Here is a 529624-nt window from a genome sequence, read left to right as displayed (position 1 = left end):
GGAAAATGAGAACGCTGCCCCAATTTCAACTGCGATCTGAATGTGCCAACTTTGCTTCCTTCTGGGCTGGGTCATTTACTGTTGAAACTTGCATTGCACCTAGTTTTTTCTTAAACCTTAAAAATAGATGTGTCATCTATAATGGTTTTATCAAAATAAGGCTTAATTTGGTGATAAGTTTTTCAAAATAAGGCTTAATTTGGTGATAAGTTTTGTGAGTGAAACACATTTAGTCTTTTGCACTTCTTAATCATGACATTTGCACAACAACAGTGAGCAGGAACTGACAGTTCAAGATCCCATTGTATTTTCCTGTTGTCTGACTACTGAGGCACGTTTACATATTTCTTTTTAGTATAAACCATGGTTAATGCCTGCAGTATCATTGGTATTGCTAAGGTAAATTACATCAGAACCTCCGTACTAAAAGCAATAATGGCAGTACAAGGATACTTTAATGTCCACTAATCCACACTGCTTTTCCTGGGAAAATACTGATTAATTCATATGAACAGTTAAATCACTTACAAGCGTAAATAGGCCATTGATTATCTATTTATAGCTATAGAGTGATAACATTATTTACAGGCTTTTGCATGATTATAAACATAAACCATTAATTTACTCAGTAACAACACACAAGCTGCTGGAGGAAATCAGTGGTTCAGGCAGCAACTGTGGAGGGATGGGGTCGAAGCCTTTCCTCACGATCCAGATTGCAGCATCTACCGTGTCCGGTGTCTGTTCTTCATACACAACTGATTGAGTCCCTAAAGCACCCATTTCCGCTACTAACGCTACTTAGTACCACTTTGTGACGTTGTGACAATTTATATAAACCTACCCCACGATCAGGCTAAACCTTCACCCCTACATGTGCGTGCCTGACTAAGGTTCTCTTCAGCATCCCTATTGCACCAGCAGTGCATCGCAGGCACCCATCACACTGTGAAAAAACGCCTTCTAACATCTAACATTGCCGCCCTCGGAGAAAGGTACTGCCTTTCAATTCTATTTAGGCCTCTCCTAATCTTATACACATCTATCAATTCCTACGCTCCAAAGAAAAAAGCCCTCGCTCACGCAACCTGTCTTCATCAGATGTGATCTCAAATCCAGGATTTCCAGGGTTGGAAAAGCTCCTTGCCAAATCTTCAACTTCCTTCTGTTCGAGGCAACCAGAAATGTATACAATACACCAAGAGTGGTCTAACCAGAGTTTTGTAGCACTACAACATTACCCCGTGGCTCTTGAACTCAAGTCCCTGACTAATGAGGCCAACGCACCAAATTCCTTTTATTTGTTTATCACTTTTCTGGATCAAACTTCATCTGCCCGTCTCCGCTCAGCTCTGCATTCTGCCTATGTCCCGTTGTAACCTATGACAACCTTCAACACTCTCCACAACAGCACCAACCTTCGTGTCAACTGCAAACTTTTTAAACGCTCCAATGCTACCTCTTTCTTAACCTCGACATACTCCAGTAAATTAGTCTCATCTACGCTAACCCCCCACTCATCAAAGTCCCTCTCACTACTGAACACTGAAGCAAATCATTCATTACAGGCCTCCCGAATCTCCTCCACTTCTAGGCACATGTTTTCCACTTTATGCCTGAATGGTCCTACCCTTACTCTAGTTATCGTCCTGTTTTCCGTGTATGTGTAGAATGCCTTGGAGTTATCCTTGACTCTACTTGCCTAGTCTTCTCATGCCCATTCTAGCTTTCCTCAGTTCCTTCTAAACCTCATTCTTGTCTACCTTGTAACGCATTATTGTGGAGAGATGCTGTTGTGAACCGGAACTGACTGGGGTCTGCAAGTGAGGAGATTGAGGATCCAGTTGCACAGAGAGGTAGCAAGGCCCAGATCTCTGAGCTTGGCGACAAGTACTGAGATGTTAATGGCTGAGTTGTGGTCAATGATTAGCATCCTGACATATGTACCTTCATTGCCCCTGTGTCCCAGAGCCGAGTGAAGGGCCACTGAAATGGCATCTGCTGTTGACCTGGTGTGACAGCCAGCATTTTCGAGTGGATTCACGTCACTCCCTAGGCAGGATCTGATATACTACATGACCAGCACAGGGGATGTGTGGCCTCCGTCGGTCATACTGCACCTCTGGTAGTCACTGGGAGTGGCTTCTCCAGGGCAGAGTTGATATGGAGATCCGTCTGTTGCCCATGCAGTGGGGCCCCCCCTCTCCATGCCGATGACAGGTCCAAAGGAACGACAAGAGTCGATACAGTTTGGTGCCAGCAGCATCGCAGGAGTTGCCGTGGCAGTGCTGGGTACAGCAGTCAGCCGCCTTCGGGACTCCGACTCCGGATTTTTCCTTGGGGGTTTTTTCCCCAAAGCCTTTCCTGTGAGCGGGTATAGCCACAAGGCAGCGGAGGTTTGAAATCAGAGTTTTCCCTCTCCTAGATGAGCTGCCATCCGTGGTTAACGAGCCCCGTCTGTCCAGAACAACTGGTTTTAAGGTGCCAGTGGCCCGCCTTTGCCCCTTCTCCTGTCAGTGAGAACAGCTCCGCCGGGCGTGAGAACTATGCCACACGTGAAGGCCAGGAGTTGGACTTGGTTGTCAGAGGCTGTTTGAGACGCACGCCGCGATGAGCATTTGTTTAGCAGTGGGAGCTCGTCCCCACTACCACCCTTCAGCTATGACTACAGGGGATAAAAGTGTGTATTTAAGGATAATCATTGAGGAAGGTTACCACGTCCTTCTTTGACACTGGTATGGTTGAAGCCTGCCTGAATCAAGTGGGTACCACACACTGCCCGAGCGACAGGTTGAAGATGTCTGTAAACACTTCCCCAGTTGATTAGCACAGGTCTTCGGTTCTTGGCTCCATACGCCATCCTTGCCAGATGTTTCCCGTGCGTTCACCTTCTTGAGGGATGCTCTCACACTGGCCTCGGAGACTGAAATCACAGGGTCGCCAGTGGCTGTGAGTGTTCGTCAAGGTGCCCCCCATGTTCTGTCAGTCAAAGTGGGCATAGATGACATTGCGGGCACTTGGGAGCGAAACCTCGTTATTTCTGTGCTTTAGTTTTGCTCTGTATGAGATGGTGGCACTTCACCTGTTCTCGCATTCGCAGTGGTCACCGCAGTAATGTATCAGTTAGCGCAAAGCGACGGCAGCTCGGAGTTCGGTTCCGCAGCTTTCTGTAAGGACCTGGGGACATCCTCCCCGTGGAATGTGTGCGTTTTCCCCAACTGCCCCGGTTTCCTCCCACAGTCCAACGACGTACCGGGGAGGTCAACTGGTCATTGTACATTGTCCCGTGATCAGGCTGGGGTGGCGTAACTCGAAGGGCCAGACAGGCCTACTCTGCACTGTATCATTAAATAAATAAAATAAACATTAACTGTCCTCACCTCAAAGTTGGTTTCCCTCTCTCAGATGCTCCCACACGCCCATGTGATCTACAGTAGTTGACCTCTACATCCACCACAGCAGCCCACACTTCAAACTACCAAAGATGTTCCCTTCCTCTTTTCCACTTCTCCCTCAACTTCCGTGTGACTAAAAACAAACTTGTTTTCTCTTTCTCACAGTTCCTGTGGGGGGGGAAAATAACACACATTAACCCTGTTTTCTTTCCACAAATACCATCAGACCTCCCAGACATCTCCAGCAACCTCTTTTGGTGTCAGATCTCCGGGCTCTGCTGGATTTTTACATCGAGTTTCCAGCAACAGAATTCATCTGCTTTGAATTAGTTCCCAGAGACGTGGTTACTCTGCTAGGACCATTCTGCAAGTCACCAAAGAGCCCTGACAATTTAACAAGATGTTCAACAACCATAGGGTGATGATCATGGGGGAATGGGAGAAACGTAGAAGATTTGGTTTTTTTGGGGGGGTAGGGTTAGATTTCCCCTATAGAATGGAACTAACGCCAATGCCTGTTTCTTGTGCACTTATGGTGTATTGGGTGGGCAGAGCATCACTTCCACATGATGACATAAAATTTGGGGGTTTAAAGAGGATAGTAATGGTCTTCAGATGTTATGGCCAGACTAGTGGATGGCTGGCTGGACAGGAAGTGAAATTTAATAGCTGGCTTACTCTCGACGTTGATCCATTGTCCACACTGAGCTGCCTGACCAAGATTATGCTGATGGGGTAATGGCATGCAGGTAATGGTACACAGTGTATGGGATGGTCCAGCTGTCTTCTCCTCCTGGACGGTCCTTAACCTTGTGGGGAAATTGGCCTTCATTACTCAGCCATGCAGAAGGATGTTGCTACGAAACCCAGTTTCACAAATAAAGATTGCCCGCAGGTGAGGTGTTGGAAAGCGGGCAGTCCCATACCCGGCTCAGCTTTAATCAGGAGAGGGGAAAGGTGAAATGGTTCCAGTATCCTCCTCGTGTGATTTCTTCCACCCGGAATGATCCTACTGCACAAATCTATTCATTTATTGAGATACAGCACAAGATAGGTCCTTCCAGCCATCCCCGATTTACAACCCAGAGAAAACCTGCAAATGCTGGAAATCCCAGCAACACACACAAAATGCTGGAGGAGCTCAGCAGGCCGGGCAGTAACTATGGCAAAAAATACCGTCAACATTTCGGGCCAAGACCCTTGGGCAGGACTGATTAGGCTAGGTTTAAATCCCCAATTTAACCCTAGCTTAATCACAAGACAATTCACAATGTCCAATTAACCTACCAACAGGTACATCCTTGGAAGGTGGCAGGAAACTGGAGCACGTGAGGGAAACCCTCGTGGTCACGGGGAGAACAGACAAACTGTTTACAGACTTGAATTCAGGTCGCTGGTATTGCAAAGTGTTGTGCTAACCACTAAAATGTTTCATTTTGACTGCCTCATCCTAGGAGTCTGTCCACAGCTTTGCACGTGAGGCATTTCCTAATGTTTCAAGTTTGTATTTTTGAATATGTGTCTAATCACTCAACTTTTTTAAATTTCAAGTAACCCTGAGACCACATTGCCCCACTATGGTTTATCGTGAGACACAGCCCTCTACAGGAACTGCAACAGCATCGAGGAGTCTGAAGAACACAAAAAAACAAAGGCAGATTTTCTCCAAGAAACTGGATGGTTCAGGAAATGGTTCTAGGCTCATGTTTGTGAGAATGCCTCCAGTTTCTGCACAGTGTGGTGTTTGTAGGCAATACCAGATGACTTCACTTGTACAAGCCCACATTCCAACTGTGCATTAAACAATGGATCCAGATAGCCAAATTCAATAGCTCACCACTAAAACAAAAGGCTAGTAAATATGCTCCATGGCAGTAATGAGTCACTCAATCTGGTAAAGTCCGATTAGATCTTTCCTCCAGGCTGAGTTGCTGATATCAGTTAAAGCTGCTGGAGGAAAATTCACAGGTTTAGTCCTGACCTATAGATCAGAAGAATTTTATGGTGTTCAAAGTACAAAGTAATTTTTTAATCAAATAAATGAAGTCCTGAAGAAGAGTTTATTCATTTCCATAGATTCTACCTGACTTGCCGAGTTCCTCTGGCTTTTTGTCTGCAGTGCTTTAGTATCAAAGTACCTACGTTTTACCATGCTCCACCGATATTTAATTTCTTACGAGAATTACAATAACATTTTACAAGAAAAATGTCTAGACATAAACAGATAAAGACTGATAAATAATAATGTGCAAAAGGAAAACTGTACAAATAAAAATGATACTGAGAACATGAGTTGTAAGGAGTCATAAAAACATGAAGTAAAAGAGCTATCAGCTATCTGGCCCATCGAGCCTGCTCCGACATTCAATAAGATCATGGCTGATCAGGCCATGGACTCATCTCCACTTACATGCTTTTTCCCCCATAACCCTACTATGCAAAAATTTATCCAACCGAGTCTTAAATAATTTATTGAGGCAGCCTCCATTGCTTTGTTGGGCAGAGAATTCCACAAATTCACCACTCTCTGGGAAAAACAGTTCCTCTTCATCTCCATCCTAAATCTTACTCACCTGAATCTTGAGACTGTAACTTTCCTGCCTCTATCTTATCTATCCCTTTCATAATTTTATGTGTTTCTATAAGATCTCCTCTCACTCTTCTGCATTCCAGTGAGTACAGTCCCAGGTGACTCACTCTCTCCTAATAGTCTAACCCCTCCTCATCTCTGGAATCAACCCAGGGAGCCTCCTCTGCACCGCCTCCAAAGCCAGAATATCCTTCCTCAAGTAAGGAGACCAGAACTGCACGCAGTACTCCAGGTTCAGCCTCATCAGTACCCTATACATTTGCAACATGACCTCCCTACTCTTAAATTCAGTCCCTCCAGCAATGAAGGCCAACATTCCATTTGCCTGTGACGCAGTCAGGACACTTTCCACTGTGCATCTGTAGAAGTTTGTAAAAGTTTTTGGTGACATGCCGAACCTCTGCAACATTCTAGGGAAGTTGAGATGCTATTGTGTCTTCTTTGTAATGGCACTTACTGGCTGGCCTATGGCAGATCTTCTGAATTTGACTTTACTGAGCCTCTCCACTTCTGATGCCCTAATGAGGACCGGATCACGGTCTCCAGCTTCTTTTGCAGATGTTGAGTGGGAGCTTGTTGTTGCGGTACGGTTCAGCCGTATTTCCAATCTCTCTCCCGTGTGCTGATGCGGCATCTCCTTCGATTCAGCCAAAAGAAAGTGATGTCATCACCAAGGTTAACTGCAACATTGGAGCGTGCTTAGCCACACAATTATAAGTGAAAGGTGAGTCGAGCAGGGGGCTAAGTACACAGCCTGTGGTACATCTGTGCTGATGGAGATCGTGGAGGACACGGTAACTTTATTTTATTAGAGTTACTTTACATATTGGTATTTATTTAGAGACAGGCTCTTGCAGCCCAACAAGCTGTTCCACCCAGCAACCCACCTATTTAACCCCAGCCTAATCACAGGACAATTTACAATGACTAATTAACCCACCAATATGTCTTTGGACTCTGGGAGCAAACAGGGGAATCTGTAGGAAACTTACTCCAGTCGGGGGGAGTCCAGAATGGAACCCTGAACTTCGAACTCCGACGCCCCCAAGCCGTAAGAGCATCGCCTAACTGTGGCGTTCCTTTTGTCACCGCGGTGCCCACCTGAACTGACAGGTGAGGAAATCGAGGATCCAGTTGGACAGGGACACAGCCTCAAAATAGAGGCATGTTTACTTAGAACAGAGATGAGAAGGAATTTCTTTAGCCAGAGGGTATTGAATCTGTGGAATTCATTGCCACAGGCGGCTCTGGAGGCCAAAGCCAATGGGTACATTTAAGGAAGAGGTTGATAGTCTTTTGATTGGTCAGGGCATGAAGGGATACGGGGGGGGGGGGAGGGGGGAAGGCAGGAGATTGAAGCAAAGAGGGGAATGGATCAGCCATGATGGAATGGTGGAACAGACTCAATGGGCCAAATGGCCAAATTCTGCTCCTTTTTCTTATGGTTCTATGGCCTTGGAGCTTGGGGATGAGTTAGAGGGGATGATGGTGTTGGATGCTGAGGTGCAGTCAACTAAGAGCATCCCAACACACACATCTTCCTTGTCAAGGTGTTTCGGAGCTGAGGGAAGAGCCAATGAGATGGCATCTGCAGTTAACCTGTTGCGACAGGAGGCAAACTGGAGCGGATCCAAGTTGCTTCACAGGCAGGATCTGATATGTTTTGTCACCAAACTTTCAAAGTACTTCAGCACTGTGGATCTAAGTCTACTGGACAATAGTCATTGGGGCTGCTTACCATGTGCTTCTTGGGCACTAGTATGGCGGATGTCTGCTTGGCTGCCTCAGACTTCCCTGTGACTGGCATCCAGCAACCAGAGTCTCGGTTCTTCACATGATACAGGACTCTCGGATCTGTGGGTTATTTCCAGGGACACACTGAGTGACAGACATCAAGTCCTGCTGAAGGAGCATCATCCCAGTGAGAGATGCCCATTGGTTTGCCTGAAACTCATAGGTCTGCCAGCACATGTGTGACAACAGTGCTATTGGTTTCAAGTAATGTAATGGAATGCATTGTCTATGAATGTAAGAATGAAAAGGCTTTGTACAATTTATTCTCATTTTTTATTATGAATAAAGATAGTTTTGTTTTTAAAAAATCTCTGATCCACAAGGTTTTTTTTTCCCATGGATTGGGGAAGGAAGTGGAACAAGCTAATTTTTCCTGTAATTGTCATCAATTTTGTCCCTCGCCCTCATCTAGTCAGTGGCAATGATACCCGTGGAGCGACCTGCTGGCATGGAGGCAAATCTATCACACAAAGTACACTGCAGATGCTGGGGTCAAAGCAACACGTACAAACAAGCTGGAGGAACTCAGCAGGTTGGGCAGCATCCATGGAAATCAGCAATCAACGTTTTGGGCCGAGACCCTTCGTCAGGACTGAAGAGGGAGGGGCAGGGGCCCTATAAGGAAGATGGGGAGAGGGTGGAAGGTGCTGGGTGAAAAACCAATCAGAGGAAAGATCAAGAGGTGGGGGAGGGGAAGCAGGGAGGGGATAGGCAGGAAAGGTGAAGAAGGAATGTAAAGGGAAAGCACTATGGGTAGTAGAAGAAGGCAGAATCATGGGAGAGGTGACAGGCAGCTAGAAGAGGAGGCAGAGGGAAAGTGGGATGGGGGAAGAGAGGGGGAGGGAATTACCGGAAGTTGGAGAATTCAATGTTCATGCCAAGGGGCTGGAGACTACCCAGATGGTATATGAGGTGTTGCTCCTCCAACCTGAGTTTGGCCTCATCATGGCAGTAGAGGAGGCCATGTATGGACATATCCGAATGGAAACGTGAAGCAGAGTTGAAGTGGGTGGCAACCGGGAGATCCTGTCTGTTGTGGCGGACGGAGCAGAGGTGCTCGATGAAGGGGTCCCCCAATCTGCGTCGGGTCTCGCCGATGTAGAGGAGGCTGCACTGGGAGCACCAGATGCAATAGATGACCCCAACAGACTCACAAGTGAAGTGTTGCCTCACCTGGAAGGACTGTTTGGGGCCCTGAATGGTGGTAAGGAAAGAGGTGTAGGGACAGGTGTAGCACTTACGTTTGCAGGGATAAGTGCCAAGGATAAGTTCTTCGTTGGTTATATGGAACAGTCTATGCTCCAAATCTATACTGGTACTGCTCCCCAACTTTTCCTTCGCTACATTGACGACTACATTGGTGCTGCTTCCTGCACCCATGCTGAGCTGGTCAATTTCATCGACTTTGCCTCTCACTTTCACCCAGCCTTCAAATTCACTTGGTCCATCTCGGACACTTCTCTCCCCTTTCTCGATCTCTCGGTCTCCATCTCTGGAGACTGACTGTCCACTGATATCTTCTATAAACCCACTGACTCTCATAACTACCTCAACTATACCTCTTCCCAATCTGCCACATGCAAAAATGCTATTCCCTATTCCCAGTTCCTCTGTATCCACCGCATCTGCTCCCAGGATGAGGCTTTCCGTTCCGGGACATCTCAAATGTCCTCTTTCTTTAAAGCAAACACAAGGAAATCTGCAGATGCTGGAAATTCAAGCAACACACACAAAATGCTGCCTGGCCTGCTGTGTTCCACCAGCATTTTGTGTGTCTTTCTTTAAGGATCGTGTTTTCCCTTCTGCCGTCATCAATGATGCCCTCACCCGCATCTCCTCCATTTCCCGCACTTCGGCCCTCACCCCATCCTCCCGTCACCACAACAGAAACTATGTTCCCCTTGTCCTCACTTACCACCCCACCAGCCTCTGGATCCAGCATATTATCCTCCGCAACTTCCGCTACCTTCAACAGGACCCCACCATTGAGCACATCTTTCCCTCTCTACCCCTCTCCAATTTCCACAGGGATCGTTCCCTCCATGACTGACTGGTCCACACGTCCCTCCCCACAGATCTCCCACCTGGTACTTATCCCTGCAAGCGTAAGTGCTACACCTGTCCCTAGACTTCCTCTCTTACCACCAATCAGGTTTCCAGATAGTCCTTCCAGGTGAGGCAACACTTCACTTGTGAGTCTGTTGGGGTCACCTATTGCATCTGGTGCTCCCGGTGCGGCCTTCTCTACATCGGTGAGACCCGACGCAGATTGGGGGACCGCTTCGTCGAGCACCTCCGCTCCATCCGCCACAACAGACAGGATCTACCGGTTGCCACTCACTTCAACTCTCCTTCACATTCTCATTCGGATATGTCCATACATGGCTTCCTCTACTGCCATGATGAGGCCAAACTCAGGTTGGGAGCAACACCTCATATACCATCTGGGTGGTCTCTAGCCCCTTGGTATTAACATCGAATTCTCCAACTTCTGGTAATTCCCTCCCTCTCCCTTCCACCATTCCAGTTTCACTCTGCCTCCTCTCCTAGCTGCCTATCACCTCTCTCATGATTTTGTCTTTTTCTACTACCCATAGTGCTTTCCCCTTACATTTCTTCTTCACCTCTCCTGCCTATCCCCTCCCTGCTTCCCCTCCCCCACCTCTTGATCTTTCCTCTGATTGGTTTTTCACCCAGCACCTTCCACCCTCCCCCCATCTTCCTTATAGGGCCTCTGCCCCCTCCCTCTTCAGTCCTGACGAAGGGTCTCGGCCTGAAATGTTGACTGCTCGTTTCCATGGATGCTGCCTGACCTGCTGAGTTCCTCCAGCTTGTTTCTGGGTGAGGCAAATCTATTGCAGCTTTGACTTTCTGCCAACAGGTGTCACTGTTGCACTCCACACTGTCGTCTCAATACTGTATGCACTTGCTTTGGACATTTTGAATCCAACACAATTACTGCCCAGGTCTCCATGGATACTAAGCAATTATTTCAAAAATATACCTTTCAGATAAGGTATATAAGAATTACAAAAAAGTGTGTGGATTTATTTACATAGATACTGTTGTACAGTTTTTCCATCATTCTTCACCTTTCTACAACATGACTGTCTGCACTATCCTATTTCAATTTATGCACTAATTACAACCTCTGGGGTTCTGCTTTTTCATCTCCTTTTTAACTCTTTGAAATCCACACAGAGTTTTCATTTACTTACTTATATTCTCTCCATTATTTAACCAAATACTTATTCAACTAATCAAACACAGTATGTGTTTAATGCAGCGTGACCGCACTCCAAGAGGACAACAACCTTGTCGTAGGGTTTGGAGGCTTTCGTGCCTCAATGACCCCGAGAGCTGTATTGGCTGGAGTTAGGGTCTTGTGCTTTGGCTCTTGGTAGGGTCACTCATGCCAGACAGGTCAAAGGGGAGAGAGGTCCACCAGTCCTCCAGACTTGGAGTTTCAGCTCAGTGCTAACAACCTGGACTGGTAAAACAAAATTGTTACGGAAACAGCAATGAAGAGTCCTTCTACATCTGAGTGGGATGGTATTCCTGAGTCTCAACCTGGGACTTGCAAGACCAACATTAGAAAAAACTGAGAGGAATCTACTAACATGACAAAGGAAGTCCTGAGCACCAACAGAGATGGAGGACCTTCATTGCTCCCCCAAACGACTGCGGTATAATGGGCAGTAAGTACAGTAAGCGTCGTGACCATGATTTATAAGACAACCATTTCACATGTGCCAGTTAATTGTATCCCACATATTGAATCATGAAGTTCCACACTAGATTCTGCATGCATCAGCCAACTCCACATCTCTCCCTGGCTTTGTCTAGTCCAAGGTACGTTGTGATTCTGAGTGAGATTCCAGTCTGCCTTTGCATTTTCTTTTCCATTATGTCCTCAATGGACCCCTTCACATGCCCGACCACAGCTGCTAAGATAGTTCAAAGCTAAAGCCATGATACTAATCCTTGTGAAACACACTCATAGCAACCTGTGAAGAAAAAGGTGCCTCACTCTGATAATCTTTTGCTTGTTTATGTCACCCATCCAACCTGCATTGTCAGATTTAATGTCAGACTTTACTTTATGTCAGGTACCCATCAAAAGCCTTTTAAAACTTTAGGCACAGTCATTTTGAAATTGTGCAACATGCACAAAATGCTGGAGGCAAACATCTTTGGAGAGGAATAAGCAGTTGACGTTTTGGGCCACAACCCTTTATCAGCTCTTCAGCTAGCAATCCAATTCTGAAATTGAATTGCCCCCCCTTGCCATCCACTCTTGTAATCCAAGGTGGATCTAAGATAAACCTTCAACAGTTCTGGAAAACGAGTTGGCTCTGTTATGACTGACTAACTTCAGCCACATGGAAACTGTAATTGGAAAATTAAAGTCTTTATTCTCACCACACTCATTCATAATTTATTGTTATCTGTTGTGTTTATTCTTTTTAAACACAAAGATAACACCATAGAACCATAGAACACTACAGCACAGTACAGGCCCTTCAGCCCTCCATGTTGTACCGACCCATATAATCCTTAAAAAAGTACTAAACCCACACTACCTCATAACCCTCCATTTTTCTTTCATCCATGTGCCTGTCCAAGAGCCTCTTAAATATCCCTAACGTTTTAGCCTCCACCACCATCCCTGGCAAGTCATTCCAGGCACTCACAACCGTCTGTGTAAAAAACTTACCCCTGATGTCTCCCCTAAACTTCCCTCCCTTAATTTTGTACATATGCCCTCTGGTGTTTGCTATTCATGCCTTGGGAAACAGGTACTGACTATCCACCCTATCTATGCCTCTCATAATCTTGTAGACCTCTATCAAGTCCTTTCTCATCCTTCTACGCTCCAAAGAGAAAAGTCCCAGCTCTGCTAACCTTGCCTCATAAGACTTGTTCTCCAATCCAGGCAACATCCCGGTACATCTCCTCTGCACCCTCTCCATAGCTTCCACACCCTTCCTATAATGAGGTGACCAGAATTGAACACCTGATGATTAATTACAGCTTGAATGGCTATAATCACATATTTAACCTTAACACTTTGAATATAGGCTACATCCACACTAGACCGGATAATTTTGAAAATGCCAGTTTCGCGTAAAAACGATAGGTGTCCACACTATGCATTTTTGAAAATATCTCTATCCACACTGAAACGGAGATTTTGGCGAATCTCCTCCTCCTGTGCATGCGCAGGGCACATCTACCGAAAACAAGCGACATGTTTGGTGTTGAATCTCGCCGTAAAAGTGCGCGTTTGTGTAGTTACGGACTAGAAAAACTTATAACGACAGACAGCTGTTGGCTCTCGTGCAGGAGAACTTAAAACTAAAGAAAAACAAATACTGGAGCGTACGGAGGCAACCGACAGGGAGTTCACGGACAGATTGACCCGGCTGACGATGAACATTGAAAAACTGACTAACTCTGTCGCATTAATAAAGCACCTTGTTAAATGTATAAAACATGTCTGCATCAGTGTTATCTTGTATTTCTATACAATGTTACATTAGGCTGTTACATATCTATTGTCAGAGAAGTACTTGCATAAATAGGTAAACCACCTTCATACGAGCAAGGACAGAAAACAGGGTAAAGTGAGTATACTTATTTATTCAGTAAGTTGTGGGTCAAAGTATTTGGTGAGTATATTTCTAACTCTTCTGGCTTCAGTCTCTTTGCCGTCTGTTCTGAAATTGTTGGGTTGCGTCCAAGAAAACAGTGAAATAGCGCGCTGCCGTCTGACAGCGTTTTCAAAAGTCTCCGGTTACCCCGTCCACACTGATCTGCCCGAGCAGCATTTTCAAAAATACCCACCCTGGAAAGTGTTTCTGAAAAGCCCCGGTTTCGGAGGAGGAAAACGCCGTTTTAGTGTGGACGGAGCGTAAAAACGAAGAGAAAAAGCTTCCGTTACGGATTTATCCGGCGTAGTGTGGATGTCGCCATAGTCAGGTAACTTTGTTCAATTATATATTTACAATGGTTGCAAACTAAACCAGCAGAATATTCAATACTGTTGACTGATCCAAAAGCTTCTAAGCATAAATTCCAGGCACCCAAAATATACCCCTTTGTCATAGTGTTGAGGGATGGGCCTGAATATTCATCTGGCCCAGAATTTTGAATGACAAAACGGCCCTGTCCTGTATTGTGCATGAAGTGGCAGGAAAATGCCTTTAACAGAGTGTTAATACAGGAGGTGACCAGTTAATGTCTTCCCTAATCTTGTTCTAAATTTTTAAAAGGCTACCATTCACCTATTGTTTTACCCTGAATATTTTCAATGGGGCAGAGTCAGAATGTTCAACACTCAATGATTGGTTTCACCAGCATCACTTGGAAGTTAAATTGTAAACATGTTTTATTTCCTGAAGACTGGTTCTCATTTTAATTAATTCGTTATTACGCTATTCATAATTTCACCAATTTTTTGCTTCTGTATTTACTAAGGAAACTGGTATGGTGTCAATGGAAATAAGGCAAACAAGTAGTGAGGTCATGGAACCGATACAGATTGAAGAGGAGGAGGTGCTTGCTATCTTGAGGCAAATCAGAGTAGATAAATCCCCGGGACCTGACAGGGTATTCCCTCGGACCTTGAAGGAGACTAGTGTTGAAATTGCAGGGACCCTGGCAGATATATTTAAAATGTCAGTATTTACGTGTGAGGTGCCAGAGGATTGGAGGATAACTCATATTGTTCCGTTGTTTAAAAAAGGCTCTGAAAATAATCCGGGAAATTATAGGCCGGTAAATTTGACGTCAGTAGTAGGTAAATTATTGGAAGGAGTACTAAGAGATAGGATCTACAAGGATTTAGATAAACAGGGACTAATTAGGGAGAGTCAACATGACTTTGTGCATGGTAGATCATGTTTAACAAATCTATTAGAGTTTTTCAAGGAGGTTACCAGGAAAGTGGATGAAGGGAAGGCAGTGGATGTTGTCTACATGGACTTCAGTAAGGCCTTTGACAAGGTCCCGTATGGAAGGTTAGTTAGGAAGTTTCAATCGCTAGGTATACATGGTGAGGTAGTAAATTGGATTAGACATTGGCTCAATTGGAGAAGCCAGAGAGTGGTAGTGGAGGACTGCTTCTCTGAGTGGAGGCCTGTGACTAGTGGTGTGCCACAGGGATCAGTGCTGGATCCATTGTTATTTGTCATCTAAATCAATGATCTAAATGATAATGTGGTAAATTGGATCAGCAAATTTGCTGATGATACAAAGATTGGATGTGTAGTGGACAGTGAGGAGGGTTTTCAAAGCTTGCAGAGGGATTTAGACCAGCTGGAAAAATGGGTTGAAAAATGGCAGATGGAGTTTAATACAGACAAGTGAGAGGTATTGCACTTTGGAAGTACAAACCAAGGTAGAACATACAAGGTAAATGGCACTGAGGAGCGCAGTAGAATGTAAGGATCTAGGAATACAGATACAAAATTCCCTAAAAGTGGCGTCACAGGTAGATAGGGTCGTAAAGAGAGCTTTTGGTACATTAGCCTTTATAAATTAAAGTATTGAGTATGAGAGTTGGAATGTTATGGTGAGGTTGTATAAGGCATTGGTGAGGCCGAATTTGGAGTATTGTGTGCAGTTTTGGTCACCAAATTACAGGAAGAATATTAATAAGGTTGTAGAGTGCAGAGAAGGTTTACAAGGATGTTGCCGGGACTTGAGAAACTGAGTTGCAGAGAAAGGTTGAATAGGTTAGGACTTTATTCCCTGGAGCATAGGAGAGTGAGGGGAGATTTGATCGAGGTATATCAAATTATGATGGGTATAGATAGAGTGAATGTAAGCAGACTTTTTCCATTGAGGCTAGGGGAGAAAAAAAACCAGAGGACATGGGTTAAGGGTGAAGGGGGAATAAGTTTAAAGGAACATTAGGGGGGGGGCTTCTTCACACAGAGAATGGTGGGAGTGTGGAATGAGCTGCCAGACAAAGTGGTAAACACGGGCTCACTTTTAACATTTAAGAAAAACTTGGACAGCTACATGGATGAGAGGTGTATGGAGGGATATGGTCCAGGTGCAGGTCAGTGGGACTAGGCAGAAAAATGGTTCAGCACAGCCAAGAAGGACCAAAAGGCCTGTTTCTGTGCTGTAATGTTCTATGGTTCTAAATCCAGAATAATCCCGGACAGCATCTACTTGATGGTTTCTCATCTCTTTGTGACCCCGTGATCTCTGCCTCGGAGGCCGATGTCAGAACATTTTTCAAGAGGGTGAACCCTCACAAGGCGTCAGGCCCTGATGATGTAACTTGGTAGGGCTCTGAAAACCTGTGCAAGCCAACTGGTGGGAGTGTTCATGGTGATCTCCAGTCTCTCACTGCTCCAGTCAGAGGCTCCCATTTGCTTCGGAAGGATGACAATCACACTAATGGCCAAGAAGATAAGGGTAAACTGCCTCAATGACTGTCGTCCATGAGCCCTCACATCTACTGTGATGAAGTGCTTTAAGAGGTTGGTCATGGCTAGAATCAGCTCCTGCCTAAGCAATGACCTGGTCCCATTGCAATTTTCCTATCACCACAAGAGGTCTACTAGCAGATGCAATCTCACTGGCTCTCCACTCGGCCTTGGATCACGCAGACACCTGCAATACCTGCCTCAGGATGCAGCTTATTGTCTACAAACACCAGGAAATCTAAAGAGGCTGGAAATCTCCAGCATCTCGACTACAGCTCAGCGTTCAACACTATTCGATTAATTCACTTCTAGTCGACAAGCTCCAAAACCTGAGCCTATGTACCTTACTCTGCAACTGGATCCTTGTCTTGCTCACCAGGAGACCACAGTCTGTGCGGATGGGAAATAATACCCCCACCACACAGATACTAGCATGACTCAAGAATGCATGCTCAGCCCACCGCTCGACTCTCTCTACATCCACGACTGCGTACCTAGCCACAGCTCAATCACCATCTATAAACTTGCTGACTACACAACTATTGTTCTCAGAATTTCAGGTGGTGACGAGGAGGCAAACAGGAAAGAGATAAATCAGCTAGTTGAGTAGTATCGCAATGACAATCTTGCACTCAACGTCAGTAAGACCAAGGAAATGGTTGTGGATTTCAGGAGCAGGAAGTTGAGAGAACACACATCAGTCCTTATAGAGCAATCAGCAGTGGAAAGGGTGAGCAACTTCAAGTTCCTGGGTGTCAACATCTCTGAAGATCTATCATGGGCCCAACGTATTGATGCAGTTACAAAGAAGGCACAGCAGTGGCTGTATTTCATTAGGAGTTTGGCTGGCTGGTGGCACAATGGCACCAGCGCCAGACTCCGGAGCGAAGGCTCCCGAGTTCGAATCCAAGTTGGACCACCACCGTGCGCGCTTTCCATCATGCCGGGCTGAGCGTCGAGCTAGCCACTCGGCCTCGTAAAAAAAAACAAGGGTTGAGTCAGGAACATTCATACCATGACCCGGTTAATCTGAAAGGAGACCAATCCTGACACCACGCGCCAGACAAGAATGGTTGACTGTCTGCTGCGACACGCTAAAAAAAAATTAAGAGTTTGAGGAAGCCTGGTATGTGAACAAAGACTCTGGTTAGTTTCTCTAGGTGTACTGTGAAGAGCTGCAGAAATTAGTAAACTCATCCAGCTCCATCCTGGGCACTAGCCTCCACAGCATCCAAGGGTATCTATCTTTAAGGACCCCCATGCCCTCTTCTCAATATGACCAGCAGGGAGAGGTTTACGGTTTTTATTATTATGTACTGCAATGTACTGCTGCCGCATATCAACAAATTTCATGATAAATGTTAGTGATATTAAACCTGATTCTGATACAATAGTGGTTACAGACCACAGGAAATTTGAGTCAGAATACTTCCACTAACTTTAACAGGAGAGTTTGATTTCATCATGTAAATCAATATTCAAGTGATGATATATCAGCACATCCTCTGACATTCACAAAACAATGTACAAATGAGACCATAAGACAATAGACAATAGGTGCAGGAGTAGGCCATTTGGCCCTTCTAGCCAGCACAGCCATTCACTGTGATCATGGCTGATCATACACAATCAGTACCCCGTTCCTGCCCTCTCCCCATATCCCTTGACCCCGCTATCTATAAGAGCTCTATCTAACGCTCTCTTGAATGCATCCAGAGACTTGGCCTCCACTGCCTTCTAGGGAAGAGCATTCCACATATCCACCACTCTCTGGGTGAAAAAGTTTATCCGCATCTCTGTTCTAAATGGCCTACCCCTTATTCTTAAACTGTGGCCTCTAGTTCTGGACTCACCCATCAGCGGGAACATGCTTCCTGCCTCCAGCGTGTCCAATCCCTTAATAATCTTATATGTTTCAATCAGATTCCCTCTCATCTTTCTAAATTCCAGTGTATACAAGCCCAGTCGCTCCAATCTTTCAACATATGACAGTCCCACCATTCCGGGAATTAACCTTGTGAACCTACGCTGCACTCCCTCAATAGCAAGAATGTCCTTCTTCAAATTTGGAGACCAAAACTGCACACAATACTCCAGGTGGGGTCTCACCAGGGCCCTGTACAGCTGCAGAAGGACCTCTTTACTCCTATACTCAATTCCTCTTGTTACAAAGGCCAGCATGCCATATGCTGTACCTGAATGCTTGCTTTCATTGACTGATGTACAAAAACACCTAGATCTTGTTGTACTTCCCCTTTTCCTAACTTGACTCCATTTAGATAGTAATCTGCCTTCCTGTTCTTGCCACCAAAGTGGATAACCTCACATTTATCCACATTAAACTGCATCTGCCATACATTTGCCCACTCACCCAACCTGTCCAAGTCACCCTGCATTCTCATAACATCCTCCTGACATTTCACACTGCCACCCAGCTTTGTGTCATCGGCAAATTTGCTAATGTTATTTTTAATCCCTTCATCTAAATCATTAATGTATATTGTAAACAGTTGCGGTCCCAGCACCGAACCTTGCGGTACCCCACTGGTCACAGCCTGCCATTCCGAAAGGGACCCGTTAATTGCTACTCTTTGTTTCCTGTCAGCCAGCCAATTTTCAATCCATGTCAGTACTCTGCCCCCAATACCATGTGCCCTAATTTTGCCCACTAATCTCCTATGTGGGACTTTATCAAAAGCTTTCTGGAAGTCCAGGTACACTACATCCACTGGCTCTCCCTTGTCCATTTTCATAGTTACATCCTCAAAAAACTCCAGAAGATTAGTCAAGCATGATTTTCCCTTCATAAATCCATGCTGACTCGGACTGATCCTTCTACTGCTATCCAAATGTGTCGTAATTTCCTCTTTTATAATTGACTCCAGCATCTTTCCCACTACTGACGCCAGGCTAACCGGTCTATAATTCCCTGTTTTCTCTCTCCCTCCTTTCTTGAAAAGTGGGACAACATTAGCCACCCTCCAATCAGCAGGAAATGTTCCTGAATCTATAGAACATTGGAAAATGATTACCAATGTGTCCACGATTTCTAGAGCCACCTCTTTAAGTACCCTGGGATACAGACCATCAGGTCCCAGGGACTTATCAGCCTTCAGACTCAACAGTCTATCCAACACCATTTCTTGCCTAATATAAATTTCATTCAGTTCATCCATTACCCTAGTTCCTTTGGCCACTATTACATCTACTGCTATCCAAATGTGTCGTAATTTCATCTTTTATAATTGACTCTAGCATCTTTCCCACTACTGACGTCAGGCTAACCGGTCTATGAGACACAGGAGCACTGTTAGGCCATTCGGCCCATCTAGTCTGCTTTGCCATTCTATGGCAGATTTATTGCCTCTTTCAATCCCATTCTCCTGCCCGCTCCCTGCAACCTTTCACACTATAACTAATCAAGAACATATCAAACTCAGCTTTATATATAACCAATGACTTGGCCTTCACAGCTGTCTGTGGCAATGAATCCCACTGATTTCCCAACTTAAAGAAATTTCTCCTTCGGTCTGTTCAAAAGGGATGCCTCTCTATTCTGAGGATGTGCCCTCTGGTCCTAGGACTCCCTCACTATAGGAAACATGGTCTTCTCATCCATTCTATTTCACCATTCGATAGGTTTCAATAACATCCCCCCTCATTCTTCTAAACTCTAGTGAGTACGAACACAGAACTATCAAATGCTCCTCATACATTAACACTTTCATTCCTGGGAGCATTCTGTGGACCCTCTCCGAAGTCAGCACATCCTTCCTTAGGTAAGGGGCGTAAAACCCCTCACAATACTACTAGTGCAGTCATACCAGTGCCTTATCATGCCTCCGCATTACATCCTTTCTTTTATATAGTCTTCTTGAAATGAATGCTAACTTTGCATTTGCCTTCCTCACTACAGACTCAACCTGCAAGGTAACCTTTATAAGTCAAGTCACTTTTATTGTCATTTCGACCATAACTGCTGGTACAGTACACAGTAAAAATGAGACGACTTTTTTCAGGACCATGGTGTTACATGACACATTACAAAAATTAGGCTGAACTACGTAAAAAAAACAACACAGAGAGAAAAAAACACATACAACAGCTACACTAGACTACAGACCTACCCAGGACCGCATAAAGTGCACAAAACAGTGCAGGCATTACAATAAATAACAAACAGGACAATAGGGCAAGGTGTCAGTCCAGGCGCTGGGTATTGAGGAGTCTGATAGCTTGGGGGAAGAAACTGTTACATAGTCTGGTTGTGAGAGCCTGAATGCTTCGGTGCCTTTTCCCAGACGACAGGAGGGAGAAGAGTTTGTATGAGGGGTGCATGGGGTCCTTCATAATGCTGTTTGCTTTGTGGATGCAGCATGTAGTGTAAATGTCCATGATGGCGGGAAGAGAGACCCCGATGATCTTCTCAGCTGACCTCACTATCCACTGCAGGGTCTTGCGATCCGAGATGGTGCAATTTCTGAACCAGGCAGTGATGCAGCTGCTCAGGATGCTCTCAATACAACCCCTGTAGAATGTGATGAGGATGGGGGGTGGGAGATGGACTTTCCTCAGCCTTCGCAAAAAATAGAGATGCTGCTGGGCTTTCTTTGCTATAGAGCTGGTGTTGAGGGACCAGGTGAGATTCTCCGCCAGGTGAACACCAAGAAACTTGGTAAACACAAAGTGCACTGCAGATGCTGTGGTCAAATCAAGACGTACAAAAAAGCTGGATGAACTCAGCAGGTCCAGCAGCATCCGTTAAAAGAAGCAGTCAATGTTTCAGGTCGAAACCCTTCATCAGGACTTTGGTGCTCTTAACGATCTCTACTGAGGAGCCGTTGATGTTCAGCGGGGAGTGGTCGCTCAGTGCCCTCCTGAAGTCAACAACCATCTCTTTTGTTTTGTTCACATTCAAAGACAGGTTGTTGGCTCTGCACCAGACCGTTAGTCGTGCACCTCCTCTCTGTAAGCTAACTTGTCATTCTTGCTGATGAGACCCACCACGGTCGTGTCATCGGCGAACTTGATGATGTGGTTCGAGCTGTGTGTTGCAACACAGTCATAGGTCAGCAGAGTGAACAGCAGTGGACTGAGCACACAGCCCTGCGGAGCCCCCGTGCTCAGTGTGATGGCGTTGGAGATGCTGCTCCCGATCCAGAATAAAATCTTGCAAGGGGATTCTCAAGTCTTCTTGCACCTCTGATGTTTGAATTTTCTCTCCATTTAGAAAATGGTCAACCCTTTCATTTCTTCCACCAAGTTGTACGAGCATACACTTCCCAACACTGTATTCCACCTGTCACATCTTTGCCCATTCTCTGAATCTAAGTCCTTTTGCAGATTCCCCCCTTCCTCAACACTACCGGCCCCTCCACATATATTTACACCATCCACAAAATTTGACCACAAAGCCATTCATTTCATCATCCAAATCATTGACATATAACATGAAAAGAAGTGGTCCCAACACCGACCCCTGTGGAACACTGCTAGTTATTGGCAGCCAACCAGACAAAGTACCCTTTATTCCCACACTTTGCCTCTTGCTAGTTAGCCAATCTTCTATCCATGCTAGTATCTTTCATGTAATACCTTGAGTTCTTATCTTGCTTAGGAGCCTCATGAGTAGCAATTTGTCAAAGGCCTTCTGAGAATACAACATCCAATGGACTCTCCTTTGTCTATCCTGTCTATTATTTTGTCAAAGAATTTGTCAGGTAAGATCTCCCCTCGAGGAAACCATGCTGACTTCAGCCTATTTTATCATGTGTCCCCAAGTACCACAAATCCTCATCCTTAATAATGGACTTCAACATTTTCCCAACCACTGAAGTCAGGCGAACTGGCCAATAATTTCCTTTATTTTGCCTCCCTTCCCTCTTAAAGAGTGGAGTGACATTCACAATTTTCCAGTCCTCCGGAACCATTCCAGAATCTGGTGATTCCACAATCTCTTCAGCTCCCTCTTTCAGAGCACTGGGATGTGGTCCATCTGGTCCAGTTGACTTATCGACATTGTACCTCTTTAGTAAATATCAATGAGCATAAACACATGCAAGGTGATACCCAGTTGTCACAGATTTACTTTGTGACTTTCTCAACTGTGTACATTGCCCTTGTCCCTGGGACAATGGAACCTGTAGACTCTTGACTAGCTGTGCTGTGGCTTCCCAACGGTGGTTGGCTCTGTATCATGATCACAACTGGTTTGAGCATCTTCAGATATGATCATCTAATCTCGAGGGACATATCTCATCTGATTCCCAATACCAGCCATAATTCCATCCCAGTCTTCAGATCCAGGTTAGTTTTGGGTCTTGTGCTTCCTCACCAGACTGATGACTCCAACTCCTTCATGCTAAGGCAATTGCTTTCCTCTTCCTTGAAACAGTTACGTACCCAGCAAGCTCAAGTGTGAGTGTGACAAACGATGACATTAACAGGAGTAAAGCCTGCAGTAAACTGTGGAGACATGCCATAATTAAACAAGGAATTACTCAGTTGATGACCTATTGCAAAGCTAGAAATATCTTGGAGCACCTGCTGCATTATGTTTTCTTTTAACAGGCATACAGATCCCTTTGAACACTGAACTGTCATGAGCCCTGCAGGCCTCTGAGGCTTGCTGTGGAACACTGATCAATGTTTCTCAAACACCTGTATTTGTTAACTGTTATCTCAACTAGAGCTGTAAAGCCTTTGTGCTTTCAGTTTAATCTTGTCAAGTTAATTATGACTGACAGGTTTTTCCTCATTCTGTGGTTATTTAAGGAGGACTCCTGTTTAGTGCCTTCACGGAGTCATTGTGTTGCAGAGAACGATTGTCTCGCAGTGTCACCCAGTCATTCCTCTAAGGCTCTGTTGGGATTCCTGAGTCTAACTTCTTGTTTTCATCTCTTTGTGGGGAATCAGCTGCCCTGCGCGTCAGACAGAGTTGAACTTTGATCCTGCCATCTGCAGGCTCGTGGGCTGAGATGGTGTCAGCGACTCCTGTGACAGAGAAAGCCTGCCGGTCCTCTGCGCCTGGGTCCAGTCCTCCAAGAGTGTTCTGTGACAAGAGCATAGAACTAGCACAGCACAGGAACAAGCCTTCCAGTCCGCGTTGTCCATGGTACCAATCCAAATTAATCCCATCTGCCTGCTTGTGGTCTTTCACTCTTATGGTCACCTGTGCTGAAATAGTGAAAAGCTTTTGGTATGCTACCCAGAGGTATTATTCCAAACTTCAGTATCTTGTGTTGGTGCAAAAGGAGAAACAATAATAGAACGTAAAATAAAGTGTTACAGTTATGGAGAAGGCACAGTGCAAGTAGATGCATAAGGTGCAAAAGCAATAGCAAGGTAGACTGAGAGATGGAGAGTTCATCTTTATTGTAGAAGAGGTCCATTTGACAGTCTTATAACAGTGAGATAGGAGCTGTCCTTGACCCTGATAATACATGTTTTCAAGCTTCTGTATCTTCTGCCTGAGAGAGGGGTTTGGGGTGAGAACAGAGAGTGACTAGTGTGGGAGGGGTCTTTGATTATGTTGCCTGCTTTCCCAAGAAAGCAGAAAGTGTAGACAGGGTCAGTGGAGGGGAAGTGGTTTTCACGACAGACCAGGCAGCATCCACAGCACTCTGCAATCTCTTGCGGTCTTAGGCAGAGCAGTTGCCAGACCAAGATATGATGCGTCTGACTAGGATGTATTCTATCGTGCACCTGTAAAAACGAGTGATGGTCATCAGGATATATAGAAATCCCTTAGACTTCTGAGGAAATACAGGTGAACCCCGCTTTACAAATGTTTGCTTTACACCACTTTGCTTTTACTAAAGAACTACGTTAGTAACCTGTTTTCGCATTACAAAGAGGATTTTCACTTTTACAAAAATTTTTCCCATATAAGTCAATGGTTCTTCGCTTTACGCCATTTCAGCTTGAGAAAGGTTTCATAGGAACGCTCTACCTTTGTAAAGGTGGGGGCGGGGGACACCTGTAGAGGAGCTAACATTTTTTCTTGGCCATATGTGGTTGGACCAGGACAAACTATTGGTGATATCTACATCCAGGAATTTGAAGCAGTCAGCCAGCTCCTCCTCAACACCATTAATAAACACAAGGGCATCTGCTCCACCAATGCCTCCTGAAGTCAATAACCAGCTCTTTTGTTTTCCTAACATTTGATGGAAAGTTTGCTAAATCCATTCATTTTCTGCCACTCCATATCCCTATCTAAACTACTTTACTACCCTACTAGATACAGGATGATATATAGGAACCTATCAATGTTTGATACCACTGCATTGTGAGAAGCTGTCAAATAAAAGTAAAGTAACTCGTAGTCTTTGGTCGGACACATCTGTCAATATTCCATCCATAGACGAGATGCATCCAACGTTTTTCAGACACCTACATTTCTGATTTTAATCAATTTTGAGTGCACACATACAACATGAAAATTCAAAAGTTGATATGATCTTATTAAGCTGATCAATTGGCCCATTTTCATATTGTCTTTAATGCTATTGCTCAACATCAATTGCAAATGTACATATTTTCTATTTGTTCAGTGTTCAACCAGGACAAAAAAAAACCTGGCAATGGCCTCTATAATAGTGTTTCTATTCATCAAGGCAGGTAGCTTACCTATAATCCTCTTGTGAGAGCAATTGGAATGTCTACTCAGCGTCTGCAACTTAAAACGTCCGAGTCAGCCGTTAAGCGACACCTGTGATTACAACTTCCCCAAATGTCTACCTTCCAGTTTATTGAGATTATTTCAGAATCAAGGGAATTTAGGAACATAAATACTAGTGTGTCCATTATCTCTACCTACTGTTTTTTGAGAATTCTGAGACGTAGGTTATCAGTTCCTGGGGAATTCTCCGGTTTTATCAGTGTAATTCTGGTTCCTACATTGCAATAACACAACTTTGTTAATTTTTGGTTCTAATTGTGCTCTTCCTTGTACAATTTATGTCTCATTTATGTTTTTCCTGGTGAATGTGGTGCCTTCTCCCTGTACAGGCATGACAAAGTGGCCTGGTTCTGCTCCAACTCTACAAGCTTGCAGATGACATCACTGTAATGAGCTGTATCTCAAACAACGATGCAGGCGGGAGAAGTGACACGATGTCATGACAACAATCTTTCCCTCAATGTCAGCAATCCAAAAGAGCTGCTCATTGATTTCAAGAAGGGACGGGTGGGGAGAGAGCAGTACCCATTCTCCTTTCCAAATCAATTGTTGAGAAGGCTAAGAGCCTCATGTTCTGAAGACGAAACATCATTGATAGCCTATCCTGGTAGACCATGTAGATGCCACAGTCAAGAGAACTCAACAAAGCCTATACTTTCTCTGGAGGCTGAATTAATTTGGCATGTCCCCGTTGACCCTTGCTAATCTTTATCAGCGGACTGTAGAAAGCATCTTAACTGGATGCACAACATCTTGGTATGGCAATTGCTCTACCTGTGACCACAAGAATCTGCAGGGAATAGTGCACATGGCCCAGCTCATCATGGAAACCAGCCTCCCCTCAATGGACTCCTTCTATGCATCCCGCTCCCTCAGTAAAGCAGCCAGTATCTCTATTCTCTCCTCTTCAAATGGGCGGAAGATGCAAAGCCTGAAAGCACATACCACCAGGCTCAAGGACAGCTTCAAACCTACTGTTCCCAGGCAGTTTATATTAAATGTTATTGTTTATATTAACATTTATATTAAATGTTTCCCTCTTCCAATAAGGAAGACCCTAGACCTCACAACGTGCTGTTATGATTTTGAACTTTGTTTACCTGCACTGTACTTCTCTGTTGCTTTTACACTTTATTCTATATTCCTTGTTCCACCTCAAGCACTGCGTGATGAGTTGATCTGCAAGAAAAACTCTTCACTGTATCTCAATACATGTGAAAATAATAAACCAATTCCTCTAATGGTATGTGCCCGTAATGCTGTAAGTTCTATTACCTGCCACCTTGAACTGCTTCACCTCCCCTCTGCCTTCTCATTCCAGCTCCTCTCCCCTTCCTTTTCAGTCCTGATGAAGGGGCTCAGTTTGAAATGTCAAATGTTTATTCCTCTCCATAGACGCTGCCTGACCTGCTCAACTCCTCCAGCACTTCGTGTCCATTGCTCTGGATTTCACTCATCTGCAGAATTTCTTGTGGAAGATTTTTTTCATTGCACCTGTACCTGTATGTACTTGAGCCCAAAGTTCAAAGTAAAATTTATTATCAAAGTACACAAATGCCACCATATACTACCCTGAGATTCATTTTCTGGCGGTCATTCACAGAGAAGTAAGAGTGGACATCAAACCACTAGTAACGGGAGAGAAAGAAATGGCAAACAAAGTTTGCAAGAGTCTTCGCTATGGGATACGCTAATGGTGTGCCAGAAATTCAAGAATATCAGGGCAAAAGTGAGTGCAGTTTCCATTACTAAGAAGGTACATGGAAAGTTGAATATTCCAAAGACAGGTAAGTCATCTGAACAAAATGGATGATACTCCAGGGTTCTGAAAGCTGAGGAGATTGTGAAGGCATTAATAGTGATCTTTCAAGAATTACTAGATTCTGGAATGGTTCCGGAGGATTGGAAAATTGCAAATGTCACTCCACTCCTTCATAAGGGAGGGAAGCAAAAGACAGAAAATTATAGGGCAGTTAGCCTGACTTCAGTCATTGGAAGATGTTGGAGTCCATTATTAAGGATGAAGTTTCAGGGTACCTGGAGGCACATGATCAAGTAGGTCGAAGTCAGTATGGTTTCCTTAAGGGGAAATCTTGCCTGGCAGATTTGTTGGAGTTCTTTGAGGAAATAACAGGCAGGATAGAAAAGAAGAGTCAGTGGATATTGTTTATTTGGATTTTCAGAAGGCTTTTAACAAGGTGCCACACATGAGGCTGTTAAACAAGATAAGAGACTATGATTTTACAGGAATGATACTGGTATAGATTGAAGATTGGCTGACTGGCAGGAGTCAAAGAGTGGAAAAAAGGGAGTCTTTTCTGATTGGCTGCCGATGACTAGTGGTGTTCCATAGGAGACAGTGTTGGGACCATATCTTTCCACATTCTATGTCAATGATTTGGATGACAGAATTGATTGCTTTGTGGCCAAGTTTGTGGATGATACATCAATATCTGGAGGGGCAGTTAGTGGCGAGGAAGCAGAGATTCTGCAGAAGAACCTAGATTAGGAGAATAGGCAAAGAGGAGGCAGATCAAATACAGCGTAGGGAAGTGTATGGGCATGGACTTTGGTAGAAGAAATACAGGTGTAGACTATTTTCTAAATGGGTTGCAAATCCAGGTGCAAAGGGTCTTCGGAGTTCCTGTGCAGGATGCCCTAATTTGCAAGTTGAATCTGTGGTAAGGAATGCAAATGCAATGTTATCATTTATTTCAAGAGGACTAGAATATAAAACCAAGGGTGTAATACTGAGGCTTTACAAAGTTCAAAGTAAATTTTTATTATCAAAGTACATGTATGTCACCATATGCAGCCCTGAGATTAGTTTTCTTGTGGACATAGTCAATAAATCTGTAGAATAATAACCAATCAATGAAAGACCATTGTTACGATACGGCAACAATGAATATAGAATTGAGAGAGTTTTTTTAATAAACAAATGAACATTTATTTAAACTCCGCTCAATAAAAATGAAAAGTAAACAAACGACTAACTTAACCGGAAGTTAACTGCTATACGGCAACTTGAACAGTTCTTAAAGTGATAAATGCAAAAGTCCAACTGATTTATACAGTCAATTAGGAGAGACTTCCCTGAAGTAACGAATTCCTCGACGACGTGAAGTTACTGCTGATCCTGCCCGAAATATGCCTTGCCCGAAGGATTCACAATGAAGGAAATAAAAACAGCTTGCAGGAACTGTCCTTTTCCTTGACGAATGACACTGAGCCTAACCCTTTCTGCTCTTACAGCAGGGGCTATCTCGGATGCAGGTTACTATCTCCAGAATGAAGATCCAATAAGGTCGATCCTGTTTTATCGCCAACGACACCAACTTTATTCGATCCTTCAGGTTTCCGTACCTCGGTAAATCTTCACTCGCCAATACTTAGACTTTAAAATTAAATTGAAGATACATCAAACAGAACTGGCAGTGATTTTCAAAACTGCTGGCACAACAACATTGTACCTTACAGTAAGAATTAAAACTCCACGTTAAAACAAAACTGCGTCATGAAACCAAATACGCAGCATAACGGAGTAACGGACAACTTAAACGACATCCCAACAAAAACTCCTGCGTCACAGCAGGCTTTCCCCATTTTAAACCTGTTGGAACAGGCCATCACATGACCTCACACTGGCAGGAAAAGCGAGTATAGATGGCATTGAGCTCATCTGGAAGTGAAGCTCTGCTGTCTCCTATGTTGCTTGATTTAATTTTATGAGAGGTGACAGTATTCAAGCCCTGCCACAGCCATCAAGCATCCTTTGTTGATCCAAATTTAGTCCGGAATTGCCACTTTGCCCGTGAGATGGCTTTTCAATGATCATTCCAGGACTGTGGTAAACAATGTATACCTGTCTGGACACGCTCCCCCCCCCCCCCCCCCCCGGCTGACTGCTCCTGTGACTCCTCCCACAGACCCCTGTATAAAGGCGATTGGAGGCACTGCTCCCCCCTCAGTCTTCAGGATGCCGTGCTCCCTTTTGCTGCTAATAAAAGCCTATCGTTCACCTCCCGTCTCCGAAAGATATTGATGGTGCATCAATTTTATTAGCAGCAATTGTAAAACATGGAGAACATTTTACGACCAGACAGATTGGATCTCGACCCTCAATCCCAGGAAGCCGGCGACGCTTTCGAACTCTGGCTAGCATGCTTCGAATCGTACCTGGAGGAGATTCATGTGACCGACCCTGCCACAATGCGCAGGGTTCTCCTCTCCAGAGTCAGTGCAAGGGTCTACTCCATGATCAGAGACCAAACGGATTACCAGGGTGCGATGGATGCCCTCAAAAGACAATACCTGCGGCCGGTGAACACCGTCTATACAAGACATCTCTTAGCGACACGGCGGCAGCAGGCCGGAGAGTCGAGCGCTGAGTTTGTCCGGGCCCTACAGACACTCGTGCGGGCCTGCGACTGCAGGGGACTGACGGCAGAACAACATGCGGAGCTGCTAGTAAGAGACGCCTTTGTTACGGGGATCAGGTCAGTGTACGTGCGCCAGCGGCTGCTGGAACACGCCGATCTTACCTTACAGTCGGCGATCGAGCTGGCTGACATGCTGAAGGCTGCTCTGCACAACGCTGACGCTGTCCAGGCGCACGATCTCCCTCATGGACGCTGCAGACCCCGCAACCCTCCGGCGAATTGACCTCGGCTGCTGCCAGTCACGAGTCCGTAAAGTTCCCGCAACCCGCCGGCGAATCGACCTTGGCTGCTGCCAGTTGCGAGTCCGTGAAGTTCCCGCAACCTGCCGGCGAATCGACCTCGGCTGCTGCCAGTCGCGAGTCCGTGAAGTCCCCGCAACCCGCCGGCAAATCGATCTCGGCTGCCAGTCACGAGTCCGTGAAGTCCCCACAACCCGCCGACGAATCGACCTCGGCTGCCAGTCGCGAGTCCGTGATGTCCCCGCAACCCACCGACGAATCGACCTCGGCTGCTGCCAGTCGCAAGTCCGCGCAGTGTTACTTCTGCGGACTCGAAAAGCACCCCCAAAAACGCTGCCCAGCCCAAGAAGCTACCTGCTCCAGCTGCGGAAAGAAGGGCCACTTCGCCAGGGTCTGTAAGTCCAAACCAGAAGTGGGGTTGAGCAGCGCCACGTGCGAGGCATGGGGGGTCACCATCTTGGTCGCCGCCATCTTGCCTGCCCGCCGCGTGCGAGACATGGGGGCGGCCATCTTTGTCGGCACCAACTCGCCCCACCTCCGACCCACGGGTGCTTACCGGGCACCAAGACGGCGATTCAACTCTGGCCTCCGTGACCCTCGACCAAAGCGCTCCACACCAGCTCGCAAGGTCAATGATGGACATCCTGGTGGAGGGGCACAGGACTCGCTGCCTGTTTGACACGGGCAGCACTGAGAGTTTTATTCACCCAGACACGGTGCAATGCTGCGGACTCATGACACAGCCGGTAAGCCAGAGGGTCACCATGGCTTCTGGGTCGCATTCCACAGACATCCGGGGGGGTTGTGTAGCGACATTAGTGGTGCAGCGCACAGAATATCGGGACTTTGCGTTACTGGTCATGCCTGTGCTATTGGGGCTCGACTTCCAGAGCCACCTGAAAAGTGTGACTATGGCATATGACGGGCCCCTCCCGCCAATCACTGTCAGAAATCCTCAGTTCTGTGGGACTTTGTCATATACCCCGCTACTGACCACACACACACACCGACCCACACATCCCACCCAGCACCATGCCGACAGCTGCGCTACTGACACCACTTGCAGCCTCTCCACCCTCAAGATCCCTCCCCCACCGCTGTTCGCCAACCTGACCCCCGACTGTAAACCTGTGGCAACTAAAAGCAGGAGGTACAGCGTGGGGGACAGGGCCTTCATTCAGTCAGAGCTGCAGCGGCTGCTCAGGGAGGGGATCAATGAGCCAAGCACAAGCCCTTGGAGGGCCCAGGTGGTCGTTGTTCGGACAGGGCAGAAAAATAGGATGGTCGTGGACTATAGCCAGACCATCAATAGGTTCACGCAGCTCGACGCGTACCCCCTACCCTGCATCACGGATATGGTCAACCAGATAGCTCAGTACAAGGTGTACTCGACCATAGACCTAAAATCCGCTTATCACCAGTTCCCCATCCGCCCAGAGGACCGCCCCTACACCGCCTTCGAGGCGGGCGGCAGGCTCTATCACTTCCTGTGCGTCCCCTTCGGTATCACAAATGGTGTCTCTGTCTTCCAGAGGGAAATGGACCGGATGGTGGACCAGTGCCAACTGAAGGTTACGTTCCCATATCTGGATAACTTAGAAACATAGACAATAGGTGCAGGAGTAGGCCATTCGGCCCTTCAAGCCTGCACTGCCGTTCAGTATGATCATGGCTGATCATCCAACTCAGAACCCTGTACCTGCTTTCTCTCCATTCCCCCTGATCCCTTTAGCCACAAGGGCCATATCTAACTTCCTCTTAAATATAGCCAATGAACCGGCCTCAACTATTTCTTGTGGCAGGGAATTCCACAGATTCACCACTCTCTGTGTAAAGAAGTTTTTCCTCATCTTGGTCCTAAAAGGTTTCCCCTTTATCCTTAAACTGTGACCCCTCGTTCTGGACTTCCCCAACATCGGAAACAATCTTCCTGCATCTAGCCTGTCCAATCCCTTTAGAATTTTATACATTTCAATAAGATCCCCCCTCAATCTTCTAAATTCCAGTGAATATAAGCCTAGTCGATCCAGTCTTTCTTCATATGAAAGTCCTGCCATCCCAGGAATCAATCTGGTGAACCTTCTCTGTACTCCCTCTATGGCAAGAATGTCTTTCCTCAGATTAGGGGACCAAAACTGGACACAATATTCCAGGTGCAGTCTCACCAAGGCCTTGTACAACTGCAGTAGAACCTCCCTGCTCCTGTACTCAAATCCTTTTGCTATGAATGCCAACATACCATTGGCCTTTTTCACCGCCTGCTGTACCTGCATGGCCACCTTCAATGACACCCAGGTCTCGTTGCATCTCCCCTTTTCCTAATCGGCCACCATTCAGATAATAATCTGTTTTCCTGTTCTTGCAACCAAAGTGGATAACCTCACATTTATCCACATTAAATTGCATCTGCCATGAATTTGCCCACTCACCTAACCTATCCAAGTCACCCTGCATCCTCTTAGCATCCTCCTCACAGCTAACACCGCCGCCCAGCTTCGTGTCATCCGCAAACTTGGAGATGCTGCATTTAATTCCCTCGTCTAAATCATTAATATATATTGTAAACATCACCATCTGCGGTCACAACTGGCAGGATCACGACACCAACCTCCAACGGTTTTTCCAAGTGGCCAAAGCTTTTAACCTCACCTATAACAGGGACAAGTGTGTGTTCGGAACCATCTGACTTGCTATCCTTGGGTATGTCATGGAGAACGGAGTCATTGGCCCTGATCCCGACCGTATGCACCCCCTGTTGGAACTCCCTCTTCCCACCACCCTCAGAGCCCTCAAACGGTGCCTGGGCTTCTTTTCCTATTACGCCCAATGGGTCCCTCACTACACAGACAAGGCCTGCCCCCTGATCAAGTCCACCGCATTTCCCCTCTCTGCCGAGGCCCGCGCGGCCTTCAGTCGCATTAAAGGGGACATTGCCAAAGCAACGATGCATGCGGTGGACGAGACCATTTCCTTCCAAGCAGTGAGTGATGCCTCCGACTTCGCGCTGGCTGCTACCCTCAATCAGGCAGGCAGGCCAGTAGCATTCTTTTCTCGTACCCTTCAAGGCCCTGAAATTCGGCACTCCGCGGTGGAGAAAGAAGCTCAGGCCATAGTGGAAGCTATTAGGCACTGGAGGCACTAGCTCACCGGCAAAAGGTTCACCTTGCTGACCGACCAGTGCTCAGTTGCGTTCATGTTTAGCAACCAACAGCGGGGCAAAATCAAAAATGATAAAATTTTGAGGTGGAGAATAGAACTCTCCACCTACAACTATGATATCCTGCACCGGCCCGGAAGACTCAATGAGCCCCCTGATGCCCTATCCCGGGGGGTATGTGCCAGTGCGCAGCTTGACCGGCTATATGCCCTCCATGCACATCTTTGCCACCCGGGGGTCACCCAACTTTACCATTTTGTGAAAGCCCGGAACCTGCCTTACTCCCTTGAGGAAATCAGGACGATGACCAGGGACTGCCAAGTCTGCGCTGAGTGCAAACCGCACTTCTACCGTCCTGAAAAGGCACAACTTATCAAGGCCGCCCGCCCCTTTGAGCGACTGAGTGTTGACTTTAAGGGCCCCTTTCCCTCCATTGACTGCAATGTCTACTTTCTCAACATTATCGACGAGTACTCGCAGTTCCCCTTTGCCATCCCCTGCCCCGATACCACTGCCACGTCCGTCATAAAAGCCCTGTGCCAGCTCTTCACTCTGTTTGGATATCCCTGCTATATCCACAGTGATAGAGGGTTTATGAGTGATGAGCTGCGCCAGTACCTGCTGGCTAGGGGCATTGCTACTAGTAGGACCACGAGCTATAATCCCCGGGGAAATGGACAGGTGGAGAGGGAGAATGCCACGGTGTGGATGGCCACACTCTTAGCCCTCAGGTCAAAGGGATTGCCGGTCTCTCGCTGGCAGGAGGTCCTCCCCGAGGCACTCCACTCCATCTGCTCCCTGTTATGTACGTCCACCAATGCCACCTCTCATGAGCGACTCTTTTCTTTCCCCAGGAAGTCTGCCACTGGGACCACCCTACCGGCTTGGCTGATGTCCCCAGGGCCAGTGCTGCTCCGGAAACATGTGAGGAGCAATAAATACTCCCCACTGGTCGAGAGGGTTCACCTACTACATGTGAACCCCCAGTATGCCTACGTGGTCTTACCTGATGGGCGGGAGGACACGGTCTCCGTCCACGACCTGGCGTCCACAGGAGCACCAGACCCCTACCCCGAACACTCCACGGTGACTATGAACCCCATACCCACCGATGTATATACCCACGAGACATCGCGCACACCAAACCCTACACAGACTCCTCACGACACTCCCATACCGGGCGCCTCGCACACGCATGAGGGATTACTGACGCCTAATGGGCTGACACCTCCAGTTAGGCCGAAACCAGCACAACCACCATCTTCGGTGCAATCACCACCGGCACATGTGCAACCACCGTCTCCGGTGCTACGTAGATTGCAGTGACAGACTCGACCGCCTGATAGACTTAACCTATAAATATACTTGTAAGAAACTTCGCCCCGTGGGGACTCTCTTTTAAAACAAAGGGGGGGGGGGTGAATGTGGTAAACTATGTATACCTGTCTGGACACACCCCCCTGCTGACTGCTCCTGTGGCTCCTCCCACAGACCCCTGTATAAAGGCGATTGGAGGCACTGCTCCTCCCTCAGTCTCCAGGATGCCGTGCTCCATTTTACTGCTAATAAAAGCCTATTGTTCACCTTCTGTCTCTGAGAGTTATTGATGGTGCATCAAGGACCTCTTGTAACTTTCTTGGTCACAGTCTTGAGTGCCTCTGCTCTGGCTCTCAGCACATTTCATGGTTTATCAAGGGCTTCTGATCAGGGGAGACTCTGGATGATTTTGTGGGAACACTCACCTACAACTGTTTCAATAAAGTCCATTACAACCGTGGTGTGTTCATTCAGATCCCCAGGTGAGTCCCTGAACACGGCCCAGTCTACTGACTCGAAGCAATCCTGAGGGTGTCCCTCTGCCTCCTGCAACCAGCTCTTTGTTGGCCTAATCATCTAGAGCTTTGCCTTTTAGCCCCTGCCTGTATGCAGGTAGGAGAAGGACAGGTAAGTGATCCGATTTACCAAAATGCAGTCTGGGCCTGGAACAGTAGGCATTCCTTATCTCAGTATAACAGATGTCTAGTGTGTTGGAAAGTGGTCAACGCTCTGGGAGTAACGTGAGCAGTTTTGGACCATTTATCTAAGAAAGGATGAGCTAGCATTGGAGATGGTCCAGAGGAGATTCAGGAGAATGATCCTGGTAATGAAAGGTTTAACGTTTGGGGAATGCTTGTTCTCTCTTCTCTGCAGGCTTGTTTTCTAACATCTTCTAGTTTTGATAAAAGATCACTGGCCTGAAACTTTTGGCCCTTTGAATCTGCTCCACCATTCAACATGAGCACAGCTGATCCTTTAACTCAGTGCTACACTCCGCATTCCCTAACAAAGGCCACATGAGGGAGGACCATGTGGGAAATGGGGCGAACTGCTTCCTTGCCATAAGGCTACAAACCAAGGTTACAAATCAACATAATGGAGATGCACTTGGGCTTCCTGTGGTGACACTGGCCTCTCCCAGTGTGTGTCAGGGTCAAGCTGGCCCAGTTGAGCTATGGCCATTTCATACTGTTCTCCTTGGAGTTCTCAGTACTTTGTTGGACACTTCCTGCTGTGCTGTAGATAATAAACTCTCATTGGAGGATGGCTCAAAAGGAAGCACCAGGAACACCCAGGTGCATTATGGGAGGCTGATGAATATGAATTAAGCAGATGCCCAGAGGAGAATTCCTCCCGATGTTAAGTGAGAGGTTGTTGTTGTGGCACCACTCAGCCAGATTTTCAATCTCCCTCCTATATGCTGATTCGTCTCCACCTTTGATTCGGCCACCAACAGTGGTGTCGTCAGCAAACTTAAATATGGCATTGGAGCTGTGCTTCGCCTCACAGTCGGAAGTGCAAAGTGAGCAGAGCAGGTGCTAAGCACACGGCTTGTGACACACCTGTGCTGATGGAGATTGTGGAGATGGTGTTGCCGATCCAAACTGACTGGGATTTGCAAGAGAGGAGATCGAGGGATCAGCTTGCATAAGGAGTTATCGAGGCCTAGGTCTTGTAGCTTATTGATGAGTTTTGAGGGGATGATAGTATTGAATGCCAAGCTGTAGTCAATAAAGAGCATCCTGATGTATGCATCCTCACTGTCCTGATGTCCCAGGTCTGAGTGAAATGGGCTCTGCTGTTGATCTGTTGTGACCAATGGCACAGTGGAGACGATCCAATTCACTCCTCGGGCAAGAGTTGATATGTTTTATGACCAACCTCTCAAAGCATTTCATCACAGTGGACGTAAGTGCTAGGAGACAATAACCATTGAGGCAGGTTAGCGTGTCCTTTCTGGGCATCAGTGTGATTGAAGCCTGCTTGAAGCAGGTAGGTACCTCAGACGAGAAGTTGAAGATGTCAGCAAATACTCCAGCCAGTAGATTAGCACATCTTTATTATTCGGCCAGGTACACCGTCTGGGCCAGATGCTTTCCGCGGGTTTACCCTTCTGAAGAAAGCCTCAGAGAATGAAATCACAGGGTTGTCAGGGGCTGTGGGCGTATGTGAAGGCCCCTCCATGTTCTGTCAGTCAAAGTGGGCATAAATGGCATTCAGGTTATTTGAGAGCGAAACCTTGTTGTTGTTTATGTCACTTGATTTTAATTGTAGGAGGTGATGGCATTTAAGTTCAGCCACAGCTGTCGTGCATCCTTCTATGACTCAACTTTGGTCTGGATTTGCCACTTCACGAGTGGGTAAGTCAGAGAAGCTCAACCCGACCTGACTATTGTCTTCTACGTTGAAGACAGATAAAAGCTTAATACTTCAGATATTTCTTTATTCTCTCCACTTTAACTTCTGCAAACTTTGCCTCTAAGTAACACAGACTTATATTCACTTTTTCCTTCTTATATGGTTGTAGAAGAACTTGGACATATTTTTAAAATATTTATTGTTACTTTCATTCTGATATTTTTTTTCTTAGATGTCATTAAAGCTTTCAAAAATGCTCCCACACTTAGTTTCCTATTGCTCCTGATATTGCTGCAAGCTGTTTAATTTATTATTACCCTTGGCTTTCTTAATCAGCCACAGATGTATCAGTTTTTCCGTATATTTTTATTTCTCAGTGGAATTTACTAAGAATTATAAAAAAAATCCTTTGCTATAATATATCAGCAGATTATTTCCAAACTACCTTATCAAATTCACCCCCCATATCCTCTGTATGAGTATCTTTTCATTTCAATGGTTTAGCTTCTGATTTACTCTGAAGCTACATACAAAACTCTATCATATTATGATCACTTTCCTAAATGAACTCCCAGTATAAGTTACTAATTAAGCCTCTCTCATTACTCAGACGAGGCATAAAATAGTTCCATGAAACCTTTCTGCTGGAATTTGCCCCAAATGTTCTTTATAAACTCATCTTTCGAAGTTGTTTTATGAATATTATGTGCCGTCCTATGTTAAGTTTAAACTCCTTCATGATCATTTGTACCACCTGATCAAACAAACCGATGTGTTTTGTGACAGTAGAAACTTTTATTTCCTGATTCATTCTGTCTCTCTGACATCATTTCCTGTAACCACCCCCTCCAATGTTATCGCCATCTCTACCCAGACTGATCACACTTCCTGTTTATCTAGGCCAAAGATTTGCTTTGCAACAGTTATAGTACCCTTTATAACAAAGGTATCAACCCATGACCTCACTGTACTAATATATTCTTCTATATTTTCTCCCTTTCTACTATTTATCCACAACATGTTATCTCAGCTTCTGCATTAGTTTCTACTTAGTTGCAAACACTTCTTACAGATAGATATGATCACTGTCACTCTGCTTATCTTCAACTAGCCTGTTTGTGCTGTGACAGCCAAAACTTGCTAGCTGGCTTCTCTCGGTCTGAAGGCAGCAAACACTGGAAATGGTCCAGTGGGTAAAGCAGCACCCATAGAGCCTGTAACAGAGTTTGCGTTTCTTGTCCGATTCTTGGGTTGAAAGTCCACCAAATTACTACGTGCTGTAGAACATTGAATTTAGAAAAGAAAAGCATACTCATAATCAGAAGGGCTTTGAAATCAGATCTGAGAGATAACAGAGGAAGACTTGACACTACAAGAAAGTAGGTGAAGGGCTAAGGCTATACTACATGGAACCAAGAGTCAATGGCACAACAGTTTAATCAAAATGCAGTTACAAGGTTCATATGTCTGTGAATTCAGAGTTCAGGTTGAAGGATGAAGACAAAATCAAGAAATCCCACTGTAATGATAGAAGAAGTTTCCATCAGTTTAAGAATTATATTCATTTACAATATATTGGAAGTTTTAGGACAAAGCAGTGGTGCGATGCAGCTGCCAAAATAACTTACAAAACATCCTGCTGTCAGAAAACATGGGTGCAAAACAATCACAATGTGGAAGAAGTGCGAAGAACACGGAAGCCATTCTACAGGCTGCTGCACCGTTAATGGCGAGGACCCAGAGGTCTCAATACAACAACAACATCTTGACAAAGAATCCAGCACTTCACCTATGACTCCAGACACTTTCAACATTTCATGCAATGCCAGACAGAAGTAGGTTTGAACCGATACAAATCGATGGAAATTCCCCAACCCTGTCCTTACAGCCAACATCTCACTATCTACTCTGCTGGCAATTCTCTTCAGGACAGATCAGTAGCCTTCACCCTCCTCTCTCCGCCACACCAAGCATACATGGGTCACTCAGCCTTTCCTGGTCTCCTCTGTACAGACATTGCATTCACTGTCTCTGCCTCTCTCTTCTCTGCCGGCTGATATTCTAACATTTCCTACTTCTGATGAAAGGTCACTGGCCTGAAGCTTCTGGCCCTTTGAATTCACTCCCTGTCCCAATACGACCACAGCAGCTTCCTTAGCTCCATACTCTCTAACAAAGGAGAAAAATGATAGGCACGGGAAGGACGACCAAGCGGGAAATGGTGCAAACTGATTCCTTACCACACCCATTGGTTTCAAAGCAGAGAAGGATGCTATTAAAGTAATAAAATCAGCATAGTAGGAAGATTTGCTAACCTGTAGGAAGCAAAGGGGGCCTATTCTGGCTGGCTGCTGGTTACTAGTGGTGTTCCACAGGGGTTGGTGTTGAGTCCGCTTCTTTTCATATTATACGTCAATGAGTTAGATGATGGAATTGATGGATTTGTGGCCAAGTTTGCAGACAATACAAAGATAGGTGCAGGGGTAGGTAGTGTTGAGAAAGCAGGGAGTTTACAGAAGGATTTGGACAGATTATGAGAATGTGAAAATCAGGTTGATAGGGTTGTATAGAAAGTTTTTGGCACATTGACCTTCATAAACCAATGTATTGCGTACGGGAGATGGATTGTTAAGTTGAAGTTGTATTGTTAAAAAGAAGGATGTAGTGCTTTCCCAGTGTAGATGACGAATAAACTCTTCTCGGGTGTCCAGCCGGGTATAGGTATCAATTATAACCAAGGTTTCAATGACAAACTCTGCCATCTTCTTCAGAGATGATGCCTGGGCCTGTCTAGTCCAGTGATATATCGGGAAGGAGGTAGGGAGCCTGAAAACCCACACTCAATGTTTCAGGAACAGCTTCTTCCTCTTCACCAGCAGATTTCTGAATGGAACATGAACCCATGAGCACTACCTTGTCATTCCTTTTTTTTACACTATCTATTTATCTTGTAATTGATGGTAAATTTACGTCTTTACACTGAACTGCTGGCACAAAACAGTGATACTAAATCTGTTTCTGAACTTGATTGGCCTTTCATCTTCTCAATGGCCATGATATTCAACTCTACCCCTTACTGGTGTCTTCCACTGTGGTGTACAATGCAAAGTACTTAGCTTCTCCTTCCTTTCTCAGTCACTCACTAATTCCTCTCCAGAGTCATTTTCAAGCAGCTCTTTGTCCACTCTTACCCTTTATGTATCAAAAAGAACTATTGGAATTGTCTTTGTTATTATTGACCAGTTTACCCTCATCTTTCTCTTCTCCTTTATAGATTTTTTAGTTGTCCTCTGTTGCATTCCAGACCTCTGACTTCTTTGCCATATCATATGCCTCCTCCTTTGCTCTTATGCTGTGTCAACAATGGCTGTTTGTCCTCCTTTTGGGCACCCCTTTTTCCTTTGAGATGAATTTCAAGTCAAGTCAAGTCAAGTCACTTTTATTGTCATTTCGACCATAACTGCTGGTACAGTGCATAGTAAAAATGAGACAACGTTTTTCAGGACCATGGTGTTACATGACACAGTACAAAAACTAGACTGAACTACGTAAAAAAAAGCAACACAGGGAAAGCTATACTAGACTACAGACCTACACAGGACTGCGTAAAGTGCACAAAAACAGTGCAGGCATTACAATAAATAATAAACAGGGCAATTGGGCTAAGTGTCAGTCCAGGTCTGAAGGCTTGGGGGAAGAAACTGTTACATAGTCTGGCCATGAGAGCCCGAATGCTTCAGAGCTTTTTCCCAGACGGCAGGAGGGAGAAGAGATCGTATGAGGGGTGCATGGGGTCCTTCATAATGCTGTTTGCTTTGCAGATGCAGTGTGTAGTGTAAATGTCTTCTCAGCTGACCTCACTATCTACTGCATCTGCCTATTCCTACAACATGCTGCTCTAAAAAAAAACCTTCATATATAACCATATAACAATTACAGCACGGAAACAGGTCATCTCGGCCCTTCTAGTCAGTGCCGAAAATTAGACATTCCACAAATTCCTTCTCTTGCATTCCACTACCAATCTGATTTTCCCTGTCTACCTGCATATTGATGTCTGCCATGATCACTGTAATACTGCCTTTTGCACATGTCTTGTCTGTCTTCTGCTGTATTTTGTACCCCTCCTCCTGACTGCTATTTGGAGACTTGTATATAACTTCCATCAAGCTCCTGTTACTTTTGTGATTTTCTAATCTACTCACAAAGCTTTCCGCCTTCTGATCCAAAACCAAAAGGGCCACCCTTCCCCCTCAGCGCACCCATCTGTCACATGAGTAGGCTTCTATCCCTCGATGTCTAGCTCTAACATGAGATATTCTGAACATGGCCAGCAGGGAAGCAGCACAGCCTTCACAACTCTCCATCCTGGCGACAGTAAATAGTGTTCATTCCCCTGACTATACTTACATATTTCTTCTCACCCCACTCCCCTTCAATGGCTCTCTGAGCCACTGTTCTGTGGTTAAGTTGCTTATCATTCCTATAGCCCTTGTTCCCGTCCACATGGCAAGCTAGAATCTCAAACTTTTCGGACAAGTCCAAGGACTGAGGCTCCTTCGGAACTATCTCCTGGATCCCTCTATTTGCCTCACTTAGAGTCATACATTTCTGCCCCTACCACTGGCCTAATATAATGTAGTTCATCTAAGGGATTTGACCGCTTCCCAAAACATAATATCTTAGTGATTCATTCCCTTCTGATATGTCACAGTGTTTGAAGCTCACATTCCACCAGAATTCCTCAGCAATGAACATTTGCGATGGACGTGGCCACCAGGTTTCAGTTCAAGTTTAGTTATCACTTAACCATACATGAGTATATAGCCAGACAAAACAGCGTTCCTCCAGAACCAAGGTGTAAAACGCAGCACCGACAGCACACAGCACTAAACACATACGGTTATGATAGCAGAAAACGAAAAGGAAATAGTATAGCCAAGCCCCCGAATGGCATGGCCTGTGCCAGGATATTGTTCTGGTACAGTTTGGTATCAGTTTGATTGAGGTGAAACTACGAAAAGCCTTTGATTTTGAATGAATTCAATGTCCTCCTATGCTTGGATCTGTCTAAGAGGGCTTATCTCGCTTATAGCCGTCTCATGAATCATCATTGCACTAATAAAAAATGATTCTATCTCAAAATCACTTCACTTAAGCTTGAAGTGGCAGTGATGCCCAAGAAATGTGTTTTAGTACGCACCATATCTGATTCACTAATGAGCAGTAGAGGGCACCACCTCTACACATTCAGTGACGGTTTATCTGGAAGGAGCTTTGCTCTGTGCCAAATATAAAAGCAAGGATGTATTGCTGAGGCTTTAAACGGCGTTGGCGAGGCCTCACTTGGAGTATTGTGAGCAGGTTTGGGCCCCTTGTCTTAGAAAGGATGTGCTGACACTGGACAGGGTTCAAAGGAGGTTCATGAAAATCATTCCAGGATTGAATGGCATGTGATACAAAGAGTGTTTGTATCCACTAGAATTCAGAGGAATGAGGGATGACCTAATTGAAACCTATCAAGTGTTGGAAGGCCTTGATAGTGTGGATGTGGAGAGGAGGTTTCCTATGGTGAGAGAGTCTAGGACCAAAGGACAGCCTTGGAATAGAGGGGCATCCTTTTAGAATGGAGATGAGGAAGAATTTCTTTAGCCAGAGGGTGGTGAATCTGTGGAATTCTTTGCCAGAGGCAGATGTGGAGGCTAAGTCTTTACGAATACGAGGCAGAGGTTGATAGATTCTTGACTGATCAGGGCATGAAGGGATAGTGGGGAGAAGGCAGGAATTGGGGCTGAGGGGAAAAATGGATCAGCCATGATAAAATATTGGGGCAGGCTTGTTGGGCCAAATGCCCTAATTCTACTCCTATATCCTATTGCCTTATGATCTAAATATGTTCTGTACCTGACCAAGGATTCTGCTATGAGTTAGTTTACATGGTGCTTTACTCTTTTGCAATCCTGACTTGGGGGATAGAAACCTGTGATATTATTCCTTCCACTGTCCGCAATAGTAAACAGGAACAGAGCTGTCCCCCCAGAAGAGCCCACTCCAAGATCATCTAGTTTCCAAATTCCATCCTTTCATTTGATGAGAGACTGTGTTTGCTTTAGTACTTTGAAGAATGCGAAGAGATTATATTGAAACTTACAAAATTCTGCAAGTTTGAGAGGCTGATTTCAGGGAGCATCGTTCCCTCAGCTGAGGGTCGTAGGAAGGGTCCGATTAGCCCACGTGGGGCAGAGAAATTTAAGAGAAATTTCTTCAGGAAAACAGTAGAAAATGTTGGTAATTCTCTGCTCTGGAGGACTATAAAGGTGCTGTCGGTGAGGTCAGTCAGAACAGAGATTGTCCAGTTTCTGGCTGTTAAGGGATTCCTGGACATGAGAAGAGGAGGGGAAAAGTAGTGAGGAAGAAGATTAGCTGTGATCCTGAAATATAAAGCAGATTTCCAGGGCTGAGTTGCAGCTCCTGTTCCCGTTTTTATGGTTTCATTTCCTTGTATCTCAATCTTCTATTGACCTTGGCTTTGAATCTAGTTACCAACTAAGTATCACCAATGCTCTGCAGTACCAAATTCCATAGATTCGCAACGTTTGGTAAAAGAACTTCTCATCTCAGTCTTGAACAACCAACTTCTCACGCCTGAACTGTCGGGGAACTTTTCTCAAGATGCACATTATAATGTTGCTCAGATATTGTAGTGGTAGATAATAGTGTTATTCCTATGCCACTCCCACATGGGAGGAGTTTACATTCTGTACAAGCAGTGTTATTTATAAAGTTCAGTTGTATTTCCTGCACACTGGTATCCTGTGTGGTCTGCACCATCCCTCAATAACAGGCACAATATGGCGTCAGAAGTGATTGAATTGTTGAACAAGTGAGACTTCCCAACAAGAAAGAATTTATAGTAAGACTGTTCTTGTTCTCATATATCTATAAAAAATATCCTAACATATCAACCTAAAGTGTCTATGCTAGTTTGGTTGGCCTGATCAGAGGGGATGACGAGACGGCCTACAGGGACGAGGTCCAGCATCTGGCCACATGGTGTGCCGATAACAACCTGGCCCTTAACACCCAGAAGACCAAGGAGATCATTGTGGGCTTCAGGCATGCTAGGAGCTATACTCACGTCCCCATCTACATCAACAGAGCTGTAGAGGAGCGTGTATCAAGCTTCAAATTCCTTAGTGTCCACATTTCCGAGGATCTCACCTGGTCCCTGAACTTCTCCAGCCTGATCAAAAAGGTGCAACAGTGCCTTTATTTCCTGCAGAGCATCAAGAAAGCTCACCTCTATCCCAGGATACTGACGGACTTTTACCGCTGTACCATTGAGAGCATACTCACCAACTGCATCTCAGTGTGGTATGGCAATTATCCCGTATCGGACCGCAAAGCACTCCAGCGTGTGGTGAAAACTGCCCAGTGGATTATCGGCACCCGATTGCCCACCATTGAGAACATCTACCATAAACGCTGCCTGGGCAGGGTGAAAAGCATTATCAATGTTGCACCTCATCCTAACCATTGACTTGTTACTCTCCTCCCATCCGGTAGGCGCTACAGGAGCCTCCGCTCCCACACCAGCAGGCTCAGGAAGGGCTTCTTCACTGAGGCTGTGACCCTGCTGAACCTCACATCACAGCACTAAGCAGTATTGCACCCATATTGTACTGTCTCAGTACTTTTATATTTGTGTGCTGTAGCACTTACTTTTTATTCGCAGTCAGTTTGTAAATAACGCTATTCTTTGCATTTCTGGTTAGATGCTAACTGCATTTCATTTGGCTTTGTGTCTGTACTCGGCACAATGACAATAAAGTTGAATCTAATCTAATCTAATCTAAATGAATGCACCATGAGGCCTGAGCTGAGAAAAGGCCAGGGTTGCTAGGCAACACATTCAAGCTACAGCCAAAAGTGGAAAAATTAAAATAATCTGTGGGCCTTTAGCCTGTGGAAGAGCACGGAGACACAGACTCAGCAGATAAATCAGAGAAATCAATCAAATCAGAGAAAGGAAGATTTTGTAATCCAAATAAATAAACAAACCATCAGGAAAATGAAGCAACCACCTGCAATACTTACATTGATTTATCTAATAAAGCCACCCGAGACATTCGAGTTCTCTAAACCAGGGACTGAGAGGTGGCTCAGACACTTTGAGAGATGTCGGGTTGCAAGCAATCTCCCTCAGGTTTCAGAAGAGCATCAAGTAAGCACACTGATGTATTGCATGGGTCACAAAGCAGATGACATCATGGGTGGAATAGGATGCGCAGAAAAAGGAGTACAAAACAGTGCAGGACAAATTCAAAAGAATTTTTCACAGGAAAGTGAAATGTGATATATGAGAGGGCAGAGTTCAACTCCAGAAAGCAGGAGCCAGATGAAAGTGTAAATAACTTCATCATAGCATTGTATGCTCTCAAACAATTGTGCATTTGGAAATCTGAGAGATGAGGATATTAGAGACAGGATTGTTGTTGGGCTACTATCACCAATTTGTCAGAGAGACTTCAGTTGCAGGTAAATCTCACACTAGAGAAAGCTATTACTGTGGTCAGGCAGAGTGAAAATGTTCATCAGCGACAGGCAGAACTCAGGCACCAAAAGGATGCTGATGTGAAGCTAGAAGCTGTACAAAAAGGATACAAACAAGGTGCAGACAGAGAGACTAGAGAAAGAGGTGACAGTAGAGCTCAGCTCAAAACAATCGAAACAAAGAGCAGGGAAAATGTCCAACTGCAAGAGACGTGTCAAATCTCCATTCCATGTCAAAGAGATCTGTCCAGCAAAAGAAGTGAAATACCACCAGAGTTAGCCGTTAAAAAAGTCAGTGTTACTCAAAAATAGTTCTTCAGAGGGTCAAAGATTCAGATGAAGAGGAATCTTTCCTTGGGGCTCTAGATTCAAATAGACAAGGCTGGTGTATTAGAGTTCATTTGTAAAATGAGGTGATGTTCAATATGGACACTAGGACAGATGTCAGTTCACAGAGCTGGTGAAGAAAACAGGCATTACACTAAACCCAACAAAGGAAATGCTCATGGGGCCAGGGAAACGTAAGCTCAGTGTGAAAGGAATGTTTACTACTTCCATCCATAAAAATTAGAAACAGTTAAAAGATGATGGCTGTGTTGTTCATAATCTCTTCTCACCACTACTGGGATGACATTGAGATGACATTGACACTACATTGAGAAGCTGAACCTCATTAGAAGGTTGGATTTGCTAAACAGTGTTCAGTGGCAGGAGAAGTACCCGGAGTTGTTCACAGGCCTGGGGGTACTGAAAGAAGAGTACCTTATCCAACTGAGGCCAGCAGAGAGGCCCTACTCTCTGACCACCGTGAGGCATATACTAGCCCCACTGATGAACAAAGTCAAAGCTGAATTTGAGAGAATGGAGGCATTTGGCATTATAACCAGAGGGAATGGACCTGCTGACCGGTGTGTGGGCATTGTTCCTGTTCCCATTCCAGATGGCACAGCGAGGATCTGTGTTGATCTAACAACACTGAAAAATGCAGTGAGGTGGGAGAAGTTTAACCTTTTTGCTGAGCACACATTAGGTACGCTGGGTGGAGCAAAGTTCTTCACCAAGCTAGGTACAAATTCAGGGTTCTGGCAGATCCATTTAGCTCCTGAGTCACAGAAGCTCAGACCATATAAATGTAATGCCTTCAAGAAACTCCCTTTTGGAATCTCATCAACTCTTTCAGATGAGGATGAAGCAAATTTTGGAGAGATTAGAAGAAGTAGTTTTTCACATGGACGATATACTCCTCCTCTTCGGAGGCTCAAGTGAGCAACATGATAAATGAGTGGAAGCTACCTTGGAGAAGCTGAAACAGGCCAGAATCACTCTGAACAAAAAGAAATACAAATTTGCAAAGTTCTTAGGCCACCAACTGCGTTCAGAGGGAGTGCAACCAGATTCAGACAAACTGGCAGGACTTTGGAACATGGAACAGCCTATGAATGTATCAGAGATCCACGGTTTCCTTGGCATGGTAGACCAGCTGGGAAAGTTCAGTTCAGATTTGGCAGAGAAAACATGACCTCCTCTCGCAGAGGAACGTTTCGACCTGGGACGCACCACAGGGGAAGTCATTCTCATCACTTAAAGCAGAGCTTATCTCTCCGCCAGCATTGGCGTTCTTCGATCGGAACAAAGCAACCAAGGTCTCAGCAGACACCTCTTCCTTTGACCTGGGGGGGGGGGGGGGTGCTCATGCAACACTGCAGTTGTGTATGGAAACCGGTGGCATTTGCATCAAGAGCACTGACTCCCACTGAACAACATCACCCACAAATCGAAAACGAGACGCTGGATCTCGTGTGGGCTTGTGAACACTTTAGCTGCTGCCTGACAGACACAGAATTCCTACCTGAAACAGACCACAAGCCTCTTGTCAGCCTCCTCAGCTCGAAACACTTGGATGACTTACCTCCACGTCTGCAAAGATTCAGAATGAGGTTTGTGTGATACTGTTATGACACCGGCAAATCTTTCACAACACCAGACACTCTGTCAAGGATGCCGTGCAAAAGTGAGTGGACGGAAGCTGGCTCCTCTTCGTGGAGTCTTCTTAGCTCTGATACGTGAAAGCTTTCCTGCATCACAGAGAAATGTGCTGAGTTGAAAAGGACCAAACCTGCAGCTAGGTCAAGCCATACTGTGAGCATGGATGGCCAGCTGTTCCAAAGGAGCTCATGAACTCAGACCTTACTGGCTTGAAAGAGACACACTCACTATTCCTGATGATTTGTTGCTGAAGGGCTTCAGACTCGTCATTTTTGATTCTACGCACGTCAAAATCATCAGTCAAATCCACTAAGGACATCAAGGCATCGAAAAATGTCACTTTAAGAGCAAGGCAATCTGTGTGATGACCTGGTCTGAGCACACATATGGGGGATTATGTAAAGCACGTGAAACATGCAGAGAACTGTTATGGCCGGGTCCGAAGTCCGCATTCCGGTTCTTGATCCGGTCCGCGGACTCCGGACTCCGGGTCCTTTGACCGCCCCTCGTTTCGCCTTGAACTCAAATAGTCACACCTGAGGATCAACTTAGCTTGGTTGGGCTCAAGGAGACGCACCTGATGCCTATCGGTTGGCTGTGAATATAAGCGGCCCTGGGAGTGAATATAGTTGGGGGGGTCGTCCTGTCCATCCCGGCTTGGAATACCAACATTAGCGATGAGTTCTGTGAGTGAGTGATGGACTGGGCTGCTCCGTAGCCCGCCCGAGTCTTCCAGCCGCAGTGAGTCTTGAAGTCACCCTGGACCGAACTCCCTTCCTACCCGCTGCCTCCGTCGGGTAAGCCAGGCCAGATTGCTGTTGCCCGGCAGAGGGCTCTGCCCCTTCCTATCCCTCACCTCCGATGGGTTGTGCCCCGCGACCTGCCCAGGCCCCTGTGTCCTGCCTGGGAGGTCCAGGCCCTGCCCAGGAGTTCTGCGGCCCGCCCAGGGGGCTATCCTCCCAGCATTCCTAGTCCCAAGAACCCATCTTCAAGCCAAGCCTCAAGACCTCAGCCTCAAGCAAGCCTCAAGACTCAGGCCTCGAGACCCCTGCCTCTAGCCAAGCCTCAAGACTCAAGTCTCTAGACCCCTGCCTCTAGCCAAGCCTCAAGACTCAAGTCTCTAGACCCCTGCCTCTAGCCAAGCCTCAAGACTCAAGTCTCTAGACCCCTGCCTCTAGCCAAGCCTCAAGACTCAAGTCTCTAGACCCCCGCCTCTAGCCAAGCCTCGAAAGCATCTCTGAACTCCAAGATCCTCTCTGAACTCCAGGATCCTCTCCAAATGTCATGATCTCCATGAACGCCACAGTCTCCACACCTTGTCCTATCCTTTAGCTTGTCCTGTCCTGCCCCTAGTACTTCAGTGCCTGCGTCCTGCATTTGGGTCCAGTCTCACGTCCCCTTATGACAAAATCATGCTAAACCTCTCTATCACACAGAACTCCCAGACTTTCCATGACAAAATGCAGGCATAGACATTTTCGAGCTGAAAGGAGTCAAATATCTCCTCACTGTGGATTACCGCTCACGGAATGCTGAGGTGTCCGAGCTGTCCTCTACATCCTCAGCAGCAGTTACACAGCACCTGAAAGCTGTATTCACTCACCACGGAACACCAGAGACACTTGTGTCAGACAACGATACACAATTCTGCTGCTCAGAATTCTAAGCCTTTGCTAGGGACCATGAGTTCAAACAGCAGACAAGCAGTCTGCAGTACCCACAGGCAAGTGGAGAGGCAAAAGGAGCAGGGAAAACTGTTTAAAAAAAACCCTACTGAAGGCAAAAAACTGATAAAGCACTGATAGCTGTTGGTCCACACCTCTTGCAAATAGCTACAGTCCATCTGAGCTGTCAATAGGCCAGAGATTGAGAACAAGTCTGCCTGTTCTTCCTTTCCTTCTCCAACGTCACTTATCGGACTTGGACAAAGTGAGAAATTTTGAGACGACATAGTGTGAGAAAACGATCTCAGACACAGAGCAAAATCGTTGTCGCCGCTCAGGAGTGGTGAAGCTGTTTGGGTTTCAGACCAATTCACCAAAGGTCCAGCAGAATGAACCACGATCGCTTGTGATCAGAACATCACAAGGTGAAATCTGGTGTAAGAGGCTTGCACTTGTGTGCCTTCAAAATCCACAGAAGGTAGAAAAAGAGATAGAATGGCCTGACCCTTATGATGACAACCACTTACTTGAGGTGGACACACCTGTTCAAGTATCTCTATCCACTCCAACATTTCCAGGAACCTATACCAGATTGGGTCATTTACCCATCCCACCATGGAGATATACTCCATCGCCTAATAGCTTAGGGCAAGAGACTAAAGAGGCAGAATAATCCTCTCACTTTGCTGGAGTGTTGAGGTAGTCTACCCTGACCTCCTGTAGAGTTAGTGCTTTTTTAAAAAAAGTTCTAATGTTGAAAACATTTCACAAAATGAGTTTGTTCTTAAAAATGGTGGAAAAAAGGAGGAAAACAGAGAGAGAGAGAGACTGTTGAAAACAAAGAGAAAGATAGTTATAATGTTGACAAATATGTAAGGAGCATAAGTAATGTGCTATGAGTAAAGTGAAGTGAATCATTCAGTTTCAGTGACGACACTTTCAACGTAGTTTTATAGACAAAACGTACATACCTTGTTTTTATTAGGAAGGAGATGTAGAGATAGTTAATAGAGTCATTCCTTTGCTACTCAATTAGCCACTCTGATATGGGAGGAGTTCTCATACTGTACAAGCAGGGTTATCAATAAAATTCATTTGAGTATCCTGCATGCTGGTGTCCTGGTGTGCTCTGCACTCTCCCTCAATAACAAACTCAACAGATATCATCATATCCATCACCATCTGGTATGGGGGAGTGGGGGTCCTGCACGGGATCAAAAGAAGCTACAGAAAGTTGTAAAATTAGCCAGCTCCATCATGGGTACTAGCTTCCATAGTATCCAAAACATCTTCAAGGAGCAGTGCCTCAGAAAAGCGGCTTCCCTTATCAAGGACCCCCATCACCCAGGACATGCCCGCTTCTCGTTGTTACCATCAGGAAGGAAGTACAGAAGCCTGAAGGCACACTGTCAGTGATTCAGGAACAGTTTCTTCCCCTCTGCCATACGATTTCTAAATGGACATTGAACTCTTGAGTACTGCCTCACTATTTTTATTGCTTCTGTTTTTGCACGATTTAAAATGTAACTATTTCATATATATATACTTATTATAATTCATTTATTTTCTATATTTATCGTGTATTGCATTGTACTGCTGCCACTACGTTAACAAATTTACGACACATGTCGGTGATGATAAACCTGGTTCTGATTCAGATTCCATCTGGATCCTTTCTAAATGACGTGTATTCCCACAGGTCAACCTGTGTATATGATGGTACCAAGTGACGTGCAACACACATTTCATAGCTCACTTGCTCAAAGTGTCTCTGCATGTTAAGGACTGTAAGTGATGAGGGCCACCCACAGTAAAGACGGCCTTAAGTGGAGGATTGAGCCCCTTGCTGCCGCTAGCTCTCATCTACTGCCATGTAGACCTGAGTGTTGATCCTCTGGCAGCTGAGTAAACCTTCCCTTTAAATGTGTTACTAGCTGCTTAGTCTGTTGCTTTCTGTCATACAATGCTGCTTAATGCAGGCTCTCTGCTCTTCACTTCGTAAACTGTCTGAACATCCGTCACCCATCAATCACTTGATTTCCTGCCCAGCCCGTCCTCTCTTATCAAGTGCTGTGTTTGACCCCTCACTCCTTGAGGTCTACCGTCACTGTTTCTTCAGTTGTCTAATATGGTCTCATTCTGCATGTCCCATCTCCTCTTTCCCCTGACTCTTAACAGACGCTATGCCCAATTTTGAATTCCCATTACCCCACCAACTTCACCTGCCCTGCTAATTTTGGAAAGGTGCAACTTGAGAAGGAAAGGCTTTCAAATGAGTTTCTCTAACACACTATGCCCTAAGCCTCTTACATAATGGGATCTTGATGCCCAGAAACTTGAATAAAAGAGTTTCCAGATCTATTAATTCTGGTTCTAGACACTTTAGCCAAAGGAGACAGTCTTTTCGCATCCACTCCTGTATAGTGCTGGAACGCTTGGTCACTGTACCTAATGAGAGCAGTGAACGATCTGCTGGAGGAACTCAGTGATCAGCGGCATCCACTGTCGATATTCCGGTCATAACATTGCATCATTCCCTTATTGTCCCTCTCTCATTCATGGTCTAGACAAGGAAAGCCACTGAAGTTGCCCTCCTTTCTTTCCAGCGTCTGCAGTCTACCATCTCTGATGTTACTTACAGTGTGTATGTGTAGGCCTCCGTTAGTCTCAATAGACCATGGATTTGCGCCTTGGAAAGTTTCCAGGGCGCAAGCTTTCCATTCTTTTAATGGAAGACCAGCAGTTGCCCAAGCTGCAAGTCTCCCCTCTCCACACCACCGATGTTGTCCAAGGGAAGGGCATTAGGACCCATACAGCTTGGCACCGGGTCGTCGCAGAGCAATGTGTGGTTAAGTGCCTTGCTCAAGGACACACACACAGCCTCAGCCAAGGCTCGAACTAGCGACCTTCAGATAACTAGACGAACGCCTTAACCACTTGGCCATGCTACTTACAGTAGCAGTTACAGACACAGAGAATTCAAACACAGTTACTCAAATTCTGCCAACTAGGAACTCCCTGCAAGTGGTGTTTCCATCGTAAACATAATCACATAATAATGTCATTATGTCCTCTCCCTACATGGCTGTTATGAAACACTCACTATGCTTTCTCTTCCCAAAGCAGAATGCATAAACACTTCTCACAGTTACACACGGCTGTTCTGTTCAGTCTGTTGACTGACTCCCTGAGTAGTTTGACATCCTCGGCTGTGCACTCGTCTCTGACAAACTAACAAACTTGAAACCTCTTGACATGACTCACTGCTATTCTTCGATTCTCCTATATTGATTGATGCTATGTTTTGTTCAACTACAGGCAAAGTTAACAATGCAGTGCTGGAATAGAACAGAAAAAGAGACTGAAATTCTGCCATATTTAAAGAAGATAACCTGTCAATGATTCATTGTGAAGCTGGAGAGAGTGTTGAACATTTGTTTCTTTAAGTGTGTGACCAGATACTACTGCAACCTTGCCAAGATGGCACTGGTGAAGCAGAGCGATGTATTGCATGCTATTTACTAAACTTTTATATATACCTCTTCCGAATTACTCACTGCAAACTGCAACCTGTAACCTCCCTTTAAGCAACACACTTTTGAACTGCCTTAATAAACTAGCAATTCCACGATCTTCTGAAGGACTTGGCGAATTTAACTCTCAAGCAAGCAGGTACGGCATCTTTAAGTATACGAAGGTACATCACCACAGCCAGAAGAGAGGGATGAAGGAGAACTACAAGCCAGACTGAGATGCAGAGGAATGAGACGCCCTCTACCCAGCACCTTGTTAGGAAGTGTACAGTCGTCGGAGAACAAGAATGAGAATCTAAGGGCAAGATTGTTGCATCAAAGGGAAATGATGAATTGCTATGTTCTGTGCTTCACGGAGACATGGCTCACTCCAGACTTGCAGGGTTCGGTGATTGGACCCGAGGGTTTCTCGATACACAGGATGGATTGAACAGCTGATTTGGAGAAGGTAAAAGGTCAGGTCTGTGTTTCACGATGAATTCTCTGTGGTGCACAAATGCAGCAGTCTTGGGCTTGTCATGCTCTTCTTTCCCCAAGCCCGAACATCTGGCAATTAAGTGTTGACTGTTCTACTTACCAAGAGAGTACTCCTGACCACAGTTTACATTCTGCCAAAAACCGACATCAACCATGCACTCGAGATATTGAATGCTGCCATCACCAAACAAGAAACAGCCCACTCCAATGCATTTGAAGTCGATGACTTCAATCAGGCTTCTTTGAAGAAATGTCTGACCATTTATCATCAGGATGTAACCTGCAGCACCAGGGGTCCCGACACATGAGACCACGGCAATACTATGATTAGGAATGCCTGCAGTTCCATGCCTAGACCACATTTCGGGAAATCTGATCACTTGGCTGCCCCCTTCCTGCATACAGGAAGAGGTTAAATGCCCCAAAGAGGTGGTCGCAGGATGCAGAGGGCAGCTGTGGGACTGCTTTGAGTTGGTGGACTGGGCTTTGTTCAACGACTCTTCAGAAGAATCAGAAGTTCTTCAGATCTGACAACACCATGGTTGTCACAGACTTCATGAAAACAGACATGGATGGCTATGTCCCCACAAAGTCATTCCAAACCTTCCCCAACCAAAGGCCCTGGATGAACCATGAGATTGTTAATCTTCTGAGGGCCAGAGCAGTGACATTCGGGTCCGATGACCAAGTAAGGTACAAGAGGCCCAGGTATGATCACCAGAAAGTCATCTCCATGGGCGAAATGGCAATTCCAGGCCAAACTTGAATAAACGAAGGATGCTCGACAGTCGTGTCAGGGCTTGAATAGTATCTCCTCGTATAATGTAAAATCAAGTGGCACAGACAATGGCAGAGCTTTGCTTCCAGATGAGCTCAAAGCCTTCTGTGCTTGCTTTGACGGTCAAAACATGGGGGAGTCATCACCAAGTCCCACAGCCCCAATGACCCTGTGATTTCAGTTTCTGAGGGTGATGTGCATGCATCCTTCAGGAGGGTGAACTCTCCGGAAGCATCCAGCCCGGGTGGGGTAGACAGTGAGTACTAAAAAACGGTGCTGGTCAACTGGCTGGAGTGTTCACTGAGATCTTTAACCTCTCGCTTGGCAGTCTGTGGTATCCACCTGCATCAGGCAGACTTCAGTATACCAGCCCCGGGAAGAACGTGGTAACCTGCCTCAAAGACTATCGTCCAGTAGCACTCACAGCCATAGTGATGAAGTGTTTTGAGGGGCTGGTGATGAAACATATTAACTCCTGCCTGAAAGGCAACTTGGATCTGCTCCAGTTTGCCTACTGGCACGACAGGTCCACAGCAGATACCATCTCATTGGCTCTTTACTCAACCTTGGAACATCTGGACAGTGAAGATGCATACATCAGGATGTTCTTCATCCCCTCAAAACTAATCAATAAGCTTCAAGACAGTGGCCTCAATACCTCTTGAGCAATTAGATCCCTGATTTCCTCACTTGCAGAGCCCAGTCAGTTTGGATTGGCAGCAACATCTCCTCCACAATTTCCATCGGCACAGGTGCACCACAAGACTGTGTGCTTAGCCCCCTGCTCTACTCACTTAACACTTACAGTATGACTGTGTGGCTAAGCTCAACTCCAATGCCATTTTCAAGTTTGCTGACGACACCACTGTCGGTGGCCAAATCAAAGGTGGAGACGAATCGGCATACAGGAGGGAGATTGAAAAGGTGTCTGTGGTGTCACAACAACAACTTCTTACTCAGTGTCCGCAAGAACAAGGAGCTGATTATTGACTTCAAGAGTAACTGGTCCTCATCATAGGTGGAGGGGGTCAGCAACTTTAAATTCCTAGGTGTTATCATTTCAGAGGACCTGTCCTGTACCCAGCATGTAAGTGCAATAATGAAGAAAGCACAGAAGCACCTCCACTTCCTTAGGAGCTTGAAAAGAGTCAGCATGACATCTAAAACTTTGACAAACTTCTATAGATGTGTAGTGGAGAGTATCACACAGTGGACAGTGTATTGACTGGCTGCATCACAGCCTGGTACGGAAGCACCAATGCCCATGAACAGAAAATCTTACATAAATTAGTGGATAGAGCCCAGTCCATCAGTGTAAAGCCCTCCCCATCATTAAACACATCTACAAAGCGCTGTTGCAAGAAAGCAGCATCCATCATCAAGGACCCCACCATCCAGGCCATGCTGTCTTCTCTGATCAGGAGGACGTACAGGTCACACAGGACCCACACCACCAGCTTCAGGAACAGTTATTATCCCCTAACCATTAGCTTCTTGAAACAGAGGCGATTACATTCAAAATTCAAAGTTCAATGTAAATTTATTATCAAAGTACATTTATGTCACCCAATACAACCTTGAGATCATTTTTATGCGGGCGTACTGAATAACTCCATAATAGACTAATAACCATAATGGAATCAATAAAAGACCGCATCAGCTTGGTTTTCAACCAGTGTGCAAGAGATAACAAGCTATGCAAATACAAAAAGAAATGTCAAGTCAAGTCAAGTCACTTTTATTGTCATTTTGACCATAACTGCTGGTACAGTACACAGTAAAAATGAGACAATGTTTTTCAGGACCACGGTGTTACATGACACAGTACAAAAACTAGACTGAACTACATTAAAAAAAACACCAACTACACTAGACTACCCAGATCTGCATAAAGTGCACAAAACAGTGCAGGCATTACAATAAATAATAAACAGGACAATAGGGCAAGGTGTCAGTCCAGGCTCTGGGTATTGAGGAGTCTGATGGCTTGGGGGAAGAAACTGTTACATAGTCTGGTCGTGAGAGCCCGAATGCTTTGGTGCCTTTTCCCAGACAGCAGGTGGGAGAAGAGATTGTATGAGGGTTGCATGGGGTCCTTCATAATGCTGTTTCCTTTGCGGATGCAGCGTGTAGTGTAAATGTCCGTAATAGCGGGAAGAGTAACCCCGATGATCTTCTCAGCTGACCTCACTATCCGCTGCAGGGTCTTGCGATCCGAGATGGTTCAATGTTCAGTGGAGAGTGGTCTCTCTGTGCCCTCCTGAAGTCAACAACCATCTCTTTTGTTTTGTTCACATTAAGAGACAGGTTGTTGGCTCTGCACCAGTCCGTTAGCCACTGCACCTCCTCTCTGTAAGCTGACTCGTTGTTCTTGCTGATGAGACCCACCACAGTTGTGTCATCGGCGAACTTGATGATGTGGTTCGAGCTGTGTGTTGCAGCACAGTCGTGGGTCAGCAGAGTGAACAGCAGTGGACTGAGCACGCAGCCCTGGGGAGCCCCCGTGCTCAGTGTGATGGTGTTGGAGATGCTGCTCCCGATCCAGAATAAAATCTTGCAAGGGGATTCTCAAGTCTTCTTGCACCTCTGATGTTTGAATTTTCTCTCCATTTAGAAAATGGTCAACCCTTTCATTTCTTCCACCAAGTTGTACGAGCATACACTTCCCAACACTGTATTCCACCTGCCACATCTTTGCCCATTCTCTGAATCTAAGTCCTTTTGCAGATTCCCCCCTTCCTCAACACTACCGGCCCCTCCACATATATTTACACCATCCACAGTCCTGGGTGGGGGGGGGGGGGGAGTCCCCTGTGCTCAGTGTGATGGTGTTGGAGATGCTGCTCCCAATCCGGACTGACTGAGGTCTCCCAGTCAGGAAGTCTAGTATCCTGTTGCAGAGGGAGGTGTTCAGGCCCAATAGGCTCAGCTTTCCAATCAGTTTCTGAGGGATGATTGTGTTGAATGCTGAACTGAAGTCTATGAACAGCATTCGAACGTATGTGTCTTTTTTTGTCCAGGTGGGTTAGGGCCAGGTGGAGGGTGATGGCAATGGCGTTTTCTGTTGAGCGGTTGAGACGGTACGCAAACTGCAGGGGGTCCAGTGAGGGGGGCAGCAGGGTCTTGATGTGCCTCATGACGAGCCTTCCAAAACACTTCATGATGATGGATGTGAGTGCAACGGGACAGTAGTCATTTAGGCAGGACACTGAAGACTTCTTCGGCACGGGGACAATAGTGGCGGCCTTGAAGCACGTTGGAATGGTGGCGCTGCTCAGGGAGACGTTAAAGATGTCAGTGAGACCATCTGCTAGCTGGTCTGCACATCCTCTGAGCACTCTACCAGGGATGTTGTCTGGTCCAGCAGCCTTCCATGAGTTGACCCTGCACAGGGTTCTTCTCACGTCGGCCACAGTGAGACACAGCACCTGGTCACTTGTAGGAGGGGTGGACTTCCTCACTGCCACATAATTTTCTGCCTCAAAACGGGCGTAGAAGTTATTCAGGGCATCTGGGAGGGAGGCATCACCTGCACAGTCAGGTGATGTTGTCCTGTAATTGGTGATGTCCTGGATGCCCTTCCACATGCGCCGCGTGTCGCCGCTGTCCTGGAATGGCTGTGGATTAGCTGGGCGTGTGCACGCTTTGCCCCTCTGATGGCCCAGGACAGTTTGGCCCTTGCTATTGTTAGAGCTGCCTTGTCGCCTGCTCTGAAGGCGGAGTCACAGGTCCTCAGCAGCGCACGCACCTCCGCGGTCATCCATGGCTTCTGGTTAGCGCGTGTAGTGATGGTCTTGGACAGAGTAACATCATCAATGCACTTGCTGATGTAGCTGGTCACTGATGCTGTGTACTCCTCTAAGTTGGTAGAGTCGCCATCGGTTGCAGCCTCCCTGAACATATGCCAGTCAGTGTGCTCAAAGCAGTCTTGAAGTGCAGAGATTGCTCCTGCTGGCCAGGTTTTCAGCTGCTTCTGAACTGGTCTGGAGCGCCTGACGAGCAGTCTGTACGCTGGGATTAGCATAACAGAGATGTGGTCTGAGTAACCGAGGTGGGGGCGGGGCTCTGCCCGGTACGCGTCGGGGATGAATATTACTTAGAAATAACTAAGCGATAAATATCAAGAACATGAGACGAAGAGTCCTTGAAAGTGAGTCCATAGGTTTGTGGGAACATTTCAGTGATGGGGCAAGCGAAGTTAGCCCTTTTGGTTCAAGAGCCAGATGGTTGAGGGGTAATAACAGTTCCTCAACCTGGTGTTGTGTGGCCTGGGGCTTCTGTATCGTCAGATCCACAGCTGAGTCTTTGAACATGGCCCAGTCCACGGACTCGAAACAATCCCGTTGCTCCTCCCGCTATCACCTTTTTGTTGTCCTAATCTCTGGAGCCTTGCTCCTTAGCCTCTGCCTGTATGCAGGTCAGAGAAGGACAGACAAGTGATCTGCTTTACTGAAATGCAGTCAGGACATTCCTTATAACAGTATAACAGTGGTCTGGTGTGTTGAGACCTCTGTTGCTACAGGTTATATGCTGATGATAATTGGGCAGGGTTTTCTTCAAACAAGCCTGGCTGAAGACCCTGACCGTGATTTGAAATGCACAGGATGGATTGTTTCGTGATTGGAGACGGCATCATGCGAGCGCTTGATTATAATCTATAGATCTACTGTAGTCGACCACTTGTGTCCAGCAAGGAACACAGATAAAAACTCCCCAGGTAAACAGAATGGACGACATTTGATCATTTGGTGTTCGAAGTCAGGGGAACATGAGTTCGACAAAACTGCCACATCGGAGCACCACTGAGACTTTATCATGCAACACATACCTTCACCTTTCACCATTTCTGAATCAGTAGTTCTGTCCATCCTGTGAATCAAGAAACCTTCAGGTTTGATCGCCGTATATGGCGTTGTAGTGTTCTCACTCAGGTGTAAAAGAACTCTGAACTAAACACCGAGGTAAACCGTAGTCAATGAAGACAGGATCGCAGTAAGATTAACCGTTTACTGTTCACTCTTCCACATTAACGTATGGTGAAAAGGCGTTGCTTCACTGATGTTTCTAGTGCGTAGAAAGAAAACTTTTCTTGCGCTGATCCTGCACATGTGAGCCCCCTCCTTCCCGTTTCTCCAAACCGGTATTTTCCCACAAGACGCGGCGAAACCGGGTGTGACGTCATCGCATGCCGCGATATATCACAGACAACGAATTTACTTTAAACAATCTTAACTTTAACTAGAAAATGATAACAAACAAATTACTATAGCGAAAATATAATAAACTAAACAAATGCCATAAAGGCAACACACTCCCCGCTTGACCTTCATAGGGTCACAATAAACATAATACAAAACTTCAGTCTCTAAATCAGTCCTTAGGTAGAAGTAGAATGACTTCTGTAACTGACCTTTGGTAAATTTACACATCACCTTGGTCGGTAGTTTTCAACTCAACCTTCCTGACATGTCCATCCCTACTAGGGAATGTGGCAGTGATTCTGGCCCACTGCTTGCTCTCTGCTTGTCCTCCTCTGGTGCATCTTGTAGTGATAGTCCAGGGACCAAATATGTCAAGCTCCACATATGTAAAAGGAGGGCATGCTTCGAGGCGTTCTGGTGGGAGGTCCGCCATACGTTGAGCTTCCAACTTGCCTCGCAGTTTCCTGCAGGTTACACATTTGTGAAGTACTGAATTGATCAGTGTTTTACCTCCCAAGATCCACAGTCCCGCTGCCCTTATTGCTCCTTCCGTCAGGTGACGGCCCTGATGCTTTACCTGTTCATGGTGATGGTGAGTGAGCAGTAAGGACACATGGCTGTCTTTGGGCAGGATTACTGGACTCTTTTCTGCAGCTGGAAGTTGGGAGTGTATTAACCAGCCTCCAATGCAGATGATATCGTTCTTCAGGATCGGGTTGAATTTCCTCAAAGGGCTGTCCTTTGGTATTGGTTTATTAGCTTGGAGAGCTGAAAACTCCCTTGCAAAAGCCGCTCTTTGAGTTGCTTTAAAGATGATGTCCTTTGCCTGGGCCAATTCGTCCGCAGTGTGAGGTAAGTTACATTTGTGCCATAAGAAACGGAGGAAATTGCGATGGTCCTCCTGTACTAAGAAGCAATGGAACATCTGCTGGATGTCCAGTAAGATTGCGACCTTCTCCTTCCGGAAGCGCAGCGGGACCCTGAGAAGGGTATTGTTAAGGTCGGGGCCTGTAAGGAGCAAGTCATTAAGGGAGATACTAGCGCACTGAGCACTGGAGTCAAAGACCACCCTGATCTGATTGGGCTTTTGTGGGTGGTAAACCCCAAATGTTGGGAGGTACCAGCACTCCCTGCCTTCCCTCAGTGGCGGTGCTGCTACTTCAGCATGTCCATTAGCGAAGATCTTCTCCATAAATGCTACGTATTGTTGCTGCATCTCAGGTTTCCTTTTCAGGGTTTTTTGCAAGGACGTGAACCACTTGACTGCCTGCTCTTTGTTGTTTGGCAAGCGCTGGGGTGGTTCTCTGAAAGGTAGTGGGGCAACCCAGTTATTTGCTTCATCTCTGAAGACCTTGGTGTCCATTATTTTTAAGAAGATGGCATCTTGAGCTGACGGAGCAAGTTTATTATCATGCTCAGTTTGAGCGAAGACTGACTGACCCAGCGTCTCGTCAGTTACTTTACATTTGTTAAAGCCTTGTCGTGCTTCCTTGATACACATGAAACTTGTGCAGGGTTGAAAAATTGAATGGCGACCACTCTCTAGCACTTTGGTCTTGAGTATGTTAACTGTCAGTTTGTGTACATTGCCAAGACACACCTCTCCTATCACCACCCAGCCCAGATCCAGGCGTTGCGCAAAGGGGGTGTCGTGTGGTTCATTGACCTGCTGCCTAACCTTGTGCACCCAGAGAACATCTCTTCCTAATAGCAGGAGTATTTCTGCTTTTGGATCCAGTTCTGGGATGTGTTTGGCAATGTGGTGGAGATGTGGTTGGTGTAGCACCGCACTTGGCGTCGGGATCTCAGTGCGGTTATTCAAGATTTCATTGTGGAGGGAGACAGATGACAACTTTACCATCCAGGGACTCGATCTGGAAGCCTTCTGCCTTCCTTCCATAAGTTTCCACGCTGCCTGAGCAAGTTCTAAGGTAGTATGAGAACTGATTACTCTCAATGTTGAACAAGTCACAGAACTCTGGTCTGACTAGGGAGCGATTGCTCTGATCATCCAGAATTACATAGGCTTTGATGGCCTTGTCTTAGGCTCCTTTAGGGTACACCTTAGTGAGGCAGATCTTTGAACAAGAACGGCTTGACTGAGCTTGACCGCAAACTTCTGTGCAGCTCGAGCTGACAACAGTTGTCCTGGAGTGAGCCTCTCCCTCCCCGCCGTCCTGTTGTGGGGGTGAGGGAGCGTTGTCGGTTTGCGGTAACGGGCCGGAATGCATGGCCCCATCGTGATTAGTGCTATTACATTCCGGGCATTTCACGGAGATCGTACACTCTCTAGCGAGGTGAGAGGTAGAGGAACAGCATTTAAAACATATTTTTTTCTCCTTGAGAAGGGCCAACCTCTCTTCAAGGGGTTTTTTCCTAAACGTTCTGCATTTTTTGAGGGGGTGGGGTTTGTTATGTAATGGACAATTCTTGCTAGGGTCATTGTTAGTTGTAAAGACTTCAGTCTTAAGCACTGAGACAGGTTTATTAATGTTGAAATTATTCATAGTGGATTTAACTGGCTTGGTGTAAATTGTACTGCTTCCTGGACCCATGAGGCTAGGGTCGTTTCGCTTCTTCGCCTCCTTGCACACAAACCTAGTGAAATACTCAAAGGGAGGAAATCAACCATCGTTCTCTTCCTTGTACTCTGAGCCAACAGACACCCACCTTTCCTGCAACCCAAATGGAAGTTTGTCCACGATTTGTCTAATCCCGTGTGGAGTATCTAGGTATGATAGACCAGTTAAATAGCCATCTTCTTTGGCGCCTTGAATCTCCATGAGAAAATCTCCGAGCTCTCTTAACTTAGTGTGGTCCTTGGCTGACAGCTTAGGAAAATTTTCCAGACGTCGGAATAGTGCCGCTTCAATAATTTCAGGGGCCGCATAGCACTCCCGAAGTCTCTCCCATGCTTTGCGTAAGGCTAGCTTGGGGTTGTTAATGTACACTGAACGTATGCGTCTCACCTGTTCGCATGATTCTTTTCCCAGCCATTTCGCCATAAGATCCAACTCTTGGGTTGCTCCGAGCTGGACTCCGTGGATAGCGTTGGCGAATGAGGAGTAACATGCACGGTAATTTTCATGTTTATCGTCGAACTGGTATAGTCCTGAAGTGATGAGATCTCATCGTGCTAAATACTGTGCCATGGGTTCAACTGCAAGTGGCATGCGGGCTGGGGGAATATGTCGGTGGGTATATGACTGTTATGTACACCTGTTATGGAATTTGCTGTTCTGAATTCGGCCTTTGCCTCTCTTCTCGCCAAATCTGGTAAGCTTGGTGTTGAGAAGTATTTGTCATCAGCCCTTTCATTCTTGAATTCATCGCGGAGTTGCGAGGGTAAATTGTCTTCCTCGGATGGATGTGATGCAATTGGGCCTCTCTGAGACTCCTCATGAAATGGGGCGTTAGCGTATAAGTATGGAGAGGAAGAACGAATCTTCAAGTCTATTTGAGATCGGACATAGTTGCTTGTGCGTTCCAATCTGATCTTTTCTGAAGTAGATTTTACGTCAACCAGATCATGCCTTTCTTCAGCATTTTCTATTAACTCTGCTTCCACCCTGGCAGCTTCTGCTTCTCGGTGTAGTGTCAGCACTTCTAACTCTGACTCTATCCTTGCCCTTTCCAACTGGTTTTCGGCTTCTCTGGCAGCCGCTTCCATTTTCAATTTTGCTTCTTGTTCGGCGTACAACGCTCGCACCTTGGCGGCTTCTGCCTTCGCTCTTGCATGGGCAGCCTTACTTGTTGATGCCCTACTGCCCCTGTCGCTGGATGGCAACGACTTGATGCTGGATCGAGTTGTCATTGCAGCATTTGAAACACCTGATAATGCCGCCTTTTCACTGTAATGTTCTCGCTCAGGTGTAAAAGAACTCTGAACTAAACACCGAGGTAAACCGTAGTCAATGAAGACAGGATCGCAGTAAGATTAACCGTTTACTGTTCACTCTTCCACATTAACGTGTGGTGAAAAGGCATCGCTTCACTGATGTTTCTAGTGCGTAGAAAGAAAACTTTTCTTGCGCTGATCCTGCACATGTGAGCCCCCTCCTTCCCGTTTCTCCAAACTGGTATTTTCCCACAAGACGCGGCGAAACCGGGTGTGACGTCATCGCATGCCGCGATATATCACAGACAACGAATTTACTTTAAACAATCTTAACTTTAACTAGAAAATGATAACAAACAAATTACTATAGCGAAAATATAATAAACTAAACAAATGCCATAAAGGCAACACAGGCGTACTGGTAGTAAGCTATGTTTCAGTCAGACACACAATACAACAACCTCTCATTTCCGTCCGATACAGAAACCTTGCCCTCAGGTCCTCAATTTTGTTCTGCAGTGACTGTACATTTACTAACGAGATGCTGGGTATCTTATTCTCTGTGTTTCAGCCTGGCTTGGAGTCACCCCCCCCCCCCCACCCCGTGTCACAAATGGCCATGGTGATGAACCTTCAGCCTTGTACCTGCTTGAGAGTTAAGCCACTGAAACCTGCAGAAGATTTTGAAATCTGTAGTTCATTAAGTCGATTTAAGGGGAAATTACATGCTCGGATTGTATTGAGAGTAATTCAGAAGAGGGATATTTAGAATTATTGTATATAATCCGCAGAACGTTGCCGTGGCTCACTGGTGTCATCTGAGAAACATAGAAAACCTACAACACAATACAGGCCCTGCGGCCCACAATGTTGTACCGAACATGTCCCTACCTTAGAAATCACTCGGCTTACCTACAGCCCTCTATTTTTCTAAGCTCCATGTACCTATCCAAAAGTCTCTTAAAAGACCCTATCATATCTGCCTCCACCACCGTTGCTGACAGCCCATTCCACGCACTCACCACTCTCTGAGTAAAAAATTTACCCCTGACATCTCCTTTTGTACCTAATCCCCAGCACCTTAAAACTGTGTCCTCTTGTGTTAGCCATTTCAGCCCCGGGAAAAAACATCTGACTATCCACACGATCAATGCCTCTCATCATCTTATACACCTCTATCAGGTCACCTCTCATCCTCTGTCACTCCAAGGAGAACTTCAGTTGCGAGCCAACTTCATTACACTTCTCTTGTGCAATCGGGAACTGTTCCCATAACCTATAGACTCGCATTCAGGGACTCTTCATCTCACGTTCTCGATATTTATTGCTTATTTGTTATTATTTTCTTTTGTATTTGCACAGTTTGTTGTCCCTTGAACATTGGATGCTTGTCCTTTCTGTTGGATGTAGTGTTTCATTGATTCTACTGTGTTTATTTGGATTTATTGTGTATGCACCCCAAGAAAACAAATCTCAGGGTTGTACAGTATAGAGTGACAAATATGTACTTTGACAACTTTACTATGAACTTTGAACCCCATCTACAAGTTTAGATGACCCCACTCTAGTGATGCTGATCTCAAAACAACATAATGAATGCAGCAAGGCAGATAGCCTAGTGCAGGCATGGGCAAACTACGGCCCGGGGGCCATATGTGGCCCGTTAAGCTTTTTAATCCGGCCCGCAGAACTTGATGAAATTATATTAATAAACCTTGTTAACGTTTTTTCCCCGCAATTCTGGCGTTTTCCCAATAGATGACGCACTCTATATACATTGACCTTTGTTGAGGTGCAGCGTATTATTCCACATTTGCGCTTTACTCTTAGACCTCTCACCCCTTCTGTAAAGATGAGTGGAGCTAAGAAAAGAAAAGTGGATAGAGAATGTCGGGTGTTTAATAAGGAGTGGACAACTAAATATCTTTTTACCGAACACTGATCAACTGCTGTATGCCTGATATGCCAAGAGACTGTGGCGGTTTTTAAAGAATATAATATCAGCCGACACTTTGCCACAAAACATGCCAACTATGCTAGCAACCAGTCAACGAAAGAACGGGAAGCTAATGCTCAGAGGTTGGCAGCTAATTTACAGGCTCAACAAAATTTTTTTCACCGTCAAACTGCCATTCATGAGTCAAGTACCAAGGCGAGTTTTATGCTGTCATTCAAATTAGCAAAGGCCAGCAAGCCTCTGTCTGAAGGCGAGTTTTTAAAAGAATGTATGGTGGAGACAGCAGGTGTATTGTGTCCGGAGAGCAAAGACAAATTTGAAAAAATCAGTTTATCACGCAGGACAGTGACTCGCCGTGTGGAACTGATAGATGAAGATATAACCAGCGACTTAAATAAAAAGGCAGAGTCATTCACGTTATATTCATTAGCACTGGATGAAAGCAACAATGTAAAAGACACTGCTCAGCTCCTCATTTTTATCCGAGGAATTAACAATACTTTTGAAATAACGGAGGAGTTTTTGACAATGGAGTCTCTGAAAGGAAAAACACGGGGAGAGGACTTGTATGACCGGGTGTCTGCTGTCATCGAAAATATGAAGCTCCCTTGGAGTAAACTTATCAACGTCACCACAGATGGATCTCCTAATTTGACAGGGAAAAATGTCGGCCTGCTGAGGAGAATACAGAATAAAGTGAAAGATGAAAATCCTGACCAGGATGTTATTTTCCTTCACTGCATCATCCACCAGGAATCTCTATGTAAATCGGTATTACAGCTGAATCATGTTGTGAATCCTGTCGTAAAACTTGTCAACTTTATACGTGCAAGGGGACTTCAGCACCGTCAGTTCATCACGTTCCTGGAGGAAACTGATGCGGATCACCAGGACCTACTTTATCACTCCCGTGTCCGCTGGTTAAGTTTGGGCAAAGTGTTTCAATGAGTATGGGAGCTCAAAGAGGAGATCGGTGCATTTTTGGAGTTACTGAGGAAGGCCGGCGAATTTCCTGAGCTGAGCAACAAGGGCTGGCTTCGTGACTTTGCGTTTGCTGTGGATATATTTTCACATATGAATGAACTGAACGTGAAGCTACAGGGGAAGGATCAGTTTGTGCATGACATGTACACAAACGTGAAAGCCTTTAAATCCAAGCTGGCTTTTTTCTCCAGGCAAATTTTGAATAAGTTATTCACTCATTTTCCCACACTAGCCACGCTGGAAGAGGCCGGCGCAAATGTGAAAAAATACAGCGAGTCACTGGATGCGCTGCACAGAGAATTCTGCCGTCGCTTTTCTGATTTTGAAAAAATTGACAAGTCACTTCAGTTGGTGGCCTGTCCCCTGTCACAAGATCCTGAAACAGCACCAGAGGAGCTACAGCTGGAACTGATCGACCTTCAGTCTGACCCCGTCTTAAAAGAGAAGTTCAACTCTCTTAAACTGAATGACTTTTATGCTTCACTTGGTAAAGAGGTGTTTCCAAACCTTCGGAGGACGGCACAGAAGATGCTGGCGTTGTTCGGCTCGACCTATTTGTGTGAATAGGCATTCAGCGTCATGAACATCAACAAAGCCAGCCACAGATCCAAGTTAACTGACCAACACCTCAGATCCATCCTGAGAATCGTCACAACAAAACTAAATCCAGACTTTGATGCGCTGGCTAAAAAGGGAGACCAACAACACTGTTCCCACTGAAATTAAAAATAAGTTTCTTCATTGTGTTATGTAAAAAATGCATTTAAAAATATTTTTTTCAATAAGCCTTACATGTTACATGTCATTTCTGTTAAGTGATGGACATGAGTAGTGCGCAGGTGCACGTACGTTCTCAAAATAAAAAATGCGCTCCAGATCAAATAACGCGCTCCGCATACTGGCGCGCTGTCACTGTTCTGTCCTTGTGCTGGTCGTTGTTGAGTTTTGGCACAGGGAACAATTGAATAAGAAGGAGCAGGACAAGTAGACCTGCATCTCCTACCGTTTTTGAAATAAAGACAGTCAGGAAGAGAGTGATGATGATAATATCTTGAAGGATAACAGAATTTTCAGTGCTTTAAAATAATAACTGTTACTATTAAAAAAAGCCGTATTTTATTCATTTAATTTTCAGTGTTTTAAAAGTCATTTCAATAAATAGCTAAATACCATGGGTCTTCAAAGACAGATATTTTGTTGTAATGCATTTGTTCATTTTCAATTGAAATTAAAGCACATGTTTTCTACATATCCCATGATATTTTATTTTCTCTTATGAGCTGTATTACCAAAACACTCCGTCCATCTGCTCCTGGTCCAGCCCCCCTGTCAAATTTTAGAACCCTTTGTGGCCCACAAGTCAAAAGGTTTGCCCACCCCTGGCCTAGTGGCATGGTGTAAAGATAACAACCTTTGCCTTAATGGCAGGAAAACAGAAGAGCAGGTCATTGACTTCATGAAATGGGTGGAGCACATGCCCCTGTATGTATCAATGGTGCTGAAGTGAAGATAGCAAAGAGCTTGAGGCTCCTGGGTACAAACACGTCCTGGAGATGCAAAGACAAGAAAAAGCTCCTGCTACTTCGTGAGCAGGCCAAGAAGATTCAGCATGCCCCACTAACATCCACCAGGTTTTGTAGATGCTCATTTGAAAGCCTCCTACATCAGAGCTTGGTATGGCAACAGCTCTGTGCAAGACAAAAGAAAATGCACAGAATTTTGAACACAACTCGGTCCATCACAAAAGCCAACCTTCACTCCATAGAATCTCAGCCACCATTGGGCCGAAGGTACAAATTTTGAAAACTCAAGCCATCAGGTTCCATCCCAGTGTTATGAGACTCCTGAACTTGTATGATAAAGATGTTTTCTTGACCTCACACTCTACCTTGACATGGATCTTGCATCTTATTGTCTACCCGCACTGCATTTTCTCAGTTATGTAGCTCAATATTCTTAATTCTCTCATTGCTTTTCCCTTTGTAGAACCTCGTATTTTGAAATGATCTGTGTGGCTGGCATGCAAAACAAAGTTTTTCACAGTTTCCTGGCACACATGACAATAATAAACCAATGATCAATTACATCCTTAACTCAGAATACATTACAGTTCTATACCTCTTAAGAACAAAGGGACATTGATTACAATTTTAGTATATGCAATTAAATATTTTTTCTTCATCATTTTGAGTGCAGATAAATGGTTTCATTGAATTCCATATCTACAATGGGAGCACATCCTAACTGATAAGACATTTCAAAATATTCAACACCTTTGCTGGGACAAATTAATTCATCTAGTTTGTCTGAAAGTTTGTGAAGTCTGAACCACAGACAATCAAAATTTGTGCTGTGGAGGCAATCTCTGGACTACACTTAACTATTGACTTCTCGAATACACTCAATTATTGATTTCTTGGCTGAATATGTCTGATACGTACGTCTGGTTTGATGTAGTGTAATGAACTTAGCCCCATTGCTTGTCAGTTTGGCCAATGCATACAAGGATCTGCCGTAGTCATGTCAGTTCATGAACCATATCTCATGAATGTCCTCCTGCTGTGAGCCACTTGCTGGCTCTCTTCAGATCGGGGTTCTTGTTCGAACAGTTATACTGCACTTTTAATTGCAAAATTAGTTACTGCTCATGACTAGTTTTTAAATAGTTCATGGTTGGTTCTCATTTGCATTAATAACTACTATGTCTTAAGCATGGACAATGGCTTCTTCACCTAACAGGGATCATTTAATACAGTCAATTAACCAACCAACTCAGATGCAGACAAAGGGGGTGCTATTGTAATTTGCAGACTGACCGCTATCCAGGTAGCGACTCTCAGACACCTCTTCTTACTCACCTTTGAAAAGGACCCCTCTCAGGATCATCAAGCCACTGTCTCCCACACCATCACTAACCTCATCAGCTCTGGAGATCTTTCATCCACAGCCACCAAACTCATGATTCCCTTACCCCACACTGCTCGTTTCCACCTCCTACCCAAGATCCACAAAACTGATCATCTGGGTAGGTCCATTGATTTTGCCTGCTCCTGCCCCACTGAATTCATGTCCACATACCTCAGCTGCATTCTATCTCCCTTGGTTCAGTCCCTACATCCATGACACTTCACATGCTCTTGACCTCCTCAACAATTTTCAATTTCCTGGCTCAGACCGCCTCATTTTCACCATGGATATCCACTTCTACCCCATCAAGAAGGCCTTCATGCTCTCCACTACTTTCTCAACAAAAGACCAACTAGTTCCCCTCCACCACCACCCTCCTCCAGCTGGCAGAACTGGTCCTCACCCTCAACAATTTCTCTTTCAGCTCCTCCCACTTCCTGCAAACTCAAGCCCACATGGACCCCAGCTATGCCAGCCTTATCACTGTCTATATGGAACAGTCCATGTTCCAAGTGTTATGATACCAGCCCCCTCCTTTGCAAGAATCGCAAGAGCCCTAGTGAAGGGGGGGCGGTCAATGACCCAAGAGAGAGAGAGAGACGTGCTGAATAGACACAGGAAATGGGAGAGAGAGGGAGACGTGCTGAATACCGCGTTCCACTGGGATGCAGAATAAAGCGACCTTGACCATTGTCTCATGAAGACAACGTGTAAAGCCCTTGGGCAAAGTGGGCTGGTTGAGAGAGAGATTGACACCTGCGATCCCGTGAGGAAGTATAAAGGAGGGTCTGGGGGGGACGACCCCTCCAGATGCACCGAGGAGACACGATAGCGATCCCGTCGTAGCGGGAAGCCATTTTGAAGGAAGCCACGTGCGTTAGATTCCGAATCGGGAGTCTGTGGCTGGAATCACGGACAATCACTTTTAACTAACAACAGGAAAGCCTTCTCTCCTGATTCCACAGCTTTGCTTCGTAAGGACCTGGGCAAGTGTTCCTTTTCTCACCAATCTCTCTCTCTCTCTCTCCAACACGGGAAACTCAGCGGTTCCCAAAAGGCTGAAGCCTGTCGACTTTTGAATGACTGTTATATTTTTCCAAATGGACAAGATATTATCCCCTAGACAACGATAGAGCTTATTTCTGATTGATCATTACTATACCTGCGCTTTAGATTGAGTATTGACGACTTATGGTATCTGAATGTTTGTATTAACCTTCCTTTTGTGCCCCTTTATAAATAAAAACGTTTTAAAAATGGTACCATCAGACTTCAGCGGACCTCTCTAACTTTGCTGGTAAGTGATCCAGTTACGGGATATGTAACACAAGACTTCACTGGTAATGGTCCTCAACTCTTTCTGTGCTATATTGATGCCTGCCTTGGTGTTGCTTCATGTATCAAAGCTGAGCTCGTCAGTTGCATCAACTTTGCCTCCAACTTCCACCCAGCCCTTAAATTCACTTGGTCTGTTTTGACATCTCCCTCCCCTTTCTCAGTCTTTCTGCCCCCATCTCTGGAGACAAACTGTGTAGCTGCTGATTCCCGTGTCTATACCTCTTCCCATCCTGTCTCTGTAAAGACGTTATTTCCTTTACTCAGTTCCTTCGTCTCCACCGCATCTGTCCCCAGGATGAGGCTTTCCTTTCCAGGACATCAGAGGTGTCCTCCTTCATCAAAGAATGGAGTTTCCCTTCCTCCACCATTGATTCTACCTCACCCCTATCTCCTCCATTTCCTGGACATCCATCCTCACCCTATCTTATGGTACCTTACAAGGAATAGAGTTCCTCTCATCCTCAACTACCACCCCTTGAGTCTCTGGATCCAACACAACATTCTCTGTATTACCTTCCATCTTCAACAGGATCCTATCACTAAAAACCACTTTACCTCCCCCTGCTCTCCTCTTTCTGCAAGGATTGCTCACCCTTCTCCATTCATCCCTTCCCACTAATCTCCCTCCTGGCAGCTATCCTTGCAAGCAATGGAAATGCCCATTCACCTACACCCTCACCTCCATTCGGGACTCCAAATAGTGAAGTAACGCTTCACCTGTGAACCTTTTAGGGTTGTCTATTGTATCTGCTGCTCCTGATTTGGCATCCTCTACATCGGAGAGACCTGACCACTTTGCACCTTCACTCCATTGGCCAACAGCGTCATTTCCCAGTGGCCAATCATTTAAACTCCTATCCCTATTCCCGTTCCGACATATTGGTCCATGGCCACCTCTTCTGCCAGATGAAGCCTCTCTCAGGGTGGAGGAGCAACACCTCGTATTTCATCTAGGTAGCCTCCAACTTGAGGGCACGGACATCAATTTCTCTTTCGTTAATTAATTTTTCTACTTTTTTTCTTTTTCCTTCCCTCTTCTATCTTCTTCTGTTCCCCACTCTGGTCTCTTACCTCTTCCCTTCACTTGCCTGTCACCCCACCCTCCATGGTATCCCTCTCTTTCTCCTTTCTCCAGCCCACATGGGTTTCCTCCAGGTTCTCTGGCTTCCTGCCACAATCCAAAGACATGCAAGGTGGTAAGTTACACACCCACAAAATGCTGGTGGAACACAGCAGGCCAGGCAGCATCTATAGGGAGAAGCACTGTCGACGTTTCGGGCCCAGACCCTTCGTCAGGACAGGTGGTAAGTTAATTGGTCATTGTAATTGCCCTGTGAATAGGATAGGATGAAATTGGGGGATTGCTGTGCAGCGTAGCTCAAAGAGCCAGAAGGGCCTACTCCAACCAAATGTCAATAAATGAATAAATTTACCTTTCCCACCCACCTGGCTTCACCTTTCACGTTCCAGCTTGTCCTCCCCCCATATTTTTATTCCGGCATCTTTCTCCTTCTTTTCCAGTCTTGATGAAGGGTCTCGGCCCAAAGCATCCATAGTTTATTTACTTGCATAAATGCTGCCTAACCTGTTGAATTCCTCCAGCACTTTGTGTGTGTTGCTCTGGAGTGTTTACTGATGTCTTCGACCTCACGCTACAGCAGTCTATGGTACCCACCTGCTTTAAGAAGGCTTCAGTTACACCGGTGCCTAAGAAGGACGTGGTAACCTGTCTCAGTGACCATCATCCAGTTGCACTTACATCCATAGTGATGAAGTGCTTTGAAAGGTTGGTGATTAAAACATATCAAATCCTGCCTGATGAGAGACTTGGTCCGCTCCAACTAACAGGTCAACAGCAGACACCATCTCATTGGCTCTTCACTCAACCCTGGAACATCTGGAGAGTGAAAATACATTCATCATGATGCTCTTCCTTGCCTACGGTTCCATATTCAATACTATCATCCCCTCACAATTAATCAATAAGCTCCAAAACATAGGCCTCTTTACCTCCTTTGGCAACTTGATCCCTGGTTTCCTCACTTGCAGACCCCAATCAATTCAGACTGGCAACAATATCTCCTCCACTACCACTGTCAGCACCGCGGCACCACAAGGCTACGTGCGTAGCCGCCTGCTCTCCTCGCTTTCTGTGAGGCTAGGCACGGCTCTAATGTCTAAGTCTGTTGACAACGCCACTGTTGTTGGCCAAGTCAAAGGGTGACGAATCAGCATGTAGGAGGGAGAATGAAAATCTGACTGAGGGGTGCCACGACAACAACCTCTCACTCAGCGACAGTGAAACCAAAGAGCTGGTTATTGACTTCAGAAGGAGGAAACCAGAGGTCCACGAGCCAGTCCTCAGCAGAGGGTCAGAGGTGGAGAGAGTTAGTAACTTTTAATTCCTCAGCATTATAATTCTAGAGGTTCAGCGTGCATGTGCAATTACCAAGAAGGCACAGCGGAGTAAGCAGAATAACCGGAATGCAGAAGCACTGGAACACGTGCAACAGCAGTGGGCAGTCTTTCATTGATTCTATTGTGTTTCTTCCTATTTTCTGTGAATGCCCACGAGAAAATGAATCTCAGGATAGGTGCTTTGATAATAAATTTATTTTGAACTTGAACTTTGAACTTTGATAATAAGCTTGCTTTTGATTCCAGGCTGCATCACTGGAGCTATCTGATAGCATCTCCACCTGTCGTGTTACTCTGCTTCTGAAGCATTTGCTTCTCTTCCATTGCAGAAGCTCTCAAATAAATGCAAAACGACCTGTGGGGCATCGTCGAACATTTGCTCCGTCGACCTTCACTGGTGGTTAACCCATTTAACCCACTTTGAATACGAGTCAGTGGAGAAGTGATCACTCCTCTCTTGGCAAAGCTTGCATGGAGCTGTTGGAATGTCTGGGTCAGCCTTCACCCTGGTTGTAATGTGTCTAAGTGATCTGGTTCTTCGCTGCTAACACAGGTACATCTATGCAACACCCTCCCATTCTAGCAAAGTTCAGCCAATGCACAAAACTCCTGGCAAAGATCCTCTGACTGACAGTTCCCATGTGTTCAGTTCGTTGCTCATCCCCTTTCAGTGAGAACACATGACCCTGTAATCTCAGTCTTTGGGCATCTCATCTCGGCAGTGTATCTGCCCAAGCCCTAAAGATCTGTGCAGACCAACTGGCTGGAGTACTTAACGGACATATTCAACCCGTCATTTCTACAGCATGAAGAGGCATCTATTGTAACAGCGCCCAAGAAGAGAGTTTTGACCCACCATTCAGGGCATTGGGTCACCAATGGGCCAGCAGGTACATAAGACTGCATAACACCATGTTCAGGAACAGCTGCTTCCCTTCAACCATTCAGTTTTTGAATCAAGTAGCAAAACCCTAATCACTACAATTTAGCAACACTGTGATCATTTTGCACTGAAGCAGACTTCTTTTCTTTGTTCTACTTACATTCATTGTGCCTATACTTGAGCATAGAAACAATGAACTAGACTCTGAGCACGTGGAATAGCAACTTACTGTTCCCTTTTCAAACATCCTTGGTTGATTTATAATTCTAGCCTGCAATAACTAAAATGTTCCCTTGGAGTCTTGCCCAGTTGGTTCATTCTATCAAAGTGTTTGTGAACCTGCCTTGGAACCACATCAGTCTGAGTCCCCTGATCAAACTCGGAGGCCACTTCCAGGAAACCTTTATCTACAAACTGCAGAGTAAAAATGAAACTTTCATTCCCTATATCAGATAATTTGGACGAAAGATCAATTTGAATAATAAATGCAGAGTCCAATCAATTTCATATCTCATTATCCAATTTTTTGCCCTTTATAACTGGTTGGCCAGTTTTGTCCACAAGTCATCATGGCATACTGTGCATTGAAGCCTTGCAAAGTCTTTCCAAATCTCTTACAAATAAAGCTTGAGCTGACCCTTGTTTTTCACTGAGGGTAGATGGTTCTATTGCTTATCAGGAGCTCCTCCCCACAATGGAACACTTTGCAGCTGAGTTGATCTGTATCTCTAAAGTTGTTTCATCAGTCAGGATTATGATCTTAAACCCCTACAGTTGCACGCTTCAAGAACATGTAAGATCATTCTCATTAGGAGCAGATGTAGGTCATGTGGCCACTCGGACTTCCTCCGCCATTCAAAATGATAATGGTCAATCTCATTGTAACCCCAAATCTGCATTTTTGCCTGTGCCACTCACCACTCTGCTCCCACGTATTAAGAATTCATCTACCTCTGACTCAAAAAAATTTAAAGATACTGTTCCCACCATTCTGTGAGAAAAAAGTACTTCTAAGACCGATGACCATTTGAGAGATATATTTCTCTGATCACTATTCCGTATGCAGAGTAATCGTTATTCTTAAACATTAACGGTCAGTTCTAGTTTTGCTCATAAAGCGAGAAATGAGCTCCACTGCCATCTAGTCAAGGCTCCTTTGAATCTCAAATGTTTCAATATTCGAGCCTCCAACTGATGCTTATGGCAAAAATGCGACAGAAGGTAAATTCTGCATCATCAGTAGTGGCTATAATATCGCATGGATTCCCTTTCTGTGACTCTTGTGTCTCCATCGATGCAGCATTTGACATCTACACAAGCTATGTTGCAAGTCCTTCCCCCGGACATGGCTAAGCTGCAGGCTCTTACCACAGGAAAAGGCTTTACAGAGACTCCTGCCATTTTTGGTCACATGGCCTTATCCTCATCCCCGAAGCAAGGTTTTGGAACTTTAAGCTGCAAAGGTTTACAAGAATGTTGCCGTTCAAGGGCAGGAGGCTGAGTAGGCAAGGGAGCATAGGACACTGATGGATGACTTTATAAAGGTGTATAAAAACAGAACAAGCATCCCATCTCATCCTATTTGATGAAAGCTAACAGACCAGAAGACCATCTAGTCTGCTTCACCATTTCATCATAGCTGATCTATTTCTCCTGTCTTCTCCCCATCTCCTTTTATGCCCTGTCTAATCAAGAACCTATCAACCTATGCCTTAAATACACCAAATGACTTGGCCTCCACAGCCACCGGTGGCAATGAATTCCACAGATACACCACTCTGGCTAAAGAAATTCCTCCTCATCTCCATTCTAAATGAACGTTCCTCCATTCTGAGGCTGTGTTCTCTGGTCTTAGACTCCCCCACCGTAGGAAACATCGTCTCCACATCTACTCTCTCCAGGTCTTTCAGTGTTCCTTTTCCTAGAGCAAGGAGACCAAAAACTGGATGAAAGGTGAAGGTGGGAAGCTTTGAAAGTGAAAGATCTGTGAAGCAACTTCTTTGCTTGGAGGATGGTGTGTTTTCAGAGTGAGCTGCCAGAGGAGGTTGTTCAGGCAAATAGAACTACAGCATTAAAAAAATGATTGGGCACGTACTGTACATTTTAGGAAAGGTTAAGAGGGAAATGGGCTAAATATGGGCAAACAGGATTAGTTTAGGAGGGTAACTTGGTCAGCATGGATTTGTTGGGCCGAAGGGACTGTTTCTGAGCTGCATTTTTCTGTGACTATGATGTGTTTTTTGACTGCAGGTTATTGTTACATCGTGGGTGGTGCAAAGATCCTCTGCTATCCTTTCGGTAGAAACCACAGTCCTGCACTTTGCAGATTTGAGTGGATCCTTGTGTCGCTTTGAACCCGTCTTTGAGTGCATAGCCCATAAACTCTCCAAAGAATAAACATTCTACTGTCTCTTAGTTTCTCCAGATTCACCAAAAGCACACGCAACTTGCAGCACAATGCTCCAACCTTTCACATTAAAGGCCAGCGTGCGCTTTGCTTTCAATAAAAACAGAAAATGTTGGAAGGGTTTAGCAGACCAGGGCAGCATTTATAGAGCAGAAGCAATGCCTCACTTCAAAACCTTATGAGGACTTCCTGTTTTTAGTTCAGATTTCCAGAATCTGGAGTTGTTTTGACTTTCAGATACGATTTACCTCCCAGATTGTTTGCTTTGCTTACATTTTAATTTACCACATTTCGGGTGCACAACACTCAAAGCCTTTATAACACCCAATTTGTTGGTTTCTCAACATCAAAAACAAATCTTGCTTTTCTTCCTTCCTATTAAGATATAAACCCACATTCTTTTTAGTTACACTCCTCTTGCCTATTCACTTAACTTCTGTAAATTCATCTGCATTGCCTTGTGTTCTCTTGACATCAACCTTTCTATTAACTGCATACTTGGAAATATTAAACTTTAATCCCTTTATCTACATCCTTAATGTAGACTGTAACCTATCAATCCTTGCAGCAGACCACAAATCATAAAATCTGTTGTGTCTGTACTCAACTACATATCAACTAAATAAAAACACGCATATGCAGGAGGTGGCTTTGACTGCTGTATTCGCATTGGAGAGAGAGAGAGAGAGAGAGAGAGAGAGAGAGAGCGAGGGGAGGAGAGAGAGAGAGAGAGAGATGCATGCATAGACAACAGATCAATATGTAGTGCTGGGGGGGTCATTGCTCTAAAAGAAATAGATCCATACATTACACTTTTAGATTAATGTATTTGAAACTGTATATGTAAAAGACATTCCATTTCCCTTTCATAAGCCATACTCCAATAAACATGCTTTCACAATAACAGTCCATAACTGACTTCACAGTTCTAAAGATCCAATCTTTTGTGTGGTGCTCTGTTTCTTTCAGGATAGCGTCCGTGGAGTGGTATCAGCTTTGGCCCATGTCTTGTCTAAGACAACACTCTCAGTTTCCAGTGTCACGTTGCTGTCAGTGACATGATCGTCACTGAGAGATAAGTCCGGTGACTATGATGTGTTTGTCTTGTTGGTTGCAGTCGACAATAGACAATAGACAATAGACAGTAGGTGCAGGAGTAGGCCATTTGGCCCTTCTAGCCAGCACCGCCATTCACTGTGATCATGGCTGATCATACACAATCAGCCTCTCCCTATATCCCTTGACCCTGCTCAAGTGTGTTCTTCGGTTGAGCATCCAGTAACTGTCCCCATGTCTGATCTCCAACACCCACTGTGTACGACAGTGGTCCAGTTCTTGTAGCTTTCCTACCGGCTGTCCAGTTGTCTTCTTGGTAACCACGCGCTAGGACTTCCTGTCCAATCTCGAAGCTCCTTGCTGCTTCACTTGGCAACTGGCTGAACAGTTTATTCCGCACTTCCCTCCAGAGGCCTGGTTTCAGGAAGTCCATGCGAGATCTCAGCTTTTGCTCATGATCAGCACTGCAGGTGTTTGATTTGTCGTCACATGAACAGAGTTCTGATACACAAAGAGGAAGTTGTCCACCTTGTGCTGCAGAGAAATGCCCTCCTTGTCCTTCGCTTTAATGGACTTCTTGAAGGTTTGGATAAACCTTTCAGCTAAACCATTCTTTTTTTGGGTGGTGAGGACCTGACTTGAAACATCTGCTGCCATTTTTCTTCGTGAACATTCGGAATTCCTCTAATGTGTATTGTGGTCCATTATCACTCACAATTTTTCTGATAAGCCATTTCTGGTGAAGATAGTCCTCAGAACTGAAACAGTCTTTTCTGATGTGGTTGACCTCATTGGTATGACCTGCAGCCACTTCGAATGGGCATCCACAGCAATCAGAAACATGGATTTATGAATGGCCCAGTAAGGTCAAAATGTTCTCTTTATCATGGTGAAGATGACCTCTCCAATGAGTGTAATGTTACTGGTGGGGGTGAATTTTGAATTTTTTGGGACTTCCCCCCGCCCCCCAAAGCAGCTTTTGGCAAAGCTTCAATCGGTTTATCTATTCCTGGCCACCACACGTAGCTCCGGGCGAGACTCTTCATCTTCACTGTCCCAGCTGTCCTTCATGCCGAAACTCTAGCACTCTGGTGCACAGTTTAGAGGGAACCACAACACAAGATTAACACATCAGGGATCTTTGACATACCGACAGCTGGTCTCATCTCGCTGAGAACTCTGGAAGCGTAGGGTCACCATGACCTGGCCATCCTTGCACGGTGATGTCATAGACTTCTGATGATGTCCGGTCACTCCCTGTATTACTTTGTAGTTTAGAATTTGTGACTGGCAACTGGTCCACCTATACATCCCACAAATATCCTTAAACTACTTTCACCAAATTGTGCAACTGAAAATGAAAATAGCCGTACCATTTTTACACACTTTCCTCATCTACTGATCAAAGTACTACGGTATGTAACTACCATTACGTTGTCACTTCATTACTCTCACGTTTTGATCTCCAACCCTCTGCTCACCTTTCAGGTTAAAGCCTCAGTCAGAATGGGGTGATTATATATTCAGTTGCAACCTGCTTCAACATTATAAATATGCTAATTCCTCAGATTAACTAATCTAGTAAAAAGAAACAAGAGCCAAGTCATGGTACAATTTTAATGTCTTTATTGGTAATTAAGTGATAAACAATTAGCAGCAATCAATATTTTATATTGTTTACAGACATTAAAGCAAAATTATCATCTTGTGAATACCAGCAATTCAATCTAGATGTAGCTAATTAGAGATATTCTTCCCTCTTCCGTGATCCGTCATTCAATACACTGGTGTCTGGTACTTTTAACTCAGTACCACTTCCCTGCATTAACCCCATACCCCTCTCTTAATATAACTCAACTACCAGATTCTGATCTAAGTACCTTTGGTGAATGAATCCCCACAGCCAACATTGTTTGGGAGCATCAAAGATTCAAAACTCTCTGCTAAAGAATATTCTTCACATCTCTGTCCTTAATGGTAAATTTCTTAATTTGTGGTCCAGTCTTTGGTTTCAGACCCATTATCCTTGCACCTGCCCTGCCAAGCTGGAAAGGAATTGTGTAGTCTTCAATGGGATCTCCTCTCATTTTCCAAAATCCCGTTTACTTAATCTCTCCCCAAGCAACAAATTGGCCACCCCAGGAATCAAGCTAGTTATTTATCACTGCACTTAATGCCAAGTTTATCCCTGAGGAGTTTTCATAAATGTAATATTCCAGATATATTCTCACTGGGATCCTATTGGAGAAAGATGTCACATACCCACATTGGTGTCCAGCTTTGCATCATCAACAAATTGGATACATCGTGCTTTGTTCCCTCATCTGAACAATTGAAAGGGACTGTGAACAGCCAGGGTGCCAGTGTCAATCTTTGTGCCACTCCACTGTTCACAGACTTCCAACCCAAAAGCCCTTGTTTATTCTACTCCCTTATTTTCTGTCCATTCACAAATCATCAATTCACACCAACTCTTTAACACCAATATCGTGCGGTCTAATTTTGCTTATTAGCCAACAATGACGTTTGTATACTGAGCTATTTGTACTAGCTGCTCAATAATGCCCATCACATGCTCTCATGACACACCCCGGCAGCTGGAGAATCTCCTCCTTCCAGTCAGTTATCAGACAGGTGTCCCTCCTCTATCAATGTTGGGCATCATTCAAACTCTCCTCACTTTGATAGGACATTGCAACTGTGACGGTCACAGGGAGGAGCTGGTGGATAGCACAGCAGGTCTGACAAGGGTGCTGAGTGTGAGGGAAGATCGCTCGCTGTTTAATGGTGACTCTGAGGGTTCAGCTGGGGACTGACCCTGAAGTGGGGTTTCACAGGGTCTTCCACTGCCACAGACTTCCTGTGACTGTTGGGATGCTGCCGGGCAATCTGAAAATGGAATGCTGTCGCCGTCAGCCATGGGCAAGTACTCCAGTATTTCCCGCTTCTCGTCCTGCCGCTTGTTGGCTGCTTTGACCTGGAGCCCGATCTTTGCTGGGACCAGGCCACAGCTGGTGTCAGAATGGCCCAGGGTGCAATACTCGTCGCTGTAGCTGTACCCTCCTTCCTCCTCCTGTGGCACAGTGTCCAGGAAGATGCCCAGAGACGGTTCCTGGCACAGTGCCCAGTTGTCCTCCTGCAGCATAAGGGGGAGAAACCCAGGCAGCCCAGACTCGGTATTGCAATAATCCAGCAACCGAGTGTGGTGGAAGGGGTTGCCAGGGTCAGTCTGAAGGTTACTTTTGGTGTCCAGGTCAAAGGGCAAGCTGTGGTTGACTGGGATGGGCTTCAGACAGGAGATGTTAGAAACAGCTTCGTCCCAGGGGTTCAGGATGACCGTAGCAGCCGTGTTGTCGGGCAGCTTCTTCACCCTCCTTAGCTCTTGGCATGATTCCTCTCTACCACCCCTCCGGTCGCCAGCATGATCTTTGTGGATCCATTCCTGAAGGAGAAAGCTGAAGTTAAACACCTTTTTCCCGATTGTACTGCGCTCAAACCGGCCCATTCCCATCAGTGTCCCGGTGACACTTCGTGCAACCAGGCATTCCTCTTGTGTCAGGAATCACCTCAGCTCAGCCTACACTCCACCCTCCACCCACATCCCTCAGAGACAGCAGCCAGCACACGATTCTGGCTGGAGGGGGCGGATTATGTCAGTTCTCAAAAGAAAGTGCTTCATAGAGTTAATCATCTTTCTGCCAATATTTCAGAGTGTATTACATCCAGCTTGACTGTTGTACTTAGTGTAAACTTGTCTTTAATACTTCCTGATGGGCAGTCGGTGTGAGAATGCATTGGATGGAGTTCACTCTGTCGGGTGTATTTCATGCAGAGTGACGCAGTGTCACTGTCACATCGACAGGCCAGCAGACCATGTTAAATACAGCCACCTACTGTCAGTGAGTATGTCCAGTTTGACTGCTCCACTGTTGGCGTGATGGCTTGTTATATACCATCTAATGGACTGTTAGTGTTATATCCATTTCCACAGTATATCTGGCTGTATAAACAGACTGTCACTTCCTGTGAAGGACGTTCTCGGCCACACTGATGGTGGCCTAACCTGCTGTGGGCAGGGGTCATTGGCTAATGGTCAGAAGTACAAAACCCAGAGGTTTCTATTTCCCAACGCCTTTTCACCAGGGCCAGCAGCTGTCTGAGTGAGGGTGAGGGGCTTGGCTCTTCCCTGTCCCCTCAGTCTGAATCCATGTCCCCGGCAGCTTTGGGGAACGGGGGCAGGGTGTATCTACTTCAGAGCGTTGCTGTCTGTACCTTAAAGTTTCCATTGTGCTGATTGTAGAGAGGCTGGAAGTAGGAGGCTGGGTTGGGAACATGAACCCACACTTTACCGACAACTCTAGAAAGAGGCAGAAATCACAGCAGCTGTTAGCATTTAGACAAAGTATACTTCAAAACAGCTGAATCAAAGACTGTTTCCCTCCAAGTACACAGCTGAGTGCTGTACTGAAGGAGGGGAGTTTTGAGAGCTGTCAACCCAGGGCATCTTCTGTTCCCTCAGGTAAATCCAAAGGTTTCATGGGCAGCAGGGTAGTGTGGGGGTGAGCAGAACACGTAACAGAACAGGTGTCCCAGGGTCAATCCCTGCCACTGCCTGTAAGGCAGTCCTGTGACTGTGTGCGATTCCCCCAAATAGAGCATCAAAGTCACCAAAGGAGGATGGGTGGAAAGAACGGACGTGGACGGAACGCACAGGAGTTATTGAAAACGGGATCCATTCTCACCAGTTCCAGAGTCACTGGGGTAAATGATCACAGAGTCACTGGGGGGTTAGTCACCAGTAACAGAGTCACTGGGGTAAATGATCACAGAGTCACTGGGGGGTTAGTCACCAGTAACAGAGTCACTGGGGTAAATGATCACAGAGTCACTGGGGGGTTAGTCACCAGTAACAGAGTCATTGGGGTAAATGATCACAGAGTCACTAGGGGGTTAGTCACCAGTAACAGAGTCACTGGGGTAAATGATCACAGAGTCACTGGGGGGTTAGTCACCAGTAACAGAGTCACTGGGGTAAATGATCACAGAGTCACTGGGGGGTTAGTCACCAGTAACAGAGTCACTGGGGTAAATGATCACAGAGTCACTAGGGGGTTAGTCACCAGTAACAGAGTCACTGGGGTAAATGATCACAGAGTCACTAGGGGGTTAGTCACCAGTAACAGAGTCACTGGGGTAAATGATCACAGAGTCACTAGGGGGTTAGTCACCAGTAACAGAGTCACTGGGGTAAATGATCACAGAGTCACTGGGGGGTTAGTCACCAGTAACAGAGTCACTGGGGTAAATGATCACAGAGTCACTAGGGGGTTAGTCACCAGTAACAGAGTCACTGGGGTAAATGATCACAGAGTCACTGGGGGGTTAGTCACCAGTAACAGAGTCACTGGGGTAAATGATCACAGAGTCACTAGGGGGTTAGTCACCAGTAACAGAGTCACTGGGGTAAATGATCACAGAGTCACTAGGGGGTTAGTCACCAGTAACAGGGTCACTGGGGTAAATGATCACCAGTAACAGAGACACTGGGGAGATAGTCACCAGTAACAGAGACACTGGAGTAAATGATCAACATTAACAGAGATACTGGGGTAAATGATCACCAGTAACAGAGACACTGGGGAGATAGTCACCAGTAACAGAGACACTGGAGTAAATGATCAACATTAACAGAGATACTGGGGTAAATGATCACCAGTAACAGAGACACTGGGGAGATAGTCACCAGTAACAGAGTCACTGGGGTAAATGATCAACATTAACAGAGATACTGGGGTAAATGATCACCAGTAACAGAGTCACTGGGGTAAATGATCAACATTAACAGAGATACTGGGGTAAATGATCACCAGTAACAGACACTGGGGGGGGGGGGGGGGAGATAGTCGCCAGTTACAGAGTCACTGGGGGAGCCTGAGGCCATCTATCAATGGTTCCAGTGACACTGGGGGAGCCTGGGCCCATTTATCAATGGTTCCAGTGACACTGGGGGAGCCTGGGGCAGACTATCAATGGTTCCAGTGACACTGGGGGAGCCTGGGGCAGACTATCAATGGTTCCAGTGACACTGGGGGAGCCTGGGCCCATTTATCAATGGTTCCAGTGACACTGGGGGAGCCTGGGCCCATTTATCAATGGTTCCAGTGACACTGGGGGAGCCTGGGGCAGACTATCAATGGTTCCAGTGACACTGGGGGAGCCTGGGGCAGACTATCAATGGTTCCAGTGACACTGGGGGAGCCTGGGCCCATTTATCAATGGTTCCAGTGACACTGGGGGAGCCTGGGCCCATTTATCAATGGTTCCAGTGACACTGGGGGAGCCTGGGCCCAATTATCAATGGTTCCAGTGACACTGGGGGAGCCTGGGCCCATTTATCAATGGTTCCAGTGACACTGGGGGAGCCTGGGCCCATTTATCAATGGTTCCAGTGACACTGGGGGAGCCTGGGCCCATTTATCAATGGTTCCAGTGACACTGGGGGAGCCTGGGCCCATTTATCAATGGTTCCAGTGACACTGGGGGAGCCTGGGCCCATTTATCAATGGTTCCAGTGACACTGGGGGAGCCTGGGCCCAATTATCAATGGTTCCAGTGGCACTGGGGGAGCCTGGGCCCATTTATCAATGGTTCCAGTGACACTGGGGGAGCCTGGGCCCATTTATCAATGGCTCCAGTGACACTGGGGGAGCCTGGGCCCATTTATCAATGGTTCCAGTGACACTGGGGGAGCCTGGGCCCATTTATCAATGGTTCCAGTGACACTGGGGGAGCCTGGGCCCAATTATCAATGGTTCCAGTGACACTGGGGGAGCCTGGGCCCATTTATCAATGGTTCCAGTGACACTGGGGGAGCCTGGGCCCATTTATCAATGGTTCCAGTGACACTGGGGGAGCCTGGGCCCATTTATCAATGGTTCCAGTGACACTGGGGGAGCCTGGGCCCATTTATCAATGGTTCCAGTGACACTGGGGGAGCCTGGGGCAGACTATCAATGGCTCCAGTGACACTGGGGGAGCCTGGGGCAGACTCATATGGAGCCAGTGATCATTAATGGAGAATGTGTGGAGCAGGTTAAGACCTACAAGTATCTGGGAGTACAGTTAGACGAGAAGCTAGACTGGACTGCCAACACAGATGCCTTGTGCAGGAAGGCACAGAGTCGACTGTACTTCCTTAGAAGGTTGGCGTCATTCAATGTTTGTAGTGAGATGCTGAAGATGTTCTATAGGTCAGTTGTGGAGAGCGCCCTCTTCTTTGTGGTGGCGTGTTGGGGAGGCAGCATTAAGAAGAGGGACGCCTCACGTCTTAATAAGCTGGTAAGGAAGGTGGGCTCTGTCGTGGGCAAAGTACTGGAGAGTATAACATCGGTAGCAGAGCGAAGGGCGCTGAGTAGGCTACGGTCAATTATGGAAAACCCTGAACATCCTCTACATAGCACCATCCAGAGACAGAGAAGCAGTTTAAGCGGCAGGTTGCTATCGATGCAATGCTCCTCAGACAGGATGAAGAGGTCAATACTCCCCAATGCCATTCGGCTTTACAATTCAACCGCCAGGAGTAAGATATGTTAAAGTGCCGGGGTTAGGACTCAATGTATTTAAGTAAACTACTTAAGAACTTTTTAAAAGCTATTATTAATGCTTTTTGAGAGGGTGATTTTAGATGCATATCATATTTTTACTGAGTCAAGTATTGTATGTAATTAGTTTTGCTACAATAAGTGTATGGGACATTGGAAAAAATGTTGAATTTCCCCATGGGGATGAATAAAGTATCTACTATCTATCTATCAATGGCTCCAGTGACACTGGGGGAGCCTGGGCCCATTTATCAATGGTTCCAGTGACACTGGGGGAGCCTGGGCCCATCTATCAATGGTTCCAGTGACACTGGGGGAGCCTGGGCCCAATTATCAATGGTTCCAGTGGCACTGGGGGAGCCTGGGCCCATTTATCAATGGTTCCAGTGACACTGGGGGAGCCTGGGGCAGACTATCAATGGCTCCAGTGACACTGGGGGAGCCTGGGCCCATTTATCAATGGTTCCAGTGACACTGGGGGAGCCTGGGCCCATTTATCAATGGTTCCAGTGGCACTGGGGGAGCCTGGGCCCATTTATCAATGGTTCCAGTGACACTGGGGGAGCCTGGGCCCATTTATGAATGGTTCCAGTGACACTGGGGGAGCCTGGGCCCATTTATCAATGGTTCCAGCGGCACTGGAGGAGCCTGGGCCCATTTATCAATGGTTCCAGTGGCACTGGGGGAGCCTGGGCCCATTTATCAATGGTTCCAGTGACACTGGGGGAGCCTGGGCCCATTTATCAATGGTTCCAGTGGCACTGGGGGAGCCTGGGCCCATTTATCAATGGTTCCAGTGGCACTGCGGGAGCCTGGGCCCATTTATCAATGGTTCCAGTGACACTGGGGGAGCCTGGGGCAGACTATCAATGGCTCCAGTGGCACTGGGGGAGCCTGGGCCCATTTATCAATGGTTCCAGTGACACTGGGGGAGCCTGGGCCCATTTATCAATGGTTCCAGTGACACTGGGGGAGCCTGGGGCAGACTATCAATGGTTCCAGTGACACTGGGGGAGCCTGGGCCCATTTATCAATGGTTCCAGTGGCACTGGGGGAGCCTGGGCCCATTTATCAATGGTTCCAGTGACACTGGGGGAGCCTGGGGCAGACTATCAATGGTTCCAGTGACACTGGGGGAGCCTGGGCCCATTTATCAATGGTTCCAGTGACACTGGGGGAGCCTGGGCCCATTTATCAATGGTTCCAGTGACACTGGGGGAGCCTGGGCCCATTTATCAATGGTTCCAGTGACACTGGGGGAGCCTGGGCCCATTTATCAATGGTTCCAGTGACACTGGGGGAGCCTGGGCCCATTTATCAATGGTTCCAGTGACACTGGGGGAGCCTGGGCCCAATTATCAATGGTTCCAGTGGCACTGGGGGAGCCTGGGCCCATTTATCAATGGTTCCAGTGACACTGGGGGAGCCTGGGCCCATTTATCAATGGCTCCAGTGACACTGGGGGAGCCTGGGCCCATTTATCAATGGTTCCAGTGACACTGGGGGAGCCTGGGCCCATTTATCAATGGTTCCAGTGACACTGGGGGAGCCTGGGCCCAATTATCAATGGTTCCAGTGACACTGGGGGAGCCTGGGCCCATTTATCAATGGTTCCAGTGACACTGGGGGAGCCTGGGCCCATTTATCAATGGTTCCAGTGACACTGGGGGAGCCTGGGCCCATTTATCAATGGTTCCAGTGACACTGGGGGAGCCTGGGGCAGACTATCAATGGCTCCAGTGACACTGGGGGAGCCTGGGGCAGACTCATGTGGAGCCAGATATCATTAATGGAGAATGTGTGGAGCAGGTTAAGACCTACAAGTATCTGGGAGTACAGTTAGACGAGAAGCTAGACTGGACTGCCAACACAGATGCCTTGTGCAGGAAGGCACAGAGTCGACTGTACTTCCTTAGAAGGTTGGCGTCATTCAATGTTTGTAGTGAGATGCTGAAGATGTTCTATAGGTCAGTTGTGGAGAGCGCCCTCTTCTTTGTGGTGGCGTGTTGGGGAGGCAGCATTAAGAAGAGGGACTCCTCACGTCTTAATAAGCTGGTAAGGAAGGTGGGCTCTGTCGTGGGCAAAGTACTGGAGAGTATAACATCGGTAGCAGAGCGAAGGGCGCTGAGTAGGCTACGGTCAATTATGGAAAACCCTGAACATCCTCTACATAGCACCATCCAGAGACAGAGAAGCAGTTTCAGCGGCAGGTTGCTATCGATGCAATGCTCCTCAGACAGGATGAAGAGGTCAATACTCCCCAATGCCATTCGGCTTTACAATTCAACCGCCAGGAGTAAGATATGTTAAAGTGCCGGGGTTAGGACTCAATGTATTTAAGTAAACTACTTAAGAACTTTTTAAAAGCTATTATTAATGCTTTTTGAGAGGGTGATTTTAGATGCATATCATATTTTTACTGAGTCAAGTATTGTATGTAATTAGTTTTGCTACAATAAGTGTATGGGACATTGGAAAAAATGTTGAATTTCCCCATGGGGATGAATAAAGTATCTACTATCTATCTATCAATGGCTCCAGTGACACTGGGGGAGCCTGGGCCCATTTATCAATGGTTCCAGTGACACTGGGGGAGCCTGGGCCCATCTATCAATGGTTCCAGTGACACTGGGGGAGCCTGGGCCCATTTATCAATGGTTCCAGTGACACTGGGGGAGCCTGGGGCAGACTATCAATGGCTCCAGTGACACTGGGGGAGCCTGGGCCCATTTATCAATGGTTCCAGTGACACTGGGGGAGCCTGGGCCCATTTATCAATGGTTCCAGTGGCACTGGGGGAGCCTGGGCCCATTTATCAATGGTTCCAGTGACACTGGGGGAGCCTGGGCCCATTTATGAATGGTTCCAGTGACACTGGGGGAGCCTGGGCCCATTTATCAATGGTTCCAGTGGCACTGGAGGAGCCTGGGCCCATTTATCAATGGTTCCAGTGGCACTGGGGGAGCCTGGGCCCATTTATCAATGGTTCCAGTGACACTGGGGGAGCCTGGGCCCATTTATCAATGGTTCCAGTGGCACTGGGGGAGCCTGGGCCCATTTATCAATGGTTCCAGTGGCACTGCGGGAGCCTGGGCCCATTTATCAATGGTTCCAGTGACACTGGGGGAGCCTGGGGCAGACTATCAATGGTTCCAGTGGCACTGGGGGAGCCTGGGCCCATTTATCAATGGTTCCAGTGACACTGGGGGAGCCTGGGCCCATTTATCAATGGTTCCAGTGACACTGGGGGAGCCTGGGGCAGACTATCAATGGTTCCAGTGACACTGGGGGAGCCTGGGCCCATTTATCAATGGTTCCAGTGGCACTGGGGGAGCCTGGGCCCATTTATCAATGGTTCCAGTGACACTGGGGGAGCCTGGGGCAGACTATCAATGGCTCCAATGACACTGGGGGAGCCTGGGGCAGACTATCAATGGCTCCAGTGACACTGGGGGAGCCTGGGCCCATCTATCAATGGTTCCAGTGACACTGGGGGAGCCTGGGCCCATTTATCAATGGCTCCAGTGACACTGGGGGAGCCTGGGGCAGACTATCAATGGCTCCAGTGACACTGGGGGAGCCTGGGGCAGACTATCAATGGCTCCAGTGACACTGGGGGACTCTTTACAGGAACACTGGCAGAGACTCTCACCAGTTCCAGTAACCCAGTGTAAAGGCCAACACCTGCACCAGTGACACCCAGGAGAAGTGTCACCGTTTACAGAAACTCTGGGAAGACTGGCACCAGCTCCTGTCACACCGGGCGAGGCCACAACCATGTCTGATGTCACCAGAACTGTTATTCAAGGGAGGAACTCACCGCGATGGCAGCTTGAAGTACAGGGACACGAAAATGACGATCGCCAACAGGAGTGGAGCAAACACAACACATAGCAGATTGCTTTTTTGTGCCATACTTGAAGCTTTGAAGAAAGAAGAGAATGGACTACAATTACTATTGTGAAATATCAGAGGAGCAACTCACAAGACCACATCAGGATTCCAATATACACTGTGGAAATTGCTTCTGGCTGCTGTGTTCAACTCTATGATGAGGAAGCTTCTCTCCAAACTCTGAATTTGGACATGGCTTGGGTGTTATTTAAACACTTCTGAGAGAAATTTCAGATTATTACTTTATGATATGAAATTTATGCTTCCAACATCAACTTTCAAATATAACCATTAACCTTCACACTGTCCCAACAAGCACTGCAAGAGTAGGTGGCTAATGCACTAAATTTATTCAGCCATACATGGTAGTTGTTTTCCATTAAACCTTGGAAGCTTACCGTGAGTCACTGGTTCAGTCTTTGGCAAATGGCATTTGATTGATTTGAGCTCAGGATGTGTTTGATGAAAATAAAATGGAATCTCTATTAGTTTTGTAAGTTAAAATCTAACATGTTATCAACAAGCATATTGTTCCTGATGTCTGGTAGGAACAGAAAGAAACTTTCAAATGGATTCAGCAAGAGAAAAGGGAAGTGTGACAAACATCTGTTTTTTTCATAAAAGGGAATAAGAAGGAAATGAAAATAGCTCGTTGTCAGTATTTAATACTCAGATCCAAACATGAGTGAAATATCGTGGGTTAGTAGCACATTTCTTTGTTGTAAACAACATCAATGGTGGAAATAAAGAGCGATCTATCCTAAATAGTGTGGTGAGAGCCTCCACATAAAGCAAACCTAGCGATCCCTTAGTGACAAGTTCAAAGAATTGCTGGATTTATTGTTGAATCACTTCAATCCAAAGCCACGGCAGATCGCACAAAGACTTAAATTTGATTTGCAATTATTATTATTAATACAGGATAAGCACCATCTTACGTAATAGATATAGCCATTCCAAACACACACAATATACAGAAATCAATATACAATATACAGAAATCAATAAGTGAAAACACCAGGAACGTGCTGAATTAAAAGAGCACAGCAATATTATGTAATCTTCAGAAACAGAGACACTTTAAACACCATTAGACTAGTCCGAAAGTTCCTAGCGATTGAGAAATGAGTGTTGTTATTATTATTATTGAGATACAGTGCAGAATGGGCCATTTTCCTTCAGCAATCCCCACGATTTAATCCAAGCCTTATCACAGGACAATTTACTGTAGGAGGAAACCCACGTGGTCATGGGGAGAGCATACAAACTCCTCACAGGCAGTGGCAGGAATTGAACCCAGGTCTCCTGCACTGTAAGGCGCTGTGCTAACCACTACACTACCGTGCCGCCTGACAAAACAATGGCTGAGCATGCAGCCAAACTGAGGCAGCTATAGCAAGGCTAATTATGACGACACACTCTGTCAGAGGCTGGCATAGAGATTCAGAGATAGCTTTTCATCAGAAGTGGAAATGCACTGAGAGGACATTGAAAACTGCTTAAACAATGGAATTTGCTAGAAAAAAAACATTCTGCACTTGCGAGCGAAACCAGTTATTCAATGTGACTCTGTGCACAGGAGACCAGCAGCAAAACATACTGCTCTGGAGTAAACTAAAGATTACATTGAAAAGGGAAACAAATATTTTTACCACAATGGTAGGAAACTTGTGTTATTTGACTGCTCTGTAGGCAAGAGAAGGTCATACTATCTCATGACTTTTTGTAGTTCATTTCACTCAGCGGTTCCCAGGCCTGTTTGGGCAACCACCCCCTTGGCTCAGACCACATCCCCAGTACAGAACCCCCTCTCCCTTCCGAGCCACCACATAAAACGTATAAAGAATTGCAATTTATGATGCACTGTGAAAGAAAATAGAAACTGTAAATTCAAAGCAGTGACAAACAATTGCAAAAAATATTCAAATCCATTTAAAGTTAGAAATAAAATTATTTCTTTATTTAATTAGAGCAAAAACAACTTTCATCAGCAGTTTTAGAGCATACATTAGTACACCCTATCCTCGTTATATGCGGGGGATACGGTCCTCGCAGTCTGCGCATAGTATGGAAAATGCATAATGTGAATAATTATTTTAAAAGGGGATGTGTTCTGGAGGGCTTCTTAAATCTGTTTTATCTGTAATTTATTCACATTTTCATACCAATACAACACAAAAGCAGTACCACAAGGCAACATTTGTATTATATTTCATCAATTTAAGGTAATATTCAATGTAATAAATCATAGAAAGTTAACATACTAGGGCGTACAGTACTTATGTTAGGATGAATGCTGTCCAAATGTTTTGGATGGGCTGGTGCATTGTCAAGCAACAAAAGAACATTAAAGACAAGATTCTGTTCCCAGCAGCAGCGTTCAGCCGCGACAGCAAAATGATTAGCAAACCAACCTTCAAAGATTTGACCAGTGACCCATGCTTTCTTGTTAGCTGCCCAGTGGACAGGAAGCATATTCTTACTCAAACCCTTGAGCACAGGGGTTTAGTGAATGGTAAACTAAGAGAGGCTTCATCTTACAGTCTCCTTTGGCATTGGAACACATAAGCAGAGTCAATCTATCCTTTGCTGCCCTGAAACCTAAGGCAGTTTTTTCATCCTTACTTATGTAAGCGCGTTTTGGCATACACTTCCAAAAAATCCCAGTCTCGTCTACATTAAGCACCTGCTTTAGTGTGATGCCTAACTCAGCTATCGTAGCCCGCAACTGCACAGGGTAGCGTTCAGCAGCTTCGAGGTCAGCACTAGCTTGCTCACCACGCACAGATAAGATATGAAGCCTGTGATGATTAGCAAACTTAGAAAACCATCCCCTACTTGCATTAAAGCTAGCAACATCACTTGACACTTCCTCACTAGCCTCTGACCAAAGGTGACCCTAAATTTCCAAAGCTTTCCCACGAAGATGATCAGAACTGAGTGTTGTTTTTTTCTTTGTTTCATGCTCAATGTACAAACTCAACATTTTCTCCATTTTCGTCATAATCGGGTTACACACTTTGGTAACAATCTTTGAAGACACTTGTGATGAATCGATCACTGCACTTTTTATTTTCTCAGCATTTTTCTTTATGTTTCTGATCGTGGACTCACCCAGGCCGAAGTAGCGTCCCAGAGCTGTGTCACCTTCACCTGACACCGCCCTGTTTACAAATTCCAACTGTTTTTCTAGTGTTAAAGCGGTTCTCTGCCGCTTGGCTGATGGCCCAGGACTTGACATAGGACGCTTAGGAGGCATAGTTAAATATTTCAAACGCAAAATCAGTGCACCGTAGGTAATAACAACAAAAGTTTAAGATCGCAAGATCGCACATCCGCCTGCTGCCAAAACCAGTGCGAGACTGGCGAGAGTGAAACCGTGAGGTGTGAGCACGTGACTTGTATTGACAGGAAAGCAGTCCTTCTGGTCCCAACAGCCTCGCATAACTGTGAGTTTTGGACACATATAAGGAGAAGTTGGTAGAAATAGGTTCAGCGCATAACTGTGAATCCGCATTGTCCGAATACGCATACAACGAGGACAGGGTGTAGTCAACTATCTTCTATTTCATTCAGTGAACATTGCGGGAGAGGGAGTAAAATCAGCCCGACCCTGGCCTCCAGTCCTGGCACTCAGGCTTTCCAGTCAATCTGGACCAGTGTTTACATCGTCCAAGCACTGAGCAGAGCCTTCCTCTAGGCCCTGGAGCCCAGCGTAGCCAAACGCTCTGGGCTGCTCAGCCCAAAGCCATTCTCAACCTCGTTCTCGGCTCGGCACTTGGTCCGATGCACCCTCTCACGCGGGTTAGGCAGGCTGTTCCTCTCCAAATCGCTCGCTGCAACTCCAACCGCGATACCGACTCTGACTGCGGCCCTGTGAACACTGTGGGCTTCGGCTTTGCGATGCACCGGCACAGCCCATCCTTTAAATCAGCTTCGTCTCTGCTTGTTCTTCATTCGCCGACTGCACTTTCTCCACAGATGCTGCCTGGCCTGCTGAGTTCCTCCAGCACTCTGTGTGTGTTGTTTCTTCATTGTTTGCAGTGATTGTTGGCCACAATTTACTTCAGAAAAGGTGTCATTAGTAACGTTTTTAGTCACAGTCCTTGCCATTTGAACTACCAGTGAGCCATTGAATATGTTTGGTAAACACCATCTAGAAATTTATTTCTTAATTTAAGGCTGTAATCCCTCAGCTACCCCTGTCCTCCATTAACCTTTAGAAACTCCCACTAACCCCTGGGGCAGGAGCAAATCACTTTCTTTGGGAACCACTGATTCAGCTCTTCATATTCCTCTTGTCAGAGGAATCTTATCAACGCCATTCCTCCACCTTATTCCCTGCAACAACTGTCTTTCCTCCCATCCCAATTCTCCAGCCACCTGTCTACACTGGGCTCTGGCGGCCATTTACAGTGGAAAATCAGCGGCCAAGCCGGAAAGAATTTGGGACGTGGGAGGAAACCCACATGGACAGGGAGAGAAATCACAAAGTCTGTGCGGCCTGGAGGTCAGGATGGAACCCAGGTCACTGAACCTGTGAGACAGCAGCACTACCCGATGCAACACCACGCCAGCCAGACGCAGAGTAAAAAGACCACACTGACTGCGCTCGTAGAAATAAACGTAAAGTCAAGCTAACAAAAATGAAGATGCTCAACCTTTCCCAAATGTCATTGTGTAGAGGCAGCAGATGGAGTCTATAACACAGAGGATGTGTTCACAGTATTTGATGAACAGAGAGCTTGTAGTCACTGGAATCTGGAACAGACCGAGACAAACTGCTGGAGGAATTCATTGGGTCTCGACCTGAAAAGTGTGCCTTCTCTCTGTCTCCACCGATGCTGCCTGACCCGCTAACTTCCTTCAGCAGCTTATTTAAATAAAGGAGGGGTGACCTAACATGAGTAGGTCATTGCCAAGCACGTGAACGACTGTGCTTGACACTGGGTGCAGTATTCCATCGATAAGTGGAACTGGATGTGAAGCTGTATGGCCAGAGAATAGTAGAGTTAAATGTAAAAACCTACAAAGGTGCTGAAGTTGTCGGCCCACCGACACTATCTGCACACTGTCTACTGCCTCTTGGATTCTTCACCAAGAAGAACCAGAAGTGATTCAACGCAATGACCAAGAGGTAGACTATAAATATGAGGAGTTCCTGGACCGGAAACCACTGCTCCTCAAGGGGAATGAAAGAGGTTTGTGCAGGGCAAGCTCCAGCACAAAAACGCGTGACCTCGAGAACGGAGGTGGACAGGGACACCGTAGGAGGCTCAGCCAAAACACTGATGGGTTCTTCAGCACTGCCAGAACCATCTCTGGCCCAAGCACTCAAGAACACAGGCTGATAAGATGCTTAAGAAGACTTATGGAATGCTTACTTTTGTTGATTGAAGCACTGACTTGAAAAGTCAGATTATGCTGCAACTTTATAAGAACGGTTGGGCCACATCTGGAGTATTGTGTACAGTTCTGGTTGCCCCACTGTAGGAAGGATGTTGAGGCTTTGGAAAGGGTGCAGGAGAGGTTTACAAAAAAGCTGCCTAGTTTAGAGGGCAAAAGAGGCTGGATACATTTGTGCTGTTTTCTCTAGAGCAGCAGAAGCTGAGGGGAGATCTGATGGAGGTGTATAAGATTATGAGAGCCATAGATAGAGTGGACAGAGAGTATCTGTTTCCAAGGGTTGAAATGTCTAATACCAGAGGGCATTCATTGAAGGTGAGGAGGGTAGATTAAAAAGGGATAGGAAGGGTAAGTATTTTACTCAGAGTGTGGTGGATGCCTGGTATGGTGGTAAAGGCAAATACGTTAGAGATTTTTAAGAGATGTTTGGACAGGCACATGGATATAAGCGAGTTGGAGGGATATGGACATCATGTAGGTAGGAGGGATTAGTGTTTGAGGGTGGTTTTTGATTTGCTTTTTAGCTAGTTCGGCACAACATTGTGGGCTGAATGGCCTGTTCCGTGCTGTTCTATGTTCTAACTCACCTTCACCAAGAGACAAGAATAGGAGTGAACTCATCCGAGACAGGGAGGAAGAAAACACCTACAGGACTGAACATCTCAAAGAACCCGGAACTGTGACCCCATCCATGAAGTGGGACCTTTATCCCATCTCTATTCAAACCAGCCCTCTCACCCCTTCTGACCGATGTGGGCCCAGAAGTAGACAGTATCTCTGCCAAAGTTTGATACGCACATGTTTCTGTCACTGAGTCCAACTTCAGTCGTAGAACATAGAACACAGGGCAGTAGAGCACATTGACACACAACTAACGAATGTAATAAATCAGAAACACAAGAAAATCTACAAATGCTGAAAACCCAAGCAACACAAAAGGCTGAAGGAACTCAGCAGGTCTATGGAAAAGAGTAAGCAGTCGACGTTTCAGCCCAAGAACGTGGGGTGGGGGGGGGGGGGGAAGCAGAAGGTGGTGGATGATAAGGGAGGGGGTGAAATGAAGAGCTGGGAAGTTGATTAGTGAGAGAGACAATGGGCTGGAGAAGGGGGGAAGCTGATGGGAGATGTTCGTGCCATCAAGATGGAGACTGCGCAGACGGATATAGAGTGTTTCTCTTTCAGCATGAAGATGGCCTCGTGCTGGCAGGACTGGCATGTCGGAATGGGAATAGCGAGTAGAATTGAAATGGGTGGCTGCCAGGAGATCCCGCCTTCAGTGGCCGATGGAGCGAAGGTGCTCGGCGAAGCGGTCTCCCAATCTGCGTCAGGTCTCACCGATATACAGGAGATCACACCGGGAGCACCGGGCACAGTATATGACCCCCAACAGACTCACAGGTGAAGTGTCACCTCACTTGGAAAGACTGTTTGCTACCCCAGTTGTAGTGAGGGAGGAGGTGTAGGGGCAGGTGTGATACTTGTTCCACGTTCAAGGGTAAGTGCCAGGAGGGAGATCAGTGGGGAGGGACGAGTAGACAGGGGAGTTGCATAGGGAGCGATCCCTATGGAAAGAGGAAAGTGGAGGATGGGGGGGAGAGAAAGATGTGCTCAGTGGTGGGATCCCATTGGAGATGGTAGAAGTTATGGAGAATTACGTGCTGGATGCGGAGGCTGGTGGTGTGGTAGGTGAGGACAAGAGGAGCCGATTCCTGTTCGGGTGGTGGGAGGATGGAGTGAGGGCAGACGTGTGCAAAGTGGAAGAGATACAGGTGAGGGCAGAGTTGATGGTGGAGAAAGGGAAGACCCTTTCTTTGAAGAAGGAAGACATCCCAGTTGTTCTGGAATGAAAAGCCTCATCCTGAGAGCAGATGCAACGGAGACCGAGGAGCTGAGAAAAGCAGATGACATTTTTGCAAGTTACTAGCCAACTTAGTAATCAAATGTCCAACTAAACTAATCACTCCTGTCTACACAATGTCTATTTAATTTCATTTCCTGCAATTCATATACCTATCTAAGATTTTCTTATTCATATACCTATCTAAGATTATCCCCATCACTCCCCCCCCCCCCCACAAGATATTGCCTTCCAGGCATCCTCCACTCTCTGTGTAAAAGGCAAGTCCCACACGTCTCCTTTTCCCCACCAAAATGAGAATATATATATGTGTGTGTATGTATATATATGTGTGTGTGTGTGTGTATGTATGTATATATATGTGTGTGTGTATGTGTGGGTGTGTGTGTATGTATGTATATATATGTGTGTGTGTATGTATATATATGTGTGTGTGTGTGTGTATGTATGTATATATATATATATATATATGAGGAGTACACAGGGAAATCTTTTCTGTGTAATGGATTTGTTCACTGACTTTTATGAATACCGCAATGGGGGCCCTCAACTCACAAATAGGAGGGGTTATCCCCCACAGCTAAACATTTCCTCTAGCTCAATGCAGGGTCATCTACTAGAGACCTCAGCCTTGTAATCACACGTTCATTGCCATTTTTGTTATTATTTGTGTTTCTTGGTTCTTATTTGTTCAGGGAGTAGATCGATTAAGTTTTATTCTAATTTCAATGATCCATCACCGTGTACTTTTGCTTCCATTTAGCTTCTCAACATTTTTAAAGTTAGCTGAACCTAATGGCTCTTCTGAAGGGGGTGAGGACTGTCTTTGGGAAACTCCCGGTCTCTTCCTGATATATTTCTCTCGGCCTCCTCCCGTCTCCTGCCTTCTCGATTCTCGCATTATTTCCCAAGCGGAGCGGGATAATTCCTGAGTCAGGCTTTCCCTCGTTTTGGTCACGCTGACGGGCAACCCTCTGGCCTTCATGTCTGTAGTCACCTCTTCCACTGTCTGGTACAACCGCGTCCCGTTGTCATAAAACACTCGAAGTTTAGCGGGGTACGGAGTTTGAAATCTCCCATTTTAAATGCATGCTCTCTGGGTCTGGACATTTCAACCTTGGGATAAAGGTATTGGCTGGCTCTCCCATCTACCGATGTCGCTCATCATCTGACAAAACTCCATCAGATCTGCCCATAGCCTCTTCCACTCTAGAAAGAAACAACCCAAGTTTGTCCAAACCCTCCTTATAGTACACACCACTAATCCCGGCAGCATCCTGGGAAGCCTTTTCTGTACCATCCCCGAAGCCTTGATACCCTTCTCTAAGGGAGCTACCAATGCAATACTCCATATGTAGAGTTTTATTAAGCTGCAACATAACTTCCTGAATTCTGAACTCAATCCTTTTTCATAATAAAAGCAAATATGCCATGTGCCTTCTTTACCCCCTGTCAACCTGTGTAGCCATTTTCAGGGAGATTGTTCACTTTAATTGTCACTCAACCATACATGAGTACCTAGCAATACAGCTGAACCAAATTTACATTACTCCAGGACCAAGGTGCAAACCACAGTACCAACAGTCATACACAGCACAAAGCACATACAAGATAGCAAGCACATATAGGATATCAGTAAACTACAACCACACAAAAAAAATATAGTCCAAGAATCTGAGTCCATAGATGTTGCAGAAACCTGCAGCTGAATACAATACAGCTTGTCTTTTGCTGAGCGAACAGCAGGGGGCAGCACCAGTGCCACCTTGGACACCAAGCCACACCGCCTCCGGTGGAGCGAACCGACTTTGACACCTCTCTCCTGGGCAGCAGTAAACAGGCAACACCGTGGCTTGAGGCCTAGTCCTCAATGCAACTGAAGCCACACAACTGCCCCGCCATCTGCCCCTGCCATCCGCCAATACATCATTGAACCGGACTTGCAGCATTCCACATTAACAACGTCCAATAGAGTCTTGCGATTACAAGGAAAGCAACTACGATGATCACTTGCTGTTAGACTGCACACCGTCTTCGTGCACTGACGCCTCTCTGACGCAGGAGGCCACACCATCCACACCAGGTCCAGCTCCTTCAGTTTCTCCACCAATGAGCAACTCGCTGACGGGGTAGACCTGCAGTACTTTAAGTTCCTAATGTCAAGCAAGGTCTTGTGCTCAGAAAAAATGTTTTAGAAAGGACAATAACATCTTTGGTTGATCCCAGAGAAGCTGCTGTGACGAAACGCACCATCATCTAAACCTACAACCATCGGGCTCCTGAACTGACCCCAAGCAATAAACTTGGACCCCACGATCCTTCTGCATATCAGCTCCGTGTGGATCCAGTCAGTAACAGTGTACTGTCACTTTTAGTCACTCATATGGCCTTATAATCTGATTGTCTTATACTCTTCATATTTGGCCAGGGTAAATTCTGCCATTTTTTCACCCATATCTGCGACTAATCGTTATCCCGCCATATCCTTTGCCTGCCTTCTACGCTATCCATAACACCATCAATCTTCATATTATCTGCAAACTTACTAACCCACCCATCTACATTTTCATCCAGGTCATTAAACAGCTGTCCCGGTATTGATCGCTGTGGAACACCATTAAAAATAAACCCCCAACCAGAAAAAGTCCTATCAGTCACTATCCTCTGTCTTCTTTCTGAATCCAAACAGCCAATTCACTGTGGGTCCCATGCATCTTAGACTTTTGGAGCCTCCCATGAGGGAACTTGTCAAGCGCCTTACTAAAATCCATGTAGGCAACTGCTGTAGCTCTACTTGCATCAATCATCTTCGTTGCCTCACCAAAAGACAATCAAGTTAGTAAAGCTCGATTTGACCTACATAAAGCCATGCTGACTGTCCCTAATTAGACCACAATTTTCCAAATGTTTGTAAATCTGATCTCTAAGCATTCTTTCTAGTAACTTCCCTACCATTGATGTGAAACTCACTAGTCTATAGTTTCCAGGATTATCCTTATTTCCTTTCCTGGATAATGGAAGAACGTTAGCTATTTGCCTGTGCTTTAGCACCTTGTCTAGAGATGACAAGAAGAGATTGGTCAAAGCCACAGAAATCTCATCTTTTACCTCTCTCCCTAACCTGGGGTGTATCCCATCAGGCCCTGGCAACTTATACACCTTAATATTCTTTAAGAGTCCCAACCCAACCTTCTTCTTTACCTCAAAATGCACTAGCATATTAGCACACTCCACACTGATCGTCCTATTCTCCTAGGTAAGTACTGATGTGAAGTACTCTTTTAGGATATCACCCATATTCTCTACCTCCAAGCACATGTCCCCTCCTTTATCCTTGAGAGGTCCTACCCACTGTCTAGTTACCCGATTGCACTTGATCTACTGTATGTATACAATGTCTTGGGATTTTCTATAATCCCACTTATCAAATATTTTTATATCCCCTCCTACCTCTCCTAATGAGCTGTTTTCTGGCTTCTTTATAATCCTCAAGAGTTAAGTTTTATTTTAATTTTCTAAAACTTACACATCCTTCCTTTTCCTTCTGATTAAATTTACCACCTCTCTCGACACCCAAAGTTCCCTTACCTTGTCCTTCATTCTGACTGGATACCTGTCCTGTACTCTGTCCTTAAGACCATATGACATAGGAGCAGAATTAGACCATCTGGCCCATCGAGTCTGCTCCGCTATTCAATCATGAAAGATCTTTTTTTTTAATCTCCTCAGCTTCAGTTCCCGGCCTTCTCCCCATAACCTTTGATGGCATGTCCAATCAAGAACCCATCAATCTCTGCCTTAAATACACCCAGCAACATGGCCTCCATAACTGCATGTGGCAACAAATTCCACAAATTCACCACCCTCTAGCAAAATAAATTTCTCCGCATCTCTGTTTTGAAAGGGTACCCCTCTATCCTGAGGCTGTGCCCTCTTGTCCTAGACTCTCCCACCATGGGAAACCTCCTTTCCATATTTACTCTGTCTAGGCCTTTCTACATTCAAAAGGTTTCAATGAGATCCCCCCTCATCCTTCTGAATTCCAGCAAGTACAGATATGATAACCCTTTCATTCCTAGAATCATCCTTGTGAACCTCCTCTGGACCCTCTCCAATGCCAGCACATCTTTTCTAAGATGAGGAGCCCAAAACTGTTCACAATACTCAAGGTGAGGCCTCACCAGTGCCTTATAAAGCCTCAGCATCACATCCTTGTTCTTGTATTCCAGACCTCTTGAAATGAATGCTAACATGACATTTACCTTCCTCACCACCGACTCAACCCACAAGTTAACCTTCAGGGTGGTCTGCACAAATACTCACAAGTCCGTCTGCATTTCAGATTCCTGGATTTTCTCCCCATTTAGAAAATAGTCAGGCACATTTATTTCTACTACTAAAGTGCATGACCATGCATTTTCCAACATTGTATTTCATTTGCCACTCTCTTGCCCATTCTCTTAATCTGCCTAAGTCCTTCTGCATCCTACCTGTTTCCTCAGCACTACCTGCACCTCCACCAGTCTTAGTATCATCTGCAAACTTGGCAACAAAGCCATCTATTCCATCATCTAATTCATTTATATACAGCATAAGAAGAAGTGGTCCCAACACCGACACCTGCCAAACACCACTAGTCACTGGAAGCCAACTGGAAAAGGATTCTTTTATTCCCACTTGCTGCCTCCTACCAATCAGCCAATGCTCTAACCATGTCAGTAACTTTCCTGTAATACCATGGGCTCTCAACTTGGTAAACAGCCTCCTGTGTGGCACTTTGTCAAAGGCCTTCTGAAAATCCAAATATACAACATCCACTGCATCCCCTTTATCAATCCTTGTCATCTCCTCAAAGAATTCTCCACATCTTCCACAAGCCACATGTAGACTTGCCGAAAAACAGCTGTTTCATCTAGTTTCTGCCTGATACTCTCATCATTTTCCCTGCTCCAATTTAAGGAGCAAGCTCCAGACTTATCCTTATCTAGTTAGTTTAAGACTTAAGGAGTTGGAATCAGAGGTTCTCCAGTGGTTCACCTACTGAAAGATCAGTTACCTGGCCATTCTCATTACCCAACACCAGGTCCGGTATAGGCCCACTTCTTGTTGAACTATCTTCATGTTGATTTAAACAACCCTCCTGGAAGCACATAACAAATTCTGCCCTGTCCAAAGCCCTTGCAGTAAGGAGGCCCCAGTCTTTATTAGGGAAATTGAAGTCACCCTGCTGTTTTTACACCTTTCCCTAACCTGCCTGGATATCTGTTCCTTGATGTCCTAGTGGCTATTGGCCGTCAGTGTGATTGCATTTACGAGGGGTGATTGATAAGTTCGTGGTCTAAGGTAGAAGGAGTCAATTTTAGAAAACCTAGCGCATTTATCTTTCAACATAGCCCCTCCTACATTTACATACTTAGTCCAGCGGCCGTAAAGCAAACGGATCTTGGACCTCCAGGAACTGTCCACAGCAGGGGTGATTGATAAGTTCGTGGCCTAAGGTAGAAGGAGAAGAGTTATACAGCTCTCATTACATGCCCATGCAGTTCAACTCTTTGAGTGATTATGCAGAAAGTTTGAAGTTAATAACTCATCAGGGGTGATTGATAAGTTCGTGGCCTAAGGTAGAAGGAGATGAGTTATTAACTTCAAACTTTCTGCATAATCACTCAAAGAGTTGAACTACATGTGTTTGTAACGAGAGCTGTATAACTCATCTCCTTCTGCCCTAGGCCACGAACTTACCAATCACCTTCATAGCTTATTTTTGAGTTCTACCCATGTAGTCCCTGTTTAATAGTGCAATACCCCCCACCACTTTTACCTCCTTCTTTAGCCTTTCCAAAACATCAAGAACCTGGAACGTTAAGCATCCATTCCTCTACATCTCTTAACCAAGAGTCTGTTACGGCCACAACATCATAGTTCCATGTGTGGATCCACGTTTATCACCCTTACTCACAGCTTTAAAATGCACACACTTCAACCTGACTGGCCCTTGGTCTCTATTACTTTTCCTAACTGGTCATGACATCAACATTCTTTTCAATCCTTCACTTCCTGATCGATCTGGTGCTCTGAATCCCATCCCCCTGCCAGACTAGCACCAGGATCAGAATTCAGGTTTATTGTCACTGAAGTTAGTTGAGGAACTTGTTGTTTTGTGCCAGCAGTTCAGTACAAGCATAACGAATTATGAGAAGTTACGATAAACAGATAAACAGGTAGATAAATACTTGAACAGTCCTGCCGAAGAATTTCAGCTTGAAGCAGCGACTGTACTCTTGCCCATAGATGTTGCCTGGCCTGCTGAGTTCTTCCAGCATTGTGTGTGTGTGTTGCTCGGATTTCCAGCATCTGCAGGCTTTCTCTTGCTAGTTAATATTCTGGCTGGGAGGGTTGCTGTTGCTAGATAAACAGTGTGAAAAAGGAATAGTAATATCGTGTTCAAGGATTCATAGACCATTCAGAAATCTGATGGCAAAGGAGAAGAAGCTGCTTCTAAAACAGGAACCTTACTTCCCTTGGGCACAAGCAGGCTTTGACTGACACCCCATGTTCGTAACAACTCTCACAATGATCCTTCAGGCTGCTGTACCTTCTCCCAGACGGTAGACGGTAGTATTGAGAAGAGGGCATGTCCCGGATGGTGACGGCCTTTAATGAAGGACACTACTTCACCTTCTGAAAATGTCACACTGGTGGAGAGGCTTGTACCCATGATGGGCCTGGCTGACGTCTTTTCTGATCGTAGGCATTGGTGCCTCTATAGCAAATGGTGATGTAACCCATCAGAATGTTCTCCATGGTTCACCCGTAGAACGTTGCTAGGGTCTTTGGTGATACTGAAGCTGATTATAACACGAAGGTTAGTGAACCCCTGCTCCCACTAGCCTGATGACTTGCTTCAGCCTCAGCAGTGAATGGTACCTTGACTTCAGAACTTAAATCTCCACATAAGATACACCATTCTCTGAAGGTCTACACTCTGCAGGGTGTAGTGTCTCTGAGACATATCTTGGAAGGACACAAATTTTCTCTCAGTATTGCATTCCTGAGAGTACAAACCACCTCTACAGAGGGTGGGCCCTGATAACCAGGATTCCAGGATATGCACAGGATATGCACAGCCCTTAGCGATTGTGGGATCTCTCTCCCACTCCCATATGGCCTCTTTCTCATCCATAGCGGCCATGATCTTATTGCCCGACAGCTATCCAATGGTCCTATTAGCAATTGCTGTGCCAATCAGCGTCTGCACATCTGACCTCTCTTTACACGCTGGACTTCTTGCAGGACATCATATCAAAGTTACCACACTAAGGGGCTGGGCACACTTCTTATCTGACCCATGGCTTTTTGACAGACTGTGGGAGGAAACCAGAGCACCCAGAGGAAACCCACACGGTCACAGGGAGAAAGTACAAACTCCTCACAGACACAGCGGCGGGAATTGAATCCCAATTGATGATTGCTGGCACTGTAAAGAGATTGCACTCACCATTACACTACTGTGCCACCCCTGGACAAACATGGAGGAAACCCACATGGTCACAGGGAGAACGTGCAAACTCCACACTGACAGTGCAAGACAGGATTGTACCCTCCTCTCTGAATCCGTGGCTAAACCCACTGTGTCCTACCTCCAAGTGAATCTTCCCTTGCACTGTCCCATCAAGTCTGCTGTGTTGAGAGGGTTAATCTTCCTTCATACTGCCCTGTCAAACTCTCCTAGGTGAGCTACAAAGCAAGTTACATATCGAGTACCTCATTGAATTCTCTCATTGTCCCATCAAATACTTTCAAGGTAGTATGCTGGAGTTCTCTCTGACCAACACTTCTAGGGCAGTATGTTAGAGTTCTCTCTACAGTTCCAGGAAGGTACAACACAGAAACAAGAAGTCAAAGGGGATGAGAGAGCAAGAGGAAGGCAATGGGGCAAGAGGGGTAAATACTAAGAGAAAGCAACTCAGAAAGAGGAGGGGAGATACAGGGATGCAAGATACTCAAAGAGAAAAACCTGTCAAATAATCTCCCAAAAATGTTCTAGTAACAATATACTTGCCAGGATCTGTTTTCCACTTTAGTTCTGCACTCCACATGCTCCAGGTTCCCTGATATTTTGTGCTGGGCTTTCCACGAACTCGAACTCTATACTCCGAGTCTGGCTCCAGTTCAGATTTCTGAATGACCAAATGTCGGATATCGTTCACCACCTTTTTCACCTTTACATCCTACAGGGGAAATGAGGTCGAAACAGGCTATAAAATAGAGTAAGGAATGGAGAACTATCTGAATACGGTGTCATTGCCAAAGGCTTACAGGTGGTGCTGCAAGTTTACACGCACACATGTGCTTGGTGTGCATGAGGCCAGGTGAAGGTGTGGTGTGTACTGGTCCAGGGAAGGGAATGGCTTAACAAGCGACAAGTACAATTTGTTGTCAGTCACTGTGATGTACAGTAGTGAATTACGTTTACAATAAAAATCAGCAGCGATTATATTCTGGTGAACTTCTATGCTGATTCTACAGAAAAGCAAATGAATAGTTGGCCTTGTTTTAGAAGGTGGAACACAGAGGTATCTGGAGATATCAGTCAATCAGCCATGAAAAAGATTTGGGCTATGGGCATCAAAAATATCTTCAAGGGAGAGTCATGGGCCTCTTCAGTTCAGGGCCAGGACCTGCTGGACAAAGGGATATGAAAACCATCAACCACCCACGTGGTTGCTTGATGTCAGTACAGACTTGATGGTCTGAAGAGCCAGTTTCTGAGATGTATCTATAACACTAAAACCAGGTGAGTAAATTTGATTGAGAATAATTGCTCATGGGAGGGGTAGGGGGTTGATGTTCTTGTTGAAATTTGCACAATTTGATTTCTTTTTTACACGGGGGGTTGATGTTTTACTTTGAATGGCTTCCACGCTTTTCTTGGTTTTGTGACTATCGGGAAAAGACGAATCTCAGTGTTGGATACTGCAACATACTCTGATAATAAATGTTCCTTGAACCTTGAACCTTAAAGCTTAAACATTGGAGAGTTTAGGATATTGCAAAGTGAAGGATATTACATTGGAAACTAGTTTAATATACTTATTAAAAACCATGTGCACGTCTTGATCGTCTGTCCTGATATCTGCTTTTCTAGTTTTGTCAAAATGTGTTTGCTAATACACGGTTGTTCTTGCATCTTCTAGTCTGAGCATTGCCCTCCCATTCCTGAGTCTTCTTCCTATGTTGTTTCACTTGTAGACTGTGCTTGCTCCTAACTTTCTTAGATCAATGCCATGAGGCATCAACGTTAATGTCTGAGGTTAACTCTGGCATGGAAACTAGCCAGATTCACAAAGATTCAACCCAATGTGGATAACTGGGCGAGCAGCTGGCAGAAGCACTTTAATATGAAAAAGTGTTGAGGGAGTAAGGAACTCGGGTCTCTGCTCTGATTGAAGGGGAAGTCCCTTTAGTTATTTCCTTCTCTAGCTAGTAAAAACTGTGTTAGGGAATTCATTGTGTAGGAAGTAAAAGAAATTGAAATAATCTTATCCCTCACCTCCACATCCTTGCCCCTTTCCAGTCCCTCACTGGTCACTCAATCCCCTCACCATCCCTCATTAGTTTCTTCTGTCCCTCATCCCTCTGCTTCTCTCTAACCGCTTGCTTAGCAATGGACTTGGTTTCCTCCATCCCTCCCCTGCCTCACCCCTCAGACCCTTGCCCATTGCTCCATCTCTCTCCGTTCCCTCTGCTGCCCTCCTATTCCAAATGGAGGCTGTCCAAACCGTGCAGCTCTAGGAGGAAAAGGTTAACAAAGATGAGGTGCCCTCCTTCTACCCGGACTCCGTCATTACTCTTCTGAATCTTTGCACAGCACACCTTACAATTTCTCACCCACAATAACTGCTTAGTTTTCATAGCCATAACGTTCTATAACATGGGGGTAGGGTAAGGTGTTGGAGATAGAGAACTATATTCAGCCTGGTATACTAACAACTATGACAGGAAATTGAACAATGAAAGTCACATCTTGATAAATAAAAGGAAAAGAAAGCAGATGTTTCCTGCTACCTTCTCCCGACCAATCGTGTCCTGGGGCAAAGTGAGGAGAATAAGGCAAGACGTTAAGAGTGATGTGCTGCAGAGAATGACGCTGGCAACTCAGTTTATACAATTTATAGAAATAGTCTGGATGAAGGTTTGGCTGATAAATTTGTTGATGATATTAAGGTGAATTATGCAGAGAGCATAGGGAGGCTACAAGGGGGATATGAGCAGGTTAAATGAGAGAGCACAGAATGTAATGTGAGACACTAGCCATTTCACTTGGAAACATAAAAAGAAGCACTTTATCAAAGTGGTCTGAGATGAGGAACAATCGGTGTTTCCCAGTTCATTATTCATAAAAAGGCTTGTCTGTAAAGTGCCAAAGGTAATTAGGAAAGCTTACAGAGTGTGATTGGCAGTGTAAACCCATCTTTCTTTATCATGCGGCAACCAGAAATGCTCACATTACTTCAAGCACAGCATAGCCAGTGTTTTGTAAAGTTTAACATTACTTCCCAACTTTAATTTTTATGCCCCGATCTATGGAGGCAACACAGCGTGCAGTGGTGCTTACTTTACCAAAGGAAGCATGTTATTGCATTAGAAGCAGTGCCAGAAGGTGAACTAGACTAATTTTTGAAATAGACAGATAAACAAGTTATCTCTTCCCTGAAATGCCCGAGAAAAATGCTATGGATTTATTTCTTTCTATTAATCCACTGGGTAAAGGCTTAATATCATTTATCCATGATAAATTAGTATCCTTACGGCGTGCCCCTGTGAATAAAATTAGAATGGCTTGGGAGCATGACTTAAATATCCCTTTATCTGATGAGATTTGGGACTCGATTCTCAAATTGGTTAATTCAACCTCTCTTTGTGCTCGCCACTGTCTTTTACAGTTTAAGATTGTTCATAGGGCCCATATGTCCAAATCTAAATTATCTCGATTTTACCCTAATATTAATCCTCTTTGTGATAAATGCAAAAGTGGCGAGGCTTCTCTTATTCATATGTACTGGACCTGTCCTAGTTTAGAGAAATTTTGGAAAGATGTTTTTATAACTTTATCCTGTATTCTGAATCATCACTTAGAACCTAATCCTTTAATTGCTCTGTTTGGTTTCTTGGGTGAGACAGATATACGCTTGAGTTCAACTAAATGTCAAATATTATCTTTTGCTTCTCTCCTGGCTAGACATCAAATCCTCCTTAGATGGAGAGATGTTGCCCCGCCCACGCATGCTCAATGGCTTAATGATACTATGTCCTGTTTAGACCTTGAAAAAATTCATTATTCAATTCTTAATTCAGATATAAAGTTTCATAAGGTCTGGGGACCTTTTATTGAGTATTTTCATAACTTTCCTCTTAAATTAAGTTTTTTTTTCAGTCCCTTGCTTTCAGCTTTTTTTGGTAGTAGGCATTATTATCTTCTGTTTTCAAGTGTATTTACAGTTTTGGGGGTTTGAATGTTCTGATTTATATTTTCTACATTTCGTTTTGGTTGGTCTGGAGTTTTTTCTGTTGTGGGGCTTGGGGAGGATACTAACTTTACATGACTTCAATTTGGGTGCTTTCTCAATTATCTTATTTTGTATTATATTACTATTGTATGTTTATCTTGCACTGTACTAATTTTCTACTTTGTTTTGGGGTTTTTTTTATTTGTAGTGTTGTAGAAAATGCATTAAAAAATCAATTAAAAAAAACAAGTTATCTTATGAGGGAAACAAGAGAATATTTGCAGATGCTGGAAATCCGAGTAACACACACAAAGTGCTGGAGGAACTCAGTAGGCCAGGCAGCATCTATAGAAGAAAGTACAGTCGATGGTTCAGGCCGAGACTCTTCAGCAGGACTTGGCTTGTATCCACGGAGATTAGAAGAGAGAGAGGTACTTGACAGAAACACACACACACTGACCACTTTATTAGGAACACCTGCTTGTTAATACAAATATCTAATCAGCCAATCATGTGACAGTAACTCAGTGCATAAAAGCATGGAGACTTGGTCAAGAGGTACAGTTGCTGCTCAGACCAAGCATCAGAATGGGGAAGAAATGTGATTTTAGCGACTTTGACTGTGGAATGACTGTTGGTGCCAGATGAGGTGGTTTGGAATCTTGGAAACTGTTGGTTTCCTGGGATTTTCAGGCACAACAGAAAACAAAAGTCATCCAGCGAGCAACAGTTCTGTGGGTGAAAATGCCTTGTTAATGAGAGAGGTCAGAGGAGAGTGGCCAGACTGGTTCAAGCTGACAGTAACTCAAATAACCATGCGTTACAACAGTGATGTGCAGAAGAGCACTTCTCAAAGCGTAACATGTCGATTCTTGAAGTGGAAAAACTACAACAGCAGAAGATGATGAACACACACTCAGTGTCCACTTTATTAGGTACAGGAGGTACCCAATAAAATGGCCACTGGCTGTATAAGATCCGAGGGGGCTGGAGAGGGTGGATGCAGAGGTGTGTCCTCTTGTGGGAAAATCCAGAATTGGTGGTAACTGTTTAAAAATAAGGGTTGTTCTTTCAGAGAGGGTTGTGAGTGTCTGAAATATTCCTTAAAGAGCAGTGGAAACAGTCTTTGAATATCTTTCACACAGAACTAGATCAATACTTGCTAAGCAAGGAGGTAAAAGTTTACTGTGGGTGGATGGAACATGAAGATAAGTTCACTATCAAATCACCCATGGCATTACTAAAAACTGTGTAGGTTTGAGAGGCCATGTGACATACACTTGCTCCAAAGTTGTGTTTTCATGTGCAAGTTCACTAATAGGGGACTAGTCAAGGCTGGTGATTAAACTAAAGAATAAATTTTTTCAAGCAGATAGACTGCAAGGGATCTCAGTCGGTATACAGCAAGAGAGAGCAGTCAGGAAAAGCTTTCAGTCCTGGCCATTAATGGTCTGACCACACACATTTGGCACCAGACTGTATTGCCATTTCTCCACCTGCAGCAGATAGAGAGACTTTTCACCAGGGCACGCCGTGTCACAAGATAGTTTTGTTTAAATTCCAGTAAAATACCTTATGCTATGGAGAGGGAGCACTCGTAGTCGGGTCTGCTAAAGACTGATTTGTGACCTGAGCTAAGTGTCCCTAACAAGCTGAATACTCTGAATGAAGGAGAGGAGTGACTCTCTATCCAGCACAGTTCTAGGCGACCCTTAGCTCCCCCACATCCACACGGCATGATACTGAATCTGAAGCTATCAAATATTATTGCTTTACTGACTGAAAAAATCTGTTTATTCTAGTCACAGAATCACAGAGTCATACAATGTAGATACACACCCTTCAGCCCAGCTGGTTTATACTGAACAAAAACGAGGAAATCTGCAGATGCTGGAAATTGAAACAACACACACAAAATGCTGGTGGAACACAGCAGGCCAGGCAGCATCTATAGGGAGAAGCACTGTTGACGTTTCGGGCCAAGACCCTTCGTCTGGACTAACCGAAAGGAAAGATAGTAAGAGATTTGAAAGTATGAGGGGGAAGGGAAAATACGAAATGATAGGAGAAGACCGGAGGGGGTGGGATGAAGCTAAGAGCCGGAAAGGTGATTGGTGAAAGTGATACTGAGCTGGAGAAGGGAAAGGATCATGGGACGGGAGGCCTCAGGAGAAAGAAAGGAGGGGGGGAAGGGGGGAAGCACCAGAGGGAGATGGAGAACAGGCAAACAACTAAATATGTCAGGGATGGGGTAAGAAGGGGAGGAGGGGCATTAACGGAAGTTAGAGAAGTCAATGTTCATGCCATCAGGTTGGAGGCTACCAGTCCTTCCAGGTGAGGCGACACTTCACCTGTGAGTCGGCTGGTGTGGTATACTGCGTCCGGTGCTCCCGGTGTGGCCTTTTATATATTGGGGAGACCCGACGCAGACTGGGAGTCCGTTTCACTGAACACCTACGCTCTGTCCGCCAGAAAAAACAGGATCTCCCAGTGGTCACACATTTTAATTCCACGTCCCATTCCCATTCTGATATGTCTATCCATGGCCTCCTCTACTGTCAAAATGAATCCAAACTCAGGTTGGAGGAACAACAACTTATATACCGGCTGGGTAGCCTCCAACCTGATGGCATGAACATTGCCTTCTCTAACTTCCGTTAATGCCCCTCCTCCCCTTCTTACCCCATCCCTGACATATTTAGTTGTTTGCCTGTTCTCCATCTCCCTCTGGTGCTCCCCCCCTTTCTTTCTCCCTAGGCCTCCCATCCCATGATCCTTTCCCTTCTCCAGCTCTGTATCACTTTCGCCAATCACCTTTCCGGCTCTCAGCTTCATCCCACCCCCTCCGGTCTTCTCCTATCATTTCGCATTTTCCCCTCCCCCTCCTACTTTCAAATCTCTTACTATCTTTCCTTTCGGTTAGTCCTGACGAAGGGTCTCAGCCCAAAACGTCGACAGTGCTTCTTCCTATAGATACTGCCTGGCCTGCTGTGTTCCACCAGCATTTTGTGTGTGTTGTTGTACTGAACAAAAGCTAAGTTCCATTTGCCAGCATTTCGGCCTATAACCTTCTAAACCTTTCCAATCCACGTAGCTTTTGAAATGCCTTTTCAAGTTTGTGATCATACCTGCCTGAATCATTTCCACTGGCAGCAGATTCCACATACTGTACCCTTTGAGAACAAAAATTACTCCTCAAATTCCTCTTAAATCTTTATAAACTCACATCACTGTCTTCTACACTAAGGAATAAACACTAGCCTGTCCAACCTTTCCCTATGACTCAGTGTCTGAGTCCTGGCAACAACCTTGCAAACCTCTTCTGCATTTTCTTCCCTAGTTTTTAACCATCTTAGCTATAGCAGGGCAACCAAAAAGGAATACAGCACTCCAAAAGTGGCCTCACCAACATCCTGTTCAACCACAACATTACCGCTCGTATCTCACATATCTCATGTTAATTGCCTGACTAATGCGAGGTTTAAAAAGAGCCCTGATGCTTTCCAGCTCTTTTTCGATGAGCTGCAAACAGCGCAGGGCCAATAAAAAAAGAAAGGAGGTGTAAGCGGAGCAGCCATTGTTGGAACGGGGCTGTGTTAGAGTGGTCTTGCTTTGGCTCAACAGGTTTGGGCAAGAACAGGCAGAGGTTCTAAGTAATTTTCTAGTACGTTTTCTCCCCTGTTACAGCTAATGCACTGAGAATGGGACCAAAGCTATTGGTATGTCCTTGGTGTGAGATGTGGGAATTCTGGGACACTTTCACTTTCCCTGATGACTACATCCACACGAAGTGCACAGAGCTGCAGCTCCTTAGAGACCACGTTAAGGATCAGGAGCCGCAACTCGATGACCTTTGGCTCATTGGGGAGAATGAGGAGGTGCTAGAGAGGAGATACGGAGATGTAGTCACCCCTAAGTTACAGGAGGCAGCTAGCTGGGTGACTATCAGGAGAGGAAAAGGAAATAGGCAGCAAGTGCAGACTACCCCTGTAGCTGCCCCCTTAATAATAAGTATAACTTTTTGGATACTGTAGGAGGGGTCAACTTACCAGATGGAAGCTGCAGTGACCAGATCTCTGGCACTGAGTCTGGCTGTCTGGCTCAGAAGGGAACAGGGGAAAAGAGGACTGCAGTAGTGATGGGGGATTCCATAATTAGAGGAGCAGAAGGCAGATTCTGTGGATGTGAAAGAGACGCCCGGATGGGATTTTATAAACCACAAACAAGAGGAAATCTGCCGATGTTGGAAATCCGAGCAACACACACAAAACACCGGAGGAACTCAGCAGGCCAGGCAGCAGCTACGGAAAAGAAAGTACAGTCGACGTTTCGGGACGAGACCCTTTGGAGTCCTGCTGAGTCCTCTGGAGTAGGTATTGGTACCAACAGCATAGGTAGGAAAAGGGAGGAGGTCCTGCAGAGAAAATATAGGGTGTTAGGCAGATAGCTGAAATGCAGGACCTACAGGGTGGTTATCTCAGGATTGATGCCTGAGCCACACACCAGGGAGGGTAGGAATATAATGATTTGGCAGATGGATGCATGGCTGAAGAATTGTTTACAGGGACAGGTTTTCAAATTTCTAGATCTGAACCCAAGGGGGTGAATATCCTTGTAGGCTGGTTTGCTAGCGCTGTTGGGAAGTTGCTTAAATTAATTTGGCAGGGGCATTTGAAGTGGAGGGATCGGGCTGTTGGTATACAAGCAGAGGCAATGTGTAGTGATGTTGTGAGGAAGGTCAGGCAGATGATAGGGCAAAATTTCAGTCAGTGGGATGAGCAAAGTGCAACAGAGGACCAAAACCATAAATGGTGATAAATGCAAGACTGAAGGTGTTATATTTGAATGCACGCAGTATATGGAATAAGGCAGGTGATCTTGTAGCAAAGTTGATTGGAAGGGGACACTAGCAGGGATGATGGCAAAACAGCAATATCTGGTGTTTCTAGGAGCAATTCAGCAGACGCAGGAAAAATCATCCCGAAGATGAAGTATTCTAAAGGGACGATAAGGCAATGGTGGCTGACAAGGAAGACAGCATAAAAGCTAAAGAGATGGCATAGAATACAGCAAAAATTAGTGGGAAGTTAGAGGATTGGGAACCTTTTAAAAAACAACAGAAGGCAACTAAAAAGCCATAAGGAGAAAAAAGATGAAATATGAAGGTAAGCAAGTCAATAATATAAAAGAGGATACCAGAAGTTTCTTTTTCGGATATATAAAGAGTAAAAGGGAAATGAGAGTGGAGATTAAAATGCTGGAATGACGCTGGGGAGGTGGTAATGGAGATGAACTGTATAAATATTTGGCATCAGTTTTTACCGTGGAAGACACTAGAAGTATGCCAGAAATTTGAGAATGTCAGGGGGCAGAAGTGAATGTAGTCATCTGGAATTTCTTTAGCTAGACGGTGGTGAATCTGTGGAATTCATTGCCACAGACAGCTGTGGAGGCCAGGTCGTTGGGTATATTCAAGCGGAGGTTGATAAGTTCTTGATCAATCAGGGCATCAAAAGTTATGGGAGAAGGCAGAAGAAAGGGGTTGAGAGGTATAATAAATCAGCCGTGATTGAATGGCAGAGCAGACTCGATGGGCCAAATAGTCTAATTCTGCTCCAATGTCTTATGGTGTTATGGTCTAATGAATTCCAGCATGCCAAAAGCCTCCTTTGCCTCCCTGTCTACCTGTGACTCCATTTTCAGGGAACCATGTACTTGTACTCCAAGGTTCTTCTGTTGCACAACACTCCCCAGGACCCTGTGTTCATTGTTCAAATCCTAGCAACAGACACAAAATGCTGGAGGAACTCAGACATCAGCCTGAAACGTCGACTGTACTCTTTTCCATTGCTGCTGCCTGGCCTGCTGAGTTCCTCCAGCATTTTGTGTGTGTTTCTCAGATTTCCAGCATCTGCAGATTTCCTCTTGTTTGTTAAAATCCTACCTGGTTTTCACTTTCCAAAACTTGCAATGCCTCACACTTATCTGAATTAAACTCCATTTATCATTCCTCAGCCCGGTTATTCACCTGATCAAGATCCCCCTGTAATTTTTGATAACCTTCTTCATTGTCCACTCATTAACCATGGTTGTATATTCTTATACAAATTGTTGCTAGACACTCAATCTATTAGGCATACCTGCACACCTGCTCTTAAATGTAATTATTTATCAGCCAAACATGTGGTAGCAACTCAATGCATAAACGCATGTAGACGTGGTCAAGAGGTTCATTTTATTTAGAGTTACAGAGAGGAACCGGCCCTTCCAGCTCACCAAACTGTGCCACTCAGCAACCCACCAATTTAACCCTAGTCTAATCACAGGACAACTTACATTGACCAATTACCCGACTAACCGGTACATCTTTGGAATGTACCAAGGTCCCCAGTTGTTGTTCAGACCTATCATCAGAACAAGGAAGAAATGTGATCGTGGAATGATTACTGGTGCCAGATGGGGTGGTTTGAGTAACTCAGAAACTGCTGATCTCCTGGGATTTGCACACACAACCAAAAACAATTAAATGAGCAGATCTGTGAGCAAAAATGTCTTGTTAATGAGAGAGGGTCAGAGGAGAATGACCAGACTGGTGCAAGCTGACAGGAAGGAGAAAGTAATTTAAATAACCAGTGGTGTGCAGAGGAGTATCTCTGAATGCACAACATGTCAATCCTTGAAGTGGATGGGATATCGCAGCAGAAGACCACACACACGTACGCTCAGTGTGCACTTTATTAGATACAAGAGGTACCTAATGGAGTGATCACTGAGTGCAGATGACAAAGAGTGAAGGACCCAGCAACAACCCCTGAAGCATTCCTCTTGTCACGGGTCTCCAGTCTGAGAAACAACCTTCTATCATCAGGCCAATTGTGAATGCAATTAGCCAGCTCTCCCTGGTCTTGTCATCTAATCTTTTCACATATTCAAAGGGAGAACATGCAATCTCCACATAGGGAGAATGTTCAAACTTCGCACAGGGAGACCGCGCAGACTCCGCCACTCAGAATCTCCGCTCTCACGCTGCTTCAGAAATGCAGGCTGGAAGTCTCCAGTCCAACACCCACTGCTGGCCCGAAAAGAAATGCCATGCCACACAACTTGCATCCTGTTCATCTTCCTTTAACTACGGTGCAACAGTTGTAGAAACGGAAACCAGAGGGTTCCAAGAATTTCTCGCAGTGCAGAGTTTCTGTAATCCAGAAATGCTGTCAGTTGAGACCTCTGTCAGTTGACAGTTGCAGAGATGGTTAATTACCTACTGATTTGTACAGATCTTAGTTAATTTTAGATCTTAGAATTAGTTAATCAGTACGGACACAAAACACGCTCGGCTGCAAGAGTTACTGGAGAACAGAAAGCCAGCATCTCATTCAGTAGGCCTCACCTTAGTCTTCCTACTCACACAATTTCCCTCACACAAGTGAACTGCACTGAAGTTCGTCTGTTGTTCATCAATATTCTCTGTCTGTTACTTCTTCACTCCTTCACATAGTTCTTTGCCCATTCCCATAGTTCTACGTGTTTTAACGTACGTTACAAATTGTGAGATTCCAGCAGGGAACCACAAGAAATATCTCTCTCCAGTCCACTAAACATCCATTCACAGGAACTCAAAATGCATCAATGCATTGTGCAAATACTGTAATGCTTTTTGCTGTTTCTGTTCTCCTTTGGTGGAGAAGGTGGTTATACAACTTTCTACAGCCTTGCATTGGAAGTTGTGAGATTGTTTTGTGGGTTGGAGATTGTTGGTGCTCTTTCAATACCCTGCAAGCCACCAATGTTGGGGGGAGTGCGGTTTCACCCACCTCTCTTGTCTCTTTGGTCCAGTATTCCAGTTCATATTCCAGCCAATTTCGGAGATAACGTCCATCATCGATCGTCCATGAGATGTTAACAATCTGGGCAGTGGAGTTCTTTGTCACAGTTAAGTGGTAAGGTGCCTTCAGCTGGACTGAACAACAATAGTGTTTAAGAGTTAAGCAGAAAGATAGAAGATAGGCATTTGATAAGGTACCCCATGCAAGGCTTGCTGAGAAAGTAAGGAGGCATGGGATCCAAGGGAACATTGCTTTATGAATCCAGAACTAGCTTGTCCACAGAAGGCAAAGAGTGGCTGTAGACAGGTCATATTCTGTATGGAGGTTGGTTACCAGTGGTGAGCCTCAGGGATCTGTTCTGGAACCCCTACACTTTGTGATTTTTATAAATGGCCTGGATGAGGAAGTGGAGGGAAGGATTAGAAAATTTTTTGAAGACACAAAGGTTGAGGTAATCTGGATAGTGTGGAGGGCTGTCAGAGGTTACAACAGGATATTGATAGGATACAAAACTGGGCTGAGAAGTGACAGATGGAGTTCAATCCAGATAAGTGTGAGGTGGGTCATTTTGGTAGGTCAAGTATAATGGCAGAATATAGTATTAACGGTAAGACTCTTGGCAGTGTGGAGGATCAGAGGTTTCTTGGGGTCCCAGTCCATAGGATGCTCAAAGCAGCTGCGCAGGTTGACTCTGTGGTTAAGAAGGCATATTGGCCTTCATCAATCCTGGGACTGAGGTTAAGAGCTGAGAGGTAATGTTGCAGCTATATAGGACCCTGGTCAGACCCCACTTGGTGAACTGTGCTTAATTCTGGTCGCCTCACTACAGGAAGGATGTGGAAACCATAGAAAGGGTTCAGAGGGGATTTACAAGGATGTTGCCTGGATTGGGGAGCATGCCTTATGAGAACAAGTTGAGTGAACTCGGCCTTTTCTCCTTGGAGCGACGGAGGATGAGACATGACCTGAGAGAGGTGCACAAGGTAATGAGAGGCATTGATCATGTGTATAGTCAGAGGCTTTGTCCCAGGGCTGAAATGGCTGCCACAAAAGAGCATAGTTTTAAGGTGCTTGGGAGTAGTTACAGAGGAGATGTCAGGAGTAAGTTTTTTACACCTGCCGGTGGCAGTGGTGGAGGCGGAAATGATAGAGTCTTTTAAGAGACTCCTGGATGGCTACACGGAGCTTAGAAAAATAGAGATCTATGTGTAAAGCCTAGGTAGTTCTAAGGTAGGGACATGTTCGGCACAGCTTTGTGGGCCAAAGGGCCTGTATTGTGCTGTGTGTTTTCTATGTTTCTATGCTGCCACAAAAATTCTGTTAAGAGTGCACTTTAGGGCAAGGGTCAGCAGCCATACCCCTGACTTGTTGCTGATCCCAATTTTTCCCTAGTCTTGATCCTGACCCTCCTAAAACCACCCTCCACAGTCTCAATTTCCTCTGGAACCCATATCCCAGGCACTTCCCTTTCTTCTCATCCACAGGCACTGACCCTGACGTCCCAAGCCCGGCCAAGCCCATGACTACCAAAAGTTAAGCTCAGCCTTGGTGAGGAACATCCAGACGGCACATTTTAAACTCCAAACGTAGGTACTTTGTTAGCTATTACCCTGGGCACAAGTGAAGCTCTCAGCAAAGGGGAGCTTATGTTGAGCCCATTCAGAACACACAAATTTCTAGGTAATACTCAGTCTTCAGCCCTTTAAATTGATACTTACTGTGATGGTCAGGCTTGAAGCCGCTGACAACAGAAACATTGGCTTGGCTGCTTGTTGTAACAATTAGATCATACTTTTGCATAAATGTCTTGATATTCATTGTGCAAAAATAAGCATGAAGCCTTCCTTCCTCCAGCGCAGGCTTCAGTCTTGACATTGTACATCGATACTTCATTTCTTTCGTTGTAGAACTAAAAAGGCAGAAGGTGGTCAGTTTCCGTTGCACTAATGGGGCTATTTTAGGCCACCCACCCTTGAAAATTTGATCCTGATCAATTAAGGTTTCTCTTGTCTTCTCTCAGTCTTTATCTGTCTTGGTTAAGTTGGGATTTCAGTCTCCTCTCCTTTATCTCCTGTTTTCCACTAAATAAAGATAGTGAAGTGGCATCGAACAGGGTTAAGCAGCCCTCAAGCAACAAGTAGTCAAGGCTAAACCAACATAATGAACTGAGAAAGACACGAAGCTCAGTAACAAGATTAAACTCGAGAGCTGACTTTGTTAGGAAACCACCCAATGAAGCCCGATCACAGGGTTAAATAAATTAGGATCTACGCTGCCACATGAAGTTTTCCTAGGACACATACAACATGTGTTACATATGGGGTGCTGTGCCAGTCCTGGGGTTTCAGTACAGAATGGTAACACTAATACCATCTTTCTCCTCGCCTGTGATCATTTGAGTATGGAGTAAAGCTGCCTCCACAGTGCCTCTCAGACTCTCTCAGGGTAGGTGTAGTGCTGGTAACTTTGAGAGTAAATCTCCTATGAAATGAACCTTACAAGTAATACAATAAGGACAGACGCTTCATTTCTTTTCATTTTTCTCTTCATTTCAAAGGCAATACGCGGAGAAAAAATGAGTCACGAAGGTAAACTAGCCAAGAATATAAAGGAGGATAATAAAAGCTTCTTTAGGTATGTGAAAAGCAAAAAAAAATAGTTAAGACCAAAAACTGGGCCATTGAAGACAGAAACGGGTGAAGTTATTATGGGGAACAAGGAAATGGCAGATGAGTTAAACAGGTACTTTGGATCTGTCTTCACTAGGGAAGACACAAACAATCTCCCATATGTAATAGTGGCCAAAGGAACTAGGGTAATGGATGAACTGAATGAAATTTATATCAGGCGAGAAACGGTGTTGGATAGACTGTTGAGTCTGAAGGCTGATAAGTCCCCGGGACCTGATGGTCTGTATCCCAGGGTACTTAAGGAGGTGGCTCTAGAAATCATGGATGCATTGGTAATCATTTTCCAATGTTTTATAGATTCAGGATCAGTTCCTGCAGATGGAGGGTGGCTAATGTTGTCCCACTTTTCAAGAAAGGAGGGAGAGAGAAAACAGGGAATTATAGACCGGTTAGCCTGGCGTCAGTAGTGGGAAAGATGCTGGAGTCAATTATAAAAGAGGAAATTATGACACATTTGGATAGCAGTAGAAGGATCAGTCCGAGTCAGCATGGATTTAAGAAGGGAAAATCATACTTGACTAATCTTCTGGAGTTTTTTGAGGATGTAACTATGAAAATGGACAAGGGAGAGCCAGTGGATGTAGTGTACCTGGACTTCCAGAAAGCTTTTGATAAAGTCCCACATAGGAGATTAGTGGGCAAAATTAGGGCACATGGTATTGCGGGCAGAGTACTGACATGGATTGAAAATTGGCTGGCTGACAAAGAGTAGCGATTAACGGGTCCCTTTCGGAATGGCAGGCTGTGACCAGTGGGGTACCGCAAGGTTCGGTGCTGGGACCGCAGCTGTTTACAATATACATTAATGATTTAGATGAAGGGATTAAAAGTAACATTAGCAAATTTGCCGATGACACAAAGCTGGGTGGCAGTGTGAAATGTCAGGAGGATGTTATGAGAATGCAGGGTGACTTGGACAGGTTGGGTGAGTGGGCAAATGTACGGCAGATGCAGTTTAATGTGGATAAATGTGAGGTTATCCACTTTGCTGGCAAGAACAGGAAGGCAGATTACTATCTAAATGGAGTCAAGTTAGGAAAAGGGGAAGTACAACGAGATCTAAGTGTTCTTGTACATCAGTCAATGAAAGCAAGCATGCAGGTACAGCAGGCAGTGAAGAAAGCTAATGGCATGCTGGCCTTTGTAACAAGAGGAATTGAATATAGGAGTAAAGAGGTCCTTCTGCAGCTGTACAGGGCCCTGGTGAAACCCCACCTGGAGTATTGTGTGCAGTTTTGGTCTCCAAATTTGAGGAAGGACATTCTTGCTATTGAGGGAGTGCAGCGTAGGTTCACAAGGTTAATTCCCGGAATGGCGGGACTGTCATATGTTGAAAGATTGGAGCGACTGGGCTTGTATACACTGGAATTTAGAAGGATGAGAGGGGATCTGATTGAAACATATAAGATTATTAAGGGATTGGACATGCTGGAGGCAGGAAGCATGTTCCCGCTGATGGGTGAGTCCAGAACTAGAGGCCACAGTTTAAGAATAAGGGGTAGGCCATTTAGAACAGAGATGCGGAAAAACTTTTTCACCCAGAGAGTGGTGGATATGTGGAATGCTCTGCCCCAGAAGGCAGTGGAGGCCAAGTCTCTGGATGCTTTCAAGAGAGCGTTAGATAGAGCTCTTATAGATAGCGAGGTCAAGGGATATGGGGAGAGAGCAGGAACGGGGTACTGATTGTGTGATCAACCATGATCACAGTGAACGGCGGTGCTGGCTAGAAGGGCTGAATGGCCTACTCCTACTTCTGTCTATTGTCTATTGTCTTTTGTCTTGACCTCATAGTCTACTTTGTCTGGATTATCCCTTGCTGTCTAGTGGTGCTTCACTTTCTCATTAACCGTGACACCATATTCTATATCGTGTTATTTTCTCTTGTGCCACCTCAATGTACTGATGTGATGAAATGATCTGCAAGGACAGCATGCAAAACAAAGTTTTTCTCTGTCCCTTGGTACAGGTGACAATATGAACCAACTTAGCAAAAGACTCCTGGGACAAGGAAGGCATAGATTAACTTTTATATCGGGCTACTTTGTATTGATTACAGCTTGCCGTTCAATATCATCATTCCTCACACTTCAAAACCTGGGCCTCTGTACCTCCCCCTGCTATGGGAGAACAGAGTCAGTGCATATCAGTAAAAAGTATTTCCTATTCGCTGACTATCAACTCAGGTGCACCTCAAGCATGTGTGTACTCACTCTACACTCATAACTACGCAGCTAAGCACAGCTCAAGTCCCGTCTATAAGTTTGCCGAAGATACCACTGTGGTTCGTCGAATCGCAGATGACAATGAGGAGGCTTATAGAGTGAAACAGATTGGCTGGTTGAGCGGCATTGCAAAAACAACCCCACTCCCAATGTCAGCCGGACCAAGAAACTGATGATGGAGCAACACACACAAAATGCTGGAGCAACTCAGCAGGCCAGGCAGCATCTATGGAAAAAGGTCAATGTTTCAGTCCCGATGAAGGGTTTGAAACATCGACTGTTTATTCTTTTCGATAGATGCTGCCTGGCCTGCTGAGTTCCTCCAGTAACTTGTGTGTATTGCTTTGGATTTCCAGCTTCTGCAGATTGTCTCGTGTAACTGATTATGGACGTCTGGAATGGGAAATCCCAATAATACCCTCACTGAGGGGTTAGCAGTGGAAAGGTTCCTAGTCATCAATGTCTCAGAGGATCTGTTCTGAGCCCAATACATTGATGTAATCATGAGCAATGTATGCCAGCATCTCCACTTGATAAGGAGCTTCAGGAGACTTGTTATGTCACCAAATACTTCTACAGATTTCTAGAGATGTACAGGTTCCAGCTTTTCAACAATGGACACTTGCAAAAGGATGTAAGTTGGGTTTGAAATTAGAAGTCCGAGGTGACATGCTAATCCCTGTTTCATAACACTGAAGCGAGGTAGCATGGGATCCTCACAAGATCTAATTAGCCAGTGGAAATCGCTTACCTATGGACTTCCAGTGTAACATGGCTGTCGTTTCTTGTTTCTGTCCACGTGCAGTTCATTGCTTCTGGATAGTCAACATGGCATATCAGTTTACCTTCATAACGAAACAAAAGATGTGATGAAGCGGTTTGTATATTGTATTACTTTCCCACTATCACTCTCTCCAATTTAGTCAAAGGTCTGGGCCCCTTCAAACTGTTGCCAAAATTCAATTGCAAGTTACCAGGACAACAACTCTTACTATTATCGGTGGTTTTATTATTAACAGGCAGTTAACCACCTTCATTTTGAACAGGCAGGGAACGGAGGGGTATGGATCATGTGCAGGCACATGGATAAATATGATATCATGTCAGCATAGATACTGTGGGCTGAATGGCCTTCTCCTGTACTGTACAGTACCATGCTCTAATATTGTATACAGATGTCCTAGGTCACCTCTCTACTTCATCTATTCTGTTCCCATACCAATAAACAATAACTGCAGTCAGCTTTCCTGATGTACATGAACCCCTTGTGAAGCCTGACTTCCCATTCCCATCAAAAGCTGGAAGGGAAATGGCTTGCTTGGGCTGATTGTGATGAAATTCCAAATACCTACTCGATTGCTGAGCCTTCACAGTGAGGCACATCAGTGAGAGAAAAAGGAATCTCACTCCCACGCTGCTACTGGTTGGCATGTCTGCTGCGAACCTGTTTGGACAAAATGGAGACTGATTAGTGAACCCGAGGCCTCGGATGTTGCGTCCCTGCTGTCTACATATGTGAACCAGGGCAGTACGATATGGATATGGAGCGCAAGCTGGTGCCCATATAGCAGGCTCCCCCTTCTCCACGGAAGACCAGTACAGTTTGGCATCTGCAACATCACAGGAGTTGTCAGTTCATGTTGACCTCAATGTGGGACTGTCTTAGGGACTCCAACCCCTGCTGAAGGGTCTCAGGCCGAAACGTCGACTCTACTCTTTTCCATAGATGCTGCCTGACCTGCTGAGTTCCTCCAGCATTTTCTGTGTGTTGCTTGGATTTCCAGCGCCTGCAGATTTTCCCTTGTTTGTGTCTGTGTTTTCCCCTCGCGGTTTATTCCTGAAGCCTTCCCACTGACTGGGTACAGCCACAAGGCAGTGGAGGTTTGGAATCAGAGCTTTCCTTCTCCAGCGTGAGCTGACGAGCCCCACCTCCCCGAAGTGACTGGTTTTAAGGCAGAAACCAGCCTTTGCCCCTTCTCCTGATGGTAGAAACTGTTCTGCTTGGCTCAGTAGCTAAGCCACACGTGAAGGTCAGGAACTGGATTTGGTTGTCAGGGACTATTCGAGGCTCACGCCATTGAGAGTATTTGATAGGTAATGGGAGCTTGTCCCTATTAACACCCCCGGCTATGAAGATCTTAAGGAACCTAAGTAAATATGAAAGTTCAAAGACCAAAGTACCCCTAAACTAACTAGTAACGATAGATTGCAAATCAGACCAGCAATGTCCCATGGGGGCCAGTAAGCAGTTGGTATGCTGTATCTGTCTCATACAATAACTGTCCCAGGAGCACATGTAGCATTGGTACACCAGGAGCTAAGCTCTGTACTTGAGCTACGCTGAACCTACCCAAGAACAGTTGGATATACATGTAATGCCCTGGTTAAGATTTCTACCGTTGTGCTGTGAGGATGCTTATATTAACAGTTTTCTGTAAAAGCAGTGTGCCAGGCTGGAAAGCGTGTTCTGGCTTTGGCTAAGAAAAGAAGCCATGTTGTCCAACACAGGAATTTGAGTCAGCCAATCAGGATTGTGGGATGTGAGAGAACATTCCAGAGAGGTGTGGGGAAGTGTTTTCTGACGGACAGTAGTCTGGTTTGGGGTCTTTTGAGGGGAACTGCGGAGTGGAGGGACAAGGGAGGATGCCACAGAATGCTGTTGGAAGGAGAGTCCCTGTTGCAAGAAGAGCTTTGTGCAGATGAATGGCTCCAACGAGGCAGAGCCAATACTCCTGAGAGAGCCCGTTCATCTGAGATGGTCTTCGAGGGGAGTTTGGAATGTGGCAGGTGCTTTCACACAAACCGTGGACCCAGCACGTGAGTAAGAGATTCACCCCCAACTTTTCCAGGATAAGCTCCAACATTGGACTGGTTTAACTGAACTGGGACCTTTTCTTTTTCTGTAACTGTCTGTTGAAGTTGAAAATTTGATAAATATACTTTTGTTATAATTTTATGCTTGTGTATGATCTGTCGTTTCTGGGCTAGCGGTAACTGTATATTTGCACAGCGTTCACTCAAATCGAGTTTCCTTTTATCAGAGCATCCTGACGTTCCTGTTTGGTTGAACCCCAAATCATACTGATCTACGTATATTGTCCATGAAAGATGGCCTTCTCATGGCTGAGTCACGAGGCTGCTAGCAGAGTTAGCTAATGAGCTAAGCTTATACATGTGAGAGGCTTACATACAGTACAGTATGAAGGAAGCTCCATATGCCAACAATTTCCTACATACCTACTTCCTCACCGTTCAGTTATTTTATACCAGATTCACCACTGACAGAGAAGTGCAAGGGGAATTTTTCTGTTCAAACACCAGAAAACCTGCAGGTGCTGGAAACCCAAAGCAACACACACAAAATGCTGGAGGAACCCAGCAGGCCAGGCAGCATCTGTGGACAAGAGTAAACAGTCGACATTTCGTGCTGAGACCCTTCTTCAGGACTGAGAGGGAAGGGGGGGGGGTAGATTCCTGAATGAAAATGTGAGGGGTGGGGAAAGAGGCTAGCTGGAAGGTGATGGGTGAAGCCAGGTGGGAGAGAAAGGTCAAGGGCTGGAGTAGAAAGAATCTGATAGGAGAGAAGAGTGGACAATAGGAGAGAGGGAAGGGGGACACAGGGGGAGTAATAGGCAGTTGAGGAGAAGTGAAAGGTCAGAGTGGGGAATGGGGGGTGGAATTTGCTCACTGGAGGGAGAAATAGACATTCATATTCAAAAGTGTGAAGGGAACCTTTCTCCATTTCTTATCCTTACAATAGCCACTCTGAACAAGATCACTTGTTTAAACAAAATTACTTGTTTAAAATGGTGTAAATTTGCTCAGCCTCGAGCCCACACTCTCCCCACCTAGAGTGAGCCTGAAGTTGACAATGTACTAACCAGTACGGCGAGCAAACCCCACCTAACCCGAGGCAGTTATCAAATCTCATGAGATTCCACACTTCGAACCAATGTTGATTGCAATCGGTGATAATGCATAGAACAAGTAAATCTAACACTCATTAACAGGCATGAGTTCCAGCCCAGACCTAAGCAGGTCAAAGAGCAGTCTGCATGGATTCGTGCATGGTTAATGAGCATTTGGAAAGAAATGGGTTTGCAAGCACTGAGGGCATTTCATGGAATAATGATATTATGTCACCTTCTTAAGCTTCTTGGTATGTCGTTCTAATTTAAAGTGGTGGGTATTGTGGAAACATTTTCCACAGTAGCTGCTGAGAAAAGCGTTATCTACAGTGGCATATCTATCAACTGCATCCGCATGTCTGATTCATTTTGTGCATTGTTCCTGTGGTGCCATCGGACTCCAGCTGCATTGTTCAGTCTATGAGCAGAGGAAATAGATCAAAATATTCCCAAATCCCTCCTTCCCCAGCACAACCCCTGCCATAATCACTGTCACAGCCTCCACCATAACTTTCCCCAACATCCTTTCCCATTTTACCTCAGTTTAATGTTTACCCAAAGAATGGCCTTGCCTTCTCTTCTCAATGATGCCCCAAGATGTTAACAATTCCCCCCCCCCCCCCCACAGATGCTGCTCAACCCACTGAGTTTCTCCAGCTCTTGCACTTTATAAGCAGCCTAGGAATTTAGCATTGACAATACAGTGTTGTGAAAGTAGGCTACTGCACAGGATCAAAGTAAGCTGCAGAAACTTAGTCAGCTCCATCATGAGCACTAGTCTCCGTGGTATCCAGGGCATCTTCAAGGAGCGATGCCTCAGAAAGGCAGCATCCATTATTAAGGACCCCAATCACCCAGGTCATGTCCCTTTTCTCATTGTAGCCATCAGGAAAGAGGTACAGAAGCCTTAAAGCACAAACTCAGCGATTCAGGAACAGCGTCTTCTCCTTGTTCATCCAATTTCTAAATGGGCATTGAACCCAGGAACACTACCTCACTACTTTTTTAGTTATAATTTTGCAATACTTATTTAATTATATGTATGTATATACGTATTGTCATTCACAGTTTTTTTTCTTGATTGTTATGTATTCACTGTACTGCTGCTGCTGCAAAGTTAACAAATTTCACAATATCTGCCGGTGATATTAATCTGATTCTGGTTCTGATATGGTACATTTGCACGTCTCATGTCAGCTCCTGCAGAGGTGCAGCTTGTACCAGTGTTATCAGAGGTAATGGGATGGTTCAGATCGTGCTGGTGGTAAATCCGCTCATTTCAAAACCAAATTTGCTGAGCAATTGACTACTGCCTCCTTGTCTTCACAATCAAGCTCTGTTTTGAATCTTGTCGATGCCCACCACAGGTGTTTGATGGGCTCCCTTTGCTTTGGGCACCTTCAAAGAAGTTTGGAACTAAATCCTGATGAGTCTGTAGTGACGACGACGAGCCTAGGGTGTGAGCTCAGTCAGTCACAGGGCTGATTGGGGTTGGAGGATGACTTGGTTAGCTGGCGTTTGGAGTTAATACAGACACGTCACTTCTAATATTCTCATAGTAACGTGTGTGGTATTCACAGTAAATCTATTCTCTGTAGGCAGTGCCTTCTGTTTGTTTGCTAAATATTCAGTGGCTAATTTACAGACTGAACAATGGGCTGGTGTACCCCTCCATCCCAACCTGATGCAGAAGGGTAGAGGTACGAGGTTGTAAGTCTACATTCGGAATCAGTATCATTGGTATGGGAGACTGTGAGGTTCCATCTAGATACAGTACAGTGCAGAAGTCTTGGGCCCATATATACAGAAAGGTTGTCCAAGAATTCTGCAACATGGAGCAGAGAGCAAGTTTGTAAATTTGGCAAGGGAGCAAAGGATGTTGGGAATGGTGAGGGAGGGGTGTGGGACAGTTGGCAGAGAAGGAGAGCCAAGGGCAGAGGGTGGTGCAGGTGCAGGCACACCCAGCCCTGAGGCACCGGGCAAGGTCATTTGATTCCGAACAACCGGTTTATTGATCGTTACTTCTGGTGCTTCCAGCTCCCTCCCCTCTCACTTACCCCCTTTTCCCAACAATGATTCCCCTCTCCCTGCCCCTCTTCCCACTCCCAGTCCACAAATGAGTCCATACCAGAACCAGAGTTATCATCATTCACATCTGTCATGAATTATGTTGTTTTTTGAGACAGCAGTGCAATGCAATACTTAAATTTACTACAGACTGCAAAGGTCTTAGGCACCCTAGCTATACATGTATATGTGCTTAAGCCCTTTGCACAGTTCTGTAGCACCTAGGCCTTGGTGTGCTCACTTTTGTTGAGAATGGTAGGTGCATTTATACCATTCTCAAAAAGTAAAGACTTCAGAATTGTTATGTTCAGCTCAACCTTCAAGTCTGTGGCTATGATTCAGGATTAGTTTACCAGAAAACATGAGCAAGGCAGCTTGATAATCTGATTTTAACAACAAAATCTCGCAATGAAAGGCGGGTCTTGCAGAAAATATTAATGAAGTTATTGGGTTTCCACAGAAACTAACTGATTCATTCAGAGAATATCTTAGGAAGCTTAACTTATCAGCTGAGGCTCTTTGGCCCATTGAGTCAGTGTTGAGACCAATCCCATTCCCTATTTTTTGCCCTCAAGTCTGCTCTCTGACATACTAATAAACACTCCGCTGATTCTCCTACTGTGTGTGCACCGACAGCAGAGACAATCGACAGTGGTTGATTAACCTATCAACCGGCAGCTCTGTGGATGTAGGTAGAAACTGGACCATGTGGAGGAAACCTATGCAGTTAAAGCGAAAGCATGCAGACTCCACACAGACAGCATAGGATTAGACCCGGGTCACTGGAGACAGCTGCACTACTAGTGCATCACTGTGCTATCCATTCATATTTGGTTCTTGTACCTCACTGACTCCTGCAGTAGACAGACACAAAACCCTGTCAGAGTTTAATGGCGTTGCCAGTAAGGTCCAGAGCTTGAAAATGAATGACAAAGCAGTGAAGTGACTCAGATTAATCTTCATTCCTTTGCTTCTTTTTTAGGCAATGGAGAACGTGTCCAGCCTGACTGTCAGGACACGCCTTCCGGCGCTACATTTCACATCTTCTTTTGTCCATGTCACAACCCTCTAGCTGCTCCCATTCAAAAGGCCATAATACCATAAAACAGAGGAGCAGAATTCAAGCAATACACACAAGATGCTGGTGGAACACAACAGGCCAGGCAGCATCGAGAAGGAGAAGCACTGTCGACGTTTCGGGCCGAGATCCTTCGTCAGGAAACGTCGACAGTGCTTCTTCCTATAGATGCTGCCTGGCCTGCTGCGTTCCACCAGCATTTTGTGTGTGTTGCTTGAATTTCCAGCATTTGCATATTTCCCTGTGTTTGTGCAGCAGAATTAAATCAACTTTGCCATTCCATAATGGCTGATTTATTATCCCTCTCAACCCCATTCTCCTGTCTTCTCCTGGTGACCTTTAACACCCTGACTAATCGAGAACATATCAACTTCTGCCTTAAATATGCCCAATGACACAGTCAACAGTGACAATGAGCTCCACAGATACACTACGTGCAGCCTAAAGGAATTCCTCCTCACCTCTGTTCCAAATGGTCATTCCTCTACTCTGAGGCTGTGCTCTCTGGTCCGAGAATCACCCACTGTAGGAAACATCCTCTCCATATCCACTCTATCAAGACCTTTCACTATTTAACAGATCCCTCTCATTCTTCTAAACTTCAGAGACTACAGGCCCAGTGCCATTAAACGCATCCCTTTTGTTCCCAGAATCATTCTTGTGAATCTCCTTTGGGTCCTCTCCAATGCCAGCACATTTTTTCTGAGATAAGAGGCCCAAATTTCCTCAGAATATTTCAAATGTGATCTGACGGGTGCCTAATAAACCTCAGAACTACGTATTTGTTTTTATATTCTAGTCCTCTCAAAATGTTAGCATTGCATTTGCCTTCCTCACCATGACTCAACTTGCAACTTAACCTTTATGGAATCCTGAACGAGGACTCCCAAGTCCCTTTGCACCACTAATTTCTGAGTTTTCTCCACATTTAGAAGATAGTCTATGCCTTTATTCCTTCTACCTGCTAATTAAATTTGCCGACAACACTACACTGATTGGCCAAATCTCAAATAATAATGAGGCAGCCTACAGAGAAGAAGTCATCACCCTGACACAGTGGTGTCAAGAAAACAACCTCTCCCTCAATGTTGCAAAAACCAAGGAGCTGGTTATGGACTATGGGAGGAATGGAGACAAGCTAACTCCTATTGACATCAATGGATCTGGGGTTGAGAGTGAATAGCTTTAAGTTCCTCGGCATAAACATCACCAAGGATCTCACATGATCTGTACATATCGGCTGTGTGGTGAAAAAGGCACAATAGCGCCTCTTTCACCTCAGACGGTTGAAGAAGTTTGGTATGGGCCCCCAAATCCTAAGCACTTTCTACAGGGGCACAATTGAGAGCATCCTGACTGGCTGCGTCACTGCCTGGTATGGGAACTGTACTTCCCTCAATCACAGGTTCTGCAGAGAGTGGTTCTGTAGATGTGAACTTCCCACTATTCAGGACATTTACAAAGACAGGTGTGTAAAAAGGGCCCGAAGGATCACTGGGTAACCAAGTCACCCCAACCACAAACTGTTCCAGCTGCTACCATTTGGGAAATGGTACTGCAGCATTAAAGCCAGGACCAACAGGCTCTGGGACAGCTTCTTCCACCAGGCCATCAGACTGATTAATTCATGCTGATGCAACTGTATTTCTATGTTATATTGACTTTCCTGTTGTACATACTATTTATTATAAATCACTATGAATTGACAGAAATGGAACGTCAAGATTTTTACTCCTCATGCATATGAAGGATGGAAGTAATAAAGTCACTTTAATTCAATTCAATTCTACCAAAGTGCATGATCATACATTTAGATGCACTATTCATTCTGCCATTTCTTTGCCCATTCTTGCAATTTGTTAAAGTGCTTCTGCAGACTCTCTGCTTCCTCAACACTACCTTCCCCTCCAACTATCTTCATATCATCTGCAAACTTGGCCACAAAGCCATCAATTCCATCATCCAAATCATTGATATATAATGTGAAAAGAAGTGGTCCCAATACTGATCACTGAGGAACACCACTAGTCACTGGCAGCCAGACAGAAAAGGCCCTCTTTATTCCCCCACTTTGCCTCCTGACAGTCGGCCAATCTTCTATCCATGCTGGTATCTTTCCTGTAATACCATGGGCTCTTACCTTGTTAAGCAGCCTCATGTGCGGTACCTTGTCAAAGTAAATCCAAGTAAACAACATCCACTGACTCTCCTTCGTCTATCCTGCCTGCTATTTCCTCAAAGAATTCCAGCAAATATGTCAGGCAGGCTTTCACCCTAAGGAAACCATGCTGACTTTGGCCTATTTTATCATGTGCCTCCAAGTACCCCGAAACCACATCCTTACTAATGGACTCCATTATCTTCACAACCAGAATGGAGTAACATTTGCAATTTTCCAGTTGTCTAAAACTATCCCAGACTCTATTGATTCCTGACAGATCATTACTAGTGCCTGCACAATTTCTTCAACTTCCTCTTTCAGAACTCTGGGATGTAGTCCATCTGGTCCAGATGAGTTATCTACCTTCAGACTTTTCAGCTTCCGAAGCACCTTCTCCTTAGTAATAGCAACTACACTCACTTCTGCCCTCTGACACTCCTGAATTTCCGGCCTACAGCTGGCGTCTTCCACAGTGAAGACTGACACAAAATACTTCTTCAGTTCATCCAAAATTTCTTTGTCACCATAACTACCTCTTTAGTGTCATATTCTCTCCTTATAGCTTTTAGTTGCCTTCTGTTGGTTTTTAAAAGTGTTCCAATCCCCTAACTTTCCACTAATATTTTACTACATTATATGCCTTCTCTTTTGTTTTTATGCTGCATTTGACTTCACTTTTGAGCAGCAGTTGGGTCATCCTTCCTTTAGAATACTTCTTCATTTTTGAGATGGATCAATCCAGCACCTGTTCGGAATTTCCTTTCCTTTACTGGGCTTAACCCAAAGCTGCCCTAAAAGCCATCTTGTAGGCATTCTGCAAAATCCCTCTTTATAATCCAGCACCAAACTAACTTTCCCAATCTGCCTGCATATTGAAATGACTATCATAACATTGCCCTTTTTCCATGCCTTTTCTATCTCCCATTGTAATTTGTACCCCGCATCCTGGCTACTGTTTGGAGCTTTGCACATAACTCTCATCAGGGTCTTTTTGCTCTTGCAGTTTCTTAACTCTGCTCACAATGATTTTGCGCCTTCCTTTCTTCCTTTCCCCCTGGGTATCCATATCCCCCTGGGTCAGACCCACACCGGGAGCACCGTGCACAGTTCCCATCTCCTTATCACCCTGGTCAGACCCACACCAGGAACATTGTGCAGTTCCCATCTCCTTATCACCCTGGTCAGACCCACACCAGGAACATTGTGCAGTTCCCATCTCCTTATCACCCTGGTCAGACCCACACCGGGAGCACCGTGCACAGTTCCCATCTCCTTATCACCCTGGTCAGACCCACACCAGGAACATTGTGCAGTTCCCATCTCCTTATCACCCTGGTCAGACCCACACCGGGAGCACCGTGCGCAGTTCCCATCTCCTTATCACCCTGGTCAGACCCACACCAGGAACATTGTGCAGTTCCCATCTCCTTATCACCCTGGTCAGACCCACACCGGGAGCACCGTGCACAGTTCCCATCTCCTTATCACCCTGGTCAGACCCACACCAGGAACATTGTGCAGTTCCCATCTCCTTATCACCCTGGTCAGACCCACACCGGGAGCACCGTGCACAGTTCCCATCTCTGTATACTGCTGGGTCAGACCCACACCGGGAGCACCGTGCACAGTTCCCATCTCCTTATCACCCTGGTCAGACCCACACCAGGAACATTGTGCACAGTTCCCATCTCCTTATCACCCTGGTCAGACCCACACCGGGAGCACCGTGCACAGTTCCCATCTCTGTATACTGCTGGGTCAGACCCACACCGGGAGCACCGTGCACAGTTCCCATCTCCTTATCACCCTGGTCAGACCCACACCAGGAACATTGTGCACAGTTCCCATCTCCTTATCACCCTGGTCAGACCCACACCGGGAGCACCGTGCACAGTTCCCATCTCTGTATACTGCTGGGTCAGACCCACACCGGGAGCACCGTGCACAGTTCCCATCTCCTTATCACCCTGGTCAGACCCACACCGGGAGCACCGTGCACAGTTTCCAACTCCATATCACCCTGGTCAGACCCACACCAGGAACATTGTGCAGTTCCCATCTCCTTATCACCCTGGTCAGACCCACACCAGGAACATTGTGCAGTTCCCATCTCCTTATCACCCTGGTCAGACCCACACCGGGAGCACCGTGCACAGTTCCCATCTCTGTATACTGCTGGGTCAGACCCACACCGGGAGCATTGTGCACAGTTCCCATCTCCATATCACCCTGGTCAGACCCACACCAGGAACATTGTGCAGTTCCCATCTCCATATCACCCTGGTCAGACCCACACCGGGAGCATTGTGCAGTTCCCATCTCCTTATCACCCTGGTCAGACCCACACCGGGAACATTGTGCAGTTCCCATCTCCTTATCACCCTGGTCAGACCCACACCGGGAACATTGTGCAGTTCCCATCTCCTTATCACCCTGGTCAGACCCACACCAGGAACATTGTGCACAGTTCCCATCTCCTTATCACCCTGGTCAGACCCACACCAGGAACATTGTGCACAGTTCCCATCTCCTTATCACCCTGGTCAGACCCACACCAGGAACATTGTGCACAGTTCCCATCTCCTTATCACCCTGGTCAGACCCACACCAGGAACATTGTGCAGTTCCCATCTCCTTATCACCCTGGTCAGACCCACACCGGGAGCACCGTGCACAGTTCCCATCTCTGTATACTGCTGGGTCAGACCCACACTGGGAGCACCGTGCACAGTTCCCATCTCCTTATCACCCTGGTCAGACCCACACCAGGAGCATTGTGCAGTTCCCATCTCCTTATCACCCTGGTCAGACCCACACCGGGAGCACCATGCACAGTTCCCATCTCCATATCACCCTGGTCAGACCCACACCAGGAGCTCCGTGCACAGTTCCCATCTCTGTATACTGCTGGGTCAGACCCACACCGGGAGCATTGTGCACAGTTCCCATCTCCATATCACCTCTTTCTAAGGATTTGATTTCATTTTTACCAACAGAGCTACCCCACCCCTTCTGCCTACCTGCCTGTCCTTCTGATACAATGTGTATCAATGGATGCTAAGCTCCCAACTATGATATCTTTCAGCCATGGCTCAGTGAAGCCAACAACGTCATGCCTGCCAATCTCTAACTGCGCTGCAAGATCATCTACCTTATTCTGCATTCTGTGTGAAGTTAGATCTAACCTACTATCTTCTATTCAGCACCTTTTCCAATTTTGCCATGTTACACTTTAACTCATCCCATGACTGCAACTTTGCCCTCATCCACCTGTCTTCCCTCACAGTCTCACTGCACACTGCATTGACTTGTATACCAACTGCCCCATCCTCAGCCCCATCCCCCTGCCAGATTAGTTTAAACACTCCCCAACAGCTCTGTAGCAAACCTGCCTGCAAGGGTATCGGTCCTCCTCGGATTCATGTGTGACCTGTGCTTTTTGGACAGGTCCTACCTTCCACACTAGAGATCCTAATGACCTGGAAATAGGAAACCCTGCCCCTGCACCAATCCCTTAGCCACACGTTCAGCTGTGAAATCATTCTATTCCTACCTTCACTGGCAACAATTGGAGATTACAACCCTGGAGGTCATGCTTTTGAGCTTTCTATTACTCTTCAGGACCTAGTCCCCTTTCCTAGCTATGTCGTTGTACGATGACTTCCAGCTGTTCACCCTTCCTCTTTAGAATGCTGTGGATCCGATTGGAAGTATCCATGACCTTGGCACCAGGGAGGCCACATACCATCCAGGTGTCTCTTTCATATCCATAGAATCTGCTGTCTGCTTCTCTGACTATGGAATCCCCTATACTACTGCATTCCTCTTCTCCCCCCTTCCCTTCTGAGCCACCGAGCAGACTTAATGCCCGAGACCTGGTCCCTGTAGTTTCCCCCGAATAGGTTGTTTCGACCCCAGAAGTATCCAAAGTGGTGTACGTGTTATTGAGTACACCACTTTGGATAATTTTGGGGTTGAAACAACCTATTCGGGGGAAACTGCAGGTACTCTGCCTATTCCGTTTCCATCTCCTGACAGTCACCCATGTACCTGCCTCAGCAATTTAGGGGTGAGTACTTCCCTATACCTCATATCTGTGAGCTCCCCATTCTCCCATATTAGCTGAAGGTGTTTGAGGTGCAGCCATAGTTCCTTAACACAGTCTCTAAGGAAATGCTGTACACTTCATGCAGGCTGGAGGCTTCCCAGAGTTCCCACATCTCACACAAAGAACATTCCACTAACCCTGCACCCATAGTCACTGCACTACTTTGTACTAATGGACAAAGAAAGAAAAAAAACTTACTAGAAACCTACTTAAAGCCTCCACCAGTTCTTGCCCAAGCCTGCTGAGCCAAAGCTTGACCATTCAAATACTGTTCACTCCAACACTGTCCACTCTTCTTACACCTCACTTCTTTTTATTGACCTTTGCCAAGTGCCTAAGATTCACTCATTGAGCAAATAACCTTGTCCACAATTTGTCATCATGGTCACAGTGGTTTTATCTGCTCAGAGAAACCCCAGTCCTTCACCTTCCCTGCATGTCAACAAGTCTCTTCCATCTCCCTCCCACTTCTGATGAAGGATCTTCAACCTGAAACCTTAACTCTGTTTCTCTTCCCACAGATGCAGCCTGACCTTCTGAGATTTTCCATCCATTTTCTGCTTCTATTAACTCCTGATGGCATGTGGGCCATTTGAGTTTGAATGAACTGTTCATAACCTACCAGCCAAGAGGCAGTGACCTATAACGTTCCCTCCCAGTCATTATGAGCTCCTGGACTAATGTAATGTCATCCCAAGCCTTGGTATGAACATTAAAACTGGCCCACTTCCAAACCTGGCCAACCGAAAAGCTCTACAGGTACCAGAAAATCTGAATAGGTTGGAGTACTGGGCCTAGACACTGAAGTGTTAGGGTTTACTGCATATATACTCTCACATCAAAACCAGTGAACTGCTGGAAAATCCCCAAAGCTCTGCACAGTGAGTACCACAAATTAGTAATGAACGTGAGAGTCGAGCTGTGGAATATATAAAAGAGCAGAGGAAGAGATTGTGGAACCAGTATCTGATAAGCTTTCCCCTCTGTACTTACCCACTTAGCTGCAAGTTTCTATTTTTTTTTTGATTAACAAGTATGATTAAGATACTGTATTGTAGAGACAAGTAGATGACCTCTCTCTTGAATGTCTCATACTTTGGCCTTTAAGCCCACAAGTTTTTGATTGATTCATTCAGCATATGGCCTGTCAGAAGGTTGAAATTTACTCAGGCTCAGAAATTCACTCTTTTCCAGAGACGAGGGATTACAGATGCTGGAATCGGGAGCTGCTGGGGGAGTTCAGCAGGTCAGGCAATCTGTGAAGGATAATAGATGGTCAGAATTTCAAGTCCAGCTGAAGGGTCTCGATCATTTCCCTCCCTGACTTGCTGAGTTTCATGAGCAGTTTGGTTTTATTCTCTTTTCCAGACACTCAGGCAGCGTATGTAATTCCAGTGTCAAATTAATCTGAGCCATTGCCCTTCCCTGATGAGAGATCGGAGTGTTTCTCCCCAATACGTTTTGGAGAGAATCCATAACCGGGTGAGCAATGAGGTGTTTGCAAAGGAAGGGAAGTTACAATGCATGCACAGGGAATTAACAAAAGAGTAAATTCAGAATTAAAGAAAAACAGAAAATGTTGGAAACACTCAGCAGACTGTGCAGCACCTGTGGAAAGCAAAACAGAGTTTATGCATCACGTCAAGGTTCCCTCACTAGAAACCTACCTTGGCAAATGTAGAAACCTGGGAATTATGTTACATACAGATTGCAAGAGGAAAGGATTCCTTTAATCATGTGAGTCATGCTTTGTGTTTGCATCGAGTTCCAATTAATTAAAAAGTTTCTATTTTGTTGGAAGGGGAGGTCATTCAACTTTTTGAGTCTGTTTTGACATCCAGACCTCAGCTGATCTATAACTCTACACCATTGCTGAATCCACCTCAATATATTTTACCCATTGAGGGACCTCTCCATATCAGATATGAAGGTTTCCATTGACTCCTAAGATCATTGATTCTAGAGTCTAGGCACACAGGCCCTTCTTGACTGAGTGACAGAGTGAGGAGACACTCAGTCCATCCCTCTTCTATGCACACTGTACATCCAGGGAATGTTGGGCTGTGCTTGACGGATCCTTTAGAGCCCCACAAGCTGATGCTCTTCGTCAAAGTAGCTTCTGCTTAGGTTTACCCAAATACGACCAAGCCCACGAGAGAAAATCTGAACGGCAGCTCATTTTAGTTTTAACCGTGCACCAAGGAAGGTGATTAACCACGTGGAAGACAAGAAACAGGGAAAAGCTTCTTTCCATCTTTGTTGGCAGTGGATTACCTGGCATCATGCAGTTTTAACCAACCACACTTAGCCAGAGATCTGGGTGTCCGCAAGGTTTGGCCTGAACAATTCAAACAATCTCCCTGGAAACCTTCTGCCTCAAACAAGTGATAATCTGCAGATGCTGCTGAAGGGACTCGGACTGAAATGTTAACTGTACACTTTTCCAAAGACGCTACCTGGCCTGATGAGTTCCTCCAGCATTTTGCGTGTCCTGCCACTCCAGTTTTTGGAGATACCCATACTCACCCATACACACCTGCTCATCCCTCTATCACCACCTAATCTCACCTCCTCACAACCACTTACCTCCTATGCACCCCACCCCTCATGTTTTTACACTTAGACTTACAGAAGGGTACCTTCGGCCCAACGAGCCTGCGCCACCCAATTTCACCCATGTGACCCATTAACCTACTAAGCCATGTGCCTCTGGAATGTGGGAGGAAACCAGAGCACCCGGAGGAAAGCCTCACCGTCACGGGGAGAACTTACAGACAGAGACGGACTGAACCCAGTCACTGATGCTGTGACAGCATTACACTAACCGCTACGTTACAGTGCCACCTCATATCGTACAGGTTGCTTTCGCACCCCACAGAGCCCTCACCAGCCCTAGCACGTTACTCACACCCCCACATCCTCAGCCCTCACCCCTCACACACCTCACATCCTCATCTCTCACTCTCACCCCTCACATCCTCTTCCCTCAGCCCACACTCCTCACATCCTCTATCCCTCATCCCTCGCTCCTCACATCCTCAGCCTTCACCCCTCACACACCTCACATCATATCCTCATCCCTCACACTCTCACCCCTCACATCCTCTTCCCTCACCCCTCACTCCTCACATCCTCAGCCTTCACCCCTCACACACCTCACATCCTCATATCTTCATCCCTCACACTCTCACCCCTCACATCCTCTTCCCTCACCCCCACTCCTCACATCCTCAGCCTTCACCCCTCACACACCTCACATCCTCATCCCTCACACTCTCACCCCTCACATCCTCATCCCTCATCCCTCATCCCTCACACACCCTCACTCCCTCCCCCACCCCACACCAATATTCTTTCACCTCTCATCCATTACACCTCCCCGGTCATTGACAAATGCATCCGCTCACCCTGCCTCACTCCTACTCACGCCCCTTTCTCTTCCCTCTTCACCTAGACACACGGAGGATCACTCAGTCAAATAGGCAGCGGATAGGGTAGAGGATTAGAACGCGCTCTGTGCCCGGTGGGCACTGGTGGCTTGTGAGTGGCCCTTTGAAAACAGCTGATGAAATCCTGAACCCACACACAGCGCAGGGAATGAACACAGACTAACAATGGATGAGGAGTTCAAGTCGCCCCAGCGTGAATCATCTGTACCTCAGACACCGCAGTTCTCATCCAGATACCTGCAACAGTTGGTTCAGATCGAAACCCTCTCCAGCTCATCCACGACATAAGCAGTGATGGTAATGAGTTACCGTGAGATATTTTCCACTGCTCCGCTGCAGTGAATGGCTTCCACACGCTCACACACAGGGGAAGAGCAGCCTATTAGCTCTGTTGAGCAAGCTTCTGCCAGAGTGATTTCAGATCTCACTCCCACAACTTTGTATATCTGATAACGCAGAGGCACCAATGAGCTGAGAAAGGTGTGGCCAGCTACCCAGTGTGATGCTGATATGCTCTCTGCTCTTTCCCTCATGGTTATTGCCTTCAGTTCCTACTTGCTTTTTGTAATTCGGTCTCACTTTCCTCATTCTCACCACCTCTCTCTTTCTTGTTTCCTTCCTCCCCTTTGTACTCTTGCTTTTATAGTTCCTATACCTTTTGCCCTTTCCCAGTCATTATGAAACTTTTTAGTTAGAGTCCTGATGAAGGATCTCAGCCCAAAACATCGACTGTCTATTTCCCTGACCTTTTGAGTTCTGCAGAATTCTGTGTGTGTTGCTCAAGATGTTCAGCATTTGCACAATCTTCAGCGTTTTACTTCAGAGTAATCTTTTCTCCCTCCCTTCCTTCTTTTCCATTCTGTGTTCTTTGCACGTTTGTTTTCACCATTCCCCAGGACAATTGTCCCACCCACTTGAGTCAGGGATCAGATGTTGTTTATAGATTCCCCCCAAGGTTTCTGTGGACGTGGCAAAGAATCTCCAGCACAGAATGAGTCCCTCAACCCTGCCTCACACCAGTAATTACTAAAGAAGTTGAACTTCAGCATTTTCTTTCAAAAGAACTATTTTGAAAACTGCATCTTTCATCATTCTGGTAAAAATGTGCGCTGCCAAAATCCTGTACTTGTCCTCCAACTTGCTGGCTCATGATGCTGACCTTTAATTTGTTTTCCGACTCATCAACCAGTGGAAATTTTAAATTAAAACAGAAAACACTGGATTCACTCAGCAAGCCAGGTAGCTGCTCTGACAGATGGTTTTCAACCTGAAATGTTAGCTCTTGTTCCTTCTCCCATAGACACTGCCCAGACCTGCAGGATGTCGCCAACATTTTCCATTTTTTATTTCCGATTTCCAGCTTCTGCATGTTCCCAACCAGTGGAAATAGGGTTCATTTCCTTATTTATGCATCTAAGCAGTTTCTTTATAATCACAGCTGTTAGACACCCTGTGTGGTACTGAAAAGAAATCCAGTTGTTTGTGGCATCTCATTGCTACTGTACATTTCAGTTTTGCACCGTCTCGGAGAGGGGGCCTTCTCATTCTTCATAAGTTAAGGAGCCAAAAATATTTGATGGTCAATATCTGTTTAATATTTTGTATCTTAACTCAGAAAAAATCTCATAACCTTCTCATAGCAATTTTATTAACCTGCTTTTGCACTAAAATGGAACATGCATCTCTTCGAGGGATGCCCACTTTAAATAGATTTTCTTCCGCTTTTGATGGTAATTCTGTGGTTCCTTCTCTTGCAGCTCCTTTACCCTTCTCTTTGAGCACACTTTCATGTAGACTCGCAACTGCTTCCTCAGTTGAGCCCTGGAGCAGGGTCATGACACAAAATATCAATGATCCATTTGTCTCCACATTTGATGCTTGATCTACTGTGTTCTCCAGCAGATTTTTTTTTAATAACATAAGAAATAAAAGCAGGAGTCAGCCATCTGTCCCGTCGAGCCTGCACCGCCGTTCAATAAGATCATGGCTGATCAGGCCATGGACTCATCTCCACTTACCTGCCTTTTTCCCCATAGCCCTTAATTCCTCTACCATGCAAAAATCTATCCAACCCTGTCTTAAATATATTTACTGCGGTAGCCTCAGTAAATGTGTCTTCCTCTGCAGAGGCGATCCCTGTGATCGAGGATGACTTCCTTCTACTCTGGTTCTGCACATTCTGAGGTAACTGATGAAGCCAATGTGGGACCTATAGACTGCCTCGGGGGAAGAAGGAGTGCTCGACAGTGTGGGTGAGTGGATTGATTGGCTATCGATTGATTGATTTTAAATTCTTCAGTGCTATCCTGGAAGCTCCTTCCCCATTCTCAGTGGTCGGGGCCAGGGATTCTCATGAGTTATCAAGACCAAAGAGCTGATTGTGGATTTCAGGAAGAGTAAGACGAGGGAACGCATACTAGTCCTCATAGAGGGATCAGAAGTGGAGAGAGTGAGCAGTTTCATGTTCCTGGGTGTCAGTATCTCTGAACCTAACCTGGACACAACATATTGATGCAGCTATAAAGAAGGCAAGACAGCTGCTATATTTCATTAGGAGTTTGAGGAGGTTTAGTTTCTCAGCTAAAACACTCAAAATCTTGTACAAGTGTACCGTGGGAAGCATTCAGATTGGCTGCATCACCACAAGATCGAAACAAGTTGCAGAAAGTTGTAAAATTAGTCAGCTCCATCATGGATACCTGCCTCCGTAGTATCCAAGACGTACTCAAGGAGCGTTGCCTTAGGAAAGTGGTGTCCATCATTAAGGACTTCCACCACCCAGGACATTTGCTTTTCACACTGTTACCATCAGGAAGGAGGTACAGAAGCCTGAAGGCACACACTCAGTGATTCAGGAACAGCTTTTTTCCCTCTGCCATCCAATCTCTAAATGGACATTGAACCCTTAGACACTACCTCACTACTTTTTGATTTCTGTTATTTTCACTACTTATTTCAACTTAACTATTTATATATACTTAATATATTTTTTTATTTTCTCTATGTTTGTTTGTCATGTATTGCATTGTGCTGCTGCCTGTAAAGTTCACAAATTTCATGACATATGCCAGTTAAATCTGATTCTAATACTAAGTCAGTAAGGATGTTCCATTTTTCACAAAGGCTTTGTGAACAAATCTTGAACCATTTTCTCTCTTCTCCTTAAGGTCTCCTCCTGGGACAGAGTTCAGAGTAAATTCTCCTTTTCAGGAATCTCTATAGGGCAAGCAAGCAACAGGACCCACGTATTGGAACTGGATGAGCATAATCAGGCATTCAGTGTTGGAGATGGTGTCTGCCAGAGGCTGCTGGCAATGGTCTATTATTCTGCTCGTGGGTTTGAGGGTTTTGCAGTAGTAGGTGATTGCCTTGAGGTACCTACTATAGGTGATCCAAGTCTCTGAAACACATGATTTGACAAACCATTATACACGCTTGAAATGATTCTACTACCATTACCTGAATTATATTCTTTTCTAAATAGCTCTATCAAACATGTACTTGCCTTGGTTACATTTATAACCCTCCTATTAACATACTGTCGCATCTGCAAATACCGATAAAAGTCGTTTTTCTAATAAGTGTTTCTCTTTAAGTATTTCAAAACTGAACAGTCTTCCTTCTTTCATTATATTGCAAAGAACTGTTATTCCCTTAGCTGTCCAGTCCTTAAATCTAGCATCCAATTTATTCCGTGTAAAATCCGAGTCATATGCTCACCATTTAAGTAGTGCAAAATCTCCCTCTTGTTTATATTCTTTTATAATAGTTTTCCATATTTTAAGAGTCCATTCACCCATGGGTTATCAATAGTATTTATGTAACTTTGTAGGTTGTTATCAGGCAAAATTGCCTGTATCGGGATGGAAAGCATCCTCTCTTCAATGTTTTTCCATTGAGCTTCACACGATGGGTTACACTAACATATCACAGATCTCAACTGTGCTGCAAAATAATAATCTCTAAGAGAAGGTAGGCCCCATCCCCCCTTTTCCTTGGCTAATAGCAAAGTTTTGAGATGAACTCTAGGCCTTTTACCTTGCCATATATATCTTGATAACATTTTGTTCCATTCATTGAATTGATTTTGGTTCATCTCTGTTGGTAGGGATATAATAGTCTGGGCAATATATTCATTTTAATGGATTTAATCCTTGAACTGAGAATGAAAAAAGGAATTAGGTTCCATCTTGTTATATCTTCCTTATTTTTTATATATATGTGGATAATTGCATTCTGATAATTTTGTCAAATCTTTTGGCATAATGATGCCCAAATATTTGAAAGACTTTGTTTGCCATACCCAGGGATATCTGCTTTCAATTTCTCTTGGTGGGCTATAGTTATATGAGAGTAACTGGGTTTTATCTATGTTGATCTTGTATCCTGATAATTGACCATATTGTTCAAAGGATTGTATCAATTTGGGTAAAGAGTATGTTGGTTGCCCTAGATAGATCAAAATGTCATCCGCGTAACAGGCCAATTTATGCTCTGTCCCTTTAGTAGTAATTCCTCTGATATCTTCATTTTGTCTGATGTATTGAGCTAATGGTTCCAGATATAAGGTAAAGAGTAGCAGTGACCATGCACAACCCTGTCTCATGCCCCTTTCTAGGGTAAAACTATTTGATAAATATCCATTGATTTTAATCCAAGCAGTAGGATTGTCATATAATGCCTGTATAGTTTCAATAATTCTGTCATGTAAACCAAATCTATGTAAAATTCTGTAAAAAAAATTCCAATTAACAGAATTGAATGCCTTTTCAGCATCCACGCTAATCACTATTGCTTCAATTTTTTTTTTGTATATGATCCATAATGTGAAGTGTCCTTCGTATATTGTCTTGTGTTTGGCGTTGTTGTATAAAACCTGTCTGATCATTATGTATCAGTGTGGGTAGAAACTCTTCTAATCGTTTGGCCATGATGGAGGTAAATAATCTGTAATCTACATTAAGAACAGATATTGGTCTAAATGACCCACATTCCATTTTATCCTTGCCTTCTTTCGGTATAGCTGAGATTATCACCTCCTTCCAGCTGGGTGGCATTTGCGCCTTTTTTAGAGCTCGGTTCAGTGTGGGGAATTAACTCATTTTTTAAATTCTTTATACCACTCTGCCATATACCCATTTGATCCTGGTGACTTGCTTAACTTAAGCCTAAAAATTGTAGTTTTTAGTTCATTTTCAGTTATGTCAGCAGTTATCGTTCTATTTTGTTCTTCGCATAAAGTGGGTAACTCTAGAGAATTCAGGAAGGTGTCAATTTGGAATATAGTTCCCCCTGGAACTTTGGAATATAGAGTTTTGTAAAACACTTCAAAAGCTTCTTGAATTTCACTTAGTTTATTTTTTTTATCACTTTTGTTCTTGGATCCCTAATTCTAAGAATTGTATTTTCTGCTATCTTTTTTCTCAATTTCCACACCAGTATTTTCACACATTTAGATCCACTTTCATTGTTTCTGTTTCAAAAACATTAAATATTTCCTGATTTCTTGTGTAGCCAAACTATTAATTTCATTCCTAATTTTAAAAATTTCTTCTAATGTATCCTGTGCCAAACTCAATTTGTGTTTCTTTTACAGTTCCTTCAGTTTATTTTGTAATTCACCTAATGTTTTATTCCTTATTTTTTCTTATATGAAGATATCACTATAGTTTTCCCTCTTAAGACAGCCTTCAGAGTATCCCATAGAATGGAAGGTGACCTTCTCCATTATCATTAAATTCTAAGTAGAGACCAATTTCTTTTTTAATTTGTTCCTTAAAATAGAGATCATTGAGTAGACTTGAATTTAGTTTCCAAGTAGTATTCTTTGGTTGTGGGTCAAAATCTCCAGATAAATATATAGGTGCATGGTCACTTACATCTATTGTCCCAATTCCACAGGTGTTTATTCTGTCTTTGTCTTTTCCAAATGTTATGAAATAGTCTATCCTTGTATATACAGAATGGGGGGGGGGGCAGAATAATGAGTGTAATCCCTTCTGTCAGGGAAAAGGTCCCTCCATATATCAATTAGACCAACATCCTCAAAAAGTGTATTAACTTTCTTATGTAAGGACATTGTTTCATAGGTTTTTCTATTGGAAGAGTCTAACTTTGGTTGTAATTGTAAATTTAAGTCTCCCCCACTTATCAAGAGACCTTCTGCTTCTCTTACCATAACATTAGTAATTTTCTGGAAGAAACTAATATCACTTCCTGGGGGTGCATATATATTCAGTAGAGTAGTTGAATTTCCATCTATATTCCCCCTTACTAGAAAATATCTGCCCTCCTTATCTCCCATTTCAAATACTTTTTCAAAATTTAGCTTGTTTGAGATGAGAATAGCAACTCCTCTCCTATGTCCTGATTTATATGAAGAGAAAAACAAATTAGTGAAGCCCATTCTCTTTAGTTATCCATGCTCATTATCACTTAAGTGAGTTTCCTATAAATATACTACATGGGTTTGTCCTTTCTTCATTTTTGATAGAATTTTACTGCGTTTGATTGGATTTAACAGCCCATTGACATTAAAAGAAATAAATTTTACCTTGTCCTTAGCCGTGTATATTTATCTGTCAATATATCATTGAAATTAGCAGAATAGAGCTTAATTAATCTACTCCTTGAACAAATAAGAACCAAGAAAGGCGAATGAAAAAAAAAGGTAACGAAGGTGTGATTCCAAGGCTGAGGTCTCTAGTAGATGACCCTGGGTTGAGCTAGAGGAAATGTCTAGCTGTGGGGGATAGCCTCTCCTACCTGTGAGTTGAGGGCCCCCACTGCAGTACCCATAAAAGTAAGTGAAAAAATCTGTCTATTACACAGAAAATACTTCCCTGTGTATTCCTCCCATATATATATATATTTTCTCATTTAGGTGGGGAAAAAGGAGTGCATGAATGAATAAAAAATAAAACAACTGAGTAACATAAAATCCACATTGTAATATGTACTTCTTGAGATAAGCAGAACACAGTCTATTTTTGCTTCTGTTTAGCTTATCAACACTTTTGAAATTTGTCAGACCTTGAGGCTTTTCTGGAGGAGGTGAGGGCAGTCTTCTGAAAACTCCCAGTCTCTTCCTGATATTCTCCTCTCGCCCTCCCCCCATCGCCTGCTTTCTCGATTCTCTCACTATTTCCCAAGCAGAGTGGGATAGCTGCTCAGCCAGGCTTTCCCTCGGTTTGATCACGCTGACGGGCAACCCTCTGGCCTTCATGTCTGCAGTCGCCTCTTCCACTGTCTGATACAGTTGTGTCCCATCTTCATAAAACACTCGCAGTTTAGCAGGGTACTGAGTCTGGAAGCTAATCTTTCTTTGCTTTAGTACTCGCTTCACTTCAGAATATTCTTTATAGGACCGCTGGGGGGGTAATCTTGATCAAAATATATTAATTTCCTATTCAAAAATACCTTCTTCTTTCACCAGGCCCTGCACAGAATCTCTGCTTTGGTTTTGTACCGAAGGAATCTGATTACTATTGACTGTGGCTTTTCTTTCCTGTCTCCAGAAGGCCTCAGGACAAGCGAGCCGTGTGCTCTCTCAGCGTCAAGTACCGAAGTCAGGGGTATCTCCAGCGTGTCCCGTAGTAACTTTTCAACAAACTCCACTAGAGACAACCCCTCCGCTCCTTCGGGAACATTATATATCCTGATATTCTTCCGTCGTGACCTTCCTTCTTGGTCGAATAGTTTATTTTCTTTTTTCATCTCCATTCCTTTTCCCCATTCTTACCCCCCTTACCAGCTCAGATGTTTTCCAGAGATCTTGTATCTGGCGGATTAACAGGGCAAAATAAGCATTTTTACGGAGGAGCTATTATTTTAGGCTGCCATTCTGGACGATGACATCACCGGAACCCCCTAAGTGGATTCCTTTATAGAGTTCTATAGATGTGCTAACCTAAATCTATTACAAAAGGTGCGTTAGCAGGGCACCTTCAGAGAGCGGTGGGTGTGTGGAATGCACTGCCAGCGAAGGTGGTAGCGGCAGATACAATAGGGTCCTTTGAGAGACTCTTAGATAGGTACATAGAAAAATGGAGGGCTATGAGCCAGGGAAATTCCAGGCAGCTTCTAGAGTAGGTTACATGGTCGGCACAACATTGTGGGCTGAAGGGCCTGTAATGTGCTGCAGGTTTCTATGTTCTATGTTCTACGCTCAAAATATCAAAAGGGTTTAGTCAAGGTTGACATGGATTTACAAGGAAAATCCAGTGAATGTGGCATAGTTGAGGGTGCCGGGGGGGTGGGGGGGGGGGGTAGGAGTTAACGTGCCACGATTACAGCTCGGGGCATCAGAGTTCAATTCCAACATCATCTGTAAACCAGCTTGTACGTTTCTTCCAGTGTGTGCGTGGGTTTCTCCAGGCACTCGGGTTTCCTCCCACACTCGAAAGAGGTACCAATCAGCAGACTCACAGGGGCTTTAAGGGAATTTGGGCAAGTTGAGTGAGAAGGCAAATACACGCAGAGGCTGTGTAAAGAGGATAAATGTCAACTTTAACTACTCCTGTAGGAAAATCAGAAAGGCAGAGCTCTGTTTAAATGGTGATGGATCAGGAAATGCTGATGCACAAAGCATCTGATGTCCTGCGTGCCAGTCACTGAACAGTTAAGAAAGCAATTGCAAGTGGATTTTATATGAAAGTAAGAATGTTTTGCTGCAAATACACAAGGGCTTGGTGAGTCCACACTTTAGTATTCCATGCAGCTTTGGTCTTCTTATCTCAGAAAGGAAATGCTTATCATAGAGGAAGTGCCACAAGATGGATTCCTGGGATAGTAGAAAAAAGTATGAAATGAGACTACCAAAGTCATTTAGCCCAGGTGCCCAGAACTCTTCATGTATCAAAATGGCTTCCATGCATTCATGCTATTCATTCCAGCCATTATCCATGTTAAATTTTCCCAATGTCACTGTCAAGAATCCAGGAAGCACGCCTGATTCCTTCATTCCACTTTTCCAGAAATCCAACTCAAGAGCCAGCTCTGGGGCAAAGAGAGGTACTCATGGAGAGGTTCTTCATTTAAGGCTAAGTTTTGTCAGTCATTATCAACTGTCTCCCTAGATTCCTCTTTGTTCTCCCCGAAAGTTATCCTTCAAGAACACCCCACACCCCCACAATACTTTTACCGACAGCCGCATGTCCTATACGTCACCTGGTCTTAATAACACAGAGATTCAGCTCAAACCATATCATTCCACCTTCACGTCACATTTTCTTGGTACAATTCATTAGACCATGGATTTATAAGTGAGAAATCCTTCATAGGAATAATACTTTGGAATTTGTAATTCTGTATTCTGTAAGAAATCTGTATTTCTTTCTGCACATAATCAACCTTGCTCCTCTCTGCTTTGACTGTGAATTGGAATATCAATATCCTGTGAATTGGAAGATCATATATTGACCAGTCCACTGCCAACGCCAGTGGAATATCAATGCCTCTGTCAATGGAACCTCAGTCTATTGGATCCTCAATCATGATCACGCAAAACTTTTTTGTCAGAGGTTCTGGGTTTATCAGCATATTCCAAAGGTTTTGGGGATAAAGCCAGGCTTAAAGAAGCCAGAGTTTCTCCTTCTATGTCCTTCAGGCAGCCAGACCACCAGGATTCAGGGAAGGAAAGAGTTACCTTCGACAACTCCTCCAGTCAGCTACTCCGCACTTCTTGCAGCTCTTATTAGTTCTTCGTTTCATGCCAGTTATGAAGTTTGGGCAATCATCATGTCAGCTGACCACAAAGATATCTTTAATGTATAGCCGCCCAATACCTTTGCCACCCGGTGATGTAGTGGCATCCGCACCAGGCTTCGGGGCAGTGGTCCCAGGTACGAATCCAGCAAGCTCCTTGCCTGCGTTCCATCTGCGCTAGGTTGAACATCAAACTAGCAACTCGGCTTCGTAAAAATCAGACAAATGTTAAAGAAATGGTAAGGTTGCCACCCGATACGCTGCAAGGCGCAGAGAGGGACATATACCTACCTGATACCTTCAATGGTAGTTGGGTTAAATGCGTTCACATTGCAGATTTGGTGTAGGAAAATGCTGATTATTTGGCCCATCTCAAAAGGGAGGCCATATCTACTAGGCTATATTAACATCAATTCTGGTAGCAAATCTCCACTGCTCACTGCCCTCGTTCCAGACGCAAAAGTAAAGCATGAAGCTGTCACTCACAAAATCCAGTCCTCTCATGGGGACGGAACCGAGAGGATGTAATCAGGCTGGAATCCAGCGATTTTCACTGTACACTATGGATCAAATTACTGAAGCATTGTGTAGGATAGAGGAGCAAGGTTGCAGTAGATAGGATTGTGAGGATGCGATTGGGAGAAGTGCGTGGATGCAACAGCTTGTCATCGCGCAACGCTGCTGAGAAAGTTCTGGGATAAAAGGGAGACACTGCCTAGCCTCCGAAGGAGCAGTCATCGGTGTAATGTGAGTCAGAGTGGTATGGTTTTGCCTCATTGAGGCTTTGGCAAGGACGGGCCTAGGCAAGGTCAGGAGGAAAGTTACTTTCATATCTCTTTTTTCCTCTAACTTAAGAATAGTGGGTATGACTGCAAGGCCAGATTTCTGCTCTGTGTGTCGGATGTGGGATGTCCTGGAGATTTCCAGCCTCCCAGATGGCCACATCTGCGCCAGGTGTATCGACCTGCAGCTCCTTAGAGACCGAGTTAGGGAACTGGAACTGCAGCTCAATGACCTTCAGCTTGTTAGGGAGAGCGAGGAGGTGATCGACAGGAGCTACAGGCAGCTAGTCACACCAGGACAGGAGACAGATAAGTGGGTGACTTTCAGAAGAGGGAAGGGAGAGCATCAGGTAGTGAGAGCACCCCTGTGGCTGTTCTCTTAACTATAAGTACTCCATTTTGAGTGCTGCTGGGGGGGGAACAGCCTACCTGGGGGAAGCAACAGTGGCCATGCCTCTGGCACAGAGTCCGGCCCTGTGGCTCAGAAGGGTAGGGAAAGGAAGAGGATGGCAGCAGTAATAGGGGCCTCCATAGTTAGGGGAACAGATAGGCGATTCTGTGGGCACAGAAATGAAATAAGGATGGTAGTTTGCCTCCCAGGTGCCAGGGTTTGTGATGTTTCTGAGCGTGTCCATGATTTCCTGAAATGGGAGGGTGAGCAGCCAGAGGTCGTGGTACATATTGGTACCAGTGACACATGAAGAAAGAGGTGGCATCTCCTCAGCGCAAGGGGCTTAGATGGGGTAGAGTTTGTTAGGTGTGTTCAGGAAGGTTTCCTGATGCAATATGTACATAAGCCAACTAGAGGAGAGGCTGTTCTTGATCTGTTGCTGGGAAATGGAGCTGATCAGATGTCAGATCTCTCGGTGGGTGAGCATTTTGGAGGTAGTGACCACAACTCTCTCTCCTTCACCATAGTGCTGGAGAGGGTTAGGAGCAGACAGTTTGGGAAAACATTTAATTGGCGTAGGGGGAAATATGATGCTATTAAGCAGGAACTTGGGAGCATAAATTGGGAGCAGATGTTCTCAGGGAAATGCACGGCAGAAATGTGGTAAATGTTCAGGGAATATTTGCATGGAGTTCTGCATCGGTATGTTCCGGTGAAGCAGGAAAAGATGGTAGGGTTAAAGAACCATGGTGTACAATGGATGTGGAATATCTAGTTAAGAAGAAAAGAAAAGCTTATGAAAGGTTCAAGAAGCTAGGTACTGAGAGTGTTCTAGAAAATTGCAAGGTTGCCAGGAAGGAGCTTAAGAATGAAATCAGGAGAGTTAGAAGGGATCATGAGAAGGTCTTGGTGAACAGGATTAAGGAAAACTCCAAGGCATTCTACGAGTATGTAAAGAGCAAGAGGATGAGCTGTGTGAGAATAGGACCAATCAAGTGCAATAGTGGAAATGTGCGCATGGAGTCAGAGGAGGTAGTGGAGGTACATAATGAATACTTTGCTTCAGTTTTCACCTGGGAAAAGGACATTGGCAATTGTGGAGATGACTTACAGCGGACTGAAACACTTGAGCATATAGACATAAAGAAAGAGGATGTGCTGGAGCTTTTGAAAAGCATTAAGTTAAATAAGTCACCCAGACCGGATGGGATGTACCCCAGGCTACTGTGGGAAGCGAGGGAGAAGATTGCTGAGTCCCTTGTGATGATCTTTACATCATCAATAAGGACAGGAGAAGTACAAGAGGACTGGAGGGTTGCAAATATTGTTCCCTTGTTCAAGAAGGGGAATGGAGATAACCCAGGAAATTAGAGACCAGGGAGCCTTACCTCAATGGTGGGCAACTTATTGGAGAAGATCCTGAGAGGCAGGATTTATGAGCATTTGGACATAATCTGATTAGGGATAGTCAGCATGGCTTAGTCAAAGGCAAGTCATGCCTCACGAGCCTAATTGAATTCTTTGAGGATGTAACAAAACACTTTGATGAAGGTAGAGCAGTGGATGTATTGTATATGGATTCCAGTAAGCCATTTGATAAGGTTCCCCATGTGAGGCTCATTCAGAAACTAGGGAGGCATGAGATTCACAAAGACCTTGCTTTGTGGATCCAGAATTGGCTTGCCCACAGAAGGCAAAGGGTGGTTGTAGATGGTTTGTATTCTGCATGGAGATCAGTGACAAGTGGCATTCCGCAGGGATCTTTCTGGGAAGCCTCCTCTTTGGGATTTTTATAAATGGCCTGGATGAAGAAGTAGAAGGGTGGGTTAGTAAGTTTGCTGTTGGCACAAAAGTTGAGGGTGTTGTGGATATTCTGGAGGGCTGTCAGAGGTTATAGCAGGACACTGATAGGATGCAGAACTGGGCTGAGAAGTGGCAGCTGGACTTCAACCCAGCTAGGTGTGAAGTGGTTCATTTTGGTAGGTCAAATTTGAAAGAAGAATATATAATTAAATGTAAGACTCTTGGCAGTGTGGAGGATCAGCAAGATCTTGGGGTCCATGTCCATAGGACACTCAAAGCTGCTACACAGGTTGACAGTGTTGTTAAGAAGGCATATGGTGTGTTGGCCTTCATCAACCGTGCGATTGAGTTCAAGAGCCATGAGGTAATGTTACAGTTATATAAGATCTTGGTCAGACCCCACTTAGAGTACTGTGTTCAGTTCTGGTCACCTCACTACAGGAAGGATGTGGATACTGTAGAATGAGTGCAGAGGAGACTCAACTACCCCTTGTCCTTGAGGATCTTCCAAGTCAAGATCTATTGACCTCAGGGAGTATCACAGGTAGAATACATGCCATCTGTCATAAAAGGCGTTTCCCCAGTGGCGACTCGTTTCCATTACCATTCTGCCATGTTGGTCCATGTCCTCCTCTACTGCCACATTGAGGCCACTCTCACGTTGAGGGAGCAACACCTCATATTCCGTCTGGGTAGCTTCCAACCTGACAGCATGAACATCAATTCCTCCAGCTTCTGGTAATCACTCCTCCTTTCCCTGCACTCTTTTTTCAATTCCCATTCTAATTACTTCTTACCCTTTCCCTTCTTCTCACCTGCCCCTCCTTCTTCACTTTTCCCTAGGGTAAACTCTCACCACCTATCAGAATCCTTCTTTAGCCCTTTACCTTTTCCACCTATCACCTCCCAACTTCTCACTTCATACCCCTCCCCCTCCCACCTGGCTTCACCAATCACCTTCTGGTTTGCAGTCCTTCCCCTCCCCCATCTTCTTATTCTGGGTTCTTCTCCTTTCCAGTCTTGAAGAAGGGTCTTGGCCCAAATGTCAACTATTTATCTATTGATGCTGCCTGATCTGCTGAGTTCCTCTAACATTTTGTGGAGTTGCTCTTAAATTGCCTTAATTTCATGATCTATTCATGTTTCTAATGAATTGATGGTAGCTTGTGTCTTGTTAACTGTGCTAGCCATTTAATTCCCTTACCAATTGAATTAATTTCTCTTTGATTGTACCATTTCAAATGTTTTGAAACTTCTGATTATGAGGTAAACTGTGGTGAGGCACCAGTCTGAGGAGATAGGAGGCAGGGCCACCATCCCACTCATGTGACAACTGTGGGGTGGAGCCCATGAGCTCTCCAGCAGACACCAGTGCCTAGTGGGACGGGGGGAATAATGTGGGTTCAAGGGCAGGTGGCAGCTCAGGTCAACACCTCACTCTTTGTTTCTGGCAGTGTCAGCAGTGGTGGATTTGACAGTAGTGATGCTTATGGAGCCTCCTTCTTCATGCGCTCTCTGAAATATGAAATCCATACTTGTGCTTCGTAGTAAACCTTATATTCAAAGTAATTTATCCAAAGGAATAAGAAAGCAGCACTCACACACTTCCTTAATACACCTTACCATTGAGAATTAGGCATTGTATATAAAGTTTGCTTGAAAATGAGATTAGCTCTTCCCGATCATCAGTTGTACCAATTTTAGTGCAGGGTAAGTGTTACTTCGGTCTTAATGTCAGAATTCCTCAACAAAGTTGAGGCCAACGCACATTGCTCAGGTCTGTGTTGATGTCATTTTGAACGTACCTCATGCAGTGAATGAGGCATCGAAAGCATCAGTGCTCTTCATTTGTAATGCAAACGCCCATGTGGTTGGACACAGAGGATATCAAATTTAGAAAGTCAATCAAGATAATTTATCATATGGTCCACATCCGCATGAGATCACCAAGGGCATGGTCACAATGCATGCTATTTCTGCCAGATCATAGACCTAGTGACCATATTGGAAAAATTATACTGAATGTGGCTGTATCATCACCTACAAAATATAACTACTGCTTGAATATAATCTTCCGAATGCCTGTACACTATTTTCAGAGGAGCTGCTGTAGCAAGCTCCAGCCATATTCTTATTATTCAGATGAATAATACAATAGGGATATTCAAATACAATAGAGTGTTTTAAGAGACTCTTAGACAGGTACATGGAGCTTAGAAAAATAGAGGGCTATGCAGTAGGGAAATTCTAGGCAGTTTCTAGACTAGGTTACATGGTTGGCACAACATTGTTGGTCAAGGGGCAGGAAATGTGCTGTAGATTATGATGTTCTATGTTCTATGATAGACTTCCTATGCTGTCCAAGGCAGAATTAAAGCAATGTATTAGTTCAATATTTTTTTCTGGCTTCTGCCCTCAATCTTCCCAGTCCCGATGAAGGGTCACAGCCTGCAATGCCAATTGTTGATTTCCCTCTATAAATGCTGCCTGACCCGTTGAGTTCCTCCAATGTTTTGCATGTATTACATTGCTTCAATGAGCCAAGTTTAGTTAATTGTTAAATGAACAGAGAGGTTGAACAGAACTTTGAGGTAAAGTGCCATTTCTTTGTGACTTCTTTCCAACCTGGCCTGTTGCCTGCGAGGCAGGGGTGGGAAGAGGAAGGCTGACTTCCGGGACTAGATGGACTGGGGGAAGACACAAACTCCATGTGCCAGTGGATCTCTCAGGGGTCAGTAACAGAGTCGTAGGCAGATACACACAGAAACAGGCACCAAGTCCGTACCTTTCACACCAATCTGGCAGTAATCCTACTATTTTATTCTGCCTCCCTCTCAGTCACGGGACAGACGGCATTTGCAGTTGTCTGGCAATCCCACACAGAATGAGCGGTTAACTGGTTTCAACAGATTCCCTGCTCCCCTGTGCACTAGGGTGAGTTACAGTGGTCAATTAACCTCTCAGTACATGACCCTGGCCACAAGTTCCAGCAATTCTGTTGTCTGTTCTTGGACGAGTTCACCTGGGAGCTAACTGGTGAACACAGCAGAATGTTCACTCTGAGGAACGATATGTTTTTGTATTTATTCATTTACGGGATGTGGGAGTCACCAGCTAAGCCAGCATTTATTCCCCATCCCTAGTTGCCCTTGAGAAGGTGGTGATGAGCTGCCTTCTTGAGCTGCTGCAGTCCCTGAGGTGTAGGTACACCCATAGTGCTGTTAGGGAGGGAATTCCGTGATTTTTGACCCAATGACAATGAAGGAACGGTGATACGTTTCCAAGTCAGGATGCTGAGTGACTTGGAGGGGATTTCCAAGTGGTGGTGTTCCCAGGTATCTGCTGTTCTCGTCCTTCCAGATGGTAGTGGTCACGGGTCTGGAAGGTGCTGCCTTAGGAACTTTGGTGTGTTGTCGCAGTGCATCTTGTAGATAGTACACACTGCTGCAACTGTTCACCGATGGTGGGGGGATTGGATGCTTGTGGAAGGGGTGCCAATCAAGTGGGCTGCCTTGTACTGGGTGGTGTCAAGCTTCCTGAATGTTGATGGGGCTGCGCTCATCCAGGTGAGTGGAAAGTATTCCATTACACTCCTGACCTGAGCCTTGTAGATGGTGGACAGGTTTTCGGGAGTCAGGAGGTGAATTACACACCACAGGATTCCTAGCCTTTGACCTGCCCTGGTAGCCACGGTGGTTATATGGCTAGATGAGTTAAGTTTGCTGTTGATGATAGCCCCTAGAATGTTGATAGTAGGGGATTCAGTGATGGTGATGCCACTGAATATCAAGGGACAATGGCTAGAGCCTCTCTTGTAGGAGATGGTCATTGCCTGGCACTTACACCATGCAAGTGTCAGGCAATGACCATCTCATACAAGAGAGGCTCTAACCATCATACCTTGACATTCAATGTTACTTGTCAGTTGTCAGCCCAAGCCTAGGTATTGTCCAGGTCCTCCTACATTTGGGTATGAACTACTTCACTATCTGAGCATCTAGAGATTTGTTTAGAGATTCACTGTTAGGCCTATGGACAATCACTTTACTCTGTCCGTTACTTAATGAAGTTTTCCTGAGGCTGCCATTCTGTAATCAAAATGTCGTTTTTCTGGTAATCTAATCAAATGAGAATGTAAATGTCGTACCAAATTCACATTCAGGTTGATCAGCTTTGACTGGCTGTCTGGTGCTCACCAATTTGTCATAAACTGCCCGTTATTTCAAATGCCAGCTCCATGTGATCTTCCTGTCTGTTCCTACAGTTGATTTATGGGGATTGTAATAAGAGTGAATGAGGTGTGTGTGGGGGTTGTGGGAGAATGCAGCAGTGTGTTGGGTTGGTGAGGTGTCTAGGGGAGAGCAAGGTGTGGGTGAGTGTGAAGGGCTGATTTGGGGACATGGAAGTTGTGGGAAAGAGTAGGAAAGTTTGAGGGATGTCGTGTGTGAAGTTGTGTAGATAGTACGATTACTCAAGTCGAGTACGATGTTCTCCTACGGCGTAGTCTTTTGGTGGGTCCTCAGGTGGCCGTAGAGGCTGATCAAGAATCCACATATTCTGGAGCCATGTGGGCAAGTGTAAGTGGTGGTTGTGGTCAGTGCTTGGGTACTTTGACCATGGTGGTCCCCTGCCGGCTCAGAGTGGGGTGATAGGCTGTGAGGTTGCGGGACAGAGGGATGACGATGTGTGGACACTGGGTATGTGGGTGTGAGCATGCAGGGCATAAAAGAGAATGTGGGGAGGAGAGTGAGGGTGGGACTGTAGAGAATGAGAGTGGGGAGAGTAGGGCAGAATGAAGGAGCGTATGGGGGAGACAGTAGTGGGGAGGGGAGAGTGGTCATCGGTGTCTGGACAGGGGTTGGGATGTAAAAGTGCTGTTGCTAGACTCATGGGAAGGGAGAAACAACAAGAATGTGTGTCACGGTCTGACCACCTGTGAGTATTGGAGGGAGGGAAACGTGATTGTCAGTGACCAGGGGGAGGAAGGAAGAAGTTTTTAGCACTGTCATTTTCACCTTGACCACCTGACTAAATTAATGTACTTCTTTCAGCTCCTGGAGGTTGTGATCAATGCAGCCTTCTTGACCATCAAGTATTGTAGAACTTCCTGGAGCAGAACTCCTATCTCCAGGGACAGAACTCCTTCCACCAAGGAACTGCCCTTTCCCCCCAGGCCATAGCTCCCCTGGGTCAGTGCTTCTTGCTAATTTCACATACCAGAAGCTCCAAAGTTTGGCCCATTCACTTGGGTTAGTCCTCTTCCTCCTTTACTTTGTGGTTCCCATGATATCTGACACTGTGTCCTTTTAAGAACTAAGGGCCTGCCTCTATTTGGTGTCTGTAGAAATGCCAGCAGCTACTTAAAATTTGAAGAGGAAACAAATTCTCTTGAGTCACTTCTCATATCTGTAAGTGATTCGAGGAAGTTATCTTAGATTGCAATCATTTTCGATGGAGTCATTTTGGTAGAAATGCAAAGTGCCATGATTTTCTGAAGTGTAAGCATGTTTCTTTATAAAGTTCCCTCCTTTTACAGAAACCCAGACCTCAAGGTTGACATGGAATTAAGAAAAGGAAACTGTGTCTGACAAAGCAACTGGAGATATCTGAGAATGTAACTGAGGAGATAGGGGACATGTTGTCTTTGGACTTTATGAAAGCCTTTGATAAGGTTCCACCGAAGAGTTTAGTGTTTAACATTAAAGCACATGATATTGGGCGTAATGAAATGGCATGGAGAGAAGTTTGATCCTTTCTTGGGTGGCAAGCAGTAACCGGCAGTGAATCACAGAAATCAGTGCTTGGGTGCCAGCCGTTCACATTATATATTAAATATTTATTTAAGGGACTGAGAGTAATATTTCGAAGTTCATCAACAAGCTCTGTGTCCCAGATTCAGCGAAGTTGGTGTACAATGACTGGCAGGTTTTTCATAATCTTACCAAATAGCTTAATGAACTGCATAGTGAGAGGACCTCTCTGTCTAAAACGCAAGCTGGAAATTTTCTGCAAGATTTGTCCCACCTTATCATTAAGGCTCACCAGGAAGAAGACCACCGCCAACCTCAGGGGTTCAGGCCCTGAAAGAGGGGCACCCCAGGGACTGAGAATGTGGTCAATGTAACAGCCAAGCGGCACCCAGCAATAGTAAGTCTCATTCCACTAAGTACTGTGATGGCTCTCCAAGAGTAGTCTCTACAAGACTAGAAGTTGGGTTCATTGACACCCATTTTATTGTTGGATTTCCACAAGTGCATATGGCTATTGAGTGCAGCCCGTGTCCAGAGAGTACATAACTCAACGGGAAAGGTTCCCACTCCCTCGACATGCAGGCATTGGGCATCATCAGATTCTTCTGACAGTGGATGCTATTTGTTCTGGGGAAATACACATGATACCTTCATCCTCTCAGAGACTAATCAGCCAGACATATCGCATGGCCAGCACTGTTGGTTGCCCATCATTTCTGTGATGAAGTAGATCTATATGGGATGTACTAGGGCAGCTCCACATCTCAGCCTCAAAAATCTTGGTTCAATGGTACAAAAAATTTTCATGACTGGAGACTTCCTTGACTACAGTGGAGAGCCATGACACCTCCTGTGCCTTGCCGTGCCCTTCGCTCTCCACAAAGCATGACGGCTCTGCCTTCCTGGCCGTTGGACCTTGTAGTTGATCACATCTGCCTAGTCCACCTGAACTAGCTTCTCATGCTGGGGTAGGCATATCCTTATCTCACCAGGGTTGGCGTTTCTCAGCTACCCTCCCATTACCAGTGTCGAAGTGGTGTACCGGGGTGTGGCTCGGAGCCGCAGGTGAGAGCTGGGTGGCAGGTGGGGACTGAAGGTGGATGAGCTGCCCTGAGCGGAGCGCAACAAGCCCACCACCAGAGGTGCAAGACTTCAAGGATGAGGATTACTTCCCTTCACCTTTCAACCATCTGTGTGACCAAACCCCGATGCAAAAACTCCAACAATTATAATAACTGGCTCCTCAAACTAACTGACGGTCCTAGCACAACAGTTGAGATGCATCAGAGGTCACACAAATACCAGAATCATTGTGCAAAATGACTCCTTTATTCTAAGTTATATTCCATGTGAATGCAGAATATTAGATGGGGGTACATAGTATTGATTGACTGTTGGATGTAAGTCCTAACTGTGATCTGATTAATCAGACCCAGTCTCCTCAACCTGGTTAAAACAACGAGGCCTTTTGGTTTTCATTGTAATATCAGGTGGATCCATGTCAGCCATAAGGATAGAAAGGATACAGGCTGATTTGAGGTGGGGGGGTTTTCCATGCCCCAGAGTGTACTGAAGTGCCTGAACCCAATGTACGGACAACGGTTTAAGTGTCAGGCCAAATCGGAAAGGTCTCTTAGCCCATTTACAAGACCCCATCCCCAATGGAATAATCTAGCTCCAGAGATCAAACAGTGAGGGTCACTTGTGCATGACTCACCACTAGGCTACACACGAACTTACTTACTGCCGGTTAAACCACTGGCATTTAAGATAGCAGTGAAGGTCCTCCATTTCTGTCTGTCCTTGGGCATCTTCTCTATTGTGCCCCAGGGGTAGTTCAGGGTCCTCATTTCAGCCCTAAGGTATGGTGCCAGCTTGTCTTTGGTCTCCTGTGTTTCCTCTGCCCTTCAGGGTCCAGTGAAGTGCCGTCTTGATGATGCAGTCAGCCTCTCCTCCATGTTCAATCCATCTCCAACGCTTCCTCATGACGTTTGTGGCCGTGTCCTCTTGATGGCACCGAAGGAGTTGGGCATGGTTGGAGATCCTTCTTGGCCAGAAGATACAGAAGATCTTGTGGTGCGGAATGATGACAGCCTGGCAAAGTCGCTCTCTGTCATGCGCCAGCCTTCTGACCTGTACAAGGGGTACATCTTCACCTAGGTGTGGACATTGTACTTGGCTGATTCTCATAAGCTGCTCATTGATCTGAAGCTGTTTCTAGCTTTGCTGAGTCTGCACTGGATGTCGGCCTTGGTCCCACCATCTTGCTGAAAGACTTGGTCCAGGTCAGTGAACCTGCTGGTGCAGTTACTCATGGGTTCCCAACCTTTTTTACGCCATGGACCAATACCATTAAGTGACAAGTCTGAGGACCCCAAGTTGGGAACCTCTACTGCAACAGCTTCTTCTTCAAGGTCGGTTAGTCACCAGTGGACATATTCAGCAATTACATTTATGCACAGCCTTGAGCAGAAAGAGTTTTAGTTTTCATTTGCACGCCTGCCCTTGAACATGTCATTTCTGAGACTGCCTCTCTGATGAAAGATTAGGATGGTTAAGAGTGAGTCATGCGTAGAAATAATTTTCTCCTTACTGACTGTAAAGACTGATAAAGACAACTTTCTTTTTGACTGTATAATGACTGGAACAGAATGGTGAGAAAAGACTTTCATAGTTGGGTACAGTTCTTTCAGCTTCTTCTAAGTGAGCTCAGAGATCTAAATCTGGTTTCATTTTAATCCAAATGCAGATTTATCCTTGAGAAGTGAAGATGCATTTAGTGTGATGCACTTAAAAAGATAAAATTTCAGATTGTAAACCCTTTGTCAGACATTCAGCCTTAAACTTTACCTCTGTTTCTCTTTCCGTAGATGCTCCCTAACATGCTAAGTTTCTTTCTATTTCGTATTTGCAGCTGTTTCTCATTTTTCATTTGCTATGTAATTAAGTTCAAAGTTCATTTATTATCAAAGTTTGTATACATTATACAACCTTGAGATCCGTCTCCTTACAGCAGCCACAAAACAAAGAAACCCAAAAGAATCCATTTTAAAAAGGCCGGCATACACCCAGCGTGCAGAGAGAGAGAAAAAATCGTGCCAACAATAAGCAAATAGCATTCAGAACTGAAAGACAAGAGGCCAGGTATCAGTACAGCTGGAACAGGCCACAGACTTAGTTCATCGCTGAGCTGAGTAACTGTCGTGGGACCACGGACGTGAAGCCAGGCATCACTGCGACCAGAGCACGCCACAGTCTCCGTTCCACACAGAGCTGAGTAAGGTTTGCAGAACAGCGAGCAGAACCAACCCATCCCTTTTTTCCGGTAACTGACGTGGTCCAAGTAAATAGCACTGAAGCCACGACAAAGAAAGAGTTACGTAGAATGCACATCCTCGTATAAAGTTCCTGGAATCTGTACCTGCTAGTGTTAGCATTTACCAAGCAATCTCTATTGGAAGCCATTTAGGTATACTGCTCTTGGTAGAGCCCCCATTTCCGCAGGGGAGAGGCATTGCGTTATGAGTTCAGGTCTTCAAGGCAAAAAAACTGACACCAGCTAGTCCAGCGCTGATCTCTTTAACTCAATAAACTCACATATTCAAAGTCCTCCCACTGTCAAGAAACTCAAACCTCAGCACAAACATTTAATTGACAGATTGTTTGGTACCTGGTGCCTCGAGTCCAGACTCTGCAATTGGGCAGCACTTCTGCAGGTCCAAGGATTTGAAAGTGGTGCTGCTTAGCCATTCATCCTTCTGTTCCATAGCTGCTGTTATGTGAGGCAGATTTAACCAAGTTCCCAGTATAATTGTCCTTTTTTTAAAAAGCAAGTTCAAAGAAGGCTGCGGATCAGATTTGGCCAAATGAGTACTTAAGTTGTGTCCCTCCCCCTTACACACACACACACACACACACACACACACACACACACACACACACACACACACACACACACACACACACACACACACACACACACACACACACACACACACACACACACACACACACACACACACACCTACCTCCCATTAAAGCTCCTGGGAGGATCTTTATGTCAAACAGTTGTACAAATTAGATTAGTGTTATCGAGATATACCACTTGGAAACTTTCAGCTCATCGAGCCAATACCAACACTAATCCTCCACATTCCCATCAGTTCTCCCCAGATTCCACTCACCTAAATTTCCATTGTCTGTTATCACTTACGTGGGATGTTGGAGAAACTGGAGGATCCATAGGAAGGCCACACAGTCACACAGAGAACATGCAACCTCCACCAACAGCACCGAAATTCAGGAGTTCTGTGAGGTAGAAAATCTACCTTGGTTGAGTGCAATGGGCTGGAACTGATTCACATTTAGAAATGGGAGCATTGTGCCTGCACCAGTGTCATGAGGACTGCGGGCAAGTGATTTTCCTAGGCACCCACAAGCAGGGCATTGTGTGTATAAACGGTGAGATTCCTGGAGCTTCACCGTTACAGCTCAGGGTAATCCTGCAAAATTTCAAATGGAACTAGAATAATCACCTGCTTTTAAAGTAGCCCCTTCCAATAGAAACTGCTTCTGAGTAGAAATGGCTGAACCAGGGATGCACGAAATACCCTCACAAAATTCTACTGTTATACTGTCGGGAGTATCCTCACTGATTGCTTCACAGCCGGCTATGACAACTCCAGCACAAGAGGCTGCAGGGAGTAGTGGGCGTACTTCGGTCTATCACAAGAACATAAGCCCATCGAGCCTGCTCCGCCATTCAATAAGATCATGGCTGATCTGACCATGGACTCACCTCAACCTACCTGCCTTTTCCCCATAAACCTTAATTCCCTACTATGCAAAAATCTATCCAACCTTGTCTTAAGTATATTTACTGAAGTAGCCTCCACTGCTTCATTGGGCAGAGAATTCCACACCCTCTGGGAAAAGCAGTTCCTCCTTATCTCCATCCTAAATCTACTCCCCCGATACTCCTACTGTCATGGGCACTGTCCTCACAGCCACTGACAACGTCAAGAGGAGGCGCTGCCTCAGGAAGGTGGAATTTTTCATCAAGGATCCTGGCTAGTTGGGCCACGCCCTCTTCTTGCTGCTACTGTCAAGCAGGAGTTGTGGAAGTCTGCAGCCCCACACCACCAGGTTCAAAAACAGCTACATTCCTACAAGCAACAGCTTCTTGAATCAACATTCACAACCCTAACCCCACCTCAGCAATGGAGACCTCCAGACCACCTCCTGCACTACTACCGACTTGCCTCTGATTGAGGGTCTTTTTTTTTTGCATTGATGTTTTGTTTTGCATTGAATGTTTTTCTGTTCAATATCTTGTATAATTTATATTAATTAATGTTTTATGTGTTATCTGTTCCTACATGTGGCTGCAAGCAAGTTTCCCACTGTCAGTGTACCTTACCAAAATTACACATGTGACAATACATAAATCGACTGTGTTCATCAGTCGAGCCCCACAGCATTCGAGGCGGGTCCCTGCGGGGAGGCATTGATGCAAAGCGGTCCTCATCCCCAAAGATCTTCTTTATTGATGAAGATCTCCTCTGGCTATGCAATGAGTATGTCAATAGACAATAGGTGCAGGAGTAGGCCATTGGGCCCTTCGAGCCAGCACCATCATTCAATGTGATCATGGCTGATCATACACAATCAGTACCCCGTTCCTGCCTTCTCCCCATATCCCTTGATTCCGCTATCTTTAAGAGCTCTATCTAACTCTTTCTTGAAAGCACCCAGAGAATTGGCCTCCACTGCCTTCTGAGGCAGAGCATTCCATAGATCCACAACCCTCTGGGTGAAAACGTTTTTCCTCAACTCTGTTCTAAATGGCCTACCCCTTATTCTTAAACTGTGGCCTCTGTTCCTGGACTCCCCCAACATCGGGTACATGTTTCCTGCCTCTAGTGTGTCCAATCCCTTAATAATCTTATATGTTTCAATCAGATCCCCTCTCATCCTTCTAAATTCCAGTGTATACAAGCCCAGTCGCTCCAATCTTTCAACATATGATAGTCCCGCCATCCTGGGAATTAACCTTGTGAACCTACGCTGCACTCCCTCAATAACAAGAATGTCCTTTCTCAAAGTTGGTGACCAAATGTCCTTTTAAGAACTATAATACCATGTGATATGAGTTTTGAAACACTAATCACTGTTGCTAATTGGCTGTTGAAGACTTTCAATAAAGGACATTAAGCACCTCATCCTACTCTGTGGATTTCTACATCTTTAAGAGATCTAGGCCTCATATGGAGCCAGTGATCATTAATGGAGAATGTGTGGAGCAGGTTAAGACCTACAAGTATCTGGGAGTGCAGTTAGACGAGAAGCTAGACTGGACTGCCAACACAGATGCCTTGTGCAGGAAGGCACAGAGTCGACTGTACTTCCTTAGAAGGTTGGCGTCATTCAATGTTTGTAGTGAGATGCTGAAGATGTTCTATAGGTCAGTTGTGGAGAGCGCCCTCTTCTTTGCGATGGCGTGTTGGGGAGGCAGCATTAAGAAGAGGGACGCATCACGTCTTAATAAGCTGGTAAGGAAGGCGGGCTCTGTCGTGGACAAAGTACTGGAGAGTATAACATCGGTAGCTGAGCAAAGGGCGCTGAGTAGGCTACGGTCAATTATGGAAAACCCTGAACATCCTCTACATAGCACCATCCAGAGACAGAGAAGCAGTTTCAGCTACAGGTTGCTATCGATGCAATGCTCCTCAGACAGGATGAAGAGATCATTACTCCCCAATGCCATTCGGCTTTACAATTCAACCGCCAGGGGTAGGATATGTTAAAGTGCCGGGGTCAGGACTGAGCTTAAGTTACCATTCAATGTATTTTAGTAAACTATTTAAGAACTTTTTAAAAGCTATTTATTAATGCTTTTTGAGAGGGTGATTTTAGAAGCATATCATATTATACTGAGTTAAGTATTGTATGTAATTAGTTTTGCTACAATAAGTGTATGGGACATTGGAAAAAATGTTGAATTTCCCCATGGGGATGAATAAAGTATCTATCTATCTATCTATCTATCTCTCAGCCAGATACTTCCTGCCACTTAGCAGTAAGCTTGTTGGATCCTGGCTTGCTGCCCGTGGAGGTCACCCTCTGGTACAAAGGCCTGTTGATACCTCACTTTAGAGGCATGACGAGGTCTACTCTTTCACCACCAGGGCTGATGGGTAGGTATCTGGCCAGGCGAGTGCTGAACACCTCGACTGACGTGGCCAGTTTCCAAGCTGTTAAGTAAATAAGAGCTGACAGTTATCCCAGACACTGCCCGTGGGCAGATTCAGAGATCAAGCCCAAAGTGATAGATCCGGTTGTGTAGTAGCACCATTGAGTCACCGATTGAGTCATTTAACTGAAAGAAATGTTAGCAGGTCAGTCTTACTCAAGGACGAGTTTATTTATTTCCTTTGTTGGCTAAAAAAATCTACTGACAGCTCAGGGGATGAGGTATATTACAGACTTTGAAGACTGGGATAATTAGTAAAATTTCCAGGTAGCACGCAGCTAGGAAATCCAAGTCAAAGATCACACTGTTGAGGACAAACAGCAGGAGGCGTCCATCACTAAGGACCCACATCACCCAGAGCATGCCCTTTTCTCACTGTTACGATCAGGTAGGAGGTACAGAAGTCACTCAGCGATTCAGGAACAGCTTCTTCCCCTCTGCCATCCAATTTCTGAATGGATATTGAACCCTTGAACACTAACTCACTACTTTTTTTAAAATTTCTACTTTTGCACCACTTACTTAATTAAACAATTTTATATATATATACTTAATGTAATTCACAGTTATTTCTCTATTATTATGTATTGCATAGTACTGCTGCCATAAAGTTTAAAAGTTTCGCAAACTATGGCGGAGATATTAAACCTGATTTTGATTCTGATTCTGAAATGCTTACTGAGGCTTAAATTATCTTAACAAATCAGCGTAGGAAGACATGTTGTCTAACACATTTCCCTTTACAGCATTCTAAATTTGATTTTTAAAAAACGCAGGGCAACCATCGTTATATGATGGAGATTCAATCCCCAGAGAGCTGTCACTTTTCCTAGTTAGGGATCATATTCTGGCAGGCTTCCACTTGACGAAGGCTAGGAGCTGGCTGGTGCTACTCTTGAGTATTGCAGTCTGCGCTAGTATCTGGGGACTTCACCCACTGCTTGACGTAGCTCCTGTAATACTGCGTTAGCTCCTCGGAGTTTGTGTTATCATCTGACTCTTTCCCACAGTCAGCCCCATCAGCTCCCATACTATTATTACACGCCAAATCAACAGTGCTCATGAAATAGGGATCATTTTCAGTGAATCCACTATCAACGGTGTCTAAATCCAGTGATATCTTTGGATAACCAAGGTCTGGCTCCGGCCTGCTGCAGGAGGAGATGGCATCTAAGCTTCCGTCACTCCACGAGCCACCCTCGCCTACATTTCTATCAGCCCAAGAGGCCTCTTCATCGTTCAGAGAGGAAGTTTCATTTTCTGGGTCCCAGTCAATGTTGAGGCACTGAAGACCTAGAACGTTTCCATCTGCTCCGTCCAGAGCACCAGAGGACCGCAACAGGGACAGCATGTCAGTTCGTGGTGCGGCGTCACTGCAAAGCGGAGGGACTCCTGACGTAAATAGGTGTAAATGGGTGAAGAATTGGCTGGTAGGGGGATAATCCTGCACATTGGAATTCTCTCTTGCAGGATTACTATTACACTGGGTCATGTAGGGTGCTTTGCTTGGCTTGGATTTGTATTTGCAATAAGAGCAATTAGACTCATTAGTCACTGTCACAGTATCAATTGAGACCCGGCCATAGGACTTATCCTTCCACTTTTGGACGTTGTTCCCAAACTGGCCCCTGGAGTGAGCTGAGGTACAGGTACTTGGGTCACCTAAGGCTTGCCATGAGGAATGAAAGTCAGGCTGCTTCTCCCAGGGCTTCAGTCCCATCATTGATGTTTTGTCGAGAGTGCTGAGTTTGTCGTACACCTGTACTGCGTCACCTTTCTCCAAGACCATCGCATTCTTTTCACTGACTTCATACAGTACGTCTGGGTATCGAGCATTAACCCACTTCTGAAAGAGGAAAGAGACAACAGATCAGACTCGACTGCTGGCTCATGTTTCATTGTGTCGCAGGTAAACCTCTCGTGCATTCTAGATACCTGAGTAATGATTTGTCATGCACCAATCTGATTCAATAACATGACCATGCAAAGAGTCAAAATTAGAGCCAATTTAAACACTGATCAATCAATATTGCTAATTAGTTGGTACCACAAGTTCAATGGCATTGCTTGAAGAATACATCAAATTATTCTGCTGGGATGTATGAAAGCAAATAAAATAGGTACATTAATAGCAAGACTCGTTGAAGTAAGATGTTACGACTATAGACTTTGCTGTGGGGTATACTCACTCCCTACAGGCAAGCTGCACGTCAGGTTCACCAATTGCATCTGTGAGAATACACATCCCAGCTAATTACTGTCTCATTATGGTGGTATTTAACTCCGCTCTTCTCGTTCTAGTCTTGTCAAGACTGACCAAAAGCACAGCAACATTTAAGCTCCTGGCTTACTCTCATCCTTGTCTGGGAAAGAAGATTACCTCTTCGACTGACGCTGCCAAGGAGCATTATTCATTTAATGCTGGTTATTGCATCCAGCCACGGTGTTGGCATTAACTTTCAGTTTGAGATTTTTAGTTGGCCTAGCACTAATTGTTATTCTTTTCCTTTAGATTCGGCAACAGTTTTTATTAAAGTCAGTGAACTTGCATCAGTGTCCCTCTCTCTCTCCGCACTTGGGCCATATCCCAAACGTCCGGCAGCAAGTCGACCATGAAAATGGACTGAGCAGAGAGAGAGAATTGCTGACCTTGACCCTGAAATTCACTGGCTAGGTAGGGGAGAAGTTACAAGCGATTGAATCTTTCTTGGGAGAAGTTACCAAAGCAATGTGACAGAAGGAGTGGTGTTTATAGTGGCCTCTTCTAAACACCAAAAACCTGGGGGAGGGAACAATATGTGAAAAAAGAGAGAATTCTTATTCCTAGTGCGCCTTTCTCTAATTGCGTAAGTACCAAAGTGCTTCACTGTAACGATGGGAAGGAATAACAGATAGTGAGGAATACAAAGGGGTGATGGTTACCTGATGCACAATTTGTAAAGTTGTCAATGTGGAACAGAAGGCTAAGAGCCATTGTGAGTTTCTCAGGATTATGGTCTGTGGGAGCATGTCCCACCCTGGATACATCCTGTTCTCATTACTACCATCAGGGAGGAGATAAGGAGCCTGAGGTGCCATGCTCAACATTTTAGGAACAGCTTCTTCCTCTCTGTTACTATATTTCTGAACAGTCCATGAAGATATTAACACTACCTTGCTCTTCCTTTTTTGCATTATTTATTTATTTTTACATAGTAATTTTTGTTTGTTTGTTTATTTATTTATGTATTGAGATTCAGCGTGGAATAGGCCCATCCTTCAAGCCACGCCACCCAGCAATTCCCTGAGTTAATCATGGCCTAATCACAGGACAGTTTACAATGACCAATCATTGCATCTGTGGACTGTAGGGAGAAACTGGAGCACCCAGAATAAATCCATGTGGTCACAGGGTGAACATACAAACTCCTTACAGGCAGCGGGAAGTGAACCCCGATCGCCTGTTCTGTAAAGCCTTGTGCTAACCATTACACTACCATGCTGCCCTGTACTGCTGCCACCAAACAACATATTTCATGACATCTGACAGTGATAATGAACCTAATTCTGAATTAGATCAGAATTATTTAATTCTGAATTAGATCAGCCAGAGACAGGGACTCTGATCAAATGACGCCACTGATGCAAACCAACAGGACATTTGGAACTCAGTAGAAATGAAACAGAAAAATGGCAAACCTGCTTCAATGACATTGAACCCCAAGTAGAGACAGAGAAGGAGAAGATTAAGTAAAGATGTAAACCTGCTCTAACACTGCATCATCAAGCACCCCTTGAAATGGTAAGGTACTCCCTAATCTATAGTGTTCAATCACATATTTCCGGGGCAGGTACAGCATTGTTAAGATTCAAAGTAGAGCAGTCTGCACTTCCTTTATGGTGTTCATTCAAACATTCGGTGTGGGTAGAGCAGAGCTAACTAAAGCTCATTCTCCGTGCCCCAATAAACAATCCTGGGCATGGACAGTAAGGGCTGAAAGCTATCGTTCCAGGTTTAAAAACCCTCAGTATTCACAAACAAATCATGTGTAAGGTCTTGTGTGGAAAGCAGAGCCCCACTGCTTGACAATTTAATGCAAGGTGGTGTAGTGGCATCAGCACTGGACTCCAAGACAGACGGTCCTGGGTTCGAATCCAGCTGGGTCCCAACCTGGACAGCAGTATCTGTGTAGATGAAAGGCCTGGCAATCTACTTGCGATTCTTGTCAGGACACCTAGTGGACAATTACGCAGGGGCAACACAACAGTAACAAAATGCAGGGAAGGCTCTGCCACACCTTACCAAGGAAGTTTATCTGCCTTGCAAGGAAAAGCAAAATTATAAATAGTGATATCTTTCACAGATCCAAGCTAGTGGCTACTTCAGTTCTGTGATGACAACACACTTGTGACTAATGTGCACTAGATAATTCTCCACAGCCTTCAACTCAGTGGTCAAGATCAACCATATCTCTTTCCAGTGACACTTGCTACCATTCCACTTCTTTGTTTCCAGTACACTTGCATCTGGTCACATTATATGAATTCAGCTAATGACTGGAAGGACATTGGTTGAGCACAGATAAAGCTGTTGTAAACATTCCAACATTAGGAAGTTTAACCTGGAAGTGTGGGGCATTAATTTGTTAATTTCTTCAAAGAGAACCAATTGTTTAGATGTTGGACAGGGGAAAATTGCATTTACATGGAATAGTGGTGAATCTGTGGAATTTACTACCTGACGGAGATATCGAAGCCAGTTTGGAGTAGTTAAGAGGAAATCAGGGAACTGATGGGGTCTGGACAGATCAGCCATGATTACATCAAATGGCGGGGCAGGCTTAATGGCCTACTCCTGTTTCTATTTTCTTATGTTCTATATCCTTGTGGTCATTCCCGGCTGTATTCTGAAATTGCACCATCCACTTCTGCTTGTATCCCCCCCCCCCCCCCCAAAAAAAAATGTGTCTAATCACTATACAGGGTCGGATGTGTGCGAAATGATGTCACATCATCAGAGCAAGACACCGATCCTCGCCGGGTTGAAAACAGCACTCTGACACCATTTTGTCACAATAAAAAGGTGCACAATGTGCCAAAATCCCCAAAGACAAATGAATTAAAGGATTTCTACTCGGACTTTGATGCTTTGATCTGATTGACTTGTATTCCAATGATAAAATTCATTTCCCAGTCATCTTCCCTTGGACAATCAGTATTAGCAATTTTTTTTTACACTTTCCAACCCACTGACCCTCTTGCATCCTGTAGTGCTCCGGGTCTTTTAGCCCAAAACATTCTTCCACTCTGTCAACTCATCTGCCCGTTTTGGTTAATTTCTTCAAAGTCCAAGTCATTTATGCACACTACAAGAAGCCAGCAGCTTACAACTGAGCCTTGTAGAATCCCACTGTATGCAGGTTCCTGCTGACTACCACCCTTTGCTTTCTGCCAGTGAGATCACTTACAATCCAACCTGTCACTTTCCCTTGGAATGACATCACTCTCCTTCAGGAATAGAAATGCAAAGTATTCTTTCAGAAATTTACATAGACTTTTCCGACACATTTAGGCTACAATTTTCAGATCCCTGCAATCATTTTTTCCTGATTATCTTTCCCTTCATCAACTTATACAATGTTTTAGAATTACCCTTGATTATCTGTCAGTTCTTTAATTCTAGTTTGTTCACAGGACAATTTACTATGACCAATTAACCTACTAACGGGTACTTTTTTTCTGGACTGTGTGGGGAAACCGGAGCACTCGGAAGAAGCCCATGTGGTCGCGGGGTAAATGTACAAGCCCCTTACAGGTGGGAAATGAATCCAGGTCGCCTGTACTGTAAAGTGCTTGCTAATCATGCAAATGTACACCTGTTGATAGGACTGCCCCTCTCTGTCGCAGAGATGGTGTACATTATAGACCACAAATAGTGGAAAGGAGATAAAAGAGCTGGTTTTCCTGTCTCTAACTGCTCCTGTTTACTCACTGACCAGATAACCTTGACTGTACACTCAGTGGCCACTTTATTAGGTACACCTGCTCGTTAATGCAAATATCTAATCACCCAGTCACGTGGCAACAACTCAATGCATAAAAGCATGCAGACGTGGTCAAGAGGTTCAGCTGTTGTACAGACCAAATGTTAGAATGGGGAAGAAATGTGATCTAAGTGACTTGGGCCTGTTCCTGCCACAGTGGTTCCAGTCTTCTGAGAAACTGCTGATTTCCTGGGATTTGCACACATAACGGACTCTCCAGTTTACAGAGAATGATACAAAAAAAACCAAAAAGCATCCAGTGAGTGGCAGCTCTGTGGGAGAAGGCACCTTTTAATGAGGGAGGTCAGAGGAGAACAGACAGACTGGTTCAAGCTGACAGGAAGGTGACAGTAACACAAATAAGCACAGGTTACAACAGTGGTGTGCAGAAGAGCGCCTCTGAACACACAACGCGTCGAACCTGGAAGCGGAGGAGCTACAGCAGCTGGACATACACTGACCAGCCACTTTATTAGGTACACTCCTATAAAGTGACTACTGAGTGTAGTTTATCCCCATGGTCACCCCAGTTCCAATTTGTCAGTGATCCTCCTCCTCCACCCTCCCCGCAGTTTAGCAAGATTCTTGTGTCTCCTTCCCAGCTCTAATGAAAGATCTTCAAAATGAAACGTTAATTCTGTTTCTCTTCCCATAGCCACTGCACTTCCAGCACTTTTGGTCCTTACTTTAGATTTCCAGCATCTGAAGATAGTTCTTCATGATCACAAGCTACTGTAACAAATCGTTGAATATGCTGTTGAAAGGGACAGATCCTACAACAATATCCCAAAATGGAAAAATTATTGAAAAAGGTCGAGAGCCATGGTGGATGATCAACGGTACACGGAGACAATCCTTGTGAGATGTAAAGGGAAGAGAGGAAGTGATCAACACCGTGTTGTAACAGCGATGAAACTCAAACTGAGAAGCACTGGGACCAGAACACATGTACAAAGGAGGGTTTTGACTTTGAGAAGCTCAGGGACACCAGTGTGAGATCTGCCTTCACCGTTCAGTTTAAGAACAGATTCCAGGCCTTGCAGGACCTTAATGTGGATGAGTCAGTGGACAGGGTCAACATAATGTGGGAACAGATTGACTTAGCCTTCAAGGAGAGCAGAGAGGCTCGTTCAGGACACTGAGCTGGAAAGAAGAACAAAGCAGGAAACATGGATGGCCATATAAGAAAGATGGGAAAAAATGGTGGATTGAGCACAGCGTAGGGGGAAGGGCAACGGACTCGTTATGTAACTCAACCAAAGAATTAACAGACCCAGCCTCTTCCTCGGGCTTTCTGACGAAGCTACAAATTGGATTAAAGAAGATGTAAGCAGTAGTCTGTTGGTGTAAAATGGATAACCCACAAGTTAACAGAGACACCACAGTGTCAATGTGTCCCAAACACACTACTCCTGCAATTTTCTGGCACAAGCTGTTCTGCTTTGCCCTGAAGGGAAAATTATTGTTGATCTCTCTCCTGTGAAAGCTCTAAACACACTTCAAGGTTTTCTTATATTGGTATGTTGACAGCTCTGATATTGATCAATAGTAATATCTCCAAAAGATCATCAAAGAGGAAGAAGCAACAACAGCACCTCAAATCAAGAGCTGGATGGTGTGTGTGTGTGTGTGTGCGTGTGTACAAGTCTGTGCACATGTGTGCTTCTGAGCTTGTGCTTACATGTATGGGTGTGTATACGCGTTTGAATTTGAGCACATGCATGCTCTTGTGAGCTTATGCGTGCACAAACAGATATGTGCCCATTTCAGCACCCAGCAGATATGCCACAATAAGCTTATCCTGTTAAATATCTGAGAATTATCAATTTCCTTCACCTCATCTGAGTTTGCATTGCAAAACAATCACCAAAACCAGACAGCCAGAACTATCTTTTGGGTTTCGTCCAACTCTTTCCTCCTTTAGCAGAGTTTTAGCAGTTCCGTATCCATTAGTGGAGACCTTCCCTGATGCTCCCTGCCCATCTGAGACTCTACAGAAGGGCATTCCAGTTCTGTACTTCCCCATTGCAAGTGCCCGTAGCTGCTGGCAGCTTCAGTAGGCAACAGCGAAACTGGCCTTTGTCTCTGGGTGATGGCCAGCAGGTGACCAGAGGGTTCTGCTATCTGGGAATTCAGACATCACACAAAGGGCCTTGGGTGGGTTTGGTTAGGGTGTGTTTGAGGAATTCAGAGATCAGGCAAAGGGCCTTGGGTGGGTTTGGTTAGGGTGTGTTTGAGGGATTCAGAGATCCTGCAAAGGGCCTTGGGTGGGTTTGGTTAGGGTGTGTTTGAGGGATTCAGAGATCAGTCAAAGGGCCTTGGGTGGGTTTGGTTAGGGTGTGTTTGAGGGATTCAGAGATCCTGCAAAGGGCCTTGGGTGGGTTTGGTTAGGGTGTGTTTGAGGGATTCAGAGATCAGGCAAAAGGACTTGGGTGGGTTTGGTTAGGGTGTGTTTGAGGGATTCAGAGATCAGTCAAAGGGCCTTGGGTGGGTTTGGTTAGGGTGTGTTTGAGGGATTCAGAGATCCTGCAAAGGGCCTTGGGTGGGTTTGGTTAGGGTGTGTTTGAGGGATTCAGAGATCAGTCAAAGGGCCTTAGGTGGGTTTGGTTAGGGTGTGTTTGAGGAATTCAGAGATCAGTCAAAGGGCCTTGGGTGGGTTTGGTTAGGGTGTGTTTGAGGAATTCAGAGATCAGTCAAAGGGCCTTGGGTGGGTTTGGTTAGGGTGTGTTTGAGGGATTCAGAGATCCAGCAAAGGGCCTTGGGAGGATTTGGTTAGGGTGTGTTTGAGGGATTCAAAGATCAGGCAAAGGGCCTTGGGTGGGTTTGGTTAGGGTGTGTTTGAGGGATTCAGAGATCAGTCAAAGGGCCTTGGGCGGGTTTGGTTAGGGTGTGTTTGAGGGATTCAGAGATCAGTCAAAGGGCCTTGGATGGGTTTGGTTAGGGTGTGCATGAGGGATTCAGAGATCAGTCAAAGGGCCTTGGGTGGGTTTGGTTAGGGTGTGTTTGAGGGATTCAGAGATCAGGCAAAGGGCCTTGGGTGGGTTTGGCTAGGGTGTGTTTGAGGGATTCAGAGATCCAGCAAAGGGCCTTGGGTGGGTTTGGTTAGGGTGTGTTTGAGGGATTCAGAGATCAGTCAAAGGGCCTTGGGTGGGTTTGGTTAGGGTGTGTTTGAGGGATTCAGAGATCAGGCAAAGGGCCTTGGGTGGGTTTGGTTAGGGTGTGTTTGAGGGATTCAGAGATCCAGCAAAGGGCCTTCGGTGGGTTTGGTTAGGGTGTGTTTGAGGGATTCAGAGATCCAGCAAAGGGCCTTGGGTGGGTTTGGTTAGGGTGTGTTTGAGGGATTCAGGGATCAGTCAAAGGGCCGTGGGTGGGTTTGGTTAGGGTGTGTTTGAGGGATTCAGAGATCAGGCAAAGGGCCTTGGGTGGGTTTGGTTAGGGTGTGTTTGAGGGATTCAGACATCCAGCAAAGGGCCTTGGGTGGGATTGGTTAGGGTGTGTTTGAGGGATTCAGGGATCAGTCAAAGGGCCTTGGGTGGGTTTGGTTAGGGTGTGTTTGAGGGATTCCGAGATCAGTCAAAGGGCCTTGGGTGGGTTTGGTTAGGGTGTGTTTGAGGGATTCAGAGATCAGGCAAAGGGCCTTGGGTGGGTTTGGTTAGGGTGTGTTTGAGGGATTCAGAGATCCAGCAAAGGGCCTTGGGTGGGTTTGGTTAGGGTGTGTTTGAGGGATTCAGAGATCCTGCAAAGGGCCTTGGGTGGGTTTGGTTAGGGTGTGTTTGAGGGATTCAGAGATCAGGCAAAAGGACTTGGGTGGGTTTGGTTAGGGTGTGTTTGAGGGATTCAGAGATCAGTCAAAGGGCCTTGGGTGGGTTTGGTTAGGGTGTGTTTGAGGGATTCAGAGATCCTGCAAAGGGCCTTGGGTGGGTTTGGTTAGGGTGTGTTTGAGGGATTCAGAGATCAGTCAAAGGGCCTTAGGTGGGTTTGGTTAGGGTGTGTTTGAGGAATTCAGAGATCAGTCAAAGGGCCTTGGGTGGGTTTGGTTAGGGTGTGTTTGAGGAATTCAGAGATCAGTCAAAGGGCCTTGGGTGGGTTTGGTTAGGGTGTGTTTGAGGGATTCAGAGATCCAGCAAAGGGCCTTGGGAGGATTTGGTTAGGGTGTGTTTGAGGGATTCAGAGATCAGGCAAAGGGCCTTGGGTGGGTTTGGTTAGGGTGTGTTTGAGGGATTCAGAGATCAGTCAAAGGGCCTTGGGCGGGTTTGGTTAGGGTGTGTTTGAGGGATTCAGAGATCAGTCAAAGGGCCTTGGATGGGTTTGGTTAGGGTGTGCATGAGGGATTCAGAGATCAGTCAAAGGGCCTTGGGTGGGTTTGGTTAGGGTGTGTTTGAGGGATTCAGAGATCAGGCAAAGGGCCTTGGGTGGGTTTGGCTAGGGTGTGTTTGAGGGATTCAGAGAACAGGCAAAGGGCCTTGGGTGGGTTTGGTTAGGGTGTGTTTGAGGGATTCAGAGATCCAGCAAAGGGCCTTGGGTGGGTTTGGTTAGGGTGTGTTTGAGGGATTCAGAGATCAGTCAAAGGGCCTTGGGTGGGTTTGGTTAGGGTGTGTTTGAGGGATTCAGAGATCAGGCAAAGGGCCTTGGGTGGGTTTGGTTAGGGTGTGTTTGAGGGATTCAGAGATCCAGCAAAGGGCCTTCGGTGGGTTTGGTTAGGGTGTGTTTGAGGGATTCAGAGATCCAGCAAAGGGCCTTGGGTGGGTTTGGTTAGGGTGTGTTTGAGGGATTCAGGGATCAGTCAAAGGGCCGTGGGTGGGTTTGGTTAGGGTGTGTTTGAGGGATTCAGAGATCAGGCAAAGGGCCTTGGGTGGGTTTGGTTAGGGTGTGTTTGAGGGATTCAGAGATCCAGCAAAGGGCCTTGGGTGGGATTGGTTAGGGTGTGTTTGAGGGATTCAGGGATCAGTCAAAGGGCCTTGGGTGGGTTTGGTTAGGGTGTGTTTGAGGGATTCCGAGATCAGTCAAAGGGCCTTGGGTGGGTTTGGTTAGGGTGTGTTTGAGGGATTCAGAGATCAGGCAAAGGGCCTTGGGTGGGTTTGGTTAGGGTGTGTTTGAGGGATTCAGAGATCCAGCAAAGGGCCTTGGGTGGGTTTGGTTAGGGTGTGTTTGAGGGATTCAGAGATCAGGCAAAGGGCCTTGGGTGGGTTTGGTTAGGGTGTGTTTGAGGGATTCAGAGATCAGTCAAAGGGCCTTGGGTGGGTTTGGTTAGGGTGTGCATGAGGGATTCAGAGATCAGGCAAAGGGCCTTGGGTGGGTTTGGTTAGGGTGTGTTTGAGGGATTCAGGGATCAGTCAAAGGGCCGTGGGTGGGTTTGGTTAGGGTGTGTTTGAGGGATTCAGGGATCAGTCAAAGGGCCTTGGGCGGGGTTGGTTAGGGTGTGTTTGAGGGATTCAGAGATCAGTCAAAGGGCCTTGGCTGGGTTTGGTTAGGGTGTGTTTGAGGGATTCAGAGATCCAGCAAAGGGCCTTGGGTGGGTTTGGTTAGGGTGTGTTTGAGGGATTCAGAGATCAGTCAAAGGGCCTTGGGTGGGTTTGGTTAGGGTGTGTTTGAGGGATTCAGAGATCCAGCAAAGGGCCTTGGGTGGGTTTGGTTAGGGTGTGTTTGAGGGATTCAGAGATCAGTCAAAGGGCCTTGGGTGGGTTTGGTTAGGGTGTGTTTGAGTGATTCAGAGATCAGGCAAAGGGTCTTGGGTGGGTTTGGTTAGGGTGTGTTTGAGGGATTCAGGGATCAGTTAAAGGGCCTTGAGTGGGTTTGGTTAGGGTGTGTTTGTGGGATTCAGAGATCAGGCAAAGGCCTTGGGTGGGTTTGGTTAGGGTGTGTTTGAGGGATTCAGAGATCAGGCAAAGGGCCTTGGGTGGGTTTGGTTAGGGTGTGTTTGAGGGATTCAGAGATCAGGCAAAGGGCCTTGGGTGGGTTTGGTTAGGGTGTGTTTGAGGGATTCAGAGATCAGTCAAAGGGCCTTTGTTGGGTTTGGTTAGGGTGTGTTTGAGGGATTCAGGGATCAGTCAAAGGGCCTTGGGTGGGTTTGGTTAGGGTGTGTTTGAGGGATTCAGAGATCAGGCAAAGGGCCTTGGGTGGGTTTGGTTAGGGTGTGTTTGAGGGATTCAGAGATCAGTCAAAGGGCCGTGGGTGGGTTTGGTTAGGGTGTGATGGAGGGATTCAGGGATCAGTCAAAGGGCCTTAGATGGGTTTGGTTAGGGTGTGTTTGAGGGATTCAGAGATCCTGCAAAGGGCCTTGGGTGGGTTTGGTTAGGGTGTGCATGAGGGATTCAGAGATCAGTCAAAAGGCCTTGGGTGGGTTTGGTTAGGGTGTGTTTGAGGGATTCATAGATCAGTCAAAGGGCCGTGGGTGGGTTTGGTTAGGGTGTGTTTGAGGGATTCAGGGATCAGTCAAAGGGCCTTGGATCGGTTTGGTTAGGGTGTGCATGAGGGATTCAGAGATCAGTCAAAGGGCCTTGGGTGGGTTTGGTTAGGGTGTGTTTGAGGGATTCAGAGATCAGGCAAAGGGCCTTGGGTGGGTTTGGTTAGGGTGTGTTTGAGGGATTCAGAGATCCAGCAAAGGGCCTTGGGTGGGTTTGGTTAGGGTGTGTTCGAGGGATTCAGAGATCAGTCAAAGGGCCTTGGGTGGGTTTGGTTAGGGGGTGCATGAGGGATTCAGAGATCAGTCAAAGGGCCTTGGGTGGGTTTGGTTAGGGTGTGTTTGAGGGATTCAGAGATCAGGCAAAGGGCCTTGCGTGGGTTTGGTTAGGGTGTGTTTGAGGGATTCAGAGATCCTGCAAAGGGCCTTGGGTGGGTTTGGTTAGGGTGTGTTTGAGGGATTCAGAGATCAGTCAAAGGGCCTTTGGTGGGTTTGGTTAGGGAGTGTTTGAGGGATTCAGAGATCAGTCAAAGGGCCTTGGGTGGGTTTGGTTAGGGTGTGTTTGAGGGATTCAGAGATCAGTCAAAGGGCCTTTGGTGCGTTTGGTTAGGGTGTGTTTGAGGGATTCAGAGATCAGTCAAAGGGCCTTGGGAGGGTTTGGTTAGGGTGTGTTTGAGGGATTCAGAGATCCTGCAAAGGGTCTTGGGTGGGTTTGGTTAGGGTGTGTTTGAGGGATTCAGAGATCCTGCAAAGGGCCTTGGGTGGGTTTGGTTAGGGTGTGATTGAGGGATTCAGAGATCAGGCAAAGGGCCTTTGGTGGGTTTGGTTAGGGTATGCATGAGGGATTCAGAGATCCTGCAAAGGGCCTTCGGTGGGTTTGGTTAGGGTGTGTTTGAGGGATTCAGAGATCAGTCAAAGGGCCTTTGGTGGGTTTGGTTAGGGTGTGTTTGAGGGATTCAGAGATCAGTCAAAGGGCCTTTGGTGGGTTTGGTTAGGGTGTGCATGAGGGATTCAGAGATCAGGCAAAGGGCCTTGGGTGGGTTTGGTTAGGGTGTGTTTGAGGGATTCGGAGATCAGGCAAAGGGCCTTGGGTGGGTTTGGTTAGGGTGCGTTTGAGGGATTCAGAGATCCAGCAAAGGGCCTTGGGTGGGTTTGGTTAGGGTGTGTTTGAGGGATTCACAGATCAGTCAAAGGGCCTTGGCTGGGTTTGGTTAGGGTGTGTTTGAGGGATTCAGAGATCAGGCAAAGGGCCTTGGGTGGGTTTGGTTAGGGTGTGTTTGAGGGATTCAGAGATCCAGCAAAGGGCCTTGGGTGGGTTTGGTTAGGGTGTGTTTGAGGGATTCAGAGATCCACCAAAGGGCCTTGGGTGGGTTTGGTTAGGGTGCGTTTGAGGGATTCAGAGATCCAGCAAAGGGCCTTGGGTGGGTTTGGTTAGGGTGTGTTTGAGGGATTCAGAGATCCAGCAAAGGGCCTTGGGTGGGTTTGGTTAGGGTGTGCATGAGGGATTCAGAGATCAGTCAAAGGGCCTTGGGTGGGTTTGGTTAGGGTGCGTTTGAGGGATTCAGAGATTCAGCAAAGGGCCTTGGGTGGGTTTTGTTAGGGAGTGTTTGAGGGATTCAGAGATCAGGCAAAGGGCCTTGGCTGGGTTTGGTTAGGGTGTGTTTGAGGGATTCAGAGATCAGGCAAAGGGCCTTGTGTGGGTTTGGTTAGGGTGTGCATGAGGGATTCAGAGATCAGGCAAAGGGCCGTGGGTGGGTTTGGTTAGGGTGTGTTTGAGGGATTCAGAGATCAGGCAAAGGGCCTTGGGTGGGTTTGGTTAGGGTGTGTTTGAGGGATTCAGAGATCCAGCAAAGGGCCTTGGGTGGGTTTGGTTAGGGTGTGTTTGAGGGATTCAGGGATCAGTCAAAGGGCCTTGGATCGGTTTGGTTAGGGTGTGTTTGAGGGATTCAGAGATCAGTCAAAGGGCCGTGGGTGGGTTTGGTTAGGGTGTGTTTGAGGAATTCAGAGATCAGGCAAAGGGCCTTGGGTGGGTTTGGTTAGGGTGTGTTTGAGGGATTCAGAGATCCAGCAAAGGGCCTTGGGTGGGTTTGGTTAGGGTGTGTTTGAGGGATTCAGTGATCAGTCAAAGGGCCTTGGATGGGTTTGGTTAGGGTGTGTTTGAGGGATTCAGAGATCAGTCAAAGGGCTGTGGGTGGGTTTGGTTAGGGTGTGTTTGAGGGATTCAGAGATCCAGCAAAGGGCCTTGGGTGGGTTTGGTTAGGGTATGTTTGAGGGATTCAGAGATCCTGCAAAGGGCCTTGGGTGGGTTTGGTTAGGGTGTGTTTGAGGGATTCAGGGATCAGTCAAAGGGCCGTGGGTGGGTTTGGTTAGGGTGTGTTTGAGGGATTCAGGGATCAGTCAAAGGGCCTTGCATGGGTTTGGTTAGTGTGTGCATGAGGGATTCAGAGATCAGTCAAAGGGCCTTGGGTGGGTTTGGTTAGGGTGTGTTTGAGGGATTCACAGATCAGGCAAAAGGCATTGGGTGGGTTTGGTTAGGGTGTGTTTGAGGGATTCAGGGATCAGTCAAAGGGCCGTGGGTGGGTTTGGTTAGGGTGTGTTTGAGAGATTCAGGGATCAGTCAAAGGGCCTTGGATGGGTTTGGTTAGGGTGTGCATGAGGGATTCAGAGATCAGTCAAAGGGCCTTGGGTGGGTTTGGTTAGGGTGTGTTTGAGGGATTCAGAGATCCAGCAAAGGGCCTTGGGTGGGTTTTGTTAGGGTGTGTTCGAGGGATTCAGAGATCAGGCAAAGGGCCTTGGGTGGGTTTGGTTAGGGTGTGTTTGAGGGATTCAGAGATCAGTCAAAGGGCCTTGGGTGGGTTTGGTTAGGGTGTGTTTGAGGGATTCAGAGATCAGTCAAAGGGCCTTGGGTGGGTTTGGTTAGGGTGTGCATGAGGGATTCAGAGATCAGTCAAAGGGCCTTGGGTGGGTTTGGTTAGGGTGTGTTTGAGGGATTCAGGGATCAGTCAAAGGGCCTTGGATGGGTTTGGTTAGGGTGTGCATGAGGGATTCAGAGATCAGTCAAAAGGCCTTGGGTGGGTTTGGTTAGGGTGTGTTTGAGGGATTCAGAGATAAGGCAAAGGGCCTTGGGTGGGTTTGGCTAGGGTGTGTTTGATGGATTCAGGGATCAGTCAAAGGGCCTTGGGTGGGTTTGGTTAGGGTGTGCATGAGGTATTCAGGGATCAGTCAAAGGGCCTTGGGTGGGTTTGGTTAGGGTGTGCATGAGGGATTCAGAGATCAGTCAAAGGGCCTTGGGTGGGTTTGGTTAGGGTGTGTTTGAGGGATTCAGAGATCAGTCAAAGGGCCTTGGGTGGGTTTGGTTAGGGTGTGTTTGAGGGATTCAGAGATCCAGCAAAGGGCCTTTGGTGGGTTTGGTTAGGGTGTGCATGAGGGATTCAGAGATCAGGCAAAGGGCCTTGGGTGGGTTTGGTTAGGGTGTGTTTGAGGGATTCAGATATCCAGCAAAGGGCCTTTGGTGGGTTTGGTTAGGGTGTGCATGAGGGATTCAGAGATCAGGCATAGGGCCTTGGGTGGGTTTGGTTAGGGTGTGCATGAGGGATTCAGGGATCAGTCAAAGGGCCTTGGGTGGGTTTGGTTAGGGTGTGTTTGAGGGATTCAGAGATCAGTCAAAGGGCCTTGGGTGGGTTTGGTTAGGGTGTGTTTGAGGGATTCAGAGATCCAGCAAAGGGCCTTTGGTGGGTTTGGTTAGGGTGTGCATGAGGGATTCAGAGATCAGGCAAAGGGCCTTGGGTGGGTTTGGTTAGGGTGTGTTTGAGGGATTCAGAGATCCAGCAAAGGGCCTTTGGTGGGTTTGGTTAGGGTGTGCATGAGGGATTCAGAGATCAGGCAAAGGGCCTTGGGTGGATTTGGTTAGGGTGTGTTTGAGGGATTCAGAGATCAGTCAAAGGGCCTTGGGTGGGTTTGGTTAGGGTGTGTTTGAGGGATTCAGAGATCCAGCAAAGGGCCTTGGGTGGGTTTGGTTAGGGTGTGTGTGAGGGATTCAGAGATCAGGCAAAGGGCCTTGGGTGGGTTTGGTTAGGGTGTGTTTGAGGGATTCAGAGATCAGTCAAAGGGCCTTGGGTGGGTTTGGTTAGGGTGTGTTTTAGGGATTCAGAGATCAGTCAAAGGGCCTTGGGTGGGTTTGGTTAGGGTGTGTTTGAGTGATTCAGAGATCAGTCAAAGGGCCTTGGGTGGGTTTGGTTAGGGTGTGTTTGAGGGATTCAGAGATCAGTCAAAGTGCCTTGGGTGGGTTTGGTTAGGGTGTGTTTGAGGGATTCAGAGATCCAGCAAAGGGCCTTGGGTGGGTTTGGTTAGGGTGTGTTTGAGGGATTCAGAGATCAGTCAAAGGGCCTTGGGTGGGTTTGGTTAGGGTGTGCATGAGGGATTCAAAGATCATTCAAAGGGCCTTGGGTGGGTTTGGTTAGGGTGTGTTTGAGGGATTCAGAGATCAGGCAAAGGGCTTTGGGTGGGTTTGGTTAGGGTGTGTTTGTGGGATTCGGAGATCCAGCAAAGGGCCTTGGGTGGGTTTGGTTAAGGTGTGTTCGAGGGATTCAGAGATCAGTCAAAGGGCCTTGGGTGGGTTTGGTTAGGGTGTGTTTGAGGGATTCAGAGATCCAGCAAAGGGCCTTGGGTGGGTTTGGTTAGGGTGTGTTTGAGGGATTCAGAGATCAGTCAAAGGGCCTTGGGTGGGTTTGGTTAGGGTGTGTTTGAGTGATTCAGAGATCAGGCAAAGGGTCTTGGGTGGGTTTGGTTAGGGTGTGTTTGAGGGATTCAGGGATCAGTCAAAGGGCCTTGAGTGGGTTTGGTTAGGGTGTGTTTGTGGGATTCAGAGATCAGGCAAAGGCCTTGGGTGGGTTTGGTTAGGGTGTGTTTGAGGGATTCAGAGATCAGGCAAAGGGCCTTGGGTGGGTTTGGTTAGGGTGTGTTTGAGGGATTCAGAGATCAGGCAAAGGGCCTTGGGTGGGTTTGGTTAGGGTGTGTTTGAGGGATTCAGAGATCAGTCAAAGGGCCTTTGTTGGGTTTGGTTAGGGTGTGTTTGAGGGATTCAGGGATCAGTCAAAGGGCCTTGGGTGGGTTTGGTTAGGGTGTGTTTGAGGGATTCAGAGATCAGGCAAAGGGCCTTGGGTGGGTTTGGTTAGGGTGTGTTTGAGGGATTCAGAGATCAGTCAAAGGGCCGTGGGTGGGTTTGGTTAGGGTGTGTTTGAGGGATTCAGGGATCAGTCAAAGGGCCTTAGATGGGTTTGGTTAGGGTGTGTTTGAGGGATTCAGAGATCAGTCAAAGGGCCTTGGGTGGGTTTGGTTAGGGTGTGCATGAGGGATTCAGAGATCAGTCAAAGGGCCTTGGGTGGGTTTGGTTAGGGTGTGTTTGAGGGATTCATAGATCAGTCAAAGGGCCATGGGTGGGTTTGGTTAGGGTGTGTTTGAGGGATTCAGGGATCAGTCAAAGGGCCTTGGATGGGTTTGGTTAGGGTGTGCATGAGGGATTCAGAGATCAGTCAAAGGGCCTTGGGTGGGTTTGGTTAGGGTGTGTTTGAGGGATTCAGAGATCCAGCAAAGGGCCTTGGGTGGGTTTGGTTAGGGTGTGTTCGAGGGATTCAGAGATCAGTCAAAGGGCCTTGGGTGGGTTTGGTTAGGGGGTGCATGAGGGATTCAGAGATCAGTCAAAGGGCCTTTGGTGGGTTTGGTTAGGGTGTGTTTGAGGGATTCAGGGATCAGTCAAAGGGCCTTGGATGGGTTTGGTTAGGGTGTGCATGAGGGATTCAGAGATCAGTCAAAGGGCCTTGGGTGGGTTTGGTTAGGGTGTGTTTGAGGGATTCAGAGATCCAGCAAAGGGCCTTGGGTGGGTTTGGTTAGGGTGTGTTTGAGGGATTCAGAGATCCTGCAAAGGGCCTTGGGTGGGTTTGGTTAGGGTGTGTTTGAGGGATTCAGAGATCCTGCAAAGGGCCTTGGGTGGGTTTGGTTAGGGTGTGATTGAGGGATTCAGAGATCAGGCAAAGGGCCTTTGGTGGGTTTGGTTAGGGTGTGCATGAGGGATTCAGAGATCCTGCAAAGGGCCTTGGGTGGGTTTGGTTAGGGTGTGTTTGAGGGATTCAGAGATCAGTCAAAGGGCCTTTGGTGGGTTTGGTTAGGGTGTGTTTGAGGGATTCAGAGATCAGTCAAAGGGCCTTTGGTGGGTTTGGTTAGGGTGTGCATGAGGGATTCAGAGATCAGGCAAAGGGCCTTGGGTGGGTTTGGTTAGGGTGTGTTTGAGGGATTCGGAGATCAGGCAAAGGGCCTTGGTTGGGTTTGGTTAGGGTGCGTTTGAGGGATTCAGAGATCCAGCAAAGGGCCTTGGGTGGGTTTGGTTAGGGTGTGTTTGAGGGATTCACAGATCAGTCAAAGGGCCTTGGCTGGGTTTGGTTAGGGTGTGTTTGAGGGATTCAGAGATCAGGCAAAGGGCCTTGGGTGGGTTTGGTTAGGGTGTGCATGAGGGATTCAGAGATCAGGCAAAGGGCCGTAGGTGGGTATGGTTAGGGTCTGTTTGAGGGATTCAGAGATCCAGCAAAGGGCCTTGGGTGGGTTTGGTTAGGGTGTGCATGAGGGATTCAGAGATCAGTCAAAGGGCTGTGGGTGGGTTTGGTTAGGGTGTGTTTGAGGGATTCAGAGATCCAGCAAAGGGCCTTGGGTGGGTTTGGTTAGGGTATGTTTGAGGGATTCAGAGATCCTGCAAAGGGCCTTGGGTGGGTTTGGTTATGGTGTGTTTGAGGGATTCAGGGATCAGTCAAAGGGCCGTGGGTGGGTTTGGTTAGGGTGTGTTTGAGGGATTCAGGGATCAGTCAAAGGGCCTTGGATGGGTTTGGTTAGTGTGTGCATGAGGGATTCAGAGATCAGTCAAAGGGCCTTGGGTGGGTTTGGTTAGGGTGTGTTTGAGGGATTCACAGATCAGGCAAAAGGCATTGGGTGGGTTTGGTTAGGGTGTGTTTGAGGGATTCAGGGATCAGTCAAAGGGCCGTGGGTGGGTTTGGTTAGGGTGTGTTTGAGGGATTCAGGGATCAGTCAAAGGGCCTTGGATGGGTTTGGTTAGGGTGTGCATGAGGGATTCAGAGATCAGTCAAAGGGCCTTGGGTGGGTTTGGTTAGGGTGTGTTTGAGGGATTCAGAGATCCAGCAAAGGGCCTTGGGTGGGTTTTGTTAGGGTGTGTTCGAGGGATTCAGAGATCAGGCAAAGGGCCTTGGGTGGGTTTGGTTAGGGTGTGTTTGAGGGATTCAGAGATCAGTCAAAGGGCCTTGGGTGGGTTTGGTTAGGGTGTGCATGAGGGATTCAGAGATCAGTCAAAGGGCCTTGGGTGGGTTTGGTTAGGGTGTGTTTGAGGGATTCAGGGATCAGTCAAAGGGCCTTGGATGGGTTTGGTTAGGGTGTGCATGAGGGATTCAGAGATCAGTCAAAGGGCCTTGGGTGGGTTTGGTTAGGGTGTGTTTGAGGGATTCAGAGATAAGGCAAAGGGCCTTGGGTGGGTTTGGCTAGGGTGTGTTTGAGGGATTCAGGGATCAGACAAAGGGCCTTGGGTGGGTTTGGTTAGGGTGTGCATGAGGGATTCAGGGATCAGTCAAAGGGCCTTGGGTGGGTTTGGTTAGGGTGTGCATGAGGGATTCAGAGATCAGTCAAAGGGCCTTGGGTGGGTTTGGTTAGGGTGTGTTTGAGGGATTCAGAGATCAGTCAAAGGGCCTTGGGTGGGTTTGGTTAGGGTGTGTTTGAGGGATTCAGAGATCCAGCAAAGGGCCTTTGGTGGGTTTGGTTAGGGTGTGTTTGAGGGATTCAGAGATCAGTCAAAGGGCCTTGGGTGGGTTTGGTTAGGGTGTGCATGAGGGATTCAGAGATCAGTCAAAGGGCCTTGGGTGGGTTTGGTTAGGGTGTGTTTGAGGGATTCATAGATCAGTCAAAGGGCCATGGGTGGGTTTGGTTAGGGTGTTTTTGAGGGATTCAGGGATCAGTCAAAGGGCCTTGGATGGGTTTGGTTAGGGTGTGCATGAGGGATTCAGAGATCAGTCAAAGGGCCTTGGGTGGGTTTGGTTAGGGTGTGTTTGAGGGATTCAGAGATCAGGCAAAGGGCCTTGGGTGGGTTTGGTTAGGGTGTGTTTGAGGGATTCAGAGATCCAGCAAAGGGCCTTGGGTGGGTTTGGTTAGGGTGTGTTCGAGGGATTCAGAGATCAGTCAAAGGGCCTTGGGTGGGTTTGGTTAGGGGGTGCATGAGGGATTCAGAGATCAGTCAAAGGGCCTTTGGTGGGTTTGGTTAGGGTGTGTTTGAGGGATTCAGAGATCAGTCAAAGGGCCTTGGGTGGGTTTGGTTAGGGTGTGTTTGAGGGATTCAGAGATCAGTCAAAGGGCCTTTGGTGCGTTTGGTTAGGGTGTGTTTGAGGGATTCAGAGATCAGTCAAAGGGCCTTGGGAGGGTTTGGTTAGGGTGTGTTTGAGGGATTCAGAGATCAGTCAAAGGGCCTTTGGTGGGTTTGGTTAGGGTGTGTTTGAGGGATTCAGAGATCAGTCAAAGGGCCTTGGGTGGGTTTGGTTAGGGTGTGTTTGAGGGATTCAGAGATCCAGCAAAGGGCCTTGGGTGGGTTTGGTTAGGGTGTGTTTGAGGGATTCAGAGATCCTGCAAAGGGCCTTGGGTGGGTTTGGTCAGGGTGTGTTTGAGGGATTCAGAGATCCTGCAAAGGGCCTTGGGTGGGTTTGGTTAGGGTGTGATTGAGGGATTCAGAGATCAGGCAAAGGGCCTTTGGTGGGTTTGGTTAGGGTGTCCATGAGGGATTCAGAGATCCTGCAAAGGGCCTTGGGTGGGTTTGGTTAGGGTGTGTTTGAGGGATTCAGAGATCAGTCAAAGGGCCTTTGGTGGGTTTGGTTAGGGTGTGTTTGAGGGATTCATAGATCAGTCAAAGGGCCATGGGTGGATTTGGTTAGGGTGTTTTTGAGGGATTCAGGGATCAGTCAAAGGGCCTTGGATGGGTTTGGTTAGGGTGTGCATGAGGGATTCAGAGATCAGTCAAAGGGCCTTGGGTGGGTTTGGTTAGGGTGTGTTTGAGGGATTCAGAGATCAGGCAAAGGGCCTTGGGTGGGTTTGGTTAGGGTGTGTTTGAGGGATTCAGAGATCCAGCAAAGGGCCTTGGGTGGGTTTGGTTAGGGTGTGTTCGAGGGATTCAGAGATCAGTCAAAGGGCCTTGGGTGGGTTTGGTTAGGGGGTGCATGAGGGATTCAGAGATCAGTCAAAGGGCCTTTGGTGGGTTTGGTTAGGGTGTGTTTGAGGGATTCAGAGATCAGTCAAAGGGCCTTGGGTGGGTTTGGTTAGGGTGTGTTTGAGGGATTCAGAGATCAGTCAAAGGGCTTTTGGTGCGTTTGGTTAGGGTGTGTTTGAGGGATTCAGAGATCAGTCAAAGGGCCTTGGGAGGGTTTGGTTAGGGTGTGTTTGAGGGATTCAGAGATCAGTCAAAGGGCCTTTGGTGGGTTTGGTTAGGGTGTGTTTGAGGGATTCAGAGATCAGTCAAAGGGCCTTGGGTGGGTTTGGTTAGGGTGTGTTTGAGGGATTCAGAGATCCAGCAAAGGGCCTTGGGTGGGTTTGGTTAGGGTGTGTTTGAGGGATTCAGAGATCCTGCAAAGGGCCTTGGGTGGGTTTGGTCAGGGTGTGTTTGAGGGATTCAGAGATCCTGCAAAGGGCCTTGGGTGGGTTTGGTTAGGGTGTGATTGAGGGATTCAGAGATCAGGCAAAGGGCCTTTGGTGGGTTTGGTTAGGGTGTCCATGAGGGATTCAGAGATCCTGCAAAGGGCCTTGGGTGGGTTTGGTTAGGGTGTGTTTGAGGGATTCAGAGATCAGTCAAAGGGCCTTTGGTGGGTTTGGTTAGGGTGTGTTTGAGGGATTCAGAGATCAGTCAAAGGGCCTTTGGTGGGTTTGGTTAGGGTGTGCATGAGGGATTCAGAGATCAGGCAAAGAGCCTTGGGTGGGTTTGGTTAGGGTGTGTTTGAGGGATTCGGAGATCCAGCAAAGGGCCTTGGGTGGGTTTGGTTAGGGTGTGTTTGAGGGATTCACAGATCAGTCAAAGGGCCTTGGCTGGGTTTGGTTAGGGTGTGTTTGAGGGATTCAGAGATCAGGCAAAGGGCCTTGGGTGGGTTTGGTTAGGGTGTGCATGAGGGATTCAGAGATCAGGCAAAGGGCCGTGGGTGGGTATGGTTAGGGTGTGTTTGAGGGATTCAGAGATCCAGCAAAGGGCCTTGGGTGGGTTTGGTTAGGGTGTGCATGAGGGATTCAGAGATCAGTCAAAGGGCTGTGGGTGGGTTTGGTTAGGGTGTGTTTGAGGGATTCAGAGATCCAGCAAAGGGCCTTGGGTGGGTTTGGTTAGGGTATGTTTGAGGGATTCAGAGATCCTGCAAAGGGCCTTGGGTGGGTTTGGTTAGGGTGTGTTTGAGGGATTCAGGGATCAGTCAAAGGGCCGTGGGTGGGTTTGGTTAGGGTGTGTTTGAGGGATTCAGGGATCAGTCAAAGGGCCTTGGATGGGTTTGGTTAGTGTGTGCATGAGGGATTCAGAGATCAGTCAAAGGGCCTTGGGTGGGTTTGGTTAGGGTGTGTTTGAGGGATTCACAGATCAGGCAAAAGGCATTGGGTGGGTTTGGTTAGGGTGTGTTTGAGGGATTCAGGGATCAGTCAAAGGGCCGTGGGTGGGTTTGGTTAGGGTGTGTTTGAGGGATTCAGGGATCAGTCAAAGGGCCTTGGATGGGTTTGGTTAGGGTGTGCATGAGGGATTCAGAGATCAGTCAAAGGGCCTTCGGTGGGTTTGGTTAGGGTGTGTTTGAGGGATTCAGAGATCCAGCAAAGGGCCTTGGGTGGGTTTTGTTAGGGTGTGTTCGAGGGATTCAGAGATCAGGCAAAGGGCCTTGGGTGGGTTTGGTTAGGGTGTGTTTGAGGGATTCAGAGATCAGTCAAAGGGCCTTGGGTGGGTTTGGTTAGGGTGTGCATGAGGGATTCAGAGATCAGTCAAAGGGCCTTGGGTGGGTTTGGTTAGGGTGTGTTTGAGGGATTCAGGGATCAGTCAAAGGGCCTTGGATGGGTTTGGTTAGGGTGTGCATGAGGGATTCAGAGATCAGTCAAAGGGCCTTGGGTGGGTTTGGTTAGGGTGTGTTTGAGGGATTCAGAGATAAGGCAAAGGGCCTTGGGTGGGTTTGGCTAGGGTGTGTTTGAGGGATTCAGGGATCAGTCAAAGGGCCTTGGGTGGGTTTGGTTAGGGTGTGCATGAGGGATTCAGGGATCAGTCAAAGGGCCTTGGGTGGGTTTGGTTAGGGTGTGCATGAGGGATTCAGAGATCAGTCAAAGGGCCTTGGGTGGGTTTGGTTAGGGTGTGTTTGAGGGATTCAGAGATCAGTCAAAGGGCCTTGGGTGGGTTTGGTTAGGGTGTGTTTGAGGGATTCAGAGATCCAGCAAAGGGCCTTTGGTGGGTTTGGTTAGGGTGTGCATGAGGGATTCAGAGATCAGGCAAAGGGCCTTGGGTGGGTTTGGTTAGGGTGTGTTTGAGGGATTCAGAGATCCAGCAAAGGGCCTTTGGTGGGTTTGGTTAGGGTGTGCATGAGGGATTCAGAGATCAGGCAAAGGGCCTTGGGTGGATTTGGTTAGGGTGTGTTTGAGGGATTCAGAGATCAGTCAAAGGGCCTTGGGTGGGTTTGGTTAGGGTGTGTTTGAGGTATTCAGAGATCCAGCAAAGGGCCTTGGGTGGGTTTGGTTAGGGTGTGTTTGAGGGATTCAGAGATCAGTCAAAGGGCCTTGGGTGGGTTTGGTTAGGGTGTGTTTTAGGGATTCAGAGATCAGTCAAAGGGCCTTGGGTGGGTTTGGTTAGGGTGTGTTTGAGGGATTCAGAGATCAGTCAAAGGGCCTTGGGTGGGTTTGGTTAGGGTGTGTTTGAGGGATTCAGAGATCCAGCAAAGGGCCTTGGGTGGGTTTGGTTAGGGTGTGTTTGAGGGATTCAGAGATCAGTCAAAGGGCCTTGGGTGGGTTTGGTTAGGGTGTGTTTGAGGGATTCAGAGATCAGTCAAAGGGACTTGGGTGGGTTTGTTTAGGGTGTGTTTGAGGGATTCAGAGATCAGTCAAAGGGCCTTTGGTGGGTTTGGTTAGGGTGTGTTTGAGGGATTCATAGATCAGTCAAAGGGCCATGGGTGGATTTGGTTAGGGTGTTTTTGAGGGATTCAGGGATCAGTCAAAGGGCCTTGGATGGGTTTGGTTAGGGTGTGCATGAGGGATTCAGAGATCAGTCAAAGGGCCTTGGGTGGGTTTGGTTAGGGTGTGTTTGAGGGATTCAGAGATCAGGCAAAGGGCCTTGGGTGGGTTTGGTTAGGGTGTGTTTGAGGGATTCAGAGATCCAGCAAAGGGCCTTGGGTGGGTTTGGTTAGGGTGTGTTCGAGGGATTCAGAGATCAGTCAAAGGGCCTTGGGTGGGTTTGGTTAGGGGGTGCATGAGGGATTCAGAGATCAGTCAAAGGGCCTTTGGTGGGTTTGGTTAGGGTGTGTTTGAGGGATTCAGAGATCAGTCAAAGGGCCTTGGGTGGGTTTGGTTAGGGTGTGTTTGAGGGATTCAGAGATCAGTCAAAGGGCTTTTGGTGCGTTTGGTTAGGGTGTGTTTGAGGGATTCAGAGATCAGTCAAAGGGCCTTGGGAGGGTTTGGTTAGGGTGTGTTTGAGGGATTCAGAGATCAGTCAAAGGGCCTTTGGTGGGTTTGGTTAGGGTGTGTTTGAGGGATTCAGAGATCAGTCAAAGGGCCTTGGGTGGGTTTGGTTAGGGTGTGTTTGAGGGATTCAGAGATCCAGCAAAGGGCCTTGGGTGGGTTTGGTTAGGGTGTGTTTGAGGGATTCAGAGATCCTGCAAAGGGCCTTGGGTGGGTTTGGTCAGGGTGTGTTTGAGGGATTCAGAGATCCTGCAAAGGGCCTTGGGTGGGTTTGGTTAGGGTGTGATTGAGGGATTCAGAGATCAGGCAAAGGGCCTTTGGTGGGTTTGGTTAGGGTGTCCATGAGGGATTCAGAGATCCTGCAAAGGGCCTTGGGTGGGTTTGGTTAGGGTGTGTTTGAGGGATTCAGAGATCAGTCAAAGGGCCTTTGGTGGGTTTGGTTAGGGTGTGTTTGAGGGATTCAGAGATCAGTCAAAGGGCCTTTGGTGGGTTTGGTTAGGGTGTGCATGAGGGATTCAGAGATCAGGCAAAGAGCCTTGGGTGGGTTTGGTTAGGGTGTGTTTGAGGGATTCGGAGATCCAGCAAAGGGCCTTGGGTGGGTTTGGTTAGGGTGTGTTTGAGGGATTCACAGATCAGTCAAAGGGCCTTGGCTGGGTTTGGTTAGGGTGTGTTTGAGGGATTCAGAGATCAGGCAAAGGGCCTTGGGTGGGTTTGGTTAGGGTGTGCATGAGGGATTCAGAGATCAGGCAAAGGGCCGTGGGTGGGTATGGTTAGGGTGTGTTTGAGGGATTCAGAGATCCAGCAAAGGGCCTTGGGTGGGTTTGGTTAGGGTGTGCATGAGGGATTCAGAGATCAGTCAAAGGGCTGTGGGTGGGTTTGGTTAGGGTGTGTTTGAGGGATTCAGAGATCCAGCAAAGGGCCTTGGGTGGGTTTGGTTAGGGTATGTTTGAGGGATTCAGAGATCCTGCAAAGGGCCTTGGGTGGGTTTGGTTAGGGTGTGTTTGAGGGATTCAGGGATCAGTCAAAGGGCCGTGGGTGGGTTTGGTTAGGGTGTGTTTGAGGGATTCAGGGATCAGTCAAAGGGCCTTGGATGGGTTTGGTTAGTGTGTGCATGAGGGATTCAGAGATCAGTCAAAGGGCCTTGGGTGGGTTTGGTTAGGGTGTGTTTGAGGGATTCACAGATCAGGCAAAAGGCATTGGGTGGGTTTGGTTAGGGTGTGTTTGAGGGATTCAGGGATCAGTCAAAGGGCCGTGGGTGGGTTTGGTTAGGGTGTGTTTGAGGGATTCAGGGATCAGTCAAAGGGCCTTGGATGGGTTTGGTTAGGGTGTGCATGAGGGATTCAGAGATCAGTCAAAGGGCCTTCGGTGGGTTTGGTTAGGGTGTGTTTGAGGGATTCAGAGATCCAGCAAAGGGCCTTGGGTGGGTTTTGTTAGGGTGTGTTCGAGGGATTCAGAGATCAGGCAAAGGGCCTTGGGTGGGTTTGGTTAGGGTGTGTTTGAGGGATTCAGAGATCAGTCAAAGGGCCTTGGGTGGGTTTGGTTAGGGTGTGCATGAGGGATTCAGAGATCAGTCAAAGGGCCTTGGGTGGGTTTGGTTAGGGTGTGTTTGAGGGATTCAGGGATCAGTCAAAGGGCCTTGGATGGGTTTGGTTAGGGTGTGCATGAGGGATTCAGAGATCAGTCAAAGGGCCTTGGGTGGGTTTGGTTAGGGTGTGTTTGAGGGATTCAGAGATAAGGCAAAGGGCCTTGGGTGGGTTTGGCTAGGGTGTGTTTGAGGGATTCAGGGATCAGTCAAAGGGCCTTGGGTGGGTTTGGTTAGGGTGTGCATGAGGGATTCAGGGATCAGTCAAAGGGCCTTGGGTGGGTTTGGTTAGGGTGTGCATGAGGGATTCAGAGATCAGTCAAAGGGCCTTGGGTGGGTTTGGTTAGGGTGTGTTTGAGGGATTCAGAGATCAGTCAAAGGGCCTTGGGTGGGTTTGGTTAGGGTGTGTTTGAGGGATTCAGAGATCCAGCAAAGGGCCTTTGGTGGGTTTGGTTAGGGTGTGCATGAGGGATTCAGAGATCAGGCAAAGGGCCTTGGGTGGGTTTGGTTAGGGTGTGTTTGAGGGATTCAGAGATCCAGCAAAGGGCCTTTGGTGGGTTTGGTTAGGGTGTGCATGAGGGATTCAGAGATCAGGCAAAGGGCCTTGGGTGGATTTGGTTAGGGTGTGTTTGAGGGATTCAGAGATCAGTCAAAGGGCCTTGGGTGGGTTTGGTTAGGGTGTGTTTGAGGTATTCAGAGATCCAGCAAAGGGCCTTGGGTGGGTTTGGTTAGGGTGTGTTTGAGGGATTCAGAGATCAGTCAAAGGGCCTTGGGTGGGTTTGGTTAGGGTGTGTTTTAGGGATTCAGAGATCAGTCAAAGGGCCTTGGGTGGGTTTGGTTAGGGTGTGTTTGAGGGATTCAGAGATCAGTCAAAGGGCCTTGGGTGGGTTTGGTTAGGGTGTGTTTGAGGGATTCAGAGATCCAGCAAAGGGCCTTGGGTGGGTTTGGTTAGGGTGTGTTTGAGGGATTCAGAGATCAGTCAAAGGGCCTTGGGTGGGTTTGGTTAGGGTGTGTTTGAGGGATTCAGAGATCAGTCAAAGGGACTTGGGTGGGTTTGTTTAGGGTGTGTTTGAGGGATTCAGAGATCAGTCAAAGGGCCTTGGGTGGGTTTGGTTAGGGTGTGTTTGAGGGATTCAGAGATCAGTCAAAGGGCCTTGGGTGGGTTTGGTTAGGGTGTGTTTGAGGGATTCAGAGATCCAGCAAAGGGCCTTGGGTGGGTTTGGTTAGGGTGTGTTTGAGGGATTCAGAGATCAGTCAAAGGGCCATGGGTGGGTTTGGTTAGGGTGTGCATGAGGGATTCAAAGATCATTCAAAGGGCCTTGGGTGGGTTTGGTTAGGGTGTGTTTGAGGGATTCAGAGATCAGGCAAAGGGCTTTGGGTGGGTTTGGTTAGGGTGTGTTTGAGGGATTCGGAGATCCAGCAAAGGGCCTTGGGTGGGTTTGGTTAGGGTGTGTTCGAGGGATTCAGAGATCAGTCAAAGGGCCTTGGGTGGGTTTGGTTAGGGTGTGTTTGAGGGATTCAGAGATCAGTCAAAGGGCCTTGGGTGGGTTTGGTTAGGGTGTGTTTGAGGGATTCAGGGATCAGTCAAAGGGCCTTGGGTGGGTTTGGTTAGGGTGTGTTTGAGGGATTCAGAGATCCTGCAAAGGGCCTTGGGTGGGTTTGGTTAGGGTGTGTTTGAGGGATTCAGAGATCAGTCAAAGGGCCTTTGTTGGGTTTGGTTAGGGTGTGTTTGAGGGATTCAGAGATCCTGCAAAGGGCCTTTGGTGGGTTTGCTTAGGGTGTGTTTGAGGGATTCAGAGATCAGGCAAAGGGCCTTGGGTGGGTTTGGTTAGGGTGTGTTTGAGGGATTCAGAGATCAGGCAAAGGGCCTTGGGTGGGTTTGGTTAGGGTGTGTTTGAGGGATTCAGAGATCCTGCAAAGAGCCTTGGGTGGGTTTGGTTAGGGTGTGTTTGAGGGATTCAGAGATCAGGCAAAGGGCCTTTTGTGGGTTTGGTTAGGGTGTGCATGAGGTATTCAGAGATCAGGCAAACGGCCTTGGGTGGGTTTGGTTAGGGTGTGTTTGAGGGATTCAGAGATCAGTCAAAGGGCCTTTGGTGGGTTTGGTTAGTGTGTGTTTGAGGGATTCAGTGATCAGTCAAAGTGCCTTTGGTGGGTTTGGTTAGGATGTGCATGAGGGATTCAGAGATCAGGCAAAGGGCCTTGGGTGGGTTTGGTTAGGGTGTGTTTGAGGGATTCAGAGATCAGGCAAAGGGCCTTTGGTGGGTTTGGTTCGGGTGTGTTTGAGGGATTCAGAGATCAGTCAAAGGGCCTTGGGTAGGTTTGGTTAGGGTGTGTTTGAGAGATTCAGAGATCAGTCAAAGGATCTTGGGTGGGTTTGGTTAGGGTGTGTTTGAGGGATTCAGAGATCAGTCAAAGGGCCTTGGGTGGGTTTGGTTAGGGTGTGTTTGAGGGATTCAGAGATCAGTCAAAGGGCCTTGGGTGGGTTTGGTTAGGGTGTGTTTGAGGGATTCAGAGATCAGTCAAAGGGCCTTGGGTGGGATTGGTTAGGGTGTGTTTGAGGGATTCAGAGATCCTTCAAAGGGCCTTGGGTGGGTTTGGTTAGGGTGTGTTTGAGGGATTCAGAGATCAGTCAAAGGGCCTTGGGTGGGTTTGGTTAGGGTGTGTTTGAGGGATTCAGAGATCAGTCAAAGGGCCTTTGGTGGGTTTGGTTAGGGTGTGTTTGAGGGATTCATAGATCAGGCAAAGGGCCTTGGGTGGGTTTGGTTAGGGTGTGTTTGAGGGATTCAGAGATCAGGCAAAGGGCCTTTGGTGGGTTTGGTTAGGGTGTGTTTGAGGAATTCAGAGATCCTGCAAAGGGCCTTGGGTGGGTTTGGTTAGGGTGTGTTTGAGGGATTCAGAGATCTGTCAAAGGGCCTTGGGTGGGTTTGGTTAGGGTGTGCATGAGGGATTCAGAGATCAGGCAAAGGGCCTTGGATGGGTTTGGTTAGGGTGTGTTTGAGGGGTTCAGAGATCAGGCGAAGGGCCTTGGGTGGGTTTGGTTAGGGTGTGCATGAGGGATTCAGGGATCAGTCAAAGGGCCTTGGATGGGTTTGGTTAGGGTGTGTTTGAGGGATTCAGAGATCAGTCAAAGGGCCTTGGGTGGGTTTGGTTAGGGTGTGTTTGAGGGATTCTGAGATCAGTCAAAGGGCTTGGGTGGGTTTGGTTATGGTGTGCATGAGGGATTCAGAGATCAGTCAAAGGGCCTTGGGTGGGTTTGGTTAGGGTGTGCTTGAGGGATTCAGAGATCAGTCAAAGGGCCTTGGGTGGGTTTGGTTAGGGTGTGTTTGAGGGATTCAGAGATCAGTCAAAGGGCCTTGGGTGGGTTTGGTTAGGGTGTGTTTGAGGGATTCAGAGATCAGGCAAAGGACCTTGGGTGGGTTTGGTTAGGGTGTGTTTGAGGGATTCAGAGATCAGGCAAAGGGCCTTGGGTGGGTTTGGTTAGGGTGTGTTTGACGGATTCAGAGATCAGTCAAAGGGCTTGGGTGGGTTTGGTTAGGGTGTGTTTGATGGATTCAGAGATCCTGCAAAGGGCCTTGGGTGGGTTTGGTTAGGGTGTGTTTGAGGGATTCAGAGATCCTGCAAAGGGCCTTGGGTGGGTTTGGTTAGGGTGTGTTTGAGGGATTCAGAGATCAGGCAAAGGGCCTTGGGTGGGTTTGGTTAGGGTGTGTTTGAGGGATTCAGAGATCAGGCAAAGGGCCTTGGGTGGGTTTGGTTAGGGTGTGTTTGAGGGATTCAGAGATCAGTCAAAGGGCCTTTGGTGGGTTTGGTTAGGGTGTGCATGAGGGATTCAGAGATCAGGCAAAGGGCCTTGGGTGGGTTTGGTTAGGGTGTGTTTGAGGGATTCAGAGATCCTGCAAAGGGCCTTGGGTGGGTTTGGTTAGGGTGTGTATGAGGGATTCAGAGATCCAGCAAAGGGCCTTGGGTGGGTTTGGTTGGGGTGTGTTTGAGGGATTCAGAGATCAGGCAAAGGGCCTTGGGTGGGTTTGGTTAGGGTGTGTTTGAGGGATTCAGAGATCAGTCAAAGGGCCTTTGGTGGGTTTGGTTAGGGTGTGCATGAGGGATTCAGAGATCAGGCAAAGGGCCTTGGGTGGGTTTGGTTAGGGTGTGTTTGAGGGATTCAGAGATCAGGCAAAGGGCCTTGGGTGGGTTTGGTTAGGGTGTGTTTGAGGGATTCAGAGATCAGTCAAAGGGCCTTTGGTGGGTTTGGTTCGGGTGTGTTTGAGGGATTCAGAGATCAGTCAAAGGGCCTTTGGTGGGTTTGGTTAGGGTGTGCATGAGGGATTCAGAGATCAGGCAAAGGGCCTTGGGTGGGTTTGGTTAGGGTGTGTTTGAGGGATTCAGAGATCAGTCAAAGGGCCTTTGGTGGGTTTGGTTAGGGTGCGTTTGAGGGATTCAGAGATCAGTCAAAGGGCCTTGGGTGGGTTTGGTTAGGGTGTGTTTGAGGGATTCAGAGATCAGTCAAAAGGCCTTTGGTGGGTTTGGTTAGGGTGTGCATGAGGGATTCAGAGATCAGGCAAAGGGCCTTGGGTGGGTTTGGTTAGGGTGTGTTTGAGGGATTCAGAGATCAGGCAAAGGGCCTTGGGTGGGTTTGGTTAGGGTGCGTTTGAGGGATTCAGAGATCAGGCAAAGTGCCTTGGGTGGGTTTGGTTAGGGTGTGTTTGAGGGATTCAGAGATCAGTCAAAGTGCCTTTGGTGGGTTTGGTTAGGGTGTGCATGAGGGATTCAGAGATCAGGCAAAGGGCCTTGGGTGGGTTTGGTTAGGGTGTGTTTGACGGATTCAGAGATCCTGCAAAGAGCCTTGGGTGGGTTTGGTTAGGATGTGTTTGAGGGATTCAGAGATCAGGCAAAGGGCCTTTGGTGGGTTTGGTTAGGGTGTGTTTGAGGGATTCAGAGATCAGGCAAAGGGCCTTGGGTGGGATTGGTTAGGGTGTGTTTGAGGGATTCAGAGACCAGTCAAAGGGCCTTGGGTGGGTTTGGTTAGGGTGTGTTTGAGGCATTCAGAGATCAGTCAAAGGGCCTTGGGTGGGTTTGGTTAGGGTGTGTTTGAGGGATTCAGAGATCAGTCAAAGGGCCTTGGGTGGGTTTGGTTAGGGTGTGTTTGAGGGATTCAGAGATCAGTCAAAGGGCCTTGGGTGGGTTTGGTTAGGGTGTGTTTGAGGGATTCAGAGATCAGGCAAAGGGCCTTGGGTGGGTTTGGTTAGGGTGTGTTTGAGGGATTCAGAGATCCTGCAAAGGGCCTTTGGTGGGTTTGGTTACGGTGTGTTTGAGGGATTCAGAGATCAGTCAAAGGGCCTTGGGTAGGTTTGGTTAGGGTGTGTTTGAGAGATTCAGAGATCAGTCAAAGGGCCTTGGGTGGGTTTGGTTAGGGTGTGTTTGAGGGATTCAGAGATCAGTCAAAGGGCCTTGGGTGGGTTTGGTTAGGGTGTGTTTGAGGGATTCAGAGATCAGTCAAAGGGCCTTGGGTGGGTTTGGTTAGGGTGTGTTTGAGGGATTCAGGGATCAGTCAAAGGGCCTTGGGTGGGTTTGGTTAGGGTGTGTTTGAGGGATTCAGAGATCCTGCAAAGGGCCTTGGGTGGGTTTGGTTAGGGTGTGTTTGAGGGATTCAGAGATCAGTCAAAGGGCCTTTGTTGGGTTTGGTTAGGGTGTGTTTGAGGGATTCAGAGATCCTGCAAAGGGCCTTTGGTGGGTTTGCTTAGGGTGTGTTTGAGGGATTCAGAGATCAGGCAAAGGGCCTTGGGTGGGTTTGGTTAGGGTGTGTTTGAGGGATTCAGAGATCAGGCAAAGGGCCTTGGGTGGGTTTGGTTAGGGTGTGTTTGAGGGATTCAGAGATCCTGCAAAGAGCCTTGGGTGGGTTTGGTTAGGGTGTGTTTGAGGGATTCAGAGATCAGGCAAAGGGCCTTTTGTGGGTTTGGTTAGGGTGTGCATGAGGTATTCAGAGATCAGGCAAACGGCCTTGGGTGGGTTTGGTTAGGGTGTGTTTGAGGGATTCAGAGATCAGTCAAAGGGCCTTTGGTGGGTTTGGTTAGTGTGTGTTTGAGGGATTCAGTGATCAGTCAAAGTGCCTTTGGTGGGTTTGGTTAGGATGTGCATGAGGGATTCAGAGATCAGGCAAAGGGCCTTGGGTGGGTTTGGTTAGGGTGTGTTTGAGGGATTCAGAGATCAGGCAAAGGGCCTTGGGTGGGTTTGGTTAGGGTGTGTTTGAGGGATTCAGAGATCCTGCAAAGGGCCTTTGGTGGGTTTGGTTCGGGTGTGTTTGAGGGATTCAGAGATCAGTCAAAGGGCCTTGGGTAGGTTTGGTTAGGGTGTGTTTGAGAGATTCAGAGATCAGTCAAAGGATCTTGGGTGGGTTTGGTTAGGGTGTGTTTGAGGGATTCAGAGATCAGTCAAAGGGCCTTGGGTGGGTTTGGTTAGGGTGTGTTTGAGGGATTCAGAGATCAGTCAAAGGGCCTTGGGTGGGTTTGGTTAGGGTGTGTTTGAGGGATTCAGAGATCAGTCAAAGGGCCTTGGGTGGGATTGGTTAGGGTGTGTTTGAGGGATTCAGAGATCCTTCAAAGGGCCTTGGGTGGGTTTGGTTAGGGTGTGTTTGAGGGATTCAGAGATCAGTCAAAGGGCCTTGGGTTGGTTTGGTTAGGGTGTGTTTGAGGGATTCAGAGATCAGTCAAAGGGCCTTTGGTGGGTTTGGTTAGGGTGTGTTTGAGGGATTCATAGATCAGGCAAAGGGCCTTGGGTGGGTTTGGTTAGGGTGTGTTTGAGGGATTCAGAGATCAGGCAAAGGGCCTTTGGTGGGTTTGGTTAGGGTGTGTTTGAGGAATTCAGAGATCCTGCAAAGGGCCTTGGGTGGGTTTGGTTAGGGTGTGTTTGAGGGATTCAGAGATCTGTCAAAGGGCCTTGGGTGGGTTTGGTTAGGGTGTGCATGAGGGATTCAGAGATCAGGCAAAGGGCCTTGGATGGGTTTGGTTAGGGTGTGTTTGAGGGGTTCAGAGATCAGGCGAAGGGCCTTGGGTGGGTTTGGTTAGGGTGTGCATGAGGGATTCAGGGATCAGTCAAAGGGCCTTGGATGGGTTTGGTTAGGGTGTGTTTGAGGGATTCAGAGATCAGTCAAAGGGCCTTGGGTGGGTTTGGTTAGGGTGTGTTTGAGGGATTCAGAGATCAGTCAAAGGGCTTGGGTGGGTTTGGTTATGGTGTGCATGAGGGATTCAGAGATCAGTCAAAGGGCCTTGGGTGGGTTTGGTTAGGGTGTGTTTGAGGGATTCAGAGATCAGTCAAAGGGCCTTGGGTGGGTTTGGTTAGGGGTGTGTTTGAGGGATTCAGAGATCAGTCAAAGGGCCTTGGGTGGGTTTGGTTAGGGTGTGTTTGAGGGATTCAGAGATCAGGCAAAGGACCTTGGGTGGGTTTGGTTAGGGTGTGTTTGAGGGATTCAGAGATCAGGCAAAGGGCCTTGGGTGGGTTTGGTTAGGGTGTGTTTGAGGGATTCAGAGATCAGTCAAAGGGCTTGGGTGGGTTTGGTTAGGGTGTGTTTGATGGATTCAGAGATCCTGCAAAGGGCCTTGGGTGGGTTTGGTTAGGGTGTGTTTGAGGGATTCAGAGATCCTGCAAAGGGCCTTGGGTGGGTTTGGTTAGGGTGTGTTTGAGGGATTCAGAGATCAGGCAAAGGGCCTTGGGTGGTTTGGTTAGGGTGTGTTTGAGGGATTCAGAGATCAGGCAAAGGGCCTTGGGTGGGTTTGGTTAGGGTGTGTTTGAGGGATTCAGAGATCAGTCAAAGGGCCTTTGGTGGGTTTGGTTAGGGTGTGCATGAGGGATTCAGAGAGCAGGCAAAGGGCCTTGGGTGGGTTTGGTTAGGGTGTGTTTGAGGGATTCAGAGATCCTGCAAAGGGCCTTGGGTGGGTTTGGTTAGGGTGTGTATGAGGGATTCAGAGATCCAGCAAAGGGCCTTGGGTGGGTTTGGTTGGGGTGTGTTTGAGGGATTCAGAGATCAGGCAAAGGGCCTTGGGTGGGTTTGGTTAGGGTGTGTTTGAGGGATTCAGAGATCAGTCAAAGGGCCTTTGGTGGGTTTGGTTAGGGTGTGCATGAGGGATTCAGAGATCAGGCAAAGGGCCTTGGGTGGGTTTGGTTAGGGTGTGTTTGAGGGATTCAGAGATCAGGCAAAGGGCCTTGGGTGGGTTTGGTTAGGGTGTGTTTGAGGGATTCAGAGATCAGTCAAAGGGCCTTTGGTGGGTTTGGTTCGGGTGTGTTTGAGGGATTCAGAGATCAGTCAAAGGGCCTTTGGTGGGTTTGGTTAGGGTGTGCATGAGGGATTCAGAGATCAGGCAAAGGGCCTTGGGTGGGTTTGGTTAGGGTGTGTTTGAGGGATTCAGAGATCAGTCAAAGGGCCTTTGGTGGGTTTGGTTAGGGTGCGTTTGAGGGATTCAGAGATCAGTCAAAGGGCCTTGGGTGGGTTTGGTTAGGGTGTGTTTGAGGGATTCAGAGATCAGTCAAAAGGCCTTTGGTGGGTTTGGTTAGGGTGTGCATGAGGGATTCAGAGATCAGGCAAAGGGCCTTGGGTGGGTTTGGTTAGGGTGTGTTTGAGGGATTCAGAGATCAGGCAAAGGGCCTTGGGTGGGTTTGGTTAGGGTGCGTTTGAGGGATTCAGAGATCAGGCAAAGTGCCTTGGGTGGGTTTGGTTAGGGTGTGTTTGAGGGATTCAGAGATCAGTCAAAGTGCCTTTGGTGGGTTTGGTTAGGGTGTGCATGAGGGATTCAGAGATCAGGCAAAGGGCCTTGGGTGGGTTTGGTTAGGGTGTGTTTGACGGATTCAGAGATCCTGCAAAGAGCCTTGGGTGGGTTTGGTTAGGGTGTGTTTGAGGGATTCAGAGATCAGGCAAAGGGCCTTTGGTGGGTTTGGTTAGGGTGTGTTTGAGGGATTCAGAGATCAGGCAAAGGGCCTTGGGTGGGATTGGTTAGGGTGTGTTTGAGGGATTCAGAGACCAGTCAAAGGGCCTTGGGTGGGTTTGGTTAGGGTGTGTTTGAGGCATTCAGAGATCAGTCAAAGGGCCTTGGGTGGGTTTGGTTAGGGTGTGTTTGAGGGATTCAGAGATCAGTCAAAGGGCCTTGGGTGGGTTTGGTTAGGGTGTGTTTGAGGGATTCAGAGATCAGTCAAAGGGCCTTGGGTGGGTTTGGTTAGGGTGTGTTTGAGGGATTCAGAGATCAGGCAAAGGGCCTTGGGTGGGTTTGGTTAGGGTGTGTTTGAGGGATTCAGAGATCCTGCAAAGGGCCTTTGGTGGGTTTGGTTACGGTGTGTTTGAGGGATTCAGAGATCAGTCAAAGGGCCTTGGGTAGGTTTGGTTAGGGTGTGTTTGAGAGATTCAGAGATCAGTCAAAGGGCCTTGGGTGGGTTTGGTTAGGGTGTGTTTGAGGGATTCAGAGATCAGTCAAAGGGCCTTGGGTGGGTTTGGTTAGGGTGTGTTTGAGGGATTCAGAGATCAGTCAAAGGGCCTTGGGTGGGTTTGGTTAGGGTGTGTTTGAGGGATTCAGAGATCAGTCAAAGGGCCTTGGGTGGGATTGGTTAGGGTGTGTTTGAGGGATTCAGAGATCCTTCAAAGGGCCTTGGGTGGGTTTGGTTAGGGTGTGTTTGAGGGATTCAGAGATCAGTCAAAGGGCCTTGGGTGGGTTTGGTTAGGGTGTGTTTGAGGGATTCAGAGATCAGTCAAAGGGCCTTTGGTGGGTTTGGTTAGGGTGTGTTTGAGGGATTCATAGATCAGGCAAAGGGCCTTGGGTGGGTTTGGTTAGGGTGTGTTTGAGGGATTCAGAGATCAGGCAAAGGGCCTTTGGTGGGTTTGGTTAGGGTGTGTTTGAGGAATTCAGAGATCCTGCAAAGGGCCTTGGGTGGGTTTGGTTAGGGTGTGTTTCAGGGATTCAGAGATCTGTCAAAGGGCCTTGGGTGGGTTTGGTTAGGGTGTGCATGAGGGATTCAGAGATCAGGCAAAGGGCCTTGGATGGGTTTGGTTAGGGTGTGTTTGAGGGGTTCAGAGATCAGGCAAAGGGCCTTGGGTGGGTTTGGTTAGGGTGTGCATGAGGGATTCAGGGATCAGTCAAAGGGCCTTGGATGGGTTTGGTTAGGGTGTGTTTGAGGGATTCAGAGATCAGTCAAAGGGCCTTGGGTGGGTTTGGTTAGGGTGTGTTTGAGGGATTCAGAGATCAGTCAAAGGGCCTTGGGTGGGTTTGGTTATGGTGTGCATGAGGGATTCAGAGATCAGTCAAAGGGCCTTGGGTGGGTTTGGTTAGGGTGTGTTTGAGGGATTCAGAGATCAGTCAAAGGGCCTTGGGTGGGTTTGGTTAGGGTGTGTTTGAGGGATTCAGAGATCAGTCAAAGGGCCTTGGGCGGGTTTGGTTAGGGTGTGTTTGAGGGATTCAGAGATCAGGCAAAGGACCTTGGGTGGGTTTGGTTAGGGTGTGTTTGAGGGATTCAGAGATCAGGCAAAGGGCCTTGGGTGGGTTTGGTTAGGGTGTGTTTGAGGGATTCAGAGATCAGTCAAAGGGCCTTGGGTCGGTTTGGTTAAGGTGTGTTTGATGGATTCAGAGATCCTGCAAAGGGCCTTGGGTGGGTTTGGTTAGGGTGTGTTTGAGGGATTCAGAGATCCTGCAAAGGGCCTTGGGTGGGTTTGGTTAGGGTGTGTTTGAGGGATTCAGAGATCAGGCAAAGGGCCTTGGGTGGGTTTGGTTAGGGTGTGTTTGAGGGATTCAGAGATCAGGCAAAGGGCCTTGGGTGGGTTTGGTTAGGGTGTGTTTGAGGGATTCAGAGATCAGTCAAAGGGCCTTTGGTGGGTTTGGTTAGGGTGTGCATGAGGGATTCAGAGATCAGGCAAAGGGCCTTGGGTGGGTTTGGTTAGGGTGTGTTTGAGGGATTCAGAGATCCTGCAAAGGGCCTTGGGTGGGTTTGGTTAGGGTGTGTATGAGGGATTCAGAGATCCAGCAAAGGGCCTTGGGTGGGTTTGGTTGGGGTGTGTTTGAGGGATTCAGAGATCAGGCAAAGGGCCTTGGGTGGGTTTGGTTAGGGTGTGTTTGAGGGATTCAGAGATCAGTCAAAGGGCCTTTGGTGGGTTTGGTTAGGGTGTGCATGAGGGATTCAGAGATCAGGCAAAGGGCATTGGGTGGGTTTGGTTAGGGTGTGTTTGAGGGATTCAGAGATCAGGCAAAGGGCCTTGGGTGGGTTTGGTTAGGGTGTGTTTGAGGGATTCAGAGATCAGTCAAAGGGCCTTTGGTGGGTTTGGTTCGGGTGTGTTTGAGGGATTCAGAGATCAGTCAAAGGGCCTTTGGTGGGTTTGGTTAGGGTGTGCATGAGGGATTCAGAGATCAGGCAAAGGGCCTTGGGTGGGTTTGGTTAGGGTGTGTTTGAGGGATTCAGAGATCAGTCAAAGGGCCTTTGGTGGGTTTGGTTAGGGTGCGTTTGAGGGATTCAGAGATCAGTCAAAGGGCCTTGGGTGGGTTTGGTTAGGGTGTGTTTGAGGGATTCAGAGATCAGTCAAAGGGCCTTTGGTGGGTTTGGTTAGGGTGTGCATGAGGGATTCAGAGATCAGGCAAAGGGCCTTGGGTGGGTTTGGTTAGGGTGTGTTTGAGGGATTCAGAGATCAGGCAAAGGGCCTTGGGTGGGTTTGGTTAGGGTGTGTTTGAGGGATTCAGAGATCAGGCAAAGTGCCTTGGGTGGGTTTGGTTAGGGTGTGTTTGAGGGATTCAGAGATCAGTCAAAGTGCCTTTGGTGGGTTTGGTTAGGGTGTGCATGAGGGATTCAGAGATCAGGCAAAGGGCCTTGGGTGGGTTTGGTTAGGGTGTGTTTGACGGATTCAGAGATCCTGCAAAGAGCCTTGGGTGGGTTTGGTTAGGGTGTGTTTGAGGGATTCAGAGATCAGGCAAAGGGCCTTTGGTGGGTTTGGTTAGGGTGTGCATGAGGGATTCAGAGATCTGGCAAATGGCCTTGGGTGGGTTTGGTTAGGGTGTGTTTGAGGGATTCAGAGATCAGTCAAAGGGCCTTGGGTGGGTTTGGTTAGGGTGTGTTTGAGGGATTCAGAGATCCAGCAAAGGGCCTTGGGTGGGTTTGGTTAGGGTGTGTTCGAGGGATTCAGAGATCAGTCAAAGGGCCTTGGGTGGGTTTGGTTAGGGTGTGTTTGAGGGATTCAGAGATCCTGCAAAGGGCCTTGGGTGGGTTTGGTTAGGGTGTGTTTGAGGGATTCAGAGATCAGTCAAAGGGCCTTTGGTGGGTTTGGTTAGGGTGTGTTTGAGGGATTCAGAGATCCTGCAAAGGGCCTTTGGTGGGTTTGGTTAGGGTGTGTTTGAGGGATTCAGAGATCAGTCAAAGGGCCTTTGGTGGGTTTGGTTAGGGTGTGTTTGAGGGATTCAGAGATCCTGCAAAGGGCCTTGGGTTGGTTTGGTTAGGACGTGTTTGAGGGATTCAGAGATCAGGCAAAGGGCCTTGGGTGGGTTTGGTTAGGGTGTGTTTGAGGGATTCAGAGATCAGTCAAAGGGCCTTGGATGGGTTTGGTTAGGCTGTGCATGAGGGATTCAGAGATCAGGCAAAGGGCCTTGGGTGGGTTTGGTTAGGGTGTGTTTGAGGGATTCAGAGATCAGTCAAAGGGCCTTGGGTGGGTTTGGTTAGGGTGTGTTTGAGGGATTCAGAGATCCAGCAAAGGGCCTTGGGTGGGTTTGGTTAGGGTGTGTTTGAGGGATTCAGGGATCAGTCAAAGGGCCTTGGATGGGTTTGGTTAGGGTGTGCATGAGGGATTCAGAGATCAGTCAAAGGGCCGTGGGTGGGTTTGGTTAGGGTGTGTTTGAGGGATTCAGAGATCCTGCAAAGGGCCTTGGGTGGGTTTGGTTAGGGTGTGTTTGAGGGATTCAGAGATCCTGCAAAGGGCCTTGGGTGGGTTTGGTTAGGGTGTGTTTGAGGGATTCAGAGATCAGGCAAAGGGCCTTGGGTGGGTTTGGTTAGGGTGTGTTTGAGGGATTCAGAGATCAGGCAAAGGGCCTTGGGTGGGTTTGGTTAGGGTGTGTTTGAGGGATTCAGAGATCAGTCAAAGGGCCTTTGGTGGGTTTGGTTAGGGTGTGCATGAGGGATTCAGAGATCAGGCAAAGGGCCTTGGGTGGGTTTGGTTAGGGTGTGTTTGAGGGATTCAGATATCAGGCAAAGGGCCTTGGGTGGGTTTGGTTAGGGTGTGTTTGAGGGATTCAGAGATCAGGCAAAGGGCCTTGGGTGGGTTTGGTTAGGGTGTGTTTGAGGGATTCAGAGATCAGGCAAAGGGCCTTGGGTGGGTTTGGTTAGGGTGTGCATGAGGGATTCAGAGATCAGGCAAAGGGCCTTGGGTGGGTTTGGTTAGGGTGTGTTTGAGGGATTCAGAGATCAGTCAAAGTGCCTTTGGTGGGTTTGGTTAGGGTGTGCATGAGGGATTCAGAGATCAGGCAAAGGGCCTTGGGTGGGTTTGGTTAGGGTGTGTTTGAGGGATTCAGTGATCCTGCAAAGAGCCTTGTGTGGGTTTGGTTAGGTTGTGTTTGAGGGATTCAGAGATCAGTCAAAGGGCATTTGGTGGGTTTGGTTAGGGTGTGCATGAGGGATTCAGAGATCAGGCAAAGGGCCTTGGGTGGGTTTGGTTAGGGTGTTTTTCAGGGATTCAGAGATCAGTCAAAGGGCATTGGGTGGGTTTGGTTAGGGTGTGTTTGAGGGATTCAGAGATCAGTCAAAGGGCCTTGGGTGGGTTTGGTTAGGGTGTGTTTGAGGGATTCAGAGATCAGGCAAAGGGCCTTGGGTGGGTTTGGTTATGGTGTGTTTGAGGGATTCAGAGATAAGGCAAAGGGCCTTGGGTGGGTTTGGTTAGGGTGTGTTTGAGGGATTCAGAGATCCTGCAAAGGGCCTTTGGTGGGTTTGGTTAGGGTGTGTTTGAGGGGTTCAGAGATCAGTCATAGGGCCTTGGGTGGGTTTGGTTAGGGTGTGTTTGAGGGATTCAGAGATCAGTCAAAGGGCCTTGGGTGGGTTTGGTTAGGGTGTGTTTGAGGGATTCAGAGATCAGTCAAAGGGTCTTGGGTGGGATTGGTTAGGGTGTGTTTGAGGGATTCAGAGATCCTTCAAAGGGCCTTGGGTGGGTTTGGTTAGGGTGTGTTTGAGGGATTCAGAGATCAGTCAAAGGGCCTTGGGTGGGTTTGGTTAGGGTGTGTTTGAGGGATTCAGAGATCAGTCAAAGGGCCTTTGGTGGGTTTGGTTAGGGTGTGTTTGAGGGATTCAGAGATCAGGCAAAGGGCCTTGGGTGGGTTTGGTTAGGGTGTGTTCGAGGGATTCAGAGATCAGGCAAAGGGCCTTTGGTGGGTTTGGTTAGGGTGTGTTTGAGGAATTCAGAGATCCTGCAAAGGGCCTTGGGTGGGTTTGGTTAGGGTGTGTTTGAGGGATTCAGAGATCTGTCAAAGGGCCTTGGGTGGGTTTGGTTAGGGTGTGCATGAGGGATTCAGAGATCAGGCAAAGGGCCTTCGGATGGGTTTGGTTAGGGTGTGTTTGAGGGGTTCAGAGATCAGGCAAAGGGCCTTGGGTGGGTTTGGTTAGGGTGTGCATGAGGGATTCAGGGATCAGTCAAAGGGCCTTGGATGGGTTTGGTTAGGGTGTGTTTGAGGGATTCAGAGATGAGTCAAAGGGCCTTGGGTGGGTTTGGTTAGGGTGTGTTTGAGGGATTCAGAGATCAGTCAAAGGGCCTTGGGTGGGTTTGGTTAGGGTGTGCATGAGGGATTCAGAGATCAGTCAAAGGGCCTTGGGTGGGTTTGGTTAGGGTGTGTTTGAGGGATTCAGAGATCAGTCAAAGGGCCTTGGGTGGGTTTGGTTAGGGTGTGTTTGAGGGATTCAGAGATCAGTCAAAGGGCCTTTGGTGGGTTTGGTTAGGGTGTGTTTGAGGGATTCAGAGATCAGGCAAAGGGCCTTGGGTGGGTTTGGTTAGGGTGTGTTCGAGGGATTCAGAGATCAGGCAAAGGGCCTTTGGTGGGTTTGGTTAGGGTGTGTTTGAGGAATTCAGAGATCCTGCAAAGGGCCTTGGGTGGGTTTGGTTAGGGTGTGTTTGAGGGATTCAGAGATCTGTCAAAGGGCCTTGGGTGGGTTTGGTTAGGGTGTGCATGAGGGATTCAGAGATCAGGCAAAGGGCCTTCGGATGGGTTTGGTTAGGGTGTGTTTGAGGGGTTCAGAGATCAGGCAAAGGGCCTTGGGTGGGTTTGGTTAGGGTGTGCATGAGGGATTCAGGGATCAGTCAAAGGGCCTTGGATGGGTTTGGTTAGGGTGTGTTTGAGGGATTCAGAGATGAGTCAAAGGGCCTTGGGTGGGTTTGGTTAGGGTGTGTTTGAGGGATTCAGAGATCAGTCAAAGGGCCTTGGGTGGGTTTGGTTAGGGTGTGCATGAGGGATTCAGAGATCAGTCAAAGGGCCTTGGGTGGGTTTGGTTAGGGTGTGTTTGAGGGATTCAGAGATCAGTCAAAGGGCCTTGGGTGGGTTTGGTTAGGGTGTGTTTGAGGGATTCAGAGATCAGTCAAAGGGCCTTGGGCGGGTTTGGTTAGGGTGTGTTTGAGGGATTCAGAGATCAGGCAAAGGACCTTGGGTGGGTTTGGTTAGGGTGTGTTTGAGGGATTCAGAGATCAGGCAAAAGGCCTTGGGTGGGTTTGGTTAGGGTGTGTTTGAGGGATTCAGAGATCAGTCAAAGGGCCTTGGGTGGGTTTGGTTAGGGTGTGTTTGAGGGATTCAGAGATCCTGCAAAGGGCCTTGGGTGGGTTTGGTTAGGGTGTGTTTGAGGGATTCAGAGATCCTGCAAAGGGCCTTGGGTGGGTTTGGTTAGGGTGTGTTTGAGGGATTCAGAGATCAGGCAAAGGGCCTTGGGTGGGTTTGGTTAGGGTGTGTTTGAGGGATTCAGAGATCAGGCAAAGGGCCTTGGGTGGTTTTGGTTAGGGTGTGTTTGAGGGATTCAGAGATGAGTCAAAGGGCCTTGGGTGGGTTTGGTTAGGGTGTGTTTGAGGGATTCAGAGATCAGTCAAAGGGCCTTGGGTGGGTTTGGTTAGGGTGTGCATGAGGGATTCAGAGATCAGTCAAAGGGCCTTGGGTGGGTTTGGTTAGGGTGTGTTTGAGGGATTCAGAGATCAGTCAAAGGGCCTTGGGTGGGTTTGGTTAGGGTGTGTTTGAGGGATTCAGAGATCAGTCAAAGGGCCTTTGGTGGGTTTGGTTAGGGTGTGTTTGAGGGATTCAGAGATCAGGCAAAGGGCCTTGGGTGGGTTTGGTTAGGGTGTGTTCGAGGGATTCAGAGATCAGGCAAAGGGCCTTTGGTGGGTTTGGTTAGGGTGTGTTTGAGGAATTCAGAGATCCTGCAAAGGGCCTTGGGTGGGTTTGGTTAGGGTGTGTTTGAGGGATTCAGAGATCTGTCAAAGGGCCTTGGGTGGGTTTGGTTAGGGTGTGCATGAGGGATTCAGAGATCAGGCAAAGGGCCTTCGGATGGGTTTGGTTAGGGTGTGTTTGAGGGGTTCAGAGATCAGGCAAAGGGCCTTGGGTGGGTTTGGTTAGGGTGTGCATGAGGGATTCAGGGATCAGTCAAAGGGCCTTGGATGGGTTTGGTTAGGGTGTGTTTGAGGGATTCAGAGATGAGTCAAAGGGCCTTGGGTGGGTTTGGTTAGGGTGTGTTTGAGGGATTCAGAGATCAGTCAAAGGGCCTTGGGTGGGTTTGGTTAGGGTGTGCATGAGGGATTCAGAGATCAGTCAAAGGGCCTTGGGTGGGTTTGGTTAGGGTGTGTTTGAGGGATTCAGAGATCAGTCAAAGGGCCTTGGGTGGGTTTGGTTAGGGTGTGTTTGAGGGATTCAGAGATCAGTCAAAGGGCCTTGGGCGGGTTTGGTTAGGGTGTGTTTGAGGGATTCAGAGATCAGGCAAAGGACCTTGGGTGGGTTTGGTTAGGGTGTGTTTGAGGGATTCAGAGATCAGGCAAAGGGCCTTGGGTGGGTTTGGTTAGGGTGTGTTTGAGGGATTCAGAGATCAGTCAAAGGGCCTTGGGTGGGTTTGGTTAGGGTGTGTTTGAGGGATTCAGAGATCCTGCAAAGGGCCTTGGGTGGGTTTGGTTAGGGTGTGTTTGAGGGATTCAGAGATCCTGCAAAGGGCCTTGGGTGGGTTTGGTTAGGGTGTGTTTGAGGGATTCAGAGATCAGGCAAAGGGCCTTGGGTGGGTTTGGTTAGGGTGTGTTTGAGGGATTCAGAGATCAGGCAAAGGGCCTTGGGTGGTTTTGGTTAGGGTGTGTTTGAGGGATTCAGAGATCAGGCAGAGGGCCTTGGGTGGGTTTGGTTAGGGTGTGTTTCAGGGATTCAGAGATCAGTCAAAGGGCCTTTGGTGGGTTTGGTTAGGGTGTGCATGAGGGATTCAGAGATCAGGCAAAGGGCCTTGGGTGGGTTTGGTTAGGGTGTGTTTGAGGGATTCAGAGATCAGGCAAAGGGCCTTGGGTGGGTTTGGTTAGGGTGTGTTTGAGGGATTCAGAGATCAGGCAAAGGGCCTTGGGTGGGTTTGGTTAGGGTGTGCATGAGGGATTCAGAGATCAGTCAAAGGGCCTTGGGTGGGTTTGGTTAGGGTGTGCATGAGGGATTCAGAGATCAGTCAAAGGGCCTTTGGTGGGTTTGGTTAGGGTGTGCATGAGGGATTCAGAGATCAGGCAAAGGGTCTTGGGTGGGTTTGGTTAGGGTGTGTTTGAGGGATTCAGAGATCAGTCAAAGGGCCTTGGGTGGGTTTGGTTAGGGTGTGTTTGAGGGATTCAGAGATCAGGCAAAGGGCCTTGGGTGGGTTTGGTTAGGGTGTGTTTGAGGGATTCAGAGATCCTGCAAAGGGCCTTTGGTGGGTTTGGTTAGGGTGTGTTTGAGGGATTCAGAGATCAGTCAAAGGGCCTTGGGTGGGTTTGGTTAGGGTGTGTTTGAGGGATTCAGAGATCAGTCAAAGGGCCTTGGGTGGGTTTGGTTAGGGTGTGTTTGAGGGATTCAGAGATTAGTCAAAGGGCCTTGGGTGGGTTTGGTTAGGGTGTGTTTGAGGGATTCAGAGATCAGTCAAAGGGCCTTGGGCGGGTTTGGTTAGGGTGTGTTTGAGGGATTCAGAGATCAGGCAAAGGACCTTGGGTGGGTTTGGTTAGGGTGTGTTTGAGGGATTCAGAGATCAGGCAAAGGGCCTTGGGTGGGTTTGGTTAGGGTGTGTTTGAGGGATTCAGAGATCAGTCAAAGGGCCTTGGGTGGGTTTGGTTAGGGTGTGTTTGATGGATTCAGAGATCCTGCAAAGGGCCTTGGGTGGGTTTGGTTAGGGTGTGTTTGAGGGATTCAGAGATCCTGCAAAGGGCCTTGGGTGGGTTTGGTTAGGGTGTGTTTGAGGGATTCAGAGATCAGGCAAAGGGCCTTGGGTGGGTTTGGTTAGGGTGTGTTTGAGGGATTCAGAGATCAGGCAAAGGGCCTTGGGTGGGTTTGGTTAGGGTGTGTTTGAGGGATTCAGAGATCAGTCAAAGGGCCTTTGGTGGGTTTGGTTAGGGTGTGCATGAGGGATTCATAGATCAGGCAAAGGGCCTTGGGTGGGTTTGGTTAGGGTGTGTTTGAGGGATTCAGAGATCCTGCAAAGGGCCTTGGGTGGGTTTGGTTAGGGTGTGTATGAGGGATTCAGAGATCCAGCAAAGGGCCTTGGGTGGGTTTGGTTGGGGTGTGTTTGAGGGATTCAGAGATCAGGCAAAGGGCCTTGGGTGGGTTTGGTTAGGGTGTGTTTGAGGGATTCAGAGATCAGTCAAAGGGCCTTTGGTGGGTTTGGTTAGGGTGTGCATGAGGGATTCAGAGATCAGGCAAAGGGCCTTGGGTGGGTTTGGTTAGGGTGTGTTTGAGGGATTCAGAGATCAGGCAAAGGGCCTTGGGTGGGTTTGGTTAGGGTGTGTTTGAGGGATTCAGAGATCAGTCAAAGGGCCTTTGGTGGGTTTGGTTCGGGTGTGTTTGAGGGATTCAGAGATCAGTCAAAGGGCCTTTGGTGGGTTTGGTTAGGGTGTGCATGAGGGATTCAGAGATCAGGCAAAGGGCCTTGGGTGGGTTTGGTTAGGGTGTGTTTGAGGGATTCAGAGATCAGTCAAAGGGCCTTTGGTGGGTTTGGTTAGGGTGCGTTTGAGGGATTCAGAGATCAGTCAAAGGGCCTTGGGTGGGTTTGGTTAGGGTGTGTTTGAGGGATTCAGAGATCAGTCAAAGGGCCTTTGGTGGGTTTGGTTAGGGTGTGCATGAGGGATTCAGAGATCAGGCAAAGGGCCTTGGGTGGGTTTGGTTAGGGTGTGTTTGAGGGATTCAGAGATCAGGCAAAGGGCCTTGGGTGGGTTTGGTTAGGGTGTGTTTGAGGGATTCAGAGATCAGGCAAAGTGCCTTGGGTGGGTTTGGTTAGGGTGTGTTTGAGGGATTCAGAGATCAGTCAAAGTGCCTTTGGTGGGTTTGGTTAGGGTGTGCATGAGGGATTCAGAGATCAGGCAAAGGGCCTTGGGTGGGTTTGGTTAGGGTGTGTTTGACGGATTCAGAGATCCTGCAAAGAGCCTTGGGTGGGTTTGGTTAGGGTGTGTTTGAGGGATTCAGAGATCAGGCAAAGGGCCTTTGGTGGGTTTGGTTAGGGTGTGCATGAGGGATTCAGAGATCTGGCAAATGGCCTTGGGTGGGTTTGGTTAGGGTGTGTTTGAGGGATTCAGAGATCAGTCAAAGGGCCTTGGGTGGGTTTGGTTAGGGTGTGTTTGAGGGATTCAGAGATCCTGCAAAGGGCCTTGGGTGGGTTTGGTTAGGGTGTGTTTGAGGGATTCAGAGATCAGTCAAAGGGCCTTTGGTGGGTTTGGTTAGGGTGTGTTTGAGGGATTCAGAGATCCTGCAAAGGGCCTTGGGTTGGTTTGGTTAGGACGTGTTTGAGGGATTCAGAGATCAGGCAAAGGGCCTTGGGTGGGTTTGGTTAGGGTGTGTTTGAGGGATTCAGAGATCAGTCAAAGGGCCTTGGATGGGTTTGGTTAGGCTGTGCATGAGGGATTCAGAGATCAGGCAAAGGGCCTTGGGTGGGTTTGGTTAGGGTGTGTTTGAGGGATTCAGAGATCAGTCAAAGGGCCTTGGGTGGGTTTGGTTAGGGTGTGTTTGAGGGATTCAGAGATCCAGCAAAGGGCCTTGGGTGGGTTTGGTTAGGGTGTGTTTGAGGGATTCAGGGATCAGTCAAAGGGCCTTGGATGGGTTTGGTTAGGGTGTGCATGAGGGATTCAGAGATCAGTCAAAGGGCCGTGGGTGGGTTTGGTTAGGGTGTGTTTGAGGGATTCAGAGATCCTGCAAAGGGCCTTGGGTGGGTTTGGTTAGGGTGTGTTTGAGGGATTCAGAGATCCTGCAAAGGGCCTTGGGTGGGTTTGGTTAGGGTGTGTTTGAGGGATTCAGAGATCAGGCAAAGGGCCTTGGGTGGGTTTGGTTAGGGTGTGTTTGAGGGATTCAGAGATCAGGCAAAGGGCCTTGGGTGGGTTTGGTTAGGGTGTGTTTGAGGGATTCAGAGATCAGTCAAAGGGCCTTTGGTGGGTTTGGTTAGGGTGTGCATGAGGGATTCAGAGATCAGGCAAAGGGCCTTGGGTGGGTTTGGTTAGGGTGTGTTTGAGGGATTCAGAGATCAGTCAAAGGGCCTTGGGTGGGTTTGGTTAGGGTGTGTTTGAGGGATTCAGAGATCAGGCAAAGGGCCTTGGGTGGGTTTGGTTAGGGTGTGTTTGAGGGATTCAGAGATCAGGCAAAGGGCCTTGGGTGGGTTTGGTTAGGGTGTGCATGAGGGATTCAGAGATCAGGCAAAGGGCCTTGGGTGGGTTTGGTTAGGGTGTGTTTGAGGGATTCAGAGATCAGTCAAAGTGCCTTTGGTGGGTTTGGTTAGGGTGTGCATGAGGGATTCAGAGATCAGGCAAAGGGCCTTGGGTGGGTTTGGTTAGGGTGTGTTTGAGGGATTCAGTGATCCTGCAAAGAGCCTTGTGTGGGTTTGGTTAGGTTGTGTTTGAGGGATTCAGAGATCAGTCAAAGGGCATTTGGTGGGTTTGGTTAGGGTGTGCATGAGGGATTCAGAGATCAGGCAAAGGGCCTTGGGTGGGTTTGGTTAGGGTGTTTTTCAGGGATTCAGAGATCAGTCAAAGGGCATTGGGTTGGTTTGGTTAGGGTGTGTTTGAGGGATTCAGAGATCAGTCAAAGGGCCTTGGGTGGGTTTGGTTAGGGTGTGTTTGAGGGATTCAGAGATCAGGCAAAGGGCCTTGGGTGGGTTTGGTTATGGTGTGTTTGAGGGATTCAGAGATAAGGCAAAGGGCCTTGGGTGGGTTTGGTTAGGGTGTGTTTGAGGGATTCAGAGATCCTGCAAAGGGCCTTTGGTGGGTTTGGTTAGGGTGTGTTTGAGGGATTCAGAGATCAGTCAAAGGGCCTTGGGTAGGTTTGGTTAGGGTGTGTTTGAGAGATTCAGAGATCAGTCAAAGGGCCTTGGGTGGGTTTGGTTAGGGTGTGTTTGAGGGATTCAGAGATCACTCATAGGGCCTTGGGTGGGTTTGGTTAGGGTGTGTTTGAGGGATTCAGAGATCAGTCAAAGGGCCTTGGGTGGGTTTGGTTAGGGTGTGTTTGAGGGATTCAGAGATCAGTCAAAGGGTCTTGGGTGGGATTGGTTAGGGTGTGTTTGAGGGATTCAGAGATCCTTCAAAGGGCCTTGGGTGGGTTTGGTTAGGGTGTGTTTGAGGGATTCAGAGATCAGTCAAAGGGCCTTGGGTGGGTTTGGTTAGGGTGTGTTTGAGGGATTCAGAGATCAGTCAAAGGGCCTTTGGTGGGTTTGGTTAGGGTGTGTTTGAGGGATTCAGAGATCAGGCAAAGGGCCTTGGGTGGGTTTGGTTAGGGTGTGTTCGAGGGATTCAGAGATCAGGCAAAGGGCCTTTGGTGGGTTTGGTTAGGGTGTGTTTGAGGAATTCAGAGACCCTGCAAAGGGCCTTGGGTGGGTTTGGTTAGGGTGTGTTTGAGGGATTCAGAGATCTGTCAAAGGGCCTTGGGTGGGTTTGGTTAGGGTGTGCATGAGGGATTCAGAGATCAGGCAAAGGGCCTTCGGATGGGTTTGGTTAGGGTGTGTTTGAGGGGTTCAGAGATCAGGCAAAGGGCCTTGGGTGGGTTTGGTTAGGGTGTGCATGAGGGATTCAGGGATCAGTCAAAGGGCCTTGGATGGGTTTGGTTAGGGTGTGTTTGAGGGATTCAGAGATGAGTCAAAGGGCCTTGGGTGGGTTTGGTTAGGGTGTGTTTGAGGGATTCAGAGATCAGTCAAAGGGCCTTGGGTGGGTTTGGTTAGGGTGTGCATGAGGGATTCAGAGATCAGTCAAAGGGCCTTGGGTGGGTTTGGTTAGGGTGTGTTTGAGGGATTCAGAGATCAGTCAAAGGGCCTTGGGTGGGTTTGGTTAGGGTGTGTTTGAGGGATTCAGAGATCAGTCAAAGGGCCTTTGGTGGGTTTGGTTAGGGTGTGTTTGAGGGATTCAGAGATCAGGCAAAGGGCCTTGGGTGGGTTTGGTTAGGGTGTGTTCGAGGGATTCAGAGATCAGGCAAAGGGCCTTTGGTGGGTTTGGTTAGGGTGTGTTTGAGGAATTCAGAGATCCTGCAAAGGGCCTTGGGTGGGTTTGGTTAGGGTGTGTTTGAGGGATTCAGAGATCTGTCAAAGGGCCTTGGGTGGGTTTGGTTAGGGTGTGCATGAGGGATTCAGAGATCAGGCAAAGGGCCTTCGGATGGGTTTGGTTAGGGTGTGTTTGAGGGGTTCAGAGATCAGGCAAAGGGCCTTGGGTGGGTTTGGTTAGGGTGTGCATGAGGGATTCAGTGATCAGTCAAAGGGCCTTGGATGGGTTTGGTTAGGGTGTGTTTGAGGGATTCAGAGATGAGTCAAAGGGCCTTGGGTGGGTTTGGTTAGGGTGTGTTTGAGGGATTCAGAGATCAGTCAAAGGGCCTTGGGTGGGTTTGGTTAGGGTGTGCATGAGGGATTCAGAGATCAGTCAAAGGGCCTTGGGTGGGTTTGGTTAGGGTGTGTTTGAGGGATTCAGAGATCAGTCAAAGGGCCTTGGGTGGGTTTGGTTAGGGTGTGTTTGAGGGATTCAGAGATCAGTCAAAGGGCCTTGGGCGGGTTTGGTTAGGGTGTGTTTGTGGGATTCAGAGATCAGGCAAAGGACCTTGGGTGGGTTTGGTTAGGGTGTGTTTGAGGGATTCAGAGATCAGGCAAAGGGCCTTGGGTGGGTTTGGTTAGGGTGTGTTTGAGGGATTCAGAGATCAGTCAAAGGGCCTTGGGTGGGTTTGGTTAGGGTGTGTTTGAGGGATTCAGAGATCCTGCAAAGGGCCTTGGGTGGGTTTGGTTAGGGTGTGTTTGAGGGATTCAGAGATCCTGCAAAGGGCCTTGGGTGGGTTTGGTTAGGGTGTGTTTGAGGGATTCAGAGATCAGTCAAAGGGCCTTGGGTGGGTTTGGTTAGGGTGTGTTTGAGGGATTCAGAGATCCTGCAAAGGGCCTTGGGTGGGTTTGGTTAGGGTGTGTTTGAGGGATTCAGAGATCCTGCAAAGGGCCTTGGGTGGGTTTGGTTAGGGTGTGTTTGAGGGATTCAGAGATCAGGCAAAGGGCCTTGGGTGGGTTTGGTTAGGGTGTGTTTGAGGGATTCAGAGATCAGGCAAAGGGCCTTGGGTGGTTTTGGTTAGGGTGTGTTTGAGGGATTCAGAGATCAGGCAAAGGGCCTTGGGTGGGTTTGGTTAGGGTGTGTTTCAGGGATTCAGAGATCAGTCAAAGGGCCTTTGGTGGGTTTGGTTAGGGTGTGCATGAGGGATTCAGAGATCAGTCAAAGGGCCTTGGGTGGGTTTGGTTAGGGTGTGCATGAGGGATTCAGAGATCAGTCAAAGGGCCTTTGGTGGGTTTGGTTAGGGTGTGCATGAGGGATTCAGAGATCAGGCAAAGGGCCTTGGGTGGGTTTGGTTAGGGTGTGTTTGAGGGATTCAGAGATCAGTCAAAGGGCCTTGGGTGGGTTTGGTTAGGGTGTGTTTGAGGGATTCAGAGATCAGGCAAAGGGCCTTGGGTGGGTTTGGTTAGGGTGTGTTTGAGGGATTCAGAGATCCTGCAAAGGGCCTTTGGTGGGTTTGGTTAGGGTGTGTTTGAGGGATTCAGAGATCAGTCAAAGGGCCTTGGGTGGGTTTGGTTAGGGTGTGTTTGAGGGATTCAGAGATCAGTCAAAGGGCCTTGGGTGGGTTTGGTTAGGGTGTGTTTGAGGGATTCAGAGATCAGTCAAAGGGCCTTGGTCGGGTTTGGTTAGGGTGTGTTTGAGGGATTCAGAGATCAGTCAAAGGGCCTTGGGTGGGATTGGTTAGGGTGTGTTTGAGGGATTCAGAGATCAGTCAAAGGGCCTTGGGTGGGTTTGGTTAGGGTGTGTTTGAGGGATTCAGAGATCAGTCAAAGGGCCTTGGGTGGGTTTGGTTAGGGTGTGTTTGAGGGATTCAGAGATCAGTCAAAGGGCCTTGGGTGGGTTTGGTTAGGGTGTGTTTGAGGGATTCAGAGATCAGTCAAAGGGCCTTGGGTGGGTTTGGTTAGGGTGTGTTTGAGGGATTCAGAGATCAGACAAAGGGCCTTGGGTGGGTTTGGTTAGGGTGTGTTTGAGGGATTCAGAGATCCTTCAAAGGGCCTTGGGTGGGTTTGGTTAGGGTGTGTTTGAGGGATTCAGAGATCAGTCAAAGGGCCTTGGGTGGGTTTGGTTAGGGTGTGTTCGAGGGATTCAGAGATCAGGCAAAGGGCCTTTGGTGGGTTTGGTTAGGGTGTGTTTGAGGAATTCAGAGATCCTGCAAAGGGCCTTGGGTGGGTTTGGTTAGGGTGTGTTTGAGGGATTCAGACATCAGTCAAAGGGCCTTGGGTGGGTTTGGTTAGGGTGTGTTTGAGGGATTCAGAGATCAGTCAAAGGGCCTTTAGGTGGGTTTGGTTAGGGTGTGCATGAGGGATTCAGAGATCAGGCAAAGGGCATTGGGTGGGTTTGGTTAGGGTGTGTTTGAGGGGTTCAGAGATCAGGCAAAGGGCCTTGGGTGGGTTTGGTTAGGGTGTGCATGAGGGATTCAGGGATCAGTCAAAGGGCCTTGGATGGGTTTGGTTAGGGTGTGTTTGAGGGATTCAGAGATCAGTCAAAGGGCCTTGGGTGGGTTTGGTTAGGGTGTGTTTGAGGGATTCAGAGATCAGTCAAAGGGCCTTGTTGGGTTTGGTTAGGGTGTGCATGAGGGATTCAGAGATCAGTCAAAGGGCCTTGGGTGGGTTTGGTTAGGGTGTGTTTGAGGGATTCAGAGATCAGTCAAAGGGCCTTGGGTGGGTTTGGTTAGGGTGTGTTCGAGGGATTCAGAGATCAGTCAAAGGGCCTTGGGTGGGTTTGGTTAGGGTGTGTTCGAGGGATTCAGAGATCAGTCAAAGGGCCTTGGGTGGGTTTGGTTAGGGTGTGTTCGAGGGATTCAGAGATCAGTCAAAGGGCCTTGGGTGGGTTTGGTTAGGGTGTGTTTGAGGGATTCAGAGATCAGTCAAAGGGCCTTGGGTGGGTTTGGTTAGGGTGTGTTCGAGGGATTCAGAGATCAGTCAAAGGGCCTTGGGTGGGTTTGGTTAGGGTGTGTTCGAGGGATTCAGAGATCAGTCAAAGGGCCTTGGGTGGGTTTGGTTAGGGTGTGTTTGAGGGATTCAGAGATCAGTCAAAGGGCCTTGGGTGGGTTTGGTTAGGGTGTGTTTGAGGGATTCAGAGATCAGTCAAAGGGCCTTGGGTGGGTTTGGTTAGGGTGTGTTTGAGGGATTCAGAGATCAGTCAATGGGCCTTGGGTGGGTTTGGTTAGGGTGTGTTTGAGGGATTCAGAGATCAGGCAAAGGGGCCTTGGGTGGGTTTGGTTAGGGTGTGTTTGAGGGATTCAGAGATCAGGCAAAGGACCTTGGGTGGGTTTGGTTAGGGTGTGTTTGAGGGATTCAGAGATCAGTCAAAGGGCCTTGGGTGGGTTTGGTTAGGGTGTGTTTGAGGGATTCAGAGATCAGTCAAAGTGCCTTTGGTGGGTTTGGTTAGGGTGTGCATGAGGGATTCAGAGATCAGGCAAAGGGCCTTGGGTGGGTTTGGTTAGGTTGTGTTTGAGGGATTCAGAGATCAGTCAAAGGGCCTTTGGTGGGTTTGGTTAGGGTGTGCATGAGGGATTCAGAGATCAGGCAAAGGGCCTTGGGTGGGTTTGGTTAGGGTGTGTTTGAGGGATTCAGAGATCAGTCAAAGGGCCTTGGGTGGGTTTGGTTAGGGTGTGTTTGAGGGATTCAGAGATCAGGCAAAGGGCCTTGGGTGGGTTTGGTTAGGGTGTGTTTGAGGGATTCAGAGATCAGGCAAAGGGCCTTGGGTGGGTTTGGTTAGGGTGTGTTTGAGGGATTCAGAGATCCTGCAAAGGGCCTTGGGTGGGTTTGGTTAGGGTGTGTTTGAGGGATTCAGAGATCAGTCAAAGGGCTTTGGGTGGGTTTGGTTAGGGTGTGTTTGAGGGATTCAGAGATCAGTCAAAGGGCCTTGGGTGGGTTTGGTTAGGGTGTGTTGGAGGGATTCAGAGATCAGTCAAAGGGCCTTGGGTGGGTTTGGTTAGGGTGTGTTCGAGGGATTCAGAGATCAGTCAAAGGGCCTTGGGTGGGTTTGGTTAGGGTGTGTTCGAGGGATTCAGAGATCAGTCAAAGGGCCTTGGGTGGGTTTGGTTAGGGTGTGTTCGAGGGATTCAGAGATCAGTCAAAGGGCCTTGGGTGGGTTTGGTTAGGGTGTGTTTGAGGGATTCAGAGATCAGTCAAAGGGCCTTGGGTGGGTTTGGTTAGGGTGTGTTTGAGGGATTCAGAGATCAGTCAAAGGGCCTTGGGTGGGTTTGGTTAGGGTGTGTTTGAGGGATTCAGAGATCAGGCAAAGGGCCTTGGGTGGGTTTGGTTAGGGTGTGTTTGAGGGATTCAGAGATCAGTCAAAGGGCCTTGGGTGGGTTTGGTTAGGGTGTGTTTGAGGGATTCAGAGATCCTGCAAAGGGCCTTGGGTGGGTTTGGTTAGGGTGTGTTTGAGGGATTCAGAGATCAGTCAAAGGGCTTTGGGTGGGTTTGGTTAGGGTGTGTTTGAGGGATTCAGAGATCAGTCAAAGGGCCTTGGGTGGGTTTGGTTAGGGTGTGTTGGAGGGATTCAGAGATCAGTCAAAGGGCCTTGGGTGGGTTTGGTTAGGGTGTGTTCGAGGGATTCAGAGATCAGTCAAAGGGCCTTGGGTGGGTTTGGTTAGGGTGTGTTCGAGGGATTCAGAGATCCTGCAAAGGGCCTTGGGTGGGTTTGGTTAGGGTGTGTTTGAGGGATTCAGAGATCTGTCAAAGGGCCTTGGGTGGGTTTGGTTAGGGTGTGCATGAGGGATTCAGAGATCAGGCAAAGGGCCTTCGGATGGGTTTGGTTAGGGTGTGTTTGAGGGGTTCAGAGATCAGGCAAAGGGCCTTGGGTGGGTTTGGTTAGGGTGTGCATGAGGGATTCAGTGATCAGTCAAAGGGCCTTGGATGGGTTTGGTTAGGGTGTGTTTGAGGGATTCAGAGATGAGTCAAAGGGCCTTGGGTGGGTTTGGTTAGGGTGTGTTTGAGGGATTCAGAGATCAGTCAAAGGGCCTTGGGTGGGTTTGGTTAGGGTGTGCATGAGGGATTCAGAGATCAGTCAAAGGGCCTTGGGTGGGTTTGGTTAGGGTGTGTTTGAGGGATTCAGAGATCAGTCAAAGGGCCTTGGGTGGGTTTGGTTAGGGTGTGTTTGAGGGATTCAGAGATCAGTCAAAGGGCCTTGGGCGGGTTTGGTTAGGGTGTGTTTGTGGGATTCAGAGATCAGGCAAAGGACCTTGGGTGGGTTTGGTTAGGGTGTGTTTGAGGGATTCAGAGATCAGGCAAAGGGCCTTGGGTGGGTTTGGTTAGGGTGTGTTTGAGGGATTCAGAGATCAGTCAAAGGGCCTTGGGTGGGTTTGGTTAGGGTGTGTTTGAGGGATTCAGAGATCAGGCAAAGGGCCTTGGGTGGGTTTGGTTAGGGTGTGTTTGAGGGATTCAGAGATCAGGCAAAGGGCCTTGGGTGGGTTTGGTTAGGGTGTGTTTGAGGGATTCAGAGATCCTGCAAAGGGCCTTGGGTGGGTTTGGTTAGGGTGTGTTTGAGGGATTCAGAGATCAGTCAAAGGGCTTTGGGTGGGTTTGGTTAGGGTGTGTTTGAGGGATTCAGAGATCAGTCAAAGGGCCTTGGGTGGGTTTGGTTAGGGTGTGTTGGAGGGATTCAGAGATCAGTCAAAGGGCCTTGGGTGGGTTTGGTTAGGGTGTGTTCGAGGGATTCAGAGATCAGTCAAAGGGCCTTGGGTGGGTTTGGTTAGGGTGTGTTCGAGGGATTCAGAGATCAGTCAAAGGGCCTTGGGTGGGTTTGGTTAGGGTGTGTTCGAGGGATTCAGAGATCAGTCAAAGGGCCTTGGGTGGGTTTGGTTAGGGTGTGTTTGAGGGATTCAGAGATCAGTCAAAGGGCCTTGGGTGGGTTTGGTTAGGGTGTGTTTGAGGGATTCAGAGATCAGTCAAAGGGCCTTGGGTGGGTTTGGTTAGGGTGTGTTTGAGGGATTCAGAGATCAGGCAAAGGGCCTTGGGTGGGTTTGGTTAGGGTGTGTTTGAGGGATTCAGAGATCAGTCAAAGGGCCTTGGGTGGGTTTGGTTAGGGTGTGTTTGAGGGATTCAGAGATCCTGCAAAGGGCCTTGGGTGGGTTTGGTTAGGGTGTGTTTGAGGGATTCAGAGATCAGTCAAAGGGCTTTGGGTGGGTTTGGTTAGGGTGTGTTTGAGGGATTCAGAGATCAGTCAAAGGGCCTTGGGTGGGTTTGGTTAGGGTGTGTTGGAGGGATTCAGAGATCAGTCAAAGGGCCTTGGGTGGGTTTGGTTAGGGTGTGTTCGAGGGATTCAGAGATCAGTCAAAGGGCCTTGGGTGGGTTTGGTTAGGGTGTGTTCGAGGGATTCAGAGATCCTGCAAAGGGCCTTGGGTGGGTTTGGTTAGGGTGTGTTTGAGGGATTCAGAGATCTGTCAAAGGGCCTTGGGTGGGTTTGGTTAGGGTGTGCATGAGGGATTCAGAGATCAGGCAAAGGGCCTTCGGATGGGTTTGGTTAGGGTGTGTTTGAGGGGTTCAGAGATCAGGCAAAGGGCCTTGGGTGGGTTTGGTTAGGGTGTGCATGAGGGATTCAGTGATCAGTCAAAGGGCCTTGGATGGGTTTGGTTAGGGTGTGTTTGAGGGATTCAGAGATGAGTCAAAGGGCCTTGGGTGGGTTTGGTTAGGGTGTGTTTGAGGGATTCAGAGATCAGTCAAAGGGCCTTGGGTGGGTTTGGTTAGGGTGTGCATGAGGGATTCAGAGATCAGTCAAAGGGCCTTGGGTGGGTTTGGTTAGGGTGTGTTTGAGGGATTCAGAGATCAGTCAAAGGGCCTTGGGTGGGTTTGGTTAGGGTGTGTTTGAGGGATTCAGAGATCAGTCAAAGGGCCTTGGGCGGGTTTGGTTAGGGTGTGTTTGTGGGATTCAGAGATCAGGCAAAGGACCTTGGGTGGGTTTGGTTAGGGTGTGTTTGAGGGATTCAGAGATCAGGCAAAGGGCCTTGGGTGGGTTTGGTTAGGGTGTGTTTGAGGGATTCAGAGATCAGTCAAAGGGCCTTGGGTGGGTTTGGTTAGGGTGTGTTTGAGGGATTCAGAGATCCTGCAAAGGGCCTTGGGTGGGTTTGGTTAGGGTGTGTTTGAGGGATTCAGAGATCCTGCAAAGGGCCTTGGGTGGGTTTGGTTAGGGTGTGTTTGAGGGATTCAGAGATCAGGCAAAGGGCCTTGGGTGGGTTTGGTTAGGGTGTGTTTGAGGGATTCAGAGATCAGGCAAAGGGCCTTGGGTGGTTTTGGTTAGGGTGTGTTTGAGGGATTCAGAGATCAGGCAAAGGGCCTTGGGTGGGTTTGGTTAAGGGTGTGTTTCAGGGATTCAGAGATCAGTCAAAGGGCCTTTGGTGGGTTTGGTTAGGGTGTGCATGAGGGATTCAGAGATCAGTCAAAGGGCCTTGGGTGGGTTTGGTTAGGGTGTGCATGAGGGATTCAGAGATCAGTCAAAGGGCCTTTGGTGGGTTTGGTTAGGGTGTGCATGAGGGATTCAGAGATCAGGCAAAGGGCCTTGGGTGGGTTTGGTTAGGGTGTGTTTGAGGGATTCAGAGATCAGTCAAAGGGCCTTGGGTGGGTTTGGTTAGGGTGTGTTTGAGGGATTCAGAGATCAGGCAAAGGGCCTTGGGTGGGTTTGGTTAGGGTGTGTTTGAGGGATTCAGAGATCCTGCAAAGGGCCTTTGGTGGGTTTGGTTAGGGTGTGTTTGAGGGATTCAGAGATCAGTCAAAGGGCCTTGGGTGGGTTTGGTTAGGGTGTGTTTGAGGGATTCAGAGATCAGTCAAAGGGCCTTGGGTGGGTTTGGTTAGGGTGTGTTTGAGGGATTCAGAGATCAGTCAAAGGGCCTTGGTCGGGTTTGGTTAGGGTGTGTTTGAGGGATTCAGAGATCAGTCAAAGGGCCTTGGGTGGGATTGGTTAGGGTGTGTTTGAGGGATTCAGAGATCAGTCAAAGGGCCTTGGGTGGGTTTGGTTAGGGTGTGTTTGAGGGATTCAGAGATCAGTCAAAGGGCCTTGGGTGGGTTTGGTTAGGGTGTGTTTGAGGGATTCAGAGATCAGTCAAAGGGCCTTGGGTGGGTTTGGTTAGGGTGTGTTTGAGGGATTCAGAGATCAGTCAAAGGGCCTTGGGTGGGTTTGGTTAGGGTGTGTTTGAGGGATTCAGAGATCAGACAAAGGGCCTTGGGTGGGTTTGGTTAGGGTGTGTTTGAGGGATTCAGAGATCCTTCAAAGGGCCTTGGGTGGGTTTGGTTAGGGTGTGTTTGAGGGATTCAGAGATCAGTCAAAGGGCCTTGGGTGGGTTTGGTTAGGGTGTGTTCGAGGGATTCAGAGATCAGGCAAAGGGCCTTTGGTGGGTTTGGTTAGGGTGTGTTTGAGGAATTCAGAGATCCTGCAAAGGGCCTTGGGTGGGTTTGGTTAGGGTGTGTTTGAGGGATTCAGACATCAGTCAAAGGGCCTTGGGTGGGTTTGGTTAGGGTGTGTTTGAGGGATTCAGAGATCAGTCAAAGGGCCTTTAGGTGGGTTTGGTTAGGGTGTGCATGAGGGATTCAGAGATCAGGCAAAGGGCATTGGGTGGGTTTGGTTAGGGTGTGTTTGAGGGGTTCAGAGATCAGGCAAAGGGCCTTGGGTGGGTTTGGTTAGGGTGTGCATGAGGGATTCAGGGATCAGTCAAAGGGCCTTGGATGGGTTTGGTTAGGGTGTGTTTGAGGGATTCAGAGATCAGTCAAAGGGCCTTGGGTGGGTTTGGTTAGGGTGTGTTTGAGGGATTCAGAGATCAGTCAAAGGGCCTTGTTGGGTTTGGTTAGGGTGTGCATGAGGGATTCAGAGATCAGTCAAAGGGCCTTGGGTGGGTTTGGTTAGGGTGTGTTTCAGGGATTCAGAGATCAGTCAAAGGGCCTTGGGTGGGTTTGGTTAGGGTGTGTTCGAGGGATTCAGAGATCAGTCAAAGGGCCTTGGGTGGGTTTGGTTAGGGTGTGTTCGAGGGATTCAGAGATCAGTCAAAGGGCCTTGGGTGGGTTTGGTTAGGGTGTGTTCGAGGGATTCAGAGATCAGTCAAAGGGCCTTGGGTGGGTTTGGTTAGGGTGTGTTTGAGGGATTCAGAGATCAGTCAAAGGGCCTTGGGTGGGTTTGGTTAGGGTGTGTTCGAGGGATTCAGAGATCAGTCAAAGGGCCTTGGGTGGGTTTGGTTAGGGTGTGTTCGAGGGATTCAGAGATCAGTCAAAGGGCCTTGGGTGGGTTTGGTTAGGGTGTGTTTGAGGGATTCAGAGATCAGTCAAAGGGCCTTGGGTGGGTTTGGTTAGGGTGTGTTTGAGGGATTCAGAGATCAGTCAAAGGGCCTTGGGTGGGTTTGGTTAGGGTGTGTTTGAGGGATTCAGAGATCAGTCAAAGGGCCTTGGGTGGGTTTGGTTAGGGTGTGTTTGAGGGATTCAGAGATCAGGCAAAGGGCCTTGGGTGGGTTTGGTTAGGGTGTGTTTGAGGGATTCAGAGATCAGGCAAAGGACCTTGGGTGGGTTTGGTTAGGGTGTGTTTGAGGGATTCAGAGATCAGTCAAAGGGCCTTGGGTGGGTTTGGTTAGGGTGTGTTTGAGGGATTCAGAGATCAGTCAAAGTGCCTTTGGTGGGTTTGGTTAGGGTGTGCATGAGGGATTCAGAGATCAGGCAAAGGGCCTTGGGTGGGTTTGGTTAGGTTGTGTTTGAGGGATTCAGAGATCAGTCAAAGGGCCTTTGGTGGGTTTGGTTAGGGTGTGCATGAGGGATTCAGAGATCAGGCAAAGGGCCTTGGGTGGGTTTGGTTAGGGTGTGTTTGAGGGATTCAGAGATCAGTCAAAGGGCCTTGGGTGGGTTTGGTTAGGGTGTGTTTGAGGGATTCAGAGATCAGGCAAAGGGCCTTGGGTGGGTTTGGTTAGGGTGTGTTTGAGGGATTCAGAGATCAGGCAAAGGGCCTTGGGTGGGTTTGGTTAGGGTGTGTTTGAGGGATTCAGAGATCCTGCAAAGGGCCTTGGGTGGGTTTGGTTAGGGTGTGTTTGAGGGATTCAGAGATCAGTCAAAGGGCTTTGGGTGGGTTTGGTTAGGGTGTGTTTGAGGGATTCAGAGATCAGTCAAAGGGCCTTGGGTGGGTTTGGTTAGGGTGTGTTGGAGGGATTCAGAGATCAGTCAAAGGGCCTTGGGTGGGTTTGGTTAGGGTGTGTTCGAGGGATTCAGAGATCAGTCAAAGGGCCTTGGGTGGGTTTGGTTAGGGTGTGTTCGAGGGATTCAGAGATCAGTCAAAGGGCCTTGGGTGGGTTTGGTTAGGGTGTGTTCGAGGGATTCAGAGATCAGTCAAAGGGCCTTGGGTGGGTTTGGTTAGGGTGTGTTTGAGGGATTCAGAGATCAGTCAAAGGGCCTTGGGTGGGTTTGGTTAGGGTGTGTTTGAGGGATTCAGAGATCAGTCAAAGGGCCTTGGGTGGGTTTGGTTAGGGTGTGTTTGAGGGATTCAGAGATCAGGCAAAGGGCCTTGGGTGGGTTTGGTTAGGGTGTGTTTGAGGGATTCAGAGATCAGTCAAAGGGCCTTGGGTGGGTTTGGTTAGGGTGTGTTTGAGGGATTCAGAGATCCTGCAAAGGGCCTTGGGTGGGTTTGGTTAGGGTGTGTTTGAGGGATTCAGAGATCAGTCAAAGGGCTTTGGGTGGGTTTGGTTAGGGTGTGTTTGAGGGATTCAGAGATCAGTCAAAGGGCCTTGGGTGGGTTTGGTTAGGGTGTGTTGGAGGGATTCAGAGATCAGTCAAAGGGCCTTGGGTGGGTTTGGTTAGGGTGTGTTCGAGGGATTCAGAGATCAGTCAAAGGGCCTTGGGTGGGTTTGGTTAGGTGTGTGTTCGAGGGATTCAGAGATCAGTCAAAGGGCCTTGGGTGGGTTTGGTTAGGGTGTGTTCGAGGGATTCAGAGATCAGTCAAAGGGCCTTGGGTGGGTTTGGTTAGGGTGTGTTTGAGGGATTCAGAGATCAGTCAAAGGGCCTTGGGTGGGTTTGGTTAGGGTGTGTTTGAGGGATTCAGAGATCAGTCAAAGGGCCTTGGGTGGGTTTGGTTAGGGTGTGTTTGAGGGATTCAGAGATCAGTCAAAGGGCCTTGGGTGGGTTTGGTTAGGGTGTGTTTGAGGGATTCAGAGATCAGGCAAAGGGCCTTGGGTGGGTTTGGTTAGGGTGTGTTTGAGGGATTCAGAGATCAGTCAAAGGGCCTTGGGTGGGTTTGGTTAGGGTGTGTTTGAGGGATTCAGAGATCAGGCAAAGGGCCTTGGGTGGGTTTGGTTAGGGTGTGTTCGAGGGATTCAGAGATCAGGCAAAGGGCCTTTGGTGGGTTTGGTTAGGGTGTGTTTGAGGAATTCAGAGATCCTGCAAACGGCCTTGGGTGGGTTTGGTTAGGGTGTGTTTGAGGGATTCAGAGATCAGTCAAAGGGCCTTGGGTGGGTTTGGTTAGGGTGTGTTTGAGGGTTTCAGATATCAGGCCAAGGGCCTTGGGTAGGATCAGAAAATGCAGAATCTTGTGGTTAGAGTTAAGAAACTGCAAATTGTGATTGTACCTACTAAGGAATCAGATACTCTGGATTTGGTGTTGTGTAATGAAATGGATTTGATTAGGGAGCTGAAGGGAAAGAAACTCGCAAGAAGCAGTGACCATAATAAGATAGAATTCATCCTGCAGTTTGAGAAGGAGAAGCTAAAGTCAGATGTATCAGTATTACAGTGGAGTAAAGGAAATTACACAGACATGAGAGAGAAGCAGGCCAAAGTTGATTGGAAGGGGACACTAGCAAGGTTGAAGGCAAAACAGCAAGGGCTGGAGTTTCTGGGAGCAACTTGGTAGGCACGCGATTGGTACAGCCCAAAGATGAAGAAGTATTCTAAAGGGAGGATGATGCAACTGTGGCTGTCAGGGGAAGTCAAAGACAGCATGAAGGCAAAAGAGAGGGCATATAATATAGCAAAAATTAGTGGGAAATTAGAGGATTGTGGATCTTTTAAAAAACAACAGAAGAGAACAAAAATGCCATAAGGAGAGAAAAGATGAAATATAAAAGTAAAGTAGCCAACAATATGAACAAGGATACCAAAATTTTCCTTTTCCAGCTATATAAAGAGTAAAAGAGAGGTGAGATTGGATATCAGACCTTTGGGAAATGAAGCTGTAGTTTTATTCTTCGGAGTGAAGGAAATGGCAGAAGAATTTGGCATCAGTCTTAACTCTGAAAGACACCAGCAGTATGTCAGGGATTCAAGAGTGTAAGGGGCAGAAGTGAGTGTAGTTGCTATTACTAAGGAGAAGGCACTTGGGAAGCTGAAATGTCTGAAGGTAGATAATTCACCAGGACCAGATGGACTACACCTCAGAGTTCTGAAAGAGGTAGCTGAAGAGATTGTGGAGACATCAGCAATCATCTTTCAAGAATCACTCCACTCTTCAAGAAGGGAGGGAGGCAGTAGAAAGGAAATGATAGGCCAGTTAGCCTGACTTCAGTGGTTGGGAAGATGATGGAGTCCATTATTAAGGATGAGGTTTCGGAGTACTAGGAGGTGCATGATAAGGTAGGTCAAAGTCAGTATGGTTTCCTTTGGGAGAAATATTGCCTGACAAATCTGTTGGAATTCTTTGAGGGAATAACAGGCAGGATAGACAGTCAGTGGATGCTGTTTACTTCAACTTTCAGAAGGCCTTTGACAAGTTGCCATACATGAGGCTGCTTAGCAAGATGAGAGCCCATGATATTACAGGAAAGAGACTAACACGGATAGAAGATTAGGAATAAAGGCAGCCATTTCCGGTTGGCTGCCAATGGTTAGAGTGGTTCCACAGGGGTCGCTGTTGGGACTGCTTCTTTTCACTTCATACGTCAGTGATTTGGATGATGGAATTGATGGCTTTGTGGCCAGATTTGCAGACAATATGAAGGTAGCTGGAGGGGGAATCTGCAGAAGGACTTAGACAGATTGGAAGATTGTGCAAAGTGTCAAATAGAATATAGTGTATGGATTAAGACGTGCCAAAATGATTTGTGAGTCCTTGTGCAGAATTCCCTAAAGGTGAACTTGCAGGTTGAGTCAGTGAATCAGAAGGCAAATGCAATGTCAGCATTAATTTTGAAGATATAAGAGCAAGGATGTAATGCTGGGGCTTTATAAGGCACTGGGCAGATCTCACTTTGAGTATTATGAGTAGTTTTGGGCCCCTTACCTAAGAAAATATGTGCTGACGTTGGAGAGGTTCCAGAGGAGGTTCATGATAATGATTCCAGGAATGAAAATGGGGAGCATTTGATTGCTCTGGGCCCATACTCACTGGAGTTTAGAAGAATGAGGGGAATCTCATTGAAATCTATGGAATGTTAAAAGGCCTAAATAGAGTGGACGTGGGGAGGATGTTTCCTGTACTGGGTGTTTCTAGGACCAGAGAGCACAGCCTCAGAATTGAGGTATGCCATTTAGAACAGAGATGGAGGGGTTGTGAATGTGTGGAATTCATTTCCACATATGACTGTGGAGGCCAAGTCACTGGATATATTTAAAGCAGAGGTTGATAAGTTCTGGATTAGTCAGGGCATCAAAGGTTATGGGGAGAAGAAAAAAGAACGTGATTGAGAGCGATAATAACTCAACCATGATGGAACGGCGGGGCAGATTTGACGGGCTGATTGGCCGAATTTTGCTCCTATGTGTTATCACTTAAAACATTTGAATAAACTCAATCAACTAGAAAAATATAAAAAATGCTAACACTTACCATTTTCCTCCACGGGAACCAAAAAGGAACTTGTTCAAGTATATTTGTGCAGCGAGGAAGCCCCACAACATTGGTTCTCTAAACTGGATCCCACGGGGATCCACTGTCTGAACACGGATTTCGGGTTTTGGCAGCTCTGGGGCTTGCACGAGGCAGCACACACGTAGAAAAAGCCAACTGGCTGCAGAGCTACTGCATTTCTACACGGCTAGCATTTCCCACAAGTACAGGCTGGCTGCCTTTCATGTAGTAAAGCATATATTTAAACAGGCTAGTGATGTGCATGGATTATTAAAACAAAGGAGGATTCCCAGAAATTTAGGAGGATAAAGGTAGAAGCTGATTGCTTTTTCTAACATCTTAAAAGGTTTGTAAACAATAGATTTCCAAGGATTAAGAACAACAGATAATAAAATTAGATGCAGATCTTCAGGAATAATGATTCTCTCGCTCTCTCTCTCTCTCTCTGTCCCTCTCCCCTCTCTCTCTATCTCTGTCTATCTCTCTCTCTTTCTATCTCTATCTCTCTGTCTCACTATCGCTCTCCCTATCTGTCTCTCTCTATCTTTTGATTTCACACCCAAGATTGACTAATTGAAGATATTGAGGATGTCGGGGAACCCACTATATTTTGTCAGGACTCACCTGTCATCACTAGCAAGGATAGTTTTCGTTGTCTTGCCCTGATTGCCTTTGAGAAGGTTACACTGCGTCAAATTCTTCAACTGAAAATGTCACTCCGCTCTTTAAGAAGGGAGGGAGGCAAATATGGGAAATTATAAGGTAGTTAGCCTGACTTCAGTGGTTGGGAAGATGTTGGAGTCCATTATTAAGGATGAAGTAACGGGACATTTGAAGGCACTTGAAAAAGTAAGCCAAAGCCCACATGGTTTCCTTAAGGGGAAATCTTGCCTAAAAAATTTGTTGGAATCCTTTGAAGAAATAACTCACAGGATAGACAAATGGGAGTCAGTGGATGGTTGTTCACTTAGACTTTCAGAAGGCCTTCAACAAGTTACTGCACATGAGGCTGCTAAACAAGATAGGAGCCCAGAGTATTACAGCAAAGATACTAGCATGGTTAGAAGATTGGTTTACTGGCAGGAGGCAAAGAGTGGTTTGGATAATAGATTTGATTGCTTTGTGGCTGTGGTGAACTACATATACCTGTCTGGACTGCTCCTGTGGCTCCTCCCACAGACCCCTGCTGACTGCTCCTGTGGTTCCTCCCACAGACCCCTGTATAAAGGCGATTGAGGCCTGAGCCCGGCCTCATTCTCCAGGATGTAGTGTTGTTCATTCTTCCAGTCAATAAAAGCCGATATCTCGCTTCTTGCGTCTCAGAGTGAGTTATTGATGGTGCATCAGTGGCCAAGTGTGTGCACAAATCAAAAATAGGCAGAAGGGCAGATAATATTAATGAAGCAGGGAGCTTTCAGAAGGACTTAGAGAGATAAGGAAAATGGGTAAAGAACTGGCAGGTGGAATATAGATAAGGAGAGTGTAGGGTCATACACTTTGGTAGAAGGAATAAAGACATATCTATTTTCTAAATGGGGAGCAAATTGAGGTGCAAAGGGACTTGGAAGTCCCTGAGCAGGATTATAAAATACAGAATATAAAAGCAAGGATGTAATGCTGAGGCTTTATAAGGCATCGATCAGACCACACTTGGAGTATTGTGAGCAGCTTTGGGCCCTTTATCCAATAAAGGATGTGCTGACATTGGAGAGGGTCCAGTGGGTGTTTAGAAGAATGGGGGAGGGGGTACAGATCTCACTGAAACCTATTGAATATTGAGAGGCCTAGATAGAGTGGATGTGGAGAGGATGTTTCCTATAGTGGGGGTGGCTGACCGGAGGCCACAGTTCAGAATACAAGAATGTCCCTTTAGAACAGAGAAGAGGAGAAATTTCTTTAGGAAGAGGGTGGTTAATCTGTGGAATTTAGCACCTCCGCGGAGGCCAGGTCATTGGGTATATTTAAAGCAGAAGTCGATAGGCTCTTCATTAGTCAAGGTGTTTAAGGATACAAGGAGTAGACAGTAGAATGGGGTTGAGACGGAAAATAAATCAGCCATGATGGATTGGCAGAGCATATTCAGGGGGACTGTTATTTCTGAACAGTCCATGAACATTGCCTTGCCTCATCTTGTAAATTGTAATTTACAGTAATTCTTAAGTCTTGTATTATGCTGCTAAAAACAACAAATTTCATGACATACTCTGGGGTCAGTTATAATAAACCTAATTCTGATTCTGAGTTTAAAACACTTAGTGCACAAGATGCAATCAGCATTTGGCTTGGGGCAAGTGATGGTTGTGGTTATCCTGCCATCTGCTGGTGGCACCGAATACTACAGATAGCTGAAAATAACAAAAAGCAGTCAGAATTTGTTAGCTCCCACTTTAAGTTCAGGGTGCTGTTTCAAAACATGAAGGGAGAGTAAACCTATAAATATAAATTATATGGACTTGATCAAGTCCTTTATGTAGGGGCCTGAGGAGTAGTGCAGCAATTAGTACTTCTGCATTTGATCCTGATTTCAGCTGCTGTGTGGAATTTGATCTACAGCCTGTGCCTTCTTGTGTTTCTGATGGCTGTTTGTTGTCCTCCCACATCCCAAGGACCTGCTATCTGCTGAAACAAATACCCCTAAGGCAGAAACAAAAGCAAAAAGAGGGAGAGCAGATGAACACGTGGGAGAGAATAAGTTGCAGTGGAAGAGGGAAGTAAGAGTGAGTGTGACAAGGACATTGTCTTACAGAGAGCCGGCTTGACCTGACAGCCCAAGCTGCCTCCATCCAAGCTGTTGTAAAAAGAAACAAACAATTGGTAACCAAACCACACTGAAATGAAGATGAATGATGGACTCATTTAAGAAACTGAGTGAACGGCAGGAGACAGAATGTAGGAATAAAGACAGACATGAAACCAGCAAAATAAAGCCAGTGAGCATCCTGCAATGGGTGGGGTGAAGGACCCAGTTATTGACAACAAGAGAGATGAAATGGAGGTTCCTTCATCCATACTTAATTAAAAGTTGCGGATTCTGGAGAAAGTTTGACCGAGCTCATAGGAGTTCCATGATGTTGATTTTGATGAGAGTTATTTGAAAAGTTGGGACATGAGGAGCAGGGAGATTCCTGGGTGAAGATAAATATTCCAACTTATCGATGCAGCTACAAAGAAGGCACGCCAGGGGCTATATTTCATTAGGAGTTTGACAAAACTTGGAATGTCGCCTAAAACACCCGGAAGTTTCTGCAGATGTACAGTGGAGAGCACTCTAACTAGCTGCATCACCGTCCGATATGGGGACGGGGTGCTACTGCAAAGGATCAAAGTAATTTGCAGAGAGTGTAAACTTAGTCAGCTCCATCATGGGCACTAGCCTCCATGCTATTTTCAAGGAGTGGTGCCTCAAAAAGGCAGCATCCATCATTAAGGGCTCCCATCACCCAGGACATACCCTCTCCTCACTGTTGCCACCGGGGAGGAGGTACAAGAGCCTGAATACACACACTTAACGACTCAGGAACAGCTTCTTCCCCTCTGCCATCTGATTTCTGAATGGACATTGAACCCATGAACCCTATCTCACTACTTGTTAAATTTAGTTTTTTGCACTACTTATTTAACTATTTTCCCTATATAATTATGTACAGCTGCTGCAAAGTTAACAAATTTCATGACATGTGCCGGTGATATTAATCCTGATTCTGGTATTTCGAAGAGGGTTCCATTCTTCATGCAATCAGTAAAGCAAAGTGTTAGAATGGCAACTTCAATCTGTCAGCACTGATCCCTGACAAACTCACTGCTGAAACCAGTTCCTATCAGTCAAAATGACGAAGTCCCACTGTGACATGAGTGCTCGGATATGACCCTCTTCAGTAATACCCTACCTCAGAGCCCTTCAAGTGAGAATGACAACAGCTGGAAGTCAAAAAATTTGCAGATACTGGAAACCTGAAATAAAACCAGAAGTTGCTGGAAGCCCTCAGCAGGTCAGTCAGGGTCTGTTTCTCTCCCCATGGATACTGCCTGACCTGCTGAGCATTTCCAGAACTCTACTTTTACAAATGCAGAAGTAGGGCTCACTTTTAGAGAGAAAGAAGAAATTCTATGCTTAAAATGAGCTTGGTGAAAAAACTATCCGTGAGGTTTTGGAGCAATCCCCTCCTGAGTTGTAGTAGGTTCACTCGGATGCCGGTGTCTGTTTTGTGGAGGCACTTGCTCCATACTATAGGACCCCAGTTTCTGAAAACCCCATTAAACAAATGGCAGATGGTTACCGTGAAATTTCCTCCATGTTCCACAAACAATGGCTTGAAGAATGGAGCTGGGTCGGGGCTAATTATCCACAGTTTCTTCAACAGTCTGTAAAAGGAAATGAATTAGTGACAGAAAGGCACATGCAAGAGAATGTATTTATATCTGACATGCAGCAGACAATTAACTATTTCTAATGTAACCCAGAAAGCAAATGTATCACTCAATGGCTGACAGCAAACAGTCAGTCAGGAAATGACAAGCTCCTCACTAAGCAGCTGCGGACGCCGGTCAGATAAGGACAAAGCCATGGTGGTGGAATGAAGGAGTGAGAGGTCGGATAGCCGTAGAAATAGAGACATGTACAAGGTACAGCATAGACACATAACTTTTAGCCCTCCATCTGTGAGAACTGACAAGTATCCACTTTACACCAATCCTACCCTGACCCATTTCTCCCCATGTTCTCTTCAATTCCTCCTACTAGACTCCACCTCACATCTACAGACTAGGGGCAATCTGTACATAGTGAGAGAGGGAGAGAGAGAGAGAGGGAGGGAGAGGGAGAGGGAGAGGGAGAGGGAGAGAGGAGAGGAGAGAGAGGGAGAGGAAGAGGGAGAGGGAGAGGAAGAGGGAGAGGGAGAGGGAGAGAGAGGTCAAACTTTGTACAGACTACACTGGAGATCTTTCCCTCCTCATAGCACCTTCAGCTCTCTGGAATTCCAGAGCTGAGCGATCTGCTAGGCTTTTCTGCAGTTGTCTACTAAAGCAGTAAGATATCCTGTGTTACGTAGAATAACCTGCACAGAAAAACAGGTCCTCGAGCCAAATAGTCTATGTAGAGGTTTAGGGTTCTGTGGAGCCTCCTCTCATTCCTCTCCTCATCCATCATTATCTCTTCTCGGACTAGAGAGCACAGCCTCAGAATAGAGGGACGTCCCTTTAGAAAGGAGATGACGAGGAATTTCTTTAGCCAGAGTGTGATGAATATGTGGAATTCATTGCCAAAGACAGCTGGTCATCGGGTGTATTTAAGGCAGAGATCGATAGGTTCTTGATTAGTCAGGGTGTGAAAGGTCACAGGGATAAGGTAGGAGATTGGGATTGAGAGGGAAAATGGATCAGCCATGTTTAAATGGCAGAGCAGACTCGATGGGCTGAATGGCCTAATTCTGCTCCTATCTCTTATGGTCTTCCGTTCCTTTCCTCCTTAAACTTACACAGCACTCCCCTACACCCATCGATATTCTTACCCTTAACCACTCACTGTGGAAGTCTTTAGCATGGTCTGACCATTCTCAGGATGTCCACTGTCCTTCAGTACCTTCAGTGCTAATCAACAAGCTCCAAAAACCTGGGCCTCTGTACCTCCCTCGGCAACTAGGTACCCGACTTCCGCACTGGGAGGCCACGCCAGTGCAGATCGGAAATAACATCTCCTCCTTGCTGACAATCAACACCAGTGCACCTCAAGGTGCTCAGCCCACTGCTCTACTCTCTCGACACACATGACTACTGTGTGGCCAGGCACAGCTCAAATACCGTCTATGAATTTGCTGATGACTCAGCTATCATTGGCAGAATTTCAGATGGTGACAAAGAGACATACGGAGTGAGATAGACTGGCTGGTTGAGTGGTGTTGCAACAACAACCTGGCACTTGACGTCAGTAAGACCAAGGAAATGACTGGGACTTCAAGAAGGGGAAATCGAGGGAACACACACCAGTTCTCATCGAGGGATCAGAAGTGGAAAGGGTCAGTAGTTTCAAATTCCTGGATGTCGACATCTCTGAAGTTCTAACCTGTGCCCAACACACTGATGCAATGACAGAGAAGGCATGACAGTGGCTGTGTTTCATTAGGAGTTTAAGGAGATGTGATATGTCACCAAAGACTCCAGCAAACTTATACAAATAAAGCAAGGAGAACATTCTGACTGGTTGCATGGAGCAGCCACTGCACAGGATCAGAAAGAGCTGCAGAAAGTTGTAAACTCAGCCAGCTTCCTTGTGGGCACCAGACTCTCTCATCTACAAAGGACAATGCCTCAAAGAGCGGCATCCATCAGTAAGGACTCCTTCACCCAGGACATTCTCTTATCTCATCGCCACCATCAAAGAGGACCTACGCACACTCAACATTTTAGCAAACAGCTTCTTCCTTTCCACCATCAGATCTCTGAATGGAAAATGAACTGATTTACACTACCCCTTTTTTTTTTGTGCTCTTCCCCCCCCCCCCCCCCCAGTATTTATTTAATTATATATATAAAATTTCACAACATATGCCAGTGATATTAAACCTGATTGTGATTCTGAATCTGGCAAACTTTGGGAGACCCTCGCCTTACTCACACCCGACAAATGGATGCAAGCTCTGTGTCTATTAAAACCTTTCACATCCACCATTAACTTTAAAGAGAAAGAAGACAGCGTGTTCATCCTTTCCACCGGTCACCATTTGATTAATTACTTTTGAACTCTTAACAACACCTCGGTATGTCCCTTGTAACATTACCACCAGAAAAGATCACAAATTTCCATTCAGCACCACCAAGTTTAAACTAACTTCTACTTTTTAAATTCTAGAAATAGACCCTGCATTTGTAATATTTTTATGTCCTTGTAATCTTACAAGGTACTTCTAGTGATTTGCATATTTGAATTCCCCAATCCTTTGCTTGTTTTCTGGTATTTAAACACTGTTTTTTTAAATATTATGCAACCTCCTTTTTTTTTATCAGCCATCTAAAGTCCGTAGCATTGCAGATCAAACCTGCTGCTTCCCAGTGCCCAGCATCTCCACCTACCTGCACACGCCTGAGCCAGAGGCAGGAAGCCTGTACAGGCTTCAAGCAGGTGGCAGAGTCTAGACAGTGTCTAGTCTGAGCTGGAGGAACGCAGAGACTTTGGTCACTGAACCAGACAGGACAGGCTTTTCTTCTGTTAAGGTGCCGAGTGTTTGTATTATTGTGTCTGTGTAACAGACTTGATGGATCAATGGCCTAATTCCGCTCTAATGCCTTATGGTCTAGCACTCAGAGCCATTTAAAAATGATTAAAATTCATGTGAATAATTTATAAATAAAAGAATTACACAAACCTTTCCACCAAAAAAATTATTTGGAAATATTAAATGTGTCTTTCTTTGACCTGCTATTTGACAGAACTCACATTATGCACCAAGATTGACTGTTAGGATTGGCAAGACGATTCTCAGATAATGACAGGAATCCCAGGCACTGAGCATAGATGTGGTGTCCTCAGCAAGCTTCAGACCCAAAGGAGGACGAGCAGGTCCAGCTCTCCAGTGTCAATGACTGAACACCGACAGCTTCCTTAAGAGATTGCCAGCCAGGTGCCCCACGCTTACCTGCTGCCAGTCGCATATTCAAGCTGCAAGTTCACTCCTGCAGACTTCCAAGCTGTGTCAGGCCTTCTTCAATATTGACTATCTACCTTCAACATCCTCACTCCAACCCTCAGCTTTTGCAATTTTAGACATTGTATTCATGCTTCCAAACTCTAACTAATTGAGTAGCATTGATACCCATGGGAGCTCATTTTTCATCATTCTGTAGTGTAAGCTTCGCCTCCTTTGATCGGTATCTTTTATTTCAAATCTTCCACTCTTGATTTGGCATATTCACCTATTGTTTGGCACTTGCTGGAAATTCAATTTGCATTGCTCTTGTCTACACCTGCTATTACCCTTTCAAAAAAAAACCTCACTAAAAGGTCACAGAGCTCCTCTCCTTGTGTAACCTCAGCTCCTTCTCATCTTGGCAAAGACAAAACATGGGGAATTGTCACCGGTTCCGTAATTAACCCTGATAATCCCAGCACTCACAGCTATCTTGCAGACCGACACCTGATGTTGGACTTGCAGCAAATACAAATTAATGTTGTGAATGTCGTAAGCACCTTCATTCATGCCCTGATAACTTCAGGGGCAGCCATTTATGCCACTGTCCTGGTGCTTGGCCAGCTCCCCAGTCAGGCCAGTAACTGCCCTTCACTACCAAAGCTTTACTTCTTTTTATTTATTGAGGTACCGTGCAAATTAGGCCCTTCTGGTCCATTGAGCCACACCGCCCAGCAATCAACACACACAAAATGCTGGTAGAACACAGCAGGCCAGGCAGCATCTATAGGGAGAAGCACTGTCGACGTTTCGGGCCGAGACCCTTCGTCAGGTCTCGGCCCGAAACGTCGACAGTGCTTCTCCTTATAGATGCTGCCTGGCCTGCTGTGTTCCACCAGCATTGTGTGTGTGTTGTTTGAATTTCCAGCATCTGCAGATTTCCTCGCGTCCGCCCAGCAATCCCCTGATTTAATCCTGGCCTAATCACGGGACAATTTACAATGACCGATTAACCTACTAACCGGTACATCCTTGGACTGTGGGAGGAAGCCCACGCGGTCACGGGGAAAATGTACAAACTCCATACAGGCAGCAGTGGAAATTGAACCCGGGTCGCCGGTACTGTAATGCGTTGTGCTAACCACTACATTACCGTGCCACCCCTTTAGCTTTGAATGTCATGGAATTCCCCTAGCCTGTTGTGTGTATTGATCAAGATTCCCAGAAGATGCAGTCTCTCTTGTCTCTAAAGTTACCAACTGTCTTCCAGAAGTCCATGTAAGAAAGTCCGTAAGCATTCCTGTCCACTAACTTTGAAAAGAATTAGGTCAGGTTTGTCAGGAGAGCACAAGTACAGGGAAAAGTAGACCATTCAAAACATACAGTGGTAAGGACACAATAATATAGCTGATCTGATTTGTGACATTAAATTCACTTTCCTGCCTTTTATAAGAGGGTCAACAGTGTCAGACCCAGAAATGGTGGCTGAAGTTGAGACCTTGCTGGTTAAAGATCAGGCTGGTGGAAGTGGATATAAAGAACAATAATGCAGGTTGGGTTGGTGTGCTTAGCATGAGGGGGAGGGAGGAGATATAATGATCAGCAAAATGGGGAGAGTGAAATATTCTGAGATCAAAACAGGCAACATCTGTTCCTGTTTTGGGAAAAGACCCTTCAGCAGATCAGAACTGCATTTCTGTTTATGTTTCAATTACCAGCATTCAGTTTTTTTCCTGTTATTTTTAACTGCCAGTGGTATTTCTGCACTGAATTACAGTAAGCTACTGCGGGGTGGGGGAAGGAGATGTGACTTGCTGTTTCTTTGAGGTTGATGCCCCAGCTGCAAGACTTTATTTTTGGAATCTATCTATCTACTCTGCTTGTAATTCTGTATTTTTTTTACTTTTCACCGATGAAAACCTTCCTGTGGAAATGCGACTGAGCGTAAGCGAGAGAGGGGGCACTGAGGGAGAATCCAGTGGGTCTTCAGCCCAGTTGCCACAGCTCTATTTCAGAACATTATTTCCCCTAAATGATTCCGTGGTTGGCGTTGGACCTAATCTGGCAAATCCCTTCAATCCACAAGAGGCAGCTCATGAAGTCAAGTGCAATAGTGTGGTCTTTACTTCCATTGGATTCAGCATGGAGCATCAATTCTGGCAGCTAATCTGAACCACTCCACTTCTCCTAACTAAAATCAATGTGCACTTCTTATTTGTGTTGTTGTCGGGTAAGAGGTTGCAGTAGTAAAATACTACATTTTACTTGAATTCAGAGACTAGAGGGAAGAATTAGTCCACTGGAATTCAGAAGATGAAGAATGAACACAAGGTGGCTATCTCTATCAGGAGTGAATAAGAAGAAATTACGTTATTGGATTCTATACAATGGGAATGACAGTGAAGTATTTTGTTTATTAGGATATTGTGAGGTTGAAGTGAATGGGAAGAGGGTTGATTTAATGGGAATCTATGGAATGGGAGTAAACGGGAAGGAAAACTTTTTTGGGATTCTGCATTATGGGAGTGAACAGGAACAGGTTGGCTCATATGGATTCTGACATTGGATATGAATGGGAATGGGAGGGTTATATGGATTGACATTGGATATGAATGGGAATGGGAGGGTTATATGGATTGACATTGGATATGAATGGGAATGGGTGGGTTTATTGGGATTCTGTACAATAAGAATGAATTAAAAGGAGATTGTGTCACAACCAGGGTCATTTTCTTACAGTTAGTATGTGGATTATATTTGCTCGGTATTGCCTGGTGCGTTTACAGTGTTCCTTGATTGTTTACCTTTTACGTCTAATTGTCTGTCTTTGGACTAGCCCTTTGTTTTCACTTTGTGTTGCAGGTGTCTCACGTGGTATCATGGGAACTGTTAACTCTGTGTATTTATCACTTTTATTCAATTTATGGTAATTGAATTAGCACGGGATTTTCAATCTCTTGCATTGCAGTTTCCTTTGAGGGTTATTGCTTTGTCTCAACACTGGGGACTGTCTGACACTGAATTTCTGCGGGCAGACAGGGTGTAACTAAGGAGGGATTGCCACTCCGCTTTGCTTACTCGTTGTGGATCCTTGTCCAGTGAAACTCTGAGTGCTTCTGTGTTTCGTGAGTGATCTCAGTTCCTCAAAAGCTTGCCTGAGTTCTTGTTGGCTTTGCGGGTTAATTTCTGTAATAAATATTTTGTTTAGTTTGCATTGCCAAAGTCTCTGGGATTCTGCATTTAAGTTCACTGCTGACCCTGACAGATTGTTTAGTTAGGATTTCATGCAATGGAAGGATATTTGATCGGGGTTCTGTGAAATGGACTACATGAAGAGAGATGTTGGATTACTTCACAATAATACTCGAGATGTTTGTTTCTATTTGTAATGAATGAGGGGTGATTTATTTGATCGTAGATCAGATGAGTTCATGCAGTGTTACAAAGTCCTCTCAGATATGCACCATCTTGCCAATGGAAGCAGAGAGATGGGAGACACCAAAAGGCACTACAGAGATGGGAACTGTACCTGGTGCTCCCGGTGTTGGTGTGATGGAAGGATACAGAGATGGGAACTGTACATGGTGCTCCCGGTGTTGGTGTGAATGATGGATACAGAGATGGGAACTGTATATGGTGCTCCCAGTGTTGGTGTGATGGAAGGATACAGAGATGGGAACTGTACATGGTGCTCCCAGTGTTGGTGTGACGGAAGGATATGGAGATGGGAACTGTACATGGTGCTCCCAGTGTTGGTGTGACGGAAGGATACGGAGATGGGAACTGTACTTGGTGCTCCCGGTGTTGGTGTGACGGAAGGATACAGAGATGGGAACTGTACATGGTGCTCCCGGTGTTGGTGTGAATGATGGATACAGAGATGGGAACTGTATATGGTGCTCCCAGTGTTGGTGTGATGGAAGGATACAGAGATGGGAACTGTACATGGTGCTCCCGGTGTTGGTGTGAATGATGGATACAGAGATGGGAACTGTATATGGTGCTCCCAGTGTTGGTGTGAATGATGGATACAGAGATGGGAACTGTACATGGTGCTCCCTGTGTTGGTGTGAATGATGGATACAGAGATGGGAACTGTACATGGTGCTCCCGGTGTTGGTGTGACAGAAGGATACGGAGATGGGAACTGTACATGGTGCTCCCGGTGTTGGTGTGACGGAAGGATACGGAGATGGGAACTGTACATGGTGCTCCCGGTGTTGGTGTGACGGAAGGATACGGAGATGGGAACTGTACATGGTGCTCCCGGTGTTGGTGTGACGGAAGGATACGGAGATGGGAACTGTACATGGTGCTCCCGGTGTTGGTGTGACGGAAGGATACGGAGATGGGAACTGTACATGGTGCTCCCAGTGTTGGTGTGATGGAAGGATACAGAGATGGGAACTGTACATGGTGCTCCCAGTGTTGGTGTGACGGAAGGATACGGAGATGGGAACTGTACATGGTGCTCCCAGTGTTGGTGTGACGGAAGGATATGGAGATGGGAACTGTACTTGGTGCTCCCGGTGTTGGTGTGAATGATGGATACAGAGATGGGAACTGTACTTGGTGCTCCCTGTGTTGGTGTGAATGATGGATACAGAGATGGGAACTGTATATGGTGCTTCCAGTGTTGGTGTGACGGAAGGATACAGAGATGGGAACTGTACTTGGTGCTCCCTGTGTTGGTGTGAATGATGGATACAGAGATGGGAACTGTACATGGTGCTCCCAGTGTTGGTGTGATGGAAGGATACAGAGATGGGAACTGTACTTGGTGCTCCCCGGTGTTGGTGTGAATGATGGATACAGAGATGGGAACTGTACTTTGTGCTCCCTGTGTTGGTGTGAATGATGGATACAGAGATGGGAACTGTACATGGTGCTCCCAGTGTTGGTGTGATGGAAGGATACAGAGATGGGAACTGTACTTGGTGCTCCCGGTGTTGGTGTGAATGATGGATACAGAGATGGGAACTGTACTTGGTGCTCCCTGTGTTGGTGTGAATGATGGATACAGAGATGGGAACTGTACATGGTGCTCCCAGTGTTGGTGTGATGGAAGGATACAGAGATGGGAACTGTACATGGTGCTCCCAGTGTTGGTGTGACCGTGGGGTAGAGAGATGGGATCACTGGGAGCAGTTATGGAATTAACAGTCAAACGTCATCAAGTGAGGGAACAACAGACTCTCTAAAATAAACTGGACGTCTCTGCGATGTTAGGAGAGGAGAACAGAACTTGGATTCTAAAGTTAAAATGAGTTTGTGGCAGGGAAGTCCACAAGAGTGATTTGGGAACAGAATGACAAAGAACACAAATAGCTCATTCAGCTTTTGGACCTTTCAGTAGGAGCCCATCCTCACTTTATTCCCTTTTCCAAATTCAACCCAAGTCTGCCTTGAATAAGTTCAAGGAATGACTAGGCACAGGGTTCTGGGTCACAGTATTTTGAAATTCATGAATCACTGGGTTACACAGAAACACAGTAAGGGTTGACCATTCAGTCCTCAGAGCCTGCTCCACTGCTCAATACGATGATAGCTGATTATCCAAATTCTGTATCCTGATTCTCCTTCTGTAAGTGTTTGTGGGAGGTGTACCATGCCGGCCATTCATTGGTGCATTTATAAGCTGTAGCAGCTCTTCCAGTTGGTTGCCTTGTGTGCCACACCTCTGGTGTCTGCTTTCAATCACTCGGGGCATGCAGGAAACTAACCCCACGCACTTTCCCTTTGTCTCCGGGCAAGCTGCACAGAACCATTGGAAAGGTACGCTTCACCCACACTCTTCATTAAATATCTCTTTGTTGGATATTTAGTTCTGCAGTTTGTGTAACTTGGGGGGAGGCTTAATGTTTGGTCGATTTTTTTATTGTTTGTAAATAAATGATTAATATACTTATTTCTAGTCAGTGATTTCTGTTTCACTCACCTGACCCATGAACCTGCCTCCACACTACAGCTTCCTTCCCATATTCCTTCATCTTTTTTAACCTTCAAGACTAAATCTCACTTCTTTTTGAATATATTTAACTGCTTTGCCTCAACCACATTCTGAATTCCAAAAGTTCACCCCCCTCTCTGGGTGAAGACATCTCTCCTCATTCCGGTCCTAAATGGCTTGTCTCCTTTCCTTAGGCTGTGACCCCTAGTTCTGGATATAGCCGCTATTTGGAACATCCTTTCTGTGTCCAGTCATTCTGTCCTGTCAGAGTTCTATAAGTTTCAATGAGCCCCCCTCTCATTCTTCCAAACACTCATGAATATAAGCCCAATCATTCCAATCTCTCTTTACATCTCACTCCTGACATCACATGAATCAGCCTGGAGGATCATGACTGAACTCCCTCCACAGCAAGATTACCTCTCCTCAAACAAGGAGAGGGCAGAACTGCAGACAAAAGTGAAGCTGGGAGCACCAAGTGATGAAATTTCTCCTTCTCTCAACATTTCAAATTGGCCAAGTCATTGTGGTATGACAGGGAGACGCTGACAGATGTTCAGGCATTTTGATGGACAGATTGCCAGATCAGCCTGAGCTTTGAGTCTTCACCAGTTGTCAGTGCGAGTTGGAATTGGTGGCTCTCAGCTTCGTTGAGCATCTTGAAGCTGGAATAGCAGCAAAGATTCGGGCAGCAGGGCCTCCTCCAGATGACAATGAGGTAACCAGTGACTCCAGCTGGCAAGCAGCTAAGACAAAACCCTGAGCCAAGGCACCTTCCGTTAGAAGTCAGAAAAGGAAGCTCACCAACCAGTCTCTCTCTCTGACACCAGACCTCGTTGAGGGGCCATTGGTGGAAAGGGTGAGCATCTTCAAGATCCTGGGTGACAGAGGATTTACCTCTGGCTAACACGTTGATGCAAGCATGGAGAAGTACCCCAAGGGTTCTACTTCACTGGGAGCGTAAAGAGATTTGGTACGTCACCGAAGATGCCTGCAAATGCTGTACAGCGGAGGTAATTCTGACTGGCTGTAACACAGCTTGGTATGGAGCCCCTAATGTACAGGATCACAAGAGGCTACCGATGATTACCCCAGCCAGTTCCATCACTGCCACAACCACCCACCATCAAGGACATCTTCAAGAAGATGTCATCCATTAAAAACCCTTAACATCCACGACATACCCTCTTCATGTTACAACCATCTCAGAGGGCGAAAAGGAGCTGAGACCCACAATAAAAGTTTTAAGATCTTCCCTTATTCTCCTACTCTCCGGGGAATATAGTTTTTCGACCTCTCCTATGACTCAGGTCCTCAAGTCCCAACAACATCCTTGTAAATTTTCTCTGCTCTCTTTCAATTGATATCTTACCTGAAGGTAGTGACCAGAACTGCACACAATGCTCCAAATCCTGCCTCAACAACATCTTATACAACTTCAACATAACATCCCTACTCCTGCACTCAGTTGTCTGATTTAAGAACATCAATGCATCAAAAAACTCTCTTCCTGTTACCCCTCTTTCAAGGAATTGTGGATCTGTATTCCCAGATCCCTTTGTTCTACCTCACTCTCACCTAATTGTGTACGTCCTGCCTTGGACTTCCCCGCCAAAGAACAACTCCTCACATTTGTCTGCATTAGATTCGCTCTGCTACTTCTCTGCCCTCTTCCCCAGCTGACCCCAGATCGCGCCACAAGATCTTGATCAGATTTTTTTTGCCACATGTACGCTGAAACGTAAGAGTGATTTGCGTCAAATCTGGTCAGCAAAGATTGCCTGGCAACGCTCTACTACGTGCAACTTGCTCACTGACGTCTTCACGGACATCTCCAACACTTCAATCATCAAGGCTGCCATCCCCACATGCTTCAAATCAGCCACCATCATCCCTGCACCCAGGAACTCTACAGCTTCAGAACTACGCGACTACAGCCCAGTGGCACTGACACCACTCATCATGAAGTACTTTGAACAGCTGATAATGGCACATATCAAAAACTCCTTTCCTGCCAGAGATCCATTTAAAATCTCCGCCTTTCTCTTTCAGCTCTACGCATAATGACCACACTAATCTTTAAAAGGACCAATTTTGTCTCTTGCTATCATTTCGATCTTGATATATCTATAGAAGCCTTTGGGATTCTCCTTCACCTTGTCTGCCAGAGCAACCTCATGTCCTCTTTTAGCCCTCCTGATTTCCCTCAAGTCTTCTCTTACAATTCTTATACTCCTCAAGCACCACATTTGATTCTAGCTACCTGTACCTGACATATGCTTCCATCTTCGCCTTAACCAGATTTTATCGATGAAGAGTTACATTTGAACTAGCGTCTTCAAGAAAAAGAGGAGAGTGAAGGGAGAAATCCAGAGCAGAAAGCTTAGACACAAGAGGTTCAGCCAAGGGAATGGGTAACAGATGAGGAATGCAAAGGTGTTCGAGGGCTTATAGGCTTGAATGAGATTACAGAGGTGAAATGAAACAAGATGTCATATGAACTGAAACAAGAGTATCCAGGACTCAATTTCTTCAAGTGAAAATGTAGATGCTTTTCAACACCACCAAAATGTTACATCTTTTAAAATTCATAAACTGAAAGAAGTAATCAAGACAATTTAATAAAAATGGGATGCAGAATAATGTTTCGCAGATTCAAGAATTAAGCTTATAATTAAAATTTCAGTAGACGAGCAATATTAATAGAAAGGGCTGCAGAGGTCAAGAATCTACAAATTGCTAACGTTCTGGTAAGAAATGTCTCCAGAATTAATCTTTATTTATTTTGCCTTCTCCTCTGTAAAATACCATCATCTGAAAAGCTGCAGAAGATATGACTATGGTTGTGTTTCCACTTAATCTCATCCCATGCCGACAGCATCTACCACAAGACATGCAGACTTAGAGAGAATTTTAACAGCAATTGTCAGGTGTTGAAGAGAGAAAAGGTGGGAACTGGAGAGGATGAAGATAAAATGGATGGGTTTAAATGGGGCTGAAAATGTGAAGGTGATGGGGTGGGCAAAGGAGGGAAAATGGAAGACTATGGAGAAGTGTAGGGAGGATAAAGAAAGAGACTGGAAAAGGGGGAACATTGGGAATACAGGAACTGGGAGAGAGAGAGAGTAGGACACTGTAAAAATCTAGAGAGAAAAAGGAGAGAGAACTTAGGAAAGTGCAAGGACGCAGAAGATTAGGATTGGGTGAAGGAGGGAGACCAGCAATCTAAAAGAGGAAGGGTGGGAGAGGGCATGAAACAGAGTGAGGAAAAGTTCAGGTGGAAGGATGGGTGTGAGGAGAAAGAGTAGCAGAACATGCAGGAGACTCGGAGAAGGTGTCAGAGAGAGTGACTGGAGGCAAGAGAAGATCCGAAAGTGAGCAAGCTTGACAAATATTTGCTTTGGTATATATTTCTGTAGTCACGGGCAGTAGACCTACAAGCAAGCATTCTGATGTTTATGAGGGATGGAATGGTAAGTGATATTAATCACCACCTTCTACCCTCTGAGGGGGATGAACGGTCTGCCACAAAGTCAGAGGTGAAGGAGATAAATGTTTCCCTTACCTATTGGACTTATTGATCATCACGAAAACGAAGATGAAGAACACCATTAATACCCCACACATAATCGGTATCAAAGAGAGCTGCTTTGAATTGGTTTTACACACATCTGGAGAGTACAAAAAAAAGACAAGTTTCTTGTGATGCTATTGCTTCTTTTCGCTTTTAATGCTGATTTTTCAGCTGAACCATTACCTAGAGTCTTGTTGGGTAAGGAATAGTCACCACTGCCCAGGGACAATCAGATTTTGTCTGGGGGAATGCAGGCACAGAAGATGGGACAGTTGATGAGTTGACTCAGCAGTGTGGGTTCACATGTGAAGAATGCCTGGTTCGATAATGGACTGACGTTTGAAGACCTGAATAGATCTGAGACTCTGAGCCTCCATCTGGGCAGCTGTAAGGGTCGTGATTATGGGTGAACTCAGTGACACCTGAACTTGTTGACATTCGGAAAACACTGACCAGGAAAGGAATCGGAGGCCTCAATGCAAATCCTGGATTATGGAGTCATCACAGGAAGGAACTGAGAAGTTAGGGGCAGGGGGGCTGTATGATGAGAGCAAGATTCTCCCAATCACTACAGTGCATCTTCACGTCAGGGGAGAAGAATGTGAGACACCAAGTGAGATGTTTTCTTGTCTATGCCATTCCACATCATCTAAAACACATCACACCTGAACTTCCGACACCAACCAACCAAAACCTCTCCCCCACCCCCGCGGTCTATACCCTGCTCTCTACCACCTTGCGTTACTTACATTGTGCCCATCTCGATTCATGTCTTCTCAAACGCTTCATTGTCCCTAATACCTCCCCCTCATCCAAAACCTTTCACCCCATCCCTTCATCCGGGTCCCCACACCCCTACTTTCTCTTCCCAACCCACCTTTCTCTTCATCCCTGGTAAAGTGCCCTCGGTAGTCCAGACCCCACCCTTCCAGTGCCCCTCCCCTGATCTCGTGTGGCTTCTGACCTGTTCTGAACTTCAGCAGGGGACTCCAGTCGCTCCAGGTCCCCTTATACTCGGGGTCCACAGCGGGCTGGCTACGGACCTGCGCCACATGCTCAGTGTCTTCCGCCAGCTCCAAGGCGACCAGCTGCAGAAATGTCTGGTCACTTCTTTTGTACTTGTCCTTCTGGAGCTGCAGGGTCAAGAGAGAGTTCGATTCATCAGTCATCCCACAGGTTCACTGCATCTCACATAGATAAGAACTCCTGAACATTCATTGTTGGATGTGGGTAGACTGACCACTCCAGGCTCAAAGTGATTTCAGCAACATTTCCAAACTGACACCACAGTGCAATACCATAGCAAGATGCATTCTCTGAGGGACATTACTGAGGGAGTGTCACACCGTCAGAGGAACAGTACTGAGGGAGTGTCACACCTCAGAGGGACGGTACTGAGGGAGTGTCACACTGTCAGAGGGTCGGTACTGAGGGAGTGTCACACCGTCAGAGGGTCGGTACTGAGGGAGTGTCTCACAGTCAGAGGAACAGTACCGAGGGAGTGTCACACCGTCAGAGGGACAGTACCGAGGGAGTGTCACACAGTCAGAGGAACAGTACTGAGGGAATGTCTCACTGTCAGAGGGACAGTACTGAGGGAGTGTCACACTGTCAGAGGGTCTGTACTTAGGAATTGTCACAGTGTTAGATGGACCGTACTGAGGGAGTGTCACACTGTCAGAGTGACAGTACTGGGGGAGTATCACACTGTCAGAAGGACAGTACTGAGGGAGTGTCACACTGTCAGAGGGACAGTACTGAGGGAGTGTCACACTGTCAGAGGGACGGTACTGAGGGAGTGTCACACTGTCAGAGGGACGGTACTGAGGGAGACCTGTGTCAGAGGGACAGTGCAGATCTATCTAATAGGTAGTGGTCACGGAGTGTACTGTGAAATTGACAGCACTGAAGGAGCTTTTGAAATAACTGTTCAGATCTGGGCATCACTGGCAAAGCCATCATTTATTACTCGTGCCTAAATACCCTGGAAGACATCAGCTCTCTACTGGAGCTGTTGCGTTCCTTCGCGTGAAGGCACTCACAGAGTGTCCAGGGGAAGGACAGACACCCAGGGATGATGTAGGACAGGAGGGATATATTCCCAGTTCAGGACAGTGTGTGACTCAGAGGAGAAGCTGTACCTGGTGCTCCTCGTGTTTCTGCACCTGTTGTTGTTCATGGTGAATTTGGGATTGGTTGAGTCATTGGAGCAGCTTGGGCAAACGATTGACATAATTGTGGTTGGTCACTGTGGGAATCACTGAATGATGAAGTGCCAGGCACGCTGCCTGCTTTATCGTACATGGTGGTGTGCTTCTTCAGAGTTGTCTTGAGTTGTGCCAATCACTGTCCCATCATGGTCGTTGTAGATGAAGGGAATGCTTTTGGTTTCAGATGAAACATGTCCAGCCTTTGACTTACCCTCATTGTCACTATTCATCGGGCTGGTCCGGGTGATCAATGCCGTCTCTGAGAATACGGATTGCAGAGGTCTCTGATATTTGAATGCTGAAGGCTTCGACCTGTTGGGTGAGCCTTCTGAAGGAGTGTTGGACTGGTGGGTGATGCTCAGGAAATGCACCACAGTCAGGGCTCAGTCCTTAGGGATGATGGTATCGCCGGAGGGCAGAAGAGAGAGATTACTGCATTGAGGACACTTAGTGGCCAGGCATTGCAGTCTACGGAGGGACCATGGCTTTGTCAGACAGGCATCAGCTTTCGAGGGCCGTGCTGAAACAGTGCTGTGTTACAGTACAATTTTAAGTAAATTCAACATCATCTCAGGGGCGGTATCGAGAAAGCAAAGCGAAACAGAGAGTGCAGGATTGAAGGAACACTGTGGCTGGGCAGAATGGAATGAAAGCTGTACTGACCTGAGGGAGCAGTGAGGGGCTGTTGGAACCAGAGGCATATGGAATAACTCCACTCTTAGTGGGTCGTACAAATGAGGGATGCCCATACTAAAGAGGCAGTGCTGTTAGGGGGATCCTTGGTCCTTGCTCAGCATTCACTCTGTTAAGGTTTTCATTTTGCTTTCTCTTCTGTTGAGATGTGTAAGATTACAGGGGGCAGAATTATAGATTCAGTGTGATGTCTGGGACAGTACCTCAACAGCCACTAGAGGGAGCATCCCTTATGCTCATCCCAGTGACCAGTCTTTCTGGGAATGTTCGATCCCTCCTGGACACTCAAGACCACTCACCTGCCTCCAACAGTGCCACTACCTTTTCTCAGCACCATGCAAAACCTGCTCCTTTACCCCAGCCGTTTCAGTTTAGTGTTCTGCAATCGAGGGGCGTAGTCTGGTCTCCACTATATTGGGGAACCAAGCAGAGATGATTCCACCCTCTTTTCAAAACATCCCTGTTCAGTCTACAATGATGACCCATGAGCTTCCACCTGCCTATCACTTTAATTCCCCATCTACCCCCACATTGACCTCTCTTCCATGTTTGCAAGGTTCAGTGTAAACCTGAAGAGCACTGTCCCATCTGATAAGGGGAAATACACCCTTCAGCATTCAACACGAGCTCTGCACCTTTCCTTTTTGTTCTCTTCTCTCTCCCCCAGCCTTTCTTTGCAACTGAAAACCTGTTTTAACTCTAACCATTCCCAGTTCTCATCCACCTGAAGCTTTAGCTCTCTTTCTGTCTCTTTGCCTGCTGAGTACTTCCAGCACATTCAAGAACTTTTCCCGCTGATGTCCAAAATCTGCAACATTTTGAGCTTGTGTTACTGTGGCAGCATTGTGCCGTCAGAGAGAGAGGAGATATGGAGTTGTCTTTCAGATGAAATATCTAATATCCAACTCCAGCTCAGCCATAACTTGCTTTTAGGCTGGCATATCATCTTTGACCCCAGATCTGAGGCTGGAACCCTGGTAGAAACTAGTCAACTTTCTGATGCTAGTTCCAAGACCTTTGGTCAAAAGTGCATGTCTGAATTAAAGCACAGGGGTATCTCTCTCTCAGCATTCAGTCCAATATCATCCTCTGTTCTGACCAGAATTCCCCTCAATATCTAACAAACTATCTCTATATTTACATCACTTTGTCTTTTTTTATTTTTACAGGGGGAAGGAGATTATGATACCATCTTCCTGTGGATCTAGCCCAAGATTTAGGGAGGGAGGGTAAAATGAGAAATACCCAAAGCTACCACCAGAGGGCGCGGTAGGACAACAGTTGCACTTGAGAAACACAGAAAATGCTGGAGGAACTCAGCTGGCCAAACAACATCCTGGAAAAGAGGACAGTCAACGTTTTGGGCCAAGACCCTTGTGCTGGACCTTTCATCTCTTTTCCATAGTCTGCCTTGCCTGCTGAGTTCCTCCAACATCTTGTGTATGTTGCTTGGATTTCCAGCATCTGCAGATTTTCTCTTGTTTGTGATTGAGTCCCACTTGAGATGCCAGCACCATGGGCCTGATGTGATTATGAAGACAACACTTCAAATACCAAGGGGAACTCTGGGCAAGGCAGAAGATGATGCTCACTGAGCGTTGAAAATTCCCCCTGTGGTTCTAATTCAGGCTCACCCTCTTACTTCATGCTTGCTCCAGTGTCTTGCCCTTCACCCAAGCCTTACTAACGGCGATTAGATCTGATGAAAGATTATTGAGTTGAAATGTTAACCCTCATCTTTCCAGATCTTGCCTGACTCACTGAGAGTTTCCAGCATAAGAACACAGAACTAACACAGGACACCAGGGATGTCGGAGTTCGGAGTTCATGTCTGTACATCCCGCCTATGGAATGTCTGGGTGCTGAGGTTTCGTCCCACAGTTGGATTAATTGGCCATTGTAAATTGTCCCGTGATTAGGCTGGGGCTAAATCAGTAGGATTACTGGGCATCGCAGCTCGAAGGGCCAGGAGAGCCCATTCCACACTGTTTCTCCATAGATAGATCGATAGATAGACGGATAGATAGATAGACAGACAGATGGATAGATAGATAGATGGATAGATAGAATGATAGACAGACAGACAGACAGATAGACAGAGAGACAGACAGGTAGATAGGTAGACAGACAGATAGATGGATGGATGGATAGATAGATGGAGATGTATAGATAGATAGATGTATAGATAGATAGATAGATAGATAGATGGATGGATGGATAGCGGATAGATTGATAGACAGACAGATGGATGGATAGATAGATAGCCAGATAGACCCGATAGACAGATGGATAGATAGATAGATAGATAGATAAAAATAAAAAATAAGATAAGGAATAGTGACAGAAGGCCCTGTGTTCCACCATTCAATAAGACTCTAGTTGAGCTATATCCTCAGTTCTACTTTCCTGCTGGTTCAGCACAAATCCTCTATGAAGTGAAGATCTCAGTATTGAACATACCGAATGAATCCACCTCCACATCCCTCTGAGGTAGAAAGCTCAAAAGATTCACAATCCTCTAAAGAAAAATACCCTCATCTTTAATTCTTTCCCCAGAATGTGGGCACCTTGTCAAATGCCTTGTAGAAATGTCAGCGAATATCTAAGAGCTCTCTTCTATCAATTCTCTCTGTAACATCCTCAAAGAATTTAAGAACATATGTCAAACATGATTTACCTTTTATACATTCATGCAGACCAGGTTTGATTAAATATAAGTAGTTAATTTCTCTTTGATTATTGTCTCAGCACTTTGCCAACAGAAGCTTTGGTGAGGCCTTTTCTCCCTGCCTGATCACCTCCCATATTCAATTGCACTGCCATGACTGTATCTTCAGGGTCATCCTCAACTAGAAACTGAACAGTATACGAATACTCTGGTTACAGAGGCTGGATTCCAGCCAGGAGTGACTCATTCTGAGATAGAACTCAGAAGTATGCTGTAACTCCAATAAGTAGGAAGCCGTTTGTTTGACTGGCACTGTCACCAACAGTTGCACAGTGGCTCTGTTGCATTCAATAATAACTTCCTCTCCTGGATGTTGCTGACAGTGTCTCCCAAACCTTTGACCTTGATCATCAGAGGTGACAAGAACAGAAAGCAGATTAAACATCACCACCTGCAAGTTCCCCCTCAAGCCACACACCATCTGTCACTATCTGAACCTTTGACAAACTTCTACAGATGTGTAGTGGAGAGTATATTGACTGACTGCATCACAACCCGGTATGAAAACACCAATGCCCTTGAACAGAAAATCCTACAAAAAGTAGTGGATATGGCCCAGTCCATCACAGGTAAAGCCATCCCCAACCCTGAGCACATCGTATGAAGTATTGTCACTGGAAAGCAGTATCCATCATCAGGGACCCCCGCCACCCATGCCATGCTCTCTTCTCTCTGCTGTCGTCAGGAAGAAGGCACAAGAGTCTCAGGGCTCACACCACCAGCTTCAGGAACAGTTATTACCCCTCAATCATCAGGCTCTTGAACCAGAAAGGATAACTTCACTCAACTTCACTTACCCCATCATTGAACTGTTCCCACGACCAATGGACTCACTTTCTAGGACTCTTCATCTCAGGTTCTCGATATTTGTGGCTTATTTATTTTTTATTATTACTTCTTTCTGTTTGTATTTGCACAGTTTGTTGTCCTTTGCACACTGGCTGAACTCCCAAGTAGGTGCGGTCTTTCATTGATTCTGTTATGGTTATTATTCTATTAAGGATTCACTGAGCATGCCCAAAAGAAAATGAATCTCAGGGTTGCATACAGTGATATATATGTACTTTCATAATACATCTACTTTGAAATTTGAACTTTTCCTTCGTCTTTGGTCTAAATCCAAGAACTTCCCTCCCAGATACCTTCGGGACCACGCACTTCGGGGCTGTAGCGAACCACCAAACTGGAACGATAAATACGAATGGCCAAGAACCAGATATTGTAATTGAACAAAGTGAACGTAATCCCATTCTCTGCTCGCTCCCCATTCCTTCCCCACCCAGTAAAAGTCAGTATATGTGCAGATATGCCCCAGTAAATACTACGATCCATAGCAATATAAACAGCGGAAGGCTCTCCGGAACTGTACTCCCGTAAGAGTCAGTGTACAGTACGTAACTCATTATCTGATGGCAATTAATGTCCATCAGCCTCTCCTGTCGTGGGACACAGTGTCGAAGCAACTGCACCCCAATGGCAATCACCCTCGGTGGAACTGCTCTCTGCTTAGAGTCAGCAGCTATGGGACTTGCTTCCTAGAGAGTGTCTGTAAATCATGCTGCAATGATTGTCAGTTTGCATGTTATCCTTCTCCCATCTACTGAACTAGACTCCAGAGAGAGAGATTGTTTGTAATGTGGCCACAGAGCTGTCCCCATGAAGAGTTATTGCATGTGGAACCTATGTCTGAGATATTCAATACTTTTAGTATAATAGGGATAGGTAGTTGTACTGGTTTAATGGACAGGAGTGAAAAAGGATCTTGTGCTTTCCCGACTTCGCTGATGAATACATTATTCTCGGGCTTCCAGTATCCCAAGGAAATAAGACGATTGCGCATGACGTTCCTACAGAATGGCTACAAGGTGATGTAAAAAACTATACCTGTAGCTGGCTGGAAGCCCGAGAAGAGTTTATTCATAATGGACAGAAGCTCCATAAGAGAGACCTTCATCACAGAATATCAAAAAAAGTTAAGGTGTAGTCCTACCTCCCAGCTGTCTTGCATCCTCCTGTACCTCAGCTGGTATTCGAATTGGTTAATGTAATCCAGCTCATTATAGGCTATTTTCCAGGTGAAGTTGTAAGCCTCACATGGAGCGATGTGTGAGACGGTGAAGTTGAATGGTGCAATAGGTTTAACTGGGGAGAGACAGATTTTGTTTAGATGTTTGAACTGTGAATACATAGACAACAATACTCAAGCTCACAGGGTCCATTCCAGTCACAGGCTATTTGAGAAAGGATATGTCTGTCTGACGAGAGAGTGGTATGAAATAAGTTGAGGTTTGATAATGATTTTGCAGAGTTGAAGTTGTCCAACTGAAAAGGAAGGAGGTTTAAAAGAGTACTTTTCCCAATGTTTCAAGAACCTTAAAGCCAATCGAAATGGAACTGGAACGGGATAGGATGCTTTCCAAGAGAGAAACTGAGGAGAGAAGGGAAGAACAGGAAGATCGAGAGAGAAAGACTGTGGCAATAAGAATTGAACTTAACATATACAGGGAGAATGGGGACAGGATGTAAAGAAGAGGAGAAAGACAGATAGGGACAGAGGAGAAGAATGTGGCAAACAAGACAGATCAAGGGAAGTGTTTGTCTGGACAATATAAGAGGAACTTTACTCGACTCATCATGGTGTTCCTGTTAGACAGGGCGGGGTTAACAACGTCCTTTCCCTCGTCTGACTCTTTTGCCACTGCATTTTGACACTCACTGTTTACGGATGTGTCGAAGTCAGGACACTTGGCACTGCTGATCTCCGCTCCACGGCTCTTCGAAGTGATGGTCATAGTGTAGTTTTCACTTGTAATCCCTGCATCTTCGTAGAGTTGACAGCGGCACACAGCAAAAGCTTTGCCCTCATTGGAACATTCTGTTGCATTCAGATTGCAGGATAAATTATACCCATCCCTAAAGTGGAAAATGGCAGAAATATCATATGTCTGGTTTCAAAGGTACATTTAATGTCAGCAAAATGTATACAATATACATCCTGAAATGCTTTTTCTTCACAACCATCTACGAAAACAGAGGAGTTCTCCCAAAGAATGAATGACAGTTAAATGTTAGATCCCCAAAGATTCCCCCCCCCCAGCTCCCCTCCCTCCCGCGCCTAAGTGGCAGCAAGCAACAATCCCCCCTCCCCCCACCACCAAAACAAAGCATCGGCACCCCCCACCGAGCACTCAAGCGTGAGCAAAGCAACAGCAAAGACACAGACTTGCAGTTACCCCAAAGACTTCACGTTTTACCCAGTATTCCACATACCACAGGCTCTCCCTCTCTCTCTCTCTCTAATAAGGGAGAAAGAGGTGTCTCCGTTTGGTAGGGATTTTACAGATATTCCAAAGGAATCTGCTAACGAGCCCATTCCACACTATAAAATATATATTCACCGTTCTGCAGGAATTGGAACTGGAATTGGTTTATTCAAGTCAGATGTACCGGGGTACAGTGAGAAGCCTGTCATGAGTATGGTTCATAGAGTTCAATTCATTACAACAGTGCATTGAGGGAGTACAGGGTCACACAATGACAGAATGCTGAATAAAGTGTTACTGCTGCAGAGAAAATGCGGTGCAGGTCGATACTAAGGCGTAAGACCCTAACAAGCTAGACTATGAGGTCAAGAGTCTTAGGAAAGCGGGGTAAGAACTGCTCAGGAGCCTCATGGTAAGTGCTTTCAGGCTTTGGTATCTGATAGGAGAGAGGATGGCTAGAGTGGGTAGGGTTTGTGATTATGCTGGCTGCTTTACTGAGGCAGAGAGAAAGAGGTATCTCAGGCCACAGGGTGTAACAATGACACAGCTGCTTCCAGGAGGAGGAGAGGAATCCTCGAGGGTTCGGTGCCAGTTTGCCACCCAGAACTGTCTGTCAGATACGCTCATCTCCAGTGCTGGTTATAAAACAAACTGCTAAAGGGAGTTCTCTATTGCTTCTTTCAGCCCGGCTCAAACAGCCTGACAGAGAAGCACAAACTTCCAAACTCTATTTATCATGGAGCCAGCTCTGGCAAAACGAGAACCCAGAAGCAGCTGTCAGTCAATATTCAGGTTTGGTGATTTCTGAGAGATACAAAGTGTCAATTTTAAAATTTGTCACCATATCCTTTGAGCCGGTTTGAGAGCAGACCAGGCAAAGAATCCTCATCTAACAAATAGATGCAACCATACTGCACGTTCAAGATGCCACAGCTGGTGTCAACACAAGAGAGTCTGTAGACGCTGGAAAGCCGAAGCAACACACACAAAATGCTGAAGGAACTCAGCAGGAATCCTGAAGGCACACACACGGCGACTCAGGAACAGCTCCTTCTCCTCTGCCGTCCGACTCCTAGATGGACATTGAATACTTGGACACTAACTTACCTTTTTTAATTTACCGTTTTTCTGTTTTTTGCATGTTTTTTTAAATCTATTCGATATACTTGTTTATTTATTATTATTATTTTTATTTTATTTTTTCTCTTCTACATTATGTATTGCATTGAACTGCTGCTGCTAAGTTAACAAATTTCACATCATATGCCAGTGATAATAAAACTGATTCTGATTCTGAGGTCAGGCAGCATCTGTGGAATTGCACTAACAGTCAACATTTCCAACTCCTCCCTCAATGTGCCATTCCTCAGTACTGTCCCTCTGACAGTATGACACTCCCTCAGTACTGTCCCTCTGACAGTGTAAAACTCCCTCAGTACTGTCCCTCTGACAGTGTGACACTCCCTCAGTACTGTCCCTCTGACAGTGTAAAACTCCCTCAGTACTGTCCCTCTGACAGTGTGACACTCCCTCAGTACTGTCCCTCTGACTGTGTGACACTCTCTCAGTACTGTCCCTCTGACTGTGTGACACTCGGTCAGTACAGATCATGACCTAAAATTTACTTTTCACAAAACTAGAAAGGCAGACTTTTATAAAATTTGATAGCCTTGTAACACCTTGTTATTCTATAATTGTCATAGAATCATTGAAAATTAACATTGTAGGGACTCTTTCAGCTCCTATTTGCTGGATCATAGATAACTACCTTTGCAGTTTAATGCTCTGTAAATCCACATCCCAGTACTGTTTAATCAAGAGAGCATTCCTGCTTCTCCCATCTTTTCCACCAGCTAGTTTCAGACACCTTACTACCCTCTAAATGAGAGAAAAAACAAATGGCCTCATCTCACTGATCATAATTTTGTGTATCACAATCCTTTCAGACTTTTCCACTCCTCTGGTCAAACTTTCCTCATAGCAACGGCTTCCTTGTGCTGGAGCTATCCTCATAAATGCCCTCTGTTTACCCTCCAATGCAACCTCAGCTTTCCCACAATGTGGAGACCAGCACTGTAGGCAGGACTCCAGCAGTAGCCTAGCGAACTGCTCCAGCATTCAAGAATGAAAAACGGTAGGAATTAGGAAAAGCGTGAACAAATCGGTTCGGCACCTGTCATTGGAAAACTGCCGGAATCTGTTACAGGGGCTACGTGGGTCAGGGATGGACTGACGTAAGGAAATCAGACTTTACAGAAATTCTCTCAAACATGTCTGAAGCATTTTGCAAGACAGCCGTAATAATAAAATGTAATTTTTGTGGTGTGACTGGATGTAGAATACATTCCATGAATTTAATTATTCGTAGAGTTTGGGTAAATGTTCAGATTCAGATTATTTTACTTACAACACACCCAAGGATGCACTGGGGGGGAGCCTTTTAAGTCTCGCCAAACATTCCAACGCCAACATAGCATGCCCACAAAGCTCAGCAGAACAGCACAAGAACACAACATGCAACAAACTAACAATAGCAAAACAAAAATCCCCGGTTCCTCCCTCCCACTCACCCACCCACTTCCACACACACAGTCCTCCAACCCCAAATGTTCAAAGAAATGAAAGGGTTATGAAGAGTGATATAATGGGGGTCACTGTAGGAAACAGATGTTCCTGACGTGGAGCAATCAGCTCACGAACATCCCTCAGCATCGCAACCCGGGTATTAAGGCTACACCAGGGCGTTTAGAAATTCATCAGATGATCAAAATAGTTTCTATAAAAGATAAATCACGTATGACCAGCCTGTTCGAATTCTTTGAGGATGTAACACTGGGTGGATAAAAGAGTCGTCGTGCAAAGAAACAGACAGTTGGAGGAACCCAAAAGGTCAGCAAGGTCTGGGGGAAAATGGACAGCCAGCGTTTCAGGTTGAGCTTCATCTTGGTTATGGGAAATCCCAAAATGGCAGAGAAATTCAGCAATTACATTATGTCTGACTTGATGATACACAAAACTTACAGAATCTATGGAAGAATCAAGGGTGAGAATGAGGAACTGAACAAACTAAATATTAAAAATTATCGCACTAGAGAACTTGGTGAGCATGTACGCTGTTAAATGCCAAGGAATTACAGCCTGCAATTTTAAAAGAAGTGGCTTCCGGGATAGCGAATGCTCCGATTGTCATCTTCCAAAGTGCTATAGATCCTGGAATTGTTTCCACGGATTGAAGAGAAGTAACTGTGACCTCATGATTGAAGAAAGGAAGAAATAAGAAAAAAAGCTACCAACAACCTCACTAAGTGCTGGAGGAGCCCAGCAGGTCGGTCAAGATTAGGCCTGATGAAGGGTCTCAGCTCAAAATGTCGACTCTTCATTCCTCGCCATAGATGCTGGCTGGCTGCTGTTCCTCCAGCATTTTTGTGTGTGTTATTCTGGATTTCCAGCATCTCCAGAATCTCTTGTGATTCAAACAACCATCATTCAGACAGACTGATGGGATTTATGAAGGAAGATGAAATAACAGAACATCTTGAAGAAAATTATAGTATTGAGAAGAATTACCATGAGAGGAAACTCATACTTGTATAATCTGCTGGAGTTCTCCGAGTATTTATTCAATTCCCTCCTGAAGGACTCAGTGATCTACCTCCACCATATTTGGTGCCAGCGCATTCCAGGTTCCAAAATTATTTTCTATCTTCAGTTTTAATTTTTTTCTCCTTTATTTTGTTCCTCTGAATTCTAGTCCTGGAACCTCCCACAACTCATCCTGTCCAGACCCTCACCATTTTATGTATTTAAGTCAAACCTCTCCTTAGCCTACTCTTCTCCAAAGGAAACAGACTCACACCCTTTAATCTCTCCTTATAATTGCAATCCTTTATCTCAACCACCATATGCATACATCTTCTCAAGACCCTCTCCTTCATATTGTTTTTGTAACACGAAAATCAGAATTTAGCACAATACTGTAGCTGAAGTCCACCCAGTGTTTTATAAAAGGTCGGCACCTATTCCCTGCTTTTATACTTCATTCCTCCATTTGTGTATTTTCTTTCAATCACCTTTTAACCTGCCCTGCCACTTTCACTGATTTGTGTTCACATACTCTGAAAAGCCTCTGCTCCTGCAACACGTTATTCTATATTGTCTCTCTTCATTCTTCCTACCATATTTTTCTACATTCAACTTAAGTGGGAGTTAAGTATGAAATGGTTCATTCTGGTAGGTCAAATTTGAAGACAGAATGCAATATTAATGCTAAGACTCTTGACAGTGTGGAGGATCAGAGAGATCTTGGAGTCCGTGTCCATAGGACGTTCAAAGCTGCCACACAGGTTAACAGTGTTTTAAGAAGGCGTATGGTGTGTAGGCCTTTATCAACCCGTGGGATTGAGTTCAAGAGCCATGTGGTAATGTTACAGCTAAATAAGACCTTAGTTAGACCCCACTTGGACTACTGTGTTCAGTTCTGGTCACCTCACTCCAGGAAGGATGTGGATACTATAGAGAGAGTGCAGAGGAGATTTACAAGGATGTTGCCTGGATTGGAGAGTGTGCCTTATGAGAATAGGTGAGTGAACTTGGCCTTTTCTCCTTGGAGCAAAGGAGGATGAGAGGTGACCTGATAGAGGCATATAAAATGATAAGAGGCATTGTTCATGTGGATAGCCAGAGGATTTTCCCAGGGCTGAAATGGCTAATACAAGGGGGCTTAGTTTTAAGGTGCTTGGAAATGAGTACTGAGGGGATGTCAGAGGTGCATTTTTCACACAGAGTGGTGAGTGCGTGGAATGGACTGCCAGTGACGGTGGTGGAGTCGGATACAATAGGGTCTTTTAAGAGACTCTTGGATAGGTACATGGAGCTTAGAAAAATAGAGGGCTATGCAGCAGGGGAATTCTAGGCAGTTTCTAGAGTAGGTTACATGGTCCATCACTATTCTCTGGGAGACAGAGTGAAGCAGGTCATTAGAGTTTCTGTCCCACACTCTCAGTGATCTGGGTCCAAACCTAACCTCCAATGCTGTCTGCATTGTGTTTGCATGTTCTGCCATGTTCTCCCATTCCAGGCGTTCCAGCTTCCTCCCACATCCCAAGAACATGTAGTTGTGTCGGTTAACTGGCCATTATAAGTGATGCAGGTAAGTGGTAGAATTTATGGGGCAATTGATGGGGAAGTGGGAACAATAAAGTGGTTGAACTCAGTGTAAAAAATATGTTCTTAATGGCTAGAGCAGACACAATGTGCCAATGGGCCTGCTTCTATGCTGTGACTAGATACAGTTAGCAAAACTGCCAAATTTTGTGTCAGCTGTGAATTTTGAAATTGGAAACAGCTTCATCAAGCACCTCTGCACCATCGGCCACAAGGAGGGCTTCCTGGTGGCCAAACATTTAAACTCCCATTCCCATTCTGATGTGTCAGCTCATGGCCCCCTCTTGTGCCAAGATGAGGCCACCCTCAGGATGGAGGAGCAACACTTTATATTCTGTCTAGGTCGCTTTCCAAACTGATGGCATGAACATTGATTTCTCCTTCTGGTGAACAAACTTCACCCTTCCCACCCCCACTCTGACCTTTCACTTCTCACATGCTTAACACTTTTCCCTCCTCCTTCCTTTTCTTCTATTGTCCACTCTCCTTTCCTATCAAGTTCTTTCTTCTCCAGCCCTTGGCCTTCCCCATCCACCTGGTTTCAGCTATCACCTTCTACTAACCTCTTTCCTCCCCCTCCCCACCCTTTTATCCTGGCATCTTCCCCCTTCCTTCTCAGTCTTGAAGAAGGGTCTTGGCCTGAAATGTCGACTGTTTACTTTTTCCCATAGACGCTGCCTGACCTGCCACATTCCTCCAGCATTTTGTGTGTGATACATTGGATTTCCAGCGTCTGCAGACTTTCTCCTGTTTGCACCCCTACATCTAAGTCATTAATACAGACTAAAAAAGACAATCGACCCAGGGGAACATAGCTCTTCACCATCCTGACAGATAAAGCATGTTCCACTAGTCTTGGGCAGCATGCCAAGACTCTTTATTTTCACTTCACAGTTAAGCTAAGCATTTACATTCAACTTGTCATTAAAACATTTGCTGCTTTGCACACCCCAATTAAAAACTTAATTTCCTGACGGTTGAAGTGTTGAATCACTGGCTCTTGGACTCCATTGTAAATTGCTGTTTCCTGTGGGGGTTTTTTTAAACATTTTAATATATTACTCACGATTCAGGGACCATGAACACCAAAATATCAGGGTGCAGGGTGTTGCATTTTCTTGTGCTGTTTTTTCCTCCAGGATCCACCCACCCACATAAAAACAATGCTCAAAACTAGTTCCAGCAAAATTTTCAACCACACCGCTCAAGTAATGACAAGAGTTGCACACTCACAAGATGACTAATACCGACAACTCAAACTGACCACTAGTTCAATGGGCAATCATTAATAAATCTAAGTTCATATTCCTTCCATACTCAAGGCTGACCCTTCCTTGCTCCATTGAACGTTCTCCTGCAACTACCACGCTCTAGACCTAACACTAAGCTCAGGGAAGTGGAAGTGTAGAAGTATTTTTGCATGCTTGTGCTATAAAGGGATAGCTGCTGATCCCTCTGCTCTTTGTCTAAGTACAAGTGGCCTGGGAAAAGTTAACCAGCAATACCTGCTGTCCTCGTAACATTGTGGTGCTGCAGATGGAAATCAGACAACACTACTCTTCCAATAACACCATCCTCGGAATTTCACCACCTTTGAAAAACTTTTTAAATGTGGAAGAAGGACCGAGTGCTTTCCCGACGTAAATGACGAATAAACTCTTCTTGGGCTTCCAGCCGGGTACAGATATCGATTATACACGGTGTTTCGATGACAAACTCGGCCATCTTTGTCAGGGACAATGCCTGGGCATGTCTAGTCTGGTGGTATTTATACCCCTGCTGTCCGTCCCTCCTGATTGATTAGTTTTCATCCAATCAGGTTTCCGCTGTTCCACCATATTTGCAATCGAATTCCAGTTCTTACTTAGAGTGAGACCCTCGTCTTTGTTAAAAATTCATTTGGAATGTGATTGTAAATAAGATGGGACAGTGGAAACCTGATTGGATGAGGACGGATGGACGATGGGGTATAAATACCACCGGTCTAGACATCCCCAGGCATCATCCCTAATGAAGATGGCAGAGTTTGTCATCAAAATGTCGGTTATAATTGATACCTGTGCCTAGATGGAAGCCCAAGCAGAGCTTGTTTTTAAACAGTGTTAGGAAATAACGAAACAACATTTTAAAATGTTCTGGACAGATTTTTTAGGTTCAAAACTGTGCAATAGAACTTGAACTCTTAATGTATAAGCTCAGGGATGAATGCAGTCTTCTAGGGCCCAAGGCTGCGCAGCAGACAAACACACTGCAGTGAATTCTGCTGCGATAAACTTCAAAAATATGGAAGCATTCTAAAATGATAAAAAGAGATGAATCTTACACAAGGAAAATGGGTCTGAAGTATTTTACAGGTTTCTTTTATTACTTCAATATGAAAATAATCCTGATTCTCAAAAAATGTTGCTAATTAACCAGAAGATCTAATTAGTGAGAATTAAAGCATTTTAAAAGCAATTATCCAAGAGACTGGAATTCCCCAGGGCCACACAAGGTTAAAAAAATATGAGTAATTATGTATTTCACACTCAAAAGTGTGAGTGGAATATTTAATGATGTCACTTCATTTGCACCATGTCGCCTGATTGAAGAGTGGTTTCTGGGTGAGTTTTATTGATCTATTTATACCTGATGGAATGAGAAGGCTCAAGCAATGTCTCACTGCACCACGCACACACACACACGCTACTACCTTTGTGCAGAATGAATTTGAAATATTGCCTGAGATCGCAGAGAGACCACATTAACCACCCTCAACAACTACAAACGCATTCGCAACAGGGCTGGGGCGTTGTGCTACATTTGATCATCCATTCGTGACACTTCTGTCTCTGCTCGTAGACTGAGGCTCTGATCAGCCTCCCTGCTATCTGCCAACTATTTCCATTGCTGTAGGCGTCTGTCCCGCACTTCATAATTCTGTTTCTCTGTTCATTCAGCCCCATTTCCACTTATCTGAAACAGCCCCTCTCAACTGCTTCATCCTTACTGACCACCAATGAGTCTCTGTCAGCTTTATGTATCATAATGCTGGACTGCAGAGTTACTACCTGACTTTTCTTCATCAACTTTCTCCAGTTACCTTCAATAATGGAAGCAGTGAGCTCTTTGCCACCATCTCTTGTGATATGGTCTGCTTCTTCTGTCCTTTCCCTCCTTTATCCTAGCTCACTAGGGCAATTTTTTTTAAACAGTTTCTCTAAGCCTAAACTCACCTTTCACTCAAGTTTACATCTAATCGTCCCTCATAGACACATGAGGTACTGCAGATGCTGGAAATATAGAGCAATAAACACAATGCACTGGAGGAGCTCGGCAGGTCAGGCAGCATCTATGGATGGGAAGAAACAATCGACGTTACAGCATAAGACCCTTCATGAATCCCCAAGAAGGGTCTCAACCCAAGATATCGACTGGTTCTTTCCATCCATAGATGCTGCCTGACCTGCTGAGCTCCTCCAGCATGTGGTATGTATCAGTCTTCCCTCATGCCCCTTGTAGACCCAACTTGCCAAATGGGCCTCCCAACTGCTTCCACAGCACCACTCTCATCGAACTACTGACTACCCAATGACCCATCAACCTTTGCTGTCTGTCCTGAAGTACTCCAAGATTTCCAGAAGCCATCATCTTCGGTCCATGTCACAAACTGCTTTCACCAGGTAATGACTCCATCATCTAGCAGGCAGGTGATGGAAGCCAAACCAGTCTGTCTGTAACCTCAGTGTCATGTCTGACTCCAGGCTTAGTTTCATACCTTGTATTTATGTTGTTGTTTAAACAATGTGTTGTTTGCCTAATTTAGATCTGCCTCACTTGTTCAATGCCAAAGCCCTTCTCAGCTCAGACAGTCTTCAAGATCCTAGTCTCCATAATTAAGACAATCCAAAACTCAGCATCCCATGTCCTGACTGGTACCTGTTCACTTGAACCTCTGGGCTTGCTGATCTACAATGGCATCCAGTTCGGCGAGAACAGAAATTGACAGCTTATTCCTTTCCATAGGTGCTAGCTGACCTGCCGAGTTCCTCCATGTACGTGTTACAATATATGTAGCTGCTGTTCCTCTCTGTGCCTTGTGGTGTATCGTGCAGCAACCTTGCCTTTCTTTAGCACTTGTCTGTTTCTTTACAAGGACGAGTTGCTAACTCAATGCTCAACCCAGCACAGATGAAAAATGTGCAAGGAACCATCCGGATTCGAATCTGGGATCACTCGCCTCGAAGTCCAGTGCAGATGCCACTACACCACCCGCCAGATTACAATACATATTAATGCTATACAAATCTCCTCTTAGCCTCACCATTCCCTTTCTCTGTAGTCTACTCCAATCCTACAACATTCCAGTCTCAATGCTCCTCCAATTCTGTAGTCTAATTCTGGAGTCTGCAGTCTATTCTAATCCTACATTCCAGTATCTCAATGCTCCTCCAATTCTGTAGTCTGTAGTCTGCAATCTACTCTAATCCTACAACATTCCAGTACCTCAATATTCCCCCAATTCTGACTTGAACATTTCACTGGAGAAAATGCTGGAGGTATCAAAACCAAAACTCTGGGACCACATTCCACCTTCCACTTTCTTTTCATTTGCCTATAAAGCATATATCTCTGACCAAGCTACAAGACCTTCAAGAGGCTTTAACCTGAAGCACTAAATTTCCAGATTCTGCAGATCTGCTGAGTGATTCCAGCATTCTCTGTTTTTATTTTAGATTTCCAGCATATGCAGATGTCCTGGTTTTTGACCTCAACGTGACTGCCCATAGGTTGGCTTGCTGCTTTAAGATTGTTATGTACATGAAAGTGCTTGCCTTTTTGATGTCCTTCTACATTGGATGTCTCCTCTTTTTGGTCTATCTGTCTCTCAAACTGGTGTCCCTCTCCATCTATCTCACTTAAACAAATAAAAGATTATTTCCCCGGACCTGAAAACTGTGATCCTGACCTCCTGCTACAACATCAGGAGATACAACAGTGACATTTTAGTGAGTGAAGCAATAGGGCATGAGCATAGAACACTACAGCACAGCACAGGCCCTTTGGCCCACATTGATGTGCCACCCTTTGAACCTACTTCAAGATCAATCTAACCCTTCCCTCCTACGTAGCCTTCCATTTTTCTATCATCCATGTGACTACCTTAGAGTTTCTTAAATACCCCTAATGTATCTGCCTCTCCCATCACCCCTGGGAGGACATTCCATGCACTCACCACCCTCTGTGTAAAAACTTGCCTCTGACATCCCCCCAATACTTTCCAACAATCACCTTAAAATTATCCCATTTCCACCCTGAGCAAAAGTTTCTAGCTGTCCACTCAACCTATATCTCTTATCACCTTGTACACCTCTATCAAGTCATCTCTCAACCTCCTTCACTGCAAAGAGAAAAGCCCTGGCACACTCAACCTATCCTCATAAGGTATGCTCTCTAATCCAGGCAGCATCTTGGTAAATCTCCTCTAACACTTCCTCATGCTTTCCACAATGAAGCGAGGAGGTGAACTGTGCACAGTGGTTTGTGATTTCTCAATGGAACGTGCAAGCACCAACGATGTGGAAGAGTGACAGGACCATGGATGAAACGAATATGTGTGATGCAAATGCAAGTGAGACGATGGCAAGTTGGAACATCCTACAGGTATAAATGCAAGTGATGCCACAGCAACACGATGCATCACAAGGTGATGCGCAGTTGAAGGATGGAACAATGAGTAAGTCCATAAGGTTGCAAGATCATAAGACACAGGAGCAGGATTAGACCATTCAGCCCATCGAGTCTGCTCATCAGGGCTGATTTATTATCCCTCTCAATCCCATTCTCCTGCCTTCTGACTTCTCCTCGTAACTTTTGATGCCCTTATTAATCAAGAACCTATCAACTTCCACTTTAAATGTACCCAATGACTTGGCCTCCACAGCCCTCTGTGGCAATGAATTCCACAGACTCACCTCTCTCTGGCTAAAATCTCCTCTGTTCTAAAAGGACGTCCTATTATTCTGTGGCTGTGAGAGTCTAGTGGTGCTAGGCTCTCCTACTATTGGAAAATTCCTCTCCATGTCCACTCTACCTAGGCCCTTTGATATTCATTAGATTTCAATGAGATCCCTCTTCATTCTTCTAAACTCCAGCAGATACAGGGCCAGGGCCAATAAACTCTCCTCGTATGTTAGCCCTTTCATTCCCAGGATAATTCTTGTGAACCTCCCCTGCACCCTCTCCAAACCAACACATCCTTTCTTTGATAAGGGGCCCTAGACTTCTCACAATTCAACAGTGAGTGATGTCACAGTAAGTAATGTCTTGTCGAGTGATGTCGCAGCGAGCTTTGTAAGTACAAATGATGCAAGGAATTAACAGTATATCAACAAGAGAATGGATTGAGGCAGTAGCAAGTGATATAAGAACAGGGTACTCGATGTGTATGGTTTGTTTCCCGTTTGCGTTTGGCCCTGTTTCACACTGAGACACATCAACAAAGATAAGATTGATTATTTTAACGATTCAATACTTACGTTTTTGCACTTAGTTTATATGAAACATCAGGCTTCCGTGATGCGTCAACTCTCCAGGTACATGTTATGTAATCTTTGTAGTCAGTGACACAGACTAGACTGTCACAAATTGTAGCTTAGAAGACAGAAACAATAGTTATTAGTGGATTTTACTTCCCATTTCCCTTCTGAATAAGTTTAATCATACAGCTTCCTCCCTCAACCAATACCACAAATACCAGTAAGACACTGTGTTGCATGACTGTGCTGTTGATATGATGGTCTTGCTTCAGTCAACGTACCAAAACTTGCACATCATTAGGCAGCACATGCCATTTATGCCTTTGCATTACGGCTAAATCACACTCAATGACCTTTACAAATCATGTGAATAAAACCCAAGTTGCTGGAAATTAGAATTGTCTGGAAAAAAATTAACTTCTTTTTCAGTCAACATGTGAACTATGATACTGGATTCATGAGTCAGCACTATGTGACTCCTCTAAATGCAGAACCATTCACAATTATAGCTACTGCTGTTGGACCATTTTGGTCCTGAGCACAGTGTCCATTCCCAGCTGTGCTCCTATTGGCTTCATCATTCACATCTGTGCATCTGGACACTTTTAGTAGTGATAACATTGAATTTTACAGCAGAAAATGAGGTAGTTTGGTTCATCTCTTCTCTGAAAGAGATATTCAATTGTTTTCCTTCTCACCAAATGGCTGACCTTTGAAAATTCTGAACTCTACTGATCTGACTAAATTTTAAAGTTGATTTTTTAAATCTTTGCATTCAATCACTTCAGTTGGAAACAAAGATTGGGTATATTTTTTAAAAAACACAGCTTTAATAACAAGCAAGATTGATCTCTGGAGTGTCCAGCTTGTCATATTGGGAGGAGATAGACTACTCATGCGTTTATAAGAATGAGAGGTGATTGAAACCTACGAAATGTGGGACTTGACAAGGTTGGTGTGGGAATGGTGTTTTCCAAAGCTGGAGTGACAAGGATGGGAACTCACTTAGACAGTCAGCCACACTGGACTGAGAAGTGAAGGAATTTCTTGGAAATCTGGATGGTGAATCTTTGGAATTTAGTGTCAAAGGGGGCAATGGATTTTCAGTCATGATATATATTCACCACAGAAATCAATAAATTTGTCTATGTAGATCCCAGTTAATTTAGACACTACCAAGCAACACACACAAAATGCTGGAGGAACTCAGCAGGCCAGGCAGCATCTATGGAAAAGAGTACAGCTGATGTTTTGGGCTGATGAAGGGTCTTGGCCCGAAATATTGATTGTACACTTTTCCATAGATGCTGCCTGACCTGCTGAGTTCCTCCCGCATTTACTGTGTGTTGCTTGGATTTCCAGCATCTGCAGATTTTTTCTTGTTTATGATTGGACACTACCAATACTACTACAGTACTATAAAATTGTGTTTTAGTCCCTAATAGTTATTGATAGAGGAATCCAACCAGTGTACGTGGCTGTGTTCTCTTGGTTGACTGTAAATGAACAAAAGTAGTGCAGATAATGGACAGCCTTCATACAATACTTTCAACAATTGCATCCTCCAACTCTTTATTTTCATTGTAATATTCAAGATGATTGTCAATACTTTCAAGTTCTTTGTAGTTCCTAACTTGTTGAAGTAGTGAAATCAATTCATTTTCACCCATGGCTGTTTCTAGCATCTCCAAGCCTAAATACTTGAAACAGCAATGAGCAAAACCGTTCCGAAATGTCTAACTGCTGATTTTTCACCAACTATCAGTTCTCGATGAACACAAAGATATGCAACTGACACTATTTTAAAACTCTTCTCTCTAAGCATTGTGTAAACCTAACAGCCACACAAGTTGACAAAACTGACGCTAGATCGAAATTGTTTAGCAACAATCTTCTGTCCCAATTAAGCAGCATAGTGTCCCAAATAAATGAAGGGAATCCCGGCTGTTTTCTCAATTTGTTTTTGTTCTTTAAGAGTGGTCCCAAATAAGAGGCTGCCCTGATTAACCTTTGACCCAATTAACTGGAATCCACTGTATTTTATTCTTTTTTAAACACAATTGTTGAAATACTTCAATATCTTTGTTATGTCTGGAATGTCAAAGACATCCACATAATTTGATAACAGTGACAGGTTTGCCAGTTAATTTCTGAACAGAATTTGCAAGGAGCTGTACAGTGTTGTTGGGGGATAGCCAGAACATCTTATCTGCTGTTTCCGGTCTCCCTCCTAAAACTAATGGCAATTTGAATCAAGTGGCCCTGCCCCATCTCAGACCTACTAAGCCCACGTAACTCAGTGCACTTGCAAAGGGAAACATGGCCACTGTGAAGAGTAGCCAGAAAGCATGGACTGATTCCAGGTGCAGATTTGATCACCGGAAGCACGGACTTCTAAAGAGTGAACTTAAAGGAAGAATCATCAATGCAGTTTTGCATAGAAATTCATGATTAAAGTAAATATTTAAATGGATTCATCAACATTAACCCAGCCAGCAAAGACGATTGTTTTATATCTCTGGATTGAGTGGCCTCTGTTTCGGGAAGTATCTGTTTCAACAAGGAAATCCTCCGAAGTTAAACATATATTTCACCACTGCCCCACTTCCCAAAAGAAGTCTGTGTCTTTCATTGACTGCCTTCCCATGTTAGATTTCATCACCTCAACTTTAAATAATAAAACAGAACCCATGGCATTTGAGAAAGGACAACATGCCCTGTGTCCTGGTGAAAGCAGATTCTTGGAGTACTAATGATAAAAGTTCAAAAAGAGCTGATTTTGTTCCTGTGTAATGTCAACTTTGATTCACTCTCCACAGATACTGCCAGACCTGCCGAGCATTTCCTGCATTTTCTGTTTTGATTTCAGATTTTCAGCATCTGCAATATTTTATACTTTGGACTGAAGTTGACTTAAAGGATGACACCACAGAGAATCAAAAAGAATTCAAATGGTTCACAAATTCCCTTCAGGAGAGGGACCTACCATCCTAACCCTGTCAAAGCCTATGTATGATCCTCATCTCCCATTATAATGATGCAGGCATTCAGTTAAATTTGAGGGAGGGCAGGAGTGATCTGGAAAATAATGGAGGATGGGTTTGGTTGATGACTATGGGGATTGGGAAGAACTGAGTACATCAGCAAAAAGTCAGAAATGGTGACTGATGATTTGCTAATTAATGCCACTGCACAAACCCAACAGCCTCTATGAACTTGGCATGCCAGAGGTGCCAGTAACAATTTTGGAATGCAACAGTCTGCTCTGAAGTAGCACAGAGGTTTGAACATCACCACCCACAGCACTTCACTACAGTAGTTCCTCGTGGCTGTTTCCTCGTCCCAGGTATCTGACTGTTTCATAAGAGGAAAGAATTAGAAATGTTCATTCTTATTGCACAATGTTCAGTTTGTTTTCATAACCCTTCAGCAAATAAATCAACTCCTTCATGCACTAAGACCTCGGTAATGTTCAGGCACAGACTGGTAAGTGGTAAGTAATATTTGCATCTCAATAATACCAATGACTACCTCGAACAAAAGAGAATCTAACCACATATAAAGTATTAGCATCACTAAATCACCATAATCAAAATCCAGAACACTACCACTGACCGTCCACATAAATGCTGTGGTTACAAGAGCAGGTCAGGGGCTGAGTGACTCTGCTCTTGACACCCCACAGTTTTTCCACAATCTACAAGGCATGTCAAGAGTATGACTGATCTTCATGAGTGTGGCTCCAACAACACTCAAAAAGCTTGATGTCATCAAGTTCGATGTCACCCACCTGATTGCCCCTCCATCAACCGTCTAAATATTTATTGCCACCAATAACTGCAGTACTGTATGTAGCATCCACCAAATATTCTACTCTGACCATACCCCTAAATCGTCACGTTCAACTGCCAGGAAGGACAAGGGCTTCAGCCATTTGGAGCACCATGACCTGTAGGTTCCCTCCCTGACACGCAGCATCCTGACTTCAAATGGCAAACCCTTGAAAATGCTGACTCTAAATCTTTGAACTCCATTATAGGAGCACCTTTGCCAGATGGACTCTGATACTTCAAGGATGTGGCTGAGCACCACCTCTCAAGGGGCAATTAAGGATGGGCAGATCTCTCAAGTGAAAGATGTTTAGATGTCCCAAGAATTGAATAAACAGAAAACCTGACATCTGGGAGAAAGTCACAGCTGAAATTTAATTGAAAGATATTGGATTGTGTGTTTATTTGATTATTGGGACACAGCATGGAATAGGCCCTCCCAGCCCTTTGAGCCATGCCGCCCAGTAGTCACCCAATTTAATCCTAGACAATTGACAATGCTCAGTTAATCTACCAGCCAGTACGTCTTTGGACTGTGGGCAGAAACCAGGAGACCAGAGGAAAGCCCATGCGGTCACTGGGAGAACGTACAAATTTCTTATAGGCAGCGACAGGAATTGAACCCAGGTCACTGGTACTGTAAAGCGTTGTGCTACTAGGCTACCGTGTCATTCATATATAGAACAACATAAAACAATCCGGTTATTTCTGTGTATATTGTAAAAAACAAACACTTTTTTTTGTGTCTTTACTGATTCAACGAGGAGGTTTCAATGGAGTGTCAATGTAAGTTTTATCATTTTGTTCACTTTTGGCTTTTTTTGAAAAGCATAATTTAGGTCGATGAGAAGCCTTTAGTTTTATTAAATCATAACAGAATAAGGGAAATATAATCTGACCTGTCAAAGAGAATAGGTAATCGGAGCCTGAATATCAGGGTGACTCAATTTTGGCTGAACACCATCTTGCTTATTGCCCTTTAAGAAATGGCAAAGGCCTGATACTTATAACCAATTTCTTACTTGCTGATCCACTGGAGACTCCCACACAAACTTTGAGGTAATATTGGTGTAATAAATGCTCTTGATTGTCTCACAAAAGCCTCCTCAAACTGCCCCCACTGCATAGTGGAATCTGAACCACCGCAACATGTCACAAGGATGAACTTACTGCATTGTGCTTGTCCACATAGAAGAAGCAGAAGAACTATGTGTTGTGGGGACTTCCAGAGACACCTCATTGTGGAAATTTACTGGGGAAGAAAAGAACCCATGTTTAATACCAGTTGTTTGATGAAATGCAAATTAGTTACTGAAGCAAATCCACATGCATACAAAATGTACTGAAAACAGCGTCTAAATAATGAGCAAAGGGGAAGTGTAGTTTGGAAGAAGATAGAGGGCAAAGGTGGAGGGAAGAGCCTGCAGGAGGTACTTAAGGAACAAAGGCAGCTATTTTGCAAACAATTACAGAGATAGGTGTTCAGGAGAAATAGTTCACGTGTTGGCTGAATTGTGGCTTTACCCCCAGATACCAATATTACAACAATTACATTCATACAGTACAGTCTTTATAATTTTAAAAATCCAATCCATCAGAGAAATGTTAACAACTGACATGGGCCTATGGAGATATATCAGGGCAGGCAACCAATAAGTCGATGGAAGGTATTAGTTTGAAGGAACAATTTGAAAGAGGAAAGGAATGTAGTGAGTGAGAAAGGTTAGGGGAGAATTGCAGGGCTTAGGGCCTTGGCATCCGAAGGTATGAAGCTACATTTGGTGGTTGCTCAAAATGAAAACTGCACAGAGATCTTGGATGGAAAAGACAAGTGGGGCTGAGCTCGGAGGAATTAGAAAACAATGGTGAGAATCACCATGTAGCTGAGGGCCCTTGAATGTTCAGGTGTTTAAAGGCTTTGTGTAAAGACACTGCTGGGTGAGTTTTAGACCGCCTGAAGTCTGCAGAGACTTGGCTGAAGGAAACCAGGTAGATTGTTATGGGGCAATCACATCAAATGGTGGAAAGGTAGTGGGTTGGGCTTACGGGGCAGATGAATGGATAAGGAGAGATGGGAAACAGGTGGTCCATAATAGTCCAGTTTGATTGTTGAAAACTCCTGGCAAAAGGTCAATCCTGAGCCCAGTCTAATTCCAAATACATAGCCATGACAGTTAGTTTACAGTCAAAGGAGTCTTTGATAAGGGTCGGAAATAACAACCAAGCTTTTCTAATATTAACTTGGAGGATATTGCTGTCGCTGCTGTGCAGTGAACAAGTAATCTTATAAACTAGGGAGACAGGAGGGCAAGACAGCAGTGAGGAGACTGGACCAAGTCATCAAAATGTATGTTTTGGCATGATGCTGTCAACCAGCAGTTGGTAAATGAGGAACCAAGCCGTTGACACAAGAACAGAAAATCTGCAGATGCGGAAAATCCACAGTAACACGCACAATATGCTGGAGGAACTCAGCATCTGTGGAAAGGAGTAAACCGTGGACATTTCCTGAGAGACCCTTCACCAGTACACAAAATAAACTGGGGGTGGAGAGGACAGCAGACGCGGTGGATGCAGAGCAGTAGACAAGATGGACTGCAATGGTAGAAAGCTTGGTAACGAGTTGGATCAACATAGGGTGAAATTGTGATATGTCTAACAAAAAACCTCTAATTCTATTCTTAATCCCGACACAGGAGTCTGTCCCAGAACCTTCCAGCCTGCCCTCTTCCAGAAAATCATCCCCCCAAAACACTCTCCGGTCGGGAGACGGCAGCGCTTCTCTCACCTGAGCCAAAGGAGCATTTCCCGGTAACATCTTAGCAATAAGACCAGTTCAGGCAAAAGCACGCATGAGGATTTCAGCCAACAGAGTTACTCCATTACCCAGCAACGAGGGTCTCTCACAACAATCGCGCCATCACCCTCCAGAAGACGAAGGTACGGGATAAACAAAGCCTATCCCCGGCCTCACCGCCGCCGATTTGAAGCCCCGGCGTTTCCCTCCAGAGACTGAGCGCTCGCCACAACTCAATTAAACCGCCGCAGGACCAGCGCGGCTCTCACAAAGCGGAACAGGAGAAGTGATTGAGCCCAGTGGGATGAAAGGCTTGACACTAGCTGAGTCAGAAAGGCGGCAGTGGCGGTCGGGGGAGCGGCTGTTGGTCATTGTGGTCAGCAAAAAAGGATTGAAGTCAAGCCGCAGCCTGGAGGGGTTGGACCAGCCTCTTCCCGCCCAGTCTCACAACACACTCACCTGCTTCCTGAACCTCTTAGTGGACTTGGGCACCTCAGAGCTGCGGTACGATGCTGACGGTCTGGTGGGAATGCCAGAGCCCCCGGTGTGTTCTGCCCGAGGCATGCTCTAAGTGAATGGCCATCTTTTTTTTTCCTTAGTCGGGACGGACCGGTCCGACCCCGGAGTCGGAGTGGGGGCAGCGCCGAGCCCCTTCTTTCAGGTGACGCTCGCTGGGCCCCAGGAAATACACACACCACTTCAGATATGTGCCACGAATCACTGACGTCAACCTGTCAGAGAATAAGAACGGCCAGGATGTGGTGAGGGTTAAAAAATAACTTGAGTAAAAGCAGGGACTTTCGTCCTCTGAGCCATGGTGAACGTGGGATGGAGAGAGCGATGCGCTCTTGCTTACGAAATTCGGCTCATTTGATGCCCACGGAGGCGGTGTTCAAGATAGATGTTCTGATACACATGGGGATTTGACAGTCGGGCATTCTCTCATTCACCTAACACACAAAATGCTGATGAAACACAGCAGGCCAGGCAGCATCTATAGGAGAAGCACTTCGTCAGGACTAATTCAAGGGTCTCGGCCCGAAACGTCGACAGCGCTTCTCCCTATAGATGCTGCCTGGCCTGCTGCGTTCTACCAGCATCTTGTGTGTGTTGCTTGAATTTCCAGCATCTGCAGATTTCCTCCTGTTTGCTCTCATTAACCTGCTTTCCCAGATGGATGGGGATGGGGGGGGGGGGGGGTGTGGAACGCTCAACGAACAAGTCCCCATCCTGACGCCCGTAAGCAAGGTGAATCCGATTCCTTGTTTTACCGCGATAACTGGCGCCAAACCGAGGGAGAATAAAAAGATTCGCATTTCCAGCTCCTTTAGAAAATTCTGAAAAGAGCTGATGTTTTTATTTAGGTGATGTGGCCGGCGCCCGTTGCCCATCCCTTGCTGCCCTTGAGAAAGAAACTGGCGGCGAGCTCCATCATGGACTCCTGAAGATGCTTCCACTCCGCTGGTGGGTTGGAAATTACAGGATGCAGACCCAGTGACCATCAGAATCGGATCAGGTTTAACATCACTGGCACATGCCCCGAAGTTTGTTGTTTTGGGATAACAGTACAATGCAATGATAATATTAACACAACATAAAAATAGTGAGGTAGTGTTCGTGGGTTCATTGTTCATTCAGAAATCTGATGTTGGAGGGTGGAAGAAGCTGTTCACGAAACATTAAGCATGTGTCTCCTGTGCCTCCTTCTCAATGGTAGCCACTCGGCCCCACTCAGCCATCCTAACCCTGGCCCCTTCCTGAGCTGATCCCCTTTGCTTGTGTTTGGCCCATCTCTCTCTAAACCTTGTCCAAATACCCTTTAAGTATTGTAATTGTGTCCACCCCTACCACTCTCCCGGCAGCTCATTCCGTGCTGCCCCTACCTCTGTGTGGAAAATATTTCCTCTCTAACTTTAAACCCACGGCCTCCAGTTTTAGATTTCCTGTAACAAAGAGAGTGTGATTCACCTCACGATTTTATAAACCTTTGTAAAGTCATCCACTCGGCCTCTTTCGTTCCAAAGAAAGCTCTCCATCAAGCCCATCAAGTCTGTCCTTGTAATCAAGCCCTCCAGTCCTGGCAACATCTCAGAGAACCATTACCACACCCCTCAGGCATATCCACACCCTTCCTGAATGGTGAGCAGAAATGTACACACAGTAATCCAGGTGTCGTTCCATCACTGTCTCGGACAGCTAGCATAATATACCCAACTTTTGTACTTGATGCCCCATCTGATGGCTAGCATGCCGCACACCTTCCTCCTACGTCCCCACTTTCAGAATACTTTGTACTTGTACCCCCAGATCTCTCTGACCCCATCACCCACCTCAGGCCCTGCCCTTGACAGTTTATGTCCCACCCCAGTTTATCAGCCAAAAATGCCTCACTTCAGACTTGATTTGGTTAAATTCTGCCTTTACCCTTTTGGGTGGCAACGTCATCAGTTCAAGAGTTTCTGTTGAAGAGGTCTTGGCAAGTAATGACAGTGCATTTTGCTCAACTGCTGACATGGCACATCAGTGGTTGGAGACAATGTTTAAGAAGTTCCAGTCAAGTAGGCTGTTTTCTCTAAGTTGTGGTGGGGAGGGGGGGAGTTCATTGATGGAGTAGCTGTTTGGACCTATGCATGATTTGTTCTGAGGAGTCTCTGCAGCAATGATCAACTTGAGCAGCCGTAAAAACATTTTGTTTTCTTGTACAAGGCACAACTAGAGCCAACAGAGAGATTTCCCCTTGCTTCCTAGTAAGTTACACGGGCTTCTCTGTGAATTTATGCCTCACACGAGGAAGACTGTTGAAGGTCAATCATCGCAGCCTCAGTTGAAAGTTCAAAGTATATTTATTACCAAAGTATGTATGCAACATTGAAATTCATCTTACAATTCAGGATGGAGATATTCCTGGAGATTTCTCCTTGTATATATTTAACCATTCACCAGCATTCACAACTGGATGTGACAGCACTTCTCTGTTATCTGAACTGATCATCTTGTGTTTGCTCAGCTTGGTTTGTTGCATTACGCTTTTACTGTTGATTCTGCATTTATTACTATACCCACAGATTAGCCACTTAATTTTAGATATACCGGGTAATATTCTTGTCATGCTCTCTGTTTTCTTCATTAAAAAAGCCGTGCTTGAACCTAAAGTTACAGATGATTGTCAAACACAATTCCAGTGGATTTACTGCTTCCTGGACACCCAGCATTGAGCTGTCAGATCAGTCTGAATTGTTCCCATTCAGCAAGATGAAGAATTCCTTCATTCCTTTTCAGTGAGAAAGATGGAAGCAGTCAATGGATCATTCGGCAGGTAGAGAGAGAAACAGATTTAATGTTTGGGGTTATGAACTCCTAGTAACTAGAAAAGAGAGGGGAAAAACAATTGTGTTTAAAGTGGCAGGAAGGGGGAGGGGAGGAGAGAGCAGAATGAATATCCAGGCCAAAGTTGTCAAGGCAACAATAATTTTAAAAATGGTAACTACAGGCAGAAAACTGAAAGAGAAAAGTAGAGCCACATCCGTTCAGAGAGAAATTGTTACCTGAAATTGTTAAAATTTAATATTCAGTCTCACTGGCTGTAACTTACACATTTGAAAGGTAAGATGCTGGGTGTCCTTGGAACAACATAGAAGGGAAATAAAAGAGGCCTAAGTGGGGAGTGCGATTGAACTAAGGTGATAGGACACTGGTAGTTCAGAGTTATGCCTGCAGTTGTATTCTCCAATTAGAGGAAACAGCATTTTGAGTACTGGATGCAACATACTAAAGATTCTGTTTTGACAGCTCCACCTCATGATGTCACTGCGGCCCAGGAGGACATCACACTCACGCCAGCTCTCTCGACAGCATTCTTGTCAGTCCTGTTCCCTCAGTCGAACCCCATAACCCTGCATGTTCATAGCGAATCTCCATCCACTCTCCTTTTAAAATCATTGTTCATTTCCACTTCTCCACCCTCCTAGACAGTGAGCCCCAGGTCATTACCACATACTGCTTTAAAATAGTTTACTTCACATCCACCTGCACCCTGCACAGAACCTGCAACCCATGTCCCTTCATTCTTGTACAGCTAGCTAATGGGAATCACTTTCTTTGGTCTCTTATCTACATCCGTCATGAACATATCAAGACTCTAATCAAATTCCTTTACCTCATAGAGACCATGTCCAGCTTCTTTGATAAAAGCTTGCAGCTAAAATTCAGCATCTAGTTCTCCATGTAATACTTTGAACAGATGTGAAAGCTTGTTAACTGCAGTTTGCTAACTGCCTCCTTCAAAGACCCATCCACATGTACTCCCATTTTCTTTGGTCCTGCACTCTCCTTGGAATTGTGTCAGTGTTTAAAATGCCTCTCCCATCCCTTCCTCAAAAATGCATCACCTCTCACTCCTCTTCAATAAAGTCCTGTTTTCTGCTAGACCCTAACCTCTTGCTGCTTATTAGATCAGGTACACTGTTTGGAATGATTAGTTGTCCATTGTATATGACAACGATAGATTTGTGCAGTTCTTCTGTTGTGCGAAATGCATGAACAGACCTGTGCAGGGGAGAATTTATGGTGGAAAAGCCACTTCACTCAACTTTGGAGGTCCAGGTCCAGTAGCACAAATAGTCATCACAGCTGGAGTCTTCCTTGGTTGCACTGGATGACCATGATTACTTTGGTGCCTTGTCACGCTCTTTGTTCTCCATAAACCATTGCAGAACAGCCTCCTGGCAGTTGCATCTCACTGTCGATCTCAAGCAGCCAGTCCATCGGAGTTGACGTTGCGTGCTAGGTGAGATGTCCCGGTCTCACTGGGATATGAGGCCCGCCGGCTACCCCCACCCATCTGCCGAAGCGGTGTATTGGGGTGTGGCCGCAGTCGCATGCAGTTACTTGGAGCCACAGGTGAGAACTGAGTGTCTGGTAGGGACTGAAGGTGAGTGAGCTGCCCCAGAATGGACACAACATTCCCCTTCACCAGAGGTACTACCCATCCTTAAACACCCCCCTACACCCCACTGCTTGCAGTACCCCTGAGTTCCTCCCATTATCTGCCATCCTCCTGTCCAAAAAACAGGCACAGTACAAAGAAATCCTGAAGATATTTTAGAAATTTCTCCCCTTCCTTGGTAATTAAGGGCATTCATTTTCCCATTCTATAGGTATTTAAAACCTTGTGACAGGTGAGGGCAAGTTCAAGTCTGTTTATCCTAACTACAGACCATTAGATGCAGACCCCATCTAGAAGCCTGTTCAAAGCATCACCAGATACAGTCCCCATCTAGAAGCAGTGATGTTCAGAGCTTGCCAGTTAAATTACTGGTAGAGATCCCCCTCATTCCTCTGAGCTCCATCAAGTACAGCCCAAAAGCCATCCTATGTTAACCCCTTCATTCCTGGGATGAGTCTTGTGAACCCCTTCAGGATCTTCTCCAGGGCCAGCACATCATTCCTTTAATAAGGGGCTCAAAATTGCTCGTGATATTTCAAATGCAGTCTGACCAATGCCTTGGAAAGTCTCAGAAGTACATTCTTAGGCTTCAGCAGAACATCCTTGGCCTGTGTAGTCACCGTTGTAGGAAATGTACCAGTCAATTTATGTAGAACAAGCTCCCATTAATTACAATGCAATAATTAGTTCCTGTTAAATGATACATATTGACCTAAGGACAGGGAATAACTTCTTAACTTTTCTTCAAAGTGATGAAACTGCTTCGTTTATATCTACCAGCTGAGCAGAGAGGAGTTCCGTTTATGCATCTTTTGAAGAATGTCAACCATTGACAGTGAAAAGTACAGTTATCTCACTATCTGCACAAATAGTTTCAGCCTTAGTGCTATGTAATCAAGCTTTCTGAAGTGGGGCCTGAACCCACAGCCATCTGCTGTCAGAGGTGAGAGCTAATCACTGAGCTATGAGGATGAAAACAAGCAACAAGTGAGTTCTGCACTGAGCACTGGTGCAGGTTTTGCAAGCTCTGCTGACATTAACAAAAGATACAGAGCTGAAAATGGTGCACTGGCAGGTCAGCGCACATCGTTGTGCCCTGTAGCAGTGCCTCGTGATTCTTTATCATGGGTGTCACTGACAGATCTGAATTTTATTTCACATCTTGTGTTGCTCCTTCAGAAGTCAGTGCTCAGAAACTTTCATAAACTCCTTGTGAAAGTGGTCTCAATGATTTTCAGTAGAACTGACTTGTTAACCCATTGTAAGGAGGAGTTGGAAGCCATTTTGATTGCTCAGAGTCCACAGTTGCACATACAACCATTTAAGGATGGGATAGAATGACTCCCACTCCTCACTGCAGGCACCAGTAAATAGCTTGATTCTAGATTCCAGAGTGGATGCAGTGTGTAGAGTGGCAGCCCTAGCCTTAGAACTTCTTGAGTCAATGGATTTTAGTGGACAAGGAATTGAGGGAATGCAAACCCTCTCTGGAGTTAAACTTTGAGGGGAAGATGAGAAACCAACCTGGAGCCCTTGCTCCTCATCTCTGGCCAATGATACTGAGCAGACAGTACGTACAGTATCATCAGATCTACTACAAAGTTACCGAGAATGGTTGCTGTTTGACTGAGGACATTTGGTTTAGTGCACCAGGCCACACTGTGAAGGTTTATAAAGTGCCGCAACACTAATTCTGCAAGGAGACAAACAAAATGTTGTTTTGCAAGTTTCTCATGAATGTAAGGTGTTCAAAACTGATAGCTGGAGAAGTCTTTTGGCTGTGCAAAACCACAGCAAAAGAAAAAAGGCCCACGCAAGTCTCAGAATTATGGTTGAAGAGTCAGATGGAAAGATACAATCAGAGCCAGGAGCTTATAGGATGAGGGAGATTGTCAAAATGAGAAACAATTAACACGGTTAATCATCTGTAAGTGGAGTAGACATTCCATCTGATAATGGTGAGGTCTCTCTACCTTCTCATCACCACAAGGGTGTAGCTCATTCTGGGTTCATTTCCCCCCATTTACCCTCTAGTGTCCCAAACACTGGATCTATCGCTCAACCATAAAGGTATCACGATGGATGTTTCTGCATTCTTCCATTCTGCACCACCCAGGCCATGCTCTCTTCTCACCGCGGACACCAGGTAGAAGGACTCGCACCACCAGGTTAAAGAACAGATACTACCCCTCAACCATCAGGCTCTTGGACAAAACATGATAAATACACTCATCTATTGAGATGCTCCCACAACCAATTATCTCACTTTAAGGACTCTTCATCTCGTTATTTATTGCCATTTATTTATATTTGCATTTGCACAGTTTCTTGTCTTCTATGCTCTGCTTGATCTTCCACTGTTCCTGTTTATAGATTTGCTGAGTGTGCCCGCAGGAAAACAAACTCTCAGGATTGTACGTAGTGACATGTATGTACTCTGAAAATAAATTTTACTTTGAACTTTGAACTTTGAACTTGACTTGCCTTGTTTCTAGTCACCAGTAACCAGTAAGCCCTGGAAAATAATCTGCTCTTGTACTCTGGTCACTGTGGTCATTCATACACTCCTATCATTTCTCTGGCTGAAATCAACTGCTTCAGGCACACAAACACAATGCTCCACGCATCCTCCCGATACCTGAGGGCCTTGGACAAGAACACTTGCTGTCACCTTCAACCATTGCATTGCTGCCAGTTTCTCCATTATCATGATCTTGACCCCGGTGACTAAGGTGGAATGGTCCATCCACGTCACAATCTGGTTATTGGTTAGAACGCAGTCTGGGAACTTTGCAACAAGTGGTTCAGCATCTGACCCAACCACCACCTACATGGAAATGTGACCACACTGGTCACATTTAGAATCTCCAGTAAAAGGAAGTGCGATGGAATAATCTCCATACTTTTACGGGTGCAGCACAAGAACACGTAGGAATTTTTGAAGAGCACAGCATTTCTTTGCTTGATGACCCTGAGACTAGTGCCGTCACATTGTTTTACAATGCAAAATAAAATGAAAGAATACACTTTGTCAGGAAGGTGCAAAGTGTTGACAAAGGAATATCATTTGGTTAAATGAGTTGGAAAAATATATGGTTGGTTGGCATCCTTCTGTCTTGAAGGACAATGAGTGATAATCATCATCATCACAAGCCTGGGTGGAAGGGACGGAAATCATGAGAAGCCCAGTCATCAAGATCCCCCTTTCGGCCTCAGCAATGTGGTCCAAAGGAAAGCTTATGAAGCAATATGTTTGGCACCAGCTTAGCTGCAGGAGCTGCCGGAATGTTCAATGACGTCCAATCAAGCTGATGAGGGGCATTGTGGATAGTCAGGGGCTCTTTCCCAGGGCTGAAATGGCTAACACGAGAGGGCACAGTTTTAAGGTGCTTGGAAGTAGTTACAGAGGAGATGTCAGGAGTAAGTTTCTTATGCAGAGAGTGGTGAGTGTGTGGAATGGACTGCCAGCAACAGTGGTGGAGGCAGATAAAACTGAGTCTTTTAAGAGACTCCTGGATAGGAGCATGGAGCTTAGAAAAATAGAGGGCTACGGCTAACCCTAGGTAATTTCTAAAGTAACTACATGTTCGGCACAGCATTGTGGGCCAAAGGGCCTGTATTGTGCTGTAGGTTTTCGATGTTTCTATGATGTCCAGCTGTCCTAGTGGCTCCACTCCTGATTTGCTGTCTGGGTTTACTCCTGTAGCCTTCATCTCTCCCGAGGCTGCCCACAAGGCAGTGGACCTATTTACCCATAGCTGGGGATCTAGTTCACGAGAACCAGGACATGTCCACACGCCGATGAGCCTGCGTGCTATGTGTAGCCCCGTCCTCTGTAGTTCAGCCCGAGTCCGAAAGGAGTTCAGTTTCCATGTGTCAGCAGAATGAGGCTTGCTGTTGGAGAGGCTATGTACTGGCAGGGAGAGGTTTACACATTCAGCTCTCCTTTTCGTAAGACTGCTAGCCAGAAGTAGAAGCTGAAAGTGAGAGTGACAGGCACTCCCCACTACTCCACCACACTAGGCGCATCACAGCAACTATCTTGACACAAAATACTGCAGATGCTGGGAACTGAACCATTTTGACAGCACCAATGGAAGGGAATGAATAGTTGAGGTTTTGGGTCGAGACCTTTCATCAGGTAGAGCATGCGAGTAAGTAGGATGTGAGTGCAAAAGTGAGGAAGTGGTGCTAGAACTCTGTGAGACTATAGCTGGAATACTGAGCACAGTTACAGTCTACTAGCTTAAGGAGGGATATAATATCACTGGAGGCAGTTCAAGGAAGATCCACAAGTTTTGTTTTCTGGGATGAAAGGAAGAAAGGGAAGATTGAGAACAGTTCAGAAGTGAAAGGGGTGATGTTATTGATATACGAGGGTGATTGATAAGTTCGTGGCCTAAGGTAGAAGGAGATGAGTTATACAGCTCTCATTACATGCACATGCAGTTCAACTCTGAGTGATTATGCAGAGAGTTTGAAGTTAATAACTCATCAGGGGTGATTGATAAGTTGGTGGCCTAAGGTAGAAGGAGATGAGTTATTAACTTCAAACTTTCTGCATTATCACTCAAAGAGTTGACCTGCATGTGTAAGTAACAAGAGCTGTATAACTCATCTCCGTCTATCTTAGGCCACGAACTTATCAATCACCCTTGCTGTGGACGCTTTCTGGATGTCCAAGATCCATATGCTCCATGACCGTTGGACTGAGTGCGTAAATGTAGGAAGGGACTATGTTGAAAAATAAATGTGCTAGGTTTTCTAAAATTGACTCCTTCTACCTTAGGCCAGGAACTTATCAATCACCCCTCATATATGAGATTCAGACAGGCTTGACTGATTAGGTACCGAAAGGAAATTTCTCTGTGTGAGATCATGTAGAATTTTAATAAAGTGTTGACCATGTAAAGCAGAGATAAGGAGCAATTTCTATTCTCAGAAGATCATGGATCATTGATATTCCCTGTCTCAGAGAGCTATGAAAGCACAGTCATTGAATCTATTCAAACCTGAGAGAGATAGAGTTTTGGAAGATTGGGCGTCAAAACCTATGAAGATAAGGCAGGCAAATGACCATAAGAGCAGAATTAGACCAGTCAGCCCATCAAGTCTGCTCCATTATTCCATCATGGCTGATTTTTTATCCTTTTCAACCCCATTCTCCTGCCTTCTCCCCATAACCAAATGGAATTGAGGTGAAGGACAGATCAGCCATAATCATATTGAATATAAGAGAAGGAACAAGGAGACAAATACTCTTCTCTGGTTCCTCTTCTCTTACATTATTCTATTCCTATGTAAGTCCACTTGAATTAATTGACACTTTAGGAAAGCAGATTCCTCAATATTAATTGTAAGAATAATATCTTAAATCACACACAGCATCCATTTATTAATCATGCAAGGAAATGAAATGTTTTAGCAGAATTACCACTGTTTAAAAATGAAAGCTTTAGCTGGTAGTCTACAATCATCAGACTGCATCTTTTACATCAACAGGTCTAATTTTATTCTGGTTTCTGCTTCATGCTTCCTCTTACTGGAGACCATTATTTTCTACTTGGCTGGAGGACAGGTTTTCCTTTTGTTTCTTTTTCAAACACATGTAGTCATTTCAGTCTTGTCTAGCACATTGGGTGACATATTTCCACACATTTTGTTACTTGGTGAAAGACAATAATGAAGGTAGGTGACTGAAACAACCGCACTAATGGGCTTACGGACTCAAAACAGGAGGCTCGCCCATCCTTGAGAAATTGGGTGCTTACTCATGTTCCTCTCGGGCTGAGAATATTTGCCCGCTATGGATACCCTTTGCTCAAGCAACAGAGAATAAATGTGGACTCGCACTGGAAAAATGCCACCAGACACCGCAGCCAGCCAAGGAGGCAAAATGAGGGTGTCAGACACCCCCTTCATGGCAGAATGCTTCAGAAAAATAACTGAGGTCATGCTGGAACATCCATATGACAACAAAGGTAGCCAGCAGCACTAGACAGCACTACAGTGTTAGAACCTTCCACAAGGGGTCATGGCTAGAACTTGAAGTACATAGATTGGGTGAATGCACTCAGTACTTTTCCAGGGTTGGGGAATCAAAACAATAGAGGACAAAGATTAGGGTGAGAGGGGAGAGATTTAATATGAACCTGATGGGCAACCTCTTCATCTAGTGGGTCACATGTCTGTGCAATGAACTGCCATAGGAACTTGTTGAGGCAGGTACATGAACAACATTTGAAAAGTACTCAGGTACATTGACAGGAAAGGTTTAGAACAGGGCTCCACAGACCCCTCGGTTAATGGTAGAGGTCCATGGCATACAGAAGGTTGGGAACCATGGTTTAGGGGGATAAGCACAATGGGGCTAACTTAGGTGGGAATTTTGCCATTGACCAATTGAACTGAAGGACATGTTTCCATGCTCTGTCTCTCTATAGCTTGGCAGAGGCTCAACATCGGCAACAGGGAGTCTGTACTGCTTCCTGAGGGGCCAGAAGTCATGTGGAAGTCCTGTACCCACGTTGACTGGTAAAGCATTCCAGACACTCAGAGATTCAACAAGATGTTGACTCCATTTTCTTTCCTATCCCTGTAACCCTTGGTTTCTCTCCAATATGTTCAATTACTCAGCCTCCATGGATATCTGGGTGTAAAGAACTCCAAGGGTGATCACTGTTCTCTTCAGGATTTGCTGAGGCTAATTGACCAGCTTTGCTTTGTACCCACAAAGACTAATCATGACTTCAGACCCAAGAATTGGAGGAAGACATTTGCTGATTCATTGTTGTTAAGGCAATGATTTTCAATTAACCCAGTTCTGCACTGAAACTGGAAATGATCCTTGCTGATTCATTGTAGCAAGATTTAATCACCTGATTTATGGTCTAGAGAAACTGCAAAGTTTACGAGCATATTGTGGTGGATAAAGAAATGGTCAGAAAAAGCAGGTACTAAAATTTTTCAGTTCCAAATTGAAATTTCTGAGTCCATCAGTTAATGAGTTTTTTTGGTTCTTGCAGTCTTTCTAAACCTTTAGCTACAATAGATCTCAGGGTTCTAAAATCACACTCAGCACTCTTCCCTACACCCACAAACTGTCAATCTTTGTATAATACTGTAGGTTTTTGCAAGTAAAATGGCAGAGGTGTTTTATGTTTAAGATAAATCTTAACAACTCATTTTTTGAATTCCCAAAAACTTATCACAAAGTGCGGTAAAAAAAATCCTTTACATAATGACGTCACCATGTCTGACCAGCCTCTTGAAGTGAACTTCAACTCAATGTCAGTGGTTATGAGTTCTGTACGTTTCCACCAATTACATTACCCCCCCCGCCCCCACCACCACCCCGTATAACCGGCATCGTGAGTCTCTCTAGAGCTCTGACAAGCCACCCAGTTCTGGTCCTGTCTTCCATGGGCGGAGGACAGCGGGTGCCCCTGGCTTGTCCTGAGGTGTGTTGACACACTTATGGTCATGTTGTGACACCAGAGGCAAGGCAGCAGAATACTCCAAATCTTGATGGGCCAGTCTAAGATGATCTACCCAAATACATTCGTTTCACCCCTCTCATCTATGACAAAAGTCTTTTCTCCCCGTTCCAAAACACGGAACAGGCCATCGTAAGGGGACCTAAGGGGATGTTGGTGTGCATCATGGTGGACAAAAACAAATGTGGCAGAATGTAGGTCAACAGGAACCCAAGGGTGCTGTACTCCATGATGGGAGATAGGAATAAGTGCAAAGGAATTGAATTTACTGAAGAGGGTGGAAGGCTGTTGAGAGGCCAACCAGACAGACATGGTGTCAGGAATGAAATCACCTGGCACTCATAGTGACTGCCCATATACAAACTTAGCCATGGATGACTGCAGGTCCACTCGCCCAGGTGCCAGGGTCAGGGACATCTCAGATCGCATCCACAACATTTTGGAGAGGGGGGAGAGCAGTCAGATGTCTTGGTACATATCGGTACTAATGACATAGGAAGGAAAAGCAACCAGGTCCTGAAAAGAGAATTTAGAGAGCTAGGCAGGAAGCTGAGAAGCAGGACCTCCCAGGTAGTAATTTCTGGATTGCTGCCTGTGCCACGCGCCAGAGGGTAGATAAATGCATAGCAGAGAAGCTGATGCAGGGGGCAGGGCTTCAGATTCTTGAATTATTGGGATCTTTTCTAGGGGAGGTATGACCTGTTCAAAAGTGACGGGTTGCACCTGAACCCAAGGGGGATAAATATTCTCGTGGGCAGGTTTGTTAGAGCTGTTGGGAGGGATTTAAACTAATTTGGCAGGGGGTGGGAACCGGAGTGATGGGACAGATGGTAAAAAAGTAAAGATAGCATGCAGTCAGACTTTCAGGAAGGGCAAGCAGATGATGAGACATAGTCATAGCTAACAGGGCGAGTAACAAAACATTGGGGATGCAGAATCAGAAAGGGTAGCAAATACAGTACACAAGGTGTTGTATCTCAATGCACGGAGTATAAGAAATAAGGTGGATGATCTCGTTGCACTATTACAGATTACCAAGTATGATGTTTTGGCCATCACTGAATCGTGGTTGAAGGATGGGTGTAATTGGGAGCTGAATGTCCAAGGTTACACATTGTATCAGTGGGATAGGAAGGTAGGCAGAGGGGGAGGCGTGGCTCTACTGGTAAAGGATAGCCTTGAATCAGAAGATAGATGTGACATAGGATCAGAAGATGTTGAATCCTTGTGAGTTTAGGTAAGAAACTGCAAGGATAAAAGGACACTAATGGCAGTTATATACCGGCTTCCCAACAGTGGCTGGGAGGTAGACCACAGTTTACAACAGAAAATAGATAAGGTGTGTCAAAAGGGCAATGTTATGATAGTCATGGGAGATTTTAACTTGCAGGTTGATTGGGAAAATCAAGTCAGTAATGGATCTCAAGAGAGTGAGTTTGTTGGATGCCTAAGAGATGGCTTTTTAGAGCAGTTTGCCATTGAGCCTACAAAAGGGATGAGTTATGCTGGATTGAATGTTATGTAATAAACCAGAAGCAATTAGGGAGGTTAAGGTCCTTTAGGGACCAGTGATCACAATATGATTGAGTTCATTTTGAAATTTGATAGGGAGAAAGTAAAGTCTGATGTAGCAGTATTTCAGTGGAGTAGGAAAATTACAGTGGTATGAGAGAGGAGTTGGCCAAAGTAAATTGGAAGGAGCTGCTGGCAGGGATGTTAGCAGAGCAGCAATGGCATGCGTTTCTAGGAAAATTGAGGAAGGTTCAGGAAATATGTAATCCAAAAGTGAAGAAATGATAAGGAGGACACATGTACAGAGGGATGGTCTGACGGAACATAGAGTTAAATGTGTTGAAAGAATAAGTAAATTTAGGAGGGACAACAAAATTCTAGGGGCGTATAGCCCGATGGGAGTCGGGGAGCTGGGTTAAGCACAATAGGCAGCGATTTAAACAGAGAGAGGAGAAATGGGCTAAAAATTCTATATCTGAATGCATGAAGTGTCAGAAATAAGGCGGATGAGCTTGAAGCTCAGGTGCGAATGGGTAACTATGATGTTGTTGGGATAACGGAGACATGGCTGCAGGGAGATCAGACCTGGGAAATGAATGTACAAGGGTATACATGCTATCGTAGGGACAGAAATGTGGGCAGAGGGGGTGGGGTGGCCCTGTTGGTGAGGAATGGGATTCAGTCCTTTGCAAGGGGGGACATAGGATCAGGAGAAGTAGAGTCTGTGTGGATAGAACTGAGGAACAGTAAGGGCAAAAAGACCCTAATGGGTGTTGTCTATGGTGATGAGTAGACTGATGGGACTGAAGGCTGACAAATCCCCAGGTCCAGATGGTCTGCATCCTAGGGTACTAAAGGAAGTGGCCCTGGAAATTGTGGATGCATTGGTAATCATTTTCCAATGTTCCTTAGATTCAGGATCAGTTCCTGAGGATTGGAGAATGGCTAATGTTATCCCACTTTTTAAGAAAGGAGGGAGGGAGAAAACAGAGAACTATCATCCTGTCAGCCTAACATCAGTAGTGGGGAAGATGCCAGAGTCCATTATTAAAGATGAAATAGTGGCATATCTAGATAGCAGTGATAGGATTGGGCCAAGCCAGCATGGATTTACCAAGGGCAAATCATGCTTGACTAATCTATTGGAGTTTTTCGAGGATGTAACCAGGAAGTTAGACAAGGGAGATCCAGTGGATGTAGTGTACCTCGATTTTCAGAAGGCATTTGTTAAGGTCCCACATAGGAGATTGGTGGGTAAAATCAGAGCTCATGGCATTGGGGGGGAAGATATTGACACGGATAGAAAACTGGTTGGCAGATAGAAAGCAAAGGGTAATGGTGAATGGGTGTTTCTCGGAATGGCAGGTGGTGACTAGTGGGGTGCCACAGGGCTTGGTATTGGGACCACAGCTGTTTACAATTTACATCAACGATTTAGATGAAGGCATTGAGAATAACATCAGCAAGTTTGCTGATGATACTAAGCTGGGTGGCAGTGTGACATGTGATGAGGATGTTAGGAGAATTCAGGGTGACTTGGATAGGCTGAGTGAGTGGGCAGATACTTGGCAGATGACGTTTAATGTGAATAAGTGTGAGGTTATCCACTTTGGGAGTAAGAACAGGAAGGCAGATTATTATCTGAACGGTGTAGAGTTAGGTAAGGGAGAAATACAAAGAGATCTAGGAGTCCTTGTTCATCAGTCACTGAAGGTGAATGAGCAAGTGCAGCAGGCAGTGAAGAAGGCTAATGAAATGTTGGCCTTTATTACAAAGGGAATTGAGTACAAGAGCAAGGAAATCCTTTTGCATTTGTACAGGGCCCTGGTGAGACCACACCTGGAGTATTGTGTACAGTTTTGGTCTCCAGGGTTAAGGAAGGACATCCTGGCTGTAGAGGAAGTGCAGCGTAGATTCACAAGGTTAATTCCTGGGATGTCCGGACTGTCTTACGCAGAGAGTTTAGAGAGACTGGGCTTGTACACGCTGGAATTAAGGAGATTGAGAGGGGATCTGATTGCAACATATAAGATTATTAAGGGATTGGACAAGATAGAGGCAGGAAATATGTTCCAGATGCTGGGAGAGTCCAGTACCAGAGGGCATGGTTTGAAAATAAGGGGTAGAGTTAGGACAGAGTTAAGGAAAAACTTCTTCTCCCAGAGAGTTGTGGGGGTCTGGAATGCACTGCCTCGGAAGGCAGTGGAGGCCAATTCTCTGGATCCTTTCAAGAAGGAGCTAGATAGGTATCTTATGGATAGGGGAATCAAGGGATATGGGGACAAGGCAGGAACCGGGTATTGATAGTAGATGATCAGCCATGATCTCAGAATGGTGGTGCAGGCTCGAAGGGCCGAATGGTCTACTTCTGCACCTATTGTCTCTTGTCACAGTACAACTGTGGCTGACAAGGGAAGTCAAAGCTAATGTAAAAACAAAAGAGAAGGCATGCAACAAAGCAAAAATTAGTGGGAAGATAGAGGATTGGGAAGTTGTTACAAACCTACAGAGAGCAAATAAAAGAATCATTAGAAGGGAAAAGATGAAACATGAAAGCAAGCTAGCAAATAATATCAAAGTAGATAGTAAAAGCTTTTTCAAGTATGTAAAAAATAGAGAGATGAGAATGGATATAGGACTGCTAGAAGATGAGGCAGGAGAAATAATAACAGGGGAGAAGGAGATGGCAGATGAACTAAATGAGTATTTTGCATCAGTCTTCACTGTGGAAGACTCTAGCAATGTGCCAGATGTTGAGTATGTGAAGGAAAAGAAGAGGGTGCAGTTACTATTACAAGGGAAAAGGTGCTCAAAAAGCTGAAAGACCTAAAGGTATATAAGTCAACCCAGACCAGATGAACTGCACCCTCGGGTTCTGAAAGAGGTAGTGGTAGAGACTGTGGAAGCATTAGTAATGATCTTTCAAAAATCATTGGACTCTGGCATGGTGCCAGACAACTGGAAAACTGCAAATGTCAGTCCACTCTTTAAGGAAGGAGGAAGGCAGCAGAAAGGAAATTATTAGACCAGTTAGCCTGACCTTAGTGGTTGGGAAGATGTTAGAGTCAATTGTTAAGGTTGAGGTTACGGAGTACTTGGTGACTCAGGACAATATAGTACAAAGTCAGCATGGTTTCCTTAAGGGAAAATTCTGCCTGATGAACCTGTTGGAATTCTTTGAAAGGATTACAAGGATTGATAAAGGGGGTGTACTGGATGTTATATATTTAGATTTTCAGAAGGCCTTTGACAAGGTGCCATACAGGAGGCTGCTTACCAAGTTAAGAGCCCATGGTATTACAGGAAGGTTATTAACATAGTTGGAACATTGGCTGATTAGTAGGAAGCAGTGACTGGGAATAAAAGGATTCTTGTCTAGTTGGCTGCCAGTGACTAGTGGTGTTCCACAGGGGTCGGAGTTGGGACCACTTCTTTTTATGCTGTATATCAATGATTTAAATGATGAAATAGATGGCTTTGTTGTCAAGTCCTTCTGCATCCTACCTGTTTCCTCAACATTACCTGCCCCTCCACCTGTGGATGATACGAAGATTGGCGGAGGGGCAGGTAGTGTTGAGGAAACAGGTAGGATGCAGAAGGACTTAGACAGATTAGGAGAATGGGCAAGAAAGTGGCAAATGAAATACAATGCCGAAAACTGCATGGTTGTGCACTTTGGTAGTAGAAATAAATGTGAGGACTATTTTCTAAATGGGGAGAAAATCCAAAAAATCTGAGATGCAAGGAGAGTTGGGAGTCCTTGTGCAGAACAACCTAAAGGTTAACTTGCAGGCTGAGTTGGTGGTGAGGAAGGCAATTACAATATTAGCATTCATTTCAAGAGGTCTAGAATACAAGAACAAGGATGTGATGCTGAGGCTTTATAAGGCACTGGTGAGGTCTCACCTTGAGTATTGTGCAGAGTTTTGGGTTCCTCATCTTAGAAGAGATGTGCTGGCATTGGAGAGGGTCCAGAGGAGGTTAAAAAGGACAATTCCAGGAATGAAAGGGTTATCATAAGAGGAATGTTTGACGGTCTGCACTTGCTGGAATTTAGAAGGATGAGGGGGGATGTCATTGAAAACTATCAAATATTGAAAGGACTAGACGTGTAGATGTGGAAAGGATGTTTCCCATCTAGGACAAGAGGGCACAGGCTCAGGATAGAGGGGTGTCCATTCAAAACAAAGATGTGGAGAAATTTCTTTAGCCAGAGGGTGGTGAATTTGTATAATTTGTTGCCACCTACAGCTGTAGAGGCCAGGTCTTTGGGTGTATTTAAGGCAGAGATTGATAGGTTCGTGTTTGGACATGGCATCAAAGGTTACGGGGAGAAGGCTGGGAAATGGGGTTGAGGAGGAGGGAAAAAAGGATCAACCATGATTGAATGGCGGAGCAGACGTGATGGGCCAGATGGCTTAATTCTGCTCCTATATCTTATGGTCTTTGAAGCTGTTCTGAGCCCCAGCAGGACCCACAGGAGATGATCACACCTTCACATCCATCAAGAAAGCCCTCAGAGCAGCCTTTAAGGAGCGGTGAAGTGACTCACATAGGCTATTGGACTGTGGTTGATATGCCATGGTGTGATTTAGCCTAACGCTGAGGTTCTAGGCCATCACAGTCCAAAGGTCTGATATAAATTGGGAACCATGGTCAGAGGAAATATCAGATGGTTGCCAAACTGAGCAACTCAGGTGCTGATGAATGCCCGAGTCACACCAGCAACCATCGTCGATGCTAAAGGCAGACACCCCTCCTCTCCCAGAAGTTCTGGGAGTCTCCCGCATATTGGTAGCAGCTCCCGGACGCCCGCAAATTATATACAGTATCCTGGATTGATTGTTTTGAGAGGGAGAGGGAGAGGAAGAGCGAGAGGGAGCATCCTGATTGGTCTCTCTTTGTGCTGAGTAGACCTAACAGTTTTCTCTGTGGGTGAGCTTTACTGTCGACCTCAAAAATAATGACAGTGTTGCTCGCTGCACTGTTTGCAACAGTGACTTTTCTATTGCCCATGGTGGGTTAAAATGTAAAAGACATGTTGAGGTGAGTTTAACAGGTGTCATTCGTTCATTAGCATAGCTAACGCTATTTAAACTAGCTGGCTGGCTGCTAAGGAGCTGCTCTATTGATGTCCTACATGATGAGGCCAAACTCCCTGTAGACTTGCTTAAAGTTGCAGTAGAATGAAAAAATGACTCCATGATAATATAAGTACATATTTTAATGTCACAGTTTCTGCATATACCCAATTTGGTTTACAGATTAGAGAAGATCACTAAACTATGTATTACATACACCCTTGGAGGTCGACGGGGGGGGGGGGGGGATATGGGGTTGCGGGGGGCAGGGGTGCTACCTCCATGAAATGAGTTTTTGCAGGGTGGGATGTCTATAGAGGGACGACCTCTGGCCACCTGATGCTACAGTCCACCATGGTAAGAAGGCATGTGAAACCGCGGCAGGGAGGAAGAGGACCAACAAGGTCCATATGACATGGTCAAACTGTTGCTCAGGGACCTCAAAAGGTGCCAATGGCACCAGAACATCATAGTTATTTTTGCCCACTGCAGTCCAATCATGTACGTCCTTCCTGAATCTGTGACAGACAGACTTTAGTGCAACCAGTTTCTGTGAGGCCTTGCGACCCAGTTCTGGGAGACCATGTATGGAGTCAAAAATAGCCCATCTCAAGTTTGCAGGCATGACAGTGCGAGGGCGACCAGCTGAGACATCGCACAGGAGAAAAACCTCAACTTCCCAGAACTTAATGTCAGCCAACCACAGGTCCGTGACTGTTGTTCGGTAGTTTGGTCAGCTGCCATGCCTGCATAGTCAACCCCTATGTGCATGGCCTCAACGGCTGGCCATGAGAGGCAATCAGCCACAGCATTACTTTTCCCCTTGATATGTTGCATATCAGTTGTGAACTGATACGTAGGCCATTTGGCGCAGCTTCCACGCAGACCAAGGATCTGATACTTTGGCCATCGAATGGTTGAGGGGTTTGTGGTCAATGAACGCTGTGAAATGTTGACCGTCTAGAAAAAAAATGAAAATGGCAGACAGCCAGATAGAGACCGAGAAGCTCAAGGTGAAACGTGCTGTATTTCCTTTCGGGGGGATGGATCTGCTGGCTGAAGAAAGCGAGCGGCTGCCACATACACCCAACTAACTCTTCATATGCAACACCCTCAGCATAGTCTGAGGTGTCGGTAGTAACTGCTATGGGTGTGTAGAGGAGCAAGTGTGCCTGTAAGGTCGCATTGGAAAGAGCTTGCTTGGTGTTATCAAATGCCCTGGTCATATCCGCTGACCAGTCAAGCACATGATCAGGGGAAACATAAGTTTAGCAGCTCTCAGAATGAAGCAGTGATAGAAATTCTCCATACCTAAAGAACCTCTGGTGCTTTAGTAGTGCGGGGCAGTGGGAAATCAATAATAGTGGCTACTTTTGACGGGAGAGGTTTCGTACCTTCTGCAGAAATGCAATGGCTGAGAAAGTCAATGATTGACAACCCAAGCTGGCATTTAGCTTGCCTTGGCTTAAGTGCTCGAAAAGTGTGCAGAGATCAGATACACGTTCGGATTTGGATGCACTGGGGACAAGTTTGTCATCCAGGTAAACAAGAAGAAAATTTAAGTCTTTTAATACAGAGTCCATCAGCCGTTGGAAAGTCTGTGCTGCACTTTTCAGCCCAGATGACATGCGCAGAAACTTTAGAGGTCAGACTGGGTTATCACAGTGGCTTTGGGAATGTCCTCTAAGCACACCTAATGGTATTCACTAACTAAGTTGACTTTGGAAAAAATTAACTTTCCGGCTAAACATGCTGAAAAGTCTACGATGTGTGGGCCCGGGTAACAATTGGAGGCGATAGCTCGTTAAGGCGTTGATAATCGCCACATGGCCGGCAACTACCATTGGATTTAGGGAGCATATGGAGGAGTGAAGCCCAGGGGCTATTCAACTGGTTTATAATGCCAAGTCTTTCCATGTTGGCAAACTCAGCCTTTGCAGTTGCCAGCTTTTCTGGCTCCAGGCTACACGCGCAGGCATAGGCTGGTGGGCCAGTTGTGAGAAAGTGGTGCTCAACCCCATGTTTTGTGACTAGTGGAAAATGTGGGTTTGGTGAGTGTTGGGATTCACCTAACTGTTGAGTAAACTCACAGGCGGTGTTGCATGCACTTGAGAGAGTTGCTGTGGGGAACTTACTGGGGCAACAAGATAATGACCCAAAGTCCTTGACATCCACAAGCCAGCAGTTCTTAGGATGAACTAATGAGCAGACAGGAAATCCGCACTGAGTAGCGGTCGAGCCACTTCAGCCATGACAAGGGCCCATGTGTAACGTCGCCTACTGAAGCAAAGTGTCACCATCATGTTCTGCAAGTTCGGACTCTGCTGCCACTGGCAGCCTCCAGCAAGGTTTCATCGGTCTTTGCCTTTTCATCAATAGGCGATGGCTGGCAAGCACACTCACTTGAGCACCCGTGTCCCATAGGAAGCTTCACCTTGAAAGGGTGTCCGTAATGAACAGTAGACGTCCCTGGCAGCTGGAACCCACTTTGACAATAGACAACAGGTGTAGGAGTAGGCCATTCAGCCCCTCGAGCCAGCACCGCCATTCAATGTGATCATGACTGATCATCCACAATCAGTACCCCATTCCTGCCTTCTCCCCATATCCCTTGACTCCGCTATCTTTAAGTGCTCTATCTAACTCTTTCTAGAAAGCACCCAGACAATTGGCCTCCACTGCCTTCTGAGGCAGAGCATTCCATAGATCCACAACTCTCTGGGTGAAAAAGTTTTTCCTGAACTCCATTCTAAATGGCCTACCCCTTATTTTTAAACTGTGGCCTCTGGCTGACGTCCTGATGCACTGGCACTGTCGAAGCTGCAAGGCTAGTGAGGGTTATGTGAACTTTATCACGCATTTGCTGCATGAAAAGTTTTTAAAAAAATAAAACAAGTATAGTAATTTCCCAGGAGAGACAGCATGTGGCCTATTAGCTCCAATGGCTTAGCGTCACCAAGTCTCGACAAGGAGAGCAACTACTTGGTGTGCTTAGACTCTATTAGTCCAAAAGTCTGTAAAGGGTGAGTTTCAGCGATCGGTATTTATTGTGTTCAGGCGGGTGTTCTAGTAAACTTACCACTCACACAGCCGTGGAGTTACTGAGTGACGCTACCACATAGAACTATTTGGTGTTGCCGGTGGAGACTTCTCGCAGTGCAAATTGAGCCTCGGCTTGTACAGAGGAAGCATCGGCATATCACTCTCCAAGCTCCAGCAGTTTCAAAGCCACTGCGTTGGCTGACATGTTCAATGACTCTGGAATTGTCCCAGAGAATCGGGGTCACCAGCGTAGATTTTCACAAATGAAAAGGCGTGAGGCATTTTCAGTTTAAGAGAAAACCGTAACAACACATGTATTGAACTCAAAGCGTGCTAGAAGTCCTTTACGTAATTACGTTATCGCATCAGATCGGCCTCTTAAGGTGAAACCCCAACTCAATGTCGGTGTTTGTGAACCCTGTATGTTTCCACCAGTTACATTACCCTACAACTGAATGAGTGAAGACTGACTTGGCACCACAGGAAGGTACTGGTCATGATCCTGCAGCATGTTTAAGGCAACACTCAGGATTGTCCACAATATTGGTGACTGTATCCTATTCAATCCTTGGCATCACTAAATGCCCATGCTTCTATTTGTATCTCCAGAACTTGAACTTCAGGCCACAGCTGTAACTATTCCATACCAAAACCACAGAGGCATCATATCAAAATAGAGAAATAAAAACAATTCTTCTTTATTTATTTTCAGCAAAATATCTCAGTTCTGCTTTGGTTGAGGCTGCTAGGAAGACTCAGATTGTGAAACTATTATTTTCCTCTTTTCACATCCAAACAAGGGGTTTGCACATCAGTGAGATCCAACAGACCAGTTGTCAGTAAACATAGATCTGGTAACCCTTTCAACCAATGTGTTCTTTGCTCAGTTGCTTCAGGATCGGCTCTTTCACTGTCACACATTTCACTGTGAATGTGCTTGCAAATCCAATGGTTCAAATGGTTCAACTTAATATCAGAGAAGGGAAACAGTATACAGCCTGAAATTCTTACTCTTCACAGACATCCACAAAACAAGAAACCCCATAGAATGAATGATAGTGACATCAGATTCCCCTCTCCCATCACACAAGCAAATGCACAGCAACTCACAAACAGTAGATATGGAAAAGACAAAACGACATGATGTATGAACACACTGACATTGGCTCTGACAGTCTGGTTGATGAAGGCCAATGCACCATATGCCTTCTTAACCACAGAGTCAACCTGCATAGCAGCGTTGAGTGTCCTATGGACTCGGACCCCTAGATCCCTCTGATCCTCCACACTGCCAAGAGTCTTACCATTAATACTATATTCTGCCATAATATTTGGCCTACCAAAATGAACCACTTCACACTTATCTGGGTTGAACTCCATCTGCCACTTCTCAGCCCAGTTTTGCATCCTATTAATATCCCGCTGTAACCTCTGACAGCCCTCCATGCTATCCACAACACCCCAACCTTTGTGTCATCAGCAAATTTACTAACCCATCCCTCCACTCCTTCATCCAGACCATTTATAAAAATCACGAAGAGCAAGGGTCCCAGAACAGATCCCCAAGGCACACCACTGGTCACCGACTTCCATGCAGAATACGACCCATCTACAACCACTCTTTGCCTTCTGTGGGCAAGCCAGTTCTGGATCCACAAAGCAACGTCCCCTTGGATCCCATGCCACCTTACTTTCTCAATAAGCCTTGCATGGGGTACCTTATCAAATGCTTTGCTGAAATCCATATACACTACTTCAATGGCTCTACCTTCATCAATGTGTTAGTCACATCCTCAGAAAATTCAATCAGGCTCGTAAGGCACAACCTGCCTTTGACAAAGCCATGCTGACAATTCCTAATCATATTATACCTCTCCAAGTGTTCATAAATCCTGCCTCTCAGGATCTTCTCCATCAACTTACCAACCACTGAAGTAAGAATTACTGGTCTATAATTTCCTAGGCTATCCCTACTCCCTTTCTTGAATAAGGGAACAACATCCGCAACCCTCCAATCCTCCAGAACCTCTCCTGTCCTCATTGATGATGCAAAGATCATCGCCAGAGGCTCAGCAATCTCCTCCCTCGCCTCCCACAGTAACTTGATGCTTTCCAAAAGCTCCAGCACATTCTCTTCCTTAATATCTACATGCTTAAGCTTTTCAGTCCATTGCAAGCCATCCCACCAATCGCCAAGTTCCTTTTTTGGAGTGAATACTGAAGCAAAGTATTCATTAAGTACCTCTGCTATCTCCTCCGGTTCCATACACACTTTCCTACTGTCACACTTGACTGGTCCTATTCTCGCACGTCTTATCCTCATGCTATTCACATATTGGTAGAATGCCTTGGAGTTTTCCTTAATCCTGTCTGCCAAGGCCTTCTCATGGCCCCTTCTGGCTCTCCTAATTTCATTCTTAAGCTCCTTCCTGCTAGCCTTATAATCTTCTAGATCTCTATCATTACCTAGTTTTTTGAACCTATCGTAAGCTCTTTTTTTTCTTCTTGACTAGATTTACAAAAGCCTTTGTACACCATGGTTCTGTACCCTACCATCCTTTCCCTGTCTCATTGGAACGTACCTATGCAGAACCCCACACAAATATCCCCTGAACATTTCTTCCATATATTTCCCTGAGAATATCTGTTTCCAGTTTATGCCTCCAAGTTCCTGCCTGATAACCTCATATTTCCCCTTACTCCAATTAAACTTTTCCCTAACTTGTCTGTTCCTATCCTTCTCCAATGCTATAGTAAAGGAGACAGAATTGTGATCACTATCTCCAAAATGCTCTCCCACTGAGAGACCTGACACCTGACCAGATTCATTTCCCAATACCAAATCAAGTACAGCCTCTCCTCTTGTAGGCTTATCTACATATTGTGTCAAGAAACCTTCCTGAACACACCTAACAAACTCCACCCCATCTAAACCCCTCACTCCAGGGAGATGCCAGTCAATTTTCAGGAAGTTAAAATCTCCCACCACAGCAACCCTATTATTATTATACCTTTGCAGAATTTGTCTCCCTATCTGCTTCTCGATGTCCCTTTTACTATTGGGTAGTCTATAAAAAATACCCAGTTGAGTTATTGACCCCTTCCTACTCCTAACTTCCACCCACAGAGACTCTGTAGACAACCCCTCCATGACTTACTCCTTTTCTGCAGCTGTGACACTATCTCTGATCAACAGTGCCACACCCCCATCTCTTTTGCCTTCTTCCCTGTCCTTTCTGAAACATCTAAAGCCTAGCACTTGAAGTAGCCATTCCTGCCTCTGCACCAAGTCTCTGTAACAGTCACAACATCATAGCTCCAAGTGCTGATCCATGCTCTAAGCTCATCCACTTTCTTCATAATACTCCTCGCATTAAAATAGACACATCTCAAACCATCAGTCTGAGTACGTCCCTTCTCTATCACCTGCCTATCCTCCCTCTCGCACTGTCTCCAAGCTTTCTCTATTTGTGAGCCAACCTCCCTTTCCTCCATCACTTCAGTTCAGTTCCCACCTCCCCCCCCCCCAGCAATTCTAGTTTAAACTCTCCCCCAATAGTCTTAGCAAACCTCCCCGCCAGTATATTGGTCCCCCTCGGATTCAAGTGCAACGCATCATTTTTGTACAGGTCTCACCTGCCCCAAAGGAGGTCCCAAAGATCCAGAAATCTGAATCCCTGGCCCTGCTCCAATCCCTCAGCCACACATTTATCCTCCACCCCACTCTATTCCTATACTCACTGTCACATGGCACAGGCAGTAATCCCGAGATTACTACCTTTGAGGTCTTGCTTCTCAACTTCCTTCCTAATTCCCTGTAGTCTGTTTTCAGAACCTCCTCCCTTTTCCTACCTATGTCATTGGTACCAATATGTACCACGACCTCTGGCTGTTCTCCTTCCCACTTCAGGATACCATGGACGCAATCAGAAACATCCCGGACCCTGGCACCTGGGAGGCAAACTACCATTCGCGTTTCTTTCCTGCGTCCACAGAATCGTCTGTCTGACCCCCTAACTATAGAGTCCCCTATCACTGCTGCCATCCTCTTCCTTTCCCTATCCTTCTGAGCCACAGGGCCAGACTCTGTGCCAGAGGTGCGACCACTGTTGCTTCCCCCAGGTAGGCCATCTCCCCCAACAGTACTCAAGCAGGAGTACTTATTGTTAAGGGGGACAGCCACAAAGGTACTCTCTAGCATCTGCCTCTTTCCCTTCCCTCTCCTGACTGTGACCCACTTATCTGTGTCCCCAGGCCCCGGTGTGGCTACCTGCCTATAGCTCCTTTCTATCACCTTCTCACTTTCCCTGACCAGACAAAGGTCATCGAGCTGCATCTCCCATTCAAACCGCTGAAGAAATTGCCTCAGGCATTGCCTCTGACATTCCTATCCCTCACACACTCATTATCCCAGGCAAACTCACCACTTCTGCTACACGGTCTCGCCCTGACCCGTTCACTGCTCTTCCACTACACCTGTTGGCTTTGACACACACTAGTTCTCATCACTTAGCAATTTCTTTGATATTCCCGACACAAGCTCTGCTTCTGACGTATCTGTGGATCTGGAAACTCCCAGTGTTTCTATAACATTCGGTGCTCCTCGCACTGGGTCTGAGTCAGCCTCAAGCCTCGCAAAAATAGCAACAATCTGCTGGATGAACTTGGCAGATCAATGGCTTCTGTGGAGCTAATTAATGATCAGTATTTCGGGTATGGGCTATCGGGGGTTTCTTCTGGCCCCAGCCTTAAAAACGCTCTTTCTGGTACTGTCCCGTCATAAGGTCACCAAATCAGACGCTCCAGCATTGTACGGCACTGACCACTGACACTAATCATCATGAAGACCACCGTCTTCTATCCACTGCCTAGTTCAATGTCCAAGTACGTCTGAAAGGTACTAATTGTATCTGAATCCATCATCTCCTTGTTCCAGATATCAATCACTCACTGTGTAAGAAATCTTTCCTTTTAAAACTCCTTCCTCTCACCTTAAGTCTATGTTTCTTGTTTTTGTTGGACCTACAAAGGGAAAAAAATTAACTAACTACCCTATCTATGCTTCTCATAATCTTATACACTTCTATCAGGTCACTCCGTGCTTCTTTGTTCCAGAAAAATCAAGGCTTGCTGTTCGGCCTCTCCACCTGATTAAAGTTCTCCAATCTGAGCAGCATCCTGGTGAATCTCATCTGCGGCCCCCTTGCACAATCACATCATTTGCGGCCACAAATGCACACTGTACTCCGAGTATGGCCTAAGCTGTGCAAACTTCCAGCGTGTCCTGTCACAGTCTCCACATCTAACTCTGGGAAATAAACATAGCAACTTAATGCCTGGGAAACAGTGGCGTTTTTACCTATAGTAATTTGGCTGATGAACTGACCGTGCATTTCACGAACAAGAGAAAATCTGCAGATGCTGGAAATCCGAGCAACACACGCAAAATGCTGGAGGAACTCAGCAGGCCAGGCAGCATCTATTGAAAAATTACAGCCTTTGTTTCAGGACAAAACCCTTCATCAGCACTGGAGAAAAATTCACATGTCTGTACGTTGCAACGAGTCATAATGCAAAGATTTTTACTCCCTCACATTGTGGGATGGATGTAAGATTTAAATAAATTCTAATTCTAAATTCACTTACTGGATCCTGACACACATACTTGTCTTTATACTTACACCAGTCCTAACACTCCTAATTACTCCAACCCGCTCACTGTTGCCAGCACTCTAACTTGATAAAATTTATTTTTCCAATCCCGCCGAAGGGTTTCGGCCGGAAACATCCACTGTACTTTTTTCCCAATCAGTGCTGCCTGGCCTGCTGAGTTCCTCCAGCATTTTGTGCTCACGCATTTGGCCGTGAGTGTGAGTCCAAACTCAGATTTGAGATCTCACACACCATGACTCAGTCCATGGGGCAAGCTTCATTTCCTACTCTTACACAGCTAAATTATCTGCAGAGCACTGTGTGCCTTACTGCTGTCTGATACGTGCTGTATGTGCCTTGTACTGTGCCTTGACTGTCTCCATGTGTATTCATGTATGGTTGAATGACGATTAAAATGAACTTGAGATCAGTTGATCATCACGCTGTCTCCAAACTGCAACACAATCCAAATATTAAAATGTATTTCACAACACATGCAAGGGTATTATTCATTCCCAGCTGATCCTGTACAATCCACAACTGCATTGATGTCAACACCAGTGCAAATAAATTTGATAGTGTGAAAACGAAGCATTCATGGCCCTTGTATGTCCCAGGGCCAGCTGCCCCATGTCTTCTGTGCTTTTCATGACTTATGAAAGTTGCGAAGTATTTTACAGCCAACAAAGTCATTTTATTATAAAGAAACACAGCAAGTCATTTACACGCACTAAGTTATCAAGTGACCAAATAATCTGCCTTAATGGTGTTGATGGGACAAGTATCACCCAAGAACACAATAACACTCGTCCTTCAAAAGAGAATCTTTTATATCCAGTGCAGAGAGAAAATGGACAGGATCTCACTGTCAGTACTACCTGTTTTGATTTTGTACCCAAAAAGTCAGAATCGAACTTGACTCCAGAATCTATTAATTTAAATGTGGAAGTACTACCGCATTCTGGAATGCTGCCTTTCTCAAGTCTTTTGCTTCTGTCATTATGCAGCTTCCCTCTGGAATTCCTTTCAAAACCTCTACCTTACTACCAGTTTATGAGCAACTGATAAGATCTTTTTTTTCTGAATGTACCTTCCTAAAACTTTCCTTGCAGGTAACCAGTGTCCATTACTGGGCCACATTAAAGAACATAAATTTGGTTTCCTTTGTGATTGATGAGAATCCAGTGGCCAAGATGAATGGTCTTGACCAAAATGCCGTCTGTTCATTTCCCTCCACGGACGCTGCCTGACCTGCTGAGTTCCATCAGCACCTTGTTTTCTGCTCCAGCTTCCAACAACGGCATTCTCCTGAAACACCACATTATTGATTAAACCCCCCCCCCCCCGAACTAGCAATGTCATTTCCTTCCTGACAAGGTTTGAAATTGATTTAATGAATCTAGTGACTTGTTGCCACTGAGAGATTTTGAAAATGTAACTGTTCACCACCAGCCCAGCTTCTGAGATGGAGACAGGAAGATTTAGTTGTGGTGAACTACATATACCTGTCTGGACTGCTCCTGTGGCTCCTCCCACAGACCCCTGTATAAAGGCGATTGAGGCCTGATGCCCGGCCTCATTCTCCAGGATGTAGTGTTGTTCATTCTTCCAGTCAATAAAAGCCGATACCTCGCTTCTTACGTCTCAGAGTGAGTTATTGATAGTGCATCATTAGTAAAGGAAGGAAATGCTAAAAATTGCCAGGGTGGGAGCAGGATTGGAACTGCCCCCGAAATTAAGCAACCTGTTGGGATCTGCGTGGGTGCAGAAGGCCACACGTATCCAGTCACGGACGTATTGGGAAAAGAGTTGGGAGAGTGGGCCCAGGTAGAACTGGTCCACACATCCCACAAAAAGACCAGCATGGGTTGTGTCCACATGGCTACCAGGGCTGCACCCTTGATCCGGAGAAATTGGCTTGAGGTGATTAACGTGAGAGCATGCTTGGCTAGTCAGATGAGCGCTCTGGTGGATGGTATGTGGTTGGGCCTCTGCCCTCAGCCCCAGCTGATGTGGAATGAAGGTGTAAAGAGATCGTGCGTCCTTGGTAGAGTCTGTTGGAAACTGTCAAAAGGCCAGAAGGCTTCAGAGTGGTTAGTATGTGAAAAAGGAATGATCAGAGGAGAAAGGATAGAGGCAAGGTTGAAAGAAATAAATTCAGTGAAACATGAAAACCATCCTCTCATCAAATAGAGAGCCACATCTCTTGTCTTCAGCATATTTTAACATGAAATCAGATCTATTTGCAGACTGGGGAAAACCAGAAAAATAAACAGGTCAGCAGCCAGTTCTGCCCTGTATTGACTTCTGAACACACAAACAATGGAATAAACAAGTATCTTTCAATTAAATGTCCCTGTTTCCACTTTGATGATGTCGGATTCACTTGGCAACCTGTGCTTCGTTCCTGGTTACTCCGAGCAATAGATTATCCATCCTGTCCAAGTATTGTAGTAAATCACAGGCACTCATAAATACAATTCACATTAGAAATGGCCTCCACAGTCTGGCACCTCAAGGAGAAATGGCAGCTGCATAAACCAGGAAGAGAGGAGCCAATGTTACATGGAAGTTTGCCCTTGTCTTTTTCAGTCCTGTTGAAGAAAGAAAGAGAGAGAGAGAGATACACATCCTGTTAACTTGATACTTGTGTGTGATGTGCATTGCTAACATTGCATTCTTGGCGGATGGAAGTGCAGAAGGTGTACGATGGAGAAGTGGGAAATGTGCATGTATATGTGAGAAACAGCCAGATTATGTGTGTTTCTGTACGCACGTACTATATGTAGCCCTGTGCATGTGCATGAGACCAGAGACATGTCAGCATTTCAGTGACAATCCTATCTGTCTTTAATCCTTCCAACTGAGAAAATTATCTTTCATCAATTTTAAAATAGTCAGTTTGAAACTTGTTTCTCCAATGTGGCTGAAGCAAGCAATTTGAATACACTGGGTACAGGGAACTGATACACAGAAACCACTCTGTTTTCTCAGGAACTTGGAGTTCCCCTGTCAACTGAGCTATGTCAGGACCAAGTACAGTAAATCTGAGGTAATTATTAATTTTTCTAAGCCAACTAGACCAGTGGTGGAATTGCAGGGAGCAAAATCTGTCAACAACAGTATGTAACATATCTGAAGATTATGCTAAAGAAAGAGAATGGAGCTGATAGTCAGAGCGAAAGACATTGAAAGAGCAGCAGACTGCAGGAGGACTGGGGGAGAGAGTGAGATGAAATGTTGTGCATCTATGAGGTCACAGGAAAATGTGAATACGATTGAGAGAGATGTGATGAGTTGATTCCTACAGAGAGCGAGAATGTGTAGGATGAGGGCTAAAACTAAAGAGTGACAAGAGGGGAGGGCACGCAGGAGCATGACTGGAAGAGGAACTGACAAGGTGGCTGTTGTTTCTGCAGGAGCAGCTAAGAAATGGGAAGTCTTGTGGAATCAACAGGGTGAATACGATTCTCTTCATTCACTGATTTTCAATAAACATTGACCAAACATTACTTCTCACTTGACACACAATGTTCTCCACCTTCGCAAGTGTGCAGTGCTGCCCACAATGTCAACCACAAATGTACGTTGACAGCACAGCTGCACATACACAGAACTATGTTCATGACCTGTACAGAGAAATGAAAAGCGAACGCTCTTTGGACGAGCAAACAACCTGCTGGAGGAACTCAACGTGACAAGCAGTTTCACGTGGGAGGACAGGCATTGTCGACATGCGTTAATAATGCCTTTCCTCCCACAGATTCTTCTCAACCCACTGAGTTCCTCCCTCAGATTACGTGTTGCCCCAGACCCCAACATCTGCTGTCCCTTGCGTACCCAGGCGACACACCCCTCCTGAGAAAGTTTGCTTAAGTTACAAGGTGACCCATTCACCAGACCACCTATGCTGTTCATGGTCAGGATGAAGTCAACTGCTTATGGCAGGGCGCTTGGTTAGCAACTGGAGGGTTGAGGTAGGATTATGATGTCATTAAACGTAAGCCAAAATCCTTAGTAATGGCCCACGCTGTGCTGTAGTCTCTTTATCAGTCACTCCTTACCATACTGTGAAACTAATGTGGGAATCCCGATTTGGACTGAGCTGAGAAGATGTCTCATCATTTAGTGAATGGCGAACATTTGGAATTCTCTACCATGGAGAATCGGGTTTATTCGAAACAGAGATGGATCATTGCTGGATGTGAAGGAGGCTGAGGGACACAGGAATGGTGCTGGAAGAAGACCGGCGGTCATACTGGGGAACCATAGAGCAGGCTCATAGGGCCAGCTTGCCTACTCTGGTTCCAATTCTTTATTTCAGCCGGGAGCAAAGGACCAGGTGTGGCTCTGAGGCTTCATTCCAGGTTTGAGTTTCCACTGTGGCTTCTAATGAGGCCCCCTCTGCCTTAGTGTGGGGAAGGAGTGGATAAGCTCCCTCATTCAGTTTTTGGCTGGCAAGGTGAAGTGGTTGAGACACACATTGAAATACTTTGTGTTTATCTCCCAGTCAGAATGTAACCAAAGATATCTCATTATCATCCTTGCTCTCTGTATTAGTGTGTGCTTGTCCCCATTATCCCCCTGACAAGTTCCCCAGTTACCAGTTCTGATATGAGTGTTCCAGTCCTGCATTCTTTCTGCAGGTGTCTGAGAGACTGAGCCACAGTTTATTTGACTGGGGGCTCCTGGATTCTGTCCCCAGTGGCTGGGTCAGTCACTGCACTAAATGACTGAGTATTGGTAAGTCCTGCTTTGTTAGAGGAGCAAAGCTCCTTCCGACTGTCCATCAAACAACCCACAACTACTACAGCACAGATTAGCAGTGGGGATGGGTCAGTCTCTGTAAAATACCAGTGGGGATGGGTCTGTCTCTGTAAAATACCAGGGTATAACACCAGTGGGGTTGGGTCTGTCACTGTATAACACTGGGGCATGTTACCAGTGGGAATAAGTCTATCACTGTAAATTACTGGGATACATAACAGGGGGCGGATCTGTCACTGTAAAATACTGGGACACTTCACAGGGTGATGGGTTTGTCACTGTAAAATACTGGGTATAATAACAGTAGGGATGGGTCTGTCACTGTATAACACTGGGGTACATTACTGGTGAGGATGGGTCTGTCACTATAAAATACCAGGATACATTACCAGTGGGGATGGGTCTGACACTTTATAATACCAGGGGGTCTGGGGCTGGGTCTGTCAGTGTATAATGCCAGGATATGGTTCACACTGCCACTAACTTGCACCATCAATCATTCTAGGGGCAGGTTCTACTATTACCTCCTGCAGTAATTTCAGAGATTTCAGATTAATGTCGAGGAAAGACGACTGAGAACTCAGTCTTGCTAATCTCCCTGGCAGCAGGGGATCTGTACTCTTTTGGTAGGGAGGGTGATGATTATGCAATGAATAACAATAGGGGATCGACGCCCCCTCGTGGTAGAATTAAAGTCCATATGCCTGCCATGGGAATGCAAGGGAGTTTAGAGAAAACTTCAATCTTTGTCTTAAAATTGTAAAAGTTTGATAGGACAACATACGGAGAATTACTCCGTATGCATCTCATTATCTAAGCTTAGCTTTCATCCCAAAGCCCCCATTTTCAGGGGGGTTTTTTGGTATGGTTTTGCCATGGTGGTGTAGCAGCTAGCGTGACGCTTTTACAGCTCTGCACGTTCCAGAGTTTGGAGTTTAATTCCAGCACTGTTCTGTAAGGAGTGTCTGCACGTCCTCCCCGGGGATTGTGTAGATTCCTCCCCCCCCCCACCCCCCCAATCCCCAAGTGTTCTGGTTCCCTACCACAGTCCAAAGATGTACCGGGTAGGTCAATTGGTCATTGTAAATTGACCTGTGATTAGGGACAGCATGGCTCGCGAGGCCGGACGGGCCTTCTCTGCACTGTATTACTCAATTAGTTAATTTTAAAAAGAGCAGGTGAAAAGACATAGGTTAGGTATTTGGTAAGGCAGTTGCAGAATAAGACAGTGTCAGTCTCAGGTGAGTTATATGACATGAAATTTGCTGTTGTGGAGCCTTACAGGGCAAGGCCATAATATTACAATCAATTATGAAATTAAATAATTAGTGGAAAAGGAGAATGAAGAGGTGGTGCTCAGGGACCGTTCGGAAATCTGATGACCGAGGGGAAGAAGCAGTTCCTGGATCATTGAGTGTGGACCTTTCGGCTCCTGGACCTACTCCCCAATGAGATGAGCACATGCCTGGGATGGTGGATGTCCGGAGTGATGGATACCCCCTTCACGAGGCACCGTCTCTTGAAGATTCCTTAATGGCGAGGATGGTTATCACCATGATGAAGCTGGCCAAGACGATAACCTGCTGTGGTCTCTTGTGATTTTATGCATTATAGACTCTGTAGCAGGATGTGATGTCAGCAGTCAGAATCCACCCATGCCTATTGAAATCTGTCTTTGGTGACATGCCGAAGCTGCTCAGACTGCTAATGAAGTAGCACAGCTCGGGTACCTTCTTCATGATTGCAGCGACAGGTAGATTCAGGAAGGACAGTGAGGGACTGGCTGACAAGTTGGTTTGACACAAAGTACTCCTGGCAAACCATGAAGCGGGAATAAACAGAAGATGCCAGCGTATGAGGGTAACTAATAAGACTTTAACAGGGTTTCAGTGTCATTTACTTCATAAAGAGAGAGGTTTGAAATGTTGTTCAAAGCAAATAAGATGGAGTTTGTGTTGAAGATGCAGATGTACCAATTAAGACTCAGGAGAATACCAAGTCATTTTATAAGAATAAAGGATAACCAGGGTGGAGTGAGGACCCTTAGGAGCCAAGGATGTGGGCAAGTTCCTAAATTTATTTATTTAGTTATTGAGATGCAGTACAGAATAGGCTCTTCCGGCCCTTTGAGCCACGCTGCCCAGCAACTCCCAACTTAACCCTAACCCAATCATAGGACAAGTTACAATGACAAATTAGCCTACTAATCTTGGTTGGATTACACTCAGAGTACTCCTCACATGCTGAATATAGAAATATTGCAGAGACACGGGGAGCGTGCAGAGAGATGTTTCCTCTTGCAAGGAAGAGTGCAACTATGAGAACATAAGAATATGGGGAAAGGAAGTAGGAGTAGGTCAGGCCTCCTCTACCATTGAATACATCTTGACTGATGGTTTTACCACGGTGCCATTTTCCTACAGCATCTGAGCAACCGAGTCTCCACGGCCCTTGCAGATAAAAAATTTGAAACATACACAACATCCTGGATGAAAAACTTCCTTCTCATCGTCCTCGGGTTCTAGGCAAACCAGCCATGAGGGCAGGAAGGGAACTTTTCATCTATCCCCTGTTAAGCCCTGTATGTTTCAGTGATATCATCTCTCACTCTTCTAAACTCTAGAGAATAAATGCACAGTTAATTCTCGTCAACTTCTTCTTGTATAATAAAGCTGTCATCCAAGTAATCAATCTGATGAACTCCCTCTATTGCAAGTATATTTTTCCTTAGATAAGAAGGCCAGACCTGTACACAATGATACTGATACAAACTCTACATAATTCAGCACACATCTACTCGTGTTCATATTTAGCCACCAAGAAGTACAATGGGGAACTTAGAAGAAGCCCTTCGGTCAAAGATGCCGAGAATGTGGGACTTGCAACCACAGAGAGTAGACGAGTCAAATGCCATGGATGCAATTCAGGGATGGTTGAATGACCATAAAGGTAAATAGGAAATCAACGACGACTCCACGTCGATAGATTTAGAAGAGGAAAATGGGCAAAGGATACAGTGATGTAGCTAGTAGAGCCACACTTAATACAGCAATAATAGTAAAGTACTCAAAGCTGCCTCCCACATCACTCTGAAAGTAGCCGTCCTGGGCCCAACATATCGATGCAGTTACAAAGACAGTGGCTATATTTCATTATGAGTTTGAAGAGACTTGGTAAGTCGTCATTGTCTGGTACGGGGGAGGGAGGCGCTGCACAGGACTGAGATAAGCTGCAGAAAGTTGTAAACTCAGTCAGCTCCATCACAGGCACTAGCCTCCCCAGCATCCAGGGCATCTTCGAGGAGTGATGCCTCAAAAAGGTGTCACCCCTCCCTCACCCTGAATGTACCCTCTTCTCATTGCTACCATCAGGGGAGTAGGTACAGGAGCCTGAAGGCTCACACTCAACGATTCAAGAACAGCTTCTTCCCCTCTTCCATCCGATTTCTGATTGGATATTGAACCCATGAACCCTACCTCACTACATCTTTAAATTTTTACTTTTGCACTACTAATTTAACTTTTTAATGTATATATAGCACAAAGTGTGTATATGTGTGTATATATATTTACTGTACTTCACAGTTTTTACTTTCATGTATGGCAACTAAACAAGCTTAATGACGTATGCCAGTGATTGTAAACCTGATTCAGATTCTCATTCTAAAATAATGAAAACAACTAATTTACCAAAAGGAGAAGAAACAATGAAACGAAACGAAATTCAGAGTTCCTGGAATGCGACACAATTACTTTGTACCGCTTGTTAACACTTGCAACCACTGAGATGTCAGGAGAGTGCAACCCTTTTCGGAAGAGCATAATTTCCAGCATCTTCTTGATGTTTTTGGCAGACTAAGCTTTTGGCAACCAGCCTGGTTTAACTGCACGAGCAGAAATGAAACTTTAGTGATAAAGTGCATCTTTGGTAGATTTCACAGCAACCTGGCTGGTGCAATAAGACTCAGATCTGTCCCACCTTTCCATATGATCATAGCTGGTATGCCCAGGGCTAGAGGTGAAGAAAGGAGATTAATGTAGGATAAATACGAAAGGTTGGCACATTGCTCTCTGACTCGAGGTTTCTTGCTCCCAAACCTACAGGAGGAGGCCATGTGTGCTGGCTCCTGACGGGAGAGCTGCTCAAGATGAAGATTATTCTGGGGAGGCATCGAGGACAGGCTGATGGGGGTGCGCAAACAAATCGCAGTGTGCAGGCCCATCTGTCAAAAGGTCCAAGATGACATCCCGCATGGAGGAGTCCGTGTTCTCCCCCCACCACCCCCCCCCCCCACCCCCCGCAGGTCGCACAAAGGCAGGAGCTTGTCTTTTCCAGTCTGAAAGTGACGTGGCCACTTCAGCTTCAAAGTTACTCTGGCTGAAGGTGCAGCTTTCTGGTAAAGACTAAGGACATTGCCTGTACTGATGCTGCCATTAAATCCGAGGGCATTTCATTCGAGCTTTACTGAGAGTGAATCACTGCCGTGAAAATTCAGAGAACTTCCATCCTGGAGTAGATTGCAGTAAGCTCGGGGCACACCGCACTTCTTCAGGGGCAGAAGGATGCCGCACAGGAACAAGTTGGTCTCCATGGAAGCAGATGTTTGTTCTGTGTAAACAAGGAACTGATAACTGAGAGCACATCTTTCTTGAGGAGGGTAGGCCACTGTAGTTCAGCATTTGATCATTGCCTTCGAAAGCAGTTGTCTGAATTAGATGTACAGTACTGTGCAGAATACTTGGGCGCCCTAGATTTCTTATATGGTTTCAGATTATGTGACCTCCACAGAGCCCTGGTCTCAACGTCATCGAGGCTGTCCGGGGTTACCTGGAGAGACAGAAGCAAGCGAGACAGCCAAAGTCTGCAGACGAATGGTGGCAAATTCTCCAAGATGCTTAGAGCAACCTACCAGCCAATTTTCTGCCAGAACTGCACGACAGTGTACCTCAGAGAATTAATGCAGCTTTAGTGGTGGTTACACCAAATATTGATTTATTTTTTGTTCTGTTTACTTCTTTTATTGATATTTTGAAACAATTGATTTCATTATTTTTGAAAGCATCTTCACTTTACAGCATTTTTTTAACATGGGCCCAAGACTTTTGCACAGTAACTGTATAAATCTCCATTCAGTGGTATCCAAAGGGTTCCACCAGCCTTGTCAAAGTGATACAGGCCCTTTTACCCACTGTTCACCGTCACATACTAAATCTATTTTATTAGAGTCATGCAAAAGTACAGCACAGAAACTGGCTATTCAGCCCATCTAGTCCATGCTAAAACACAAACTCCCTGGACCACAACCCTCTACATCCCTGCCATCCACGTACCTTTTCAAACTTCTCTTAAATGTTGAAATCGAGCTCGCATACACCAGTTGCTCGTTCCACACGCTCACCACCCACTGAGTGAAGAAGTTTCCCCTCATGTTCCCCTAAACATTTCACTTTTCACCCTTAACCCATGACCTTTAGTTGTAGTCCCTAACAACCTCAGTGGAAAAAGATTGCTTGCATTTACCCTATCTATATCCCTCATAATTCTGTAGACATCTATCAAATCTCCTATCATCTTCTACGTTCCAAGAAATAGTCTTAAATGATTTAATCTTTCCTTATAACTCAGATCCTCCAGTCCCAGCAAAATGCTTGTAAATTTTTGCTGCACTCTTTCAACATTATTTACATCTTTCCTGTAGGCAGGTGACCAAGACTGCACACAATACTCCAAATTAGACCTCACCAACATCTTTTACAAATTCAACATAACACCCCATCTCCTGTACTCAATACTTTGATTTATGAAGACCAATGTTTCAAGAGCTATCTTTAGAACCCCACCGACCTGTGACACCACTTTCAATGAATGATGGACCTGTATTCCCAGATCCCTTTGTTCTACCACACTCCTCAGTGCCCACACTGTGTAAAACTACCCTGGTTGGTCCTACCGAAGTGCAACACCTCACAATTGTCCCCATGAAATTCCATCTGCCATTTTACAGCAGGTCCAGATCCCATTGCAAGCTCCAAAAGTCTTCCTTGCTGTCCACTGAACCCCCAATCTTGGTGTCATCCACAAATTTGCCGATCCAGTTAACCACTTTATCATCCAGATCATTGATATAGATGAGAAACAACAACAAACCCAGCCCTGATTCCTACGGCACCCCACTAGTCACTGGCCTCCAGTCAGAAAGGCAACCATCAACTGTCACTCTCTGACTTCTCCCACAAAGCCAATTTACTACCTCATCTGGAATACCAAGCAACTGAACCTTCTTGACCAACCTCCCATGCCAGATATTGTCAAGTGCCTTCCTAAAGTCCATGTAGACAACACCCACTGCCTTGCCTTCATCAACTTTTCTGGGAAGTTCCTCAAAAAACTCGATAAGATTGGTTAGAAGCAACCAACCACGCACAAAACCATGCAGACTATCCTTAATCAGTCCATGTCTATCCAAATACTTATATTTCCAGTCCCTTAGAATACTGTCCAATAACTTTCCCACAACCGATAACAGCCTTATCAGCCTTTAACTTCCTGATTTATTTTTAGTGCTTTTCTTAAACAGCAGAACAACATTATTCAGCCTCCTATCCTCTGTGACTATGCAGAAAGTTTGAAGTTAATAACTCATCGGGGTGATTGATAAGTTTGTGGCCTAAGGTAGAAGGAGATGAGTTATTAACTTCAAACTTTCTGCATAATCACTCAAAGAGTTGAACTGCATGTGCATGTAACGAGAGCTGTATAACTCATCTTCTACCTTAGGCCACAAACTTTTCAATCACCCCTGCTGTGGACACTTTCTGGAGGTCCAAGATCCATACGCTCCACGACCGCTGGACTAAGTGTGTAAATGTAGGAGGGGACTATGTTGAAAAATAAACGTGCTAGGTTTTCTAAAATTGACTTCTTCTACCTTAGGCCATGAACTTATCAATCACCCCTCGTACATTTATTATCAAAATATGTCTGCTTTATGCAGCCTTGGAGATTCCTCTCCTTACAGACAGCCACAAAACAAAGAAACCCAATAGAACCCCTTAAAGAAAAAGTCCATCAAACACCCAATGTGCAGAGAAAACAAATCATGCAAACAATGAAAGGAAGCAAATAACATTCAGAACTGAAGTTTTCAAAGTGAGTCCACAGGCTCGAAGCCAGTTATCACTGCAGCCAATTAGTTGCAGACCACAGCCTCAGCTCAGCACAGAGACGAGTAAACCTCGCGGAACTGCGAACTGAACCGGCTGGCCCCGACCGACATTTTGTAGAGCGACATCCTGATCTTTTCAATTTGGCCCAACGTTTAAATCATCCAGACTTCAGCTTGTTCCTGCTCTCAGACCTGGGCCCTAGCGTGTTGACAAGCACCACTGCCTCAATCCAGCCCATACTTTGCACTTTGCTTAACTGTATCTGTTTCAGCTCCATAATGAGTCACAAAAGAGAATCAACAGAGGACTGCTACAGTGAACTTCTTTCATTAAAATCATAAAAAATTCTTTCTTTTCAAATTTTTAAAAAATTATTATTATTCAAAAATAACACAGGTACATCGAAGTAACAACACCTACAATGCCTCAATAAAAAGAAATTATCTTAAAGATTGAGAATTTTTGTGAATAAAAAAAACCCTACTGAGCAGAAAAAGTGAGAAAAAACAAAAGAAGCCCATTGGGGGTACAACCCCGGAGCCATGCGTCATACAGAAAGCTTCTAAAAATAAACATCAAACCGCCAACAAGAAAGAAAATTATATGAAAAAAATTTACAGTTAGATCGTGGAGAAAATCTATCAGTTAACTGAAATGATAATAACAAGCAAATGAGCTTCTCAAAATCAAATAAAGGTTCAAAGGTTCGACGTCTAATTTTCTCCAAGCTAAGATACAGCATCACTTGAACCATTGAGACAAAGTAGGAGCTGATATATCCTTCCATTTCAACAAGATGGCCCTCCTAGCTATCAATGTAATAAACACAATAACATTGGTCAGTCACAGAAATACCATGGATATTTTGAGGAATTATTCCAAACAGCACAGTCAATTTATTAGGTTGTAAGTTGATTCTGAGTGCTTTAGAAATTGTCAAAAGACTGACTTCCAAAACTGTTTTAATATAGAATATGACCAGAACATATGTGTCAGTGTAGCTATCTCAGTTTTACATCTGTCACAATACTTGTCAACATTGGGAAATATTTTAGAAAGTCTCTCCTTCATCAAATGGTAATGATGTACAATTTTAAATTGAATCAGTGAATGATTAGTACAGATCGAAGAAGAGCTAACCAGCTTCAGAATCCGCTTCCAAACCTCCCATATAAAAGTCAAATTGAGTTCCTTCCCCCAATCCTGTTTAATCTTAAGTAAAGGACGCTTATCCCATTGCAATAATAAATTATAAATTCTTCCAGTAGAACCATTCATCGAAAGGTTCATATTCATAATAGTATCTAACAAGTCAGCCTCCAATATGTAAGGAAAATTACTTAAATATTTTTGTAAAAAGTGTCTAACTTGAAGGTATTGTAAAAAGTATTAATATGAGAGAGAATATTTATCGACTAATTGTTCAAAAGACATCAATCTTCCTTCTTTAAATAAATCCAAAAAAGAATTAATACCTTTATTTTTCCAAAGTAAAAAAATTGGATCGCTCAAGGAAGGTTTAAAAAAAGTAATTACGATAAATTAAACTACAAAGTTTAAATGTTTTAAGATTTAAAAAATTGCGGAACTGGAGCCAAATTTGTAAAGAGTGCTTGACCACAGGATATAGGTTTAAATTAGCAACTTTAACTAATTGTGTAGGTAAAGCAACTCCTAATAACGAGGTTAAATAGAACTGTTTCACAGCTCTCAGTTCCAGGTCTACCCAAATTGGCTGATCATTCCTATCAACCCAATATAACCAAAAGGACATATATCGCAAATTAACAGCCCAATAATACATTCTTAGATTAGGCAAAGCAAGACCTCCATCCTTTTTCAACTTTTGTAAATGACATTTACTAATTCTTGGTCTTTTATTATCCCATGTAAAGATAGAATAATAGAATCAATCCAATCAAAAAACTTCTTAGTCAAAAAGACAGGAATATTCTGAAATAGACATAAACATTTTGGTAAAATCATAATTTTAACTACGTGAATACAACCAACAAGTGAAAATGTAAGTGGGTTCCATCTACTAAATGAGTACTTCATAGAGTCCAGTAAAGGAGGAAAATTGGCTTTATAAAGATCCTTATATTTTTAGTAATTATGACACCTAAATATCTAAAAGAATCCGTAACTTTAAAAGGAATATTATCATATATAGAGACAGTGCATTTAAAGGGAGTAATTCACTTTTACTAAAATTTATTTTATATCCTGAAAAGTCTCCAAATTTGTCAAATAATTTTAGCAAAGCAGGAATAGATTCTTCAGGCTTAGATATATATACCAATAAATCATCAGCGTAAAGAGAGATCTTGTGCATGGTCTCATTCACAAAAATCCCATGAATATTTTTGGCTTCATGAACAGCAATAGCAAGGGGTTCTAATATTAAATTAAATAACAAAGGACTTAATGGACAACCTTGCCTTGTCCCCATGACAGCTGAAAAAAAGACCTACCGTTATTAGTGACAACAGTAGCAATAGGAGCTTTATATATCACTTTAATCCAATTATTAAAATTAACACCAAAACCAAATTTTTCTAAAACATTATATAAATATTTCCATTCACTCGGTCAAATGCTTTTTCAGCATCCAAAGATACAACGCATTGTGGAGTTTTAGAAGAGGGCAAATATATAATATTAAAAGTCTCCGAACATTTGAAAAAGAATAACGACCCTTTATAAAGCCTGTTTGATCTTTATATATAATTTTACCTAAAATACTCTCCAACTGATTGGCCATTATCTTTGACAGAATCTTAGCATCAACATTCAATAATGAATTAGGTCTGTATGAGGCACAATCAGTAGGATCTTTATCCTTTTTGAGAATTAAAGAAATAGAAGCCTCATAAAAAGTAAAGAGTAAATCACTTTTCACAAAAGAATCTTTAAACATCTCCAACATATATGGAGAAAGCAATTTTCCAAATTTTTGATAAAATTCTACAGGATAACCATCAAGTCCAGGGGCCTTACCAGATTGCATTGAAAAAATAGCTTAATGAATCCAAAAATCATAGAAAATTTACAGAACACAACGTTTGGAGCATCTTGGAGTATTGTGTTCAATTCTGTTGCCCCATTACAGGAATGATTTGAAGGCTTTAGAAGCAAAGAAGGTTTTCCAGGATGCTGCTTGGGTTCCAGCAGAGGTTGGACTCATTTGGGCTGCTCCCTCTGGAGTGTAAGGCTCAGGGGAGACACCTGATAGAAGTGTATAAAGTTATAAGAAGCATAGATAGGGCAGGTCATCAGAATCACTTCCCAGAGCAGAAATGTCAAATACCAGAGGACGTGCATTTAATGTGAGACTGGGAAGTAGCAGGGAGGTGTGCGAGCCAAGTTTTTAAACAAAGAGTGAAATGGGCTGCCAGGGGTAAGGGTGGAAGCAGATCCCATTGTGGCATTTAGATTAACACGTGATGACAGTTGGGATGGAGAGGAATGTAGAGGTTAGTTTGCCACCATGGGCCAAAAGGGGCTGTTCCTGGACTGTACTGCTCCAACGTAACACAGAAAGAGGGCTAGTGTTCATGTGAGGGCAAGAGAAATAACACTTCAGATCCAGCCCACCTTCCAGCCCAAGGACAACAATGCTGCAGCTGACAAGGGTTCTCGAAGTACACTTTGAATATGATGAAGATTTCTGTTCCCGTTCGGGTAGCGAACTCAAGACCTGCACCGTGTTCACCCTGTGCATGACCTCACTGTTCTTCCGATTGAGTTGTATTTCCCACTTTGTGTCCCAATTTACAAAGTTGTCTCTATCTTTCCACGGTTTAAAGCTTTCCTCCTCAGTAGTTACAACCGGCTTGTGCATAATTCTTTATCATGCCTCTTGCATTTAGGTTGACATCAATAATATGGAAGGAAAGCGTCTGGTGCTTGACAACCAGACTAACTGTGCTTACCAGAAGCAGACAACTGTCTTCAGGGTACATGGGATCCAGGGAAACGTGGCTGTGCGGATTCAAAAGTGGCTTGTCCATGGATGGCAAAGAGTGGGTGTCAAGGGAGTATATTCTGCCTGGAGGCCAGTGATCTGCAAGGATCTGTCCTGGGACCCCTGCTTTTTGTGATTTTAATAAATGACTTGGAAGGAGAACTGGAAGGCTGGATGAGAAAGTTTGCAGGCAACACAAAAGTTGGTGGTGTTGAAGATGGCACAAAAGGTTGCTGAGATACGATGGGATATTCTCCAGACGGAGAAGGGGCAGATGGGGTTCAACCCACAGACGCGCGAAATGATTCAATTTGGAAGGTCAGATTTGAAGCAGAATACGGAGTTAATGGCAGGATTCTTGGCAGAGTGGAGGATCTACATCCATAAGTCCCTCAAAGTTGCCATGCAAGTTGACAGGGTGATTAAGCAGGTGCTTGCTGTGTTGGTCTCCATTAGCCAGGGGATTGAGTTCAAGAGCCACGAGGTAATGTTGCAGCTCTATAAAACTCTGGTTAAACCGCACATGAAGTATTTGTGCTCATTTCTGGTTGCTTTGTTATAGGAAGGATATAGAAGCTTTAGAGAGAGGACAGAGAAGATTTACCAGGATACCACCTGGATTAGAGGGCATGTCTAATGAGGATAATTTGAGCAAGCGAGGGCTTCTCCCTTTGGAGCAAAAGAGGATGAGAGCTGACATGATGGTGTGCAAGATGATAAGAGATATAGATCGAGTGGATAGCCAGAGTCTTTTTCCCAGGGCAGAAATGGCTAGTCCCAGGGGGCATGGTTTTAAGGTGATTGGAGAAAAGTTTGAGGAGGATGTCAGAGGTAAGTTTTTACACAGAGAGTGGTTAGTGCATGGAACGTCCTTCCAGGGGTGGCAGGAGAGGCAGACACATTAGGGGCATTTAAGATACTCTTAGATAGAGACATGGATGATAGAAAAATGGAGAGCTATGTCAGAGGGAAGGGTTAGATTCACCAAAGAGCAGGTTAAAAGGTTGGGCAACATTGTGGGACAGAGGATTTGTACTGTGCTTTAGTGCTCTGCATTCTATGAAAAAACAAAAGCAAGGGCTGAGTATCGGGCCATATGGAACTCCATGGTAACAGTTTCCCAATCACAAAAGAAAACAACCATCGCAATGAGAAGCCAGTTTTGGATCTAATTCACCATTTTCCCTTGTCAAACGTTTTGGTGAAGTCCAAGCACACTGCTTGTCACAACTCCTCAAAGAGTTGAATCAGAGTTCTCACAATCAATCTATGCTGACTGTTCCTGTTAAATCTATGCCTCTTAAATGAAGATTGATGCTGTTCTTTAGAATGGATTCCTATATTTTCCTACCACTGAAATTAAACTGGCTTGAACTGAACTCAAATTACCTACAGATGCTGAAAATCTGAAATATGGAAAAACAGAAGATGCTGGAAATGCAGAGGAACTCTTGACAAAGAACCTCATACCTGAAACATTAACCCTGTTCTTCTTCCCACAAACACCAATTGATCTGCTGAGTATTTCCTCAGTTTTCTGTCTTGTAATTATTGAGTTCAATGATACATTACTTATTAAATAAACATACAATGTTAGCAGGCATGTATCATTTTCCACTTACTTCATACAGCTTGCATTATCGGATGCTTCATAATCTTTAACCTGATGGAACTCGGAAGTCTCTGACATATTTGCTAGAATCAGGACACTATCGAATTATTCAAACCTGATAGCACAGACCAGAGACTATCTGACTAGTAGCTTAACACCGAATCCCCCTTCTTGCAGTGGGACAATACTCCTCGAGAGGCTGTTACCTCCAGAACCTACAGATACTCTTATACATTTCTCCATGGACTAATTTCCCGAAGTTACCAACAATCTATACTGGCCCCAGTGATTTACCCTATCACACAGTCAGTGCTTCTAGAGAACCTGGGTCTTTCACTTAAAGATGCCATAAATCGTGATTCAAAAATCCGGTGGGCTGGCCCATCCGATGAGATTTTATTGTAGAGCTGCCAAAGTCTACATAGTCAGAGTCACAGACATCATGAAAATAGACCCATTGGCAGACTGCGTATCTGATGACCAGCAGGCAGCAACCTATACCAAGCCTACACTAAGTCCTATTTCATCTTGCATCACCAACAATTTCCTCCACCCTCAATTCACCTGCCGACATTTATACTACAGACAATTTACAGTAGGTAAGTTATTTCTCAACAGATTTTTGAGAGGTGGGAAAAGAAAAAAATAAGAAACCCACTTGGTCACAGGGAGAACGTGCAATCTCCGCTCGGTCAGAGGGAGAACATGCAAACTCCACTGGGTCAGAGGGAGAACGTGCAGACTCCACTTGGTCAGAGGAGGAACATGCAAACTCCAATTGGTCAGAGGGAGAATGTGCAAACTCCGCTCGGTCAGAGAGAGAACATGCAAACTCCACTTGGTCAGAGGGAGAATGTGCAAACTCCACTTGGTCAGAGGGAGAACGTGCAAAGACTCCACTTGGTCACGGGGAGAACGTGCAGACTCCACTTGGTCAGAGGGAGAACGTGCAAACTCCGATTGGTCAGAGGGAGAACGTGCAAACTCCGATTGGTCACAGGGAGAACGTGCAAAAACCACTTGGTCAGAGGGAGAACGTGCAAACTCCACTTGGTCAGAGGGAGAACGTGCAGACTCAGCTCGGTCAGAGGGAGAGCGTGCAGACTCAGCTCGGTCAGAGGGAGAACGTGCTGACTCCACTCGGTCAGAGGGAGAACGTGCAAACTCCGCTCGGTCAGAAAGAGAACGTGCAAACTCCGCTCGGTCAGAGGGAGAACATGCAAACTCCACTGGGTCAGAGGGAGAACGTGCAGACTCCACTTGGTCAGAGGGAGAACGTGCAAACTCCACTTGGTCAGAGAGAGAGCGTGCAAACTCCACTTGGTCAGAGGGGGAACATGCAAACTCCAATTGGTCAGAGAGAGAACATGCAAACTCCACTTGGTCAGAGGGAGAACGTGCAAACTCCGATTGGTCAGAGGGAGAACGTGCAAACTCCACTTGGTCAGAGGGAGAATGTGCAGACTCCACTTGGTCAGAGGGAGAATGTGCAGACTCCACTTGGTCAGAGGGAGAACGTGCAAACTCCACTTGGTCAGGGAGAGAACGTGCAAACTCCACCTGGACAGGGAGAGAACGTGCAAACTCCACGAGGTCAGGGAGAGAACGTGCAGACTCCGCTCGGTCAGAGAGAGAACTTGCAGACTCTGCTCGGTCAGAGGGAGAACGTGCAGACTCTGCTCGGTCAGAGAGAGAACGTGCAAACTCCACTTGGTCAGAGAGAGAACGTGCAGACTCCGCTCGGTCAGAGGGAGAGCGTGCAGACTCCACTCGGTCAGAGAGAGAATGTGCAAACTCCGCTCGGTCAGAGAGAGAACGTGCAAACTCCGCTCAGTCAGAGGGAGAACGTGCAGACTCCGTCTGGTCAGAGGGAGAGCGTGCAGACTCCACTCGGTCAGAGGGAGAACGTGCAGACTCCACTCGGTCAGAGAGAGAACGTGCAAACTCCACTGGGTCAGAGGGAGAACGTGCAGACTCCGTCTGGTCAGAGGGAGAGCGTGCAGACTCCACTCGGTCAGAGAGAGAACGTGCAATCTCCACTGGGTCAGAAGGAGAACGTGCAAACTCCGCTCGGTCAGAGAGAGAACGTGCAAACTCCACTGGGTCAGAGGGAGAACGTGCAGACTCCGTCTGGTCAGAGGGAGAACGTGCAGACTCCACTCGGTCAGAGGGAGAACGTGCAATCTCCACTGGGTCAGAGGGAGAACGTGCAAACTCCGCTCGGTCAGAGGGAGAACGTGCAATCTCCACTGGGTCAGAAGGAGAACGTGCAAACTCCGCTCGGTCAGAGAGAGAACGTGCAAACTCCACTGGGTCAGAGGGAGAACGTGCAGACTCCGTCTGGTCAGAGGGAGAGCGTGCAAACTCCGCTCGGTCAGAGAGAGAACGTGCAAACTCCGCTCAGTCAGAGGGAGAACGTGCAGACTCCGTCTGGTCAGAGGGAGAGCGTGCAGACTCCACTCGGTCAGAGGGAGAACGTGCAGACTCCACTCGGTCAGAGGGAGAAGGTGCAGACACAATCTGGTCAGAGGGAGAACGTGCAAACTCCATCTGGTCAGAGGGAGAACGTGCAAACTCCATCTGGTCAGAGGGAGAGCGTGCAGACTCCACTCGGTCAGAGGGAGAACGTGCAGACTCCACTCGGTCAGAGGGAGAACGTGCAGACTCCACTGGGTCAGAGGGAGAGCGTGCAGACTCCACTTGGTCAGAGGGAAAACGTGCAGACTCCACTTGGTCAGAGGGAGAACGTGCAAACTCCATCTGGTCAGAGGGAGAGCGTGCAGACTCCACTCGGTCAGAGGGAGAACGTGCAGACTCCACTCGGTCAGAGGGAGAACGTGCAGACTCCACTGGGTCAGAGGGAGAGCGTGCAGACTCCACTCGGTCAGAGGGAGAGCGTGCAGACTCCGCTCGGTCAGAGGGAGAGCATGCAGACTCAGCTCGGTCAGAGGGAGAACGTGCTGACTCCGCTCGGTCAGAGGGAGAACGTGCAGACTCCGCTCGGTCAGAGAGAGAACGTGCAGACTCCGCTCGGTCAGAGGGAGAACGTGCAGACTCCGCTCGGTCAGAGGGAGAACGTGCAGACTCCGCTCGGTCAGAGAGAGAACGTGCAGACTCCGCTCGGTCAGAGAGAGAACGTGCAGACTCCGCTCGGTCAGAGGGAGAACGTGCAGACTCCACTCGGTCAGAGGGAGAACGTGCAGACTCCGCTCGGTCAGAGGGAGAGCGTGCAGACTCCATCTGGTCAGAGGGAGAACGTGCAGACTCCGCTCAGTCAGAGGGAGAACGTGCAGACTCCGCTCGGTCAAGGAGAGAACGTGCAGACACCGCTCGGTCAGAGAGAGAACGTGCAGACTCCGCTCGGTCAGAGAGAGAACGTGCAGACTCCGCTCAGTCAGAGGGAGTACGTGCAGACTCCGCTCGGTCAGAGAGAGAACGTGCAGACTCCGCTCGGTCAGAGGGAGAGCGTGCAGACTCCGCTCGGTCAGAGGGAGAGCGTGCTGACTCCGCTCGGTCAGAGGGAGAGCGTGCTGACTCCGCTCGGTCAGAGGGAGAACGTGCTGACTCCGCTCGGTCAGAAAGAGAACGTGCAAACTCCGCTCGGTCAGAGAGAGAACATGCAGACTCCGCTCGGTCAGAGGGAGAACGTGCAAACTCCGCTCGGTCAGAAAGAGAACGTGCAGACTCCGCTCGGTCAGAGAGAGAACGTGCAGACTCCGCTCGGTCAGAGGGAGAACGTGCAGACTCCGCTCGGTCAGAGGGAGAACGTGCAAACTCCACTCGGTCAGAGGGAGAACGTGCAAACTCCGCTCGGTCACGGAGAGAACGTGCAGACTCCACTCGGTCAGAGAGAGAACGTGCAGACTCCGCTCGGTCAGAGAGAGAACGTGCAGACTCCGCTCGGTCAGAGGGAGAGCGTGCAGACTCCGCTCGGTCAGAGGGAGAGCGTGCAGACTCCACTCGGTCAGAGGGAGAACGTGCAGACTCCGCTCGGTCAGAGAGAGAGCGTGCAGACTCCGCTCGGTCAGAGAGAGAGCGTGCAGACTCCGCTCGGTCAGAGAGAGAGCGTGCAGACTCCGCTCGGTCAGAGGGAGAGCGAGCAGACTCCGCTCGGTCAGAGAGAGAGCGTGCAGACTCCGCTCGGTCAGGGAGAGAACGTGCAAACTCCACTCGGTCAGAGGGAGAACGTGCAAACTCCGCTCGGTCAGGGAGAGAACGTGCAGACTCCGCTCGGTCAGGGAGAGAACGTGCAAACTCCACTCGGTCAGAGTGAGAACGTGCAGACTCCGCTCGGTCAGAGAGAGAACGTGCAGACTCCGCTCGGTCAGAGGGAGTACGTGCAGACTCCGCTCGGTGTGAGAGAGAACGTGCAGACTCCGCTCGGTCAGAGGGAGAGCGTGCAGACTCCGCTCAGTCAGAGGGAGAACGTGCAGACTCCGCTCGGTCAGAAAGAGAGCGTGCAGACTCCGCTCGGTCAGAAAGAGAGCATGCAGACTCCACTCGGTCAGAGAGAGAACGTGCAGACTCCGCTCGGTCAGAGGGAGAGCGTGCAAACTCCGCTCGATCAGAGGGAGAGCGTGCAGACTCAGCTCGGTCAGAGGGAGAGCGTGCAGACTCAGCTCGGTCAGAGGGAGAACGTGCTGACTCCACTCGGTCAGAGGGAGAACGTGCAAACTCCGCTCGGTCAGAAAGAGAACGTGCAAACTCCGCTCGGTCAGAGAGAGAACATGCAAACTCCACTCGGTCAGAAAGAGAACGTGCAGACTCCGCTCGGTCAGAGAGAGAACGTGCAGACTCTGCTCGGTCAGAGAGAGAACGTGCTGACTCCGCTCGGTCAGAGGGAGAACGTGCAGACTCCGCGTGGTCAGCGAGAGAACGTGCAGACTCCGCTCGGTCAGAGGGAGTACGTGCAGACTCCACTCGGTCAGAGGGAGAGCGTGCAAACTCCATCTGGTCAGAGGGAGAGCGTGCAAACTCCGCTCGGTCAGAGAGAGAACATGCAGACTCCGCTCGGTCAGGGAGAGAACGTGCAAACTCCACTCGGTCAGAGGGAGAGCGTGCAAACTCCATCCGGTCAGAGGGAGAGCGTGCAAACTCCGCTCGGTCAGAGAGAGAACGTGCAGACTCCGCTCGGTCAGAGAGAGAACGTGCAAACTCCGCTCGGTCAGAGGGAGAGCGTGCAGACTCCGCTCAGTCAGTGGAAGAACGTGCAGACTCCGCTCGGTCAGAGGGAGAACGTGCTGACTCCGCTCGGTCAGAGGGAGAACATGCAGACTCCGCTCGGTCAGAGTGAGAACGTGCAGACTCCGCTCGGTCAGGGAGAGAACGTGCAAACTCCACTCGGTCAGAGGGAGAGCGTGCAAACTCCATCCGGTCAGAGGGAGAGCGTGCAAACTCCGCTCGGTCAGGGAGAGAACGTGCAAACTCCACTCGGTCAGAGGGAGAGCGTGCAAACTCCGCTCGGTCAGAGAGAGAACGTGCAGACTCCGCTCGGTCAGAGAGAGAACGTGCAAACTCCGCTCGGTCAGAGGGAGAGCGTGCAGACTCCGCTCAGTCAGTGGAAGAACGTGCAGACTCCGCTCGGTCAGAGGGAGAACGTGCTGACTCCGCTCGGTCAGAGGGAGAACATGCAGACTCCGCTCGGTCAGAGGGAGAACGTGCAGACTCCACTCGGTCAGAGGGAGAACATGCAGACTCCGCTCGGTCAGAGGGAGAACGTGCAGACTCCGCTCGGTCAGAGAGAGAACGTGCAGACTCCGCTCGGTCAGAGGGAGAACTTGCAAACTCCGCTCGGTCAGAGGGAGAACGTGCAGACTCCGCTCGGTCAGAGGGAGAACGTGCAGACTCCGCTCGGTCAGAGAGAGAACATGCAGACTCCGCTCGGTCAGAGGGAGAACATGCAAACTCCGCTCGGTCAGAGAGAACGTGCAGACTCCGCTAGGTCAGAGAGTGAACGTGCAAACTCCTCTCGGTCAGAGGGAGAACGTGCAAACTCCGCTCGGTCAGAGAGAGAACGTGCAATCTCCACTCGGTCAGAAGGAGAACGTGCAAACTCCGCTCGGTCAGAGAGAGAGCGTGCAAACTCCACTTGGTCAGAGAGAGAACGTGCAATCTCCACTTGGTCGGATAGAGAACGTGCCATCTCCACTTGGTCAGAAGGAGAACGTGCAAACTCCGCTCGGTCAGAGAGAGAACGTGCAAACTCCACCTGGTCAGAGGGAGAGCGTGCAAACTCCACCTGGTCAGAGGGAGAGCGTGCAAACTCCACCTGGTCAGAGGGAGAGCGTGCAAACTCCACCTGGTCAGAGGGAGAGCGTGCAAACTCCACCTGGTCAGAGGGAGAGCGTGCACACTCCACTTGGTCAGAGAGAGAACGTGCAATCTCCACTTGGTCGGATAGAGAACGTGCCATCTCCACTTGGTCAGAAGGAGAACGTGCAAACTCCGCTCGGTCAGAGAGAGAACGTGCAAACTCCACCTGGTCAGAGGGAGAGCGTGCAAACTCCACTTGGTCAGAGAGAGAACGTGCAAACTCCACTTGGTCACAGAGATGCTTGAAGTCAGCAATGAGCGATGAATTTCTGGAGCTGTGAGCAAGGCTTATTGCAAGTGAGGTTGGAGAGATTCCAATGGGTCCTGAAGATCCCTGGAAGGATTTCTCTGATCAAGGTTTCAATTTATTTCAGAGATCACCAGTACTCAATGCTAGCTGACACATCAGGCAACTATGTTTGTTGCATGACTCCGGAAAGAACATCATCCTTGAGGTTTTCAATTCTGGATCTCCCAGAACATGAACTTCTGCTTAGATATGTGGCTGAAGAACATAATGTGGGATATGGAGGCTTCTGTATTGATATCATAAGTGGCCAGTCTCCTGTTTGAGTACAACCATTTGGCAGCTCTACAATAAAATTTCATCCAAAAAGCCAACCTACTTGATTAGCAGCAGCATAAACATTCTCCATCTTTTGTTAGTGCAGTGGAGAACACTTCCGTGTTTCAATGTCAATTTTATTACACACTCAGTGGCCATTTTATTAGATACGCCTGTACACCTGCTCAATATTGCAAATATCACCAATCATGTGGCAGCAACTCAATGCATAAAAGCATGCAGATGTGGTCAAGAAGTTCAATTGTTCAGATCAAACATCAGAATGGGGAAGAAATGTGAACTAAGTGAGTCTGACTGTGGAATTTTTGTTGCAGCCAAATGCGGTGGTTTGAGTATCTCAAAAACTGCTGATCTCCTGGGATTTTCACACACAGTAGTCTTTAGAGTTTACAGAGAATGGTGCAAATAGCAAAAATCACCTCGGGAGTGGCAGTTCTGTGAACAAATACACTCTGTTAATGAGAGAGGTCAGAGAATAGCCAGACTGGTTCAAGCTGACAGAAAATCTAATAAGCATGTGTTACAACAGTGTCGTGCAGAAAAAAAAACATCTCTGGACACAATAAATATGTCAAACCGTGAAGTGGATGGGTTATAGCAGCAGAAGATCACAACAAAGGAGGTACCTAAAAAGTGGCTATTGAGTGTATTTTTAACTAGAAACAAAGTTTAACCATTGAGATGTTCCGCTCATGAACTGTTCAGCATTATTTATCCTTTCCTGTAGCTTTGTGATGGACTCAGATGTATTGTCTTGTACTCCTGCAAATTATTTATGAGCAACAGACATTTCTAAGACACGTAACTACTGAGAATATACCATAATCTGAGGAACCACACTTGCAGAAGAAAATCCAAATAAGCCAAACAATCCTAATAAGCTGTTTAAGCCTGTCCTGCCACTAAATATGAACATGGCTTATCGTCCATAGGCCTTGTCTCCACTTGTACCCCTATGTACTTCCTTGTTAAATAATCCCAGTAATCTAACTGTCTGGGGTAGAGAATTCCAGAACGTCACCATCCTCTGCTAAAGGCTCTGAGCCATTTCAGTTATGACTGCCCCTAACTTATGACTACATTCCTTAATTTGAGATTAAGCCATTAATGAAACATCACAAAATCTACCTTGTCATGCTCCCTCAAGATCTTAAATGTTTCAATAAGGTCATTAGTCATTCTTCTAATCTTCAAAAGATATTGATAAACTTTCTTTAGCTTTTTTGTGACAGAACAGCCCTCTGACCCGAGGAACTAATCTCCAATGCCAGGTTATACTTTCTTAAATAAGGGGATCAAAGCTGTACATAGTCGTTCAGACGTGGCCTCATCAAACTCCTGGTAATTATGACAATATTTCTTTGTTTCTAAGCTCCAGCCATCTTGCAGCAAAGGGTAATATGCCATTTGCAGTTGTCCGCTTGGCTCAGAATGCATCCCATGAAACTTCAGACACCTCAGACACCTAAGCCAATTGGCTGGTCCTGAACTTATTTCCACTTGGCATGATTAACTTATTATTATTTAATTATTTATGGTTTTATATTGCTATATTTCTTCACTATTCTTGGTGTGGCAGTAATGAAACCCAATTTCCCTCAGGATCAATGAATTATGTATGTCTGTCTATGTCAACTTACTTTATATTTCCCCAGTGCTTGCTGCTGGGTTCTCATTATCGCCACCTGCAGGAGGACACCTGTAATTCCCATCCAGCCACAGCTCGGCAGCAAGCACCATCACTAGGAACAGCGTTTGTCACCTCAGTATCCACACTCTCATGTCTTCATGCAGAGTTGAAATTATGATTTCAAGAAATGAGTGACATCTAGAGGGCAGTCCTAATCTTCAAAGTTGAGAGAAAAAGAACTGATCAGTGTCACCATTGTTGAGTTTACTGTCATGTGCTCTAACATATAGAACATATATACAGAAAACACACAAACACACACACAATGGTAACTATTCCTAGGGTATGTACACCATGGGCAAGATGAAGAATTGGTCTGCCTATGTCAAGAACCATATTAGAGAGATACGGTGACCCTCCGTGAGTCCCTTGTTCATTAGTCCCTCCCCACTGATCTCCTTCCAGGCAACCAAAGTGCGACACAGGCCCATACACCTCCTCTCAGGGCCCCAGAAAGAGCTTCCAGATGATGCAGCATTTCACGTAAGGATCTGCTGGGGTTTCCTGTTGTAACCAGAACTCCCGAAGCAGCCCCCTCTGCGTTGCTGAGACCCGTCGTGAATTGGGGGACCGCTTCATCGAGCACCTCCGCACCATCCACCATAACCGGGACCTCCCAGTGGCCAAACATTTTAATCCTGATCCCCATCCCCATTCCAACGTGTCGATCCATGGACTCCTCTTTTGCCAAGATGAGGCCACCCTCAGGGTGGAGGATCAACACCCTAACCCTCCAACCTGATGGCATGAATATCGATTTCTCCTTCCGGTAAAAAAAACTCCCCCTCCCCTTCCTCAATTCCCCACTCTGACCCTTTACTTTTCTCACCTATTACTTCCCCCTGGGTCCCCTCCTCCTTCCTTTTCTCCTATTGTCCACTCTCCTCTCCTATCAGATTCTCTATTCTCCAGCCTATGGCTTCCCCATCACCTTTTCGCTAGGGGCCCAAGAAGAAGAAGAAGGGGATAGTGTATCTCTATATTCAGGCATTTAGCTCAGGTAAAACACAAGATCATACAATCCTCTGTCTAAGGAGGATTTCTCTGTTCAGCCATTTCTTTTTATCAAATTAAACAAACTCAGCAACTTACACAAAAAAATCACCTATTGTGTTTTAGACCACCTACACGGTGCATTGCAACATTAAAAACTCCACCCTCAGCTTTTGAAGCTGTTCAGAATTAGTAACTGAAACATAAAGAGGAGGGCATTATTCACAAGTCTGTGTGGGCTAGGGTATTGTTGGTGAGCATGTTAAATAGAATAATGAGTGGCTGATAGAGAGCTGCAGTGGAAGATTCTCTCACACATGGAGGTTTTTGAAATCGATCTGAGAAGTACTCCCATCTTGGTAACGTCTACAACCTTGACACCCATATCCCTGTAAAGGGAACAAAGAGCATGAGAACTGGGCGAGGAACTACAGTGAAACACAAACGAGAGATCTGCAGAAGCGTTCCTGAAGAAGGGTCTCGGGCCGAAGCGTCGATTGTTCACTCCTCTCTGTAGCTGTGCCTGGACTGCTGAGTTCCCCCGGCATGTTGTGTGTGTGGCTCAAGTAAATGCTGGGGGTTGTGTACTCTGGTGGTGAAGGAAGGTTAACAGGGTGCTTCATCATGGATGGTTTTGTTCAAGTTTAATAGTTCCATTTAGTATCAGAGAAATGTATGCAAAGTAATTCTTGGTTCTTGACTTCCACAAACACAGAAGTGCCCCAAAGAACCAGTGACAGTAAAAATATTATAACCTCAAAGCCCCCACTCCCCTCCCACACACCAGCAGATGCAAAGCAACAACCCTCCATCACCCCACCCACTTCCTCAAAATAGGCATCAGCACCCTCCACCCTCCAATCAAGTGATGGCAAAGCCCCAAACCAAGACCACGATTTGCACGATTTGGTGTAACAGGCTGGGGTGTCACGAGGTGAGGACTTCGAGACTCAGACCGGTCCTTCTAGCCCCAGTGATTGGTCCAACTGACTATAGGGCTCTGGGCTATTCAATGGTAAAACTGTTGAATGTCTCGTAGGGGGTTCTTCCTCTAATTGATTCACAGTTGCGACTGTGAATGCACACAGTGAACACACACTGGAGGGGCAGGCAGTTTTGAGGAAGCAGAGAGGCTAAAAAAGGACTTACACAGATCAGGAGAATGGGCAAAGAAGTGGCAGATGGAATACGGTGTCAGGAAGTGTTTGGTCGTGCACTTTGGTAGAAGAAATAAAACTGTAGACTATTTTCTAAATGGACAGGGAGGCAATGTTAACATTTATTTTGAGAGGACTAGAATATTAAAAGCAAGGATGTAATGTTGAGACCTCATAAGGCATTGGTGAGGCCTCACTTGGAGCATCGTGAGCAGTTTTGGCTCCCTTATCTATGAGACGATGTGCTGGCGTTGGAAAGGGTTCAAAGGAGGTTAGTGAGAATGATTCTGGGATTGAAAGGCTTGTCATATGTAGAGCTTTTGATGGCTCGGGGTCTCTACTCACCAGAATTCAGAAGAATGAGGAGGGATCTCATTGAAACATATGGAATGGTGAAAGGCCTCGATAGAGTGGATATGGAGAGGATGCTTCCCATGGCGCGGGAATCTAGGGCCAGAAGACCCAGCCTCAGAATAGAGGGGTGTCCTTTTAAAACAGAGATGAGGAGGAATTTCTTTAGCCAGAGAATGGTGAATCTGTGGAATTCGCTGCCACGGGTGGCTGTGGAGGCCAAATCACTGGGTATATTTAAGGCAGAGGCTGATAGGTTCTTGGTTGGTCAGGAAATGAAGGATACAGGGAGAAAGCAGGAGACTGGGGCTGAGAGGAAAATCGGATCAGCCATGATGAAATGTCAGAGCAGATTCAATGGACCAATTGGCCTAATACTTATGGTTTTATATTATGGGGTTTTTCCCCCAAGGAAGGTGAGTCAAATAATAAAGTAACTGTACTTGTTACATGTACATCAAATTATCAAAACACACAGTAAATGAAGCCTGTGGTTTAGATCAATGACCAACGCAGTCCAAATATGAGCTGGGACAGCTGGCCAAGTGTTGCCACGTATCAATGCAGCACACACACACCTTACTAACCCTGACTCATACACCTTTTGAACAGGAGCACTCTGATGAAACCCACGTGGTCACTGGGAGAACGTACAAACTGCTGACAGACAGCGGAGGGAACTGAACCACCATCTTACAGCTGGCACAGTAACGCATAATGCTAACCAGTACACGACCACATCAGCCATTACACCACCAGTGGAGGACCTGGGCTTGAGGAGAGTGTGGAAAGATTTAAGAGGGACCTGGGAGGCAACCTCAATGGAATGAGCTGCCAGAGGAAGTGGTAGAACCAGGTACAATGGCAGCATTTCAAAGACATTTGGATGCATACAGGGACAGGAAAGGTTTAGGGGGATATGGGCAAATGGGACTCGTTTATGTAGGGCACAGGAGATCCTGCAGATCACGGGAATCTTGAGAAACACACATAAAATGCTGGAGAAACTCAGTCAGACAGGCAGCATCTATGGAGGGGAATAGATAATCAGTGTTTCAGGCTGAGACACTTCATCGAGAAGGGGGCAGAACCCAGAATACGGCGGCAGAAGGGGAAGGAATACGAGCTGGCATATACATCTCGGTCAGTGTGGATGAAGGATCTGGTGCCATACTGTATACCCATATAACTCTGTCTATGATTGAAAAGCTCTAGACACACTCGATGCAGCTGTGATATCTACTCATATCCTACAGTGAAAGCTGTGATGCAGCTGTGATATCTACTCATATCCTACAGTGAAAGCTGTGATGCAGCTGTGATATCTACTCATATCCTACAGTGAAAGCTGTATCGTCCAGTAGCTCTTACATCCTCTGTGCTTTGAGATGTTGGTCATGAAACCTGAGGGGTGATCTGGATTTGCCCAGCATCATAACAGATCCACAGCAAAAGCCATTCCATTGGCTCTTCACTCAACCCTGGAATACCTGGATATCAAGATGCTCTTCAATACTATCTCCCCCTCAAAACTGATCAGCAAGCTTCAAGACCCAGGCTTCAATACCTCCTTGAATTCCTCCCTTGTAAACCCTAGTCAGCAACATCTCCTCCACAAATATCATTTGTGCAGGGAGGGGGATTTGAGGGTCGCTGTGACTGATCCGTTTTGCTCGGTTTTCGTGCGGGAGGGGGGATTTGGGGGTTGATGATCTGCCGCCTTACATTTCTTTCATGGCTACTCGGAGAAGGGCATGTCGTTTTTACAAGTAACAGGATGGGAGGAGGTATAGTCCAGGTGTCTGTTGAGAATCAGTGGGTTTATAAAAGTTATCAGCTTATAAAAGAGAGAGAGAGACATGGAGATTGAGAAAAGGGAGGAAGGTGTTGGAAATGGACCAGATAAATTTGAGGGCAGGGTGGAAGTTGGAGGCAAAGTTGATGAAGTCGATGAGCTCAGCATGGGTGCAGGAAGCAGCACCAATGCAGTCATTGATGTAGTGTAGGAAGAGTTGGGGAGTGATATTGATGTTGGCAAGGAGCATAGACTGTCCCACATAGTCGACATAAAGGCAGGCACAGCCGGGACCCATGCCAGTGCCCCTGGCGGCACCTTCTGGTGGAGGAAGTGGGAGGAGCAAAGGAGAAATTATGGAGAGTGAGGACTAGTTCTGCCAGATGGAGGAGAGCAGTGGTGAAGGGGAACCAGTTGGGTCCAGGATCCAGAAAGAAATAGAGAGCTTTGAGGCTTTCCTGATGAGGGATGGAGGTGTATGAGGACTGGACATCCATAGTGAAAGTAAGATGATTGGGGCCAGGCAGCCACTCATTTGGAACAAGTCTTAAAGAACAAAAACGAATCAAGAAAATTGGTGGAATTCCCTTCATTTATTTGGGACGATATGCTGCTTACCTGGGACAGGAGACTGCTGTCAAATAGGTTCCAACTAGCATCTGCCATGCACACTTGTGTGGCCATTCCAAGACGCCACACTGTGTTAGGGTGATCAATTGTGTGCGTTTGTGTTGAAAAAGCAGCGATTTTTGTCACTGATAGTTGGTGAGAAATAAGCAGTAAGGCAATTCGGAACTATTTGGCTCACTGCAGTTTCAAGCGTTCAGGCTTGGAGGTGCCAGAAACAGGCGCGACTGAAAATGAAACAATTACACTGCATCAACAAGTTGGGAACTACAAAGAGTTTGAAGGCATCAACAATCATTTCAAACGTTACAATGAAAAAGATTTGGAGGATGCAGTCATCGAAAGCATTGTACGAAGGCGGTCCATCATCTCCACTCAGTGTCCGCACTGGTTTTGTTCGTCGTGTATACTGGATGAATTCCTCTGTTGATAACTATTAGCAACTAATAGTTTATTGCACTGTAGTACTATAGCTAGTGTTCTAATTTACCCTGTATTTCATTTAAATACGTAATTTGTTACTCAGTTTGACTTTTTGTATCATTTTAACTATTTCAATGAAACTTCAGCTAATTGGGGCGTGCCGCATAATTGCGCCAAAATGTACTTGCCTGGATGCGTCGTGTCTACTGTGTTGTTTGTCAACCTGCTGAATGATATCAACATGTACTTCTTTTTTATTCAGACCTTCAGTATTTTCAGTTTCTTTTAAGCCTCTTACACGGCTTTAGTTATGTTTGTTCCGAGAGATGGACAATAAACTTCCAACCCCAAACTACTTGGATGTGATAAGAGTTCCGACGTCATGCCTGTTGGGGGCGAGCGGCGCGCTGCGTGCTGGGAGGTGGGGCGAGAAGCGCGCTGCGTGCTGGGAGGTGGGGCGAGAGGCGCGCTGCGTGCTGGGAGGTGGGGCGAGAGGCGCGCTGCGTGCTGGGTGGTGGGGCGAGAAGCGCGCTGCGTGCTGGGAGGTGGGGCGAGTGGCGCGCTGCGTGCTGGGAGGTGGGGCGAGAAGCGCGCTGCGTGCTGGGTGGTGGGGCGAGAAGCGCGCTGTGTGCCGGGAGGTTTGGCTTTGGTGGCGGGCGGTTGGTGATCGGTCGCCAGTATGGCGACAGGGAATGGGTCGCTCTCGGATTTTCCCGAGAGCTTCAATAACTCGTTTTGTCCGAAATGCTCCGGCATGGAGTACGCGGCCGCTGCTAAGTGGGTTCGGCTGAATGTAGGCGGCACTCGATTCCTGAGCACCCGGCAAACCCTGTGCCGCGATCCCAAATCATTCCTGTACCGACTGTGTCAAGCCGACCCGGACCTGGACTCTGACAAGGTGCGGAGAAAGAGCAGCTGATCGGGGCAAGGATGGAGCGTACCGGTGGTAGGGGGGCACCGGAATTGCGGAAGGGAGGTAGTAAGGCTGTGAGAGCCCATGGACAGACTGGGTGTGATCGGAGATGGGTGTTGTGGACAGGAGTTAGCCTGTTAATGTGAGCGCTGAAACAGGAGGGGTACAAAGGCGGGTTTGTAAACTGTTGTAGTGTGGAAATGTAGTTGCCTGCTTATTTTGCAGTCGGGGTATGAAGTATAAGGTGGTGGAGGTACTGGACACTGGGGTACAGTGGGGCGAAGGGGTGATTAATCAGATAAAGCTGTCAGTAATGATGAAGGAACGGTTTGGTTGCTGAGCATTCTGATCGAAAACTTGCTTAATCAATACTGGGCTGAGAGCAAAATCCAAAGAGCTTATTGAAGCACCTTTTGTCTTTAGTGTAAATATTTACATTGCACATCTAATGTATTACTTTACACCAGGTAACTAAACGTAGTCCTTTAATCTCCCTTTGACAGGTTTATTTCCAGACAATGTAGTAAATCTGAATTTTGTCAAAATGTATTTTAATTTAACAGAGGCACAAGCTGTGGTCTTAAGGATTAACTACTTTCCACCCAAGAAGTCTAGTTGAATTGGTGAATACAGTACTCACTGGCGCCTTCAAGCTTCTGTTGGAGAGTGGTAGAAGATGATTTTGGGACAGTACCTTTCAGGGAAAAGGAGAAGAGAATGTGATTGCTCTGTGAGCTACCAGGAGGCTGAAAAGGACAACTGTGTCGAAAATGTGAAAGCTGGTTCATAATATTCCCGAAGTTTCTATCCTAGTCTAATCTTTTTTTCAGCTAGATACACAAGGCATGGTTTGCCTAGTGTGTCTAAAGCTTGTGTAGATACCACTAGTCGTAAAGTACCATTGTGAGTTGGCACTTCCTTAGATGAATGTGGTAAATTGTCTGCAACTGTAGGATGGAAACATTACCACTTAAGCCGATTTGTTTTGAGATGAACAGGAAGGGAGCTGGTTTGCTAGGTATGTTTTTGTACAGCAGAACCAAATAACTACCTTGATAATAAGGGACTCATATGTCTGAATCAGTAGGTTTAGACCAGTGGTTCTCGACCTGGGGTCCACGCTTTATAATGGGGTTCCATGGCATGAAAAGGTGTAGACAGCAGTCTCTCTGAGCCCTTGACCATAGCTTAATCACACAAAAAATGTCAGTATCAGCCTTGTTAATGAATTGAGCTTGGATAAGGTGCTGCTGGAGTATTCACTTCCATCTGTCTATAGATTTGGCTGCAGGGGAAGATGTGGGTTGAGCATTGGCATTTGACTTGTGTGGGTATCTGAACGACAATCTGGACTGGAGAGCAGTGGAAGCACAATGTACCCATCACAGGGCAGTAAGTACCTCGACTGTTTGATAGTTTGGCAAAAGCTGCAAGCTTCAGTTCTTTACTTGGCGAGTAGAAACCTGGTATTTCACTACATTTGATGCACAAAAGTAATGTAGCCATTAATTTTAGCACAATTCCCCTTTTCTTGTTGGTATCTCTGTTGGCAACATTGAGCGCTGATGTACGCCGTGTTTTAAAGGGCAATGCTTTAGCTGAGGAGGTTGAATGTTGTCTGTCTGCCATTAGCTGCAGGAGTGCTGTGATGTGAAACAGAAAGAAACATTTGTACTGGCAAGCGAAAGGTAGGAGTGTGTGAAGCAGAATATTTTAACTGGGAAAGGGTTGGGCTTTCAGTGGCTGAGATGAAAGGTGGTTCTGGTGCTAGGTGAATCTTCCCAGTAATTGCTAATTCTGGTTCAGCTACTTTGCTTCGCTTCCCATTAACAGCTGCTGCTCTCAGGAGCAGGAAGGGAAACCTCACTTTACTGAATCCGTTTTCAGAGCTGAGCAGAGATCAGTAGAAACATCCCTGAGTTTAATGAATACAGGCATTCCTGTTGCAGTATGGGCACTCTAAGCTCAGTACTGAAAAACTGTAGCAATGTAATCACACTGTATTTAATTATCAGTACTATTAGATGTGTTTGGAAAATGTCAAATGCCTTGAAACGGAAAATATTCATATCTCAACCAGTTTAACCACCATCTTGTGTTTTTCTTTGGTTTGAATTTTCCTTCTCAGATTCTCTCTGCTTTTCTCTCCAACAAATTGCGGGCAGTAACTTGTAAAGAGCTACTGCTTGAGTAAAGATTATGTGGTGTCCTAAAATTAGCAATCTCCAAGTCTTTGAACTCCAGTGATGTACTGGTGCACCTCTCCAACTTTCTGAATCGTGAGCTTTCTAGGCTGTCAATACACGGCATGGAAACTCTTCCCTGACCCCCGCCTCAGGAACAAATGAAGAAAAATCTGGCTAAGGATGTAACACATTCACTGCCTGATGTTCTAATGCTTCAGCTGGAAATACCGTGCTGATGAATACCTTCGTTGGTGTCAAGGGGGGAATGTTAATGAGTTGTCTGAAATATATTCCAAAGAAAGAATTGGCATAGTCTTGGAGTAGGTTCTAGCAATGACATGCAGTGGAGAAAGCTCTCAGAATTATTGGTTTAAGTTGTGTGCTCTTAAATGCTCATTATTTAAAAAGATTATCTGGCTGCTTATTGAATTGCTAGTTAGTAGAAGAGTTTTATACATCTTGTAATATTTTCCTTCCAAGTCCAAGCAGTTGATAAGCAAGACTACAGGAAAGAAACTTCTAATGTGTGTGCCAGATTCAGAGTGGGTATCAAGTAATTTTAAAATCTGTATTGGGCAGCATCAATTATGTGAACAATGGTATCAAACACTTGCCTCCCAAACACAACTTCCACTGCTTTTCATGGTAGGTGGGATTTGTTTAGCAATAGACTAAATAAGCTCAACTAAAACAAGGTACTGTGGAGAGCATTGGCTGTTATATTTACTTGGGTCAGGCAACGCCCTGTGAAGAAAAGAGGTTTGATATGTCAGTTTTTGCTCTGCTCATTATCAAGTTCAAGCACGTCACCATAACCACAGATCTACTTGGGTGGTAGTTGTTTTGGTAAAGATTCCATCCAGAACATGGATGGTTACGATTGGAAGGAAACTGGTGTGATCCTAGACACAAAACTTGGGTACCACAACATCTTTCCCAGCCCAGTCAGTCTCCTCACAAATATCTGATGGCTGCTGTCTAACTTTGGAGAGAAGACCCACAATTGGCAAGTGACTCATAATTTCTGCTGTTGCCTCAGCACCAGAGACCGGGATTCAAACGTGACCTTGGATGCATAAGCAGGGCAGATCACCTGATGTGGGTACTATATAATGCAGTCGGGAGGGAGTTAGCCTGGCAGTCCTCAGTGTTGATACCAAATTTCATGAAATCTTTCAGTACCTGGTCAAATGTAAGTAAGAAACTTTCCTTGTTACCACCAGCTATCTTCCCTCAGCTCTGAATGTTGAACAGTACTCGGAAGGAGCATTGAAAGTTGCAAGTGTACAGTATATATTGTGGGCGGGGGAGTGTAATGTCTGTGAACAAATCGTCGTGGTTACATAGTCACTGAGTGAGCTGATCGAGCTCTGAAGAGCACACAAGGTCTGCAGACCTTGTAAACAAACTAATCGGAGGGATAAGCCTATTTGACATCATCCTCACACATCTAACTCTGGCAGAAGTGACTACCACACTGTCCTTGTGGAGACAAGTTCCTAGTTTCAGGCTCAGAATGTTCGCCATTGTGCTTGGTTACTGTCAAACTAAATGAGATAATGGATTTGACGATTGAAAGCTGGGCATCAATGAGTTGCTAATAATCATCATCAGCAGCAGAAATGTTTACTGCAATAATCTAAAGTCCAGCAGATCCCTTACTGTATTGCAGTTAATGGTTCTATGCAGAGTGGACATGAGCATATTAGGAGAGCAGCAGCTGTGTGCAAAAGTGAGGTACCGATCTATTGAAGCCAGAACACAAGGCTACAAATGAGCTAAATGCAAAAACAGCATATATAGTTAGAGCAAAATGATTTTGCAAACAATGGTTTAAGTCATACTTTAGCTAATCATTTCTGTATTCCTGCCGGTACCAGGCTATCGCTACAAGAATTCCTCAAGGCAGTGTCCGTGCTTCGGCTTTCTTCATCCATATTATCAATTCTAGTGTCGGAATATTCACTCATGATTCCTTTTGCAAATCCTCAACAAATGAAGCCACCTCGCAGCTGCACATGGGAGTGTCTTCACCAGAAAGATTGACATCTTATAAGAAGGTGATTGCCATCTTTCCATCTAGTAAAGGCTGTCAGTGGACCTTGCCATTGATGGCCATGCCAGGAAAGTGAATAATGCAAAAACAAAACCTCTCCTTCCTTCCACTCTAACTATGATCCTCTATTGTTATTAATTCCTTCCATTTTCCCACAACTTTAAACCTGTAGTTCCATTCACTTATTCCAATTAGGGTGGAAGGGTCATCAGTCTCAATTAATCTGGTTCTTTATTCACAGTTATTGAATATTTTCAGCACATTTTCCCTTCTTTCATTAAAGTTAAAAGTAAATTTGACTCATGTCACCATATGCAACCCAGAGATTCATTTTCTTATGGGCATACTCAATAAATACAATAACATAATAAAATCAATGAAAGACCACACCGGCTGGGTGGACAAGCAATCTGCATTAGACAACAAACTGTGCAGATTCAAAAAGAAAATGAGAGTTAATAACAATAAAAAAATCATTATCGTCATTCCGTAGACAATAATGGTTTCATGACAATGATCGTTTTTGACAAATTTTTCTGTAGAAGTGGTTTGCCATTGCCTTCTGTGTTGTTGACCCCCAACCATTATCAATACTCTTTAGAGACTGTCTGCCTGACATCAGTGGTTGCATAACCAGGATTTGAGATGTACACCAGCTGCTCATACGACCATCTACCACCAGCTCCCATGGCTTCATGTAATCCTGATTGGATGGGCTAGGCAAGGACTACACCTTGCCCAAAGGTGACCTGCAGACTAGCGGAGGGAAGGAGATCCTTATACCTCCTTTGGTAGGGACATATCTTCACCCCACCATCCAAATAACAAAGCAACAAAGAATGTGAGATGAATCCTTGAAAGTGAGTCCATAGGTTGTGGGAACGGTTCAGTGATGAGGCAAGTGGCATTGAGTAAAGTTATTTCCTCTGGTTCAGGACCCTGATGGTTGAGGGGTAATAACCTGGTGGTGTGAGTCCTAAGGCTCCTGTACCTTCCTCCTGATGGCAACAGTGAGAAGAGGGTGAGACCTGGGTGATTGAGTTCCCTGCTTTCCTTCAGCAACCCTCCATGTAGATGCACTAAATGCTGGGGAGGTCTTTACCTGTGATAGACTGGGCCATATCCACTACTTGTAGGATTTTCCATACCAAGCTGTGCTGTAGTCAGTCAATATACTGTCCACCATACACCTATAGGAGTTTGTCAAAGTTTTAGATGCGATGGCCAATCTTTGCAAACTCCTAAGGAAATAGAAGCACTGCCATGCTTTCTTCGTAATTGTATTTGCATACTGGGCTAATGTCGAGGAATTTAAAGTTGTCGGCCCTATCCATCTCTGAGCCCCCGATGAAGACTGATCTCTGGTTTCCTCCTGGTCAATAATCATCTCCTTAGTCCTGCGGACATTGAGTAGGAGGTTGTTGTTGTGGCATCACTCAGTCAGATTTTCACTCTCCTTCCTATATGCTGATTCTTCACCACCTTTGATTCTGTCTACCACAGTGGCGTCGTCAGCAAACTTGAATATGTCATTAGAGCTGTGCTTAGCCACACAGTCATAAGTGTAAAGTGTGCAGTATATTGGTATTACCAGCAAGGGTCCAGCCATAATTGGCACTGGTGAACTATCATCCTAAACCATAATAGCCCATGTATTGAAGGTGCATCAGGTGCTGGTCAGTTGGACGTTCCACAGGTACATCCAGGAGTATTGAGGAAACCATGGTAGGATTTGCATGACTCAGAGGGAAGCTTGCATTGGAGGGGCATACCAATGTGTTTGCTGCATTTGTCCCAAGGCAGTAGAGTTTCAGGTTAAAGATAAATTCAGTCATCTAGAAATGAGCCCCTTATGTGTGCAGGAAGTGAACCACCAATGCATCATGTTGATCTGAAATTAGCTTGGTAGTGCACGACCTTGATTGCCCATTACTCTATTAAATCTCAGTGAAGCACTGTTGGATGTCCATATAAGCAGAACTACAATGATCGACTTTCAATTATTATGCAATGGTAATCTTTGTTTAGGTATGAACAGAAGACATGTATGCAGCCTCCATCTGTTCACGGAAAATCTCTGCTCTCCAGGTGTTGGATGATCTGTTTTGCACACTGGAGAGTTTGTATTGAGCTGCACCCAGCTGTCACTTAGCTCAGGCATCTCCTTCGGTGAGCTTGTTCTGTCTCTCAAGTAGGGTGCCTTTTGAATAAATTAATTACTGCCAGCATTTGGGGAAATCAAACAGGATGGGAAACTTTGCTCACGATGTGTTTGAGAGACTACTGTGGTGCTGAAATGAAATCTAAGATTCTCTTCCTTTATTATAACTTATATGAGATCTTGTATCAAAATATTGTTATACTTTAATGATCAAAATTAAAAATATTCTGTAGTACAGTGGTATTTAACTATAGGATGTGACTAATCAGGAAAAACAGATGGGAGATAGAAAGGACTATGACAGATGGAGAGCATGGCGAATGTAGACTGCCTGATTTTGGCATTTGAGTCCCAAGATAATTTGAACCAGTTTTCCCTCTCATATGTTGAGATTTTACATGAGGTTTGGTGTTTTATTTTTGGATGGGTGAACCTTTCAAAATGTACTTTCTTTAACCTCTCATCCAAATTTCTGGTTTGCAAAGAAGAGTGTGTCAAAAGTGTTTTATTGTATGAAAATGTAAAGCATACAGGCCCAGAGAATGGAACACTGTGGTCACTGATCGGCTGAGTTACGAGCAGCCATAATTCAGTACCAGAACAAAGTAGTCTTTTTGCAGGCCTGCAGAGGTATGTTTGAATTTTGTGGTGTACCTGAATCATTGTAGCACGTGGCTTTAGTTCAGGCAGATAGATGTATTAAGGCATGATCCTCCACGTGAACCAGACTGCAGTTAAGGACCGCATGACTGTGCTTCTGCTGTCAGTTGGCAATAATCACATTGGAAGAGAGGGTGGAGGCTGATGCTGGTAGGAAGTGAGAACCTCGGCTGGGCCATGAACAGGAATATTTTGTATCAACAGTAGGTGGGCTTGTTTGTGCAGCTAGCAGCCTATTGCTCAGATCCATTGTCAGGAAACAAGAATGTGTCTGGTTGAGCTGCCCTGTGGAGGAAATGGTAAAACTATAATAGCCACTTGTCTTCAGCAGTTTAAAAATGTATTCTCGTGAAGTCTGCATAAATACATACATAGCATATCAGCCATTGCTCCAGAAATCAGCCAGTTTTTCAATGTTGCTGTTTAGGGATTTTGATCTCTTCATGCATCCAAAATACAGGGATTGAATATGCAGATGAAGCAAGCAATTAAAGGAGCAAATTATCTACACGGGGTCTGGGAATGTAACGAAAAGGAAGCCTTGCACACCTTGAGTGCGGTCTACAAAGGACACGTGTGCCTTGGAGGAGCACAGTGCACATTGACAAATTGATTCCTGGATTAGAGTGTCCCCATGAGAGGAAAATGAGTGGAAGTCTCTACTCCCTGGAGTTTAGCAGTATTAGAGGTGTTCTCATTGAAACCCGGAAAATTTTGAGAGGGATTGGCAGAGTAGTTCCTGAGAGTTTATTAGGAAGTCATGCAAACCAGGATCAAAATTAGTCATTGCCTTTTGATTTTTGAACAAGGCTAAATCCTTGTGAATCACCGGAATTTTCCACTCAAAGTCTGTAACTGCTTCATCGTAAGATTTATATGGAACCAAGATCAAGTGATTTTTGAAAGTTGAATAACCTAGTGATGGGATGGGAAAGTGGAACTGGGTCAAGATTATTGATGATATTGAATGGCAGAGTAGCTTCATGTAGCTCTGTGGTCTTGGTGTGGAAATGAGTAGGAATGCGCTCAGATTTTCCTCCACATATTTACTTTGCCTTACCTCGGGCCGGATACCAACAGGTCTCTCCTCTGTAAAAAGAAAACAAGATTCTGCATGTGCTGAAAATTTATCCACTGCTGTCTCTGACTAAATTCCTTCTTCAGCCCTTTGCCTCTTCCACTTACCCTCTATCCTCTCACTGCTTCTTACTTCCTCACCTCTCCCCCACCTGCCCAATTTCCCCCTCACCTGTTATCACTTATCTGCCAGCTTGTATTCTTCACCCTCTCCCTACTTATTCGGGCTTCTGCACCCCCTTCCTTTCCAGTCCTGATGAAAATCTCGGCTTGAAATATGAACTGTTTATTCCTGGGCATAGATACTGCCTGGTCTGCTGAGTTCCTCCAGCATTTTGTGTGTGTGTGCTGTGCAATAAAAGTAGTGTCTCTATTTAAGATGCTGAGTTGCAGAAGTTAGTTCAGCCTGGGAGATGTGAAGTCTCCTGGAAGAAAAATGTTTCTCTTTGTGCTTCAGCTTATGCTGAACACTATATGAAGTAGTATGAGGAAAACTTGTGGCTACATGGATAGAGTAGAGAGGATCAGATCAGATCATACTTTCATCAGAGGAAAGAACATTGTCAGTCTGGTGAGAGAGTTTCTAACCTCAAATTTAAGCAATGTTGTTGGCAGCAGGTATTGAGGGGGTGAGCAGATAACTGTACTTGCAAGATGGAACTTGATGTAATAGGGGTTGGAATTTTATTGGCAGATATTTGGCAAATGTTAAAGTGGATGAATGAAGCACGATCAACATAGTTCATGCTTCTCATGACATTTTAAACATTTGGTATTCACACTTTAGTTCCTGCTCTTGTCCTTTGCTTTTGCTTTTGAATTTTTCTTAAAACACTCTCACTTTTTGTTCTGTAAAACTTTCCGTTTGAACATATTGCTTTTTTGGTTTAGGGATATACCTTACAGCTGAGCTCACTTCCCATCTAATTCATTGTCCACACCCTTTAGACCTCCTCACCAGAAGCATCGGAGGAATGATCTGTGTGTTACTGACTCTGAGAGAAATGTGCCGAAGATTTACTGAAGTAGTCTAGGAGGAGAAACTTCATAATGTGGATACTTGAGAAAAGCTGGGAGTGCTCTCCTTTGGAACAGAAAAGGTTGCAGAAAGCTTGTAGCTGAATTCAAGCTTGCTGATTTTTTTTTAAAGTAAATGTCAACTGTGGTCTTGATGTCCTGCCCTGCTGGGCTTGTCTTCCTGCTCTTCATTTCACAACACATTTGTCTATGTTCTCATTTTCTGACTACTGCCGTTCACTCATTAGGCAACTTCAGCTGTTGTTTTCTACCGTGTTACAAGAAAGGGTCACCTCTCTGAAACATTAGCTCTTATTGTCTGCTCACTGGTGTAGCTTGACCTGCTGAGTATTATCGCATTTTCTGTTTTTATTTCAGATTTCTGGCATTTGCTGTTTTTTTTTCATATTATTTTACTGGTTGATTGAAACATCTGTTCAGGACGACTGTCTTTATCCAATGAAGAAAGTTCTTGGTCAATGTTATTTCTTAATGAATCTTTTAAGTTACTTACAAAAGGACAGAAATAGGACTTTAAAAAGTAGCCTTAAAAATCAAAGGTTTGTCTTGATTTCAGATATTCGTTTTGAACAATCTAAAGTAAAAGATGCTTCATGTAATCACTTGGCTTTCTGTGGTGGAACTGGTTATGTATTGAACAGTACTTAACTGCTTCATGAATTAATTTATTTATCCAGATACAGTGCAGAACAGGCCATTCTGGTCCTTCGAGCACTGCTGCCCAGCAGTCCCCCAATTTAATCCTAGCCCAATCTCGGGTCAATTTACAATGACCAGTTAACTTACTAACTGGTACGTCTTTGGGACAGTGGGAGAAATACAGTCACGGGGAGAACATACAAACTCCTTACAGGCAGCAGGAGGAATTGAACCCAGGTCGCTGGTACTGTAAAGCGTTGTGCTAACCACTATTCTACCTTGCCACCCCACAGTGTGGTGCTCAATTCTTTTTATAGTTTACCATCCAAATAAGTGTTAAATCCTTATTCTACTTAATCCACCTATTTCTCTGCATCCACTAGTTTCTATGTACTTGTGCATTTTCTGTACTTGCTTCATGTCCTTCTCACCAGTAAAGGTTGTTGTGTAGCTCTGTAAGTTTGAAAGAGGTATTGGGTACAAAGGAAACCAAAGAACATGTGGAATAAGTGGGAAAATGTTGATCTGGTAGATCCATCGAGATAGCTTTGGCTGATGGAACAATCTTAATGGGCTGTAAGGTTTGTACATCCTCCTTGTAAACTGTTTTGTAATGCTGGCTGTATACCATGCAGCATCTATCTTTTTAACCAGTCAATGGATTTAACACTTAATTTGTTTGCCCAGTCCTTCATTATTTCAACATTGATTTTGTGGCTCAGATTAAACATTGATCGTTAATGTTATGCCGTTAAAAGGTTTCATCCGGTGTACAATAGGCCCAGGTGCTGCAGACAGGACGTGATACTTCTGAGATCCTAGGAAAAAAAGGCAAACTAGTATTTGGAGAGAACAGTTGTAATGAGCTCTTCTTGTTTACCTGAAGGTATTGTACAAATCACAAAAGTTGGCTTTGGGATTTGACTGTTGCTATGAACAGTGACATAATTGTTTTTTCTCCTTAATGATGGATTAATCTGATTTCCGTGGTGCCTTTGGGTTAAATGAGCCACCACGTTTCCTGAGCAGGAAGAGAATTCAAAGTTGATGTGCAGAGGAAATCTGACTAGTAATTTTTTCTATATTTAGACTGGAGGAGGGAAGCTGCAAAATTATTAAATATTTAACTACTAAATCCTTTCAAAGGCACTTTTACTGTAACGTCCTATAAGTGTAATTCTTGCTTTAGTGATCACAGTTGAGACAAGTGATTGGGCAAAGACTAAGAATACAATGTGCTGGGAGAGTTGATTGAAAAGTATCTTATGAGAATACAGATTTTCTTAAATTATGCAGTAATTACTCAGATCTTGTTCCAGATGTAGGTCCTCCGCAGGTTACAAACGCCGGACTCATGAGCATCCCGTACATACAAATGAGCATTTAGGATACCAATGAGATAGATGTGGATGGACTTGCTGCCTGCTGCTAGGCTACAGGCATGTTCTGGGTGGGGAGGCAGCATTTCCTGCTCTGATCTGCAACAAAAGGTTCTAGGTCAAGCCAAGTCTCAAGTGCTGTGTGCTCACCGAGTTGGTAAGGCTGGTTGCAGGCTGCTCTTCCCTTTCCTGCTTACCTGTTCTCCTGTTGCAGCTGTTTCTGTGACCCTCTGCTTTTGATTATTTCCAATTTGCAGTTCTCAGGAACTTAGGATTGCCTGTACTTGCATCATTCTAATTGTTCTAAGGAGTGTCGCTCATTGTCCAGATGTGGTGTTAAACTGAAGCCATATCTGTCTTCTCAAATAGAGGTGAAAGGTCCCATGGGACTCTCTGAAGATCAGGTGTCCTACCCAGCGGTTATCCCTCTATTTCATCAGACCTGTTTTAGAAAACTATCAACTTCAGCTTTATCAAATCTTTTATAATAGATATCTGCCTATTCCTCTTAAAATCCCAGTTGCTTGGAACTTTTCAGAGAGCTTCTGATGGTAAAATCTCTATTCTTTGACTTAACCTTGGTGGCCATACCTTCCAAAAAAAATTGAAGTCCTCCATAATATAAGTCAATTTATATTTGGGAAATTGATACGCTTAAATCTAGGTTATATATTTATGAGTTAGTGAGACCTCAAGGGCTACCAGGAAAAGAAGATGCATGGATGTAGGTAGTTAGTTGTGATACCAGTGAGTAGCACTTTTGGGCTGAGAACTGAATTTTCATCTCTATTGCTGACAGCTTGCTTGAGCAAGCTGGCTTTGTGCCAGCAGTAAATTTGGATATTATCCATTTGTTCCTCGACTTTAAAGGAATTGTAAATGGCTGGGGCTTCAGCACAAATCCTGTTGGCACCCTGCAATTTACAAACTGTCACAATGAAAGTGACCTGCTTATTCCTGTACCTGATGTGTATCCTATATCTTGGCCAGATAACGTCTTGCATGGATTATGATGATCTGCCAATTGCCACATGGTTCTAGTTTGTGCGAGGTACTCCATCCCTTGTCATCGCTCTGTCCCCTTATTCTAAGAAGTGCCTTCAGACTTTCAATCCATGACTTCCTCTGAGATTCAAATTAAATTAAGATGGCAAATAATGAGCATATTTCATTGTTTTCAGAAGGTAGCCCCGCATGATATTCCAATGCAGAGTTAATTAAAATGTTGTTTTTGGCACAGGTGCTTTGCTTCTGGAGGTACTGGACTTTGATGATATTTCAAAGCCTGCAAGAACAAAACTACGCAAGCATTTTTGATCAGAAACTTCATCCTTTCTCCGTAATATGCCACAAATGGCTTCACTGCAGTGTTGCAAATTCAGCATGTACATAATAAACACTTTGTAAACCATTTACAACTGAAGTTTTCATACAAATTATCCTTGGGGCAAATCCGACTCTCTTTCCCACTCCCCCAGTGCATCCCCTTTCCCATTCTCTTCACAATTACAGCCTACCTTCTTTGCTCATTTTAGAATTTTTATTATGCTCCAAATCAATTTCATGTGTTGCTCTAGTGCTAAAATCACTGATGACTTCGCTAGATGGATGTTTCCTGTCTTATCACTTTTGGCAATTCTGTTGTAGTCCTCTCAGTTGACATTCCTTTCTAGTTTGTTATTTGGGTTTCCTCCGTCTGATCAAGTTTAATTACTCCCAGTTTGAAAGAATTTTGCCTTTCTGAAGACTTTTAATGACAGATTGAAAAATGATTTAAAATCAACAAAGAACTGTTGAGGTATAGACACTGCTATAAAGTGGGAAACCCAACATTTGATCTTTGATAATATTCTCATACAGCATCTTTGGAAATGTTGCACATAAAAGGCACTATATAAATACCTGTTGGTTTCTTAATCACAAAAGTCTTCAATTTTACTTCCCTTTAGTCTTTTTTACGTCTGTTGGTATCAGAAACTAATAACTTAGTTATTGTTTTCAATGCAAACATGGTTATTTATTTCCGTGTGATTTATCAAATGAGTAGTCCTGTTTGCATTGTTAAGAAATGACATCCCACTTGTGTTGCCAAAAATTCTCCAGTTATAAGGGCACCATGGTGTAGCGGTTAGCACAACGCTATCACAGCTGGGGACATCAGAGTTCGGAGTTCAATTCTGATGCCTCTGTAAGCAAGTTTTTATGCTCCTCTGTGTGCTCTGGTTTGCTCCTGCAGTCCAAAGACATACTGTTTAGTAGGTAATTTGATTGTTGTAAATTGTCCTATGATTAGGCAAGGGTTAAATCAGTGAGTTGCTGGGCGGTGCGACTCAGTGGGCCAGAATGGCTTGTTCTATGCTGTGTATCTAAAAGCATCTTTAAAAATAGACACGAGATTCTGCAGAAGCTGCAGATCTTGAGCAATACACATAAAGTGCTGAAGGAGCTCAGCAAGTTGGGCAGCATCAATGGAGGGGATAAACAGTCGACATTTCAGGTTGATACCCTTAATCAGGACCAGAAAAGAAGGTGTTATCTCTTCAAGGAAAGGAAAAATAGCCACCTTGTCACCCCAATTAGAAATACATAAAAACTCTTGAAAGAAAATTTACAGCAAGATCGAAATGACAAATTTGCAGAATGTGGTCAGCTGGTAATAGGAAGCAAAATCTTTTTGGTCCAGTCCTATTTCAATGCCAGCAGTTAAGTGGAAAATCTACATGCTTCTGTTACAAGAGAAGTAATGTGGGCACCTTTTTATTAATTTAGTCAGAAGCAACAGCAATATTAATAATACCAATGGCAGTAGTGCAATGCTTGTTCACTAGCTCCTTTCATAGACCTTCCTCTTCTTGTGGTAGTCATCTTCTCCGTGACGTTGAAGTTTAAAGCTGTGTTATTTGGTCTGGGTTTTTCCGTATCAAATTCTTCTGGCACCAGTGATTTAAAGTCAAACACATAATTACAGCAAACCAGCTGATGGTGTTGATTTGTATGATTCGCTTGCCTCATTGTGATCTTTCATGTTTCCTGTCACTCACCCTTCTGACACAGAACCCACTTACTGGTCACCTTGCACTATCTCATCCAAGGAAAAATGATCTTAATTTGCGCTTAGCTGTAAACAAGCCATTTTACAGTGTGAACTTAATTGCAATGGGTGGATTTGAGATTAAGAAAGCTGAACTAAGACAAAACAGGTGTCTGAACATAAGAATGTGAATTTTGAATTCCATCATTAGAAGTGCTTCATTGGACTAGTCATAGCTTTGGGTAACCTATTGTTGTTTAACATTGTAATTAAAACTGCATTTGGTTTTATCTTTAAAAATGTAACTGGTCTAGGTATAGCCTTTAAATTACAAAGAGTTTTACTTGCTGATGGTATTATTTTTCACAAAGATAATGACATTGTCCAAGGGAATAAATGTAAGCTGACGTTGGTTCATTGAGTCATTTATCCATTGATGGAGCAGTTCACCTGCTGGATGCGGACCTGACCATTCTGAAAGCTGTTTTGAACTCACCTTCACTTCATCTGAAATGTTGAGGAAGGAGCTGAATGCGTGATGGGTACATTGGAAGTGCGTAATGCTGAAATTCAATAAATAGCTCGGTCTTGTTTCAAAATAGTATTTAATGTGAAGAATAGTATTCCATATAGCTTCACTCTAGGGAAAATTCACCAGGGTATGATCTTAGAACATATAAAGACAGGAGCGTGTAAGCCACTCAGCCCTCCCTCAAGCCTGCTCCTACCATTCAGTACGATCAGGATTGATGTTCCTCAGTGCTTCATCTCTTCTCTTGTGCTAGTTCCCCATAATCCTCAACTTCCTGATCTTTCATAAACTTATCTATTTATTTAACTGTCACTATGATCTAGCCTTCACACCCAATCAAAGTAGAAAATTTCAGAAAATACTCACCTTTTACTGATATATCATCAGTTGCACACCATTTGTATCATTGTCATCTTCATAGTGTGGGTATAGGTCACATCATTTTATGGACATTAAGCGTTCTCAGATTAGAATCAGGGTCAATCTTTGACTTTCATCAATCATGAGCGTATCATTGCTGCACCTGCTAAACGTTTTCCTATTTATACGTGTAACATCTGTCAGGGTTTCATTTACTGCCAATTTTATGCAAATTTCAAAGTACATTTATTATCCAGGTATTTATACTATATACAACCTTGAGATTTGTCTCCTTACAGACACCCACAAAACAAAGAAGCCCAGAGGAACCCATTTAAAAAAGACCATCAGACATCCTGTGTGCAGGAAAATAAACAAATTGTGCAAACAATAAAAGTAAGCAAATTACACGAATAACATTCAGAACTGAAGTTCACAAAAGTGAGGCCACGGTCACGAAGTCGGTCCAGGAGCTTGTTGGTTGCAGGCCAATGCGCAGAGATGAATAAACCTTGCAAGCAGTGAGCTGAACACAGGCCCATCCTCCTCCGGCCCCAACACCCTGACTTTTTCGATCTGGCTTAGTACATAAATTGGCCAAATATGGCAAAGAATGTCCCTTCCTCTTGGACCGAGGCCCTGCTGCTTCAATATGCTCTTGGGCCTGAGTCCCACAGCCTCGATTCATTTTCCAATATGGCCCAGTGCTTAACTCGGTCAAACAATAGCTAGTCCCTCGCTCTTGGGCCCAGGCCCCACCGCCTCACCTCAGATCTGCAGCTTTGAATCGACTCCAAATCCGTTCCAGCGATGGCTATACATTCCCCACTTTGAACCCGGGTCCTGCCACCTCGTTTGGGTCTGTACATGCCACATCACAACCATCCTGCATCTTTGAGATTTCAGTTCACAAAGATGGAAAGTTGTACAGTCAGTTCAAAAACTTAACTCCAAAAGGGAAGTTACACGCTTTTGATTGCTGGGATTGCTTACCAGAAAAAGTGTGATTAATAGAGTAGTTAGTAGTTTTCAGCAAGTCGTCACTGTGTTTCAACAGTGCCATCTTAGACCAGAAGTGCATTGAATGTAATTAATGCAGTGAGCTTTTCAAAGCCTTGGTCCACCCTGTTGCTCTGTTCCTCTACTAGAATTTCAACATTAGTGTGGGTTCTTCCTTTGAATTTTGTGGGCTCCTTGTAAAACACATTTTCTCAAGTAAAGAACTTGCAGGTCCTACGAACCACGCCCCGAGATCTTTTTATGGTCCATTTGAGGGAAAGATGAAAGCTGGGTTTAATATCTCACCCGATCAACAACATTCATCCTATCTAAAAGCAGGTCATCACTCACAGAATGATGTCTGCCATATTCAGTCCACTGTGTGACCCTTTCCCAAAACTTGAGCTCAGAACCAGCATCCTCACTCTTGACTAATCAATACTTGTGTTGATTTCATAGGTTCCACAATGGATTTCAATCAACATCCATAAATCCACTTTCCATTCAAATATTACCCTTGTTCTAATTCCTTGTATCCGGTGTTTTTGAAATTCTCCATCTCCTCAGCTAATTCTGACAGTAGTTTCTGTCATAGCTCTGCAATTTCATTGAATTTTTCCTCCCAAAGTCTGCCTCTGCTTTCTGTTCTGTAACATTCTATAATTCATAACTGGCTTCATCTAAATTCAGGTGTTCAGACATATTCCTCATTATTTATTCCAACTCGGCTTTATCAGTTCGAAATGCTTCTGTGTTTGAACTTCCTTATGTAGCATTTAAGAGGGACTTTGACTTGTTAAGTGTTGGGATGTAAGCTCTGCTGAAAAGGTTGAGAAGTTTTTGGTGAGTGATGTCTTTTGGATATCAATGTATTTTAGTGTTGACTAAGACTAGTTATCAGTGTCAAAAATGCTTTACTGAATGTCCCAGGGAAAAGTTAAGTAAACTTCTGACTTGGACATTTCCAGTTGCCCAATAACAGATCATCTCTCTAATTTATGAATGGAAATTGTAATTATGTCTGCCACAAAGGAACAAGGGTAATTTGAAGACTGGCTATTTTAAAGGGAGAAAGGCCAGAATGTGCTATTCTCCACTTCAACTGTACTTAACGGTACTGTTCAAAAGTCTTAGGCATATGTAAAAAAAAATCTGAAGTGAAATGTTTTCAAAAGTAATAAAATGAAAAGTTTCTTAAACATCAAAAAAAAACTATAAAGGGCAGTAAACAGTAAAGAAAAACTAAATCGAATCAGTATTTGGTGTAACCTTTAAAAGTGTGTCAATTCTTTTGGTATACTGTTGTGCAGTTCTATAAGAAAATCAGTTATTAGTTTGTTCCAAGCATCTTTGAGAACTTGCCACAGTCCGTCTGCAGACTTTGGCAGTCTCACTTGCTTCTGTCTCTCCAGGTAATCCCAGACAGCCTTGAGATCAGAGCTTTGCCGAGGCCATTACCATCTGTTGTAGAACTCCTAGTTCTTTTCAGGGAAGATAGTTCTTTATGACCTTGACTGTGTGTTTGGGCTCATGTGCTGCTGTAGAATGAAGCTGGAACTGGTCAGACGCCTCCCTGATGGTATTGTATGGTGGATGAGAATCTGCTTGTACTTCTCCAAATTGAAGATTCCATTGATTCTGACCAGATCCCCAATTCCGTTTGCAGAAATGCAGCCCCAAGCCTGCAGGGAACCTCCGCTGTGCTTCACTGTTGGCTGCAGACACTCATCAGCTCTTCTACGGACAAACTGCCTCCTGTTTGAGCCAAAAATGTCAAGTTTTGACTTGTCAGTCCAGAGCACTTGCTGCAATTGTTCCACACCCCAGTCTTGTGTTTTTGTGCATAGGTGAGTCACTTGGCTTTGTTTCCACTTTGGAGGAATGTCTTTTTGGCAAGATTGTGGTTTATGAGTTCAGAGCTGATAGCAGTGCGAATTTCTTCTGGTTTTGAAGGGACGTCAGTTTGACATATCCCTTGTCTACTGCACTCAGTTTCTGTGGTGTGTCTGATCCTCAGCCTTGCTCATTTTTTTTTTGTGGTTCTTCAGAAGAGCTTGTGCAGCACATATTGAAACTCATATCTACCACAAAATTTCTGCTTCGGAGAGACCTTACTGATGCAGGATGACCATCTTGTGTATTGTTGTTCTGTACACTCTTGCCATACTGTAAGAATTGATAATGTGACAGTTGTACTTTCAAATCATCTGCCACACCATCACCTTTTAGTTTGGTTGTCCTTCACCCAGATTGAATCCTTCTATACCATTTCTGTTTCAGTTAATCAGTTTAGTCTATTCAACTCATTATGTCATTGATCATTAGCACCTGTTTGTTATCTTTGTTCAGTCATACACTAGGCTATAAGAAATTCTCTAACAATTTTTTGCAAAATTATGTTTGGAAATCTAAAATTTGCACTTTTCTACTGACACACTAATACAGAAGACAGAAAAATATACATCCAAAACAAATTTAGATAAGAAATCTAGGGTGCTTAAGACTTTTGCACAGAACTGTCTGTAGAATGTCAGCTTCCACACCAGTAGTTCACACTTCAAAAGAAATATTTAGCGAGGTCGCCGCAGTAGCAGAGTGGTTCGTGCGACGCTGTTACAGCTCGGGGCTTTCTGCAGTTCGGAGTTCGAGTCTCATGCCATTCTGTATGGAGTCTCTGTACGCCTTACCCGTGGAATGCACAGGATTTCTCCTGGTCTTCCCGTTTCCTCCCACAGTCCAAAGACATACTAGGTAGAATAGTTGCTCATTGTCAATTGTCCTGTGAGTAACTTAGGGTTAATCGGGTTTGCTGGGGTGGCAGGGCTTAAAGCATCCAACGGGCTTACTCTGTGCTATATCACTAAATGAAATTTATTCCAAAAACAAGCAGCTTATATTCTTTGTGGTCATGGGTTTATAAGAATCAGCATCACTTTAAGCAAAAATAAAGATATGATCCAACATTTCAGCAAAAAAATAGTCTAAAGCCCATTTGGTTGAGTCAGAAGTATATTTTAATGATTTGTTGATGTGGCATTTAAAGATTTTTAATGTTGAGTGAAGAATCAGTAAAAATGCTTTCTACTGTTTCCCACTTTTCCATTTTTTGACACACAGTGCACTTGCCATAGAAGCTACGTTTTATTTTGTAGACTCAATAATTCCATCAGCAAGTATCTTAATGTTATTTTGCATTATTTATGTTGGTTCCATTACAGCTGCAGTTTGAGGTTTCTAGCAATTTGTTCTGATACCCCTATTACTTGTATTCTTATTAATGTTCTTGTGTTCTTAAATGAAACTGGTCGATGTGAGCTATGCTAAATTATCTAACAGCATAAACAACAACATTTTGATACTTGTCACACAGCCCCACCTCACTGACCAGAGTTCTTATCACACAAAGCATATTACTTGGCACTGTAAGAATGCAAACCTCTGAAAGTGAGCTTTTCATTACAATTGCTTGGGAATTTCTTTTAGAAAAAGTGCTTATCTGGATGTCTGTTAACCAAAGCAGCCGAGGCATGTTCTTAATAATTGATGCTGTATTAAGCAATTCTGTTCTTGCAGAAGTAATCTTCCTAACAGAGCCCAGGTCCCATCGTTCCTCCCCAAAGGATGCATGTTACAGTATTTACATGGGAATACCAAAAGGCTGCTACACTTCCTTTTTCAAATTTGCTCTCCCAGTGAGGCCATTAGTTATGTCCTCTTTTAGTGCATCAGCTGCAAGCCTTGCGATATAGTTAATACAGAAAGGTCTGTATCCTTGAAGCATCCTTTAAAAGGTTATATTTTCCATTGACATACAGTGCAGTTACCATAAAAGCCACATTTTATTTTGCAGTCTCAGATGGAACTGACAGTGGCTATTAAAAGACAGTTAGCAAAAGTAATTCTTCTCAAGCTGACCCAGTTGTTGACTCATTTTTCTTCTTGTCAATTCAGTTTTAACTTGGTTTCGGAAGGTTAAATAAATCACAAAACATTACATGAGTTTTCCCTTCCAAACAAGACTTTGTGTTGGCTGCACAAAGCTTCAGTACATAGCTGAGCGGATGCTGTACCCTGGAATGTGCTTTGTAGCAAAGTTCACTTGAAAGTAACCTATCGTGAAAGAGCATCAAGTTTCAGCAGATCAGGATGACTCTAGCACCGAGATGATGATCTTCCAGCAGCACTCAATGTTTGTCTTGGTGTGCAACCCTGGGAACAACTCATAGATCAGAGTGATCTGCTAGGCAGCTGGAAGAGGACCATTGCATTGTTTTCTGGACCACCTTTGCAAAGACATTTGATTTGCAGATGAGTGAACAGTTGTTTTATTGTCATTACAGCCATTCTGTGGGCTTGGTATAAAGGGACTGCAGAATGAAGAAAGGATCTAACTGGGCGGACCTATCACTGCCAGCCAAGTGAGGATTCGGTGCTTGTTTATGAGTTCTGAGCATGAGGTACTCTGCCAAATGGTGTCAACTGGAGACAATCCCATAAGATCAATTGTGTCCTTTTCCTGCAGACCCTGTAGCGTGTTCCATGTTGATTACTGCCTTGATGGACTTGTGGTCAACAATGTGTTTCTGCAGAAACTTTTCTATTAAGGGCAGATAATGTGGCCAAATTCAGCTGAATGTGAAATAAGGAGATACAAGAGACTGCAGATGCTGGAATCTGAAACAACAAACAATCAGCTGGAGGAACTCAGTGGGTCAAGCAGCATCTGTAGGAGGGGAAGGGAGCTATCAACATTTCTGGTGAAAACCCTCTATCAGGATATGAAACATAAGCCTAATGTGAATGAAATGAACTTGGCAAAGTTGTGTCTGATCACATCTTCTGATAAAGTATGTAAAAGGGTTAACACCGTTAAACAATAGCAGCCTGTTTTTCTGAAAGAAACAGCTGATGATCAACAGATGTGCTAAGCCATGCTGAGCCATATTTCTTCTTGAAGGTAGCTAGCTAGCTAAGGTTTGAGGATGCTTATCTCCTTGTGCACTCATGCATAGAGATAAGACCACTCCAGCCTGTTTCTGTATGTTCTGTCCATTATGCCTCTTCTGTAATTTGTCTTTTGGGGCTGTCATGTAGTGAATAACTTTGATTCCAACTTGTCTTATGTGGGAGGTATCTGAACAAATATATCTATGTAGCAACGGGAATTGTTTGTTAGTTTGGTGGATCGGCAGGAACAGTCACAGATAGACTGTTCCTATTTGAGTGACTAACTGAGTAAGCCCCGGGTGCTTTGAATAAAGAGTTTGTACTTATACGGTCTCTGAGTGACTTTATCCAGATTTGACTTCCACACTACAGTGTGGGCTTTGTGACATTTTTATATTTACAGCTATTAAGTACACTCAATTGCCACTATTAGGTATAGGAGGTACCTAATAAAATGCCCACAGAGTGATTTATGTATGTTTGTGGTCTACTGCCGCTGTAACCCATTCAATTCAAGGTTCGACGTGTTGTGTATTCAGAGATGCTGTTCTGCACACCACTGTTGTAACGCAAAGTTATTTGAATTACTGTTGCCTTCTTGTCAGCTTGAGCCAGTCTGGCCATTCTCCTCTGACCTCTCTCATTAACAAAGCATTTTCGCCCACAGAACTGCTGCTCACTGGATGTTTTTTTTTGTTTTTCACACTGCTCTCTGTAAACTCCAGGGACTGTCATCAGAGTTCAGTGCAAAAGTCCATCAGAGTGTCATGCAGTTGTGCTTGAAAATCCCAGGAAATCAACAGTCTGCAATACTCCAACCACTTCGTCTGGCACCAACAATCGCCCCCATTCTGATGCTTGGTTGGAACAACTCTTGACCATGTCTGCATGCTTTTATCCATTGAGTTGCTGTCACACGATTGGTTGATTAGATATTTGCTTTAATGGTGTGATGTACCTACTAAAATGGCCACTAAGTGTATATGTAGCTATATTCACATTTCAAAGTTGCAGCTCTGCAAGGATTTTGTACATCTCAACTCACAGTAATTAATATTCTAACCCTTTAAATTTAGTATCTTACTTAAAAGTAAACAAGATATTTGATTGGAAAAACAAGCCTGACAAGACGATGTAATCTCTACAAATCACTGCTGTGAGAGAATCAACATAATTTTTCAATTTGAATCACCATAGGTAAGGGAAAAGTGAAAATCTTTAACTTGATCCACTCCTTTCATTTGGAATTAATGGGTAATGCTGCTAATTCTGTTTTTTAATGGTAGGAAAGCTAACTTTGTCTTTGTTCAGCTGTCTTGCAGGTGCATTCCTCAGCCTTTCTGTTCATCCTGATAACCCATTATAAATTCTGGAGTAGAGCCAACAGTGCATTGCTGCTTTGTGAGAAAAAAAAGCCCAGGGGACAAAAATAATTTGCAATGATTCAGACCCTAGAGGAAACTAACTATCATTCGGCTAGATTCAATTTGATCCCAATTCACCTGAAATGTGTAAGACTAAAAACCTCACTGTGTGCACAGGACTGATTATGTATCCAAAGTAGGCAGGTTTGCAACAAACCTGAATGATATTGACCCATTCTAGAGATGTCAAGTTCAGAAAAATATACATCCGAAATTTTAACTGAGTTGTGTTCTCTGAAAGCGGTGGTACGCCGGAGAATTGGTTTTAAATTTCTGTAACAATTTAACTTTAATGTTTATTGTAATTTATAGGTTTGCAAGCAGAGAAAGTCTTGGGAAAGTTATCACGACTTTGCCTTTACATGTTTATTTCACAATTTCAACAGCATTCTACCTTTGGTCATTTTACATCATTTTACAGATTGATTCTTTACCCTGTCCCCTCCTCCTCTTCCCTTGCACTGATACCCTTTTGTTATTCAAACTTCCATCTCATCGCTCATTTTGCTCCTCCTTAAAACATCATTCCACTGCCTCGCCTCAGCTGGGAACTTCTGTTGGACATTTATGAGACCTGTTTTTGGAGTGTTTGTATTATTTCTATTATGGCTTAAATTATTTTTGTTTTTCCTTCCTCTGCTCTTATTATTCTGATAGTGAACTGAAAAACACAGGTGTTTTTTTGTTCTGTTTTTAAGTCTTATACGAAACATTGACCTTGTATTTCTCTACTGATGCTGCCTGACCAGTGTGTCTGCGATATTTTCTGTTTTGGTTCACATCCGCAGTCTCCTAATTGTCATTGATGGCTGTGATGCCAGTTTGCTTAGCTAGCCCTCTGCTTTATGAATTCCTGGACATCTAAGGCAGACATCCTTGCTAATGGAAAAATTTGTTGTTTGATAGTGAATGATGAAATGCGTGTCTAAGTGTTCCAGCCATTTCATACAGTAGGGAATTTACAGGTTACTAATTGCATCTTTTTTCCACTTTTAGGTCCAACAGCTGATTTGTGGATTTGCAGTGGAAAGAAATGGGTTTTTTTGAACACTTGTATCTTGGTATGAAAAAACAAATGGTGTTATTTCATGTAATTCCTTCTATGGCTGTAACACTTGGATATTGGTTTCCTGCCCTTTAGTACTGTCCTCAGGAGGAAAGGATTGCTGAAATATGACTTCACCCTGTGCCTGTGACTAATTTTATGTCTTTGACTTCTGAAGACATTGATTGTCAATTTGGGGGTTGATTCCGGGTGTGCAGGCTCACTACTGATATCTCACTTGTAAACTCAAGAGTATCAAAGCTAGATTTATAATATGTGGAGAATTTTACAATGCAGATTACCTTTTCAGAAGTGGGGATGAAGCAGAATTCATAATAGGACTTAAAAAGAATCTAGAAGCAATTAGTAAGACAACTTAATGTATGTGGTGGAAAAAGCACAGACTGAATGAACAATTTTCAGAAAGCTGGTGCTGGTGTAGAGAGTAGCCTGACCACTTCCTGCTTTTTTTTTAAACTTCAAAATATATTCTGTTGAAAATTTTTCACGACGTGCTATTTTCCTGTTTCATTGTTCACTTACAATAAGTCTTGGGGCTTTAATACTGATTTCAATGAATTTTAAACCGGCCCTTGCCCATACATCCTCTATAGTCGGTATCCAACTTTAGCATGTTCCTGGGCCTTTAAATGTGCCAGTTTGAGGCACTTAGTCATGGAGAACACATTGGTCTGGGAATTTTGGACATCCCAAAGGATTTTCTTTACTATGGTGATGGCTTCCCAGTATGGTTGATGTTTGTCCCAATTTGTCTCTTGGAACTGTCTGGATAACACAGGGTGTGGCTGCTCAGGGTGGATCTCAACAAACACCCTTACATCTCTTCTTGCATATTCCTGGCAGAGATTATTCTCCAAGGAGATGGGCAATTGTCTCATTTCCAGTTCGGCAGTGTGCTGTGCCAATATTCCATATAAGCCACCATACAAAGCAACATCTTGGTGCTTGTTTGAAAGCTATACCAAAGAGGCATACTGTAAGAAAAACTTGGTAACCACCCTGCTGGATGCACTGTCTCTTTCCTGTAGAAATCAGATAGCATTATGTTCAGGTCCCTGAGTAATTCATTTATAAGCAAAGGTTCTTCTGGATAAAGTATCCTTCTAGGGATAGGTAGTGTAGAACAATTAAATTGAAAATTTAGAGACAAAACAGTCAGAGACATCCTGTGCAGTGCTGAGAATAAATGGAATCTCAACATCCAAGGTCCACGCAATGACGCAGCCACATGCATTGTAGCAATGAGGCAAATACCACCATGGGTACTTTTTGACATTGCTCTTCACAATTATGGAATATGGCCAAACCTGTACCAGTTACTGCAATGCTGAGAGCTTCTCATCACTGGGGACTAGGTCATTGACAGGGAGCACTTCTGCCCATGTAATTGTTCTGTTTTTCTCCCAATCTGTAAGTATCCATGGTCTTGAAACACTGAAGACCAAGTGCTGTTGTAGCTTAGTTTATTGGATAAGCTCATTGTGCGTTATGTGTGTGTGTGAGAGAGAAATTAATTATTTTAATAGAACAAACAAAGCTGGCATTTACAAAAATCGGAGTGGGGATGTTATTTCTTGGTGCTTTTGTGTGATGAAAATCCATGAAGTCTTCAAGAGCACTTTCTAGCTTATCTTGTAGTAAAACCTACCGGAGAACCATCTGCTTATATGCAGCCATCTTGTTACTGTTGCAGCAACATATTAATTCACTGTAAAATGTGTCATTAAGGAATCTCCTGAAGCATATTTCTACCAGTGGCTGTGTTTTATTTGATGGTGTAATGCATTTTTGGAATGGGCAGTTAAGGCTAATGCAAGTTTGTGATTTCCATTCTTGTCTGCTTTATGTATAGTCATACTCAGCACTAATAGCACAGTTTTGTTCCACCCATGGCTTTCCTGCTATTTTTCCTACTGTATTTTGGATTAATATTACAACAACCCAGAGGAAATCAATGCTAAAAGGATGTTAGAATGTGATCAATAATTAGAGAAGAGTCATGTCATGCTGAAAGTATGAGAATTTTCATTTCGTGACTAGATTGTGACTGGTAAAATGGAAAATGTTGGAAAGCATCAAAGTTCAAAGTAAGTTTATTATCAAAGTACATGTGTCACCATATACAATCATGAGATTCATTTTCTTATAGGCATGGACAAGCAACCATTGTACAAAAGGCGATAAACTGTGTAAATGCAAAAATAAAAATCAAATAAATATTAATAATAATTAAGCAATAAATATCAAGAACATGAGATGAGACTTGAAGGTGAGTCCATAGGTTGTGGGAACAGTTCAGTGGTGGGGCGAGTGAAGTTATCCCCTGTGGTTCAAGAGCCAGATGGCTGAGGGGGTAATAACTGTTATTGAATCTGGTGGTGAGAGTCCCGAGGCTCCTGTGCCCTCTTCCTAATGGCAGCAGTGAGAAGAGAGCATGGTCTGGATGGTGAGCATCTGATGATGGATGCTGCTTTCCTGTGACAACACCGCATATGGATGTGCTCAGTGTTGGGGAGGGCTTTACCCATGATGAACTGGGCCGTATCCACTACATTTTGTAGGCTTTTCCATTCAAGGACATTGGTGTTTCTATACCGGGCAGTGATGCCACCGGTCAATATATTCTCCACCACACATCTATAGAATTTTGTCAGAGTTTTCGATGACATGTCTGTACACATCAGACTTCCAATATAACTCGGAGTCCTGCCATGTGCAGAAGTTCGCTGATGACACGGCCATAGTGGGGTGTGTCAGGAATGGACAGGAGGAGGAGTATAGGAAACTGATACAGGACTTTGTGATATGGTGCAACTCGAACTACCTGCGTCTCAATATCACCAAGACCAAGGAGATGGTGGTGGACTTTAGGAGATCTAGGCCTCATATGGAGCCAGTGATCATTAATGGAGAATGTGTGAAGCAGGTTAAGACCTACAAGTATCTGGGAGTACAGTTAGACGAGAAGCTAGACTGGACTGCCAACACAGATGCCTTGTGCAGGAAGGCACAGAGTCGACTGTACTTCCTAAGAAGGTTGGCGTCATTCAATGTCTGTAGTGAGATGCTGAAGATGTTCTATAGGTCAGTTGTGGAGAGCGCCCTCTTCTTTGTGGTGGCGTGTTGGGGAGGAAGCATTAAGAAGAGGGACGCCTCACGTCTTAATAAGCTGGTAAGGAAGGCGGGCTCTGTCGTGGGCAAAGTACTGGAGAGTTTAACATCGGTAGCTGAGCGAAGGGCGCTGAGTAGGCTACGGTCAATTATGGATAACTCTGAACATCCTCTACATAGCACCATCCAGAGACAGAGAAGCAGTTTCAGCGACAGGTTACTATCGATGCAATGCTCCTCAGACAGAATGAAGAGGTCAATACTCCCCAATGCCATTAGGCTTTACAATTCTACCGCCAGGACTTAAGAACTTTTTAAAAGCTATTATTAATGCTTTCTGAGATAGTGATTTAGATGCATATCATATTTTTTTACTGAGTTAAGTATTGTATGTAATTAGTTTTGCTACAACAAGTGTATGGGACATTGGAAAAAAGTTGAATTTCCCCATGGGGATGAATAAAGTATCTATCTATCTATCTATCTATCTAATCTTCACAAACTTCTAAGAAAATAGTACTGCTACGCTTTCTTCATGATGGCACATATGTGCTGGACCCAGGACAAAACCTCTGAGATGATAACACTAAGGAATTTAAAATTACTGAACCTCTGTATCTCTGATCCCCCAGTGAGGACTGGCTCATGGGCCTCCAGCTTCTTCCTCCTGAAGTTACTAATCAGCCCCTTGGTTTTGCGGACATTGTGGTTGTTGTGACACCACTCGGCCAGACTTTCAGTGTCCCTCCTATAAACTGATTCTTCACCACCTTTGATTCGGCCAACAACAGTGATGTCATTAGCGAACTTAAATATGGCATTGGAGTCGTGATTAGCCTCACAGTCATAAGTATAAAGCAAGTTGAACAGGGGCCTATGACACAGACTTGAGATGGAGATTGTGGAGGAGGTGTATTTGCTAATCCAAACTGACTGGTCTGCAAATGGGGAAATCAAGGATCCAATTGCACATGGAGGTATTGAGGCAAATGTCTTGATGCTTAGTTTTGAGAATATTATAGCATTGAAAGCCGAGGTGAAGAACATGTTGATGCATACATCTTTGCTGTCCGGATGTTCCAGAGTTGAGTGAAGAGTCAATGAAATGGTATCTGCTGTTGACCTGTTGAGTTAGCAGACTGGAGTAGAAGTTGCTTCTCAGGCAGGAGTAGATGTGTTACAATCACCAACCTTCAAAACACTTCATCACTGTGAATGTTAGTCATTGAGGCAGGTTACCACATTCTTCCTAAGCACGGATATAACTGAAGCCTGCTTGAAGCAGATGGGTACATCAGACTGCCAAAGCGAAAGGATAAAGATATCAGTGAATGCTCCAGCCAGTCGATCAGTACAGGTCTTTAGTACTTGGCTAGGTATCCATATGGCCTAGATGCTTTCTATGGGTTCACCTTCCTGAGGAATGCTGTCACATCGGCCTCGGAAGCTGAAATCACAGGGTCATCGGGGCTATGGGAATTTGTGAAGGTGCCTCCATGTTAGTGAGCATAAAAGGCATTGAGATCATCTGGGAGCAAAGCCTTAATATTACCTATGTTGCTTGGTTTCACATTATAAGAGGTGATAGCATTAAAACCCTGCCACAGCTGTCGAATATCCTTCAGTGATTCAAGTTTAGTCCAGAACTGGCACATTGCACACAAGATTGCTTTCTGGGGATCATACCTAGACCTCTTGTATCTGAATGCCACTGATCTGACCCTCAGCAAATTGCAGATTTCACGGTTCATCCAGAGCTTCTAGTTGGGCAAGATTCTGAATGGTATTGTGGGGACACACTTGTTGACAATTATTTTTATAAAGCCTGTGACAGCTGTGGTGTATTCATTCAGATCCTCGGAGTCCTTGAACACGGCCCTGTCCATCAACTCGAAGCAGTCCCAAAGCTGCTCCTCTGCCTCCCACGACCACCTCTTTGTTGTCCTAATCTCTGGAGCGTTGCTCTTTAGCTTCTGCCTGTATGCACATAGGAGGAGGGCAGCCAAGTGGTCAGGTTACCTGAAATGCAGTCTAAGCATGGAATGGTAAGCATTCCTAATGGCAGTGTAGCAGTGTTTGAGTGTGCTGCAGGTTTTATTTAGATGATAATTGGGCAGAGATTTCTTCAAACAAGCCTGATTTAAGTCTCCGACAATGATTTGAAAGGCATCGGGGTAGGCTTTTTCGTGTTTGCTGATGGTGGCACTCAGTACCTCTTGTACCTACCGTAGATTCCGGACTACAGAGCGCACCTGATTAAAAGCCGCTGGCTCTAATTTTAGAAATAAAATCAATTTTTTACTTGTAAAGACCGCACCGGATTTTAGGCCGCACCGGATTTTCGGCCGCAGGTGTCCCACGTTGTAATATGAGATATTTACACAGAAAGATATTACACGTGAGGATTTTTTAACTTTTAATTAAATCCATATGGTAACAAAAACAAATACATATTGCAAATGCTTTTTTTCGAACCGTGCCCGTAACGCGGCTACTTTTAAATATACGTTGCGTATACTTCTTTACTGAACAACATTCCAATATCTCCTAACGACTGGTAAAAAATATATATACTGCAGCCTACCAGGAAAAGTTATTGATCGCCTTTAACTAAAGCAGCGTTTTCGCTCCGCCGCTCGACCCCCGTCGTCCCGTTTATCGCAAACGGCATTTAAAAGCAGCGTTCGCTCAGATCCAATGCCGCTCGCGTAATGCGCTCCCCCCCTCCTTCCCGTTTATCGCAAACTGACATTTTTCCCACAAGACGCGGCGAAACCGGGTGTGACGTCATAGCATCCCGCGATGTAGTACAGAAAACAAATATAGTTAAAACTCTTCTAACTTTAACTAGAAAATGAATTACTAAGCGAAAATATTATAAACTAAATAACTGCCATAAAGGCAGCACAATGCTTTTCTTCGAGTGTTTTCCATGTTGATGAGGGTGAGTACAAATGACTGATTTACAATAATTTAATTGTGAAAGTGCGCTTGATTTATCGTACAATTTCATTGGACCTCTGTGAACTACTCATCAATTTTATTGGTCTACTGTTACGAGGCAAAATGTTTACGAGGCGGCATGAAAAAAATAATGTATTAGCCGCTCTGGATTAAAGGCCGCAGAGTTCAAAGCTGTTCAAAATGTGGGAAAAAAGTAGCGGCTTAAAATCCGGAATCTACGGTACTTAACATCAGCCTTTGGCAGCTTATAAACTGCGGTTAGGATCATGGGAGGAGAACTCTTGGTCATTTCATGATGATTTCATTGACACAATCAATTTCACAAGCATTATGCACCTACTTTGAGTTTTTAGTTAGCTTAGTGAAGCATGTGTAATGCTGACTTGGCAAACTTCAGAGCAGAATTTAATCAACTGAGCATCCACTTTCCAAATCAAAGCTCATTAATTTGAATCCAAAAGCAATGCTGAGCAGACAAAGCAATGTCTACAAGGAGAGAACTAGTTGTCCTAACTTTTTCAGGGCTCATGTTCTCTCCACACACCTATAACTCTATTTCCAGATGCATTTGAAGTGTGTTTGAATGCCATGTACAAGTGGTAGGTTTTAGACTTTGTTATTTCAGATGTTTCAGACTCTCAGTGTAGGATGCTTTCCTGTGCATGAGATCTTTAAGGTAAACTCCCAAAATAAAAAACGTCTTATAATGACTGAGAATTGCACAAGCTTATTCTGGGTGTATTCATTTTCTAATATCAGCCTATATTCTCATGAATATAATACCCCTTTTTATAGTATAGGCCCCAATACTGCTTAAAATATTCCAGCTCTTAAAGCTTTATATAGGCTCATTATTTTGTTCTGGCTTTATCTTCCATACCTCATGTAAAGCTTAGAATTTCAGTAATTTTCTTTTTTTTCCCCTCAGAATTTCGCAGCATTGTATATAATTCCATTCACAATAAATTTTCTGCTGCATTTTAAACAAAATGTTATTCTTTGTTAATAAGAACTTCAGAGTTAGGAGCAAGAGTCAGCCATCTGAGTTGTCAAGCCTGCTCCATTTTTCAATGAAATCATAGATGATCTGGCCATGGACTCAGCTCCACATATGTGCCTAACCCTCAATCCCTCTGCTATGCTATACTAATACTGAATTTCATTTGCCACTTTTTAGCTCATTCCCCCATCTTACTCATCAATCAACACAAAATTTTCCTTATGGGAGCTATCCAGTGATCTACTGGGAAGTTTGGAGTTCATTTATTTATTTAGAGATGCAGCTTGGAACAGGTCCCTCCGGCCCAACATGCCACACCACCCAGCGACCCACCTACTTAACTCCAGCCTAATAACAGGACAATCAGGACCACCGACTTAACTCCAGCCTAATAACAGGACAATCAGGACCACCTACTTAACCCTAGCCTAATAACAGGACAATTTACAATGTCCAATTAGCCTACTAAATGGTACATCTTTGGATTATGGGAGGAAACCAGAACAGCAGGAGTAAACTCACGCGGTCACAAGAATAATGTGCACTTTAATTTGGATGATAGAATTCAACTAAAATTTGCTCAAATCTCGTTGTTTGGTAGCACTCAGATTACCCGCTTAAAATTTGGGTATCATGGAACTTTTCATGTAGAGATGGATAGAAAACAACTCTCTTCAGTAATTGATGAAGAACAAAGGCCATGGAAGCAAGTTAGAATGCAAAAGTTAAGTAGAAATCTACCTTGGGTTTTATGTCCCAATCAAAATTTAACATCTTCCAGGAAAGTTTAGTAAAACTCGTTAAATCTGGCAGACCAGGACCTTGGTACCAGAGTGGCAGATTTCCTGGACTATTGTATATTACCCCAATATGTTTTAAATTCAGTTTGTTTACAAGCTACATAGTACAGTAGTATCAACTTTCCACTAAGGACTAAGTATGAACTTTAAAGGACTAAGGCCCCTGTGGGCTTAAAGGGAAGGTGGGAACCAGGTCCTCTGTGACTTTACAAGGAACATGGTAACTAGGGTCCACTGTTTTAGAAAGAACATAGAATCAACATCCAATTTTGAAAACAATTGGATAGTGGATAATAGGAGTTGTACTTGCGTTTCAGAATACCTTCCTCATCAACATAGCATGCCACACAACTTACTAACTTGTATATGTTTGGAATGTGGGAGGATCCCACCAAGTCACGGGGAGAACATACAAACTCCTCACTGACAGTGTCAGGAATCGAACCCTGATCTTACAGCTATTACCGTGTTGCCCCTCATACCAATAATGCCCTCATTCATATTACATTTTTTAAAAAAAATTTTAACATTCAGCAGATGCGTCAGAGTTGGAAAGATTATATTTTCAGATCTCCTATCTTCATGTTTCATTTGCATTCAGTGATTTCATTACATGGCGTGTTATTGGAGTTAAGACTTTGAGATAATTCATTCCGGTCAAGATAGCTCCAGCAAAAATTGATTCCTCGGGCGACATCTTCCAGATAGTCATTTCAGTTTTCTACGTCTTCTACTTATTCTTTTTATCTTACCTTTGTCTTTGAAACTGTTGGAGCCTGGGATGTACAGTCTCTAGTTCAATTGAGTGAGGTCTGCTGTCCCTGAGAAAACTCCAGGAGAGAAATGCAAGCACAAGTACCACGCGGAAAAACTCAGAGATAAGACAAGGAGCCATGATGGACTACCTTTCTAATCTATTAAAGCATCAAGGAAGATTGAAACATCAAGGCAAATGGGGAGGAGAGCGAGTGATCACCGGAGGGTCCACTGGATTTGAAGTCGCTGCCCTCGGAGGGACCGCTGTGTCAATGCCACCGCCCTCGGAGGGACCGCTGTGTCAGTGCCACCACCCCCGGAGGGACCGCTGAGTCAATGCCACCACCCTCGGAGGGACCGCCGTGTCAGTGTCACCGCCCTCGGAGGGACCGCTGTGTCAATGCCACCACCCCCGGAGGGACCGCTGGGTCAGTGTCACCGCCCTCGGAGGGACCGCCGTGTCAATGCCACCACCCCCGGAGGGACCGCTGGGTCAGTGTCACCGCCCTCGGAGGGACCGCTGTGTCAATGTCACCGCCCTCGGAGGGACCGCTGTGTCAATGCCACCGCCCCCGGAGGGACCGCTGGGTCAATGCCACCGCCCTCGGAGGGACCGCTGTGTCAATGCCACCGACCTCGGAGGGACCGTCGGGTCAATGCCACCACCCTCGGAGGGACCGCTGGGTCAGTGCCACCGACCTCGGAGGGACCGTCGGGTCAGTGCCACCACCCTCGGAGGGACCGCTGGGTCAGTGCCACCGCCCTCGGAGGGACCGCTGGGTCAGTGCCACCGCCCTCGGAGGGACCGCTGGGTCAGTGTCACCGCCCTCGGAGGGACCGCTGGGTCAGTGCCACCGCCCTCGGAGGGACCGCTGGGTCAGTGTCACCGCCCTCGGAGGGACCGCTGGGTCAGTGCCACCGCCCTCGGAGGGACCGCTGAGTCAGTGTCACCGCCCTCGGAGGGACCGCTGGGTCAGTGCCACCGCCCCCGGAGGGACCGCTGGGTCAATGCCACCGCCCTCGGAGGGACCGCTGGGTCAGTGCCACCGCCCCCGGAGGGACCGCCGGGTCAGTGCCACCGCCCTCGGAGGGACCGCTGTGTCAGTGTCACCGCCCTCGGAGGGACCGCTGTGTCAGTGCCACCGCCCCCGGAGGGACCGCCGGGTCAGTGCCACCGCCCCCGGAGGGACCGCTGTGTCAGTGTCACCACCCTCGGAGGGACCGCTGGGTCAATGCCACCGCCCCCGGAGGGACCGCCGGGTCAGTGCCACCGCCCTCGGAGGGACCGCTGTGTCAGTGTCACCGCCCTCGGAGGGACCGCCGTGTCAATGCCACCACCCTCGGAGGGACCGCCGTGTCAGTGTCACCGCCCTCGGAGGGACCGTCGGGTCAATGCCACCGCCCTCGGAGGGACCGCTGGGTCAATGCCACCGACCTCGGAGGGACCGCCGTGTCAATGCCACCACCCTCGGAGGGACCGCCGGGTCAGTGCCACCGCCCTCGGAGGGACCGCTGGGTCAGTGCCACCGCCCCCGGAGGGACCGCCGGGTCAGTGCCACCGCCCTCGGAGGGACCGCTGTGTCAGTGTCACCGCCCTCGGAGGGACCGCCGTGTCAATGCCACCACCCTCGGAGGGACCGCCGTGTCAGTGCCACCGCCCTCGGAGGGACCGTCGGGTCAATGCCACCGCCCTCGGAGGGACCGCCGGGTCAGTGCCACCGCCCTCGGAGGGACCGCTGGGTCAGTGTCACCGCCCTCGGAGGGACCGCTGGGTCAGTGCCACCGCCCTCGGAGGGACCGCTGTGTCAGTGCTCTTGAAAGTGTTATTGAAATTCTGAGATATATGGATCAGGCTAGTTAATATTGTCCTCTTTCAGTTCCACGTTTCATGATCTTGCCCATTTTATCGTAACAACTGGCAGGCTGGGGTTTGGGATTTGGCGTTCTGAATGTTATTTCCCCATGTGGGTGATCTGATAATTTTGTGTCAAGGAGGGTTTGGGGGGTTTACCGTTTGTGAGTTTTTGTTTTTTTCTGTTTTCATGGACAGGAGGGTGTTACAACTAGAGGACGAGGGTGGATTAATGTCCTTTCAACTACTTCCATGGTTTTGGTATTTTATGGCTATCTGGAGAAGATACATCTCAGAGTTGTATTCTTCATACATACTTTACTTTGATAATACAATGAACCTTTCAACTTTTAATACTTTATGCCACGAAGTTGACCAGTGCCAGTCCCATTCATTACACCCTAACTCTCTTCAATCCCCTACAGCTTCTCCATCTTTTATTACAGAAATACACCATTTTAAACTTTAATATTGTGGCACAATGAACAGATTCATTCACTTTATGTGGTGTAGTTGACCTACAGATTGTTCCCAGTGGCATGTTGCCATTCGTTCAAGTACTGATACACACAATATCAGCACAGTGCCTTGTGTACTGTGCTTGTTTTTTCCCCTGTATAAACTATTTCTTTGCAGCTGTTTTCTGTAATTACAGAATGCTTGTGTGCTTCCTTCTTTATCCATAATCTGAATATTTATTTTGAAACCCTGTAGTTATCCATTGAGACAAAACAAAGATGAACATTTTAATGTTCTTCCTTTGAGATGTAAGTTTTTTTTTGTCAGAGGGATCCTAATAATGTAAATGATTCAACAGCTGGTATAGCAAGCCATTGAGCATTAGTACAGTTTACTGGTATGTCACCAATGCTTTACAATGCCACCAATTCAGATTCATTTCCAGACACTAAGGAGTTTGTACATTTCCCCCGTGGGTTTCCTCTGGGTGCTCCGGTTTCCTCCCACATTCCAAAGGAGTGGGTTGGTATTAATAAGTTGTGGGCGTGCTTTGTTCACAGCAGATACATGGCAACACTTGCGGGCTGCCCTCAGCACATCCTGACTGTCTTGGTCGTTGACTGTATGTTCCTGTGTACATGTGACAAATAAATCTGATCTTTATTTTTCATTTAATTCTACTGCATACAGATTTTGCTCACGCTACCTGCATTGCAGTCAGCCAAATGTTTTCAATCCCTATCAACTTTAATATATCTGTAGCATCTTTTGGGTTTCCCAGAAGTACCATCAATTAGTTTTCAAGTGTAAAAGTTGTTGTATTTGTCAATTTCTTTGAGTAAAGTCTTGCAAAACAAGTGAGGTTAAAGAAAGGATAATTAATGTCCTGTATTTCATAGGTATTGATCAGGAGATCGAAGGAAACTCTTGCAATTTTTCAGGTAGTGGAATTTCTTGTTAGCATCCGAGAGTAAACTAGGCTGCTGTTCATAAACACGAGGTTTTTCAGATGCTGGAAATCCGGAGAGACATGTACAAGATGCTGGAACTTACCAGGCCAGGCAGCATCTATGAAGAGGAAAGAACAGTTGGCATTTCAGGCTGAGACCCTTCATCAAGATACTATGCTATTTAATGTCTCATCACTGATTGCATGCAACCATGATTCAATGCTGAAATATACTCTGATGTATGGAATCTTGCTTGTGTAGGGTTCAGCGGCATAGATTTCATTATTTGCTGAGTAGATCTTTGGATGGCAAAACTATTGTAGTAAAGGTTTAATTGCAATAAACAAATTATCTGATAACACAATACTGTGCAGACTCTATATAATTGGAACATGACCAAGTTTATAGTTATGGACAATAGAGTCTACATTAGTGAATGCTTCGATTTCAGTGCATGCCAGAAGATAGATGGGAAGAAAGTTAAATACAAGTCCTCCACTATTCATAGCAGGGTTTTGCTCCTGTGAACTTGTTTGCAAGCCACATAGTCCACAAATCAGATATGCAGACAGAAACCAAATTTCCATTTGGCAAAAGATACCTGCAATAGCTGGCAAAGTCAATCCCACCGGTCTCCCAAACTAAATAAATTAGTATACTGAAAAACGTGTGTGAGTGCACTTGCAGAGTATAGTATTTATGTAACCAGATGCCTGTGTTTGAATTTCAGGATGATACTGGTGCCTATCTAATAGACCGAGATCCCACCTATTTTGGCCCAATCCTGAACTACCTGCGGCATGGGAAGCTGGTTATTAATAAAGATTTAGCAGAAGAAGGCAAGTCCTTTTCATTTTATTTTGCGTAGAGATAATGTACTGTACCAGGTCTCTCCAGCCTAGTGAACTCGCACTGCCCAGTTATACCGTGTGACCGACTAACCCGTACGTCTTGGAATGTGGGAGGGAACCCACACAGTCATGGGGAGAACATACAGACAGCAGTGAAATTAAACTCAGGTTGGTGGCGCAGTATTAGGTTTACGTGACCTGTTTTCCCCTAAATCCTGTTGGTACAACTCCAGCTCTTGTTTAACTGTATTATGCACCTGTATTAAAAATGCAGCAGGAGCAGATTTTTGACTGACCAAACTCAGCTTTGAGTTTGACTAAATTCTTTCTTGTTCTGCCTGTGATGTTATTCCTAAGGCAGACTTTAGATGTGTCATCATTTGTGCATTAGTATAAAAAACAGTATTTTAAAACTGTCTTCACCCCAAGAGTTGAGAATTAAGTTATGATTATAAGGAACTTCTCAAATTCTCCAAGGGTTTATAATTTAGAATCACCATTATCGTTTTGTTCCTTTCAGGTGTACTAGAGGAAGCAGAGTTTTACAACATCACATCACTGATAAAGTTAGTGAAAGACAGGATAAGAGAAAGAGACACCAAAACATCACCGGTGAGTGAAAAGAAACCTCATTCAAAAATGCAAAATTATTCTTGAGGAATGGTGGGGAGAGTTTGGGAACACGAAATTCAAGTGGTCGCAGAAAGACGAGCATTTTTATAGTAATCTCCATGCCCATTTTAGGGTATCCCGAGATATTCTATGGTTGCTATTTTGGGGAATCAAATCTCACATTTGACACATAAGTGTAACACAGGCATTCTGGCCATTTGGGTGTTTAACAGCCACATATCTGAAAATAAAAATCCTGCCATTATTCTTGCTATGTGCAAAATAGTTACTGTAGCTTCATTATTACCACTGATTAGATTTTCAGCCTTCTGATTCACTGGTAAGGCAGATACTAAAACTGAAGAAATGCCCACTGTATTCCCAGTAATGGTAAATATATTCTCTAGCGGCACTGCTTCTTCAGGATGGTCAAATTTAGCCTTTTGTTATTGGTCTTCTAAAGTTACATTTTCATTAGGAACATTGGAACAGAAACTATCATTCCCTGTCCCAGTTTAGGTTTTTATATTTGATCTGCATCTTGCCTCCTTATGGCCCTATAGACCAAAACACCCCTCACCTCCCCCGCCCCCCCCCCCCCCCCACCCGAAACCTTGATTTTGTATCCGTACATTGATGAGTACATCGCAAGTCCTGGTTTGTTATGGAACCACTGACGCCAGACAGACAATCTCTGAAGAATATTGATAATGGCTGGGGTCACCCCTATTGTAAAGATACTGCCCAGAAGAAGGTAATGGCGAATGACTTCTGTAGAAAAATTTGCCAAGAACAATCATGGTCATGTTAAGACCATGATCACCCACGTCAAACAAACGAACATAAATTTGCCCTAAAGAATTGTAAACACCTCCATATTACAGGCTGTTGGGGGAAGAGATTCTGAATGTCTCTCCTATTTGTGTGGAAAAGTAAGTGCTTCTAGATTTTGCTCACAAATGGCCTAGTATTGCTTTTATGATTATGCCCCTGGATCTATATTTTCTCCTGATGAAATAACTTATTCATATCGGTGCTGTAGAACTCCTGAATCATTTCTGCTCTTTGTTAAACTACTGTGTAACAAAGGTGAAAGAACTGATTCAAAAGCTGAGAATGATCTTCACCTTTTAAACTCGAGTGAAAGATGGCACCAAGCTGTGGTCTCCATAAGGTAGTATCTCTTAGTTTTTTTTAGATTTGTAGGAATGAGTTTTGGGACAGAGGGGAGTTAGAGTTTAGGGACAGTGATGTGGGGGGAATTAGAGGATGGGCCAGAGTCTTAAGCCTCCAGATGGTCTCCTGAAGGCTGATTGGGGGTCTGGATCAAAGCCTGAAGGCAAACAGAGGTCTGGATTGTTCATGTTTTGTTGCTTCTTGTATTCTGTGTTGTTCTGCCAAGCATTATGAGCGTGTTCTTTTGGCACTGAAATGTGCAGTGACACTTGCAGGCTGCCCCCAGTGCATCTTTGGGTAAGCCATTTGTTAATGCAAATGATGCATTTCACTGTATGTTTTGATGTGCATGTGATAAATCAATATGAATCTGCGAGTCCAGCTAATGCAACCTAGCCTAGAGGGTTAAATCTTTTTAACCCTCGAGTCTGATCAATGTATTCTGCAAGGCCAGATTATTGTTCTGGAGATGCAGTGGTCATGTTGGTTTCTGACTTAAGGTGTGAACAGCAGGGGAATTATTTCCCCAGATTTTATGTTTCATTTTATACTTGTATACTAGCTCCTAATTTGTTTTAAGGGCACACTTATTTCCATACTTTTCAACAGCTCCATGTTTCACAGAATGAGTAGACACTCCAATTGTTGATATGTAGGGTAAATAACTTTAATTCTGTATCATTATTATTTTTCTTCATAATCAAAGGGTTGTGGAGTTGACAGTCTGAGGCAGCACTTCTATGCCACCCCCCCCCCCCCCCCCCGTTCCCCTTTTAGACGATGGTGGTGAGCTGCCTTTCTGAATTGCTGGAGTCCCTGAATGGTGGGTGTATAAAGCTGTTAGGAAGAGGGTACCAGGATTTTGACCCAGTAATAGTGAAGGAACAGCAAACTGCAGCAATTTCATACCCTTATCATGGCGAGCTAGCTGATCTAAACTGGGATTCTGTAGCTCTTGTCATCATAGTTAAGAAGATAAAAATCAGCCTCAGTTTCTGCATTTGTTTCCTACATAACACTGGAGAAATGCAGTGTGTCATATCAGAGCATAGATAGGGTAACTTCCTGTACCACCACAGGGAAGACACAGCATTACACCCAAGAAAATATCTGCAGATGCTGGAAATCCAAGCAACACACACAAAATGCTGCAGGAACTCAGCAGGCCAGGCAGCAGCAATGGAAAAGAGTACAGTCGACGTTTCGGGCTGAGACCCTTCATCAGGGCTGGAGAAGAAAGGTAAGGACTCAGAGTAAGGTGTGAGGGGAGGGACACAACATTTTTTTTTAATGCCTTCCCTTCCTATATTTCAAGTTCAGATTCATACTTATTTATCAAATGTACAGCAAAACATGCAGTGAAATGTGTCGTTTGAGTTAGGGGGCGGCACACAAGGATCACCACACATTCCAGCACCAACGTAGCATGCCCACCATGCTTGGTAGAACAACACAGAATACAGTAAGTGACACAAATCAACAAGGGCACACTAGTCCCCATTGATCCTTCCCATCCACACATGCACATACACAGTCCTCTAAATCCAAGACAGGCTGTCTTCAGCCTCCAGCAGACTTGGACTAGCAAACATTGGGTCTTCGAGAGAACTCTGAGATTCACAGTCGGGCTTCGGCATCGGGCCTTGTCTGCGAATCATCCATGAACTAAATCATGTGAAATATCAGTTTAGTTGTACTGCATGCAGTCTGCTATACTGCACTGGGTGCTCTTTAGCGTCTCTTCTACACTGGAGAATCCAAAGACTGCAGAACATCAATCTTCTAGTTCCAGTGAAGTCCAGTGTAAGCTAGAGGAGTAGAATATCAACTTTGGACTTGGCATATTTGAGCCCATTATATCCAGTTGTCCCGGATTAACGTTTAGTATAATAATAGGTTTTATTTAATATGATTCTTCTCTTCATGAAGGGTGGGTTGCACGTTTCACTTCTTGCTGTACAATCCGAAGCAATACAAAGAAAGCTCTGATGATCAGTCCCACTAAGCTATCTTCACTAGTTTCAGTAATTAACTTGGAGGAAAAACTGGACCTGGAAAAAAACCATGCTGTACACCCCTGCCCAGCGGCAGACCACCATTTTGAGAGCAATGGGCATAAGTATGGTGGCATCAGGTTGTAAACTGTATACTTCGGAATAGATGTTTGTGCAATGACATTACTGCATGGGGAACACAGCAGGTTCCCACTGACAAACCAGCAGAGCAGTACTGACCAACAATTGCGAGTCAAATAAACCAGATCTGCTGTGATTCTAACCTGAAAACATGTCTGCCACTTGCCCACTTCTCACTTAGCATTAGTAACAAAATAATGGAAAAGTGACCAGACCTTGAAGACGTTTTCACATAATGAAGGATTCTTTAGGCATAAAAGTCCTAAAATAAACATGGAAAGGATGTAATTCTGTAACATTAACTGTTTTTCTCACAATTGCAGTCCAACCTGCTGAGTATTTCCAACGCAACACAAGTGAATCTGCAGATGCTGGAAATAAATAAAAACACAAAATGCTGGCAGAACTCAGCAGGCCAGACAGCATCTATGGGAGGAGGTAGTGACAACGTTTCGGGCTGAAACCCTTCAGGAGTTTCGGCCCAAAACGTTGTCACTACCTCCTCCCATAGATGTTGTCTGGCCTGCTGAGTTCTGCCAGCATTTTGTGTTCTGAGTATTTCCAACCTTGTTTTATTCCAGATTTTCACCATTGCCAGTGAATATTTCTCAATATGATGTGTTGCTTTTCTTTCTCCTGTGTCCTCTATTTTTAGTCACCACCTTGTAATACCTCCTCCAGATTGATGAGCTACAATTAACAGACACTCATTATTCCCTCACCAACCTCTCTTGGTCTCCACCCTGTTACAAGATTCTCTTTGTTGTCTCCTTTCTTTGTTTCTCTTTCTCTGCAACTTCTACATCTTCAATCTGAATCATTAACCAAATTTCTGTATCCAAAGATGCTACCTGATGGCTGAGTATTTCCATCGTTTTCAGATGGTGTTGATGGTAAATAGTTTGGCAACACTTGGGGCAGCCCCGGCACATCATTACCTTGTGTTGATTGTTAATGCAAATGATGCATTTCAGTGCATGTTTTGATGTACATGTGATAAATAAATGAATCTGAATCTAAATGGTACAGTGCAAAATTTAATATTAACTATTAAATACCAGCAATTTCCCCAGGAAAGATGTCAGGCTTAGAGAATTTAAAGATTTTAAAAAGCATATTTCCACCATAAACTCCAAATTTCTTTCATTTCTAAATATCTAGTCCATTTTTCAGGGCTTTTTATGTGAAGAATTGACAGAGGTATCAGAAGATGATCAGTGTCGATAGATTGAATTTGAAACCCAGGAAGGTAGAATGGTAAGGAGCAGAAAGCAAAGTCGCAACAAGTTGTGTAGATATTGAATACCACTTTGTATATCTGTATTCAGGATTATAAACTTGGATATAGGAGCTTTTGTTTTGTAATCTAGTGTGCAAAGAAGTGTTGAATGTTTTTAGCATTTAAGAGAAGTGTGACCATTTAAAGTACAAAGGCCACAACGGCATTTTAAATTCATTTTGAAAACACAGTGACTGTGTTCAAAATAGATTTTACTGTCAGAATTCTGAAAGAGACTAATGCAGTCGATATAAGTGCTGATTACAGTGCAAAAGGAGAAGTGGCTGATCAGGAACTGCCAAGTCAGCCTAGAGCACAAGAAAAACTGAAGCTTGCTTTCTGCAGAGGCTGCTGAACTCCATACTTGAATAAAGGTATTGTGCTGCTTATTTGGTCAGACTAAGTCCTGAATTCAGTTTATGTCAAAGTTTCTCAGTAGACCTCTCTTGCAGATACTGAAATATAACTAAATAGTCTTCTGTTCTTGCTTTAGATAGTAAAAATCCATGTCTCTTTGAGACAGAGTCTGACCAAAATTAGAATACCATAAAAGGTAATTTTTTAAAGTCATATATTATAATGACCATACTGCAAGGCAGTAGAAGATGGAAGAGCATCTGTAATCAAAAATATTCTTTCAGGACTGCCAAGTTCAAGTTTAATTGCTATTCAACTATACATGAATACCCATGAATACAGCCAAACTAAACGACATTACTCAGGGGGCCAATTTGCAAAACACTTTACCAACAGTCATACACAGCACAAGGTACACAGAGCATATATAAAACAGCAATGAAATATAGTCACACAAAAAATATATATAGTCCAAGTCCCTGAGTCCATGAATGTTGTAGCAGTGTGTAATCAAACACAATACATCACCTTCTGCCAAGTGAACGCAGCCAGCAGCATCACCTCCAGTACTCCCATGGAGTGCACCGACACTCTCACTGATGGGTGGCTGCAAACAGGTGACACTGCAGCTTAAGGCCCAGTCCACACTACAGCTGAGGCCACACAGCTCCCCTGCCGTTCACCAGTTAAACAGCTCCTTCAGTTTCTACACCAATGAGCAACTTGCTGATAGGGTAGACCTGCAGTACTTTAAGTTCCTAAAGTCCAGCAGGGTCTTGTGATTATAAAACATATTTTAAGAAAAGACATTAACACCTCGGTTGGCCTCATAGAAGGTGCTGCACCTGTCATCTTACCGGTCACCACACACCAAATAGATACTAAAATCAGAATTGGGTTTAATGTCACTGGCACATGGCATGAAATTTGTTCACTTTGCGGCAGCAGTGCAATGCAATACATGAGAACATATTAAAACAAGCTATAAATTACAGTAAGTGTGTGTATATATGTGTGGTGTGTGTGTGTGTATATATATATATATTTATATACACACACACACACCACACATATATACACACACACCAGACATATATATGTGTGTATATCAAATAGTTAAATTAAAAAGTAATGCAAAAACAGAGATTTTTAAAAAAACATTGAGGTAGTGTTCATGGTTTCAGTGTCTATTCCAAAATTGGCTGAGGGGAAATTGCTATTCCTGAATTGCTGAATGTTTTCCTTCAGGCTTCTGTACATCCTCCCTGATGGTAACAATGAGAAGAGGGCATGTCCTGGGTGATGGACGCTGTCTTTTTGAGGAACCACTCCTTGAAGATGCCTTGGATGCTATGGAGGCTAGTGCTCATGATGGAGCTGACAAATTTTACAACTCTCCGCAACCTAGTCAACAATGCATTGAGACACAAATTTGTAGATATAATGCTGGCCAGTGGTATAGTGTCAACCGCATCAGACTTCGAGGCAAGTGGTCCCGGGTGTGAATCCAGCCAGCTCCTTGCACTTTCCATCTGGGCTGTATTAAGTGTCAAGCTAGCAACTTGGCTTCGTACAAAAGACAGATAAAGGCTAAAGAAATGGCAAGGTTGCCGCCCACTGTGCCACAGGGCGCAGAGAGGAGCAAATATTGCAAAAATAATTTGTACTTGTGTTCATCTTTATCCAGCTACATTTTTCATATTCTTGTCCCTCTTGAAGATTTGATTAACCTTATTTCTGTTATTGGAATTTGCCATTGTTCACTGCATTCCCTAACATTTTGTTTAATGCGCCTTTGATCTAAGGAGTAATTCAATTCTCTCTGTCTGTAATCCTCAGATCCCAATGAAACATGTCTACAGAGTGCTACAGTGCCAAGAAGAAGAACTCACCCAGATGGTGTCGACAATGTCTGACGGATGGAAGTTTGAACAGGTAGGAATATTAAGATATTCACTGCAACTGAATATCAATCAAAAATGGTGCTGTAGTTGAGAGCAATCAAGAGCATCTATTCCATTATGGTCCTCCACGCAACACTGTTAGAAATGGGCAGCTGTGTCTTTAGCAATAGTTGTCTGCACCAAACACGGATTAAATCATACCATTTTCTTGAACTAATTTTTGATTCATTGTATACTTGGGCAAACAGCTGACATTTCTGACTTGGAATTGAATAAATATCTTTGGTCTCTGACTAAGTCTACCCATAGATTGTGTAAATTTTGCAAATCCAAATATTCTTTCCTGGCAGCTGCTGTTTCCTGCTCCCCAGAATCCCTTGCACAATTCAGGCTTTGAGTCTGAGTTTATATTAGCAAATGCAACTAAAGTAACTTAATCTGATGATTTTCCATTTGCTTTGTGAGAAAATAATTTCAGATAAATTCAATTAAAAATTGAGTTCAATATTTCTGAGCCAGCTAAGTACACTCTAATGGCTAGTTGGGAAGCTATAATTTCTTGGGTTGAATTTCTGACTTTTGTTTCAAATAAAGATTTTAAATCTTGGGGAATTGTTCATGTTACTCCTATCATACCGTATATCCCAGATGATAGTAATGTTTTATCTGTATTTTCCTTTCTGCCAACTTGATTCTGCTCTTCAGGGACCCTTTCTGAGGAAATGCTTCTCGATGTCTCTGCTAGAACCCCCATCCTGCATGCCTTTCCAGATGTTTAGTCCCTCCACCTCATTTCATTCTATTCACAGCTGCTGGATGACACTCCTTCCACAATCCCGCAACGTGTCTCTCCTTGATGGCCGTGTTATGAAGAGCGATGTCTGTCATCTACATGTGGCATGACTCAAACCCCCTCCTGTCCTATTGCCAAAATGATCTGACTGATGTGATAATTTAGTATAAGCCAGGAATTGATCCTGTAATATGAGTCATTTTTCATTGAGTGGAGGGCCTTCCAGTCTTTCCTCCTCCTCCTCATCCCACATGCTCCCACTTCTTCCAACACCACGAACTCATCTTTAGCTCCTTTTTCCTGAATTCTCATGCTCTAGTTGAATAGCTGTGCGTATCGACACCCATTAGTGCTTTGTTACCGTGGACCAGATGGTTCTTGATTCTCAGCAAATGACGACAGGTTACAGGATGTTCTGTCGCACTCAGCATTCTGTAACCTAAATAAAGAGGACTTGTTTATAACTCAATATTTCTGGTGTATAGTTTAAGTAATTGCCACTCTTGTAGCTTTTGAACAATTGCATCACTGAGACTGTAACTAAAATGTTAATAATTTATACCATTTGAAAACTTGAAATGAAAGAACTCTTAATTCACCCAGTGTTACAAACACTCTGCTCTGGTTGTTACAGCTGGTCAATATAGGATTCCCCTATGGCTATGGGCGGGACCATCAGTCAGAATTTCTGCTGATTGTGTCGCGGCAAGTGAAGGGGGAGGAGACCAGTTTCCACAACAGCAGCAGTGAGGTGTGTCCCAGTAATACCCTCCACGCTCATTATAACAACGCACAGCCTATCTCCCTGCTTCTTACCATTACCTGCCTTACATAGCATCTTCCATTCTTTGAAAGGTCAATTTTCATTACTGTTTCAGTTCTGTGCTGTGCTGATATCAATTGTGTGTGTTGATATGTAGGTGTTGATATCAGTATCTATAGTCTATGCCTATTTTTCACTTTTTTTTACAGTGAAGTTTCAAGTTCAAGTTTCAAGATTGTTAAATGTCATTTCTAATATACACATGTAAAGGAGAACAAAATAATTGTTACTCCGGATTTGATGCAGTACAAAAACAACACAGTATGATAAACAACACAATAATAAAACAACATAATAAATTTAAATATATAAACATGAAAAATAGTTCAAAGTATTAAACTTGTGATCTCTATACTTTTAAATGGTAAACAAAAGATATGTAGGCCTAACATAACAAGTTATGAAATAAGGTTTGGAAACACAATCTTTCTTGTGGAAAGTCTGTTGTCGCTGGTAACCCCGACTTCGCACTGTTTTGGTGAAAGCTGCAACAGGCTTGGGTAACACTCAGGTAAGGGATCTTTCATCTTCCAGCTGTTGATACCTCTTTATATCTGTTTGAAAGATCTACTGTACTCATTGTTGTGCTCAGGAGATTAAAAGGGCAGTTGGGCGAGAACATGACTGCTTGTGTGGTTTAAGTGGCCCTTTAACATTTCATATCTCTGTTGAACAAGTGGAGCTATACAAAAACTTGAAAGTTGGAAGTGAAGACAAAATGGCACAGAAATACGTTATGATTTCTGGCATGTTGCCAGAGCAGTTTGATTAACTTAATAAGCATATTTTATTCCATTATCGCACTAAATATTTCTGAACTACATCATCTAAAATCAAGCTTCTACATTGTTTCATGTTTCAAAGTCCAGCAGCCATCACAGACAGTGTCAACACAGGGTATATTAATAAGCAGAGTCTAATGGGAAATGGAAATACAAGCTTTAAGTTTAAATATAGGGCTTAATTATAGTTGCAGAAATATTGAGAGTTTATAATTAAATGTAGATACATCTATTTCAAGTGTTGTAATTTACAAATCAGCAGTCTGAGTCTAGACCGATGAGAATGAAACTGGTGTGAGACCCAAAAGCAGGATGCAAGTTCATGCTGCCCCTGCTTGGCAACAACCCACCCAGGGGAACCATCAAATCACACCTAGACTGTCAAGCCCCTTACGGTTGTTGTATATTTCAGCAAAATAACTTCTCAGTTTTCTAAACTCAAAGCACAGCCTACTGTCTTTAATCTCTTCATGCATGACAACAGTCAATCCGTTGAAATTTTGCTGCAGTTCCTCTACTACAGTGATATCTTTCCTATGGTAGAGAGACGACATAGCCAATCAGAGCTCTATATAAATGGTGCAACACACCCCTGCTCCTCAGAGAAAGAGAAGATGAGGAAGATATTTTCCACCCAAAGGGTGGTGGGTGTCCAGAACTCACTGCAAAAACCCTCGCACATTTAAACAGTACTTCATTGTATACTTGAATATGGATCTGCAAAGGTATGGACTAAGAGCTGGCATGTGGAATTAAAATGGATGGCTCCCCTTGACCATCATGGACATAATAGGCTGAATGGTCTCTTGTCATGAATTTTCTGGTTTTGTTCAATAAGACTGTGGTCTTTTTCCAAGCTGTTAGAGATATGAACTGATTTGCAGCAACTCATCCAAGATACTTGAAGGGTATCAAACCTAACTGCTTTTGAATTTGGATAGTAGATTAGATTAGCTTTATTTGTCACATGTACATGGAAAGATCGAAGCATACAGTGAAATGCGCTGTTTGCATCAGCGACCAACACAGTCCAAGGATGTGCTGAGGGCAGCCTGCACGTGTCACTGTGCTTCTAGTGCCAATGTAGCGTGCCCATAACTTAGTAGCCCTAACCCCTGAATCTTTGGAATATGGAAGGAAACTGGCTCACCCAGGAAAAAGAAACACATAGTCACACAAAAATTTACAAACTCCTTACAGACGTGTCAGGAATTGAATGAACCCTGATTGCTGGCACTGTAAAACGTTGCACGAACTACTATGCTGCCATCCCAAAGAATACCAAATCATTTTGGTATATATTAAGCAACACACACAAAATGCTGGTGGAGCGCAGCAGGCCAGGCAGCAGCTATAGGAAGAAGCACTGTCGACGTTTCCTGACAAAGGGTCTCGGGCCGAAACGTCGACAGCGCTGCATCTGCAGATTTCCTCATGTTTGGTATATATTACTTGGTAAAGCTACTACATAAATGCAGAATACTGTGTTTCAATTTGAAATATTAGAGAACCATAGGTCCACAAGTTATTTCAGAGTATGTCAGAGCAGCACAGGATCGGCCTCAATAGCCACAGTCGACGCTGCCCGACAAACCAGTGACTACCAGAGGCGTAGTACCCATGGTCGACCACGACCGACGGAGGCCACACAGAGCATCACTTAGCTGATAGCACCAGAGAGAAACAGAATCCATCATATTCATCTCCAGATGAGAGGGAGTGTGATTTCTAATATCCCTTTCATGGAAGACAGTGAAATGAAATGTTGCCAACCGCTTGTTTTGTCTCTGGCCTGAATGGACTGGATTTTACTGACAGTACCAACTGGAACTACCAGTGTGTGCTCCTACTGCAGGAATTGGTGAATCTAAATATATCACTGGGTTTAACATGGACACCTATTCTCACTGGGGTTCTGTGCAATTAGCTGGGATGTCACCTCTACATGCTCCTTTGCAGTTAGACCTGTTGAAGGATCTGAGATCCCAGTGGGGATCCATAGCTTACAAAAGGCAAAGGGTTTTTAAGTAATTTTTCCTTGTAAATATTTACCGTACTTCAAGTTGAAGAGATTTAAAATGCTTCAGTGTCAGAATTGGGGAAGCAGGGGAGCGTGACAGTTAGTGTAATTGGTAATTGCTCACATGGGTGTAATTGGGTGGTGGGTGCTTGTTGAGCTGGAAGGGCCTGTTACTGTGGTGTATCCTAAGAATACTGATAATTATGTAATATCTGTGTCAGCTTCGAGGGAAGCTGAAGCTCTACCCAGAGCTTTGCTTTGTGTTAAAACCTGTTAGAACTTATCTACACTGATGCCCAATCACTCCAAGCCCCTCTGCCTGAAAAGAGGGTGAGGAAAGCCAGCAACTTCTGCCTTCCACAACTGGTCTAGGTAAACAAAATAATAAGCAGCACTCACAACATGCTGGAGGAACTCAGGAAGTCGAGCAGCATCTATGGAGAGAATAAACAGTTGACGTTTTGGCCTCAGGACGAAACATCAGCTGTTTATTCCCTTCCATAGATGCTGCCTGACTTACTAAGTTCCTCCAGCATAATCAGATCAGATTTAATATCACAAGCATATGTTGTGAAATGTAAATTACAGTAATATATATTAAAAATTAAATTAAATAAGTGGTGCAATAAGGGGAGAAAAAAAGAAAAAGTAGTGAGGTAGCATTCATGGGTTCAGTGCCCATTCAGAAATCTTGTGGCAGAGGGGAAGCAGTTGTTCCTGAACCATTGAGTGTGTGCCTCCTCCCTGATGGTAGCAATGAGAAGAGGGCATGTTCTGGGTGATGGGAGTCTTTAATTATGGATGCTATCTTTTTGAGGCATCGTTCCTTGAAGATGTCCTGGACAGTGGGGAAGCTAATACCTATGATGGAGCTGACTGAGTTCACAACTTTCTGCAGCTATTGCAATCCTGAGCAGTAGCCTCCCCCATACCAGACTGTGATGCAGCCAGTTAGAATTCTCTGCACAGTACATCTGTCGAGATTTACAAACATCTTTGGTGACATACTAAATCTCCTCAAACTTAATCATTGCTGTAATTCCATCTTTGTAACTGCATCAATGTGTTGAGCCCAGGAAAAATCCTCAGAGATGTTGACACCAGGAACTTGAAATTGCTCACCCTTTTGACTTCTGATCCCTCAAAAAGGACTGGTGTGTGTTCCCTTGTCTTGCCCTTTCTGAAGTCCATAATAAATTCTTTGGGCTTACTGACGTTGAGTGCGAGGTTATTGCTGCAACTCCACTCAACCAGCTGATCTGTCTCGCTCCTGTGCTCATTTTGTGTGTGTTGCTCAACAACTTTCAGCATCTGCAGAATCTCTTGTGCCTAAAACAAGATGATAATGTCAACAGAGAGGAAATTTGTAAATAAATATAAGAAAAAATACCTTCTGAAAATCTGAAATAAAAACAAAATGCTAGAAATATCCACATGAGCAGGCAGCATATATGGAAACAGAAATAGCATTTCAAGTCATCAGACAAGGGTTCTTCAGTCATTAATCCTGTTTCTATTCAACAAATGCTGCCTAACGTGCTAAGTGTTTCCAGTGTTTCCTGCTTTTACAAATTAGGGAACAAGAGTCTTTTGGGCGGCTAATTCTAACCACTTCTGAAGATAATTTCTGGGGGGAATGTCTTCATAAGATCAGCATCCTACTTGAAGCACTTGGCTTCCTCCCTCTGGAAGTACAGGTACTTAAAATTGCTATGTACATCCAAATGAAAACTTCCTTCTTTCAGTAATGTGCCTGAGTTCCCTCTTTCAATACTGATTCTATTTAGAGTTAAACTGTCTTTTTCCACTGTAATGAATACCAACTTCTTTGATCCTTGAAGCCTGGCTGATGTGGAGTTAATGTTCTCAATAAAAAGGTTGGTTTGTGAACTCTGCTTGATCTGTCTCTTTAGGGAAAATAGCTTGACAATAGTTTTTGCATTTTTCTGTTATGTCAGAACCTGTTTAGTCATTGTGCACCTGGCTTGCCCTTGGCTGTTTACTGTTTTGCTGCTCTTTGTAAAGCTGTTCTCAATTAGTTGGAAGAACTGAGTTGCAAGTCAATCCAATCATGCAAGGAAATGTCATGAAAGGTGAGACAGTATTGCCATCTACAGTTCTTTATACTGCTTCTCCAGTGACCAAATGTCTAAGCTAACACTTTTCATATTCTTTGCAACCGAAGATTAAGATGATGGCATTCCAAATGGCTTATCTAATACAAGGCTGTTTCAAATATTTCTTGACACGTGGATATGAAATATGGAAAGATTTACTGGTAGAGCAAGGTCATCTTTTTGAATAAGATGAATCCTGCTTTGTTTTTACATTCTTGCTCTGAACTTCGGTGGAGATCTTCAACAGCTGTATGTCCCCAGGCATGCCTAATCATGCACTGGTTGGAAAATAAGGACTATTGAATTTTGTTGGGGTGACCACCTGGCCATGTGAATTCATATGCTGGCCAGAATGTACCTTAAGGCTGGTGTAACGATGATGTATGGGACTTTTTTTTAAATCTCATTGCATTTTAAAATAGCGGCTAGTTATTCCACTGTAGTGGGGACCACAGTGTACAGCAGAACTCCAATAATAAAGCACATTCACGTCTTTGGTGCAGCATTAGCCAATTTTTCTGGATAGTTGGATGTTATTTCTATTAACGCCTGGACATTCTTTGAATACATTTTTAATTGTTAAAATGCAAGGTGAACTGAGTTAAAAGGGAGCACAGCAACAATGATCCAGGTAGGTGTAAAGGAAGCATGGCAACTAGGCCCTCCCATTATCTACAAGAAACACTGGAGCAGAGCTGCTACTCATTCTGGTGGAATGCAGGAACCCGAACCCCAGAGAGTTAAAGGGAGCTTGGCAAACATTATTTGTTGAACTATTTGCTGAACCATCAAGATTTCCAAATAGATGGATAGTGGATTAGCGGAGTTTTACTGAACAATGCTACATGTTCAGTCCCTAGCTGGTTGTTAAATAATGTCACTAGTGATAATGCTGCACTCATTCTAACTTAGGAGGGGGAAATCAGCCGGTCATCCTGCACCTGATATCCATCACAATGGATGCAATCTGTTTTAGACTTCACTGATGAATTCTATGAAGGAATAGCCAGCCAGCACTGCGTGAGGTTTACATGCAGTAACGGCACTTGAATTTGCTCCTGGAGCAGCCATAAATCTGAATGAGTTGGCTCATTCAAAACTCACTAAAGTGTCCTCACTGGGTCATATTTGTTGCTATTCTGAGAAAGGGTAGGGCCACTGGGCTTACTATTTTGACACGCTGAATACTTATCCAATTTTAATACTCAGGAAAGTTCTGCAAGTATTCAGCAGGTCAGACAGAGGAATGGTCCAATTTTCAGATCAATGGCCTTTCATTAGAACTGGTTGCAGAATAGAGATAAAAGTAGAAAGTGTAAGGAGGAGGGGGATGGAATGCTGATGATAAGGTGGAGACTCACAGAGACAGTGTCACACAGTGGTGGTTGACGAGGGGTAATGAAGGCTTGTTAATCACAACTGATTTGTCCAGAGTGAAAGTCAATAAAGATAAACAAGAATAGAGGAAAGAAGGAAACACTATTGGAACTGAAAGATACAAAAAACTCAAATAGTGGAAACAGCAGATTGCTGAAATACTCAGTGGGTCAGTCAGTGTCTGTAAAGAGGGGCAATAAGATAAAGATGCATGCTGATTAATTTTCATGAAAACTTAACCAGTGTTTTCAGCTTGTATCAAGATTAGTGTATGCAATTGTTGAGCTCAAGATTTTGTCTAGGATGTTGTATTGTTGCTGTTTTGGAACAGTGCAATAAGTCACAGTGTGTAAAAGAATTAAAGTGACAGATAACTGAAAATTCCGGATGATCTTTGCAGACTGAATGGGGGTAACCACTCTTTTTGCTTTCTTCACTGTGGTGGAAACCACGATGTAAGTGCCAAACTTCATTCAGTAAGCATCGATCTCAAGCCTGACAAGGTTAGTGCTATTGTTTGGCAAAATAGCCTCTACTTCCCGATATTAGATCTCCCACACCACCTCATACTTTCCTGTGTACCACTGAACATAGATAGATAGATACTTTATTCATCCCCATGGGGAAATTCAACATTTTTTCCAATGTCCCATACACTTATTGTAGCAAAACTAATTACAAACAATACTTAACTCAGTAAAAATATGATATGCATCTAAAATCACCCTCTCAAAAAGCATTAATAATAGCTTTTAAAAAGTTCTTAAGTAGTTTACTTAAATACATTGAGTCCTAACCCTGGCACTTTAACATATCTTACTCCTGGCGGAGTAAGCCATTGTCATTACCAGTACATTGCCATTGTCTTACACTTGCACCTCTGATATCCTTTGACGCTGTCCTGATCCCAACTGGTTCAGTTGTATATCCAGTCTCTAAATCAGGAAGCTTATTACTTCTTCCTTAAACACATGTTAAATTTACCCCCTCCACCATCATCATCATCTACAACTGCCTGAAGTTGAACTTTAAACACACTCACCTCTTCTAAATGAACTGTGTAACTGGGAACCTACGCAGACCTGAGCTTTGCCTTTCTCTGTGGGACACATTGAATGGACAGTTTCTGTCTCACTCTGACTTGGGCCCCTCTTTCACTTCTTTATTCAGTATCTTATTAACTGTGTTGATGCAGCTTCCTGCTACCATACATACAAAACAATTTTCATCACCTTACCATCCTCTGTCTTTTTTGTGTGGTCCATCCCTAAGTTTTTACCCATCCAAGGAAGGCTAATGACCAATATTTAATGTAAGTCAACAGATCTTAATCCAACTGTACCTCTTCCTGACCTGCTTCCTATAACTTCAGTTTAATTATACCTGTTCCCTTGATTATATTTTCTGCACCAGTATTACTGAACTCTTTTCTCCTTTACTGTGTTTTTTGCCTCCATCATGTTTGACAGGACCCTGAACTGCATTTACTGCTTTGTTACTGCTGCCCTTACCACACCAGCCTCTACATTCAATGGATCATCCTTCATAAACATCTCCTACTCTCAATGTGGCACCTCTATCAGCAGCTCTATTTCTCCCTTTTTACCATTCTAGTAGGGCTGTTCCTGCTGTGACTCTGACTCATTCTCCCATCTCCACCAACATCCATTCTTTTCAAGGTACATTCCCACACAACCAAAGGAGGTGTACCGTCTGCCCTATACCTTCCCACATCTGGACTCAACACTCTCAGTAAAGCAGCAATTCACTTATTCAAATTTAGCATCTTGCATTTGGTGTTCATGATATAGTCTCCAGACTGGAACAATCAAATGCTGTTAGGGTGATCACTTTGGAGACCATCTTTATTCAGACCACAGGGTTACCCTGATCATGTACTGAAAGTATCGTCCATCTTCTTAAAAATTATTACCTGTTCTGAAGCTGACTAGGTGGGACCAAAGCTGAGTATTGCTGTCATGAATATAAAAACAAGTAGAGCTTAGTTGTTATTTTTGAGGTAAACCTGTTTACAATCATCTTCGTTCCTGATCCCAGAGGTATTTTCTCTTGGGACTTATTGCAAAAACATTCCGTGCACTTTGTTCTCCTTTTTGTTTTGCAAGAGATACAATTAAGTATGTGTTTTTTTAAATATATATTTATGTTTCAGATACTAAACCACTGACCTTTTAAAAGTCCAAGTCTCCATTGAACGACTGCATTGTAAGGAAAAAGTGTAGTGGCTATTGTGAGGAATGGACAATATGATGGAATGTGACCCAGACAGCAGGTTGCCACATTGCTCTCTCCATTTTCTGTAAAGGGCATTAAAATGTTGGATATGAATAGATTGGTTGCTTTTGTTTGTCCCATAAAGAGCTGATGCATTAAAGATCACATTACCAATAAGACCAGGGCTCACCTGGAAGATGCAACAAAACTGATGGAAAAACTCAAGTCATTTTTGGGGGGGAGCAGCGTTTGAATCTGGAAAATTTTTCTCTATAACCTCCTCAGGTTTCCACCACCTGCATTTTTGATCTTTACTCGGGTGATCATTCTGGCCCTGGTTAATAGGAAAAAAAGTGTTTTCCTCCTGTACAGGATGATCTCTGCCTCATATAAAAACAATTGCAGATCTTGTTGGAAGGAGTTCAGGGAATCACACTCACAATCTCAGGTCTGCCCCTGCTGAACCTGAAGAATCAGGATATTTCATCACAGACATTGGACTTAGAAAGCGTTTGACCTCAGGGCCAACTCCAGATCATAGGCCAGTTCTACTCGAGGAAGATTAGCCAGGAATCCCACTGCCACTCACAAAGTAGTCCTTGCAGGGCTTGAGTTCTTTCTCCTGATCACCGACTTGCTCCTGAGAATAGAAAGTAATTGGTCGCAGCACAGAGCAACTGTTATGTAGGAGAGATGGGTCGGGGCATCCACTCATAATAGGACAGGTCTCGATGTGGAAAGTGAGCTGGTCCTAACCACTACCCCCACCTCCCCAGGATTACAAGGCAATAGTCAAATAAATGCAGCATTGAGCAGTCTTTGTTGGACTTTGCAGTGAAGTAACAGTAGGCTAGACCTGGCATCAAAGGATGGTAAAAGGATTGTTAACTGACTGTAATCTCAGCCTTTGGGTAGGTGTAGAAAAGTTCACACTAAAATATTCATGAACAGAAAATGGTTATTCATACAAATGAAATTAGGAAAAATGATCTGAGGCAGAAATTTATAGAACAATGAGAGAATCAGAGGCACTAATTATAGGTCCAATCTGAGACAGAGGCATTTTCTTAGGCTTTGCAGTTTGTTAAACCACAATTGAAACTTGGCATTTCACAAAAAGGATGTTTATCCAGTGTGGTGCCATCACTCTTCTCATTGATTCCAGTCAACCGCATCAGTCACTGCTGCCTTTAGCTACAGGATCCCTGCCTTTCTACAGCTGCAGAGGATACTTGCAGAGTCACTGAAGCTGTGGTTCTGATCTCATCACAAAGATGGTCACGTTTAAGCCTGGCTTGATTCATTCAGCCCTCGCAGTTAGAACACTTTGGTGTGGCAGTAACCAAATTCACAAATCATTGCCTCCACTCATCATTTCTTTCCATTTTTTAGAGAAGGTAGTTAATGAGTACATTTGTCAGAGCTTATTTCACAGCTTTTTCATCCTGACCTTCTGCTTTCATTGGCCTGCAATGACAAACAGCTATTTAGGTGCACTCTGCTGAAGTTCATGGCTTTGTCTTATGATAATCCCCCATTCTGAGGCATTGCAATAGCACTGAATGGGGGATTGAAGAAAAGCAGCTCATAAAGGGAGCAAAACTAAGCAGGGAAGAATGAGAAGGAAGGAAAAAGAAATGAGGAACTGGAGAGACAACGCTCTAGGTAAGGGTCAGCATTTTGTTGAGGATCAGCTGGTGTTATGCATACATTTATTGTTAGGCTGGTCTATGGACATGCTATGAAAGTGAATTGGTGAAATATTCTTTTGCTCCAGCACTTCAAGGTTTTCTAAACAAAACTGGCTGAGCCTACCCTGGTACAACAAGTGTCAAAGTTATACCTACTTCCACCACTTATAGCCCTGGAAAGTGGGAGCATCAACATTGTATCTGTCCTTCCCTTTGGCCTTCCTCTTATATACACAGCCCACTGGAGGTAGCTTATTTAAAGTGATGGAAGATGAAGGTGTTAATTCATTATTTCGGGAAGTTGGGTCACACTCATCGAAGTACATCACTCAGTTTCCCTGATTAGATGCTTTTGGATCCCAATATTTTAAAGTGGTAAACACACTCTCGTTTCTTCGCAGCTGGTCAGTATGGGCTCTTCCTACAACTATGGAAATGAAGATCAGGCTGAATTTCTTTGTGTGGTCTCCAGAGAATTACATAATACTCCTTATGGCACAAATTCAGAACCCAGTGAAAAAGCCAAGGTGAGTAAAATTATACAGAGTTATAGTTTCCTAAATGCTTATTTCTGCAGTTTTCATCTCGGTTGTAACCTTAACAGAAATGAGTTTGGAGAAATGTCAAATGGTCTAAGTTACCTGCACAGAATGGTTACTACTGTACAGCTCATTCTTGATCAAATATGGGGTGCTCAGAGGCCCCAGTGTTTCTGAGAGGTTGGGTTATACATTCAATGGCCACTTTATTAGGTACACTGGCGCACCTTGTTAATGCAAATATCTAATCACCCAGTCGTGACAGCAATTCAATGCACAAAAGCATGCAGACATGGTCAAGAGGGTCAAACCAAACATCAGAATGAGGAAGAAATGTGATCAAAGTGGCTTTGACAATGGAATGATTGTTGGTGCCAGGTAGGGTGAGTTAAATATCTCAGAAACTGATTATCTCCTGGGATTTTCGCACATAACAGTCACTAGAGTTTATAGAAAATGGTGCAACAAACAAAAAAAAAATTCTGTGGGGGCAGTTCTGTGGGCGAAAATGCCTTGTTAATGACAAAGGTCAGAGGAGAATGGCCAGATCGGTTCAAGTTGACAGGACAGCAACAGTAACTCAACCACGCATTACAGCAATGGTGTGCAGAAAAGCATCTCTGATTGCACAACATGTGGGTGGGCTGCAGCAGCAGAAGAACACACCAAGTTCCTCTCTTATAGCCAATAAAGTGGCCACTGAGTGTATGTGATAGGGGAGTATAACTCACCCTTCAACAAAGAGTACATTATGGGGACATTAAATGCAGGGAGTGATGTGCTCCAGCTTTCACCATGAATTAAAAATGGACATTCATTATTTTATAAATAAACGTCATTTGACATTATTTTGCCAGATCTATTCCTGGTGTGCCCAGATGGAGCTCTCTAACAGAGGTCACTCTTTCCTTGTTGCTGATTTTGCTACTGGTATTTATCATGTAGTAGTGGTGCAGAGCTCTGCATATTGCAGTGCTGGATTTAGCAATGAACATGAAGGCATTTTGTCTACAGAGATTTTTAAACACGCTGTTGTTTCTTTTGCCAGACTAAGCACTGAGATAAGGGAACAATTTATGCCCCAGAACATCTTAAAGCAATGTTGGTTTAGAATCACAGAATCAGAGAGATATAGCACAGATACAGGTCCTTTGTCCCACCAAGTTCACACTGACCATCAGCAGCGTTTGTGGATTCTGTTCACCATCGACTCTAATGGTTGGTTAAAGATAGAAAAGCTCTAACCAGATCAAACCCTAACAGACAGAAGACATAGTGATCCTAATTCCAATCATCCCTGTGACTAAGTAAATAATTGCAAATGTTATTCTGAGCACTGCACTGGGATTATATGAATATATTTAATCATTGACTAATTCACTAGCTTAACTGCTTCCTATTTTTGAATTAATTCTGCACAACTTTATAAAAACAGTGTTCAGCATTAGTTCATTTGTTTATAGAATTAGATTATTGTCTTTTTCAGCAGTTTCTTTCAGCAGTTTTAATTCTTTATCCTCAACATGGATAATTAAAGTAACGTTTAGAGTCATAGAATCCAGAAGTTATACAAAGACAACTAAAATGCTTATCTAACTTAATCCCATTTGCCTATGTCAAAGAAGTCGAGATCCAGAGAAAACCCATAAGGTCACAGAGAAGACATGCAAACTCCATGCAGAGAGGGTTGTATCTGGGACATGGGAGCTGTGAGGCAGACTATCCACTAGCTGTGCCACTCATTTGGAGTAGGAGGGAAGGGGGTGTTTTCATCTCAATCCACCCAAGGCAGTTCTGTAGCTAGTACTTCGTTTTCCACCTTAGTGATGTCACTAGCCAGTTGTCAAAGACTTAACAGTGAATTACAGTGTCAGCCATCCTTCCAGCTTTGATTGTGAGTCCAGGTTTCAAACATGAATAAACAATCTGTTCCAGTGTGGTTTGTGTGCTTAAATAAGATGGTGCATGGAAATTTACACTATCCCACTGAATCGGGCTCAACAAAGTGCTCAGCGAAGGAGTGAGAAAATCAGATGTTGTTCTTATGCTTGTTCCCTGGTGGAGTTTATAAACATTCAGCTTGGTGTTTGGTGAAATACAGGGTTATGAGGGGCTTGCTAATGCTCCATCTGAGCACACTCGGGTGTAATAATGAATGCATCCACCTCTTCACTGTCACACAACTCCAGGAGAAAGTTGATTTTCAATTATTGGAGTTCAAATTTGTTAAAGTAGGTAACTTTTAGCTAATCTTGTCCACTATTTTATTTGAGCACCTTTATTTTTACTTTTCCTGTTGCTGACATACTTGACCTGAGTTTGGAAACAATTGCCTACAACAATGTCTTCCTTCCTGTTTACATTTCTGCATGCTGCATGCTGAATCCAGAGCGACGATGAAGAGACGGATTACGATATGATTGACTCAGATTAATTTGAAATAAAATGTACCGGTGAGCACGAGTGATCTGCTGGAAAAAGCACAGATCCTCTCAGTTCCCCTCAGTTTATCCTTGCCTCTGTAGAGTTGCCATCCGTGACCCTAACTCTCATTTGCCTTGTTCTGCCCTGCCCTTGACCAGCCTGGATGCTTGCTGCCTGGTAGTACAGTACTGTCCTGTGTGTTACCCCGCTGTTGCATGCTCTACTGTGGCACCGGGTAGAGATGTTTGATACATTCAACTTTAAGAGAGCTTTCTTTAAGTTAGAGAGCTCCTGCAAAATACAAAAGTGTCCTGTTGCCATGTGTATCAGACTGAGTACCAGATGTTGCTGAAATGTTTACGATTATAGGCACAATGGGTTGCCCAGTGACTATTGGCCTCGTACAGCGACTCCAGAACCTGAGTTACCTGAACCTGTTATGGGCATTTAATTTGTCTAGCAGCCTTTAGCTCAATGTTTCAGAATGGAAAGGGTATGAAAATCCCTACATTTCAGTCTGGAAGCAGAAAGAGAGGGGAGAGCTGATAGGATTTTTCTCTGATGTGCCCAGACTGAAAAACATGGATCAACTCCAACATCAATCCATCTATTTGTTCACATGCTCAGTATCATCAAGAATTCTTCACTTCTCAGCCCAGGGAATAGACCCTTCAGCCCACAATGTCGAGCTGAACCAATTAAGTTAGTAATAAAATGGTCAACTGATCTAATCTTTACTGCCTACACAATGTCCATATTCTTCTACTTCCCTCACATTCATGTGCCTGTTTAAATGTCTCTTAAAAGTCCTTAATGCATCTTACTCTACCACCACCCCAGCAGCACATTCCAGGCATGCGTCCCTCTTCGTAAAACAAAACAACTTTGTAAAAAAAAAAACATCTCCTTTGAAATTACCCCCTCACCTTAAATACATGCTGTCTGGATTTAGATATTTCAAACCCTGGGAAAAAAGATATTGTCTGTCTACTGTGTCTGTGCTTCTCATAATCTTAAAACCTCTATCAGATCTCCCTCAGCCTCCACTGATCCAGATAAAACAACACAAGTTTATCCAGCCTCTCACGATAGCACGTCCTCTAATCCAGGCAGCATCCTGGTAAACTTCTGTGCCCCTTCCAAAGCCTCAGCATTCTTCCTGTAATGGGACAATCTGACTCCAGATGTAGCCCAACTAGAATTTTATAAATCTGCTACATAACTTCATGACCTTTGAACTCAATGCCTCAACTAATAAAGGCAAACATGCCATCTGCCTTCTTAACCACCCTGTCGACCTGTTATACCACTCCTTTCAGGGAGTTATAAACTTGGACCCCAAGATCCCTCTGCTCGATACTGTTAGATAACAGTGTACTGTTGCTTTACAAGGTGTCTCTTCACATTTAGCCAGATTAAACTCCCACCTGCTATTTCTCTGCCCATTATCTGCAACTGATCTATATTGTGTTGTATTCTTTGCCAATCTTCTACACTATCCATAACCCCATCAATCTTCTTATCATCTACAAACTTACTTACTCACCCGTCTGCATTTTCATCCAGGTCATTTAAATACAACACAAGCAGCAGAGGCCCTAGTTCAGATCCCTGTGGAAAACCACATTGCAGACTACCAGTCAGAACAAGTCCCTTCAACCACTACCCTCTGTCTTAATCTTTTGGGACCTTGTCCTCCGGAACCTCACTTACTAAAATTAATGTAAACAATACCCACAGTTCTACCTCCATCAATCATCTTTGTCACCTCATCAAAAAAACTCAAGTTAGTAAGACACATGCTGGTTCCCTAACTATGCCATGCTTTTCCAAATGCTCATAAATCTTATCCCTAAGAACTCTCTCCAGTAACTTCCTACTACTAATGTGAGACTCACCAGTATATAGTTTCAGGAACATCTATGATTCCCTTTCTTGAATAATGGAATATTAGCTACTCTGGGATCTCGCCTCTGGCTAGAGAGGACACAGAAGGTATAAATCAAGGCTCCAGTGATCGCTTCTCTTGGATCTCTCAATAACCTGGGGTATTTCCCAAAAGACCCTGGGGGCTTGTACACCTTAGTGCTCTGTAGGAGACCCAAAACTACTTCATCTTTTACTTTGAAATGCTCTAGCATATCAATATGGTTAGCACTGATCTCCCTATCTCCACGTCCTCTTCTCCTTGGTAAATACTGATGTAAAGTACTCATTAATGACCTCACCCACATCATTCACAGCCCCTTCATCATTGAATGATCCTACCCTCTCCCTAGTTATCTTCTTGCTCTTGATGTATGTATAGAATGCCTTGGGATTCTCTTTAATCCTGCTTGCCAAGGACTTTACATGGCCACTCCTGGCTCTCCTAATTCCCTTCTTGAGTTCTTTTCTAGTTTCTTTATAATCCTCAAGGGACCTGTTTGATTAATCTTTACATACTTTACTTTTACTTCTTGACTAAATTATCACCTCTCTCAACAACCAAGGTAATCATACTTGTCCTTCCTTCTGACTTGTCATTCCTGTCCTGTACTCTGTGCAGGTATGATAATCCTCCAGCACCTGCTGCTGCCCAGGGCATTCACTCTGTATGTCTGACCACAACAACATCCCTTTATAGGGTATCTATTTTTTAAAAAAAACAAGGAATGCAAAGGAACTTATCAAACAAACATTGAGGTTGTTACCCAAGGAACTAAGGACAAAATCTTGTCCATCGCTTGGTTTAAGAAGTGCCTCGGGAAGAGAGACAGGTTTATGGTGGAAAGTCCAGAGCTAGGAGCTTAGTCAAGCATTTCAAGATAAGCATAAGAATTTTAATATCAGGGTTTTGCTTTTATGCATGGAACATGATGTGATTTAGGAAGTGGGGAGCAATGTTTTGGATGATCTCAGGTTGGTAAGCAACAGAGAGGGGGAGGTGAATGGAGAGGTGACAGAATAGCCAAGTCTAGAGGTAATAAAGATTGCGATGAGGGGATGAGAATGAGATTGAAGAATAAGGGTGATGGTAGAGATGGAAAACAATTTTTTGTAACGATAAGGATATGTGTTTAGTCAAGTGGAGTTTATTATCAGATGCATAAAGTACAGTGAGATGCAGTGCAATGCACCTCACTACAAGAGATATTGAAAATTTGAAGAATATAAATTAATGCATAAGTTATATATTATATTATACCATATAGTGGAGAAAAAAAAACAACTGTATCATCTTGATCACTTGAACAAATATGCTAAACTTTTGAATATTCTGGGTCAGAGAGGGATGGGTGGGCTCCCATGAGAAAGGACAGCATTCATCATTCCATTTGGCAACATCTTCTATTCAGCTAATGCTTCCCTTAATATTCTGATATCGAGCTAACATAACTAACTTTACTTGGAATAGAAGGAAACTGAGCGAAGAAGGATACTTTTTCATTCTAGGTAACCATTATTGATTCTTTACACCCTGTTCCTTATATCTCATTTTATTTGTGGGTCCCAGGAGACAGAATTTTTGAACATTAGTTTGACTGTTGTGAGCTGGCATGACATCAACTTCAGTTTGTACAGAAAAGAGAAACAATGCAGGAAAAAATGTAAGCAAATCTTGTCCCATTGGACATGAGCTTATTGCGGTTACTCCCATTGCTGTCAGCTTGCTAATGTCTATTCTTTATTGAAAGTATGGTATTTTAGTTATCAAATGTAGAAGGTGGAGACTACTGCATTGCAAGAGCCAGACTTTCCCTTCATTCTTGGATTTGAGTTAGTAGAAGCTGAGGATCACTTTGCCTGGATTGACTACTGGAAATATAATACAGCTTTGCTCTTACCATTGGATTGCTTGCTAATATTCCATCTCATGTTTGGAAACTGACCTCTTGACTAAGGCATGTCAAAAGCTACGCCAGTTGAGGGTCAACATTCTTGGAGAAGATCGGATGAAATCCCTATCTTTCCTGTTTGAATGTGCTGTAGTCCTATGCTTCAAGCACTTGCTGAAGGGCTCATGGAGTAATAACTAATCAGCTTGATTGACTCAGCCATTTCATGGACAACGAGTCCTCAGGTAGCAGATACTGAGGTCTCATGGAGTGTCTCGATGGTTCTCTGACAGCTCACTGCAATAAAATACATTTTAATCATTGTTAAATAACTGAACAAAGATATTTAAAAACTGTTCAAATGGATTTTTAAAAATGGAGGAAAAAATGCTTATTTTAATTTTACTCAAGTTTCAGTTCTAGAAATTAATTAGAATAGTAAAGGCAAAAGAAAGGAAATAGTTTTTCAGTGCAGATCAGCAACTCCATTGATATCGTTGGCATAATGTTGAGGGGCTGGCATCCAACACCTGCAGTGTGTTTACATACATAGAGGTCAGAAACAAGCTGACATGGACTCTGCAACTAGCTAGAGGTTCTTCTCAGATGAAGATCAAAACAAATTTGCCTATTGTCAGTCAGAAATTATTACAGGAACAGAAATAGTCCAAGTGTAATTGCCTCCCCTCCTTTACAATGTTCAAGTTCTGTGGGTGCTATATCCCAGGTAAATGTACAACCTAAAAGATCATAGGTTTTGGGATTGAATCCAGTTTATCAAGAACTGTCCCCACCTATGTATTCCCTATGTATTTGTACAACACTCAATATGGAACCCTGCTGTTTGTTAATAAGGTCAATACACACAAAATATTGGTGGAGTGTAGAGTGAGGGCTTAGTCTTTTAATATGCTACGTCACTCTGTTGCATTTTTTGCTTTTAATCCTTCCAGTGAAGTGCTGATTCTTGGTCACATTTCCATGGCAGTGCTAAAATGCCAGAGAGTGCATTAGTAGAAACTGGCAACCATCAAATATTGAGCCCAATCCTCTTGTCAAGAGAGGTCACTGGATTCCATTAAGAAGCAGAAACCTTGGCTGCGATTGTTACTTCTGAAGGGTCTTGAGAGTAAGGGACTGAGAATTATCCTGTGTGCCTTCCCCACAAAACAGGAAGTGTACAAAGTAGTTTCAGCTCAGTTCCTTTGTAAAGGATAAACAAGCTAGCTCCAAATGTTACCTATAGACTGTGGTATATCATGAGCTGGTACCCAAAGTAATTTAAGCAGCTGTGGTGTCAGGGTTACTTAAATTGATTCATTTTCTCTTACAGATTCTGCAAGAACGAGGATCACGAATGTGAAGTCAGTATTGACCTTGACCATGAAGGAATTTTAAGTTATTGTACTCTCAGAAGAAATGCAAATGGAAACAGAACAACCTAAGAACGTTGTGACATGAAAATGTCTTGCAAAATCTTTAAATTTGATTGATCTCTCTCATTCTCTCCCTCTCTCTCTCTCTCTCCCTCCCCCTCTCTCCCCCTCCCCCTCTCTCCCCCTCCCCCTCTCTCCCTCCCCACCACCCCCTCTCTCCCCCTCCACCACCCCCCCCCCCTCTCTCTCTCTCTCTCTCTCTCTCTCTCTCTCTCTCTCTCTCTACAATTGTGTTTTCTAACTGACAGTGAACACTTCAAGGGTTTGGAAATGTTTATGGATTATGGATAATGTCTGTGCTAGCTGGGAGCAGCATTGATACCTCCATATCAGGGACTCACCTGGCCAGAAGGCTGCTCTGATGCTTCCTTTCCCTCCTGGGATTAGACCAATGAACTCCTGTTTACAAAAGAATTAGCTTGTTATTTTACAATGAAATCTGGAGCCTGAATCAAGTGTATAACTAAGGTACAGTTTACTGATTACAGAATGAAGGCTGTGCCTTGTTCAACAGATACACATTTCCACTCAGAGCTGCTTTGGTTACACTAGTTCCTTTATAAATAGTTGTGTAGGTGGTGAGAAGAAGCAGGTTTAGTGGCTGGATGATCATCACTCACTGTACCTTGTAAATAGGCTGTTTAAATGGACTGGGTGCTCTGGTAGGGACTGGGATTGGGCAAAAGAAGTTTGATTAAAGAATTCAGCACCTCTTGTCAAGAAAAGGTAACTTCAGTTAAAGCTCATTGTTCAGGGAATTAAATGAGTTACCAAACAGTTAAATTCAGATGGGGGTATTTTCAATTTGATTGCCTGGTTTACTGCTTTTTATCTCACTAATTACTGTTTGAAGTGGTTTGTATGCTTTAGAATTAATTTTTTTTAGAGTTCTTGTGTATTATTAAAGATTAAATACATATAGGTTAAGCTGCTAAATGTTTTTCAATATGTTTAAATCTTTATATAAAAATTGTCCAAACAAATCAACCCTTGGACTTGCTGGAATGTCACAATTTCAGTAATGTTTAAGCACACATTTTTGCTGTTAAAACCTACAGTGCTATTGTCCACAATCAGGGTTTGAACAAAAAAAAAGAGCTCAACAAAACAATTTAGCTACCATCTGCATTGAGATTGTGCTAGAGGGAACTCGTTTTAAGTCTATAACTGAATCTCAGTGTTCCTCCTCCCTCTCAACGTAACTATTTTAAAAGTTTTTTTTAACCATGAGACATGGGAACAGAATGTGAGGGCATTTACTATCCAGGCCTCCTTCCATTCCTGGTCAGCTTGCCACGGGAAAATTAATCATTTGGGGAAAAATGCTAGCTGGCAATAAAATGATACCCTGTAAAAAGACAAGTGGTGGAAAATGAATTGATAGGCAGGGTCCCCAACACCCTCTAAAAATAATTACTAAATATTACCTCTGCTTATGGTGTTCCAAGCCTTGTTATCCTTGTTTACACAACACTCTTTACTCTGGTATTTATGCAGGCCTGCAACACTTTCCCTCATAAGAACAAAGTGGTGGAAATGCTCAACAAGTTAGGTAGAATATGCGGAAAGTTTACATTTGGGATCGATGACCTTTCCTTGACGTGAAACTTTATTTCTTTCTCCATACATGTTGGCTGACCTCTATTCCTAGCTATTCAGTTTTAGTTTAGAATTCTAGCATCTGCATTTTTGTGCCGCTGCTGTACAGTGCAGCAGACCTCAGTACAGTCTGTGTTTGTACCTCTCACTCACACTCATGGATTTCTTCCAGGTGCTGCAGTTTCCTCCCGAGTCATGCCGGCAGGTTAATTGACTTATGTAAACTACCTCTAAGTAAAGGTTAATGGTAAGAAGAATTAAAGGGGACTTGATAGGTATTTATGAGAGAAAATAAATTGACAACAGGTGAGAGGGGAGTGGAACTAATGAAATTACTCCCCTGGAAGCTGGCCTGGAGATAATAGGCTAACTGGCGTGTTATGTGTTATTATAATTTTGAAATTATTTCTAATCTAAGTGGTCCTTGCACAGCTCAAATTACAATCTTGCTGAGCAGTGAATATTCAAGTAGCCAATGAGACACTACTCACTTCATTTCAGTTGTGAAAATCCACAGCAACGTGCTTCCAGAGCCATCTATCTGGCCATTTAAGTTTATCTTATCTCTAGACAACTTCTGCCATCCGTCCATATCTATGATGTTTGTTAAATGGAGGGATTCATGTGGATGTGGTGTGCATCAGTAATTGCATCCTGCTCCCAACCTGAATTACATAATCAAAACAATGTACACTGAATACACTGCAGTTGCTGGTTAGAATCCAGCCTCCCATCGTTACACAGAGATTGCAAAATCTGCATTCCTCTGTGCAGTCTTTACCTGTAGCAGACTCTTCACATTCTGAACCAAGTCCCACCTGTTCAAATGTAAAATAGTGCAGATATCATAAATCAATTAAGAACAATGATAGAAATGATCAGCAGGTCAAGTGTCACCTATGGGGAGAGAAAAGGATAATGACCTTTTTTTCCAGAAGTGGGGAAATTTAGAAAATGGCAGTGGGGAGATATGGGTACATGGACCAGTGGGGGGAGGGGGAAGATCTATGATGGATATGTGGCAGGGGAAATTGACATAAGGACTAAGTATTCAAGGTGAAAAGACATACAGAAGAAATGGTCTAGATGGAAGAAGCAGTCATTTTTAATTACTATTGGAAAGTATTTTCTATACCAGAAATGGAAACAAAAAGCTGTAAATACTCATTATCTAACATTACTGAGCTCAGTGCTGTTTCAGAGGCTGTAAAGTGCTTCATCTGTTCGTTTTCACACAGCAAATGGATACTCCTTTGAAACATGACACTTAAAAGCCAAAAGGCAGTGATTTTTTATAAAATCTGCTTCAGACCACATGATACAGTACTATACATAGCTCTGATTTCTACACCAGGAAGGATAATGAGGGTCAGAGAAGGTAAAGCAGAGACTTGGCTCTCTGTTGTGAGGAATAACAATTGTCACAAAATTTGGATTGTAGAACATTAATTACAAGCCAAAGGCATTCTGTAGTATAAGTGCAAAGATATTAAAATGGGAGTTAATTTAGAAAAGAGGGGAAATTACAGTTCAGGTTGTAGAATTATTGACAAAGTTGGTGGTTTGAGCAGAAAATCCCAACCAGATTATATTGGATATGTAGATAGAGCAATTGGGGTTGAAGGAGCAAAAAAAACCTGCTGGGTGACAGGTCATGCACCATCTGTGAGGCAAAGGAATAATTGATGTTTTGGTTGTGACTGTGCTTCTCCACAGATACTGCTTGAGCAACTGAGTTCCTCCAGCAGTTCACGTCTCTTGTGTCTCAAGGGGTTGAAGGGATATGGGAACATGTACAAAAGGTAAAAACTGACATAGGCTGGTGGGCCCAAATGTATTTCTGTAGGTACTTATAGTTAATAGATAAGTTAATTGTAATTTGGTGAAAGTGAGGATAAATTAGTAAGGTTGATCCACAAGGACAGTAGGAGGCTACAGTTTGAATCTAAATTGGGTGGGGTGTAGCCTGACTAGTAGCCTGATTCTGGTCACTGTTTCATGTGTGTCTTTTCCTTAAATAACCAGAGATGAGTAACACTGAATATCAGAGTTTGACCGTCTTTGCAAACTGTGCCCCATCTGGTATCAGCAGAGGAGAGGAGAAAGTTGGTTAATAACGTGCTTTATTTGTGATTCCACTTGAGGCAGTGCAATGCAGAGCTCAGTTCCTGTTCTCCAAAAAGTCCAGGGCTGTAGATAATGTAATATTAATCCTTTAAGGGCTATGTGCATGTCAAAAGGGGGTCCCTTTCTTGTTACAGTAGCAAAAGTATAGTTGTTGAATCCAATAAACTGTTATTGAGGAATTACTGATGTTGATCCATGGATCAGATTACAATCAACGGAGAGTGTTGTAAGCTAAACTGTTACTGATCATTCTTCCAAAGTTTGCTTCATTTTCTTGTGATAAATTTGGATAAGCTGAAAGTTTTTATGTAAATTTCTGGATTTGGCTGAACAAAATAAAAACCCATCCCTTGGTCTGAGTGTAATGGTATGCAGTATGTTCACACTGTCTGATAATGCTGAATTTGCCCCAGAGCTCTTCACGCAGTTACTGAAAGTATACTTTCAGATAGATAGATACTTTATTCATCCCCATGGGGAAATTCAGCTTTTTTCCAATTGCTACAAGAAGTGTATGGGACATTGGAAAAAAGCTGAATTTCCCCATGGGGATGAATAAAGTATCTATCTATCTATCTATCTATCTACTGACATCTTGGCTAAGTACAGGTGCCAACAGACTGGGAGGCTGACACTATCCACTAGACTGAGACAAAAGGAACATCTAAAGTGGGCAACACCCCTGCTGCTTGAATGAGCAATCTAGATGACATGGTATATAGAGAATGCAAGAAAGTTAAGCATATGTTAGAAACTTAATGCATCTGAATGGTGTAGAAAATGCAGGGATGAAACAAAGGAAAGCAAAGAGTGCATTGAAAGAAAATCCAGCAAGTAAAATAAAACGCAGAGAAATTTTAAGTATGTAAAGAGCAAAAAGGTAATATTAGAAAATGTGGGGCATAATAGTCAAAAATGCAGAGGTAGGGTACAAGGGTAAGGTGAATAACATGCAAATTCCTTAAAAATAGAAAGGATGATGGTTGTTTTAAATAAGGTGAATAAGTATAAAATATGCAATGGGATAAATATTCTAAAAACATTAATGTTTTGGCATCTTTGAAAATGGATATATTGCCAGTTCCTGATTAAATTTAACTGGGTTGTTACAAGAAGGTTGGAATTTGTGGAGGCACTATTTACAGTTTTTTCATCCTCTCTCATGATAGGAATTGAGCTAGTGGACTGAAAAGAGGTTTTTTTAAAGACAGTGCAAATAATTGCTGGCTAATTTGTCTGAATTTGGTTATGAGTAGATTATTTGGGATAATTTCTAAAGGACAACATAAACAATTAGGAAGTCAAATCAATTGTGGCTAGATGCATGGATTTAATAAGTGAAGTTCATACCTAATGAGCCTTTTTTGAGATGACAAGGACTTATCACGCAGTACTCACTCTTTACAAACCCATAAATTCTTACGTGTTCTGAAAAATTTGATCGTGTCTTCCCTTCGGAAGAACACGTGCTGCGCTTCATCTGGTCAGTAGCCATCTCAGAATAGTTTTTGAAGTAGCTCGTCGCCACTGTTATGTTTTGTAATTTCAAAACATTAAACAAGTTCCAAAGAAGACACGGGAAATGCGATTCTAACTTTGTGTTGACTTTAATTGTATTTATACATATAACACAACAAACAAGAATGTGTATAATTACTCAAATATTGTGCGTGTGTGTGCGCCCTTAACTCCTGGTGGAGGAGTCAGGGTGCCGTCGTGACAAGCTTTTTGCAGCGATCCTTTTGGTGATTGCTCATCGTGTCTTGGGCATCTGAAACCTGGCGGAACCCATCCCTCTCCAAGATTTTTTTAATGGGGTCGAGTTGCTAGCTCAACACTCAACACCCCTGTTGCACGGATGGAGAGCATATAAGAAGCCAGCCGATTCGCACTCAGGACCCCTCGCTCCGAGAGTCCAGGCTGATGCCACTAAGCCACCAGCCAGTAATATTATTGAAATATTAAATGCCCAACAACAGTTGTAAAGGCCTTACTTGGAGTATTATAGACAATAGGTGCAGGAGTGGGCCATTCGGCCCTTCTAGCCAGCACCGCCATTCACTGTGATCATGGCGGATCATACACAATCAGTACCCCATTCCTGCCCTCTCCCCATATCCCTTGACCCCGCTATCTATAAGAGCTCTATCTAACTCTCTCTTGAATGCATCCAGAGACTTGGTCTCCACTGCCTTCTGGAGCAGAGCATTCCACATATCCACCACTCTCTGGTGAAAAAGTTTTTCCGCATCTCAGTTCTAAATGGCCTACCCCTTATTCTTAAACTGTGGCCTCTAGTTCTGGACTCACACCATCAGCGGGGACATGCTTCCTGCCTCCAGCGTGTCCAATCCCTTAATCTTATATGTCTCAATCAGATCCCCTCTCATCCTTCTAAATTCCAGTGTATACAAGCCCAGTCGCTCCAATCTTCCAACATATGACAGTCCCGCCATTCCGGGAATTAACCTTGTGAACCTACGCTGCACTCCCTCAATAGCAAGAATGTCCTTCCTCAAATTTATATACATTTTTGGTCATCCGGTTCTAGGAAAGACTTTTATCAAGCTGGAGCGGTTGCAGAAAAGATTCATGAGATCGAGGGTCTTGAGTTATGGGGAAAGGTTGGCCACGCTTGATCTTTTACTCCCTGAAGGGTAGCAGAATGGGGGCCACCTCTTAGAAATTTATAAAAATCATGAAGGCTATGGAGAAGGTAAACAAACCATCAAACTTTTCACCTGGGTTGGGGAATCCAAAACTACAGAACACAGATAAGGAGCGTGTAAAAGCAACATTTAAGAGGCGTTTGAATAGTTCCATGGAAGGGAGGGGCGGTTTGTACGGTTAAGGGGCGAACGCGGGCTACTGGTAGTAGTGGGGAGGATGCCAAGATTACCATGGACCAGTTGGGTGTAGGGCCTGTTTCTGTGCTGCGTTACACTATAGTGACTATGTTCACAACCGGCAAGGATGTAAACAGAGACTCCGTCACCGAAGTGCAAGGATGCAGGAAAGGTGTTGGGTATTAGACTGCAGGAACAGAACACGGCAATATTGATTGCAGTGGGTGTAAGTGTACCGAGATTACAGAGTCCAACATGTCCAGTAACTGAATGACAACAAATACTAACTGGAGATTTCTGCTTCCAAACATTTGCTATTTTAAGGGGGAAAGTTTATCTTTTCAAAGAAAATTAAGGTTTATTCTTGGAAAAGAAATCTATTTTGTGTATTTATAACAGAAAATCGAGTCCGGAACAAGACGGACACCAACCCAAAAAATCCCCACTCAGTTGACAGTGACAGGGACTGTAAATCGCATGAAGGGGCGGAGTGGGTTCGCGGCGGGACGGTTCGAACTGAGTGAGGGTGGCATAGCAAGATTCCAAACAGGAGCCTCTGCAGGAGCAACACACACACACACACAGTGCTGGAGGAACGCAGCGACTGTGCAGGGGAATGTCTACGCTTCAGGCCGGGACCTCCCTCAGGAGAATGTGCACAGCAAGATCCCAGCGGCCGGCCTGACTTCAGAAAGGGAAGGGGTGGCGGGAAATCTGGCCTCGGGTCAAAGGTCACCGTCTTGGTTGAAAGGTCAGGAGGAGCGGAAGTGTTCGCGCTGCGGGAGACTGGGTTCGGTCCTCCGACCGCGTTGGTGGCTCCGCTGGAGAGAGTGGGAAAAGTAGGTAAGCAGCAGCGTTCGCGGTAGGCGGAGGGGGTGCTCTTGGTAACAAGCCGGGACAAGGCACGTGTGAGGGAGGCGAAGCTGCCGAACTGAGCCCGGGCCTCTGGCGGCGGCTGTAGCCCGAGTGCCGTGAACGAGGAGGCGAGGGTCCGGCTAACGGGAGGTGCTAGGCATGACCCCCCACCCACCCTCGCCCGGGTCTCGTTGAGCGACCACTCCATCTCCGGGGTGCGGTTAAACGGACGTTGGCGGCCCTCCTGCAGCCCTGACCGGGTCATTCATTGCTGAACGGATTGTTTGTGGCCGTGCTCTTCAGTTCTGAGGCTGCAGCTTGCTTGTAGGATGTTAAACAATGAGATGTATCACCATAAATCTGGCTCGCACCCTCCTACGGTGATGGCGAATGGTTGTCTAGGATTTCAGGACATCTTTTTCCCCCTTCCAGCCCGTTGAATATGATCCAGTCCAAGCTGTCGTTCCACAAACACTGGAACTGTCTCCGGACTACCCAGTAATCGCCTTTTTTAATGGTCCACTATGACTACCTACCTGAGCTCCCTGATAACCTTATCCACAGCTTGTTGCAGAACGGAGGGAGATTGAAATGGGAGTCGTTGGTGGTTTTTTGGGGGGGAGAAAGAGTTAAGTTTGTGTTAATATAGCTTGATATAAGCATTGGTGAGTCTGCCTGCTCTTCTTCCCATTCCCAGGAATTCGGACAAAATGTCAGGCATTGCCCTGAATCGTCTTTCCAGGAAAGGAAAGCATGGCGGAAGGACCATCCCTTTGTACGTATTTTAATACCAGCACTGAAAGTTTTGTTCCTGAGTTCACTAGAAATATTTTTCAGCTAGATATTTGGCGTGAATGTGGCAGAGATTGATATAAGACAAATAGGTTATTGGATGTGGGAGTGTGGCTTCAGAATGTACAATTAAAATAATGACACCCTACTGCTCTTGAGGTGGGAAGTTTGTAAGGATAGTTGTTTGTGAATTGACAAGCTTTAACCACATTCAGATAAACTAGCCTGCAGTAACTTGGCTCTACTCGCCAAGGTACCTGTCTGAGCTCGTCCTGTTGCCTATGTATATCACACACATCCCTGTAATCCCCATTGAGGTACTTGTCTGTGTACCTTTAAATCTTGAGATACCTGAAGACACAACTGTAGAAGTACCCACTTCCACCCCAGCTTCTCTATGAGGCAGGGGGTGAATCTTCCCCTTGGGTCCCCTTTAAATCCTTCTCTCACCTTAAACCTATGCCCTCTAGCGTTAAACACCCCTGCAGAGTTCTTGGGGTGGGTGTGGGGGGGGGAAGCTGACTGTCAACATCTGGGTGCAGGTCGATGGACTAGGCAGATTAGTAGTTGGGCACAGACTGGGTGGGCCAAAGGATCTGTTTCTGTAGTGTTCCGTGACTCAGTTATGCCCTCATAATTTTATAAGGCTTCCCCTCCCTTCCTTTGCTCCAGAGAAAATGTTCACAGGTTTATCCATTTTCTTGTGATTCAATCCCTCTATGCAGTGAATCCTCGTGCAGCTTACCTGCATGCTGTAGTTTATCACAGTCATCCTGTGGTATTGTTGCAACACTGTGCACAGCGTTCTAGGTGTACTCTCAATAACGTCTTGTACGGTTGTAATGCGAGCCCCGAGTCTTCTATTACTCAGTGCAGGTGTGCAATACAAAGCTACCTTATCTACTACCCTATCTGCTACCAGCGTTGTCTCTTACAAGGAATTTTACACTTGTACCTCTAGGTGTCTCTGTATTACAATGCTACACCAAACCCTACAGTTCCTGTTAATACCCTGACCTTTCTTTAACTTCCAAAGTGCATTACTACACTAGTCTTAATTAATTCAGTCTCCCCTCTATTCCTGGATTCACAGTCCACTACAGGCAGTCTCCAGGTTACGAATGAGTTCCACTCCTGAGTCCGTCTTTAAGCCGGATTTGTACGCAAGTCGGAACAAGTATGTCCAGTATTATTTAGCGTCAAGTAGTCAAATGGTTTTGTCTTTGTATATAGTATATATTTTACCTTTCTATGCATATAAAACACTTAAGAAACATATGTATTCCAATATTTAAACCTGCTTAGTAATAAGTGTAGCTTTCATCAGGGCAGGGCCTTTCACATGCTCCATTCTTCTCACTTTATCCTTTAAAATTGTTTCGGTTGTTCACTGACTGTAGCTAACCACTTTTCCAATGACCGATGGCGTTTCACCTCTTTCCAAACGCTTTTATTATTTCCACTTTATTTTCAATCACGATAGTTTCCCATCAATGGAACAAAAACTCTGCGGGCGGCGGGTTCCGAGCTCCACCGGGTCCTAAGGACCACCGCACTGAATTCCCCACATCCTAAAGTCCACCACACTGAGACAGGTAAATGGGACGAGTGGGAGCTGTGCTGGTTTGGGTATTCGATCCTCCACAATATTCCGCGTGGGAATTTAAATTGGAGGTGGCAGTGTTTTTTTTTTACGATGTCAAGTTGCAAGCTCGACATCAACCCGGCACGGATGGCACGGGAGTCACTGGATCGACATCAACCTGGCACGGGAGCGGTCTGTCATTGGATCGAACTCGGGAACCTCTGTTCTCGAGCCCGGTGCTGATCTCACTGCGCCACTAGCTGACTGAATGGGTGGGGGGGGGGGGGGGGGGCTCAGGGTGAATCTTGCTAAGAAAAATTTAAGCCAAATACAAAGTTACTCACTCAACACTGTGTCAATGGCAACGACTTAAAATGGTGAACGGCGTTCTCCTTCCTCGGTTCGTAAGTACGAGCTGTCGTAAGTCGGTTACGTTCGTAACTCGGGGACTACCTGTACACCTCCAATCTTGTTGCCATTTGTGAGCTTGTTTCCTGCATTCTCATTCAAGTGGCAATAGTGGGGCCCAGCGGCAATCCTTGTGGTGTAACCATTGGTGACAGGCCTCTGAAGTGAGAAGAGACCTTCTGACACCTTCCACTGAGCAAATTTAGTTTCCAGTTGGCTTGATCCTCCTGGATCCCATGTGGTCTTGCCTTGGCAGTCTCATGTGAAGGGAGTCTCACTAAAATCCATGTAACCACTGTCTTGTCAATACTCTTGGGTTGCTTCTTTTGGGGGGGGGGTGAGTGGAGGAAGAGAAACACTCAACTTTATCTCCACACACAAAGCCTTGCTGACTATTGCTGATGACTCCTTGCTTTTCAAATGTGAACAGATCAGGTGCCACAGTAGGGTAGCAGTTGGCACAATGTTATAACAGCTCGGGGCTTTCTGGAGTTCAGACTTCAATTCTGGCGCTGCCTGTAACGCAGCTTTTGTGCACTCTCCGCGTGAGTGCATGGGTTTCCTCCCACAGTCCAACGACATGGCGCTTAGTAGGTTAATTGGTCACTGTAAACTGTCCTGTGACTAGACTGGGGTTAAAAAGGTGGGTTGCTGGGTGATGCAGCTTATTGGGCCAGAAGGGCCTGTTCCACGTTATGTATGTACATCTTATCAAAATAAAAATAAAGATCTGTGTAATTGAGGTAAATTGTGTCATTATAAGAATTCTGTGGGTGGTTCTCGTGGCTGCGGTTGCATTTGATCCTGTGAGTAATGTAGAATGAAAGGCTAGGCTGTTTCCTGTGACCATGGATGGTTTATGAATTAATAAATGGAGAAAGCCTGAAGAAGATGTTCCAGGATCTTCCAGTTAATTTTTATTAAAATGGAATATTCAGAGCAAGATTCTAGTCCTTTCTGGAAAAACACATAAAATCTAAGTTTATTTTCATCGAAAAACCAACTATTTGTATTTAGACTTAGGACAAACATTTCCCACTCTTCCAAGTCATGTGGACACAACTCCTGCTCACCCTGTATTAGCCACTATATTTTCTGGGAATTTCTCAATGGCATCCAACAAGGGTAAAACCCAGCAAGTGTGTAAGGATGGTAATTGAAAGAATCTTGCAGTTTGTCGTGCTTGTAACAGCTTTTTAAGAGCTCTTAATTAGGTCCGTCAGTGACTGCCCTGGGCTCATGCCTGGATAGAAACATAGAAAACTTACAGCACAATACAGGCCCTTCAGCCCACAAAGTTGTGCCGAGCATGTCCCTACCTTAGAAGTTACTAGGCTTACCCATAGCCCTCTATTTTTCTAAGCTCCATGTACCTATACAAAAGTCTCTTAAAAGACCCTATTGTATCCAACTCCACTGCCGTTGCTGGCAGCCCATTCCACGCACTCACCATTCTGAGTAAAAAAACTTGCCCCTGACATCTGTGTATCTACTCCCCAGCACCTTAAACCTGTGGCAACCATTTCAACCCTGGGGAAAAAGCCTCTGACTATCCACGCGATCAATGCCTCTCATTATCTTGTACACCTCTATCAGGTCATCTCTCATCCTCTATCGCTCCAAGGAGAAAAGGCCGAGTTCACTCAACCTATTCTCATAAGGCATGCTCAGCAATCCAGGTAACATCTTTGTAAATCTCCTCTGCACCCTTTCTATGGCTTCCACATCCTTCCTGTAGTGAGACGACCAGAACTGAGCACAGTACTCCAAGTGGGGTCTGACCAGGGTACTGGATGATCGTGATGGGGGTGGAGATCAAGTTCTTCAAACACAGGCAACTCAACTTCAAGTTGCCAGGTGATCGAAGATTGCCTAGGTATTTTTGGCTCTGCCTCCATGTTCTCTGGATTTGTGGGGAAATTGGAATCCTGCATTATTATTTGGGCTGACTATTATTTAGAGGTGGTAAGTTGTGTTTATTCCGAGACTGAGTATTGCTGTCTTTTGGGGCAGTTTATTTGTTGGCATCTTGGAGATGCAACTGGAGGATTGCAGGGTGGAAGTGGTTTTCAGTGCTGCCTCCTTCGGAGTACCACCGAGTCCTGTCAACTCTCGTCTTTTCTGCAGGGTTTTGTGGCCGTGCCTGTGAAGAATCCAGATGGCACAATGAACCTGCTGAACTGGGAGTGTGCGATTCCAGGCAAAAAAGGGGTAAGTATACTGGCCGAGGCCTCACTTCACGTAGTAAGTGCAATAAATTGTGTAAAACCGCCTTGCTTTTTGCTCTGACAGACAACTTGGGAGGGAGGCCTGTTTAAACTGCGACTGCTTTTCAAGGATGATTATCCCTCGTCACCACCGAAATGTAAGTCTTTTGTTTCTGTCTGTCTATCTAATCGTCAGGAGCTGGCAGGTCCATTGCTTTAAATTGAAATTTTTTTTAAAAACTTGTAGATGCTAGAAATCATGAAATAAAGGCAAAATTCTCAAGTCGGGCAACTTCCTGTGGAGGAAGAAACAAAGCTGATGCTTGGGGCCAATGACTATGAACACTGAAAGGCCATTAATCAGTTGCATTGTGCCAAATACATTCATTTTACATTCATTGTCTTGAAAGCCAATATGTATGTGCTAATTTCTTAAAGTCTTGTTAGACTCTCTTAAAGTTTGGTGCAGATCATCCTTAATTGCTTATTCCATTGCACTTTAAAAGCCTAGATTGATTTACTTTGCAGAAAATAAATTAAAGGTCAAATTTCCTTTTGTATTTTTGAAAAAGTTGCTTTTGTACTATCCCCCTTTTATTGCCCAAAGCTTTAATGTGTGTCTGGGCTTTTGGAGCATCCAATAAAGGGATTAGCATGCTTCTACCTACCCTAGATAAACAAGTCATAACCTTGTACATCTGTAAAATCTCTTCTCAATCTCCTTTACAAGGGGAAACTGGGTTTGCTCTCCACTCTTAACTTTGAACATAAATCACTCAGTAACTCAGCACACTCACCCTGCCAAATCTTATCTGCACTATCTCAAAGACAGTGAACCCAGAATTCTTAAAGGTTGAGCCAGTATTTTATAAAGATTAGCATGACCTACCTGCTTTTGTAAATTGTGCCTCTTATGAATTTCAGGATCATTGACTGAATATTAATTTGTAACTTCCAGCTTTTGAATAGTGAGAGTTCAGTGCTGTGATGATGTAATCTGTTTATTCATTGGATACATTGCATGTGTGTGGACAGAAGAATTAATGGTAATAGAGCCATACTATCTGTGGGTGCTGTGCAACTTTTAACCTTTTCTTTTTATTGTAAGGCAAGTTTGAACCACCAATATTCCACCCAAATGTATATCCATCAGGAACCGTTTGTCTTTCAATTCTAGAAGAAGGAAAGGACTGGAGGCCAGCAATCACCATCAAACAGGTTAGATTGACATGAAATGGAGTAGAACAGGGCATTTAGTCATAACACTGGTCGTTTCTCCAAGTGCAGAGCTCAGTTTTCTGGTGGTGACATTGGGTGATTTATTTGCCTCATTCTTCGTCTGAACCAAGTTCAATGTGGTCACCTAGGAGGGCAGCACAAAGTGGCCATTACCACTTGTTGTGTGGTGATCTCAATGGGGTTCTTTCCCTACCTGGTAGTTCATGGAAAATTTCTGACCTGTTTAACTTGGTCAAAATGGCTTTGCTAACATCAAGAAAGGAAAGGTCCTGGTTGATAATCTTCTGACAGGTAACTCAATGCAAATTGGTTAATCTTCCAAATTACTAATTGTGCAATGGGTTGCCAGTGGAAGTGGCTGCAACCTTTACACTTGCAAGGCTTATGGAAATGTTCAGGTGCTCAGTGCATAGTCTTTTTTTTCCATGAGATTATTCTCCAGTCTGCCAGATGTTTGTCAGTTTAAAGATCTCCCTGTGATCTTGATGTAAATTAACTAATCTGACTAGACTTTCTCTCCTGCTCAATCCAGGAGAACTGCCATTGAGCTATGAAGGTTATACACAGTGTTCACATTTTCCTTTATTTCTTCAGATATTATTAGGCATTCAAGAACTTTTAAATGATCCAAATGTTCATGACCCAGCTCAAGCAGAAGCATACACGATCTACTGGTAAGCATCAGCTCTTACATTTCCAACATCGCTAATAATTTATAAACTTGGTTGTGCGGAGATTTGACTAGGATGATGTCTGATCTAACCTGTGAAATCAGGTTACTTCCTAGGGATATGGGCAGATCAATATACCGGTGTTGGTAAATGGTATTGTTTTAGTGGCTGGGAACAGTATTGCTTGGGCGGCACTTCATGTAAGCTTTGGGGACCTCACGATTTGGAAGTCTGGGATGGTTTTCTTTGCCTAAGGTACTGCTGACTTGGCTACATCTTCAGTGCTGTCACACAGAATCTTCTATTTATAATCATACAGCACAGAAATGAGGGCAGCAATCTATTCCACCCAACTATACTAATCCCCTTTACCAATCTGCAGCCTTCTATACCTAGACAATTCAAGCATTTCAGAGTGAATCCTTTAACTTTCAGACCATAATCATGAATCAAGTAGTTAATACAGCCAGCTTCAGTCATTGCATAGAACATAGGTCACTTCATTTCTCCAAGCAGGTTACGATGAATGCTTGATTAGCCTTTTCTCACTGGCATGAACCTAGAAGGCTTCTATCAAAATGCGGTTTTGGCCATGATGCATCAGTTAGATTTGGGTTGTAGTGCACTGTTGTGTTGTACATTTTGGATTTGAAGTGAATGTTTGTGTTAAGAGTTTAATATTAGACTGGATGTGAACTCTTCAGGCGAAGCTGGAGTTTGGTCTATTTATCCACAGGAAGACCCAGCCCTTGTGGATAAACAGGTGAAACCTTTGTCAATTGAGATGATTGGATGGCATTATATAAGTCATAACTTTAAGTAAAATCCCATGGGTAATGGTGTGCATGTTCATTTTACAGTCAGGACAACGCAGAATATGATAAGAGGATTCGAGAGCAGGCCCTGCGGTTTGCACCAACATAAAGGTGTATCAGAGTGGATTGTGCAATGGAGAGGACAAGGAATGGCACAGCAAGACCGTTTATCATTTTAGGGAAGTGTCCATATTTTAAAAGTAGGCTTTTGTTTTATAAAGCCCAGTGTATTCTTTCCAGCAGGAACCATTTGTTTTCCACTGCCTAGCCCTGCAATCTGTGTTTTATTTGCTTTTGTCATTGGCACCTATTGCAAAAATGAATGTTGGTCGCTTCAAGCCAGGTGCTTGTTGACTTTACTTTCTCCGAACTAGTTTTGGTCTCCGCATCAATTTGTATTTTTAATGGTTCAATTATAAAGAAATACACTTATTTTAATAAGGAGTAAACTAATCTTCCAAGAGCTGTAAATGCTAAAACTTTTAAATTTCCAAAATGCACAAGTCTAGATGGTAATACCGTTACTGGCCATTTGCATATAAACAAAATACCGTGCATGATTCTGGTGTCGATATGGCAGTCTATTTGGGAGACTTGCTCCACAAGGAATTGGGCTGGAAGGACTCTCTTCCATAAGCTGTGAAACATTACCATTGTTTACAGCCTTTTGTCCCCATGTGTCTTTAGAGGATAATAAAGATTTGTACAAAAATATTCTTAATGTTTCTGCTGGTTACTTTCCTAGACTAAACTGCTTTCCTTGAGTGAATTGCTCCTATCCCAAAGCTCCTTTCAAAGAGGGGATGACTATCTGCAGATTCCCCTAAAATTGTGACATGGGATTATGCTGTATGTGTGCTTGTTGCTTCTGTTTATAGCTCTGGATAAATTGTTTTTTAACTGACAACCAGCCAGAGGTTTGATCGCCTACCTTTTTAGTGCCATGCCTTTTCACCTGACAGCGGCTGAGATGGAAATAGTAGGTTAATTTCTGAAATCGGATGGTTGCTGATGTTTCTGGTGATATAATACCGTCCCAAAAGCATTGTAAATAAACAAAACTAGAACATCCTTTCATTTGAACTGGTACCTTGCTTCATTGTTCACTGAAATCTTTTGTATGAATGAAAGGAAAGTGTGTTTGGGCTTTAAATGTGTGCTGTTTCTGGGTTGTTCAAATAAACTGTAAAATAATGCCTCCACTACCAGATATTTTGACAACTATGTTTGACAATGCCAAACATCTGCCATAAATGTTGCAGTGGACAGTGTGAGTGACGGGGCACATTAGTGTCTATGGCCATTGGTAATGGATCAATCAAAATGTCTCAAGTCACACTGAAAAGCAGATAAGTTAACTCAAAGATTTGTCAAATAATGCTTTGTGCAGAATGAAGGTTCTGGAGTTTAAAGGCAACACGAGTGAATCTGCAGATGCTGGAAATAAATAAAAACACAAAATGCTGGCAGAACTCAGCAGGCCAGATAGCATCTATGGGAGGGGGTAGTGATGACGTTTCAGGTCAAAACCCTTCACCAGGAGTTCTGGAGTTTATTGCATAGAGCTGTGGGAAAGATCAGCTCCTTTCCTCATAACACTGCTGAATATCTCACAGGCATTCTTGGTCCCTTTGTGACAGAGCAAAACAACAGATGGTTCTGATTAACCAGAGGGTGGCAGTTGTGTCTTTCCAATAGATTAGAATTTAGATGATGAAATGAAAAAAGAATAGTGGTACTTAAGTATATTGTAATTTTGAAGCTGGCTTTTTTCTCAGTTAACAGTATGGTATTTGGAGAATGTCGGAAAGAAAGAAATGAAAAGCAGTCAATACTGTGGCTGAGAAGTCATGAGAATTCTTTGTTTTCCAGATTTGCATGGCTCCTGCTAAAGAAATCAGAATAAACTTTACATTGCTTTTTTTTTTAAAAAAAGCATAATAGTATGTCATTGACAGAAGCAAAGTCTGAAGTTGTGTGCTACTTCACCAAATTTATAGGCTGATTAAGTATGTTGCCTCCATAACGAAGAGGGAAGTGTTGAATGTTGCTTAGCTGGGACTAGTACAGTAAGATAATGGTATTAGCGATTTTGCAATTGAGCAATGTAAAGTGATTCATTGATAAACTGCCAGAACAGGGTTGTGGCCAATAATCAGATTGACTGCTGCCACAGCTGTATGAAAATGAACCTCCATTAAGGTTAGGTTTGAAAGGTAGCTTTGGTTTTAAAAACTGACGTGCAATGGCAAATTCATATCAAATGACGTTGGACAAAATAAGTAAATGTTGGCACTGTATCCTAGCAACTATAGCACTTCTTGGATAAGAGGGTGATTATGTAGTTAAGTAGCTTCTCTAGGTCAAAAAAAAGCACACAGATCATTGACCTGAATCATTAACTCAGTTTTTCTTTCCACAGATGTGGTGTCACCATTTTCTATATTTCCAGCATATTTTTAATCCAGCTTCTGTAATGTTTCATTTTGCACTCTGGTCTTGCCCTCCTGTTTTAGCTGCCAGCCTTGTCCATTTTATACCATTTATCAGCCTTAAGGTGTCAGTGCTTATATGTTCCCTGTCTGCTTGCTTTCTTAATTTTTTTTTTGCAGACAGCCCCACCCCAGAAGGACCTGCCATATCCCAAACTCTGAATATTTTTGAGCATTTCCACATCTGCAGGTATTTTCAACCTATATTTGTGATACTACACCAATATATTTCAGTAAACTCTTTATGCTTGGGCTAGTGTCCTCACTGCTACTTTGGGATATCACTGGTATTCTGAGCTGATGTCCCTGAGCTCTGCGTTACTCCGCCTTGCCACAGGAATCCCAGGCCTATGTCATTGAGGAATACAACATGGCCCGCGGAGTCCACACTAATCAAACACCTACTTTATTCTATAGGGAGAAGCACTGTCAACGTTTCGGGCCGAGACCCTTCGTGAGTCCTGATGAAGGGCCTCAGCACAAAACGTCAACAGTGCTTCTCCCTATAGATGCTGCCTGGCCTGCTGTGTTCCACCAGCATTTTGTGTGTGTTGTTTGAATTTCCAGCATCTGCAGATTTCCTCGTGTTTGCTCGTACCTACTTTATTCTCTTCATATTCCCACCTACACCAATATATTTCAGTAAACTCTTTATACCTACTAATCATGAAAGTCTTTATGCCCCCAAATCCTTACTAATCAACTGCACAGTGGAGTAAACCATGGAACCCAGAGGAAATCAGCCACAGGAAGAACATGAAAACTCCACGGATATGACCAGCACTAAGGATTGACTGCAGCTGTGAGGCGGCAGCAGCAATGCCTCTGTGCTGCCCTCCATGTTGTCCTACCTCAATTAGGACCTGCGTTCCTTAGCACCACCCAGGTGACTGCCCTTATTGATACCTAGATCAGTAAATAAAGAAGGAGCTTGTCCCTTGGGTGTATTCTACACAAACACCTCCCAATAATGTACTTTGTGAAGGGCTGTCTGTAATACTTGTGGTGGTAACCATATATGAAATGAGATGGCACGAGCTGTTGCTTTGGCTCCAGCAAGCTGAGTCCAATACAAGGGCAGAAGTAAATTCTCCCTGCCTGCACTGAATGGCTACATTTTTAGACTAGAACCCCAATTTGTGGACACCCTTACCAGGGTAATATCAACTCTATTTGGCTGATCGGTGACATCACCCCTCATTTAAAAAGATCAGCTTTATTTGTCACATGTACATTGAAAGGTCCAGTGAAATGTTTGTACCAATGATCAGCAGTGTGAGGATGTGCTGGAGGCAGCCTGCAAGTAGCGCCATGTCAGCAGACCATGGCTGGAACTTACTAACCTGTACGTCTTTGGAATATGGGAGGAAATCCATGCAGTCATGGAGAGAATGTACCAACCCCTTACAGGCGGCAGTGGGAATTGAAACCAAATCGTTGCTGGAAGGTGTCATGCTAGCCTCTATTCTACCAGACTGCTATTTTCCAAACTGTAGAGGATACAGGTGGAAACTGCTTCATCTGTCCTTGGACAACTAACTCAGCAACACAGGAAACCACCTGGTAAACTTCATTGTGTAGTATGCTTGTCCTCGGATAGAGAGACCTGACCTCTACACAATGTACCACGTGTGGTCTCATTAGGGCTAGAAACATTAAAGCCAGGATTTCTCTAATCCTCTTTTTTCGTTAAAGGCCAACTTCAACATTTGCCTTTCCAATTGCAAGCTAACATTCAGTACACAACGTATAAAAACACCCATCCACCTTTGAACACATACCTTCCTGTGTCTCACCACCTTCGGTCGGTCTTTGGTAACTTGTTTACAAGCACACCTAGGTCTCCTTGAACATCAGCACAACCTAGTCTCTCCCCGTCTGTTCATTCTCATTCCAAAAAAATAAGGTCTAAAGTACCTCCCATCTCCACCTCACTTCGCTTCAAGCCTCGTGTACGTTCCTGCTTACTCGATTTGGTGGGATGCCAATCACAAGTCAAGTCCCAGTGGAGAATTTCCTTCCAGTGCACTTGGTTCAGTATAAATTAGATTGATTCCTCCTGCACCAACCTATAAAACACTGATTATCATAACTAATTTGCACATGCTGGTAGTGATTATTAATTTGGTTATGTATTTTAATTTAGACCCTAATTGTAAATATTCCTTCAACAGGATCTTTTTTATCCTCTCTCTGTCATTGATTCCTGTATTGATCCTGACATTTGAATCTTTTCAAATCCTGCTGCTCTTGGTTTCTCTCCAGCCCTACAGAGATGTCCTTAACAACGGCATGGAGTGGGCAACAAAGCCTGCAGAGAACAGTGTCTATCTCTCTAACTATACTGTCCCCTATCACCACTTATTCATTCTCACTCCCACCTAGTTTAACACACCCACCACCCACCCCCGGACCAACAGTACGTTTATCCATTCTGCAGGCTCTGTTTTCATCAACGTTGTACCTGTTTAACAGTGCAAACGCTGAGGGTCCTGCACTTTCCCATCTGAAACACCAGCTTCACACCTTGTCATAAGCTCCGATTGCACTTGACTGACAATCTAAAGTATGTAATCTAATGGTGTGAAACAAGGTGTTTTGGGAAACCCCCTGATGCATTGCGGGTGACCAGACTTTGGAAAGCAGCTCAATTACTGAGCTAAAACTCCTTCAGCCTCAGCCACTTAGTGCAGATATGGTCACCATGGATCCTAATGGTTTCTGTCTCCACACACATCAGCTGCTTTGCCTGCACTAAAATATTTATTTAATCAGGTTTTATTAGTTTATTTAATCCTGACGCCACTACAATAGCCTCACCTAAATATATACTCCATGCAATGTTCTTTAAGGCCGCAGATTTGTATTCACGACTAGAGCTGATTTAGTTAAGCATTTCTAGCTGCCTACCTTAATTTAAAACAGCAAGGCTAGAAGAATTAAATTAAACTAATAAATTTAAAATGAAAAATGAAATCAGTCTCTTATTCAACAAAACACGCATTCTGTATACAATTTAATGCGGTTTCTCTGGACACATCAGGCAGTAAAAACCTCAGTACTGTATACATTAATGTACCTGTATAATCCTGGAATACACCCACATAAAACCCCTTCCCCCCCCCCCCCGTGTGCTGTTCACAGCATTATTCCCACATACCAGTCAATGTAATAGTGTCTGCTGCGTTAAGTCATCTTACATTGCCCCAGTAATACCCCTGTTGTGCTACTCATGCTAAGACCATAAGATACCAGAGTAAAATTAAGCCATTTGGCCCATTGAGTCTACTCCACAATTACATCATGACCGATCCATTTTCCCCCTCAGCCGCAATCTCCTGCCTTCTCCCCGCATGTCCTAACTAATCAGAAAAACACCTGTGGGCTGCCTGTAGCAATGCTTACAGTATATTGTTCTAACACCCAGTAATTGCCCCTGTATTCTGCTCTCAGTGAGCTGATCTCAGTAATATCCACAAAGCAAATCTCTGGTTAACACTCCCCCTGTAATGCCTCCACAAAGTGGCTCAGTCACTCACTGTCCTCAGCATTCCCCTGCTCAGAGAAAGACCCTGGTGTTTTGTTCTGAGCAGCACCTCCGGTATGCCAGTCTCTGCGACACCCCCAGCGTGCTGGAGCATGGAACAGTACAGGACAGGTACAGCCCCTTCGGCCTGCAAAGTTGTGCCAAACTAATTAAATAAGTAATCAAATGCTCAACTACCGGTAAATTAATCCTTTCTACCTACACAATGTCCATATTCTTCCATTTGCTACGCACTCATCTGCCTAAGAGTCTCTTGAATGCTTCCGTAATTTTGATCACCACCAACCCAGGCACCCACCGCTCTCAGACAAAACTTTGCCCCATATACCTCCTTTGAACTTAACCCCTCTCATTTTAACTGCATGCCCTCTGGTATTATCATTTCAACCCCAGAAAAAGATACTGGCTATCTATCATATCTATGCCACTCAAAATCTTAAACCTCTATCAGATCTCCCCTGAGCCTCCACCACTCCAGAGAAAACAACCCAAGTTTGTCCAACGTCTCAAGATAGCACATGCCCTCTAATTCATTCAACATCCTGGTAAACCTCTTCTGCACCCTCTCTAAAGCCTTGACATCCTTCTTATAATGGAGCAACCAAAACCGAAGGCAATATTCCAGGTATGGCCCAAATAGAGCTTAATAAAGCTGTAACATAACTAGCCCAGCTCTTGAACTTAATTCCTCAACTATTGAAGGCAAGCATGCCATATGCCTTCTTCACAACCCTATCAACCTGTGTAGACACTTTCAAGGAGCCATGAACTTGGACCCCAAGATCCCTCTTCACCTCAACACTATTAAGGATCCTGCCATTAACTGTACCTTCTCTTTACATTTGATCTCCCAAAATGCAATCCTTCACACTTGGCCAGATTAAACTCCATCTGCCATTTCTCTGCCCATATCTGCACCCAGGTATCATATGGCAGTCTTCTACATTATTCACAACATCACCCATCTTCATATCTCACCAGCCAGTGTTCTCAACCAGATCAGTTGCATATACAGCAAACAGCAGAGGTCCCAGTACAGATCCCTATGGAACACAACTAGTCACAGAACCCAGCAAGAGCAAGTCCCATCGACCACTATGAACAACCCAATTCTGAATCCAAGTGGCTAATTCACCATGGATCCCACACAGCTTAATCTTCTGGATGAGCCTTCCATGAGGGGCATTGGCTGTGTAGACAACATCGCAGCTCTACCTTCATCACCACTTCAAAAAACTCAAGTCAAGTTAGTAAAACACACTTGTTCTGCACAAAGCCGAGCTGACGAATTAGTTCATGGTTTTCCAGTTGCTCAAATCCTCTTCCTAGGCAACATCTCCAGCAACTTTCTAATCACTGATGTAAAACCCTGGAACCAGTGTATAGGTTCCAGGATAATCTCTCATTTCTTTCTCAAATAAAGGAACACGGTTTGTGCTCTTTTCAGGAATATCGTACCAATGTACAATGTTCTCAATAGAATGGAAAGGAGGGCTTTCTCTAAGTGGAGATTTAGTGGCATCTAATCATTAGGCTGCCCTTGGTGTGACGATGTTAAAGCTATCTGCACATTGTGGGGGCTGCTTAAAGTACACAAGCACTTAAGTATGGTCAATGTTGTGAAGCCTTTCTCGTCAAGCACTGGTCAGTAGATTGTTTGCACAAGCCCTACGTCACAAAATTGCAACATTTTCCATCAGTATCCCAGTGTGGTCCACACCATCCCTGACTGTTGTGATATTGCAGCAGACAGGGAGACAAAGTCTGGTGGTGAAGCCAGAAGGTAGCCCTGGAACTGCCAATATGAACCCTGGAAATGTTAGGGAGTATTCTGGAGTTATGTGAATATTAATTCAAGCAAGAATCAGTCTTGAAGTAAGTTGTCAATCACAAGCAGTAAGTTACTTTTAACTTTGTTTTAAATGACAACATGTGTGAAGCACAGACTAAGAGATATGGTTTGCAAAATGGTGACCATAAGATGTTTGCACACTGTCTATAAAAGTATTCACCCCCCCCCCCCCGGAAGTTTTCATGTTTTATTGTTTTACAACATTGAATCACAGTGGATTTAATTTGGCTTTTGACACTGATCAACAGAAGAGACTCTTCCATGTCAAAGTGAAAACACATTTCTACAAATTATTCTAAATTTATTACAATTACTAAACACAAAATAATTGATTGCATAATTATTCACCCCCTTCAAGCCAGCATTTCGTAGATGCATTACATGGGGATCAGGAGTAAACAGCCCTTTTCATGTCTGGCCACCAATTCTCAATTGGATTGAGATCTGGATTCTGACTTGGCCAGTCCAGGACATTAACTTTGGTGTTTTTAAGCCATTTTTGTGTAGTCTTGTGTAATGCTTGGTGTCATTGTCTTAATGGAAAACAAATCTTCTCCAAGTCACAGTTCTCTTGCAGACTGCATCAGGATTTCCCTGTATTCTGCTGCATTCATTTTACCCTCTACCTTCCAGGGCATTTAGTCTGATGGCCAAAAAGCTCAATCAAAATTGGTTCTTTAGTCTGAACCTTCTTTGAGCTGACTTCAGAGTCTCCCATATTCCTTGGCAAACTCTAGCTAGGATTTCATGTGAGTTTTTTTTAAAGTGGCTTTCTCTTTGTTACTCTCCCATAAACCTGCGACTGGTGAAGCACCCGGGCAACAGTTGTTGTATGCGCAGTCTCTCCTATATCAACCACTGAAGCTTGTAACTCCTCCAGAGTTGTCATAGGTCTCTTGGTGGCCTCCCTCACTAGTCCCCTTCTTGCATGATCACTCAGTTTTTGTTACAGCCTGCTCTAGGCAGATTTAGAGCTGTGCCATATTCTCTCCATTTCTTGATGATTGACTTAACTGGATTCAGTGACTTGGAAATATTCTTGTATCCATCTCCTGACTTGTGCTTTTCAATGACCTTTTCGTGGAGTTGCTTGGAGTGTTCTTTTTGTCAACAGGTGTAGTTTGTCCCAGGATCCTGACTCCCCAGCAGTTAGACTTTCCAGATACAGGTGTATTTTTATTGCAATCAATTGAAACACCTTGACTGCACACAGGTGGTCTCCATTTAACTAATTATGTGACTTCTAAAACCAACTGGCTGCACCAGTGATGATTTGGTGTGCCATTTTAAGGGGGGGGGGGTGAATACTAATACAATCAATTATTTGGGGGGGGGGGGTTTGTAATTAGTTGAGATCACTTTGTAGAAATTATTTTCACTTTGACACGAAAAAGTATTTTCCTGTTGATCAGTGTCAAAAAAGTCACATTAAATCACTGTGATTGTAAAACAATAAAATATGGAAACTTCCAAGGGGGTGAATACTTTTTATAGGCACTGTATGTATCAGCCAAACATTAAGACAAATGAGTTGAGTTAATTGCCCTGCATCAACTAAAGGTTAAGGCATTTGCTCTCTGTAATATTGTGTATGTCATGCACGTCTGCAAGCAGTTTACCCCTGCCAAGGTATGTACGTATGCAATTCGAAGGAAGCATTCTCAACCCAGAGATTTGAAGTATGTGACGTAGCTAGTATGTGATGTCCAGTGACATAGTCACAACAGGAGAAATCCTGTTGATAGTTGGGTGCCACCTATCTCCTGCATAAACAGGTCAGCGCATGTTTGTGAGTGGACAGGTGCCTCTTTAAGTGCAATCCTCCTTCTGCAGGAGCCCTTGGGCCATTTTACTTACTCACTCTGACACTGAAAGCAGAGCTGGCCAAGCACAGCCATTTGTCCCATCCTCTGTTATCCATATCTGCGAGCTTGGTGGTGATTTGCCCCTCTGTGTGGTGAACTGAGGATGAGGCTGTGGGCCTGTTCCAGCTGCTCTGCGCTTCGGGTCTCTGGAGTCAACGTGGAGTGTTTTTATCGTTTGCACGATTTGTGTGTGTTCTCTCTCTCTCTCTGCACATTGGGTGTTGGTCTTTTTTTAAATTGGGTTCTTTCAGGTTTCTTGTTCCATGGCTGCTTGTAAGCAGTCGAATCTAAAGTTTGTGTAATTTATACACACTTTGATAATAATTGAACTTTGAACTTCATCCCTCTGTAGGCTTACAAATTATTCCGTCCCACGTGCCCACCAATTCTTTTACCAGTTACCTACCCAAAGAGGTAAATTTGCAGTGGCCATTTAACCCTTTGGCTCTTTGGAATATGGGAGATGTGGCTCAGAGCCACACTGCATGTAAACTGCACACAAGCAGTGCCAGGATTAACCCCCCCATCCCTGGAGCTGTAGTGCAGTTAGACTAACCACTGCGTCACTGGGCACACCTCGCGAAACTCTGTTCCAGGTATAATTAGCCGCTGATGAAAAGAGATGAACTAAATATTGCAGAGTACAGCACCAAGTGGATCCACAAAGCTGCTGGTTACCAAGGCGACCGGCTGTTCAGCACTCAGGATTGAAGGAACAGGGGCAAGAGACTGCAGTTTGCTCAGTTGTACTTTTATATGATTAAATTAGCATCGAAAGGCTCTTATTCACTTCCATAAACCATGACTCACTTGTGAAGAAAAAAATACAAAACCCATTAATTGTCCCATTTACAGTGTGCACGCTCTGAAGTGCTTCGACCCACTAAACACCGAACTCGCTGCGAGGATCCGAATGATTGACAGGCTGCTGACAGCATGCCTGAGAGGAATGAAAAAGGAGGAAATGCCACAACTATTGATTGCCTGTAAGGTTCAAACCATCTCAATCAAGGATGAAAAGTCAGGACCCTGGGGTGCTCCACGCCAATCACAAGCCAGAAGGATGCAGGGCTCTGAGACCAGAGCTGCATCCTTTGAAAGCCTCGCCGGAAGCAACTGTTGAGCGGCACACAAACGTCGACATCATTTGGCAGTTCTGGACAAAGAAGGAACACTGAATTCTCGCACCGGAAATTTCATACACCTTATTAACGGCTGACGTTAATTCACCCAGAAATCCGCTGAAAGTAGCATCACTGCTAGATGGGGTGGCGAAGACAGCATTTGGCACTTCGTCAGTCAGGGCACTGGGTATAGGAGCTGCGGTGTTTAGTTGCAGAGGAATAGGACGTTGCTGGAGTATTGCATACTGTTTTGGTCACCCTGGTATAGGAAAGACATCCTTAAGCTGGAAAGGGAGCAAAGTGGTTTTACAAGGATGTTGGCAGGGTGTGAGTTGTGAGGCTTGTGTGCTTCCCTTGGAGCTGAGGGGTGACCTTACAGAGGCATATAAAATCATGAGCGGTGTAGACAGGGCGACAGCACGCAGTCTTTTTCCCAGGGAAAGAATAGAGGGCATCATGAGAGGGAAAAGATTTAAACGGGGGTTGAGGAGAAACTTCTTAATGCAGAGGGTGGTGAGTAAATGGAACAAACTGTGAGAGATAGTAGAAGAGACAGGTACAATGAAAACATTTACAGGATATATGCATCAGTTCGAAGCTAGGAGGGGCTTAGAGCGATATGGACCAAATGCGGGTAAATAGGACCGGCTTAGATCGGCACAATCAACAGCATGGACAAATTCAACAGAACAGCCTGTTTCTGTGCTATCTTACTCTGTGACTATGTAACTATGTGTGGGTTTTGTTTGCATTGTGGTTTAGATGAATGTATGTTAACAAGGACCGCAAACTACAAAATTTGGTGCATTGTTTTGAGGTTAGTAGTTGAGTTTAGTCCAGAGAAAAAGATAGTATAAATAGTAATTTGTAAGCAAACACAGGAAAAGAATAGAGTTATTGATTAATTTTTGAAAAATATTTAAATGACTAATATGCAAAGAGAAAAGGGACAAGTTATAATTTAATTGAATTGAATTGACTTTATTTCTTACATCCTTCACATACATGAGGAGTAAAAATCTTTACGTTATGTCTCCAACTAAATATGAAATGTACAATCATAGTAATTTATAATAAATAGAACTGTCAATGTAATATAAAGTACAATTAAATCAGTGTGAGTTCATCAGTCTGATGGCCTGGTGGAAGAAGCTGTCCTGGAGCCTGTTGGTCCTAGCTTTTATGCTGCGGTAATGTTTCCTGGACTGTAGCAGCTGGAATAGATTGTGGTTGAGGGTATCTTGGGTCCCCAATGATCCTACGGGCCCTTTTTACACACCTGTCCTTTTAAATATCCTGAATCATGGGAAGTTCACAACTACAGATGTGCTGGGCTGTCTGCACCACTCTCTGCAGAGTCCTGCGATTAAGAGAGAAACAGTTCCCATACCAGGCAGTGATGCAGCCGGTCAGAATGCTCTCAGTTGTGCCCCTGTCGAAAGTTCTTAGGATCTGGCGACCTACACCAAACTTCCTTAGCTGTCTGAGGTGAAAGAGGCGCTGTTGTGCCTTTTTCACCACACAGCTGGTGTGTACAGACCACGTGAGGTCCTCGGTGATGTGGATGCTGAGGAACTTGAAGCTGTTTACCCTCTCAACCCCAGATCCATTGATGTCAATAGGGGTTAGCTCATCTCCATTCCTCCTGTAATCCACAACCGGCTCCTTTGTTTTTGTGACATTGATGTTTTCTTGACACCACTGTGTCAGAGAGATGACTTCTTCCCTGTCGGCCACCTCATTATTGTTTGAGATTAGGCCAATCAATATAGTGTCATTGGCAAATTTAATTAGCAGATTAGAGCTGTGGGTGGTGATACAGTCATGGGTATACAGGGAATAAAGGAGGGGAGACAGTATACAGCCCTGAGGGGCTCCTCTATTGAGAGTCAGAGGGGTGGAGGTGAGGGGGCTCATTCTTACCGCCTGATGGTTATCTGACAGGAAGTAAACAAGTAGAGTAAAGAAAATGAGTGAAACATTTGAGCAGAAAGATAATTCAAAGTGTATTATCAGTGCTTGAGACATATGCAGAGAGTACAAAACATTTACATGAACAGCAGGAACAAATTCGTCTTGGCTTACAGAGTATGGTGGCCATTACTAAGTTATGGCCACAAGAAAGTTGGCACTGTTGTCCAAATATACTAGCATATAAAACAGGGAAATGGCAGAGAGTAGACTGGTTCTAAAGGTGGAGGGTTTGCTAGTTAGCGTATTGCTTTAGACTATCGTTCAGTTCCTGACATTGCCTTTAAGGAGTTTTTACGCTCTCCCCATGACCACGCGGGATTCCTCTGGGTGCTCATTTCAAAGATGTACGAGTCAGGGTTTGTGTGTTGTGGGCATCGTATACTGGCACCAGAAGCATGCCAACACTGGACTGCCCAGCATGGTCCTCACTGTTTTGATTCAATGCAAACAACGTACTTCAACTGTGCACTTGGCTGTTTGAATGTAAATGTGACAAAGAAAACTAATCTCTTTTAAACTCTTTTAAAAAGTTATCATATGACAGATGAAGAAATTACTCAAACCTGTGGCAAATGTTAAGTTTTATTAATAGGGGAGTTTAACTTTCATATAAATAGGATGAAAAGTTGTGAATCTTTGGCTTGTGTTCAAGGGAGTCTTCCACAACACAGCCTCCTAACACTGACAATGAAGCAGACCATGTTATATTCAGAAATGAGTGATAAGCCAGGTTTAGTTGACAGCATAATAGTCTAGGAACATTTCTGTATTCATGACTATGATGTGATTGAGTTTAGCATGATGTTTGAAAGGAAGAAATTCAAAAAGCAGTAAGAAGATTCTAAGTTTTCCTAAAGCTGACATGCATGAAACTAAAATACAAAGGCTGTCCACAACAATGCAACTCGTGAATAACAGCACAAAGAAGGCATGACAGCGGCTATATTTCATTTGGAGTTTGAGGAGATTTGGTTTGTCACCAAAGACACTCACAGATTTCAACAGATGAACAGTCGAGAGCATTCTAATTGGCTGCATCACCGTCTGGTATGGTGGGGGTTGTGGGGGGAGGGCCACTGCACAGGATCAAAATAAGCTGCAGAGACTTGTGAAATTAGTCAGCTCCATCACGGCCACAGGCCTCCGTGGTATCCAGGAGATCTTCAAGGAGCGGTGCCTCACAAGGTGCAATCCATCATTAAGGACCTTGGTCATGCCTTGTTCTCATCGCTACCATTGGGAAGGAGGTACAGGAGCCTGAAGGCAAACAGTCAATGATTCAGGAACAGCTTCTTCTCTGCCATCCGATTTCTGAACGGACATTGAACCCATGAACACTACCTCACTACTTTTTATTTACTCTTCCTTTTGCACTACTAATTTAACTTATATATATATATATATATATATATATATATATATATATATATAGTTACTGTAATTCAAGTTATATTTACTGCAAAGACAACAAATTTCAAAACAAATGCTGGTGATATTAAATCTGATTCTGATTCTGAAATAATCAGTTTAAAACATTCAGGAGTAATTTTATGTGATGCAGAAACCGTTCATACAAGAAGGAGGGTCCAGTGTATCCCCTCACTCCCTACCCAATGAAAACATAGCCATGGGCAAATGAAGATTAGACACAGAAAAGAACAAGAATCCAGGCCAGTGTGGAAATGACAATGAACAGCAAATGTTTAGGGAACAAACATCAGGAGCTACAAAAGGAACATGAAATGAAGTTTGGAAGGGTATCAAATCCAACACAAAATTTTTTGTTGTGGAAAGAAAGAGTGGTTAGGAACAAAGTAGGAACTTAAACAAAAACATAAGCTGATGTAGAAGCTTTGGAGAGGGTTTTCCAGGGTGCTGCCTGGTTTAGAGGGTATGTGCCATCAGGAGAGGCTGGATAAACTTGGGTTGTTTTCTCTGGAGTGGTGGAGACTGAGGGGAGTTGGATAGAGGTATATAAGATTATGAGAGGCATAGATAGAGTAGACACGGAGTATCTGTTCCCCAGGGTTGAAATATCTAATACCAGAGGGCATGCATTGAAGGTGAGAGGGGGTAGGTTCAAGGGGGATGCGAGGGGTAAGAGTTTTACTTAGAGAGTGGTGGACACCTAGAATGTGCTGCCTGGTGGGGTGGCAGAGGCAAATACATTAGAGGCTTTTAAGAAATATTTAGATAGGCACCTGAATACGAGGAAGATGGAGGGACATGGATATTACGTAGGTAGCTTTTTAGGGTTTTTGATTTACTTATTAGCTGGTTCAGCGTGATATTGTGGGCTGAATGGCCTGTACTGGTCTATGCTTATGTTACAAATGCATCGGACATTGGCTAACGCACTTGTACCATGGAGGACAAGGAGAGCAGTCCTCTCTCCCCATTCTTCATCCACCTGGAGCAAAAATTAGCAGAACGCCAGCACAGGAGTGATGAAGAAGGTTATGGCTCAAAAGGCTGAGAGATGCACTGACTCAGTTTCCAGCACTGTCCTATCCCTAGTAAGTAGCATGAAATATTAACTTGGTGGCGTTCTTCCAAAGGTAGTACATAGCCAGGGAAGCTTCCGGGCTGTCAGACTGGCAGAGATTCCAGTAACACTGAGCTGTGCAACTGTAGAGAACAAAACACAAGAGTTTGACAGTGCAGGAATATTTAAGTATGTTAGAGGGGCGACCTCTCTCCAGATTTCTGTTAAGTTTTGCAGTTAGCGTTTACCAATTGATGTTGGATGCTCACATTTTTAGTAAACAAGATTCCTGCCAGCGGCGTTACGCAGTTAAAGGTTGCTACTGGTGGCCAACTGACTATTGTCAGTGGGAGGCTGACTCTGCTCTTCAGAATTTCAGCTGGGATAAGTATCAATGGTTTTCCCAGCAAACACAGGAAAGGAAGTTGCTGCACTTGAACCTGGTGGTGTGGCACTTCAAGTTTCTGTACCTCCTGCCCGCTGGTAGCTGCAGGAAGTAGCATGGCCAGCCGGTGGGTCTTTGATGATGGTTGTTGCCTTCTTGAGGAAGTGCTTCATATGGACACTCCCGGTGTGGGGAGGGATGTGCCTGTCACGTACTGAGCAGAACGCACTGCTCCCTACAGCTCCTGCACATTTGAACAGGAACTTGACACAGGACAGTCGAACAAGCTTCTGCAGATGGAGTGTTGAAAGTACCCTGACTGCCTGCGTCCTGGTCTGGTACAATGTGCAGGAAGGTAAGAAGCCAGAAAGAGTAGTAGACTCTGCCCAGGACATCCCTCCCCTCCATCTGTGGTATCTAGAGGAGGGGCTGCCTCAATGAGGCAACATTATAATCGAAGAGTTGTCTACCATCGGTCCGTACCAACTTTTCACAGATTCCATCAGGCATAAGACACAGGAGCTTGAAACCAAGTTCAAGGACAGCTATTTCCTTCCAACCATTTGGTTCCAGAACCAACCTCGGCGACTCTAATCCGTATGTCAGTACAGCAACACAATGACTGCTTTATACTACAATGGACTTGTTTGTTCAAATTGTGGAATTTTGCATAATTTACGTTTGTGTTTTCTGGTGAATGTTGTGTCGCTGATGATACGTGGCTACGATGCTGCCGCAAGGGAATTTTTCATGACAGCTGTGCCTACACGTACTTGTGCATACGACAATAGACTCAACCTTGTCTTTGACTTTGACAGACCACTCCTCGCACTGGGAAATCAACAGGTTTTTGTGCAGTCTACTAAGTAGAGGAATTTCCAGCAGAAGTTTATGCTTGCCTTGATAAATAGCCCATAGAGGAGAGCGTGTTCTATTACACGGCTGCTCAGGGCAAATCTTGGCAAGGAACCTTCCATCCTTCTCCAAAAGTTCTAGATTAAATGCACAGTCTACAAGAACGTGAATGATCATCTGTTCTGCATTACATTCAGTTAAAGGGCAGTGTGCATTGGGCATGAGTACAGGAAGGATCTGAAGTAGAGGGTCCTTTTCTCAGCCAGCCAAACTAAGTGTCACTGCTTGTTTGTGAGTACCAGCAATGAGTATTGGTTTTGACAGTGTGCTCAGGAAACATCCTGTAGAGTCCACCATGTCCTTCTTTCACACCTCTTTTACTTGTAAAAACGCCATCCCCTTCTCTCAATTCCTCTGTCTCTACCTCATCTGCTCTCAGGATGAGGCTTTTCATTCCAGACGATGGAGATGTCCTCCTTTTTCAAACAAAGGGGCTTCCCTTCTTCCACCATCAATGCTGTCCTCAACCACATCTCTTCGATTTCACGTACCCCATCCTCCTGCCACCCCACCAGGGCTAGGGTTCCTCTTGCCCTCACTTACCACCTCACCAGCCTCCGCATGCAGCACATAATTCTCCGAAACTTCTGCCATCTCCAGCAGTATCCCACCACCAAGCATATCTTTCCCACTTCTTGCTTTCCATAGGGATCGCTCCCCACGCATCTCCCTTGTCCATTTGTCCCTCCCCGCTGATCTCCCTCCTGACACTTATCCTTGCAAGTGCTACACCTGCTCCTACAACTGCTCCCTCACCACCATTCAGGGCCCCAAACAGTCCTTCCAGGTGAAGTGACACTGCACCTGTGAGTCTGCTGGGGTCATATACCGTATCCGATGCTCCCGGTGTGGCCTCCTGTATATCAGTGAGACCTGATGTAGATTGGGAGACCGCTTCGCCAAGGATCTATGCCCTGTCCACCAGAAGAAGCGGGATCTCCTAGTGGTCACCCATTTCAATCCACTTCCCATCCCCATTCTGATATGTCCATCCATGGCCTCCTCCACTGTCGTTTTGAGTCCTCACCCAGGTTGGAGGAACAACGTGTTATATTCTGTCTGGGTAGCCTCCAACCTGATGGCATGAACATCAATTTCTCAAACTTCCAGTAATGCCACCTCCCTTCACCTTTCCCCATTCCCATTTCCCTCTCTCACCTCATCTCCTTGCCTGACCATCGCCTCCCTCTGGTGCTCCTCCCCCCTTATCTTTCTTCCATGGCTTTCTGTCCTCCTATCAGATTTCCCCTTCTTCTGCCCTGTAACTCTTTCAGCAATCAACTTCCCAGATCTTTAATTCATCCCCCCCTCCCAGTTTCACCTATCACTTTATGTTTCCTTCTCCCCTCCCCATCTTTTAAATCAACTCATCTTTTTTTCTCCAGTCCTGCTGAAGGGTCTTGGCCCAAAATGTCGACTGTTTACTCTTTTCATCAGATGCTGCCTGGCCTGCTGAGTTCCTCCAGCATTTTGTGTCTGTTCCTGCTTTCGCGGGACCTGCAAGACATTCCCTGTAGATGGAATTGTGGTCAGAGGTAGTTTCATGCAAATGCAGAAATGACCAACTATGTGGAATACTTTGCGGCAACAAGCCCAATTTTCCTAACCACCAGGGACAGGTAGAACATCAACATGTAATAACTCCTGATGTTTGTGAGCCCGCACCACTTTATACAGCCGTGCACAAAAACGACCAACAAGATTATGGCAGTGCTGGGTGCATTTCTCCACCCTTTCTCTGGGGATTGTGCATCTCAGCCTGACGGGCATGATTCATTCTGGATCTACAGTTGGAGCACAAGTTTCTCTGTGTGATGGCCACAGCACAGGAGCAAGATGTGGGCCACACGTACAGCAGCCACACCAAGATCTCCTTATACCTAACAGCCAGGTTCTTGGCCTCCGTCAAGAAGGAGTATCTCAGTTCTTGCCCTAGCTCCTCAAAATCAGTTTGGCAATATCTTTAGGTAGCCAGACTTGGTGGTAAAGAGGACGGAGGATTTAGTTGGGCCAGTGGACAAGGAAAATGGTGTTAATCTTGAAAATGCAGTGATTTTGGCCCCTGGAGACAGATTATTTTAAACCAGTCACTGATCAAATGAAATCAAATCAAATCAGGTTTAATTATCATTCAAACCACAGATGGATACAATCGAGCGAGGCAGCATTCCTCTGGGACCAACATGCATAACATGCATTCAAATTAGCGAGAGAAAGAGGAAAAAAGTTAATCGTTAAGCAAGAAAATACATGTACAGTCAAGGTCTCTAAGTGACATGCAAATTGATGGTACAGCTCCTGGCAAACCAAGCTGTTGTTCCACTGATGAAACACTAGAGGGCAGCACTGGCAGGAGAGACCAATTCCCAACTCCATGCTACACCGCCTCCAGCGTCGTCTCACCGGGCAGCAGGCAAGCCCGTGGCTTGAGGCCTAGTCCTTGTTACAACCAAGACTACACTGCTGCCATGTCACCTGCCTCACCACCAAACAAGGGGGAAAGGCCTGTGGCATCTTACATTATCAATGTCCAACAGGGTCTTACGATTGCAGGAGAAATGTCTAAAGCAGTCACTCACCATTACACTGCATGCTGCTTTTGTGCAGATGTTGACGCTGACCAACCAGTAGACTGACGGGGAATTGTGACATTGTCCATGTACAGAGAGGCTTTGATCTGAGTGCCTCACTACCTGGCTTCATCAATCTTCTTATGTCCACACACTTTTCCTGATGGATTTGACCATGGGCTCTATGCATCACACAGACTGAGATCGATGGCAGCTGAGTCTAACTCCAGATTCTTTTTACCTGAAAGTAGCCCTCACTTATTTCCTTTATCTCCATCTCCTTCCTTTCTAAAAAAAGAAAAACTTTATTCATAATAAAAAAATTTACAAGAATAAGCCTTTTCATTTTTACATTCATAGCCAATGTATTAAATATCGTTCTATCATCTTTCTTAAACCCAAGCAGACTGTTGCCACTCATGTGACCCCTGTAATAATGTCACTCATGTGACTGCTGTAATAATTGTAGGGCTGCCTCACCCTAGCCAACTCCTCCCTGCCCAGTAGCAGGAGAACACTATACTGTGGTTGTTTCTCACCAAGCCTTTGCCTAACCCCCAGCTCCTCGTTTGTGCACCGGAGCACACACAAAAAGCTAGAGGAACTGAGCAGGTCAGATCTCCTTTTGCTGAAAATACCGAGCATGGATCTGCCACCATTGCCTGGTCTCGTTCAGAATTTCCTTTTGAAATAGTACTCAAAATAAAAAAAAAAGTTAATAATAAACATCCCCTTATGAGTCCAAGATACACTTTGATGTTAATTCAAGAGCTGGTGAACAGCGAATTCTCTTATTGCATTTCCCTTAGACATTCTGCAGCAGAGCAAAGCTGTTCTTTTATCTCAGCCAATGTCTCACTGACAGCAGACATAAGACAAACTGCAATTATTTGAACTGATATTTGAATCAAAATGTGAATACAGTTGATCCTTGTTCAGACATTCAATTATTTTGAAATAATGAGACACTTTGAACCCTTCGTTGTTTGTGATAATTCAGGTTATTTCAGCGACACCATGGCAATTTACTCAGTTTTTCAGGGTAATTCTCTCCGCCACTGGGTGAGCATGTCCCTTTGGCAAACTCTTCCGCGTATGTCTAGACAGTAGGTGGGGGAAATGAAGAGAATTGCGTGTTTCATGTTCACAGTGAGGATAATTTTCATTACAAAATGTCATACAACATTAACCTAGCTGGTAAAGTCTAGCAGCGGACGCCTGGGTCCTCAGCGGAGCACACAACATCAGGTTTATGGCCATCACATTCCTCACAGTTCTCAGCAGAGCACACAGCATCACATTCCTCACTCCCCTTCTATGAAAATAATATAAACTGAGCCTCAAAGTCTCCAATTCCCAAGTTCCAAATTTCCGTGGCCACTTGTGTGTGAGGAGGTTCTCCAGATCTCCCTCCTGAATGAATTTGTTCAAGCCAGTGTTTGGCTCCCTACCAGTGAAATCGGAATTAGAATGAGGTCTATTGTCATTGATATTTGTCATAAAATGTATGGCTTTGTGGGAGCAATACAGTGCAGACATGACAAATTACTGTAAGTCACCTAAATAAATAAGTATGGCGAAAGTAAGACAGCAGGTAGTGTTCATGATTCATGGACCGTTCAGAAATCTAACGGCAGAGGGGATGAAATTGTTCCTAAACTGCAGATTTTGGGTTTTCAGCCTCCAGGTTGGTAATATTGTTGGTAATAATAAAAGAGGACATGCCCCAGGTAGTCAGGGTTTTTACGGATGGATACCACATTCTTGAGGCACCACCTATTGAAGATGTCCTCAATAGGAGAGATATGCTCGTGACGGAGCTGGCTGAGTGTACGACGCTCTAAAGCAGGGCTTCCCAACCTGGGGTCCACGGATCCCCTGCTCAATGGTCTTGGTCCATGGCATGAAGGAGATTGGGACTCCTGCTCTAAAGCTTCTTATGATCCTGTACATTAGCGTCTCCACGCCAGGCGGTGATGCAACCAGTCAAAACGCTCTCCACCATCCGTCTGCAGAAACTTGCTAGAGTTCAAAGTTATTTTTTTAAATCATAGTACATATGTGTTACCATATAATACCCTGAGATTCATTCAAAGGGGAAAAAGAAGCACAATGGAATTTACAAAAAGTTATACATAAACAAACAAAGACTAACAAACAACAGATGTTCAAAAAGGAGGAAGACAGTGCCAACAAAAATAATAATAATAATAATGAAAGTTAAAGTCTTTAGTGAGATACCACATCTCCCCAAGCTCCTAATGAAATATAGCCACCGACATGCTTTCTTCATGATTGCATCAATATGGTGAGCCCAGGATGGATCCAATGAGATGTTGCTGCCCAGAAATATGAAAATGCTCACCCTTTCCACTGCTAACAATGCAGAGAGGATTGGTACCTGTTCTCCCCATTACCCCTTTCTGAAGTGTACAGTCAATACCTTGTTCTTGCTAACATTGTGTGCCAGGTTATTATTCTGAACCCACTCGACCAGCTTATCTATATCACTCCTGTTCGCCTCCTCTTCACCATCTGAGGTTCTGCCTCCAATAGTGATGTCATTGGCAAGTTTGTAGACAGTGTTTGAGCTGTGCCTAGCCACACAGTCATGAGTGCAGAGAGAACAGAGCAGTGGGCTAAGCACACATCCTTCAGGTGCGCCTGTATTGGTCGTCAGCGAGAAAGATATGCTATCACCGATCTGTACTGACTGTGGTCTCCCGATGAGGAAGTCAGGAACCCGAAGATGCAAGCAGTAAGGAGGATGAGTGGAAAGATGTTGCAAAGGTGCTGAGTTGGGATGGAGCTGCTTGAGAGAGTAGTGGCACTATGCCGAAATAATAGAGAGCAGGGTTGCCTAGGGAGAGCAATGAGGAGGGCACATTGTACGTCCTGAGCGTGGCAGATGGTGGCTGCAAGCAGTCTCAGCTATTTCTCCTGTCTGCGGACATCTTTCTGAGTGTGAATTATATCAGAGAGGGAGGGTTCAGAGTAGAGCAAATGGAGTAGAGGAGAACAGGAACGATGTAATTGGGTAGTCAATGGGGCTGGAGATGTATGAGATGCCAGTGATATTAGAGGCATAGAATGGCACAGCACAGAAACAAGCCTGAGCCTGTGCTGACTATCAACCACCCGTCTGGACTAATCCTGCATGAACCCCGTCATCTCCCCTGGATTTTATCCCTCATCTACACTCGAGGACCAGCCAACCTACCAACCGGCAGGTCTTTCAGATGTGGGAGGAAGTAGGAGCACCTGGAGGAAGCCCATGAGGTACAAATCACACAAAGACCACCCCAAGTCAGATACAAGCTCTGCAGCACAGAAGCTCTAGCAGCTGTGCTCCTCCGCCACCATAAACTAACACGCAGAGCAGGGCACGGTCTTAGGCGGGAACTGTTGGAATCGGTCGATCGTTTACACTTTTTATTGTGATATCAATTGAATTAATGTGCAACTAATAAAATTTGTCAACATTTGAACTCATGTATTTTTCAGTGTGGTGGTTTTACTGGCAAAAGGCGGTATAACAATTACATCTACCTTTTCATTCTTCATTGGCTGAGTATTAGTACATTACCCACAAGCATGATTGTGCAGCCATTGATTGGTTTATTCTTATCTAAGGAATTTCTGTTAGCTGGATTATATAGGTGATGGATTTTTCAAAGGCGCCATCTTTTATCGATCTACCGAATCCCTGCTTTGCTTCTCAGTTCCTCACTTAGTTTCAAACACTCCATACCTTTGTTTAAACTTTAAAATAAGTAATCGTGAAGGATCAATGAATCAAAGCCTTTCATCCTTGAACTCCTAGAAGAACGCAGGGATCAAAAACTACTGAAATCCTACAGGACTAAGTAAAAACTTCAAAGGGTTATTTTAATATGGCACTGTTGAGGACTGCATGCAACTAGGGATCAGAAGAAATGCCCAGTAAAAACATAATCAGCCTGACGATTATGCCAAAGAAGGAGAATTACCAAACCGCTTCAGAACCAGTGTTACGGGATCAGTTAATAGTAGAAGAGAGAATTCATGCAAAACTATTTGATAAGCCAGACTTAACATTCAAAGCAGCATGTAGGATGGGTGCCAGCATGGTGTGGTGCTTATATGTAGGTCTCCGTTAGTCTTGATAGACCATGGATTTGCACCTTGGTAAGTTTCCAGGGCTCAAGCCTGGGCAAGGTTTTTTTTTTATGGGAGACCGGCAGATGCCCAAGCTGCAAGTCTCCCCTCTCCACGCCACCGATGTTGTCCAAGGGAAAGGCATTCCAAAGTGCAAACAGTGAGCAAGTCCAATGGAAATGGTAATAGAATTGGTCTTCTTCTCTATGGCCAGGTCACTTGGATGCTGCAAAAGGCAGGAGAGCTACAGGCCATGAGATGTAAAATTTTCCACATGCCTCTGGATATGCATTCAAGATGGCCTGGTGATAGAACCAGGATAGGGCTGCAGACTGAAATATGCCAGATCTCTCTGTTGATTAGAGTTTATCTCCATCCTTCTAATTCCTCCAACCCAAAAGTACTACTTCTCCTTTCTCATCGCTGGCTGCCTCCTCTTTGCCCATTCCACGAGCCTGCTTGCTGCCTTGAAGTTTTGAAGGTTCGGTACACCTCCAAGTCTTTCAGTGCTCCCCCATTCTTGCTGCTTGGCCAGTTTGCTATTCGTGCTGAGAGCAGACCTACAGTGCAAGGGAATCATCGGGGCAGAAATATTAAACTAGGCTGAGAGATCTGAGAAAGGTGATCTAAGTCCTGTGCCTGTGGAAGACAAGCCTTAAATGCAGCCCAATTCAAAGGCATGATTAGGACAGTGACCTTGTTTTCTCAATACAGTTGGGCTATTAACTGTTTAGAAGATATGCAAAATATTGAGAGATTACAGGAGTAGCAGAATCAGGTTTAGTTTCACTGAATTAAGTTGTGAAATCTGTTGCAAAGGGTGCAATGGTGTGGTAATTTCAGATTCAGATTAACACACAAAACGCTGGAGGACCTCGACGGACCGGGCAGCATCTGTGTAGACCAGTTGGCTTTCCCCGAGTGTTCCGGTTTTATCCCTCATTCCAGAGATGCGTGCGCCGGCAGGCTAGTTGGCCCGTGTATGTAATTAGGTGGTAGATTTTCGGGCAAACTGAAGGGAACGTGGGGAGAACAGGCTGAAAGGAAAATGAGTCGAAAATGGGATTTCTTGACGAGCAGAGATGGATTCATTGGGTTGGAAGTTCTGGGGAGGTGCTAAAAAAAAGTCTTCAAGACTTTGACTCTACAGAATTACTGAATGGAGTCAGTTTGAAAGCTCACAGGATCCCAGAGCTTTTGACTGGACGTGGCCATGTTAACATCAACTCAATATCCAGGGTGCTGCAAAATCAACTGAGTGGACACACAGGGTCAAAAGCCTTGAGTAATTTAGAAAGGGAAGGCCAGTGCAATGACTTTGTGACTTAGAAAAACTTTGTGGGAAGGAAATCTATTGTGTCTGTAGAAAGTCGACGTTCGGGGCAGAATGAGGCACAAAATGAAGAGCCTTACGGAGCAAACCAGGCAGAGATTGTTGCGGCTGAGTTTATATTCCCAGTAATGTACTAAATAAAATATATAACTGTAATTGCCGCTGTAGTTGGCAGCATTTGTTGTTTTTTTGCTAAGTTTTATGTGGGTAGTTTAGTGCTTATATATTCATGGTTATGAAGAGAAATACATATGTTGAGTAATAATTTTAGAATGAAGTGTGAGATTAAAGAAACATGAGACCATCCTGGGAAATGATCTGATGATATTATCAGGGAGGGCCCAGAATAGATATTTTGGAGATGTTAAGTACAACTGATAATGGAGATTTTTGTGGTAAAGGTACCTAGACAGTCTGCAGCTGGTCAACTGTGCACATAGATCTCTGCAAGTAATAGGTCAATTGCAAAATTTCATTTATGTAAATAAATTAATGGTATAACTTTATATATATAAATATTTGATAATCTGCATGATTTATTCTTTTTAAGGGCAGAATCGTTGTACAAAGCTGGTCAATTGGGTTGTATGATTTTGATGCACTGTGCACTGGACATTGCCTTCAATCAAGGGCTTACTCCCTTTTCCAAGAACCGACAGACTACACTAACTCAATCTTTGCCAATGTTCAAGAGTTTGACAGACACGACAGTGCAGAGGGTGCTTTATTCCATAATCTAAGCCATGTTGTATTTGCCAGGAGAGAGCTGGAGGAATGTAAACAATGGTTTACTCTGTGTAACCAGGCAAATGTTTGATATAACAAATCTTTGAAAACAAATTTTCCCCCGACTCACACCTGACTGATGTTAATTAAAATTAATGCAAATATATAAACAAACAACTTCATAAAAGCAATACTTTCTATTTTAATGAATTATTATGCTATTTCCATTTCACTAAGGATCATAAGGGTGACATTTACACTAAAATATCATGTTGTGGTTACTGAGTAATGAGATGTTAAAATATGCAGTTAATAGAATAATTTAAACATTAGCATTTACAAATCTGAGAATAGGAAAGGTCAGTGCATGGAATTAGATGTGTGAGATACATGCTGTAATGACACAGCCATTAAATATTACAGCAGTTAAATATTACACACTGTATGTTGCAGGTCTCTGCATTAACAGGCTATAAACAAGTTGTGGCTTCCTAGCTTTTGTCATTACTGTATCTCCCTCTTCCATAGTGTCTAGAAAACAATTTCCACCTATTACCAATGACGGTAGTTAGGTGAGAGATCATATGAGAGGCACGGGATTCACAAGATGGAATTTGGTACAAGACTTTCTTTAAAGTATGTTGGTCATTTTGTGAAAGTATACTAGATAGATAATTGCGAAGAAAATATGCCATGTCAATAGAGCAAGGGAAGAAGAATGAGAGGTAACTATTCTGTGGTGTGTGGCTGCTCTGCCATTCAGTGATCTGCCCTCTTAGTGTGTTTTACCCACAATACCTTCATTGCAGAAAGTTGCTGGGGATTGTTATGTGTAGGGGTCGGAGATTATTACTCTGGCTGGTTTTTGCTGGTGGGGGGTGGATTTTTGGGGACTGCAAGTTTTTTTTTTCTTTTTCATGCCAGTTGGTGGGGCGGGAGTCAATGTCTTTTCTATCTTCAACATCCAAGGTTTTTCTGTATTTAATGGCTATCTGGGGAAGACAGATATCAGAGTTGCATTGTACGTGCATACTTTGACAATAAGCTGAACCTTTGAACCTTTAAATCCACCAGCTTCTGTCCTAGAAACTTCAGTACTCCCAGCCTCTTGGGGGAGAGAACTCCCGACTGTTCGTTTGTCCTATGGCACAGAAACAGCCCATTGGCCCAACTCAATCATATAGATAATACGTATCTGAACAAGTCCCATTCGCCTGTGGTTGACCCATATCCCTCTCTACTTTTTCTATCCACGTCCAAATATCTTTTAACTGTTGTAATATGTACTGCTTCCTCTGGCAACTCAATCCATGAAGATGTTATCAGCCTCCACCTGGATCCCTTTTTATTCTTCCCCATCTCACCTTAAATCTAGGGCTTTTAGTTTAAGACTCCCCATTCCCAAGAAAAAGGCAGTGGCCATTCATCTTATGAATGCTCCTCATATTTGATATATCTCCGAGGTCCCCCCCTTCAACCTCTGATACTCCAGGGGAAAAAGTCCCATCCTGTTCAGATGCTCCTTGCAATGTCAACTCTCAAGCCCTTGCAACGTCCTCGTGATATTTTTCTGCTCTTTCCCGCTTGTTGACTCCCAACTTGCTGGCCTCCGGGCTGGCCTGAACTGCACACAACACTCTAAACGAACTCATCTCCTCACTACTGATCTCCTCAACAAGAGGAAGCAGTTTCTCCTCATCTACATTACTGAATGCATTTAACATTTTTAGACATCCTAATTAGATCACCCCTTGATCTTCATAAACTCAAGGAGCACAATTCATGCACCCTTTCCTGAAAATTAACCCTTGAAAACTTGCTGAAGGTGCGATGAATCCTTCCAAACTCAATAGGTCTTTCTTGGGATACCCAGTGCTGGATTGTAGGCTTGGCTTTGGGGCAAATGTATGAGTGGCATCTCTATATTGAGCCAGGCAACTCTCGTTCCATGGCTAAACCAAACGAGATTAATAGAAAGATAGTTATCAAATTCATTGTTTTATTTGCATCTCACAGCAGAATAACATTAAGAATAAATCTGTTCCATTCAGTATAATTTACATCTGTTGAAAAGACTGAAAGAGTTTTGAATCTGCAATAGTAATTCATGCAAATGGATTATTAATTAGACTCACAGAGGAGCTAATAAAGCTGGTTGACGTAAAAGCTTCATCTGCTAGGGCTCCTATCGTATTGGCTAGTGTTTTTCCAGTATGCCCATTGTGGTACAATAGTCCCTGACCCTCAGCCCAGGCGCTGTTGTCTAGTCAATTGCTACCACAACAACTAAGGGATCATTGCTGCACTCATCCAGTGTCTCCACTCTCCTATTGTTTATTTTATGCTCACAAAATCTGATTTCCCACCTCCGCCATTCGACGTATATTCAGCTGTAATGGTTGCTTTCTCTAGCACACTGCCCCAGGGCCTCTCTGTTCAATTCTCTGTGTGGTTTAGCAGCAACTGAACACTCTTCATCAATTTTTATCTACCTCTTTCCTTTTTTAAACCGAAGTTTAATGCAATTGCACCACGCTTGGAGTGTAGAAGACTGAGGGGTGACCTTTAAGAGAAAGAGATAATCAAGAGGTCTATCGACTGGGTGAATGCTCACAACCTTTCTCTCAAGGCAAGGGAGTCAAAATATGAGGTCATAGGTTTAAGGTGAGAGGGGAAAGATTTAACAGACACCTAAGGGGCAACTTTCTCGTGCAGAGTATGAGGGTATATGGAATAAGCAACCAGAGGAAGTGGTTGAAGCTGGTACAATAACAACATTTAAAAGACATATGGATAGATACAAGGATGAAAAAAGTTAAGAGATCTATAGGCAAATGGGACTAACTTAACTGGGTACCTTGATCAGCGTAGACAAAAAAGGCTGAAGGGCTATTTCCATGCTTTACGTCCTTTCTGCTATATCGGACAGTGATTCAAGTGTCTTCTTTCAGATTGACTCATACCCATGGTAAAAATTCCCAGTGGTACAGCTGTACTGCTAGCCACAAACACCACTCACTGGCCACTTTATTAGTTACGTCTGTACCTCTGCTCATTACTGTAAATACAGTATCCGATCAGCCAATCACGTGGCAGCAACTCAATGCATAAGAGCATGCTGACACGGTCAAGAGGTTCAGATACTGTTCAGACCAAATGTCTGAATGGGGAAGAAATGCGACCCAAGTGACTTTGACTGTGGAATGATTGTTGGTGCCAGACAGGGTGGTTTGAGTATCTCAGAAACTGCTGATCTCCCACAACAGTCTCTAGAGTTTACAGAGAGTGGTGCGATAATCAAAACGGCAACACCCAGTGAGCGGCAGTACTGTGGGTGAAAACGCCTTGTTAATGAGAGAGGTCAGAGGAGAATGGCCAGGAGGGTTCGAACTATTTCCATCTTTAAAATCTCTATTGTTCCCTTTCAGGGTTCTTTTGAAGACCCTGATCTGGAGTTACTCGCTGACTTTGGTTCTTTGTGGGAATGGGACCTGCTCTCAGGGTTTCACAACCAGCCATTATTTGGCACACCAAGGGCTCAACCCAAGAGCTTCACTCATCTTTGGAGGACCTGGATCTCGTGGCTCTGGAGATGGGGGGATTGGAGGCTGATGTCTCTCCAGGAGATCGGTGTGTCGTTGGAGACGGAAGATCTCTGGCTGTGCTCCCAGAGCCAGATCTCGGTACTGTAAAAGCAGCATTTAACATCAGAAACCAGCCAGTTGTTTGTTATGTCTCTCTTCTTGTTGTGAAATGGACACACCTCTTTCTCCCTTATTAGCGAGAAAGAGAGGCTGTGCTATGTGGAATGCTGGGAACAACGTAGTCTCTGGGGTAACTGCAAGTCTGTGTCTTTGCTGTTGCCTTGCTCACGCTTGAGTTCTCAGTGGCGGGTGCCGATGGTTTTTTATCCGGTGGGGGGAGGGGGATTGTTGCTTGCTGCCGCTTACGTGCTGGAGGGAGGGGAGATGGGGGGACTTTGGGGTTCTAACATTTGACTGTCGTTCATTCTTTGGGGGCACTCAGCTGTTTTCGTGGATGGTTGCGAAGAAAAAGCATTTCATGATGTCTATTGTATACATTTCCCTGGCATTAAATGTACCTTTGAAAGGCGAGAGGAATTCAGATATCCATGTTTTACAACAGTGGTGAGCAGAAGAGCATCTCTGAATGCACAACCTGTCGAATCTACGGCAGCAGAAGACCATAAACATACATTCAGTAGCCACTTTATTAAGTGCAGGAGGTAACTAATAAAGTTGCCACAGAGTGTAGATTCAGCACTGGGGTATAATTTCACCACACATCATCTCTACAGTTTATCCTAGTTACACTACATGTTGGCTGAAATCTCAGAGAGGCCTGACTTTCTGTCCCAACATCTCCAGAAAGACTTGGTCCGGTGTCTGTCTGAATCTCGGCAATCCTGCATCTCACACTTCACTACTCCCTGTACTTTCAATAAATATTTTACAATGAAATCAACTTGGTACCATGGAAACCAGGAGACCGAGGAATGAAATGTCAACACATCAGTAACAATTCCCAAATGGCAATTCAATCACACAGATGATCACGATCAAATATCTAACATCAAGTTTGTGGGGTTTGTTGTAGAATGAATTCTACTGTAAAAGCATCAGGAAAACTAGCTATGAGATGTAGTGATACTTGAGGAAGGTTATATCACTGAAGATTAAAATCCCAGCAACCTTCCATGCTAAATTCACAAGTCTTTCTGTGTAACTCCTGATCCCTGATGACGACCCCGTTAAGTTCTGAGATGATTCCACAGCTGCAATCTTTTTTTAATATAATGGAGAGGTCTACCTAATCTGCACAAGACCATATCAGACCTGTTGACTCTTGCACTGTGCTCTGACAAATAAATTTTCTGTCTCTGGGCATCTTCCCTATTCCTGAAAAAATTCAATCTTAGCAATTTCACCTTAGCACTGCATTTCTTATAAACAACGAGAAGATAGCAGATCAGGAAGGAGGATTTTTTAAAAAAAGTCTTAGCAGTCTGCCCAGATCAATAGCTAATCCTCTGGTCAGACACACTTTGCGTATATGGGCTCAGTTCAGGAAATGCTATGGTTTCCAGGGGTTTTCCGTTTCTAGCCCTGTCGCACATAATCACCTTTTTTTACCTACTACGTACGACTCAGCATTCCATGTTTGGTACAGGAAGGGCATTAGACATTTTGAAGATCTCTTCATTGATAATCGCTTCGCTTCTTTTCAGCAGCTCTCCGTTAAGTTCAACCTGCCTAACGCTCACTTTTTCAGATATCTCCAAATCCGACACTTTACTGCTCCTTTAATTCCTAACTTTCCTGAAATGCCTGCGAAAAATGCTATGGACCTATTTCTTTCCATTAATCCACTAGGTAAAGGTTTAATTTCAATTATCCGAGATAAACTAGCAGCCTTACGACGGGCCCCTGTGGATAAAATTAAAATGGCCTGGGAGCAGGATTTAAATATCTCCTTATCCGAGGAGAGCTGGGACTCAGTTCTCAAATCGGTCAACTCAACCTCCCTTTGTGCTCGCCATTGCCTCTTACAGTTTAAGATTGTTCATAGAGCCCATATGTCTAAATCTAAACTATCTCGATTCTACCCTGGCATTAGTCCGCTCTGTGATAAATGCAAGAGGGGCGTGGCCTCTCTCATCCACATGTACTGGTTCTGTCCTAGCTTGGAGAAATTCTGGAAAGATGTCTTCACTACATTATCGGGTATTCTGAATCAGTACCTAGAACCTAACCCCTTAATTGCTGTTCGGTTTTTGGGGCGAGACAGATTTATGTCTGGGTCCGACCAAATGCCGAATACTATCCTTTTCCTCTCTCCTGGCGAGACGCTTGATCCTCCTTAGATGGAGAGATGTTGCCCCGCCCACTCATGCGCAATGGCTTAACGACATTATGGCCTGCTTGGACCTCGAAAAAATTCATTATTCAGGTCTTAATTCGGATCTAAAGTTCCATAAGGTCTGGGGACCTTTTATCGAGTACTTTCATAACCTTCCTCTTGACTAGGGTTTTTTTTTCTTTTCGGTCCCTTGCTTTCAGCTCCCTTTTTTTTCTGGTAGTAGGCATTATTATCCTCTGTTACTAAGTGTATTCACAGTCTGGGAGTTTGACTGTCCGGACTTATACTCTTTATACTGTGTGGTGGTTGGTCTGGAGTTGTTGTTTTTTTCTTGTGTTGTGGGGCTTGGGGAGGACACTAAGCTCACTTGTCTTTAATTTAGGTGCTTTTTTGTTAAATTCTCTTCGTTTGTAGCATATTGTTATTGTATGCTTAATCTTGCACTGTATTAATGCTCCCCACTGGGATTTGGGGTTTTTAATTTTGTAAAATGTTTTGAAAAACTAATTAAAAAAATTAAAAATAAACAAACAAATAAATAAATAAATAAAAAGTCTAGGATTATCCTCCAACTTCCCTCCCCACTTCTTCCGGACGCTGGTTCTGTCAGTGTGAGAAATGACCTGAAATGAGAGGCCGTCAAACCTGGGAGTCCTGTCCTTCGTAATGTACGCTTACGCCACATGAAGATAGTGATGAAACTGGAAAGTGACTGCGTATGAAAAGCTTGACACATCCCTTTTTAAGGACGAAAGCTAATTGAGTGAAGATCAGATTTGAACCTGAGACTTCGGAGAGCTTGTCTCAGCAGGGGCTCAGACATCTGTCAGGTATCAGTGATGAATCTGCTAGGTGAGATTAAAGTCTTTGACACGGCCAGTCATCAGCTTTGCATTTTTTTTTAGCTCTTTTCCAATTTTTTTTCTCTCTGGCATAGGATAATCTACTGAGCGTCCCTGCTCTGAGAGAGGATGTGACCATGTCTCACCCACACACAGGCACTTTACCAATCCATATCACGTCTCGCTCACCAGAAAATAAAATGGGATTCGATAAGACTCTTCTCATTTCCTTAAACGAAGCAGAAGAATATCAAGCTGTATCCCTCATTTACCCTAATTTACACTAATATTCTAGTGTACCTGTTTGATACACTTGAACACTAGTACAAAAGACTTGTACATATTCTCCAAACTATTAATACATTTATAGCTGGACAGGTAGCATACAAGTCTTACACTTTACACAGTCATTATTCTGGCAGTAAGTGCTAATTCAATCACGTTAAGTATTTTTAACATATAATAAATGGATTTTAATTCTCAATTTCAGGGTTTTAATTATATATGCCACACAGATGATATATGGATCTTAAATACGTTCTACATCTAGTATTGGATCTTAAATCCAGGTTGTACTTTGATTTTAATAGTACTCTACAAAGTACAAGGGTCTTAGATTGCATAGGCACTCAGTGACTGCTTCATTAGGAACACCGGTACACCTGCTCGTTACTGCAAATATCTGATCAGCCAATCATGCGGCAACAACTCAATACATAAAAGCACGCAGACATGGTCAAGAGGTTCACTTGTTCTGCAGAATGGGGAGGAAATGTGATGTAAGTAACTTACAATGTAGAAAGATAGCTGGTGCCAGGTGGGGTGCTCTGAGTATCTCCGAGACTGCCTAAATCCTGGGATTTTCACACACAACAGCTTCCAGATTTTACAGAGAATGGTGCAAATAAAAACAGAGAACAAAAAAAACATCCAGCAAACAGCAGTTCTGTGGGTGAAAATGCCTTGTTAATGAGAGAGGTCAGAGGAGAACGGCCAGAACGGTTCAATATGACAGGAAGGCGACAGTAACTCAAATAACAATAAGTTTCAGCTGTGGTGTGCAGAGGAGAATCTCCAAACATACAACACTTCAAGCCACGATGTGGATGGGCTACAGCAGCAGAAGACCATAAATGTACATTCACTGACCACTGTATCAAATACAGGGATTACTTAATGATGTGTAGACTTTAAATATATTCTAAATATAACATCCTAACTATACTCCAAATTTAACATTCAAGATGTACTTTGTACAGTAGTATATGGATTTTAATTATGATCCTCACATTTAACATAATGGCTATAACTATACTGAAAGCAGGTAGCTTGTGTTTCTTAAACTCAACACAGTACAAGGTCTTTAAATATATTTTGCATATGGTTTATGAATTTCAATTATAAGAGTGTTCACAAGATCACGACAAAGGAGCAGAAGCAGGCCATTCGGCCCATCGAGTCTGCTCTGCCACTCCACCATGAGCTAAACTATTCTCCCATCTAATTCCAATTTCCAGCTTTTTCCCCATATCCCTCGATACCCTGACTAATTAGATACCTATCAATCTCCTCCTTAAACACCCTCAATGATCGGGCCTCCACAGCTGTATGTGGCAACGAATTCCATAAATCCACGACCCTCTGGCTAAAAAAAATTTCTCCTCATCTCTGTTTTAAATGGATACCCTCTAATTCTAGACTGTGACCTTTTGCCCTGGACTCACCCACCAAGGGAAACAGCCTTTCCACATTTACTCTGTCCAACCCTTTCAACATTCAAAATGTTTCTATGAGATCCCCTCTCATTCTTCTATACTCTAATGAATACAGTCCAAGAGCCGACAAACGCTCCTCATATGATAGTCCCTGCATTCCAGGAATCATCCTCATAAATCTTCTCTGAACTCTCTCCAACATCAGTACATCCTTTCTAAGATAGGGGGCCCAAAACTGCACACAGTATTCCAAATGAGGTCTCACCAGTGCCCCATAGAGCCTCATCAACACCTCCTTACTCTTATACACTATTCCTCTTGAAATGAATGCCGACATAACATTCGCTTTCCTTACTGCCGATCCAACCTGGTGGCTAACCTTTAGGGTATCCTGCATGAGGACCCCCAAGTCCCTTTGCACTTCTGATTTTTGAATTTTCTCCCCATCTAAATAATAATCTGCCTGATTGTTTCTTCTTCCAAAATGTACAACCGTACATTTCTCAACATTGTATCTCATCTTCCATTTCTTTGCCCACTCTCCTAAACTGACCAAGTCTCTCTGCAACCTTTCCGTTTCTTCAACACTTCCTGCTCCTCCACCTATCTTGGTGTCATCCACAAACTTAGCCACAAAGCCATTTAATCCATGATCTAAATCATCGATATGCAGTGTAAAAAGAAGCGGCCCCAACACCAACGCCTGCGGAACACCACTAGTAACCGGCAACCAACCAGAATAGGATCCCTTTATTCCCACCCTTGCTTTCTGCCTATCAGCCAATGCTCCACCCATTGCAATATCTTTCCTGTAATTCCATGGACTCTCATATTATTAAGCAGCCTCTTATGCGGCACCTTATCGAAGGCCTTTTGAAAATCCAAATACACAACATCCACAGCTTCTCCCTTGTCAATCTTATTTGAGATTACCTCAAAAAATTCCAATAGGTTGGTGAGGCAGGACCTTCCCTTCATGAAACCATGCTGGCGTGGGCCTATCTTGTCATGCAACACAAGGTATTTCATAACCTCGTCCTTGAGTGGTAAGTATTAAGTGTTAAGTATTCTCTGGACTTTACTTAGTTGTTAGAATGTAAGAAACAGAAGCTAGAGTGGGCTTTTCAGCGAGGGCCACTTTTCCTTACTCTCTCCATCTCACTGTATTCCTTTACATCAAATATTCTCCCCACAGGAAAATATGTGTACAATATAGTCTGCTCAATAAAAGGGACTTAAATAAACCTCGCATAGTAGTGTATGGTCTCAGGTGTGTATACCCTTCGCAGTACAAGCATTCTAAATAACCTTCATATGGGAAGTTTCTGCATATCTGTTTTGCTCAACACAATTACTGCAATCGTCTTCAATATATGAGGGGTGATTGATAAGTTTGTGGCCTAAGGTAGAAGGAGTCAATTTTAGAAAACCTAGCACATTTATTTTTCAACATAATCCCCTCCTACATGTACGCACTTAGTCCAGCGATCATGGAGTTTATGGATCCCTTCTTTGTAGAAGTGGTCCACAGCAGGAGTGATTGATAAGTTTGTGGCCCAAGGTAGAAGGAGATGAGTTATACAGCTCTCGTTACATGCACATGCAGTTCATTCTTTGAGTGATTATGCAGAAAGTTTGAAGTCCTGACTTGGAAATATATTGCTGCTCTTTCACCACAGGGCTCCTCACACCATCACACAGCGTCAGCACTTTCACCGGAAGGGTGTTAGAAGCAGAAGGTGCGGCTTATTGTTTGTGTTTGCAAGGGAAGTTTGGGATGTCCAATAAATGCTGGGCTTTATCAGCAATGCCTGATTCCTGAAAAATCAATGAATATCAAATATAAATATACTGTACTTGAAAAAGGACTTAAATATTCTGCAGATGTATATTCCTTTACATACTACAGAGGCTTTAAATGTATCAAATGGGTGGTATGCAGATTCTAAAACCGGGTCTATTTATCAATTGCACAGAGACAGAATGTACAGTGATATCCAAAAAGAAGGAGAATCATATCTGCAGGCTGAGAATAAACGGGGAAAACATAAAACAAGTGCAGTACACAACGCTGGAAGAACTCAGCAGGTCAGCCAGCATCCGTGAGAAAAGAGTAACCAACGTTTCGGGCCGAGACCCTTCATCAGGAATGGGGGGGAAGAGAGGGCCGAAGTCCAGTGGGGTTTTTTCACCATGGACATCAAAAGAAGAATAGGGATGGCAAAGGATACCTTTACGAGAATGAAGAGTATACTGACCAACACTAAACTAGATATGACAGCCCACCTCAGAGCACTGAAATGTTACGTTTATCCAGTTATGTTATATGGCTCAAAATGTTGGACAATATCTAGTAACATGAGGAAACGAATTGAAGCAGCGGAGATGTGGTTTTTGAGGAGCATGCAAAGAATATCATGGACGAAACGACTATCTAACGAGGATGTCATGAACAGAGCAAGCACAAAGAGAGAAATGATGCATGAGATCATGAAAAGGCAATGTAACTTCATTGGGCATGTGATTAGGAAAGAGGAGTTAGAATGCACGGCAATTATGGGAAAGATTGAAGGGAAGAAAGCAAGAGGAAGGCAAAGACAAATGATGATGGAGACAGGAACCAGAGAACTGGAAATGAATACCAATGAATTGATCCACTTGACCCAAAACAGGAGTGTGTGGGCCATGGCAGTCAAAGCTCAACCTGGGCATGGCACCTGATGATGATGATGTGGACCTGTTGCTCCGGTAGGCAAATTGGAATGGATCCAAGTCACTTCTCAGGCAGGAATTTAGATGTTTCTTCACCAGCCTCTCAAAACACTTCATCACCGTGGATGTAGGTGCCACTGGATGATGGTCACTGAGGCAGGTTGCCACGTTCTTCTTAGGTACCAATTTAATAGGAGTCTGCTTGAAGTAAGTGAGTGCCTCAGACTACTGAAGTGAGAGGTTAAGGATCTCAGTGAACACTCCAGCCAGTTGATCAGCACAGGTCTTTAGTGCTCACCAGGCATGCCATCTGAGATGGACACTTTTCATGGGTTCACCTTCCTGAACAATGCTCTCACATCAGCCTCAGAGATGGAAATCACAGGGTCGTCAGGGGCGGTGGGAGTTCATGATGGTTCCTCCAGGTTTTCAAGGTCAAAGCGAGCATAGAAGGCACTGAGTTCATCTAGAAGCGAAGCCCTGTTGTCATCTACATCATCTGATTACACTTTGTAAGAGGTGAAAGCATCCAAGCCCTACCACAACCATCAAACATTCACTATTGATTAAGTTTAGTTTGGAATTGCCACTTTAACCATGGGATGGCTTTCTGGAAATCTTACCTGAACCTCTTTTAACTTTCTTAGTCGCCAGACCTGAATGCCTCTGATCTGGCCCTCAGCAGATCGCTGTTCTCGTGGTTCAGCTTTTTGTGCGTGTTGCTCAGATTTCCAGCATCTGCAGAATCCCTTGTGTCACTGAAGTAACTGTCTTTAGTCTGACTATCCATTCCCTGAGTAACCATCTCCATTCCCTTACAGGTGACAATAAACTTCCTGTTTGTTATATCTCCAATGTCTGTGTCATCTGCTGATTTTGTAATTCTACTCTGCATGTCTGTAGCCAAACCATTTTGTTTTTGGAGAAGGAAGTCAGAGGATCAGAACGGGAGTGCGGCGGGAGCCATTTTGATTTTTTTTTCTTCTTCTTCTCATCAAAGTTAAGATAGTCGGGACTGCGCAGGCGTGTGACGTCAGGCAGTGAAGCGGGGAAGATTTAAAAAGGACACAGCCTTAAACAGCAGGCAGCGTCATTTGTGGTCAGCAGAGTGAGCCGGGAGCAGAGTGAAGGCTGAAGGACTTGGGCTCAACGGGCTTAGGCGGAAGCGGGCGAGGCAAGGTGGGTTTAGGTTTCAGTTTTTCCTGTTATTTGAGGAAGTATGAGTGTGAGGGCAGCTTGTTGCTCTCAGTGTCAGATGTGGGAGGTCCTGGAGTCTCCTAGCCTCCCGTAAGTCCACATCTGCGCCAGGTGCGCCGAGCTGCAGCTCCTAAGGGACCGTGTCAGGGAGCTGGAGCTGCAGCTCGATGACCTTCGTCTGGTCAGGGAGAGTGAGGAGTTGATAGAGAGGAGTTACAGGCAGGTGGCCACACTGGGGCCACGGGAGGCAGACAGGTGGGTCACGGTCAGGAAGGGGAAGAGTCAGGTACTAGAGAGTACCCCAGTGGCTGTACCCCTTGACAATAAGTACTCCTGTTTGAGTACTGTTGGGGGGGACAGCCTACCTGGGGGAAGCAACAGTGGCCGTGCCTCTAGCACAGAGTCCGGCCCTGTGGCTCAGAAGGGTAGGGAAAGGAAGAGGAAGGCAGTAGTAATAGGGGACTCGATAGTTAGGGGGTCAGATAGGCGATTCTGTGGATGCGATCAGGAGACCCGGATGGTAGTTCGCCTCCCTGATGCCAGGGTCCGGGATGTTTCTGATCGTGTCCACAATATCCTGAAGTTGGAGGGTGAGGAGCCAGAGGTCATGGTACATATAGGTACCAATGACATAGGTAGGAAAGGGGAAGAGGTCCTGAAACGAGAGTATAGGGAGTTAGGAAGGCAATTGAGAAGAAGGACCGCAAAGGTAGTAATCTCGGAATTACTGTCTGTGCCACGCGACAGTGAGTGTAGGAACGGAATGAGGTGGGGGATAAATGTGTGGCTGAGGGATTGGAGCAGGGGGCAGGGATTCAAGTTTCTGGATCATTGGGACCTCTTTTGGGGCAGATGTGACCTGTACAAAAAAGACGGGTTACACTTGAATCCTAGGGGGACCAATATCCTGGCGGGAAGGTTTAATAGAGCTGTTAGGGAGGGTTTAAACTAATTTGGCAGAGGGATGGGAACCAGAATGATGGAGCGGAGGAGAGGGAAAACAGAAATAGATTTAAGGTATTGAGCAGTAAGGATGTCAGGAAGGACAGGCAGGTGATGGAGCAAATTTGCGGCCATTGGGATGAGATGCAGTGCAATCAATGCAAAAAGTACCAAATACTGGACTTAAGGTGTTATACTTAAATGCACGCAGCGTAAGGAATAAGGTGGATGATCTTGTTATAGTTGCAGATTGGCAGGTATGATATTGTGGCCATCACTGAGACGTGGCTAAAGGATGCATGTGTCTGGGAGCTGAATGTCCAAGGATACACGGTGTATTGGAAGGATAAGCAGGTAGATAGAGGGGGTGGCATGGCTTTAATGGTAAGAAATGATATTAAATCATTAGAAGGAGTTGACATAGGATCAGAAGGTACAGAATCTTTATGGGTTGAGCTAAGAAATCACAGGGGTAAAAGGACTCTGATGGCAATTATCTACAGGCCTCCAAACAGCTACAGTGATGTGGACTACAAATTACAACAGGAAATAGAAAAGGCTTGCCAGAAGGGCAGTGTTATGATAATTGTGGGGGATTTTAACATGCCAGTGGATTGGGAAAATCAGGTCGACACTGGATCTCAAGAGAGAGAATTTGTAGAATGTCTACGAGATGGCTTTTTAGAACAGCTTGTTGTTGAGCCCACTAGGGGATCGGCTGTACTGGATTGGGTATTGTGTAATGAACCAGAGGTGATTAGAGAGATGGAAGTGAAGGAACCTTTAGGAGGCAGTGATCACAACATGATTGAGTTCACTGTGAAACTTGAGAAAGAGAAGCCGAAATCTGATGTGTCGGTATTTCAGTGGAGTAAAGGAAATTACAGTGGCATGAGAGAGGAACTGGCCAAGGTTGACTGGAAAGGGACACTAGCGGGAAGGACGGCAGAGCAGCAGTGGCTGGAGTTTATGCGAGAAGTGACGAAGGTGCGAGACAGATATATTCCAAAGAAGAAGAAATTTTCGAATGGTTAAAGGATGCGACGGTGGCTGACAAGAGAAGTCAAAGCCGAAGTAAAAGCAAAGCAGAGGGCATTACAAGGAAGCAAAAATTAGTGGGAAGACAGAGGATGGGGAAGTTTTTAAAAGCTTACAAAAGGAAACTAAGAAGGTCATTAAGAGGGAAAAGATGAAATATGAAAGGAAGCTAGCAAATAATATCAAGGAGGATACTAAAAGTTTTTTCAAGTATATAAAGAGTAAAAGACAGGTGAGAGTAGATATAGGACCGATAAAAAATGATGCTGGAGAAATTATAATGGGAGATAAGGAGATTGCGGAGGAACTGAACGAGTATTTTGTATCAGTCTTCACTGAGGAAGACGTCAGCAATATACCGGACATTCAAGGGTGTCAGGGAAGAGAAATATGCGCAGTCACAATTACGACAGAGAAAGTACTCAGGAAGCTGAATAGACTAAGGGTAGATAAATCTCCTGGACCAGATGGAATGCACCCTCGTGTTCTGAAGGAAGCAGCAGTGGAGATTGCAGAGGCATTAGCAATGATCTTTCGAAAGTCGATAGATTCTGGCCTGGTTCCAGAGGACTGGAAGATTGCAAATGTCACTCAGCTATTTAAGAAGGGGGCAAGGAAGCAAAAAGGAAATTATAGACCTGTTAGCTTGACATCGGTGGTTGGGAAATTGTTTTAGTCGATTGTCAAGGATGAGGCTACGGAGTACCTGGAGACATATGACAAGATAGGCAGAACTCAGCATGGTTTCCTTAAAGGAAAATCCTGCCTGACAAACCTAGTGCAATTTTTTGAGGAAATTACAGGTAGGCTAGACAAGGGAGATGCAGTGGATGTTGTGTTTTTCAGAAGGCCTTTGACAAGGTGTCACACATGAGGCTGCTAAACAAGATAAGAGCCCATGGAATTACGGGAAAGTTAAATACGTGGATAGAGTGTTGGTTGATAGGCAGGAAACAGAGAGTGGGAATAAAGGGATCCCATTCTGATTGGCTGCCGGTTACCAGTGGTGTTCCACAGGGGTCCGTGTTGGGGCCGCTTCTTTTTACGTTGTATATCAACGATTTGGATTATGGAATAGATGGCTTTGTGGCTAAGTTTGCTGATGATACAAAGATAGGTGGAGGGTCCGGTAGTGCTGAGGAAACAGAGTCTGCAGAGAGACTTGGATAGATTGGGGGAATGGGCAAAGAAGTGGCAAATGAATTACAATGTTGGAAAGTGTATGGTCATGCACTTTGGTAGAAGAAATAAATGGGCAGACTATTATTTAAATGGGGAGAGAATTCAAAGTTCTGAGATGCAACGGGACTTGGGAGTCCTCGTGCAGGATACCCTTAAGGTTGACCTCCAGGTTGAGTCAGAAGGCGAATGCAATGTTGGCATTGATTTCTAGAGGAACAGAGTATAGGAGCAGGGATGTGATGTTGAGGGTCTATAAGGCACTGGTAAGACCTCACTTGGAATACTGTGTGCCGACATTGGAGAGGATTCAGAGAAGATTCACTAGAATGATTCCGGGAATGAGAGGGTTAACATATGAGGACCATTTGACCGCTCTTGGACTGTACTCCTTGGAGTTTAGAAGAATGAGGGGGGACCTCATAGAAACATTTCAAATGTTGAAAGGCATGGACAGAGTGGATGTGGCAAAGTTGTTTCCCATGGTGGGGGAGTCTAGTAAGAGAGGACATGACTTGAGGATTGCAGGGCGCCCATTCAGAACAGAGATGCAAAAAATTTTTTTTAGCCAGAGGGTGATAAATCTGTGGAATTTGTTGCCATGGGCGGCAGTGGAGGCCAAGTCATTGGGTGTATTTAAGGCAGAGATTGATAGGTATCTGAGTAGTCAGGGCATCAATGGTTATGGTGAGAAGGTGGGGGAATGGGACTAAAGGGGAGATTGGATCAGCTCATGATGAAATGACGCAGCAGACTCGATGGGCTGAATGGCCAGCTTCTGCTCCTTTGTCTTATGGTGTAATATAAATTTATAAAGCTGCAATTCTATCAGTAGTCATCGGGGAGCAACACTGTCTGCCATCCTCCTGTTTAAAAAGCATATGTTTGCCATGACTATCCATAGCCAACTTCTCATCCCTGCTGCTTCTCATCCATTTAATCCAACAACAGAATCTCAAACCTCCTTAATAGCTTGGCTCAATTAAAGGCAATTAGCCTGACACCAGAACATGAAGGAGAGAGGGAAGCAGTCGGAGAGAGAGGGAGAACAGTGGGAGGGAAGGAAGGGAACAAAGGCAGGGAAAGAGCTATAAAGAAATTGAAGGAAGATGGGAAGGAGACATGAAATCCCATATTAAAAACAGCTGATATCTACTTAAATAAAAATGTATACGTTCCTTACAATATCAGCCCAGTTTTCTGGATAACTTGAGCTCTTGAGCACTTGCCCTACGAGGATTGAATCCCGATCTGCCGTCAGGGAGAATGTAACACAATAGACATGGGACCCAGCGTTTCACAGAGCCAAACTGCCATGGGTCACCACTAACAGTAAGTTTAATGAATCTCACTTGGGAGTAATGCTCCCAGGCGTCACCAGAAATTTTCCCAAAGAGAGAAAATACAGGATGTCTCACACTTAGCTGTGAGCTGCAAAAGAAACTCCAGTCAAAACCAGGCCCTACATTGTGAAGTACAGTATTGACAACTGTAGAGTGTGCATCTTATATGTGTGCATTTGCACAAGTTTGTGCGTATGTGTGTGTCTATGTGTCTGTACGTCTGTGGGCATGAGCTTGTGTGTGTGTGTGTCTGTGCATATTTTTGTGTATGTGTGCCCGTGTGCATCGATGCATGTATGCCTGTGAGGATGTGTATTAAGACCAGAGCTTGGCGAGTTCAACTTTAAACTAGACTTTGAAGCATTAGCAAGCGGTGGGCGTGAGCAGACATGATTATGCTGTCTGGCACAGAAGACAACATGACTCTCCTGCACTGACTGCTGCTCAGTGATCTGACTCTCAAACCCATGTGAATTACTCAATGCTGGCAGCTGCTGATCCATTTGTTACACCTCACTGGCTTCCTACCTTAAATTTATCATCTTCTGGATTTTATTTTTTAAGCCCTTTGCTCAAACAGTCTGGGACAGCGGGGCAATCGTCACGGCAACACTCCTCAACCTGAGTGTTAATAAACTTGTAGAGCAGCCCATCCTTGAGGGAGGCCCCGGCCACTCGTATCCAGGCAACTGCAGATCACACTCCGAGCCGCTGCCACTCACAGGCCGAGCTGGCCCCGTTTCTGAGTTACAGGCCCCACTGCGTAAAGGACAGTGCTGCTTGAGATGCAGATAAAAGTATGAATATCAGCAGCCGGCATGCTGGAGGGTTGCTGTTCATATCCTATAACTTTCAGTCCACTGCTTCCTAACCTCAGTGCGGAGTGTAGAGCAGGACACGGACACTTGGTAGACACCTCACTTGTGCACTCAAACCTACTTCTTCATTCCAACATGAGTTTATTATTATTATTATTATTGAGATATAACAGGAAATAGGCCTTTCCGGCCCCTCGAGCCACGCCACCCAACAATCCCCCAATTTAATCCTAGCCTAATCACGGGACATTTTACAATGACCAATTAACCTACCAACCGCTATGTCTTTGGACTGTGGGAGGAAGCCGTAGCGCCCACAGAAATCCCACACAGCTACAGGGAGAGCGTACAAACTCCTTCTAGGCAGCGGCAGAAATTGAAGCTGGGTCGTCTGAACCATAAAGCGCTGTGCTAGCAGCTACACTACCCTGAATTAACGGATAGCTGTGTGAGCCAACACAAGTGACCGACAGAGTTGGAAAGCTGGCCCACAGAGCCTGGCTGGCCAGCTGGAATACAATGTGCCAGCATGTTCTCACCTCCTGCACCTGTGAAGGTCAGATCCCAAGATTATTCCACAGTGGTCTGGAGCTAAAGGATAGGATTCACTTCACATCTGGCCCCTCAGCTTTACGTCAGCCACTTACTTTTATTAACAGAATGCCGGAAGAACTCAGAGGGTCAGTTTTTTCTGTTTTAGATTCCAGCATCTGCAGCCTTTTTTCAATCATCAATTTTCATTAAGTAAATGAAGGTAAATGGTTTTTCTACATTCTTTCAATAAATATTAATGTTTTCACTAACATTCATCAAATAATTTTGTTCTTCAGTTAATTTATTATACCCTATAAGTTTTGATGTTGGAATGATTTAACCTTCATTTTGACTTATCTTGAATGCATGATCGCCTGAGACATTTGGAAAGCACAGGGCAGCAGATATTGTCACAGAGCTACTGACGATCTCTGCTCCACCAGAGTTTTAGTCGCCATTCAGAGCTTACTTCTTTCCATAGAGTAGCAACCACGCCAAGGCTTTGAGATCTTTGGGAACAAGTCAAGGTAATGTAGTCACAAGAGGGGATGAAGGGATGCCTAATAGCTGGGCCAGGTCATAATAGATCTGACCCAATATCTCATTCTATCCAGCTACCAGAGAGGTCAAATGTGGAAGCTTGGCTATGATTTTTATTCTGAAGATCTATCCTAGACCATAGAGCCATACAGCACTATTTGGCCCATTCCTACCTTCAATTACTTTTCTTTACCAATCCTATTTACCAACATGCATGCCCACTCTGCCTTGGCACTCCATGTGTTTCTCCTGATGATTCCTATACGTGAGGGAGCCCACCTCCACTGGGCTTGCGGGTAGAGTGTTTAAGGTTGCAGCCAACCCCTCTGGGTGAAAAAGTTCTTCCTCAGATACCCTCTTAATCTTTTACGCCCACCACAAACCTCTGACCTCCGGTCTTAGACATCCCTTCCAATGGGAAAAGTTTCTTTACTTTATCCATACCTCTTATAATGTTGTGTATTTTCTGATGTAAACTCATTGACTTGAAACATCAACCATGTCTGCTGTCTGACCTCCCCCCCCCCCCCCCCCGACTTCCTCTGTTCCCCACTCTGACCTTTCACTTCTTCTTACCTACTATTACTTCTGCCTGGGTCCCGTCCTCCTTCCCTTTCTCCTCTGGTCCACTCTCCTCTTCTATCAGATTATTTTCTCTCCAGCCCTTGACCTTTCTCTCCCACCTGGCTTCACCTATCACCTTCCAGCTAGCCTCTTACCCTCCCCCCCAACATTTTTATTCAAACATCTTCCCTCCTCCTTCTCAATCCTGATGAAGGGTCTCAGCCGGAAACATTGACTGTTTACTCTTTTCCATAGACGCTGCCTGAACTGCCGAGTTCTTCCAGCACTTTGTGTCTGTTGCTCTGGATCTCCGGTATTGGCAGACTTTTTGCTGAATACCTGCTGTATGTTCCCGTGACGAGAGGGCGTACAGGAGCGAGATATGCCAACTAGTGGAGTGGTGTCACAGCAACAACCTGGCACTCAACGTCAGTAAGATGAAAGAGCTGATTGTGGACTTCAGGAAGGACAAGACGAAGGAACACATACCAATCCTCATAGAGGGATCAGAAGTGGAGAGAGTGAGCAGCTTCAGGTTTCTGGGTGTCAACATCTCTGAGGATCTAACCTGGTCCCAACATATCGATGTAGTCATAAAGAAGGCAAGACAGCCGCTATACTTTATTAGGAGATTGAAGGAATTTGGTATGACAACAAATGCACTCAAAAACTTCTATAGTTTTACCATGGAGAGCATTCTGACAGGCTGCATCACTGTCTGGTATGGGGGAGGGGCTACTGCACAGAACTGAAAGAAGCTGCAGAAGGTTGTAAATCTAGTCAGCTCCATCTTGGACACTAGCCTACAAAGTACCCAGGACATCTTCAGGGAGCGGTGTCTCAGAAAGGCAGTGTCCATTATTAAGGACCTCCAGCACCCAGAGCATGCCCTTTTCTCACTGTTACCATCAGATAGGAGGTACAGAAGCCTGAAGGCACACACTCAGCGATTCAGGAACAGCTTCTTCCCCTCTGCCATCTGATTCCTAAATGGACTTTGAAGCTTTGGACCCTACCTCATTTTTTAAATATACAGTATTTCTGTTTCTGCAGATTTTTAAAAATCTATTCAATATACATAATTGATTTACTTGTTTATTTATTATTATGTTTTATTTTATTTATTATTTTTTCTCTCTCTGCTAGATTATGTATTGCATTGAACTACTGCTGCTAAGTTAACAAATTTCACGTCACATGCCGGTGATAATAAACCTGATTCTGATTCTGTATCTTTTGGTGGGAGGAAGTCCTTTCCAGCATCTTCAGAATTTGAACTCTGTGTTAATTTTGCCCAGGTGCCCAGAGGCAGACCGTCTTGTCCACCTTGCTACCAGGAGCAGATCTTAGTTCACTGCTGCTCCACTATGATCCGCTCCGTACTTCAAATTAAAAAAGCATGAAACCAAAATTGTAAATAGATAAGTCCCAGTGGGCCCAGCGTACAATTGAGGAATGTGATAAATATTCATCAGCAGCTTTATAATGCAAGCTGGCCAAGAGTTCATAGCTAGAAGGGTAATCAGTTTTATTAATATGTAAATGAGGCTGATGGAGATTAATATATTTCAGAGAAACCAAGGTCTGTTTCCGCTGGTCTAATTAACAGCTGTAACAAAAAAACCTTTTCCTTCCTTTCCATAAGAGCAGCAATTTGTGAAAACAATGGAAAATGTAAATACCATGTCTGCCACCAAGGACTGTTTAAAGAGGGTGAAGCATAGGTTAAATATAGGAATACCTTTCACTTTTGATATGGTAAAACATCCTTAAGGTAATTCTCAGAAGTGAATTTCACACCAAGACATGTACTAAAGCAAATAATTAAAAGAAGAGAGCTGTGTTTTAAGAGACATCTTGAATAAGGAGAGCGAGGTGTGGGGAATATTTACTGATTTACTGGGATTCAGGGTTTGCTTACAGGACCAGCATTTTTTGTCAGTCCCTAATCACCTTTGAAAAGGAGGAAGCAAGTTGCCTTCTTGAACTGTACAGAGGGACTCCCACAGTGCTGGTGACAGGGTTTTCCAGAATTAGGCGCAGTGATGAGGAAGAAGCAGTGATATATTTCCAAATCAAAATAGTGTGTGACTAGGTGGGAAACCTGTGGTTAATGGGAGTGTTGTTATTGGGGATTGAGGTCACAATTACCTGGGCCGGTGGCTGCTGTGCATTCTCTGGAAGCTGTCCATGCTCTGCAGCCTCGCCGTGACAGGGCTGGGGAACCTGCTTTGTCCAGGATGACATCAGGCTTCTCGAGAGTCGTTAGAGTTGAACTCGTCTAAGTAAGTGGAGAATAACCCATCATGTTCCCAACTTGTGCCTTGTAAATGGTAAAAAGGCTTCAGGGTCAGGTAGTGAGTCACTGGCCTCAAAATACTCAGCTTCTCATCTGCTCTTTTAGCCAAAATACGTAAGTGGCTTGTCTAGCTGAGTTTCTAGTCAATGGCGTTGATGCGGGAGAATGTCAAGGTGCTCTTATTGGGGAATAATCATTGTCTAGCACTTTAGCGATGTGAATGGTACTTGCTGCTTAGCTCCACATGCCTGGATGTTATCTGGGTCTTGCTGCATCCAGGAATGACTGTTCGTCGTCTAAGGCAGTTGTGAAGGAAACGAATATCGTGCGATCATCAGTGAAGATTTTCACTTGATGGAAGGGAGGTGATTAATGTAACAGTTGCATCAAGGACATCGTGCTGAGGAAGTGGCTGCAACAATCGACTTCTAGCAATCAAACCATCTTCATCTTCTCACTTTCTAGGATTCATGTTTTCAGATCTATTTGTCATTATTTTATCAGTGTTTGCACAGCTTGCCGTTCAGTGATTCATTTGCGTTTGCATTATTCTACTCTAAATGCCTGCAAAGAGATGAATCCCAAGGTAGTACATGGTGACACGTACATACATACTTTGATAATAAACTTACTTTGAACTCTGTGCAAGCAATAAATCCAACCTTTGGAGCTCTTCGCCTTTGATACCCACTGATCAGTCTTACCGTTCTTTCTTTGACCTCTCTGTGTGACTAACCTCTGCTACATGCCCATTAGCTTTCCTACCTATACGTACATTAGGACAATCTACAGTTATCAATTAAGCTTGCAGCATGCTTTTAGAAAGTGGGAGGAAATTGGAGAGCCCAGGGAAGCCTACGTGTCACGGGAAGACTCGCCCCGGACAGCACTGGAGGAGAGGATCAAAGTCGTTAGCCAGCAGTACTACCCGCTGTGCGGCTGCGCTTCAATAGATGCCCACTTCTAATTCAGTGTGGTATCTCCTCAAGGTGCCTCTTTTCACTTCCTGCCTCCATTGCCACAGCGACATCCCACTTCCCAATGTCAGGTTTTTGGACGGTACAGTAAACTTGCGTTTATCCAGCAGTCATGCATCAAGGATCCTCAACCAGCTGGAAAAATATTTTTTAAAATTTCAAATGTCATGTGAAATAAGACTTTTCTTGTTCATTCACACATGAGGGCAATGCAGTGTAGGTGGATTAGCAGTGGCACCCTCTTAGAAGATAAGTACAGTCATTATTTTTTGCTGATATTCATATTAATACAGATTAGCCTTAAAACATAGAAATTCAGCGTAAAACATTATTATTTAAAGGTTAAGGAGATGACCTACAGTTCAGCAATTTAATTAATGGTTTATTCATAGAATATTAGAGTGCAATGTTGTTTTGAGTAATGGTTATGCAAAGAGGACCTCCCTCCCATTCCCCATGGCAGCCAGGTGACTGAGGTAGGTATATGGTACTCGGATTGCTTTACTCCACTGCTTCAGTCATAAGCTATCCGTCTCAATGGCCCTTCTTCCTCTCCAAATTTGACTGAAGTATGTTCAGTATGTGCTTATTCGCACAGGTGACTTCACAGCTGTGTTTTTAGTTAACTACTCAGTGTCTCATTGTGCCCGTGTCTGAAGTACTTCCTTGATAAGTAATTATCCCATACAAGAGACTCTTTGCAAATTTTAACAGATGTACCATGGAGAGCAGTCTGTCTGGTGTGGAGGCTCCAACGCACAGGATCGGACAAAAGAGGTTTTTATAGATTTGCTTCATTTGTCACGTGCAGTGGAGTATGAGGTTTTGTGTCAAATCAAGTCAGTGAGGATTGAGCTGTGCAGCCAGCGAGTGTCACCTCACTTCCAGCACCAACACAGCATGGCCAAAACTTACTGACCCTAACTGTACGTCTTTGGACTGTGGGAGAAAACAGGAGCACCTGGAGGAAACCCACACGGTCATGGGGAGAATGTGCAAACTCCTTACAGACAGGGGCGGGAACTGAACCCAGACTGGTGATCGTTGGCGCTGTGAAGTGATTGTGCTAACCGCTACTTTACTGTGAGGGTCTAGACCCAACCAGCTTCATCACTGGTGCTATGAAGTGATTTTGCTGACCGCTACATGACCACGTGGGTCGTAGACTCAACCAGCTTCATCACCGGCACTAGCCTCCTCACCATCCAGGGCATATTCAAAAGCTGGTGCCCCAAGAAGGCACCTCCATCGTGAAGGACCTTCCCCATCCAGGACACGGCCTCTTCTCCTTGCTGCCATCAGGGAGGAGATACAAGAGCCTGAAGATGCATTCAAGATTTAGTATTGAAGATTGTTTACTGTCATTCCTCAGTACTCGAGTGTAAAGGAGAATGAAATGATTGTTACTCCAGATCGAATGCAGCACTAAGAGACAAAGTAAGTATAAAAAACACAATAAATATGAATATAAAAGCAATCCTATAAATCACTGTGTGCAAATATTTTTGTTGAGATTTCTGAAGGGACAATGAACCTCAGTATTTTGTTCTCTTTTTGGTGTATTTATTTACAATATTTTTATGTATTCTTATTTAAATTCATACTAACTTTTATATATTGCAGTGTATTGCTGTGCAAAGCAGCAAATTCCACAACATATGTCAGCAGTAATAAACCTGTTTCTGATTCTAACACCAGGTGATATGGTGATATAAGAAATTACATTTTACCATTTTGTTTCATAAAGCACTTTAATAGAAATGCTGAAACAAGAGGGCCATCATCCATTACTAGTTCATCTGTAAGACATGATATGAGAAAATTGATCTTGATTCTTCAATAATATGCTCTGTTGTGGTGAAGGACCCAACATGCTTAGGAGTTCCGGCCATTCAAGAAATTACCGAACCCTTTCTCGTAATGATCTTCACGCGCTCTTTAGGGAAGTGTCAGTGACCATGTCCACCTGTGTAAAGGAGTCCACACAGGCTGAGCTCTGGAACTTTGACAGATCTTGTCTACAGGTCTTCCATTTGTTTATGTAACAACAGCTAATAAGCAAGAAACTGAGAAGTGATTAATTGGCTGCTCATTCAATGCACGGCTCTTTCAAAATCCATATTCACAACTACTTCATATAACAACACTGTGCTCTCATTCAATACACCCCTGCATCACCTATAACTCATAAATTGTAGGAGATGGTCTTTTTGCCTCATCCATTAAAAATGTATCCAGACACTCATTAAAGAGGGTGCAGGGATAGGGGCGTCCATGCCATGATCATCGTGAGTGAGAGACTGAAACTTCTTTAGCATCCCGTTAATATTGATCAGCTCCAGTTGATCATTTTCACTGGGTAGCTTCACAACACCACTGATGCATCAGGATTGATGAAGAACCAGATCCTGACGGAAACAGTTTAAGGTGCAAGGCTCCGCCATGTTTCCAAAGCCCCGCCCGAGACACAGCTGGCCCACAACATCGCTTCTGCCCATTTCCAGTGGAATTCCCTCCCTGCGCCACGAAACCTGAAGTTGAGACCCACCAACATCAAGTCCCTGTCCTCCCGTGGCCACTGCTTCCTCTGACTGAGAGCTAAGCACAGGTGCAGGGGGCTGTAGCAACTGTTGACCCCAGAAGGAGACAGAGTTCCCATCCCAGAGGAGTGGGAAGACTCTCTTTATACCCCTGGTGGGAAGCAATTAAGGAGCTACCTTCTTCAAAGGTGCCAGGGACTGACAAGCAGGCCAGTGTTGCTCTTCTGATTAAGGGCCTCGGTCCAAAAAGTCATCTGTTTATTCCCCTCTATAGGCCCTGCCTGACTTATTAAGTTCCATTAGCATTTTCAGTGTGTTTCTGGAGAAGCCACACAGAGGGATCTCTGTGAAAACCAGCAAGATGTTGCAAGATGGCAGCGCAACGCAGCGCGCAGCGGCCACTTTGGAATGAATATCTGTAATCTGTCAACTAGGATGCCATGTACAATCCTGATTTGATGGAGACTGACGGAGGAACATCTGGTGAAACTTTTGAAATGCCTGTTTCGCTGCCGCTGCTACTGTGCGATCGGAAAAATCTCGGTGTCGGAGGGCTGGTCGGAGGCTTGAAGTTTTCGGACGGACTCGGAGTTGGCTGTGGTCGGGGCTCCCCGAGTGCTGTATCGGCAAGCTGCAGCGCTGGAGGTTCATGGCAGGAAGAGTTTTTCTTCCTTCTACTGTCTGCGTGAGATGATGGGCTGTCGGGACCTTGAGACTTTCTTTTAAACTGTGACATGGACTGCTCTTTATCAGATTACAGTATTGCTTTGCACTGTTGAAACTATGTGTTATAATTATGTGGTCTTTGTCAGTTAGTCTTTTATCAATTATGGTAATGTCTGCACTGTTGAAACTATATGTTAACTATAACTATATGTAACTGTGTGGTTTTGTGTATGTCTTGTAGCTTTAGGTTTTTCTGATGGGTTTGTAGTTCCTTTCTGGGGAACGTGCTAAGACGGTAGCGCGATATCGATAAGCAGCAGCCTCTCCGGACTCTGGATTGGAGATTACCAAACGTTATGTGGTTTTTCTTGAGTGGTCTGTTTTGTGCTTTTTCATGATATCATTCCGGAGAACATTGTCTCATTTTTTAACTGCATTTAATTTGTGGTTTATAAATGACAATAAACTGAATCTGATCTGATCTGAAGATGTCACAATAGCATCTTCACACTCCATCAGACTGAGAATTAAGGTCTGTATCACAGTCAACACAGTGCCTTGGACCTTCAGATCCAAGTAGATGGACAGCGGCTGACGGCTCCAGCTGGTACCCACATCTTTGAGAAGTAAGGATTAGGATACAGAACAGTTGCTGCATTTGGCTCCGCATGTCTGAAGACTGAGGATGCATTTCTGGCAGGCGCGGTGTTACAAGTTTATGAGGGAAGATGTCATCACATTTGCCTACAAGTGATGCTGGGTTGGGGCAAAAGATTGGCAGCCCATCTCAATACTTCACAACAAGCTTCTGTTTGGTGCATCTCTCCCTCTGAAGCTGGTGAAGCTTCTCAAACAGACGCGTGCAGTAGCTGTGACAAAGATATCTGACTGCCTCTCATTGTTTATTCATCTCATAGAAATATTCCAAATGTTAAAAGACCTGAACAGATTAGATATGACAAAGTTATTTCCTATGGTGAGGAATTCTAGGACAAGAGGGCACAACTTCAGGATTGAAGGACATCCTTTTAGAACCGAGATGCGGAGAAATTACTTTAGTCAGAGGATGGTAAATCTGTGGAATTGTTGTAAAACAAGTGGCTGTGGAGGCCAAGTCATTGGGTGTATCTAAAGCAGAGATAAATAGGTTCTTGATTAGCCAGGGCATCAAAGAGCATGGAGTGAAAGCAGGGGAGTGGGGATGACTGGAAGAATTGGATCAGCCCATGACTGAATGGCGGAGCAGACTCAATGACCTACTTCTGCTCCTATATACTCTGGTCTTAGGGTCTTATTTCCATAGTTGTTGACTAACTGCTGAGCTCCTCCAGAAATTTGGGTGTGTTGCTCTGGATTTCCAACATCTGTAGAACCTCTTGTGTCCCTATAACTCCAGGGGTTGTTCCCTGTGACGCTCACCAAAACCGATCAGCTTCTGTGACTACGTCCTATTCTGTCTGCCTTTCTAGTGAAGGCATTCTCCAAAGGCTAGTGTCCGTTAGGGCCCTCCAAGGTCCATGAGTATGTTCTGCGGAGAGGTTCACCCTGTGCAAAGGGCCAATGGGGAATAGAAAGTCACTGAGCAATTTGAGAGTAACGTAGTGGAGGTCTATTCTTAACGTACAGGATCTGATATGATTGCATCTTCGTGTGTGTGTGTGTGTGTGTGTGTGTGTGTGTGTGTGTGTGTGTGTGTGTGTGTGTGTGTGTGTGTGTGTGTGTGTGTGTGTGTGTGTGTGTGTGTGTGTGTATCTGACTGCGTGCGTTTTAAACGAAATTAACTTTGTAAAGGAAAGGTTGAGGGGTGAGGAAACAACAGGGCTGCTAACAAGTGTAGCGGTGCAGGAGTGGCACAGACATCAGAGAGGTCAGAGACTTTGAAGAAAAATGTGTGCTGCAATCAGCGAGATCTGACAGGATAATTGCAACAGGGTAGAATCAGGTCAGAGAAATAGAGAAATCTTGTTAGTGAGCATTGAAAGTTCTGAGAGGCTTGGACAGAAAAGTTCTGCTGTGTTAAAATGAAATATGCTTCACATAAATGGTTCACAGTGTTTCAGATCACCAACCTGGCCCCCAAATGCTGTGCGTCTCAGTTGTAAATCTCTAATTGTTGTAGTTTATTAATAACGGGATTAGGCTCCACAAAAAATTATCTTGCTGGCACCATATTCTCCAGTTAATAATTTCTCTGAATCTTTCCTTTTTGGCTTTAATTTCTAACATGATGTTGATTTGTAATTATAGTCGAGTCCCAAGGAGTTATGGATACAGAAGTATTTTGTATGCTATTTTGTTCAGTTAGTTATAATTGCAGTTGACGATGCAATCAAAAGTATACAGTATATCATGAAGCCCTAAAATAATCCCAGATATGAACTGCACTGCTTCAAGCCATTCAGGAAGGGGGGGGGGGGGGTCAGCTTGATCGCTCTGTGCTTGTGACAGACAGCTCGACGATCGCATTCTCAATGGGAAAGCCGAGGGAGGTGGCAGCAGTCATCTTGTCTGGTGTGGAACTGCTTTAAAACTTGAAAGGTTGGGATGAAACAAAAGCTTGACTTTCCACAAGGGTTTTGTCCAACCTGCTGAGCTCATTGCAAACGATGTATCAATCCAAAATGAATCCCGTTTCCTTCTGAGATCATCAGTGGCACTTTCCAAGGATGATTTGTCCGCAGTATTCAGTGTGAGCCAAAAAACGCGCCAAGTTCCAGCTCACATGTGTAAACCCTAGAAGGCACGGGGTGAGCTCATCTGTGAGAGTATCAGTCCCCACAGTTAGAGTGGAGCCATGAGCCCACAGCTTTGACACAGCACAGACGCAATCGAAACATTCCCGCGCAAGTCCGGCGAAAAGCTTTAAAAAGCAGGAAGTTTTTTCAACCAGAGGCTTTGATTGGAGAACTCCACAGACACAGTTGAAGTGTTCCCACACAAGCCTGGCAAAGAGCTTTAAAAAGCCAGACTCCATCTAGCAGAGCGGTCATCGTTGGAGTGGTCTGAGTCAGAGTGGTAAGGCTTTGGCTCAGCAGGGCTTTGGCGAGAACAGGCAGAGGCAAGGTAAGTAGGTAAGTTCATTCCTTATTTCTTATTTATATCTTGAGAGAACTGTCTACAGAAGCAGTGTTCTGCTTCTGTGTGTCAGAGGTGGGACTTCCAGGAGACTTCCAGCCTCCCTGATGGCCACGCCTATACCAGCTTCTTAGAGACCAAGTTAGGGAGCTTCAGCTTGATAATCTTTGGCTTGTTAAGGAAAGTCAGCAGGTGATAGACAGGAGCTACAGGAAGGCAGTCACTCCAAGGCAACAGGAGACAGGTAAATGGGTGACTGTCAGGGCAGGAAAGGGAGAATGCCAGATAGCGGAGAGCAGGCCTGTGGACATTCCCAACAATAAGTACTCCATTTTGAGTACTGTTGGGGGGAGGGGGAGAGAATGACCTACCTGGGAGAACCAACAGCAGTTGTGCCTTTGGCACTGTCTGGCCTTGTAGCTAATAAGTGTAGGGAACCGAAGAGGATGGCAGCAGTAATAGGGGTCTCTATAGTTAGGGGGACAGATAGGCGATTCTGTAGGCTCGGAAAAAAAACATGGATGGTAGTGCCTCCCAGGTGCCAGGGTCTGGGACATTTCTGAACACGTCCACAATATCCTGAGAAGGGAGGGTGAGCAGCCAGAAGTCGTGGTACATATTGGTACTTATGACAAAGGAGGTCCTGAAAACAGGATACAGGGAGTTGGGAAGGAAGCTGAAAAACAGGAGCTCAAGGGTAGTAATCTCGGGTTGCTACCTGTGCACGTGACAGTGAGGATAGGAATAGAATGAGGTGGCAGATAAATGCATGGCTGAAGAATTGGAGCGGGGGGCAAGGATTCAGATTTCTGGAAAATTGGGACCTCTTCTTGTACAAAAGGGACAAGTTGCACTTGAATCCACTGGGGACCAACATTCTTGCAGGAGTGGTTTAAATTAATATGGCAGAGGGGTGGGAACCATGATGATAGAGCTGAGGATGAGCCAACAGGTTTACAAGTAGATGATGGATGTAACATGAATGAAAGGAAGGTCAAGCCAATGATTGGGCACAGATGCAGACAGGGCAAAGAGTTAAATTGTATCACAGAGGCAAAATTCAAAAGGGCAAAGAATGCAGTACTGAAGGTGCTGTGTTTAAATGCATGTAGCATTTGGAATAAGGTGGACAAACTCGTGGTGCAATTACAGATTGGTCGGTATGATGTTATGGACATCACTGAGTGGTGGCTGAAAGAAGACCATGGTTGGGAACTTAACATCAAAGGATACACTGGGGATAAGGAGAAAAGCACAGGCAGTGCTGTGGCTCTGTTGGTAAGAGATGGAATTACATCTTTAGAAAGAGGTGACGTAAGGTCAGAGAATGTTGAATCTTTGTGGATGGAGTTAGGAAACTGCAAAGGTAAATAAAACACTATGGTAATCATGTATAGGCCTCCAAATAGTAGCCAAGCTGTGGGGTTGAGATTGCAAAGGGCCTGTAATCAGGGTAATGTCACAATTGTAACGGGGGACTTCAATATGCAAGGAGATTGGGAAGATCAGGTTGGTGTCAGATCGCAAAAGAGAGAATTTGTTGAATGGCTATGAGATGGCCTTTTAGAAACGCTTGTGCTTGAGCCTAATAGGGGAAAGGCTATCATAGATTGGTGTTGTATAATAACCCAGATCTTATTAGGGAGCTTAACGTAAAGGAACCCTTAGGAGTCAGTTATCATAATGTGATCGAATTCATACTGCAGTTTGAGAGGGGGAAGTATAAGCTACATGTATCAGTATCACAATGGAATAAAGGGAATTACAGAGGTAGGAGAGAGGAGCTCGCCCAGGTGGATTGGAGGAGGATACTGGTGAGGATGACGGAAAAGCAGAGATGGCTGAAGTTTCTGGGAATAGTTCACAAGGTGCAGTATAGATCTGTCCCACAGAGGAAGAAGCAGTTCTCCAATGGCAGGGGTAGGCAAATGTGGCTGACGAGGGAAGTTAAGGACTGCATAAAAGCCAAGGAAAGGGCATATAAGGTAGCAAAAGTGACCAGGAAGTTGGATGATTAGAAAGCTTTTAAAATCCAACAAAAGGCAATAAAAAACCATAAGAAGGGAAAAGATGAAATATGAAGGCAAACTAGCCAATGATATAAAGCAGGGGGCTAAAAGTTGTTTTTTTCAGTTATATAAAGAGTAAAAGGGAGGTGAGAATTGATATTGGACCGCTGGAAAATGATGCTGGTGAGCTGGTAATGGGGGGGGACAAAGAAATGGTAGATGAACTTAATGAGTACTTTGTACCTGTCTCCACTTGGAAGGCACTAGCAGTGTCGTGAGTGTCAGGGAGCAGGAGTGAGAGCCTTTGCTATTACAAAGGAAAAAGTGCCAGGCAAACTGAAGGTCTTAAGGTGGATAAGTCACCTGGACCAGATGGACTACATCCCAGAGCCCTGAGAGAGGTTGCTGTAGAGGTAATGGGCGCATTGGTCATGATCTTTCAAGAATCACTCGATTCTGGCATGGTGCCAGAGGACTGGAAGATTGCAAATGTCAATCCACTCTTTAAGAAGGGAGGAAGGCAAAAGAAAGGAAATTATAGGCCAGTTAGCCTGACCTCAGTGGTTGGGAAAGTGTTTGAGTCTATTATGAAGGATGAGGTTTTGGGGTACTTGGTGACTAATGATAAAATAAGTCAAAGTCAGCATGGTTTCCGTAAAGAGAAATCGTGCCTGACAAGTTTGTTAGAGTTCTTTCAGGAAGTAACCAGCAGGGCAGGCAAAGGAGAGGTAGTGGATATCATCCGCTTGGATTGTCAGAAGACATTTGATAAAGTGCCACACATGAGGCTGCTTAACAAGATAAAATCCTATGGTGTTACAGGAAAGATACCAGCATGGGTAGAGGAATGGCTGACAGGCAGGAGGCAGTGAGTGGGAATAAAAGGGGCTTTTTCTGGTTGGTTGCCAGTGACTCGTCGTGTTCCTCAGGGGTCAGTATTGAAGCCGCTATTTTTCACATTGTTTGTCAATGATTTAGGTAATGGAATTAATTGAAATTGCAGATGATACAAGGATAGGTTGAGGGGTGCTGAGGAAGCAATGCAATTGCAGCAGGACTTAGTAGAGTTGGACAAATGGGCAAAAAAGTGGCAGATGGAATACAGTGCTGGGAACCGTATGATGATGCATTTTGGTATTAGGAACAATAGTGCAGATGTTACCTAAATGAGAAGGTGGTTCAAAGATCAGAGCTGCAGAAGGACTTTGGAATCCTCATGCAAGACTCCCAGGAGGTTAATTCACAGGCTGAGTCTGTGGTAAAGAAGGCAAATGCAATGTTGGCATTTATTCAAGGGGAATAGAATATAAAAGCAAGGAGAAAATGCAGAGTTTCAGTAAGACACTTCTCAGGCGACACTTGCTGTATTGTCAACAGTTCTGGGCCCCATATCTCAGAAAGTACATGTTGTCATTGGAGAGAGTCTAGAGGAGGTTCACGAGGATGATTCCGGGAATGAAGGGGTTAACATACGAGGAGTGTTTGGCAGCTTTGGGCCTGTACTCACTGTAATTTAAAAGAGTGTGGAAGGTGAGGCGGGATCTCATTGAAACCTATTGAATGTTAAAAGGACTGGGTAAGGTGGATATGGAGAGGATGTTTCCTACAGTGGGGGTACACTATAGAATCAGAGGGCACAGCTTCAAAATTGAGTTCTTGGGTATACTTATAGCAGAAGTTGATAGTTCCCTGTTTGGTCAGGACATCAAAGGATATGGTGAGAAGGCAGGTGTATGGGGTTGGGTGGGATCCGGGATCAGCCATGATGGAATGGTGAAGCAGACTCGATGGGCTGAATGGCCTAATTCTGCTCCTATGCCTTATGGTTTTATGGTCTTCTCAGCTCTCAGATGGAAAGGGTACCTCACAGTTGGAGGCTAAGGTTTTCCTAAGATCACAGTTGAAATGTGTCTCGTCCACAGCTAGAAGGTTCCTCGACTCTACACTAGAAATGATCTAGCCAAGACTGTCAGGATTCATTAGCCCTCAGCTAGAGTGAAGCTGGGCCTACAGCTGGAACACCAGACAGATTCCTGAACTACATCAATAGTCGTCTGACACAGAAACGGGCTTTCTAGCTCAAATCTCCCACAATGAACAAAATGCCTGTCTACGCTAATCCCCTTTGCCCCATATCCCTCTAAACCTTTCCCATCCATGCACCTGTACAAACATATTTTAAACATTGTAAATGCGCTTTCCTCTACCACCTACCACCTCTGGCAGCTCACTGAATATACCCTTTATGTGAAATAAGGGCCCCTTTGGTCCCCCTTTAAGTCTTTCCTTTCTCACTCTAGATCTGTGCTCACTATATTCAAAGTCCCCTACCCAGGGAAAAAGACTACCCACCCCATTTATGTTCCCCATAATTTTATGAACCTCTATAAGGTCAAACCAGGAGAAACAGTTGCAGCCCGTCCAGTCTCTCCTTATAACTCTGTCCCTCAGTCCAGGCAACACGCCTGTGAATTTGTCCCATATCTTTCTCTAACTTAATCACGACCTTCCTATATCACGGTGACCAGAACTGTAGACGGGCACGGCCATGCTCCAAAACAGTTTAAACTCAGGGGAGTAATCCACAAGACTATCCCGGCAGGATTCCACCTGGAATTTATTGGATCGATACATATTTCCTGTTTATTTTCGTTCATTCGTCGCTGTCCTCTGTGTCACCGGCTGCACTTCTCCCTCTCAGTTGCTCTGCAACCAATGACAGAGCCACACTCCTCTCTGTCCTGTCTAACATCTCCATGGAAACTACTCAGATTAGTTCCATCCAGTCAAAGCCTTTTTTTTTACACTGCAGACCTGACCTGCTGATGTCTGCCTGAGGGAGGTATGGCATCTCCAGATAGCAGTGTGAGGTCGTCACCTGAATCCAAGCCAAGGATGCGGGCAACACAACACTAATTTGTAAGTAGGCTGGGCCATTGCTGAGCTCCAAATCACCCCAGCCAGATACTTCCCAGGCTCCTCGGCCTCAATACATTCCTTTCAGGAGGCAGCCACCGCAACTCAGAGAATCACAAGGGCAGTGGCATAGCTGGTGGAACGACCTGGGTCCAACCCCGAACTCGGCTGCTGTCTGTGCGGAGTTTGCACGTTCTCCTAGTGATCATCGGGTTTCCTCCCTGAGACGTGCAGATTGGTAGGCTATTTGGCCACTGCAAATTGCCCCTAGCATGTACGTGAGTGGTAGAATCTGGAGGGAGGGGATGAAAATGTGGGGGGGGGGTAATAAAACTTAGAATTAATGCAGGATGAGTGTAAGTGGGTGGTTGATGGTTGGCATACATCCAATGGGCTGAAGGGCCTGTGTCTGTCCTATATTTCTTTATGCCTCTATGAGTATTGGTGCTAATATGAATGTAGCAGCCTATTTGCCCAGAAGATCTCATAAATTACAATAGAGTAAGTGACTTTTTTTTGTGTGCCATACTCTGCCAGAGCCTTGGCGAACACTTTTTTTTTCAAGTGGTTGTCTCACTGAGATTCTGTGAGTGGTCCCCATGTCCTTCTCACAGCGCAGTTTTTTTTTTAAGAGGCCAACTTGCGAGCTCGACACTCAACCCGGCACGGATGGAAAGCATGTCCGGGAGTAAGTGACTAAGTGGAGTCATTTGATAGTAGCACTTACGTCCACAGTGATCAGGTGTTTTGAGAGGTGGCTGAAGAAGTATATCAACTCTTGACTGAGAAGTGACTTGGATCTACTCCAATTTGCCCAACTGGTGCAACAGGTCCATAGCAGGTGCCATCTTATTGCTTCTTCACTCAACCCTGGAACATCTGGACAGCAAAGATGCATACATCGGAATGCTCTTTATCAACTACAGTTCAGCCTACCATGCCATCATCTCCTCAACACTAATCAATAAGCTCCAAGACCTTGTCCTCAATACCTTCTTGTGCAATTGGATTCTCAATTTTCTCACTTGCAGACCGCAGTCCGTTTGCATCTCCTCCACGATCTCTATCAACGCAGGTGCACCACAGGGCTGTGTGCTTAGCCCCCTGCTCTGCTAGCTTCACACCTATGACTGCGTAGCCAAGCACAGCTCCAACGCCATATTCTAGTTTGATGGTGACACCACTGTTGTAGGCAGAATCAAAGGTGGTGATGAATCAGCATATAGCAGGGTGATTGAAAATTTGGCTGACTGGTGTCATGACAACAACTTTCACTCAATATCAGCAAGACCAAGGAACTGATTGTAGACTTCAGGAGAGGGAAACCAGAGGTCCATAAGTCAGTCTTCTTCAGAGGGTCAGAGGTGGTGAGAGTCAGCAACTTTAAATTCCAGGGTGCTGCTATTTCGGAGGACCTGTTCCGAACCCAGCACATAAGTGCAATTCTGAAGAAAGCATTGCAGCGCCTCTACTTCCTTAGGAGTTTGTGGAGATTTGGAGATTCTGCATGACATCTAAAAGATTGACCAACTTCCATAGGTGTGTAGTGGAGAGTGTACTAACTGGCTGCATCACTGCCTGGCATGGAAACACCTTGAATGGAAAATCTTACAAAAGATAGAGGATTCGGCCCAGTACATCACAGGTCCACTGAGCACATCTACATGACATGCTGTCGTAGGAAAGCAGCATCCATCATCAGAGGTCCCTCACCACCCAGACCATGTTCTTTTCTCACTGCTGCCATCAGGTAGAAGGTACAAGAACCCCAGGACTCGCACCACCAGGTTCAAGAACATCTACTACCCCTAAACCTTCAGGCTCTTGAACAAAAGGGGATAATTTCACTCACTTGCCCCATGATTGAGATGTTTCCCACAGCCAATGATCTCAATTTAAAGACTCTTTATCTCATTATATTAAGTTCTCATTATTTATTGCTATTTATTTATATTTACATTTGCACAGTTTGTTGTCTACTGCACTCCGGTTGATCTTTCATTGATCCTGTTATGGTTGCTATTCTATAGAGTTATTGGGTATGCCCGCAGGGAAATGAATCTCAGGGTTGTATGTGGTGACATATACATACTTAGATAATAAATTTTACTTTGAACTTTCAACTTTGATTACTGGCCCAGGATATTGAGTGAGACCACCATTCATCCAATCATGCCCTTAACTCTAGGACCTGGACCAGAAGGGGTCTCATTAGTTAAGGAACAGCTCTTTTGAATATCCACCGATGTGGTTCAATGATCTCCCTTCATGGACACACCTAGAATGCAACTTCTGAGTACCTCCTCACCCATTCACTCCTTGCCCGCTACACTGCTAAAACATCGGTGCCATCCATTACTCAGCCGCTCAAAGCTGAGGTCAGATCAAAGAGCCAAATGCTACAGTATGTCCCAGCTCCTCTCCAGATATCAGGCTGACTTCAGACCTCCACCCTGACAAAGATCTTCAGTACACGTTGACTGCTCCCTACTTCCAGTTTGGAACTTCTTCATTCCGTTTCCCCGTCTGAATCGGCCTGGTCTCTATCATGAACACAGCCATCAGCTGCATTGTTAGGATCTTACAGCGGAGTCGGTACCTCACATCTTCAGATATGAACTGCCTGCTGCAAACATGAAGTTCAGTATATCTGCCACCAGTGCCTCTTCGCCAATTCCCTTCCGCTGATACCTGTCCACCATCACCTCACCAGTGAAAACTATTCATACTAATCTCTCCAACATAAACCCTCTGCCCTCTGCAATCGCGTGTCCACTGCAAATTCTCCACCGATTCCTCCATTACAAGTTCACTACTGTAGCTTCATCATTTCCCAGTCACAGCACCCTGTCACCCTCCTCAATTAGATCACCACCGTTATCTTTCTGTCGCCTTTCCACCACTCTGTCACTTTTCTGCCTTCACCTCTCCACCATTGTTTCTCTACCACTCTCCCATTGTGACCTTGCAATATCATCTTGACATTATCACCCCATCATTACCTACCCCCCAGACCCCACCATCACCCTTACACTGCCACATTTTCTACTGTGTTTGTTTGACTGTACTCCCGACTTGAAATGCCTTCCCTCCTGTCCCTATGTCTCACTCAGTATCCTTGTCATCATCTTTTCCTCTCTCTCCCTTTCACCGTCTCTCTCCCTCTCTTCCTCGGTTTCTGTGTTTTCCTCTCCCCCGCCACCCTGGCATCCCTTCTATCCATTTCCATGTTTACATCCCTCTCTCTCATCTCTCACAATTTCTCAAGCTGCGAGGGCCACTCTCTGTGAGTTTCTTGCTTTGTCTTCGACAGCAAACACAAGCATCAGTTTTGCCCAAACATTTCTGCTCAGTTCAATTACTACTTTCCCCCTGCTGTCACGTACAATCCTTCATCTTAAACACGCTGGCAACCACAAGCAGCCAATACCCAGCCACTGTCTGTACGAATCATTTGTCTCCATCTAACCTTTAAATATAATTTCTCAAGTGATTCAACAGCACTTGTTTCCTGGTATTTTGTTTTTGTTATTAACTATTGTCAGATTTTATCCATTTAATTGATGATGCGATTATTGCCCTTTTCTCCATTGACTCTAATGGAGAAGTTACCTCCCAATGCCTATTGATTGTTTACCTAACCTTTAATGTTCTGGGAGTTCCTGTCCACCAGTCATTTTGTCTATTTACCATCTCAACGCCTTCAGCAATGTCCTCACCTTCCTTTCTGGAAGAGGCAGGATCGTCAACTTGATCGCAAGCTTCAAATGTTGGGGTCCCCAAGATCATTGTCCCCTCTTTCACTTTGATCACAGGGCTCCTTGGATTATTAAGGTGTTTGAAGCACCAGAGGCTCAAATCTTTGGTTTCTCAAAAGGCGAGTTCTCCATTTCCCAGGAAGCTTGGATTCATGGGATTACATTGATTCATAGATCATCAGGACTTTGGGACACTGGGGTCACCGAGCCACACACCATCACAAATCTGCTACCCTCACTAGCTGGGAACATTGGATCACTTGACTCACCTGAATCTCTCACCTAGCAGATCCCCCAGCCACTCTGAGTCTGATCCCCAAGACCACCATGTCCCTGACAGTGGCTCAGCACCTGCCCTGCCTCTCTAACCCATCGCTGCTTATGATATTTGGTGTCGTGACTGTGAACGTAAGCTCACGGTAATTTAGACTAACTCAGCAGCTCAACACATTGTTCAAAGTGTTTCTGCAGAGGATTTTCGATTTTTACGTGAATGCTGGATAGGAGATATTGAGGGAAGAACAATACTGGAGGGCATTTCTGAGGAATGCTGAACTAATAAAGGGACAGTACTGAGGGATGATTGGACTGATAGAGGGACAGTACTGAGGGATGATTGGACTGATAGAGGGACAGTAGTGAGGGATGATTGGACTGATAGAGGGACAGTACTGAGGGATGATTGGACTGATAGAGGGACAGTAGTGAGGAATGATTGGACTGATAGAGGGACAGAACTGAGGGATAATTGTACAGATAGAGGGACAGTACTGAAGGATGGATGGACTGATAGAGGGACAGTACTGAGGGATGGTTAGACTGATAGAGGGACAGTACTGAGGGATGATTGGACTGATAGAGGGTCAGTACTGAGGGATGATTGTAATGATAGAGGGACAGTACTAAGGGTTGATTGGACTGACAGAGGGACAGTACTAAGGGATGATTGGACTGATAGAGGGACAGTATTGAAAGATGGTTGGACTGATAGAGGGACAGTACTGAGGGATGGTTGGACTGATAGGGGGACAGTACTGAAGGATGATTGGACTGATAGAGTGACAGTACTGGGGGATCATTGGACTGATAGAGGGACAGTACTGAGGGATGGTTGGAATGAAAGAGGGACAGTACTGAGGGATGGTTGGACTGACAGAGGGACAGTACTAAGGGATGATTGGACTGATAGAGGGACTGTAGTGAGGAATGATTGGACTGATAGAGGGACAGTACTGGGGGATCATTGGACTGATAGAGGGACAGTACTGGGGGATCATTGGACTGATAGAGGGACAGTACTGAGGGATGGCTGGAATGAAAGAGGGACAGTACTGAGGGATGGTTGGACTGACAGAGGGACAGTATTAAGGGATGATTGGACTGATAGAGGGACTGTAGTGAGGAATGATTGGACTGATAGAGGGACAGTACTGGGGGATCATTGGACTGATAGAGGGACAGTACTGAGGGATGATTGGACTGATAGAGAGACAGTAATGAGGGATGGTTGGAATGAGAGAGGGACAGTACTGAAAGATGACTGGACTGATAGAGGGACAGTACTGAGGGATGATTGGACTGAAAGAGTGACAGTACTGGGGGATGATTCGACTGATAGAGGGACAATACTGAGGGATGCATGGAATGAAAGAGGGACAGTACTGAGGGATGCATGGAATGAAAGAGGGACAGTACTGAGGGATGATTGGACTGAAAGAGGGACAGTACTGGGGGATGATTGGACAGATAGAGGGACAGTACTGGGGGATGATTGGACTGATAGAGGGACGGTACTGAGGAATGATTGGACTGATCGAGGGATGGTTGCAATGACAGAGGGACCAGACTGAGGGATGATTGGACTGATAGAGGGACAGTACGGAGGAATGATTGGACTGATAGAGAGACAGTACTGAGGGATGATTGGACTGATAGAGGGACAGTACTGAGGGATGATTGGACGGATAGAGGGACAGTACTGAGGGATGATTTGACTGATAGAGGGACAGTACTGAGGGATGGTTGGTCAGATAGAGAGACAGTACTGGGGAATGATTGGACTGACAGAGGGACAGAACTGGGGGATGATTGGACTGATAGAAGGACAGTACAGACGGATGATTGGACTGATAGAGGGACAGTACTGGGGGATGATTGGACTGATAGAGGGACAATACTGAAAGATAATTGGACTGATAGAGGGACAGTACTGAGGGATGATTGGACTGATAGAGGGACTGTAGTGAGGAATGATTGGATTGATAGAGAGACAGTACTGAGGGATGGTTGGAATGACAGAGGAACAGTACTGAAAGATGATTGGACTGATAGACGGACAGTACTGAAGGATGATAGGACTGACAGAGGAACAATACGGAGGAATGATTGGACAGATACAGAGACAGTACTGAGGGATGGTTGGAATGACAGAAGGACAGTACTGAGGGATGATTGGACTGATAGAGGGACAGTACTGAAAGATGGTTCGACTGATAGAGGGACAGTACTGGGGGATGCTGGACTGATAGAGGGACAGTACTGAGGGATGATTGGACAGATAGAGGGACAGTACTGAAAGATGGTTGGACTGATAGAGGGACAGTACTGAGGGATGGTTGGACTGATAGGGGGACAGTACTGAGCGATGATTGGACTGATAGAGGGAAAGTACTGAGGGATGATTGGATAGATAGAGGGACAGTACTGAGGGATGATTGGACTGATAGAGGGACAGTACTGAGGGATGGTTGGTCTGATAGAGGGACAGTACTGGGGGATAATTGGACTGATAGAGGGACAGTACTGTGGGATGATTGGACTGATAGAGGGACAGTAATGAGGGATGTTTGGACTGATAGAGGGTCAGTACTGAGGGATGATTGGATTGATTGAGGGTCAGCACTGAGGTATGATTGGACTGATAGAGGGACAGTACTGAGGGATGATTGGACTTATAGAGGGACAGTAGTGAAGAATGATTGGACTGATAGAGGGACAGTACTGAGGAATGATTGGACTGATAGAGGGACAGTGCTGAGGGATGATTGGACTGATAGAGGGACAGTAGGGAGGAATGATTGGACTGATACAGGGTCAGTACTGAGGTATGATTGGACTGATAGAGGGAAAGTACTGATGGATGATTGGACTGACAGATGGAAAGTACTGAGGGATGATTGGACTAACAGAGGGACAGTACTGACGGATGATTTGACTGATAGAAGAACAGTACTGAGGGATGATTGTACTGATAGAGGAACAGTGCTGACGAATGATTGGACTGATAGAGGGACAGTACTGGGGGATGATTGGACTGATAGAGGGTCAGTACTGAGAAATGATTGGACTCTCAAAGGGACAGTACAAAAGGATGATTGGACTGATAGAGTGACATTACTGGGGGATGATTGGACTCATAGAGGGACAGTACTGAGGGATGGTTGGAATGAAAGAGGGACAGTACTAAAGGATGATTGGACTGTTAGAGGGACAGTACTGAGGGATGATTGGACTGATAGAGGGACAGTACTGATGGATGATTGGACTGACAGAGGGACAGTACTGAGGGATGGTTGGTCTGATAGAGGGTCAGTACTGAGGTATGATTGGACTGATAGAGGGACAGTACTGAGGGATGATTGGACTGATAGAGGGACAGTACTGAGGTATGATTGGACTGATAGAGGGACAGATGTGAGGAATGATTGGACTGATAGTGGGTCAGTACTGAGGTATGATTGGACTGATAGAGGGACAGCACTGAGGGATGATTGGACTTATACTGGTACAGTAGTGAGGAATGATTGGACTGATAGAGGGACTGTAGTGAGGAATGATTGGACTGATAGAGGGACAGTACTGAGGGATGATTGTATTGACCGAGGGACAGTACTGACGGATGGATGGACTGATAGAGGGACAGTACTGAGGAATGATTGGACTGATCGAGGGATGGTTGCAATGACAGAGGGACCAGACTGAGGGATGATTGGACTGATAGAGGGACAGTACGGAGGAATGATTGGACTGATAGAGAGACAGTACTGAGGGATGATTGGACTGATAGAGGGACAGTACTGAGGGATGATTTGACTGATAGAGGGACAGTACTGGGGGATGATTGGACTGATAGAGGGACAATACTGAAAGATAATTGGACTGATAGAGGGACAGTACTGAGGGATGATTGGACTGATAGAGGGACTGTAGTGAGGAATGATTGGATTGATAGAGAGACAGTACTGAGGGATGGTTGGAATGACAGAGGAACAATACGGAGGAATGATTGGACAGATACAGAGACAGTACTGAGGGATGGTTGGAATGACAGAAGGACAGTACTGAGGGATGATTGGACTGATAGAGGGACAGTACTGAAAGATGGTTCGACTGATAGAGGGACAGTACTGGGGGATGCTGGACTGATAGAGGGACAGTACTGAGGGATGATTGGACTGATAGAGGGACAGTACTGAAAGATGGTTGGACTGATAGAGGGACAGTACTGAGGGATGGTTGGACTGATAGGGGGACAGTACTGAGGGATGATTGGACTGATAGAGGGAAAGTACTGAGGGATGATTGGATTGATAGAGGGACAGTACTGAGGGATGATTGGACTGATAGAGGGACAGTACTGAGGGATGGTTGCTCTGATAGAGGGACAGTACTGGGGGATAATTGGACTGATAGAGGGACAGTACTGTGGGATGATTGGACTGATAGAGGGACAGTAATGAGGGATGTTTGGACTGATAGAGGGTCAGTACTGAGGGATGATTGGACTTAAAGAGGGACAGTAGTGAAGAATGATTGGACTGATAGAGGGACAGTACTGAGGAATGATTGGACTGATAGAGGGAAAGTGCTGAGGGATGATTGGACTGATAGAGGGACAGTAGGGAGGAATGATTGGACTGATACAGGGTCAGTACTGAGGTATGATTGGACTAACAGAGGGACAGTACTGACGGATGATTTGACTGATAGAGGAACAGTACTGAGGGATGATTGTACTGATAGAGGAACAGTGCTGACGAATGATTGGACTGATAGAGGGACAGTACTGGGGGATGATTGGACTGATAGAGGGTCAGTACTGAGAAATGATTGGACTGTCAAAGGGACAGTACAAAAGGATGATTGGACTGATAGAGTGACATTACTGGGGGATGATTGGACTCATAGAGGGACAGTACTGAGGGATGGTTGGAATGAAAGAGGGACAGTACTAAAGGATGATTGGACTGTTAGAGGGACAGTACTGAGGGATGATTGGACTGATAGAGGGACAGTACTGAGGTATGATTGGACTGATAGAGGGACAGTACTGAGGGATGATTGGACTGATAGAGGGACAGTACTGAGGTATGATTGGACTGATAGAGGGACAGATGTGAGGAATGATTGGACTGATAGTGGGTCAGTACTGAGGTATGATTGGACTGATAGAGGGACAGTACTGAGGGATGATTGGACTGATACTGGTACAGTAGTGAGGAATGATTGGACTGATAGAGGGACTGTAGTGAGGAATGATTGGACTGATAGAGGGACAGTACTGAGGGATGATTGTATTGACCGAGGGACAGTACTGACGGATGGATGGACTGATAGAGGGACAGTACTGAGGGATGATTGGAATGATAGAGGGTCAGTACTCAGGTATGATTGGACTGATAGTGGGACAGTACTGAGGGCTCGTTGGATTGATAGAGGGACAGTACTGAGGGATGGTTGGACTGGTAGAGGGACTGTACTGTAGGATGATTAGACTGATAGAGGGACAGTACTGAGGGATGATTAGACTGATAGAGGGACAGTATCGATGGATGGTTGGACTGATAGGGGGACAGTACTGAGGGATGATTGGATTGATAGGGGGACAGTACTGAGGGATGGATGGACTGATAGAGGGACAGTACTGAGGGATGGTTGGACTGATAGAGGGACAGTACTGAGGGATGATTGGGCTGATAGAGGGTCAGTACTGAGGGATAATTGGAATGATAGAGGGACAGTACTAAGGGATGATTGGACTGACAGAGGGACAGTACTGAGGACTGGTTGGACTGATACAGGGACAGTACTGAGGGATGATTGTATTGATAGAGGGACAGTACTGAAGGATGATTGGACAGATAGAGGGACAGAACTGAGGGATGATTGGGCTGATAGAGCGACAGTACTGAAAGTTGGTTGGACTGATAGAGGGACAGTACAGAGGGACGATTGGACAGATAGAGGGACAGTCTTGAGGACTGATTGGACTGACAGAGGGACAGTACTGAAGGATGATTGGACAGATAGAGGGACAGTACTGAGGGATGATTGTACAGACAGAGGGACAGTACTGAGGACTGATTGTACTGATAGAGGGACAGTACTGAGGAAAAATTGGACTGATAGTGGGACAGTACAGATGGATGATTGGACTGATAGAGGGCAAGTACTGATGGATGATTGGACTGACAGATGGACAGTACTGAGAAATGATTGGACTGTCAAAGGGACAGTACAAAAGGATGATTGGACTGATAGAGTGACATTACTGGGGGATGATTGGACTCATAGAGGGACAATACTGAGGGATGGTTGGAATGAAAGAGGGACAGTACTAAGGGATGATTGGACTGTTAGAGGGACAGTACTGAGGGATGATTGGACTGATAGAGGGACAGTACTGATGGATGATTGGACTGATAGAGGGACAGTACTGAGGGATGGTTGGTCTGATAGAGGGACAGTACTGGGGGATGATTGGACTGATAGAGGGACAGTACTGGGGGATGATTGGACTGATAGAGGGACAGCACTGATGGATAATTGGACTGATAGAGGGACAGTACTGGGGGATGATTGGACTGATAGAGGGACAGTACTGAAAGATGGTTCGACTGATAGAGGGACAGTACTGGGGGATGCTGGACTGATAGAGGGACAGTACTGAAGAATGATTGGACTGATAGAGGGACTGTACTGAGGAATGATTGGACTGATAGAGGGACAGTGCTGAGAGATGATTGGACTGATAGAGGGACAGTAGGGAGGAATGATTGGACTGATACAGGGTCAGTACTGAGAGATGATTGGACTGAAAGAGTGACAGTACTGGGGGATGATTCGACTGATAGAGGGACAGTACTGAGGGATGGTTGGAATGAAAGAGGGACAGTACTGAGGGATGATTGGACTGATAGAGGGACAGTACTGGGGGATGATTGGACTGATAGAGGGACAGTACTGGGGGATCATTGGACTGATAGAGGGACGGTACTGAGGAATGATTGGACTGATCGAGGGATGGTTGCAATGACAGAGGGACCAGACTGAGGGATGATTGGACTGATAGAGGGACAGTACGGAGGAATGATTGGACTGATAGAGAGACAGTACTGAGGGATGATTGGACTGATAGAGGGACAGTACTGAGGGATGATTTGACTGATAGAGGGACAGTACTGAGGGATGATTGGACGGATAGAGGGACAGTACTGAGGGATGATTTGACTGATAGAGGGACAGAACTGGGGGATGATTGGACTGATAGAAGGACAGTACAGACGGATGATTGGACTGATAGAGGGACAGTACTGGGGGATGATTGGACTGATAGAGGGACAATACTGAAAGATAATTGGACTGATAGAGGGACAGTACTGAGGGATGATTGGACTGATAGAGGGACTGTAGTGAGGAATGATTGGATTGATAGAGAGACAGTACTGAGGGATGGTTGGAATGACAGAGGAACAGTACTGAAAGATGATTGGACTGATAGACGGACAGTACTGAAGGATGATAGGACTGACAGAGGAACAATACGGAGGAATGAATGGACAGATACAGAGACAGTACTGAGGGATGGTTGGAATGACAGAAGGACAGTACTGAGGGATGATTGGACTGATAGAGGGACAGTACTGAAAAATGGTTCGACTGATAGAGGGACAGTACTGGGGGATGCTGGACTGATAGAGGGACAGTACTGAGGGATGATTGGACTGATAGAGGGACAGTACTGAAAGATGGTTGGACTGATAGAGGGACAGTACTGAGGGATGGTTGGACTGATAGGGGGACAGTACTGAGGGATGATTGGACTGATAGAGGGAAAGTACTGAGGGATGATTGGATAGATAGAGGGACAGTACTGAGGGATGATTGGACTGATAGAGGGACAGTACTGAGGGATGGTTGGTCTGATAGAGGGACAGTACTGGGGGATAATTGGACTGATAGAGGGACAGTACTGTGGGATGATTGGACTGATAGAGGGACAGTAATGAGGGATGTTTGGACTGATAGAGGGTCAGTACTGAGGGATGATTGGATTGATTGAGGGTCAGCACTGAGGTATGATTGGACTGATAGAGGGACAGTACTGAGGGATGATTGGACTTATAGAGGGACAGTAGTGAAGAATGATTGGACTGATAGAGGGACAGTACTGAGGAATGATTGGACTGATAGAGGGACAGTGCTGAGGGATGATTGGACTGATAGAGGGACAGTAGGGAGGAATGATTGGACTGATACAGGGTCAGTACTGAGGTATGATTGGACTGATAGAGGGAAAGTACTGATGGATGATTGGACTGACAGATGGAAAGTACTGAGGGATGATTGGACTAACAAAGGGACAGTACTGACGGATGATTTGACTGATAGAGGAACAGTACTGAGGGATGATTGTACTGATAGAGGAACAGTGCTGACGAATGATTGGACTGATAGAGGGACAGTACTGGGGGATGATTGGACTGATAGAGGGACAGTACTGGGGGATGATTGGACTGATAGAAGGTCTGTACTGAGAAATGATTGGACTGTCAAAGGGACAGTACAAAAGGATGATTGGACTGATAGAGTGACATTACTGGGGGATGATTGGACTCATAGAGGGACAGCACTGAGGGATGGTTGGAATGAAAGAGGGACAGTACTAAAGGATGATTGGACTGTTAGAGGGACAGTACTGAGGGATGATTGGACTGATAGAGGGACAGTACTGATGGATGATTGGACTGATAGAGGGACAGTACTGAGGGATGGTTGGTCTGATAGAGGGTCAGTACTGAGGTATGATTGGACTGATAGAGGGACAGTACTGAGGGATGATTGGACTGATAGAGGGACAGTACTGAGGTATGATTGGACTGATAGAGGGACAGATGTGAGGAATGATTGGACTGATAGTGGGTCAGTACTGAGGTATGATTGGACTGATAGAGGGACAGCACTGAGGGAAGATTGGACTTATACTGGTACAGTAGTGAGGAATGATTGGACTGATAGAGGGACTGTAGTGAGGAATGATTGGACTGATAGAGGGACAGTACTGAGGGATGATTGTATTGACCGAGGGACAGTACTGACGGATGGATGGACTGATAGAGGGACAGTACTGAGAAATGATTGGACTGATCGAGGGATGGTTGCAATGACAGAGGGACCAGACTGAGGGATGATTGGACTGATAGAGGGACAGTACGGAGGAATGATTGGACTGATAGAGAGACAGTACTGAGGGATGATTGGACTGATAGAGGGACAGTACTGAGGGATGATTTGACTGATAGAGGGACAGTACTGGGGGATGATTGGACTGATAGAGGGACAATACTGAAAGATAATTGGACTGATAGAGGGACAGTACTGAGGGATGATTGGACTGATAGAGGGACTGTAGTGAGGAATGATTGGATTGATAGAGAGACAGTACTGAGGGATGGTTGGAATGACAGAGGAACAGTACTGAAAGATGATTGGACTGATAGACGGACAGTACTGAAGGATGATAGGACTGACAGAGGAACAATACGGAGGAATGATTGGACAGATACAGAGACAGTACTGAGGGATGGTTGGTATGACAGAAGGACAGTACTGAGGGATGATTGGACTGATAGAGGGACAGTACTGAAAGATGGTTCGACTGATAGAGGGACAGTACTGGGGGATGCTGGACTGATAGAGGGACAGTACTGAGGGATGATTGGACTGATAGAGGGACAGTACTGAAAGATGGTTGGACTGATAGAGGGACAGTACTGAGGGATGGTTGGACTGATAGGGGGACAGTACTGAGGGATGATTGGACTGATAGAGGGAAAGTACTGAGGGATGATTGGATTGATAGAGGGACAGTACTGAGGGATGATTGGACTGATAGAGGGACAGTACTGAGGGATGGTTGGTCTGATAGAGGGACAGTACTGGGGGATAATTGGACTGATAGAGGGACAGTACTGTGGGATGATTGGACTGATAGAGGGACAGTAATGAGGGATGTTTGGACTGATAGAGGGTCAGTACTGAGGGATGATTGGACTTATAGAGGGACAGTAGTGAAGAATGATTGGACTGATAGAGGGACAGTGCTGAGGGATCATTGGACTGATAGAGGGACAGTAGGGAGGAATGATTGGACTGATACAGGGTCAGTACTGAGGTATGATTGGACTAACAGAGGGACAGTACTGACGGATGATTTGACTGATAGAGGAACAGTACTGAGGGATGATTGTACTGATAGAGGAACAGTGCTGACGAATGATTGGACTGATAGAGGGACAGTACTGGGGGATGATTGGACTGATAGAGGGTCAGTACTGAGAAATGATTGGACTGTCAAAGGGACAGTACAAAAGGATGATTGGACTGATAGAGTGACATTACTGGGGGATGATTGGACTCATAGAGGGACAGTACTGAGGGATGGTTGGAATGAAAGAGGGACAGTACTAAAGGCTGATTGGACTGTTAGAGGGACAGTACTGAGGGATGATTGGACTGATAGAGGGACAGTACTGAGGTATGATTGGACTGATAGAGGGACAGTACTGAGGGATGATTGGACTGATAGAGGGACAGTACTGAGGTATGATTGGACTGATAGAGGGACTGTAGTGAGGAATGATTGGACTGATAGAGGGACAGTACTGAGGGATGATTGTATTGACCGAGGGACAGTACTGACGGATGATTGGACTGATAGTGGGACAGTACTGAGGGCTCGTTGGATTGATAGAGGGACAGTACTCAGGGATGGTTGGACTGGTAGAGGGACTGTACTGTAGGATGATTAGACTGATAGAGGGACAGTACTGAGGGATGATTAGACTGATAGAGGGACAGTATCGATGGATGGTTGGACTGATAGGGGGACAGTACTGAGGGATGATTGGATTGATAGGGGGACAGTACTGAGGGATGGATGGACTGATAGAGGGACAGTACTGAGGGATGGTTGGACTGATAGAGGGACAGTACTGAAGGATGATTGGACTGATAGAGGGACAGTACTGAAAGATGGTTCGACTGATAGAGGGACAGTACTGAGGGATGATTGGTCTGATAGAGGGTCAGTACCGGGGGATAATTGGACTGATAGAGCGAAAGTACTGAAAGTTGGTTGGACTGATAGAGGGACAGTACTGAGGGACGATTGGACAGATAGAGGGACAGTCTTGAGGACTGATTGGACTGACAGAGGGACAGTACTGAGGGATGATTGGACTGATAGAGGGTCAGTACTGAGGGATAATTGGAATGATAGAGGGACAGTACTAAGGGATGATTGGACTGACAGAGGGACAGTACTGAGGACTGGTTGGACTGATACAGGGACAGTACTGAGGGATGATTGGACTGATAGAGGGACAGAACTGAGGGATGATTGGGCTGATAGAGAGACAGTACTGAAAGTTGGTTGGACTGATAGAGGGACAGTACTGAGGGACGATTGGACAGATAGAGGGACAGTCTTGAGGACTGATTGGACTGACAGAGGGACAGTACTGAAGGATGATTGGACAGATAGAGGGACAGTACTGAGGGATGATTGTACAGACAGAGGGACAGTACTGAGGACTGATTGTATTGATAGAGGGACAGTACTGAGGGATGGTTGGTCTGATAGAGGGACAAGTACCGGGGGATAATTGGACTGATGGAGGGACAGTACTGGGGGATGATTGGACTGATAGAGGGACAGTAATGAGGGATGTTTGGACTGATAGAGGGACAGTACTGAGGGATGATTGGATTGATTGAGGGTCAGCACTGAGGTATGATTGGACTGATAGAGGGACAGAACTGAGGGATGATTGGGCTGATAGAGCGACAGTACTGAAAGTTGGTTGGACTGATAGAGGGACATTACTGAGGGACGATTGGACAGATAGAGGGACAGTACTGAGGGATGATTGGACTGATAGAGGGTCAGTACTGAGGGATAATTGGAATGATAGAGGGACAGTACTAAGGGATGATTGGACTGACAGAGGGACAGTACTGAGGACTGGTTGGACTGATACAGGGACAGTACTGAGGGATGATTGGATTGATAGAGGGACAGTACTAAAGGATGATTGGACTGATAGAGGGACAGAACTGAGGGATGATTGGGCTGATAGAGCGACAGTACTGAAAGTTGGTTGGACTGATAGAGGGACAGTACTGAGGGACGATTGGACAGATAGAGGGACAGTCTTGAGGACTGATTGGAGTGACAGAGGGACAGTACTGAAGGATGATTGGACAGATAGAAGGCCAGTACTGAGGGATGATGGTACAGACAGAGGGACAGTACTGAGGACTGATTGTCCTGATAGAGGGACAGTACTGAGGAAAATCTGGACTGATAGTGGGACAGTACAGATGGATGATTGGACTGATAGAGGGAAAGTACTGATGGATGATTGGACTGACAGATGGACAGTACTGAGGGATGATTGGACTAACAGAGGGACAGTAATGAGGGATGATTGTACTGATAGAGGAACAGTGCTGACGAATGATTGGACTGATAGAGGGACAGTACTGGGGGATGATTGGACTGATAGAGGGTCAGTACTGAGAAATGATTGGACTGTCAAAGGGACAGTACAAAAGGATGATTGGACTGATAGAGTGACATTACTGGGGGATGATTGGACTCATAGAGGGACAGTACTGAGGGATGGTTGGAATGAAAGAGGGACAGTACTAAGGGATGATTGGACTGATAGAGGGACAGTACTGATGGATGATTGGACTGATAGAGGGACAGTACTGAGTGATGGTTGGTCTGATAGAGGGACAGTACTGGGGGATGATTGGACTGATAGAGGGACAGTACTGGGGGATGATTGGACTGATAGAGGGACAGCACTGATGGATAATTGGACTGATAGAGGGACAGTACTGGGGGATGATTGGACTGATAGAGGGACAGTACTGAGGGATGTTTGGACTGATAGAGGGAGAGTACTGAGGGATGATTGGACTGATAGAGGGACAGTACTGAGGGATGATTGGACTGATAGAGGGACAGTACTGAAAGCTGGTTGGACTGATAGAGGGACAGTACTGAGGGATGGTTGGACTGATAGGTGGACAGTACTGAGGGATGATTGGACTGATAGAGGGACAGTACTGAGGGATGATTGGTCTGATAGAGGGACAGTACCGGGGGATAATTGGACTGATAGAGGGACAGTAATGAGGGATGTTTGGACTGATAGTGGGACAGATGTGAGGAATGATTGGACTGATAGAGGGTCAGTACTGAGGTATGATTGGACTGATAGAGGGACAGTACTGACGGATCATTGGACTGATAGAGGGACAGTAGTGAGGAATGATTGGACGGATAGAGGGTCAGTACTGAGGTATGATTGGACTGATAGTGGGACAGTACTGAGGGATGATTGGACTGATAGTGGTACAGTAGTGAGGAATGATTGGACTGATAGAGGGACTGTAGTGAGGAATGATTGGGCTGATAAAGGGTCAGTACTGAGGGATGATTGTACTGACCGAGGGACAGTACTGACGGATGGATGGACTGATAGAGGGACAGTACTGAGGGATGATTGGAATGATAGAGGGTCAGTACTCAGGTATGATTGGACTGATAGTGGGACAGTACTGAGGGCTGGTTGGATTGATAGAGGGACAGTACTGAGGGATGGTTTGACTGATAGAGGGACAGTACTGAGGACTGATCGGACTGACAGAGGGACAGTACTGAAGGATGATTGGACAGATAGAAGGACAGTACTGAGGGATGATGGTACAGACAGAGGGACAGTACTGAGGACTGATTGTACTGATAGAGGGACATTACTGAGGAATAATTGGACTGATAGTGGGACAGTACAGATGGATGACTGGACTGATAGAGGGAAAGTACTGAGCTATGATTGGACTGACAGATGGACAGTACTGAGGGATGATTGGACTAACAGAGGGACAGTACTGATGGATGTTTGGACTGATAGAGGGACAGTACTGGGGGATGATTGGACTGATTGAGGGACATTACTGATGGATGATTGGACTGATAGAGGGACAGTACGGAGGAATGATTGGACTGATAGAGAGACAGTACTGAGGGATGGTTGGAATGAGAGAGGGACAGTACTGAAAGATGACTGGACTGATAGAGGGACAGTACTGAAGGATGATTGGACTGATAGAGGGACAGTACTGAAAGATGGTTCGACTGATAGAGGGACAGTACTGGGGGATGCTGGACTGATAGAGGGACAGAACTGAGGGATGATTGGACTGATAGAGGGACAGTACTGAAAGATGGTTGGACTGATAGAGGGACAGTACTGAGGGATGGTTGGACTGATAGGTGGACAGTACTGAGGGATGATTGGACTGATAGAGGGACAGTACTGAGGGATGATTGGTCTGATAGAGGGTCAGTACCGGGGGATAATTGGACTGATAGAGGGACAGTACTGCGGGATGATTGGACTGATAGAGGGACAGTAATGAGGGATGTTTGGACTGATAGAGGGACAGTACTGAGGGATGATTGGATTGATTGAGGGTCAGCACTGAGGTATGATTGGACTGATAGAGGGACAGAACTGAGGGATGATTGGGCTGATAGAGCGAAAGTACTGAAAGTTGGTTGGACTGATAGAGGGACAGTACTGAGGGACGATTGGACAGATAGAGGGACAGTCTTGAGGACTGATTGGACTGACAGAGGGACAGTACTGAGGGATGATTGGACTGATAGAGGGTCAGTACTGAGGGATAATTGGAATGATAGAGGGACAGTACTAAGGGATGATTGGACTGACAGAGGGACAGTACTGAGGACTGGTTGGACTGATACAGGGACAGTACTGAGGGATGATTGTATTGATAGAGGGACAGTACTGAAGGATGATTGGACTGATAGAGGGACAGAACTGAGGGATGATTGGGCTGATAGAGAGACAGTACTGAAAGTTGGTTGGACTGATAGAGGGACAGTACTGAGGGACGACTGGACAGATAGAGGGACAGTCTTGAGGACTGATTGGACTGACAGAGGGACAGTACTGAAGGATGATTGGACAGATAGAGGGACAGTACTGAGGGATGATTGTACAGACAGAGGGACAGTACTGAGGACTGATTGTATTGATAGAGGGACAGTACTGAGGGATGGTTGGTCTGATAGAGGGACAAGTACCGGGGGATAATTGGACTGATGGAGGGACAGTACTGGGGGATGATTGGACTGATAGAGGGACAGTAATGAGGGATGTTTGGACTGATAGAGGGACAGTACTGAGGGATGATTGGATTGATTGAGGGTCAGCACTGAGGTATGATTGGACTGATAGAGGGACAGAACTGAGGGATGATTGGGCTGATAGAGCGACAGTACTGAAAGTTGGTTGGACTGATAGAGGGACAGTACTGAGGGACGATTGGACAGAAAGAGGGACAGTACTGAGGGATGATTGGACTGATAGAGGGTCAGTACTGAGGGATCATTGGAATGATAGAGGGACAGTACTAAGGGATGATTGGACTGACAGAGGGACAGTACTGAGGACTGGTTGGACTGATACAGGGACAGTACTGAGGGATGATTGTATTGATAGAGGGACAGTACTGAAGGATGATTGGACTGATAGAGGGACAGAACTGAGGGATGATTGGGCTGATAGAGCGACAGTACTGAAAGTTGGTTGGACTGATAGAGGGACAGTACTGAGGGACGATTGGACAGATAGAGGGACAGTCTTGAGGACTGATTGGACTGACAGAGGGACAGTACTGAAGGATGATTGGACAGATAGTGGGACAGTACTGAGGGATGATTGTACAGACAGAGGGACAGTACTGAGGACTGATAGTCGTGATAGAGGGACAGTACTGAGGAAAAATTGGACTGATAGTGGGACAATACAGATGGATGATTGGACTGATAGAGGGAAAGTACTGATGGATGATTGGACTGACAGATGGACAGTACTGAGGGATGATTGGACTAACAGAGGGACAGTACTGAGGGATGATTGTACTGATAGAGGAGCAGTGCTGACGAATGATTGGACTGATAGAGGGACAGTACTGGGGGATGATTGGACTGATAGAGGGTCAGTACTGAGAAATGATTGGACTGTCAACGGGACAGTACAAAAGGATGATTGGACTGATAGAGTGACATTACTGGGGGATGATTGGACTCATAGAGGGACAGTACTGAGGGATGGTTGGAATGAAAGAGGGACAGTACTAAAGGATGATTGGACTGTTAGAGGGACAGTACTGAGGGATGATTGGACTGATAGAGGGACAGTACTGAGGTATGATTGGACTGATAGAGGGACAGTACTGAGGGATGGTTGGAATGAAAGAGGGACAGTACTAAGGGATGATTGGTCAGATAGAGAGACAGTACTGGGGAATGATTGGACTGACAGAGGGACAGAACTGGGGGATGATTGGACTGATAGAAGGACAGTACAGACGGATGATTGGACTGATAGAGGGACAGTACTGGGGGATGATTGGACTGATAGAGGGACAATACTGAAAGATAATTGGACTGATAGAGGGACAGTACTGAGGGATGATTGGACTGATAGAGGGACTGTGGTGAGGAATGATTGGATTGATAGAGAGACAGTACTGAGGGATGGTTGGAATGACAGAGGAACAGTACTGAAAGATGATTGGACTGATAGACGGACAGTACTGAAGGATGGTTCGACTGATAGAGGGACAGTACTGGGGGATGCTGGACTGATAGAGGGACAGTACTGAGGGATGATTGGACTGATAGAGGGACAGTACTGAAAGATGGTTGGACTGATAGAGGGACAGTACTGAGGGATGGTTGGACTGATAGGGGGACAGTACTGAGGGATGATTGGACTGATAGAGGGAAAGTACTGAGGGATGATTGGATAGATAGAGGGACAGTACTGAGGGATGATTGGACTGATAGAGGGACAGTACTGAGGGATGGTTGGTCTGATAGAGGGACAGTACTGGGGGATAATTGGACTGATAGAGGGACAGTACTGTGGGATGATTGGACTGATAGAGGGACAGTAATGAGGGATGTTTGGACTGATAGAGGGTCAGTACTGAGGGATGATTGGATTGATTGAGGGTCAGCACTGAGGGACGATTGGACAGATAGAGGGACAGTCTTGAGGACTGATTGGACTGACAGAGGGACAGTACTGAGGGATGATTGGACTGATAGAGGGTCAGTACTGAGGGATAATTGGAATGATAGAGGGACAGTACTAAGGGATGATTGGACTGACAGAGGGACAGTACTGAGGACTGGTTGGACTGATACAGGGACAGTACTGAAGGATGATTGGACTGATAGAGGGACAGAACTGAGGGATGATTGGGCTGATAGAGAGACAGTACTGAAAGTTGGTTGGACTGATAGAGGGACAGTACTGAGGGACGATTGGACAGATAGAGGGACAGTCTTGAGGACTGATTGGACTGACAGAGGGACAGTACTGAAGGATGATTGGACAGATAGAGGGACAGTACTGAGGGATGATTGTACAGACAGAGGGACAGTACTGAGGACTGATTGTATTGATAGAGGGACAGTACTGAGGGATGGTTGGTCTGATAGAGGGACAAGTACCGGGGGATAATTGGACTGATGGAGGGACAGTACTGGGGGATGATTGGACTGATAGAGGGACAGTAATGAGGGATGTTTGGACTGATAGAGGGACAGTACTGAGGGATGATTGGATTGATTGAGGGTCAGCACTGAGGTATGATTGGACTGATAGAGGGACAGAACTGAGGGATGATTGGGCTGATAGAGCGACAGTACTGAAAGTTGGTTGGACTGATAGAGGGACATTACTGAGGGACGATTGGACAGATAGAGGGACAGTACTGAGGGATGATTGGACTGATAGAGGGTCAGTACTGAGGGATAATTGGAATGATAGAGGGACAGTACTAAGGGATGATTGGACTGACAGAGGGACAGTACTGAGGACTGGTTGGACTGATACAGGGACAGTACTGAGGGATGATTGGATTGATAGAGGGACAGTACTAAAGGATGATTGGACTGATAGAGGGACAGAACTGAGGGATGATTGGGCTGATAGAGCGACAGTACTGAAAGTTGGTTGGACTGATAGAGGGACAGTACTGAGGGACGATTGGACAGATAGAGGGACAGTCTTGAGGACTGATTGGAGTGACAGAGGGACAGTACTGAAGGATGATTGGACAGATAGAAGGCCAGTACTGAGGGATGATGGTACAGACAGAGGGACAGTACTGAGGACTGATTGTCCTGATAGAGGGACAGTACTGAGGAAAATCTGGACTGATAGTGGGACAGTACAGATGGATGATTGGACTGATAGAGGGAAAGTACTGATGGATGATTGGACTGACAGATGGACAGTACTGAGGGATGATTGGACTAACAGAGGGACAGTACTGAGGGATGATTGTACTGATAGAGGAACAGTGCTGACGAATGATTGGACTGATAGAGGGACAGTACTGGGGGATGATTGGACTGATAGAGGGTCAGTACTGAGAAATGATTGGACTGTCAAAGGGACAGTACAAAAGGATGATTGGACTGATAGAGTGACATTACTGGGGGATGATTGGACTCATAGAGGGACAGTACTGAGGGATGGTTGGAATGAAAGAGGGACAGTACTAAGGGATGATTGGACTGATAGAGGGACAGTACTGATGGATGATTGGACTGATAGAGGGACAGTACTGAGTGATGGTTGGTCTGATAGAGGGACAGTACTGGGGGATGATTGGACTGATAGAGGGACAGTACTGGGGGATGATTGGACTGATAGAGGGACAGCACTGATGGATAATTGGACTGATAGAGGGACAGTACTGGGGGATGATTGGACTGATAGAGGGACAGTACTGAGGGATGTTTGGACTGATAGAGGGAGAGTACTGAGGGATGATTGGACTGATAGAGGGACAGTACTGAGGGATGATTGGACTGATAGAGGGACAGTACTGAAAGCTGGTTGGACTGATAGAGGGACAGTACTGAGGGATGGTTGGACTGATAGGTGGACAGTACTGAGGGATGATTGGACTGATAGAGGGACAGTACTGAGGGATGATTGGTCTGATAGAGGGACAGTACCGGGGGATAATTGGACTGATAGAGGGACAGTAATGAGGGATGTTTGGACTGATAGTGGGACAGATGTGAGGAATGATTGGACTGATAGAGGGTCAGTACTGAGGTATGATTGGACTGATAGAGGGACAGTACTGACGGATGATTGGACTGATAGAGGGACAGTAGTGAGGAATGATTGGACGGATAGAGGGTCAGTACTGAGGTATGATTGGACTGATAGTGGGACAGTACTGAGGGATGATTGGACTGATAGTGGTACAGTAGTGAGGAATGATTGGACTGATAGAGGGACTGTAGTGAGGAATGATTGGGCTGATAAAGGGTCAGTACTGAGGGATGATTGTACTGACCGAGGGACAGTACTGACGGATGGATGGACTGATAGAGGGACAGTACTGAGGGATGATTGGAATGATAGAGGGTCAGTACTCAGGTATGATTGGACTGATAGTGGGACAGTACTGAGGGCTGGTTGGATTGATAGAGGGACAGTACTGAGGGATGGTTTGACTGATAGAGGGACAGTACTGAGGACTGATCGGACTGACAGAGGGACAGTACTGAAGGATGATTGGACAGATAGAAGGACAGTACTGAGGGATGATGGTACAGACAGAGGGACAGTACTGAGGACTGATTGTACTGATAGAGGGACAGTACTGAGGAATAATTGGACTGATAGTGGGACAGTACAGATGGATGACTGGACTGATAGAGGGAAAGTACTGAGCTATGATTGGACTGACAGATGGACAGTACTGAGGGATGATTGGACTAACAGAGGGACAGTACTGATGGATGTTTGGACTGATAGAGGGACAGTACTGGGGGATGATTGGACTGATTGAGGGACATTACTGATGGATGATTGGACTGATAGAGGGACAGTACGGAGGAATGATTGGACTGATAGAGAGACAGTACTGAGGGATGGTTGGAATGAGAGAGGGACAGTACTGAAAGATGACTGGACTGATAGAGGGACAGTACTGAAGGATGATTGGACTGATAGAGGGACAGTACTGAAAGATGGTTCGACTGATAGAGGGACAGTACTGGGGGATGCTGGACTGATAGAGGGACAGAACTGAGGGATGATTGGACTGATAGAGGGACAGTACTGAAAGATGGTTGGACTGATAGAGGGACAGTACTGAGGGATGGTTGGACTGATAGGTGGACAGTACTGAGGGATGATTGGACTGATAGAGGGACAGTACTGAGGGATGATTGGTCTGATAGAGGGTCAGTACCGGGGGATAATTGGACTGATAGAGGGACAGTACTGCGGGATGATTGGACTGATAGAGGGACAGTAATGAGGGATGTTTGGACTGATAGAGGGACAGTACTGAGGGATGATTGGATTGATTGAGGGTCAGCACTGAGGTATGATTGGACTGATAGAGGGACAGAACTGAGGGATGATTGGGCTGATAGAGCGAAAGTACTGAAAGTTGGTTGGACTGATAGAGGGACAGTACTGAGGGACGATTGGACAGATAGAGGGACAGTCTTGAGGACTGATTGGACTGACAGAGGGACAGTACTGAGGGATGATTGGACTGATAGAGGGTCAGTACTGAGGGATAATTGGAATGATAGAGGGACAGTACTAAGGGATGATTGGACTGACAGAGGGACAGTACTGAGGACTGGTTGGACTGATACAGGGACAGTACTGAGGGATGATTGTATTGATAGAGGGACAGTACTGAAGGATGATTGGACTGATAGAGGGACAGAACTGAGGGATGATTGGGCTGATAGAGAGACAGTACTGAAAGTTGGTTGGACTGATAGAGGGACAGTACTGAGGGACGACTGGACAGATAGAGGGACAGTCTTGAGGACTGATTGGACTGACAGAGGGACAGTACTGAAGGATGATTGGACAGATAGAGGGACAGTACTGAGGGATGATTGTACAGACAGAGGGACAGTACTGAGGACTGATTGTATTGATAGAGGGACAGTACTGAGGGATGGTTGGTCTGATAGAGGGACAAGTACCGGGGGATAATTGGACTGATGGAGGGACAGTACTGGGGGATGATTGGACTGATAGAGGGACAGTAATGAGGGATGTTTGGACTGATAGAGGGACAGTACTGAGGGATGATTGGATTGATTGAGGGTCAGCACTGAGGTATGATTGGACTGATAGAGGGACAGAACTGAGGGATGATTGGGCTGATAGAGCGACAGTACTGAAAGTTGGTTGGACTGATAGAGGGACAGTACTGAGGGACGATTGGACAGAAAGAGGGACAGTACTGAGGGATGATTGGACTGATAGAGGGTCAGTACTGAGGGATCATTGGAATGATAGAGGGACAGTACTAAGGGATGATTGGACTGACAGAGGGACAGTACTGAGGACTGGTTGGACTGATACAGGGACAGTACTGAGGGATGATTGTATTGATAGAGGGACAGTACTGAAGGATGATTGGACTGATAGAGGGACAGAACTGAGGGATGATTGGGCTGATAGAGCGACAGTACTGAAAGTTGGTTGGACTGATAGAGGGACAGTACTGAGGGACGATTGGACAGATAGAGGGACAGTCTTGAGGACTGATTGGACTGACAGAGGGACAGTACTGAAGGATGATTGGACAGATAGTGGGACAGTACTGAGGGATGATTGTACAGACAGAGGGACAGTACTGAGGACTGATTGTCCTGATGGAGGGACAGTACTGAGGAAAAATTGGACTGATAGTGGGACAGTACAGATGGATGATTGGACTGATAGAGGGAAAGTACTGATGGATGATTGGACTGACAGATGGACAGTACTGAGGGATGATTGGACTAACAGAGGGACAGTACTGAGGGATGATTGTACTGATAGAGGAGCAGTGCTGACGAATGATTGGACTGATAGAGGGACAGTACTGGGGGATGATTGGACTGATAGAGGGTCAGTACTGAGAAATGATTGGACTGTCAAAGGGACAGTACAAAAGGATGATTGGACTGATAGAGTGACATTACTGGGGGATGATTGGACTCATAGAGGGACAGTACTGAGGGATGGTTGGAATGAAAGAGGGACAGTACTAAGGGATGATTGGACTGATAGAGGGACAGTACTGATGGATGATTGGACTGATAGAGGGACAGTACTGAGTGATGGTTGGTCTGATAGAGGGACAGTACTGGGGGATGATTGGACTGATAGAGGGACAGTACTGGGGGATGATTGGACTGATAGAGGGACAGCACTGATGGATAATTGGACTGATAGAGGGACAGTACTGGGGGATGATTGGACTGATAGAGGGACAGTACTGAGGGATGTTTGGACTGATAGAGGGAGAGTACTGAGGGATGATTGGACTGATAGAGGGACAGTACTGAGGGATGATTGGACTGATAGAGGGACAGTACTGAAAGCTGGTTGGACTGATAGAGGGACAGTACTGAGGGATGGTTGGACTGATAGGTGGACAGTACTGAGGGATGATTGGACTGATAGAGGGACAGTACTGAGGGATGATTGGTCTGATAGAGGGACAGTACCGGGGGATAATTGGACTGATAGAGGGACAGTAATGAGGGATGTTTGGACTGATAGTGGGACAGATGTGAGGAATGATTGGACTGATAGAGGGTCAGTACTGAGGTATGATTGGACTGATAGAGGGACAGTACTGACGGATGATTGGACTGATAGAGGGACAGTAGTGAGGAATGATTGGACGGATAGAGGGTCAGAACTGAGGTATGATTGGACTGATAGTGGGACAGTACTGAGGGATGATTGGACTGATAGTGGTACAGTAGTGAGGAATGATTGGACTGATAGAGGGACTGTAGTGAGGAATGATTGGGCTGATAAAGGGTCAGTACTGAGGGATGATTGTACTGACCGAGGGACAGTACTGACGGATGGATGGACTGATAGAGGGACAGTACTGAGGGATGATTGGAATGATAGAGGGTCAGTACTCAGGTATGATTGGACTGATAGTGGGACAGTACTGAGGGCTGGTTGGATTGATAGAGGGACAGTACTGAGGGATGGTTTGACTGATAGAGGGACAGTACTGAGGACTGATCGGACTGACAGAGGGACAGTACTGAAGGATGATTGGACAGATAGAAGGACAGTACTGAGGGATGATGGTACAGACAGAGGGACAGTACTGAGGACTGATTGTACTGATAGAGGGACAGTACTGAGGAATAATTGGACTGATAGTGGGACAGTACAGATGGATGACTGGACTGATAGAGGGAAAGTACTGAGCTATGATTGGACTGACAGATGGACAGTACTGAGGGATGATTGGACTAACAGAGGGACAGTACTGATGGATGTTTGGACTGATAGAGGGACAGTACTGGGGGATGATTGGACTGATTGAGGGACATTACTGATGGATGATTGGACTGATAGAGGGACAGTACGGAGGAATGATTGGACTGATAGAGAGACAGTACTGAGGGATGGTTGGAATGAGAGAGGGACAGTACTGAAAGATGACTGGACTGATAGAGGGACAGTACTGAAGGATGATTGGACTGATAGAGGGACAGTACTGAAAGATGGTTCGACTGATAGAGGGACAGTACTGGGGGATGCTGGACTGATAGAGGGACAGAACTGAGGGATGATTGGACTGATAGAGGGACAGTACTGAAAGATGGTTGGACTGATAGAGGGACAGTACTGAGGGATGGTTGGACTGATAGGTGGACAGTACTGAGGGATGATTGGACTGATAGAGGGACAGTACTGAGGGATGATTGGTCTGATAGAGGGTCAGTACCGGGGGATAATTGGACTGATAGAGGGACAGTACTGCGGGATGATTGGACTGATAGAGGGACAGTAATGAGGGATGTTTGGACTGATAGAGGGACAGTACTGAGGGATGATTGGATTGATTGAGGGTCAGCACTGAGGTATGATTGGACTGATAGAGGGACAGAACTGAGGGATGATTGGGCTGATAGAGCGAAAGTACTGAAAGTTGGTTGGACTGATAGAGGGACAGTACTGAGGGACGATTGGACAGATAGAGGGACAGTCTTGAGGACTGATTGGACTGACAGAGGGACAGTACTGAGGGATGATTGGACTGATAGAGGGTCAGTACTGAGGGATAATTGGAATGATAGAGGGACAGTACTAAGGGATGATTGGACTGACAGAGGGACAGTACTGAGGACTGGTTGGACTGATACAGGGACAGTACTGAGGGATGATTGTATTGATAGAGGGACAGTACTGAAGGATGATTGGACTGATAGAGGGACAGAACTGAGGGATGATTGGGCTGATAGAGAGACAGTACTGAAAGTTGGTTGGACTGATAGAGGGACAGTACTGAGGGACGACTGGACAGATAGAGGGACAGTCTTGAGGACTGATTGGACTGACAGAGGGACAGTACTGAAGGATGATTGGACAGATAGAGGGACAGTACTGAGGGATGATTGTACAGACAGAGGGACAGTACTGAGGACTGATTGTATTGATAGAGGGACAGTACTGAGGGATGGTTGGTCTGATAGAGGGACAAGTACCGGGGGATAATTGGACTGATGGAGGGACAGTACTGGGGGATGATTGGACTGATAGAGGGACAGTAATGAGGGATGTTTGGACTGATAGAGGGACAGTACTGAGGGATGATTGGATTGATTGAGGGTCAGCACTGAGGTATGATTGGACTGATAGAGGGACAGAACTGAGGGATGATTGGGCTGATAGAGCGACAGTACTGAAAGTTGGTTGGACTGATAGAGGGACAGTACTGAGGGACGATTGGACAGAAAGAGGGACAGTACTGAGGGATGATTGGACTGATAGAGGGTCAGTACTGAGGGATCATTGGAATGATAGAGGGACAGTACTAAGGGATGATTGGACTGACAGAGGGACAGTACTGAGGACTGGTTGGACTGATACAGGGACAGTACTGAGGGATGATTGTATTGATAGAGGGACAGTACTGAAGGATGATTGGACTGATAGAGGGACAGAACTGAGGGATGATTGGGCTGATAGAGCGACAGTACTGAAAGTTGGTTGGACTGATAGAGGGACAGTACTGAGGGACGATTGGACAGATAGAGGGACAGTCTTGAGGACTGATTGGACTGACAGAGGGACAGTACTGAAGGATGATTGGACAGATAGTGGGACAGTACTGAGGGATGATTGTACAGACAGAGGGACAGTACTGAGGACTGATTGTCCTGATGGAGGGACAGTACTGAGGAAAAATTGGACTGATAGTGGGACAGTACAGATGGATGATTGGACTGATAGAGGGAAAGTACTGATGGATGATTGGACTGACAGATGGACAGTACTGAGGGATGATTGGACTAACAGAGGGACAGTACTGAGGGATGATTGTACTGATAGAGGAGCAGTGCTGACGAATGATTGGACTGATAGAGGGACAGTACTGGGGGATGATTGGACTGATAGAGGGTCAGTACTGAGAAATGATTGGACTGTCAACGGGACAGTACAAAAGGATGATTGGACTGATAGAGTGACATTACTGGGGGATGATTGGACTCATAGAGGGACAGTACTGAGGGATGGTTGGAATGAAAGAGGGACAGTACTAAAGGATGATTGGACTGTTAGAGGGACAGTACTGAGGGATGATTGGACTGATAGAGGGACAGTACTGAGGTATGATTGGACTGATAGAGGGACAGTACTGAGGGATGGTTGGAATGAAAGAGGGACAGTACTAAGGGATGATTGGTCAGATAGAGAGACAGTACTGGGGAATGATTGGACTGACAGAGGGACAGAACTGGGGGATGATTGGACTGATAGAAGGACAGTACAGACGGATGATTGGACTGATAGAGGGACAGTACTGGGGGATGATTGGACTGATAGAGGGACAATACTGAAAGATAATTGGACTGATAGAGGGAGAGTACTGAGGGATGATTGGACTGATAGAGGGACTGTAGTGAGGAATGATTGGATTGATAGAGAGACAGTACTGAGGGATGGTTGGAATGACAGAGGAACAGTACTGAAAGATGATTGGACTGATAGACGGACAGTACTGAAGGATGATAGGACTGACAGAGGAACAATACGGAGGAATGAATGGACAGATACAGAGACAGTACTGAGGGATGGTTGGAATGACAGAAGGACAGTACTGAGGGATGATTGGACTGATAGAGGGACAGTACTGAAAGATGGTTCGACTGATAGAGGGACAGTACTGGGGGATGCTGGACTGATAGAGGGACAGTACTGAGGGATGATTGGACTGATAGAGGGACAGTACTGAAAGATGGTTGGACTGATAGAGGGACAGTACTGAGGGATGGTTGGACTGATAGGGGGACAGTACTGAGGGATGATTGGACTGATAGAGGGAAAGTACTGAGGGATGATTGGATAGATAGAGGGACAGTACTGAGGGATGATTGGACTGATAGAGGGACAGTACTGAGGGATGGTTGGTCTGATAGTGGGACAGTACTGGGGGATAATTGGACTGATAGAGGGACAGTACTGTGGGATGATTGGACTGATAGAGGGACAGTAATGAGGGATGTTTGGACTGATAGAGGGTCAGTACTGAGGGATGATTGGATTGATTGAGGGTCAGCACTGAGGTATGATTGGACTGATAGAGGGACAGTACTGAGGGATGATTGGACTTATAGAGGGACAGTAGTGAAGAATGATTGGACTGATAGAGGGACAGTACTGAGGAATGATTGGACTGATAGAGGGACAGTGCTGAGGGATGATTGGACTGATCGAGGGACAGTAGGGAGGAATGATTGGACTGATACAGGGTCAGTACTGAGGTATGATTGGACTGATAGAGGGAAAGTACTGATGGATGATTGGACTGACAGATGGAAAGTACTGAGGGATGATTGGACTAACAGAGGGACAGTACTGACGGATGATTTGACTGATAGAGGAACAGTACTGAGGGATGATTGTACTGATAGAGGAACAGTGCTGACGAATGATTGGACTGATAGAGGGACAGTACTGGGGGATGATTGGACTGATAGAGGGACAGTACTGGGGGATGATTGGACTGATAGAAGGTCTGTACTGAGAAATGATTGGACTGTCAAAGGGACAGTACAAAAGGATGATTGGACTGATAGAGTGACATTACTGGGGGATGATTGGACTCATAGAGGGACAGCACTGAGGGATGGTTGGAATGAAAGAGGGACAGTACTAAAGGATGATTGGACTGTTAGAGGGACAGTACTGAGGGATGATTGGACTGATAGAGGGACAGTACTGATGGATGATTGGTCTGATAGAGGGACAGTACTGAGGGATGGTTGGTCTGATAGAGGGTCAGTACTGAGGTATGATTGGACTGATAGAGGGACAGTACTGAGGGATGATTGGACTGATAGAGGGACAGTACTGAGGTATGATTGGACTGATAGAGGGACAGAACTGAGGGATGATTGGGCTGATAGAGAGACAGTACTGAAAGTTGGTTGGACTGATAGAGGGACAGTACTGAGGGACGACTGGACAGATAGAGGGACAGTCTTGAGGACTGATTGGACTGACAGAGGGACAGTACTGAAGGATGATTGGACAGATAGAGGGACAGTACTGAGGGATGATTGTACAGACAGAGGGACAGTACTGAGGACTGATTGTATTGATAGAGGGACAGTACTGAGGGATGGTTGGTCTGATAGAGGGACAAGTACCGGGGGATAATTGGACTGATGGAGGGACAGTACTGGGGGATGATTGGACTGATAGAGGGACAGTAATGAGGGATGTTTGGACTGATAGAGGGACAGTACTGAGGGATGATTGGATTGATTGAGGGTCAGCACTGAGGTATGATTGGACTGATAGAGGGACAGAACTGAGGGATGATTGGGCTGATAGAGCGACAGTACTGAAAGTTGGTTGGACTGATAGAGGGACAGTACTGAGGGACGATTGGACAGAAAGAGGGACAGTACTGAGGGATGATTGGACTGATAGAGGGTCAGTACTGAGGGATCATTGGAATGATAGAGGGACAGTACTAAGGGATGATTGGACTGACAGAGGGACAGTACTGAGGACTGGTTGGACTGATACAGGGACAGTACTGAGGGATGATTGTATTGATAGAGGGACAGTACTGAAGGATGATTGGACTGATAGAGGGACAGAACTGAGGGATGATTGGGCTGATAGAGCGACAGTACTGAAAGTTGGTTGGACTGATAGAGGGACAGTACTGAGGGACGATTGGACAGATAGAGGGACAGTCTTGAGGACTGATTGGACTGACAGAGGGACAGTACTGAAGGATGATTGGACAGATAGTGGGACAGTACTGAGGGATGATTGTACAGACAGAGGGACAGTACTGAGGACTGATTGTCCTGATGGAGGGACAGTACTGAGGAAAAATTGGACTGATAGTGGGACAGTACAGATGGATGATTGGACTGATAGAGGGAAAGTACTGATGGATGATTGGACTGACAGATGGACAGTACTGAGGGATGATTGGACTAACAGAGGGACAGTACTGAGGGATGATTGTACTGATAGAGGAGCAGTGCTGACGAATGATTGGACTGATAGAGGGACAGTACTGGGGGATGATTGGACTGATAGAGGGTCAGTACTGAGAAATGATTGGACTGTCAACGGGACAGTACAAAAGGATGATTGGACTGATAGAGTGACATTACTGGGGGATGATTGGACTCATAGAGGGACAGTACTGAGGGATGGTTGGAATGAAAGAGGGACAGTACTAAAGGATGATTGGACTGTTAGAGGGACAGTACTGAGGGATGATTGGACTGATAGAGGGACAGTACTGAGGTATGATTGGACTGATAGAGGGACAGTACTGAGGGATGGTTGGAATGAAAGAGGGACAGTACTAAGGGATGATTGGTCAGATAGAGAGACAGTACTGGGGAATGATTGGACTGACAGAGGGACAGAACTGGGGGATGATTGGACTGATAGAAGGACAGTACAGACGGATGATTGGACTGATAGAGGGACAGTACTGGGGGATGATTGGACTGATAGAGGGACAATACTGAAAGATAATTGGACTGATAGAGGGAGAGTACTGAGGGATGATTGGACTGATAGAGGGACTGTAGTGAGGAATGATTGGATTGATAGAGAGACAGTACTGAGGGATGGTTGGAATGACAGAGGAACAGTACTGAAAGATGATTGGACTGATAGACGGACAGTACTGAAGGATGATAGGACTGACAGAGGAACAATACGGAGGAATGAATGGACAGATACAGAGACAGTACTGAGGGATGGTTGGAATGACAGAAGGACAGTACTGAGGGATGATTGGACTGATAGAGGGACAGTACTGAAAGATGGTTCGACTGATAGAGGGACAGTACTGGGGGATGCTGGACTGATAGAGGGACAGTACTGAGGGATGATTGGACTGATAGAGGGACAGTACTGAAAGATGGTTGGACTGATAGAGGGACAGTACTGAGGGATGGTTGGACTGATAGGGGGACAGTACTGAGGGATGATTGGACTGATAGAGGGAAAGTACTGAGGGATGATTGGATAGATAGAGGGACAGTACTGAGGGATGATTGGACTGATAGAGGGACAGTACTGAGGGATGGTTGGTCTGATAGAGGGACAGTACTGGGGGATAATTGGACTGATAGAGGGACAGTACTGTGGGATGATTGGACTGATAGAGGGACAGTAATGAGGGATGTTTGGACTGATAGAGGGTCAGTACTGAGGGATGATTGGATTGATTGAGGGTCAGCACTGAGGTATGATTGGACTGATAGAGGGACAGTACTGAGGGATGATTGGACTTATAGAGGGACAGTAGTGAAGAATGATTGGACTGATAGAGGGACAGTACTGAGGAATGATTGGACTGATAGAGGGACAGTGCTGAGGGATGATTGGACTGATCGAGGGACAGTAGGGAGGAATGATTGGACTGATACAGGGTCAGTACTGAGGTATGATTGGACTGATAGAGGGAAAGTACTGATGGATGATTGGACTGACAGATGGAAAGTACTGAGGGATGATTGGACTAACAGAGGGACAGTACTGACGGATGATTTGACTGATAGAGGAACAGTACTGAGGGATGATTGTACTGATAGAGGAACAGTGCTGACGAATGATTGGACTGATAGAGGGACAGTACTGGGGGATGATTGGACTGATAGAGGGACAGTACTGGGGGATGATTGGACTGATAGAAGGTCTGTACTGAGAAATGATTGGACTGTCAAAGGGACAGTACAAAAGGATGATTGGACTGATAGAGTGACATTACTGGGGGATGATTGGACTCATAGAGGGACAGCACTGAGGGATGGTTGGAATGAAAGAGGGACAGTACTAAAGGATGATTGGACTGTTAGAGGGACAGTACTGAGGGATGATTGGACTGATAGAGGGACAGTACTGATGGATGATTGGTCTGATAGAGGGACAGTACTGAGGGATGGTTGGTCTGATAGAGGGTCAGTACTGAGGTATGATTGGACTGATAGAGGGACAGTACTGAGGGATGATTGGACTGATAGAGGGACAGTACTGAGGTATGATTGGACTGATAGAGGGACAGATGTGAGGAATGATTGGACTGATAGTGGGTCAGTACTGAGGTATGATTGGACTGATAGAGGGACAGCACTGAGGGAAGATTGGACTTATACTGGTACAGTAGTGAGGAATGATTGGACTGATAGAGGGACTGTAGTGAGGAATGATTGGACTGATAGAGGGACAGTACTGAGGGATGATTGTATTGACCGAGGGACAGTACTGACGGATGGATGGACTGATAGAGGGACAGTACTGAGGAATGATTGGACTGATCGAGGGATGGTTGCAATGACAGAGGGACCAGACTGAGGGATGATTGGACTGATAGAGGGACAGTACGGAGGAATGATTGGACTGATAGAGAGACAGTACTGAGGGATGATTGGACTGATAGAGGGACAGTACTGAGGGATGATTTGACTGATAGAGGGACAGTACTGGGGGATGATTGGACTGATAGAGGGACAATACTGAAAGATAATTGGACTGATAGACGGACAGTACTGAAGGATGATAGGACTGACAGAGGAACAATACGGAGGAATGATTGGACAGATACAGAGACAGTACTGAGGGATGGTTGGAATGACAGAAGGACAGTACTGAGGGATGATTGGACTGATAGAGGGACAGTACTGAAAGATGGTTCGACTGATAGAGGGACATTACTGGGGGATGCTGGACTGATAGAGGGACAGTACTGAGGGATGATTGGACTGATAGAGGGACAGTACTGAAAGATGGTTGGACTGATAGAGGGACAGTACTGAGGGATGGTTGGACTGATAGGGGGACAGTACTGAGGGATGATTGGACTGATAGAGGGAAAGTACTGAGGGATGATTGGATTGATAGAGGGACAGTACTGAGGGATGATTGGACTGATAGAGGGACAGTACTGAGGGATGGTTGGTCTGATAGAGGGACAGTACTGGGGGATAATTGGACTGATAGAGGGACAGTACTGTGGGATGATTGGACTGATAGAGGGACAGTAATGAGGGATGTTTGGACTGATAGAGGGTCAGTACTGAGGGATGATTGGACTTATAGAGGGACAGTAGTGAAGAATGATTGGACTGATAGAGGGACAGTGCTGAGGGATCATTGGACTGATAGAGGGACAGTAAGGAGGAATGATTGGACTGATACAGGGTCAGTACTGAGGTATGATTGGACTAACAGAGGGACAGTACTGACGGATGATTTGACTGATAGAGGAACTGTACTGAGGGATGATTGTACTGATAGAGGAACAGTGCTGACGAATGATTGGACTGATAGAGGGACAGTACTGGGGGATGATTGGACTGATAGAGGGTCAGTACTGAGAAATGATTGGACTGTCAAAGGGACAGTACAAAAGGATGATTGGACTGATAGAGTGACATTACTGGGGGATGATTGGACTCATAGAGGGACAGTACTGAGGGATGGTTGGAATGAAAGAGGGACAGTACTAAAGGCTGATTGGACTGTTAGAGGGACAGTACTGAGGGATGATTGGACTGATAGAGGGACAGTACTGAGGTATGATTGGACTGATAGAGGGACAGTACTGAGGGATGATTGGACTGATAGAGGGACAGTACTGAGGTATGATTGGACTGATAGAGGGACTGTAGTGAGGAATGATTGGACTGATAGAGGGACAGTACTGAGGGATGATTGTATTGACCGAGGGACAGTACTGACGGATGATTGGACTGATAGTGGGACAGTACTGAGGGCTCGTTGGATTGATAGAGGGACAGTACTGAGGGATGGTTGGACTGGTAGAGGGACTGTACTGTAGGATGATTAGACTGATAGAGGGACAGTACTGAGGGATGATTAGACTGATAGAGGGACAGTACTGGGGGATGCTGGACTGATAGAGGGACAGTACTGAGGGATGATTGGACTGATAGAGGGACAGTACTGAAAGATGGTTGGACTGATAGAGGGACAGTACTGAGGGATGGTTGGACTGATAGGGGGACAGTACTGAGGGATGATTGGACTGATAGAGGGAAAGTACTGAGGGATGATTGGATAGATAGAGGGACAGTACTGAGGGATGATTGGACTGATAGAGGGACAGTACTGAGGGATGGTTGGTCTGATAGAGGGACAGTACTGGGGGATAATTGGACTGATAGAGGGACAGTACTGTGGGATGATTGGACTGATAGAGGGACAGTAATGAGGGATGTTTGGACTGATAGAGGGTCAGTACTGAGGGATGATTGGATTGATTGAGGGTCAGCACTGAGGTATGATTGGACTGATAGAGGGACAGTACTGAGGGATGATTGGACTTATAGAGGGACAGTAGTGAAGAATGATTGGACTGATAGAGGGACAGTACTGAGGAATGATTGGACTGATAGAGGGACAGTGCTGAGGGATGATTGGACTGATCGAGGGACAGTAGGGAGGAATGATTGGACTGATACAGGGTCAGTACTGAGGTATGATTGGACTGATAGAGGGAAAGTACTGATGGATGATTGGACTGACAGATGGAAAGTACTGAGGGATGATTGGACTAACAGAGGGACAGTACTGACGGATGATTTGACTGATAGAGGAACAGTACTGAGGGATGATTGTACTGATAGAGGAACAGTGCTGACGAATGATTGGACTGATAGAGGGACAGTACTGGGGGATGATTGGACTGATAGAGGGACAGTACTGGGGGATGATTGGACTGATAGAAGGTCTGTACTGAGAAATGATTGGACTGTCAAAGGGACAGTACAAAAGGATGATTGGACTGATAGAGTGACATTACTGGGGGAAGATTGGACTCATAGAGGGACAGCACTGAGGGATGGTTGGAATGAAAGAGGGACAGTACTAAAGGATGATTGGACTGTTAGAGGGACAGTACTGAGGGATGATTGGACTGATAGAGGGACAGTACTGATGGATGATTGGACTGATAGAGGGACAGTACTGAGGGATGGTTGGTCTGATAGAGGGTCAGTACTGAGGTATGATTGGACTGATAGAGGGACAGTACTGAGGGATGATTGGACTGATAGAGGGACAGTACTGAGGTATGATTGGACTGATAGAGGGACAGATGTGAGGAATGATTGGACTGATAGTGGGTCAGTACTGAGGTATGATTGGACTGATAGAGGGACAGCACTGAGGGAAGATTGGACTTATACTGGTACAGTAGTGAGGAATGATTGGACTGATAGAGGGACTGTAGTGAGGAATGATTGGACTGATAGAGGGACAGTACTGAGGGATGATTGTATTGACCGAGGGACAGTACTGACGGATGGATGGACTGATAGAGGGACAGTACTGAGGAATGATTGGACTGATCGAGGGATGGTTGCAATGACAGAGGGACCAGACTGAGGGATGATTGGACTGATAGAGGGACAGTACGGAGGAATGATTGGACTGATAGAGAGACAGTACTGAGGGATGATTGGACTGATAGAGGGACAGTACTGAGGGATGATTTGACTGATAGAGGGACAGTACTGGGGGATGATTGGTCTGATAGAGGGACAATACTGAAAGATAATTGGACTGATAGAGGGACAGTACTGAGGGATGATTGGACTGATAGAGGGACTGTAGTGAGGAATGATTGGATTGATGGAGAGACAGTACTGAGGGATGGTTGGAATGACAGAGGAACAGTACTGAAAGATGATTGGACTGATAGACGGACAGTACTGAAGGATGATAGGACTGACAGAGGAACAATACGGAGGAATGATTGGACAGATACAGAGACAGTACTGAGGGATGGTTGGAATGACAGAAGGACAGTACTGAGGGATGATTGGACTGATAGAGGGACAGTACTGAAAGATGGTTCGACTGATAGAGGGACAGTACTGGGGGATGCTGGACTGATAGAGGGACAGTACTGAGGGATGATTGGACTGATAGAGGGACAGTACTGAAAGATGGTTGGACTGATAGAGGGACAGTACTGAGGGATGGTTGGACTGATAGGGGGACAGTACTGAGGGATGATTGGACTGATAGAGGGAAAGTACTGAGGGATGATTGGATTGATAGAGGGACAGTACTGAGGGATGATTGGACTGATAGAGGGACAGTACTGAGGGATGGTTGGTCTGATAGAGGGACAGTACTGGGGGATAATTGGACTGATAGAGGGACAGTACTGTGGGATGATTGGACTGATAGAGGGACAGTAATGAGGGATGTTTGGACTGATAGAGGGTCAGTACTGAGGGATGATTGGACTTATAGAGGGACAGTAGTGAAGAATGATTGGACTGATAGAGGGACAGTGCTGAGGGATCATTGGACTGATAGAGGGACAGTAAGGAGGAATGATTGGACTGATACAGGGTCAGTACTGAGGTATGATTGGACTAACAGAGGGACAGTACTGACGGATGATTTGACTGATAGAGGAACAGTACTGAGGGATGATTGTACTGATAGAGGAACAGTGCTGACGAATGATTGGACTGATAGAGGGACAGTACTGGGGGATGATTGGACTGATAGAGGGTCAGTACTGAGAAATGATTGGACTGTCAAAGGGACAGTACAAAAGGATGATTGGACTGATAGAGTGACATTACTGGGGGATGATTGGACTCATAGAGGGACAGTACTGAGGGATGGTTGGAATGAAAGAGGGACAGTACTAAAGGCTGATTGGACTGTTAGAGGGACAGTACTGAGGGATGATTGGACTGATAGAGGGACAGTACTGAGGTATGATTGGACTGATAGAGGGACAGTACTGAGGGATGATTGGACTGATAGAGGGACAGTACTGAGGTATGATTGGACTGATAGAGGGACTGTAGTGAGGAATGATTGGACTGATAGAGGGACAGTACTGAGGGATGATTGTATTGACCGAGGGACAGTACTGACGGATGATTGGACTGATAGTGGGACAGTACTGAGGGCTCGTTGGATTGATAGAGGGACAGTACTGAGGGATGGTTGGACTGGTAGAGGGACTGTACTGTAGGATGATTAGACTGATAGAGGGACAGTACTGAGGGATGATTAGACTGATAGAGGGACAGTATCGATGGATGGTTGGACTGATAGGGGGACAGTACTGAGGGATGATTGGATTGATAGGGGGACAGTACTGAGGGATGGATGGACTGATAGAGGGACAGTACTGAGGGATGGTTGGACTGATAGAGGGACAGTACTGAAGGATGATTGGACTGATAGAGGGACAGTACTGAAAGATGGTTCGACTGATAGAGGGACAGTACTGGGGGATGCTGGACTGATAGAGGGACAGAACTGAGGGATGATTGGACTGATAGAGGGACAGTACTGAAAGATGGTTGGACTGATAGAGGGACAGTACTGAGGGATGGTTGGACTGATAGGTGGACAGTACTGAGGGATGATTGGACTGATAGAGGGACAGTACTGAGGGATGATTGGTCTGATAGAGGGTCAGTACCGGGGGATAATTGGACTGATAGAGGGACAGTACTGCGGGATGATTGGACTGATAGAGGGACAGTAATGAGGGATGTTTGGACTGATAGAGGGACAGTACTGAGGGATGATTGGATTGATTGAGGGTCAGCACTGAGGTATGATTGGACTGATAGAGGGACAGAACTGAGGGATGATTGGGCTGATAGAGCGAAAGTACTGAAAGTTGGTTGGACTGATAGAGGGACAGTACTGAGGGACGATTGGACAGATAGAGGGACAGTCTTGAGGACTGATTGGACTGACAGAGGGACAGTACTGAGGGATGATTGGACTGATAGAGGGTCAGTACTGAGGGATAATTGGAATGATAGAGGGACAGTACTAAGGGATGATTGGACTGACAGAGGGACAGTACTGAGGACTGGTTGGACTGATACAGGGACAGTACTGAGGGATGATTGTATTGATAGAGGGACAGTACTGAAGGATGATTGGACTGATAGAGGGACAGAACTGAGGGATGATTGGGCTGATAGAGAGACAGTACTGAAAGTTGGTTGGACTGATAGAGGGACAGTACTGAGGGACGACTGGACAGATAGAGGGACAGTCTTGAGGACTGATTGGACTGACAGAGGGACAGTACTGAAGGATGATTGGACAGATAGAGGGACAGTACTGAGGGATGATTGTACAGACAGAGGGACAGTACTGAGGACTGATTGTATTGATAGAGGGACAGTACTGAGGGATGGTTGGTCTGATAGAGGGACAAGTACCGGGGGATAATTGGACTGATGGAGGGACAGTACTGGGGGATGATTGGACTGATAGAGGGACAGTAATGAGGGATGTTTGGACTGATAGAGGGACAGTACTGAGGGATGATTGGATTGATTGAGGGTCAGCACTGAGGTATGATTGGACTGATAGAGGGACAGAACTGAGGGATGATTGGGCTGATAGAGTGACAGTACTGAAAGTTGGTTGGACTGATAGAGGGACATTACTGAGGGACGATTGGACAGATAGAGGGACAGTACTGAGGGATGATTGGACTGATAGAGGGTCAGTACTGAGGGATAATTGGAATGATAGAGGGACAGTACTAAGGGATGATTGGACTGACAGAGGGACAGTACTGAGGACTGGTTGGACTGATACAGGGACAGTACTGAGGGATGATTGGATTGATAGAGGGACAGTACTAAAGGATGATTGGACTGATAGAGGGACAGAACTGAGGGATGATTGGGCTGATAGAGCGACAGTACTGAAAGTTGGTTGGACTGATAGAGGGACAGTACTGAGGGACGATTGGACAGATAGAGGGACAGTCTTGAGGACTGATTGGAGTGACAGAGGGACAGTACTGAAGGATGATTGGACAGATAGTGGGACAGTACTGAGGGATGATTGTACAGACAGAGGGACAGTACTGAGGACTGATTGTCCTGATAGAGGGACAGTACTGAGGAAAAATTGGACTGATAGTGGGACAGTACAGATGGATGATTGGACTGATAGAGGGAAAGTACTGATGGATGATTGGACTGACAGATGGACAGTACTGAGGGATGATTGGACTAACAGAGGGACAGTACTGAGGGATGATTGTACTGATAGAGGAACAGTGCTGACGAATGATTGGACTGATAGAGGGACAGTACTGGGGGATGATTGGACTGATAGAGGGTCAGTACTGTGAAATGATTGGACTGTCAAAGGGACAGTACAAAAGGATGATTGGACTGATAGAGGGACAGTACTGATGGATGATTGGACTGATAGAGGGACAGTACTGAGTGATGGTTGGTCTGATAGAGGGACAGTACTGGGGGATGATTGGACTGATAGAGGGACAGTACTGGGGGATGATTGGACTGATAGAGGGACAGCACTGATGGATAATTGGACTGATAGAGGGACAGTACTGGGGGATGATTGGACTGATAGAGGGACAGTACTGAGGGATGTTTGGACTGATAGAGGGAGAGTACTGAGGGATGATTGGACTGATAGAGGGACAGTACTGAGGGATGATTGGACTGATAGAGGGACAGTACTGAAAGATGGTTGGACTGATAGAGGGACAGTACTGAGGGATGGTTGGACTGATAGGTGGACAGTACTGAGGGATGATTGGACTGATAGAGGGACAGTACTGAGGGATGATTGGTCTGATAGAGGGACAGTACCGGGGGATAATTGGACTGATAGAGGGACAGTAATGAGGGATGTTTGGACTGATAGTGGGACAGATGTGAGGAATGAGTGGACTGATAGAGGGTCAGTACTGAGGTATGATTGGAGTGATAGAGGGACAGTACTGACGGATGATTGGACTGATAGAGGGACAGTAGTGAGGAATGATTGGACGGATAGAGGGTCAGTACTGAGGTATGATTGTACTGATAGTTGGACAGTACTGAGGGATGATTGGACTGATAGTGGTACAGTAGTGAGGAATGATTGGACTGATAGAGGGACTGTAGTGAGGAATGATTGGGCTGATAAAGGGTCAGTACTGAGGGATGATTGTACTGACCGAGGGACAGTACTGACGGATGGATGGACTGATAGAGGGACAGTACTGAGGGATGATTGGAATGATAGAGGGTCAGTACTCAGGTATGATTGGACTGATAGTGGGACAGTACTGAGGGCTGGTTGGATTGATAGAGGGACAGTACTGAGGGATGGTTTGACTGATAGAGGGACAGTACTGAGGACTGATCGGACTGACAGAGGGACAGTACTGAAGGATGATTGGACAGATAGAAGGACAGTACTGAGGGATGATGGTACAGACAGAGGGACAGTACTGAGGACTGATTGTACTGATAGAGGGACAGTACTGAGGAATAATTGGACTGATAGTGGGACAGTACAGATGGATGACTGGACTGATAGAGGGAAAGTACTGAGCTATGATTGGACTGACAGATGGACAGTACTGAGGGATGATTGGACTAACAGAGGGACAGTACTGATGGATGTTTGGACTGATAGAGGGACAGTACTGGGGGATGATTGGACTGATTGAGGGACATTACTGATGGATGATTGGACTGATAGAGGGACAGTACGGAGGAATGATTGGACTGATAGAGAGACAGTACTGAGGGATGGTTGGAATGAGAGAGGGACAGTACTGAAAGATGACTGGACTGATAGAGGGACAGTACTGAAGGATGATTGGACTGATAGAGGGACAGTACTGAAAGATGGTTCGACTGATAGAGGGACAGTACTGGGGGATGCTGGACTGATAGAGGGACAGAACTGAGGGATGATTGGACTGATAGAGGGACAGTACTGAAAGATGGTTGGACTGATAGAGGGACAGTACTGAGGGATGGTTGGACTGATAGGTGGACAGTACTGAGGGATGATTGGACTGATAGAGGGACAGTACTGAGGGATGATTGGTCTGATAGAGGGTCAGTACCGGGGGATAATTGGACTGATAGAGGGACTGTACTGCGGGATGATTGGACTGATAGAGGGACAGTAATGAGGGATGTTTGGACTGATAGAGGGACAGTACTGAGGGATGATTGGATTGATTGAGGGTCAGCACTGAGGTATGATTGGACTGATAGAGGAACAGAACTGAGGGATGATTGGGCTGATAGAGCGAAAGTACTGAAAGTTGGTTGGACTGATAGAGGGACAGTACTGAGGGACGATTGGACAGATAGAGGGACAGTCTTGAGGACTGATTGGACTGATAGAGGGACAGTACTGAGGGACGACTGGACAGATAGAGGGACAGTCTTGAGGACTGATTGGACTGACAGAGGGACAGTACTGAAGGATGATTGGACAGATAGAGGGACAGTACTGAGGGATGATTGTACAGACAGAGGGACAGTACTGAGGACTGATTGTATTGATAGAGGGACAGTACTGAGGGATGGTTGGTCTGATAGAGGGACAAGTACCGGGGGATAATTGGACTGATGGAGGGACAGTACTGGGGGATGATTGGACTGATAGAGGGACAGTAATGAGGGATGTTTGGACTGATAGAGGGACAGTACTGAGGGATGATTGGATTGATTGAGGGTCAGCACTGAGGTATGATTGGACTGATAGAGGGACAGAACTGAGGGATGATTGGGCTGATAGAGCGACAGTACTGAAAGTTGGTTGGACTGATAGGGGGACAGTACTGAGGGACGATTGGACAGAAAGAGGGACAGTACTGAGGGATGATTGGACTGATAGAGGGTCAGTACTGAGGGATCATTGGAATGATAGAGGGACAGTACTAAGGGATGATTGGACTGACAGAGGGACAGTACTGAGGACTGGTTGGACTGATACAGGGACAGTACTGAGGGATGATTGTATTGATAGAGGGACAGTACTGAAGGATGATTGGACTGATAGAGGGACAGAACTGAGGGATGATTGGGCTGATAGAGCGACAGTACTGAAAGTTGGTTGGACTGATAGAGGGACAGTACTGAGGGACGATTGGACAGATAGAGGGACAGTCTTGAGGACTGATTGGACTGACAGAGGGACAGTACTGAAGGATGATTGGACAGATAGTGGGACAGTACTGAGGGATGATTGTACAGACAGAGGGACAGTACTGAGGACTGATTGTCCTGATAGAGGGACAGTACTGAGGAAAAATTGGACTGATAGTGGGACAGTACAGATGGATGATTGGAATGATAGAGGGAAAGTACTGATGGATGATTGGACTGACAGATGGACAGTACTGAGGGATGATTGGACTAACAGAGGGACAGTACTGAGGGATGATTGTACTGATAGAGGAGCAGTGCTGACGAATGATTGGACTGATAGAGGGACAGTACTGGGGGATGATTGGACTGATAGAGGGTCAGTACTGAGAAATGATTGGACTGTCAACGGGACAGTACAAAAGGATGATTGGACTGATAGAGTGACATTACTGGGGGATGATTGGACTCATAGAGGGACAGTACTGAGGGATGGTTGGAATGAAAGAGGGACAGTACTAAAGGATGATTGGACTGTTAGAGGGACAGTACTGAGGGATGATTGGACTGATAGAGGGACAGTACTGAGGTATGATTGGACTGATAGAGGGACAGTACTGAGGGATGGTTGGAATGAAAGAGGGACAGTTCTAAGGGATGATTGGACTGATAGAGGGACAGTACTGATGGATGATTGGACTGATAGAGGGACAGTACTGAGTGATGGTTGGTCTGATAGAGGGACAGTACTGGGGGATGATTGGACTGATAGAGGGACAGTACTGGGGGATGATTGGACTGATAGAGGGACAGCACTGATGGATAATTGGACTGATAGAGGGACAGTACTGGGGGATGATTGGACTGATAGAGGGACAGTACTGAGGGATGTTTGGACTGATAGAGGGAGAGTACTGAGGGATGATTGGACTGATAGAGGGACAGTACTGAGGGATGATTGGACTGATAGAGGGTCAGTACTGAGATATGATTGGACTGATAGAGTGACAGTACTGAGGGATGATTGGACTGATAGAGGGACAGTAGTGAGGAATGATTGGACTGATAGAGGGACAGTACTGAAGAATGACTGGACTGAATGAGGGACAGTACTGAGGGATGATTGGACTGATAGACGGACAGTAGTTAGGAATGATTGGACTGATAGAGGGTCAGTACTGAGGTATGATTGGACTGATAGAGGGACAGTACTGAGGGATGATTGGACTGATAGAGGGACAGTACTGAGGTATGATTGGACTGATAGAGGGACAGATGTGAGGAATGATTGGACTGATAGAGGGTCAGTACTGAGGTATGATTGGACTGATAGAGGGTCAGTACTGACGGATGATTGGACTGATAGAGGGACAGTAGTGAGTAACGATTGGACGGATAGAGGGTCAGTACTGAGGTATGATTGGACTGATAGTGGGACAGTACTGAGGTATTATTGGACTGATAGTGGTACAGTAGTGAGGAATGATTGGACTGATAGAGGGACTGTAGTGAGGAATGATTGGACTGATAAAGGGTCAGTACTGAGGGATGATTGTACTGACCGAGGGACAGTACTGACGGATGGATGGACTGATAGAGGGACAGTACTGAGGGATGATTGGAATGATAGAGGGTCAGTACTCAGGTATGATTGGACTGATAGTGGGACAGTACTGAGGGCTGGTTGGATTGATAGAGGGACAGTACTGAGGGATGGTTGGACTGATAGAGGGACAGTACTGAGGACTGATCGGACTGACAGAGGGACAGTACTGAAGGATGATTGGACAGATAGAAGGACAGTACTGAGGGATGATGGTACAGACAGAGGGACAGTACTGAGGACTGATTGTACTGATAGAGGGACAGTACTGAGGAATAATTGGACTGATAGTGGGACAGTACAGATGGATGACTGGACTGATAGAGGGATAGTACTGAGCTATGATTGGACTGACAGATGGACAGTACTGAGGGATGATTGGACTAACAGAGGGACAGTACTGATGGATGTTTAGACTGATAGAGGGACAGAACTGGGGGATGATTGGACTGATTGAGGGACATTACTGATGGATGATTGGACTGATAGAGGGACAGTACGGAGGAATGATTGGACTGATAGAGAGACGGTACTGAGGGATGGTTGGAATGAGAGAGGGACAGTACTGAAAGATGACTGGACATAGAGGGACAGTACTGAAGGATGATTGGACTGATAGAGGGACAGTACTGAAAGATGGTTCGACTGATAGAGGGACAGTACTGGGGGATGCTGGACTGATAGAGGGACAGTACTGAGGGATGATTGGACTGATAGAGGGACAGTACTGAAAGATGGTTGGACTGATAGAGGGACAGTACTGAGGGATGGTTGGACTGATAGGTGGACAGTACTGAGGTATGATTGGACTGATAGAGGGACAGTACTGAGGGATGATTGGTCTGATAGAGGGACAGTACCGGGGGATAATTGGACTGATAGAGGGACAGTACTGGGGGATGATTGGACTGATAGAGGGACAGTAATGAGGGATGTTTGGACTGATAGAGGGACAGATGTGAGGAATGATTGGACTGATAGAGGGTCAGTACTGAGGTATGATTGGACTGATAGAGGGACAGTACTGACGGATGATTGGACTGATAGAGGGACAGTAGTGAGGAATGATTGGACGGATAGAGGGTCAGTACTGAGGTATGATTGGACTGATAGTGGGACAGTACTGAGGGATGATTGGACTGATAGTGGTACAGTAGTGAGGAATGATTGGACTGATAGAGGGACTGTAGTGAGGAATGATTGGGCTGATAAAGGGTCAGTACTGAGGGATGATTGTACTGACCGAGGGACAGTACTGACGGATGGATGGACTGATAGAGGGACAGTACTGAGGGATGATTGGAATGATAGAGGGTCAGTACTCAGGTATGATTGGACTGATAGTGGGACAGTACTGAGGGCTGGTTGGATTGATAGAGGGACAGTACTGAGGGATGGTTTGACTGATAGAGGGACAGTCTTGAGGACTGATTGGACTGACAGGGGGACAGTACTGAGGGATGATTGGACTGATAGAGGGTCAGTACTGAGGGATAATTGGAATGATAGAGGGACAGTACTAAGGGATGAGTGGACTGACAGAGGGACAGTACTGAGGACTGGTTGGACTGATACAGGGACAGTACTGAGGGATGATTGTATTGATAGAGGGACAGTACTGAAGGATGATTGGACTGATAGAGGGACAGAACTGAGGGATGATTGGGCTGATAGAGCGACAGTACTGAAAGTTGGTTGGACTGATAGAGGGACAGTACTGAGGGACGATTGGACAGATAGAGGGACAGTCTTGAGGACTGATTGGACTGACAGAGGGACAGTACTGAAGGATGATTGGACAGATAGTGGGACAGTACTGAGGGATGATTGTACAGACAGAGGGACAGTACTGAGGACTGATTGTCCTGATAGAGGGACAGTACTGAGGAAAAATTGGACTGATAGTGGGACAGTACAGATGGATGATTGGACTGATAGAGGGAAAGTACTGATGGATGATTGGACTGACAGATGGACAGTACTGAGGGATGATTGGACTAACAGAGGGACAGTACTGAGGGATGATTGTACTGATAGAGGAGCAGTGCTGACGAATGATTGGACTGATAGAGGGACAGTACTGGGGGATGATTGGACTGATAGAGGGTCAGTACTGAGAAATGATTGGACTGTCAACGGGACAGTACAAAAGGATGATTGGACTGATAGAGTGACATTACTGGGGGATGATTGGACTCATAGAGGGACAGTACTGAGGGATGGTTGGAATGAAAGAGGGACAGTACTAAAGGATGATTGGACTGTTAGAGGGACAGTACTGAGGGATGATTGGACTGATAGAGGGACAGTACTGAGGTATGATTGGACTGATAGAGGGACAGTACTGAGGGATGGTTGGAATGAAAGAGGGACAGTACTAAGGGATGATTGGACTGATAGAGGGACAGTACTGATGGATGATTGGACTGATAGAGGGACAGTACTGAGTGATGGTTGGTCTGATAGAGGGACAGTACTGGGGGATGATTGGACTGATAGAGGGACAGTACTGGGGGATGATTGGACTGATAGAGGGACAGCACTGATGGATAATTGGACTGATAGAGGGACAGTACTGGGGGATGATTGGACTGATAGAGGGACAGTACTGAGGGATGTTTGGACTGATAGAGGGAGAGTACTGAGGGATGATTGGACTGATAGAGGGACAGTACTGAGGGATGATTGGACTGATAGAGGGTCAGTACTGAGATATGATTGGACTGATAGAGTGACAGTACTGAGGGATGATTGGACTGATAGAGGGACAGTAGTGAGGAATGATTGGACTGATAGAGGGACAGTACTGAAGAATGACTGGACTGAATGAGGGACAGTACTGAGGGATGATTGGACTGATAGACGGACAGTAGTTAGGAATGATTGGACTGATAGAGGGTCAGTACTGAGGTATGATTGGACTGATAGAGGGACAGTACTGAGGGATGATTGGACTGATAGAGGGACAGTACTGAGGTATGATTGGACTGATAGAGGGACAGATGTGAGGAATGATTGGACTGATAGAGGGTCAGTACTGAGGTATGATTGGACTGATAGAGGGTCAGTACTGACGGATGATTGGACTGATAGAGGGACAGTAGTGAGTAACGATTGGACGGATAGAGGGTCAGTACTGAGGTATGATTGGACTGATAGTGGGACAGTACTGAGGTATTATTGGACTGATAGTGGTACAGTAGTGAGGAATGATTGGACTGATAGAGGGACTGTAGTGAGGAATGATTGGACTGATAAAGGGTCAGTACTGAGGGATGATTGTACTGACCGAGGGACAGTACTGACGGATGGATGGACTGATAGAGGGACAGTACTGAGGGATGATTGGAATGATAGAGGGTCAGTACTCAGGTATGATTGGACTGATAGTGGGACAGTACTGAGGGCTGGTTGGATTGATAGAGGGACAGTACTGAGGGATGGTTGGACTGATAGAGGGACAGTACTGAGGACTGATCGGACTGACAGAGGGACAGTACTGAAGGATGATTGGACAGATAGAAGGACAGTACTGAGGGATGATGGTACAGACAGAGGGACAGTACTGAGGACTGATTGTACTGATAGAGGGACAGTACTGAGGAATAATTGGACTGATAGTGGGACAGTACAGATGGATGACTGGACTGATAGAGGGATAGTACTGAGCTATGATTGGACTGACAGATGGACAGTACTGAGGGATGATTGGACTAACAGAGGGACAGTACTGATGGATGTTTAGACTGATAGAGGGACAGAACTGGGGGATGATTGGACTGATTGAGGGACATTACTGATGGATGATTGGACTGATAGAGGGACAGTACGGAGGAATGATTGGACTGATAGAGAGACGGTACTGAGGGATGGTTGGAATGAGAGAGGGACAGTACTGAAAGATGACTGGACATAGAGGGACAGTACTGAAGGATGATTGGACTGATAGAGGGACAGTACTGAAAGATGGTTCGACTGATAGAGGGACAGTACTGGGGGATGCTGGACTGATAGAGGGACAGTACTGAGGGATGATTGGACTGATAGAGGGACAGTACTGAAAGATGGTTGGACTGATAGAGGGACAGTACTGAGGGATGGTTGGACTGATAGGTGGACAGTACTGAGGTATGATTGGACTGATAGAGGGACAGTACTGAGGGATGATTGGTCTGATAGAGGGACAGTACCGGGGGATAATTGGACTGATAGAGGGACAGTACTGGGGGATGATTGGACTGATAGAGGGACAGTAATGAGGGATGTTTGGACTGATAGAGGGACAGATGTGAGGAATGATTGGACTGATAGAGGGTCAGTACTGAGGTATGATTGGACTGATAGAGGGACAGTACTGACGGATGATTGGACTGATAGAGGGACAGTAGTGAGGAATGATTGGACGGATAGAGGGTCAGTACTGAGGTATGATTGGACTGATAGTGGGACAGTACTGAGGGATGATTGGACTGATAGTGGTACAGTAGTGAGGAATGATTGGACTGATAGAGGGACTGTAGTGAGGAATGATTGGGCTGATAAAGGGTCAGTACTGAGGGATGATTGTACTGACCGAGGGACAGTACTGACGGATGGATGGACTGATAGAGGGACAGTACTGAGGGATGATTGGAATGATAGAGGGTCAGTACTCAGGTATGATTGGACTGATAGTGGGACAGTACTGAGGGCTGGTTGGATTGATAGAGGGACAGTACTGAGGGATGGTTTGACTGATAGAGGGACAGTCTTGAGGACTGATTGGACTGACAGGGGGACAGTACTGAGGGATGATTGGACTGATAGAGGGTCAGTACTGAGGGATAATTGGAATGATAGAGGGACAGTACTAAGGGATGATTGGACTGACAGAGGGACAGTACTGAGGACTGGTTGGACTGATACAGGGACAGTACTGAGGGATGATTGTATTGATAGAGGGACAGTACTGAAGGATGATTGGACTGATAGAGGGACAGAACTGAGGGATGATTGGGCTGATAGAGCGACAGTACTGAAAGTTGGTTGGACTGATAGAGGGACAGTACTGAGGGACGATTGGACAGATAGAGGGACAGTCTTGAGGACTGATTGGACTGACAGAGGGACAGTACTGAAGGATGATTGGACAGATAGAGGGACAGTACTGAGGGATGATTGTACAGACAGAGGGACAGTACTGAGGACTGATTGTACTGATAGAGGGACAGTACTGAGGAAAAATTGGACTGATAGTGGGACAGTACAGATGGATGATTGGACTGATAGAGGGAAAGTACTGATGGATGATTGGACTGACAGATGGACAGTACTGAGGGATGATTGGACTAACATAGGGACAGTACTGACGGATGATTTGACTGATAGAGGAACAGTACTGAGGGATGATTGTACTGATAGAGGAACAGTGCTGACGAATGATTGGACTGATAGAGGGACAGTACTGGGGGATGATTGGACTGATAGAGGGTCAGTACAGAGAAATGATTGGACTGTCAAAGGGACAGTACAAAAGGATGATTGGACTGATAGAGTGACATTACTGGGGGATGATTGGACTCATAGAGGGACAGTACTGAGGGTTGGTTGGAATGAAAGAGGGACAGTACTACGGGATGATTGGACTGATAGAGGGACAGTACTGATAGATGATTGGACTGATAGAGGGACAGTACTGAGTGATGGTTGGTCTGATAGAGGGACTGTACTGGGGGATGATTGGACTGATAGAGGGACAGTACTGGGGGATGATTGGACTGATAGAGGGACAGCACTGATGGATAATTGGACTGATAGAGGGACAGTACTGAGGGATGATTGGACTGACAGAGGGACAGTACTGAGGGATGATTGGACTGATAGAGGGTCAGTACTGAGATATGATTGGACTGATAGAGTGACAGTACTGAGGGATGATTGGACTGATAGAGGGTCAGTAGTGAGGAATGATTGGACTTATAGAGGGACAGTACTGAAGAATGACTGGACTGAATGAGGGACAGTACTGAGGGATGATTGGACTGATAGACGGAAAGTAGTTAGGAATGATTGGACTGATAGAGGGTCAGTACTGAGGTATGATTGGACTGATAGAGGGACAGTACTGAGGTATGATTGGACTGATAGAGGGACAGATGTGAGGAATGATTGGACTGATAGAGGGTCAGTACTGATGTATGATTGGACTGATAGAGGGACAGTAGTGAGGAATGATTGGACTGATAGAGGGACAGTACTGAGGACTGGTTGGACTGATACAGGGACAGTACTGAGGGATGATTGTATTGATAGAGGGACAGTACTGAAGGATGATTGGACTGATAGAGGGACAGTACAGATGGATGATTGGACTGATAGAGGGAAAGTACTGAAAGTTGGTTGGACTGATAGAGGGACAGTACTGAGGGATGATTGGACTAACATAGGGACAGTACTGACGGATGATTTGACTGATAGAGGAACAGTACTGAGGGATGATTGTACTGATAGAGGAACAGTGCTGACGAATGATTGGACTGATAGAGGGACAGTACTGGGGGATGATTGGACTGATAGAGGGTCAGTACAGAGAAATGATTGGACTGTCAAAGGGACAGTACAAAAGGATGATTGGACTGATAGAGTGACATTACTGGGGGATGATTGGACTCATAGAGGGACAGTACTGAGGGTTGGTTGGAATGAAAGAGGGACAGTACTACGGGATGATTGGACTGATAGAGGGACAGTACTGATAGATGATTGGACTGATAGAGGGACAGTACTGAGTGATGGTTGGTCTGATAGAGGGACTGTACTGGGGGATGATTGGACTGATAGAGGGACAGTACTGGGGGATGATTGGACTGATAGAGGGACAGCACTGATGGATAATTGGACTGATAGAGGGACAGTACTGAGGGATGATTGGACTGACAGAGGGACAGTACTGAGGGATGATTGGACTGATAGAGGGTCAGTACTGAGATATGATTGGACTGATAGAGTGACAGTACTGAGGGATGATTGGACTGATAGAGGGTCAGTAGTGAGGAATGATTGGACTGATAGAGGGACAGTACTGAAGAATGACTGGACTGAATGAGGGACAGTACTGAGGGATGATTGGACTGATAGACGGAAAGTAGTTAGGAATGATTGGACTGATAGAGGGTCAGTACTGAGGTATGATTGGACTGATAGAGGGACAGTACTGAGGTATGATTGGACTGATAGAGGGACAGATGTGAGGAATGATTGGACTGATAGAGGGTCAGTACTGATGTATGATTGGACTGATAGAGGGACAGTAGTGAGGAATGATTGGACTGATAGAGGGACAGTACTGAAGAATGACTGGACTGAATGAGGGACAGTACTGAGGGATGATTGGACTAATAGACGGACAGTAGTTAGGAATGATTGGACTGAAAGAGGGTCAGTACTGAGGTATGATTGGACTGATAGAGGGACAGTACTGAGGGATGATTGGACTGATAGAGGGACAGTACTGAGGTATGATTGGACTGATAGAGGGACAGATGTGAGGAATGATTGGACTGATACAGGGTCAGTACTGAGGTATGATTGGACTGATAGAGGGACAGTACTGACGGATGATTGGACTGATAGAGGGACATTAGTGAGGAATGATTGGACGGATAGAGGGTCAGTACTGAGGGATGATTGTACTGACCGAGGGACAGTACTGACGGATGGATGGACTGATAGAGGGACAGTACTGAGGGATGATTGGAATGATAGAGGGTCAGTACTCAGGTATGATTGGACTGATAGTGGGACAGTATTGAGGGCTGGTTGGATTGATAGAGGGACAGTACTGAGGGATGGTTGGACTGATAGAGGGACAGTACTGAGGTATGGTTGGGATGATAGAGGGACAGTACTGAGGGATGGTTGGAATGAAAGAGGGACAGTACTAAGGGATGATTGGACTGATAGAGGGACAGTACTGATGGATGATTGGACTGATAGAGGGACAGTACTGAGTGATGGTTGGTCTGATAGAGGGACAGTACTGGGGGATGATTGGACTGATAGAGGGACAGTACTGGGGGATGATTGGACTGATAGAGGGACAGCACTGATGGATAATTGGACTGATAGAGGGACAGTACTGGGGGATGATTGGACTGATAGAGGGACAGTACTGAGGGATGTTTGGACTGATAGAGGGAGAGTACTGAGGGATGATTGGACTGATAGAGGGACAGTACTGAGGGATGATTGGACTGATAGAGGGTCAGTACTGAGATATGATTGGACTGATAGAGTGACAGTACTGAGGGATGATTGGACTGATAGAGGGACAGTAGTGAGGAATGATTGGACTGATAGAGGGACAGTACTGAAGAATGACTGGACTGAATGAGGGACAGTACTGAGGGATGATTGGACTGATAGAGGGTCAGTAGTGAGGAATGATTGGACTGATAGAGGGACAGTACTGAAGAATGACTGGACTGAATGAGGGACAGTACTGAGGGATGATTGGACTGATAGACGGAAAGTAGTTAGGAATGATTGGACTGATAGAGGGTCAGTACTGAGGTATGATTGGACTGATAGAGGGACAGTACTGAGGTATGATTGGACTGATAGAGGGACAGATGTGAGGAATGATTGGACTGATAGAGGGTCAGTACTGATGTATGATTGGACTGATAGAGGGACAGTAGTGAGGAATGATTGGACTGATAGAGGGACAGTACTGAAGAATGACTGGACTGAATGAGGGACAGTACTGAGGGATGATTGGACTAATAGACGGACAGTAGTTAGGAATGATTGGACTGAAAGAGGGTCAGTACTGAGGTATGATTGGACTGATAGAGGGACAGTACTGAGGGATGATTGGACTGATAGAGGGACAGTACTGAGGTATGATTGGACTGATAGAGGGACAGATGTGAGGAATGATTGGACTGATACAGGGTCAGTACTGAGGTATGATTGGACTGATAGAGGGACAGTACTGATGGATGATTGGACTGATAGAGGGACATTAGTGAGGAATGATTGGACGGATAGAGGGTCAGTACTGAGGGATGATTGTACTGACCGAGGGACAGTACTGACGGATGGATGGACTGATAGAGGGACAGTACTGAGGGATGATTGGAATGATAGAGGGTCAGTACTCAGGTATGATTGGACTGATAGTGGGACAGTATTGAGGGCTGGTTGGATTGATAGAGGGACAGTACTGAGGGATGGTTGGACTGATAGAGGGACAGTACTGAGGTATGGTTGGGATGATAGAGGGACAGTACTGAGGGATGGTTGGAATGAAAGAGGGACAGTACTAAGGGATGATTGGACTGATAGAGGGACAGTACTGATGGATGATTGGACTGATAGAGGGACAGTACTGAGTGATGGTTGGTCTGATAGAGGGACAGTACTGGGGGATGATTGGACTGATAGAGGGACAGTACTGGGGGATGATTGGACTGATAGAGGGACAGCACTGATGGATAATTGGACTGATAGAGGGACAGTACTGGGGGATGATTGGACTGATAGAGGGACAGTACTGAGGGATGTTTGGACTGATAGAGGGAGAGTACTGAGGGATGATTGGACTGATAGAGGGACAGTACTGAGGGATGATTGGACTGATAGAGGGTCAGTACTGAGATATGATTGGACTGATAGAGTGACAGTACTGAGGGATGATTGGACTGATAGAGGGACAGTAGTGAGGAATGATTGGACTGATAGAGGGACAGTACTGAAGAATGACTGGACTGAATGAGGGACAGTACTGAGGGATGATTGGACTGATAGAGGGTCAGTACTGAGATATGATTGGACTGATAGAGTGACAGTACTGAGGGATGATTGGACTGATAGAGGGACAGTAGTGAGGAATGATTGGACTGATAGAGGGACAGTACTGAAGAATGACTGGACTGAATGAGGGACAGTACTGAGGGATGATTGGACTGATAGACGGACAGTAGTTAGGAATGATTGGACTGATAGAGGGTCAGTACTGAGGTATGATTGGACTGATAGAGGGACAGTACTGAGGGATGATTGGACTGATAGAGGGACAGTACTGAGGTATGATTGGACTGATAGAGGGACAGATGTGAGGAATGATTGGACTGATAGAGGGTCAGTACTGAGGTATGATTGGACTGATAGAGGGTCAGTACTGACGGATGATTGGACTGATAGAGGGACAGCAGTGAGTAACGATTGGACGGATAGAGGGTCAGTACTGAGGTATGATTGGACTGATAGTGGGACAGTACTGAGGTATTATTGGACTGATAGTGGTACAGTAGTGAGGAATGATTGGACTGATAGAGGGACTGTAGTGAGGAATGATTGGACTGATAAAGGGTCAGTACTGAGGGATGATTGTACTGACCGAGGGACAGTACTGACGGATGGATGGACTGATAGAGGGACAGTACTGAGGGATGATTGGAATGATAGAGGGTCAGTACTCAGGTATGATTGGACTGATAGTGGGACAGTACTGAGGGCTGGTTGGATTGATAGAGGGACAGTACTGAGGGATGGTTGGACTGATAGAGGGACAGTACTGAGGACTGATCGGACTGACAGAGGGACAGTACTGAAGGATGATTGGACAGATAGAAGGACAGTACTGAGGGATGATGCTACAGACAGAGGGACAGTACTGAGGACTGATTGTACTGATAGAGGGACAGTACTGAGGAATAATTGGACTGATAGTGGGACAGTACAGATGGATGACTGGACTGATAGAGGGTTAGTACTGAGCTATGATTGGACTGACAGATGGACAGTACTGAGGGATGATTGGACTAACAGAGGGACAGTACTGATGGATGTTTAGACTGATAGAGGGACAGTACTGGGGGATGATTGGACTGATTGAGGGACATTACTGATGGATGATTGGACTGATAGAGGGACAGTACGGAGGAATGATTGGACTGATAGAGAGACGGTACTGAGGGATGGTTGGAATGAGAGAGGGACAGTACTGAAAGATGACTGGACATAGAGGGACAGTACTGAAGGATGATTGGACTGATAGAGGGACAGTACTGAAAGATGGTTCGACTGATAGAGGGACAGTACTGGGGGATGCTGGACTGATAGAGGGACAGTACTGAGGGATGATTGGACTGATAGAGGGACAGTACTGAAAGATGGTTGGACTGATAGAGGGACAGTACTGAGGGATGGTTGGACTGATAGGTGGACAGTACTGAGGTATGATTGGACTGATAGAGGGACAGTATTGAGGGATGATTGGTCTGATAGAGGGACAGTACCGGGGGATAATTGGACTGATAGAGGGACAGTACTGGGGGATGATTGGACTGATAGAGGGACAGTAATGAGGGATGTTTGGACTGATAGAGGGACAGATGTGAGGAATGATTGGACTGATAGAGGGTCAGTACTGAGGTATGATTGGACTGATAGAGGGACAGTACTGACGGATGATTGGACTGATAGAGGGACAGTAGTGAGGAATGATTGGACGGATAGAGGGTCAGTACTGAGGGATGATTGTACTGACCGAGGGACAGTACTGACGGATGGATGGACTGATAGAGGGACAGTACTGAGGGATGATTGGAATGATAGAGGGTCAGTACTCAGGTATGATTGGACTGATAGTGGGACAGTATTGAGGGCTGGTTGGATTGATAGAGGGACAGTACTGAGGGATGGTTGGACTGATAGAGGGACAGTACTGAGGTATGGTTGGGATGATAGAGGGACAGTACTGAGGGATGGTTGGAATGAAAGAGGGACAGTACTAAGGGATGATTGGACTGATAGAGGGACAGTACTGATGGATGATTGGACTGATAGAGGGACAGTACTGAGTGATGGTTGGTCTGATAGAGGGACAGTACTGGGGGATGATTGGACTGATAGAGGGACAGTACTGGGGGATGATTGGACTGATAGAGGGACAGCACTGATGGATAATTGGACTGATAGAGGGACAGTACTGGGGGATGATTGGACTGATAGAGGGACAGTACTGAGGGATGTTTGGACTGATAGAGGGAGAGTACTGAGGGATGATTGGACTGATAGAGGGACAGTACTGAGGGATGATTGGACTGATAGAGGGTCAGTACTGAGATATGATTGGACTGATAGAGTGACAGTACTGAGGGATGATTGGACTGATAGAGGGACAGTAGTGAGGAATGATTGGACTGATAGAGGGACAGTACTGAAGAATGACTGGACTGAATGAGGGACAGTACTGAGGGATGATTGGACTGATAGAGGGTCAGTAGTGAGGAATGATTGGACTGATAGAGGGACAGTACTGAAGAATGACTGGACTGAATGAGGGACAGTACTGAGGGATGATTGGACTGATAGACGGAAAGTAGTTAGGAATGATTGGACTGATAGAGGGTCAGTACTGAGGTATGATTGGACTGATAGAGGGACAGTACTGAGGTATGATTGGACTGATAGAGGGACAGATGTGAGGAATGATTGGACTGATAGAGGGTCAGTACTGATGTATGATTGGACTGATAGAGGGACAGTAGTGAGGAATGATTGGACTGATAGAGGGACAGTACTGAAGAATGACTGGACTGAATGAGGGACAGTACTGAGGGATGATTGGACTAATAGACGGACAGTAGTTAGGAATGATTGGACTGAAAGAGGGTCAGTACTGAGGTATGATTGGACTGATAGAGGGACAGTACTGAGGGATGATTGGACTGATAGAGGGACAGTACTGAGGTATGATTGGACTGATAGAGGGACAGATGTGAGGAATGATTGGACTGATACAGGGTCAGTACTGAGGTATGATTGGACTGATAGAGGGACAGTACTGACGGATGATTGGACTGATAGAGGGACATTAGTGAGGAATGATTGGACGGATAGAGGGTCAGTACTGAGGGATGATTGTACTGACCGAGGGACAGTACTGACGGATGGATGGACTGATAGAGGGACAGTACTGAGGGATGATTGGAATGATAGAGGGTCAGTACTCAGGTATGATTGGACTGATAGTGGGACAGTATTGAGGGCTGGTTGGATTGATAGAGGGACAGTACTGAGGGATGGTTGGACTGATAGAGGGACAGTACTGAGGTATGGTTGGGATGATAGAGGGACAGTACTGAGGGATGGTTGGAATGAAAGAGGGACAGTACTAAGGGATGATTGGACTGATAGAGGGACAGTACTGATGGATGATTGGACTGATAGAGGGACAGTACTGAGTGATGGTTGGTCTGATAGAGGGACAGTACTGGGGGATGATTGGACTGATAGAGGGACAGTACTGAGGGATGTTTGGACTGATAGAGGGAGAGTACTGAGGGATGATTGGACTGATAGAGGGACAGTACTGAGGGATGATTGGACTGATAGAGGGTCAGTACTGAGATATGATTGGACTGATAGAGTGACAGTACTGAGGGATGATTGGACTGATAGAGGGACAGTAGTGAGGAATGATTGGACTGATAGAGGGACAGTACTGAAGAATGACTGGACTGAATGAGGGACAGTACTGAGGGATGATTGGACTGATAGAGGGTCAGTAGTGAGGAATGATTGGACTGATAGAGGGACAGTACTGAAGAATGACTGGACTGAATGAGGGACAGTACTGAGGGATGATTGGACTGATAGACGGAAAGTAGTTAGGAATGATTGGACTGATAGAGGGTCAGTACTGAGGTATGATTGGACTGATAGAGGGACAGTACTGAGGTATGATTGGACTGATAGAGGGACAGATGTGAGGAATGATTGGACTGATAGAGGGTCAGTACTGATGTATGATTGGACTGATAGAGGGACAGTAGTGAGGAATGATTGGACTGATAGAGGGACAGTACTGAAGAATGACTGGACTGAATGAGGGACAGTACTGAGGGATGATTGGACTAATAGACGGACAGTAGTTAGGAATGATTGGACTGAAAGAGGGTCAGTACTGAGGTATGATTGGACTGATAGAGGGACAGTACTGAGGGATGATTGGACTGATAGAGGGACAGTACTGAGGTATGATTGGACTGATAGAGGGACAGATGTGAGGAATGATTGGACTGATACAGGGTCAGTACTGAGGTATGATTGGACTGATAGAGGGACAGTACTGACGGATGATTGGACTGATAGAGGGACATTAGTGAGGAATGATTGGACGGATAGAGGGTCAGTACTGAGGGATGATTGTACTGACCGAGGGACAGTACTGACGGATGGATGGACTGATAGAGGGACAGTACTGAGGGATGATTGGAATGATAGAGGGTCAGTACTCAGGTATGATTGGACTGATAGTGGGACAGTATTGAGGGCTGGTTGGATTGATAGAGGGACAGTACTGAGGGATGGTTGGACTGATAGAGGGACAGTACTGAGGTATGGTTGGGATGATAGAGGGACAGTACTGAGGGATGGTTGGAATGAAAGAGGGACAGTACTAAGGGATGATTGGACTGATAGAGGGACAGTACTGATGGATGATTGGACTGATAGAGGGACAGTACTGAGTGATGGTTGGTCTGATAGAGGGACAGTACTGGGGGATGATTGGACTGATAGAGGGACAGTACTGGGGGATGATTGGACTGATAGAGGGACAGCACTGATGGATAATTGGACTGATAGAGGGACAGTACTGGGGGATGATTGGACTGATAGAGGGACAGTACTGAGGGATGTTTGGACTGATAGAGGGAGAGTACTGAGGGATGATTGGACTGATAGAGGGACAGTACTGAGGGATGATTGGACTGATAGAGGGTCAGTACTGAGATATGATTGGACTGATAGAGTGACAGTACTGAGGGATGATTGGACTGATAGAGGGACAGTAGTGAGGAATGATTGGACTGATAGAGGGACAGTACTGAAGAATGACTGGACTGAATGAGGGACAGTACTGAGGGATGATTGGACTGATAGACGGACAGTAGTTAGGAATGATTGGACTGATAGAGGGTCAGTACTGAGGTATGATTGGACTGATAGAGGGACAGTACTGAGGGATGATTGGACTGATAGAGGGACAGTACTGAGGTATGATTGGACTGATAGAGGGACAGATGTGAGGAATGATTGGACTGATAGAGGGTCAGTACTGAGGTATGATTGGACTGATAGAGGGTCAGTACTGACGGATGATTGGACTGATAGAGGGACAGCAGTGAGTAACGATTGGACGGATAGAGGGTCAGTACTGAGGTATGATTGGACTGATAGTGGGACAGTACTGAGGTATTATTGGACTGATAGTGGTACAGTAGTGAGGAATGATTGGACTGATAGAGGGACTGTAGTGAGGAATGATTGGACTGATAAAGGGTCAGTACTGAGGGATGATTGTACTGACCGAGGGACAGTACTGACGGATGGATGGACTGATAGAGGGACAGTACTGAGGGATGATTGGAATGATAGAGGGTCAGTACTCAGGTATGATTGGACTGATAGTGGGACAGTACTGAGGGCTGGTTGGATTGATAGAGGGACAGTACTGAGGGATGGTTGGACTGATAGAGGGACAGTACTGAGGACTGATCGGACTGACAGAGGGACAGTACTGAAGGATGATTGGACAGATAGAAGGACAGTACTGAGGGATGATGCTACAGACAGAGGGACAGTACTGAGGACTGATTGTACTGATAGAGGGACAGTACTGAGGAATAATTGGACTGATAGTGGGACAGTACAGATGGATGACTGGACTGATAGAGGGTTAGTACTGAGCTATGA

At 45.3% G+C, this 529624-nt stretch overlaps 3 protein-coding genes and 1 pseudogene across 6 annotated transcripts; 2 read left to right on the top strand and 2 right to left on the bottom strand.

Moving 5' to 3' along the window:
* Positions 1-78077: 78077 nt before the first annotated feature.
* il21r.2 (interleukin 21 receptor, tandem duplicate 2) lies at positions 78078-136558 on the bottom strand. The gene is made up of 9 exons (XM_073059907.1): positions 136386-136558; positions 120759-120850; positions 120158-120251; positions 116213-116403; positions 114483-114628; positions 103221-103389; positions 87821-87923; positions 80672-80756; positions 78078-79841 (listed from the first exon to the last, which is right to left on the bottom strand). The coding sequence occupies exons 2-9, from the start codon at positions 120835-120837 to the stop codon at positions 79107-79109; spliced, it is 1602 nt and encodes a 533-aa protein (XP_072916008.1). The 5' UTR covers positions 120838-120850; positions 136386-136558; the 3' UTR covers positions 78078-79106.
* Positions 136559-162009: 25451 nt separating this feature from the next.
* On the bottom strand, positions 162010-328911 carry LOC140735621 (interleukin-21 receptor-like). 4 transcript variants are annotated; one of them, XM_073060873.1, is made up of 11 exons: positions 328100-328911; positions 323136-323341; positions 269817-270088; positions 267731-267812; positions 262731-262845; positions 250503-250699; positions 249777-249928; positions 243120-243288; positions 242147-242252; positions 229290-229374; positions 162010-163706 (listed from the first exon to the last, which is right to left on the bottom strand). In XM_073060873.1, exons 4-11 carry the CDS (start codon positions 267798-267800, stop codon positions 162750-162752), a joined length of 1851 nt encoding a protein of 616 aa, XP_072916974.1. In that variant the 5' UTR covers positions 267801-267812; positions 269817-270088; positions 323136-323341; positions 328100-328911; the 3' UTR covers positions 162010-162749. The 4 variants fall into 4 exon arrangements, with proteins under 4 accessions (XP_072916974.1, XP_072916977.1, XP_072916975.1 ...); XM_073060876.1 differs by lacking the exon at positions 269817-270088; XM_073060874.1 differs by lacking the exons at positions 323136-323341; positions 328100-328911 and having other exon boundaries at positions 269817-270176.
* Positions 328912-329127: 216 nt separating this feature from the next.
* LOC140735620 (BTB/POZ domain-containing protein KCTD5-like) lies at positions 329128-393378 on the top strand. The gene is made up of 6 exons (XM_073060872.1): positions 329128-329429; positions 365622-365730; positions 366263-366354; positions 373141-373236; positions 385445-385570; positions 393158-393378. Exons 1-6 carry the CDS (start codon positions 329211-329213, stop codon positions 393185-393187), a joined length of 672 nt encoding a protein of 223 aa, XP_072916973.1. The 5' UTR covers positions 329128-329210; the 3' UTR covers positions 393188-393378.
* Positions 393379-401397: 8019 nt separating this feature from the next.
* On the top strand, positions 401398-409475 carry LOC140735619 (SUMO-conjugating enzyme UBC9-like; annotated as a pseudogene).
* The last annotated feature ends 120149 nt before the right edge of the window (positions 409476-529624 follow it).

This window comes from Hemitrygon akajei, chromosome 11 (genome assembly GCF_048418815.1).
Source record: "Hemitrygon akajei chromosome 11, sHemAka1.3, whole genome shotgun sequence".
Classification (NCBI taxonomy): Eukaryota; Metazoa; Chordata; class Chondrichthyes; order Myliobatiformes; family Dasyatidae; genus Hemitrygon; species Hemitrygon akajei.
The sequence above is the reverse complement of the archived record's forward strand: the minus strand, read 5'-3'. Positions and strand labels throughout refer to the sequence as shown.

Coding starts and splice junctions, on each gene's coding strand:
- il21r.2 (XM_073059907.1), bottom strand. CDS start 120,837: ATGCCAACCAGTAGCAGCGTGGGAGTGAGATTCCTTTTTCTCTCACTG. Junction 103,390..114,482: donor GGACCAAAGAGACAAGAGAG/GTGGGTGAAACC, acceptor TTTCCCCTGTAG/GATGTAAAGGTGAAAAAGGT. Junction 79,842..80,671: donor AGCACAATGGAAACTTTAAG/GTACAGACAGCA, acceptor TTTCTCCTTCAG/GAATGGATCCACAAAGATCA.
- LOC140735621 (XM_073060873.1), bottom strand. CDS start 267,800: ATGAGGTGTCTCTGGAAGTCCCCACAACACATAGTTCTTCTGCTTCTT. Junction 249,929..250,502: donor CTTCGACACATCCGTAAACA/GTGAGTGTCAAA, acceptor GTCTCTCCCCAG/TTAAACCTATTGCACCATTC. Junction 243,289..249,776: donor GGATGCAAGACAGCTGGGAG/GTAGGACTACAC, acceptor TTGACCCTGCAG/CTCCAGAAGGACAAGTACAA.
- LOC140735620 (XM_073060872.1), top strand. CDS start 329,211: ATGGCGACAGGGAATGGGTCGCTCTCGGATTTTCCCGAGAGCTTCAAT. Junction 329,430..365,621: donor CGGACCTGGACTCTGACAAG/GTGCGGAGAAAG, acceptor TTTGAATTTCAG/GATGATACTGGTGCCTATCT. Junction 373,237..385,444: donor ACGGATGGAAGTTTGAACAG/GTAGGAATATTA, acceptor GTTTCTTCGCAG/CTGGTCAGTATGGGCTCTTC.